General features: G+C 37.0%; 1 protein-coding gene, 2 long non-coding RNA genes and 2 pseudogenes across 6 annotated transcripts, besides 10 other annotated features; 3 read left to right on the top strand and 2 right to left on the bottom strand.

The window, feature by feature from the left end:
- Positions 77,051-77,804, bottom strand: PGAM1P13 (phosphoglycerate mutase 1 pseudogene 13; annotated as a pseudogene).
- Positions 223,467-223,667: a silencer, noted in NCBI's record as "peak7144 fragment used in MPRA reporter construct". NCBI's record gives its function as "represses an SCP1 promoter by STARR-seq MPRAs in K562 erythroleukemia cells {active_cell/tissue: K562}" and the evidence as "EXISTENCE:reporter gene assay evidence [ECO:0000049][PMID:32103011]".
- ANGPT1 (angiopoietin 1) lies at positions 227,166-475,602 on the top strand. Of its 4 annotated transcripts, none has more exons than NM_001199859.3 (9): positions 227,166-227,822; positions 377,987-378,142; positions 388,813-388,934; positions 402,956-403,185; positions 421,717-421,844; positions 431,047-431,148; positions 440,236-440,402; positions 460,733-460,863; positions 473,069-475,602. In NM_001199859.3, the coding sequence occupies exons 1-9, from the start codon at positions 227,526-227,528 to the stop codon at positions 473,227-473,229; spliced, it is 1,494 nt and encodes a 497-aa protein (NP_001186788.1). In that variant the 5' UTR covers positions 227,166-227,525; the 3' UTR covers positions 473,230-475,602. The 4 variants fall into 4 exon arrangements, with proteins under 4 accessions (NP_001186788.1, NP_001137.2, XP_047277655.1 ...); NM_001146.5 differs by having other exon boundaries at positions 402,956-403,188; NM_001314051.2 differs by lacking the exons at positions 227,166-227,822; positions 377,987-378,142 and adding an exon at positions 388,562-388,700 and having other exon boundaries at positions 402,956-403,188.
- Positions 278,463-278,983: an enhancer, noted in NCBI's record as "H3K27ac hESC enhancer chr8:108458329-108458849 (GRCh37/hg19 assembly coordinates)". NCBI's record gives its function as "activates a minimal SCP1, AML or CMV promoter by ChIP-STARR-seq in primed H9 embryonic stem cells {active_cell/tissue: H9 hESC(primed)}" and the evidence as "EXISTENCE:reporter gene assay evidence [ECO:0000049][PMID:30033119]".
- Positions 278,984-279,506: an enhancer, noted in NCBI's record as "H3K27ac hESC enhancer chr8:108457806-108458328 (GRCh37/hg19 assembly coordinates)". NCBI's record gives its function as "activates a minimal SCP1, AML or CMV promoter by ChIP-STARR-seq in primed H9 embryonic stem cells {active_cell/tissue: H9 hESC(primed)}" and the evidence as "EXISTENCE:reporter gene assay evidence [ECO:0000049][PMID:30033119]".
- Positions 279,805-280,350: an enhancer, noted in NCBI's record as "OCT4-NANOG-H3K27ac hESC enhancer chr8:108456962-108457507 (GRCh37/hg19 assembly coordinates)". NCBI's record gives its function as "activates a minimal SCP1, AML or CMV promoter by ChIP-STARR-seq in primed H9 embryonic stem cells {active_cell/tissue: H9 hESC(primed)}" and the evidence as "EXISTENCE:reporter gene assay evidence [ECO:0000049][PMID:30033119]".
- Positions 284,992-285,188: a silencer, noted in NCBI's record as "fragment chr8:108452124-108452320 (GRCh37/hg19 assembly coordinates)". NCBI's record gives its function as "represses an EF-1alpha promoter that drives an FKBP-Casp9 reporter gene in an ReSE screen in HepG2 liver carcinoma cells {active_cell/tissue: HepG2}" and the evidence as "EXISTENCE:reporter gene assay evidence [ECO:0000049][PMID:32094911]".
- Positions 295,248-295,747: an enhancer, noted in NCBI's record as "OCT4-NANOG-H3K27ac hESC enhancer chr8:108441565-108442064 (GRCh37/hg19 assembly coordinates)". NCBI's record gives its function as "activates a minimal SCP1, AML or CMV promoter by ChIP-STARR-seq in naive H9 embryonic stem cells {active_cell/tissue: H9 hESC(naive)}" and the evidence as "EXISTENCE:reporter gene assay evidence [ECO:0000049][PMID:30033119]".
- Positions 295,748-296,249: an enhancer, noted in NCBI's record as "OCT4-NANOG-H3K27ac hESC enhancer chr8:108441063-108441564 (GRCh37/hg19 assembly coordinates)". NCBI's record gives its function as "activates a minimal SCP1, AML or CMV promoter by ChIP-STARR-seq in naive H9 embryonic stem cells {active_cell/tissue: H9 hESC(naive)}" and the evidence as "EXISTENCE:reporter gene assay evidence [ECO:0000049][PMID:30033119]".
- Positions 361,797-361,997: a silencer, noted in NCBI's record as "peak7143 fragment used in MPRA reporter construct". NCBI's record gives its function as "represses an SCP1 promoter by STARR-seq MPRAs in K562 erythroleukemia cells {active_cell/tissue: K562}" and the evidence as "EXISTENCE:reporter gene assay evidence [ECO:0000049][PMID:32103011]".
- Positions 451,417-451,617: a silencer, noted in NCBI's record as "peak7142 fragment used in MPRA reporter construct". NCBI's record gives its function as "represses an SCP1 promoter by STARR-seq MPRAs in K562 erythroleukemia cells {active_cell/tissue: K562}" and the evidence as "EXISTENCE:reporter gene assay evidence [ECO:0000049][PMID:32103011]".
- LOC124902067 (uncharacterized) lies at positions 468,432-472,044 on the bottom strand. The gene is made up of 3 exons (XR_007061181.1): positions 471,915-472,044; positions 471,236-471,392; positions 468,432-468,577 (listed from the first exon to the last, which is right to left on the bottom strand). It is a non-coding gene; the product is annotated as an uncharacterized LOC124902067 (long non-coding RNA).
- Positions 551,275-551,885, top strand: HMGB1P46 (high mobility group box 1 pseudogene 46; annotated as a pseudogene).
- On the top strand, positions 558,727-559,223 carry LOC105375701 (uncharacterized). Its single transcript, XR_928525.3, has 2 exons — positions 558,727-558,935; positions 559,045-559,223. It is a non-coding gene; the product is annotated as an uncharacterized LOC105375701 (long non-coding RNA).
- Positions 564,997-565,197: a silencer, noted in NCBI's record as "peak7140 fragment used in MPRA reporter construct". NCBI's record gives its function as "represses an SCP1 promoter by STARR-seq MPRAs in K562 erythroleukemia cells {active_cell/tissue: K562}" and the evidence as "EXISTENCE:reporter gene assay evidence [ECO:0000049][PMID:32103011]".

Below are 576,716 nucleotides of genomic sequence, written 5' to 3'. Positions count from 1 at the left end.
ATCAAGATTTACCAGTGTCAGACACTGTGCTAAGGGTTTGAAACAGATTACAACACTTAGTCCTCATTACAGCCCTTTGGGGGCAGGAGTTACTGTTACTTTCATTTTATAGAGGAGGCAATAGAAGTAAAAATTCAGCCTCAGGTTTTTTTGTGATTCAAAAACCATGTACCTTTAAATGCTTCAGTGCCTCTTCTAACTTTGCTGGATTTGGTGCCTAGCTATCCAATGGCACTGCAGCTATCACATCACTGGAAGGCTTTGGTTTTGTATCACCATTAATTTTACTTTCCAAAGAAAAATTTTTAAAAACTACATTAAACAGAGGACCTTCCTTTTCCTACATAAGATCATGAGTTGATGCATACATATATAGACATAAAGTTTCATATGTTAAAAAGAAAAAAAATTAAAATGCTGGTACTCAGATATTTTGCAAAGGATTTACGTTTTGGAGATTTGCATATACAGTGGCTAAATGAGACACATTCCTAGGTTGGCACATCTGAAATAGACTATCAAATGTGATCCTTGCCTCATTTTATCTTCATATAGTCTTCCTATATTTCAATCTTGCTAAATGGGTAATGGAAGTAAATTAATGGTATGTAAGATAATTCCATAAATTCACCAGATTTCAGATTAAAGTAATCTTGTATATTTATGGATGGTTTATTTGGGACTCTTGAATATGCTAGGACAAATCAAGATAAAGAATTTAAAAGGCCAACAAAATATACAGGAAAATCCCTTTAGAGTAGCAACAATTGTCTGCTGAGTTTCATATTGCCAGGTGTTCCCCTTTCAGCATAGCACAGTTCTTAGACTACTGCATGCTTTAAATTTTCAATATAATTTCAAAACTATTTTCTTCTCTTCATCTTCATTAAAGTATAAAACGAGTAGCACCTTTGGTATGAAATGCAAGTTAAAGCCAGATTTTTTTCACTAGTTTTCTGGAAGTAATCCAAAAAATTAACAAGAAAAATGAGATACTGAAACATAAGCTATATTTGCCAAATATGGGGGATAGCAAAATCCAAGAACCCAGAGAAAAACTCCTGCAATGGCAGAGTTAATGATCTCCAAAAATCCACTCCTCCATAAGATAAATGAAAACACTGCCTTAACTGTCATAATCAAGTTTTAAATAACTCTAGAAACTAATCAAAAGCTTACAACAATTGAGAAGCACTTACACAAAAATATAATTGAATCTCAGTAAGATCAGTGAGTTTTCTGGAATTTTAACTTGACCTATTTCCACCTATTACTCCCTAGTTCCACAGAAACCTTGAAAATTAGCAGCCTTGGAACCACAGAAGTTACAAAAACCAAGAGACTGGCTGCCATTGGAGGGGGACAGAACAATTCTGGAGCTCCCCAAAAAGCTCCATCCTCAGAGAATTGCCACTATTTGACCCATCTAGAAACTTCCTAGAAGCCCCATTCACAAAGATTTTCTTTATTTGACTTGATTTAAAGTTCACTCAATGAGGAAAGTTTTATTCCCAGGGAAGTTTGTCAGAAACAATCAGTGGTAATTGTTTAACATCTCGGCTGCTTGAGGCAGTGATGTTCCTAGAGAAAACAAGAATCTGGACAAAACTTTAAAAGAAAACCTGAAGAATTTGATTTCTATAGGGGTCTTTGAAAAGCTCCAACATATTCTTGGAGATCTACAAGGTATTGCACCCATGTTAAGTGGTAGGCATATACAAGAATGACCTGAGAATGTCCTAACAACTAATCTTTGGTTGATCTCAAGACTCTGCACAACTAGATAATAAAGGCTAAGGTAGAACTGCTAGAGAATTGAAGGATTCTCTTTGCTCCAATAAAGGACGAGCAACTTATTGGTTCAAGGAATTTAAGGAAATATTTGTCCAATCATTAGTTGACCACTAAGCTAACTAAGCAGAAGCTTTGGTGGCTGCACCAGGAAAAGAATACAGGTCATGCAGAACTAGCCCAAGAAAGTCAATAACATATAAACAGCAGTGACAGCAGCAGCAGCAACAACTACAACAACAACTTTAGGGGAAGGAACTAAATTTCTGGAGTTGCCACGTTCTATATTTAAAATATCTACTTTTCAACAAAAAAGTCATCAGTCACACAAATAAACAGGGAAGTATGGCTAGTATACAGGAAAAAAAAAAAGCAGTCAATAGAAACTGTCTTTGAGGAATCCCAGATGTTGGATTTACTAGACAAATACTTTAAATTGAATATTATAAATATGTTCAAGAAACTAAAAGAAATAGATCTAAATAATTATTTAGCCATTCCCAAGATATTACTTATAAACCTTTCACCACTATAGGTTGGTTTGTAAGTTCTAGAATTTTATAACTGGAATTATACAGTATGCTTCCTTTTCTTAATCTGGCTTTTTAAATTCAGCATAACTATGTGAAGATTCATCCATATTATTACATATATCAGCTTATTTCTTTTTATTGCTGAATAGTAATAGTTCACTGTATGTAGAGTTTGGCAAATTCAGCAGGCCAAATTCAACTGACAAAATGCATCCTGTTGTTCGCCACATATGACCATCCCATCTGCTTATATATTGTACATACTTGTTTCATAGAATGGCAGAGCTTAGTGGAAACTATTTGACGAAGAAGGTTGAAAATATGAATTGTTTGGCCCTTTACAAAAACAGTTTGTCTATGCCTAGTGTGTGTGCGTGTGTGTGTGTGTGAATATAAATTATATATAATTTATATATGATATGTATAATTATGCACATAACATATATATTTAAAATAATTATATATAATATATATAAATTAAAGCTATGAACATTCATGTACAACTCTTTATATGGACATACACTTTTATTTCTTTTGGGAGAATACCTTGGAGTAGAAGGGCTGAGTAAAATACTAAGTGTATGTTTAATATTTTAAGACATTGCCAAACTATTTAACAAGGTGGTTGTATTATTTTACATTCTAACCAGCAATATATGAGAGTTCCATTTGTTCCACATTTCTGCCAACTCGATATGGTAGTCTTTTTAATTTTAGCTATTCCTTTAGTATAGTAAAATATTATTGTGTTATAAATTGAGTTTCCCTAATGACTAAGGATGTTTAGCATTTTTTTATGTCTTTATTTGACATCTGTATGTGGTAAACTGTTAGTTCAGATCTTTTGCCTGATTTTTATTGGAATGTTTGTATTATGAATGGGATGTAAACATTCATTACATATACCACATTTAAGTCACTTGTGAGACATATATTTTGTAAATACTTCCTCCAGGTCTGTGTTTGGCTTTTTTCTTTTGTAAGTATCTTTTAAAAAGATAAAAGGAATTCACTTTTGATAAAGTTAAGTTTGTTAATTTTTTTTCTTTTGTAGTTTATGTTTTGTGTTCTATTAAAGAAATCTTGGACAAACTCAAAGAAACTAAGATTTTCTCCTAGGGAGTTTTTAGTATTGACTTTATTTATTTATTTATTTATTTATTTATTTATTTATTTATTTTTTTTTTTTTGAGACAGAGTTTCGCTTTTGTTGCCCAGGCTGGAGTGCAATCATGTGATCTCGGCTCACTGCAACCTCTGCCTCCCGGGTTCAAGCAATTCTCCTGCCTTAGTCTCCAAAGTAGCTGGGATTACAGGCGCCCACGACCATGCCCGTCTAATTTTTGTATTTTTAGTAAAGATGGAGTTTCACTATGTTGACGAGGCTGGTCTCAAACTCCTGACCTCAGGTGATCCACCCACCTTGGCCTCCCAAAGTGCTGGGATTACAGGCATGAGCCACCGCGCCTAGTCAGTATTAACTCTTATATTTAGATTTCTAATCCACTTTGAGTTACTCTTTGTAAATGGAAAGAGGTTATTGGTGTCACATACTACACTGGTTTTACTGCTGTAGCTTTATAAGTCTTCATTTCAGTTAGTATAAATTCAACTTTTCCTTTTTAAAGTTATTTTAGCTTTCAAGGTCCTCTGCATTTCCATATAAATTTTAAAATTAAATTGTCATTTTTTACAAACAAGCTTGCTTAGCTTTTGATTAGGATTTCAGTGAAGCACAATCTAGGAAGAATTCACATGTTGACAATATTGAGTCTTCAAATAAAAATGGTATATTATTTTCACTTGTCTTTTTAAATTTCTCTCAGAAATATTTTTTGCTTTTTAGTGTACAGTTTTTGCACATCTTTCACCAAATTTATGTCTAAATAGTATATTTTTGATGCTATTATAAATGATGTTTTTAAAAAATTCAGTTTCAGATTCATTATTGCTTATATATAGACTCAGCTGAAATTTTTATAATGACTTTATATCCTACAACCTTGCTAAACTCATTATTAGTTCCAAAGACTTTCTTCTTCATAGAGTACTTAGAATTTTATACATTAGACTTTCCTTTTTTTCTTTTCTTTTTTTTTCTTTTTTTGAGATGGAGTCTTGCTTTGTCGCCCAGGCTGGAGTACAGTGGCATGATCTCCGCTCACTGCAAGCTCCGCCTCCTGGGTTCACGTCATTCTCCTGCCTCAGCCTCCTGAGTAGCTGGGACTACAGGCGCCTGCCACCACACCCGGCTAATTTTTTTTTTGTATTTTTAGTAGAGATAGATTTTCTTTACTATTCTAGCTTGCTGAGAGTTTTAATCATGAATGAATGTTGGCTATTATAAAATATTTTTTCTGCATGTATTAAGAATGATTTTATGGCTTTTCATTTTTTAGTAGTTTAATACTGTAAATTCTATTGATTGACTTTTGAAGATATTAATATAAATATTTTAATGTATTAATATTAATATAATTTGCATCGTGGGACAAATCTCACTTGGTCATGATATATTACTCTTCCATATATTGTTGGATTTAAATATTAGAAATACTGTTAAGGAGTTTTGTGTCTATATTTATGAGCAATATTCGTCTGTAGATTTTCTTGCTGTTCTAATATCTTTTTCTCATTTTGGTATCAGGGTAAAGCTGGCTTTTGCACTATTGTTATATATTTTACTTCTCTCTGTAGATAATAAATCCCAAAATTCATTGCAATATTTTTGCTTTAAACAGTCAAGTATCTTTTAATAAAATTTGAAAGACAATTATTTTATAACTATTATTTCTGGTGTCTTTAATTGCTTTGTAAAGATCCAGACTTTGACCTGATATCATTTTCTTTCATCATAAACCACTTCAATTAACCTTTTTTGTATTAAATGTCTGCTGGTAATGAGTCCCTTCAGCTTTAGAATATCTGGAAAATATTTTTTTTCTACTTTTTTTTTTTTTTTTGAGATGGAGTTTCACTCTTGTTGCCCAGGCTGGACTGCAATGGCGTGATCTTGACAAACTACAAACTCTGCCTCCTGAGATCAAGTGATTCTCCTGCCTCAGCCTCCCGAGTAGCTGGGATTACAGGTGCCCTCTACCATGCCTGGCTATTTTTTTTTCTATATCTTTAAAAGAGATATTTGACTGGCGATAAAATTTTAGTTTGGCAATATTTTTATTTTCTGTAGAGATGTCCCACTGTCTTTGGGCTTATATTGTATCTGAAGAGATGTCTCTTATTATTCTTCTTTGCTCTTCTGTTTGAAATGTGTTATTTTACTCTGGAGGCTTTTAAGAAGATATTCTCTTTATCACTAGTTTATAATGTGACTTTTTTTTCTGTGTTTTAATTTAGATAATTTTTAATACTATGTCTTCAATTAATCTGTTGTTATACAGTGTCTAATTTACAGTTAATTTCAAGTACATTTTTAAATCTCAAACATTGTATTCTCTAACTCTAAAATTTTATTTTTGATCTCTCTTATATCTACTATGCCCTTAAAATAATCATATTTTGTTCTATCTTCTGAAACATGAGGAAAAGAGTTATAAAACTGCATTGATACCTTTGTATATTAATCATCTGCCAATTCTAGGTTGGTCTTACCTGATTACATTTTTTTCTCTATTCATTAACTTTAGATTTTGCCTCCCTGTGTGCCTGATAATTACCTATTGGATGCCAGGCATTGTAAATTTTACTTTGCTGATTGCTCACATTCTTTAATGTGTTAGTGAACTTTGCTCATGAATGTAGGTATGTTGGAAATGTTTGACTCTTTTGAGTCCTGCTTTCAAGCTTTATTATACAGCAGTAGAACAACTAGTTTAGAGCTAATTTTTCCTGCCACCGAGATGATAATCTTCATAGTATTCTGCCTGATATCCCACGTGCTGCAAGATTTTTCTACTTTAGCTAGTGGAGACATGAACTATTCCCATCCTTCTTTGAGCTCCAGGGATTATTCTGCCTCTTCCATTTGGTACTTTCCCTTCCCTCATGGTCTCTGACAGTTTTCTCCAAGTAAACACTTACCTGTGCTCAGCAGAATATTCAGAGTACCAAGAGCTTTCTTTCTTCTTTTTTTTTCTCCTTCCAGTTCCTTCTTCTCTATAAGGTATTCTGCTCAACAAACTCTAGCTATATGGCAACCTTGGATGCCCACTTTCATCTCGTCAGCTCAGGTAGACTATTGGACTCTTCTTGGGTTTCTTTTTTCTGATAAGAAAGCTGGAAGCCCTCTTCAGGAATTAATTTGGCACAACTGTAGGCCTCATACTTCTGTTTCTTCTCTTTCATACATCAGCATCTGAAAACTATTATTTGGTATATTTTGTCTAGATCTTTAGTGATTTCAGATGTAAGGTAAATACAGTCCATATTGCTCCATTAGTGCCCCCCACATATAGATTTTCAAGGTGAGAATATAGTCTATGAAGATGAGAGAAATAACCTGAAATATATAACCTTTAAATATATACCCTATAACATCCTACTTTATTATTGTGAGAAAACATAAACAAGATATGTGAGCTGGAGTTTATGGAGTTTCCTGGACCTAGCTTCATTGTGACAAACATAGGAGATATATCTAAGAGCTGATCTAACTCATATCCAAAATCTTGGATTACAAAAAAAAATCAGATATTTAAGAACACAGAGGGAGTGGAGCCAAGATGGCCGAATAGGAACAGCTCCTGTCTACAGCTCCCAGCGAGAGCGATGCAGAAGATGGGTGATTTCTGCATTTCCATCTGAGGTACCTGTTCATCTCACTAGGGAGTGCCAGACAGTGGGTGCAGGACAGTGGGTGCAGCGCACTGTGCGCGAGCTGAAGCAGGGTGAGGCATTGCCTTACTCGGGAAGTACAAGGGGTCAGGGAGTTCCCTTTCCTAGTCAAAGAAAGGGGTGACAGATGGCACCTGGAAAATCGGGTCACTCCCACCCTAATACTGCACTTTTCCAACGGGCTTAAAAAACAGCACACCAGGAGATTATATCCCACACATGGCTCAGAGGGTCCTAAGCCCACGGAGTCTCGCTGATTGCTAGCACAGCAGTCTGAGATCAAACTGCAAGGCAGCAGTGAGGCTGGGGGAGGGGTGCCTGCCATTGCCCAGGCTTGATTAGGTAAACAAAGCAGCTGGGAAGCTACAACTGGGTGAAGCCCACCACAGCTCAAGGAGGTCTTCCTGCCTCTGTAGGCTCCACCTCTGGGGGCAGGGCACAGACAAACAAAAAGACAGCAGTAACCTCTGCAGACTTAAATGTACCTGTCTGACAGCTTTGAAGAGAGTAGTGGTTCTTCCAGCACACAGCTGGAGATCTGAGAACGGGCAAACTGCCTCCTCAAGTGGGTCCCTGACCCCCAAGCAGCCTAACTGGGAGGCACCCCCTAGTAGGGGCAGTCTGACACCTCACACAGCTGGGTACTCCTCTGAGACAAAACTTCCAGAGGAACCATCAGGCAGCAGCATTTGCAGTTCACCAATATCTGCTGTTCTACAGCCACCGCTGTTCTGCAGCCACTGCTGCTGATACCCAGGCAAACAGGGTCTGGAGTGGACCTCCAGCAAACTCCAACAGACCTGCAGCTGAGGGTCCTGTCTGTTAGAAGGAAAACTAACAAACAGAAAGGACATCCACACCAAAAACCCATCTGTACGTTACCATCATCAAAGACCAAAAGTAGATAAAACCACAAAGATGGGGAAAAAACAGAGCAGAAAAACTGGAAACTCTAAAAAGCAGAGCGCCTCTCCTCCCCCAAAGGAATGCAGCTCCTCACCAGCAATGGAACAAAGCTGGATGGAGAATGACTTTGACCAGTTGAGAGAAGAAGGCCTCAGACAATCAAACTACTCCGAGCTACAGGAGGAAATTCACACCAATGGCAAAGAAGTTAAAAACTTTGAAAAAAAATTAGATGAATGGATACCTAGAATAACCAATGCAGAGAAGTCCTTAAAGGAGGTGATGGAGCAGAAAGCCAAGGCTCGAGAACTATGTGAAGAATGCAGAAGCCTCAGGAGCTGATGCGATCAACTGGAAGAAAGGGTATCAGTGATGGAAGATGAAATGAAGGAAATGAAGTGAGAAGGGAAGTTTAGAGAAAAAAGAATAAAAAGAAATGAACAAAGCCTCCAAGAAATATGGGATTATGTGAAAAGACCAAATCTACATCTGATTGGTGCACCTGAAAGTGATGGGGAGAATGGAACCAAGTTGGAAAACACTCTGTAGGATATTATCCAGGAGAACTTCCCCAATCTAGCAAGGCAGGCCAACATTCAGATTCAGGAAATACAGAGAATGCCACAAAGATACTCCTCGAGAAGAGCAACTCCAAGACACATAATTGTCAGATACACCAAAGTTGAAATGAAGGAAAAAATGTTAAGGGCAGCCAGAGAGAAAGGTCGGGTTACCCACAAAGGGAAGCCCATCAGACTAACAGCGGATCTCTCAGCAGAAACTCTACAAGCCAGAAGAAAGTGGGGCCCAATATTCAACATTCTTAAAGAAAAGAATTTTCAGCCCAGAATTTCATATCCAGCCAAACTAAGCTTCATAAGTGAAGGAGAAATAAAATACTTGACAGACAAGCAAATGCTGAGAGATTTTGTCACCACCAGGCCTGCCCTAAAAGAGCTCCTAAAGGAAGCACTAAACATGGGAAGGAACAACCGGTACCAGCCACTGCAAAAACATGCCAAAATGTAAAGACCATCAAGGCTAGGAAGAAACTGCATCAACTAACGAGCAAAATAACCAGCTAATATCATAATGACAAGACCAAATTCACACATAACAATATTAACTTTAAATGTAAATGGGCTAAATGCTCCAATTAAAAGACACAGACTGGCAAATTGGATAAAGAGTCAAGACCCATCAGTGTCCTGTATTCAGGAAACCCATCTCACATGCAGAGACACACATAGGCTCAAAATAAAGGGATGGAGGAAGATCTACCAAGCAAATGGAAAACAAAAAAAGGCAGGGGTTGCAATCCTAGTCTCTGAAAAAACAGACTTTAAACTAACAAAGATCAAAAGAGACAAAGAAGGCCATTACATAATGGTAAAGGGATCAATTCAACAAGAAGAGCTAATTATCCTAAATATATATGCACCCAATACAGGAGCACCCAGATTCATAAAGCAAGTCCTGAGTGACCTACAAAGAGACTTAGACTCCCACACAATAATAATGGGAGCCTTTAACACCCCACTGTCAACATTAGATAGATCAACGAGACAGAAAGTTAACAAGGATACCCAGGAATTGAACTCAGCTCTGCACCAGGCGGACCTAGTAGACATCTACAGAACTCTCCACCCCAAATCAACAGAATATACATTCTTTTCAGCACCACACCACACCTATTCCAAAATCGACCACATAGTTGGAAGTAAAGCACTCCTCAGCAAATGTAAAAGAACAGAAATTATAACAAACTGTCTCTCAGACCACAGTGCAATCAAACTAGAACTCAGGATTAAGAAACACTCAAAACCACTCAACTACATGGAAACTGAACAACCTGCTCCTGAATGACTACTGGGTACATAATGAAATGAAGGCAGAAATAAACATGTTCTTTGAAACCAACAAGAATAAAGACAAAATATACCAGAATCTCTGGGACACATTCAAAGTAGTGTGCAGAGGGAAATTGATAGCACTAAATGCCCACAAGAGAAAGCAGGAAAGATCCAAAATTGACACCCTAACATCACAATTAAAAGAGCTAGAAAAGCAAGAGCAAACACATTCAAAAGCTAGCAGAAGGCAAGAAATAACTAAAATCAGAGCAGAACTGAGGAAATAGAGACAGAAAAAACCCTTCAAAAAATTAATGAATCCAGGAGCTGGTTTTTTGAAAAGATCAACAAAATTGATAGACCGCTAGCAAGACTAATAAAGAAGAAAAGAGAGAAGAATCAAACAGATGCAATAAGAAATGATAAAGGGGCTATCACCACCAATCCCACAGAAATACAAACTACTGTCAGAGAATACTACAAACACCTCTATGCAAATAAACTAGAAAATCTAGAAGAAATGGATAAATTCCTCGACACATACACTCTCCCAAGACTAAACTAGGAAGAAGTTGAATCTCTGAATAGACCAATAACAGGATCTGAAATTGTGGCAAGAATCAATAGCTTACCAACCAAAAAAAGTCCAGGACCAGATGGATTCACAGCCGAATTCTACCAGAGGTACAAGGAGGAGCTGGTACCATTCCTTCTGAAACTATTCCAATCAATAGAAAAAGAGGAAATCCTCCCTAACTCATTTTATGAGGCCAGCATCATCCTGATACCAAAGCCAGGCAGAGACACAACCAAAAAAGAGAATTTTAGACCAATATCCTTGATGAACATCGATGCAAAAACCCTCAATAAAATACTGGCAAACCGAATCCAGCAGCACATGAAAAAGCTTATCCACTATGATCGAGTGGGCTTCATCCCTGGGATGCAAGGCTGGTTCAACATACGCAAATCAATAAATGTAATCCAGCATATAAACAGAACCAAAGACAAAAACCACATAATTATCTCAATAGATGCAGAAAAGGCCTTTGACAAAATTCAACAACCCTTCATGCTAAAAACTCTCAATAAATTACGTATTGATGGGACGTATCTCAAAATAATAAGAGCTATCTATGACAAACCCACAGCCAATATCATACTGAATGGGCAAAAACTGGAAGCATTCCCTTTGAAAACTGGCACAAGACAGGGATGCCCTCTCTCACCACTCCTATTCAACATAGTGTTGGAAGTTCTGGCCAGGGCAATTAGGCAGGAGAAGGAAATAAAGGGTATTCAATTAGGAAAAGAGGAAGTCAAATTGTCCCTGTTTGCAGACGACATGATTGTATATCTAGAAAACCCCATCATCTCAGCCCAAAATCTCCTTTAGCTGATAAGCAACTTCAGCAAAGTCTCAGGATACAAAATCAATGTGCAAAAATCACAAGCATTCTTATATACCAATAACAGACAAACAGAGAGCCAAATCATGAGTGAACTCCCATTCACAATTGCTTCAAAGAGAATAAAATACCTAGGAATCCAACTTATAAGGAATGTGAAGGACCTCTTCAAGGAGAACTACAAACCACTGCTCAATGAAATAAAAGAGGATACAAACAAATGGAAGAACATTCCATGCTCATGGGTAGGAAGAATCAATATCATGAAAATGGCCATACTGCCCAAGGTAATTTATAGATTCAATGCCATCCCCATCAAGCTACCAATGACTTTCTTCACAGAATTGGAAAAAAACTACTTTAAAGTTCATATGGAACCAAAAAAGAGCCCGCATTGCCAAGTCAATCGTAAGCCAAAAGAACAAAGCTGGAGGCATCACGCTACCTGACTTCAAACTATACTACAAGGCTACAGTAACCAAAACAGCATGGTACTGGTACCAAAACAGAGATATAGATCAATGGAACAGAACAGAGCCCTCAGAAATAATGCCGCTTATCTACAACCATCTGATCTTTGACAAACCTGACAAAAACAAGCAACGGGGAAAAGATTCCCTATTTAATAAATGGTGCTGGGAAAACTGGCTAGCCATATGTAGAAAGCTGAAACTGGATCCGTTCCTTACACCTTATACAAAAATTAATTCAAGATTGATTAAAGACTTAAATGTTAGACCTAAAACCATAAAAGCCCTAGAAGAAAACCTAGGCAATACTATTCAGGACATAGGCATGGGCAAGGACTTCATGTCTAAAACACCAAAACCAATGGCAACAAAAGACAAAATTGACAAATGGGATCTAATTAAACTCAAGAGCTTCTGCACAGCAAAAGAAACTACCATCAGAGTGAACAGGCAACCTACAAAATGGGAGAAAATGTTCTCAACCTACTCATCTGACAAAGGGCTAATATCCAGAATCTACAATGAACTCCAACAAATTTACAAGAAAAAAACAAACAACCCCATCAAAAAGTGGGTGAAGGATACGAACAGACACTTCTCAAAAGAAGACATTTATGTAGCCAAAAAATACATGAAAAAATGCTCATCATCACTGGCCATCAGAGAAATGCAAATCAAAACCGCAATGAGATACCATCTCACACCAGTTAGAATGGCGATCATTAAAAAGTCAGTAAACAACAGGTGCTGGAGAGGATGTGGAGAAATAGGAACACTTTTACACTGTTGGTGGGACTGTAAACTAGTTCAACCCTTGTGGAAGTCAGTGTGGCGATTCCTCAGGGATCTAGAACTAGAAATACCATTTGACCCAGCCATCCAATTACTGGGTATATACCCAAAGGATTATAAATCATGCTGCTATAAAGACACATGCACACGTATGTTTATTGCGACACTATTCACAATAGCAAAGATTAAGAAAATGTAGCACATATACACCATGGAATACTATGCAGCCATAAAAAATGATGAGTTCATGTCCTTTGTAGGGACATGGATGAAACTGGAAACCATCATTCTCAGCAAACTATCGCAAGGAAAAAAACCAAACACTGCATGTTCTTACTCATAGGTGGGAATTGAACAATGAGAACACATGGACACAGGAAGGGGAACATCACACTCCGGGGACTGTTGTGGGGTGGGGGGAGAGGGGAGGGATAGCATTTGGAGATATACCTAATGCTAAATGACTAGTTGATGGGTGCAGCACACCAATATGGCACATGTATACATATGTAACTCACCTGCACATTGTGCACATGTACCCTAAAACTTAAAGTATAATAATAATAAAATAAAAAAGTAAAAAACAAATAAATGATAAGAGTCTTAACATGGTTAAAAAAAAAGAACACAGCTTGCACTCTACATAAATTTTTTATTTAAATAATTGGCCTCTGGAATTGAAACTCATCTCCTTTAAAAGTGTATGAGAAAAACGAATAGCCTGGAAATTTATAAAAATTTGCTACAACAGAGGAAAAAAAGCATCAGGAATGTCTCTGTACAAGAGATCTCAAAGACATAACACTATCACACTTAATTTTTGCCAATAGAGCAAGTATAAAACAATGTTATTAAGTCTTGACCTTTATTTTTCTGACCAATAATAAATCTGAAAATCTCTTCCTATGTCATATGTTTAATGGGCTTTTATAAGGCTACAAAGAAGTAAGGCCAAACAACATATGTTTTAGGAATAGGTGTGTGTATGAATATATTTATAATTACAAAACATATATATATATTTATGCAAGTCACTAGCATAAAAAAGTCAAATTTCGAAATTGTAATTAGTTTCAGTGAAGAAGGTAGGCAGAATGAGGGAGATGTTACAGTTGATGTATTCAATATTCTAGTCCTCACATTGACTGGTGGTTTTGTGAGTGGTTATTCTATTATGAATGTGAAAAATGACGACAACGAAAAAAGGATGTCCGCTTATGAGTTAATGATTACAGTGTGTTAATCAACACAATTTTGTTACCCTTACCAAAAAATCAGAAGTAAAATTTAAAAAGATTAAAAAGGAGCTACAAAGAGGTAAGAGAAGTGGGAGAGAGAGAGGAGAAAAGAAAGAAGAAGGACAAATAAATAGCAGATTGAAATCTCTCACCAGAAGCACATGGGTGGAAGAGCATGCTGACAGGCACCTGTAGGCTGGCAGCCAGCAGACGGCAGGCCATCGACCAATGGAATGACACAGAGTTTGGCCAGAGCAGTTGGAGAAGAGTTGGTCCAGAGATGGTCAGGAAAACCATCTCCCTTCTGACTCCCCCATCTGCTGAGAGCAACTTCTACACAATAAAGCCTTGCCCTCATTCTCCAAGCCCACGTGTGATATGATTCTTCTGATACACCAAGGCAAGAAACCACAAGATACAGAAATTCCTCTGTCCTTGTGATAACGAAGGGGATCTAATTGAGCTGGTTAACACCAGCAGCCTATAGATGGCAAACTAAGAGAGCACACTATAACACACGCCCACTGGGGCTTCAGGAGCTGCAAACATTCACCCCTGGACACTGCTGTGGGACCGGAGCCCCACAGCCTGCCCATCTGTATGCTCCCCTAGAGGTTTGAGCAGTGGGGCACTGAAGAAGAGAGCCACACCCTCATCACACACACTGCGAGGGGGACAAGGGAACCTTTCTTGTTTCATTATAATGAAGAAATTGCTTTCATGAAACAAAAGCACTGGGCCGAAATGCAAGAGCTCAGAGAAGAGTTAGTGAGACAACAGGAATAAATAAAATGTGGGCTGGCAAAGCTTACAACCCTGAGGAAAAAATTAAAACATTGGAGAAATGATAGTGACAATAGAAAAAAACAAGGCAGATTAGGCAAGGGAGACTATATGTTGTCAAGAATACAGCAAAGTGTAAGATGGTCACAAAAAAAGATGATAAAGCAAAAAAATAAGGACACATCAGAAAGAAGAGGATAGATATAGAGGACAAAGACATACTTTGCAATCCCCAGTGAAGAAAACAAAAATAATACAACTGAATAAGTATCTCTAATGAAATCATGCCATTTGCAGCAACATGGATGGAATGGGAGACCATTATACTAAGTTAAATCAGTCAGGCACAGAAAGACAAATACCAAATATTCTCACTCATATGTGAGAGCTAAAAAGCTTGATTGCATGGACATAGAGAGTAGAACAATAGATACCAGAGACTGGGAATGGTGGTTGGGAGTGGGGGAGATGGAGGGGGATTGGTAAACAGCCACAAACATACAGTTAGATAGAAGAAATAAGTTCTAATGTTTGATAGTACACTAGGGTGACTCTACTTAGCAACACTATTTTGTATATTTCAAAGTAACTGGAAGAGAGGAATTGAAATGACACCAAGACATTAAAATAACACTCAAGGTCATGGATACCCCAAATACCCTGACGTGATCATCATACATTCTATGCATGTAACAAAAACTCACATGTACCCTGTAAACATGTAAATATTATGTGTCAGTAAATTAAAAAAGAAATTGAAATGAAACAACTTTGAATCTACATAAGAACACATCATATTCCAGGAAAAAATGGGCCCAAAAAGATACTTTAGAGTCATAACCAAGTAAGCATAATAAACGTCAAAGAGAAATGAAGAAATCTTTGAAGAAAAAAACAAAACATAGGCCAGGCGTGGTGGCTCACGCCTGTAATCCCAACTACTCGGGAGGCTGAGGCAGGAGAATAGCTTGAACCCGGGTGACAGAGGTTGCAGTGAGCCGCACACCACTGCACTCCATTCTGGGCGACAGAGCGAGACTCCATCTCAAAAAAACAAAAAACAAATAGACAAAACGGCACAAAAACATAATCCCCTCTCAAGGAGGAAAATATCAGGCTGTCCTCAGACTTTACAGCAAAAGTCAGTACTCGAAGAAACCTCTTCAAAAAGAGTCAATGAAAAAAACTATAGCCAAGGACTTAATACCTACTCAGAGTAAATGCTGTCCATTCTGACACGTTAAACATCAAATTCTTAGAGAATGTTGTTTACATGAGAACTTTTTGAAGATTCTCCTGAAGAACTTGAAGCAGGCTGGGCGCGATGGCTCACGCTTGTAATCCCAGCACTTTGGAAGGCCGAGGCAGGCGGATCATGAGGTCAGGAATTCAACACCAGCCTGGCCAATATGGTGAAACCCCGTCGCTACTAAAATTACAAAAATTAGCTGGGCATGGTGGTGCACACCTGTAGTCCTAGCTGCTCAGGAGGCTGAGGCAGACGAATCGCTTGAAACTGTGAGGTGGAGGTTGCAGTGAGCCAAGATCGTGCCACTGCACTCCAGACTGGGTGACAGAACCAGACTCCGTCTCAAAAAAAGAAAAAAAAAAAAAAAAGAACTTGAAGCAGACAAATGCGAAATGAAAAATGGATACAAAGTACCATTCATGAGTACTGAATCTTTAACTGTAGATCTATTTGAAACACTAAAATAAGAGTGGGGATTAGGATGATAGGAAAGTTAGTGTTACATATCCTGACAGAATAGAAAAAATTATAGCAACAAAAATTAGAAGTAGAAGGCAAAAAGAAGTTGAGTAAATTATTCCTCTTCATTTAAAATAATTGTGGTGGGGGTATCAGGGTGATAAATCAATTAATGAAGTGTCAAATGTACTTGAAACCACAAATTTAAATACTAAAAGAAAATATAATTGACTTAAATGATGGAAGAGAGAATAGGAAATAAGAAGAAAGGGAATTGTGTACGGTTAGAAATTAATAGTAACAAGGTAAATAAATGAATAAATAACAACAGACTATAATTAATGATATTGTCATATCAATAGAGGGCTAAATTTACTTATTAGAAGAAAAAGGGTTTTAGACCAGATCACATTAAAACCCAAATTAATATTGTATATAAGAACTGCACGTAAAACAAATGAGTAATGAAGGCTGAATATAAAAGAATGGATAAACATACACCAGGCCAGTGAAAATAAAAGAAAGCAGAAATTGTAACCTTACTATCTTGCAAATTGAACTCAGACCCTGAAGCATTAAATAAAGAAGTGAATATTTTAATTGTAAAATGTGTAGTTCATAGTAGTTATAACCACCTAGGCATCAAATAATACAACATTAATATTCACAAAGTAAAAAAATAGCATAAAGTCTAAAAAATAGATATATTTTCTTACATTATGAAATATAACAACATTAAAAGAGATTTATAGTGGGAAATTTTCATCAACATTTCATAATTCATGACAACTGACTGGAAATAAGAAAAGGAAATCATTTAGAACATGTAAGTTATGACATTCACACACACACACATACAATTACTATCAATAGAAATTTTATATTTCCAAATACTCCTGTAATACTAACAAAAATTAACCATATATCAGGAAAGCATAAATAAATCCTAAAAAATGAAAATAGCACATACAATCTCTGTGACCACCAGATAATAAAACTAAAAATTGTAACAAATGGAGAAAACTTAGAAAGAGGAGTGGAAAAACAACTAAGAAAGAAAATACAAAAACTTTATCTTAACAACCCTTGGGTCAAGAGAATTTCCAAACAGAAATTGTGGAATACCAAAAAATAATGATATTGACAATACTACATATCAGACCTATTAAATAAGCTAAAGCTCATACTTTATATGAGTTTTATGCTTAGGTGAAGAGTCATGGCTTTAAATATGTTAATAGGCAGTAAGTAAGAATATAAATGAAATAAGTATCCAACCCAAGATATTATAACAATAATAATAAACTTAAGAAAATTAGAGTGAATTCATTATAGAGGCAGAAATTACTTAAAAAGCAGAAAAATAATATTAATAAGTATACACAAAATCTGTTTATTAGCTAAAAATGTCAAATCGATGCAAATATACATTATAAGCAGTGATAAGGGGAAATTATAGGGAAAATTAAAATGATATAAAGATAACCATTTCAAATTTATACAAATGTATTTAAAATTTCTTCTAAATAAACATAATTTAACAAACTGACTTTAAAAGAGAGGAAAAAAAAACTCTAAAATATTCCATTACCATACATTTAGAAATTTATCACAGAGCTCCCAACCAGTAAAATACTAAGCATAGACATTTTCACAGGGTAAATTGACCTAACTTTCAATGAATAAATAAATCCAGTAGTATTTTAAAAGTTCTATACTATACAAAATAAAAAATAAATCTTCCAAATCTTTTTTTATGACAGGCATCTTATTAATCCTAATAAAGAACAAAACTGCATAAGTAGAAAACTACAAATTAAACTGTATTATGAATACTGATGCAAAATATTAACAAAGAGAATGCAGCAATGTATTAATTTACATATAAAATCTCTAGAAGTGATATGGTAGGGTGGCAGGGGAGTGCTGGGTAGAGAAGTGGGGGTCCCTGGTGAGGGTTCCACCCTTGGGCCTCTGCCCACGGAACTATGTGAGAACAGGCACTCCTGTTTTCAAGCCTGAATGTTGCATTTTCCAAGACCACTCTGGCCCACCATGCTTCCTATTCTGTGCCTATATAAACCCAAGACCTTAGCAGGCACAGACACAAGTGGCTGAACATGGAAACAAGCATACCAGCAGACCACTGATGGCAGAACAATGCAGCAGAGAAAGACAGAAGAGGAGGGACATCTGCACGCCAAGGGGAGTTGGACTGGGGGGCGATTGGAGAATAGTCTGGCCACTGGGTGGCTCAACTCCAGGGGAAGACTACTTCCCACTCCATCTCGCCTTCCAGCTCCCCATCCATCTTGCTGAGGGTCACCTCCACCACTCAATAAAACCTTGCACTCATCCTTCAAGCCCATGTGTGATCCAATTCTTTCAGGACACTGGGCAAGAGCTCGGGATACAGAAGGCTGTCACATTGGCACTCTGCCCTTGTGGTAAGGCAGAGGGTCTCGAGCTGATTAACACACAAGCCATTTGCAGATGGCAAATCTAAAAGAGCTTTGTAACACACGCCTACTTGAGCTTGGGGAGTTGCAGTCACCCTCCCCTAGATGCTGGGCTGGAGCCCAAAAGCGCTCTTCACCTGCCCATCTGCATGCTCCCCCTAGGGGTTTGAGCTGTGGGTGACCAAGCAGGCGAATCACACCCCTATTGCACGTCCTGTGTGGGGAATCAGGGATCTCTCCTGTTTCAGAAGGATATATTTTCTGTGGGGAAAATAACTGGATGGTTGGGGGACAGTGGTGTATTATTGCATACTTTGTGAAGTGTGAATCAAGTGAATGGATTAGTTATTAAACAATAAAATTTTTAAAATTCTCCTTCCCATAAAAGAAGAAATTAGAATCAACCTTGCGTTTTTTTAAACATGAATATTTTATGCATCTAGCATATTTTTGCTGATAATATTGATGAAGGGAGAGCTCTGCATTTGTGCAGATCTTGATTGGTTCAGTTGACTTTAGATATGTTCCATTCTAGATCCTGAATTATTGCCCTCAATTTATAGAGGAGAAATGCACTATGAAGAAAACAGCAAAGCTGTGAGCAGGACATGAATCTTTTCCTCTAGCCTCTTTATCGCTTACCATTTTGACTGCCCCTTAGTGCAGGAATCTTGGGTAAGTTTCCTAGCATTCTCCCTAAAAAAAAATTGTTGTTGTTATTTTCTTCTTAAATTAGGATAATAAAAATTTTTTTCTAAGGGCTTTTAATAAGATTAATTTAGATGATAGATATAAAATGGATAACAGAATACTCTCATTAGGTAGTGGATCTTATCTGCTTATGCAGATAAGGAAGGGTCAGCTTTTATACTGGGACATCAGCTTTTGGAAAGATTCTTTCAACAAATATTTATTAGACATCTACTTTGAGGTAGGTACTATCCTAGGCTCAGAGGATACAGCTTTGAATAAAACAGACAAACACTCATGGAATGTAATTCCTTGATATAAGTATCATCAGTCAAGCTTATTATTTTTAAATTTCTAGAGTTTGGGGCAACACAGCATGAAGGAGAGCCTCCTTTACTTCTCCAGCCACCTCTGTCATCCTTAGAGGAGAGGCATAAAGGGCACTTGTTTAGACCTCAGTGACTCTACTTCTGACCTTCAGATACTAGAGTGTCATTTGTCACAGTGCCTTTATGGAGTAGCTGACACTCTGATTCTGCTAGTCCTGAAAGCCAATCCCTGGCATGCAACTAAATTTCCCAAGGGCATACTTCAAGAACAGATATGTCTCTAGCATAGAGTAAATCTCATTTCAAATGATAACAAGTGAAAACAGAAATTAAACATATACTTTCTGGCCATTCGGTGTTCATAGTACTGGACAGATGCTATAAAAAGAAGAGCTGTTACTTGAAACAAACTAGAAATTTGTTAGGTTAATCCATTGCTGGGATGCAAAAATACCTCCTCTTGTCCAGAAAAGTATTATGATTTTATAGCTTTCTAGCATGTTTCAGTTGTGCAGTTTAAATGACCCATGCTCTTAATCAAAACAACAATTTTTGCCTTACTTAATGCTTCTTTCTTGAGACCTTTGACACTTCATTTGTTTTATTTAATTGACAAGGATAAATTGAGTTGGGAAAGGAATTGTATTTCCTTATTCAAGGAGCATCTGGATTTAGGTCAGTGGTAAAGAAAGCACCCAACTGTGTAACAAGTGTGCATTTCCAACCTATGCATTTACTGAAACCCAGTATTAACATTGCCTTGGCTTGTTATGCATACAACTGAACTAAAGTCTCATTTCTTACATGATTTCAGGCATTATCAGATAAGGAGGTACCTAGATTCCTAGGGCACACCTGTTTAAACTCAGGAGAAGCAAAAAAGACAAACGTGATGGGAAAACATGACCCCAAACTCTAAATTCAGCAATCCAAAATTCAACCCTTACTGAGTTCTTTCTCTTTCTCTCTCTCTCTCTCTCTGTCTCATAAAAAGGAGGGAGAAATAAAGATTCTGGCATAGAAATTATTAGTCATGTCCATTTCCAAAGCCTGTACTGCCAGCCCTTTTTCCTTAATTGCTTTGAGGGAGTTTTCTGTAAACAATTACAGAGACGCTTATCTTTGATCAAAGTTTCCTTTCTCTAATTCAGATTTTGCCATTGAAATGACCTCCACACAGAAACCAGCAGTCTCCTATCATAATGGTGAATATCTTTTAAATTGCTGTTGATCCCTCCAAAAGGAAAAGCTTTCCTAAGGACTTGGGATGCATACTAAGGTAGCATTTTAACAAAGTACAAATTTTCCCCTCCCTGTTTATTTCAGGTTTACACAATATAGTTAAGTAACAAAATTAGATTGTTATAACCAAATGAAAACTGTCACTGGATCACTCCAAGTCGTCTAGCAAATTTTACTCTGCACTAAGCAGAAATCCACTCTTAAAATCAAAGGCATTATAAAGCCAAATGAGTTTTCATGTCTGAAGATTAAGCAGGGACAGTAAGCATGTTCTAGATTAATCAAGAATACTTTGAATCTAAGGCAAATAAGGGATAAATGAGAGTTGGATACCATGTTGAATAAAACAAAAAAATTTGTTCCAGTAATTATAAAATCTTGGTAATATATTGATTCTTCATTCTAATGACTGAAGGCTTGAGTTGAGTGCCTGCAAGTTACATTTTAAAAAGCTAGCTCCAATTTGTATAGTCAAGATGAGAGTACTTCCTCTGTTAGTGATATAAAAATAACACCAGTCAAAAGGTTGCTCAATAGTGAATCATCAGTGGCAGGAAGTTAGCTTTTTGACTGAATTTCTGCTTCTTGCAGAAGCAGTTGTAGTTCATTTGACCGTATACATAGAGTAAATGCAGCACATTGTTATTTTACTGAATAGGTTAATCACATGTTTCTGGCTTTTCTTACAATATAAATTATATCCTAGAAACAAAAGATATTTATATACTTATTACCACTTTCAAAAATAAGTATAAGAGAAAGATAATATCAAACAGATTTTTATTTATTTATTTATTTACTTATTTTTTAGACAGAGTCTCTCTCTGTTGTCCAGGCTGGAGTGCAATGGCACAATTTTGGCTCACTGCAACCTCCACCTCCTGGGTTCAAGTGACTCTTGTGCCTCACCCTCCTGAGTACCTGGGATTACAGGCTTATGCCACCATGCCTGGCTAATTTTTATATTTTTAGTAGAGATGGGGTTTTTCCGTGTTGGACAGGCTGGTCTTGAACTCCTGATCTCAAGTGATCCGCCAGCCTCAGCCTCCCAAAATGCTGAGATTACAGGTGTGAGCCACAATGCCTGGCTAGATTTATATTTATTTATCTAAATAGTGGTATTTACTTTTTAAAGTTCTTTTGTACCAGCACAAGAATGGCTATAAAAATCATTTATATGTAAAATAATAATAAAATTCCATTTTAATGAAAAATTAAGACAATAAACTAAAAGCTCCACACATTTAGCAGGCTGTAAAGACTTTATTTTGTAAGATCAGACAATAATTAAATCCAAATAGTCTTTAGATAATAATCATAAACACTTGTTTTTGAGTATGAATAGCTTCAAAAGATAGGATATAAAAATTCCCAGACTAATTTCTTTCATTTTCCTCACATCACATAATCACAACACAGAAGCGTCTAGCAGAGAAATAAAAAAATCTTCTATGTTATGCATGCAGATGAGTTCTTTGATGTTAGAGCAAATGTGTAAGTATCTATTTAAATTGAAAACCATTTTTACAGATTTGATTATAGGATATGCTGATTAGTAATTGTTGCTAATGAATTTATCCCTAAGAATTTTAATTTGTACCTCTTATGCTGGTACCATTTCAAAATCTTTGAATTGAAGAACAGATAGCTGGATATTTTTTATTTAATCTGGGGACTTGAGTTATGTCAATCTAAAACATCTCACTTATGTAGTGTCATTTAACACATCAGTAAAATGTTTCAGGATAATTTTATAAGTGCCTTTTCTTAAAATGAGCATGATACTGATACCTTATCTTTTTGCTGAATGGCTTTGTAAATCTGGGCTTGATGCATCATTAGCATGTATCAAATTTACAGTACAGGCAATCTTGGGACAGGGAGACAGCCTGATCCACCAGGCTGATGATCTTCTGTGATGCATATGACCAACCTGTAGTTTTAGGTCATGTATTTTGTGGCTTGGTTGCTCTTGATTCTATGCTATTAATGCTTTGCAGGCCCATCAAGTCATCAGCAAAATACATTTCTATAGTATTAGCCTCACCCTTATGAAATATGTACCAAGGTCTATTTTTGGGGAGAATCTTTAATATCATTAACCAACATATTCATCCTACTATGTTGAGATCTATTCAAAACATTTTAATATTGGAGAAGAGCAGTGAGCTTTTAAAAGCAGTGATAAAATAATTTTCCTTTCTGTTAGCTAATTAATACTTTCCGGGTAACTAATCTTGGGGCTTTCCAATATTTTATTTTCTTAATTAAAATGCATGACTTAGAAGACAGAATTATTTAAAGCAAGCACACTTAATTAGTAGGTGTGTGAGTGGTTAGGAATTGCAGAGTGTAAACAGTTTTGGGAAGGGGAATGGTTAAATCATTAGATATAAATGCCAAGGAATATTCAACTGTCAAAAGTCATTTTTAAAGTAAAATATTTAGTGAGATGGGCAATATTTATGATATAAACTTAAGTGAAAGGTGAATAGAGAATGTACATAATACAATCCCAACTTCTAAAAACTGAAGAGAAAGATTAAAATTTTAACAATTATGATTTTGAGGTTATAGGAAGAAGAGTGTTTTTCTTTTCTCATTTATACTGTACCTCACTCGCAATAGCATGTAGTGGTTAAGCATATAGGCTTAGAGTTATGTCTTAGTTCTACCACTCACTTGGATGAGTTAAATAACCTCTCCTGAGTGTCTTTTCTTGCATGTAAAATGGAAAAAATAATATTTACCTTATAAGATTCTTGTGATGCCTCAACGAGATACACATAGTAATTCTTAGTACTGTGCCTTCCAAATGGTATGTGCACAATAAATGGTAGCTATTAGTATTATGCATTTTATTAAAACATCTGCAAAATAAAGATGCACTACTTTAAAGGATACCCAAATACAAAGGATAGTTTTAAATATATGTGCTATCTACACAATAAAATTACCTACTTTAATTCAAGAAAATTACATATATTTTTAAATTATTCTAGGCCAATTTTATAAAACTACTATATCAATGTTTATACTATTTTAGAAGCATATATGTTTGTGTATATGTGTGTTTCTTATCACTAGATATTACAGAAAGTTAAATTACTGTCTAGAAATTTCAATTTTTCATTATGATATTGAAAAGTCATTTCTATAAAATTAAAAGAGTAGTATTCACACCTGTAGGTATAAAGATCTTCTCAGATTTCCCAAACTTTAGAAACTATTCATTTAGATGTTAAAAACAAATTACCTGTGTCCTGCATAAATTACAAATAATTCATGAACCCCACAATGAAATATTTATGGTCTCATTGAATACTTCCCAGGATAATAAAATAAAGACTATGTTCTGTTTATGTGCCTGAATGGCCAGAATTTTATTTTCTGTTTTAGTTGATAATTCATAAAAAGAAATTTAGGGGACTGAACTGTAGCTTTCAAACTCGAAAACTAGAACATTTAGAAAGTTTATTATTTTTATAGAAGACTTAGTTATTGGCCATCCAGAGTAGATTGGCCCATGTGTGGCTAAGGAATAAGATATAAAATTTAAGATCTCCTCTTTTTTTTTTTTTTTTTAACTCTTTTGCTTTGTTGACAATAGAACACAGCCTCACAGAATTAATACGAGAAGTGACCTTTCACCCATCATCCATCTGTTGATCCATTTATTCATTCTTTCTCTATGTATTAGTAGAGTACCCATAATGTGACATGCGCTTTACTAATGTGACACGCCTCTTTAAAATACAAAGGTGAACCAGAAAGGCAAAGTCTCTGACCTTGGAGAATTTACAGTCTACCAGAAGAACCATGCAATAAACAGACAAAATAAACAGTAAATGCTATAAAAGAAATTAGCAGGATGATGTCAAAAAGAGTAATTATTTGTTGGGTGGTGGCGAAGATGAGAAATACTTCAGGTAGGTTTGTCTGGGAAGTTTCCCTGAATTGTGCCTTGAGAGAGGAGACAGAGCCAGGCAGGAAGAGATGGGGGAAGAAACTTCCAAACCCAGAAAACCACAGGGCTTGGAGAACAACTGTGACATAATTTTAAGTGAAACAGCAATGCTAAATTGAATTTATTAATGCAGTAGGACACGGACAAAAGAAATGAATTGGATTGATATGTGTCAACATGGATAAAGCTCAAAGACATAGTGAAGAGAAAAAGCAAGCTGTATCATGTTCCTCATGGTATCATTTATGGAACTTTTAAAAACACAAAGCAATGGTACATATTTGTTATATGCATATACATATATAATAAAGTATAAAACCATATATGATAATGATATATAACAGTTTTAGGGCTTTGCTTACTTCTGGAGAGAAAGGGAAGGAATGGAATGTGGAACTTTATAATGTTTGTTTTTTTAAAGAAATATGAAGCAAAATCCTAAAGTCAAGGGATGATTACCTAAGTGTCTCACTTTTTACAATTTTCTGTGTATTAGAAAAGTTGAAAGACTAGAAACTTCAATAAAACAGAATACAAATTGTATAAGGCTAATACTAAAACTAAATTCAAAAGCAGAGAGTATGATCTGATATTTAAAAACTGGAAATAAATTCTATGTGGTGGAATTATGAGTAATTTTTGTTTCTATTCTTTGTTCCAAATAGCAATATACTACATGGATCAAGAATGTAGGAAAAGTAGTCAACCAAGAGAAAAGCAAGTGGCTATGTTGTGGAGGAAGAATGGATAAGATGTAGCCATTCTGACTTTTTGGTTATCAGTACAATACCTTCTAGTATGTTCCACAACCTATTTTTTTAAATGTTTGCTTATTGTTGTTTTTAAAACAACTTTACTGATACAATTGATATAAAATAAATTTACAGTATATAACTTGCTGTTTTGAAGTATGTCTATTCCCATGTAATAGTCACCACAATCACCTCATGAACATATACATCAGCCTCAAAAGTTTTCTTATGTTCATTGGTGCCTATTCTCTCCTATATCCTCACCCCTCTACCTACACCACTGATCACTTTGTAGGCTTTAATATAAATGGAATCAGAGCATATGTAGTTTTTTTGGTCTTCTTTCACTCAGCATAATTGAGATTCATCCATGTTATTAAAAATATTAATAGCTTACACCTTTTTGTTTATAAATAGTATTCCATTGTATATATGCACCACAATTTGTTTACTCATTTAGCTGTTGATGGACATCTAGATTGTTTCCAGCTTTGGGCTATTACAAATAAAGCTGCTATAAATATTCATGTACCAGTCTTCGTATGGACATATTCTCTCTTTGCTCTTGGGTAAATTCAATCTATTTTTAAACGTCCAAAGTAGCAGATCTTCTGTTTCAATTGAGATTACAAGAGTTCTCATGGTGAAAATGCTTTCCATTAAATTACATCTAACTTTGCTTTTTCTCAAATTGATTCACATAATTAAATTCATCCTTTCACCATTTGTGTTTATACTTGACAAATGTCTGTGGGCTCTCATCATGCCTGTAGTCTCCACTTTGCTAAAATACCTCATGATCAGGATTCTTGATTATTTTTTTCAGGTGGGGGATGAGTCAGTCTTTTCACTTTTTAAATCTCATGAATATTCTTATTCTCTGCCATTTAGCTTATTCTAGTTTTAAGTGACTTGTCAATTGCGAAGTCCATTAACATGAAAACAATGTGAAGACAGTGTGGTTTTTAATGCTTCCTCATATACACATTTTTATTTTTAATCCCACTGTTAATTCTATTCAACAAGCATTTACTGATTGGTTTCAAGGCAGTTGACATGGGCAGTAGCAAGATGAGTAAGGTGCATCTACAGAGTGGTTACAGTAAGGGCTTTGAGGCTAACAGATTTGAAACTGAACCCTGGATCAGTTATTCCCAGTCTTTGGGGTCTTGGGCAAGCAGCTTTATGCGTCTAATCCTTGTTTCTTCATTTGTAAAAGGAGAAAATTATAGTGCCTCTTTTACCTGGTTGTGAGGATTAAATGAAATAATGCAGGTGGGATGTTTAATATTTCTTCTCACATCCCATGAACCCCTTCCCACCAAAAAATGATACTCCATCCTCATGTCTATGAAGTAGTACAAACTTCTCCGAGCTGTCACTGGATTGTCACTAGAATTTCCTTTTAGCTTACCATGCCAATTATGCCCTTCTGATGGATGGATGGAAAGGGCTTTACACTCATGGGTCCCTAAACACTGAGGTGGCTTCTGAAGCTGTAGATACAGTCACATTCACAACTTTTTCACCTTTCATTGATGTCATATTTCCCTCCATTTCTCTCAGTCATTGTTTTCTTGTTTTCAATTGCTTAATAAAAAAGAACTTTAATAGTAACAGAAGAAAATGTCTTTGAAATCCAGCCATTCATTGATGAGCATTAATTTATTTACACAGCTGGAAGGTGTTAGGGTTTCAGGAGTGTCACTAAGTAAACTGCCTCTCTCCCGATCAAGCATAGAACACATTTGGAGTTAAGTGCAGGAGTCGGAAAGATGCAGCTCAAAGTATCACTTGTTTTGGTAAACTGCTATAGCTGATTCTAGAAAATGCCTTTAAGTCTGCAGGGGAACAGGTTGTTAATCCTTTATTCTACAATTAAACTTACCCCCATCCTCAGTACTGGCAAGATGGACAATCACAAGTTTCCCCTACAGAAGCAGATTTCTAACAACACAGATGGGAGCAGTACAGAAAACACTCTCTCAGCCACCTAGCAAGTCCCAGGAGAAGCAGGTTGGAGGGAGTATGCGCAGATCTGGATTCATTTTTGTAACTCTCCAGGCAGATTTTTTGTTTTTCCTTCCCTCAGTGGAAAGAGTGAGTAGGAAGTGGAGAAAGCAAATGTTAGTCTAGGTGGAATCCTTCCTCATGGAAACAGGAGGAGGTTGGAATAAATATCCCTCCTTCCCCTCAGTGAGAGTATCCTGGAGCTCATGGGGTGCATCACCTCTCAGAATCAGGGAGGGATGAGTTCCTGTCACATGCTCTTGTGTCCCACTATCTACGTTCCTTGGAGTCAGGGTCCTGGTTCATTCTCCTTTTCCCTCAGCTCTGGGCTGAGTACTCAACACTATAGAGTGAGACTGACTTTAATGTGATTTTATGCCTGAATTAAAGGATATGGCAAAGAAGAGAGATAGAGGAATTTGCCCTTGCTTCTCTCGCCAGGAGGGAAAGAGCTAATCTTAACAAAACATTCCTCTACTTTCAAGGCTTTCTCTTGGCTTTGGAGGAGACCTCTCACTTACTTTTATATTCATTGATAACTTTTAAGGGAAAGCATGTTTCTCTTGTCTCTGCACGTGAAGAAAGCCTTTCAGTTTCACAGGACTCTTAAAAAGGATACAAGAAGATATAAAGGTTTAAAACCTGCCAATTTCAACGTTTGAAGCTTCCATGCAGTTCGCTCTGCTGAAGTGGTTGATATCGATGGATTGCAAGCTGGTTCCATTCTGGAGAAAGGAGGCTTGCCTGTTAAGACATTGTTTCTGTGTGTTGGTTGTGCTATCTAACTTCAGCTTTATCTTAGTCATTTTCCAACATTGATATTCTATAGGGAAAATTATAATCCTATAAAGTGCTTTGATAAGAAACAGGAAAAAATTCCATGTTTTGATTGAGGGTTACTAGGAATTTTCCTTTATGAAGATATGATTTGTAAGTTTCAAGATTTTGGCAATAACTATCATGCAAGGGTAAACATGGATTATTTCTATTCCCTACGATAAAATGAAAAAAAATAAATTATTACTGTGATAAATCAATGTGTATCAAATTGAAGAATGGGAGTGTGGAAGAGAAGTTAAATTGCAATCTTTGTATCACAATTACAATCCATATTACATGTTTTGTAGGCAGAAAGAGAAAACCTGATCATTTTGACCTAGAAAGCAGCTTTTTTAGCTTCATTTTTTTCTTCCAATTTTCTTGCATAATGACTGAACCCATACAGAGATTGCATAGATTGTTGTATTTTTATCTTTTATTTTCTTCTTTTTTATTTTTGAGATGGAGTTTCACTCTTGTTTTCCAGGCTGGAGTGCAATGGCGCAATCTCAGCTCACTGCAACCTCCGCCTCCAGGTTTCAAGAGATTCTCCTGCCTCAGCCTCCTGAGTAGCTGGAATTACAGGCATGCGCCACCGAGCCTGGGTAATTTTGTATTTTTAGTAGACACGGGGTTTCTCCATGTTGGTCAGGCCTGTCTTGAACTCCCAATCTCAGGTTTTCTGCCCTCCTTGGCTTCCCAAAGTGCTGGGATTACAGGTGTCAGCCACCACACCTGGCCCAGAGATTGTTTTCTGCTAAGTTCCTGAATCTTATTAAATAAAGAAACGTGATTTTCATGTTTATGATAACAGCTTTTAGGAATTAGATTAGGGCCAACTCTTTTCTAAAATAAGTATCATCAATTTTTCTGCTTGATTCTTTCTCTAACACACACACATACACACAGCCCCCCCCAAAAAATAGGTAAATTGTTGCTGTGAGTATAGAATGGATTTTATCTTATTTGTATCTACCAAAATATTCTCCACTTTGTTTCCATGGTACACAGTCTCAGTCCAGGCCCTGACATTCATACAAATATAAAGAAGCTCTGCACTATGTCTCCTAATGCCACATTATGCTTTTGCTAAGGAAGAAAAAAATCACAACTTGATATATAGTGTTAGTTCATTCATCAATTAAACAACCTTCATCTAAAATGCTTCAGTAAGTTCTAATTGCCCATTTATAAACAGTCTTTGGCAAAAGAGACATCTCAGATGACAGGCATTAATGACTTACTAGAAGTAGAAAAAAAATTCTGATCTTTTTCATGATTCAAAAGCAAACAAATCTCAGGTTTTCCCCAGAAAAAGTAATATGATCTGTTTTAATGTTTTCTGTCCTCACTAATTGTTTTAACTATAAGAAAACATTGATTTGGAGAATTCAGAGTCACTTATGTCATGGATACTTCCCCAGGCCAGTTAAGCCTGGGAATTTAGTTGGAATACAAAATAAGAAATCTATTTTTCTGTGGTGCTGCTTCATCTTCTCTAGGGTCTTCTTTGCTTTTTATTACCAGATGATCCTAATTAATCTTGGTTTCCAACTTGTGCCCAAAGAGACCACATGACACAATCCAAACAGCTTCTTAAACCATATGGTTATTAAAGAGAATACTCTTGCAGAGCTGGAAAGCTTCCTTCTCCTTATTTCTACTTATGGCGCTCTTGCTTTTGCCTGAAGATAAGAGCTCTTGGCCATGGTACTGCCTCCATGCCTTTAGTGCAATAACACGCTCAAGAATGCAGCCAAGACAGCTTCCTCATCTTTCATTTTACCTAGGCAGGTGCAGGTTCTTTCTCTTCCTGCAGCCAATAGAGGGAGACCCTGGATAAGTAAACCTGCTTGGCTCAGATGAGACTTGAGCCACATCCTTGAACAATCACTCTGCTCTTCCTACTTACCAGTGGTAGGATCTAGAAGCCCCTTGAAAATGGCTATTTTCCCTCTTTCCTTTATTTGGATACTGCCCCAGGGTTTAGGCAGCTGTTTTGATTTAAGTTCATTATCCCTCTTTGAAGCAATATATTTACTCCATCAAAGAGAGGACAATTTCTCTAACAGAGATGTCATTGATTCTCTAAAGAAAAGTCATCATATCTTCCCAATGATCTTGAGTAACAGGAAGACTATATTTACTACTTTGCTCATGAGGGTTGTTTGAAAATGGGACGCTGTCCTATACTTATAGGAGGAGTTCCAGTAGCAGCTCAAATATTGCCATGCTATTTTTGACTCACAGAACTTACAGTGGAGAAACAGAGAGATGGTAATCTAGATATGCTTATATATTGATCATTTTTAGGCACATTCACTGAATTGCAGAGAAATATTCTTTGGATAATTGAAAATCCTGGATTTGAATATACTCTGGATTCAGTGGAAAAAATTAAATTCAGATACAAGTGTGTATTATGTTTGGGTTACAACTATTACATACTCAGATGGTTTTATTGCTTAGCCATAGTTGTTACGATCTCTGGTCTCATTAAAGTTATTTATTTTAACATCATTAACTTCCTCCAATTCAGTTTTTCTTCAAAATTTGAAGTTTATTAACATTATTTCCTGTTAACCTTGTTAATAATATGAGTATTACTCATTATGAGTAATAATATGAGTATTACTACCATTTACATTTACTAATAGCATTTTGTTAACCTTGCTAGTACTACAACCACTAATTCAAGCGAAACTTTATTGGATTCTCATTATGCACTGAGCTAACCACTTTGTGTGCTCATCGCTTAATTCCCACAATAATTTATGTACGTACTGTTATGATTCTTATTCTGCAGGTCTGGATTCTGAGGCTCAGAGAAGTTAAGCAATTATGGTCACAAAGCTATAAAGAAATAGAACAAAATCTCCGACCCAAGTATATCTGACCAACTCCAAATCCTGAGCTCTTAAACCATTAGGTGGCACCTGCATTTTCATGTACATATTATGTATATAAAAATTAATAGATTTAGTTAAGTGTATCTGTTAATATGTACATATATGAATAATAACATCTATTTTCATCTAGATTCCAGGATCTGCTGAATTGATTTATGAATAGTTGCTATATTTGCCACTCAGAAAATTGAAACAACAATTTGTCTTTTCTTTTACCTTATAGGTAAATGTAAACACTAACTGCATGCAAAAGTCAAGATTTTTAGTCTAAAAGAAGCTATTAATTTTCACTTAATTTTTAGTAATTTTTTCTACTACTAATAATAGATAAAACATTAAGCACACCATTGAAGAAAATTATAACCTTAAACTGTTCTTTAAAGATTTCCAATGTATTTTTTCCCATTCTTGTCTCCCTTCACATTCCTTTCATTATCTTATCTAAATATTCTTAATTGCACATATCTGAAAAGAATTAGCATATGTCGACAGTACCCTTAAGTATGTCTCCAGGTCTTAACTCTTAGGACTCTGCCTGGCACATAGTTAATGATCCTTAAGTGCTTGTTACATTTTATTGAAGCAAAAGCTAAACATGGAATTAAGTCCTTCTAGCAAAGTTGTAAATAGACAAAAGCCCATCTTTTTCAGAAAAATACCCAAATATTTCCTTAATATGCTTATTTATTTATAACACATTTTTGGAATTAAATATCCCTAAATAAAAATTTAGAGGCACTCATCAATTTTAGTTATTTCATTTGGCCACTTTGCCTTCAATTAATGTATATGTAATACAATTTTAGAATAGTCAATGTGTAATCAATCTAGATCTCTTGTGAGCATAAATCTGCTTCCTTGAAACTTATGAGAATATTCAATTACTTGAATTTATTTGAAACTTACAGTGAATTCATCTTAATTTAAAGATCAAACATTTGGATACTCTTTTTCTGTCATATGCACATGCCATTTTTGATCAGCATGTACCATTTTTTTTTTCCTTAGCTAAAACCAGAAATGGAAAAGGCAAAAATACCGTGAGAACAGCAGTTTTCTTGTGGTATTTCCAGCTCATTGGAAGTGGAGTATACTGGAAATCACGGGAGACAGGCCTTTCCCATGGGGCTCTAAGCCCAGCAGTGCTAATCCAAGAGGTTTGGTTTATTTAAAGCAATCCTTTCAGGCTCATCTATCACTAGTCTCAAGACCTTGAACAAAACCCATAGCAGACAAGGCAATTTTACATGTGTTCTGGCAGTCTTCTTCTATGTAGAGTTATTGTCCAAATAGACAAACATTTTCCTTTCAACAAATATGTAATGGGTTTTCATAACTATGAAAGATGGGTCTCCAAGTATAGGTTCTCTTTTCATGTTCTGTGTGGAGGTTTGGATCACTTCCTAATCGCAGAATGGAAAACAAACTCCCTTTCAAACCATCCGCATTTTAATTCCTTCCTCTTTCAGTTTATTTATCGTGAGATGACACCGTCACTGCCAACACTAGGGCAGGGGATGCACAATGATTTGAAACACTGTGGGCATGAGTAGTACATTTGGAGTTTCTCAGTTACCAATATTTTCTTTCAATTTTTTTAAAAGCATGGTTTTATTTTGGGTAAAGAGTAGCAACTGAAGGCCAAAAACATGTACATGGTAAAAAGGAAATTAAGTTTGTTTCAATAAATATTTCTCAAGCACCTACTCTGTGGCAGGTTCTGAGGATTTTTAAATAAATAAGACAAAAGTAGCTGATATTGGTGAAAGCTTACTGTTTTCTATGTGATTCTCTAGGCCCCTTATATATATTATTCCGCGGAAGTCTATCAACAACCCTGCAAGGTAAGCACACGTGTTGACCCTATTTTACAGGGATCATTTGGCTGCAGAGAAGTTAATCAACTTGCGTATAGCCACACAGGCAGAAAATAGTAGCACTGGGATTCAAACCCCTGTCATCTACCTTTAGAAACTATGTTTTAAATCCTATATTTCCTTAAAATATTGACATTATAAGGTAGAAGACCAATGTACAAACCAATAGCACAATACAATATGATATGAACAATAAAGTATAATTGAGGTAGAAAGTAGCATTCTGATGGAGTGGAGGGTAGAGGAGAGAGTCAAGGGAGACTTCAAAAAAATGTGATATTTAAGTGGAGATAGAAAGGTGGGAATGCAGTTTACCTCATAGAACAACTTTGAACAGAGAAGAGGAATAGGACGAAGAAGCTCCTGCCATGAGAGAAATAGCATGTCAAATACATGGAGACATGGCATAGCAGGGTGATGTCCTGGAAACCATAATTGATGTAGCATTTCTGAAACACCAAGCATCCCCATGGAGGGAGGTGGCAGGAAATGAGTCTACAGATATAAGCGAGTGTCAGTTCATAGGGAAACTTATGCGACATGCTAAGGAGACTATGTTTTATCCTGTAAACCAATGTTTCTTAAGGTTTCTTTTCAATGTGCCTGTATAGATAGAAAGAGAAATAAACCCTTAGGCTGAGATAGTGTAGCCCACATAGTCAAAAGTCCTCACATAGAAAAAAGTTTTGAAGCTTATGGTTTTGTTTAAATTTATGCATTTGCTTTCAATTACATAATACTTTTATTTTATTTTATTTTATTTTATTTTTATTTTATTTTATTTTATTTTATGACATTGTCTCTCTGTCATCCAGGCTGGAGTGCAGTGATGCAATCACAGCTCACTGCAGCCTCGATGTCTCAGGCTCAAGCAATCCTCCTGCCTCAGCCTCCCCAGTAGCTGGGACTACAGGCATGTACCACCATGCCCAGCTAATATTTGTTTTGTTTTTGTTTGGTAGAGATGGGGTTTTGCTAGTTGCCCAGACTGGTCTTGAACTCTTGGGCTGAAGTGACCTGCCCACATCACCCTCCCAAAGTGATGGGATTACAGGTATGAGCACTGCACTCAGCCTATTTTAATATGTAAATGTTTAAATTATTTCTCACTCAAGAAAATCAATGTTCTAAGAGACTTGCATGCTTCATTTGTGAAAAAGTACCTTTTGACATATCCTGTGTTTGGGAAGCTCAGCTGAAGATGTTGGTAGGGCAAAAAGCAAGGCAACAATATAATCATATTTGTTTCTTTGATACTTTTGGAGGGACAGAGAGAACAGGAAAATCCTCTAGACCAGACTAAAGCTGATGAGGGCCGCACCAAGGCAGTGGCAGTGGTGATGAAGAAGAGAGAAGTGATTTTAGAAACATATGTTAGGATAATTAGCATGGGATAGTTAGTTATCAAATGAATGTGAGGGATAATGGAAAAAACAAACCAAGGCTATATGTCAATTAAGGATAGTGTAATCTCATCAGCTGAGATGGAGAATATAGGAAGAAGGGCTTTCCTACACCTTTCAAGAACTTCATTATAAGGAAGACTCAGTACAGAGACCCTACATCCATGAAAGTCAAGAACATACAAATCTCAGGCCAGGTGCGGTGGCTCACGCCTGTAATCCCAGCACTTTGGGAGGCCAAGGCGAGTGGATCACCTGAGGTCAGGAGTTCGAGACCAGCCTGGCCAACATGGCGAAACTCCGTCTCTACTAAAAATACAAAAATTTGCTGGGTATGGTAGCAGGCGCCTGTAATCCTAGCTGCTCCGGAGGCTGAAGCAGGAGAATCACCTGAACCCAGGAGGCAGAGGTTGCAGTGAGCCGAGATCACGCCACTGCACTCCAGCCTGGATGACAGAGTGAGACTCTGTCTCAAAATAATAATAATAATAATACGATTTTCAACATTTTCACATTCAACATAATCTCACTATATTTTTCTTGATTCTCTTTTACATATTTCAAAGGTCTTTCCTCTTGAAATTTGAAGAAAAATACATATTTTTTAAATTAGAAAACTCAGTATGTTTATTATTTTTTAAATACCCAGAATTAATAACAGTTGGTGAGGATGTGGAGAATTTGGAAATCTTGTACAATGCTGGTAGGAATGTAAAATGGTGCAGTTATGGAAAACAGTATGGCTTGATGTTTCCTCAGAAAATTAAAAAATAGCATCACCATGTGATCCAGGAATCTGGGAATATACCCAAAGAAATTGAAAGCGGGAACTCAAACATATGTCTGTACATGTATGTTCATAGCGGCATTTTGCATAATAGCCAAAAAGTGGAAGCAATCCTACTGTCTATCCATGGATAAATGGATAAGCAAAATGTGGTATATATATACAATGTAATATTATTTAGCCTAAACAGGCTTATTTAAGAAACTTATTGACTAGCTTATTTTATTGACTAGCTTATTTTATTTTTTAAATGTTCTAGCGTCAAGGGTATGATACAACAAAAATGTCAATTTTCCTGAAATTGTTTATTAAATGAACAATCACTTCCCCAAAGTTGGTGAGGCTTTTTTTTTTAAATTCATGAATCAATTTTATATGTATTCAAGGGAGTAATTCAGGAGCATGTCTTCTGTCACATGGACTTGTATGGAAAGAGAAGCTATGTAGAGCATAATAGCTACAAATATTGGCCTTGAGTGAAGTGTCCTGTGTTGAGTCTCAGATCCACATTTTCAAGTTGTGTGGACTCAGGGAAGTTGTTTAGTCTTTATTAGCCTTGGTTTTCCAATATACAAAATAAGAATAATGACAGTACTTACCTCGTAGAATTGTTACAAATCAATATTAGCTATCATTATTTCACTGAAATTTGGTAGAGTTCCATATAAATATGTGTGATACATATATATATATAATATATATAATAATATATATATGTATCTCTCAAGTCTGTCTGGAGTAAATCATAACATATTTGGTTCCCACAACTTTCAAGAATTTAATTTCAGGGAAGTATCAAGGCAGAAACTGCACAACTGTGTAATTGGCAGAGTGCCGTCACATACATTATTGATTTCTTTTTGATTCACACAATAACTCTGTGATAAAAGATATTTCTTCCCTATGGAGATGAGCAAACTCTTAGAAATCACAAAAGTTTTAGGGCAAAAACTTGCAACTTCAGCTAAAAGGGTCTGACTTCCAAATTCAATGCTTCTACTGATGTATCAGGATGTCTTTGGGAACAGATTCTATACCCAGAATCTCTTGTATCAGATAGCTCTGTAAACTTTTTTTATTTAGGAAAGTGTTTATTTTAAACATCAAAAAATCTATTGAATGCTTCTAGGGCAGGTCACATGTCCATAAATGAAATATCTCTATCTCCTAAACTATGAACAGAAGAGATTAAAGAGATCACTCAAATAATATATATAATGTAGCAGGTGCTTGATTTATTCCTCTATAAAATTTCAGGAGGATTAAGGAGGTTTGCTGTGAAAATGGTGTAAAAAATAATTACGACACCTGACTCAAAGCAGACACTCTTCAAGACTTTTTTCAAACTGGTGGAAGTGTTCTTGGCAGCCTGCTCTCATCACAGAAAGGTGTTGTGAGAGGGAGATTTTTCTCTGTGCAGCCAAGTTGTACTGAAACTCCCAGAGGAGCGAAAAGTGTGTTCCAAGCTTTTCTTGTTTGCTAAGGTGTAACTGGAACCTCCTACCCGAACATAAATTAACTCTTTCCATTTTTCCTGTCCTGGTTTGTCATGTTAACCTAACCTTTTACTATAAGTTGATCTTTCAACTGAATCTTACATGATAAACAAATTATCTTACAGGTTTAAATCATTATTAATCATTTAGAATTGCAATTACAAAAAAAGTGCTGTTTTTTGCTCTATTTCTCATATTTAGCCATTGTTTCCTAAAATGTTCTGTGTTTCCAACTTATGGAGGAAATTCAATCAACAAGTTAAAAATATTACATTTGAATTAAAAGTTGAAGTCAACATCTATATAATGATAAATCCTCTCTGGAAGCTGCAGCATACAGTTGGAAATGTTTCCATTTATTATGCAGATTCCTGAAAACCTGAATAAATTTTAATTTAGCCCCCAAAGAAACCTGATTTGCAGAGAAAAATTAGTTAAACTGTCATATAAATGAGATTTAAGGTGTTCAAATTTGGAATGAACTGCAAAGCTGTAATTTCTTAACCTGACAGAATGTATTGATTTATATAGCTATGTCATTTATTTACTATGGTGGACAGTCATTTTGGTTTTATTATTTTTTTTTGGAGGGGTTTGATTCTCAGTTTGCATTCATTTTTCTTTTGGTACCAGTAACTCTGTTTGTTTGTTTGTTTGTTTGAGACGGAGTTTCGCTCTTGTTGCCCAGGCTGGAGTGCAATGGCGCAATCTTGGCTCACTGTAACCTCCGCCTCCCAGTTTCAAGCGATTCTCCTGCCTCAGCCTCCCAAGTAGCTGGGATTACAGGCCCCCACCACCACGCCTGGCTATTTTTTTATATATATATATTTTTAGTAGAGGCAGGGTTTCACCATGTTGGCCAGGCTGGTCTCGAACTCATGACCTCAGGTGATCCAACTGCCTCAGCCTCCCAAAGTGCTGGGATTACAGGCATGACATATAGTATAAAAGAGTACAAATTGGCAAATATGGTATAGTGTGATAAATCTTAGACTAGGTCAAAGTAAAGTGATCTAGGGAAAATTGGGGGTACTGTGGAATGGTCAGACAAGAAATTTAGAAGGAGGTGATCCATTCTAGTTGAGTCGTAAATGAAAAGAAGAAAGTAGTGACTATTTGGGAGAAAGAGGAAGAGATGCGGATGAATGGTCCTGACCAAGAAAATAGCCTGTTCAGAATTCTAGGGGGCAGAGTCAGGATGTTCAAGTGACACCAAATAATTCAGTATGGCAGGATCACAAATTTAAGAGTTGGGGAAATAATTCTGGAGTCATAAGAAATCTAGCTGATGGAATAATCAGGGGCTCGATGAAGAAGGTTCTTGTAGATCATGTTTTTAAACAGAGCACTGGTATTTTAGCAATATGATTCATAAATGTGTGAAAAAGTGCTTTGAGAGGCAGCAAAATTGGAGATAATAAAACTTGTTGGGGGAAGAGTATGACTGCAGGGTCTGAGGTAGTGTCTATGTGAATGGAGACAAGCAGAAGGATTTGAAAGAGATTTTGGGTATATGAATACTCAGGTATTCGACTGATTGGATATAAGGGTGAGGAAGAAACCCAGGATATGTCAGAAGAGATTAAAATATGGCTGGAGATTTGATAGTTAATTTCTCCTCTGATACTAAGGTTCTGCTTGCTGTGAAAGGACTTTCTTCTTTCATGACTGTTCACAGTAAATGCTGCTAATCCAAGCCTCATCCCACTCGGCTATTTGTCTTTTTTGCCTCATGAGTACGCATATTACTGTTTTCTACTTGTCACTGTTGAAGAAATAAAACAATCCTGTCCACAGAAGTCTCCTCCTTACCAATGTAAAAAAAGAGAACAATTTATTATCAAAAACCTATTAACAGATTTACTTGCATTGAAGTTCACATGAAAATTACTACGAAGTCTGGACACAATTTTACACAGATTTATATAGTAAGGTAGAAGAAAAAAACAATTCACTTCTCTATCTCCTCAAGAAATAAATGGATGTACTTTGTTATTGTTTTCTATATACTCCCTGATAGATTCCAGTGATTATTTTGGAATCATGTGTTTGCAGTTCCAAGGGTCAGAAAATCTGTGAATTTGCCTTGTATAATCAAAAGGTTGGACCTCTTCTTAGACTTGTAATGCTTTTTAGGAGATACCCTTAGGAGAGGAGATTGAGGAAACAGCCACCTCCCTTCTCTCTATTAAACAAATAAAATTGCTTCATTTTATTCTTGAATCATCAAGACCTCTCTGACTGTAATATCCTGGCTGGTTTACCCTGTCCTTGGTTATGTTCTCTGAAGTCAATACTTGAGATGGTTAATTTTGATATTACATAATCCAAATTTGAGGGTATAGGATATATGAGGCCCTAAGACCCTGACAAATTCAGGGACTCCAAGGGACTCAAGTTCAGCGAATTCCAAGGCCTCACTCAAGTTGTTGGCTGACTCAGTAGATGTCAGAGTCCTATCATACTTCTAAATTGCATGCCTCCGGGTATTTGAGCAAATGTGTTTCCAACCAAGGAACACCATTGAATTCATTCTGGAGGGGATGTGTCCAAGTTTGTTGAACAAGAATGATACCAGGCAATGAATGGTCATTTGCCCCTCTTTTCCCTTCCCTTGTTTCCTGGTGTTTTGGTTTTGTTAAAAACTTTAGACAAAATAAATTTAACAGAGTTTATTTGGGCATTAAAGAATTAACGAGTGGGGCAGTTGCCTAAACTAGAAGAGGTTCAGAGAGCTCTGCTTCAGCAGCATGGGCAGTGAGCTTTTATAGCTGAATGGGGAAATCAAGGAAAGAAATTACTAGATTGGCTACTGCTAGATGCTTATTTAGGTATAATCTGCTGGAAAGTCCCTAGTTAGAAGTTAGTTGGCAGTTTCTGGTTGGTTTAGCCTAAATTTTGTTTTACTATTTACATTTGGCTTTAGTTTGCTTATGTAGGAATCAAAGGTACTGGATACCTCTCAGCCTAATGGCCTCCCAATTACATTTTTTAGAAACAATTTCTTAATAAACTGCTGTAATGGGTATGTACCATGTAAAGTGGAGTGAGACTGGGGAAGGATTGTTTTGTTCTCTTCTGGTTTATTTCACAGGTACCTCTTAAGGGTATGTATTAGAAAGAAAAGTCAAGAGTGCATCCTACTAAAGTACATAGAAATTCTATCTCAAATCAACAAACCTTTTCACATCACCTCCAAAGAAGACTGATTTCTTAGTGTTCTACCTGATACTTAGAATACTGAGGGGGTTTTTTGCCTTCCCTGTAGGAACATTTCTGCATGATAGCTGAACATGAGTTGCTAAGCTGCAACTGCAGATGTCACTCTCAGCTGTTATGTGTGGCCAAATAACCCCTTATAGGCTACTTGAAATAGAAAAACTACTGACATGGGGTCATTGGCGGAGGTTTGTAATAATGCATTTACAAGTAAGGACTTTTACTGATGATGTCACAGGGAAACTGAGGAAAGGATTTTATTAGACGTTACATAAAGATCTTTTTTTTTTTTTTTTTTGAGATGAAGTCTCGCTCTTGTCCCCCAGGCTGGAGTGCAATGGTGTGATCTCAGCTCACTGCAACCTCCGCCTCCCGGGTTCAAGCGATTCTCTTGCCTCAGCCTCCAAGGTAGCTGGGATTACAGGCGCCTGCCACCATACCTGGCTAATTTTTTGTATTTTTAATAGAGACAGGGTTTCACCTTGTTGGCCTGGCTGGTCTCAAACTCCTGACCTCAGGCAATCTGCCCACTTCGGTCTCCCGAAGTGCTGGGATTACAGGCGTGAGCCAACCCGCCCAGCCAAGATCTTTCTAAAATATAACTTTAAGCATTCTTGCTCTTTCTGTAAGCACTTTGCTTATATGTCATCTTTTATAGCTCTTTTTTCTCTCCTTTCCTTTAGCGTCTTTCATCTTCCCTTCCCTACTTTCCTCTTCACTTAAACCTCTCTGCCTCCCATTTTTTTATCAGTTCTATTTATTTTTCTTTTGTGTTCTCCAAAAAGGTATCCTTAATAGTCATAGAGCCCAGAAATATGAAGGGTTCACCTTCCTTAAATGGATGAAAAGAAAGAACTACATAAATCTATAATTTAATATACAGCTTTTCCTCTTAGTATAAAAACCAGCCATTTTTGAATTTTTCTTTGAGAACCTGTATGAAACCTCTTTTGTCTCTCCTGTCTTGTGTGCTAGAATTGACAAGAGTCAATTGAAAAACTCTAAGACCTCTCATTGGCTTTGTCAGGGAAGAATTTTACCATGAAGTGGTGCATTGACCATCTGCAATTTGCAACCTTCTCAAAGACCAATATTATCATAGGTGTTTTACAGTTCTTTCAGGTAACTAAAACTCTTTATTATTGCAGCCTTTACTTCCAAAATTCCAAATATATTCCTTTTTTTCATTGCAATCAGTTGAAAGAAAGAGGTAAATATCTCTGTTGTTCATTTCAGGAATTTCCTGAAAGAGTTATCAACTCTTCAGTAGAATACATGAGTGGACAGTTTATACTATAAGACTCTTTGACCCTCTAGCCTCATCAGTATTCTAATCTTGCAATGCCCACCAATCCTAAACTATTATATAATGATACTTACTCAGTCTTAATGAAGCCTTCACATTATAAGGCCCACCTTAAACCTAACGTTATAATCCCAATTTTCCCAACTTTGGCCTGTGACGACCAGTAAGACTTTGTTGAGGTAAGTTCTCTCTTACTGCAGTCAACAATTAACCAAGTTTGTGTTATCAATGGGTTGTTTTGCTGATGTTTTGAGGAGTCAGCATTTTGACACTTAAAAAATTAAGACTGTGCAATGCAGCTACTATATTACCTTGAGGTTATTGAAAATATGAATTTCTGGAGTCATGCCTCAGAATCTGAATTTGGGAATACTCAGCATTATTTCAACATTGAGTGCTCCATGCACTATGCCTAAGAAGTACTGGATCTAAGCAGATATAAAAATATAAAGACTCCCCATTCAATAAATGGTACTGGGATAACTAGATAGCTGTATAGAGAAGAATAAAACTGAACCTCTACATTTCACTATATACAAAATATAATTCAAAATGAATTAAATATTTAAATCTAAGACCTCAAACTATAAAAATCCCAGAAGAAAACCAGGAAATATCATTCTGGACATTGGCCTTGCCTAAGATTTTATGACTAAGTCCTCAAAAGCAATTGCAACAAAAATAAAAATTGGCAAGTGGAATCTATTAAATGAAAAAGCTTCTGCACAGCAAAATAAACTATCAACAGAGTAAGCAGACAACCCACAGAATGGGAGAAAATATTTACAAACTATGCATCTGACAAAGGTCTCATACTCAGAATCTATAAGGAACTTAAACAACTCAACAATAAAAAGCAAATAACCTCATTAAAAATGGACAAGGACCATGAACAGACACCTCTTAGAAGGTGACACACAGGTGGCCACGAACATAAAAAAATGCTCAACATCACTAATCACCAGAGAAATGCAAATCAAAACCATAATGAGCTATCATCTTACACCAGTTAGAATAGCTATTACTAAAAAGACAAAAAATAACAAATGCTGGCAAGGCTGTGGAGAAAATGGAATGCTTATACACTGTTGGGAATGTAAATTAGTTCAGCCACTGTGGAAAGCAGTTTGGAGATTTCTCAAAGAACTTAAAACGGAACTACCATTTGACCCAGCAATCCCATTACTGGGTAAATACCCAATAGAAAATAAATTATTCTACCAAAAAGACACACACACTTGTTTGTTCATAGCAGCACTGTTCAGGATAGCAAAGGCATGGACTCAACCTAGATGCCCATCAAAAGTGGACTGGATAAAGAAAATATGATACATATACACCATGGTATACTAGGCAGCCATAAGAAAAAAGAAGATCATGTTCTTTGCAACAACATGGATGTAACTGGAGGCCGTTATTCTAAGCAAATTAACACAGGAACAGATAACCAAATACCCCATGTTCTCACTTATAAGTGGGAGCTAAACACTGGGTACATGTGGACATAAAATGGGAACAGTAGTCACTAAGGACTGTGTGATGGTTAATACTGAGTGTCAACTTGATTGGATTGAATGATACAAAGTGTTGATCCTGGGTGTGTCTGTGAGGGTGTTGCCAAAAGAGATTAACATTTGAGCCAGTGGACTGGGAAGGCAGATCCACCCTTAATCTGGTGGGCACAATATAATCAGCTGCCGGCGAATATAAAGCAGGCAGAAAAATATGAAAAGGGGAGGCTGGCCTAGCCTCCCAGCCTACATCTTTCTCCCATGGATTCTTCCTGCCCTTGAACATTGCACTCCAAGTTCTTTAGTTTTGGGAACTGGACTGGCTCCTCAGCTTTCAGGCAGCCTATTGTGGGACCTTGTGATCATATAATATTTAATAAACTCCCCTTTTATTAGTTCTCTGCCTCTAGAGAAACCTGACTAATACAGACTGCAAAAGAGGGAAGGGAAGGAGGGGGCAAGGGCTGAAAAACTCCCTATGAAGTACTATGCTTTCACTACCTGGGTGATGGGACCATTCAAACCCCAAACCTCAGTGTCACATAATATACCATCCTGCACATGTACCCCCTTGAACCTAAAATAAAAATTGAATTAAAAAGTAAACATAAATAAAAAATAAAACAACCAACTCTTTCTTTTGTAAGATGTACACATTTCCATAACAATTATAAAAAATATCTTACTATAGTTAAGAATATTGATTCTAACAATTTGTGTAACTTTTGCATCTCTTCGGGAACCTCAAAACACCACCTTTAATCACTCAGGGTTCAGCACATTGTTAAAATTGTAAAACACCAAAAAGTTAAAAATATAACACTTCATTATCATTGTCTTAAATATTTCAGACCATATTTGTGGGCCTGTGTGTGTCTATGTGTGTAAAATTGTCTGGACTTTATCTTTGATGAGACATGTACTGATGGAAAATGAACTTTTTTTTTTTTTTTTTTTTTAACACCAGTACTTGTCAATCCAGTAGTGTCCTTTAAAGGAAATACAGTGAAACTTTCTCTTATCAACTTTTTTGCTATTCATCATGTGTTAAATCAAGCTGTGGAAGGTACTCATCAATCACAAACTGCCCTGGGTTTGACTCTCAACTTGAATTTATCTCTTTGGCTCAGTTTTCTTAAAGTGGGAGAAATAATCTGTACAGGGCTGTTTACAGGATTGAATTTGTAACATACTAAATATATAGCAGACATTCTGCAATGTTAATTTCATTTCTCTTTCTTAATTTCTCTTGTCTGAAAAGGAAAATTAAGAATTGGGTTTTCTTTTCCACAAAATTGATGTTAATCTGATATGAAGGTAAACTTAATTTAAACTTAGTTGTTGAAACAGTCATGCTGTCTAACTTCAGCTGCCCAGGATTTCGTTGTTGTGGTTGGAGGCAGTGTTAGTTATTTTTCTTCATAGGCTTCCTTCCTTCCATGAATCTGTTAGTCTGGGTCTTTAAAACTTAATTTCAAACATACTGCCGAAAATAACACTGTTAATCTTGTTAGCAAAGATTACTTTTCAAATTGATTTTATGAACTCTCAAAATGGCCGATAAAAAAGGTAACTGACAATGTTCTAAATTTATGTAAGTTTTGACTCTCTTTGAAATGAAATAAAGCTGCTTATTTCTTCAAGTTTTGACCCGCACCTGTAAAAGCCTGTGATGATTAACTATTTATCATTTCAGTTTGGATTGTGAATTGTTTTGGTAATTAAAAGCAGATGGCAGAAGCCGGAGAAAAATGTGTAGCAGCTGATTAGTGGAAATAAATGAATTAGATATATTTAACTTCCAGATAATAGATGGGTCAAATGCAGTTTATGCTTCACTGTGTGTACTTTTAGAGTAATTCCAAACATGATGTTTGATAATATATTGAGAAGTAGGTGTTTGTTCTTCATCTTCTTTCACTCTCTGTCCCATGACACGACGTTCATGTTCCTTGAACAGCACGTGCATCCGCACATTAATTTAAACTCAACTTGATTACTTGGATCACCAGTGGCCTCTTGATAAGGATTTGCTTTGCCTGTGGGTTGTCTTGAGGCCAAGCATTATGTGTTGCTTGGATTTTTCTTATGAGGCTTGTTACTGGCTCTCAAACCCAGCATTCAACAAAAATCAGCTATCCAATGAAGTTAATCTGTCAGCCTAAGAATTTTCATTCTGGTGCTGAAAACAAAAGCCTTTGTAGGAAAAATCAAGTTGTTTAGCAAGTTAGACATGTTTTAAACATGTTTATGAGCTGATATCCATTCCTTCTCAGGCCTCACAATTAAGATTCTAATCCCCACTCTCTTGGAATTTGTGAAACCAATTTGAAGGACTCTGTGTAGTTTCAATAAACCTGTGTTAGGATTTATGTGGCCATAAAGGTGAAAGGATCCAGACCTAAATGCAAGCCCACTGAAGCATTGAAAATTCATATTCCGTGAATGAAAGTCACCAAAAATTACGAAGGTAGTTTGTAGAGTTTTACACATTCTCTGGAACATGCTCATGGAGTAGGAAAAGTGAGAGAATAAAAAAAACTACCATAGATTATCCTTCTCAAGGCAGTCATCCTTTATTTGAGAATTGTATTAACTTTTTGGGAATAGCTTTATTCTTTGTAGATTTTTGCTCTCATAAAGATGTTGACATATGATAACAATTCTGTTTTTAAAGGTGCTATGAGAACCAATCAATCCTTTATGAGTTAAATTGTGTCACCCTAAAAATGATATGTTGAAGTCCTAACCTCCTGTAGCTCAGAATGTGACTTTATTTGGAAATAGAGTCTTTGGAGATTTAACCAAGTTAAGATGAAGGGATTAGGGTGGGCTGTCATCCAATGACTGCCATCCTTATAAAAGGGAAATTTGAACAAAGATATACAGAGAAGGTGATGTGAATATGGCTGTGTGATGATGGAAGCATGGATTGGACGATGCAGCTGCAAGCAAGGAATGCCCACGGCTGCTGCCTACATCTAGAAGCTAGGAAGAGGCAAGGAAGGATTCTGCTGAAAGTCTCAGAGGGAGCATGGCCCTGCTGACTCCTGAATTTGGGACTTTTAGCCTCCAGAATTGTGAGACAACATGTATTTTCTTTTTTAAACCATCTAATATCACATACTTTTCTATGGTAGCCCTAAGCAAAATAATATACAATTCATTGTCCTTCATGAAAACACATCTGGAAGAATAGATAAGTGATAGAATATAATGCTGTTTGTCATTAATATATATTCTTTCAATCTATTTTTTAATGTTTTAAATGATAAATTTCTATTATTAATACAAAAGCTACACATATTCATTATGGAAAATGTTAAAAATAGAGAAAAGTGATCTGAATTGGTTCTTGCTCCATATAGTCTCTTCTCCAAAACATACCAAGGCAATCATCCTTTAAGAATTTTATTAACATTTTGGGAGAAGCTCTATTTCCTTCTCTGTAAATTTTTGCTTTCATAAAGAAGTTGGTACAGTCAAAGCATTTAGAGGGAACTGGTTAAAATACTGATCTTGCCTATTCTCTGATTGGAAGCTTTAATATCTACCATCTCTCTCACAGCAAAGTCCATAGGATTATATGGACCTATGATCCATATAAATCATGACAGCAAGAGTTCTCAATAACCTGGGGCTGTCTGAAAACTTCTGATGTCTGGGCTCTATCCTAGATAAATTCCGACAGAATCTCTGAGACTGCAGCCTGGGCACAGGTATTCTGAGAATCTTCCTGGGGATTCTAATGTACTCCAAGGTGAAGAAACATTGCCTATCATAATCTCTGCTCCCCATTCCTGAAACCCCTTCTTTTTGCCCCTGTTATCTTTTTGATCATATCTTTTATGGCCTTCCACCTCACTTACTCCACCTCAGCCACACTAGCCTTCTTGTGGACTTTTCTTGTCTTTTGAGATGGAGTCTCACTCTGTTGCCCAGGTTGGAGTGCAGTGGCATGATCTCGGCTCACTGCAACCTCGGCCTCCTGGGTTCAAGCAATTCTCCTGCCTCAGCCTCCCGAGTAGTGGGACTACAGGCACACACCACCACGCCAGGCTACTTTTTGTACTATTAGTAGAGATGAGGTTTCACCATGTTGGCCAGGCTGGTCTTGAACTCCTGACCTCCTGATCCACCTGCCTTGGCCTCCCAAAGTGCTGAGATTACAGGCATGAGCCACCACACCCAGCCTTTTGCAGCCTTTTCAAGCTTGTTCATGCATGTTCTCACGTGCTGTTTGTTATCTCACCACTCTCACAGCTATCCAACCACCTGACTGGCTCCCTCACTTCTCTCAGGTCTCTGCTCAAAGGAAAGCTTATCAGAAAGGCCTTTTTTTGACCCTTTTAATAAAATACTCCCCCTATCCCAACCCTTACACACTGCTGCCCTCATGCTTCTTTTCCTTCTAGTCTGTTTTATTTTTCTTCATACATTTAACAACCTCTGAACTATTATTTCACTTATTTATTTTTTAATTATCTGCCACATCCAACTTGAATGTAAGCCCCCTGAGGGCAAGGACTTGGTGTTGTTGTTCACTGCTATATCCCCAGCATAATGAGTGACAGAATAGTCATTCAATATTTATTTGTTGAACCAATAAATGAATTGAGGTAGGATTGGGGGATATTCTGACTCGTGAAATGAAATTATGTCCTTGTGGGTTTGTATTGCATATACATTAATTGAAGGAAAAGTGGCCAAATAAATAACTAAAATTGATGAGTGCCTCTAAATTTTTGTTTAGTGATATTAAACTAATTCCAAAATGTGTTATAAATAAATAAGTATATTAAGGAAATATTTGGGTATTTTTCTGAAAAAGATGGGCTTTTGTCTATTTACAACTTTGCTAGAAGGACTTAATTCCATGTTTATTCAATTTTGGAGTTAACTTCTCCTATCACGGCTGTCCTGATCATTTTATTACAATAAACTGATAAAAGGTAAACTGAAGCAAAATACAATTTTAAAGAGTTTATCTGAGCAAACAATGATCCACAAATAGGGCAGCTCCAAGCAGAAGTAGTTTGGGGGCTCCAACAAGTGAACACAAAGGCAAGGCTTCTATAGGATGAACATGAATGTAAAGCAACTAAAATATTTGATTGGTTATGGTTATATATTAGCCATATTTGGTCTATCCTACTCAAAAGTTCCCAGTTATATGAACTGTTACAGGATTAATTTTCCATAATGATCATAAGTTAATGGGCAACTTCTGATTGGTTGAGCTTGTTTTATTTATTTTTTAAAAAATATAGGCACTTACAAGAAACAGCCCAAGTTAAGTTTGACTTATGTTTGCAAATCAAACAAAGTTAAGACCACTTATGAGGCCTAACTGGCTTTGTCTACTTTGGGATTCTTCAGGCCCGGTCTCTATTTTAACTTACTTTGACAAAACAAAACAAAATAAAAGAACAAGAGAAATTCATGCATATTCTGAATATGTTTAAACCTTCAGTGTCTTCCTGACATTTCTCTTTCTATTTCTCAGTCATTTCCTTTGCTTAATATTTTAATTTTCTGCTTGTCCTTTTACTCTAAAAACTCCAGATCATAATTCTTTATCTTCATTTTTTACTCATACCTCGAATATTGTTATTGGCCCTGTCCTCATTATACCCAGGCTGGAGTGTGCACAGCGTAATCCTGGGTCACTGCAGTCTCTGCCTCCCAGGCTCAAGTGATTCTCCTACCTTAGCCTCCCCAGTAGTTGGGACTACAGGTGTACACCACCATGCCCAACTAATTTTTGTGTTTTTAGTGGAGACAGGGTTTCACCATGTTGCCCAGGCTGGTCTCAAACTCATGAGCCCAAGTGATCTACCATCCTCAGCCTCCCAAAGTGCTGGGATTACAGGTGTAAGCCACCAAGCCTGGCCTAATTATACATATTCTTGAATGTTCTTTTCTGTCCCCAGTAACTTCAATGGTTTTCACTTTGGTTGCTCTTTAGAATATCTAGAGAGTCTTCAAAAGTAGCAATGACTAGTTCACCATTTGAATAAGAAGCTCTGGGTTGAAGTTCAAACATTCGTTTCAAAAACTCCTTGGGTAATTCTAATGGGTAGCCAGAATTGAGAACCACTGATGGATGTTTAAAACCTCTCAGATCACAGATTGAACATTTTCTGTATTTTTGAGGCAGAGGATAATATAAATGAGGTGTAAGTTGGCAGAGTAGAGAATGGATTGTACCAAAGAATATCAACGGGAGAGACTGGAGGAAAAGTCAGTTTTTGCAAGTGATGAGAACCTGAATTTAGAACACTGGTGATAAAGGTGGAAAGATAACAGATTATACAGACACTAGGGAGGAGTTTTCAATAAAATATTGCTGTATGACAAACTACCTCAAAATTTAGTGGCTCAAAATAATTGCTGGCTTAAAAAGACAGCAGTTTTTTCCTAATAAATTTGCAGTTTGGCTAGGTCTCAGTGGGAATGTCCTGTTTCTGCTCTGTGTGATATCACCTCATGTGGCTCAGTGGATCTGAAGAGTCTGATTTTAAGATGGTTCACTCACATGGCCGATAATTCCTACTGGCTGTCACTTTGCAGCTTGGCTAAGGCTGTGGTTCTGAGAGCTTTGATTTCCTTAAAATGGGCTTCTCCATAGGTTGCTTGGGTTTCCTCACAGTATGGTGGCTAGTTTCAACAGCAAGCATTTCAAAAGAACAAAGGGGAAGTGAATTGCATTTTTATAACTTAACTCAGAAGTCAACTTAACATTGTTTCTAGTATTTTGGTTGAGGCAGTAGAAAGGCCAACTTAGATTCAAGAAAAAGGGGCATCGATTCCACATCTTAATAGACACAGCAGGAAGGTTTGAGAAGAAATATAGGCTAGGAGATGTGGTGGCCATCTTAAGACACTACAGTCTACCACCATGTTGGGAACTGATTGGAAGAGGACAATGAAAAGTGAAGAAGGAAGAGCAAAAGTAATTTAAGCAAAAACAATCTTAAATTGCTTTTTAGGATTACATACAATCTCAAATTGTATGCTTACTAGGGTTATTATCCTCCAAAAGTAATACTGTTATTAACTAGGGCTGTGGGGAAATATTGTTTGTATTATATGTTCCTAAACCCTAGGGTGTACTTCATTTCATTTGCTTTGTTCAGCACCTGGATTGTACATTAACAATGGATAATGCTTTGGAAGGGTGATGATAGTTTTCTAAAAGTTTTCAGAGACCTTTAATACTTAGGCTATTCTTACACATTCAACCGATTAAATTTTTTGGCTAAATGTACACATCAACTCAAACACCTGGTAAAGTTAGTAAAAAAAAAAAAATAAAACCGAAAAACAAATATAAAACCAATTACTGAAACCTGATGACTTTGTTTTTAAAAGGAAAAGCCCATGATTTTCTTTTTAAAGAAAATAGGAAGCCAATCATTCCAACTCACTATTATTATTTTAAAAGATAATACAGAGAATTTCCTGACTTAACTCTGATCCATTTCCAATTATAGGCTTCCATGTTTGAGAATACAAAATGGGCCCTGTGGAATCAGCTCTCTGTCTTAAGTAAATTTATTAAATATTTTTTAAAAAGAAATGACCACCAGAGTCCATTTGAAAAGTAAGCTTACTGTGGCAGTCCCAGGGTTAGCTGCAATGAATATAATGTGATGATAATGACTATGATGAGTGGTAGCTAAGAAAATGTAGATAGAACAGTGTTCTAGGTTCCTTTTGGCTCATTTATCCCCATTGGCAATCACCCCAAAAGAGGGGCTCACACCCAGCTCTGCCTTGTCCATGTGAGTTCTTGGTTCACAAAGTCTCATACAGCAGAAGAATAAAGGGAAGGAGAATTGAAAAATCCTTTTCGGTGGTTTTGTTGCAAGCCTAAGTTTGTCAAACACTCTAGCTGCATATTTTTCCTAGAATGAAATATTCTCATGGCTGCCTAGATTTGTTGTTTTTGTCAAAGTTCAAATTGTATGAATCATGTAAAAAGGATATAATTAAATGTATAAGAAACTTTAATATTAGGAAAACAGGTGAGTGGCAAAGCACTGTTAACATATTCATGCATTAAGCAAATATTTATTAAATGCTTACAATGTGCAAAACAGTATCAAGTGATATAAGAAGCTTGTTCTGATTTAGATCAAACTTGGATACAAGAGTTGATCTTTCTTGTTGGTCCAGTATTCACTTTCATTCAGTTAAGTTTACAAAGCTGCACATTGCTTACAATTTGACTCATCGACTGGAAGGTTTTTATTATTGCTTTCTCTTTTCCCAGGCTTTTCATTGACTGTCTGAATACACACCATGAAATCAGCACCATTGGCTTCAAAGACATTTATTAAAACGATGCATTTGTAAGAAGAAATTTTATGAGATCTGTGGCTTATGAAGTCCTTGATCTATTTAATCCAGATGATTGGATCCTAATGTTTGCAGCAAAGACAGGCCCTAATGCTTATAGGTAAGATGAGAGAAGTTTTAAACTAATCAATTGCAACAGGGTGCACAGTTCCTTTTCGATGACTATGACCCTCACATTTATTACCTTTGTTTTTTTTTTTTTCTAGGTCCACTCAGCATAAAGTTAAAAGTGCTTACATGCTAGACAGCTCTCTTGGAGGAGTAGCCTGCAAAAACTATATCTTTAAAGGTTTATTTTCTGTGTAGCTATACTTGAGTGAATGTGTGTGTGTGTGTGTGTACATTCAAGATCTGTACATCTTATTCATAAAAATGAACCAATCAATATCTACCAAAGAAAAGTTCAAGAATGCAAATTTTTAAGAGCAAAAATGATAAAAACACAGAAAGAGCTTTTCTTAGGCAATGATCTTATCATTGAAAGACGTTTCAACACAGTAAAATAGATTTTGGCTGAGGAACAAAGACATTTATTAAGTACCTTCTATATCCACGTCAGGCACTGGGTAGTCATTGGAAAATCAAAGATGAATTAAGATTTGGCTCACACCTCTGGGAAGTTGTGGGGGGTAGGGAGGGGTTAAAGAACTTGACTCAGGTGTAAAGAAAAATAATGCACTAGCACATATGCTGTGGTAGTTACCTGCAGGAAGGAGTTGAGGAAGATACTTGAACTGGTGGTTGAAGCATGACTAGGGGTTTTCTAGGCAGAAATGACAGGACATTATGTTCCAGGAAAATAACCACAGGGACAAGATACCATGGAGGAAAAACACACACATGCAACCAAATTGCCAAACCCCAGGAGCCTGTAAGAGAAAGCAGCACAGGACAGATCAGGATGGTTCAGAGACTTGGACAGTGTAAGACACCAGCTGGAGACTGGAAGGACTTGAGGATTTACAGCTCTTGACAAATAAAGAGGGAGAAATTATCAGTGGCTATTCAACAGCAAGGACAGCGTTTCCAAACCAGCCTAGTCAGGGGCAGCCTTGCAGGGCAGTTATAAACAGAGTCTGTGGAGCCAGATTGCCTGGTTTGCATCATTGATATATCACTTACTCCCTGTGGGACCTTGGGCAAGTTACTTAACTCTCTGGGTTTCAGTTTACTCATCACCAAAGGAAGACGGATGACAACAAAAGTATGAGGTTGATACTGTGAGAATTGTATGAGTTAATGTACATGCACATGGACCAGTGTTGACATGATATGTGCTATTGAAATGTGGTTAAAGATGGAGGTTTACATCATTGACATGTGCACAAGAGGACCAGATGAATGACATGACACCCACTGTATCAGTAAGGCTGTGTGTGATTGGGGAAGTGAACCACTATAGCTGATAAAGAGCAAAGGATTTATTATATGATGATCTTATACACCTTACACAGGTACTGGTTAAGCATTATATGTAGTTCTGCTACCTCTATATTTGAAGTGGGGCCAAAAGTTGGCAGGGTGAACACTTGAGCAGATAGATGGATGACATGAAGTCAGGGAGGCAATGGGAAGCCTGGAAGTTGTATCAGTATCTCATGCCTTCATGTCTCGTTTTTCATGATTTAGGTGACATGCAGAAGCTGGTGCCCTTCTTTACAGAGCTGCACTTGCTCCTGGCTCAGGATGCAGAGAAGATAAAGAAGGAGATCAGAAGGAACTACTGGACGTGCAGGTCAGGGCATGGCCATTGCCACAAGGGAGCAGCAGTTCAGAAAGAATGTGTGTGAGCTGTCACACATCTGCCTGCAGCAAACTTCAGAGTGTAAAGATGGCTGTTATCTCACTGTGGCCTTCCAGATTGCCTACAAATTCCTCTGGTGGCTGATCCTAACCTAGATCTCTCCAGGGAAGGGAACTCTGAGAAGGTGGCTCCAGTGTATGGACATTGACACGGTACAGTGAGTCTGCCTACACATTCAAACTCGTTGCCACACTGAGGTGGGACCCATGCTCTCTCCTCTTTCCTTACTTTCAGTTTCAACAATTAAAGAAAGAACAAATGCTCCCACCTCACTACTGAGAAATAATGCTACTTCTGTGACTGAACTATCAAGGAGCCAAGAGGAAAGCAGTTGTCATTCCAGGGAGACAAGACTGTAAAATAGAACATGGGCTGAGGAAGTGCCAGATGACTGGATTTCTGTCCCACCTTTGCCACCTGCTTCTGCCAATTTCTTCATCCCAGTAAATGCCACGCCCCCCATCCTCCAACCCAACCCTCACTTTTGGCTCCTCCTGGACCCTGGACCCTCCTTTTTTCCTTATCCCCCACATCTAACTTTGAAACTGACACAATAATCCCATAGGCAGATTTTTTTCTTTTGATAAACAGAAATTGACTCTTTCAATTTTAAAGCTTGAAACTTGCATTGGTTTTATCTGAGTTCCTTCCTCAGGAAAGGACCCCCAGGCCTCTCAAAAAGTAACAAAGAACTGAAACTCAGGAGATCATCACATCTAGACAAGGAGATGCCAGGCCCCTCATTCATCATGATTGCTTCCTTACCCTCCTGAGTTCCTGTTTCCTCACACATAGTTACATTTCTTCCCTGCTACATAAACCCCCAATTTTAGCAGGTCTAGGAGATGTATTTGAGACTGATCTCCTATCTCCTCAGCTGCAGCACCAGATTAAAGCCTTCTTGATTGGCAATAATCATTGTCTAGGTGATTGGCTTTCTGTGGGGTGAGCAGCAGGACATAGAAAGAGCCCCTGGTATTTTGGTAACAATTTGTGAGCAAATCCTGCCGACTTTTCCCCAATACTCATTCTGAATTTATGTTGCCCTCTTCCTCCAGTACTGTTGTTTTCTTCTAAGCCACCCTCTTCTCTTGCCTGGACTCCTGCTGCAGCTTCTACCTGATCTCACCCTTTCTACTGTATACCTACCTCTCCAAATTGTTCTCCCCATAGAAGTTAGGGTGACCCTTCAAAATGTAGTTCATATCACCTCACAGTGATGCTGCATCTTACACTGGCCCTCCAGAAGTTTAGGATAAAATCAGAAGTCTTTCTTCGGGCCTAAAACTTGCATGGTGAGGTCTTCACCTACCTTTATTATCTCACTTCCTGCCCTTCTCCTCCTTACTCAGTATGAAATTCTTTTGCTTTTCACACATATCAAGACTGATCCCACTTGAAGAACTTTGCTCTACTGTAATCCCAGCACTTTGGGAGGCTGAGGCAGGTGTATCACTTGAGGTCAGGAGTTCAAGACCAGCCTGGCCAACATGGTGAGACCCTGTCTGTACTAAAAATACAAAAATTAGACAGCCATGATGGCACGCGCCTGTAATCCCAGCTACTTGGGAAGCTGGGGCAGGAGAATGGCTTGAACCCAGGAGGCGGAGGTTGCAGCAAGCTGAGATTGTGCCACTGCACTCCAGCCTGGGCGACAGAGTGAGACTCCTTCTCAAAAAGAAAAAAAAAAAAAGAACTACTTTGCTCTAGATTAGTGGTTCTCAATCAGGGCAGTTTTGCCCCCCACAGCCCTAGGGATATTTAGCAATGACTGGATAAATGCTGATGCTACTAAATGTTCTACAGTGCATAAGACGATCCACCACAACAAAGAATTATCTGTCCCAAAGTATCAGTATTGCCAAGACTGAGAAATTTCTGGGTGTTCCCTTAGCCTGGGTGCTCTTCTCAAATCTAGTCACTCTGTCATCTTTCTGTGTTTTAGTTTCTTATCTATCCAGTAATTCTTGGTATTTGTTTGAATTATTGTGCAGATCTTCTATCAGGATATAAGTTCTAAGAGGGCAGGGGCCTGGACTGTATCCTAGCACTTTGGGAGGCTGAGGTGGGCGGATCACCTGAGGTCAGGATTTCGAGACCAGCTTGGCCAACAAGGTAAAACCTTGACTCTACTAAAAATTAGCCAGGCATGGTGGTGGATGCCTGTAATCGCAGGTACTTGGGAGGCTCAGGCAGGACAATCTCTGGAACCTGGGAGGCGGAGGTTGCAGTTAGCCAAGACTGCACCATTGCACTCCAGCCTGAGCAACAAGAACAAAATTCTGTCTCAAAAAAAAAAAAAAAAAAAAGGTGGGCTGTGAGAATGAGAACCAGAAGCATAAAAGGTGTCCACGACATCCAGCAATCGTGAACATTAAATGATAAATATAACATTTATCAGTAGTATCTGGCACATTGGTAGTGTTCCATAAGTATTATATTAGCCATTTTGTATTAATGTTTCTACTGACCTCCAGTTAATAAGGATTAATGATGTTATTATTTGATATAAAAAACACTAGATTGGGATTTGGAAAACTTGCCTCATGTCAGGTTTACCTGATAAATTGTGCTTTAAGTTTTTTCAAACATGTTTTGAGTGTCTGTAAAGTACAAGGTGCTGAACTCTTGCAACAGACAATACAAAGTAACTAGAACTTATCTGCCTCTGAGAACTTGAAATCTATTGGAGGAGATAAGACAAGCATGCAGATAGCTAAAACATAAGTCAGAAAGTAATACTACATTTTATTTACTCTAAAATGCATATTCCCTACCCGATCCCACCCCTGCTCTCTGACTTCAATACGTCTAAAACCAGGATTGGTTTAATAGATGACATCTCAGATTTGATGGAATAAGATAAATTTCACTAGAGAAATACCAATACACTTCCATGGGAATCAAAAGGAGAGGGTAGTTATCTCTAGCTCGGGACTGTGGGGGAATGAGGAAATATATAGAAAGTGACAAAAATAGCAGACATATTAGTCAACATTAGAAAGTGTCCTTGGTTTTCTTCTCTCTGAAATGAATGGATTAGACTAGATTACAAGTCGCTCTATTAGTAGTTTGAAGTCTTATGTGGTAGCTCTGGAAGCTTCTTGCAGCTGCTATATTCCCTGTCCACCTGTTCCTTCTGCAGAGGTTTATCTGGTCTGCCAGTAAGGAGAGTCAATTTGCTGTGGGACTCTCATGGTGCTTCTAGGTGCTCTTGGACCTTTCAGACTCGCATTATAACTGTTTCTCAGGCTATGCCAGGCAACTACCCATGTCTGTCATTGCCACAAGACAGTAAACTCCGTGGTATAGGGGCTGTGTTTGTTGGGTGTCAAGTTATTTATGCCCACATATGAAGAACAGTTTTTGGCACATCATTAAGCCCTCACAGGTACTAGCTGAATCAATATTAAAGGGTAATACATTTATTATCTGAACCTACTAACACCTTACTTGGATGACCAGCTAAACTGAATCATTTAGGAAAATGGAATGGTTGATAAATGGTTGGTAAGTATTTTGCCAAAAGTAGCTTGGGTCCTTCAAAACTAGATGATACAAATGAATTTTTTATGCTGTAATAAACTCCAATTTTTGTTAATTTTTTTTTTTTGCAACTGAAAAGTTCCAACTTGACCTTTTTTTTTTTTTTCTCCCTGTGGAAAGCAAGAACCTGGTCAATATTTTTGAAGTGGCTAAACTATATGTTTAGGCCATTTGGGGACAAACTTGAATGCTCAGTAAGTTAGAATTGTATGAAGTTTGATGTGGTGCACAGAGCCAGCCATCTTGTGAAAAAGTGAAGAGAAGTAATTCTCGTGGCTGATTTTTAACATAATTAGTTTCACAGCTTCCATTTTTGGAAAAAGCATTAGGGATAGCACTGATTCAGAAACAATATGATGAGACAGCATTAGAGGAGAGAGAAAATGTCACATTTAACTTGTGCAGAATGTTCAGAGATAAACCAGCAATCTTCCCCGTTGGTAAAATAAACAAGCAAAAGCTGGTGAACTAGACCAAGGAACACTGCCAAAGTCAATTGCCCCTGGACATTTTGCAGTCCTGTGCTCATTTCTATTTCATTTGGTTATTCCTGTCTTTCCAATACTCCATCGTCTTTAATCAAGCATAAAATTAAACTGGGAAGCAATATTTTCTGGTTTCTATTTTTTTCATCCTCATCAGAATCTAAATTTATACCTAAGCAAGTATTCACATCTAGAAGAAACTCTTCTAACCATGTTCTAAACTCTTCTAACCATGATTATGATTGTACATTCTTAGGAAAAATGTTTTAAATGAACCAATATTATTACTACTCTTTATAATTTATTATTTATCCCTTGAATAAACTAACTAACTTGAAAATATTTGGAGCATTTTTGGAAAGCTCCTTGGTAACTGTTATACAAAACTTGAAAATTAGTTGCCTGTGATGCACATTTGGCACAGAAGTGTCTTGTTGCTCTGCAAAGGTGTTTTTTTTTTTTAAATTTTGGTCCCAAATTTATAATCCAGCAGATTTTACATAAAAATGTAAATGTCTTACCCTTCTTGAAAAAAATTTAGAAGGTCTGATAATCTAAGACTGTTCAATTAAGCCAAAAAATATTTCCTGAGTACCTCCTATGTGCCAGGTACTACATCAGTCAGTTACGTAGAGCCCTGCAGCAGCCATCTCCTCTTAGGGGAGGGGTGGTAACTGTGTATGTTCTCCTGTGTTCCATGGTCCAAGACACTGCAGTAAGGCTTGTTCTCAGTAGCTGTTTATCATAACCCTTGCATGGTTGATTTACTCATAATGGAGAAAAGAATACTTATTTCAACATGTGGCAGAGATGGCAAGCCGTCTAATAATTATTTGGAGTTGCCATTGGAAAGTGGCTTCTTAACCACATACTGCATTTCACAGCCCTCTTTTTATACAAGCCACGTAACAAATTTTCACTAATGGAATGTAAGCAGAAGTAATGGATTTCAATCTTGACAAGGTTTTTAAGAGAAAAAAAAAAGACTCTCCACCCTCTTTTCCTGCTTTGAAGTTGGGATTGGAATATCTTAGACTCTCAGGACCACAGGATGAAAGCAGCCTGGGTCCCTGGGTTCCATATGGAAGAAAGGCACTCCTTCAGCAAAAGCATATGCAGTGGATGATTACACTGGGGTTTAACATTAATTTAGGTAAGATGTCGTGTCTTTTGCCAAAATTGGAAACACTAATGATTATTCAAGAGACTGAAATGTTTCAAAAGAAGAAGAATCACCTGCCCAAAGCCATAGTTTATAGTACCTACCTGACACCTGTAGGAATTTGAAACTCCTTCCTTAATGAAACAGATCATTGGTTTTCCTATAATTTTGTTTTGGATCAAGCAACTAGCAACTCTATTGCCAGAGTAAATTTAGTCATGAAATTCAGAAAGCTGAAAATAAAGCTCTAAAATTTTAAACAAAAGGAAAATGGCTTGAGAAATTATTTTTAAAAATTCCATATTCATAAATTTATCTATGAAGACTATAAAGTATAAACAAAGTACAACAAAATTAAGGATTCTTAGAGTTCAAGGAAGTGTAGAGCCATCCAACCTTACCCTCTACACCAATGTGTGAATTCTCTCAGTTTTTATATTTAGGTCTCATTTCTTTTTAAGTACTTGCAGTGATGGAGAACTCCTAACCACACAAGACAACTTTATTGAACAGTCATTGTTAGATTTTCCTTTATCATTTTAGATAAAATATGTCACTAATACCTATCACTGACTTTAACGAATTCTGTTCTCAAATGACTAGGAGTTTACACAGGATTTCTCTTCCATGTGTTTATGTAACAGCCCTTTAGTTACTGGAAGATAGATGTCAGATGTCATGTGCACTACTAAATCTTAATTTTTCTAAACTAAACACCCTCAGTTCTTTCAACTGTTACATATATTTATTATGCCGTCATAATCTTGACTGGCTCTTCTAGAAGCACTCCATTAGTTTCTAGGTATATTCTTAATAGCCTATTTTTATTATAATTTTGCATTTGCTTTAGACCATCCTCATCAAGATATTACATCAGTTGAAATATACGGTTGACAAATTTGTTGTCAACCATATATCACAGATCTTTCTGGTAAGTACCGCCAATATTTGCCATATGTTTTTTCAACTTAATGTATTAATCCTTCATCTGGCAGTCTGAAGTATTTCTAAAGCTTTCCTACATCTCAGTACTTAACAACTTGCAGTTTTTGCAGATTTTATCTGAGGGGAAAGTTGATTTCGTCTCCCTGGAAACCTTTTTGTTTATTCTTTCAGAATAAACTAGAATTTATAAGATATTTGGAGGCAACCTCAAACTTGATATTTGTTTCACTGCAATTTTTAAATAGATAATTATTTTCCCATTTCTTCTTCATATTTCTTAACTGCCTTCAGGTACCTGCATTTCTAAATGTCAGTAATTTCCTATGGATTTCTGAAGCTTTCTGTATTCCAACTTTGTGCAACTTAAGGAAAATATTATTTTATTTTTTTATATATCTGATAGGATGCTTCATGGCTCTAATAATTCATAAAAGTTGGTGAAGCAAAAATACAACTCTAATCTTATAACTAAATAAACTTTCTTAAAGAGAAACTTCCTGTCTTAGATAGCTCAGACAACTTATTCTAGACCAGGTTAGACTTACACTAAAGTTTCTTCAAACAAATGTAGTTATTGTCCTTCAGTTGAAAACTTTGCATTTCAAGCTTCTTTTTCCTTCAACGGTTTTCCCATTTCTTTTTCCTGGTTCTCATTTCTTAAGATGCTGGGAATCCCATATGGGGTTGGTGGAAGGAGGAAGAGTGTGGTCTATGTACTGGCCCACTTAGTACTGGGAGGTAATCCAACATTCCAGGAGGGCTTTTAGGCTGGTTCTATCTGCTACTGATCTCAAAGCGTTTAGTGACCAGTTGTTAATGCCCTCACAGCAGCAGTGACTGAAGTGCTGGCACTGTAGTGTGTCACATGGGGTGGTTGGAGTGCCCAGCTAGGTCTCCATGAAATTTCATGGCACGAGTGATCCTTCAAACTTCACCTCAGAGAGGCTTCCAGATAACTCATGCCAAGTTTCTCTCAGGGACTGATGGATTGATTGACGTACCCAGCTACGTTTGTATCTTCTTATAAGCCCATAGAAAATGTAGAATTATCTTCTGTACCAAATTTAATTTCAAAGAGTGCTGTGGATGGTTCTAACCCTTTCCAGCCTAGACATAACTTTGCCTATATCACTTACAATCTACCCCCAATGAATTTGAAGAGTCTGCTGTCAAGTAACTCTAGTTAAACAGGGGCTTATAGTTGTCTAGATTCTAAGCCCTTCCCTCAATTTGCTGGGAGGGCTATTTTTGTGGTGTCATCTCTTTCCCCCAGTGATTACTGAGGGAACAGGTAGGATGATACAAACTGCTCTATCGATTCGTCTTCAGTCTCTATTCACCTCACTTTATGGCTGGGGAAAGAGACCAGCTTTTCAGGCTTGAATATTTTTCCCAGTTCTTACACTTGGTGAGTTGTCTTCAAACCAGGTAGTTGAAGCCACCTCATTTATTGGTGGTCTGTACAGGGGGATTAGAGAGAATTATAAAGATGTAGTCACTATATGGCTCAAATAGAAGCCACAATTATCAACCAGTTACATGCAGTTATCAAAGACAGCTTTAGTTTTGAGATTTTATGAGTCCTTTTTCAAAGCATATTGACACTGGATAGTGGTCAAATTAATAAAGTGAAGATTTTCATTTGATGAAGTACTTCTCTGACCAAAATATAGAACTGAGGAAACAACCCATGCAATTGTGCATTCTTGAAAGACAGTTTTGGAAATTGTATTCCTCTTTTCATCTTTTGCAGAGCTACTCTTGAACAGTTTCATAACTCAGATAACTGAAAAATGAAGCCCATCTTTTCAGTCCACCTGTCTATATTCAGTAAGCCACTAACTGTGGGGATATGAAAAGAGAACCTGGTACTTGCCTTGAGGGATGGTTTTTACATTTTTTTAAAAGCTGTAATACAAAAGGCAAAGGACAGGTGGCAGAGACTGTTTGTGGCTCATAAAGTCTGAAATATTTACTGTCATGACCTTTGCAGAAGAATTTTGCAGACCCCTGCCTTAACAAAACCTACCACCTACTCACTGACGGCATTGTTACTGGAATAGGGTATTTTCATTTGTATTTTTAATCATTCCTTTATATTTATTATTTTGTTATTTTTGTTACTGATATGACCGTCTTTAACATCTGGAGACATTTTATCTAATTTTCAATACTTTTTCTGTGATTCTCATAATCTGTTCATTAACTTTTTTTTTTTTAGACAAAATCTTGTTCTGTTGTCCAGTCTGCAGTGAAGTGGCCCTATCTAAGCTCACTGTAACATCCGCTTCCCAGGTTCCAGCGATTCTCCTGCCTCCGCCTCTGGAGTAGCTGGGACTACAGGCGTGCACCACCACACCCAGCGAACTTTTTGTATTTTTAGTAGAGATGGCGGTTTCACCATGTTGGCCAGGCTGGTCTCGAACTCCTAACCTCAAGTGATTCACCCACCTCAGCCTCCCAAAGTGTTAGTATTACAGGCATGAGCCACTGCACCCAGGCTATTCACTAACTTTTATTTATTTTTTCCTTTTATTTTTGAGACAGAGTTTTGCTCTTTTGTTGCCCACGCTGGAGTGCGATGGCACAACCTTGGCTCATTGCAACTTCCACCTCCCGGGTGCAAGCAATTCTCCTGCTTCAGCCTCCCACGTAGCTGAGATTACAGGCGCACGCCACCATGCCCGGCTAATTTTGTATTTTTAGTAGAGATGGCATTTCACCATGTCGGCCAGGCCGGTCTCGAACTCCTGACTTCAGGTTATCTGCCTGTCTTGGCCTCCCAAATTGCTGGGATTACAGGCATGAGCCACTGTAGCCAGGCTTTTCTTTTTTCTTTTTCTTTTTTTTTTTTCTGAGACTGAGTCTTGCTCTGTCACCCAGGCTGGAGTGCAGTGGGTGATCTCGGCTCACTGCAACCTCAGCCTCCCAGTTTCAAGCAGTTCTGCCTCAGCCCTCCAAGTAGCTGGGACTACAGGCACGCACCAGCATGCTCTGCTAATTTTTGTATTTTTAGTGGAGATGGGGTTTCACCACTCCTGACCTCAGGTGATCCACCTACCTTGGCCTCCCAGAGTGCTGGGATTACAGGCGTGAGCCACTGGACCCGGCCCTGTTCATTAACTTTCGACGTCCCTTTCTTACTATACAAGTCCATGGAGCTTTTTTTTTTTTTTTTTTTTTTGAGACGGAGTCTCGTTCTGTCGCCCAGGCTGGAGTGCAGTGGCTCGATCTCGGCTCATTGCAAGCTCCGCCTCCCGGGTTCACGCCATTCTCCTGCCTCAGTCTCCGGAGTAGCTGGGACTACAGGCGCCCGCCACCAAGCCTGGCTAATTTTTTGTATTTTTAGTAGAGACAGGGTTTCACTGTATTAGCCAGGATGGTCTAGGTCTCCTGACCTCATGATCCGCCCACCTCGGCCTCCCAAAGTGCTGGGATTACAGGCGTGAGCCACCGCGCCCCGCCTCCATGCAGCTCTTTTATTTAATTTACATAGTCTCTTGGGAAAAATAAAAAAGAGTATGCGAAGTCCACATTAAATCATCAAATTGATTTCCCACATTTGATTCAGGTGTTGTCCAGCTATATTTAGTAAACAATTGTATATTTTTCAAAAAATATTTATTTGAATGAATTGTTTGCCATTTGCCTTAAGTTGATTTCTCAATTCACTCAAAAATATCAATGTTTGTATATACATACATAGATATAGATGTGGACAGAAAGATTTCTTTATCCAAGAAAAGTGTGACATATAATAATATTAGATTGTCCCCTGATGGACTTACTGCTATATTTCAACACCGTTACCTTAAATTCAGCGTGTTTCACTATATATTTTCAGAAAGAGTTGAGTCACAGGCATCTAATGTAAATGTTTTCTTCAGGATATTAAAGAAAAATATTATTTTAAAAATCAAGTGAGTTTTAAATGCTTTTATTAAAACCACAGTTATATCAGAATTTCCTGAATTTGAAGGGTCATGATGGATTATGCCCTTTTCCGTATGAAAGGAGTTAGGATTTAGAGGTGTTTTGCTATGTCAGCTTCATGTACATAACAATTCAAATACTCTTAAAATTGGTATAGCACAACCCATATGCTTTTCTTTGCTTCTTGTTACTACTTGAATTATTCTAATCCCTGTCATGTATCTATTGATTATACTATTCTTTTATGACATTTATTATGCCAAATAGAAACAGGAACATAATAATTAAAACATGCTGAAATACATCAAATGATTTCCATGATGAATATTCCTGCCAACTCCAGAGGAGTAATACCATATTAGAGTTTTTTCAGTTCTGCAAATATGCCAAAACTTTTCCTTCCATGGGGGCCTTTGCTGACATTCTCCTGGGATGTTCTTTCACCAACTCTTTGCCTCACCAATTCTCTCATTTTTCATGGGAAGTGTAATCTACAGTCTGTGATTACTTGGACTAGATTCACCCCAATCCATATCTAGAGGTTTCAGAATGCTAGAGTTGGAGCCATTGGCATGTCCTTTCCTGCTTTGTAGTACAAACCTCTAGATCAGTTTTACGTAGAATTTTTTTCAGACTATCTGCTGTTTGCTCCTCAATACTGTTTTCTAAAATGGGTGGCATAAAAACCCTCTTCCAGAGGGTTTTTAATTATTTAGCTTACTTATTGTAATGCCAGAAGATGAGGCTAATGTGTTCAGTGGAAATACAGACAGTTGAAAGAGTTGCTCCTCAAATGGTAATGCCAGGAAAAGCTCCTCAAAACCACCAGTCTGAAATTCACATCATATATTAAAGTTCAGGGAGTAACATCCTTTTGTAATTCTCAGGATTAGGGAAACAGTGCAGCAGTGATTCCTTTATAAATATAGACACGAGAATTTGGCATGAAACATCTAAACCATATCTATGACAAAACACTTGGTATACATACCTAGAGTCTGAATGTGAGCTGTAAATATAGTTATAATTAAATAGTGCTTATAGATTTTACCATGTAAAACTTAAATATCTGTAAATAAACTGTGGATTTAGTTTCGGAATCAGTTCTTTGGGCTAGAGTATTGCTCATTAATGACAATAAAAACTCTTTTTATCTGCTATTGAATATATGTTAATCTCTCTGTGTTTGTATATGTATTTTCAATATTCTTTAAGCAATAATTTTCAAATTAGTCTTTTGTATGTGTTTTATGCCAGTTGTCATCCTCTCACCATTTAAAATGCCTATATATTTATCTAGATATATGAAAATGTCAGTAATAGGGAAAACAAAGCCATCCCAATTCCTAGAGCTTTGCACGTTACATATTTTATATTGAATTTTGCATCTTTTCAGCTATTCCAGCAAAATGCCAATAATTACAGGTGAATAAACCATCAAATTGGTCAGTTTCTTTCCATATGGGAAGGTGTTCTTTATATTTTCTACTGTTTTATCTTACTAGAGTTCCATGATTTAAAGGACAGAGTTGCTAGCATTTCCCAAAAGAAAATGTTTTCTGGTGCAGAGTGTCAAGTGGAAAAAACATAGAATTTGAGCTGGAACATCTAGGTCCCAGTTCCAGCTCAACTAGTACTAGCAGAGCAGTCATTTAATTATCTGTGAAAATAAGAATGGTAAGCATACTTCGCAAGTTCTTAGCAGGGGCCAAATGAGATGTTGCAGAAGAAAATATTTGGCAAAGTTCTAGCCATAAATTAATATAATCAATCATTTAGTTTACTTCTTTTGTGTTCCCCATTAAGTAGACTTTTATTTCACTCCAGAGCAATATCACCCTTGTTGAGAATGTTTAAAATTGGGTCTTAGGGGAGGCAAAAAAATCCCTTATGTTTTATACATACTAGACACAGATATAAATACAGCATATAAAAATATATACAGTATGCCGGGTGCAGTGGTTCATGCCTGTAATCCCAGCACTTTGGGAGGCTGAGGCAGGCGGATCACCTGAGGTCAGGAGTTTGAGACCAGCCTGCCCAACATGGTGAAACCCCGTCTCTACTAAAAATACCAAAAATTAGCCGGGCGTAGTGGTGGGTGCCTGTAATCCCAGCTACTCAGGAGGCTGAGACGGGAATCGCTTGAACCCAGGAGGCAGAGGTTGCAGTGAGCCGAGATCGCACCGTGGCAGTCCAGCTTGGGCAACAAGAGTGAAACTCTGTCTCAAAAAAAAAAGTATACACACACACACACACACACACACACACACACACATATACACATACACATACACACATACAGTATAACTATGATATTAAAATTTTATGAGGAGAGCAATTAGAAAAAAATGTTTAAAAAGGCTCCTTAGGGAGGTAATAATGCAAAAAAAAAAGTTGCAAAATACTGCATTATAATGCTATACAGCAGGTGTGAGTCTCAGCCTATACATTAAGTGTGGATGAAATGTAATTTTCTTGTTTCTTGTTCTTCTGTAAGCAAACCTGTTTTTTTATTTCATGCCCCCATTCTGCCAGAAGGGAGACATGTAATCTGAGTCAATTCAGGGAATCACACATCTGCCTTTGCCCATTTCCAGAATCACACGTGTGTTCTTGGTAGCTTAGGAGGTTTGGGGGAACTGCCTATCGTTTGAATTCTAAGATTTCTGAGGAAGAAAATCACTTCAGGTGCTTCCTCACCTCTTTTTAGTGCACAAGTCAGAAGTGGCTGCTTCCTTGCTACACTAGAGCTGCAGGAATCTTGGTAGAGCTCTCCAAGGCCTGCCTAGATCCTCACTCCAGAAGGTTCTGCTCTGTTCACTTTTTTGGATATGAGAAACTCAGGAATTGTGCCCACATTCTGGGCTCTCTCCAAATATAGAAGCCGAGTATTCCTAAGTATTTAAATTCGTCAATGCTATCTCTGGTTTCTTTATGTTACCGGCTACCCCGCCCCATGGTTCAGCCTACAGGTAGAGGGTGGAGTGGGATATGAATAGCCTAAGATCCTTTTGGAATAATATTCTCATAACTATTATCCCTTCCAGGTGTTTTAGAAGTGTATTTTGAAACTTAACAAAAACCTATTTCTTTAGATCAACGCTTCCTTGGAATAAACCTACCCTGAGGAAGTGGCTGGCTTATAATTTAATGGAGGAAGAATCACCATATAATGTGGAAGTATACGAGTAGGGGGTCGGGGATGATGAGTGTATGCAGGGGGAATTTATTTAAAAGTTAGTTCAGGATATTTTTCTCACTTTGTGAATTTGTCGTAGAACAGCTTATTCTTTCTTTTCAACATCCTTACTGAGATATAGCTTACATACATACAAGTTATCCACTGTAAGTTTACAATCGAATAATTTTTAGCAAATTTATAGTGTTATGCAATCACAGCTACAATCTAGTATTAAAACATTTCCATCATGCTCCAAAAATTCTCAAAAGCTTGTTTGCACTCAATCTCAGCTCCCATCCCAGCCCAAGGCAAACACTGATCTGTTTTCTGTTTCTATAAAATTGCTTTTTCCGGATATTTCATATGAATGAAATAATGTTACCGGTGGAAGAGACCCGAGTTACCCCAGGTTACTGGCAGCATATCTGTATGCGTGTGCAGCAACTTCAGCCCTTGCCTCCTCAAAAGAAAGAATTTGACTGAGAGGTATAAAGAAGAAGAAGAGACCAAGGCAAGTTCAGAGTAGGAGTGGAAGTTTATTTAAAAAGGCTTTAGAATGGAAAGAAAGAAAGGTATGCTTGGAAGAGACCCAAGCACGCAAGGGAAGGTTAAAAAGAGCATGTAACCTAGATCCTAGGGCTTCATAGGCTCACCTCTTTCCCAAGATTCTTCTCTTAGGGTGGGCTTCCTGCATGCATAGTTCCCTCCTTACCCTTGGGAACTGATGAGGTGCAATGTGTTTAGGAAGTTGTACTCATGCCCATCTGAGGCTTTGTTCCTTTTTCCCATAGAGTGCACCTGGAGGGTCATATTTCCCCATTTTGTCTCTTAAACCACATGCCCAGGAAGTTTCTTCTCCCTGACACTATCTTTAGTGTTAATAGCTGTGGATCATCAGGAGATTGTTCTTCCCTGGCTTTAGAGAGGTAGTATGATAATTATCGAACCATAACCTGATATTCCTACTGGGTGCAGGGAGAGCCCTCTCCTGCTCCACTCATGCCTGTCTAACTAGCTGTGAAAATAATATAATATGTAGGATTTGTATCTACTTTCTTTGACTTAGGTTAATGTTTTTGAATAAAGTTCATCCGTGCTGTTGCCTATGTCTGTACTTCATTCCATTTTGTTGCTGGTGTTCCATTTTGTGGATATACTGTATTTTGTTTATCTGTTTACCAGTTGACAGACGTTTGAATTATATCCAGTTTTTGGCTACAAAACTCTGATGAATATTGGACGTATTTTTGTGGACGTGTGTTTTCATTTCTCTTGGGTAGATTTCTAGGAAGGGATTTGCTGGCTTATGTGGTAAATTTATGGTTAACATTTTAAGAACGTGCCAAACTGGTTTGCAAAGAGGCTATACTAGTTTACTTTCTCATCTGCATAGTTTTTTCACACCAGCTTCAATAATTGATATTGTCTGTCTTTTCATTATAGTCAGTGTAGTATATGTTGTCATATGTCATTGTGGTTTTAATTTGCGTTTCCCTAACAACTAATGATGTTGAACATGTTTCATATGTTTATTAGCCATTGACATATCTTCTTTGGTGAAATATCTACTAATCTCTTGCTTATTTTAAAAATTGGGTTGTATGTCTTTTTGTCATTGAGCTGCACGATTTCTTTATGTATTCTGAGTATAAGTTTTATCAGGTATATGGTTTTCAAATTGTGTCCAGAATTGGTGGGTTCTTGGTCTCGCTAACTTAAAGAATGAAGCCGTGGACCCTCACAGTGAATGTTACAGTTCCTAAAGATGGCGTGTCCGGAGTTTGTTCCTTCTGATGTTGAGATGTGTCCGGAGTTTCTTCCTTCTGGTGGGTTCGTGGTCTTGCTGACTTCAGGAGTGAAGCTGCAGACCTTCACGGTGAGTGTTACAGCTCATAAAGGCAGCACGTCCAGAGTTGTTCATTCCTGCTGATGGGTTCGTGGTCTCGCTGACTTCAGGAGTGAAGCTGCAGACCTTCACAGTGAGTGTTACAGCTCATAAAGGCAGTGCAGACCCAAAGACTAAGCAGCAGCAAGATTTATTGCAAAGAAGGAAAGAACAAAGCTTCCACAGTCTGGAAGGGTACCCAGGCGGGTTGCTGCTGCTGGCTCAGGCAGCCTGCTTTTATTCCTTTATCTGGCCCCACCCACATCCTGCTGATTGGTCCGTTTTACAGAGAGCTGATTGGTCCTTTTTGACAGAGTGCTGATTGGTGCATTTACAATCCCTGAGCTAGACACAGAGTGCAGATTGGTGCATTTACAATCCTCTAGCTAGACATAAAAGGTCTCCAAGTCCCCACCAGATTAGCTAGATACAGAGTGCTGATTGGTGCATCCAAAACCCAGAGATAGACACAGGGTGCTGATTGGTGCATTTACAATCCTCTAGCTAGACATAAAAGTTCTCCAAGTCCCCACCAGATTAGCTAGATACAGAGTGCTGATGGGTGCATCACCAAACCCTGAGCTAGACACAGAGTGCTGATTGGTGCATATACCATCCTCCAGCTAGACATAAAAGTTCTCCAAGACCCCACCCGACTCAGGAGCCTAGCTGGCTTTGCCTAGGGGCTCCCGTGCTGGGTCCGTGAGTGGAGGTGCCTGCCAGTCCCGCACCGCGTGCCTGCACTCCTCAGCCCTTGGGTGGTTGATGGGACTGGGCGCCACGGAGCAGGGGGTGGTGCCCATGGGGGAGGCTCCAGCCACTCAGGAGCCCACTGGGCAGGGCTCAGGCATGGCAGGCTGCAAGTCCTGAACCTGCCCCGCGGGGAAGTGGCTGAGGCCCCGCGAGAATTCAAGTGCGGCGCGGGTGGGCCGGCAGTGCTGGGAGACCCAGTGCACCCTCTGCAGCTGCTGGCCTGGGTGCTAAGCCCTTCACTTCCTGAGGCCAACAGTGCCAGCCAGCCGCTCCGAATGCAGGGCCCGCCAAGCCCGTGCCCACCCAGAACTCGTGCTGGCCCACAAGGGCTGCGTGCAGCCCCAGCTCCTGCCCTTGCTTCTCCCTCCACACCTCCCAGGAAGCACAGGGAGCTGGGTCCGGCCTCAGCCAGCCCAGAGAGGAGCTCCCACAGTGCAGTGGCAGGCTGAAGGGCTCCTCAAGCGTGGCCAGAGCAGACGCTGAGGCCAAGGAGGCGCTGAGAGTGAGCGAGGGCTGCTAACATGTTGTCACCTCTCAAAATAATATTTCCCAGTTTGTGACTTATCTTTTGGATTTCTTCTTCTTTTTTTGCTAACCTCCAGTATTCAAATCTTTTCAATTTCATAATGGTGTCTTTGGAAGCACAGAAGATTTTAATTTCAATGAAGTCTAATTTACCAGGGTTTTTTTATTTTTATGGCTTGTGCATTTGTTGTCATATCTAAGACTACTTTGCTTGAAATTGCCACTTTGCCTAACCCAAGGTCAGAAAAATTTTCTCATTTTTTTCTTTTGAAAGTTTTATGACTTAATTATATTTCAGTTTATGATCCATTTGTTATTACACATCACTCCTTTCTTATAGTTACCTGAAAAAAGATTTACTTTAGCTGTGACCAGAATGAGTACTGGGTCTCTGGAAGGGCAAGCAATTGGAATATGATTCAGAAGTTGTACATAGTGAAAGACACACTTAGACATGGTCAAGAAGCATTTCACTGCCACAAAACAAGGCAGGGGAGGGGCTCTAAAGTGCACAGCAGGATGAGCTCCCACCCCTTAGATGTCAAGGAGCTCATGCCATATTGGTATGAGGAATGGCTTATTTTCTGATGTCCATATCTGAAACTATTTCAACTGCCACTAGAAACTCCAGAAGAGTTTTTATTGTGTATTACTTATGTTAAAGCAAACTAAATATGGCCTGAGAAGGACTCTATACCTCTATATTTGAGTCCTTGTGGATGACCTGCAACCTAACTTAATAGGCAGACAAGATTGAAAACCTAACTTAGGAGTATGCACCTGTAACAATCGCTGAGTCTTGGCCAATCCCATCAGCCATACTTCAACCAGTCATACACTGCTGAATGTTCAAATAAGGCAAACACCGGGTTGTAACCAGTCAAGCTATTTCTGTACCTCGTGTCTCATTTCTTACCTCACTTCACTTTTTTTGTCTATAAATTTGTTCTGACCATGAGGCACCCCTGCAGCCTCTCTGAATCTGCTGTGATTCTGGGGGCTGCCCAATTTGCAAACAATTCATTGCTCAATTAAACTCCTTTAAAGTTAATTCAGAGTCACATCCAAGATGGACAAATAGGAACAGCTCTAGTCTATAGCTCCCATCAAGATCGATGCAGAAGATGGGTGATTTCAGCATTTCCAACTGAGGTAACTGGTTCATCTCACTGGGATTCGTTAGACAGTGGGTGCAGCCCACAGAGGGTGAGCCAAAGTAGGGTGGGACATTGCTTCACCCAGGAAGTGCAAGGGATCAGGGGATTTCCCCTTCCTAGCCAAGGGAAGACATGAGTGACTGTACCTGGAGGAACAGAACAATCTCCCCAAATACTTCACTTTTCCCATGGTCTTTGCAACTGGCAGACCTGGAGATTCCCCCCCATAACTGGCTTGGCAGGTCCTACGCCCATGGAGACTTGCCCACTGCTAGTGCAGCAGTCTCAGATCAACCTGGGATGCTGGAGCGTGGTGGAGGGAGGGGCGTCAGCCATTGCTGAGGCTTGAGTAGGTGGTTCTGTGCTCACAGTGTAAACAAAGAGGCAGGGAAGCTTAAACTGGGCAAAGCCCACTGCAGCTCAGCAAGGTCTACTGCCTCTCTAGATTCCACTTCTGGGGGCAGGGCATATTTGAACAAAAGGCAGCAGACAGCTTCTGCAGACTTAAATGTTCCTGCCTGACAGCTCTGAAGAGAGCAGTGGTTTTGCCAGCACGGTGTTCAATATCTGCTAACAGACTGCCTCCTCAAGTGGGTCCCTGACCCCCGTGTAGCCTGACTGGGAGACACCTCCCAGTAGGGGCCAACAGACAACTCATACATGAGGGTGCCCCTCTGGGACAAAGCATCCAGAGGAAGGATCAGACAGCAATTTCTGCTGTTCTGCAGCCTCCACTGGTGATACCCAGGGAAATGGGGTCTGGAGTGGACCTCCAACAAACTGCAACAGACCTGCAGCTGAGGGTCCTGTCTGTTAGAAGGAAAACTAACAAACAGAAAGTAATAGTATCAACATCAACAAAAAGGACTTCCACACCAAAACCCCATCTGTAGGTCACCAACAACAAAAACCAAAGGTAGATAAAACCAAAAAGATGGGGAGAAACCAGAGCAGAAAGGCTGAAAATTCCAAAAGCCAGAAAGCCTCTTATCTTCCAAAGGAACACAACTCCTTGCCAGCAATGGAACAAAGCTGGACGGAGAATGATTTTGACAAGTTGACAGAAGTAGGCTTCAAAAGGTCGAAAATAACAAACTTCACCAAGCTAAAGGAGCATGTTCTAACCCAATGAAAGGAAGCTAAAAACCTTGAAAAAAGGTTACACAAATGACTAACTAGAATAACCAGCGTAGAGAAGAGCTTAAATGACTTGATGGAGCTGAAAACCATAGTACAAGAACTTCGTGAAGCATACACAAGCTTCAATAGCCAATTCGATCAAGTGGAAGAAAGGATATCAGCAATTGAAGATCAAATTAATGACATAGAGTGAGAAGACAAGATTAGAGAAAAAAAGAGTGAAAAGAAACAAACAAAGCCTCCAAGAAATATGGGACTATGTGAAAAGACCAAATCTACATTTGATTGGTGTACCTGAAAGTCATGGGGAGAATGGAACCAAGTTAGAAAATACTCTTCAGGATATTATTCAGGAGAACTTCCCCAATCTAGCAAGGCAGGCCAACATTCAAATTCAGGAAATACAGTGAACATCAAAAAGAGATTCCTTGAGAAGAGCAACACCAAGACACATAATTGTCAGATTCACCAAGGTTGAAATGAAGGAAAAAATGTTAAGGGCAGCCACAGAAAAAGGTCGGGTTACTTACCAAGGGAAGCCCATCAGACTAACAGCAGGTCTCTCAGCAGAAACCCTGCAAGACAAAAGAGAGTGGGGGCAAATATTCAACATTCTTAAAGAAAAGAATTTTTAACCCAGAATTTCATATCCAGCCAAACTAAGCTCCATAAGTGAAGGAGAAGTAAAATCCTTTACATACAAGTAAATGCTGAGAGATTTTGTCACCATCAGGCCTGCCTTACAAGAGCTCCTGAGGGAAGTACTAAACATGGAAAGGAACAACCAGTACCAGCCACTACAAAAACATGCCAAATTGTAAAGACCATCAAAACTATGAAGAAACTGCATCAATTAATGGGTGATATAACCAGCTAGCATCATAATGATGGATCAAATTTACACATAACAATATTAACCTTAAATGTAAATGGGCTAAACACCCCAATTAAAAGACACAGACTAACAAATTGGATAAAGAGTCAAGACCCATCAATGTGCTGTATGCAGGAGACCTATCTCACAGGCAAAGACACAAATAGGCTCAAAATAAAGGGAGGGAGGAAGATCTACCAAGCAAATGGAAAGCAAAAAAAAAAAAAAAAAAAGCAGGTGTTGTAATCCTGATCTCTGATAAAACAGACTTTAAACCAACAAAGATCAAAAGAGACAAAGAAGACCATTACATAATAGTAAAGGGATTAATTCAACAAGAAGAGCTAACTATCCTAAATATATATGCACCCAATACAGGAGCACCCAGATTCATAAAGAAAGTTCCTAGAGACCTACCAAGAGACTTAGACTCCCACACAATGATAATGGAAGACTTTAACACCCCACTGTCAACATCAGACAGATCAACAAGACAGAAAGTTAACAAGGATATCCAGGACTTGAACTCAGGTCTGGACCAAGCAGACCTAATAGACATCTACAGAAGTCTCCACCCCAAGTCAACAGAATATCCATTCTTCTCAGAACCACATCACACTTATTCTAAAATTGACCACATAATTGGAAGCAAAACACTCCTCAGTGAATGTAAAAGAACAGAAATCACAATAACCTGTCTCTCAGACCACAGTGCAACCAAATTAGAACTCAGGATTTAGAAACTCACTTAAAACAGCAAAACTACATGGAAACTGAACAACCTGCTCTTGAATGACTACTGGGTAAATAACAAAATGAAGACATTTTGTTATTTCAAAGAAATAAAGATGTTCTTTGAAACCAGTGAGAACAAAGACACAATATACCAGAATTTCTGGGACACATTTAAAGCAGTATGTAGAGGGGAATTTATAGCACTAAATGCCCACAAGAGAAAGCAGGAAAGATCTAAAATTGACACACTAACATCACAATTAAAAGAACTAGAGAAGCAAGAGCAAACAAATCCAAAAGCTAGCAGAAGACAGGAAATAACTAAGATCAGAGCAGACCTGAAGGATATAGAGACACAAAAAAAACCTTCAAAAAATCAGTGAATCCAGGAGCTGTTTTTTTCAAAAGATCAACAAAATTGATAGACTGCTAGCAAGACTAATAAAGAAGAAAAGAGAGAAGAATCAAATAGATGCAATAAAAAATGATAAAGGGGATATCACCACCAATCCCACAGAAATACAAACTACCATTAGAGAATACTATAAACACCTCTATGCAAATAAACTAGAAAATCTAGAAGAAATGGATAAATTACTGGACATATACCCCCTCCCAAGACGAAACCAGGAAGAAGTTGAATCTCTCAATAGACCAATAACAGATTATGAAATTGAGCCAATAATTAATAGCTTACCAACCAAAAAAAGCCCAGGACCAGATGCATTCACAGCCAAATTCTACCAGAGGTACAAAGAGGAGCTGTTACAATTCCTTCTGAAACTATTCACATCAGTAGAAAAAAGGAATCCTCCCTAACTCATTTCATGAGTCCAGCATCATCCTGATACCAAAGCCTGGCAGAGACACAACAAAAAAAAGAGAATTTTAGGCCAATATCCCTGATGAACATTGATGCAAAAATCCTCAATAAAATACTGGCAAATCAAATCCAGCAGCACTTCAAAAAGTTTATCCACCACAATCAATTCAGCTTCATCCCTAGGATGCAAGGCTGGTTCAACATACACAAATCAATAAATGTAATCTGTCACATAAACAGAACCAATGACAAAAACCACATGATTATCTCCATACATGCAGAAAAGGCATTCAACAAAATTCAAGAGCCTTTCATGCTAAAAACTCTCAACAAACTAGGTATTGATGGAACATATCTCAAAATAGTAAGATCTATTTATGACAAACCCACAGCCAATATCATACTGAATGGGCAAAAACTGGAAGCATTCCCTTTGAAAACCGACAAAAAACAAGGATGCTCTCTCTGACCACTCCTATTCAGCATAGTATTGGAAGCTCTGGCCAGGGCAATCAGGCAAGAGAAAGAAATAAAGGGTATTCAATTAGGAAAAGAGGAAGTCAAATTGTCTCTGTTTGTAGACAACATGATTGTATATTTAGAAAACCCCATCATCTCAGTCCAAAATCTCCTTAAGCTGATAAGCAACTTCAGCAAAGTCTCAGGATACAAAGTCAATGTGCAAATATCACAAGCATTCATATACACCAAGAACAGACAAACAGAGAGCTAAATCCTGAGTGAACTCCCATTCACAATTACTACAAAGAGAATAAAATACCTAGGAATCCAACTTACAAGGGATGTGAAGGACCTCTTCAAGGAGAACTGCAAACCACTGCTCAAGGAAATGAGAGGACACAGACAAATGGAAGAACATTCCATGCTCATGGATAGGAAGAGTCAATATCATGAAAATGGCCATGCTGCCCAAAGTAATTTATAGATTCAATGCTATCCCATCAAGCTACCACTGACTTTCTTCCCAGAATTGGAAAAAACTACTTTAAATTTCATATGGAACCAAAAAAGAGCCCACATAGCCAAGACAATCCTAGGCAAAAAGAACAAAGCTGGAGGCTACCTAATTTCAAACTGTACTACAAGGCTACAGTAACCAAAACAGCGTGGTACTGGTACCAAAACAGATATATAGACCAATGGAACAGAACAGAGGCCTCAGAAATAACACCACACATCTACAACCATCTGATTTCTGACAAACCTGACAAAAACAAGCAATGGGGAAAGGATTCCTCATTCAATAAATGGTGCTGGGAAAACTGGCTAGCCATATGTAGAAAGCTGAAACTGGATCCCTTCCTTACACCTTACACAAAAATTAACTCAAGATGTAATAAAGACTTAAATGTAAGGCCTAAAGCCGTAAACACCCTAGAAGAAAACCTAGGCAATACCATTCACGATATAGGCATGGGCAAAGACTTTATGACTAAAACACCAAAAGCTATGGCAACAAAAGCCAAAATTGACAAATGGGATCTAATTAAACTAAAGAGCTTCTGCACTGCCAAGGAAACTATCATCAGAGTGAACAGGCAACCTACAGAATGGAAGAAAATTTTTGCAATCTATCCATCTGACAAAGGGCTAATATCCAGAATCTACAAAGAACTTAAACAAATTTACAAGAAAAAAACAAACAACCCCATCAAAAAGTGGGCAAAGGATATGAGCAGACACTTCTCTACAGAAGACATTTATGCAGCCAACAGACATATGAAAAAATGCTCATCATAACTGGTCATCAGAGACATGCAAATCAAAACCACAATGAGATACCATCTCATGCCAGTTAGAATGGCAATCATTAAAAAGTCAGGAAACAACAGATGCAGGAGAGGATGTGGCGTAGTAGGAATGCTTTTATACTGAAAAGGCATTATGAAATAGACTTATTTCTGTGCTTTCTTGTGTTATTATATTAAAAATTTCTTTCTGAGCTTTTAGTTCACTCTATCTATCTATCTATCTATCTATCTATCTATCTATCTATCTATCTATATTTTTTTGAGACGGAGTCTCACTCTGTCACCCAGGCTGGAGTGCAGTAGTGCCATCTTGGCTCACTGCAAGCTCTGCCTCCAGGTTCATGCCATTCTCCTTCCTCAGCCTCCCAAGTAGCTGGGACTACAGGTGCCCGCCACCACGCCAGGCTAATTTTTTTTTTTTTTGTATTTTTAGTAGAGACGGGGTTTCACTGTGTTAGCCAGGATAATTTAGATCTCCTGACCTTATGATCTGCCTGCCTCAGCCTCCCAGTGTGCTGGGATTACAGGCATGAGCCATCGTGCCTGGCCCCAAGTTACTACTTCTTAAGATCCTTTTGGATAAGAAGAGCTTTCCTGTGGCTTGGACTGAGGACCCACGCCCCAGGGGTGTCATTCTGACTAGATTGTATGGAGTGGGTGCAGGAGATGAAATCGCTCAAATGAAAATGACAGTCACTAGTCCCCTGTCTGTTCCACTCCTCTGCACCTTCCTTGTCCATCCCATTCCTTTGCACTCTCCCCTGCACATGTGTACACTGACCGTATCTTTAGGCTTCTTAAGTTGTAGCTGCAGACGTGGTTAGTGTGACACGTGCAGCGGAGAGGTGCAGAGGAATGGGACAGACAGGGAAGATGTTCCTTGGGATAGTGATCTGCCTGCTGGCCTTCACTTCTTGGCCTTGTCTTGGGTAGTCACAGAGTCCACAGCTTTATTCATGGTCTCTTCGTTCCCTAGGAACTGCATAGGCTTGATGGATTTCAAGTTCTTGTCTAACTCATAGACAATAGGAATACCAGTTGACAGGCTGTGCTCCACAACAGCTTCTTCAGAGGGACCTTCCAGATACTTAATGTCCAGAAGGCTGATGCCATGGGCTGCAATCCATACCTATTTTTCCTCCTTCATCTGGGGAGCTATTAATTTCAAAAGGGCACTGTCTGAAAGACACTATTGCCTTTCAAACCCTCTCAGGAGAGTAGTTGATCATCAGTGAGGTCTCCATCCTTGTGATCCTTACTGAAGTTGCTGTAGAAGGGATAGTTGGGCTTTACTGGAGGTGTTGGGATGGCATAGGAGGCCTCCAGATTTTACCTGGGCCTCACCATGCTTGGCAGTAGTTTCTGCTTTATTGAGGCCAGTCAGACCCCCATAGCGTCATTCACTGAGACATCAAATCTTTACTACAGGATGCTACATATGGTTAATGGCATCCAGCACTATCTAGTGGGTCAGGATTGCTCTCTCTTCTGCACTGAGGAGAAGCACATATCAACCTTATAGGCAGAATCTCACAGAGCCTGCATGATGCCCTTTGCTTCATGCCCCACTGGGCTCAGGTTATTGTCCTATAACTGCTGAAGTGGTTCTCCAGGCTCCTGGTGCTCTGGCAATGCTGGATCAGCACCAGCTTGCAGGTGGCCATGGCATCTTACTGGGGGTGCTGCACCAACTAGGGACCCACTGAGATTCTAGGGTCTCAGCCTACTCCTTCCATTTCCTTCCCCAGTCCTGCATGTGCCCTTTTCCCCATTGTTCCTAGGATCCATCTTCATTTAATTTCTGTGTATGTTGTGAGATAGGCTAAAAAAAATAGTGTTTTAAAAAACACTATCCTTTTCCCCTTGAAATGAGTTGGCATCTTTGTGGAAAACCAGTTGAGCATAAATACAAGGCAAAATTTCTAGACTATCAATTTTGTTTCATTGATCTATTCCAACTGCCTGTAATTACACCAGTACCACACTAACTTAATTATTATAGCTTTATAGTAGGGTTTGAAATCAGATCATGCAAATCCTCCAACTTCATTCTTCTTTTTCAAAATTATTCTAGCTATTATAGGTCCTTTGCATTCCCATATCAATTTTAAAATCAACTTACCAATTTCTACACAAAAGACTGGGATTTTGATAGGGGCTATGGTCTATGGATTGATTTGGGGAGGATAAAAATTTTAACAATATTGAGTCTTCCAATTCATGAACATTGAATTTCTATTTTAACCATTCTAATTATCTCAACAATATTTTCTAGTTCTGTTTACAAATCTTCAATTTTTTTGTTATGTTTATTCCTGTCTTTTTCTTTTTTGGTAATATTATATATGTGTGACAGTTAATATTGAGGGTCAACTTGATTGGATTGAAGCATGCAAAGTATTGTTCCTGGGTGTGTCTGTGAGGGTGTTGCCAAGGGTGATTAATATTTGAGTCAGTGGACTGGGAGGTGCAGACCCATCCTCAGTCCGGGTGGGCACCATCTAAGCAGCTGCCAGCAGGACTAGAATAAAAGCAGGTAGAAGAACGTGGAAGGACTTGACTTGCTGAGTCTTCCGGCCTTGATCTTTCTCCAGTGCTGGGTGCTTCCTGCCCTTGAACATTGGACTCCAAGTTCTTCAGCTTTTGCACTTTTGGACTTACACCAGTGGTTTGCCAGAGGCTGTCGGGCCTTTGGCCACAGACTGAAGGCTGCATCGTCAGCTTCTGTACCTTCGAGGTTTTGGAACTCGGACTGATCCACCACTGGCTTCCTTGCTCCTACACTTGTAGTCGGCCTATCGTGGGACCTTACCTTGTGATCATGTGAGTCAATACTCTTTAATAAATGCCCCTTCATATATACATTTATCCTATTAGTTCTGTCCCTCTAGAGAACCCTAATACAGTAAGGAAGTGTTTTCTCAGTTTCATTTTTCATATTGTTCATTGGCAATGTTAATTTTGATTACTCAGGCCCCCTATGACTTGCTCACCTTCTGGAACTCCCAGTCAAATTTCTGACTAGTTTGCCAGTCCATCACTTGCTTCAAACAGGGCCAAGACCTCAGACTAGCAGAGGTGCTGACTCTCATTCTGCACTTGCCACACAGACCACTTTAACTGTCAACACTTCACGTGAAGGGAGCCCGTTCTGGTGTCATCAGCAAAGCTAAATGATTGTTTTTGACAGTTTTGTCCAACTTTATAGTTGGTTTTTTGTCAGAATAAAAGTTGGGGACTATTTTTGTACTTTTTTCCTCTAAATTAATTTCAATATTTAAAGATTTGCTATTTTATACTTAGCAACTCTTTCATGCACTTTTTGTTTAGAACTTTTTATAGGAAAGAGGTGGTTATATATTTTACTATTTTTATTAAATTAAATCACTGCAAAAATGTATTTTATTTCATGGATATATGTGTAATAGTTGAAGGACAAAAGTAACTGATGAATAACCAAAAGTAACCACATGCTACAGTCACTCATTATAAATTAGGTGAGGTCATTACTAATTCCGCTGGCATTATGAAATGATATATTTCTTTTTCCAAAGTTTCAAATTTGTTATTCCACTTGGATGTTATTCCACTGTCATAATTTCAATATTTATTCTAAAAATGAGGATTTCCAGGTTCTTAACTATATAATTGATTCATTATATGACTGTCTCCCAAAATCCACATATATGGATACAGATACTAAGCCAGAACTATTTATACAAGTTTTATTTTACTTTCATTCACTGAAATTGAACAATATTATACAATCTTTAGGCCAAGGTTTTTAGTTCTAGACATCATAATAAATAATTTGCTTCATCCTTGATTAAACTATAAGCACTTTGAATGCAGATATTATATTCTTTTAGTAATACTCTAATAGTCCTTTGCACAATGCATTATATGCAGTAAATTAAATCTATGTATTCTTTGCCCCCACTCAACCCTATAGTGGAAAATACCACATGGCCCAATATGAAAAATTAGAAATAGGTAAGGTTGAAAGTGCTTGAATACTATTTTAAATATATAAAAATTAAAACTATTTTCCTCATCCAATCAACAGGCATTTATTTAGTTCCTACACTCTGCTTTGCACTACACTAAATGCTGGGATGGTGGTGAATATAATAAGCATTATTCCCAGACTCAGGGATTGTTTCACAGGGAGATAGACAATCAGCAAATAATGAATAAATAAACAATTACAAACCATTTAAATACCACGAAGCAAGTAGCAGTGTGAAGCCACAGAAAATAATAGGAAAACCTACTTCAACTGGATGTTCTATAGGAAAGATTTTTTTTGCTGTTGTCCCCACTGTTTCACTATTGTACATTTATTTTTTATTATTTAAAAGTTTTACTTGGAATAATCCCTGTTTATAGAGAAAATTGCAAAAATGATAATAGTACAAAGAACACTTGTATACATTTTCTCAGATTTGCATAATACTAATATTTTACACCATTCTCCTTATTGTGTGTTTTCTAAATGTATCTGTCTTTCTATATCTAGCTATCTATCTTTACCTATTGCATTAGTCTGTTTTCACGCTGCTAATAAAGACATACCCAAGACTGGGTAATTTATAAAGGAAAGAGGTTTAATGGACTTACAATTCCACATGGCCGGGGAGCCCTCATAATCATGGTAGGAAGGCAAAGGAGAAGCAAAATCCATCTTACATGGCAGCAGGCAGGAGAGCTTGTGCAGGGGACCTCCCATTTATAAAACTATCAGATCTTGTGAGACTTACTCACTACCACGAGAATAGTATAGGGGGAACTGCCACCATGATTCAATTATCTCCACCTGGCCCTGCCCTTGACATGTGGAGATTATTACAATTCAAGGTGAGATTTGGGTGAGGTCTCAGCCAAATCATATCACCTATCTTCTAAATACCATCAGGTGCCACATCAGGAAGTTTCAGTCAATAATGGGCCACATATACAACAGTGGTCCCATAAAAATATAATACAGTATTTTTACTGCACTTTTTTATGTTTAGATATTTTTAGATACACAAATACTTACCATTGTGTTACAGTTACCTACAGTATTCAGTACAGTTATATGCCATACAGATTCGTAGCCTAGGAGCAATAGGCTATCCCACATAGCCTAGGTGTATAGCAGGCTATGCCATCTAGGTTTCTGTAAGTACACTCTATGGTGTTTGCACAATGATGAAATCATGTATCATACTTTTCCCAGAATGTATCTCTGTTAAGTGACACACGACTATAATTTGTTTTTCTGAGTCATTTAAAGGTGCATTCACTGTGGGCCTTTAACTTTATATAATTTAGTGTGTATTTCCCAATAAAAATAATTTTTTTTTTGAGACAGGGTCTCACTCTGTTACCCAGCCTGGAGTATAGTGGTACAATCACAGCTCGATGCAGCCTCAACCTCCCTGGACTCAGGTGATCCTCCCACATTAGCCTCCTGAGTAGCTGGGACTACAGGCACGCCACCACACCTGGCTAATTTGGTATTTTTTGTAGAGATGGGGTTTCGCCATGTTACCCAGGCTGGTCTCAAACTCCTGGGCTCAAGCTATTTTCCCACCTCGGCCTCTCAAAGTGCTGGGATTACAGGTGTGAGCCACTGCACCCAGCCTCACAGTAGTTTCAGCTTGAGTAAAATGAATATTGATGAAACAGTTTTACCTAAACTGCCATTTTGTATTCTTTTTTTTTTTTTTTTTTTGTCAATTGATTTAATAATGTCCCAAATAACACTTCTCCGCTTTTTCCAGTACAGGATTGAGCCTGGGCCCAGGTCTTGCATTTAGTTGTCAGGTCTCTTTAGCATCCTTTAACCCAGAATATTTCTACAGAATACAGTCCTATCCCTCCTTTTTATAAAACAGAACATTGCTCGCTTTGAATTTGATGATTCTTCATGATTGGATTCACGTTATGCGTCTCTACCAGAATATTGCACAGGTGATGTTCTATCCACTATAGCAGGGGTTCCCAGGACCCAGGCCGCTGACCAGTATTAGTGGGTGGCCTGTTACCACACAGTAGGAGGTAGGTGGTGGGTGAGCAAGCATTACTGTCTGCGCTCTGCCTCCTGTCAGATCAGTAGCAGCATTAGATTCTCATAGGAGCATGAACCCTATTGTGAACTGTGCATGCATGCGAGGGATCTAGGTTGCACACTCCTTATAAGAATCTAATCCCCCCCATCCATAGAAAACTTGTCTTCCATGAAACCAGTCCCTGGTGTCCAAATGGTTGGAGACCGTTACTTGATAAGCTCTCTCCACCAGAAGTAGGCAATGTACACCTGCCCCTCATTGGTGATGTTAGTTTTGTTCACTTGGTGGAGATGTTGAACAATTTCTCTACTTTGTATTAACTGTTTTTCCCCTTATAACTAATAAGCAGTCTACAGGAAGACGTTTTAAGACCATTCAAACATCCTTCCTATCAGCAACATATGCCCATGGTATTTAGCATCAATTGTCAGTTCTTTCCTGGTTCAATCTTTACTGCAATAGTTGCAAAGTAAGGATTTACCACCCGCATGCTCCCCACATTGTGCCACTACCCTGTTCCAGCCTTGATGTCAGCCATTTCTCCAGAAACACTGCTCAATATCTTTTATATAGACTAGAAACAACCAGTTATAAAAACCATTGGCAGTTTGATTATGAGATCAGCATTTAAAATAAAAACTACATGTAATCAAAATTACTTAGGAAGGTCAATATATCTCCTAAATGCTAACAAAACACAGGAACATAGGTGAAAAAGGACTTCATCTTACCAAGTTAAAAGTTATTTAAAAATTTACATATTTATATAATGTGGTAAGGTACTTGACTCAATGAGACTAGGACTCAACAGAAAAGGCTAAAAGAGACTAAACAGCAATTTTTAAAAAGTGATCAAGGATCACATTAACTTACAGATTATTTGTTGAGTAGTGCAATATTGGGCTTTTTTCCCCATTAAGCAGAATTTATTTAGTTGGATTAAATAGTTAATGTCAAAAATTAAATGTTAAAAAATTAAAACGTTATAGGTGAATATTTAATTTTTAGTATCATCAAGGAATTTTAAAGCATAAAAGAAAAAGAGAAGCTTTAAAGTAATGTTTGCTGGTTATTTTTTTACACATGTATGTTTCTCTTAAATCATTTTTCAAAAGTATATTTTTTCAAAAGTATATTATTTCAAAAACCTTGAAATGCAGCATTTTATTGAAAAGGGAAAAAGGCATTTACATATGTCACAAATATCTTCATAGGGCCTATACTTTCTGCATCTTCCTAGTTTTGTACCCGCTGTCTCTTTTGTTCGTTTTATCCATGGTGCCTAGAGCAGTGTCTGGCACATGGCAGGGCCTGGACAAGTATTTTCTTTTTTCTTTTCTTTCTTTCTTTCTTTTTTTTTTTAAGACACACTCTCACTTTTGTCATCCAGGCTGGAGTGGAGTGGCACACTCTCGGCGCACTGCAACCTCCGCCTCCCGAGTTCAAGCCATTCTCCTGCCTCAGCCTCCGAGTAGCTGGGACTACAGGCGCCCACCACCACACCCGGCTATTTTTTATTTTTAGTAGAGACGGGGTTTCACCATGTTGGCCAGGCTGGTCCGGAACTCCAGACCTCAGGTGATCCACCCACCTCGGCCTCCAAAAGTGCTGGGATTACAGGCATGAGTCACTATGCCCAGACTGGACAAGTATTTTCTGAGTGAACAATCAATGACATAGGGAGTTGGAATCAATTATTTGTACATGCCCTTCCAGCTGCAGGACTAGAACTAAAGCTCTGTGACTTCAGGCCCAGTATGTTTCCTTTTTTTACCATGTCTGCCATCTGAAGGCTATTTCATTTATATCTGTACCCTGGTATTGGCTGAGATGAGCCTCTACAAACACATATCATTGATTTGAGCTTTACTTTGCTTGTCCTAGCAAAGTTTATATACACATCCTGTAATGGATTGGATGTTGAATGGCCTGAGGACCATTTCCCTATCTCAAAGAGAATGTGATTTTAAGCCTTTTCAGATTTCTGAACATTTTATATACTCACCCTTAGGGTGACTATAGTTTGGAAGAAGAAAAAGAGATTTGGAAACTACTTTGGAGCACTAGGAGCATGAATGCTACTGTTTCTATTCTTTGGCTGCTGTGAGTAAGGATAATAGAGAAAAAGAATAAGCCTGCCAACTTGGACCCGAGGCATGCACTGGAGAGCTCCAAGCTAGTGGCTCCAACAAAGATGTTAATTTGGAGGCAACGTAGTAAAATAACCATACTGAAAACACTTCACAATTTTTTGTGTGTGTTTGAATAGATGAACAATTATTATAATAGTAATATTGACTGCTGATTTTTTTTAAACATTGTTTTGTCAGGTTAGAGTAAATGTGAGAAATTCTATCCAGTATATTTTTACACATTGCAATATCTAGCTTGTATGATTCATGCCCTCATTTCTGTATTGAGAGGGTTCTACAGAATACATATGTAAGTATAGGGCAGCTTTACCTTTTTTTAGTTATAAAAGCCAAGTGCCATCAGTATCAAAATGTTACTGCCAATATTATGTTATTTAATTCTCAGAACAAAACTGCTGAGCAGGCATTTGTTGTGCCCATGCAGCAGATGAGGAACATGGGGCACAAAATGTTTAGGCAGCTTGTCCAAGGAATACACACCTGTTGAGTGGCTAACCCAAAACTCATCCAGATCTGATCTGCTTTTGATTTCTCCTAGTCAGAAAGTGTTGATTGCCATGTGGTTATGAATTTAGACTAAGAATACACAATTTTTTATTATTTATGTATGCCTTTGCTACATGATTTTTAACATTTTTACTGATACATAATAACTGTACATATTTTGAGGGTACATCTGATATTTTGATACATGTATACAATGTGTAATCATCATATCAGGGTACTTGGGGTATCCATTTCCTCAAACATTTATTTTTTCTTTGTGTTGGGAATCCCCAAACAATTCTTCGAGCTATGTTGAAATACACAATAAATTATTGTTAGCTATGATTTTCCTACTGTACTATCAAATAGTAAAACTTATTCCTTCTAGCTATTTTTTACCCTTAATTCTTTGATTATTTTTGATATATGGAAGCTCATATCCATTTTGATATATGGAAGCTCTATGTGCTTGTTATTGACCCTGTAAATTACACACACACACACACACACACACACACACACACACACACGCTGACTGGGGAAAAAAGAATAAAGGAGAAATACTGGATATATGACAATTAGATACCTAAGAAAGAATATTTTATAACATGATTACCTGATGTTGCTAAAACATAGAAACTCGTGAATTATAAAATGTCATTTATTCTCAGATAACTTTACGCTAACTCAGATCTTTCTTCTGCCAGCTTAAAACCTGAAATAGCCTCTGTTGCAGGCAGAATAAGGACCCCTGCCCCATACAAAAGTGTCCACATTCTAAACCCAGGATCCTGTGAATTTTTTACCTTATGTAGCAGATGGGACTTTACAGATGTGATTAAATTAAGGATATTGAGATGAGGGGATTATCCTGGATTATCTACATGGAGCCAGTGAAATTGCTGGGGTCTTTCTAAGTAAAAGAGGGAGGTACAAGGGTCAGAGTGAGAGGAGATGTGAGGGTGGGGTGGTGGGATTTTTACGAAGGAATCGTGCTAAGAAATGCGGGCCACCTCTAGAAGTTGGAAAAAATAAGGAAACAGAGTTTCCCCTTGAACTTCCAGGAGGAAGACAATGCTGATGCACCATTTTAGACTTTGGAACTTGAAAACTATAAGATAACAAATTTATGTTGTTGTAAGCCACTACATTTGTGCTAATGTGTTACAGCAGCAATGGGAAACTAATACAGCTTCCCACTTTTGTGACTCACCCCTTCCTCTAAGGTCCTTCAAGACTGGGCCTTGTGGGCTGGGTGTGGTGGCTCATGACTGTAATCCCAGCACTTTGGGAGGCTGAGGCAGGCAGATCACCTGAGATCAGGAGTTCGAGACTAGGCTGGCCAATATGGTGAAACCCTGTCTCTACTAAAAATACAAAAATTAGCTGGGAGTGGTAGCGCATGCCTGTAGTCCCAGCTACTCGGGAGGCTGAGGCATGAGAATCGCTTGAACTCGAGAGGCAGAGGTTGCAGTGAGCCGAGATTGTGCCACTGCACTCCAGCCTGCCTGACAGAGTGAAACTCCATCTCAAAATGAAGGAAAAAAAAAAAAAAAAAAGAATGCGTTGTCCAACTCTCCTACCTCCAACCCAAAATTTTAAGTAGAATGCCTGAGGAAATAGAACTCCATGCTGTATATACTCTGCTACCCAGCAACACTAAACTACTTGAAATTGTCTTGCATAAATCTTGCTTTCTCTGGCTTCTAGTCTTGCTTTTCTCTGCCTCAGGCTGTACTTTTTTGTAAATGTGATTACATTCCCTCCTATATCACCACTTACTCTCCTTTACCCTATTCTACCCATACCACAACCAGGCAAATTAATGCTCATACTCAGCTCAGGTTTCCATCCTGTAGGAAGCCTTCCCAATACCATACTTATTCCCAAACTAAACATCTCTCTTCTACACCCTTTTAATTCCACCTTGACCCCAATTTATCACTATGGTAGCATTTATCACACTGCATGAAGCAATCTATTAATACTTTCATCATGTTGGCTGAAGCATGAACTCCACAAGAGCAGGGACTGGATGGGCCCACGGTTTTGTCCTGAGGCCCAACACGGTGCTGGCCCTTTGTAGTAAATGCTCAAGAAATGTTTGTTACATTCATATGCCTGAGAAATTTGCATTCTAGTGGCAATTGGGCTATTTACAAAGGAGGAAAGTCCTCCTTAAAATCAGTTTTGAGAAAAGCAGCCATCAGTAAATGATTTGTTTGATTGATAGCCTGTACAGCTATCTCTTTCCTAGCACAACATTTATGCTCTTGATAGACACAATTATGACGCTTTTATGAAGGGGGAGGTATAAACATATTGATCCATGAAAGATTCACATTCTACAGCCTTTTATATCTGAAATATGAATACGTCACAACTGATGTATCCATGTTTGCAATATCTACAAGCAACTGTAGGACATTTCTCACCTACAGTTTTAAATTTCTTTTAAAGATTTGTTTTTATTTTAGTAGTATAGACAAAGCTCGTATAGTCACAAGGAGATAGAAAGCCTTTACTCTATCACAGTATTAGAGGTGACTACTTAAATAGGCTGGGAAGTTCAGAAACTTCTAAGAAAGCATCAATGAAGCATCCGTGAATCCTCAGTGAAAAAAGGGCTTCCACATGAGGGAGGGATGAGGATCTGCCAGTGACAATCATCCTCGCGTTTGCTACTCCACAAAAGCCAGGAGTAAAAGAAACCACATAGAACTTTAAAAGATAGTTTTCTGTTTGGACAATTTAAATTAAATTATATAAAACCTATAGTTTCAGCTGGTAGGAACAATTGTATTACACAGATGTACTCCGGAATCGGGGACAATTTGTTTATCAGCTTTGCTTATCCGAGTCTGAGTTAGGTCCTCCAATGTTTGAAAAGCTTTGATGCCTCAACATGATGTTTGCCAAAGTGGTGTCTATAATGAGCAGCCAAATTCTCCGTATTTCAGGCGCTTTCTTCTAAGCTGCTTTTGAAGGGGACTGTCAAGTGTTGCATGCTGTTTGTCAGTTAACACTTGGGGAGTGAAATTCACAAAGGGGACTTTATGAACTTTCACAACAAGGATATCTTTGCCAACACTTCAGAGCTATTTTAAGTTTGGGAGTTGTAAGGCTCTCTCTCTTCTTAGAGGTGATAGTAGCTGACCCAGGACACCTGGGTTTTAAGTGAGTTTGCACTTTCAAGACCTGCTAGCACTCATTGAGTTTTCAACTGCATTATATGTCCCAAAAAATTGTGTTTTATTCATATGGTTTCCTTAATTTAAAAGGTTTAATAATAATAACAATGAATATAAAATAAACATTGATAAATACCATTTATTGTTTATTAATTACTGAGCACTGTAATCAATTATCTGCATGATCTCATTGAATACATGCTAGAACCTTGAAGTAGGTACTCTTATTTGTCCTGTTCACAGATGAGAACACTGAGGCTCAGAAAATTTAAGTAGAAAGTCCAGTGAAATAGAATGCAAGTGGTGAAATTGAATTCGTACACAGGATTGCAGATCTTCAGAGCCTATTACTCATTTTTTTCTTATTTTTAGAAGACTAAGGCTTTAAAAGGAGGGATTAAAAAATGTGTGTGTGTGTGTGTGTGTGTGTGTGTGTGTGTGTGTAGCTGGGTAGGGACAGGAGTGGGAGAGATCATAAAAAGTATTTAGGTGTTAATTAAATTCTTTATTTTTCAGTATCACCCAGGGGATATATCTTGTATTATATGTGTGTGTGGTGTGTATTGCATGTTTGCATGAGTACATTTGTGTGTATAGGTGTGTTTTCCATTTTCCAACTTTTTTGTGTGCTCAAAATTTTGTTGTGAGTACTGTTAATCTGTGTTTTATCCTGGGATTTTGAGATGCTTATATTTATCTGTCACTTTTGTCATCTATCTTGTGGGTAATATTTGAAAGTCTCAGTTTCTGCAGATCACAGCTGGGAATTTAATAGACAGCTCTTTACTCCTTTCATTGTGAGCTGGCCGCAGACTCACTTTGTACATTGGTGTGTTTGGGAATAACAGAAAAATAAAGAAAAACCAAGGATAAAGGCAGAGGTCTAAAGACTAGGAAAATAAGCATCAAGCTCATTTTGGTGACGATTGTGAATTGGCCTAACTTTACAATGCCTACCCATTTCCCTCCGCTATTCATTCATCATCATCATTAATTTCTCTCTTCATTTGCTAAACAGATGAGTAGCAAGGGAGGCAATAGAATTAAACCCGAACAAAAAGGCCCCTTTCTCCTCAATCCTCAGTGTTCCTTCGAGAATAAAGACTTTAATGATGGGAGGTCCATTTCAATTCTCTGGAGCCAATGCATTTCTACCTCAGTAGTCACTGCTTTCGGCAAAAGGAAATGCCTGTAAAGGGGTAAAGATCCGTTAACTGACCACTTCAAAGAGAATTAACCTGCCAGAGGAAAGGGTGAATGTTTTGCAAACTTAATCTTTCCTGGGCAAAACCGCATTATGAAGTGCTGGCCAGGCACTTTCTTGCCTTCTTTGGAAAACAGGCTTTTTGTGTCCTTAACTTCACAGCTAGAGACACATATATCCTCTCCAGCACCTGATCTCTCTCCCCTGACTTGCTTGTCTGTGTTATTTCTTTGCAGAGCTGCTGCACTGTCTATCTACCTGAATCATCTTGGCTTCATCTTACAAATTAGCTGCCTAATTAGTCTTCCAGAAGTACAGATTTGATGACGATATTTTGCTACTCAAAAAGCTTTAGTGGCTTAGCTTTATGTAAACAACAAAACTTGGACTTTCTGGCTTAACCTTCAAGACTTTCTATGACTTAGCCTTATTCTACCCACCCGAACATTTTCTGCCTCCCCTCCCTGCCCCTGCATTTTTAAAAAGTCCACTTCACTTAGACCAAACTTAAACTTTGCTTCCACACAATAGTAAGTTCCTCAAGGACAGGATTTTTGTCTGTTATATTTACTGTTGTGTCTCCGACACCAACAACAGTGGCTGGCTTCTTGTAGGTGCTGGATAGACACATAAATAGAGGCTGAATTGATGGAATGAATAAACGGCCATTTTCCACATTTCCCAGACTCTGTGACTTTGCTTACTTCTTCTCTTCATGAATAAATATTCAGCCTTTGTTCAGAACCTGTTAATAAACCACCTCTCCCATTTAGGCAATATCAGATTAGCTGAAGTAAATCTCTCCCTTCTGTTAGTTCCAATAATTCTTTATATTCTCACAATTCTCAGTCACATATTTTTGTCACTTTTATCTTTCAATTATAACTGTTTAGATGCATGTCATATTTTTTTGACTAAACTTTAAGCTCTTTGGGCAGAATGCACATCTGAATTATATTTATCCCTCCCGCTATTCCCAACCACTAGTTTATAGTAATGATTCTAAGATATCATCTTGCAGGTAAAAGTCACTCAAAAAAGCACTTGGTTAAGAATTTTTTATTTTATATTGTCACTTCCTGTTTTATTAAAATATGTTGTAAAATCTTTGCGGTCAAAGATATATCATTCAGTACTCTTTTCTTGCATCACAGTCAACTTCATTTTAATGAAATAATGATGGTTTCATTAATAGTTACTGAATTATTAAATATATTGGTAATGGATTATTCTTCAGCATTTTAGGAAATAAGAAACCATTTACATCCAAACCCATAGAATCCACAACAACAAGAGAACCTTACTGTAATGGACTTTGGGGGATAATGATGTGTCAATGTAGGTTTATTGGTTGTAAGAAATGAACAATTCTGGTGTGGAATTTTGGTAGTTGGGGAGGCTATGCATGTGTGGAGCCAGGGAGTATATGCGAAATTTCTGTAACATTGTGCTCAATTTTGCTGTGAAACTAAACCTGCTCTAAAAAATAAAGCATATTTTAAAAACAAAACAAACAAACAAAAAATGCATTTACATACATACCTCTTCCTTTATACCCTGCTGCTAAGTAGTTTTAAGACATTTTTCTTCCAAACTGAAGCTAACGGGAGTTGAAGATGAGAAGGTAGGAAAATATATCTTTGCCTTTGGTTTAAAGTTCCTGTGTATCCCAGGCAATAGAACAAAATAATATTAACACTTATTTCGCTGAGGGTAATCTCATATTTATGTATTTCCAGAGTATTTACAAATAGATGTGACAGCACTATACCAATTTTTGGCACTTTTTTTTTCCACATTGCTGCTGCTTCATTTATATATTTAATTTTTTGACTATTTATACATATGAGTTCTGTATTAGTCTGTTCTCACATTGCTTTGAAGAGATACTCAAGACTGGGTAATTTATAACCAGTTCTGACTCACAGTTCTGCATGGCTGGGGAGGCCTCAGGAAACTTACAATCGTGGCAAAAGGGGAAGTAAACATGTCTTTCTTCACATGGCAGCAGGAGAGAGGAGTGAAGGGGGTAAAAGCCCCTAATAAAACCATTAGATCTCGTGAAAACTCACTCACCATCATGAGAACAGCATGGGGGAACTGCCCCCATGATCTAATCACTTCCCATGAGGTCCCTCCCCCAACATGTGGGGATTACATTTCAGATTACAAATCAAGATGAGATTAGGGTGGGGACACAGAGTATATTATTCAACCCTGACCCCTCCCAAATTTTGTCTTTCTCACATTATGCCTTCCCAACAGTTCCTCAAAGTCTTAACTCATTTCAGCATTAACCCAGAAGTCCAAGTTCATAGTCTCATCTGAGACAAGGCAAGTTCCTTCCATGTATGAGCCTATAAAATCAAAAGCAAGTTAGTTACTTCCTAGATACAATTGAGGTACAGGAATAGGGTAAATACACCCATTCCAAATGGGAGAAATTGGCCAAAACAAAGGGGCTGCAGGCCCCATGCAAGTCCAAAATCCAACAAGGCAATAATTAAATCTTAAAGCTCTGACATAATCTCCTTTGGCTCCATGTTTCACATCCAGGTCATGCTGATACAGGAGGGGGGCACTCATGCCCTTGGGCAAGTTCTTAGGGGAGAAAGGAAAAACCAAGAATAAATGAAGTGGAGAACAGTTTCCAGAATTCACAAAAAGCAGGCACATTTATCTAATAAGACATGTGCCTGCAAAATTACAGCCTTGATTCCTGACTTGGTTATTGCCCTCCAGGGCCTGCTTCTCCAGGGAAGACACATTTTTCTGCAGGCTTCTTTCCCTTTGTTCCCATCACTGAAGGCAATAATCTATGCAGAGGAATCTTGGATTTGGCCAAAGGCTCTTTTCAAGATGTATTGATTGTAATCAATTGAAGATTTCTGAAAAGAAGATATGCATGCAGCATTTAATGAGTTGACGTTTAGCTTCATGGTCTTGAAAATAAATGATAGTGAGAATTATCGGCATTAGATTGCCAAAAAAAAAAAAAAAAAAACAAAACAATAAGAAAAAAAACTGTAGAGTGTTCCATGGTTACAGGATTCTTCCTTTTTCCCTATTTTCCTTAACTTCTCTTCATGGGGGTATAATTATGTTTATTCATGCCACTGATATTTGATTACTCCTGGGTTTCAAAATGGCTATTCTTTCACAAAACTTTCCTTCTGAAAGAGGAACTATATGTATTGTTATTTTCCTTCTGAAAGAGGAACTATATGTATTGTTATTTTCCTTCTGAAAGAGGAAATATATGTATTGTTATTTTCCTTCTGAAAGAGGAACTATATGTATTGTTATTTTCCTTCTGAAAGAGGAATTATATGTATTCAGCAGGACTTTGGGAGCTCGGAGACCCTTATACGTAGGCACCTGTTTTTCCTGAGATGTTAGCAAGTATCCTTGGTGAACGAGGAACGTGCTGCTTTCTAATATACCATAAAAGAGGGTTTGTTTAGATTCTCTTTCAGGAAAAGAAGTTAGAGATTAGACATACTGAGGTTGTCCTAGCTTCGTGGAGAAAAAAAAAGTTTCTTAAAACTGCTTCCTTAAAATATGGCACTGTCCAAATTGAATCATTGTATTACACAAGTGCTATCTAGTTTTCAAATCTAAATGTAAACAGATGGGGGTGACAAATAGATTCAAACATCCTCAAAGTATGAGTACGGAGACTTAACAACCAAATAGAGGAAAGACTGAACCTATTAGTTAACCCTAAAATTAATCCACATTCTTAATTTTTTAAATATTTAGTATTTTTACTGTTTCCATGCATTCTAGGAATTATAAAACAAAAGCCCCAACGTGAAAACAGGGCTCTAGTTCTATTTATGGTTTTTCTCACTCAAAGACAGAAAAGACTGAAAGCATCTATAAGTCCTATTTCTCTAATTCCTGGAGAGTGATAAATATTTAGCCAAACACATGATTACTCATTTGAATGTTTCAAATAGACTGATGTTTTGCCAACATAGAAACCAAATCTAGTTTTGGGTGGTCATAGTTTTACAAGTTAGTCACTCACCAATAAGCATCCATGAAAATTGAGTTTATCATTCATGTACTAATTTATTTATTCATCAACTTATTTAATAAGTATATATTTAACGCCTATTATGTGACAGGCATTGTCCTTGCTGCCTGGATACTGAATAGTCAACAGAATAAATCTGATTCCTGCCCCCCAGGGCAAGAAAACAGCCTGTTGAGGAAAACAGATATGAAACAAAACGAAAGAAATAAAATATTGTCACAGAGGGCTGAGAAATAAAAGAGCAATATATTGATGAATAAAAACATATGCCATCATACGTAGATAAATTTGGAAGCATAAACATCTGTCATCATACACACGTAGATTTAGAAGCATTACCCTCTATTCCTTCTATAAGAAAACACAGATATTTGTTACCTAGAGCAAACATTTTGTAATCTGGCCCTGCAGTGTTATAATTTACTGTTTTGCTGGCCCCCTCATTCTCTCTATAAGGTTCCATGAGTGACTTGGGCACTGGTCTTCCCTACTTTCCCACATGATCAAGGGAATTCTCATTCTACAACAAGTCCTAAAAAGTCAAATCAAACTCCACTTCGACCAGTCAAGGCTATTGTCTCCTTGACCGACTACTAAGTTTTCATGCTGAATGGTGCATGCATCTCTGCAAATTGTTCTTCTTTATTCACCACTTTATGGCCCACTTTGTCACCTGCTATTATCTGCTCACTTCCCAGATTTTGCTCCTACCAGCTTTCTTGCTAATCAGGTTTTTTTTTTTTTCCCTGTTTCTAAACATACATCTCAATGTCTGGTGTGATCTTCACACATTTCCCAGTCACCTTCCTCAGCTAAACCTGTCTACTTGGCAGACAAGCACTTTGGAACTTCATATCTACTCTTTCTCATGACACTGACATATTCTTTTTTTGGCATACAAATGTCAACAGGTAGGATCAAATGGAAAAGAGGTGTGAAAGGTTAATTCCCCAATATCAGCATCAACTATAGGAAATGTATTTGCAGAGTAACAGCTAAGCGGAACTCCTTGAATGAACAGTGCTCTGTGACAACTATTGAATGAGAACATTTCTGTCACAATGAAGACAAAGGTTGTTTCAATGTCATGGGTCACTGGGTGAAGAGCAGAGAAAGCCAGTTCTTCATGCTTATACAAGAGCCCTTCAAACATGGGAAGCCAATGTTACAGACGAGGGTTTAGCCAAAGAATGAACAGTTGTTGCCAAAAATCAAAGGATTTTTTTTGAAACCCAATTTTTGATCTTAGTTAAATCCCTGTTTGGGATACAGGACCAATATCAGTCTGTCATCATCATGCACAAAGGAAACTATAAATTATAAACGCATCTACGTAGAAAACAAATAGAATTGTTATGTACATTATTAGGGAAATCATATTATCAGTGAGTTTGCTTCCAGAATGGAGGCTGTGTAAATAAATGGATTTTACAGGATGAATCTTTATTAAAAAAAATATTGTAGATCACCTGAGGTCAGGAGTTTGAGACCAGCCTGGCCAACATGGCAAAAACCCGTTTCTACTAAAAATACAAAAAATTAGCCAGGAGTGGTGGCGTGTGTGCCTGTTGTCCCAGCTACTCGGGAAGCTGAGGCAGCAGAATCACTTGAACCTGGGAGGTGGAGGTCACAGTGAGCTGAGATGGTGCCACTGCACTCCAGCCTGGGTGACAGAGGGAGACTTAGTCTCAAAAAGATAATTGTAAAATTGTAGGGGAGAAGAGATTTTTTTTTTCTCATCCATTCATTGTTCAATTCATGACTGAGACCCTGGTAATAAAAAATTAGATTAACAAGAGAAAAGCACACAAATCTATGTAGTATAAGTTTTACTTGACATAGAAGCCTTCAGAGATGAAGACCCCTGCCAAAAAAAAAAAAAAAAAAAAAAAAAAACAGGGAAAATTGTGCAGTTTTGTGGACAATTGTGCAGAAGTATGATTAGAGGACAAAAAGTTCTGACCCAACGGTAATAAACTGGGTAAAACTTAGCAAGACCTGTTTGTTCAGATTCTTCTCTGTGTCTTCATTCCTTTTTTCTGGGTAGAGGGAGGGCTCCTCTGGAATGAGAATGATGACCTACTTTAGAGGAAGGTCAGATAATTATTTTATGGTCTGCTTCAGGGCACAATGGCAGGAGAAGGCCAAAGAGATGTCCATCCTGCTTCTGCTGTTTTTCAAATGCCAAAGTGCCATATTTTGGGAAAACATATTCTGAACTCCATTAAAATGGAAATGTTATTTGTTAGTCTAAGCTGAAAATAAAGTAAAATAAACCTCTAGACTCTTCTTTTTTTCAAAATGGCATCCTTCCAAATTCCTCCGTTTATCTCTATATTTTCTTTTCATTGATTTTTTAGAGACAGGGTCTCACTCTGACACCAAGGCTGGAGTTCAGTGACACACTCATCGCTCACTGCAGCCTCGAACTCCTAGGCTCAAGTGATTCTCCGGCTCAGCCTCCTGAGCAGCTGAGATTATAGGTGCATTCCACCATAATCATTATTTAAAGTTTTTGTAGAGACAGGGCCTCTCTATGTTGCTCAGGCTTCACTGAGATTAATTTGCAATGGGAAAGACTTCAATTAAGCAGAAAGAAGATCTTTCTTAATAAAAGATTCATAAGAATTTGCTTCATGATTTATTCATTTATACTCATCTTTTAAAAATTATTTGAGATGACTTAAAAGAGCATAAAATAAGAAAGTAAAGATAAATAAATGAAAAAAGGGTAAAGAGCAAACAAAACAGGAAACAAAGTTGAACCAGGGATAAAGGTAGTGTTCCTAAGAATGGATTGGATTCAAGTATACTAGTAGGGAAGACCCCATGTGAGAGAATAATCAGGAATGTAATCCACAGATTCTGGGAGCTCAGGAGACACAGTTGTTTGTGTACTGACATCCAAAGAGGGTTTCTGTTGTGCAAGTCTAAAAAGAAGACATAGTGTGATGGCATAAACAACATACTCAACAATATTAGTTCAATAAGAAAAATAGAAAATGTTATACATTTTATTTTGGCATGCTATATTAGTTTCTTGTTGATAGAACAACATTGCTACTATAACAAATTAATTCAAATGTAGTGGCTTTAAACAACACATATTTATTATCTAACAATTCTAGAGATAGAAAGTCTGAAATGAGTGTTAGGGTGCTAAAATCAAGGTGTTGGCAGAGCTGTGATCCTTTTGGAGGCTTTAGAGGAGAATCCATTTCTTAAATTTCCAGCTTCTAGAGTCTGGTTGCATTTCTTGCTTACTGGCCCATCACCCTGACCTCTGGTTCAGTTATTAGAGAACTCTTTCTCTCTCTGATTCTAACCCTCTGTCTTTGTTTTGCAAAGACCATGGTAGTTACACTGGGCCCGCCAGGATGATCCAGGATATTTCCCCATCTCCGGTTTTGTAAGTCCCTTTTGCTGCATAAAATAGCATATTCCAGGAATGAGGATATGGCCTTCATTGCGGGGTAGTTATTCAGCCTAGCACACATGCCTTAATGTAGGCAGATGATTGGGTGATAAAAATGTCTATGTACGCAGCTCTCTGATACTTTTCAATATACAAGGAAAATTAGGAGAGTTCATAGTATATTCACATTTTACCACCATGAAAGGAAAATCTGTTCTGGCAGTTCTAGTTTTCATTTTGATAATAAGCAGTAGGTAACTATTCTGGGTTCAAAGAGTTTATCTTCAGACCTATCTCTGTTTTCAGGGTCAAAGGATAAGGAAACACCAATAAAAGCTGCAAGTAATTTTCTATAAATTAATCTGCCTGGCAATAAAGAGTGTAATGATGGTCAAAAGCAGTAGCTCTGCTTAAACTGCTGGTCCACATGGAGATCATTGGCCTAAGAAACTCAAATCTAAAGTTTGTCAAAGTGGAAACTGAATTTACATTTTATAAGGAATTAGATAGATAGTATTAGAGAAAATACCTAACAATCAAAAACTTTTACAAATTTCTGGCAAGTTAGCTTGTTTCTGCTGGCTGAGAAGCTTGCTAGGGAGTTGAACTCTGGTGTCCTCTTCTCATAACATCTCCTATCTTTAGAAGTAATTCATTTGAAGGTCTCACATCCTTGATAACCAGGAAGTATAGCATTCACATCAGGTGCAGAGTGGGAAAGCCACTCCTGCTGACAACTACTTGCCCCTGAAAGTTGACGTCCTCTTTTGTAGTCTCATTCTTACATTAACTTGTAGGTGAAACTAACTAGGGGAGGGTTAACTTTTGGCCAAGATCTCTGAACTGGCACGTCTCAGGAGGTCATGAAGGGAGGTGCCTGGCCCCAATCATCGGAAGATCTATAGGCAGAAGATGTGCCACGTTTAGTTTCATCTGAATCTTTAGACAAATTCTTGGACAACAGGAAAAGTACCATGGGTTCTGCTATCATTATAGACACATTAATCTTAATATCCCATTAAATGATATATTAGTTTGATAAGCCTGCCATACATGATAAAATATCACAGACTGGGTGGATTAAACAATGGAAATTTGTTTTCTTGCCACTCTGGAGGCTAGAAGTCTAAGATCAGGGTGTTGGCAGAGTTGGTCTGTCTCTTTGGCATGTAGATGGTTGCCTCCTTCCCTTTGTTTCAAATCTTCTTTTCTCTGTGCATATCTGTGTCTTAATCCCTTCTCATAAGGACACTGGTAGTATCAAATTAGGGTCCACCTCAATGAATTCAATTAACCATAGTGCTTCTTTTAAACCTCTATCTCCAAATACAGCCATGTTCTGATGTACTGCAAGTTAGGACTTCAACATTGAATTTGTTATTCGTATCTTCCAGCTTCTAGTGTCTGCTTGCATTTTTGGTAGGTAAAAGGGAACATGATTCAGCCCATAATAGTAGTAAATTATCAAATAATTTAGTCATAGGTAATCACAAGTAAAGAAAGCTTTGGTAGCTGAAGTAGCTTTTGATTTTTGTGTGAGCATGGTGAACACTTCTACTTCTCTCCTTATGAGGTAGTGTATCAAATCCCCATTTTTCACCCTTGGCTCCAGTCTAGCAGAGACACTTGTACTGGTCCAAGAAATAGACCAATCAAGACTGCACGATTTTCCAAGCTGGAACTGGCTAGAGGTGAACACACTTTTATTTTATAATACACATTATCAAGACATGAAATTTCCTTTTGGGGAGAGTACTTTACAAAATGAAGTCCAAAAGATAAAATAATGGAAAGAGAAAAAGAGAGAGCAAGGGCCCTTAGCTCCTAGGTTTATCCTCTCTGAGGCGGAACCCACAGCTGTATCCGTGAAATGTTATGTTTGTCAACAAACTCCCTTTTAGGCACACCCTAGTTCAACTTACATATCTGTCATTTGCAATCGAAGCGTCCTGACCACTACTGCTGCTGATATGTGATTGAATGTATCCCTGCACCTCACCTGAACGTGTGCGTAACAGACATATCCAAATGAATTGCTCCAAGAACATAAAGAATATGTTCAAGAAGCACTACGGTTTCTACTTCCCATTTTTCCTTATCTAGGCCATTTGGCACAGCTGGTGTTTTTCAAAGGCTAAGTGCCAGACTTAATTTTCTGTCATGGTGGATTTGTAATGACAGCTCGAGTTCCATCATGGTCAAATACTAGCTTTATTGGGTACGTGGTCATTCATCATGCAAAACTCAGATGATGAGATACATTTCATGGATTTGCTGCTCCGCTGAAAGTCTTTGCTGCCATAAACTGTGAAACAGACAAAAATTACCCACACCATTATAGTTAGAGGTGGCTCAGCTCCCAGGCTGTTATTGTTTTTGCAACTATGAATTTCCTTCTTTCTTTTTTATTTTTATTTTTTTTGAGATGGAGTTTCACTCTTGTTGCCCAGGCTAGAGTGCAGTGGCACGATCTCGGCTCACTGCAACCTCCGCCTTCCGGTTTCAAGCAATTCTCCTGCCTCAGCCTCCCGAGTAGCTGAAATTACAGGTGTGTGCCACCACATTTGGCTAATTTTTGTATTTTTAGTAGAGACAGGGTTTCACCATATTGGCCAGGCTGGTCTCGAACTCCTGACCTCGTGATCCTCCCGCCTCAGCCTCCCAAAGTGCTGGGATTACAGGCGTGAGCCACTTCACCTGGCCTGCAAACTATGAATTTCTTAAACAGAGAAAAATGGAATTTGCTTTTGTTTAATGCACATACCAATTATGATATCCCGTGAGTCTTATTTTCACCTCTTTTCGTAAAAAGTCATCAGTACTTTACTTGTCTTGCTTTCGCTCTGTCTCCTATGATTTCTTAGATGTTTATAGGTTCCCATAACATTTGGACAAATAAGTTAGCTTAATATATGTATACATTAGACCTAGATACATATGTCTAAAATATGTAAAAGTGATTCATGTATTTATAGCTAAGCTTATTACCATCATTTATGCAGTTGGTTCATTATTACAGATCAGGGGTCAGCAAATTTTTTCGGAAAAGGGCCAGATAGCAAAGAGTTTGGGCTTGCATCCCAGACAGTCTCTACAGCAACTACCCACCTCTATAGAAACATTTACCTCTACGCACTGCTCACCTCTCCCATAGTAGCGAGAAAATAACTACAGACAGTGTTTCAATAAAACTTGCTTTACAAAAGCAGACAGTGGCTTGGCCATATTTGTTCTGTGAGCATTAATTTGCTGATTCCCACCACAGATTGCACCTTTATTGTAATATTTTAATTCTGTACCTTCAAATCCATATCCCATTTGACCAGAGGATCAAAATCAATTAATGCTGAGTTAATGATAGAACATTATTAATGTTTTATGATATCAATGACTTTTATGATATTAAGCCCCTGTTGCCAGAGTAATATTGCTTATTCATTCATTGTATAAGTTCTTATTGAGAACCTACTATATGCTAAGTATTATGCAAGATATTGGTGACAGTGGTGAAAAATACAAAGTTGGCCTTCATGTATCTTATGACCTTTTAGGGAAGACAGACCATTAATTAATAAGAAAATATTGTGATGAATGTGATAAACTGTGAGTTTATTTAGCTGAGTGACCTAACACAGCTTATATTTCAAAGTGATCTTCCCTTGAAAGTAATGTTTAAGCTGAAACTGGAAGGGTGAGTAGGTATTTCGATTTGGGAGGAGTGGAGGTGGTGGGGGCAGAGGAAGATCCTGTCTGAAATGCCTAGTAGAAAAATGATAACGGGGCTGGGCATGGTGGCTCATGCCTGTAATCCCAGCACTTGGGAGGCCGACGTGGGCAGATGACTTCAGGTCAGGAGTTTGAGACCAGCGTGACCAACATGGTGAAACCCCATCTCTACCAAAAATACAAAAACATTAGCCAGGCATGGTTGTGCATGCCTGTAGTCCCAGCTGCTCAGGAGGCTGAGGCAGGAGAATCGGTTGAACCCGGGAGGCAGAGGTTGCAATGAGCCGAGATGGCGCCACTGCACTCTGGCCTGGGCAAGAGAGCAAGACTCTGTCTCAAACAAAAACGAAAATAAACAAACAAAAAAACACACAAAAACAAACAAAGAAAAATGAGAATGGAAACTGGGCAACTGGAGCACATTTACGGCTGTAGGAGACATATGTGAGAGGAGAATCTGGGACCTGGATGAGGGTCAGATGATACAAGGTGTTGTATACCATTAAGAAAATCATCAGAGTTTTAAGTGAAAATGCTCTTTCCAGATACTCATTGTTGGATGATTACTGTAGCTATAGTGACAATGGTGGAGAGAAGACAGGAAGAATGAAACATTAGGGGGATGGTTCAATGACCCATACAAGAGAAGATAGTGGCTTGGATTGAGTGGAGACAAGTGAGCACGCTGTGTTCATGGTATAGACTCAATGAGACTTTGCGGCTGACTAGATGTAGGGATGTGAGGAAGAAAGGAGTCAGGGAGCATCTCTCCTTCAGCAAACAAATATTACTTATTCCCTTTTAGAGGCCTTCTTGTGGAAGATTTGACCCCCATTTCACCACAAATTCAAATCCTATTCATTCTTTAAGAACAAGCTCACATCTTAATTACCCCAGATACCTTCCTCTACTGCTCAAGCTCACAGTGATGCCCTTCCTTTGAACTCCCAGAGCACCCATTGTCTGTTTTCTCCTTTTGGCATTTGCACAAATACTATCTTACACTACTATTTATCTCATGCATATGGCAGATTGTAGGATACTGTAGGATATGTGAACTATGTCTTGTATTTCTTTCATTTCCTATTAAGTTTCTGGAATAATTCCACGTACCAAGTAGATACATATGAAACACTTATACGGAAATGGATCAATGAGCAATGAGTAAATTATATTCAGATTTAACAAGGAACGTAACAGAGAACTTCAGAGCAGATAATGTCATTCTACAATCTAATGTTATCTTTCTTGTCAACTCTATTAATTAACAACAATGCCCAATAGTACTGGAACTGTTGATCGCCCATTACTTCAGTTAGCACTTGAACCTTATTACGCTGTCTTCAGTTTGCTTTCTCAATTTATTCTATTTATTATCATTCCTCAAGTATGTTTCCCATGTTTCATTGTAATATTTAATTTCATATTCATTTTCAAGCTCTATTACTTAACATATGCTGCTATCTCTTTGACCTTATGTTCACCCAGATTTTTCTTTAAACTCTGCCAAAGATCTACACTGAATTGATGCCTTTTCCTGATGAGATTTTAGCCTGGAATAGATGACTGCAGACAAGATTTAATTCTATCATAGTTTCACAGGATCTGGACAGTTCGTGCATGTTCCCATTGCCTCACTGAACAACGTCAGAGGTGAGAATTGAAAGTTGTGAGCAGATGGCAATGAGGTAATGTTTCAGGCTGTAAAAGTCACTATAAACTAGAGCATATATCAGGAACACAAACGTTGTTGCCTTCTAGGGGTTGTTCCTCAACTTTGTGTCACAGAATTTACATGATTTTAGTTCCATTTCGCAACATACTTGGAGTACCGTATTCTCGCTTATATATATTTATGTTCTTTCCACGTTGGGCCACAAGCTTTGATTCTAAGGGTCATTTAAGAAAGTTACAATAAAATTTATAGCTTAAGATTAGTTATCAAATTATAATCACCCTGATCATTGGACTGGTGGATCTAGCATAGGACTAGAAATAAGTCTGATATTCAACTCTGTAAATGTGTGTGTGTGAATAATTTATATATTCTTACACATAAAATATATATTATATACAGTATATTAAAATCAGAAAACCAGTATAAATTACAATTTTAGAAATGATTTAACAATTGACTCATTATTATATTCCATCAATTTCTTCAAATATATATGGAAATGAAATTATAAAAATTATTTATTAATTTAAAAGCTATGAGAGTTATAAAATTACAGGATTGTGAAGAACCTTCCTTCCCATTTTGATTCTCTCTTTCTATTGCTGCAACTCAGATTTGTCTATGGCTCATTTTTAATCTTAAACTCAACCAAAAACCACACTGTTTGAATAAAGAGAGAAAGTTGATTATAGACAGAAAGAGAGAAAAACATGTAATAATAAGCTTTCTATATATTTCTTATAGTACTCACATTAAGCAAGAACTTCTTTATTTTATAATTGTGTTATTTTTATTGGTTGGTTAGTTTTGATACAAATTAACATCCTCTTATATACTATATCACTTCTAGCTTCTAACTGGTTACCTGTGGTCAATTATTTGGACTTTTGATGTGTTTTTAGATCTAGCTTTTGTCATCAGGTATATTTTCTCTCCCTCTCAGATTCATGTTGACCACAAATTTAATAAGCACAAAACTTTGGCCTGATTCAAGTGATTAATAAATATATTGAACCAGATGTGTCTATAAAGAGAGCTCAATAGCCATTAGCACAGACCTTCCACCAAACTGATGTTAATTCATTAGCCATAACCCTTTTTATGTTTGCATTATCATGTATAATCCTGTCATTGCAGATAAGGCATTTTTTATGCTGCATTCCTGTATGTGAGAACATAAGCAAAAACTGGAGGAAAATTTGCACATCATGATCAGGACTATCCCAGTATTATAGCTATCTGTAGTTTTATTTTTTAATTCTGTGCCCCTTCCCTCTTTTTCCCGATAGCCATACCTTTGCTTATTTGAGGAAATACACCTCTTTCTTGAATCATGTAGTTCTGCTGGGACCTGCCAACTCATACTTAGCTCCTTTCCTCTTCCCCACCTGAGTCTTAGTCATATAAGCTGATTAGAGGTCTCGACTAGGATATTCTTGAACAGGAGCTGAAGAAATGAGCTCTTGTCTTTTCTGGAGTTACAGTTAGGTGAATAGAGTCTGGAGGTACTAGTATTTTTTTTTAGCCTTTTGTCAAAAGATTGGTTTGAAAGACAAAGAAGTTGAAACACAATTGAAAAAGAAGTTGAAAAAGAAGTTGAAAAGCAATTTAGAAATCACTGAAAGTTCCGATGGCATTTCAATTCCTGTTTCTAGTTTTTCTACCATTCTTATTATTTGCTTACATAGCTCAATGGATTTTATTTTAATCTAAGCTAGTATAAGCTAGGTTTCTGTCACTTGCAACCAAAAAACACTGACCAGAAATTCAAGAACACATCAATCAACATCCACATCTAATACTTGTTGCATAGGTATTTTCAAAGCCGAAACTTGAAAATCAGCAGTGTATATAGCTATGTAAATGATAGGCTCTTTCGAAGAACTTCCTGATTTCCAAATATATTATCCATCTGCTGCCAGTGAGCCTTAAGTTCCAAGTATTTATACTAGTAAAGATTCAATTACAGAAGCAGAAGTGCATATGCATATATGTGTGTGTCTGTTTGCGTGTATGTTTGTATTAACCATTTTGTTACAGAGATTGACCTAATGCAATTGTGAGAGCTGGTCAGGCAGCCTCTGTGAGACTGTCATGTTCATGAGTCCTAAGGAAAGGCAACCAGTAAGGAAAGTGCAGGAGGGCAAGAATAACCTGGAAACTCAAATCACACTGATGGAGAACAAGAACAAACCCATGAATTTGGACTGAAATCCTTGTCAGTTCATGGATGGTGTAGGTATCCTCTAAAACTCAGGGTCCTTTCTCATGGATCTAAACACAGGCTCCTCCCCCAGGAGCTGGAAACGCTGAAGGACAGTATGAGGAAGGTGGGTGTAGTAGGTCATTCTTGCATTGTGATAAAGAAATACCTGAGACTGGGTAATTTATAAGAGGTTTAACTGGCTCATGGTTCTGTAGGCTGTACAGGAAGCATGGCACCTGCATCTGTTTCTGGGGAGGTCTCAGGAAGCCTACAATCATGCAGCAGGCAAAGGGGGATCAGGCATCTCACCTGGCAGGAGCAAGGGCAAGGATGCGGGACGGTGCCACACTTTTTAACAGCCAGATATGGTGAGAACTTACTTACTGTTTTGGGGACAGGATAGGATCTCTCAGGCCTTGAGGAATCTGCCTCCGTGACCCAAACACCTCCCACCAGGCCCCACGTCCAATACTGGAGATTCTATTTCAACATGAGATTTGGGCAGGGCCAAATATCCAAATTATATCCTTGGGGAAGTTTCAGGCATGGCTACAGCCTCACACCCATGAGTTAAGCCAGAAGCTTAGGAACAACATAGGTGAGCAACACAATGATTGTGGTTTTATTTCCACCTTCAAAATCTCCCATAAGAACCTCACATGCGGACCCTCTAACAAAACACAGAGGGAAGCAAATTCTAAAATATGTAGGTCAATCTAATTAAGTTGATGCATTACAGCATCACCGCAACACCAAAATCACTAAAATGAATTATATTCCAAAGAAGCTAAAAATGAACATTGTGTGTGTGCGTGTGTGTTAAGAAGGAAGTGGTAGTGTGAATCTACCATAGGAGGAATAGGATATGGGTGTTAATGAAGGAAAAATACATCTTAATGAAACAGAGTAAGTTATGCCTATCCTTCATATTGGAATATCACATTGTGAAGTGATTCCTCTTTGTGTGCCTGGGTACACATTATTCATTGATGCTTTGATTAAATGTTTTCTTTAATGTTATAGATATGATGTATTTTTGGAAGAGAGAGTAGATAGCCTTAGAATTTTCTGCAGAAATATATTACACCTTCTAGCAAATGTTGGTGTTTCCCACGCTATTCTATTCTAAACAGTATATATAGAATTTTATGATCATGGTGTTTTATTTGATTCAGGAATGGGTACTTTTGGCCACAGTTTGTATATTTTTAACATCTTAAAACTATTTCAGTATGCTCTAGGTTTGATAAAACATGTAGCCTGGAGGGGTTTCCCTGTAACATACAAGCCATGTGCTGTTGGAAGGAAACTCAATCCATATAGTTCTGATTTGTTTATACTTAAATAATATTGTAGTGTAAGAAGAATCTGTCATTAAAATAAGCCCTTTACTCTTAAAACAGAAAGCTTTTCTTTTCCAAGAGTAAATGAACTTGGAGACCAATGATCTAACTCTTGTTTGAAAATTGAACTCCATGAAATTAGGGCGGGTTCTTTCTCTGTTTATATTTTTTATGTCAGAGCTGTCAATCTCCTTGCTTACTTTTTTCCCCAATACATTTATTAATTACTTCTCTCTTTCTTTTTCCTTTTTAGTTGGCGGGTAATAATTGTGGATATTTACTTGATTTTTTAAATGAATTTTATTAATGTTTCAATTTTGGATTGGGATTCTCCATCTATATTTATTTAGTTGAGTTATTACATTATTATCCAATCAGAATCTGTTAGATGTGCTCCTTACTGAAATCACTATAAGAATAATTTTATTTTTATTTTCTTTTTAATACCAGAATACATACCTCATCATCGCAGAAATGGTATTTTAAATTTATATTTAAATTTAAATTTTGGTTTTAAAATATTAAATGTAACGATTAAATTAACTATAGTATTTAAATAATACCATCTAAATTTCTAAATAAAATTTATATAGAGTTTTCTCATTGGTATCTTTTCAGAAATTTTATCCCGTGCGTTATGTTGACTTAATTTCTGTGAAAAATGAAAAAGGATCAAATGTTATTTTTCCTAAAGCTTTTATTTTGTCCACATCCTGAGTTTAAAATTATACTTTTATGATGTACCATTTTCTTGAAGCAAAAAAAGCCAAAAAAACCCAAAACCCATGAAATGAAAATTAGGAACATATTACCATAAAACAATGTATCTAATGTATGTTTAAGCATTTTTATTTTTCTTTGAAACACATACATATCTATACATAATGTATGCACACACATAACTATATATGTATATATTTATATACACATGTATATATGCAGACACATATATAAACATGTATTTTATTCAGTTTTGTATATGTATATATTAATATATTACATGTTATCTTATATTCATATATGTAAATGTCTATGTTATACATATAAATTCTCTAATAATTACATATACATGATGTTTTTTAAAAATTAATATGCACAGTCAGCTAAATAATTCAAACAATAAAAAAATGATATTTAATCTATCTTGTCTCCACAGGTCTGAAGCAGTACCTTTATCCTATAATTCCTTTCCACATACATGTATGTCTGGATTTTGAACTATTCTACTAATTATTTATATCCAGTACCAAACTGCTTAAAATACTAGAGCTTCATAATAAATATTATTGTCTAGCACAGTGAGTGCCCCACCCCTTATTACATTTTTAGAATTTCTTATCTACTCTTAGATAACCTTAAGATTATATTTAATATGCATTTTAAAATAAGGTTATCATATTTGGAAAACATTGCAGTTAGTACTTTTATTAAAATTAAATTGAGTTTATAGATTAATTTAGAAAAAATTAGCACATTTACAATATGGAATTTTCTCTCAATATTTAGAAATTAATTTTATGTAGCAGATGAATATTTCTTGTTAAGTTTATTCACACATTTATTTTTATCTTCTTGTTTATATGTTAAAAGATAATTTTCTTCCATTTCGTTTTCTAACTTTTTGGTAATATATACAGTATTTTTTAATAGGCTACTTGTAAGTAGTACAGGTTGAATTTTCCTTATCCAAAATGCTTGGAACCAGAAGTGTCTTGGATTTCAGATTTTTTTGCATTTTGGAATATCTGCATATACTTAATGAGATATCCTGGGGGATAGGACCCAAGTCTAAACATGAAATTCATTTATGTTTCATATACACCTCAAACACATAACCTGAAAGTAATTTTATACAACATTTTAAATAATTTTGTGCATGAAACAAAGTTTTGACTGTGTTTTGACTGTGATTCATCACATGAAGTTAGTTGTGAACTTTTTCACTTGTGGTATCACGTCAGCACTCAAAAAGTTTCCGATTTTAAAGCATTTGGATTTTGGATTTTTGGATGAGGAATGCTCAACCTGTATTCTTATGTGCATAGTTATCATGAAAAGAAGCAAATGAAATAAAATGTCCACTTTGGTTGCTTTCATAGACATTTTCATCATCAAAAAGTTTAAATATATATGCATGCTGCAAATTTTCTGAGTATTAAATGTTATGTAGATACATACCAATTAAGTAAATGCCTTTTTTTCAGTTACTGTTTGGGAAGACTCATTGTTACGGTTACTGCAGTAGGGTACGGTGGATTACAATACTAGGTTCTCAATATAACTTATGGTAATATTTCCTTCATTATAAATGCCATAAGGACTAGAAATTTTGAAAACTACACTTTCAATCACCTTAAAACAAATTTTTTTCCCAAGAAATATAGGAAGTCTCTGAATCCCTTTGTTATTTAGTCTAGATTAGAAAAGAATTATGTCATCAAGAATTAATTATCAGTATCTTGTCAAGATAGTTAAAATTTATAACAACAAATGCATAGATAGAAAAGGACAATTATCACATAAAATTCCATTCACACTGTGAATTTAAAACCTAATCTTTAAAAAACAAAGATTTATTTATTTGAACTTCACTAATTTGCTTTCTTTACTGAAGAATTTTTTCTTCTCAATTCATGATATATTTTTACAGCAAAAATTGTATTTAAGATTTGTATATAATTCATAGGGCCAAATTTAATCACATTTTATATACACTAACATTTTTATTAAAGAAAACTACTTCTGAATTAAATTTCTTCAAAATGGGTCTCACTGATTAGGTTATCCTTTCACATTATTATAATTTACTCCTGCTTAAAAATATGCATCAAAATGAAAATTCAAGAAAACATGTAAATATTTCAAAATCACAAAATGGTTAGCTAAAACTGAGTTGTGAAAGTAGGTCAAAGAATGAGAGAGAAAAGGAGGAATAAAATATTGTGAAATAGACATACAGTTTTCATTTTCTTATGCCTAAAAGTATAGGCAAATATTATGACATTGCTGATCTTTGAGGCTCTTTCAATACATTAAAAGAAATAAAGACATACAGATTTAACACAGTTGATAGGGAAAATCAGATAATTTTTAGTTCTTTGTCATATTTTCATATTTAATTTCTCTTTAATTAACAAGTTACTTTTAAAATAAACTAATCATTCAGTCTTGAATTTCTCTTTTCCTCCAAGAAAATAATAATTATTAGAAAGAACAAGAGGGGAATAATATCATATCTTTATGCAGCCATAAAATAAAGCGAGAAATCTACCAATCAATAAGTTATTTACATTATATTTGAGAACTTGATGTGAATATTAGAGCAGCTATTATTTTTAATAGAACAGAACAAAACACAGCTTCTCTAATTAAAAACACATAGCAATAGGAAAATAACTAAAAAACTGAATATCTAATTCATCGAAAGCTTTCAGACCTGTATGCAAATAAATTAGCACAAAACTACTAAGAAACCCAAATTAACAGTAATTAGCAATTAAAAATTATATGCCTTTTAAAAACTTCATTATCGATACAAAAACTATAGATTTAACAACTAAAGAAGGAACAATTTAAGCATTAGTCCGCATTGCTTTTGTTTTCTTCCCTGAATTTTTAATTGTAAGTTTAACATTTATTTCTTTATAAGACAATTTATATTATTATTTAAATTATACTGCTGTGAAGGATTTAAAGAGGCTGAGTGTTTTCAGTTCTGTGATGGTCTGTAATCACCTTTCAAAGCGTAGTGGATGATCCAATTTCTCCATCTAATGGCTTTACATTTTAAATAAAAATATATATATGAGACCCGGAATTATAACTGAAAGAGAGGTTCTGCTTGTTTCTCTAGATTTTAAAAAATCTTGTAGTTATGCATAGAGTATTTCAAAAACTATATCTGTCAAAATTTAAATACTAAAATGTATAAACAATAAAACCAAACAAAATCATATTTACAGCTCAACTAATTGTGACTGTCTTCATAGACCAAAGTCTTTAAATGGGATGTATGCTTTAAGAGAACTAGAAAAAACATCGAGATGTGATAACAATTTGAATCAAAGAAACCTGGGTGATAGACTATTACAGAATAAAAGCCTTTTGTAAAAACCTGGACCAAATGTTTACAAACTATATTGAAGCTGCTACAGTATCCAATACATGCTGAGTGTATTTATAGGTTAATTCTGTGGTAAAATAGTTTATGTGTTAATATTATGTTCTGGTCCTAAAACAAAGGCATTGCAAAAACTCTGAAATTAGTTGGGATGGGAGACAAAATATAGAAAGAATTATCAGATATAAATGTATACTTACAATAAAATAATTTTTATTCACCATTTTGCCATTTTTATACATATATGCCTAACAACCATGGTGTGAAGATCAAATATAAATCTCAGTCTCATGAATTTCATGTGCTCTTCATATGCAGCTATGATATAGAATTATAGAAGTTTAAAACTGTGATATAAAATAATAAAATTTCATTTTACAGATGAAATTCAGGAACTATCAACATCATATATATATATATATGTTGTTGTGTATATATGTGTGTGTGTGTATATATATATATATATATGACACAAAGTGAAATTCAGGAAGTGAAAAGCTGAGACGAGAGGAGTAGGTAGGGATCCTGTAATGGGAAGCTTTGTTTGTTAAGGATTTTTTTTTTTTTTTGTGACACTTCAAAGGGCACACAGAGGACTCAAGTTCCAAAGAATAGAACACTGTGTGCTGTGCTCTCAGCTCTCAGATAGCCCTTTTGTTCAGGAAAGAGTTTGTTGCCAGTGGAAGCCAAGAACTTGTCAGCTGGATCCACTTTGTCTATGTACGAATCACTAAAAATAATTGAGAATGTTTTTAAATTTCCTGCTTTATAAGGAAGAAAAAAGTTTGAGAGTGACAAACCACCCAATAAAATGGGAACTATGCAGATGTATGAGAATTAATAAGTACTATAAGCAATGTTACAAAAGGGAGGATCACATAGTAAACTAAGCATAGACTGCATGCTGCCTCACCTGCATCTAATCCTGGAGATACGAAAAGAGTTGGGCAGCTGATAGAAGTCTGAGCAATGTAGAAATTGAAATAAAATCTAGGCCCATATGGGTAAACCAACATCAAACTAAGTGAAACTAATAGGAAACATAGAGCAGAGTAGGATCTTAATCTTTCTCAAATTGTCCTAGATATTTCTGAGTTTATTTTTTCATAAATTTTTAGAATCAATTGCCAAGTTTCTTCTAAAATTCTGCTTGAATTTTAATTGAAATTACACTTAGATATATAGATTTATTTGAAGAGAATTGGCAGCTTTGTAATGAAGGATGGACTATCCATAAACATGATATCTCTTTTTCATTTAATCAAGCATTCTTTTTTTTGTCCTGTAATAAAATTGGCTATTTCTGAGGCTATTTTTCTGCAATTACAAACTGTACTTACATCTTTGATTATATTTCTGACTTATTGTGGTGACAGAAAAATATAGATATTTGTATGTTGATCTTGAATTAGATAATTGCCTGACATCTTATAGTAGTTTTAATAGTTTGTCTATTGGTTCTCTATATAAAATGAATCTTCCATTGAAAATGATAGCTTCTGGCCAGGCACGGTGGCTCACGCCTATAATCCCAGCACTTTGGGAGGCCAAGGCGGGCAGATCACAAGGTCAGGAGTTCGAGACCAGCCTGGCCAATATGGCAAAACCCCGTCTCTACTAAAAATACAAAAATTAGCTGGGCATGGTGGCGGGCGCCTGTAAGTCCTAACTACTCGGGAGGCTGAGGCAGGAGAATCAGTTGAACCCAGGAGGCAGAGGTTGCAGTGAGCTGAGATAGTGCCACTGCACTCTAGCCTGGGTGACAGAGTGAGACTCCATCTCAAAAAAAAAAAAAAAAAAAAAGATAGCTTCTGCAAATATCAATTTTTTTTTGAACTGTTTTTTTTTTTTTTTGCTTGGTTGCTTTGCCCCATGACACTGTATTATATTGCTCCACAGTGGTAATAGTAATCATCCTTGTTTCTAAAGTTAAAAAAGAATGCTTCTAAAATTTCTTCATTAGGTACCACATTTGCTACAAGATTTGGGACCTGTCTTTTGTTAGTTTAAGGAAATTGCCATTTTCTAGGAGATTTTGACATAATTGGATGTTCAATGTCACTTTTAAAAATCTGTAACTTTAAAAATATATATATGGCAAATTGACAGATAACAAAATCTGTAACTTTTTTTTAAGTTCATTCATGAACTAAATGGCCTCATTGATAAATATGCTGCTATTGAAGAACTTTGATGTTTCTGGTTTAAGTCATACCTGACGACAATGTAGGAGGCTTCAGTTACCTGATTATATATCTAGAAAATTTGCATTTATGTCAATAAATGCAATTGGCATATAATATTTAATTTTTCTATTGCCTTCAACTGAGTTAAATACAAGATAAGGCTGATCTACTAACATAACCCTGACAACATTCCCTTTTCTTGTGTTATTATCTGAAATATTTTATATGAGATAAAAATGATCTATTCCATAAGAGTTTGGTAGGATTCACCAGTAAAATCATTTTAGTGTGCTTAAAGATGAGTAAAAGGACAGGTTTTATTTTATCATTTTAATTTCCATAGTGATTACTGATCTATTCCAGTAGTTTATTTTTTCTGTGTCAATAATTTCCCAAACTATTCAATCTATATTTAAAAATTGTCATATAATTTTTACAATAGTAGTATATTATCTTTTGAGTGTTTATGTTTTTCCACAGCTATTCTCCCTTTTACACTGTATATTTCGTGGTTGCCTTTTTATTCTTAACAACAGTACCAGTTGTCTGTCTAACTTATCAACACTTTCAAATAACTATCTTAGGTTTCAATTATTTGCGTTTCTGTGTTATTTTTGCTTTTCCTCTAGTTATTTTACTTATTCTTTATTTTTATTACTTTATTTATTCTTACTTTTGAAGACTTGATCTGTTTCCTTTTTCCTAACTTGTTGATTTGAAGACTTTTTTCATTTATTTTTACTATTTCTTGTTTTTCAGTAAATACATACAAAGCTATTTTCCTTTAAGCACTACTCTATTGCATTCTATATTTTTTTATTATTTTATTTAAGCTTTAAGTATTCAGCTATAATTTTACTTTTAATCCATGGTCTGTTTTGTAGCATGTTTTAGTTTTTCCACATATATGGAATTATTTTTCTACAATTTTGGAATTATTATGAATTTACAACATGTACCAAAACCATAGAGTGAGTGTTGTTGTTTAGAACCTATTGTGACTTTCTTCATCAGTTTTTCTTTATAAATTTATTCAAATCTGCTTTAAAAATTTTTGTGTTCTGTATTTGTTGGGCTTTAAAATGTTTTTTTCTCCCTCTGATCTCTACAGATCAATTATTACATTATTCAAACCTACAATATTTTTGTTTTTTCTACTTCATATATTAATTTTAAAGAAAAGTATATTATCATCTTTAACTAAAAATACTGATATCCACTCATCTCGACAATTTATTTTATTGTTGAGTGATATATTTCAACATAATATACTTACTGATGCATAATTGCATCATGACTGTTATATCTTCTTATCATTTCTTCTCTCTGTTTATAAGCCTCTATTTTGTTCCTTATAATTTTTTGGCCTTAAATATTTATTTTTCCTAATATTAAAATTGCTTCCAAAGTTTTCTTTTGGTTTATATTGACCTGGTATATCTTTTTTATTATTGCATTTAACAAATTTTGAATGTTTAATGTGAGACACTGCTTTAGGTTCTAGATATAAAGAAATAGGTTACAATCCTGCTTATCTGAAGCTTATATTTTAGTAGGAAAAACATGTAATAATAGATTGAACTAATGAAGTAAAACCATATTATATGTCAGATCGTGACAAGTGCTACTGAAAAATGAAAGCATCCAGAAGAAACAGAGTTGTTAGTAGTAGGCTGAAATTTTAGACACTGTGATGGAAAAAGCCTCTATTTTATTTGGGTACCTAGAATCCCCTGCTGGAGGTTGAGCAGTTGCCATCCACAATCCCTCTCCTCAATGATTTATGGATAATGAGAGGAATGATACATTAGCACCAATGGAATGAGAAATAAGCTGTATTGCTCACAGAGTAAATAGCAAAATGGTTTTCAAAGAGAATATTTCAGATACAGTTGGGAGTTAAACAAAAAGGAAACATTGGTGGTTTGGGGCTTTTATTGTGATTAGTGGATGGAGCCAGAACTGAGGTTCAGAATCTTGTTGTTGAGATGTGGGGCAAAGAGGAAAAGAAAAGCTGAGGCCTTGAAAAACTGCCATCAATCAAATCTCAAAAGTGAGGCTTTGTCCTTATTACAGCCTAATTGAATGGAAAGTGGAGGATTGAGCGGAAATATATCCTTTCAAACGTTCTCATCTTTTTTATTACATTATCGAATTGATTTTTAAATTCATTGTGGATATTCATGTCTTGATCAAGAAACTTATGCCATTAGCAATTATTATTACTTGTGTTAAAGAGGGCTTATTTACATTTATTTAATATTATGTGGTTTCTATTTTTTATACATAATTTTATTTTTTCTTCCTTATTGTTTTATACTGGACACATTTTTTCCCATTTTATGTCTTGTGGGGTTTACCTGTATAAAAATCTTTTATTTAGGCTATATTTCCCTATTTGTTTGAAATTTATCAAATGTATGTACTTCTTAAAACAAAATGTGTATCACAGCACACTTTTAACTCCTAGTTGCTTCTATCCTGAACACACAACAAATTAAACCTTCCTCCCAAGTTGATATCCATGGTATCTTAGTTTGCCTTCTGTTGCTACAACAAAACACCATAGACTAGGTAATTAATAATAATAATAAAAGACATTATTTCTCATAGTTCTGGAGGCTGAGAAGTCCAAGAGCATGGCATCAACATCTGGTAGAAGCGTTCTTGCTGCATTAAAACATAACAAAGATCATCACATGGTGAGAAAGCAAGAGCAAGACAGCCAGAGAGAGCTTGCTTTTATAACAAAGCCACTATTATGGTTATTAACCCTTCACCTAGAGAATAAGATGAACCCACTCATTACGGCTTTTATTAGGCCCCACCTCTCAATACCATTGGGTTGGAGATTAGTTTTTAACATACACACTTTTGGGGGACACATTAAACCATAGTACATGGTATCATGTGCTATTTTAGCCTGAGTCTTTTAAGAATATAAATGTTTAGAGTATCATTTAAAATAGAAAACATATTAAATTCTGTTTTCGCTTCCTTTCTCAAATGTCTTCTTCCTGGACTACTCTTTCTTACTAATGTAATAAATTCTCTAAAAATTATTTCAAGCAGTGTCTATGTGTAATAAACTTGTCAGAGAATATCTTTATTTTAACTTGTACATAAAACTATAGGTTTCATGTTTTTTTTTAAATCTGGCACACAGTAGATGATAATGTTTGTTCACAGTTGAAGGAATGCATATAAAAGAGTTTTCACACAAGGTCAGAGAAACCAGAGGGTTTAAATGAACCAGAATCACATGCAAAAGCAACACAGCCCAATGCCTTTTTTCAAATACATTAAGATCTTTTTTTTTTCTTCTTATTATTATACTTTAAGTTTTAGGGTACATGTGCACAATGTGCAGGTTAGTTACATATGTATACACGTGCCATGCTGGTGTGCTGCACCCATTAATTCGTCATTTAGCATTAGGTATATCTCCTAATGCTATCCCTCCCCGCTCCGTCCACCCCACAACAGTCCCCAGAGTGTGATGTTCCCCTTCCTGTGTCCATGTGTTCTCATTGTTCAATTCCCGTCTATGAGTAAGATCTTTAAACAGAAAAATAAAATAATTTATTGGTCTTTATACACCACAAGTTTTACAGGAAAATAAAGTGACATATTTATGTTTAGATAAATCCATTGTAAATAATTTTTAAAAAACATAAATATTGACTTATAAAGCTATGGCACTTTAAATTTCTTTTATCTTAAAATAACACAGAAGGAATGAGTATAAAGAGAAAAACATGTAACTAGACTTCCCTAGGTGCCAATTAGGATCTTAGAGTATTTTAGGATTGTAAACTTCATTTACACAAAACCAATTTTATACTGCATTTTACTGAAATCAGATAGCTTATCAGATTTAGCAGCTCTTCCCCAAGGTCTCCCACAAGTATTTCAATATTGCCTTTTAATTACTTGTTTGTATGGGTGCCTCCTTTAAGAGATCACAAACTCTTTGTGGAGTATATCTCAGTTATTTCCTCATTCAACAAACATTGAGTTTTGTCTGCGTGGCAGGCACTGTCTCATGTATATTTGGAGATCCTAGTCAGCTATAATGTAGGTACTCAATAAAAGTCTCAAGTGAATCAGTGAATCTTCTTTGCCTCTAGTTTAGAACATTTCATAGCATTTGGTTTGTATATCATATATCTTTAGTGTGTTCATACAGATTTTACTTAGGTAAAGTTTTGCAGATTTATACTAAAAATTTCAATGTCAATTTATTCCCCTATTTCTTGTACTAACATCAACAATAATGTCTTTTATTTGTATTTTCCTTAATATATTTCAAAAAAAATCCCATGCCAATTCATGTATTGAGTTAATGCAATCCAAATGAAAAACCTGGCTGAGATTGTGTAAAAACTTGAGAAATTAATTTGAAATTTCTATGGAATATAAAGTCTCTGGAAAAGCTAAAGTAATATTTAATAAAAGGAAATACTCTCAAGTCAGATAGCATATATGAGAATATTTTACATAATAATTGGCCCACGTAATGTATTTAAGTATTTGAATTTGCAGGAGGGCAAGGGCAATGGCTCACCAAAACCCAGATTAATATTCATTTCTGACATCAGATAGCAAGTATTGATGATATCTAGGCCTTGCGTAAAGCTGACGTCCAGATGTATTTGTGAAAAAGCATTTGACTTAACTCATGCTTTCTTTCTGCTTTTCCATGTCTTTGGTCAAATCAACCAAGGGCATTTACTAGTGGCTTTGCTTGATTTAATCACTGCACAATGTAAACATTTATCAAAATATCACATTGTACCCCATAAAATAATAATAAAAGGAAATAAACTGTAGGACTCATGGCACCTTGATTTCAAAACTTACTATAAAATTACAGTAATCCAGACAGCATAATAATAGACTAATAGATTAATGGTATAGCAATTAATTCACACTTATACTGTCAATTTATATATACTTGGCAAAGTCCCCATAGTGTTTCAATGAGGAAAGCAAGTTTTCCATAAAAGAAGGTGACACAACTTGATATCTATATGAAAGAAATTAACTTTGTTTCTTAACTCAATCCAGAAACAAACAAAAATTTTAAATGGATCATAGATTTAAACAAAAAAGCAAAACCATTAAGTTTGTAGAAGAAAGCAGAGGAGAATGTTTTTGCAACCTTAAGAGTAGGCAAAGATTTCTTCAGATAACCCCATTAAAAACTGGCAAAAGTCATGAATAGATATTTCTCAAATGAAGGCACACAAGCAGCCAACAAATATAGACAAAATGATTAACATCACTAAGCATCAGAGAAAAGCAAATAAAAGCTGCAATGAAATACCATCTCACACCAGTCAGAATGGCTATTATTAAAAAGTCAAAAAGCAACAGATGCTGTTGAGGCTGTAGAGAATATGGAATGCTTATACATTCTTGGTGAGAATATAAATTAACTTAGCCACTGTGGAAACAAGTTTGGAGATTTCTCAAAGAACTTAGAACTACCATCCAGCCCAACAATCCTATTACTGATTATACATCCAAAAGAAAAAAATCATTTTACTAAAAAGACACATGCACTCGTATGTTCATCACAGCACTATTCACAATAGCAAAGACATGGAATCAACCTAGATGTCCATCAGTGGTGGACTGGATAAAGAAAATGTGGTACTTGGGCCAGGCGCAGTGGCTCACGCCTGTATCCCAGCACTTTGGGAGGCCGAGGCAGGCAGATCACAAGGTCAGGAGATCAAGGCCATCCTGGCTAACATGGTGAAACCTCATCTTTACTAAAAATACAAAAAATTAGCTGGATGTGGTGGCAGGCGCCTGTAGTCCCAGCTACTCAGGAGGCTGAGGCAGGAGAATGGCGAGAACCTGGGAGGCGGAGCTTGCAGTGAGCAGAGATCGTGCCACTGCCCTCCAGCATGGGTGACAGAGCAAGACTCCATCTCAAAAAGAAAAAAAAAAGAAAAAAAGAAAATGTGGTACTTATACACCATGGAATACTATGCAACTGAGAGGATGGGCCAGCTGGGCTTCCCGGGTCGAGTAGGGGCTCAGAAAGCTGTGAAACTCACTCATTTCCTTCATTAGGACTTCCTTCAGTCTTGGATGAATAATACTGAAGATATATGCTTAAACTATTCCTAACATCAGGATTTGTGCATGTATTGTCTTCCCCAAGAAAGCTATAAACAATGAAAATTTTGCTGTAAGTTACCCTGTGTACTCTCTGCCTCTCTCCTTTCCCCTCCGCCCAAATTGAAGTAAAAGGAATGTTAACTGCCTGTTTTCCTGTGACCAGCAGACCTTATCTATGCTCCCAATTCCAATTCTTTGTAAACATACTTTGTAAAGTCCTGTAAGATCCTGTCTCCTTTGCCATGCTGCTGCAAGTTCATAAAATAGATAAAACCTAAGTTGCAATTCTGGTTTTCCTCAAGATCTAAGACATGTCATAAATGATTAATTGTCTTTGTTTCTCACTCTGGTAACATCTTCCCACCACACGTATTTCCCTCCTTAAAGAGTTTAAAAGTCAATTGTATAATCTAACTCTGGCTACCTGTTTGGGACCCCTTCCATGCTGTGGAAACTTTGTACTTCCACTCTGCTCAATAAGGCCTACAGCCTTTTCTCTCTATCGGTCCGTGTCTCTATCACTTGCCATGGTCATCGCCACTCCAATTCTTTGGCATGGCTAGGCAAGAACCTTAAGCATTACATTTTGGTGAGCCAGCCAGGAGACTCCAGGAAATGCATCTAGATTGTCACATGGTGAGTATGATTGGACCTCTTTCGCTTGCTATTATGTCCTATCCTTCCTTAGAATTAGGAGGCTAAATACTGGGCACCTGTAGGCCACTTAAAGGCAATTAGCATGGCCGCCAGACTGAAGACATGGGTGTCAGGCTGTCTGGAAAAGGGCTGTCTAACAATCCCTGACCCTTCAAGGCTGGGAGCATTGGTTGGCCTGGAACCAGTTCCAATTCTTTTGCTTTCCACGGTGGTCTTGAAGTACACCTGGGAGTGCTCAGCAGCCTTCTTAGTCTCCCAGATATCCTGGTTGAGACAATGACCCCGCCAGAGGCTCCCCCTGCACGGGTTACTGAGCGTGAGACAGCCACATCTTCTGACTCCTTCTTCCTGGGTCCTAATGTCCACCAGCTAGACTTCTTTCCTCATCTTGCAATCAAGGTGATTCCTGCTAGGCAGGATCAAGATTCCCTATTTAGAAGTCTTAAATTCTTGGGGTGATGCCCAGAAGATCCCTGTTCATGGTGCCCTCCGGGGTTTAGGCAGATGTCACCATTTGATGGCCACTTGGAAGGGCGAGTCCACCACCATAGTGTATGGTCCCCCGCATCAGGACAATTTAAAGACAGGTCTGTAATTTTCATGTGGATAGTAAAAGCCTTAGGGCATTTCATCCATTGCTCCCAGATAGACTTTCACCTTCCTTGGGACCTCTCAGGTACAATCTGTGGTGCATAGGCACGGGTCTTAGAGACATTGAATTGTTGTTTCAACCATTCAATAATTGGTATTGGAAGGAAGAAAATATAGTCAGTTGGGACAAAGGATACTGGTACCACCTTGAAATGAGGGCTTACTCTTTTGATGGCAAGTGGGGACAGAAGGCTAAAGTACAGCAGCTGTTCTCTTGGCCCTGGCCTAGAGGACCTCCACCACCCCCTTTAAGCTTACTAAGCCTCCTGTTGCTAATTCAGAGATTTCTCCTTGAAGGACAGTTTTACGGCCAGGGCCACGTAAATTGGGCCTTAGCATGCAAGCATCAGTGGTGCCCCTGACCCAGGCCTTGCCATCCTGGAACAGGCAGGACACATTGGCAGAAGGACCACAATAAATCCAACAGTCCTTGTGCCCTATTTAGTGGTCAATGACTGCATGGCAGGGGCAAGGGAAGTTTCCATTCTGCCAGTAAGCATGGTTGAATCTGGTAGATGGAGAGCTCAGGAAAAGCGGCCATGAGATTTGAGCATAATTGGACCTGACTCTTAGGGGACGCCCTAAGGGAAAACAAGGCACAGAACTAACCAGGGCTGTGGGCATCCTTGTGTTTAAAATTTCAGATTGGCACCACACCTTCAAAACCAGACACTCCCTTAAGATGTATTCTGAATAACTGGGACAAATTCGACCCTGAAAACTTAAAAAAGAAGTGGCTGATTTTCTTCTGTACCACTGCCTGGCCACAGTATTCCTTACAAAACAGAGAAACTTGGCCCCCTGAGGGAAGTATTAATTATAACGCCCTTCTACAACTAGATCTTTTCTGTAAACAGGAAGGTAAATGGAGTGAAGTCCCTTATGTACAGGCTTTCTTTGCCCTTCTTGACCATACTGTCCTGCGCCAAGCCTGAAAGCTTTGCCCAAATGACAGAGGCCCACAATTGTTTCCATATTCAGGACCTCTCTTTCAGCCCTACTCTTCTCCCTTGCTGACTCTCCTCCATCCGGCCCCACTAAAGTGTTAAAGGCACACTGGAAAGAGAACGTAAACTCCATGAGCTAGGCACCCAAACTATGTCCCTTACAAGCAGTAGGAGGAGAATTTGTGCCCACCCGTGTACATGTCTCTTTCTCACTCTCATATTTAAAACACATAAAGTCAGATTTAGGGAAATTCTTGGATGATCCTGATAACTATATAGATGTCCTGCAAGGATTAGGGCGGTTCTTTGATCTAACATGGAGAGATATCATGTTATTTCTTAATTAGACCTTAAGTCCTACTGAAAAAGAAGCAGCTTTAACAGCAGCTTGTCAATGTGGGGATCTGTGGTACCTTAACCAGGTAAACGATCGAATGGCCCTGGAGGAGAGGGAAAAATTCCCCACAGGGCAGCAGGCAGTCCCCACTGTAGACCCTCACTGGGATACTGACTCAGATCATGGAGATTGGAGCCACAGGCATTTGCTAACTTGCATTTTGGAAGGGTTGAGGAAGACTAAGAAAAAGCCTATGAACTACTCAATGCTATCCACAATTATGCAGGGAAAAAAGGAAAACCCCTCTGCTTTTCTAGAAAGGCTAAAGGAGGATCTAAGAAAGCACACTGCCCTAACTCGAGGTTCTGTAGAAAGCCAATTTTATTTAAAGGATAAATTTATCACCCAATCAGTGGCTGACATTAGAGGAAAACTCCAAAAGTCTGCCTTAGGCCCAGAACAAAATTTGGAGGCATTATTCAACCTGGCAACCTCAGTGTTCTTTAACAGGGACCAAGAGGAACAGGCCGAAAGGGAAAAGCGAGATAAGAGAAAGGCTGCAGCCTTAGTCATGGTCCTCAGACAGGCAGACCTTGGTGGCTCAGAGGGAATCAAAAGAGGAACAGGCCAATTGCCTAGTAGGGCTTGTTATCAGTGCAGTTTGCAAGGACACTTTAAGAAAGATTGTCCAACAAGAAACAAACCACCCCCTCATCCATGTCCAATATGTCAAGGCAATCACTGGAAGGTGCACTGCCCCAGAGGATGAAGGCCCTCTGGACCAGAAGCACCCAACCAGATGATTCAGCAACAGGACTGAAGGTGCCCGGGGTAAGCGCCAGCTCATGCCATCACCCTCAAGAGCCCCAGGTAAGTTTGACCACTGATGGCCAAGAAGTGGACTTCCTCCTGGACACTGGTGTGGCCTTCTCAGTTTTAACCTTCTGCCCTGGATGACTGTCCTCAAAGTCTGTTACTATCCAAGGAATCTTAGGACAGCCTGTAACCAGGTATTTCTCTCACCTTTTCAGCTGCAATTGGGAGACGTTGCTCTTTTCACATGCCTTTCTTGTTATGCCGAAAGTCCCACACCCTTGTTAGGGAGGGACATATTAGCTCAAGCTGGGGCTATTATCTACATGAATATGGGGAAAAATTACCCATTTGTTGTCCCCTACTTGAAGAAGGAATCAACCCTGAATTGTCGTTTTGGAAGAACAATTCGGAAGGGCAAAAAAATGCCCATCCAGTTCAAATCAGGCTAAAAGACCCCACCACTTTTCCTTAGCAAAGGCAATATCCCTTAAGGCCTGAAGCTCATAAAGAATTACAGGATATTGTTAGACATTTAAAAGCTCAAGTCTTGGTAAGAAAATGCAGCAGTCTTTGCAACACCCCAATCCTAGGAATACAAAAACCAAATGGTCAGTGGAGATTAGTGCAAGACATCAGAATCATCAATGAGGCAGTAATTCCTTTATATCCTGCTGTACCCAACCCCTATACACTGCTCTCTGAGATATCAGAGGAAGCAGAATGGTTCACTGTTCTGGACCTCAAAGATGCCTTCTTCTGCATTCCCCTGCACGCTGACTCCCAGTTCCTCTTTGACTTTGAGGATCCTACAGACCACATGTTCCAGCTTACATGGACGGTCTTGCCCCAAGGGTTTAGAGATAGCCCTCATCTGTTTGGTCAGGCATTGGCCCAAGACCTAGGCCAATTCTCAAGTCCAGGCACTCTAGTCCTCCAATACATGGGTGATGTATTTCTGGCTATCAGTTTGGAAGCCTCATGTCAGCAGGCTACTCTAGATCTCTTAAACTTTCTAGCTAATCGAGAGTACAAAGTGTCTAGGACAAAGGCCCAGGTCTGTCTACAACAAGTTAAATATCTAGGCCTAGTCCTTGCCAAAGGAACTAGAGCCCTTAGCAAAGAGCTATTCAGCCTATACTGTCGTATCCTCACCCCAAAACATTGAAACAGTTGTGGGGATTCCTTGGAATCACTGGCTTTTGCTGACTGTGGATTCCTGGATACAGTGAAATGGTGAGACCACTCTATACGCTGATAAAGGAGACTTAGAAGGCAAATACCCATCTAGTAGAATGGGAGTCAGAGGTGGAAACAGCCTTCAAAACTTTAAAGCAGGCCCTGGTACAAGCTTCAGCCCTGAGCCTTCCCACAGGACAAAATTTATCCTTTTATGTCACCGAGAGAGCAGGAATAGCTCTTGGAGTTCTTACTCAGACTCGTGGGACAGCCCCACAACCAGTGGCATACCTAAGTAAGGAAGTTGATATAGTAGCCAAAGGCTGGCCTCACTGTTTATGAGTGGTTGCAGCAGTAGTCATCTTAGTGTCAGAGGCTATTAAAATAATACAAGGAAAGGATCTCACTGTCTGGACTACTCATGATTTAAGTGGCATATTAAATGCTAAAGGAAGTTTATGGCTCTCAGATAACTACCTACTTAAATACCAGCACTACTCCTTGAGGAACCAGTATTTCAAATACGCACGTGTGCAGCCCTCAACCCTGCCACTTTTCTCCCAGAGGATGAGGAACCAATTGAGCATGACTGCCAACAAATTATAGCTCAGCCTTATGCCACCCAAAAAGATCTTTTAGAAGTACCCTTAACTAACCCTGACCTTAACCTGTACTCCGATGGAAGTTCATTTGTAGAAAATGGGGTACGAAAGGCAGGCTATGCCATAGTTAGTGATGCAGCAGTACTTGAAAGTAAGCCTCTTTCCCCAGGGACCAGTGCTCAGTTAGCAGAACCAATGGCGCTTACCCGAGCCTTAGAACTGGGAGAAGGGAAAAGAATAAATGTGTACACAGATAGCAAGTATGCTTATCTAGTCCTACAGGCATATGCTACAATATGGAAAGAAAGGGAGTTCCTAACCTCTGGAGGAACACCCATTAAGTACCACAGAGAAATCACGGAGTTATTGCACACAGTGCAAAAACCTAAGGAGGTGGCAGTCTTATACTGCCGAGGACATTAGAAAGGTGAAGGAGAAGAAGCAGAAGGAAACCGCCAAGCAGACACTTAGGACAAAATTGCTGCCAGGTAGGACTTTCCTTCAGAAATGCCCATGGAAGGGCCCCTGGTATGGAGCAACCCCCTCCAGGAGGTTAAGCCCCAGTATTTCCCAACTGAAACAGAAAGGGACTTTCACAAGGACATCGTTTTCTCCCCTCGGAGTGGCTAACAACAGAGGAAGGAAAGGTGCTCATACCCGAAGCCAGCCAGTGGAAAATACTTAGAATCCTCCACCAAATTTTTCATATGGGTATTGAAAGAACCCATAAGATGGCCACATCCCTATTTACAGGGCCAAACCTCCTCAAAACCATCTGGCAAGTAGTCAAAGCCTGTGAAGTGTGCCAAAAGAATAACCCCTTGGCCTACTGTAAGGCCTCTCCAGGAGGACAAAGAACAGGACATTATCCTGGAGAGGACTGGCAGTTAGATTTTACCCATATGGCAAAGTCAAAAGGATGTTAATACTTATTGGTCTGTGTTGGTACCTTTACAAATTGGGTGGAAGCCTTACCTTGTAGAACAGAGAAGGCCCAAGAAGTGGTTAAAGTCTTAGTTCATGAAATAATTCCTAGACTTTGACTTCCCCAAAGCTTACAAAGTGACAACGGTCCAGCTTTTAAAGCTATAATAACTCAAGGAATTTCCAAGGCACTAGGAATACAATATCACCTTCACTGTGCCTGGAGGCCACAATCCTCAGTGAAAGCCAAAAAGACGAATGAAACACTCAAGAGGCATTTGAGAAAGCTAGCACAAGAAACTCATCTCCCATGGCCCACTCTCTTGCCCATTGCCTTATTAAGAATTGAAAAATCCCCTCACAGAATGGGGCTCAGTCCGTATGAAATGCTGTATGGACAGACTTTTCTCACAAATGACTTCCTGCTCAATCAGGAAATGGCCAATTTAGTCAAAGATAGAACTTCTCTGGCAAAATATCAACAAAACCTTAAAACTTTACCGAAAAGTTGTGACAGGGAAAAAGGAACAGTGTTGTTTCCACCAGGAGATCTAGTATTGGTCAAGTCTCTCCCCTCTACCTCTCCATCTATAGATCCCTTATGGGAGGGACTATACTCAGTAATCCTCTCTACCCCTACTACAGTTAAAGTGGCAGGACTGGAATCCTGGATTCACCACACCTGAGTTAAACCTTAGACACCTCCTGAGGAACTTAGAGGATCATCATCTCAGGAGTCACAAGGTCAGCCAGACCAGCCTCGATACACCTGTCAGCCACTAGAGGACCTGCAACTCCTATTTCGGAAGGAAACATCTCAGACCAGAAAAACTCCTGCAGTTAATCCTGAAGAGGAACTTCTCCCTACATAAAAGAGGATAAGTAAAAAAACCTACATGATCTTTGACATCTCTCCTTGCTCTCTTTAATGGAATCCTTCTACTGTTTTGTTACATTTTTAAGCAGTATACTAACTATACTCTTTGCAGTAGGATTATACACTGTAGCTCCAGCTGGGACAAAAATCTTAATCACATCAACCTTTCTTCTATTGTCCTTCCTTCTAACAGCAATTTACTCCTTTTTCCCTCCTCTTTCCTATGACCATTCCACCTACAACAGGTCATGACTCCTCTTAGGCTTCCTGCCATCCTCCGGCTTCCTGCCATCCTCTTCATACTCATGCCCCTTTCTCCAACTACCACGCAACCCCCATGTCAGTGTGCCTCCCTTGGAGGAGTCAGCTGGCATTCTCTCAGAAACTCTTGGGGATTAGGTAGCCCCTTCCGAGCACCCGCATCTTTTGCCACATATACTTACATGAGAAAAGAATGTTATAAAACTGCTTCTCTCTGCTCTCACAAAGGCCATACACATCACCAAGGAAAAATGATCCGAGGTGACTACCCTGAGAAATGGGGGGCCAATGCTTGTTGGACATGTTATACCCATATAGGTATGTCTGACAGAAGAGGCATCCAAGATGAGGCTAAAGAATGGCATACTCAACAAGTAATTAAAAACTTAGTCCAGCTCTCCTGTACTCCCAGTCCATACAAGAAGGTAGACCTTTCCAGGCTACAAGAAACACTTAACTCTCATTCTTGTCTCTGGAGGCTGTTTAACGGTATCTCTTTCAGGAATACTAGAGGCCTTTCCTAGTAATCCAACCAACTGTTGGATGTGTCTCCCCTTGTGTATTCAACCATATGTCCCAGTCCCTGTCCCCAGAGAGTGGAACTTATCCGCCCCATTCCTAAACACCACCAAATTAATCGGTCCCATAGTCACCGATTTACCAGTCACACAGGCCTCAAATCTCACATGCATAAACTTCAGCATGACTCTCAATAAGTGCACCTCCAATGTCAGTCCTGGGTATCAGTAACCTCAGGTTTCACCTGTCTAACTTCAGGCATCTTTTTCATCTTTGATAACACAGCCTATCAATGCCTAAATGGCACTCCAAAAGAACTATGCTTTCCCTCCTTTCTAGCGCCTCCCATGTCCATATATACTGAACAAGAGTTACAAAGTCTCCTTACACCCCAATCCTGCCACACACAAGCCCTTGTTGTCCCTTTTATTGTGGGAGCTGGAACACTGGGCAGTCTTGGAACTGGAATTGGAGGCATAACCTCCTCCACCTAATTCTATTATAAATGATCATGAGAATTAAATGATGTCATGGAACAAGTTGCCAACTCCCTAGTGGCCCTTCAATGCCGACTTAATTCTCTAGCTTCAGTAGTCCTCCAAAACCGAAGAGCCCTAGTCCTATTAACAGCTGAAAAAGGAGGAACCTGCCTCTTCTTAGGAGAAGAATGTTGCTATTTCATTAACCATTCAGGAATCATTATTGAAAAGGTCAAAAAAAAATAACAGAATGGATATAAAGTAGGAAAAAGGAGCTTGAACACTCAGGACCCTGGAATATGTTTAACCAATGGATACCTTGGCTCTTCCCCTTTCTAGGCCCTGGGACAGCCATCCTACTATTACTCACCTTTGGGCCTTGATTTTTAACCTCCTTGTCAAATTTCTTTCCTCCAGGATCGAGGCCATCAAGCTACAACTGGTCTTACAAATGGAACCTCAAATGAGCTCAACCCATGGCTTCTACTGAGGACCCCTGGATTGACCCGCTGGTCCCTCATCTAGCCTAGAAAGTTCCCCTCTGGAGGACACCACAATTGCAGGGCCCCTTCTTTGCCCCTAACCAGCAGGAAGTAGCCAGAACCACCACTGCCCAGTTCCCAACAGCAGTTGGGGTGTCTGTTTAGAGGGGGGACTGAGAGGAGAGGCTAGCTGGGCTTCCTGGGTTGAGTAGGGGCTTAGAAAGCTGTGAAACTCACTCATTTCCTACATCAGGACTTGCTTCAGTCCTGGATGAATAATATTGAAGATATATGCTTAAACTATTCCTAACATCAGGATTTGTGCATGTGTTGTCTTCCCCAAGAAAGCTATAAACAATGAAAATTTTGCTGTAAGTTTCCCTGTGCCCTGTCTGCCTCTCTCCCTTTCCTCTACCCCAAAACTAAAGTAAAAGGAATGTTAACTGCCCATTTTTCTGTGACCAGAAGACCTTATCTATGCTCCCAATTCCAATTCCTTATAAACATACTTTGTAAAGTCCTGTAAGATCCTGTCTCCTTTGCCATGCTGCTGCAAGGTCATAAAATAGATAAAACCGAAGTTGCAATTCCAGTTTTCCTCAAGATCTAAGACATGTCACAAATGTTTAATTGTCTTTGTTTCCTGCTCTGGTAACATCTTCCTGCTGCACATATTTCCTGCCTTAAAGAGTTTAAAAGGCAATTGTGTAATTTAACTCTGGCCCGTGCAGGACCCCTTCCATGCTGTGGAAGCTTTATACTTTCACTCTGCTCAATAAAGCCTACAGCTTTTTCTCTCTATCGGTCCGTTTCTCTATCACTCGCCATGGTCATCCACCACTCCAATTCTGATGTGGCTAGGCAAGAACCTCAAGCATTAGACAACCTTAAAAAAAAATCATGTCAAAGGGTGCCTTCAAGATGGCTGAATAGGGACAGCTCTGGCCTACAACTCCCAGCAAGATCAGCACAGAAGAGGGGTGATTTCTGCATTTCCGACTGACGTACACCATCTTACCTAGGAAGCACAAGTGGTCGGGGGATTTTCCTTTCCTAACCAACGGAAGCCGTGAGTGACTGTACCTGGAGGAACTGTACACTTCTGCCCAATACTGTGCTTTTCCCACAGTCTTTGCAACTGGCAGACAAGGAGATTCCCTCATGTGCCTGGCTCAGTGGGTCCCACGACCATGGAGCCTTGCTCACTGCTAGCAAAGCAGTCTGAGATTGACCTGGGATGCTGGAACATGGTGGGAAGAGGGGCATCCGTCATTGCTGAAGCTTGAGTAGGCAGTTCTATGCTCACAGTGTAAACAAAGAGGCAGGGAAGCTCAAACTGGGCAGAGCCCACAATGGCTCAACAAGGCCTACTGCCTCTCTAGAATCCACCTCTGGGGGCAGGGCATATCTGAACAAAAGGCAGGAGACAGTTTCTACAGACTTAAACATCCCTGCCTGACAGCTCTGAAGAGAGCAGTGGTTCTCTCAACATGGCATTCGAAATCTGCTAACAGACAGACTGCCTCCTCAAGTGGGTCCCTGACCCCCAAGTAGCCTCACTGGGAGACAACTCCTAGGGCTGACAGGCACCTCATACAGTTGGGTGCCCCACTGAGACAAAGCATCCAGAGGAAGGATCAGGCAGCAATATTTGCTGTTCTGCAGCCTCTGTGGTGATACCCAGGAAAACAGGGTCTGGAGTGGACCTGCAGCAATCTCGAACAGATCTGCAGCTGAGGGACCTCTCTGTTAGAAGGAAAACTAACAAACAGAAAGGAATAGCATCAACACCAACAAAAAGGACATCCACATGAAAACCCCATTCATAGGTCACCAACCTCAAAGACAAAAGGTAGATAAAACCTGTAAGATGGGGAGAAACCAGAGCAGAAAGGCTGAAAATTCCAAAAGCCAGAACACCTCTCCTCCTCCAAAGGAGCACAACTCCTTGCCAGCAAGGGAACAAAACTGGATGGAGAATGAGTTTGACAAGTTGATGGAAGTAGGCATCAGAAGGTCAGCAATAACAAACTTCTCCGAGCTAAAGGAGCATGTTCTAACCCATTGCAAGGAAGCTAAAAACCTTGAAAAAAGATTAGATGAATGGCTAAGTAGAATAACCAGTGTACAGAAGAGCTTAAATGACCTGATGGAGCTGCAAATCACAGTATGAGAACTGCATGAAGCATACACAAGTGTCAATAGCCGATTCGATCAAGCAGAAGAAAGGATATCAGTAATTGAAGGTCAAATTAATGAAATAACGTGAGAAGACAAGATTAGAGAAAAAAGAGTAAAAAGAAAAGAACAAAGCCTCCAAGAAATATGGGACTATATGAAAATACCACATTTACATTTGATTGGTGTACCTGAAAGTGATGGGGAGAATTGAACCAAGTTAGAAAACACTCTTCAGGATATTATGCAGCAGAACTTCCCCAACCTAGCAAGGCAGGCCAACATTCACATACAGGAAATACAGAGAACACCACGAAGATACTCCTCAAGAAGAGCAACCCCAAGACACATAATTGTCAGATTCACCAAGGTTGAAATGAAGGAAAAAATGTTAAGGGCAGCCACAGAAAGGTCAGGTTACCCTCAAAGGGAAGCCCATCAGACTAACAGCGGATCTCTCAGCAGAAGCCCTACAAGCCAGAAGAGAGTGGGGGCCAATATTCAACATTCTTAAAGAAATGAGTTTTCAACCCAGAATTTCATATCCAGCTAAACTAAGCTTTATAAGTGGAGGAGAAATAAAAACCTTTACAGGCAAGCAAATGCTGACAGATTTTGTCACTACGAGGCCTGCCTTAAAAGAGCTCCTGAAGGAAGCACTAAACATGGAAAGGAACAACCAGTACCAGCCACTGCAAAAACATGCCAAATGGTAAAGACCAACAATACTATGAAGAAACTGCATCAATTAATGGGCAAAATAACCAGCTAGCATCATGAGAGGATCAAATTCACACATAACAATATTAATCTTAAATGTAAGTGGCCTAAATGCCCCAGTTAAAAGACACAGACTGGCAAATTGGGTAGAGTCAAGACCTGTAGGTGTGCTGTATTCAGGAGACCCATCTCACATATAAAGACATACATAGGCTCAAAATAAAGGGATGGAGGAAGACCTACCAAGCAAATGGAAAACAAAAAAAGGTGGGGGTTGTAATCCTAGTCTCTGATAAAACAGACTTTAAACCGACAAAGATCAAAAGAGACAAAGAAGGCCATTACATAATGGTAAAGGGATCAATTCAACAAGAAGGGCTAACTCTCCTAAATATATATACACCCAATGCAGGAGCACTCAGATTCATAAAGCAAGTTCTTTGAGACATACAAAGAGACTTAGACTCCCACACAATAATAATGGGAGATTTTAACACCCCAGTGTCAATATTAGACAGATAAATGAGATAGAAAATTAACAAGGATATCCAGGACTTGAACTCAGCTCTGCACCAAGCAGACCTAATAGACATCTACAGAACTCTCCACCCCAAATCAACAGAATATACATTCTTCTCAGCACCACATCACACTCATTTTAAAATTGACCACATAATTGGAAGTAAAACACTCCTCAGCAAAAGTAAAAGAGCAGAAATCACAACAAACTATCTCTCAGACCACAGAGAAATCAAATTAGAACTCAGGATTAAGAAACTCACTCAAAACCGCACAACTACATGGAAATTGAACAACCTGTTCCTGAATGACTGCTGGGTAAATAACGAGATGAAGGCAGAAACAAAGATGTTCTTTCAAACCAATGAGAACAAATACACATCATTCCAGAATCTCTGGGACACATTTAAAGCAGTGTGTAGAGGGAAATTTATAGCACTAAATGCCCACAAGAGAAAGCAGGAAAGATCTAAAATTGACACACTAACATCACAATTAAAAGAACTAGAGAAGCAAGAGGAAACAAATTCAAAAGCTAGCAGAAGACAAGAAATAACTAAGTTCAGAGCAGAACTGAAGGAGATAGAGACATAAAAAACCCTTCAAAAAATCATTGAATTCATGAGCTGGTTTTTTGAAAAGATCAACAAAATTGATAGACCGCTAGCAAGACTAATAAAGAAGAAAAGAGAGAAGAATCAAATAGACGCAATAAAAAATGATAAAGGGGATATCACCACTGATCCCACAGAAATACAAACTACCATCAGAGAATACTATAAACACCACCATGCAAATAAACTAGAAAATCTGGGAGAAATGGATAAATTCCTGGACATAAACACCCTCCAAAGACTAAACCAGGAAGAAGTTGAATCTCTGAGTAGACCAATAACAGGTTCTGAAACCGAGGCAATAATTAATAGCCTACCAACCAAAAAAAGTCCAGGAACAGATGGATTCACAGCTAAATTCTACCAGAGTTACAAAGAAGAGCTGGTACCATTCCTTCTGAAATTATTCCAATCAATAGAAAAAGAGGGAATCCTCCCTAACTCATTTCTTGAGGCCAGCCAGCATCATCCTGATACCAACGCCTGGCAGAGACACAACAAAAAAATAGAATTTTAGACCAATATCCCTGATGAACATTGATGCGAAAATCCTCAATAAAATACTGGCAAACCAAATACAGCAGCATATCAAAAAGCTTATCCACCATGATCAAGTGAGCTTCATCTCTGGGATGCAAGGCTGGTTCAACATATGCAAATCAATAAATGTAATCGATCACATAAATAGAACCAATGACAAAAACCACATGATTATCTCAATAGATGTAGAAAAGGCCTTCAACAAAATTCAACAGCCTTTCATGGTAAAAACTCTCAATGAGCTGGTATTGATGGAACGTATCTCAAAATAATAAAAGCTATTTATGATAATCTCACAGCCAATATCATACTGAATGTGCAAAAACTGGAAGCATTCCCTTTGAAAACCAGCACAAAACAAGGATGCTCTTTCTCACCACTCTTATTCAACATATTATTGGAAGTTCTGGCCAGGGCAATCAGGCAAGAGAAAGAAATAAAGGGTATTCAATTAGGAAATGAGGCAGTAAAATTGTCTCTGTTTGCCCCATGACATGATCCTATATTTAGAAAACTCCATCATCTCAGCCCAAAATCTCCTTAAGCTGATAAACAACTTCAGCAAAGTCTCAGGATACAAAATCAATGTGCAAAAATCACAAGCATTCCTATACACCAAGAAGAGACAGAGAGCCAAATCATGAGTGAACTCCCATTCACAATTACAGAGAATAAAATACCTAGGACTCCAACTTACAAGGGATGTGAAGGACCTCTTCAAGGAGAACTACAAACTGCTGCTCAAGGAAATGAAAGAGGACACAAACAAATGGAAGAACATTTCGTGCTCATGGATAGGAAGAATCAATATTGTGAAAATGGCCATACTGCCCAAAGTAATTTATAGATTCAATGCTATCCCCATTCAGCTACCACTGACTTACTTCACAGAATTGGAAAATACTACTTTAAATTTCATTTGGAAGCAAAATAGAGCTCACATAACCAAGGCAATGCTAAGCAAAAAGAACAAAGCTGGAGACATCACACTACCTGACTTCAAACTATACTACAAGGCAACAGTAACCAAAACAGCATGGTACTGGTACCAAAACAGACATATAGGCCAATGGAACAGAACAGAGGCCTCAGAAATAACACCACACATCTACAACCATCTGATCTTGACAAACCTGACCAAAAAAAAAAGCAATGGGGAAAGGATTCCCTATTTAATAAATGGTGCTGGGAAAATTGTCTAGTCATAGGTAGAAAGCTGAAACTGGATCCCTTCCTTACACCTTACACAAAAATTAACTCAGTATCTACAGATCATCCTCTCCTCACCTGGATATTAGGAACAATATCAAAGAGGGAGTATTTTCATTCAGCGCTATTCAGTGTAACATTATCCTTTTTCCTTCTGCATATTAAAAACAATATCACAGGTGAAGTGTACACCCCCTGCGCTATTGGAAGTAACATTATTCTCTTTCCTTCTGAATATTAGGAACAATATCTGAGAGGGGATGTACACCCACTGTGATATTGGGAGAAATAACATCCTCTCTTATCCTGGATATTAGGAATACTATCACAAAGAGGATGTACCCCCTCTGTGATATTGGGTGTAATATTACCATCTCCCAATCTAGACATTAGGAACAATATCACAAGGGGAGTGTCCATTTTCTGTGGTATTGACAGTAATATCATCGTCTCCCTCCCTCGAAATTTAGAAACAATATCACAAGGGGGTGTACACCATCTGCAATATTGAAAGTAATATCATCCCCTAGATATTAGGAAGACTATCTTAAGGAGGGTGTACATTCCCTGTGCCATTAGGAGTAATATCATCCTTTCCCCAAAATGTTATTGGGAATAATACTATGGGGGGTGTACACCATTTGCGATATTAGGAGTAATATCACCCTCTCCCCACCTGAATATTAAGGCCAATATCACAGGGGAGTGTACACCCCGTTTGATACTGAGAGTAATATCATCTTCTTTCCCCCTGAATGTTAGAAACAATATCACGAAGTGATGTACAACCCTGCAATATTGGGAGTAATATTATTCTCTTTCCTTCTGGATATTAGGAACAATATCACAGGTGGGGTGTGCATGCACCTACTGTGCTATTGGGAGTAATATCTTCCTCTTCCCCTCTCAATATTAGGAACAATATCAAAGGGGGGGTGTACACCCCCTGCGCTATTGGGAGTAGTATCATCCTCTCCCCGCCTGCATATTAGGTACAATACCACAGCGGGAGTGTTTACCCCTGTGCTATTTGGGGTAATATCACCCTCTCCCACCAATAATATTATAAAGAGTAGCTCAGAGGAGGTGTCTACCCAATACAATATTGGGAGAAATAACATCCTCTCCCACGCTGGATATTAGGAACAATATCACAAAGAAGGTGTATCTCTCTGTGATGGGTGTAATATCACCATCTCCCAACCTGGATATTAGGGAACAATATTACAGGGGTGGTGTACACTCCCTGTGGTATTGACGGTAATATCATCGTCTTTCTCCTTGGATATTAGGAACAATATCACAAGGAGAGTGTAACCCGCCTGCAATATTAAGAGTAATATCATTTTCTTCCTTCCTGGGTGTTAGGAACAATATCATATGATGGGTGTAAACCCCATGCGATATGGGGAGTAATATTATCCTCTCCCTCCCTGGATATTACGAATGATATCACAGGGAAGTGTGCACCCCTTGCGATATGGGGAGTAATGTCATCCTCTCCTCCCCTAAATATTACAAACATTTATCACAGGAGGTGTACACACCCTGCAATATGGGAAGTAATATTATCCTCTCAACCGCTGGAAATTATGAACGATAACAAAGGGAGATGTAGACCTCCTGTGATATGGTAAGTAATATCATCCTCTCCACCCCTGGATATTATGAACAACATCACAAGGGGGAGTACACCACTTGCCATATGAGGATTAATATTATCCTTTCCCCGTCCTGGATATTATGAACAGTATCACAGGGGGGTCTACACTTTCTGTGATATAGGAAGTAGTATCATCCTCTCCCAACCCCGGATGTTATGAAAATATCACAGAAGGGTGTACATCCTTTGCGATATGGGGAGTAATATTACCTTCTCCCTTCCTGGATATTAGGAAAATATCACAGATGGGTGTACACCTTCTGTGACGGGGGGAGTAATATCATCCTCTCTCCTCCTGGGTATTACAAACAATATCACTGGAAGGTCTACACACTTTGTGATATGAGGAGTAATATCATTTCACCTTCCCTGAAATATTATGAACAATATCACAGAGGTGTGTACACCCACTGCCATATGAGGAGTAGTATCATCCTCTTCCCCCCTTGGATATTACCAACAATATAACAGATGCGATATTGGGAGTAATATTATCCTCTTTCCCCTGGATATTAAAAACAATATCACAGGGCAGTGTACAATCCCTGTAATACTGGGAGAAATAACATCCTTTTCCTTTTTGGATATTACAAACCATATTGCAGGTGATGTACACTCCCTGTGATATTGAGAGTAATATTATCCTCTCCAGCCCTGGATATTACAAACAATATCACAGAAGGGTGTACAATTTCTGTGATAGTGGGAGTAATCACCCTCCCCCCTTTTTGGATATTACAAACAATCTCACAGGGAAATAATATCATCCACTTCCCCCTTGGATATTATGAAAAATATCACAGAGGAGTGTGCATCACCTTTGATATGGGGAGTAATAGCTTCCTCTCCCTTCCTAGATATTATGGACAATATTACAGGAAGGTGTACACCCTTTGTGATATGGGGATTAATATCAGCCTCTCTCCCTGGCTGTGACGAACAGTATCACAGGGGAATGCACACCCCCTGCGATATAAGAAGTAATATCATCCTCTCCCTCCATGGATATTATGAACAATATCACAGAGGGACACGTACACCCTGCGATATGGGGAGTGATGTCATCTTCTTCCCCCTCCCCGATATTAGGAACATTATCACGGGGAACGTGTATACACTCTGCGATATGGGGAGTGATATTATCCTTTCCCCCATTAAATATTTTGGAGACTATCACACGTGGGTGTACACGTTTTGCGATATAGGCAGTAATATTATCTTCCTACCCCCCCAGATATTACGAACAATATCACAAGGATGTGTACACACTTTGTGATATGGAGGGTAATACTATCCTCCCTCGCCCTGAATATTACAAACAATATCACAACTCCTGCAATATGGCTAGTAATATCATCCTCTTTCCCACCGGATATAATGAACAATATCATACGGGGGTGGACACTACCTGTCATATGGGGAGTAATATTGTCTTCTCATTCCCTGGAAGTTGTGAACAATATCACAGAAGGGTGTACACCCCTTGCAATATTGGAAGTAATATCATCCGGTCTTCTTTTGGATATTTTGAATAATATCACAGGACATTCTATGCTTCCTACGATATAAGCAGTAATATCATCCTCTCCCCACCTGGATATTACGAACAATATCACTAGAGGGGTGTACATCTCTAGCGATATCGGGATTAATGTCATTCTCACCACCACCCCTCTACATATTACGGGCAATATCACAGAAGGGTGTATACCCTCTGTGATATGGGAAGTAATATCATCCTCTCCCTTCCTGGATATTACAAATAATATCACAGAGGGTTTTACATCTGCTGCAATATAGAAAGTAATATCATCCTCTTCCTCACTGGATATTATGAACAATATCATGGGAGGGTGTACACCCCCTGCAATATTGAGGTTAATATCATTTTCTTTCCACCTGAATACTACGAACAATATAACAGAAGACCGTACACCCCCTGCAATATTGGGGATACATCACAGGTGGGCGTACATCCCCTGCAAAATTGGGAGTAATATCATTCTCTCCCCACCTTGATATTACAAACAATATCACAAGGGGTGTACATCCCCTGCCCTATTAAGAGTAATATCCTTCTCTCCCCCCCGGATATCATGAACAATATTACAAATAGGTGTACACCCCTGCAATATTAAGAGTAATATCATCCTCTTTCCCCCTGGATATTATGAACAATATCACGGGGGGTGTACAATCTTTGCGATATTGGGAGTAATATCATTTTCTCCCCCAGTGGGTATTACAAACAATATCAGAGGGGAATGTACACCCTCTGCGATATTGGGAATAATTTTATGCTCCCCCCCCCTGAAAATTATAAGCAATATGACAGGGGAGTGTACACTTCCTGCGATATTGGAAGTAATGTCATCCTCTCCCCCTCTGAATATTATGAACAATATCATAGGAAGGTGTACACCCTTTGCGATATTCAGAGTAATATCATCCTCTCCTCCCCTTTATTATGAACAATATCATAGGATGGTGTATGCATCCTGTGACATTGGGAATAATATCATCCTCTGCCACCCTGGATATTATGAACAATATCACAGAGGATATACACACAGGGTGTTTACGATATTGGGATTAATATCAACTCCCCCCCTGGATATTAGAAACAATATCACAGGAGAGTGTACACTCCCAATATCCATGGGGGAAGAGGATGATATTACTCCCAATATCCCAGGGAGAGTACATCTCCCGGTGATGTTGTACCTAATATCCAGGAAGGGAGAGGATGATATTACTCCCAATATTGCGGCAGGTGTACATTCTCCTTGTGATACTGTTCCTAATATCCAGGGTGGGGAAGGATGATATTACTCCCAATATCGCAGCAGGTGTACACCTTCCCTGTGATATTGTTCCTAATATCCAGTTTTAGAGAGGATGATATTTCTTCCAATATCGCAGGGGGTGTACACCCTCCTGTGATACTGTTGCTAATATCCGGAGGCGGAGAGGATGATTTTACTTCCAGTGTCGCACAGGGTGTAAACACCTTCTGTGATATTGTTCCCAATATTCGGAGGGGTGGAGGAGAGGAAGATATTACTCCCAATATCGCAGGGGGTGTACACCACCACTGTGACATTGTTCCTAATATCCAAAGAAGGAGAGAAGGATATTACTCCCAATGTCGCAGGAGGTTTACACCCATCCTGGGATATTGTTCCTAATATCCAGAAAGAAACAAGATGATATTACTCCCAGTGTCGCAGAAGGTGTACACTTCCCCTGTGATAATGTTCCTAAAATCATAAGGGGGAGAATAGGACATTACTCCCAATATTGCAGGGGCTGTACACCCCCACCTTGATATTGTTCCTAATATTCAGGAGGGAGAGGATGATATTACTTCCAACATCGCAGGGAGTGTACACCCCCATGTTATATTTTCTGAATATCCAAAGGGGGAGAAGATAATATTACTCCAAAGATCGCAGAGGTGTACACCTCCTCTGTAATATTGTTACTAATATCCAAAAAGGGAGAGGATGATATTACTCCCAATATCACAGGGGGTGTACACGCATTCTGTGATAATGTTCATAATATCCAGGAAGGAAAATAATGATATTATGTCCAAAATCGCAAGGGGGTTTACACTCCCCAGGTGACAATGTTTCTAATATTCAAGTGGAGAGAGGATCATATTACTCCCAATACCGCAGCGGTTGTACACACCTTCTGTCACATTGTTTCTAATATCCAAAGCGAGAGATGATAATATTACACCCAACATCACCAGGGGTGTACACCTCTCTTGTGATATTGTTCCCAATATTTAGAGAGAGAGAGAGGATGATATTACTTACAATATTACAGAGGGTGAACAATCTCCTGTGATATTATTTCTAATATTCAGGGTGGGAGAGGATGATATTCCTCCCAATATCCCAGGGGATGTACGGTGTACACCCTTCCTGTGATACTGTTCCTAATATTCAAGGTGGGAGAGGATGACATTCCTCCCAATATTGCAGGGGGTTATCACACCCTTCCTGTGATAATGTTCCTAATATTCAGGGTCGCAGAGGATGATATTATTCCCAATGTCGTAGGGGTGTACACCCTTTCTGTGATGTTTCTAATATCCAGAGGAAGAGAGCATAATATTACTCCCAATATCGCAGGGTGTGTACATCCACCTTGTGATATTGTTTTTGATATCCAGGAAAGAAGAGGATACTATTAGTATACATATCGCAGGGGTTTTACAACCCCTTGTGATATTGTTCCTAATATCCAAAGGTAAAGAGAAAGATATTACTCCCAATATCCTAGGGAATGTACATTCACCCTGTGATATTGTTTCTGATATCCAGAGAGGGAGAGGATATTACTCCCAAAATCGAAGGGGTGTACAACCCCCTGTGATATTGTTTTTGAAAGCCAGGTGAGGAGAGGATAATATTACTCCTTGTATCGCAAGGGGTGTACAGCCCCCCTTGATATTTTTCCTAATATCTGGGGGGGGGGGAGAGGTTGATATTGCTTTCAATATTGCAGGGGTGTACACATCCACTGTGGTATTGTTCCTAATATCCAGAAGAAAAAAGATGACAATACTCCCAATATCGCAACAGATGTACACCCCCTTTTTTATATTGTTCTTAATGTATCGTGAGGAGAAAATGATATTACTCTCAATATCGCAGAGGGTGTACACGCCCCGTGATATTGTTTCTAATATCCTAAAGGGGAGAGGAGGATATTACTTCTAATATCGCAAGGGTGTGAACCCCCATGGGATATTGTTCCTAATATCCAAGAAAAAAGATGATGATATTACTGTCAATATCGCAGGGTGTGTACATCCCCTTTGTGATATTGTTTCTAATACCAGGGGGGAGAGGATGATATTACTTCCGATATTGCAAGAAGTGTACACCCCACTGTGATATTGTTTCTAATAATCAGAGGGGGAGAGGATGATATTACTCCCAATATCGCAGAGGGTGTACACCCCCCCATAATATTGTTTCTAATATCCAGGTGGGGAGAAGATGATATTAACTCCCAATATCGCAGGAGGTGCACACCACTCCTGTGATATTGTTCCTAATATCCAATGGGGGAGGGAATGATATTACTCCCAATAACGCAGGGGATGTGCAACCCCCTGTGTTATTGTTCCTAATATCCGGCGGGGTGTGGGGGGAAGAGGATGATATTACATCCAATATTGAAGAAGGTATTCACCCCTTCTGTGATATTGTTTCTTTAATATCCATGTGGGGAGAGGATGATATTACTCCCAATATCGCAGAGTGTGTAAACCCCCCACTGTGATATTGTTTCTAATATCCAGGGAGGGAGAGGCTGATATTCCTCCCAATAATGCAGGGGGTAAACACACCCCCTGTGGTATTGTTCCTCATATCCAGAAGGGAGATGATGACATTACTCCCAATGTCGCAGGGGGTGTACACCTTTTTAAAAATATTGTTCCTAATATTTAAAGGAGAGAAAATTATAATACTCCCAATATCTCAGAGAACGTACACGCTTCCTGTGATATTGTTTTTCATATCCAGGGTCGGAGAGGATAATATTACTCCCAATATCGCAGGGGATGCACATTTCTCGTGTGATATTGTTCTTAACATCTAAGGGGGGAGACGATGATATTACTCTCAACATCGCAGGGGTTGTGCACCTTTCCTGTGATATTTTTCCTAATCCCCAGTGGAGGAGAGGATGATATTACTCCTAATATTGCAGGGGATGTACACCACCCTAGTGATATTATTCCTAATATTCAGGGGAAGAGAGGATGTACACACACAGGGGGTGTACACACACACCCCTGTGATACTGTTTTTAATATTCAGGTGGGGAGAGGATGATGTTACTCCCAATATCGCAGGAGGTGTACACGCCCCCTGTGATATTGTTCCTAATAATTATAAGGGGAGAAGATGATATTCCTTCCAATATCGCAGGGGGTGTACACCCTCCATGTGATATTATTCCTAATATCCAGGGGAAGAAGGATAATATTACTCCCAATGTAGCAAAGGGTGTAAACCCCCACTGTGATGTTGTTTATATTGTTCAGAAGGAAAGAGGATATTACTGTTAAGATCATAGGGTGTGTACCCCTGTGATATTGTTCCTAATATTCAGGTGGGGAAAGGGTGATATTACCCTGAATCGCAGGGGGTGTACACCCCTATGTAATATTCTTATTCTTTTTTAATATCCAAGGCGGAGAGAATAATATTACTACCAAAATCGCAAAAAGTTTACACTCCTCCCTGAAATGTTGTTTCTAGTATCCAGTGGGGGAGAGGGTGATATTACTCCCAATAGCGCAGGGGTTGTACACCTTCCCTGTGATATTGCTCCTAATATCCAGGCGGGGAGAAATAATATTATTCCCAATAACGCAGCGGGTGTACACACCGATGTGATATAGTTTCTCATATTGAAGAGAAGAGAGGATGATATTACACACAATATCGTGGGGTGTGTACACTCCACCTGTGATATTGTTTCTAATGTCGCAGAGAACAGAGAATAATATTACTTTCAATATCGCAGGGTGTGCACACCCCTCCTGTGATACCGTTTCTAACATCCAAAGGGGAAGAGGATGATACTACTCCGAATATCTCAGGGAGTGTATACTCTCCTTGTGATATTGTTCCTCATCTCTAGAAAACGAGACGACAATATTACTCCCAATATCGCAGGAGGTTTACACCCCCTGTTACATTGCTCCTACTTTCTAGAGAACAAGAGGATGATATTACTCACAATATCACAGGGGGTGTACAACCCCTTGTGATATTTTTCCTAATATCCAGACGGGAGAAGATGATATTACTTCCGATATCGCGGGGAGTCTACACATCCCCTGTGATATTGTAACTAATATCCAGGAAGCAGAAGATGATATTACTTCCTATATTCAGGGGGTATACACCACCCTTTTGATGTTGTTAATAACATACAGGAGAAAGACAATAATATTACTGCCAATATCGTAGGGGGTGTACACCCCCTGTGATATTGTTTCCAATATCCAGTGGAAAAGAGGATATTAATCCCAATATCGAAGGTGATGTAAACCCCCATCGTGATATTGTTGTGAATATCCAGAGGGGGGAGGTGATTATATTACTTTCAATATCGCAGGGGGTGTACACCCCCTCTATGATATTGTTCCTAATATCCAGGAGGGGAGAGTATGATATTATTTCCAATATCGCGGGGGCGTACACCCCCCGTGATATTGTTTTTAATTTGCAGAAGGAAAGAGGATGATATTACTCTCAATATTTTAAAGGGTGTACACCCCCCCCCATGATATTATTTCTAATATTCAGTGGGGGAGAGGATGATATTACTCCCAATATCGCAGGTGGGGGGAACACCGCCTGGGTGAAATTGTTCTCATGGGAGAAATGATGATTCTCTCAATATCACGGTGGGAGTGATCCAGGTTCGGAGAGGATGATATTACTTTCAATATCGCAGGGTGAACACACCTTGCCTGTGATTTTGTTCCTAATATCCAGGGGTGAGAAGATGATATTACTCCCAATTTCACAAAGAGTGTACACCCCTCTGTGATACTGTTTTTAATATCCAGGGGGGGAGAAGATATTACTCCCAATATTGCAGGGGGTATACAATTCCTCCCCATGATATTCTTCCTAATATTCAGGAGGGGAGAGGATGCTATTACTTTTAATATCACAGGGGTATACGCATCTGTGTGACAATGTTTCTAATATTCAGTGATGGAGAAGATGATATTACTTTCAAAATCGCAGGGGTTGTACACCCCCACTGTGACAACATTTATTATATCCAGGAGAGATGGTATTACTCCCAATATCACAGGGGGTATATTGGGAATAATTCCAATATTCAGGTGAAGAGAGCATGATATTACTCCCAATATCGCAGGTGGGGGAAACACCCTGCCTGTGATATTGTTCCTAATATCTATGAAGGGAGCGGATGATATTACTCCAAAAATTGCAGTGGGTGAACACCCACCCTGTAATATTGTTTCTAATATCCGGGGAAGGACAGTATGTTATTACTACCAATTTCTAAGGGGGTGTACACCCCCTCTGTGATATTGTTTTTAATATCCAAGGGGAAAGAGGATTACTCCCAATATCGCAAGAGGTGTACACCCCTAAGTGATATTGTTCCTAATATCCGGAAGGGAGAAGACAATATTATTCCAAATATCGCAGGGAATGTGCACGTCCTTTGGGATATTGTTTCTAATATATGAGGATGGAGGATGATATTACTCCCAATATTGCAGGAAGTGTACACCCACCCTCACATGTTTTTCCTAATATCCAGGAAAAAGGAGGATGATATTACTCTCAATATCACGGAAGGTATACACACCCCCGTGATATCTTTCCTAATACCAAGAAGGGGAGAAGATAATATTACTCCCAATATCAAAGAAAGTGTACATTCCTTTTGTGATATCGTTTCTAATATACAGGGAAGAAGAGGATATTACTTTCAAAATCGCAGAGGGTGTACACACCCCCTGTGATATCTTTCCTAATATCCAAAAGGAGAGAAGATGATATTACTCTCAATATCGCAGGGAATGTAAACACCCCTGTGATATTGTTCCTAATATCAAGGGTGGAGAGATAAAATGATATTATTCCCAATACCGCAGGGACTGTACACCCCCCTGTAATATCTAGGGTGAAATAGGATATTGCTCCCAATATGGTGGGAGGTGTACACCTTCCCTGTGCTGTTGTTCTTAATATCCAGAGGAAAAGAATATGATATTACTCCCAATATCGCAGAAGGTGTACACACCCCAGTGATATTGTTTCTAATATCCAGAGGAGGAGAGGGTGATATTACTCCCAATATCGCAGGTGCTGTACACACCCCTGTGACGTTGCTCGTATTTCCAAAGAGGGACATGATTTTACTCTCAATAATATAAACACGCTGTGTTGACATCCCCCTGCCAAGTGGCTCATAAAAAGGAAGGAGGGGTGATGTTACTCCCGATGTGGCGGAGTGTGTCCTCCCCCCTCCCATGTCGCTCGTAATATCCAGGGGGAGAGAAGGGGGTGATATTACTTTACATATGGTCACTCCCGTGAGATACTGAAAGTAATATCCTCTTTTCCTCTGGATATTAGGAACAATATCACAGGGCTGGTGTACACACCCTGCGATATTGGGAGTAATATCATCTTCTTCCGTTCTGGATATTAGGAACAATATCACAGGTGTGATGTACTTTTTCTGCGATGTTGGGAGTAATATCATCCTCTTTCATCCTGGATATTAGGAACAATATCGCAGGGGAAGTGTACACTCATACGATATTGAGAGTAATATCATCCTCTCTGCACCCCCTGTATAAGAAGAATTATATAACGAGGCCAGGGTGTACACCCCTTGTAATATTTTGAGTAATGTCATTCTCTCCCCCCAGATACCAAGAATAATATTATAGGAATGTTGTACACCTTCTGCATATTTAGGGAGTTTTATCATCTCTTTACCGTCCGGGTATTAGAAACAATATCACAGGGATGTGTTCACCCCCTGCGATATTTAAAGTAATATCATCCTCTCCCCTTTTGGATATTAGGAAGACTGTCACAGGGAGAGTGTACACCCCCTATGATATTAGGAATAATATCATCCTGTCTTACTTTAAATATTAGGAACAATATCACAGGGGTTGTGTATACCCACTGCAATACTGGGAGTAATATCATCCTCCATTCCCTGAATATTAGAAACAATATCACAGAGAAGGTGTACACCCCCGCCCCGCGATGTTGGGAGTAATATCATCCTCTCTCCCTCTGTATATTAGGAACAATATCACAGGGGGTCTGTACATCTGCTGCACTATTGGGAGTAATATCATTTTCTCTCTCCCTAGATATTAACACCAATGTCATACGGACGGTGTACACCCCCTGCGATATGGCAAATAATTTCTTCCTCTCCCACCGTGGTTATTAGGAAAAATTTCACAGGGGCAGTGTACACTTCCTGCGATATTGGGAGTAATATTTCCATCTCTCCCACCTGGATATTAGGAATAATATCACAAGGAGTCTATACACTTCCTGCGAAATTGGGAGTAGTATCATTCTTTCCTGCAGTGGATATTAGGAACAATGTCGCAGGTGTGATGTACATGCCCTGCGATATTGGGAGTAACATTATCTTCTCTCCCCCTTCATATTAGGAACAGTATTGCAGAATGGGTTTATACCCCCTGTGATATTACGAGTAATATCATCCTCTCCTCCCCCGGATATTAACAACAATATCTCAAGGGGGGTTTACACGCCCTGCGATTATGGGAGTAAAATCGTCCTCTTTTTCCCTAAAATATTAGGAACAATATCACAGGGTTGTGTACAGCTTCTGCGATATTGGACATATCACCCTCTCTTAACATGGATATTTAGGACAATATAACGGGGGTGGGATGTAAATCCCTTACGATATTTAGAGTAATATCATCCTCTCCCCACCTGGATATTAGGAACAATATCACGGGGGTGTGTACATCCTTGCGATATTGACACTAATATCATCTTCTCTTCTCTTAGATATTAGGAAAAATATCACAAGGGCAGTGAACACCTCCTGCGACATTTGGAGTGATACCATCTTCTTTCTTTTTGGATATTAGAAACAATATCACGGGGTGTTTACACCTTCTGCGATATTGGCAGTAACATCATTCTCTTCCCCCCTAATATTAGGAACAATATCACAAACAGGGTGTACACCTTTTGTGATATTGAAAGTAATATCATCCTCTCCCCCCTGGATATTAGGAATAATATCACATTAGATGTGTATACTTCCTGCAGTATTGGGAGTAATAGCAACCTCTGTCCGCCTGGATATTAGGGACAATATCATGGATGAGGTGTACAGCTTCTGCGATATTGGGAGTAATATCCTCTTCTCTTATTCTGGATATTAGGAACACCATCACAGGGAATTGTACACTCCCTGTGATATTTGAAGTAATATTATCCCCTCTCCTCCTGGATATAAAAAACAATATCACAGGGGAGGGTGTACACCCCCTGCAATATTAAGAGTAATATCATCCTCTCCCCCGCTGGATATTAGGAACAATATCACAAGGGGGTATATACCTCATGCGATATTGGGAATAATATCATTTTTTCCCTTTCTGGATATTAGGAACAATATCATGGCGGGGGGGGGTGGATACTCCTTGCGATATTGGAAGTAATATTATCTTCTCCCCTTCAGGATATTAGAAACAATATCGCAGGGTTGGTGTACACCCTCTGGGATTTTTGGAATAATATCATACTCTTCCCTATAAACATTACGAACAATAAGTGATATTGTCCTCTTCTCTCCTGAACATTAAAAACAATATCACAGGGGGGATGTACGCCCCTTGTACATATTGGGAGTAATACTGTTTTCTTCCTCTTTAAATATTATGAACAATATTACAGTGGGGTGTACACATTCTGTGATATTGAAAGTAATATCCTCTCTCAACCTGGATGTTAGGAACCATATCACAGAGGAGGTGTACACCCTCTGCGACATTGGAAATAATATTGTCTTCTCCCACCTTGATATTATGAACAATATCAAGGGGGGTGTACACCCTCTGCAATATTGGGAATAATATCATCCTGTCCTCCCCTGGATATTAGGAACAACATCACAGGGGAGTATGTACCCCATGCAATATTGGGAGTAATGTCATCTTCTCTCTCTCTGGATATTAGGAACAATATAACTGTGAGGCTGTACACGTCCTGCAATATTGGGAGCAATATTTTTATCTTTCTCCTTGGATATTAGGGGTGGTGTAAACCTTCTGCAGTATTGGAACCAATATCTTCCTCTCCCAAACTGGATATTATAAACAATATCACAGGGAAGGTGTCCACTCCCTGAGATATTAAGAATAATAACATCCTCTCCTTCCCTGGTTATTAGGAACAATATCACAAATGGGATGTACACCCCCTGCAATATTGGGAGTAATGTCATCCTTTCCCTCCGTGGATATTAAGAACAATATCACAGGATGGTTGTACACCCCTTGCGATTTTGGGAGTAATATCATTTTCTCCCCCTCAGGATAGAAAAAACACTATCACAGGGATGTGTGCACCCCCTGCGATATTGAAAGTAATATCATTCTCTCCTCTTCTGGATATTAGAAAGAATATCATGGGGGGGAGGTGTACACCCTCTGCGATATTGGGAATAGTATAATCCTCTTTTTCTTGGGTATTAAAAACTGTATTACAGGGGTTTCTTGTACACCCCCTGCGATATTGGGGGGTAATATCATCATTTTTCCCACTGGATATTAGAAACAATATCACCGGGAGAATGTAAACCTCCACGATGTTGGGAGTAATATCATTCTCTTCCCCTCTGAATATTAGGAACAATATAACGGGGAGGGTGTACACCCCCTGCGATATTGAGAGTAATATTATCCTTTCCTCATCTTGATATTAGGAACTGTATTACGGGGGGGTGTGTACAAGAACTGTGATATTGAAAGTAATATCATCCTCTACCCCCTGGATATTAGGAACAGTATTACGGGGGGTGTGTACAAGAACTGTGATATTGGGAGTAATGTAATCTTCTCCCCCCCGGATATTAGGAACAATATCATAGCGGTGTGTACACTCCTTGCTCTATTGGGAGTAGTATCATCTTCTCCTTCCTTGGATATTAAAAACAGTGTCACAGGGGCTTGTGTACTCTCTGCAATATTGAGAGTAATATGTTCTTCATCTCCCTTGGTGGATATCAGGAACAATATCACAGGCAAGGTGTACACATTCTGCGATATTGGAAGTAATATTATCCTCTCCCAACCTGGGTATCAGGAAGAATATCACAGGGGAGCAGTACACCCCCTGCATTATTGAAAATAATATCATCCTCTTTTCCCTTCGGTGTTAGGAACTATATCTACAGAGGGGGTGGACACCCCCTGCGATATTGGGAGTAATATCCTCTCCTCACTTGGATATTAGGAACAATATTACAGAGGGGGTGTTTACCCCCTGTGCTATTCCGTGTAATACTATCCTCTTTCCTTCTGCATAATAAAAACAATATCTCAGGGGAAGTGTACACCCCAGGGCTATTGAAAGTAATATCATCCTCTTTCCTTCTGAATATTAGGAACAATATCTGAGAGTTGATGTAAACCCTCTGTAATATTGGGAGAAATAACATTTTCTCTCATCCTGGATATTAGGAACAATATCACAAAGGGGGTGTACCCCTCTGCGATATTGGGCATAATATTACAGTCTCCCAACCTAGATATTAGGAACAATATCACAGGAAGGAGGGTCCAGATTCATTTTCTGTGATATTGACAGTAATATCATCGTTTCCCCCCTCAAATATTAGAAACAATATCACAAGTGGGGTGTACACCGTCTGCGATATTGAAAGGAATATCATCCCCTCCCTTCCCAGATATTAGGAAGAATATCACGGGGAGGGGCGTACGTTCCCTATGGCATTGGAAGTAATGTCAACCTTTTCCCCCATGGTTATTGGGAACAATATTACGGGGTAGTGTAAACCATTTGCAATATCAGGAGTAACATCATCCTCTCCCCACCTGAATAGTAAGGATATTATCACAAGGGGGATGTACATTCCCTTCGATATTGAGAGTAATATCATCTTCTTTCCCCCGAATATTAGAAACCGTATCATGGGGTGGTGTACACCCCTGCGATATTGGGAGTAATGTCATTCTCTCACCCTCTTGATATTAGGAAGAATATCACAAGGAGTGGGTACACCGCCTGCGATATTGACAGTCAACATCTTCTCCCCCATTGGATATTAGGAACAGTATCACAAAAGGGGTATACAATCCCTGCGATATTGGGAATAATATCATCCTTTTCTCTCTGGATATAAGAAACAATATCACGGGGGGGTGTACACCCCCCGCGATATTGGGAGTAATTTTATCCTCTTTCCACTAAATATTAGGAACAATATCACAAAGGGGGTGTGCACCGCCTGCGATATTGGGAGTAATATCATCCTCTCCCCGCTGAATACTAGGGACAATACAACAGCGTGTATGTACAGCCCCTTCAACACTGAAAGTATTATCAACCTCTCTCCCCTGGATAGTAGAAACAATATTGCAGAGATAGTACACCCCCCTGTGATACTGAGAGTAATATCATTTTCTATCCCCAACCCTGAATATTAGGAACAATATCACAGAAGGGGTGTACACTCCCTTCAATATTGGAATTAATATCATTTTCTTTTCTACTGAATATTAGTAACAATATTACGGGGGTGATGTACTCCCCCCCCTGCGATATTGATAGTAATATAATAATCTCTCCCTTTGGAAAATATTAACAATATCTCAGGGGTGTACGCCCCCTGCAATATGGGCAGTAATATCAGCCTCTTCCCTGTGGATATTAGGAATAATATCACAAGGTGGGGGGTGTACAATCTCTGTGATATTGGGAGTAATATCTTCCTCTCCTTTCCTGGATATTTGGAACAATATCACAGGGAGGTGTACACCCCCTGCACTATTTTAGTATATTGTCATCTCCCGCTCTGGATATTAAGAACAATATCACAAGGAGAGTATACACCCTCTGCGATATTGGGAGTAATATCACCTTCTCCGCCCATGGATATTAGGAACAATATCACAGGGAGTTGTACACCTCCTGCAATACTGGAAGTAATATCATCCTCTCCCCCCTGAATATAAGAAACTATATCACCGGGGGGGTTGTGTGTACACCTACTGCGGTATTGGGAGTAATATCATCCTCTCCTCTGCTCGATATTAGGAACAATATCAAAGGGGGGGGTGTACATCCCCTGCGCTACTGGGAGTAATATCATCCTCTCCCCGCCACATATTAGGAACAATACTACAGTGAGGGTGTTTACCCCATGTGCTATAGGGGGTAATATCATCCTCTCTCGTCAATAATATTGTAAACAATGTCTCAGAGGGGGTGTACACCCCCTGCATTATTGGGAGAAAAATCATCCTCTCCCACGCTGGATATTAGGAACAATATCACGAAGAAGGTGGACCCCTCTGCAATACTGGGCATCATATCAACCTCTCCCAACCTGGATATTAGGAACAATATTACAGGGGTGGTGTACACTCCCTGTGGTATTGGCAGTAATATCATCGTCTTTCCCCTTGGATATTAGGAACAATATCACAAGGGGGGTGTAAACCGCCTGCGATATTGAGAGTATTATTACCCTCTTCCCTCCTGGATATTAGGAACAATATCACAGAGGGGGTGTACAGCCCCTTCGACACTGAGAGTAATATCATCCTCTCTCCTGATGATTATGAGGAACAATATCACGGGAGGGTGTACACGTCCTGCGATATTGGGAGTGATATGATCCTCTCCCCACCTGGATTTTAGAGACAACATGACAGGAGGGGGTGTAGAGTCCCTGCGATATTGAGCGTAATATCATCTTCTTTCCTCCTGAGTATTAGAAACAATATCACGGAGGAGGTGTACACCCCGCTGCAGTGTTGGAAGTAATATCATTCTCTTCCCTTCTGGAAATAGTAACAACGTCACAGGGGAGGTGTACACCCCCTTCGATATTGGGAGTGATGTCATCCTGTTCCCCTGTGGATATTAGGAACAGTATCACAAGGGGACTGTACACCCCCTGCGATATTGACAGTAATATCATCGTCTTTCTCATTGCATATTAGGAACAATATTACAAAAGGGGTTACACCCCCTGCGATATTGGGAGTAATATCATCTTCTTCTTGGATATTAGAAACAATATCACAGGGGGCGTGTACACCCCCTGCGATATTGGGAGTAGTGTCATCCTCTTTCCTCTAAATATTAGGAAGAATATAACAAAGGGGTTTTACACCTCTTATGATATTGGGAGTAATATTATTTTCTCCCCCCTAGATATTATGGACAATACCACAGGGTGTGTGTACACTTTCCGCATTATTGGGAGTAATATCAACCTCTCTCTTCCTGGATATTTAAAACAATTTCACGGGGGTGTGTGTGCACCCCTCCCAATACTGGGAGCAATATCATCCTCTCCCACCCTGAATATTAGGAACAATATCACAGAAGGGGTGTACACAGTCTTCGATATTGGAATTATTTTCATCCTCTCTTCCACTGGATTTTAGGAACAATAGCACAGAGTTGGTGTACACCCTTTGTGATATTGACAGTAATATCATCATCTCTCCCTCTAAATATTATTAACAATATCATAACGGGTGTTTACCGCCCCTGTAATATAGGGAGTAATATCATCCCCTTCCCTTTGTATACTAGAAACAATATCACAGGGAGGGTGTACACTACCTGTGATATTAGAAGTGATAACATCCTCTTCTTCCCTGGATATTTGGAACAATATCACACGGGTCATACACCTCCTGCAATATTGAGAGTAATATCATCCTCTGCACCCCTGGATATTGAGAACAACATCCAATGGAGGAGTGTACACACCCTGGGCTGTTGGGAGTAATATTTTTGTCTCCCGTCCTGGATAGTAAAAACAATATTACAACAAGAGTATACACCTGAATATTAGGATGAATATAACATGGGAGTGTACACCGCCTGCACTATTGAAACTAATATTACCCTCTCACGCCCTGGAAATTAAAAACAATATATTAGAAGGGGTTTACAACCCCTGCAATATGGGGAATAATATCATCCTCTCCACTCCTAAATATTAGAGACAATATCACAGGGAAAGTGTATGCCACTTGTGATATTGGGAGTAATATTACCCTCCCCCAACCTGGATATTAAGAACAATACCACAGGGGGTGTAGACTCTCTGCGATATTGGGAGTAATATCATCATCTCTCCTTCTGAACAGTAGGAACAATATCACAGAAGGGGTGTACATCCTCTGCGATATTGGGAGTGATATCTTCCTACACCCCCCAGGTGTTAGAAGTAATATCACATGGGGAATGTACACCTCCTGAAATATTGGGAGTAATATACTTCTCTCCCCTCCGGATATTAGGAACAATATCACGAGGACGCTGTACACTCCCTATGATATCAGAGTAATATCATCCTTTCCCCAACTGGATATTAGGAAGAATATCACAGGGGGGTGTACACTCCCTTCGATATTGAGTGTAATATTATTCTCTCCCCCCCTAGATATTAGAAACAATATCACCCGGGGTTTTACACACCCAGCGATATTGGGAGTAATATCATCCTCTCCCCCTCTTTATATTAAGAACAATATCACTGGGGGGTGTACACCTCATGTGATATTAGATTAATGTCATCCTCTCCTCACCTGGATATTAGGAACAATATCACCCGGGGAGGTCTACTCCTCATGCAATATTGAGAGTAATATTACCCCTCCCTCTCTGAATATTAGGAACAATATCAGAGGGGGAGTGTACACCCCTGGCAATATTGAAAGTAATATCATCCTCTCCTTTCCTGAATATTAGGAACAATATCACATGATGTGTGTACAGCCTCTGCGATATTGACAGTAATATCATCATCTCCTTCTTGGATATTAGGAACAATATCACAGGGGGGTGTACACCTTCTGCGATATTACTGCGAGTAATATCATTTTCTCCCTCTTAAATGTTAGGAACAATACCACAAAGAGGGTGTACACCCCCTGCGATATTGGGAGTAATGTCGTTCTCTCTTTTTTTTTGATATTAGGAAGAATACCACAGGGCGTCTGTACACCCCCTGCAATACTGTAAGTAATATCAACCTCCCCCCCCAAATATTAGAAACAATATTAAAGGAAGGATGTACACATCCTGTGACATTGGGAGTAATATTATTCTCTCCTCACCTGGATATTAAAAACAGTATCACGGCGGGGAGTGTACAGTCCCTTCGATATTGGTTGTAATATCATCCTCTCCATCTCTGGATATTAGAAACAATATCACAAGGGGGTGTGCAGCCCCTGCCATATTGGGAGTAAAATCATTCCCTCCCCCCTGCATGTTAGAAACAATATCACAAGGGGGGTGAACACACCCTGCAACATTAAAAGTAATATTATTCTCTATTCCCCTGGATATTAGGAACACTATCACAGGGGTGTGTAACGCCCCTGCAATATTGGTAGTATTATCATCCTCTCCCCCCAGGATATTAGAAACAATACCACAGAGGGGGTATATACCCCCTCTGAGATATTGGCAGTAATATCATCCTCTTCCCCCAGGATATTAGAATATCACAGAAGGTTTGTACACCCCCTGCGATATTGGGAGTAATATCTCCTCTCCCCATTTGAATATTAGGAACAATATCACAGGGGGGTGTACACCCTCTGCGATATTAACAGTAATATCATCGTCTCCTTCTTGGATATTAGGATCATCCTCTACCCCCTGGATATTAGGCACAATATCACAAGGGGTGTGTACACACCCTGCGATATTGGGAGTAATATCATATTCTCTCTCCCTGGATATTAGAAAGAATATCACAGGGGTGGTGTATATCTTCTGCGATATTGGGAGTAATATCATCTTCTCCCACCCTAAATATTAGAAATAATATCACAAAGGAGGTGTTCACCCCCTGCTATTTTAAGAGTAATATCATCTTCTCCTTCTCTGGATATTAGGAACAATATCACAGAGTGGTGGTGTTCACCCTTTGCAATATTGGGAATAATGTCATCCTCTCCCCCACTGGATATGAGAAACAATATCACAGGAGGTGTGAACCCTTTCTGTGGTATTGCAAACAATATCATCTTCTCCCCTTCTGGATATTAGAAACAGTATCACAGGGATGTGTACATCCGCTGCGATATTGAAAGTAATATCATCCACTCCCCCACTGGATATAAGGAAGAATATCAAGGGGGGAGTGTACACCCTCTGAGATATTGGAGTAATATTATCCTACCCCCGCTGGATATTAAAAACTGTATCACAGGGGGGTATACACCACCTGCAATATTGGGAGTAATATTATCCTCTCTCCCCCTGGTTATAAGGAACAATATCACAGGGGGAGTGTACATCTTCTGCGATATTGGGAGTAATATCATTCTCCCCTAATTTGGATACAAGGAACATTATCACGGGGGGGTGTACACCCCTTGCAGTTTTAAGGGTAATATCATCCTTTCTGCCACCAAATATTTAAAAGGTATCACAGGGGGTTTGTACATTCTCTGCAATATAGGGAATAATATTATCTTCTCTTCCCCTGGATATTAGGAACAATATCACAGAAATGTTGTACACCCTGTGTGATATTAAGAGTAATATCATCCTCTCCCACGGTGGATATTAGGAAAAGTATCACAGGGATGTATACATCCCCTGGATACTGAAAGTAATATCATCCTCTTTCCCCATAAATGTTAGGAAGAACATCACGGGGTGGGGAAAGTAATATGATCCTCTCTCCTGGATATTAAATACAATATCAAAAAGGTGGATGTACAGCTTTTGCGATATTGAAAGCAATATCATCCTCCCCTCCCCTGGATATTAGGAAAAATATGACGGGGGGTGAACCCCCCCTGCGATATCTGGAGTAATATAATCCTGTTTCTTTCAGGACATTAGGAACAATATCACAGGACAGGAGTACACACCCTGCGATATTTGTGGTAATATTACCTTCTCCCCCTGCTGGGTATTAGGAACAATATTACAGGGAGGTGTACACGCTATGCGATATTGGAAGTAATATCATCCTCTTCCTCCCGGATATTAGGAACAATATCACAGGGTGGGTGTAAATTTCCTGCAATATTGGGAGTAATATCATCATCTTCCCCTATGAATATTTGGGGAAATATCACAGAAGAAGTGTACAACCCTAGCAATATTAGTAGTAATATCATCCTCTGCCCCCTGGATATTAGGAACCACATCACAGGGAAGGTGTACACCCCCTGTAATATTGGGAGTAATATTATCCTCTTCCTCCCTGGATATCAGTATCACAGAATGGGTGTACACCCCCTGTGATATTGGGAGTAATATCATCCTTTCCGCCCCTGGATATTGGGAACAATATCACAGCGGGTTGTACACCCTCTGCAATATTTAAAGTAATATTATCCTCTCCTTTCTTAAATATTAAAAACAATAACGCAGGGTGGGTGTATATCACCTGCGATATTGGAAGTAATATTATTCTCTCTTCTCCTGGATATTAGAAACATTATCACAAAGGGAGTGTACACCCCCTGTGATATTGAAAATAATATGATTCTGTCCCTCCCTGGAGAGAAGGAACAATATCAGAGGAAGGGTGTACAAGTTCTGCGATATTGAAGGTAATATTTTCTCCGCCCCTAGATATTAGGAAAAATATCACAGAAGGGGTGTACAACTCCTGCGATATTGGAAGTAATGCCAACTTCTCCCTTCCTGGATATTAAATAAAAACATCACGGGGGGTGTACACTCTCTGCGACATTGGGAGTAATATCGTCTCCCACCCTTGATATTGTACACCATTACCCTTGCAATGATGTACACCCCCTGTGATATTGGGAGTAATGTCAGCCTCTCACTTTTTGGATATTAGGAACATTATCACAAGGGGGGGTTGTACACCACCTGCAATATTGAGGGTAATATCATCCTTTCCTTCCCTTGATATTAGAAACAATATGACGGGGGGTGTGTACATTCCCTTTGATATCGGGAGTAATATTTTTCTCTCCCCACTTGGATATTAGGAACAATATCACAGTGGGAGTGTACACCTTCTGCGATATTGGGAGTGATAATCTCCTCTCCTTTTCATGATATTAGGAGCAGTATCACAGGGGGAGTACACACCCTCTGCGATATTGGGAGTAATATCATCCTCTTTTCCACTGGATATTAGGAACAATATCACAAGGGGGGTGTACACCCCCTGTGACCTCTGGAGTAATATTCTCTCCCCCCATCCCCGTATATTAGGAACAATATTACAGTGGGGGTGTACAACCCTGTGATATTGAAAGTAATATCAACTCTCTGCCTGAATATTAGAAACAATATCACGGGGCGGGGGGGCGGTGTACACCCTCTGTAATATTGGGTGTAACATTATTCTCTCCCTTTCTTAATATTAGGAACAATATCACAAAGGGGGTGTACACTCCCTGTGATATTGGGAATAATATCATCCTCTCCCTTCCTGAATATTAGGAACAATATCACAGAGGGGTTGTACAACCTCTACGATATTGGGAATAATATCATCCTCTCTGTCCCTGGATACTAGAAACAATATCACAGAAAGGGTGTAACCCCCTGTGACATTGAAAGTAATATCATCCTCTTTGCCAATGGGTATTAAAAACAATATCAAAAATGGGGTGTACAAGTCCTGCGATATTGCAGTAACATCCTCTCCTCCACTGGATATTAGAAACAATATAACAGAAGTGGTGTACACCCCCTGCGATACTGAGAGAAATATCATTCTCTTCCCAACTGAATATTAGGAACAATATCACAGAGAAGGTGTACATCTTGTCCAATACTGGGGGTAATATCATCCTTCCCACCATAGATACTAGGAACAATATCACGGTGGGGGGTGTACACCTGCTGCGATATTGAGAGTAATATTATCCTCTCCATTCCTGAATATAAGGTACAATATCACAGAGGGGGTTTACCCATCCTGCGATATTTGGAGTAATATCTCCCTCCCGGATATTAGAAACAATATCACAGTGGGGGTGTACACCCTCTGCGCTATTAGGAGTAACATCATCTTCTCCCGCTTTGGATGTTAACACAATATCACGGGGGGGATTTACACAACCAGCGATATCGGGAGAAATATCATTTCCTCCCTCCCGGATATTACGAATAATATTGCAGGGGAAATAACCCCCTGCGATATTGGGAGTAATATCATCCTCATACTTTCTTAATATTAGGAACAATATCACAGGCTCGGTGGATACCCCTGTGATATTGAGATTAATATAATCTTCTGCCCCCTGGATATTGGAAGCAATATCACGGGGGGGGGGTGTACACCCCCTGCTCTATTGACAGTAATATCATGATCTTTCCTCCAAGATATTAGGAACAATATCACAAGGGGGTTATACATCCCCTGCACTATTGGTAGTAATATCATCATTTTTGCCCCTGTATATTAGAAAAAATATCACGGGGGTGTGTGCACCCTCTGCGATATTGGGAGTAATATCATCGTTCACCACCTTGATATTACGAACAATATCACAGGAGAGTGTACACCTGCTGCAACATCGGGAGTAAATTATCCTCTTCCCCCCTGGATATTACAAACAATGTCACAGGAAGGTGTACACTCCCTGCGATATTGTAAGTTGTATCATACTCTTTCACTCTTGATATTACAAACAATATCACAAGGTTGTGAACACCCCTGCGGTATTGTGAGTAATATAATCCTCTCCCTTCCTGGATATTACGAACAATGTTCCAGGGGGGTGTACACACAGGGTGTTTATGATATTGGGATTGATATCATCCTCTCTTCCCCTGGATATTGCGAACAATATCACAGGAGGGTGTACGTCCCCTGCGATATGGGGAGTAATATCACCTTCTGTTCATATATATATATATATATATATATATATATATATATATATATATATGGAGAGAGAGAGAGTCTCACTCTGTGGGCCAGGCTGGAGTGCAGTGGCACGATCTCAGCTCACTGCAACGTCAGCCTCACGGGTTTAATAAATTATCCTGCCTCAGCTTCCCAAGTAGCTGAGATTACAGATGTGTGCCACCACATCCAGCTAATTTTTGTATTTTTAGTAGAGACGAGGTTTCACCATGTTGGCCAGGCTGGTCTTGAACTTCTGACCTCAGGTAATCCGTCCGCCTTGGCCTCCCAAAGTGCTAGGATTACAGGCGTGAGCCACCATGCCCAGCCTCTTCTGGATATTATGAACAGCATCAGAGGGAGGTAATGTCATCCTCTCCTCCCGGATATTAGGAACAATATCACAAGGGAATATATACTCCCTGTGATCTGGAGAGTAATATCATTCTCTTCCCTTCTGGATATTACGAACAATATCACAAGGGGATGCACACCCCCGTGATATGGGGAGAAATATCATCCTCTCACTGGATATTGTGAACAACATCACAAAATGGTGTAGACCACCTGTGATATGGGGAGCAATATCGTCTCCCCCCTCCCCTCCAGATATTAAGAACAATATCACAGGGGCTGTACACTCCCTGCAATATGGGAAGTAATATTATCCTCTCACCCCCTGGAAATTATGAACAATATCAAAGGGGGGGTTACACCCCATGCGATGTGGAGAGTAATATCATCCTCTCCCTCCCTGGATATTACAAAAAGTATCACAGGGATTTGTGCACCCCCTGCCATATGGGGAGTACTGTCATCTTCTCCTCCCCTAAATATTACAAACAATATGACAGGGTGTACACACCCTGCAATATGGGAAGTAATATTACCCTCTCACCCCCTGGAAATTACGAACAATATCACAGGGGGTGTACACCTCCTGCGATATGGTGAGTAATATTATCCTCTCCACCCCTGGATATTGCAAACAACATCACAAGGGGGAGTACACCACCTGCCATATGAGGAGCAAAATTATCCTTTCCCCACCCTGGATATTATGAACAGTTTGACAGGGGGGTCTACACTTTCTGTGATATAGGAAGTAATATCATCCTCTCCTAACCCCGGATATTATGAAAATATCACAGGAGGGTGTACCTCCTTTGCTATATGGGGAGTAATATTATATTCTCCCTCCCTAGATAGTATGATAATATCACAGATGGGTGTACATCTTCTGCGACATGAGGAATAATGTCCTCTCCTGGATATTACGAACAATATCACAGGAAGGTCTACACCCTCTGTGATGTCAGAAGTAATATAATTTCACCTTCCCGGAAATATTAGGAACAATATCACAGGGGGGTGAACACCCACTGCGATATGAGGAGTAGTATCATCCTCTCCCCACCTGGATATTATGACCAATATCACAGGGTGGTTTACACCACCTGTGATATTGGGAGTAATATTATCCTCTTTCCCTTGGATATTAGAAACAATATCACAGGGGAGTGTACAACGCATGCAATACTGGGAGTAATAACATCCTCTTCCTTTTTGGATATTATGAACGATATCGCGGGTGATGTACACCCCCTGCGATATTGGGAGTAATATTATCCTCTCCCCCCCCGGATATTACAAAAAATATCACAGAAGGGTGTAAGCCCTTCTGCCATATTGGGAGTATTATTACCCTCTTCCTTTTTGGATACTACGAACAATATCACAGGGAAGTAATATCATCCACTTCCCCTTCGGATATTTCAAACAATATCACAGAGGGGTGTACACCCCCTGTGATATGGGGAGTAATATCATCCTCTCCTCCCTATATATTACGAACAGCATTACAGGAAGATGAACCCCCTTTGCGATATGGGGAGTATTATCAGCCTCTCTCCCCTAGATATGATGAACAATATCACAGGGGAATGTACATCCCCTGAGATACACGAAGTAATATCATCCTCTGCGTCCCTGGATATTATGAACAATATCACAGGGGGACATGTATCCCCTGTGACATGGGGAATAATGTCATCCTCTCAAACCCTGGATATTACAAACAATATCACAGGGGGGTGTACACACCTGCGATATGCAGAGTAATATTATCCTCTCCCCCACTGGAAATTATGAACATTATCACAGGGAAGGTGTACATCCTCTGCAATATGAGGAGTAGTAACGTTATCTTTTCCCCCATTAAATATTTTTGAGACTATCACAGGTGGGTGTACACGTTTGCAATATGGGGAGTAATATCATCTTTTCCCCTCCTGGATATTATGAACAATATCACAGCGGGTGTACACCCTTTGCAAAATGGGGTGTAATATTATCCTTCTCCCTGAATATTACAAACAATATCACAGGGGAGTGTACACTTCCTGCAATATGGGGAGTATTATCATCCTCTTTCCCACTGGATATTATGAACAATAACATATGGGTGTACACCATCTGCGATATGGGGAGTAATACTATCTTCTCATTTTCTGGACATTATGAACAATATCACAGAAGGGTGTACACCCCTTGCGATACTAGCAGTAATAGCATCCGCTCTTCTTTTGGATATTACGAATAATATCACAGGAAGCTCTACACTTCCTGCGATATGAGGAGTAATATCATCCTCTCCCCAAATGGATATTATGAACAATATCACAGAGGGGTGTACAATGTCTGCGATATTGGGATTAATATCATTTTCTCCCCCAGTGGATATTACAAGCAATATCACAGGAGGATGTACACCCTCTGCAATATTAGGAATAATTTTGTGCTATCCCACTGAAAATTATAAGTAATATCATCCTCTCCCCCTCTGAATATTATGAAAATTATCACAAGAAGGCGTACACCCTTTGCTATATTGGGAATCATATCATCCTCTCCTTCCCTGGATATTACGAACAATATCATAGGATGGTGTATACATCCTGTGATATTGGGAGTAAGTAATATCATCTGCCACCCTGGATATTATGAACAATATCACCGAGGATGTACACACAGGATGTGTTATGATATTGGGAGTAATATCAACTCCCTCCTGGATATTACAAACAATATTACAGGGGGGTGTACACTCCCTGCGATATAGGGAACAATATCATCATCTCCCTCCACTTGATATTATCAACAATATGGCAAGGGTGTGTACACCTCCTGCAATATGGGGACTAATATCATTTTTTCTCTCCTTGAATATTACAAACAATATCGCGGGGGGGGGTACACACCTGGCGATATGAGGAGTAACATCATCTCCTCCCCCCGTGGATATTGTGAACAATATCGCAGGGATTGTACACTCCCTTCGATATGGGGAGTAACATCATCCTCTCCCCCCTTGGATATTATGAACAGTATCACAGTGGCATGAATATTCCCTGCCATATGTAGAGTAAAATTATCCTCTCCTCTCTGGTTATCATGGACAATAACGCAGAAGGGTATACACCTCTGCCATATGGTGAGTAACATCACCTTCTTTCCTTCTGGATATTACCAACGATATTGCAGGGAAATGTTCACCGCCTGCGATATGAAGAGTAACGTCATCCTCTCCCTCCCTGTATATTATGGACAATATCACAGGAAGGTGTACACTCCCTGCAATATGGGGAGTAACATTATCCTCTCCCTTTCTGGATATTACAGACAATATAGCAGGGGTGTGTACACCCTTTGTGATATGAAGATTAACATCATCCTCTCACCCTCTAAATATTACAGACCATATCGCATAGGACTGTACACCCCTGTGATATGAAGAGTAACATCATCCTCTATCCTCCTGGATATTACAAACAATATCATAGGGGGGTGCACACCAATAAAAATTTTATCTTTGTGATGAAAGATAGCAGCAGTTTGGTTAAATTAAAATCGCAGTCAGTATCTAAAATTTTTAGAAAGTTTTCAGGTCTTATACTCATGCATGCAGATCATCACTGTTGATATAAAAGTCGAATAAAATAATTGCTTAAAATTCAGGTGAGCATGTTAGCTAGATACCGAGCATTGGTTTGAGTTCAAATAATTGGAAAGTGCTAAATGATTTCTAAAATAACTAAGCAAAAATGATATATTTGGCTTTTACTCATTAAGAGAAAGATTTTGAAACTGAAGTTGTGAAATTCTTAGATTGCTGAAGTAGAAATACTTGTGTAATGAAATAGTTTTATAGATAGATAATTCTCTTGATACTAATTTTATTAAACTGGGGGAAATGTATGATATTTCAGTTAAATAAGCAATAGAAAAAGGGGATGAATTGTGAAATCATAACTAGCAAGGTCTGTTTTTAAAGCTCCAATTTCAACCACTCTACTCATAATGTGATATATAAGTGATACTTGAAAACAGAGCTTCCTGCCTGAGTGTGTGTGGCATTGTGCTAAATTAATTGGCTCAGCTTTGAAGAAAAGAGAAGATTGGTTTTTTTTCTTAACTACACATATTATAACATTTTTTTGAAGAAAAATGTGCCAAGAAAACTAACCCTCTGGATCTAAGAATTCAAGCCACTTTGTGAATTTTGGTCTCTTCCTCAAGGTGACTATAGCTACGAAGGGAGAAAGCAATGGTGAATTACAAACGCAGGTCCCTTCTGAGTACTGCCTGAAGTTAAGGAATTGATCTTAATATTTGATTTCATCCTTCTCTTGTTTGTGCCGTATGGACTAAGTATGCTTTTCCTTGTGGATATTCTGAAATCAAAAGCAATATTGCCAACTGCCTACTAATTAAACAACAACAGCAACAAAATGTGTGATGTCTAAACAAAAGGATGGTGTAACAAGAGAAATGGTATAAGATAAGTTATCAGCTACTATTTGAGATTGTGTGGATCTCTCTATAATGTAGCCAATACCACAATTATCAGAGACCATTTATATAGAGAGAGTTTTATAGTCTTGATACTAGTGACTTATTTGTGTAGGTCATTTTTGTAGTTTTGGCAGGACTGGGCTTGCTGCTATTCAAAGTGACCCCAGGTCCTTTACCCATTGATAGTATGACCAGATGACTTAATAACTTTTTTTCCTAACTGTCCAGGAGCAGATAAGGAGTTCAATGATTGGTTTAATATCAGTTATTATGAAAAATGTGGGACTGGTTGCTTCCAGTGCAACCTTAGTTGTCACAACAGTCTAGCATAGGGGATATTGCAATTTGATCTCTTGTTCAGATCACAGGAAGTATCCAAGGAATAGGGTATATAGGAGAACAAAACATCTCAGTTCTTTATTGTCTGTTAAAATACCTGATCCTTATCTCTCAGGCTGGAAAGAGGGGTCATATCTTTGGAAACAAAGGCCACCTACTGAGCCAAAGCACAAGCTAGACATACCTGTCTGTATATTCAGAATAACAAAGGCCAAGCCTTGGTGTATATGTGATACAGATGTGGTAATCATCAAAAGTGGTTTATAGGTCTCTACAGAAACTATCACAGCCACATTGAGAATGTAGACTGTGGTCTGACCATGAGATTGAGGATCTCACTCTATAGAGCTGGCTCCAGCAACGCCCCACCCTACTCCCTGTGCTTCCTGCTCTATCTCAACCTGTGAGAAGGAAGGATAATTGGCCTGTTTAAAATAAATTTCTCTTTCTGGTTTTCAAAAGAATCTCCCAGTCTTTAGTCAGAAATATAATTTAATAATTTTTAGGTTAGTTATATACACTAATAAAATGTACATCTTTCATTTAAAAATTAGTTTTTGAAGAGTTAAGAGATTGGACAACATTGCCACTGAGCACATTAGTACCTTGTTTTGTGAGTTGAGATGAAGCATTGATGCCTAAAGAAATAGTCTCTTGGTAAATTGTTCATTACTGAAGAATGGTCAAGAAGCCAGTCTCAGCATAAGTCAGGGTAATCAGCAGGCCATCTCAGCTCACCGCAACTTCCGCCTCCCAGACTCAAGCACTTCTTGTTCTTCAGCCTCCTGAGTAGCTGGGACTACAGGTGTGTGCCACCACTGACCAGTGCTAAATTTTGTATTTTTGGTGGAGATGGGGTTTCGCCATGTTGGCCAGGCTGGTCTCAAACTCCTAGCCTCAAGCCATCTGCCGGCCTCAGCCTCCCAAAGTGTTGAGATTACAGGCAAAAGCCACAATGCCTGGCCTCTGGGCTATAGTTTTCTTTTTGTATGTTAGGATCAAATCAGAAATATGTACATACGTACATATAGATGATAGATAGATAGATAGATAGATAGACAGACAGATACAGATATAGTTATGTAGATATAGAAGGCACTTGGTACATAAAATTTATAGAACCTAGTAAATGTTAAAGATAGATGCATATTGTTATTCTAAGTATTCAGATGGTAATCAAAAATTGGATAACAATTGGATACAATTTTAAGTAAAATGGTTAAAATAGCCTCTGTATCCTCTTAATCCTCTCCCAGCCAATTTCTAGCATCATTTTCCTAGAATTTTGGAAAAATAAGAGCATCATTTAGAAGTGAATAACATTTTTTATTCTAAAATGTTATAATTCTAAAGTATTAAAATACTGTTTGGTGAAACAGTATTCTAAAATGTTATATTCTAAAATGTTCTAAAATGTTAAAATACTGTTTGGTGAAACAGTATTTTGTATTCTAAAATGTTAAAATACTGTTTGGTGAAAACAAAATTTATATTGTGGAATGTAATTAGCAAGAAGCCAACTTTTATTTATATTTAGTATTTATCCAGACTAGATCATTCCATTCTTTACACAGAGAAGGGTCCAAATATTGACTCTCTTTGTTTCTCTATCAGTGAAAAAGTACTTCTTTTGCTGTGCCTTATCTCAAGCTTTTAAGTATTTTGAGAACACACATGAAACAGAATTGAACATTAGCTACACATTTGAACCATAGTAAATGCTATAGCATTATCTTACCTTTTTTCTCAGAAATGTTTGCACACTTTGTTTTCCCCTTGGCCTTTGTAAAACTCAGTAAGGTGAAATGGCAAAAGGACTATTTAAATACTAACATTGAAGATTCATTCATTCATTCATTCATTCCACAAATACTGGGTGATAGAGTAGTTGAGAAGCCACAGCCCATGTCCTGCCAGGAGAAGCTGACAGTATACAACTAAATTAATAAGTGTATTCTAGGCCGGGTGTGGTAGCTAACATCTGTAATCCCAGCAGTTTGGGAGGGCAAGGTGGGCAGATCACCTGAGGTTGGGAGTTCGAGACCAGCCTGACCAACATGGAGAAACCCTGTCTCTACTAAAAATACAAAATTAGCCGGGCATGGTGGCACATGCCTATAATCCCCGCTATTTGGGAGGCTGAGGCAGGAGAATCACTTGAACCTGGGAAGCGGAGGTTGCGGTGAGCCGAGATTGCGCCATTGCACCCCAGCCTGAACAACAAGAAACTCCATCTCAAAAAAAAAAAAAAATGTATTCTACAAATCCAGGTAGTGAAGTTAGCAACACATACTAAGATAAGAATAAAGCACAGTAAGAAGAGAATGGTCAAGTGGGAGGAAATGACTACTTTGTCTAGGGTGATTAGGGAAGACTCTCTTAAGAGACGACTTTGGAATAGAAACTTAATTGAAAGAAGCCATGTGACTATCTGGAGGAATACTTCTCAGGATATCGAAGAGGCATAGGTCTCATAGAAAAAATTTCAGTTTGACTTGTCAAGGCCAGTATGTTTAGAGCAGAGAGAGTGAGAAGGGGAAAGGAAAGACACAAGGTTTGAGTGACATGGAAAAGTCCTGTAAAAAGACAAGAAAAACAAAATTCCAGGAAACTTTAATTTCTTACTGTAATTTTCCATGTATTTCAGATCTAAGCTGCTTTCAGTGTTCCAACTTGATTTTCTGTTTGCAATATGAGAATCATTTTTTCTTGAGACTGACAACTGAATTATTTTAAAATGACCAGAAATAGTGAAAACTGCTAAACTGATCAAAATATTTTTCTATATTAAGAATGACTTATATGGATTATACATTAATCATTAAATAGGCCTCTATTGAAAAGACCACATTTAAAATTCTCATTTGTTATATCAAAAACTGTATTCCCCAATATAAAGACTGAAGTATCCTAAAATTAGGATGTATTTTAGTGTGATTATGGCTTTTCAACACACAAGACAAAAAGTATATAATTTAAACAATTATCTAAATAATTAAGGGCAAGTAATAATTTTGTTTTAAATATACAAACAATTATCTAATTAGGGAATCACAAGTTGAATACCCAACTGAGATTGCTACAGTGGTATTTTGATGATTTAAGTGTGGATGAATTGTAAACATTAGGATTAAATTTCACCTGAAAGAACCTATGTTTAAAGTCTATGGAGAAACGTACTTGACAGAGTGTATTTTGAGTTATATTAAAACCAAAGACTCATAAAAATGGTTTGAGATAGTTTGCTGAAATAAAATCATATAACAAGCATGCAACTGAAACAATTAGCTACAAGTTTCAACTCACAAACATATTTGTCAGAAATTCCCTGATCATCACCCAGGCATTGATTCATGCTTTCATTGAATATTGTTTGAATTTCTACTATGTGTTAGTCATTGTGCTGGGTTCTAAGTTTACAAAGGAGAACAAAAGAGTTTTACCCTGCACCTCTTAGGGTTTATGGGTTCCTGAGGAAATTGATGAGTGATAATTAATAAATGCTACTCTTCAACTCTCTATAGAAGAGAGAGAGTTTCTACTCTAAGGATATGAAGTTTAAAAGGATCATCTGGTCTCATTTTCCACCCTTTGTATAAAAGTTAACAAAGTGCCTCTCTGACATATTTTATCTGTTGAGAAAACAGATTGAGAGTTGAGTTATAAGGGAAGAATGACTTGAAGAACGAGTGGTTGATATTACCATGAGACTCAATTGCTTCTCTTTTTGTTAACAGTTCAAGAATGGAAGAGAGAGCTTAACCATTGGTTCAATGACCAGCTGTGTGATTTCCTAAACAGTATTCACAGGCTAGTTGACTTCATTCAGGATAGAGGTGTTTCCAAGGACAGTGTCAAGGAAGAAGTTTTGAAGCAATGTATCATAGATGTAATGGAGAAAAAAGAAAGCAGTGATTAATAGAGTAGAAAGTAGAAAGATCTGTGATTTGGAGTCTAAGGAAATTGGAGAAATTTGTGGGAAGAGTAGAAAGCTGTGGTTCCACAGTACACTGAAGGAATTTTTAATTTCAGAAGTGGAAGATTTCTGGGTAGATACATGAGAAGGATAATAAGTAAAGGAAAGGAGAAGATAACAAGTTCAATATTATTGTGTTCAGGGTTAGAGGAACACAATAATAGTTGATATTACTTGGAGTAGCAGGAAATAAATGATTTGAAGCAGGTGCCAAAAGTTATACTGAATTGGGAGAAGTGACCAGGAGGATGATAGGAGATAGTGTCAAGAATAGGTAAAAGAATGTTTAGCCAACTGGCAAGAAGCTTCAAGGAAACTTATTTATTTATTTATTTATTTATTTATTTATTCATTCATTCATTCATTCATTCATTTATATGAAGATAAGGAGTCATGAGCTGAATATAATTTGGAAACTCTGAACTATATGATGTGTGGGAGAAAGAACACCTACTCTTCAGAGGACCTTGAGAATTTATGGAAAGAGTCAGTGTTCAGTGAAGCCAGTCTGAAAGAAATGGTCAGTAGAGAGGCAAAAGGTATAGAGGAATTTGTTTAACTGTGGGCAAAGAAACCCATGCAATAGATGTGAGGAGTAGTAAGGCCTTTGTGGTTTGGGCCTTAAAATGGACTAAGTCCCCAATTTACTTTTATTTTAATATCACGGGAATAAAAGCAGTAAGCTTTTCAGCCTGAAATACCCAACAAATTGTCTTAATTTACTTCATTTCAAAGGTATGAATATTGAATGAATATCGTATTCTTAGTGTAGCATCTGATTTTCAAATGTATTTAGTTCAATAAAATCTGAAGTGCATTTTGCCAAGAAAATATCATCTGAGATTTTAGCCATGTTTATTTTAGGAGAAATATAATCCTCATGTTTATGATTCATCTATACTTAAAATATTGCTGAGAGAAACCCATAGTACATCCAAGATAGTAATTGTCATTCATGTATCATTTTTAAAATTTTCTTTCAGTTATGTAACTATGTTAATTAAGCCATATCTAATTTGGAAAGTTAAGAGATATGACTTCTCAATTTAGGAAATGACATAACCACATTGAATCATGAGCCTACAGAACTGCAAGGGACCTTGGGAATCACCAAATCCCTCATTATAAAATAAGAAACTGAGGAATAGAGAAGGTACCTGATATCTGCAATCACACTCAACTTAGAGAAGAACTAGAGCAAATAAATCGGGTGATATTAATTAATTCTCCACTTTGAGCACATGAACACTTAGCACAAGCTCTTAAACATAATAAGTGCCAAATGATGCTTGTTTAATGAATAAATCAATGTCATTAGGACTCCACCTCTCAGATTTATGTGCTGTAGTTTGCCATTTGGCATATTTATTCATCAATTATCCACATATGAGGGGCCCTGTGATGGGCTTTCTACCAAATTTGCCTTATCAGACACAATTACCAGCTTTGAGAAGATTTTAACTCAAAAGTAACAAAGTTAATAAAGTGTTCAAATATGAAAGAGTCTTAGATTAATATACAAAGACCTAACTGTCGTTTTGTCTGGCTATTTGTATGAGAATGTTTATGAATAAAAATGTGTACATTACATTAAATAGGTAAAATGTTTCTTTTCCTATCATGTGCCTGGAAAATGTTTATGGAAGGGAAGGATTTAAGGAGCTCTTCAATTAGACAGTACTGCCGGAGAAAACATTCTGTGGAATCACTGAGCAGTCCAAGGGAAGATCTAAGAACAGGAGACAGAAATTAAGTAAATGGAGTTGGTAAAAGGGTTTATTGCCATTAAGCAAAGTGTGGTGAGGGACTGCCAGGGAACGACAGTGTGAAAATGAGCTGATGGACACCCGAGTAGCATACATTGTGTAGTAATGTAGTAATGTAATGTGTAGTTTTTTTATCCTTAACTCCTCTCCAGTGCACTAAAATCTCAGAACTGACCACTATATAATTCATCCATGTAACGAAAAATCATTTGTACCCCAAAAGATATTTAAATAATTTTTTTTAAAAAAAGAAATCTAGTCTTCCAAATGCAATAGCTATTAAAACCAGCAGTTTGGCAGCCACTAAGTGAGGCAGAATAAGGTAGGAACTCCCTAGAAGTCCTGTCTGCAGAGATTTGTCACTACTTTACGTGTCTGGCAGCTTGTTAGAAAGCACTATTCTCAGGTTTTGTCTTTATCTGACCTTAGTTGGAGCTCTCGCTGTTTGTGAAGAGCCCTCTTCTCAGGATTTTGCCAAAAATAATCAACAGCAATTGTTTAACATCACAGCTGCCTAATGTGGCTTTATTTGTTGGGAGGAACAAGAACTTGACCAAAATACAAAAGAAAATACTGAGGACTGACATGATCATAAGGAACTTTGCAAAGCTAAACATAACCAAGAAATCTAGGAGGCTACACACATACTCAGGACTGTGCACATGCCCAGGAAAGGACTGAGACAATACTGTCAATCACAATATTAGTAGAGCTGTTGACAATTAAAACAAAAAAATGAAGCCTAACATTTTAATTTAACTTTTAATAAATATTCCATGTTTATTAAAAATAAAAAATTAAAAAAAAAAAAAAGAAAAAGAAAATGAGCTGATGGAAAAAGAAATGTTCAAAGAATTCCGGGAAAAGGACTAGAACTTGAACAGAAAGATTATAATGTTATAGTTCAGCACATGTGAGATTTAGCTGTGCAACCTTGGACAAGGCACTTAGTTAATTACATTAATTAATTAATTTTTTTTGGAGATGGAGTCTCGCTCTGTCGCCCAGACTGGAATGTAGTGGCGAAATCTCAGCTCACTGCAAACTCTGCTTCCAGGTTGAAGCGATTCTCTTCCCTCAGCCTCCCAAGTAGCTGGGACTACAGGCGCACGCCGCTACGCCCGGCTAATTTTATTGTATTTTTTAAAGTAGAGACAGGGTTTCACTGTTTTGCCCAGGCTGACCTGGAACTCCTGAGCTCAGGCAGTCCGTCCGCCTCAGTCTCCCAAAGTGCTGGGATTACAGGCGTGAGCCACCGCGCCTGGCTGCACTTAATTATTTTAAGCCTTGGTTTTTGAGATCATCTTATAAATGTAGATAATCATGGTACTTCCCTCATCTGTCCATAGTAAGGATTAAATTAAATAATGTTTACTCACTCTGCATACAAATCAGTTTGAACAGGGAGATGAGATGTTCAATGAGGTATTGAATTCTTCTAGGTTCTAGACTTAGTTTAGTGGTGCTACTACAATTCTTTCATAATCACAGCTCTTAACCAGAGAATTTTTATGTGTAGTAATTCTCCATATGCCTTTTTTTTCTGGGAGCATTTTTTAAATTTAAACCTCCTTTAGTCAGCTCAATGGAAACTCTCAAGAATAAAGTCATCAAGTAAGTGTGACCATTTATTATTACTATTACTATTATTATATTTTAAGTTCTAGGGTACATGTGCACAACGTGCAGGTTTGTTACATATGTATACATGTGCCATGTTGGTGTGCTGCACCCATTAACTCATCATTTACATTAGGTATTTCTCCTAATGCTATCCTTTCCCCCTTCCCCCCATTCCACGACAGGCCCCAGTGTGTGATGTTCCCCACCCTGTGTCCATGTGTTCTCATTGTTCAGTTCCCACCTATGAGTGAGAATATGCGGTGTTTGGTTTTCTGTCCTTGCGATAGTTTGCTTAGAATGATGGTTTCCAGCTTCATCCATGTCCCTACAAAGGACACGAACTCATCCTTTTTTATGGCTGCATAGTATTCCATGGTGTATATGTGCCACATTTTCTTAATCCAGTCTGTCATTGATGGACATTTGGGTTGGTTCCAAGTCTTTGCTGTTGTGAATAGTGCCACAATAAACATACGTGTGTGTGTGTCTTTATAGTAGCATGATTTATAATCCTTTGGGTATATACCCAGTAATGGGATAGCTGGGTCAAATGGTATTTCTAGTTCTAGATCCTTGAGGAATTGCCACACTGTCTTCCACAATGGCTGGACTAGTTTACACTCCCACCAACAGTGTAAAAGTGTTCTTACTTCTCCACATCCTCTCCAGCACCTGTTGTTTCCTGACTTTTAAATGATCACCATTCTAACTGGTGTGAGATGGTATGTCATTGTGGTTTTGATTTGCATTTCTCTGATGGCCAGAGATGATGAGCATTTTTTATGTGTCTGTTGGCTGCATAAATGTCTTCTTTTGAGAACACCATCTGATCTTTGACAAACCTGACAAAAACAAGAAATGGGGAAAGGATTCCCTATTTAATAAATGGTGCTGGGAAAATTGGCTAGCCGTATGTAGAAAGCAGAAATGGATCCCTTCCTTACACCTTATAAAAAATTAATTCAAGATGGATTAAAGACTTAAATGTTAGACCCAAAACCATAAAAACCTTAGAAGAAAACCTAGGCAATACCATTCAGGACATAGGCATGGGCAAGGACTTCATGTCTAAAACACCAAAAGCAATGGCAACAAAAGCCAAAGTACACAAATGGGATTTAATTAAACTAAAGAGCTTCTGCACAGCAAAAGAAACTACCATCAGAGTGATCAGGAAACCTACAGAATGGGAGAAAAATTTTGCAATCTACCCATCTGACAAAGGGCTAATATCCAGAATCTACAAAGAACTTAAACAAATTTACAAGAAAATATCAAACAACCCCATCAAACAGTGGACAAAGGATATGAACAGACACTTCTCAAAAGTGATGACCATTTTATAGTGAGACAAATCCTGGACATTTCCTGGGTGGTAAATGCTAGATTAGCAAAGTGAAGGCCAGAGTGAGGAAATTCTGATGACCTGTTTGTGATTAGTGGGAAAAGCACTAGATGTGAAGTGGGAAGACCTAAGTTTGAAGGGGAAGTCTGTTTCTGCCACCTGCTAGTTGCAAGACTTGGATACATTACCTAATATTTTTGAGCCTCCGCTTGTTGATCTATACAATAGGGACAGTAATACAAGCCTCAGAAGTTGTAGAAATTAGATGACATAATATAGCACCTAGCACAGTGCTTGATATTCAACCAAAGCTTCATATATATCCCTGATCTCCCCCTTCTTCCTATATCACTTAAGTCTCAAGATATATTAATCTTCAAGTTCTTTAGAGATGAAAAAATAAAGCCAAGAAAGGGCTAAGTGGGAAGTGGGGGGAAATTCTGAATCATTTGAGGAAAGATGAAATGGAAGCTCATCAAAAAACAATTCACAAAGGACTATCAATTATTCTTATTTCATGTTAAATGACCATAAACACTGTACATTTTGTAAACTTTATATATCTAAAGCTGTCAGATGATGGATGTATCACTTTGGAATGACCCTTAATGTCACATCATAGTTGGTAATGCTAACAGAGTCAAGCTGAATGGCGGAAAATAAACTTCTCTTCCAGCCCTATAATTTGTGAAATGATCAGGACAGAGAAATGGAGAGAAATTGAATTAATATATGACATGGTCATGGTAACATAACACAGCGAATAACCAAGTTTCATAAAGTCAAATATTAGGAAGACATTAATAGAACTATTTAGATTTCTGCAGTGCCTTCTTACAACGGACCTGAAAGTGTCCGTTCTGTTGTCTAGATGGCTTCCTTCAAATGTGGCTTCCTTTATATTGCTAACCTTATTAATGCAAACCCTTCCAGATGGCTTTGCCATGATTATTTTACTTGCCATCTCATTTCCACTGAGCAGGGTTTTGCCTCTGCTAATAAGTGCAATGAAGCATGCTGCTCCCCTCATTGTCTGATTAAATGGTGAGCAGCAGGTGATTTTTTCAATTAATTCATGTTTAAAAATACTAGCTCCTTAAACATATTTATAATAGCATCACAAACATTATTTTCAAAGTTTGGCAAGATGTTATATAGATAATTTTAAAATAATCGCTTACGAAAAATTAGATGTTTTGTTTTATGTTGTTTTTTTCTTTGAAATCATGCTTTCTTTATTATTATAAATATTTTCAACTTTTATTTTAGGTTCAGGGGGTACATGTGCAGGTTTGTTACACGGGTAAATTGTGTGTTGCTGAGGTTTGGGGTACAAATGATCTTGTTACCCAGGTAGTGAGCACAGTACCCAATGGGTGGTTTTTCAGCCCATACCCGATTCTCCTTCTTCCCCATCCAGTAGTGCCCAGAATGTGTTGTTCCCTTTATGTCCATATGTACTCAGTGTTTAGCTTCCACTTATAAGTGAGAACATGTGGTATTTGCTTTTCTGTTCCTGTGTTAATTTGCTTAGGATAATAGCTTCTGGCTGAATTTGTGTTGCTGTAAAGAACATGATTTCACTGTTTTTTTTATGGCTGCATAGTATTCCATGGTGCATAAGTACCACATTTGTTTATCATATCCATCATTGATGGCCACATAGGCTGATTCCATGTTTTTGCTATGTGAGTAGTGTTGTGAGTAGTGTGAGTAGTGTTGTGAGTAGTGTTGCGATGAACATACAAGTGCATATGTCTTTTTGGTGGAATATTTTCCTTTGTGTATATACCTAGTAATGGGACAGCTGTGTCAAATGATAGTTCTGTTTTAAATTCTTTGAGAAATATCCAAACTGGTTTCCACAGCAGGTAAACAAATTTACATTCTCACCAACTGTGTATAAGCATTCCCTTTTCTCCACAAAGTTGCCCTCAGTTATTTTTTGAGTCTTTATAATGGCCATTCTGACTAGTGTGAGATGGTATCTCATTGAGGTTTTGATTTGGATTTCTCTAATGATTCGTGATGTTGAGCATTTTTTCATATATTTGTTGGACGCTCGTATGTCTCCTTTTGAGAAGTGTGTGTTCATGTCCTTTGCCCATATTTTAATGGGGTAATTTGTTTTTTTTGCTTGTTGAATTGTTTAAGTTCCTTATAGATTCTGGATATTAGACCTTTGTCAGATACAGTTTGCTAATATAAAAAATTAGATGTTTTTGGACAATTCTCATGTCAAATCTCAAGAGAATGTACAGTTTAAGGTAGTGAGTTATTTCTTTGCACCCCAGAATCTTATTGATTTTCTTTGGTGCTTGCTGATATGATTACATTAAAAAAAAATGGAAAAGGATATATAAATATATATACATATATATTTATAGGATATTTAAATATATATACATATATATTTATAGGATATTTAAATATATATATTTAAAGGATATATATATATACACACACACACATGGGATATATATATATATACACACAGGATAAATATACTTATATATACAGCATATATACTGTATATTCTTATATATACAATGTGTGTGTACATATAAACACACACATATATGGGATATATATACAAACACACAGGATATACATACACACTTATATATACTGAGTGTGTATGTATATACACACATACACTTATATATAAGTGTGTGTATATATGTACATATACACATATATAAGTGTGTATATATACGTATATATACATATGTGCGTATATATACGTATATATACATATGTGCGTATATATACGTATATATACATATGTGCGTATATACGTATATATACATATGTGCGTATATACGTATATATACATATGTGCGTATATACGTATATATACATATGTGCGTATATACGTATATATACATATGTGTGTATATATGTATATATACATATGTGTGTACATATATACACTTATTTACACAGGTGTGCATACATACAGGAGAGATATATAAAGGATATATATGATATATATATACTTACATATTATAAATATTGTATACTAATATATATCTATATCCTGTACATGTGTCTCTCTCTATCTCTATCTCTAGTGTGTGTATACACACACACACACACACACACACACACACACAGAGCTGAGCATCCCAAATTAGAAAATCAAAAATTGGAAATGCTCCAAAATCAGAAACTTTTTGAATGCTGAAATGGGGAGTCAAAGGAAATGCTCACTGAGATATTTCAGATTTTAGGTTTTTGGGTTAGGAATGCTTAACCAGTAAGATAATGCAAAAATTCCCAAATCTGAAAAAGCTGAAATTGGAAATACTTCTGGTCCCAAACATTTTGGATAAGGGATACTCAACCTATATATGCATATACACATACACCCTTATGTTAAAATAAAAATGCTTTTAAATGGAAACTAGCAATTTCTTAAAGAAAAAGAACATGTACAACATTGTTTGTCTATCACATAATTTCAAAAAAGCACCTAAACCATAACCAGTAACTGGATTCTGCATTCCTTATAAACACTAGACTATCAACTCCTTGAGGAAAGGGTTTCTGGTCCATTTCTTTGCATACATTATGTCGAGTCCAAACATTTTTGTTCTAGCATTGGAGTCTGCATCACCTGCAGTGAAAATTGTTTTTAAGTATTAATTTTTTTAGTTGAATGTTAAGTGAAATCTTCTCATTTAATTCCCTGTGATCTAATTCTAAACTGAAAATAACATTTAAATGTTGATTACGGTATAATGCTCTTTCACTGGTATTTATGGTCTAGACTTTTTCAATCTAGTGTAAGGTTCACCTTTGTTCTCTAAACATAGTCCACATTTGAAGGTCAAGTTTCATATATTTTGTTTATGTATTGGTAAATTTCAGGCCTCCATTTTTTCTTTATTCATGTCACTTTTTAAAGGCATACTATAATAGGTTTGAAAATCTAGAAATTGGCAGTTCATTGGTGAGCAAGTTAGATAAGGGCTCTGGCTTATAAGTCAAGGGAGCTACTAAAAAAACACAATAGTCTTGGAAATGTCCTGAAGAAAACAGAAATAATAAGTGATGCTTATCTGAAGGTTTTACTATGTACTAGGCACTGTTTTAAGTATTTAACAGTTAACAGTTTTAATCTTAACAATCAGAAGTGGTTATTAACTTCATTTTGTCTGTGAGGAAACTGAGGCACAGAGGAGTCAGTCAAATCACAGAGCCATCACGGAGTTAGTAAGTTGTGGCTCTGGGACTGGAGTCCAGCAGCCTGGCTCCAGCATGTGTCATTTTAACCACTTCAGTATTCAGCCTCAAAAAGAGCTAATTACTTCAGGCAGCTTATTCTTCTTGTAGCTAAGGCAAAAAAGGAAAACAGTTATATAAATATTTTTGTGTTTTTGACAAGAGATATAGTACACTGAATCATTGTTTTGTTTTGTTTTGTTTTCTGGAACTAATCTCAATACTGAATTAACAGCATGGGGTTTGCTTAAAAGCATGTTGTAAGACACACTGGGCAGTGGCTTTAACTCTAATACCATAGTAGACACGGAAATGCTGTTTAACCAAACAGTTCTTATATCAACACTTCAAACGAGTAGAGGACCTCACATCCACATGCTTAACTCCCTGAGTTTACATAATACAAACATAGTACCAGGCAATTTAGTTGATGAGGTAGGAAATATATTCCTTAGATGGTGTCTCTTAAATATCAGATGTCTGAAGATTGCACAGGTGCAATCTTTACGGAATTTTCAAGTATATCCTCTCATAAGCAACTCAGATATTCTACATTGCTGACTACCACGAAAACCAGGTGAGAGAGGCCAAAAGGCCTTCTCTGGGGAAATAGAACAGCTGGACTATCACCTGATGAAGAGAGAAATGACCAATCCCTCCATTATGGAAATCAGCAGCATCCTTTCTTAATAGCTGCTGGTCATTCATTCTCTTCTTTCAGCAAGTCTTTCTAGGCTAGGCTTTATGTTACATGGTGGATGCACAGACATAAATAGCACAATTGCAAAGAGCTTCTCATATTACTGAAAGCCAACCATAATTTTCCCCAAAAGATTTAAATTGTTTTAAATTCTTACACTAGTTATTGGTTAAGAACTGAGAGTTTCACTTCACAGCATATGGCTTTAACCTAGGGTTTCTCAATCTCAGCACTAATGACATCCCGGGTTAGATAAATTTTTTGTTGCAGAGTGCTGTCCTGTGCATTGTGAGATGTTTAGCAGCATCTTTGGCCTCTTCCCATTAGATGCTAGTACTATCACTATCCCCAGTTTTGATATACAAAAGTTCTCCAGATATCACCCTGTCCCGCATTGAGAACCATTGCTTTAAACTGCAAAAATTTTAGAGCAAGTGTTAATATATTTATCCTAAGACAAAACAAAACAAAAGCAATAACAAAAATCCTCAGGATAGTTTGAGCCAAGTCTCATATTTTGAATTAAAGGACATTGGGCCTCCTAGAATGAGACACTTATAATGGGTATGTATAGAGAACTAAAATACATAATTTACTATTTAGAATTATTTTAGATAAACTTAAATAGTTTTTATTATTATTTTAAATAAATATTAGTAAATGCTTAATCCAAATACATAGGCCAGAGTCTTTCTTAAGGGTGACTATTTTTTTCCTGGGAATACCATTCCTTTTGTCTTCACCTTGGTTACCATACATGCTTCAAAATTTCTGAATCCCATCTATTAACACTCTGAATTGTTTTTCCAGCACCTCAATATAAACAAATACAAGGAGGTATAGATCAAGTCTCATACACCCTATAACTGTTTAGGCTCAACTCTGAGATGACCCATTAAATACATTTTATGCTTTCCAAAGCTGAAAAACCTGCATATGAAAGCCGAGTATTATAAGGTCCTTATAGCACATAGTGAATCCTCAATGGACATTTTTTGGATATTTATTTTTATTTGATTATTTATTGTTTGTTGTTTTCCAAAAAAAAATTAAGGTAGGTGGTATGGTTTGGCTGTGCTCCCACCCAAATCTCACCTTGAATTGTAGTTCCCACAATCCCCACATATCGTGGGAGGGGCCCGGTGGAAGGTAATTGAATCATGGGGGTGGTCATCTGCATGCTGTCCTCATGATAGTAAGTTCTCAAGAGATTTGAGGGCACTTTTGCCCTCCTTTGCTCTGCACTTCTTGCTGCCACCATGTGAAGAAGGATGTAGGTACCTGCTTCCCCTTCCGCCATGATTGTTAAGTTTCCTGAGGCCTCCCCAGCCATGCTGAACTGTAAGTCAGTTAAACCTTTTTCCTTTATAAATTACCCAGTCTCGGGTATGTCTTTATTAGCAGTGTGAGAACAGACTAATACGGTAAATTGGTACCACGGAGAGTGGGGCACTGCTGTAAAGATACCCAAAAAAGAGGAAGAAACTTTGGAACTGGGTAGCAGGCAGAGATTGGAACAGTTTGGAGGGCTCAGAAGAAGATAGGAAAATGTGGAAAACTTTGGAACTTCCTAGAGACTTGGAGAGCTCAGAAGACAGGAAGATGTAGGAAAGTTTGGAACTTCCTAGAGACTTGTTGAATGGTTTTGACCAAAATGCTGATAATAATATGGACAATAAAGTCCAAGCTGAGGTGGTCTAAGATGGAGATGAGGAACTTGTTGGAAACTGGAATAAAGGTTAAACTTTTTTTTCTTAATTTAATTTTATTTAAATTCTGGGATACATGTGCAGGATGTGCAGAATGTGTAGGTTTGTTACATAGGTAAACGCATGCCATGGTGATTTGCTGCACAGATCAACCCATCACCTAGATATTGAGCACAGCATCCATTAGCTATTCTTCCTGATGCTCTTTCTCCCCCACCCCCAACCTGACAGGCCCCAGTGTGTGTTGTTCCCCTCTATGTGTTCATGTGTTCTCCTTGTTCAGCTCCCACTTATAAGTGAGAACATGTGGTGTTTAGTTTTCTGTTCCTGTGTTAGTTTGCTGAGGATAATGGTTTCCAGCTCCATCCATGTCCCTGCAAAGGACATGATCTCATTCCTTTTTTATGGCTGCATAGTATTCCATGGTGTATATATGCCACATTTTCTTTATCCAATCTAACATTGGTGGGCATTTGGGTTGATTCCATGTCATTGCCATTGTGAATAGTGCTGCAATGAACATATGTGTGCATGCATTTTTATAATAGAATGATTTATATTCCTTTGGGTATACACCCAGTAATGGGAGTGCTGGGTCAAATTGTATTTCTGGTTCTAGGTCTTTGAGGAATCACTACACTGTCTTCTACAATGGTTGGACTAATTTACATTCCCACCAACAATGTCAGAGTGCTCCTATTTTTCCACTGCCTCACCAGCATCTGTTGTTTCTTGCCTTTTTAATAATAGCTATTCTGACAGGCATGAGATGGCATCTCATTGTGGTTTTGATTTGCATCTCTCTAATGATCAGTGATGTGCTTTTTTTCATTGTTGGCCACATATATTTCTAAATATATGTGGCCAACATAAATATATCTAAATATATCTAAATATATCTTCTTTTGAGAAGTGTCTCTTCGTGTCCTTTGCCCCTTTTTAAAGGGGTTGTTTGTTTTTTTCTTGTAAATTTGTTTAAGTTTCTTGTATATTCTTGATATTAGACCTTTGTTAAATGGATAGATTGCAAAAATTTTCTCTCATTCTGTAGGTTGCTTGTTCACTCTGATGATAGTTTAACCGTACAGAAGCCCTTTAGTTTAATTAGATCCCATTTGTCAATTTTCACTTTTGTTGCAATTGCTTTTGATGTTTTTGTCATGGAATCTTTGCCCATGCCTATGTCCTGAATGGCATTGCCTAGGTTTTCTTCTGGGGTTTTTATCGTTTTTGGTTTTATATTTAAGTCTTTAATGCATCTTGAGTTAATTTTTGTATATGGTGTAAGGAAGGTGTCTAGTTTTAATTTTCTGCATATGGCTAGCCAGTTCTTCCAGCACCATTTATTAAACACGAAATCTTTCCCCATTGCTTGTTTTTGTCAGGTTTGTCAAAGATCAGATGGTTGTAGATGTGCAGTCTTATTTCTGAAATCTCTATTCTGTTCCATTGGTCTGTGTTTCTATTTTTGTATCAGTTCCGTGCTTTTTTGGTTACTGTAACCTTGTAGTATAGTTTGAAGTTGGGTAGCGTGATGTCTCCGGCTTTGTTCTTTTTGCTTAGGATTGTCTTGGCTATATGGCTTCTTTTTTGGTTCCATATGATTTTTAAAGTAGTTTTCTCTAATTCTGTGAAGAATTTCAGTGGTAGTTGACAATAAGATGCTAAACTCTGCTTGTTTGGATGAATCCCAGTGCAAATTAGGACTGCAGGAACGCAAGTACTGCATCATCTCTGGAGTTTGCCATCACTAATACTTGTTTCAACTGATCTTTACTGTGTCATGAGGGGCTGTGTGGTGGTAGTTATGGTTTCTAAGAAATACCAGGAATTGACTACTTTATGTTACCAGGTATTTCTATAGTCATATTCTCATATTCTTTTTTTTTTTCCAGACAGATTTTTACTGTCGCCCAGGCTGGGGTGCAGTGGTGCGATCTTAGCTCACTGCAACCTCCGCCTCGTGGGTTCAAGTGATTTTCCTGCCTCAGCCTTCCCAGTAGCTGGGATTACAGGTGCATGCCACCATGCCTGGCCAATTTTTGTATTTTTAGTAGAGGTGGGGTTTTGCCATGTTGGCCAGGCTGGTCTCGAAGTGGTTCGCCCAACTCTGCCTGCCAAAGTGCTGGGATTACAGGCATGAGCCACCATGCCAAGCCTGCAGTCATATTCTTAACAGTTAACCAACAATTTAGTGTCCTACCAAGGCCATATGTCTGAATAGACAGCTGTCTCACATCAATATAGTATTTGTTTAAAGTAAGACCATTGGAAAGAGAAAAGAAATCTCTCTTAAAAAATAACCAAGAACCAAAGTAAACAAAACAAAACAAACAAAAACACATACAAAAACAAAAAGCTTAAGACATTAAAAGCTTCATATCATAACAATTGGTTATAATAATCTAAACCTAAGCAATTTTAAACAAGATGTAACAAGAATCAACTATATCTTTTCCAAAAATAATATTGGTGAAGCATCAACAGAGTGACTATCTTTGAGCTACGGAGCTTTCTAGAACGTCTTCCAATGTAAACTGGTGTGCAGGATTAAATGTTGCCACAAAGGTTGAGATAAGAAGTCTAAGTTCCCTCTCCTGTGTCTGGGCTGGCCTTCATTCTCGCATAACTAATAGAATATTAGAAGCGATGTACTGGGACCACCAAGGTTAGGCCATAAGAAGGCTGGCAGCTTCTACCTGGGCTTCCTTGGCAACCTCTCTCTGAGAGCCCCAAGCTGCCATATATAAGACTCCTGACCCCCCTTTCGACTCCATCGTGAAGAGACCATGTATTGGTGCTCGGGTCCCAGCTGACCTTCTCTCCCACGGCACCAGAGTTGTGAGTGAAGCTGACTAGCACCCTTTAGACTAGCCCAATCTTTCAAGAGCACAGGGAAAGAAGAATTACTCCATGGAATCTGATTGAATTCCTGACCCACAAATATGAAGTATCACACAATGCTTACAGTTAAGCCACTAAGTTTTGAGGGAGTTAACAACATATAACAGGAACAACTTCTAAACACATATACACATAGGATTTGACTAGTTGTGTATCTATGAGTCAGTTAAATTCAAAGAGGTGACTGATCTACTAAAATTGATAATTTGTGTTTATGAAGTATTGGTGTTCTTTTTTATTAAAAATAACTGATGCTCCTTTTTCATGGTCTCTTTTAGTTCACATTCAAGGTTTTGGTAAAAGCCTCACTTTTCCCACCATTCATCTTTCCCCTCCCCTCCCCTCCCCTGCCCTCCCTTCCCCTCCCTTCCCCTCCCCTCCCCTCCCCTCCTCTCCCCTTTCCTCCCTCCCTTACTTCCTCCTTCCCTCCCATCCTTGCTTCCCTTTCTTTCTCTTTCTTTTCAAATGTGACTTTTTTCTATTAGGTTGTGCATGGAAAAACCAAGTTACTGCAAATCTGACTATTAGCTTTTGTGGCTTTATAATGATGATCATGCATATATATTACGGTCACTTTACATAAGCAAGGCTCATGGTAGTTTTAGTATAAATATTTTTTAAAATCCAAAATCATTAATTATTTTTCATCCATTTAAAAAATTTATGGTAGAAATATTTTAATGCTATACAATTAGCAGACTGCATTTAATTTCATGATAAATCCTATTTCAGCATGATTGTGAGAATGAGATATAGCAGTTATCCAGCTTGTTTTGATAAAAGACTTCTCCAAGAATAATAGAATTTTAAACTATCTTCATGTGAACACCTTAAATGAAAAAAACTATGATTCTCCTGATTCATGTCTTAGCTTGCTTATATTTAAAATTAAATTCAGTTTTGATGGCTTTTGAGTCCCACCAAAATATTATAAATCTTTTATAAACGTTTTCTTGAATTTACTTAATTATGAAAAAATGAGGATAAAGTCCCAATTTTTGTTGCCCTTTGGATTATAGATATCTTGTCAACTTTCTCTGAAACATTTTATATTTGAGAGCTTAGACTTGAGAATTTGTTATGTCCTTTTTTTAGTCAGTCTAAATTTTTACCCCCTTAAAGACACATACTACTTAAATTCCTTAAATACTAGGGTGCCGTTTGAAATTTAATGTAATTTTGACATAGTTTTCTTGTGTGTTCCATTATAACATCACAACTGGCATTATATTACGTCTATTATAAAGATTTGAGAATTATAATTCATTCTTAACCATAGCTCATCAAATTGAATTACACCTTTGCTGTGAAATAAATTTACATAAATTATGAATGATATTTTTGGCATATGGACAAATATAATTAAAATATCTTTGTAAAAAGATGTATAAGTATGCAAATGTCTGCCTTCCTTTCATATTAATAACTCCTTTTGGAAAAGAAAATTCAAGACTACCTGAAGATTGAAAAGGTAAAAATAATTAACTTGATGTTTTATATGTAATTCAGTGATTTCCCTTAATTGTTTATAAATCCCAAACTAAGAATATATATACATATATATACCTATATGTGTATATATACATATACGTATATATACATATACATATACGTATATATACACATATACGTATATGTATATATACATATACACATATACGTATATATACGTATACATGTATATATGTATATATACACATATATGCATATATGTATATACACATATATACATATATGTATATACACATATATACATATATGTATATACACATATATACATATATACGTATATATAATACATATATATATATATATATATATACATGCACAAATGTTGGCCTAAGAGTACTGCATTGAGAGTCTGCCTACAATTTTTCTTAGAATGAATAATTCAATTGTCTGTAAAGAGAGCCATTTTTGGGGAGTGACTATAAGTGGTCTACTAGGACTGAATATATTCTGTTAAAGCAAAAAAAAAAAAAAAAAACCCCATCATCAGAGCTTTAACAAAACAGCTATTTTACGATCATGGTGTTTTTCCTAATGAAGAGCATCTTCTCAAAACTTTGCTTTGATGCTCACATTTCTAAATGTTTAAAATTTTAAGCTTTCACTCTCATGAAAATATGTGTTCTCTTTTTCAAATATTTAAATTTGTAGAATAGTCTAGTTTTGGCACAACTCAAGAATCACTGGCTCTCATGTGTATTGCATTGATTATTATATCTAACAATAAAGTGTTGAAGGGAATAGTAGATGGAAAAAATCTGAAAGCCATCATATCAAAAATGATATGGTCATAGTTAAGGTCAAACTTGAATGACATAGTTTATGTTCTTTAAGGGTATCAACGCCTATTTATTTATTAACCCAATCTTCAATCTTTACTAACTGTGTAGAATGCATAGTTACAGTGTTTGACACTCAGGATACATCTAAGTAAATATAAATTCCCTAATTAATTGATGCTTTCACCAAACATTTTGTGAATACTTGCTACTATAGGCAAGAAGCCTTCCTAAACATTATAGGGACATCATAACTCCAGTAACATACAGATTTTTAAAAGGACTAACTTGAAGCCCTGCTAGTGTCTATATTCACGAGCTGTTGTGGAGTATCACAGTGTGCTAAAAGAGTGGTAAAGGGACACCCATTTTGACCGAACTACTTAATTAAGGGTTACTAACAGTTTCTTATAATGGCAAGATTTATCTGACCATTAAAACATTATAAAGATTAGATTAGTCGTGATCGCACAGAAATTTTTGAAATTCTATTATTTAATTATTATCCTGAGTCCTAATAGGTTATTTGTCACATTGGATGAGGAATCTATATTTTGATTAAGCAAATGTAACATTGAGACCATAACAATTTCCCAATTCCATTTAAGCATTAATATTAGTAGACAATCTCATACTTTAAATTGATTTCTTAGGCACTGAATTACAAACACTTTTTAAAAGACATGGTATTTTTGTGGCAAGTATTAAAAATAAGATAAAATAATTTTTTCATCATTCATTATAGGAACCATCTTGGTGAAATGACATATTTTTAAGAGTAGAGGTGCTTTACCAAGATGGCTCAGTCCACCAGGGTGGAGGGACAGAGAATGAACCAGAGGCTTAGAGACTCTTGGGGCACTGAAGTCAAACTTTGTTTCACTGATGCAATCTGGGACATCAATTGCTAATTACCTTTTGTTCTGAAAAATGTTAAAATAAAACATATACACAATTTTATATTTTTTTCTGATCTAATTAAAGCATGCTATTCTAAAGAGTCACCTTTCCAATAAAGCTCTTCATTATAATTTGAAGTTTTACATTCATTACAATTACAATGAAGTTATTTCACAAGTAAAATGATTTGAGCTTAATTAGCTAAGTCTATTCTCTTTTGCTAACAGTCACATAGTAAATGTCTGGCTTAGTTTGAGGAACTTGGGGATTAATTTTCGTGGTTTTAAAATCCAGCATGCCTAACGGGAATACAGTCCTTGCCTTCTTCGCTATTAGTTGGTGAGATAGTAACCTTTCTAAGGTTTACCTGGCGGCCAGTAAATCTTCTCCAGTAACCAGACACCATAATTTGGACTCAAAAGGAGATTTACTCCTAACATGTGGGAATCCATGTTCAAGTCTATCATCACCTCTCTTATTGGAGCTACATTTGTGTTCTGTGTCCTCTGGTGAGCCGAAATAACCACTTTTCCCTGTGAAATGAACAACGAGACATCTCCTCAAAATCATGTCTGTTTTGTCAGAAAACAGATACTGGGTCACAAAAGGATGAATAAATATTTTTATCTAACTATATAATCCCAATTCTCCTCCTACATCCTTGAAGATTACATTTTCTTTTTCCTTGATTTCTTGTTTTAGCTTCCAAATTGGTCTCTGCTTTTCTAATGCAGAAGGTGTTTTTGATCTAAGGGCTCCATCCCTCTCTCAAGGTACATCTCACATCTTTCACTTTTTCTACCTTCTCATCTAACCACTTGCTCTGTGTCTCTGGTATATACAATTCATCTCTATCATAGATGTCACCACTACCTTGAACAATTTATAAAGCCATCTTAGACTTTTTCAGAAAGTTGACTTTTCCTTCTGCTGCCTCATCCCAATTCAGTAATTATATCAGCCTTATTATAACACATAGACTGTGAAATATTCAAGGAGCTCTTTTTATTCTTTTCCCACCCTCACTCTCCACCAAGAGTGTTACAAAATTCTGCCACCTTTTCATACGAAGTATTTCTCTTTTCTTCTCTATCCCCATTACCTCCCTCCCAGTGTTGGCTTTTTAATATTCATATAATTCTAACTCAATCCTAATTTTTACTCTAGTGTTCTTTCTACTATACAGATCTGTTTCTCTGTAAAGTAAATTCTTTCTGAAAGTATAACATTGAAATGTGTATTCTCAGCGGTCCTCTGTCCTTAGTCTCTAGCCAAAGCAATCACCTTGGGGGTACATTAAAGAAAATCATTGTTATTATTCCTGGTATGCATCCCATAGTACCAAAGTCTATGTCAGAGCTAAACTCAGGCTCAGTGCTGTCCATGAAGAGTTGGCTCTTCTTTATTCAAGAAAAGTTACAAGGTTATTTGGTTAAGGCAAGTGTATGGTAGGAAGGTGGGGAAGAAAAGGGAAATTGAGGAAAAGAAATTTGATATAAACCTATCACAAGTCCACTGAAGTCTACATCAACTGAACCAAATTATAGAAAGTGAATTTTTAAAATATTGTTTAAAATTTCTAATGAGTATTAAAATAGTTTCTAGTAAGGTAAATTTTGTTTGGCTTCCTGAGCCAGCCCACAATGTAGGTTTCTCTCATAAAATGGCTGAAATACTCTTTTTGCAAAGTTTTACAATGCAATGTTTGGCAACTATACTTATAGTACTGTATTCTAGCTGTATTCTGCATTATAGATGAAATAGATTTCTATGGGTTTATTTGGGGGTCCAAATAATAATTATAACATTGTAAACTTCAATCTGAAGTCTACTTCTTGATGATATTTATTAATTCATTTATTTAATAAACTGTTCTTAAGCTATTCCTATGTGACAGCCAGAACACCACCAGTAAGTTGCTGTCATAGCCTCAAGGAGATGACAGTCCTAAAATGAGAGCCATCTCGTAAATTGATAATTATTATTCAATGTGGAATTTGTTTTAAAAGCAACATTAACATTCAGTGCTCTAGGACACCAAAGAGATGGTCTGCCTTATGGAGAACTTGAACCTCTCTTAAGGAATTGGTAGGCATTTATCACAAGTAAAAGGGCGTAGAGGGCATTCTAAGCCTCCACTTAGGAACAGCACATGCAAAGCCACAAAGTTTGGGAAGGGATAGTGTCATTTAGGAACGACCAGAAGAAGTTCAGTGAAGTTAGATAATGAGAAGTGATAGGAGAAGTAGAAAATGCTTGTCAGAGTCTTGATTGAAAAGGTACCATACTAAGGAGTTTGCAATGTTGCTAGAAGGGATTTGGCAATATATATTCAGGAGTATGACTCAATCCCATTTGATTTGTAAAAATTCTAGGGGAAGAAAGATCCATTAGAAGATTCATGAAAATGCACAAGTGGAAGATAATGATGGTCTTCTTTATGGCTGCAGCAGCAGAGTTACAAAGAGGGATGTTCATTCAAGAGTCATTCTTGAAGCAGAAGCAACAATTTCATGGCCAATCAGAGAGACAGTGGCAGATGGCAGCTGGGTGCTGGAAGAAATGGAAAAAGAAGACTAGAAAATGCTGCAGAGATTTTGCTTGAGGAGCTTTGAAAATTATTGCTCATGAAATATAAAATAATGGGCTGATTTGGAGTAATGGATAATGAATAGGTGATGTTTGAAGTGGAATTACAGTTGGAATTAAAGACCCAAGAGCTGGCATCATTTCCTGCAAATCTCTTCCAAGTATCAGTCTCTTATTTTGCTTGTTCAATATCTTGGGACCTAAAGGAGAGATTGCTTTTCTTCTTGTTCTCTAGTGTACCTGCTAGACAATAGAACGCAGTCTCAAGTCAGCATCCCTTTGGAATCCAAGCTAGGCAAATGGCAATTCCTGCCTTGAGCCCCATCACTCCACTCTGACAGTTTTATATCAGTTGTTTATTTTAATGAAAATTTGTAAGACCCATATCTCATATGATGTATGATTTTGGTACCTAACATAAATACATAAGTGCATGAATAAATGAAATTTATTCTTCCTGAACTCTAGTGTTTGCTTCATTTCCCCAGGCTTTTAATTCTGTATCAGTCAGGGTTCAAACAGAGAAACAGACACAGTAGGAGGTATATAATATAATATAAACATATGTGCCACATGTATTAAAGGGTTAATTACAGGAAACTGGCTTACACAATTGTGGGGTCTGGTTAAGCAGTCCCTGTAAGACTGTCTTTGTGTCTTATGCTGGCTTGAAGTCCACAGGGTAGGCAGTCACGGAGGGAATATCGCCAGCAGGCAGGAACCCAGTAAGGCTGGACTGAAATCCATGTTTGCTCTTGTTGCCTCTGACTTGGTAATGAAGGAACCCTGCAGAAGTTGAGCCTCTTTCTCACAGAGCTAAACACACATGCCCAAGCCAGCTGCTGCTTCATCTACTGAGGGGAATCAGCACACCAGTAAAGTGTGTATGTTACACAATGGCTGCTGCCTCCCTTCTATCCTCCAAAATCTCTCCTCCTGGCTTTGAAAGCCTTTTTATCTGATCTCAGCATCATGTTTTTATTAGTCTGTTCAGGCTGTCATATAAAATACCATAGATCGTGTGGCTTAAACAAAAGACATTCATTTTCTCACAGTTTTGGAGACAGAAAGTTCAAGATCAAGGTGCCAGTAAAGTTGATATTTAGTGTGGGCTCTCCCCTTTGGTTATAGATGGCTGCCTTTGCCCTGCGTGCTCACATGGCCTTTCCTCAGTGCATGCATAGAGAGGGAGAGAGAGAGTGAGAACGTGAGAGAGAGAGAGAGGAGAAGAGAAGGAGAGAGAGAGACAGAGGAGAGAAAGAGAGAGCACACACTCTGTTGTCTCCTCTTATAAGGACGCTAATTCTATTGGATGAGGGTCCTACCCTTGTGAACTCATTTAACCTTAATTACTTTCTCAGAGCCCATCTCCAAATGTAACCACACTGAGAGTTAAGGCTTCAACATTTGAATTTTGGGGGGATACAAACATTCAGTCCATAGCTTTTGCAATTTTATTTATATTCACGCAAGCAACCAAAAAGACCCCTTACGCTTCAATCACACTACTTTGTCCATTTCTAATCTTGGGTAAGCCTCAGAAAGCTTAACTCTGCTGGAGAAAGCAACATCACTTTGTCAGCATATGCTCCTGAATATTTATGCTATCCAAACCCCACTGGCTCTTCACTGCTCACTCCTCAGTCTTTTATTTTTCCATAGTGATGACAAGATACTATGCCTTTTCCAAGCCTTTCTCACACTTTTCAGGGTCTCACAATAGGCCTCAACCTTTTGACTCTCAGACTATCACTGTATTTCTTCCATCTTAGAGATGATAAGAAACACAATTAAGTAAAATCCTTGGAATTATTTTTCTTCCCTGTGGCCTCAGAGAAAAGGTATTTTGAATCCTTTCCTTGGTGAGTTACTTTCCAAGAACTGGTGATGAGACCTTCCTATATCAATAATCTCTTCTTTCTGTTGTATCTTGAATTTCTTTCCCTCCACTAGCTTCTTTCATAAACTTACAAACACCTTCACATCTTGCATTTTCTTAAAAATGATTTTATGTGGAACCCTGTCCCTACCCACTTTTCCCAACTAGCTTCCATCACAACTATTCTGAAAAGTATTAAGAGCAAATAGCCTCCTACTTATTAATAGTAAATCTAACAACCTCTTCTCTGTCCTCATTTTCCCTGGCTCTCTGCCACATGCAGCCAAATTTATTCCTTGACACTGTCATCTCAGATTGCTCCCGAGTCTCTTTCTGTACTTTTTTTACCCAGCCTCTAAAGGTAGGCTTCTCTCAACATCCTTTACATGGCCATCTTACTCTAAGCTGACAGTTCTGTGATGCATCTGAGACTTTAAAGAGTTTTTTAATGAGAATAACCAGAATAGCCCTGCCCAACAAAGAGATAATGCAAGCCACATATGTAGTTCTAGATTTCCTATTAACCACTTTACAAAAAGTAAAAGAAACAGATGATATTAACTTTAGTATACTTTCTTTAACTCAACATACCCACAGTACTATCATTGTAACATGTAATTAACTAAAACATTATATATAAAGTATTTGACAACCTTTTTTAAATATGATGTCTTTAAAATCCAGTGTGTACTTTATACTTAGAGCCCACCTTGATTTGGACAAGTTTCATTTCAAGTGCTCAATAGTCTCATGAGGCTACTAGCTACTATCTTGAACAGCATTTCTCTGGAATCTATATCCCTGACCTCAGTTCTGAGTTCTGGAGCTGAAACTGCAACTCCTACCATTATCTCACATCCAACCTATTACTTGTACAATCTATCAGTCAGAGTGGTGGTGATGATCTGTGAAGATACAGCAAAGAATTTACTCCATTGCTCATATACATTTGTGGATGTTCCTATAGAAAGGCAACATGGTGGACATAAACAGTAAGTCACAGGGGACTAAGTTTGAATCCTAACTTATTATGGTCTGAATGTTTGTGTCCCCCTCAAATTTATATGTTGAAATTCTATCCTCCAATGTGATGCTACTAGGAGGTAGGGCCTAGGGAGGTGATTAGATCATACGTGCGGAGCCCTCATGAATGGAATTAGTGCCCTTCTAAAAGGGACCCTAAAGACTCTCTCACCCTCTCCCCTCCGTATAAGGATATAACAAGAAGTCAGCAGTTTGCAAATTTAAAAGAGGGCCTGCACCAGAACCTGATCATGCTGGCACTCTGATTCTCAGACTTCCAGCCTCCAGAACTATGAGAAAAGATTTTCAGTTGTTTATAAGGCCCCAGTCTATACTACTTTGTTCCAGCAGCCCAAACTAAGACATAGTTTTATTGCTAACTTCCATATGACATGGAACAAATTATTTCACCTTCATGAGATTCTTTTTTTTCATCTAAAACAGAGGATACATAATGTTTGTCTTTTGGCAAGTTTGTTGTAAGGAAGATGCTATTATTCCTTACACAGTGCATGGCCCATAGTAATTGTACAAAAAAGTAACTAGGTCATTATCATGACACTCAAAGTTCTCTATGACCTGCTCCTAACTTGACTTCCAAGTCTTATTTCCTGTTCTGAGATCCAGGCACATCCTTGTACTTTCATGCATCTATGCCTTCATTTCTTCATTTTTCAAAATACTTACCTACTCTGAGCTAGGCTCCATGACTAATCTGCCCTTAATGAGTTCATTTATTCATTTATTTATTCATTCATTAAAGAAAAATTGATTAAGCATATACTATGTGCTAACTACTTTTTGGGTGCTTGAGATAAATTACCGAACAGAACAGAAGATATATTTGCTTGAGGAATTTACATTTTAATTGGGAAGGCAGAAAATAAAAAGTAAATATAATTAATCAGAAAATTATATAGCATGGTAGAAGCCAATAAGTGCTGTGGGGGAAAAAATAGAACAGAGAAAATGAGATTAAGAGTGGAGAGGAGGGAGCTGCTTACCCACTGTAAGTCCCTGGATACAGCAACTTATCTTACGCATCCTAAAATAGCTCGTAGCAAGTACTTTTAACATAATAAGCACTCAATAAAGAAGAGCTGAACTCAATGGAAATGAGAGGAAAAACAAGATTTAATTTCTGAATAAATGATTTACATGTGAGTTTTATAAACACTTTATTTTATTTAACTTTTTTTTTTTGAGATGAAGTCTCTCTTTTGTCCCCCAGGCTGGAGTGCAGTGGGGTGATCTCAGCTCACTGCAACCTCTGCCTCCTGGATTCAAGCGATTCTCTTGCCTCAGCCTCCCGAGTAGCTGGGATTACAGGCACGCGCCACCACGCCTGGCTAATTTTTGTATTTTTAGTAGATACGGGGTTTCACCATGTTGGCTAGGCTGGTCTCGAACTCCTGACCTCAGGTGATCTGCCCGCGTCGGCCTTCCAAAGTGCTGGGATTACAGGTGTGAGCCACCGTTCCCAGCCAACACTGTTTATTTTGATTGGAGCATCCTTGATTTTCTTTAGCAAAATTCTTAGGAGTTGCCATTTTCCTGGATATTGTCTCCACACAATTTTAGTTATGCAGGTGGAATATAGTGAAATAAATAAAGAAATCGGGTAGGAATCCTATGCTAATTGGAACTGAGAGCCCATGTAACTATGGGTAGATTTTTTATATTATGTTATGTTATATTAATAAATATATAAAAAATATGGGGAGCTGGTACCCCCAAAATTTGGAATTTTTGGAGTAAGCAAAGTCAAGCAACCTTAAATATGTAAATATGTGTTAGACTCTTCAAGAAGACTACTACATATAACATCCAGCATTTGTCATATTTAGTTTACCACATCACTCCATTTACACTAATATTTGGAGGGGTTAGAATTGAGGTAGATGCACATTTGGAAATGATGATCTAGAGAACAAATGGCAATGTAGGCAGAAGTGCTTAGACTTTAAATAGGATGGTCATGTAATTTCTTACTCGAAGCAGATATTTTTTACAATGAAATGGGGCACTGTTAATAATTATGCCAGGAAAATAGGCATAAACCAAGCTTGTCCTTGGGAAACTGTAGCGTATAGTCTCTCTATTTACAAGACACTCTGTTTACAGCCCTTGTGCATTCCTATCTTCCCCTACTACATTTTCTTCTTAGTTTCTTCAGCTTCCTTGGAAGATAGGTACAAGGGGAAACCTACATGAGAGGAAGTAATAGCTATGCATTCCTTTTTGATGAGAGCTCTTTATATCTTCAGTAACATAATGTATCATAAGAAAGAAAACTGAAAATGAAAGCTTTGAGGAAATACGTGCTTGACTTTTTAAAGCAAGATAAGGAACTATCGTTAGTTTCTGAAGCTAATAACTGATGGGGGAAGCTAATAACTTGGTGAGACTTTTTTCTCTAAGAAATTGCTTTGGTTACCTTTCCAGATATATTATGAGAGGTTAATTTTAGATATATTGATGTATTTGTGACTATGTTTAATATAGGGATCACTATCAATACCTATAAAGTTTTTTAAATGGGCTTGGAAATTTTACAATAAAATAAATAAAACCATAATGTCCATAAAACTCAAACAATTAAATTGTGTTTTTTCATGAATTGATGAGCACTCATACATTTAATTTTGTACAGCTCACTGTAAAAATCTACACTCAGCTAAGGAATGGATGCAATTTCAATCTTCTGCAACAAGTTCTATTTCTGTTCTTTATATAAACAAAGCCAGCCATTACCTTGCTGTTCTCAAAATGGATCTCAGTATTCCTTATACTAATCACAGCTTTCCTTCGGCAAACAAATTTTAAACATAGAATCTAAATTCGGCATCATTAGGCATTTTTTAAAAAGAGAACATTATTCAGAAATGCTACATAAGCTAAAAGGGGTTATATTTTTATACAGTTTTGGATAAATATTTTATGACTCTAGGAAGAGAAAATTTCTAATTTTATTAAAGAACATTTTGTCTGCACATCTGCTTCCAAGTTCAATAAGTAGAAAAAGCCCACTATGCAAGGGAATGAAGTGCTTACATACTCACCAGAACATACTTATTTTAGGGAGATACATAACAATAAAAGAAATTCATTGTTAAGATGAAAATTTCTCTGAGTTGCTTTGCAGGATAATCACATTATAGTTTTTCTGAAGCAACATGAACATCATAATTTGCATTTTCTCCGTTTCCTTCCATCTGATAGTCTGATTGTCTCCAAAAGAAGCCACTGGCCTTGACATGTACAGACAGAGGATATAGTTACCCTGGCAACAGGCACCATGGACCACAAGTGACCCCTCTCTGAAGAGTGTCAGTGCCTCCTTTTACAAAAATTAAAAAAAATTTACTATCTTCTACTTAAAACAAAAAAAAGTCTCTGTTTTTAAAGCTGAAGAAAAATATAGCTCCAGCTGATTTCAGCTTCTTTATTTGGCAACTTTTAAAATGTAGATTTGAAATCAATTATCCACTTCTTCGTGTTAATTTCATCACTATGAGTTATACAATCATTTAGGTAACTATAATGTACTAAACCCCTTTCTGGTAGCCACAGTCTGAAGATCCAGCAGAGGGAGCCCACACATTATTGTTGTTTTTTAAATAACAGTCTAAAATGATATAATTTTATTTTAAATTTTCTGATAATAGAACTCCTGGTATTTTTTATTCTAGGGATTAGCTACCCAGAAAAGTATAAGTATTCTAATGTCAGTTTGTGATGGTTCCTGCTGTTTTAATCTAATGAACTGCCAACATTTTTATGTTTATCTAAATAAACACTTTTAAAGTCTATTTTGTGCAACCAGTTCAAGAATACCCAATGGGACTAATATAACCTTTATTTCAGATTTCCCAAAGTTTTTAGCCAGATCCTCCTCCCTCCCCGCTTTCAAAATCTTTGACTGAAGACAAACAATGCACACCCATGAAAAGCACTGAGGAGCAGTTTTTTAACTGAACACAAAAATCCTGAGGAGTCCCTAGCTGGTTTCATAAAAAAAGAACATAAGTAGTTTACACGGCATTATCTTCATGTCAAGAAAGACGTCTTTGAGATGACATGCCTGTTGTAGGAAGCTGTGGGATTCCAGGACCTGCCTTGCTCCCAGAAGATAATTCCTTAGTTCCTAATAACTTGGTGAGACTTAGTTCATCAACCTAGGAATAATCATTTGCTCATGTATGCTTCAGAAATATTCATGGAAGTCCAGTCATCATCAAGTTTGAAGAACATAAGCATGTTCTTATCATGTGATGGATACTGGGCTACATTCTCCCTTCTAAACCTTACAATGACTAATTTATGGATGAAAAACTGCATCTGAGGGAACTTAAATAAATTGCCTATGGTCCCAAAGGTAATAAGTGATGGAGCTTGAATTTACATGTAAGTCTGTAAGACCCTAAAGTGCATGCTGATAACCACTGTGAAATATTGCCTTCCTAGGCTCGAAGAGTTCACAGTCTATTGATTTCACTCTTGCTTTTACTAAAACCAGGATTTCTTGCTCTTAGTGCAGAGACTTCTAGATAAGAAAAGAAAATCAAGTGGATAATATCTGCATACTTAACCATGAGTCAGCACCATGCTATATGCTTCATGTGTCTCATGAAACCTTTGAGCAGCCATAGGAGATGCATTTTATTCCCACTTTACAGATAAAGAAACTAAGGCCCAGGAGATTATATGATTTACCCAAGATGATACCATGAACCCAGGATGTGAATCTAGATCTTTCTGATTTTAAAATCTTCATTGTCATGCTGCCTCTTCCTACTGAATTATTTCTTCTAATCAGTTCCTTAAAAATTAAAAAGTTTCTCAGGTAGTTATTTGGACTTAGCTCACAGTGAGAAGTATTTGTAAAAAATTTTTCTCAACCTAAACTCAAATATTCATTCATGGTTAAGTTTCTTGAGGTATATATATGCTTATATTAATTTTTAAGTAAAAATGTGGTTTGTTTTCTATTCCTCAGAAAATTCAAATATTATTAGTTGAAACAAAGAATCATAGAATTTGGCCAGGCGCAGTGGCTCATGCCTGTAATCCCAGCACTTTGGGAGGCTGAGACAGGCAGATCATGAGGTCAGGAGATCGAGACCATCCTGGTCAACATGGTGAAACCCCGTCTCTACTAAAAATACAAAGATTAGCTGGACGTGATGGCACGTGCCTTAATCCCAGCTACTCAGGAGGCTGAGGCAGGAGAATCATTTGAACCAACCAGGGAGTCAGAGGTTGCAGTGAGCTGAGATCGTGCCACAGCATTCCAGCCTGGCGACGGAGTGAGACTCCATCTCAAAAAAAAAAAAAAAAAAAAAAATAGAACTTAAAAACTAGAATGGGCCTTACTACTCATTTAGTCTGATTCTCTTATTTTATGAATGAGAAAACTGAGATCCAGAGAAATTGTGACTTGTTCAGGTTCCCATCATTAGTTAGTGGTAACACAGAGCTGCCATTCTAACCCAAGAAAGCAGAATTTCCTTGCCCTGTTTCAAAAAGAACTTAAGACAAATTGTTTTATAAACAAATCTGATACCTAAGTCACCTTAGGTCGTAACCTGATGTTGACTTTAGCAAGCTAAAGTCATTTTCATGAGACCAAAGCTGGATTTTATCAATGGTATGAAAATTAAAATTATGATAAATTTTAACCAGAGTTAAAAAAGAAAATTGTTTCACAACTGAAAATTTAATAAAATTTGTTTCAAAATACTTTTGAGAACAAACTCATAAGCCAAAGACAGTAAAGATTTTAGAGCTTTTATTTGGGTAAAACAGCAAGTTGAAACATACAGTGAATATTAGAATATCAAGTTCAGAAGACAATATGATTATGTCATTGGTTTACCACAGAAGACCACTAATTGTAGCTGTGTTTTTGTATGTATATGGCACATTTTAATTAATTCTCTACATATGACTTTTAAAGGCTCCTTTCTGTTGTTTGCAGATGGACTGTTTCTGGATGTAAGTTTCAACACACACATACCCAAGTGCACACATGCACGCACGCAAACAGATTTAAAGCAATCTAAGACACTCTTGCCCTGTGTTTACAGTCACAGAACAAAGTTCCTAAGTGGGGACAGGCCAGAAATAAAGTGCTGATGAGATCCTGACTCCTGATGGCAAGAGCAGGTTTGAAAGTCAAGTCTCAGCCGGGATGAAGGCATCTTAGTGGGTAGACAGGTTACTTTTTAGAGGTCAGGCTTTCAGAAGGGTCACCTAATCCTATTAATCTTTTCATATGTTCATGATGTGATTTCAGCAAGGGTAGAATTCACGTGCAAGAAAGTTTTACTGAGCCCTCCCTTTGCTTTTGGTTGAGCATATGCCTCATAAATGTCAGAACTGGCCTGTGGCAGAGAAAAATTAGCCAACCACCTAGTAATCATTGTGCCTTACAAGCCATTCAGAAGAAACTACAGATAGAACATTCAGTTTTAGAAGACCTTACAAACCATTAATGGAAGGAGGGCCTGTGGAAAAACACCCGGGAACACAAACATTTAAAGAACAAAACTTAAAAACAATGTTTTCACTATATTGTCATCTTTTGTTTGTTTGTTTCCCATAGCTTAGTCCCTGATAATTGTAGACCTTTCACAATTGTTTAGTTGAATGAGTAAAACCCAGCAGCCTATATTTTCTGAGTGCTTTCTGTGTGCCAACAAGTGTTAACAAGAACTTCTAAATACATTACCACATTTAAACCACATTATAATTCTATGAGGTACAATTGTGAAAACTGAGACTTCTGTAACACACCCGAGGTCACCTAGTGAGTGGCAGAGGCAGGACTGAAGCAAAATCTATGTTTCTCAGGGATAGTGCTTTCAATCACGAGGCAGATTTGAGTTGGAACATTTCCATCAGGAGCGTAAACAGTTGGTGTACTCTCTGATTCTAGTCACACAAACTTTATTTTTCTTAAATGGCAGTAATTATAGCATGGCTATATTGTTGCTCCAAGTTTCTCTGGCTTCTGTATTTTATTTGGTTTGCTGTAAATGCCTCCTTAAGGAACATAAGGACCCTGGACTTTAATGTAATTTCAGGTCACTGGTTGACCCAGCTCCAAAATTCTTGCAAAAATGTTATTTCCCACAGGGGAAAAGATACATTTAGAACCTAGAAATTGGTGCATAACATTTCCATTCTTGCCATGAAGCTCAGAGCTAGCCTTTTCTGTGCATAAATGGACATGGATTATATGTGTTATAGCAACCTATCACCTTGGCACCTTGTTATCAGCTTACTGACATTCAAACTCCAAGACAGCTAGAAGAATGACTCTTTTCCACCAAACAGTATTTTAAACAAAACTTAAACCCAAAGTGGGATTTGGAGTTCACCTCTGAGCTCATGGAAATGTGAATAAGGTCTAAGACCAGGTCAAAGTGGTCAAATAGCTTGGAATTCATTCAGATATTTTTTCCTTGTCAATTAAAAAAGGGATAATTTTCTCTTGCCAGTGAGTAGCCTTTGGTTTGGGAATATTGTATAACCCAAGAAACCATCTTAATAAATTAGCCAGGAAATACACTGCTTGAGCACTCTTGTTGTTTGGCCTATGGGGAGACCATATGGCTAAATGGGCCAGGGGGGATAAAATGGGGCAGGAAATATGCATGATGAACATCAGGGAATTGCAATTTTTGTACATTCACAATCCACCACAATTCATTGCACCAAATTCCTTTCATTTTTTGTCACTGATCACATTCTTATGAAGCAACTTCTAGTATGTTGGGTCTATAAAAACCATTTATATTTGGGAGGCCGGAGTAGACAGATCACTTGAGGCCATGGGTTTGAGACCACCCTGGCCAACATGGTGAAACCCTGTCTCTACTAAAAATACAAAAAATTAGCTGGGTGTTGTGGCACACACCTGTAGTCCCAGCTACTTGGGAGGCTGAGGCAGGAGAATCTCTTGAATCGAGGAGGCAGAGGATGCAGTGAGCTGAGATCATGCCACTGCACTCCAGCCTGGGCAACAGAAAGAGACACAGAATCTCTTTCTAAAAAAAAAAAAAAAAACAAAACAAAAAACAAAAAACAACCTATTATCACCATTTTGGAATAGCTTACTTATCTAGAAAAGTCATATAGTATACAATGGGATAAATTAGTACTTTTTCCTGACTGTTCTTTCATGATACCATACAATCTAATACATGAGATTTATTTTTAAAAAAAATTTTTAGAGACTGTTTTGCTACATTGTCCAAGTTGAGCTCAAACTCCTGGGTTCAAGCAATTTTTCGGCCTCAGCCTTTCAAGTAGCTGGGACTATAGATGTACACCACCACGATGGCTCATGTTAGCTGTAATAGTTAATCTTGATTTCAATTTTCTCATAGGATACCAGTTGAGACCAATATGTACCGAACTGGACTCTCATCTAAAAGTAACCTCTTTAGGTTAATATAAATATAAATAAGTGTGTTGCTTAGTCCAGTCCATGCCTTTGAAAATAGCCTGAATTAAATGTGATTTTTCAAGAGACAGTCTGGAGATGGAATCTAGACACAACTAGATTAAGCCACCTCTTTAATCACAGAATCTCCTGGGTTGAAAGGTACCTCAAAGGTCACACAGTACAACTACATTAACTACAGTTTACCATTAACTACAATCAGTTAATATTCATCGAACACTCACCAGCACCATATGCTCCAAAGTTGTTTGATGAAAAAATAAAAATATTTTAATTTGAATCTCTAAGACTTTGTCACCTCAAAGCCTCCTGAAATGGCTCCTAATCAATGCTGTTTAGAAGGCAGTGTGACAGTGGTTAGGCGAAGATGTCTGTGGGAAGTTTGATGGTAGAGTGGCATTGTGTGGTCACTGCCTGGCGGTTTTGCCTGGAAACTAAGCACAGGGGCTTCTCGGGAGACAGACTGTCTAGATTCAAACCGTGACTCTGCCATTTGCTAGCTCTGTGACCTTGGGTACTGAACCGATGTCTCTAAGTGTTGATGTCCTAATATATGAAAAGGGATAGCAATGCACTTAGCACACATGCTTATTGAAAAGATCAAATGAGATAATACACATACATAACTTAGCGTGGAGCTTTACACATTATATATGCCCAAGATAGAGCTATTATTTGTAGTATTATTACTATTATTATCCCACTGTGGCCTTTCTGACAGCAGAGTCCTGGCACATAGTAGGTGTTCAGCATATATTTGTTAACTGGGTGAATGATAAATGAGTAAATGAGAGGGATAGCTTCTTTAATATGAGGTAAGTAACTTTGGAAATGTGAATATTTCGCTCAAACCTTTATTATAAATATACCTACAGGCACAACCTGTATCCATAAATAAATTGATAAGAATGTCAAACTTTGTTAATGGTCTCTGCTCGATCTTGGAAACCTAGATCTTGAATACAAGGGGTTTGAGGTTTAAGGGGAAACATGTGGCATGAGTTAATTTTACCCAGAAGAAAAGCTGTCATCTTTCATATACAGCTAAACATAGGAGGCTTGGCTGAGACCTGCTTCATGGCCCAAACAGGTTTGGTGGGTTTGAGACAAATAAAATGAAGAACAGCTGTTGTTTAAATCAAGTCAAGCAAAGACACAGACTCAGCGTCCTTACATTGATTTTAGGTAGTATTTATATTTCAAGATGCAAAGTGGTGTTGCTAATTTCCACAGTAGGAAGTTGCTACAGTGAATATTTTCAGCAGTTTTTTTTTCTTCCTCATTCTTAATAAAGAGTAAATATTTGAATATCTGATATGAATGATTGAAATATATAAATGCAAATGAGAGAGGGTAATTGCATGAAAAATAACTAACAACATTAATAAATGGAATGGCATTAATTAAAGAATACGATGCATACTATAAACTACTTTTTCGAAAAGAAAACAGTTTTCCAAATGGATTTTTGAAATATTGAGGGATTATATTTTATACATTCTTAAAAACTTCATTGTTTTATCGTTTATTGCCTTCACTGTGGTCCTGTTTATTTCAGTTCAACAACTATTTCTTGAGCACTTACTAAGTACTAATGATTTGGTCTCTGAAGAGATTGCATAAATGAGGGAAATTCGTTTTAGTTAAAAGTAAGTAAATAAGTGCTATGATGAATATGAGGACATTATGAGGAAAACCAAAGCCAGATCAGAAAGGTCAGAAAAAGTTTCCTAGAAGAGATGAAACTTGAGACATGTTTTGAAAGATAAGTGGGAATGAGTCAGAAGGTAGAAGTAGGGGGTGAGTTTAGAATAGGGCATTTCAGGTAAATGGAGCAACATGCCAAAGACACACAAGGAGGGCCATGCTGCTTGTGAGGAACTGCAAGTGCCACAGGATTCCCGGAATGCAAACTCTGGAGTGAAAGGGGGCATGAATCAAAGCAGCAGCAGTGGGCTGGGCAGTCATTTTACTTCACTCCGGAGCATGTTCAGATCCCCAGATGCCTGCATTTTCGAAATATGTTCCACTGATTGTTAATAATTGATACTTGGAAAAGAAGAGATTATTGGTCAAATGCTTAAGGGATATGCTGGATTAGACAATTATCTTCGTCAGTTAGGGCTTCTATAACAAAGAACCATAGACTGAGTGGCTTATAAAAGACAGAAATTTGTTTCTTATAGTTGTGGAGGCTATAAGCTTGAGATCAGACTGCCAGCATAGTTAGGGTTTGATGGGGTCCAATTCTGGGTTTAGACTGCTGACTTCTTGTTTTATACTCATATGGCAGAAAGAGGGAACGCTAGTTATCTTCTTAAGGCCCTAACCCCACTCTTAAGTATTCCATCTTCATGACTTAATCACTTCCCAAAGGCCCCACCTCCAAATACCATCCCATAGAGCTTAAGGTTTTACCACATGAGTTTGGGAGAATACAAACACTCAGTCTATCACAGCAGTGGTAGGCAGGTTTCTTTACCTTAAGTGTTTTCGGGACTTTTGCTATGTCAGTGGCCACTGTGATTTTGCAAGGGGAGGATATATATATATCGCATGCAGCGCTTTCTCTACATATTTGAACACAATGTCTCTCAGGATTTAGGTTTCATGGAACATACTTTCGGGAATCTCTGCTATAGACAGCAGGGAGTCTCTGAATAATTTGAAGTGTGGGAGAGTAGTTCATTCTAGTAGCAGAGGAGAGGAGGAATGTAAGAGGTGAAAAATTAGATGAAAGTGGATTAAACATAAGCTCATTGTAATAGGCCCGGCTTAGTGTAGTGAGAGAAGGAATGGATTTGACCTCTATCGGTAGATAGCAGTTATGAAGAGAAGGTGATTGATTGAGAAGCACTTAGGAACCCATGGAAAATGCAAATTTCATGGATTTCATTCTCCTACTTAATTAAGAGGTTTAAATCAGCAGGTAGACAATTGATTGCATGTGGAAGGTGAGAAGATGAATGAATCTATAATGACAAATGATCTCTAAAATACTGGAGAAATAATTTGGAACAAAGAACTGAGAAGATTTTTAGACCTATTAATTTTAACTTATCTATGGAACTTACAAGTTGAATATTTAAGTGATACAGATGTGGGAGACATAAGAATGTAGTGGTAGTTCACTCTGAATGGATAAGGTCACTCATCAAGGGAGAAACATGGACCATTTTCCCAAACGGCAATTTGCAAAAAACTATCCCTTTCACAGAACTGCTTTCAGAGAAGTAGCCATTTAGGAAATTACCTTTTGGCTAACTGTGCATTGGAAAATTGTTTGTAGGCAAATTGACTGGAAGCCACCAGGAAAAGTGTACACTGTGGGAATTCAGGGCAGAGATGAACCTTTGAATTAAGAGATGGCGGGGGAAAGAGAAGCTCAAAAGGAGAAATGAAAGGCTAGAGAATGCCACCATGTTTTTACCAGCCTGATAATTTATACTGCCAAACAAATATTTATTTATATAAAAATGACTGCCTCAACAGAAGCATTAATACCAGAGTATTTCAGCTGCAAAGATGGCTGGGAAGGTGTATTTGTTTTGTAATGTGCTTAAATGGTCCAAGGTCAGGATTAACTGAACTTTATTTCTATCTATAGTCCACCATTACCCATGTTACCCATTGCTATTATAGGTTTTTAACATAGCTCAAATTAAACCTAGATCTTCCTTCCTATAATAGCGATGAGTGCACATAGCTAGACACTTCACACATCTATAACTAATAGCAGCTAACATGTTTCAAGATGGAAATAATATGAGTATTTTGTTTCCAAGATCCCTTCCTTAAATATGAAATGACTTTGATTCTTGGCTTCTAATTTTGGGCTCTTTAATATACTCATGGATTTCTTCAGCCATGATAAGCAGGCTTCAGAATTAACCCTCTCTGATATGGCTTCTCCTGGGTCAAGACCTTGTGCCTAGAATCTTGGGTGATGAACAAAGAATGGGTGCGTGACCTTGTATGTGGGGGAGGTCATGTGGACAGTCGAATACATAGGAGACAGAGTTTCTAGCTTCAGAGTTTGTTTATTGTTAATTAACTGAACACAAGAATGGTTTTAGTGTATAAAGAGGAAAGAAGTTCACACTGAGTTCCACTCCAGGTGGCCCATAAAGCAGGAAGGACAAAAGGGACCAGAGACCAAACTGGACCTTAGAGGACAAGGTAGGCATCTCCAGTAGCTGTGTCTCTTCTAAGCTTCCTAAAATGTGACTTTTAGGTTTTCTGATAAACAAGGAGCATTCATTCTTGGAATGAAGGTCTTGGATTATAGACTTCTAAAAACCTAAGTACTTGAAGGCCATGTTTGACTAATGTTAACATCTGTGAATTGAGGAAACAATTCTAATATTTTATCTTCCTAAATCCAAGCAGGCAGACATTGGTGTCCTACACATTCTTTGAGAGAGTGGGAATATTTCCCCCACATTTCCTATATGCCCATACCTGGAATGCTCTCTTCCTCTTATCCATCCAAATTCTATCTGTCCTTCGTGGTTCAGCTGAAGATATCTTTTCTCCATGAGAATTTTCTGATGTCTCCTGTTAACATCTTATTGGTCTATATCATTATTTCAATGAATAAACATTTATTGAGTGTAATGTTAGACTCAATTCTTAGGTGGGGAATATGGCAATAAATAAAACCAAGCCCCTTTTCTCGTGGACATACATTCTAGAGGGAAGAAAATGACTTAGAAAGTAAATTCTCTCTTTCTTGAGGGATAGATACAGATAGGTAGGGACAGAGGTAAAGACAGAGATAGAGATGTAGATATGGACATAGATATAGATAAATGAAGATGGTGGGCTATTTTAGTCAGGATGCTATTGTTATTAATCTCTGCTCCATACTGCAAGCTCCTTGATGAGAAAGACTATTGTTCTGCTTCTCATCCTCTCATCAGTGCCTGGGCACAGGGCTGGACTTGGGCAATAGGTTTAACAGATAATTATTTATTGATGCAGTTTTTAATTTTTTTATCCAGATATCTTGGCATCATAGAGGCGCAGCTTTGGTTTCCATTGAAATGTCAACTTTGTCTAAACAGGCTGGCTTAGAGATTTGTTTGGTTTCATATTTATATGCAAAGCAAGATGCTCTAAATAAATCCAACAAGATTCAATCGCAACTTTTGGCAGCAGTTTCTCCTTCGTGAATCTATTTTTTTTCTTTCCTGGTTTTCCCCAATGTTCTTGCATTACTGGGAGATTTCCTAGTGCAATTAGTTGGTTCCACCCAGTGACCTTCCACCCTCTCCCTGAACAGATGAATAGGTCAAGCCACAAAGGAAAGGAGGGTCACAGCAAAGGTTACAGAAGGGCTCGTTTTTTGGGAGGGGTGGGAGTGTGTGTGTGCAGATTAAGTTCTCTCCTCCATTTAGGCTTCATCCTGCTTCAGTTCTTACTAAACCTATTTCAGGAGGGCACATTTGCTATTTAAAAGAAAAACTGGATTTTTGCCCAGGAAGTTATCCTGGCAGTGCTAGGAAAAAGAAGAAGAAAAAAAAAAGAGTGGGAGAAGAGGGAAGAGGAAAAAGGAAAGAAGATAAATCTTGAGGGGTCAACAGTGAGCCAGGCCAAAATTTTTTTCTCCAGTCTCTTGTATCAAACATGGTGTCCCCAGATATAGTTTCTCAAACCCAGTGAACTTTCAAATGGCATTAGGAAGAATTTCACTGTGCTTGGAGTTTGGGGAAATTTATAGTATCCTTGGAAGGGTTTTTTAAACATCACTAGTCTGCAAAGAAACAAAATCAACAATCTGATTTACTCTGTACTGTTTGCATTTTCCTTCCTATTTATTAATACAGTCTTACTTTATAAAAACAAATGAAAACTGCACTAATTGGGCCTCTATGAATACCAGGTGTTCTGCTTGTGCTATCTCATTTCAACCTCACGACAACCCCTGGGAGGATGGTATGGTTACTGCCCTGTCACAAAGAAAGAAACTTGAGTTTGTAGCAAACAAGAACCTTTGTTTAGACCACACAACAGCTAAATGTCAGGGCAGGATTTGAACTCAGGTCTCTGGGAACACAGCTGGAGTCCATGAATTCTTTTTTTTTTTTTTTTTTTTGAGACGTAGTTTCACTCTTTCGCCAGGCTGGAGTGAGGTGGTGCGATCTCAGCTCACTGCAACTTTTGCCCCAGGTTCAAGGTATTCTCCTGCCTCAGCCTCCTGAGTAGCTGAGATTATAGACACTCACCACAATGCCTGGTTAATTTTTGTATTTTTAGTAGAGATGGGGTTTGGCTATGTTGGCCAGGCTGATCTCGAACTGCTGACCTCAGGCTATCCACCCGCCTCAGCCTCCCAAAGTGCTGAGATTATAGGCGTGAGCCACCATGCCTAGCCCATGAATTCTTTCTGTACTTTAATAGATTTCAAATTGTTCAGGTGAGAGATTACAAATATAATACTGATGGTGGAAAGTAGAATCACCATTCTCCCTACCACAAAGCTCCCACCCCCCTCACCCACACGCCCCAGAAGTGGAGGGATATGAAAAGAACAACAGATCATGCTGCCTTTTGCCCTTATATGACCCCATCTGTATCTTCTCTCTAATTTCTTTTACTGATCTGATTTCTCTTACGCCCTAGGCAAGTGAGTCCAGTTTTTATGGCCATGATTATTTATAGCCATGTTTTATTTGGTTTGCCAGGTAGGGATTTATTCTGAAGATCTCCAATTCCCTTACAGGTGTTGGATAACCCTATCATGGGATTGGAAGGTATTTTTTAATATAAAAATCAGGCAAGAATGTGAAAAAGGGAAGGGAGAAAACATTCTGCCAAGTCAATTTCAGAAATGAAGATTCAAAGTTAAAAAAATAAAATTTGCCTTTTGTGGTCGATATTGAAATTCTAATTTGGATCCAGTTTTTCAGGATACAAATTATAAAAAATATGGTTGAATGTATTATGGGAGTGAGTCAAGCAGCTTCCAGTTAAATGCCAAAATGATCCGGGGCAAATCCTTGAGCCTCAGCTTTCTTCTCTGCAAAATGAAGGGGTTTATGTCGATCATACACTTCAGAATATCAAGATTATTAAATTTACCTTCTTTACAATTGATCATGTATTTTTTGAACCTCCAAAATGACTCCAGGACACAATTTTTATTTATAATTTATTTAATATTTATCCAACTACTAGACTAACTGTAAAAAAAATGGTGAGCCACTAACCTGTATTTTGGGTTCCTAATTCACCTACAATGGCATGGAATTAATTATTCTCACTGCATCACGGCTGTTTATAGACAATGGACCCATTTGGAAGTCATAAGCATGAGACTTGGTGGTCTGGGCAGAAATATTTGCTCTCTTGGTGAGAAGATGTCAGTAACATTGTGTAGTCCCGTTACATGGGACAAGCTTCCCTCAGGGTCTTTTACCTAATAAAATTGCTAGAGCAATCTGTCAGGAGGCTTGCAGCCAAGAGCAGCAGGACTGCAGTAAGTGAGAGGAGCCAACAGCTTTTGCTGGGTAAATGCAACAGCTCCAGCCAAAACCATGGGAACAGCTGTCACACTGAGGTCGAAGCACAAAGTTACAGGACATGGCATCCAGGAAGCGGGACAAGGACAGATAGGTTAGCACTTTAGCAATGGCTGAAGATCAGAAAGAAAAGAGATCTTTTCAGCTCAGTGGAAGACAGAAGCATAAGGAAGTGTTTATAACAAACAGCTTCCAGTGTAATCTAGAAATATTCCATGGAAGTTGTTGAAAATTGGTAGTGAAACCACAGTGATTCTATGGCCTCAGGCCTTTGTGGGAACCTTGAGTATACGTAAGAAACATACAACATTTCTAACAAATTGAGCTCCAAGATCAGGAAAAAATAATTCAGCAGATTGTGGTACACTTATTAACTTCCAACTATTGTTGAACCTGGAAGGCTTATATTGATACTGGTATTAGAGATGCATGCTTTATCTTTCCTATGGCAGTCTGGCAAGATGTATATTGATGGTTTTCCTCTTTTTTTTTTTTTTTTTTTTTTGAGACAGTGTCTCACTCCGTCACACAGGCTGGAGTGCAGTGGTGTAGTCTTGGCGCACTGAAACCTCCGCCTCCCAGGCTAAAGCAATTCTCATGCCTCAGCCTCCTGAGTAGCTAGGATTACAGGTACCTGCCACCACACCCAGCTAGTCTTTGCATTTTAGTAGAGACAGGGTTTCACCATGTTGGTCAAGCTGGTCTCACACTCTTGGCCTCAAGTGATCCACCCGCCTCAGCCTCCTAAAGTGCTGGGATTATAGGCATGAGCCACTGCACCTGACCTTTTTCTCTTTTTAATACAGGATTCATCAAAATAAATATACAGATTTCTTTCAATTCTGCAATTTAGAAATAGGTTTATTTTATGGTTTTTATGAACTTTCCTTTTGGAGATTGACTTGAGTAATTTTGATGTTAAAACTTCATACTCTTAGTTTGATTTTTTTTAATTGACTTTTTTTTCTTCCTCTCTGATTGATCCCATGACTGGATAAGTGATGTAGTGGTGTGTGTGATAAAATTTGAGGGAACTTTCTACTCTGTTTATAGTGTCTCAGAGTGTCATATGATAATCATACTTAAATTAAGTCAAAAAAATTTCAAATTTCATTCTTTTGGAAAATCTAATACTCATCAAGTGAGGCTGGAGCTTACTCTTCTGGAATTGCAATGTTGCTTAGCAGCAATCTCAGGGAAGGTCTACAGTGTTTGCAGCTGCCCCTGAGTCACTCTTTTTAAATGAAGAATGGGCCTGAATTGAGAGGTATGTGTGTAGAGAAAACTTTATAGGCTGGTGACACATGTGGAATGAGAACAGGGAGCTGTGGGTCCATCTGCAGGGAAATCGGAGTGCCTAAATGTGGAAGGGAAAGGAGGAAGTGGGATCAGAGTGGGTGATGAGATGGGATACTAAGGCCCCTCACTGCTGACCCAAGATAAGGGTACAGGAATCATAGAAATTGCTGTCTTATGACAGCAGGTACAAGAGGCCTGAAGAAAAAAGTCACACTATTAGGCTAGAACAAAAAGTGGTTAGAGCAGTGGCTGGGCCTAGCAGTCCCAGGCTTCCTAGGAGGAGTTTGCACTCTGTACAAGGGGGATAAATGGGAGCAGGAGAAGCCGAAGCTCCGTGCTGTGTAAGAAGAGGTGGTGAGAAGTGAATCTGAAGAGCCGCTCCTGTGGCTTGTTGCTGACCCCTGCTCCCGACTGCCATTCCTCAGACTGGAGAGCCCAGAAATAGGAGATTTAGTGGCAAAGAGGACAGCAGAGATGACAAAAGTTGTGGGCAGAAATAAGAGTGTTCTGCCACACTGGGTAGCAGTGAATTCTCTGGTTGGCAGCAAGGGGAGAGGCCAAAGGCATCCACACAGCTGTTAGCAGCATTGAATCCATAGGCGTCTGCAGCATCCTCAATTCTTGCCTCCTCAGAAGAAAGAATTTGACCAAGGGGCATAAGGCAGAGTGAGAGACCAAGGCAGGTTTTAGAGCAGGTGTGAAAGTTTATTAAAAAGTTTTAGAGCAGAAACAAAAGGAAGTAAAGTACACGTGGAGGAGGGCCAAGCAGGAGATTTGAGAGATTCAAGTGTGCTGTTGGGCCTTTAACTTGGGGTTTATATATTGGCATACTTCCAGGGTTCCATTACTTCTCCCCTGATCTCTCCTTGTGGTGAGCCGTCCACACGCACAGTGGCCTGCCAGCACCTGGGAGGGGTCACATGCGCAGTGTGTTTACTGAAGTTGTGCACATGCTCACTTGAGGTGTTTTCCCTTACCAGGCGAGTATTCCCAGAGGAAGGTCATATACTAGTTAAACTCTGCCACTTTGTCTCTTAGTGCACATGCTTGAGCCCACTCACTCAACTCCTGAGATCTTATTGAGAAGCCGCACATTGCCAGTTGCAGTTTTGTTTTTTTTTTTTCTATCTGTTAGGAGACTGCCTTTCCCTGGTGCTGGCTGTGACCAATTATTATTTTAGAAAGGCAATTTAACTACTGCCTGACCATCACTTGATGGTCGTCTGACATTCCTGGTAGGATAAGGAGGGGTCTTCTCCTGCCCTGCACAGTGTGACTAACTACCTACTCTAACACAGCCACCTAGCAGCCAACAGAAGGAAGAAAGCAGCTGTACTGGAAGGATGAATTTGGACGGGCTATAGTTCCAGTGATTCAACGGTTTTTTTTCCACTGTCTGTTCTCTAACAATTTCCGGGCCTGATTAAATGTTTTTATGGATGAAAACATTTTTTTGAAAAAAATGGCTGAAGAATTAATGAAAAATGAGAAGAATGAAGAAAACATTTATGCTGAATATTGGATATTTCTGTGCCCATATACTTGCTTGATGAGATTATTACCTACTTTTGTATATATGTTTGCCAGCAAGTCATTTTAAGAAAAATAAAAATAAAAGATAATATGCTTTCCATTTATGCCGTTTCATGGTTCAAAAACATTTTCAAATATATCATTTGTTAAAAAAAATGACATAAGCGAGGTTTGTTTTCAATTTTAGAGACTAAGAAACCAAGTTGGTTAACTGTTCAAGGTTCCATAGTTTATAAGTGAATCAGAATTTCACTCCAGGTCTTCTTTGTTTCTATTTTATTCAATTTTGAAAATTTGAATAGTGTATGCATTCATATAATTCAAAAATAAAAGCCATAAAATTAAGAATTTCCATTTCCAGTCTCTGTCCCTGTCCACTCTAGTCACCTCCTTCATAAATAAAAGATATCATACTGTGGATCCTATTTTATGACTTTGTTTTTTTTTTAAATTCAGTTAGTAATATATCCTGGAGATCTTTCTGTGTCCACACTTAGAGAGCAACCTCCTTAATTTTTGTAACTGCATAGTGTTTTCTGAGTGGATGTTGCACAGTTCCACCTATCATCTAAAAGTTCACAGTTGATGATAGTTGGGTTGTTTTGCTATTACAAACAAGGTTTTAGTGAACAGCCTTGAACATTCATTATTTTGTGTATATGCTTCTTTAGGATAATTCTCTGAAGCAAAATCTTGGGTCATAGTATAAATGAATTTGTAATTAAATGAAAATTACCAAATTTTTAGTAGGAGTTGTACTGTCACTGTCATCTGCAATGTATGACTGTCAGTTTCCTCATAAACTTGTCAACAAATTGACATTGTCTAACTTTTGAATTTTTGCCATCATGATTGTTTAGAGTGATGATTGCTTGGTATAGTTTTAATTTCCATTTTTCTTTTATGCTATGAATTCCAATTTTTTTCTCTGTCATTTTATTTTGCTCATAGAAGTCTTTTTGATTTGGTATTTAGACTTTTCATATTTGTTGGTAATCAAAATGATTAATTTTTAAAATTGATTCTAGACTTAAAAAAATCTTTCTTAATTTAAGGATATAAAGAAATTCATCTATGTTTTCTTCTGGTAATTTATTTTTTAAGATGTAAAACTACTTATATATGAATGTATTTATCTCCAAGCATAAATCTCCTGCTGCTAGTCACTGCCCCCTTCAATAGGAAACTACAAAGTTTTTGCCATAAAAAAGTAATTCACTTTTTTAAAAAATTGTAAAGCCAAGTAAAAGGGTTATATTGCATTCATGTGTCCACAGTTAGACTTATTTTCTGGCAGCACTGCTTCTTAGAGTAAAGCTTGCTTATTTGTGCAAGAGAGTTTAGGATAATTTATTGGCAAATTCGAAGATACTGTTTCAGTAACTCTACTGGCATAGCAAGGTATACAAATAAGACTCTAGCTAATATTCAAGAGGTCAATGTGTCCAGGTTAGCATTTTTCATGCCAGAACTAAGGGTTTAAATTTTGTGTTCTCATTGACCCATAAACTTAGCAGAAAATGCAGTGCAAAACATTTTTAGGCCAGCTGCGCCTGTAATCCCAGGACTTTGGGTGACCGAGGCAGGTGGATCACCTGAGGTCAGGAGTTCAAGACCAGCCTGGCCAACATAATAAAACTTCATTTCTACTAAAAATAGAAAAATTAGCTGGACATGGTGGCACATGCCTATAGTACCAGCTACTTGGGAGGCTGAGGCAGGAGAATCACTTGAACCTGGGAGGCAAAGGTTGCAGTGAGCCAAGATCACACCACTGCAGTCCAGCCTGGGCAACAGAGTGAAACTCCATCTCAAAAAAAATAATAATAATAAAATAAAAATAAATAAATAAAATAAAATAAAATTTAAATGCTTTTTATGCAGGTTTCCTTCTCTGAGACTGGTATTGTTATTTAAGGCGAATCTCTTTGAGAAGGTGGTCATTCATTATTCATTGAAAAATGCCAGCTCCTTGCCTTCCAGTCCTTCTTAAATCAACTCTAATCAGAATCAGCACCTCCAACCCTTATTATTCTTCTGAAACTGATCTTTGTGAGGATGTCTTCCGCTTCTGTGTTGCTGAAACCATTGGTCAATTCTCAGTCCTCCTCTTATTTGATCTAAAAGATACACATTTGCTATAGTGAACATCCTCCTTCTTGAAACATACACTTCACTTGGCTTCCAGGACACACACCTTTCTGGTTTTTTCCTACCTCACTGACTACTCCTTTGTAGGCTTCTTTGCTGATTTATCTACGTTTTCCTAATATCTTAACACTAGGGGCTCTCAAAGCCCAGTTGTCGACTTTTCCTCCTCCCTGTCTACCCTTACTCCCTTGATGTGGTCTGCACTCTCATGACTTCCAATACCATCTATATACCCAGCAATAATCCCCAGATTTATATCTCTATTATGAACCATTCTCCTGAATTCTAGATCATATATCCAACTGCTTACTAGCTAGCTCTTCAATAAGTATCTCAAACTTAACATGTCTGAATCAAAGCTTCTGGTCTCTCCCTTTTCCCAAATCTAGTCCTCCCAGTGTTTTCCATCTCAGCGAAACTCATCTTGTCATTTAGTTAAGCCAAAACCTTGAGACATCTCTCACACCTTGTGTACAAGCCGCCAGGAAATCCTCTTGGCCTCACCTTCAAAATATTCACTTGACCACTTCTTCTCTTTACTTGTCCTTGTGAAAGCCATCACCATCTTTCATCTGGGTCCTTGAAGAACCTCCTCACTGGCCTCTGGCCTTTCATCCTTTTCCCGTGACAGAGCAAATAGAGGTATCCTTTTAAGATACTAGACAGGTGACATCATTGTGGATCCCTTATGGAACTCTTCCTCTGTCTTCAAAGTGAAAAAACTGCATCCGTCTGACTCCTTTTCCATACAAACATCTCTCATTTACCCTAGTTGGGAAAGATGTGTTGATTTTAAGGACCAGTGTAATTAGATTAAGTCCACCTGGATAATCTTCCCATCTTGAAATTAGTAACTGCAAATTTCCTTTTGCCATGCAATGTAACATATTCGCAGGTTCTGGGGATTAGGATGTGGATATTTTTGGCAGGGAGGAGAAGGTATTATTCTGCTTCACAGACTCACATCCTTAAATACTTGCTCAAATGTCACCTTCTCAGCACTTTACTGACAATCCTATTTAAATCCACCACCATCATGATATTCATTGCAATACTTTCTGCTTAATTTTTAAATAACATTAATCACCATATAACATACAGCATGGTAAATATTGATAATTTAGTTTATCTTTCTGTCTCCCGTTTTTGGAATGTAAGATGTGTAGTTTCAAGAAACTTTGTCTTTTTGATTCACGATTGAATCTCTAACATCTAGAGCAGTGCCTATCTTAGAGTAGTAGAGCCTCAATTTTTTGAATTTTTGAATGAATGGATGAATGAATGGAGAAGACAAATACTATGAACTTAATTTGTTCCCAAGGTAGACTTTCCAAATCATAGGATAAAATAAGTTTTGATCCATTACCCGCATGGATTCATTGAAGAATTTGTACTTATTTTTTTTCTCATGGTCCTGACTCACTGTACATCGTGTAATGAAATCTACTGGTTATTAACATGTGTAGAGGGACATACTGGATCCTCAGCACTCATAATAGGCCTGATTCATAACAGTCAATAGATGATAAGTTTCATTTGACCTAATTTGAACTACAAGTTATTACTTTTATTACTCTCTCCCACCATATATCACATTTTATTCATACTACAACCTGTCAGTATGCAGGATGTGTATTTACTATTAGGAAACTTGTGCTCAAAGAACTGGATCAACATCCCTCAGCAAGTGAGTGGCAGAGCTGTGAGCAGAACCCAGGTTCTCAGATTCCAAAATCCATGCCTTTCCACTGTACCATCCTGACTACTTTGGCTACATTTGTGATAAATTATATTGATCAGAGGATGGATTAAGATAAACTGACTTGGTAGATACATTTGACATTTTTTTCCTTCCTTTGCAGGGAATAATAAAAGAGAGGGACAAGTAGAAAAATACATGTTTTATTGAAAGCATTGGTGAGAGCAGACATCCTTGCCCCTTTTCCAATATTAAGGGGAAAGCATTCATTCAGCCTTTCATCACTAAACTAGAATATTAGTTATAGGGTTTTTTGTAGATCTAGAGCCCCACTACTTTTTGTATATTCCTATTACTTTTAGTTTTTATAAAGGATGAATGTCACATTTTGTCAAATGGCTTTCCTGCATCAGCTGATATGATCAGATAATTTTTCTTCTTTAGCCTATCACTATAATGGTTTACACTGGTTGATTTTCAGATATTAAATGAGTATTATATCCTTAAGACAAACCAACTTGCTCCTATAATTTCTTTTATATATTTTTGAATTCTACTTAATATTATGTTTAAAATGTTTGCTTGTATAATAATGAGGGGTATTTCTTTGTAGTTTGCTTTTTGTGTACTCTCTTTGTTTTGTTTAGTTATCTGGGTAATAATTAAGAAAAGAAATTAATAATTAAGTAATTAAATAATTAAGAAAATTAAAAAAACCTACAGACTGATGAAAATATTTCTAAACGATGTATCTGACAAAAAAAACCTCATACATAGAATATATAAATGTATTAGTCCATTCTTATGCTGCAAATAAAGACATATCCGAGACTGGGTAATTTATAAAGAAAGAGATTGGCCAAGCACGGTGGCTCACGCCTGTAATCCCAGCACTTTGGGAGGCCGAGGCGGGTGGATCACGAGGTCAGGAGATCGAGACCATCCTGGCTAACATGGTGAAACCCCGTCTCTACTAAAAATACAAAAAATTAGCCGGGTGTGGTAGTGGGCGCCTCTAGTCCCAGCTACTCAGGAGGCTGAGGCAGGAGAATGGCGTGAACCCGGGAGGCGGAGCTTGCAGTGAGCCGAGACCACGCCACTGCACTCCAGCCTGGGTGACAGAGCGAGACTCCGTCTCAAAAAAAAAAAAAAAAAAAAGAAAGAGATTTAATGGACTCACTGTTCCACATGCCTGGAGAGGCTTCACAATCATGGCAGAAGGCAAAGGAGAAGAAAGTCATGTCTGGTGGCAGGCAAAGAGAGCATGTGCAGGGAACTCCTCTTTGTAAAGCTGTCAGATCTTGTGAGACTTATTCACTGTCATGAGAACAGCATGGGAAAGACCTGCCCCCATGATGCAATTACCTCCCATCAGGTCCCTACCAAGACACATGGGAATTATGGGAGCTACAATTCAAGATTAGATTTGGGTGGGGACACAACCAAACCATATCATTCTGCCTCTGCCACCCCCTACCCCCGCCAAATCTGATGTCCTCACATTTCCAAACCAATCATGCCTTCCCAACAATCCCCCAAAGTCTTAACTCATTCAGCATTAACTCAAAAGTCCACAGTCAAAACTCTCATCTGAGACAAGGCAAGTCCCTTCCGCCTAGGAGCCTGTAAAATCAAAAGCAACTTAGTTACTTCCCAGATACAACGGAGGTACAGGCATTGGGTAAATATACCTGTCCCAAATGGGAGAAATTGGCCCAAAAAAAGGGGCTACAGGCTCTAAGCAAGTCCTAAATCCAATAGGGCAGTCATTAAACCTTAAAGTTCCAAAATGATCTCCTTTGACTCTATGTCTCACATCCAGGACACACTGATGCCAGAGGTGGGTGTCCATGGCCTTGGGCAGCTTCACCCCTCTCCCTTTGCAGAGTACAGCCTCCTGACGGCTTTCATGGGCTAGCATTGAGTGTCTGCGGCTTTTCCAGGCTCACAGTGCAAGCTGTTGGTAGATTTACCATTCTAGGGTCTGGAGGATGGTGACCTTCTCACAGCTCCACTAGGCAGTGTCCCAGCGGGGACTCTATGTGGGGGCTCCAATCCCACATTTCCCTTCCACACTGCCCTGGCAGAGGTTCTCAATGAGGGCTCTGCTGCTGCAGCAAATTTCTGCCTGGACATCCAGGCATTTCCATATATCTTCTGAAATCTAGGCAGAGGTTCTCAAACCTCAATTCTGGACTTCTGTGCTCCCGGAGACCCAAAACCTCATGTAAGCCACCAAGAGTTGGGGCTTGCACCCTCTGAAGCAACAGCCTGAGCTGTACATTTGCCTCTTTTAGCCATGGCTGGAGTTGAAACAGCTGGAATGCAGGGGACCATGTTTGGAGGCTGCATAGAGCAGAGAGGCCCTAGACCTGGCCCATTAAACTATTTTTCCCTCCGAGGCTTCCAGGCCTGTGATGGGAGGAGCTGCCCTCCCACTGGGTACCTCCCATGACATGTGGGAATTATGGGAGCTACCATTCAAGATGAGATTTGGGTAGGAACACAGTCAAACCATATCAATAGAGAACTCTTAAAACCCACAAATAATCTGATTTAAAAAGTGGAAAAAACTTGAAGAGAGATTTTATTGATGAGAGGATACCATGGCAAATAAAGCATATGAGAAAGTGTTTAAAATCACTAGTCATTAGGGAAATGCAAATTAAGACCATGATGAGATATTACTATGCAACTATTAGAAAAACTAAAAAAAAAAATAGTAACAATATCAAATGCTGGCAAAGATATGAAGAAAGTAGATCGCTCATACACTGCTGGGGGGAGTGTAAAAATGGTATGGCCACTCTTGAAAACACCTTGGCAATTTCTTAAAAACTAAGCAAGGCTTCCAGGCTTGGTGGCTCATGCCTGTAATCCCAGCACTTTGGAGGCTGAGGCGGGTGGATCACGAGGTCAGGAGATCGCGACCATCCTGGCTAACACAGTGAAACCCCGTCTCTACTAAAAATACAAAAAATTTAGCCGGGCATGGTGGTGGGCGCCTGTAATCCCAGCTACTCGGGAGGCTGAGGCAGGAGAATGGCGTGAACCCGGGAGGCAGAGCTTGCAGTGAGCTGAGACTGCACCACTGCACTCCAGCCTGGGTGACAGGGCGAGACTCCATCTAAAAAAAAAAAAAACTAAGCAAGGCATAGAGGCATGTGCCTATAGTCCCATCTACTTAGGGTGAGGCTCAGCTGGGAGAACTGCTTAATCCTGGTTGTTCTCAGCCAGCCTGAGCAACATACCAAGACCCCCGTGGCTAAAAAAAAAAAAAAAAAAAAAAAAAACCCAAAAAACAAAACAAACAAACAAACAAAAAACCCTAAATATACATTTACCATACAATCCAGCAGGCACATTCTTGGGCATTTATTGCAGTGATATGAAAATTTATGCCTGCACAAAAATCTGTTCACAACTGGTCATTGCAGCTTCATTTGTAATAGCCCCAAGGTAGAAACAACAAACTGTCCCTTGGTAGGTGATGGTTAAACAAACTGTGGTGCATACATGCCATGGATTATTACTTAGCAATAAAGGAATGAACTGCTGATACATACAACTTGGACAGATCTCAAGGACAGTATGATAGATTTAAAAAAAAAAAACCCTCAATTCCAAGAGATTACATAATTCCATTTATATGACATTATTGAAATGGCAAAATTATAGAAATGAAAAACCAGATTAGTGGCTGCCAGGAGTTAGGAATGGTGTCAAGGAGAGATTGGTTATAACTATAAAAGAATAGCCAGAGAGAGATCTTTGTGATGGTAGGATATTTCTGTATCTTGGATCTGGTGGTGGTACACAAATCTATGTTCTATAAAATGACATAAAACAATACATTCATAGTATAGTAATGTCCAAGTCCTGATTGTGATGCTATACTATAATTATGTAAGGTGTGACCAGTGGGGGAAATCAGGTGAAGGGTACATAAGTCCTCCCTTTATTTACCTTTGCAGCTTTCTATTTCAAAATAAAAGTTTTTTTTTTTAAATGCGTATTTAAATACATACCATAAGAATCTAAAGAAAACACAGATGCCAAGTGTGTAGACATGTGGTGTCAATTATTTAAGATTTTTTTTATGGAGGTGAAATCACACATTATAGTTAACCATTTTAAAGCCAAAACTCAGTGGCATTTAGAACACTCACAATGTTGTGTAAACATTACCCCTCTCTAGTTACAAAACATTTTCATCAGACCAAAAGGACACCTTGTACTCATAAGCAGTCACTCTGCATTCCTTCCTACCCACAACCCCTGGCAACCACTAATCTCCTTTCTGTCCCTATGGATTTACCTATTCTAGATGTTTCATGTAAATGGAATCATATAAGACCTTTTGTGTCTGGCTTCTTTTACTTATTAGCATAATGTTTTCAAGGTTCATCCGTGTTGTAGTACGTATCAGTACTTCATTCTTTTTTTGGCTGAATAATATTCCATTTGTATGGATTTAACATATGTTGTTTATCCATTCATCTGTTAATGGACATGTGGGTTGTTTCCATGTTTGGGCTGCTGTAAATAGCGTTGCTATAAACATGTGGTGCCAATTTGATATAAGAAGAAATTGTTTTAAAACTTCATGGTTTCTTTGTGAAAGATATAGAATCCATGTACGTGATATAATCAAAGGGTATAATCAGTACCTCCAAAGCCTCTGTGAGTCATATGAGAAGAGTGACGATTCGTTACTGTTGTTTTCCCTAGGTAAACTTCAGATCGTAGAGTATTGGGGGTTAAGAACACAGGCAAAATAAGTGACTGCTTATTTTGGAAGAAACGAATAAAAACACTTCATGAGAACAGAGACAAAATGTCATAACAGCAATTGTTAACTATTACATGAAAGTCAACATTGTGCTCACGTGTGATCAATACACAAATATTTTATTCTTTAAAGGCTTTACAAATATAAATTTAGTAGATAAATTTCTTCAAGAACAACAAAGCAATACGAGCTATGGAGGTCCAGTTTATTAGGTTTCTTGAGTCCAGTTTATTTAATATGCAGTGATCTTTGTGTCCTTAAATGCTCCAGAAATTAAATATACAAAACTTTAAAGGCACTAAGGGAATTGTTTTATAATCCTAGAAGTAAAGAACTTTCTGGAAATATATCAGGCATATCCAAGTAAGTTTACTCCTTATTTCTTGGTACTAAACCAACTCAGCTCTTTTTACAGCATTTCTTCTTGGTTAGCTCTTTCAATTAAGCCACTGATTCTCAACCATGGCAACACATTAGAATCACCTGATCCATCTTTACAACTACCAGTGTTTAGGCTACATCTCAGAGCAACTGAATTAGAATCTCTAGAGGCAAGCCCAGGCATCTTTTATCTAGAACTCCCAAGTGATCCTAAGGTGCTGCTAGGGTTAGGGAGTCATGAATTAAACCAGTAATTCTCTAACTTGAGCCTGCATCAGAATTTCCTGCAAGGCCTCTCAAAGGGAGCTATGACCCAAACTCAGGTTTCTGATTCAGTAGATCTGGGTGGGGCCCAGATTTTGCATTACAAACAAGATCCCAGGTGATGCTAAGCTGCCCTCCCGGAATCATACCCTGAGAATAATGAATCTTGTCCTGTGCACCCAGTGAAGATGAGGATACAGCTGGTTACAGTCCTATATGTAAGTACCTTAAACATGCTTTTTTTCTCCCCACCGATTTTAGAGACCTTTCCTTAGCACATTAATTAAGATGTCTGGGCCCTTAAGTCAAATGGCCTGGTTAAAATGTCCCTTCTGTATAATCTTAGGCAAGTTCATTTCGAATGCTTCAGTCTCTTCATCTGTGAAATTGGTATGATATGATTGTTTTAAGGGTTAAATTTGATAATGTATGTAAAGCACTTGACATACAGTAAATATACTGTAATTATTAACTTTTGGGGGATGGCTTCCTTTTTCAATTCTTATGACTTCTTTAGTCTAATTGGCTATCAAGTTCTATCTTCTTATTGGATTAACAAATAAGGAAATGTATCCTAAAATCAGGAAGATAATTAAGTTGGGGATTTAAACAAGCAAATGCTTTAAAAAGACTGACTGAGGGTTTATATATATGTAATGGTTAAAAACTTCTGGTCTGGGTTCAGAAAACACTGGGTTTGAGTCCTTCCTGCAGCTTCTCTAAGTTTGTTTTTCCCTCTGTAAAACGATGGTAATAAAAGGCCCTATATTTTGTTGTTGTGACCATTGTTATAGATGAGATAATGCAAGCACAGTGATTAGCATAGCTTGCTATATATATCTGGATATATCATAGACACTCAAGAAATGGTAGCTTTTATTAAACTGAGAGCAATTGATTCCTAACAGGTCTTTTAAATATTAACTCTCCTTTCCTCTTTGAACTGATATACTTTTATGGCTTTTTGAAGGATGTCAGGAAGGAATGTAAATTCTCCAAGGGGAATGCAACTCTTGAGAAGAAAGTTGTTTACTATTTCCCCAACACTCTTCCAAACGCAAGACTGAAAAGGAGTGAAGATTTACTCTCCAGATACTAAATAACTGTATTATTCTTTCCAATGCCAGAATCAAGAAAAGAGCTATTGAAATTCCTGGTCAATCATTAGTTGCAAGCTCAGGCCTTCAGTTGGGCATTTCTGTTAGTGGACAGCACTGTAAATAGGGCTATTGCAAATCGGAGCTATGACTTCCCTGGGTGGGACCGAGGGAGGTTCTTCGTGTGCTCACTGGCAGCATAAATGCAGAAGCTTCGGATTCAAAAGCATCCTTTGTATTTCTGATTAGACTACAGAATGGAAACAATCACCAAACATTCTGAACATGAGGCAAACAAATCTTGAGGAACTGTAACTACAACAGTTTTTTCCATGGATATATTGACAGGAAACATCGTTTTATTCATTTTGCAGGAGAGGATGACTCTACTCTTGATAGCACTAAGTAATATTTCCTAAAGTATGGTACATGTTCCCCTGGGAAGTGAAATATTTGGGTGGTAGCACATGGACAGATACTCATTTTCATATTGTGTACTTATTTTAATATAAATTATAACATATAATATAATATATAAAAACAAGTGCTTGTTCTTCCCAATACTATTGTTTAGGTTAAACCTAAGATATGTAGACAGTTTAAAATTGAGTTAAGGAAACTATCTAGGTACATAGTAGTACACAGGGCATGGCAAATACCATGAAGGTGGTATAAACGTAACAGAAATTTGGGAAACATTTTGCAAAATATTCAGCCTGTTCAGTGTTTCTGGAGCTAAAAGTGATCCATTTATACATATCACAAGTGGAAGGAATATTTAACTATGAGTAACAACGTGGCTATGACAATCCTTTCCCGTGTTTGAGTCATGGTTGTCTTCTATTCTTCTATTCTAGCCTTTCTTTAATTGCCACAATCCTCCCTTTAAAGATTTGTGCTATTTAGAAGAGAAAGATCAAGAGGAAAGAACAAAGACGAGTAATCAATGGAAAAGAAAGTATAAACTTTTCAGAGACCAAATAGGTTCTTTGTTTATGGTTATCATTAAAGGACTAGTCTTTATGGGTCAGTTTATGAACTAAGAACCTGGTTTAAGCAATCATATTTTTTAAGTGTTTTATGTACCACCAGAATTTATTTTCTAATTTAATTGCCAAATTTCTAATCTGAATTATAGCCTGAAGGGGAGTGAAATTTTGTTTGGAAAAAATATATAGATAAAATAAGATCTTTTCCTTATGCACAGTTCACACCAAACTGCATATTTCATGTAAGATTAATAATAGAGTGTTCCAGTTCATTTTCAGTGTATCAGAGGCAAACACATTATCTCTGAGGAAACAGAATGGAATGATATATGCCACAAGTCTAGTCATAAAAGAAGTTCTTGAAAATAAGGTCATCCAGTTGAATTGGCCAGAAATGAGTTGGATAACAAGGCATGGTGATGAAGCCATAAATGGTATCCACATTGCCCCCATAGCTCCCAGGGCATAAAATTTTCACTATCAAATGTGATTGGTTTACATGTCTGTTTGCCCTACTTGATGTTTCTCTGGTTTCAGTAGCCAGAGTATTACATTGTTACTAAATTGTCCCCAACTCATTTCATTCATTCAACAAATACCTATCCAGCACCGATTATGTGACAGGCATTCACTGTTTCAGGTGCTAGGGGGATGCAGCAGTAAGGAACAACATTGCCCTCAAGAAACCAGAGCTATTTACATGTGTATCATTGTGAACATGAGCATCCTCTCATTTTAAAATGTGCTTCTTAAATTTGTGATTTTTTAAGATGTTCAGAAATAATTTTAAACATTTAGGAGGGCAAAATGATAGGGAATGAAATTAGGTAAATGTACTTATAAAATTCAACTAAACAAGGCAAAAAGTAGCACAATTTCTGAGCACAGAAAAAAGAACTCACATTTAGAAAGAAGAACTAACATTGAGAGCACTTGGATATGGTCTGGACACTGTGCTCAGTACTTTATATCCACTATCTTATTTAATCTTCACAACGTTCTTATAAAATTGGTACTGTTATTACTGTCTTCATTTTACAGATAAGGAAGCTGAGCTTAGGAAAATTAAATGTCTTGTCTAATATCATCTAACATGGACTAGCATAGACAAGAAATTAAGAAACAAAACAAAAACAAAGCAGTCTGTATCCTCCCACCTTAACCACTATGAAACAGTTCATCCAATCTGGCAGGAGGAAAGAGAGATAAGACAGTATTACATCAGAAGTAAGATTAGATTAAGAGAGAGTATAAAAATAAGACTAAAAGAGGAAAAACAAGCAATTTTAGAAAACATTAAGGATCTTATTTCCCTCGTATTTTTTAAAATCTGAGTTTACAATGCTTGTGAATGATTCTTTTTTTAACTCATGAGTGGAGGTTGTAACAACTCTGTGACCACAACATAGTTTTTCCTCTGAACAGAAAGTCCTACATCATTGAGTTACTCTCAGCGGAGGGTACTTTGGCTACAAGAACTGGTTACAAGAACTATCCAAGTCCCACTGGGTTACCATAACCCATGAAATGGTAATTCCAGGCATTTCTTGAAATTACTTGTTCTTTTTTGAGAGTTTCTTAGAACATGTAAAATACATGTGCTTTCTGAAGTTGGAAAAGTTGAGACAGAGAGGCCTTTGCATTCTGCTCTCATCTAGGAATCAAGACTTCTGTAGGGAAAAAGAGAAGAAAGAAGGAGGCAGTTAGTAAATGCAAAGTAGTTTATATGCTTTTTATAATAAAATCTCACTGGGTCTCCAATGGAAATCCTTCTTCATTCTCGTATGAGGGGAATGTTGGCATCTGTATTTCTGCATGGTACAGTCCTCAGCTGTTTGTTTTCTTTTCTGGCTTGCGTATTTGTAGAAGTTACCTTCATTGTAGAATTAACAACTAATCTCACATTGAGAGGTATTTCTGAGATGTTTCTTGAATGGTTTTTCAACCGTGGCAATGTTCATAGGTGGCTGGAAGTATTAGGTATTATTCCACTACCACTGCTGGGATTGACTTTTGGAATCTATGGACTCTGGGTGCCTTCTATGACTCACCACAAAGTGAGATCTCTAGGGCCTATGCAAGTCTAGCACCTGAAAACTTGTAAGGGACTGGCTCTGTGTCTTCACATCTCATCATTGAGATTTAAGGTGAATGAATCAGACAGTCAGCTGGATATTTATAAAGTTCATCCTCTGTGCCAGGAAAAGGGGACAGACAGATCAATAAGACAGACACAGTTCTAGCATTTGGGACTCTGATCTAGTGTGAAAAACAAACCTGAAACAAATGACTTCAATTGCATTCACATTAATAGTCTGTGTAATCCATATGTTAGCTGTTCCCATGCTTGAAGCAAAGACCAATTCTTCAATTCCTCTTATTCACCTTTAAGAAGTCATTTGCCCCAAAGTATATATTTTACTGAAACAGATAAGACAAATTTGATCTCACTGGAAACATTATTTCACTCCAAATCTCCTTACTTGATATATCTTCCCAAGTCTCTCATGGCCACACAGCCACAAGCCTCCTCTCTCTTTCAGCAGCTCTGCCTGACACAGAATCTCTAAACCTCTCTAGCTCCAGTCCTCCACTTCTAGATCTTTTCCTGAGTCTCTTAATCCCTTCTCTCCTTTCTTAGGTAGAGCAAATTAATTCAGTCTCAGCGGTTTCCACCTTGTATATCTATAGTTTAAAACCAACTTAACAGGCTGAGCCTGGTGGCTTACGCCTGTAATCCCAGCAGTTGGGGAGGCCGAGGCTGGTGGTTTGCTTGAGTCCAGGAATTCGAGACCAGCCTGGGGAACATGGTGAAACTCCATCTCTACAAAATAATACAAAAATTAGCCGGGTACGATGGTGCATGCCTGTAGTCCCAGCTACTAGGGAGGCTGAGGTGGAAGGATCACTTGAGCCTCAGAGGCAGAGGCTACAGTGAGCTGAGATCATGCCACCGCACTCCAGCCTGGGTGACAAAGCGAGACCCTGTCTCAAAAATAAAATTAAATTAAACCTACTTAACAAACAAGATACCTAACAATTACCAGAAATTTCTGTCATCAAAAGACAGAGGAATATTTATATGATAATTTTTATTTTCCTCACTTATCTATATGCCTCCAGTCCTCATCCCACTTGCTGCAGTGTTTCCAGCTTTTTGTAGCATCCTCCCAGTTATTCTGGGAGTTCTAAATGGATATTTTGCATGTACTCATGAAGTGCCTTCAGTTACCAGATGATATCCTCCATCTTCTTCTGTTTTTGGTTTTGTCCCCTGTGATATTTCCAACTGTTGTGGATACCTTTGCTGCCTACATAGTTGAGTGAAGGTGTCTTGGCTCTGCTTCCAGGAGCTACAGCCAAGTGCCCTCCCTCCTTTTAGATAGAGCTGCCACTTCTATAGGCCTGATGATAGTCTTGATCCCTAAAAGTGCCTGAGCAGAGTCACAGAATATGGCACCCTTGGTGTGGTGAATCACATTGTGTTCAGAACACAAAGTAGGAGAATACTTTCCCACCCCTTTTTCCCCTATAAGTGGTTGTATAAATACCAGAGGACTATTTCCTTGAATCTCATTGCCTGGTGGTATTTTTGAGAAATAAATACTATTTTTTTTCATATATTTTGATTTTATTGTAGAGCAGGAGTGATGATCAAGATATCTAACAGATGACATGGCATAGGACCAACCATTTAGAATATTTCTAAAGTATAATCCGATTAATCAGATTGGCTGTTGGTAAGCATATCTTACCATACTGGTGCATCCTGATTTAATATTATCCCTGTTTTGGAAGATCATAACATGAATCTGTGAAAGCCCTGGGTTTCAGAGGAAAGGGACCTCTGAAGGGGGAAGTCACCATGTTGTTCTTGTTCCCTAAATTATAAGAAATATTTTCTCAATACTGAAGTATTGTCATAAACAATATAGCTCAGTGGGAAATGAATGTGAGCCTCACAGTTAGATGGATTGAGGATCAAATTCCTGTTCTGCCTCCTAAGAGATCATAGATCCTGGGCGATTAATCTCTATGGCTCCACATTTCTCATCAGCAAAATGGGAATAATAATATATAATATTACATAATTATGGGGGTTCTGTAAACATTAGATGAGAAAATTATTTGTTAAGTGTTAAAAAATACTATGAATTATTATTGTACTTTGCTCTTGCGTCTAACTCATTCTTTAGAATAAGTTTGGCTTTATCCTCAGTTCTTCATGCCTAGGGATTCTAGGCAAACTCACCCAACAAATGCAATGAATGTGGCCAGTCATGTAGTAACCAGATAGAGAGTCAGGAAGTTGCATCAACTGAGTCATTAATCAGCTCATTCATTTATTTGCTTATTCTTTCATTCCTTCAGACAAAGTGCATAGTGAATGTTGAGGAATCAATGATGACAAAGAGAAGATCACTTTAGCAGCTCACAGCAAAAGCAAGAGACAGATAAAAAAAAAGGCAACAATTAGCAAGCAACGTGAGCAGTGCAGTTTTGGAGACATGAGGAGAAGGTTATTGAAATTTAACACAGAGAGCATTTATTGGACCTGGAGAAATTAAGAAAGCTTTACCAAAGAATTATCAAAGACTGTTTCTTAGGATAGATTTAGGCACATTAAGTTCTGGTATAAATGGCTCTTGGTCCCTTTGGAAATTTCAGACTAAGTGGGACATTTACTAGGACTCTTTGTAAATATGAGATCAAAACCTTAAAGCCTACACTTCCTTATTCCAGATCTCTAATAAAACACAAAGCTTTTGGGTTCAAGCTACCACAGAATTCAATTGAACAGAATTGTTTAGTTCTTTATAAATATTTTATCCTTCATGGAGGTGTGGTAGATGAATTTTAATTGGCTTGTTCTTATTACTCGCTTATTATTATTATTATTATTTAGAAAGGGTCTCACTCTGTCATCCAGGCTGGAGTGCAGTGGCAATCATGGCTCACTGCAGCCTCAACCCCCTGGACTCAAGCGATTCTCTCACCTCAGCTTCCTGAGTAGCTGGGACCACAGGTCCTGGGCGTGCCACCACACCTGGCTAATTTTTATTTTATTTTATCTTGGGTAGAGACAGGGAGGGTCACCCTATGCTGCCCAGGCTGTACTCAAAATCCTAGTCTCCAACGATCCTCCCACTTCGGCCTCCCAAAGTGCTGGGATTACAGGCATGAGCCACTGAACCCAGCCCTACTCCCTAAATTTTAATGCATCCTGAATTCTGCCCCATTTCTGAATAATCAGCAACACACAACAGTGTTGCTGTTGCTTAGATGCATGATCCCAAAGACATATTATCTTTAGTGTGTCAGGATCCTTAAATGTACCTACAGTCTCCTTAACTGGAGTTCCAAAAACACCGGAGTCAATTCTGCACATCCTTGTGTTTTCTAATTACTTAAAATTCATCTTCAGACATTTTTTTTCAGAATGACACTAGTACTTCCAGTGTTATGGTTTAAGGTTGATTTTGTTTTTCTGCAAAAGAAATAAATCAGTCTCTACATTTTTCTCTGTCTCTTTGTCCCTCGACCCCTCCTTTTTTATTTGCATTTCAGGCTTCTCTTTCTTAGTGTCTACTTTTCCCTCAGGAAATTGTGCATTCCTGCTTTTCATTTATTCTAATTGCGAAAATTCACATGGATAAGGACACAGAGACGTACACAGACACACACGTGGAGGAACAGATTTTTAACAGTCTCGGCTATTTAAAAACACAGGAGCACTTTAATAGAAACCTCACCACTCATCCATTAGTCTTCTGCCAATTTTCTGCTGTATTTAGTTCTTCGCAAAACACTTCTAGGTGTCGGGTTTGGACTCTCTTCTTTCCATGGATAATTTTCAAATCAAGCATTATTGGAAAGTGTTCTTAGACAACCTGCATTTTGCCAGTGCACTTCATCTTTGTGGCTGTGCATAGGTTACCTGTCACTGTGTGTGTGCGTGTGTGCGTGTGTGCGTGTGCGCGCGCACGCGTGTGCTGGAAAAGGCCTGAATCACTTTGGAGAGATACTCTGGTTTTAACAGTGCTTTTTCTTCTAGGTACGTCACTTCTCCTGGTTTAGGACTGTAAATCAATGCAGCTGGAGCGCTTTTGAAATTGCTTTCATTCCTTGCAGAGATTTCCAAAAGCAGGCTGGCCTGGTGGTTTGAAACAGGCTCTGAGTCAGTTTGCCTGAGTTCACATACTGGCGCCATCACTTGCCAGCTCTGTGAATTACATCCTGTTAGCCTTTCTGTGACTCAGTCTTCCCATTGATAAAATGGGGTTAAACGGATGATATCCGTGATCTTAGGTTTGTTGGAATGATTAAGTGAGATAGTGTGTAAGGAGTGCTTCGCCTGGAAAACAGTAAGGTCTTAATGCATGCCATTATTATTGTTGCACAGGAGTGATACATGACTCAATGAGGAGACACGCAAAAGTTCAAGAGGCTGCAAAAGTGGTTCAAATATTTTATTGCTGTGTTTGGCATAACTTGCTTCCATATCTGTCCAATCAGAAATTTGTTATTTGGTGTGGAAAGGACTGATGAATCTCGGCAAGGTTTCTTTCCCCAAGTAAATCGCATTTGTTCTGGAATTTGTTTTGACCTCTCCTCTAACTTCTCCCTAAATGCCCATCTCTAACCACTACGGACCTTCACCCACTGCCCTGTTCTCCTTCCAAGACATGGGAGATGACAGCTGTGGCTTCTGTTTTCACACCATGACTGCAGTTGTCTAAAAGCCCTCCCAGTTCCTAATGAAAATCCCAACTCATAATTCAGGTTTTCTGCATCTAGTAAAGATCTCAAAGCCGTTCCCTAAATTCTACAATTATTGCCTGTTTATGTTTATGGGTCCCTTTGTTCAAATGTTTATACGCTGCCTGTGGGAAATCATCTTCTGATAATTTTTCTTTCTTCCTTCACAGAAGCACAGAGATGTCTCCTGTACAGCCCATTGCTGGCTGTTAGCACACCTGATATATGCTTGTTCTCACATAGTATGTCTGTGCAGCCACAGGAGGTTTTTATGTGGAACTTCCACACCAGTGTTAAAGACAGCCATAGCCACCAAAGAGATCCTTGTAAAATACAGGATTAGGATATACCACAGGAATTAATAATTCTCAAGCCACTGCTTTAAATTGTAGCCACATTGTTTTTGTAGGGAAGTTGCTCAATTTATATACACAGAACATGAAGGGTTGCATTCTGATCAGGACACCAGTTTCATTTAAGAACCCTATACCAAAAGGTACTTAGATAACCCTCTTTAATATGCACATACTATATTGCTTTGTGCAACATATTGCTTTGAGCAACAAATGATGCTAATTTTCTTGCTAATTTGATCCTCTCTGATTATTTTCTTCAACTCCTAAAAGTCTAAGTGAATACAATGAAAGAATACCATCTGTAAAAACTGTTTTTTAACATATTTTTCCTCAGAGTCAAGAATACATGTTTTTTAAAGACATTTAATAATGATATGGGTTTATCATTCTCTATCAAAAATAATTCCATTGGACATTATGCCAATTTTCTTCTTAGGGTCCCTCGACTAAATAGTAACTTTAAAAACATACTGCTAGTTTGCTATATTTTAGTAGGTCAGCATGCACACCAAAAGTGTATTAAGGTGGACTGCTCTATTTATTGATTTGCCATGAATCTGCTAAAGGCTCAAGGCAATTGTCTGTGGAAAGGGGCGGGAGGGCCATACATGATCGAGGTCATGCGCATCTAGCCAATTTGTAAGACGATCCCGCCGCCCTAAGCCATCAGCAATCCTTAGTATAGGGGCACACTCATGCATTCCTGTCAAGTCATCTTGTGAAAGGCTGCCTGCTTCCAGCTTGGCTTGGATGTGCAACCTTAATAAAACTCACTGAGGTCTGGGAGAAAATAGCAGATCTGCAGCAGATAGGGTAGAGGAAAGGGTCTAGAATATGTACACGCAGCTGACTCAGGCAGGCTCCATGCTGAACGGTCACACAGAGAGGAAACAATAAATCTCAGCTACTATGCAATAAATATCTCAAGTTTTAACGAAGAAAAACATCATTGCAGTGAAATAAAAAATTTTAAAATTTTAGAACAAAGCTAACAAATGGCTAGTTTTCTATGATTCTTCTTCAAACGCTTTCTTTGAGGGGGAAAGAGTCAAACAAACAAGCAGTTTTACCTGAAATAAAGAACTAGTTTTAGAGGTCAGAAGAAAGGAGCAAGTTTTGCGAGAGGCACGGAAGGAGTGTGCTGGCAGTACAATGACAGTTTTCCTTTCCTTTGCTTTCCTCGCTGCCATTCTGACTCACATAGGGTGCAGCAATCAGCGCCGAAGTCCAGAAAACAGTGGGAGAAGATATAACCGGATTCAACATGGGCAATGTGCCTACACTTTCATTCTTCCAGAACACGATGGCAACTGTCGTGAGAGTACGACAGACCAGTACAACACAAACGCTCTGCAGAGAGATGCTCCACACGTGGAACCGGATTTCTCTTCCCAGAAACTTCAACATCTGGAACATGTGATGGAAAATTATACTCAGTGGCTGCAAAAAGTAAGTGATTGCTTTCAGTTTCTAATAGCACGGACCTTTTTCCTTTCTTGCACTGCAGCTAACTTAAAGTTCCTTAGGGGAGCATTTGTGTATTTACCTTTTGCTCCAGGGGGGCAGTGTTTGCAATTGCAAGACGGCTGTCTGGGTTTGGCTTCCTGGGTAAGCCAAGGTTTGGGGGCTTGCCCAAACCTATGAATGTGTGGGGGCACCCCGTTTGTGTGTCTAGCCCTGGCAAATTTTATGACATTTTTGGTTTCTCTTTTCTAAAGTTCAGCATTAAGGTTCTCTCTGTCAAAACACTACCTTAAGAAAGAAAGTATGTACCTCTTAAGCAAGTTGGTGAAAAATAAATAATAATGACAATATTAATTAATAAGATCAAATCGATTTTGCACCAGAAAATTTTGTGCCGCTGGGGTGGCAAATCATCACAAAGTATTTGTTTTTTTAACCTTTATAAAAATTAACATGAAGTGAGAGTAAATATAAAATATGATATTTGGTTGGAGAAATTGTATATTTATGTAAAGGGAACTGTTAGTTTCAGCAAGTGGTAGAATAGTAGACTGATTTCTGTTAAATATTTTTTTCTTCTGTCCTTGAGAAAAAAAATTAAAAAGATACATTGTAATGTTAACTGTCGGAAAGGGGTTGCTCGCTCACGATGAGGGCATGCTGGCTGTTGAGGAAGACATGCACCTGCAGATATGGGCTGAACGCAGCATGTAGTCTACTATATTCCTGAAATACCTCCCTTCTCAGGGCATTGTAGTTAGAGACAGTACCTGGCGAGTTTAAGTATCCATGTTATTTGATGAATGTTAATGTTGAGTATGAATGTAATCTCAATTTATAGAAATCAAATCGAATAGTTTATCCAGTTATTTATCTACAAACCATTTAAGTTTTTGTTGAAGATAAGCCTATTAAATTATGAACACACTTCTGCAATTCATTCTGTCTTTGCACTCTGTTTAATAATAGGCAGCCGAGAATAAGTATATTCAACTGACTATGCTACTAGAAGGGAGGCAATGTCTCAATTTGTGAAAAGCTTCTCTCCCTTGTTAATGGATTCACTTGGTACATGTAGATAGGTATGCAATCAGGCTTCTTTAAGTTAGTCTGTTAACCGGGCAATCCCTTTAAAAAGATAAAAGATAGGGAAAGGACAAATGCTCTATTTTGTTCCTGTGTGGTCACACTCACTTAGGTCATTGCCTGCTGAATCATGCCAAGTAATAGTTATTCTACTTTTGTCCACTAGGGACTGAACTAAGATCACTGTTATTTTATTTGACACATTAACTGGAACTTAGTAGTTCTACAGTTTCCAAAGCTGATATTGTAATCTTTCTATTACAGACTATAGGACTGTAATAGGCAATCAGTAGGTAGGCAGAAGAATAAAAAGCAAACAGAACTCTCAGGTTTTTTACAATTGTAGCTGAAATTTTATGCATTACTTTCAGTAGTAGTTTATAATAGGATGTTTGTATTTTTCTTTGGTAAAATTTATTTCCATTGTAAACAAATGATTTTGGTTGAACAGCTTGTTATTATTCTTCAGTACACCATCCGTATAGTTTTTAGTGAGAATTCAATCATTACATATTAGTCTGGATTCTTTGAGGGAACGGGAAGGAAAATTTAGTCCCAAGTTATCCTGAATGATCTATTCTACCAAAAACGTAATGTTTTGTTTGCTTAAAGCGTATAATCACAATAGTGATTCAAACATAGTAATGCATATTTCTTGTTGCTATGCAATTATTCAGCAGTGACAGGGTAAACACATAATTCTGCTGGGCTTAAATCATGCACGTGTTTCATATGTTAATTTATTTTGCAAAATAAATTTGATTCTTGTTTGCATTGTTCTTGGTCAATGATTATGGGATAGCTTTCAGATTATAGCCAAGAATAACTATTAAAATGTTCTTTGGTTACATTCACCCTTTCAAGTGTAAAAATCAAGCTGAATATATGCTGAAAACGTCCCTATTGGTATGAGTCAGAGCAATGTGGCTTGACTATTGTCAGTTTAAATTTGCATATCTTTTGTCATTGTCAATGTGATTGGTTGGAGGATCAAGAAACCAAAAAATGCATTCAGCAAAGAACTTGCTAAAGGCTTTCATAAGTTTCCCTTAATTAGGAGTTTTCTTCACTCCAAGTTCTAAACTTCATGTGATATTTTTATTCTGATAATTGAAATGGAAATCTTTTTACTGTAACCATTTGGTATGCTCAGTACTGCAATTTGTATTACTTCTATTTTGATTCCAAGTAGTTGCCATAGGAAGAAGCAACACCCTGCAGAAACTGAGGCTATCAGTGTATGTAGGTGAAATTAATTTATCCATTTATTTGGCAAAATAATTAATCAAAGCATAGTGATTATTATGCAGCTCATGGCATCGCTATCAGGAAAGGTTTTGAGGCAGAATAGATGTGTTATCAACTCTAAATGAAGCTATATGATAATTATGTTAATCCATCACCTTCCATGAAGGGAAACCTCCTTCCTCAACTTTTCTGGTCTTGCAACTGAACAGGATGAGAAGCAAGGCATGCAAGGGGGCAAATGATTTGTGGGTCACCATAAATACTGGAACTGTTATGGCACTGCTTTCTTGATGTGATGGATTTAATTCAAAGAAATCAACTTTCCATAATCACTTGTCGATTAAAATGAGGTAGGTTGATAGCATTATTGTGACATCTCAGACCAGGAAGGGTGGTGTGAATAATATGCCTAACATCATAGTTTTATTTTGTGAAACACCTGGGTGTGTTTCTGGTTTGATCTCTTCTGTAATACAGCTCTTTTTGGAATTATTAGCAAGTCATAGTAAATACCTGAGAGTGACCAGCTCTTAGATAAGTAATGATAAATACAGCTGGCCTCTGTGTCTTTGTCACTTTCTTATGATCTCTCCCTACCTCTCTATGACAGTGAAACATTTAGCCCACATCCTGTACTTTGTGAACTATTGTTTTCTGTCTCCCACATCTCAAAAAGTTCACAAAGATGTACATTTAAAATATTTAGATTTAAATATGTATAATGTTCTAAGATTTGGGGAATCCTTAGAAGATCTGTTTTGCTTTTGCCAAATGATGTCTTTTTTTGTTAAAAGTTTAAATAAATTGAGTCAATAATGCCTTGTAACAGAAAACAATAGTCTATTTGCTATACATATTTTACACTAGCTAAAATTGATGACTATTAATGGAAAATATAGTTATGAATTGCCATCCAGAATATTTTAAGAAATACAAAGATTTTACTGGACTATTTAGCTGTTTTTCTATTGACAACATTTTTTGGTTAAGGATGTCCCCTATTTGCATATTGTATTCTTTTCTTCAGAGTTAAGATTTGAAATGCTATTACCCAAAACACATTGATGATGACGATTTTTTTAAACCCATATATTACATATATATTAATCCCTATTAATATCCATTAGAATGTGACCTCCATGAGGCCAGTGACCATGTGTGTTTGTCCAATGTCATAACCTCAGTTCCCAGAAGAGTATATAACATATTTATAACAGATATGCAATAAATATGTGTTAAATGAAAAAATGAATGCATTATCTATTGCATTCTGCACTTTACTGTCTACTGTCAGCATTTTATTCGAGGTATACACCTTACCTCTTCAATAGATTGTAAGTTGTCCTATAGGCAAGGACTATAACCTATGGTTATTTTTGTCCTAATACTAGTTAAAACAATATTGGGTCCAGAGTAGGTGGTTATTAATTATTCAAATTATATTTAACCAGTAATCTAGAATCTCAAAAACTTCTCTAGTCACTCCAATTCATCTTCTTAATTATTCTTTAAGGGTCAGCTCTGTTGCCAGTTTCTCCAGGAAATCTACCCACACTCCACTTACCCTCCCAGGCTGAGTTCTCAAATGTCATCACAGTACATTGACTGTATCATGTTAATGCTGTAGTTCAAAGTTGTTGTGGTGGTTGTTTTAATTGTTTGTTTCTAGGCTTGTTTTCCCACCTAGACTGTGAGTTCCTCAAGTGTAGTAAATGTCGCTTATCCATTTTTATACCTCTGAACATGTTCATTAAGGGTCTGGATTAATTTTTTGTTATTGTAATAATCAGTTTTTAAGAAATCAAGTGCTCAAGTGTATAGTGGTAACTATAAAATAGTGAAAATTAAGGGACCTTGTAACTACTTTAAGATGCTAAAGTCTGCTTAAATGTTAGCACTAGGCTACTTGAGGGTCAGCTAGATATTCCTTTGTACAATAATGTTTTGTACTTCTATAAGCACAAGAACTTAGTATTTCTTGTTCAGTACAGTAGGGAGCCATTTACTGCATACATCTGTATAATATGTATATATCTGTATACTATATGCACATGAGAACTTAATTATAATAATATGCATCTGTATAATATGTGCACATGAGAACTTAATTATATTAATATACATCTGTATAATATGTGCACATGAGAACTTAATTCTCACTGGTATATTATTGTTTTGGTGGCCGGTGGTGGCTGTGCAACAGTCAGAGAGAATGCTCTTATGTTTTATTTTCACATTTGTGGGAACTTCCTAAATGTGTGAAATGGGTACATATTGGCCGGGCGTGGTGGCTCACACCTGTAATCCCAGCACTTTGGGACGCCAAGGCGGGCAGATCACCTGAGGTGAAGAGTTCGAGACCAGCCTGGCCAACATGGCGAAACCCTGTCTCTACTAAAAATACAAAAACTTAGCTGGGCCTGGTGGTGTGTGCCTGTAATCCCAGCTACTAGGGAGGCTGAGGAAGGAGAATGGCTTGAACCCAGGAGGCGGAGGTTGCAGTGAGCTGATATCGCACCACTGCACTCCAGCCTGAATGACAGAGCGGGACTCCATCTCAAAAAAAATAAAGTAGATATTTAGTAAGTATGATTTTAATAATTTGTCACTAAACGTGAAAATAAGATACATGCACAATTTATGCCTAGAGATTGGGAAAAGTAACAGTTGCTGAGAAAGATTAATAGAAATAATGATCTTTTAAATCGAGTTGTAGAAATGTCCCCATCAACTTCATTTGAAGAATAGACCTCTGATTTTCAAGCCAAGTAAGAGCCCTTCAGAATCTGTATTAACTTTTCAACAAATAGTTCGGTATTATTGGTTGCTTGTTACATTTTAGAATCAAAAGATCCAAAAAAAACCCTTTCAGACCCAGAAGTTAGGCAGTTAGTGTTATAACAGCCTTTTGGTAAACTGTCTCCATTGAGAGAGCTCAGGTTTTAGGGCTATGACAAGTAGGTCCTTTTCTATGAGTTTCTATGGGCAATTACAGTTCTTCCTTACCCCTGACTGTACCATTTCACATTGAGCTTTCTTTTAATAGCACTCCTCTCATATAAAGGTATTGGCTTAATGTAATTTAAATGAATAAGAATGTCATTTCCCCCCTTAAAATCCTCCTACAACTTCTCATTACATAGGAATAAAATCTGAATTCTTACCAGGAGGTCTTATATGATCTGCCCCACACCTCTCACTGGCCCCATCATTTACTACCTTCAAACGACATTCCAGACACTCAAGTGACATTGGCCTTCTTGTTATTTCTCCAACAGACAGGCTCATTCCTGCCTCAGGGACTTTACAAGCTGTTTACTCAGCTCAGAAAATTCTTCCCCCTGATCTTTGCATGGTTGGCTACTTCTCTTCATTCAGGTCTTCACTCAGCAGTCTTCTCAGAAAGTCTCTGAGCACCATTACCTACCACCTTCCCCACTTTACTAAGAGACTTTCTACCTTATTATACTGTTTTATTTCTTCATGGTACTTGCTACTGCATAATGCTGTGTTACTTATTGTCTGTCAGATTATTTATTCTATCTCCGCCTACTAAGAATGCAAACTCCATTAGAGCAGCATCCTTGTCTATCTCGTTGATGCAGTATACCTTCTACCTAGAAGAGTGGATGACACATGGTAGAACCTTAATAAATATTTGCAGAATGAGCGACTCTCTATTTTCATAGACACTATGCTCTATGAGGTACATGATGCACCTGTCTTGTTCACTAGTTTTTATTTCTTCTTCTTTTTTTTTTAATCATTTCTGGTAGCAGATTGACTTTTCTAGCACAATGCTTACAGCATAGTTGGCTCTATTTATTATTTTTTAATAAATAGGGAAATAAATGAAGTCCATGAGCAGATTTGGACTATAATCAAATTGATGGGTGAAATTTGATGCAACTATATTTTACATATTACCTTTTTAACTACATAATGGCAGAAATTTTATTAATATTCTGAGTTTCCATCCTCTCTATCAAGGGTCAACAAGCGATGGCCCTTGGGCCAAATCCTTCCTGCCACCTCTGTTTGTAAATAAAGCTTTATTGAAGAACAACCACTTTCCTTCCTTTATATGTTGTCCGTGCATTTGTAAATAAAGTTTTATTGGAACAGAGCCACACTAATTCATTTATGTGTTGTCTATGGCTGCTTTCATACTACAAAAGCAGAATTGAGGAGTTGCAACAGAGCCTAAAATACTTAATATCCAGCCCTTTTGAGAAAAAGTTAGCTGACCCCTGCCCTATATTGCAAGAGGAATTAGTATTAGTATTGGGACCATTGCAAGGTAGATTGTAAGGTTTGTTGTGTGGGAAAAAGATCGCCCTCCAGGAGGCCCAGTAATCTTCAGGTTCATGCCAGTTGGCAGAGAGCCTGACTAAGCCATTTCTTGGCTGGGTGTCTGGACATGCTGTGAGGTGACATTTTAGAGGCACACAAACAAGGGAATTTCATGTCTTTTCTTTCTCCTGCCCATCATCACAAGAACAGGGAAATATTCCTAAAGCAGATACATATCAGAAAAGAAAAAAAAAGCACCTGAATAACAATACAGACCAGCAGCCTGTGGATAAACAAGTCTGGGCTACAGGATCTTCTGTGCTATGTGCCTGTTTCATCCTGTTGGTTGTGGCATTAGCAAGAATGCTGACAAAACACTAGAGCCATTCTATTTTCTTAGAAATGGGGCTTCAGCTCAGCCTCTTATTAGAAACCTTTCCCCCCTGTCATTTGTTTTAAGTATAAACATTAGAAGTGCTCTCACTTGTGCAGATGATGAGAGGGGAGGAGCGATAAGTGGGTAGCTCAGCTACAAAACACAGAGTTTTATCAGCCCCTGTGCTATAATTTGCTAATTAAGGAGGTTTTGTTTTCATTCTGCCACAGCCTTGTCTCTGTGTGGATACATTAGCAGCCTTTTCCTGGGCCTTGTGTTCTTTTCTTTTCTTCTTTTTTTTTTTTTAATACCGCAAGCTATATTGTGTCATTTGCTTAGATGCACAACCCTAATTACATTCTGAGTCATCCTCGACTTTTGTCCCAATACAAGATTATCTTTGGCGGTGGAGTTGGGAAATTCCAAACCCCCTTTGGTTTTGGCCCCATGGTCTGAGGGAGGGAGGGCATCTCCATGTTTAAATCTTCTTACAATGTGTACAAAAGATGTGCCCCCTCTCTTATCAAAGAGGTTTTTAAAGAATGACGCCCTCCATGGATTATCTTCTCTTTACATTTGGAGGCTATTTCCATGTAGGATCTATACCTGAATACTGTTATCTAATTCGAAATAATTAGAAGTGAGAGAGCTTTAGATTCATTTGGTCTTAGTTGTCTGCTCAAATAATCTGAATTTTTTCCTTCAAGCAAATGAAAAGGTGATTTTGAACAGAGAAAGTAGCTAATAATTTCATCCAGAATGCATTTAGGCCTATGAAGATCTTTTCTTTTGTCAGTAAGTACTGAAAAATATAGAGTAAGATAACTGTTGTTACTTGTTTATACTATACTACATGACTGTGCAGGTCACTTATTAGAGGTCTATCTAGGAATGTGTTTCCTAAGTTTGTGTTGAACTCTTGAAAAAACATGCAAATTAGCACAGGCATTGAGGTGTGTCTGAAGTAAATCAGCAGCTGAAATATGAATAAAATGCAAGTGAAAAAAATCTGAATATCTTAAATCACTAGTAATATGTACCTATAAGCGACCAAACTCACTGGCATCAGATAGGTAAACTTACTATAAATTTCAACGAAATGGCTTATGATAATTTTGAAGGATGGCATATTGTAAAATTTAGTGACGTGTGTAGCTCTATTCATTAGGAAGGAGTATGCTTTATTGGTAGTCTCCACTTTGTTTCTGAAGGTTAAATAAGTTAAATTACAATGCTTGACCCTTCAAGATTATTGGAGACTTTCCATTCCCAGAGAACCAATAAATATTTTAAAATCCCAAATTATAGTTCTTCTCTAAACCCTTAAAGATGAAAGATAGCCCCAGGATTTCATAAAACATTTTAACAATGTTCTTGTCTTCACTCTTGATATAGAGCTGACTAGATTAAAGTTCAGTAGGTTTTTATTGTAGCTCAAGGTTTGCCCCACCCAGCAGGTCTTGACATCCACCTTATTTTAATTGCACAGATATAAGGGGTGAGAATTGTAACCTTATTACCAGTATTATCAGTCTTCTTATTATTTTCTAATTCTACTCAGTTTTTAAATAATAAGAACAAAGGTATAAGGTTATAGTTGTTCTAATGCTTGTAGAATAAATGAATGGGTTTATTGAATAAGTTGAATATTTAATAACTTAAAATGTCAATAATAAAGACAATATTTTTGAATCAATGAACTGATGAATTTTAAATAATTCTTGGCAATCGAACCTGATTTTCAAATGAATTATTCCGCAGAAGTTTAATATCTAGAAACAAATGGAGAGGTTACAGAAGAAGTGGAGTGAGGCCTCCTTCTAAACCCTCTTCCCTTGGCCCTCCAAGAGCATTCCGCAGGGCATCCCATATGTCCAAAGGAACATAGTTTCAAAATAGCTGCAAGAAAACTTTCAAATAATCAAATATTAGTTAGGTAAAGCTGCCCAAACCTAGCTACTGGTGGGCACAAAGAAACATTACATTCGATAGTTTGAATTTGTTGCCAAGCTGTTGTAAGAACATCCAAATCTGCCTTACAGAAAGCAGTTTAAGGGTACCAATTGTAAATTTCAAAAACAAATGCAGATTGTTTTAGACTCTTAAAATACTGAGGCCCACCCATATTTCACATGACACAAATTTGATAAGATAATAGAGTACTCTTGGTTAATTAGCGGCAAATTCTATAATTTATCTAATCCTTTAATTATACAATTGTATGATAGTGTACACTTATCTACTTTTACCTTAAGAATGTAGTATTTGATGATTGCCTCATATTGTAAAGGATACTATTCACTTCAAGCAGAATTCATTGTCAAGAATAGTGAAAGAAAATCTGAATTTCAAGGAGGAATTTTGATATTTTCAAAATTCTCTGATGATTTGTTAGATCTACTTAGCTAACCTTGTTTTTTTACTTCTAATACATGGCACTTACCAAGAATAGAAATCTCAAGAACTGCTATTTTCTTGTACACATGTGCCAGTATTTTTGTGTTTTTTAAGACACTTGTCCATGTTGTAAATATTAATTTAGTTTAAACTATATAAAATAATCCATGAGTCCGTTTTCCCAAATACACTGAAGCTGTGCTATATCATAATGTGCTGAAAGAGGACAATCAAGTGAGGCAGCCCCATCAATTTCTTTAGCTCTCTGGAGCTTTTTCTTTTTCTTTCTTTTTTTTTTAGCAGATGAATGACGCACGGCCGCTTAATATACTGATGGTGTGAAGGCTCCAATGTTAGGCCTTATATGAATTTATTATTAACTTTCTTATTGTTTTAGAAATGAAAGTTCTAATATTTTTTCTGGCTTCCAAATGGTTTGCTTTTTTCAACCCCCACTTTGCTCATTCTGCACGTTAGAGACTTCTGAGATTAAAAGCAGGAAAGCAGAGGTGGCAAGGCAGCCCTCAGACCAGGCAAGACAAAAAGATTCAAAGGGACCTCCCGGCCTGTCTCTCCTTTTTATTTCTCTTGTCTCCTCCATTATTGTTTTTAATAAAGTCTCCTGTGATCCTCCCCATGCTGGCCATGGAGTGGGAGTGCTGCAAAGAGGATGGACGACAGGGAAGGTGAATGAACAGAGAGACCAGTGACTGTCCCTTTATTGGGACATGGGGGAGGGGTGACACAGTGAGGGACGGGGGACTATAGCAGTGTCAGGAGGACTGCTCCATGAGGGATGGCATGAGTTTTGTCATGCGCTTTTAGGATACAGGCAGGAGTCATAGAGCTTAGCACCTGCAATTAACAAAGGGCAGGAAACCAGTTAGCCAGTTACCTAATCAAATATGCACTTCAGCCAAGGTGGTCTGCAAGGTACTAGGAAGATGTAAGAAATTCACTAAAACCCCTGTTGTTGAGAAGCCTAAACCCACTGAAACAGACTTAAAAGCAAGGACATTGTTTGTGTCCACTATTTCCTATGGCAAGTTTAACGGTAGTACAGCCCAGTGATGAAGTGTGTCATGCCTAGAGTCAAACTGCTTGGATTTGAATGCTGATAGCACCACTGACTTGCTGTGTAACCTTGGGCAAGCTTCTTCACTGCTCTGTGCTGCAATTTCATTATGGGTGAAATTGAGGTGATAATAGTATCTATGCCATAGAGTTATTAAGTGCAAGCATAATACACATAAATTACTTTGCATAAGTCCTGTCACCTAGTAGGTGTTACGTAAATACTACTTATTACTAGGGGAAGTTCTGGGTACAGTGTTAGTTAAATATTGAGCACTTTTTCAAAACTGTTGAGACCATTGGAAAAACTTTACATGTGTTAATTCATTGAATACCTCAAAAGCCAATGTGAGGTAGATAGTGTTATAATTGCCTCACGTGGCAAATGAGGAAACTGAGGCAGGTACAGAGAGTGGAAGTAACTTGCCCAGGATTACGCAGTAGTTAAATTTATGGGCCAGCACTCAATCCCAGGCAGTCTGGCTCTATGACCTATGCTCTTAACCAAATATGAGATTAGCTGCAGCAACGTTTGCCATGTCTCCTCTTGTCAATCCTCAAACCTTAAGCCTATTTCTAAAAAATTTTTCTGTAGTTGTCTTTGTGTCTAAACCCTTAATTCTTTCATACTAAATGTGTTGCCCCTTTCTCAAGTTCTGTTTCACACAGCCATTTGTCCCCATCCACACTCTAAAGCTCCATGGTTAAATTGACGGTGGCACTGTAGGCTCTGTTGCTGATTGAAGCACAATAGCTGATTCTCTCAGCCCTCCCACAGGCCTGTTAACAGACCGCAGAATCCCACGTCTGCAGTCCCTACTGTGTAACTCCTTAGAAGCACCATCTCTTGAAGTTATAGAGCTTAATTGAGTCTGACTATTTATCTAAAAACTTCTAAAACACAAAGAAAGGCTTACAATTGCTTTACATGGGGCGAAGCCGCCTATTCTAAATATCTTCCATTCAATGTAATGACCTCCCTCTTGGATTTATCTGTAGGCAATCCTGCTTGGAAAAGTGAAAGTGCATTCTGGAACTTAAAATATTATTTGCCTGCACTTCCTTTTGTGGGTCATTTGGAGAGTTGTAAAAATGAGAAGAAAAACCTTGTTTCCTTAGGCAATGACCTCTTATCTCACTTCCTATTTTATTTATCATTGTCCCTATTAATGAAAATATTCCTGGTATTTTGGGCCCAAGCCAAGAACACTGCTACTTGTAGACAATTGTGATAGTTCTTCCTCTCGTTTTGTCTGATCTTGGAGGCCTGGCCACTCAAAATTTGGGTTTTGAGGGTCACTGCTTCCCTTGCTGAGTATCAGTTGCATGAGACAGGGAGGCTCTAAGCTACCCTAAATTCTCCCTGTCCATTCTTCTCCATAGAGACCCAAAGAGGACAAAGCAGGGTGGGGACAAAATAGATTTCAGTCATTCTTTTCACCCACCTTTGCATGGCGAGGTAAACCAAAACCTATTAAAACAGCACAACAACAAACAACTCAGCGCATATTCACTTGCTTGACCTGCGCTGTCTATTGAAAGCTGAGCACAAGCAATGTGTGGTGTGCGGGCATTGCAGGTGCCCAGTAGATACTGTTGGGATGTGTTCATCAATCAACACACGCTGTATTGCTCAAGCTGTTTGGGGGCCACTGTTTGGTCAGTGAAGTTGTCTAAAGGATACTTGTGCTAATGCTGAATAACAGAGACCTTTCCCCAATGTGCAGGAAACTATTAAGTTATAGAGTACAATTTTCTTGATTTTAAGGGTTTCTCACTTCATTGTCTCCATGTTTGTCATCTTCCATCTATTGTGTGTGATATTTATCATCTCTCAGGAGATAGCTGACAATACAGCAAATACATATTAAAGGAAGCTGGGAAGTGACCTCTCATGTTTAGTTGTACAGCTTGCATTACATGAGATACATGATTATCTACTGATATAACATAATCACATTTTCTGCCAAAGAAATTGCTGTTGCTTTCGGCACAAAATAATTTATCTGCAAAGAGAGCAATAGATACTGGATGTTCTGCCACATAGCAAGTGTGAAAATGACTTTTCTGCCAGACACAGTAGCTCATGTCTGTAATCCATCACTTTCGGAGGCCAAGACTGGTGGATTGAGCCCAAAAGTTCAAGACCAGCCTGGGCAACATGGTGAAACCCTGTCTCTAACAAAATAATATACAAGAATTAGCCTGGCATGGTGGCTGGCACATGCCTGTAGTCCCAGTGACTCTAGAGGCTGAGGTAGGAGGATCATTTGAGCCCGGGAGGTCGAGGCTGCAGTGAGCTGGGATCGTGGCACTGCACTCCAGTCTGGGTGACAGAGTGAGACTATCTCCAAAAACAAAAAGAAAAAAATAATGATTTTTTAAAATAAGGTATTAATAAATCTACCTTGGTAAACAGTGTCATCACCCAAACAAATATTTTAATACATAGCAGGTATTATCAAACCCACTTTACAGATAAGGAAACTGAGGGCCACTAAAGTCAAATGATTTTTAAGAGTTTACATATTTACTTTGAGGCAGATTGCAGAATTTGAACCCATACTCTGAGTGGTTAAATCTGAAGCTCTTCACTCTTCTTGCCTCTTTCACTTTTCTTTCACAAATTACAACAAATTCTGAATGGTGGGGAGCAGGGAAGAGATTCAGATGAATGATGATGTCTTGTAAGTTTTTGGAGAATCTATCCATACTAAATAACCATCTTTGGCAATGAGAATAATTTACCATACATGTGTATAAATTGCTGTAAGAAGCCTGATGTTCTTAGGGAAAATGCTTCCTAGGCATCTTTCCCATCCCAGCACAATTCTTAAAAAACTTTCACAAATATGTCAGAGGCAAATAATTCATTGCTATTTTTACTTTTCTTTTTAAATAAATGAGCTACTTAGACAAATTGCCTTAGTTGGAGTTATCCTGATATGAGCATACAAATAAAGATAATATTTTAAAACAGCTTATCTGTATTTTTGTTCAGGAACACTTCATTACAGTATTAGGTTGTATTTCTTATATTTCTTTCAGCTAAAAAACAAATAAAAAATAAAATATAGTCAATAGAGGAGAATCATTTAACATCTTCAACATTAATAAATTGGGTACTATTTGTAATATTCTGGGGAAGAGTCATCACTTAAAAGACCTTATGCCATATATGTTTTGAATTTTTTTAAAAGTTCATCAGTATGATAAGAATATGAAAAAAGTAGTCACTGATCTCCAGTCTATGCTTAGAAAAAAAGAAAAGAAAATTAATAAACACTTGTGAAGGTGAAACTGTCAGTATCTCTTACTGACAGTCAAGATAAACTAATGTACTAAGGAGACCTTGGTTCAAATAAATGATAAAAGCTGACAATAGCAGTGGAAAACTCATACTCAGCCTTCAACAAGGAAAGCTCTTAACTGAGAATTGAATATAGAGAGAAACTAAGAAGTCTTCCTGTCAAAGAGGAAAAAGAAATTTTTATTTTATGACTGTTATGTTTCATATGAGACTAAAGCTTACATACTTTGAGTTCACAAATCAAACTTGTGCAATTTGCAAGGAAAAGGTCATTAGGGAAATGAATTACCCTGAACATAAATTATCTCTATATAGTATCCTACTATTTTGAAATGTCTTCCATTGGATCTAATTTTGAAGATTATGGCCAAAAAGATATCATAAACAACTAAAGAATTCAAATAAACTCTATAAGCCTATTTTAAAGTTTTTTTTTAATGTTTCAAATAATTCACCAAATATTTGGAAAGCTCCTTTTCTGGTCAGATACAAAATATCCTCTTGTGAAAAATGAGATTAATGTATGTTTGTTCCTCCTCTGATTACTGGGCATTTGAGAAATCAATGGCGAAGTGGTGATTTTCATCAGAAGGACACATCATTCCAACCCATTCATTCAGTGGAGGTGTTCTGGAATCTTTAAGGAAGATCGAGTTTAAAAAATTATATATAGTTTTTAAAAGTTAGAACAAAACACACCCACCTCACCATATTTGAGTAATAAAGCTATGTAAAGACATACAGTTATTTCTTTTTTAATTTAACAAGGTAGAAAAAGTACAAGTAATAGGTAGAGAACAGGACTGGATGGTAAATGATTATAATAGCACTTCCTGTCTTATATGCCACCCTCTCATGAAGAGTTCCCCTCCCCTTGAATCTGGCTGGGCCATAAAAGGGAATTGAATTCCCATCTTGTGCACTACAATACTCATGCCCTGAGCTACTGTGTTAGAAGTCCATATACCCCAAGGCCATGGTGTTGTGAAGAAGTCAAGCCACATGGAGAAGGCATGTGTAGGTGCTGTGGTTAGTGAGTCTCCATATTTGAGTCACCTCAACTCAGGCTCTAGACATGGGAGCAAATGAGCCTTCAAAGCTTTCTGGTCCCCACCCATTGCACTATCTCTAGATTCGGAAAAGGTTCAGAACATCATGGAGTAGAAACAACCCATCCCTACAGTTCCTTTTCTGAAATCCTGACTCATAGAGTCTGACAGCCCAATGAACATAATCAAATAGTTGTTACAAACTACTAAATTTGGAGGGTAATATGACGGAACTTCAAAAAATTCATGGAAGAAAATAATTGAAAGATAAAAATGAAAATGTAAACTTTATTTCTTAACATAAGCTACATCAGGTTCAACTCACTCATATAAGCCGTGATACCAGCCATCTTAGTCCATCCCTAAAGAACTGAAGGTCCGGGAATTTAATCATTATCAATGCAGTCTTTTTTTCATTATTAACTGAAGGGAAATAAGTACCTGATATGGTTTGGCTGTGCCCCCACCCAAATATCATCTTGAATTGTAGTTCCTATAATCCCCACGTGTTGTGGGAGAGACCTCATAGGAGGTGAATTCGATTATGGGGGCAGTTTTCCCATGCTGTTCTCATGAGAGTGGGTGAGTTCTCACGATAGTGAGTGAGTTCTCACGGAATCTGATGGTTTTATAAGGGGCTTCCCCCTTCGCTCGGGACTCATTCTCTTTCCTGCAGCCCTGTGAAGAGATGCCTTCTGCCAAGATTGTAAGTTTCCTGAGGCCTCCCCCCAGACACTGGGAACTGCGGGTCAGTTAAACCTCTTTTCTTTATAAATTACCCAGTTTCGGGTATTTCTTCATAGCAGCATGAGATTGGACTAATATAGTACCTTTTACAGATTTTCTTTTCTTCTTCCTTTTTTTTTTTTTTTTTTTTTTTTGAGACAGAGTCTTGCTTTGTTGCCAGGCTGGAGTGTAGTGGTGTAATCTTGGCTCACTGCAACCTCTGCCTCCCAGGTTCAAGTGATACTCCTGCCTCAGCCTCCCAAGTAGCTGGGACTACAGGAGCCCGCCACCGCGCCTGGCTAATTTTTTGTATTTTTAGTAGAGATGGGCTTTCACCATGTTGGCCAGGATGGTTTCGATCTCTTGACCTCGTGATCCACCTGCCTCAGCCTCCCAAAGTGCTGGGATTACAGGCATGAGCCACCTCACCTGGCCCCTTTTACAGATTTTTAAAGAGTAAGAAACAAAAAAGTCAGAAAGAGCCAAATCAGGACTGTAAGGTGGATGCCTAATGCTTTTTCATGGAAAGTCTTGAAAAATTGCCCTTGTTTGATGAGATGAATTAGCACGAGCATTGTGGTTGTGAAGAAGGACTCTGCTGAAGTTTCTCTGGATGTTTCCATGCTAAGCATTGGCAAACTTTCTCAAAACACTCTCATAATAAGCAGATGTTATGGTTCTTTGGTCCTCCAGAAAGTCAACAAATAAAATGCCTTGAAGATCCAAAAAAACTATTGCCATGGCCTTTGCTTTTGACTGGTCCACTCTTTCTTTGACTGGACCACTTCCACCTCTCAGTAGCCATTGCTTTGATTGTGCTTTATCTTCAGGATCATATTGGTGAAGCCATGTTCTATCTCCTGTTACAATTCTTCAAAGAAAGCTTTAGGATCTCAATCCCACTTGTTTAAATTAAAATTTCCATTGAAAACTCTGCTCTTGTCTATAGTTGATCTAGGTTATATGGTTTTGTACCCATGAAGTTGAGTGGAAAATTTGCTCAATTTTAATTTTTCAGTCAGATGTGTAAGCCAAATAAATTGAAATGATTGTGATGTTGGCTATTGTTCATGCTGTTAGTCATCGATCCCCTTCAATTAGGGCATAAACAAAGAAAAAATTCTATGTGTGTGGATAGTCTGCTGCTGCAGGCTTCATCTTCAACATTTTCTTGTCCCTTAAAATGAGTTATCCATTTGTAAACTGCTGATTACTTTGGAGCATTGTCCCCATAAAATTTTTGTAAAGCATTAATGATTTCACCATTCTTCCAACCAAACTTCACCATGAATTTGATGTTTGTTCTTGCTTCAATTTTAGCAGAATTTATGTTGTTTTAATAAGGGCTCTTTTAAATAGATACCTTATTCTTCTTAGTGCCTCAAACTAGATCCTGTTCAGATAGGTTACAAGTTAGTACAAATGTATTTTGGGCAAACATTTTTAAACCCATGCATAGTTTTTTCATATTATGCACTTTCCATGAGCTTTTTGAAGACTCCCCTTTATATTAAATCAATAGCAGTGACTGGAACAGTCACCATTTACTTAGGCATACATGCAGTGCCTATCACTATAACAGGCATTGAAAAACAATGTATTAGACCTGAGGTCTGCCTTCCAGAAGATTGCATTCCAGTAAGACTTATGACATGGATAAAAATGTCATAAGGTTTGTTTTTAGGCAAATTTTTTTATTGCCTCTGTCTATTCTCAAAAAGTTAACTATTTCAGTTTCACATAAGTTTAGTAAGATTTAATAAATATAACTGGAAGACTGCATATATTTTTGTGCTCCTTTGAGTAAAATTGTTGTTAGTATTTTTATATCTACAGAATAGTATTTTTAAAAGCTTCATAGACCATCCACACTCTGAATTCCACAATATCAAATTGAAGTGCTATATAGTTTATGTGATTCTTAATGCTTACATTGTTTGAAATTTTTCTGATCATTAAAAATCATAAAAATCTCTGGGAATTTGGATTTTTGAGAATCTAGTCATGAAGTTATTTTATAACTCTATGCTACTTAACCTGTCATGTTTAGGCTGTAAGTTTGAATCCAGATGTTTCTGAAAGCTGTTACTGAGCATGGCTGACTGGTGATCTCTCAAACGTAAAATGAGTTAGCACCATCTGTTCAGTTCCCAGTGGTTTGAAATTCCTGCAGTAAAATCTATCCCAGATTTTCCCCTTCTTAAGTGATGAGCATAGAATCTGGACTTGAATGAAACAGGTATAGGAACATTCTTTAAATATATGAGGTGCTTTGCTTATTACATTACATATTGGTTGAAACTTTTTGGAAAAGAGCATAACAGTAAATACAAAGAACATAGCTATTTTCAAATCTTTTAACTCAGTAATCCAATTTCTGGGAATCATTCCCAAGGAAATAATTTAACAGAAGGAAAAAGCAACATATATGAACATGCTCATTGCAGCCACCATAGCAGGAACACAGGAAACAATAGGTATTATTTATTTGGTATTTGTTTCAATACCTTGCACACATGATCTCTAATCCCCAAAACAAAAAAAAAATCTGGAAGATAAACATTACCCACAATCTTTGAATAAGGAAATCACATACAAGCTCCCACAAGCAGTAAGTGGCAGAACCGTTAAGACACTCCAATCCGGGACCCTCTGACGAAAGATCATGTCTTCAGTGACCCCATGACTGCAACTGTTAAAATCACGTTTTAAAAAGAGAAGATGCCCACCAGATGTTGTGTGAACAAGTAGGTTATATACCTGAATAACTGAAATAATAGCTAATATTTTGGGCACTTAGTATGAACCAAACTCTGGGACAGATACTTTAGGATATTATTTTATTTCATTCTCACAACTCTATACACACATACTGTTATTGTCCTCAATTTATAAAAGCTGTATGTATGTAATAGCACTGAGTTTGTGTGTGGGGTGGGTGGAAGATCACTGTGCATTTGTAGGCATGCACATAAAACTATTGACAAGGAACATACCCAAAACATTCACAATGAATAATTTTTAATGGAAAAATTGAAGAGTTTTAAACATTTTCTCTTTTATGAAGATTATGTGTATTGTACAATATAAGCATTGACACTTTTATAATCAAAGCAATCTTTATTTATTTATTTATTTTGAGATGGAGTCTCGCTCTGTTGCCCAGACTGGAGTGCAGCCGTGCGATCTCAGTTTACTGCAACCTCTGCCTCCCAGGTTGAATCTATTCTCCTGCCTCAGCCTCCCCAAGTAGCTGGGACTACAGGCGTGCACCACCACACCCAGCTACTTTTTGTATTTTTAGTAGAGTGGGGTTTTCCCATGTTAGCCAGGCTGGTCTCGAGCTCCTGACCTCAGGTGATCTGCCCACTTCAGCCTCCCAAAGTGCTGGGATTACAGGCATGAGCCACCACGCCCGGCAGATTTTTTTTTTTTTTGAATAGGTATATTTAGACTGAGGCCAAATAAAAGAAGCAGGAGTGATGTAAAACAGATGGGATCTTGACTCCATGAAATTTTGACCATATTAAAATTTTCATTATTTTTCAAAATAACTGTTGCAGAGAAAACAAATATAAAAAGATCTTTAGAAATAGTAGCAGAATCTTGTAGAAAAAAAAAAAACAGGAGAAATATTTTGGAACAGGGTTTTTCCATTGGTAACTTCATTTTTTACTACCGAAGCAGCTTTCTTCCTGTAAGACCAGCTCTCAATTTACTTTACTCATGTCATGGTCATTTATTCATTTTATACCAATTTTTATTTCTTACTTTCCCTTGTCTTTACTTTCATGTAAAGACTTATGTTGAAAGCACCCAAAACGGTGAATTACAGAGAAAGAAATTGGGTCGGGGTAGTCCAAAATCCTTGGCTAATTTTATTCTTTTTTTTCAAAGGAAGAAATACATATAAGAAATTTTGTTTGAGATGAACAGAAGTAAGTTATAAAACAGAAGGAAAGTGAATGAGCTAGTTTTATAGAATATAAAATCAAGATTAATTTCTCCAAGACTTAATGTGGCAAAGAAAGCAGGAATAAATACTTGAGAGAGAGATTAATGAAGTTATGATTATGTGAGATGATAAGTATGAAATTACTTCACAAGATCTTAATATCTATCCCAGTGCAAATTATATTGACAGCCAGAGCTTTTCAAAAATTTAGAACCAATCATGACATTGCCGTAGTGAAAACACACGGACCCATGGTATCCTCAGAATGAAGTTCAAACTCTTAAATCTATCTTTATAAGCTGGCCCTGGCTTACTACTCCAGTCTCATCTTTCACAATTTCTCCATTGTTCTTTATGTTCCAGCCACGTCTAAATGTAGCAGTTCTGTTACAATATCATGATTTATTTCTCTTCCTTAACTTTGTGCAAACTGTGACCCAACAAATTCCCTAACTCTCTCCCGCTCCATCCTCCATATTGTAGTTAATAAACGAATGGATGGAGAGGTGAATGGACATATGACTGCAGGGATAAATGAATGAGTAGGTGTGATAGGTCAGGCAATTCAGTTTTAGGGAATGGAATTTTACAGGTAAGGTGACAAATAAAATGATAGAAACTTACTGTCAAACTTTTAAAGGACATAGGCATAAACAGTAGTAGTAGTGAAACAACGGGTTTGGATTCTGTGGTTGCATTATGCAAGGGTGGATAATTGGAAGCTGGGGTGCTATGGAGAGTGGCCCACACAGCCCTGACACTTCCTTAAAGTAATACAGAAATAAGCAAGCAGATAAAAGGATGGAGAAGCAGCTAGAGAACTAGGGAAAAGGTTGAATTCTGAGGGGAAAATCATAATGAACATAAGTAAATAAAAATAAACCAGAAGTCTTCATCAAAGATAATACTAGGATTTTAGAACTGGGGTCATCACAAGAGTGCTTTGCTCAGGCAATACGTACTAAATTTTAAAAAAGCAAATATTTCTGCATTTGTGTCATATGGAGCTGTTTAATTTCAGATGACTTTACAAGGAATTCTTAATATTACATAACATGAGATTGATTCCATTCTCATTTTTCTAAATGTGAGGAGGAAACGACGATCCTAAGGTGCTTTCAAATTTATTTATTTATTTATTTATTATTATACTTTAAGTTCTAGGGTACGTGTGCACAACGTGCAGGTTTGTTACATATGTATACACATGTGCCATGTTGGTGTGCTGCACCCATTAACTCATCATTTACATTAGGTATATCTCCTAATGCTATCCCTCCCTGCTCCCCCCCACCCCATGACAGGCCCTGGTGTGTGATGTTCCCCTTCCTGTGCCCAAGTGTTCTCATTGTTCATTTCCCACCTATGAGTGAGAATATGCGGTGTTTGGTTTTTTGTCCTTGCAATAGTTTGCTGAGAATGATGGTTTCCAGCTTCATCCATGTCCTTACAAAGGACATGAACTCATCCTTTTTTATGGCTGCATAGTATTCCATGGTGTATATGTTCCACATTTTCTTAATCCAGTCTATCATTGATGGGCATTTGGGTTGGTTCTAAGTCTTTGCTATTGTGAATAGTGCCACAATAAACATACATGTGGATGTGTCTTTATAGCAGCATGATTTATAATCCTTTGAGTATATACCCAGTAATGGGATAGCTGGGTCAAATGGTATTTCTAGTTCTAGATCCTTGAGGAATTGCCACACTGTCTTCCACAATGGTTGAACTAGTTTACAGTACCACAAACAGAGTAAAATTGTTCTTATTTCTCCACATCCTCTCCAGCACCTGTTGTTTACTGACTTTTTAATGATCGAATTCTAACTGGTGTGAGATGGTATCTCATTGTGGTTTCGATTTGCATTTCTCTGATGGCCAGTGATGGTGAGCATTTTTTCATGTGTCTGTTGCCTGCATAAATGCCTTCTTTTGAGAAGTGTCTGTTCATATCCTTCACCCACTTTTTGATGGGATTGTTTGCTTTTTTCTTCTCAATTTGTTTGAGTTCTTTGTAGATTCTGGATATTAACCCTTTGTCAGATGAGTAAATTGCAAAAATTTTCTCCCATTCTGTAGGTTGCCTGTTCACTCTGATGGTAGTTTCTTTTGCTGTGCAGAAGCTGTTTGTTTAATTAGATCCCATTTGTCAATTTTGGCTTTTGTTGCCATTGCTTTTGGTGTTTTAGACATGAAGTCCTTGCCCATGCCTATGTCCTGAATGGTATTGCCTAGGTTTTCTTCTAGGGTTTTTATGGTTTTAGGTCTAATGGTTAAGTCTTTAATCCATCTTGAATTAATTTTTGTATAAGGTGTAAGGAAGGGGTCCTGTTTCAGCTTTCTACATATGGCTAGCCAGTTTTCCCAGCACCATTTATTAAATAGGGAATGCTTTCCCCTATTTCTTGTTTTTGTCAGGTTTATCAAAGATCAGATAGTTGTAGAAATGTGGTATTATTTCTGTGGGCTCTGTTCTGTTCCATTGGCCTATATCTCTGTTTTGGTACCAGTACCATGCTGTTTTGGTTACTGTAGCCTTGTAGTATAGTTTGAAGTCAGGTAGCGTGATGCCTCCAGCTTTGTTCTTTTGGCTTAGGATTGTCTTGGCCATGCAGGCCCTTTTTTAGTTCCATATGAACTTTAAAGTACTTTTGTCTAATTCTGTCAAGAAAGTCATTGGTAGCTTGATGGGGATAGCATTGAATCTAGAAATTACCTTGGGCAGTATGGCCATTTTCACAATATTGATTCTTCCTATCCATGAGCATGGAATGTTCTTCCATTTGTTTGTGTCCTCTTTTATTTCATTGAGCAGTGGGTTGTAGCTCTCCTTAAAGAGGTCCTTCACATCCCTTGTAAGTTGAATTCCTAGGTATTTTATTCTCTTTGAAGCAATTGTGAATGGGAGTTCACTCATGATTTGGCTCTCTGTTTGTCTACCATTGGTGTATAAGAATGCTTGTGATTTTTGTACATTGATTTTGTATCCTCAGACTTTGCTGAAGTTGCTTATCAGCTTAAGGAGATTTTGGGCTGAGACAATGGGGTTTTCTAGATATCCAATCATGTCATCTGCAAACACGGACAATTTGACTTCTCTTTTCCCAATTGAATACCCTTTATTTCTTTCTCCTGCCTAATTGCCCTGGCCAGAACTTCCAACACTATGTTGGATAGGAGTGGTGAGAGAGGTCATCCCTGTCTTGTGCCAGTTTTCAAAGGGAATGCTTCCAGTTTTTGTCCATTCAGTATGATATTGGCTGTGGGTTTGTCATAAATAGCTCTTGTTATTTTGAGATATGTCCCATCAATACCTAATTTATTGAGCGTTTTTAGAATGAAGGGCTGTTGAATTTTGTCAAAGGCCTTTTCTGCATCTATTGAGGTAATCATGTGGTTTTTGTCTTTGGTTCTGTTTATATGCTGGATTACATTTATTGATTTGCATATGTTGAACCAGACTTGCATCCCAGGATGAAGCCCACTTGATCATGGTGGATAAGCTTTTTGATGTTGCTGGATTCGGTTTGCCAGTATTTTATTGAGGATTTTTGCATCAATGTTCTTCAGGGATATTCATCTAAAATTCTCTTTTTTTGTTGTGTCTCTGTCAGGCTTTGGTATCAGGATGATGCTGGCGTCATGAAATGAGTTACTTTGGATTCCCTCTTTTTCTGTTGTTTAGAATAGTTTCAGAAGGAATGGTCCCAGCTCCTCCTTGTACCTCTGGTAGAATTTGGCTGTAAATCCATCTGGTCCTGGACTTTTTTTGGTTGGTAGGCTATTAATTATTGCCTCAATTTCAGAACTTGTTATTGGTCAATTAAGTTTCATTTGTCTCACATTCCATTCCCGTTCCCTTTGCAAATCCCTATGCATTTGCAGGTTTTACAGCAGAGAATGTTCAGGACTTGAGTTAAATTACTTACTAAGTCTAAGGGTAATGAGCCTTACATTGTGACTTGTGTCCACTTAAACAGACACACTTGTACAGTACAATACTATCGGGCAGGATATACACTGCACTGTTCCATTAGTGTTACATACATATTTACCTAAAGGCATGATTTTATTCTTTTAAGTCTGTTTGATCCTTCAGAATTGAGTGAATCCTACTGAAAAAGTAAAGCTCTATGGTTCCATTTTGAAAATAAAATTATTAACAAATTCAGTGAAGAATAATTTAAGTACTAAGAGTCTGTCTGAGAGGCATTAAGGTACATTAAGTGATATTTATTTGCTCACCAAGATGTCTCATATGAGCTTTTTTTTTAGACAACCTGACTCTGACCTTGTGTTTTCAATTGGGTCATTACATGTTTGCAGGCATGTGAATTCTGTAATAGCAAACTGTGAAATGCTTTTCATCATATAGCAAGCGGATCATGCTTTATAAAGCTTTTTGTGACTTGTATAGGAAAAAGAAATTCCTGATTAATATTAAGACTGTGCATGCTTTGGTAGTTCTGCCAGTTTATGATAAAATGTTTGAATAGAAACCTGGTTCTGTGAAAACAGAAATTCCATGTTTGCTGAGAAAGAATAATGGTTTTGTTACATCAACCATGTGGATATTTAAGCAAACACATATTTATGCCTAGAAATAAAGTAGGCTCAATGGGAAATTTACATTCTCTTAAAAACCCATACTCTTCTTGCATTCTCATGATTTTATGTCATGAAGTCTTATTCACTTAAATGACCACAACCCCTGGAGAATTGAAGAGCTCAAACCAGGGATATCCAGTACTGGTGGTAGTGGAGATGGGGGAGTCATTTACATTCTTTATGATGGGAAATAAATGGGGCAAAATTACAAACCTCCAATTAGCCAACACTTTTCTTCTTTAACAAAAAGATAAATCACACTCTGCCATGCTTCCTGCTTTTGTTGTATGGGAAGGTGTTATTTTATAAGACATAATGTTCTTATATGTATGTGTGTGTGAGTGTGTGTATGTGTGAGTAGTTTTCCTTTCAGCAAGTGATGGATTATAGGTGTTTATTGAGCAGGCTGCTTTACCTGTTTAACTTCAAATTTCTGTGTCTATGAAATGAGAATAATAATGGTTTCCTCCTAAGGTTCCTATAGTGGTTTTATGAGATGAGAATCACAGCATGCCTAATAACAAAGCTTGGTATATAGAATATGTTTAACAAATTATAGCCATTTCTTATTTTTAAATATTTTTCTTAAGAACGGTACCCAACAAACGTTAAGTACCTTTCTTAGCCTATAAGGTTTGTTGATAGTCAGATGATTGCTTTAAGATTCCCTTCTTCAAATACAGTGAAAAAACCTCCTATGCAGAAGAATTTAAAATAGTTTATGTAGCTTCTCTATCGCCAAGGAGGTGAGCATAACTCCTCACTCATTAAGTGTGGATGGCTCATAGTGGTTCTTCTAAAGAGCACTGTAATGGAAGACAGAAAAAGAGTAACTTTGCACTGGAGAAACTTGACAAACATGACCTCAAGCCAAGTAATCAAAGTCAATGTCAACAGAGATAAGTCATGTTGATAGTATGTCTGCTTGCCAATGTTATGACAATACTACAGAATGGCACTTTTATTCTGTGTTCTCTTTTTCAAAACCCATAACTTTAATCTAATCATGAGAAAAATATTAGAAAACTCTCAATTTAGGGACATTATTTCTACAAAATACCTATAAAGTATTCCTCTAAAATGTTTAGGTCATCAAAAAAGCAAGAGGAGCCTAAAGAGACATAATAAGTAAATGTAGTGTGGTATTCTGGATGGGATTATGGACCAAAAAATAACATCAGGAAATCTGAAAAGTATAGCTATTAGTTAATAAATTGAGGAAATAAATAAATAAGCAAACACACAAACAAATCCTATGTTTGCTGCTCTGAATTTGATAGACAAGTATGGTTGTGGTATGCAATGGATTTCTACAGACCTTAAGATGATAAATCAGATAATTCTATTGTAACATGAATATTTTCTCATTAAAAATCTGAGAATAGCTAAGCTAAGCAGTGCTTGCTCCTTACAGTGAGTCACTTGAAAAGTAAAAGGCCTGCAAAAAAATACATTCAAACGTCGCCAATCTGAAGAATGCTTTAAAATCATACTGAAATATGTGACACTTTCTAATGTTTATGGGTGACAGGACAGTGATATGCAGGAAAGTTTATGATTTTTGTTTTTTTAGCTTTAAGTTCTGGGGTACATGTGCAGAACGTGCAGGTTTGTTACATAGGTATACATGTGCTATGGTGGTTTTCTGCACCCATCTATCTGTCATCTACATTAGGTATTTCTTCTAATGCTATCCCTCCCCTAGTCCCCCCACAGCCTGACAGGCCCCAGTGTGTGATGTTCCCCTCCCTGTGTCCATGTGTTCTCATTGTTCAACTCCAACTTACGAGTGAGAACATGCACTGTTTGGTTTTCTGCTTCTGTGTTAGTTTGCACAGAAAGCTGAGAATGATGGTTTCCAGCTTCATCCATGTCCCTGCAAAGGACATGAGCTCATTCTTTCTTATGGTTGCATAGTATTCCATGGTGTATATGTGCCACATTTTCTTTATCCAGTCTATCATTGATGGGCATTTGGGTTGGTTCCAGGTCTTTGCTATTGCAAACAGTGCCACAATAAACATACGTGGGCATGTGTCTTTATAGTAGAATGATTTATAATCTTTGGGTATCTACCCAGTAATAGAATTGCTGGGTCAAATAGTATTTCTGATTCTAGATCCTTGAGGAATTGCCACACTGTCTTCCACAATGGTTGAACTAATTTACACTCCCACCAACAGTGTAAAAGTGTTCCTACTTCTCCACATCCTCTCCAGCATCTGTTGTTTCCTGACTTTTTATGATTGCCATTCTAACTGGTACGAGATGGTATCTCATGGTGGTTTTGATTTGCATTTCTCTAATGACCAGTGATGATGAGCTTTTTTTCATATGTTTGTTGGCTGGATAAATGTCTTCTTTTGAGAAGTGTCTGTTCATATCCTTTGCCCACTTTTTGATGGGGTTGTTTGTTTTTTTCTTGTAAATTTCTAAAACACCAAAAGAAATGGCAACAAAAGCCAAAATTGACAAATGGGATCTAATTAAACTAAAGAGCTTCTGCACAGCAAAAGAAATTATCATCAGAGTGAACAGGCAACCTACTGAATGGGAGAAAAGTTTTGCAATCTATCCATCTGACAAAGGGCTAATATCTAGAATCTACAAAGAAAGTTTATGCTTGTAAAAACCAGACCTTTGTGAACATAGAAAAATGAATTTGCCAGGTCACTGAGGATGCATTAGCTATAATCTGATGTATTCTATTATCCTCCTGCAGTAATGCAAATAAAAAATTAGTAAGTTTGCCAACAGCACATACTTAACATAATAATTACAACCTCTATAAATGTCTTTGTTTCAAGCCCTTGAAACTAAAGTCTTCAAAATTGAGTAAGAAAGCTTAGGATATATAGAATTTTTCTTTCAAAAACATATTAATTTCCTTTGTCAATCATTAAAAGGGCTACATATTGTACTATAACAAGAAATCAGAACTATATCATTTTATTGAATATTTATTGTAAAACAAAATATTCTCAAACTTTAAAAATATTACATCAGATCTGTAAAGCATTTTGTTTTGTGAATATGGATATGGTTTTGATGCCTCTATTCTATAACAGTTATAAGGAACATTTTACAGATTGTACACAGATCAATTGTGGAATATTGTCTACTCATTTTAAACCTACATAGAGTGGTTAAAGGCAACACTCAAGCAAGCCTGCAAAATCTGCATCACGTTATCTTTTTGTATGCCTTGTGAAAAGGTATTTTTAAGATGTGGTATGATGGTGTTATCCATATTGTCTGATGTCAATTCTTATTGCTTGGTAACTCATGACAAACCTGTTGTGTGTTAGGAGCTTATGAAGTACAATTTTAAAAGCCAGAAATCTAGCTTAACTTTACAAAAAAAGCATGTATTGCAGTGATAAAATTGCATAAAGTAGGGATGGAAAAACATTTGAGATTTTGGCCAATTTAAGGCGGATGTGTAGTCTGGGTTTATTGCTATTCTTTCTTTTCAAAGATGACATAATTAATGATATTTTTCTCCAACAGTGTGAGAATGGTTTTGGCATGGACTTTTCTGCAAATGCTTTCTTTGTATATAACAAAGCCTGTCATAGAGCTGGTGCATATGGCTTATAAAGGCTGTGGTTCATAACAATTTGTTCTCCAAGGTTGCATTTATTAATTTATTCATTCACTGAATATTTATTGAGTGGTATCATGTGTACCCCCCAAGCATTGTGGTAAAGCACTAGAGACAAAGGTGAGCACAAACAAACATCATTTCTACCCTAATGGATGTATACTCCAGTGAGGAACTGAATATCAATCAAGTGGTCACACAAATCATTTTATGTTAACACAGCAGAGAAGAGATACACAGGACAATGAGAATACAAAATAAAAGATTGGATTTGGTCAAGATATAAACTCTTCAGGTACTAAAAATGTACTTTGCATTCCCTTAAATGTGAACCCTAGATACTAGAGACTGGTCCTTGGAAGTCATTCATGCCTGCCACTAGCACCTATGACACATGGTAGACACTATAAATATTTGCAAACAAAGAAAAAGTACTAAATGAATGAGTTAAATTTGTATTGCTATAGCCTATATCTGTCTTTGTGTCTATATAAAGAAAACCCTGTAGTTTTATGGTTTTTCCTCACCAACTAATAAGTACTTTGTCTAGGTTCTCCCAATTTCACTATTCTTGCTTCAAGCATGCAACTATAGTTACTATTCTCTTTTTTACCATTGGATTTGATTCTCAAACAATTAACAAGAACAGGGGAGGAAAACTGGTTGTGTACACATAGCTCAAATATACCAATTGGACAGGTAACTTTCTCTTGTGAACTCTATGTGATTTGATCTCAATCAGGAGGATTCCCTCCACTTACAACAGGCCTCCTGTAATATTTGAGGAATTTATATTCCAGAGAGATGCATGTTCAAGAGGGATCTTATTTTCTATTGCCATACTTTGTATAAAATTTTCTTTCAGTTGTGGTATGAATATATTTTCAGAAATAATAGATGCCCATTCAGATTTTTAAGTAACTATACTCTATAACCTTGTGGTTAAAAGCTCTGTTATTAATCTGGCTATTAATATTATATGTAGATGATATAAAATTGCCTTAAAAAATAAGAAATCCAAATGAAATGTAACCAATCACAGAAGTAGATTAAAGGATATGACTACAAAGGATAATTTGAATGACTATTTTGATTGAAGAGACCTGTCTGTTCAGCCTAACAACTGGTTTGATCTGACTTTTTAATTTAATTTAATGTATTTATTATTTGATTGATTTTTACTTGACCTAAATAGTGTATAATGCAAGGCAACGAAAGTACCCCATTTCTCAGTGTCAGAATCATAACCCCAAATGTTGAATGGAAACCTAAAGTTTACTTAGCCCCACCTCCCAATGAGCACAGAATACTTTATTTCTGTAGATTCTGTTCGTAACAGTTCACCTTGGCTTGATCATGCACAACAAAGGAGAACTGATTATTAGGTGAGGCAGACAACTCCACTCTATTGCAGTTATAATTCTAGGAAATTATCTTCTGTATCAAGTTGTAGATTCCATTCATTTCCCTCTGGAAAGAATAGGTCTTTCTCTCCTCTACACAAATGCCTTCAAACATGTGGTATAAAAGTAGCTTTAGGTAACTTGCTCTTTCCGAGCATCAGATTTCTCATCTGATAAAAGGGATTTAATGCTGTCTAACATCTAGGCTTTAGGCAAGAGTCAAAGCAGACCTGTTTAAAGTACTAGCACACTTGAGCACATAGAAAGTACTGATTTATCAATGGCTTGCTATTATATCATTATTGTTGTTGTAGCACTTTAGGATGACTATTTTACCTCCTTAACATTTCCTTTTTGCCCAGCTATGCATTCTTTTCTTTTTTATCTGTTCTTAATTGCCATTGTGTGGTCAATTTTACCTTAAACCGTAGAGCTAAGCTCAGTATCTTCAGGACTGAACACAGATCACGTGTTCCTAACAATGCAGAAAACCAGGTCTGTTTTGTCCCAAGGACATTCTACTTCTTTTATTTCAACCTAGACTTTATTCTTAGTAGCTTTATCATACCACTGGATCATAAAATCCCAATTAAGTCCCCAGGTTTCTTCAGGTGAACGACTTTTATACCTGTTCTTTCTTATCCATACTCTTTTGTTTTGTTTTATTTTAAGCTAAAGGTAGATCTTTCAATTTATCTATATTAAATTGTACGTTTTGGTGGGCTCATTGTTCAAGCCCATTGAGAACTGTAAGAATCTTGAGCCTCTTTTCCAACAGTTTATATATATATATATATGAATAAATAAAATGTTAAATCATTATAGGTACTTAATAGTTGTACCACTATGTACAACTATTTATGAGGTCATGTGATCTTTTGATAGAGGGATTTAATATGTAATGATCGATAAAGGTAATTGGGGTATCTATCACCTTATCATTTCCTTGTGTTTGGAACATTCTAAACCACTCTTTTAGTTATTTTAAAATTTTAATCACAACTTTGCTTATCTGCACACTTGACAAACCTGTGTTCTAAATCTTCAGCCAAGCAAGATGTTGAATATGACATGAATGAAGATTAGCATTTCATCATTGTACTTATAGCCCAAGCAAGAGGGAAGGAAGTCCTAACTTAAGGTAGTACTGGTGGAGCAGGAGAGTAAGGGATTGAATTTGTATATTTCTCGATTATAATTTTTTTTTTTGAGATGGAGCTTGTTGCCCAGGCTGGAGTGCAATGGCATAGTTGCTGCTCACTGCAACCTCGGCCTCCTGGGTTCAAGCAATTCTCTTATCTCAGCCTCCTAAGTAACTGGGATTATAGGCGACTGCCACCACACCGAGCTAGGTTTTGTATTTTTAGTAGAGACGGGGTTTCACCATATTGGCCAGGCTAATCTCAAACTCCTGACCTCAGGTGATCCACCGGCCTCTTTCTCCCAAAGTGCTGGGATTGCAAGAGTGAGCCACTGTGCCCAGCCTCAATTATAATTTTTAACAACCGATGTTCATGCAGATGCTGAAATCCTTGGATTTTCCTTGGCTTTACGAATAATTCCCTTTCCTTAATTATATTCTCACTTTAACCTACACAGAGTGTATGAAGTAGGCCAGGCCTGTGAAGTTTAGGGTTGGAATTTGAGGAGCAATAGATAACACTAGCTTTTAGTAGGGTAAAACCCCACTTTAGTTGGAAAACCAGAAATTATTCTTGCCAGCCATAGAATCCAGGTTGTCCATCTCTGTGGAGCTGGATCACAGACTCCTTGAGGCCTGCCCTTATTAAAAAATCATATTCTCTAGTGCCTACTATGGGCATTTTTGAGATAGAAAGGGGGCTCTGTTAATAATTTCACCAAGACAATAGGATAAACAGGACTTCCAAGGAAAACCTTGTATTCCTAATTTATATTTTGTACTCAGTAAATGGATATTTAAGTAATTGAATTGCATCCTAACATTAAGTGGAAATTTCTAAGTCTTTTATTTCATCTTCTTCCGCCATACAAAAAACCTCTTAGTCCAACCTCTCACAATCCACATTACAATGCCCCTGATGGGCATTCTGCTCAAATGCATCAATGCCAGGAATGGCTCTTCATGGAAGGACAGTGGAACGGCTAACCAGAGGAGAATATTAGAAAGCCCTCCCAGATAGAAGTCCTTCCTGGAACTTGTTCCTAGAACTGCACCTCCTAGCAATATGTTAAATTAATGTTCACTTGGCAGCTTCCTATTTGAAGATAGTTACTCTGTGGGAAGAGTTAGGTAAGTGGTGTGATGGCAGAAGAACCACAGTGGTCTCTTGCCCAAAATTGTATTTGAAATGCTACCTGTTAGGATTCTATTTAGAATCAAGTCTCTCAAGAGAATAATATGGTTATCTGGATTATTCTTCCTAGCATATGGCTATAATCTTGAGGGATGCTATTTAGTACTATTTTGCATTTACTTGAAAACGAAGATGTATGTTTAAAGACAGAGTATAAGCTTAGACTTGTCATTCAGTGTGTATTGAGCAGAGTAGATCTTTGGTGACTTTTCATGAATTCAGTTGTACTTTAATATTTAACATTGAAGTATTTTTCATTTAAAAATGTTTTATTGTGAAATACGGCATCAATCAAAGTGCATGAAAATATAATATGCAATTTAAAGATATATGCTTTTTAAATTAGTCCAATTCAATTGGTTTTATATTTGTTAATGAAAAATTCACTGTGATTAGTTCTTATTATGACAAGGTAACAACATTTCCAGACCTGGAAGAGCCAAAAAGCATCCCTAACATTTCTTACTAATATATGCAGCAGTTTGCCAGTTTGTGGACTTTTCTTTAACAATGCATTTGTTTTTTAATGGATATTTTCTTAACAATTAGTAATTTAGTCCATAAAGTTCTGACATTAATTCTGAATATATTTGATGCTTCTTAGAGCATTCTGAATTCTTACTTCTGTATATTTATACATAGTTAACCCCACTGAGCCTGTCTGAATCTTTCCATTCCAACTCAAATCCCACTTCTCCCACAAAGAGGAATGACTAACAGCTATTGCTCTTACTCTGACACACTGAAATATTTAACTATATTATAACTACCTTTTTCAGCCACTTCTCTTAATTATTTTATAGGAGACCAAATATCGGCTCCTCTGGAAAACCTTCTTGATCCCCCCATGTGTTGGGCATCCTCTTTGTTTTCCTGCTCTAGTTCCCTGTGCACTGCACAGTCCTCCACCGCCACCCCACCATCAACACACTTACCACACTGTGCTTGATTTCCTGTCTGACTCTTCTCCTGACAATAGTAGAATTTATCGAATACTTATGGTACTCCAAGTTCCATGTATGAGCTTCACTTGTATTCACTCAGTTGATCCTTACAATAAATTTACGGGATTGTAACTATCATTCCCATTTCAAAGGAGAGGAAGTTGGGGCACTGAGAATTAAGGAAATTGTCCAACGTCATAAAACCCTAAAATTCAGAGAGCGTGATTCTAGAGGCTGAGCTCTTGACAATTACCTTATGCTATTTTTCTAGATCCGCTCCTAGAAGTCAGGGATAGGCTTTGATCATAGTATTATCAGCATCTAGTACACCACCTAGAATATAGTAGGGACAAGATAAATGTGTATTGAATGAATGAATAAATGAATGAATACACTTTTTTTCTACTGATTTCAAGTATTTTCAGCGAGTGTAAACAAAAATAGTCAAGATTTGAAGACTGAAAATTACATTCAAAATTTGTCTTATTCAAGCTCTTATTTTGTAGTTGGAAAAACCATGATGCATAGAGGCAAGTCATATTCATAGGATCACTTTTGTAGTTTTTAACCCTTGACCATATGCCAGAAACCATTTCAAATACTATATGTGTATTATCTCCTCTAATCCTCATGTGAAGTGGATGCTCTTATCATCTTCATTTTGGAGATGAGGAAACAAGCATGAAGAGATTATCCAATGTCTCAAAGCTGCAGGTGGCAAAGCAAGAAAAATAACTGAGGTTGGCTGGTTTCAGAATTTATGTTCTTACTCACCACACTAAATTGGCTCTCACGTATGTAATTATTGCCAGATCTAAACTGAAGCAAATGTTAAGTCCCAGAATCTTTCAAAAATGTCTCCCTATATTTCAAAAATTATAATTATTCTAACTTTATCTTCATCTTTAAACAGTCTGGATTTTATAGTGCATTCAATATATGTTTTATTTAATTTGAGATCTGGAGTTTCTTGATCCTTGTAATGTATTCTACATGTCTACGAAAGTTACCTAGAGAAATCCTTATGTAGCTTTTAAGGCAATTCTTTAATTTATTCTAGGGAACTTTTACTTTTTAAAAGGTTATATATGAGTACCCTAAATTTGTCAGCAGCTGTACATGGGAATTGATTATATATATAATCACATTATCTTTAAATATTGGTTTATTCAAAAAAGATTAAGGGAATTTACTCTGCAGCCATAGGTTTCTATTAAAAATAAAAGATAATGGCACAATGACAAAGTCACTGCTCTACGTTTACTCACAGACTGTTGTGTTACTGTTGGAAAGATGTTGTTAATAGAATGCTTGTTGATCCTAGATGAACTGGAATATATTCTAACTCTCAGGAGGACATTTGGGGGCTGCATTAGTTTTCTATACTACATAATAAATTGTCCAGAATTTAGTAGCTTATAACAACACACATTTATTATCTGACAATTTCTGTGGTTCAGGAATTTGGGCACAACTTACGTGGGTCCTTTGCTCTAGAGTCTCTCAGAGGCCATAATCAAGGTGTTAGTTAGGGGTGGAGGCCTCCTCTGAATGTTTGAGTGGGGAAATGATTGCTTCCAAGCTCACTCGGATTCAGCTTCTTGTGGGCAGTTGAGCTGAGGACCACAGTTTGTTGCCATATGGGCCTCTCCAACATTCAGCTTACTTCATCAAAGCATGCATGCTGAAAAGGCAGTGAAGAGTCTACCAGAAAGATGAAAGAAATACCTTTTGAAACCATGTCATATAAGTGACATCCCATCAACTTTACCAGTTTATTGATTAGAGTAAGTCACTCAATCTTGTCCATGCACCGGGGGAGGGGATTACACAGTATGTGAATTTTAGGATCCCAGACAATTAGGACTACCTTAGAAGGCTGCCTCACTATAGGGACAGAAATGTCAACTTTCTTTTATAAGTCTAAGGGACTGAGAGGGGAAACAGGTTAACTTTTGGCACTCAATTTATGCTTTCCTCCCTCTTTATAACAGTTTTGATATTTTTGTTTGTTTGTTTTTGGATTGGGAAGGGTTGATTGGTTGGTTAGTCGGTTGTTTTCTGCTTGCTGTGAGTTTACAGATTGTAAAAAGTAAAATCTCTTTTAAAAGTTTTTACTTTGTAGTGAGGGTTGTATACATGTATAATTGAATAGCCTCAAGAAATTGTTTTTATGGGTGCTGGTTTGTGATTGATGAGCCCTTACTACCAAAAGACCTTCCAAATCTAGTCACATTTTGTTCTTTTATCCTTGGAGCCCCAGCAATGGAATCCTGATGATCACCTGTGACATGAAGTATGTGTGCCAGCAACCTCACTTGTAAAGGTCTTATGCATTCAACCCCTGGATTTTAAATGTCCTCTCTGCTTGTTTGCTCTAAAAACTCCCTTTTTGAATCTGTGGTTTTTACATTGTGATCCTATTTTTTTTTTTTTGCATGGCTGAACCAAATTGTCTAGTTCATATTGACTCCTTCACAAGAGGCTTGAATTATGTTCGTGCTACCCAGACACAATCTGTACTGCTTAAGAGATGGCAGTGAGAAGTCCTCCCAGAACCAATTTCAGTTTTAGCCTTCAGCTTTGGTCCTTGTTTTCTCTCCCTCTTCATATTTTCATTGCCAGTGTCATTTTCATCATTACCTTCTAAAAGCATGCACTTATTTTTCAATTAAACAATAGGGTTTAATTGAACTTGATTGTTCTAACTTCCAAGAAAATGAACTTTACTGTTTCTAACTTCCGAGAAAATGAAACTAGACATAGCCTGACCTTCTGTCTTCCAGAAGGTTTATATAGTCCAAGGCAAAGCACTCATGTGCTCATTATAATAGCAATGAATAAAGCTTTGACCACATAAATGTTCTTAACTAGTGGTTTGTTTACTAAACTGACACTTCCTGGACTTCTTTGCTGTATTCTTCAATAAGAAATAATGATAATAATACATTTATTGGCATGTTTTGAAAACAATGCTATCTAACATTGTGTATATTTCAGTGTGTAGAGAGATCGCCCCATACCATCAATATGCATTTATTTACATAGTTATTCATTCATTCATTCATTTATTAAAATAGAACTATTCAAGCAAAATGTAATTAGCATCCAGAATTTGTTAATGGTGTACTTTGGCCACAGCATGTATCCTATCTGAATATAGGTTAAAAGTGATGGGTTTTAAATGACAGGCTTGGTAATATTAAATCCATAATACAGTGAAGTTGTTAAATGATTTTTAATGTATTTATTGATTCTAGGACATTCTAGGACACCAGTGGTTGTGTCATTATTATTTTAGGTGACAAAATGAAAATACTGCCAATTAAACTATGATGCTATCATTTCTTACCACTTTGGTTGTAAAAAGTATCCTGACTTGGACAAATTAAAATGTGATAGGACCGAATCTTAAGCTGATTAATAGTAAGAATTAAGAGGTATAAAGAAATACTGAGTTGCTTTAGGTATCTATTGTGAATACAGATAAGTGGCCTACAGCTTCAGGTTTTTAATAGCATAAGTACCTTTTACTAAAACTTAACTTATGTTGGTCCTAGTGTAATTAATTACCAGAGTTTCCCAAATTTCAAAAGTGAAATGCTCCTAAGTAGAGAAAACCATGAAATCCCAAGGGTCTGTAGGTCAAGCCTGAAATGATCTAGCCCAGCTCAAAATTTATAAAAATAAATAAGATAGTGACAAATATGATAATCAGTTTTCAAATATAAAATCAGGTTTTTAGTTACACATATTTAGATAAAATTATCTTTCCATAAAGATGTTTCATATTTTTCGTTTAGCTTTGTGTATCTGTCACACTGCAATGTGGCTATGAGGTTCAAGTACCCTTGGAGAGTCAGGCAACCAGAGGCAATATATGGAGTTAGCAAAGGAACTTCATAATTTTTGATTACTCCCCAAATCTAACAAAAGGTCGAAGATAAATTGCTTAGTTTAATTAAAGAGCATTAACACAAATTTTCTGCGTTGGACTCTATCCAGACAGTATCTTCTTGTGAAGCATTATGTCTGTTAGGATTTAACTGAAAATCATATCTAAATGAGAGATAACTGGAATTGGCTTATTTGATCATAAAAATTGCCTGTAATTGAATTAAATGCTCTTTTTCCTTCTTATCCCCATGTGTGTCAAGCAGGCAGCAATTTGACTAGCACATCATGTTCTCTGCATATTTGTGTGTGTTTGTTGCAGAAATATTTCTGTAGAAAACTTTTCATTTTGCAGCAGGGATTTACACAGATCAGAGTCAAAAGCAGTGGCAGAGTTACACCAAGATCTGGAGTTGTTCATTCATGCAATAGCAAAGCAGCACTCATCTATACGTGCACAGATGTTTGAGTTATAAATGCACAGGTTCAATCTATTTTATGAAAGATTTATCTAATTTCATTTTTAGTTTTATTTACTACATCAAAATAGGCAGCCAGTTGCCTTTTCTTTTTTAATTCTCCCAAAGACATGGTCTATACATACAGCTTCTGCTTAAACTTCTCATCTCTGATCCCACCTGTAGCTGATCCCTACTCCTTAACAGTCCCCTCTCCCCCAAAAGGATTGGGAATATATACATGCTACAAAACAGAATGTGCTTATAAATGCAGAATTAGAAGTAAATACTTTATACATCCCCACATCTGGGAAATGTTGAGCAATTCTACTTTTAGGACCCCTGGAGTATTTCACCAGATTCGTACTGTGAAATGCTCAGACGTGTCCTTGTCCCTGGAATGGAAGCATAACCCAGAGACATGGGTGTCTAAAAACAAGTAGTGAAATGGTGATGATGCTTTCAGCGTGTTTTCATAGGCAGGTCAAGTCTGCCAACAATCATTTGGAGTTCATGAAATTTGTGACAGAAGTTTTTGGCACTTAGTCAACAAACAACCCTTTGTTCTCTTTTCATTTCTTTCTAAAGAAAAGGGCAGAACATTGAAAATGAGTTTTTGAGTCAATTTAAATTTTCATTCAACACCCTGTGCTGTTCACTTGATGCGTCTTTGGATCCTACCACTTTCCCTCTACTTCAATGACATTCTAGAAAGGCAATGAAGCATATTTTTAAAAGTCTAAGACTATATACAAAAAATAACTTATTTTATGCAAACATGTTGGACCATGTACCGAAGAAGTCTAAAGCTTATATTGGCGAATATAAAGTGAAAATGGTCATCTTTGAGGTCTGACCACGAAAACTGTTGTAAACATTGCTAGTAGGGCATATAGGGTATTATGCATTCCTCGTTCCCACATAATATGAGTTGAATTCTAATCTACTTGTTTTGTTGTTGTTGTTGTTGTTGTTGTTGTTGTTGTTGTTGTTTGATAAGGAGTCTCACTCACTTGCCCAGGCTGGAGTGCAGTGGCACGATCTTGGCTCACTGCAACCTCCGCCTCCCAGGTTCAAGGGATTTCCGGCTGACTTAGTAGACACAGGGTTTCACCATGTTGGCCAGGCTGTTCTCAAACTCCTGACCTCAAGTAATCTGCCCGCCTGGGTCTCCCAAAGTACTAGGATTACAAGCGTGAGCCACTGTGCCTGGCCATAATCTACTTTTCATTTGTTTTATTGACTGAAAATTTTTCACCTGGTTAAAGTGTTTTAAAAGCTCCATGGAGTTGCGGAGCTCTTGGACAAGTTTACTCCTTAAATATAAAATGAAGCCAAAAGTTACTGAATGGGATATTGAGTAAGAGAGTAGGAGTTGAGGGAGAGGACAAAAGGATACAGAGTTATACCTGTCAGCCCTTCTAATGCACTGAGCATCACAAGAAATAGAAAGTTGCGGGACGATGCTCAGGTTGTCTTAAGATGGCGTCACAAGCATTGACTTTGAAGTTTGACTCTTCTAGGTTTGAATTTGGGCTGTGACACTTGCTATGTGATTTTCTGTCAGTTACTTAAACTTTTGGGGCCCTAGTTTTGTCGTATGTCATATGTAAAGGAGGAATAATAGAATTTATTTGATAGGGTTATTGAAATGATTAAATGAGATAATACATGCATGCAGTTGACAGGATACTTAGCACAAAGGAATGGTTCAATTAATGTTAGACCTCCTGGGCTCATGTTCAATGTGTTTAATATTTATTTAGTGGAGAGGAAGAAGCTGATATTTAGAGTTCACCTTTCTATTTATAACAGAATGTTATATTGTTGCATCAAACATAGTATAACATTCTGATGCATTTAGAATCTAAAAATATATATATTCACATTCCTTAGAGGTAATGTCATTCACACTCACCAATAATTATCTACTAGACATAGTTACTAAATCTTGCTGAAAATATTTTAAATTATTTTTTCTTTGTTTTAGTTTAGAAAATATTTTATACTTTAGTATACTTCTACTCTTTTGACTAGAAGCATGTCTAACCCATAATTATGTCAAATAATTCAGACTGTCTTTTGACATGGACAATCCTAAGAACTTTTGAGAAACAGATTTATTAATATCACAAGCTGAATTTACAAGGCAGATTTTCTATTAGCAGGTTTTCCAACACATTGCAATAGAGAAATAGCAACTATTGGAATCTGAAAGATAAATAAACTCATTGTTTACTCTTGTATAAGTCTTGCATGTTAGAATGTGATCATAAAATGCCCAATTAAGTCCAGAAGGCCAGTTAGCAGATCACTGTAATTAATGTCTGCAACATCAGTCAAATCTTGTTTATCAGTACATACTGGAATTTCAGCTACACATGGACAATAATTGTTGTAATCCCAACTTGGCCATCAGTTTCAGAAACTTGAAACTGAACAGAAATCAGATGGCCTTTTATTTTATTTTTTTCACACTCAATATGATCATAATATTTTTTTAAAGAATAGCTTTTATAGGAGGAGGAACTGGAACAGTTTGCTTACTAACTCACTTCTATCTGCAGTGCCAATGTCCAAGAAAATGCTTTCATAGGTATTTTTTTCCCCTCTTGGTGTGTGTGTGTGTGTGTGTGTGTGTGTGTGTGTGTGTGTGTAGTGGGTATGTGTGGGGTGAGTGTGAATAATTTCCCAAATCAGAAACTTCTTGGGAGGCATAGTGAGTGGTTTAAACTTCAAAAAGTGAAACTAACTACTCGTTTCTGGTAAAGAGCCTTATCCAAATATTAATAATTTGAGTTGACAAAGACTATGAGATATAAAAAATTCAGCTGCCTGGTTTCAGGCTAGTGGTAGAGCTGACACGTGTGCTTGTAACTTCCCTTCAGAAAAGAAAAGTTGGGATTGGCAAAGCTTTATCTATTATTGTACATTTCTGCTAATGGCACTAATTTGGAGTGTTTAGGTTCAATTTTCACCTCAGCGACCACAAAGAAGCCTCATGTGGAAAGCTAAGTTAACTGATAATCTTTATTATAATTTATTCCACTGATGTTTAATTTTCATTCAATATGACAGCTTGGTTAGTTGGTTGACTATCTCATTCCTTAGGATACTTTTGTTGGCTATTACTGTTATAATCATTATTAAACTGGTTATTATTATTTCCAAATGACAGGAAGACATTCATATGTGCTAATTATTTTGCTCTGCCATCTCTACATTAGATTATTGGGAGCATCTTACACAGGAGTTTTAGATTTGCATATATACCTCTATGTAGTGACATGTATCAATGTGTAATCACCTAATAAATATAGTCTATCATAAAGAAAAATATGTCATAAATATTGTGTAGAATTTTTATTCTTCATACTAGTAGAGTTATGATATCAGCCACATAGTTAAATTCATAAAATTAAGAGCATATGACACAACTCTACTGTGTTACAAGTTACAATTTTTGACACATCTTCTATTGGCTCAAAGCAGAAAGAAAAGTCATTTTATCATAAAAATACTGCTTTATTAATGAAGTATTAGGAAAGATAGCAGGAAGAGTGTAAGGACAGGAACTTTTTGGTTCAAAATAAGTTCATTCCTTAGCAGATCCCATTTCATTCTTTAGCATGATCAAGTACCTAGGAAAGTAAGATGCTCAAGATAGGTATAATTCGAGATTTACATTTCATTTTATACATTTGGTTCTCTAGGTTTTATATTTCTATTTTAAAATAATACATTTTACATCATATACACTTTGAGACTTGTATTTTAGAAAAATGCCACTAAAGTAAAAGGTCACATTTAACATTTTTATTTCCAGACCTTAAGAACAATTTATGAAAGCAGGTTTTGTTGTACGTTTCACCTTCCCCTTTGCTCAGTATTATGTATAAGGATTTATCTTGTTTGTGGAAACTTAAAACATTTTAGAGGATTTTGAAGAAGAAATTGAGCTAGTTTGAGTTCAGATACTTAAGTAAATTTGTACTTTGAGTCAATGTGACTTTTAATCATCCATGAATGATTTAAAAGATAAGTCAAAACGCTTATGACCTTCTCTACATCTCAATTTTTAGAACAGGACTTTTGACTTGAGATGCTTTTTACTCAGGCCTTGAACCCAGAATACCACTGAGCTTGGAGTTTCTTTTTAAAGAGAAATATGCATGTGGAATGTTGTTGCTACAGAAAAGATTATGCAAACATCTCAGCTTTGCTCAAGATGTCCAAGTTCGCAGAAAACTATTTGTGACTTCAACAGTTACCCAGCTTTCTGTTTTAACGTTGACCAAATCATGTTTGGTTGACTTAAACATAACAACACAAAGGACATTTTTGAGCCTGTAATAAGTTTTTTCAAAATTTTTGTTCATTTGAAAGAAATACACAATAAACTTTGTTATTAATACAATCATGTTGCTCTCTCATCTGCTGATGTGCTGATACATATACCAGATCTCCGAGGTACATTTCACATGGTAGGCAGGAAACCAATGAAGATCAACTTTCTGACTTCTTGTCCTTATAAAAACATGCTTTTTGTGGCTTCATTCCAATCCCCAAGTTGTGTATTTTGGGTCTTTCTGAGGCTGTTGCCATGCTTGAAAATACTGACAAAAGAGACTAATGAGGAGGGAGGTTCTTCTACCAGATTCTTTCTTGGAGATAAAAGCCTTGATTGTGATTTAATCCAGCCTCACTGCCTCTTCTATTGCAAATATTTTTATCATGAGATTTACCACAGGTAAGGAATATTTAACAACGAAAACAAAATCACAAGCATTACCCACATGACTCATGAGTAGAGGGCAGGAATTACTATAAATATCTATTTTTTTGTTAATAAAGTCTCCCTTTGAAACATTGTGCCCAATTCAAAACATAAGTTGGTTCAACAAGATACATGATGCAAAGGCTGTTGTATTTACTTGACTTTCATTCCTAGAATGGAAGGCCAGGATTAAACCACTTATTCACCACATTGCCAGGACATTCAGTGATAGTTATTAAACATAAAATGTAGGAAAACAGGATACATTTGCTGGAAATGTAAGCAGAGAATTCAATGAAAAGTTTAGCAGATGACTTGATGTACAGAGTTTAAGTCACTTAATAGTTTAATATGTAAGACAACTCCATCTAAAATTAGACAAATACTCTCATCTAATTTTAGATTTTAAACCAAAGAAGTTGCTAAAATTTTCAAACATTATTTATAAGTAAACTTACAGGAAACAGTTGTCTACATTTTTGAGCTATTCACATGGAGATCACGAAAGGCTCTGCTAAGGAATGAACTTATTTTGAACCAAAAAGGTCTTGTCCTTACACTCTTCCTGCTATCTTTCCTAATCATACAATCTCAGTAAGCGGGAAAGAGACTGCAAAGTAAGGTAGCATCTGGGAGCTATTTTTAGGTTGAGTAAAAGGCTTCTGAAGGAATATTTTGAGAAAGTGGCCAGAGAGGAAGACATATAGAAGCCAAAGGTCAGTAGAAGAGGGTGGAACCCATTTCCAAACCACTTCATTTTACAAGCCCAGGCAATGTTTTGAGGAAGTACACCCTAGACATTTCCACCTCTTAGACAGATCTCCCATTGTTTGTTCTTTGCCTTCTCAATAAGAGCATACTAAGGTATTTTACAGACCCCTTTAACACTGGAGTAGGTATATGTATATGTGTATGTATTTAAAGGACAGGGAAATAAATACTACTGTGAGTTGAAGAGCCAGAAACAAAGTTAGGCAGGTGAAATTTGTCTGAGAAACCTGACATTCCCATGCTGATTTCAAGTCGGCATTTATGAATACTTAGGGTTTGCATTACATCTCAGCGCATTAGCGGGTTGTTTAGATTGCTGAACAAAATATGTGATACTATTTGCAAGTAGAAAATGTACTACTTGCTACTTAGTGTGTACTTCTAGACATGTAGGAAGACATGTATAGATAACACTACTCTAATGACTAAAAAAATAAAGTTACAGATTTGCATCAAGTTGCCTCTAACACTACCAGGTAATCAAAAGTGAAGGCAAACTGGTTCAAAACTTGTTCTAAGTGACTTGTTTGAGAACTGATTTGTATTTTAACAAATAAATAGAATAGACAGTCTTGTCCAATAGCAGCATGTCTTGAAATTGAATAAAGATAGAATCTAAATACTGCTGATAACATCACAAGTCACCCTCCCTACACAACTCCCTCTTAACTATTGCATTTTTAGGCTTTTAAGGTCACTCAAGTACATCTATTAAAAAACAAAGCTGGGATTATGTAACACGCCATGCACTATGCTTAGTTCTTTTCTGAACCATTTGCCTGGGAATGCACCACCCGTGAAGCAAAAACCAGAAGGAACATGAAAATAGGTAGGACTTTAGGCAGCGGTCTTTTCATTCATATTATATCAGTAGCATCAGTTCATCACTGAAAAATGAGAAAATCTTGGTATGCTAAATGAGTACAAATCACCACCACATAACAGAGACAACCATACCTATTCTTAACATCTTTTAAATAAACTCTCCCAGGTATTTTTCTTCACAGATGTGTGAATTTATTTTTTAAAACTATGGTGACTCTATAAATGGCGTTTCAAGATCTTTTTTTTTTTAAATCTCAGCATATACTATGTGCATCTGTTCATGTCAAGAAATATACTTCGCCACCTCATTTAATAGTCATTTAAATCCACTTTACCCAATCATCTACTGTTGAGCATCTAGATTTCTAACCCAATTTTTTATGATAAATAGCCAAACATCACATTGTCCTCAAAATATACATAATTATTATTTGTAAATTAAAAAGAAAATAAAACTTTGATATGGTTTGGCTGTGTCCCCACCCAAATCTCTTCTTGAATTCCCATGTGTTGTGGGAGGGATCCAGTGGGAAGTAATTGAATCATGGGGGCAGGGCTTTCCCATGCTGTTCTTGTGATAGTGAATAAGGCTCACGAGATCAGATGGTTTTATAAGGGGGAGTTTCCCTGTATAAGTGCTCTCTCTTTGCCTGCTGCCATCCATGTAAGATGTGACTTGCTCCTCCTTGCCTTCCACCATAATTGTGAGGCCTCCCCAGCCATGTGGAACTGTAAGTCCATTGAACCTCTTTCTTTTGTAAATTGTCCAGTCTCAGGTATGTCTCTATCAGCAGCATGAAAACAGACTAATATAAACTTAAAAATGGTATTGCAATGAGCATCTTTGTAAATGAATATTCTTTAATTGTTTTTAGTCAGAATTCTTAGAAATCGAATTTCTGGAATAAAAATAATAATACAGAGGTCCAAATAATACTTCAGATAATCTGTGCCAAATTAATGTATGTTTATGTTAGCATTGTGTGAGAATGATCACTCCTCAACATACAGAAACACACACACATGTGCATCTTTACAAGCATTGGGCACCATCATTTAAAGAGTTCATTAAGCATTTAACCTTTTTGGATGTAAAGTTATAGTGAATTTTCCCCGTGCAATGTATTTCAATAAAGGAAAATAGGCTTATATAAATTATTTCTCAAAATTTATTTATTAATCATTTTCAGAATGTCTAGTGTGTGTTTAGTGAAAATCTTGTGAATGGAGATTTCCATGAGGAAGACTAAGCAAAAAACAAGCATTTATTGAGCCTGTACTATGTGTCAAATATATTTAATCTCATTTAATCTTTAGAAACACCTGGCAAATAAAAATTATTATCTCCACTTTGGATATGAGAAAGCTCTTGGAGTTTGGGCAGTTTGTGCAAGTTGACACAAGTTAATGCAAATTCTGGAAATATAAGTATTTTTTAAAATTTAAGAAATATGTATATGAAGCCATTTTCTCTGGCTGTGATTAAATATATGGCCATCAAAAGTGGGGAGGAACTTTTAATATTTTCTCCCAATTTATAAAATATATTGATTAATGTAACAATAAATTTTAGCCATGCATATCTATTACAAACTTCAAAAAAAATAAAAATAAAAAAATAAAAATAAAGAAATAAAAGTGGGGAGGGAGATTATGTATTGGTAAATAATTTTTACCTAAATGAGACGTGACTTCCAAAAATGTATCATGGTGTGTTTACAATATGAATGTGCATGGTGCAATAATATGAAACTGGGATCCACAGCTTTTTGGCTTTTTGGCTTGATGGTCCATGGTCTCTCCGTAAGATCCTAATTATAAAGGATATGAGGATGTGTCATTGCTCACATTTTCTCTAATTTCATTTTATTATTTAGAGGGAAAAAATTTGGTACACATCTCTCTGTATGGACGGTAGTAGAATAATAATAATATATAATAAAATAGTATATATTGTGGTAGACATCGTGTCAGAAGGCTGGTTGATTTTATCTTTTTAAGTGTTAATATCCTGTCTTATTCTATTCATTCTATACGGAACTTGTGGCTAAGACACACACATACACATGTACACACGAACACACATGTAAATAGTATACATACATATAAACAAATATAAAGTATAAAATAAAAATTTAGGAATTAAGTAAACAGAAAACAAAGAGAAAAACAAAGATCAACATGGTGAAAAACACATTAATAGTCCTTTAAAATTGCTGATGGTGAATCAAAAATTAAACTAAGAGTTCTGGCAGTCAAATAAAAAGGTAAGCACAATGAACATAAACATTTAAGAATCCAGGAGAAACACAGTTTCCCTGATACTCAGGTCAGTGAAACATCTTCCTTCCTTTTTCAACAAGAGATTACTATAGGTGTAAGATGACCTCCACAATGGCATCCCTGTGATAATGTGATTTTCGTATCTGTTTTCCCATTCTATGCCCCAGTTAGACCTTCTCACAAATCATTGTCCAAATGATTTATAAAATAACAAGTTCCATGTTTAAGGGAGTCATCCATTTTAGTCACTTTGAGAAAATGTGAAGTGAATAAATGTCACCATATGGATATAGATCTGATTCTATAGTACTAAAGCATTTACAACACTGTTGACAATGAACCAGAATATTCTATTGATAAAATCTCTCCCCTTGTCATAAATTAACCTCAATATCTATTAAAGCTGAACTCTCTTAGGGCCAATGGTATTCTCTGGAAGATATTGAACCTAGTATCATAAGGTTGAAATAAAATGTGCACGTACACGTGTGTGTGTGTGTGTGTGTGTGTCTGTTATGTATGTATTAGTGTATAAGTGTAAGTGGTGGAAGAGCAGTTTCTCTCTTCATTTTTAACCCTTCCTGAATCTGTACTTTATATGCAGTCACTGCTCAATTGATGTCTCCTGTTGGTAATCATCAAAGGAAACAGATGGTAGGAAAGAGTTAATGCAAATTCTGGTAGTATAGTATTTTTTTAATTTAAGAAATATATATGAAGCCACTTTCTCTGGCCGTGATTAAAGGTATGGCCATTAAAAGTGGGGAGGGAGATTATGTCTTGGCAAATAATTTTTACCTAAATGAGAAGTGACTTCCAAAAAAAGTATCATGGTGCATTTACAATACGTTCTAGTAAATATGTAGAAGGCAGTCATACATTGCCTCATCTGCAATATAATACTAACTGTGATGTAATATTAACTGCATGGGGTGATTGTGGGGTAAATCAAGGGAAAGTAATTAGCAGAGTTTCAAGCACAGAGTAAGTACTCAATAAATATGATTTATTCTACTATTACTAGTATTATTATAACTTTAATATCTATTATTTCCTGCTCTAAAATATATATTATATATATTCACATGCACACATGCACACACACACACACACACACACACCTATTCCCATTTGAATGTTCTTGGCAATACCCTTGAAAATATTTCATTTGGGTCAAGCATTTTTCAGAACTTTTTTCTTAAAATAATATTAGACTTTACTGTGTTTGTTTTGGTTGATTTTGCTTTCTTTCTGAATGCTCTTGGCAATTTCTTATGTGCTTGTTATTCCGATCCAAACTGGGGAGGAAAATATCTCACAAAACAGCACAATGTAGAAGACCACACAGTGATTTATAAAGGTCCCTCTTTCCGCCCATAGAGCTTTTAATGGGGAAACTCATCTATATTGCTGCGTCAAGAAATCACCACCTTTATCACATAACACAGATGTAAATGAACCATATAAAAGCAAGTAATCCTTAACTCTACTACAGGAAGCTAGAGCAGAATTTGAGCTTTAGCAGATGCTCAGAATGTGTAACTAGCTGTAGAGATGAAATGTGTTTGTTAACAAGAAGTAATACCAATAGTTTATCTATGACAATGGCTTTAAAATTACTTTTTAAAAACTCAAGCCTTTTCCAACAATACCGTATGTCCCATATGGTTCCTCCAAGTCATTTTTAGTTCTCAGGTCATTTTTAGTTCTGTGTCAGCTTTACTTGGATTCAGGTAGAATGCTTTTGCCATACTGTGTTAATTTTGTGCCCTTAATCAAAACACTAATTTTCATATTTTAAAGATTCAAACAGTTATCTATTGCAAAATTCACTCTTAAAACCAGAATTTTATCATCAGATATTTAGGTGCTTCTAAGCTTTGTAAGTACATACACACTATAACAAATTGAGAGAAGGCAAGTCTAACCCAAAGAAAATTATTTGATAGTAAGTTTAATATAATTTATTCTTGATTCATCATACAGGACGAATATGCAAAGACACACACATAATGTTATTAGATTTCTATGAGTTAATACGTATAAAGAATGAAGACGGGTTCTTTGCACAAACTAAGAAATCAATAAATATTACAACATGGCCTAAACTCAAAACGTGTGTGCTAATGCAAGGAAGTCATGCAACAGTTGAAAACATAGTTATTCCAAGGTAAGGTACATCTGGCTACAAAGTTTGATGAAGTGGTAAATAAATAGGTCTCATTTATATTATGTAACAGAGAAAATACTTCCTTCTATGCAATTTTGCTTAAGTACCCATTTCAAGCACTGGTAATTACCTGTTCCATCATGTTTGAGCCCCTGAATCTCAAGTGAAACTGTTGATTTGAGGACCTGCTCTCCCAGTAAATTTTCCCTTAATATATCAGAAGTTTTCTGTGTGTGTGTGTGTGTGTGTGTGTGTGCATGTGTGTGTGTGAGTGTGTGGGTGCTTTATTAATAAGGGGTTTATAAAGTCAGTAAAAAGCTCTGCCTACTATAGATTGAAATACATAGTTCATTAAATAGGTTACTTTATGTCATAAAGGCAACTAGACCAAAAACATCACCAAGGAGGGGTGTCTGTGTTTTATTCTTTGTTCCACTGACTATCTATTACAGCATCAAGAACAATGCAGGTTTTTAACAACTGTTTGATGTAGGGACAAGTAAATGAACAGGCATCACTAGAGTAATAGAACTTCCCCTGCTATTGAGAAAATTTCCCTTTTATTTTGACTAGACATGGCTAAAGGAAATCACTTCCTTCCTTTTCTTCTGTGCTCCTCAGGATTCATGTAGAGCACTGATATCTCCTATGTCCTCTGCCATCACTCCCCCAACAATGAGTCAGACCATGTCAATTCAGCCTGTGAACCCTCTCATAAGAAGACTTATAGGCTGATTACCAAAAATCTCTCTGTGTCCAAACTTGGCCCGTGATAGGCAAAATTAACTCTTTGCATATAGTTCTGGCTATGTCTTTCCTTACTTACTAATGCACATGTTTGTGCAAACTTAGGTAGGTGGGATTCTTTTTGGGTTCTCGCTATAGAATGTTTTATCTAAAGACGTTCTTTTTGCATTATTTCAATGAGAGTGGTTTTATAGATAATCCTGATTTGGGGTATAAAGAGAATTCCTTTTGACCTAGCCATACCTAAAATAATTTACCCAAATGACAAAGGTCACTTGCTTTCTGGTCACTTCCTGGGTTGCCAGTCCTATCAAATTCCACCTCCAGAGTCCTCTCCTGTACTCCCTAGCCATCCTCCTCAAAAACATACACCGTAAGAGCAGAGTTGGGAGATTACCCTTTTCTGCTTAGCAATCCTCTGAAATTTTGCTCTTTTACTAGATACTTATATATAACCACATAGTCAGCTTTCTGTATTTCAAGGAAGAAAATAATAGAAAACAAATGGAAAAGTGATAGAGGAAGAAATGAATTAATCGAATTAATTTGTTCTGTCAATATAGCCTCTATTTCAGGGACAGTTTCATAAAAAAGTTGCATTATGATAGAAGAGTATCTCATTAGTTTTAAGGAATGTAGAGAAATAGATTTACCTACAAAATACTTTGAACAATTTAGTTAAGAATCACTGAAATGATAAAATGTATTTAAGTAAGTCCTTATATGTAATTACCTTCTTATTAAAACTTGACATTAATGAGAGTTATGGAGAACATACCATACCACAGTTCATTCATTCAGAACTCATGTCCTTTGTCTTTCATGTAAATAAGAGAGTAAATCCCAGAGATTGTGTACTCACACAAACAGCAAGTCCACCTCTGCCACTAACTAACTGTAGGACCCGAAGTAAGCCACATAACTCAATGAGGCTTCAGCTTCTGCCTAAGTCCAAAGAAGAAACAGACATTCAAATTCATAACTTTCAGAATTGTGTTAACCTTCAAAATCCCTTGCTCAAATCCTTTGCGTAAACTTACTCAGACACAGGTAGTCACTGGATCTGCTTTTGTGGATTGTGTGTGTATGTGTGTCTGTGTATGTGTCAGGAATCCCACTGTAGCATTACTCCACACTCTTACTCTACAAAGAAACCCTACAGAATATTTCATTGCCTAGGAGCCTCATTGGAAAGCCACTGAACTGGTGGCCCTCTAAATTACTTTCAAATTCTGTTATTCCCAACTGTATATGTGTCATGACCTGCCTGTGCAGTTTTAAGTGGGCTGTGAGAATGTCTTACCAAGAAGGTGACATTTAACTGGAAGAAAATGAGGATGTGAACAATGCAGATAACTAAAGGAGGAGTGGTCTAAGGCAGAGGGATTAGCCTGTGCAAACACTCTAAGGCAAGATCATTTCCACCCATTCCACTGGCCAAAGAAATACATTTGTTCATGCTCATAGTTAATGTGGCAGGGATGTATAGTCTGTTTGCTTTTTTAAGAAATACTAGAAATTCACATGGCAGAAGGCATGAGTGCATAATTCTGTACCATAGAGGGAATAATGAGTTGGAAAGAATCTAATCTGCCCCACAGGCACTTTGCCTTTGAGTGGAATGGGGAGCCCTTGTATGGCTTCAAGAGATAACCTGATTCCAATTTCAAACATGCAATCACATCTGATTTCTGTACTGAAAATATAATCTAGGGGAAAAGGGCATGAGCAAGGAGACAAGGTAGAAGCCCATTACAATAATGCAGTGAGGGATCATAGTGGCTCAGACCAGGGTGGTCGCAGTAGAAATAGAAGTGGTCAGATTTCAAATGTTTTGAAGGTAGAGTCAACAGGATTTCTTGAGGCGTTGGCTATGAGAGAGGAACAGAAAAAGGAGTCTTCAATCTGGGCAACTCTACTAGAAGGAGAGTGGCCATCAACTGAGATGGGGAAGACTGTGTATACAGAGGCCTGAGTGGAAAATTGGAAGCTGAGTTTTCGTTATTTTATGTTAGAATTGCCTATTTGGCACCTGAGTGAGAAGTCAAGTATACAATTGTTGAGTCTGGAATTTAGGAGAGAGATGTGGGTTCAAGAGTAAAATTTGAGAGCCTCAAGCATATAGAAGATATTTAAATCCATCTCCCATACTCTGCAATAGCCACATAACTGGTCTATTAAGTTCTATTCTTTCCATATTCCAATGCATTTTCCATCCTGCCAACATTTACGTTTTCAAAGCAAACCCTGATTCTATTCCTCCCTGCTTAGCCATAGCTAAGCCATAGCTTAAAACACAAAATACAAATGTAATATAGAGGTTCAAAATCTGGCCAAAATCTATTACCACTTTATCTAGTAAAATCCTCTTTATCTTTATAGGCCAAATTCCAATGTCAACTATTCTGTTCAATTTTCCTGATAGCCCCAAGAAAATTAAACTGTTCCTTGGCTTTTCTCACTCAGAACTTATCATATGCTGCTTACTGTATTGTCCAATATGGTAGCAGCTAGCCACATGGGGCTATTGTCCACTTAAAATATGGCTAGTTCAAACTAACATGTGCTGCAGATGTAAAATCTGCATCTTAATCAAATACTTACTACAAAAATATATAAAAATCTGACAAATACTTTTATATTTCTGAAATGGTAATATTTTGGATGTATTGGGTTAAATAATATACACTATTGGCCGGGCGTGGTGGCTCATGCCTGTAATCCCAGCACTCTGGGAAGCCAAGGCGGGCAGATCATGAAGTCAGGAGTTCAAAACTAGCCTGCTTAACATGGTGAAACCCAGTCTCTACTAAAAATACGAAAAGTTAACTGGGCATGGTGGCACGTGCCTGTTGTCCCAGCTACTCAGGAGGCTGAGGCAGAAGAATCGCTTGACCCCGGGAGGCAGAGGTTTCAGTGAGCCGAGATAGCGCCACTGCACTCCAGCCTGGGTGACAGAGCTAGACTTCATCTCAAAATACATAAATTAGTTAATTAATTAATTAATTAAATAATAAACATTGTTAATTCCACCTATTTATTTTCTACTTTCCACGTGTAGCATACTAGAAACTTTAAAATCATATATGTGGTTTCTCATCTGTGGCTTGTAATTTATTTCTATTAAACAGTTCTAGTTTAAATCATACATCCCATTGTGTGATTACACAGTGTTACTCGTATCTATTTTTCTGATAGATTCTGAATTTTTGAAAACAGAAATTATGTTTGATTTCTCCTTCCAGGACCCAGCAGGACTCTTGGCTAGATGCCCGATAAAAGTTAATTGGAAGTTCTTGGATTTCTGATTGATGTCTCTCCTCAGACACTGATGTGTGAACAGATTGCCTACAATGTAAAATAGAATTTGGAAAAAAAAAGTAGGAGGTCCATAATATATATTTAAGAAACCTAAATACTTGGCCAAAGTCATCCAATTTTAGCTGACCACTGACCACATATAATTTTTGAACTAAAAATTATAACTCTTGAAGGAATTCTAGGAACCTAGGAGCATTTCCAAGGGACAAAAATAATGGTAAGAGTGTAAGTTTCTTCTTCTCACTTTTGTATTTTCTCCCTCCCCATTGCATCCAAATACAATGATTTTGGAAATAAAATTTAAATTTAAAATATCCACTAAGCAATGAGATGAGAGCAGGATCCGTCAGAATAATCAATCCGATATATGTTATAATCTAGTGGCAAGACAGTAAAATGTTTCCCGAAGCTCTTTGCCTCCAATAGAAAAGATTCTGATATGATAGGAGATGTGATGTGATTCTCTATAGGCAGCATGTGCAGAGAGAACCACAGCTGTAGAAAATGCAAAGTGAGAGACTGCAAATTAGTATGTATTGTCAGCCCCCTTCAGGGTGAAGTGCGGATTCTAATGACCATTCCTAGGTGTCTAGACAGAAATACCCCTGCAGGGAAGAAGAATAACATCTCAAGATATGTTAATTTGATGTAAATCTCCTTTTGCCATGCTGAATTTCTCCTTTATAGTTCACTCCCCGGGTTTTTGGTTTGTTGTTTGGTCTCTGGAGTGCCCTGCCCTTCAGAAAATGGGTAGAGAGGTGCAATTTATCTCCCATGAAAAATTAATAGCTATCATCTGATCTAGAAATCATTGTCTTACATGCTTGGTCAGGGTAAGTGATTTTTTCACTCTCATCATTGTGAAGTAATAAAACTGATGCCTGAACCTGTAGATAGTCCCTGTTAAAACTATATTTAGGAAACCCCACATAAGCAGAGTCTGTCAGTCTCTATGTCTTTTGACTTCATACCAGCTTAACTTACCAAATTTTAAAGATTTTTCTAGACATTATTATTGGAAACCTATACAATTTTGCTTCAAATTGCAAAATCTTCATTTGCATTTACAGAGTGGTTTTGTTTCACTGAGAATGAGGGATAGGACCTCGTGCTTCTAGACTGCTGAGCTCATTTGCATGTTCAGCCACATTCTTCATTGGCTGACCAACTGACATAAACAGAAGAAGGCTGATCTATTACCTTGACATATAAATGTATCCTTGAAGAGAGTGTGATTTGCTTTTTCCTCATAAATTGTGTATGGCCTCTGTGGGAGAGATAATGATGCTCAGAAATCAATTTAATCCTAAAAACCTGTCCTTTCCCCTAGGTATCTGAGCCAAAATATGATGTACTTTTAGAACTCCCAGTGTTGCTAAATATCTTGCTCAACACTTAATAGTTTGAGGTTTAGGGGTTTTGTTTGGCATTAAGCACTGGTGCCAGTGATTCAGGAATGATACATCCACATATAACCCATGGACAATTGAGCCAGATGCTCCCAGAACAGAATACTTTCTGAGAGCAATTTAGACAATTTTGGAAGGACATAGACTCTTCTTGAACACATTTAATGACATTGCCATTAAGCATACTAAATCATACCAAATAGTATGAATCTGTACTTAAAATCTGAGAGAAGACATTAACGAGAATTCATTTTGTGTTTGTCTGCATGGTAACTTCATGTTCTCCAATACCAATGATCCAATCTCATTTTATCTTTTTGGTTAGAGTGGTATACTAGTATACTTTTTTTTTTTTTTTTTGAGACATAGTTTCGCTCTTGTTGCCCAGGCTGGAGTGCAATGGCATGATCTCAGCTCACCACAACCTCTGCCTCCTGTGTTCAAGCGATTCTCCTGCCTCAGCCTCCTGAATAGCTGGAATTACAGCCATGCGCCACCACACCTGGCTAATTTTGTATTTTTTTTTTTTTTTTAGTAGAGACGGGATTTCTCCATGTTGGTCAGGCTGGTCTTGAACTCCTGGCCTCAGGTGATCCGCCCGCCTCAGCCTCCCAAAGTGCTGGGATTACCGGCGTGAGCCACCGCACCCGGCCGGTATACTAGTCTACTTTTAAAAATCTTTTATTATGCCCACTATATTATTAAGTATATCATGAATACTTGAATCCTAAGAATCAGAATTTTTGACCCGAGAAAATATTAATGATGACTTAGCTCAATCTCCTAACATTAGCTAATTAACTTTCTCAAAGACACTGATTCATAACTGAGAGACAGAACCAGGAGTGGAACCTGGGCCTCCTAAATTCCGGTCACAATCTTTCCACTGCATGATTTTGTCTTAATTCACCAAAGGTATTCACTGGAGAGGAGAAAATCTGTTGAGGCAGGTATTGTTCCTGACCTGTGGGGTGACTAGGATATCTTCCCTGCCCTCAGAAATCTTATGGCCCCAAAGGAAGACAGCTAAGAATGCAGATCTTTTAAGTTATGTAGATATTCTGATGGAAGTATATAAAGTAGAAAAGGGGAACACACACACAAACACAAAGTTATCAGTTACACTGAAAGGTAATTGGGACATGCTTAATGAAGAATGAATCTTGGGGATTTTGAAAGAAAGACTGGGCTGGGCATTCTACATTAGGAAAAGAATATTTAATTCTTGTCTCTGCTATTAGGAGACTGTGCAGGTGTTACCAAAAATATAAGTGCAGCTGAAGGGATGTTTCTTATTTGCTCTATGCAGAAAAAATATAGCACCTTCTTACAAGCAGATACTTAGCAGGCTGAGTTACTAAGACTTGTGGAAAATTAAAACTTTGGGACAGTTTTAGCAATACTTCTATACTGTAAGATTTAGTTTGTGTGTGCACATGTGTGTCTTTTGAAAGCAGTCATTGCCACTTTCAAAGCAATAAACCAAAACTACTATATTTGAGGGAATAGGATAATTTAGGAAGGTAGAAGATACGGAGTTAGGGTCATCCTATGAGAAATATAAAGCTAACCCAATAGCTTCCATTGTCTTATAGAAGGAAATCTTTTTAGAAGAGAAGCAACCCACACTTTTGGACAATATTTTAAGGGACTTGGTTTGCTTACTCTTACACTTCTTTCTTGAAAAATCTGTTATCTAGTAAGGAGCTACACAAGGCAGATGTGGCATTTGTAAAACCTTTAAAATAAAAATAGATTAAAATAGGAAGCTAAGTACAACTTGAAACTAGATTAGATGGTAACATAAGAAAATGTGAGTGCAACATGACCTACACTAGTTTGTATTTGTTGGTCTAAACTACTCTTTGCCCAAATGTATTCTTTTCCTTTTTCATCTTCTGTCATTTACATTGCCACAGATATTCAATAGAAGTATTTTGTGATGTCATACTCATGATCACTTTATTAAGGAGGTACGTGCATGAGCATATGTGAAACATGCAAATGTTTAAATACACGTTCAATTCTCCTTGACTTCCAGCTAAAACATGACCTCTGGATCTACGAGGTGATGGGACTCCCCCAGCTTTTTTTTTGAGACGGAGTGTCACTCTGTCACCGAGGCTGGAGTGCGATGGCGTGATCTTGGCTCACTGCAACCTCCACCTCCCGAGTTCAACCGATTCTCCTGCATCAACCTCCTGAGTAGCCGCGATTACAGATGCGCGCCACTACCCCTGCCTAATTTTTGTATTTTCAGTAGAGACAGGGTTTCACTATGTTGGTCAGGCTGGTCTCGAACTCCTGACCTCGTGATCTACCCACCTCGGCCTCCCAAAGTGCTGGGATTACAGGCATGAGCCATGCGCCTGGCCAGGACTCCCCTTTTTAATCTGCAAAGACCTGACTTCTATTAGGGGTGTGGGTTAGATAAGAGCCACACCAGGCCCTGAACCACGTATAATCTCATTTAGTCATCACAAAGGACTCGGAGGTTATTATTCTCATTTCCAATTTTACACATAAGAAAACTGAGGTTCAAGGAGATTGAATAAATTGTTTAGGATTAAACAACCTGTTAGTGATGAAGCAGCAATTCAAATAAAGATCTGTCCGACTCCTGAGCTGATGAGCTGATTTTCTCTCTACTTGGCAATGGGGTACCACATTATAGAAAGTCCTAAGTGAACAACAACAAATTCTGTGGAGAAAATCCAGTAGAGCAAGAGACTTAGTGCAATTCAGAAGGAGGAATAACTAGGGTACAAGTGAACTCAGAGGGAACCTGGTAGCTTTCTTCGAATATTGAAAAGATTACCAGGCCAAAGGAGTTATTATGATTGCTTTGCATGATCCCTAGGGGTAGAAAATAAACCAGTATGTATGTTGAAGTTTTAGGAAAACAATATTATATGAGAGAACTTTCCAAGAAAGATGATTAAGGATAGATAGACAGCACTTGCTTGGAAGGTAATCAATTTTCTGTCGGTTGACTTACTTAATTATAAGCTGTGTAATCATTTGAAAGACTATTACCAGAAACAAATCAAAGCCAAAACTCATAGCTTAATGAATTTGCTTTATTCTGGCTACTGTCAGTTGAATAAACTGTGTAGTTAAAGTATCAAGATAATGATTGAGTGATTTTCTAAATAAACAACTGAAACCTGAAAGCATTGCCATGGTTGGTTTCTGCTAGATTTATTTCCTTTCCTTTGGTTTTATCCAAGTACATAAAAGGTGATTTGGAAAGAGTATCTCTTTTCTCTAGTTTAGAGTGTCCACATTAGACATTTTAAGTTAAGCATATGACATGGCAGGATCAACTTTAAAAAACAGAAATATCATATATCTTCAAATTGAAGTTTAGAAAATATTCTATATTACCTACTGGTTATTCTGACTTACTTCTGCTAAAGTGAGGAAATATTTCTAAAGGTGAATATAGTTAAACACCATCAGCCTGTTGTTTTTAAAAGGACATGTTAATGCTTGTAGAAGACCTTTGGTTTTCCAATTATGGTATTATACATTGCTTTAAGTCAATCATTTAAAGTATGCATATTTTAATTTAGCACAAGTGCGAATCTAAATTATAGTCACAAAAGAATTGACAATTTGTAAACAAAAATGCATGCTAGCATAGGACTTTGAATCATCCCACATTTGCTCTCATGTATATCTGCATATTTGTATTTACTGAATGAATGAAAAAATGGAAACCTATTTGCTCAATAACCTTGACCATGTCATTTCACCCACTTGGGCTGCTACCTGCCTATAAACTAAAGAAATTGGATCAGAATTTTCTCAAGTTTCTCCTAGATCTAAATGAGTAAGTGTGTAAAATTTGATGCTGTATTAACCCCCAGAGGGAATGTAGAAACTTTAAAAAAATGTAATTAAAATAGTGAATGTTTTTAATCATCTTCTGTGGTTTGCAAGCCACATTCTCTGAGCAAGTCAAGATGCTTGAGCCCTCAATTTTATGTACCACCCACCTCTATGCAGACAATTTCCAGAACTTCCTCTCCTGCCCTGACCTTTCATATTCTACCCAGTCACATATTTCTTTCTGTTTATGGAACATCTTTACTTAGATGTTCTGCCATCACCTAAATCTAAACATGGGGAAGAAAAGGGAATTATGATCCCTCCTTAGCCCATCTATTCTGCTTTCCCTGCACCATGGTTTCCGAGGCAGATACCCCTGGCATCCCCTCCCCATTCCAATTACCCACCATGTCCAGACTAATACCGAGTCTACTGATTCCTACTCAGTGTTTTTTCTTCCTCTACTTCTGAATTTCAACAGTCTCAGCCTGAGCCAAGCTCAGCACACATAGACTCTTTTAAGGGCCTCCTGGTGAGCCTGCCTGCTTGTATTGTTTCCTTATTTTCATGGACACTATGAAGAACCACAGAATACTTTTATTCAAATCCTTTTGAGCAGCAATACAAACTCCTTTCCTGAGTGTAATTTAGCAGCTGGTATGTGCCTTGAGGATAGTATTTATTTTTACATGCAAATTTCAAACATAAATATTTACTTATGTAAGTTCTGTCTCATATTAGAACAGGAATTGGTTTAGCATTGGAAGCAGGTCTTTTTTTCCTTTCTTCCTTATTTCTACAGATATTCGTTAAAAAGTGATTCATGTAAAACACTCTACCAAGCTCTCTGACAGCCATAAATATAGATCAAAGATGGCTCTTGTCCCTGTGGAGAACATTCCTACTTCCTAAAGTAAAGGAAAGTAAAATTGGTTGAGTACATTTAGGCACTGACATAAGGTCATGATGTTAATTTTCTCATTTTGGCTTTCTAGAAAACTTTGTACAATACAGTTATTATCTCCGTTTTACAGATGGGGACAATAAGGTTAGAAGAAGTTAAATAACTTACTCCCAGGTCTGACTCTGAAGCCCTGGTTCTTAGTTCTATGGGCCTGCACTGGAATCTGTATTTACTGGTTTCTAAATTAATGGCATTTCCAGATTAAGTCTGGTATGATAACAACCTAGAAATTTGCTAAGTGATTTCCTATAAGTCTGAGTGACTAATATGTATCTAAACTTTCTTTTTTTCTCATAAGCAAGTGATGTTCACTAGCATAAAAAGTATATTAGATTGTAAACACTATCATAAGCAGTAGTCCATATTCCACAATCTACAGGAGACTCTATATATGTGAACATGAACAACTTTATGTAAAAATAATATGTTGTTTTTAGATCTCAAAAATTCATTTCATTAAAAAATACATTTTGTTCGTAAATCAAATAACATATGGTTTTATGTAGCATACATTCATTCTCTCATGTTAATTATTATATTTATTAATCCTGCCCTCTCTAAACCCTGGTAAAAATATTTTTGGATGCTCATTTTTCAATAAATAAGACAATTATTTTCTTCTAAGACCACCCACTACATAAAATGAATTTGCATCTGGAGTGGTTTTTGTCAACAAACTTCAAAAGAACATATCAGATAATTTTGGTGATAACCATAGCCTAAAATATCAGGTTAACATTTATATAAATAGTAAAGATAAGCATATGGTTTTCTCCCCTGATGCCAATTTGCTGTCTTTGAAGATTGTTTTCATAAATAATTACAGTGTATAACAAAAATTCTTCAGTTTCCGTGTTTAGAATAAAATTACCACCTTTCTACTAGGAACATATTTTGTAAGAACCTGATATTTAAAATCTTCAAAATAGAAAGATTCAAACTATTTTCAATAAGTATTTAGAATGTATTTTTATATGGATGAACAGTCTTTATCAGGAAATATCACTGGAATTATATCAAATGACAAAAAGACCCCCTCCAAAGACTAATAAAGATGGAGGTGACAAAGAAGAAGAAGAAGAAGATGATGATATCAAAGAAGGAGAAGAAGGACAAAGAAGAGGTAGAAGGAAAGGAAAGAAGGAAAAGAAATAATCATAATGCTAAAGGTAAACTGGGATTTCACATGGGCCATTATTAACAAATGATTCTGTAGTTTCTCATTTCCTTATCTCTGCATTGTGAAACAAATAAAAGAGCTTTCTTCCTTCCTAGACTTGGGTAACATTGTGGAGGGTTAAGGTGTTTGGCACCTATCGGATGCTTAGAATAACAAGGTTCAGTATGGACTTTGAGGCATGAGATTTTCTCCACGCCAGAGTGTGCTAGTCACGCAGGTCCAGCAGGGTCACAGCGCACTGGAGGGCAGCATCCTCCAGAGTGCCCTACACAGGTTCTGCTGTTCAGGTAAATACAATAATTCAGTCTCCAATACAACCAGTCCTTTGCATTTTAGAAACACTGAATTTCACTAAAGTTTTTTTTTTCTTTTTCTTTTTCTTATTTTTTTAGTCCAAGATGAAAAGATATCTGTCTGTCCTCTTCATGCCACTCTAGCTTATCTGCTGTCATCTATGATTCCTGATGAGTTGTCACTTCTGTGGCTTGTCAACTGAAAGTGCTCACAAAGACAAAGTCTGCAATAATGTTTTTAGCATGTTTAATAGAGCCTGGTTAAGTAAACATCCTCAACAAAAGCAGCAAAAGAAAGGTTAAAATAAACAGAGCTACTGTGCCAAGTTCATAATGACTTACACATTTAGCACTCTGCCCATCTTCTAAGCATGGCCATTAAAATCAGGTTTGTGTACTTAATATAATTGCCTTGAAACCATAGCTATTCAAATACTATAGGCCATTTACATACTTCAGCTCTCTTTGTCTTCCTTCTCTTTTCTCCTCCAGCTTTATAAAACCTGGAAATTGTTTCACAAAACTTAATTTCAAGGTAGTTAGTGATACCTTTCTCTATAACAGGCTAGACCTACGGATTTTTGTCAGAAAATTACTGATTCTTGTAGAGTCAAGGAGAAACGAACACTTTTTCACATTCTTCAAATCAGGTACTCTTTGGGAGAGTATGAGAAGTTTCATATCTCAAATTAGAAAAGTAGCACAGTTTCTTAACAGGCCAGTTAAAATGACAACCAAAAATATGTATTTATTTAAGCAATATGTAATATTAGAAAAATATATGCACTTCGGAGAAAGTCCTGGAAATGTAACCTCACCTCACTGTCCCTCAGTTTCTGACCCAACCAGCAGTTCCTGGTGTGAAATGTAACTATATTGGTAGATGACTTTAATAATTAGAGATACTAATAATAAAATTAAGTAGCTGACATGTTTGTGTTCAATAAATGTTATCTCAACTGTTTAAATATACTAGCATATAATTTTCCATTTTATATTTCTTGTAATTTTTCATAGTTATACAAATAAGTTGTTGATTTTCAAATATTTCTCCCATATGTATCCAGGAATTTATATTCTTATGTAAACTTCAGTGGTTTGTTCTTGTCCCAGTACGAGCACTTTAAGCTAAGACATTCCATTGAAGAAATGGATGATTGACATAAAATGAGCACAGAATCTGAGGGGCTGTCCTCACGGGTCAGTGTTGGGTTCTATTTTGTTTAACAACATCATTAGTGAGCTGAAAAGAGGAAGTAAGTAGCATGAGAAGTACATCTGCAGACGATAAATGAAGATGAACTTCAAATTCCCAGGAGGAGAGAGTATAAATAGATCCGCAGAAGGTTGCTGAAATTGGTAGCAAAGAAGAGAAAGAAATGCAGATCTAAATTACAACGTTCCATATAAGCACAAGAGGGCTTGAATAACGTGAGACCCAGAAAGAGGAAAGAACTAAGCTAACAAATAGACAGTACAGTTTGCCAAGGGCACCAAAGCCCAAAAGAACATAATATTCTGGAGGATGAATGCAATGTAAATTTCCCATTTCTTCCTGTAGCAATGAAATTGAAGAGTGTATAGTCTAGCATAGTGTTGACATGAAGTCTTAGGATTGAGGCCCAGTGTGAATACTGTGTGGCCTTGAAGAAAGGACTTACCTTTTCTGATTCACATGCTCTGCTTCTAAAAATGAGAGTATTGGCCAGGCACTGTGGCTCATGCCTCTAACCCCAGCACTTTGGGAGGCCAAGGCAGGGGGATTGCTAGTGCTCAGGAGTTGGAGACCAGCCTGGGCAACATAGAGAGACCCCATCTCTACAAAAAAAAGTTTTAAAATTAGACAAGCATGGTAGTGCACTCCTGTGGTCCCAGCTTCTCGGGAGGCTGAGGTGAGAGGATGGCTTGGGCCCAGGAGGTTGAGACTGCAGTAAGCTGTGATTAGGCCACTGCACTCTAGCCTGGGTGGCACAATGGGACCCTGTCTAATCAACCAATCAATCAATCAGTAAAATTGTATTGTATTATATACCTCATAGGGTTATTTTGAAGGTGCAATGGGTCTGGCACTAGATTGTAAATTCTATAACATCAGAAATTACAGTATGCTTACAATTGTATCTCCAGTGCCTATCGTCATCCCCGGCACATGGTGGGCAATGAATAAAAGGTTTTGAAAGAATGCTGAATCATAGGGCTCTTCTGAAGGCTGTGTAGTAAATATGAGAAACAATCTTGAGCTTTTATTTGTTTACTTCCTTACTACCTGCCTCCCTTCTTAGCATGTCAGCTCTGTAGGAGTAAGAAAATTACCTTCTTGTTCCCTTGCCAGATCCCTGTGCCCAGAACCTTGACATTTAGATGTGGTTTCTCAGCCAACACATGACACTCCCCGGAAGTTTGTTAAAATGGTAAAATTATGGGCCTAGCACCAGACCTACTGAATTAGAATCTGCATTTACTATCCTCTGTTAATTCTTGTACACATTACATTTTGAGAAGCATTTGTCTAGAAAACACCTGTCCGTAGTAACGTCTCTATAAGCTGTTATTAGATAAATGACTGCAAGATTTACTGTCTCATTTAGCAGATTTAAAGTCCTTCACACATGCACACTAATAATGTTCTTTAACAGCTTTTGGGGGGTATGATTTACCTACCATAAAATTCACTCATTTTAAATGTACAGTCCGATGACTTTTAGTTAATTTACAGACAAGTGCAGTTTGCACCACAATCAAATTTCTGAACATTTCTGTCACTCTAAAGGATCCCTTGTGCTCATTTACAGTCCTTTCTCCTTCCCAGCTCCAACTACTATGAAAATATTATTTTAATATCCACCCCCATCATGAGGGAAACGGTGTATATTAAAATAATATTATTATGGTGATTACATAGAAAATCTAATTTAGTGATTAGAGAATCACTAAAGGGCAAACAAGTATTCCTCTTTCATTCACACTTCACTAAATAAAAGTGATTTTTGAATGAATTTGACTGCAGTTTAAATAGTCATTAACTATTTCTAAATGGATTTGCTCAACAGCTAAGAGTTTAAACATGATTCAGTGGGGACATTTACCACTTTCAGGGAAAAACCATTTCAAATAATTATTTTCTAAACTTATTGGGTATACATTTACAAGCAAACATTATCAGTATATCAAAAATAGAAGCCATGAGACAGTCTTTTCCTTTAATCCACTAATTACAAATCATTGCCATGTAATCAGGGTTAGAGCTAGGCCAGCCTATATACTTTAACTTAGTTAATTTGCTATTGAAGTTTAGTATTTTTTTCTTTTTTTTTAAAGTTTGTCTTAGCTGAGACTGCCTTTCTTAGGGCAAAGTCTCTTTAATCGTTCATCTCCTCTACTGAATTCAGGTCCTTGAGCTTATTCCCCTGGACTTTCTGAATAGGTCAATACACGATTTCGTTGACCCCATCACTCTGGCATTATCCCCGACAGTTCTGCCTCCCAACCCCAAGCGAAGTATTTCAAATCCCCCACTTAAAAACCTTCCATGATTTCAAGTTGTCCACGCAATGATGTCCAAAATCCCTAGCATGCATTGAGTCCAGACTCCTTTTCCTGTTTCATTCCTGCCACTCCCACTTTCCCGCCCGGCCTATTACACATGCTACACTTCCCACTGTTCTCAAGACTTGCCAAGCATATCACACATCTGTATCATTACTAAAACTGTTCCCTCCCTGTGGGAATGTTATTACCTTTTCTCTCTACTTAGATATTAAAATCTTATTTGGACCACAGTTCAATGCTTCTATTGATAACAGCTCAAATACTTCTCCAATAGTCACCCCTTTCCTCAATCAAATTTGCCTCTTTTTCAGTTTTGACTCACTGAGTATGATATTTTGAAACTCAAACTTAGTATAGGAAAGGAAAGATAAGGACTATGATATAGTGAATTATATGTTCCTATCACCTTTCACAGTATTTGGAATAGTAGGAGCTTGATGAATTTATAAATTTGTGTGTGGGTGAGGGAATCTATAACATCCTGCCTTTGAAAATTGTTGCACTTGTAATGGCACAGACATCTGGATGAGATGTACACTTCCAGTTCTCCAGTTCATGCTCATCTACCCTCTCTTTGTGTGTGTATGTATCTTTTTTACACAGATATCTATTGAAACTTTTAAACCTTCAGTTAGAGACAAGAAAAAGCATGAACAGAATGAAATGTTTGAAGGATTGGTCCTAGAAGCCTGGCTTATGATAGATGCTAATATCCTGTTTCATCCTTTTAAAATTATGGACCATAATAGCTGAAATAAATTGAAAGATGATATTTCAATCCAGTAATTTTCTAGATGAGGAAAATGCTGCCCAGTGTCTTTATTTGTATTATTTGCTTGTCCATCTTTCATGTCAGGGACAATCTTTTTGCTTTTAATACTTTACTCAATGTCTCTTTATTAATAACCTGATTGAATAGTATGTCTGGACATGTCCTTTCTCTGCACAGGATCTTGAAAGCCACAGAACTATTTCATAAGGCAACCATGGTTTCCTAGGGGAAAAACACTTACCTATCCAATCACTTGCAATAGAATATTCCTTCCCTGATATGTATCTGCTACTTGGTAGCAGTAATGAAAAAGAATAATCTGACACCAAAGGTCTGAAGTTAACTTCTAGCTGGTCTTCTCTACCCCCAGGTATCAATTCTATATTTTGGGACTCATTAGCACAAAATGAAAAAAACAACCAGCCCAATTTCCCCTATACCCACACCAAATGGGCAATGATCTCAACTACTATTTAAGAAAGTTAAATGCTTAAAAAGTCTTTTACAAAAAAAAGAGGGGAAAAAGAGAATTATTTCACATGAATGTGAAATATGAATGTTTATTAATTTGAGGTTTTTTTTAAGTCAAGACATCATTGCTTTTATAAAAACTCTCTTTGTAAGAACAAATTATAAATTGCAAACTGGAATGAATGCCTACAGAAATAAATGTCCAAATAAAAAGAACGATTAAACCAGAAGATTCTGCAAAGAACTCAGATAGTGAGACAGGACAATTCTCTGACATTGTCAAGATGACCTTGAATATTTATTTGAATGAACCAGAGTATAATATACATATCCTTTGAAATAAATCCTTGTTATTAACAGTACTTATCAGATATCTAATACATTAAGCATTTATTTGAAATCTGAAAGGTGAGTTAAACACCTGTTCATTGAGGACTTTTTTTTTTTTTTTTTGAGATGGAGTCTCGCTCTGTTGCCCAGGCTGGAGTGCAGTGGCTCGATCTCGGCTCACTGCAAGCTCTGCCTCCCGGGTTCACGCCATTCTCCTGCCTCAGCCTCCCGAGTAGCTGGGACTACAGTCACCCGCCACCATGCGTGGCTAATTTTTTGTATTTTTAGCAGAGACAGGGTTTCACTACGTTAGCCAGGATGGTCTCGATCTCCTGACCTCGTGATCTGCCTGCCTTGGCCTCCCAAAGTGCTGGGATTACAGGCGTGAGCCACCGTGCCCAGCCTCACTGAGGAATTAAAAGCAGATATCTTTTTATTTCCTAAGAAAGCTATATCTCAGAAAATTCTCTGGAAAGTAAATCCTATTGTCTTACCTGACTCTTATAACATCGTTATAGAAAAGGAATAATCCCAAAATAATTTATTTGGGATAAGGAATATTTATATTTTAGTCTATAATGTCTTTGGGGGAAAGTGAAGTATTCTCTTTTTAAAAGATTTTACGGTTCAGTTTTTTTTTTTTATAATTGCATGATCTTGTAAATTTTTATTTTAATCCCTCAAATATCAATTCTTTTGTCACACAGTAAAAAAGTTTAATTTTATGATGGTATTAATTGTGTTATTAGAGAGGTACCAATAATTTTTTCTTATGCCAACATCTATGCTCAATTGAGTTGCCAGAGTTTGCTGAAATATGTATCAAATACAAATACTCTAATGGATTAAAATATTGAGGCTGGTAATATTCATTTTAAGATGTAAGTTTGTTATAAGGTATTTGTATGTATTTCTGGAGGGATATATGCTTAATGTAACTTAAACCACTGGGTCATCTGCAAAGACTTGGTTTATGAAGCAATCTAGTCTTTGAATTTCTTGAACTGTTTCCTCAGTGCCTAGCATGATACTTTGATGATAAAAAAAAAAAAGACAGAGTAGTTTCCCTGAAAATCTGGTAGGAAGGTAGATACAAGCATTAAGGAGATTCTTATGACAGTATGTTGGGAGAACTGGAATTCAAAACTAGGAGCTTGAGAAGGCAGGAAAGACGTCACAGAGATTGCAGATCTTGCTAAGGAAGAAAGAGGTTGATAGTAAGATGAAGACATTCCTGGAAGAGGGCATGTGGCCTGTGCAAGGCTCCGGGACCTGGCAGGACATGTAATGTGAAGAGAACTCAGGCAGTCTAAGAGAGCCAGAGTAAAGATGAAGTCACTTTAGCTTAAGTGTGTTGTGTTCTGGATCTGTCCTCAGTTACTAAACCTATTGGAAAAGTGAACACTTAGAAAATTCCTCCTCTGCTCTGTGACAACCTAGGTGTGTGTCATTTGTAATGGGCAACACGACAAGTGACTTCCAACCAAAATCTGTGTTTTTGCAAGGTGATTTATTAGACACAGTCAATTTTTTTTATGCTTACATTTTCTAATTATAAACCAAAATCACTGACCAATATACTATATACAATGTAATGTGCTAAACACACACACACTGTCTCTCTCTCACACACACATGCACTACCTTATTTAATTATCAGAGGCAAAATAGCCTGTTCTATAAGAACTATTGTTATCTCCATTTTACCAAGGGGAGAGTGAGGTTTTGAGAGGTTAAATGACACCAAGTTCAGATAGCAATTAGTACAGAGCTGAGCTTTGAATCCAGGAAGTTTAACTTAGAAACTCAAGAATTTTCACCTTTCAAATAATTGCTGCCTTTTCTAAGAATATGTGATACCAAGAGGTTCATCAGAGAACTCAAGGAGAATAGTTAATCTTAGTGCACCAAATAATAACAGACTGTATTGCTGTTTCATATTGCTGCTGTAACACATTGTCTCAAATGTAGTCAACCAAGGTGTAGGCAAAGTTGGTTCCTTTTGGAGGCCCTAAAGGGAGAATAGATTTCTTTGTCTTTTTCGGCTTCTAGAGGTCACCTATAAACCCTGACCCGCTGACCACTACTTCCCTGCATCAGTATAACCTCTTGCTTCCACCATCACATCTTTTACTACTCCTGCTTTTCTCTTATAAAGGACTTTATGATTCCATTGGGCTTACCTGGATGATTTAATCTCATTTGCAATTTCCTTTTACCATGTAAGGTAACATAGTCACAAGTTCCAAGGTTTAGAAGGGGGACATTATTTAGCCTACCACACGGATGCAATCTAGAAAAATATTTGTTTAAATTGTAGGTGAGAAAGAGTGAATAGGTATGAACTCTGCCCTCAAGGAGCTCAAAGTATAGTTGGGAGTCAGCCATGTGAACCAAAAGTGATAGTAAAATGTGACAAGGTGCTGCAGGCTGCATTGTGAGTACTTAGCCCGAGGATGGTACAGAAAGAACCACGCAAACATTCTCTCATATTTAAAACATCAGTAAAGACCATTTGTCCCAAACTAATTTTTCATTAATAGTAAACTCCATTTTCATTTAGAATTATATTCAGAATTCTTGTGAAATTCCAAGAACATTAAACATTACCTTAGGAGTTAAAATGCTTTCAAGGACTTTTTTTCTGTATACTAATTAGTTAAAAATTCTAATAAAAAACACACACACAAACAAAAAAAGCACACATTCTTTCAGTACGTTTCAGAAGTAAGATTCTAACCAAAAAGTTGATTCATATGTATGTTATTACTTAACCTGTGACTTTAAAAATGAAAAATCACCCACATGACAAATGGATTTTTTTCTCTCAGAAATGAAATGTTACCCATTTATTGACCCAACTATGTGATTCTTTTTGTTACCTTTTTATTGCTTTTACTTTTATGTTAATCACAATAAACCATCATTCTGTCAGAGTGTCCTAAAACAAAAGATTTGTGGAAGCCTGCATTTCAAAAATAATATTAGTCTACAGAAAACTCCTTGACTCTATTAAAAACAGTGACGATCCTTTGACCACACTCCAGGAATTTCTCTCTCACCAAGACAAAAGCAATCCAAAAACTAACTAGTTGCTGGGAACCCAGCAGAGTCGACTTTTTTTTTTTTTTTTTTTTTCCTCCTGGAGCTCAGCAATAGGCTTTTATTCTTTCTTTGAGCTCCTATTGGCTCTGGAGAAAAAAGACAAATAATTAACCCTGAAGTAAGAAGCATTTCACTGCAGACTCTTCCTGCTGGGTTAACAAACATCTCTCAGAAAGCAAGCTCCTTGGGAGTGTCCCGCTCAGTGTCATTATTGATTAGTGACACCCATTCTTTTAGTAAAGCCTTTGGAAACTTCGGCTTCAAGGGGGTTTGATCATTAAGGATGAAGTTTTCAGTTGCTTTTTGTCCAAATTTGTTAACTGAACTGTTAAGTGGTGAGATGGTGATTGGAGAGCCTCCCCGGGAAGTCCGGGTTTCACTCGCCTGCAGTAACCGGTCTCATCTTATGAGTGCCTCACTGTGTTCCTTCATGCTTTAAATGACTCAACCCCTATTTCTCTCAAGGCCCTGTAAGAGGCAAAGAATCATGTCACAGCTTGACATTGTGACATATAAGCACCTATTAATTTGAGCAATTGGTACTTAGTTATCCTTAAATAACTTGGTTATCCATTCCCTTAAGCGTCTTAAATATAACTATTGATTGTCGCTTGTTTGTTTGTTTTTGCTTTTAAATCACTCTCAGACCATGTAACATGGCCCGATGCATATGATTTAGAATAGCATAACCCTCTTGTCCAAAAGAATTGTTCCTAGTGTATTTGGAAATAAACTCAAATTTTCAAAATGGATGAAAGGCAATATTGAATGAATCACTTTTCTTTCATTTTACCTGAGGGTTTAAGAGAAGACAATAATAGGATGAATGCTTTTTATAATACCTTTGGGTGGATTGGGAATTTTGCCAATTTGGTTAGAGAATGAGCCAAGAGGTCAAAATAACAAATGGGATTCCCATAAAGGTGAATTAGCTACTGATGCTGTGGCTATCAACGTGTCCTTGCTTAAAAAAGCACTGGCAGGTATCTGTGATTGTTCTTGTTTAGTTATAGCACTCGAAAACACACACACACACACACACACACACAAAATGAAAAAACTACCAGCACTACTACAATAATAAGACCAAGAAAAACCTAAATTAGAAAGCAAGAGATCATCAAAAAACAGTGTGTGGGATGACCAAATGAAGGAGCTGAAGACAGACCCTTAGGAAAACCTACATTTTCTCAGACACACTTGAAAATAGCATCATTCTGTTTGTTTCTGTTTGGATGGGTCTTTTAGGATAGGATATTGCACTTTGCAAAGTCTATTGTTGCATTAAAAAGTCTCATGGGGGTCAGTCTTGTCTCCCATAGGGTAGACTCTGGAGCTTGTAGCTCTTTTGTAATCTCTCAAGTTGCCCAGCATGAGCTAGACACATGGGAGACATTATACCCACACGAACTGAATTCATGTATACTGAGATGTGGGTAATAGATGGAAACATAAAAGGTGAATGTCATCTGGGAAGGAAAGCTATATACCACATTTCATTATTTGTAGCTTGCGAAGAAACATTCTTTCTCCTTAAACATCAATTCCAGTTGCTTTGTGGTTGGTAATAAGTGGAGAAAGGTCACATGAAAGGCCATATGGAAATTACAGTGCTGCCTTGTTCCTGAAAATTTTCCTACTGGATAAGCTGCCTTTCAAAATATGGCTTCTTCAATTTGTAACGCAGGGATCCCTTTGCCTTGATCTACTCACCAGGTGGACGCCTTCAGGGAGCCTAGCCTTCCCAAAGTCCTGTAATGCCTTGCTTAGTCTAAGGACTGTCTTCCCAATTTCAGCATTCTGTTTTAGGAGCTGTGTCTTCCCCAGAAATGACACTAGAAATAATAACTCCCGTTTCTCCTCCTCCTCCTATTGAGAGAAGATCAAATTTGAAGATCAATATGCACAGGAACTTGGTCTTACCCAGGTCTTACCTGGGGACTATACTGAGAGACAGTCTAAAACAATCCACCATTCATACAGAGCTTCAAACCTAGAGGAGGAAGAAAGAGACCTTCCCTTCATGATTATAATTATTGTGGAAGATCTTACTTGGACAAAGGGAGGGGAGAATCAAACAGAAATGTTATGGACAAGGGGAGCAAGAAAAGTAAACAACACTGGACATTGACCTGAAAGACAAGCCCATGTGTGTCTCACTCTGTCCTGAAGAGACAAGAGCATCTTCAGGAGAGCGTCTGCAAGTACAGGGAGGAAGAGGGACCTCAACAGATAGCTGGTACAGGGCAGGACAGATGAGGTTCAGGAAACAGCATCTGCTTCACAAAACAGACAAGAGCTGGCTCTGATGCATGTCTTGAGTTGGCATTACAGCTTGACAGGGCAGGATGTCTGATAGGGTAGTGACACTTAGCAATGAGACAGTGCAGGAACGTTGAAACAAAATTCAGCCCTGGCCCCTAGGCAGCCCCTAACCCCCATTCCTCCAGAACACACACAAATATGTCTTTAGCTTTAAGAGTATTATTAACTAATGCAAGCTGGTCCTGAGTACAGTTAACAGGACTCACCAAGCCCACTATATCCCAGGCTAAGTGATGTTTTAAAATCAGAATCAGGAAAAGGGAGTGCATGGGGAACAGAGTGTGGACCCATATTCTTTTTCTATGTTAGAATTCTTGTGTAAATTCTGTGAAAAGTTGAATCAATTTGCTTTGATGCTAACTTTTTAATACATACACATATATTTAAATATATGGAGGGTCATTTCCCTCTAGTTAAAAAAAATCCTCTGGTTTTCCACACAACTCCATCCAGCACCACACTGGTGAACTTTTGGTGACATAGGTCCTATATTGAAAAAGAGTAGTGTTTGTTATTCCTCTCAAGCTTCTTAGTGTCTTAAGGATCTTGCTGTAAAACATCATTTGTTATTGTTGTGCTCCATTATCCTCTTCCCTTTTTGAGTGCTATGTTTATTTTAAGGAAAAGGACAAAATAGTGGGATTTGGTGGAGAATCTTCTATCCCAAGAATAGAAGGCGTATGCTCTACATACAAATTCTGGAAGCAGGGCTTTGAAGTATCCTCCCTCCTAGAAGATCAAAGTCCAGGAAAGTGAATACAAGGAGGAAGAAGAGTAGAGGGGGGAAGGAAAAACACAAAATTAACCAGCATATTCTAGGATTATATGGAGAGAGGTTCTTCAATTTGCCACTCTGCAATCATCTTTTTTTCTCATGTGTCTTCATGTTTAAATAGATAAACTTTCCTCAAACATGCGATTATTTCTTGACACTGTAACTTAGTGCAAATAATTCACTCAACCTTGGATCACCCGCCCACTTTCTGTTTTAGAATGCTGATTAATCATCCAGAGAGTGCTCACCCCTCTGAGAAACCTTTCCTGGTACTGGGGTTGCCCTTTCTCTCTTTATTCTCCCACTGTACTTTAGACATCTGTGCTGCTGGAGGCAGATTTATCTGGCAGTGAGTGAAGCCTGACCTTCAGGATCCCTCACGCGCACAGGCCCCTTTGTGTCCAAGGAGTTGCTGGTTGTTGTAGAATTCTCTGTGGGAGGGGAAGCCAGTTTGCAACTGGGAAGCAATTCTGTGTAAGCATGTTTGTAAAGCACCAGAGACATGAGTCCCCAGAAGTCCAGTAACTTTTATTTTTCCTTTTCCTTCAAAATAAATAAGCACTTTTATACCTGGTGGTGCATTTGTAATTTTGTTTTCATTTTCCAAGAGGATTACCAAATGGTATAAGCCTGGGGCCCCACAAAACCTGGAGCTGTTCCCGATGCTTGCTTTGGTGAGCACTTTCTGTTGAGAGCTGGAGAAACTCAACTCAAGCTTGTTGAAAAGGATACCAAGATTGCTTCTGGGATCAGTGATGGAAACCAGCTCTTGGGGTTGGACAAGAGCTTGGAAACCATTTCATATTTTCTTTTGCTTTGGCTTTCTTATGCAAGTTGTGGGAAAGTAACTGTCTTCAGCCTCTGCTTCACATCTTTCCAGATCCAAAAGAGAAGAAACTTCGGTTGGGATAACCCCAGGATCGGCCTCTCACAAGCACACCTTGAGACTGATGTGTCAAGGGATTTAGTTTCTATGACTGGGAGCCAACAGAGTAACATGGAAAGGATAATGGGGATAAAGGATGTAGAGGAGCAGTGTGATGTTATCTAGAAAAGCAAGATAAGCATGCCGGGAAGATAGCCACTAAATTACCTCTATTTTGAATTGAATTTGTTTTCATACATGTGGGGCTCTTCCATAAAGCTATGGGTTTTATTAAAGGAATAACCTTTCTAAATTTCTCTCATTATCCTTAGTGCCTTCTCTACTGTCTTGCCCAGGGTTGTCTGTATTAAGTAATAAGTCAGCGAATAAACAGAAAAAAATCAAGATAGTAACCTCCCATAGTAGCGTATGGTCACCATATTGCTGAGCCTGAATTCCATACTAGAAATCAGATACCAAACAATATTCCTTCAATGTGATTTTTCCAATGCATAGAAAGGAATGCTTTAAGAATAGTCTTTCTGGCTGGGTGCAGCGGCTCATGCCTGTAATCCCAGCACTTTGGGAGGCTGAGGTGGGTGGATCACAAGGTCAGTAGTTTGAGACCAGCCTGGCCAAGATGGTGAAACCCTGTCTCTACTAAAAATACAAAAATTAGCTGGGCGTGGTGACACGTGCCTGTAGTCTCAGCTACCCAGGAGGCTGAGGCAGGAGAATCACTTGAACCCGGGAGGCGAAGGTTGCAGTGAGTCGAGATGATGCCACTGCACTCCAGCCTGGGCGACAAGAGAGAAACTCTGTCTTGAAAAATATTTTTTTAAAAAAAGAATAGTTTTTCTAATCTGTTTGAGATATTGTGTTTTAATGTATAACAAATATATGAATTATTATGGCTTAATTTTGTAAAATTCCTCATAGGATTCTGAGAAATATTATGATTCCAAATAAAATAATTAATCCCGTAGCAGTCATCATAACATTCATGCATAACCAAGAATGTACATAGAATATTATTTTACTGGGTGGCTGTGAATGGCTGCCCAATGTTTTCCAGTTGTGGTTTGCATTGAATCCTCCCAATGGATGTGTTATGCTTAGGTCCTGTGTGGTCTCAGGAGGGGAATAACATGGCCATCACATTCAATTTTTTTTTCTTTGAAATTGACCAAAGAAGGTTTATATCAGCTAATCTGATTACTAAAGAAACATCCTGTTAGTTACCCTTCTCGGAACAGTGGAGTTATCAATTTTGCATTCGTGTTACAGTTGAGGATCCCTGAGTACAGTGTCTTCTTAGTTCAAAATTAGATGTGTTTGAAGATCACCAACCAAAATTTGATGAACTCCTGAAATTATTTTATCACCAGAGTCAAGTTTAACCATTTTATTTTTTTCTGACTCTTAAATGGATTTGAATTTCCAATTGTCTGCTTGGCCTCCAAAATGACTTGATTCAGATTTAGCATTTTGAAGCCAACTAAGATTGTACATAGCCATTATTTGGTTGTGTTGTCCAATGCAGAATTTTTTTTTTTAACTTAATAAGAGGAAAAGGGGTCAGGCACAGTGGCTCACTCCTGTAATTCCAGCACTTTGAGAAGCTGAGGTGGGCGGATCACTTGAGGCCAGGAGTTTGAGACCAGTCTAGCCAACATGGTGAAACCCTGTCTCTACTAAAAATACAAAAATTAGCCCGATGTGGTGGTGCACACCTGTAATCCTAGCTACTCGGGAGGCTGAGGCAGGAGAATTGCTTGAACCCAGGAGGCAAAGATTTCAGTGAGCCAACATTGTGCCACTGCACTCCAGCCTGGGTGACAGAGCAAGACTCTGTCTCAGAAAAAAAAAAAAAAAAAAAAAAAAAAAAAGAAAGGAAAAGGAAAAGGTACCTGAAATCATTTCCTCTAACTCTAACAACTAACAACTAGATTAGAACTAAGGTACAGTGAAAGAATGATTACAGATATGTTATTAGAAACTCACACCCTTTTCGAGTACTGTGTGCTAGGTAATGTTACATGTATGTCTTAGGTCAAATTCCCTGGGAAACAGACTCTGAGACAGAGAGAGATTTGTGCAGACAGTTTTAGTGGCAGGGAGTGAGGAGGAGTCGGGGGGTGTTCTCAGAGGGAGGAAAGCAGGACTAGGCAAAGGGAAATGTTAAACTATGATGCAGTTCCAACAGACCACTTAGCTAATCCCACAAGACGCTGCGGAGCTGGAATGGCCTTTCGGGGGCCCAGGTCTTTGTATCTCCACATCCATCCAGCTGTCTGATGTGGAAGGGGCATAATCCTGAGCAAGTCAACTCCCCTTAGCTAAGGGCAATCTGCAGAGAAGGTACAGCTATAAGTCCTCAGCAGTCAGCACTCCCTGCACCTGGTGCAACCATGCGGGCACACTTCAGTATTCATTATTGACGCTTTATCTCATTTAGTCAGTATTGTGCTAGTAAATGTTTAATAACTGGATCTAAGTAGGGGGGAAGAGAAAGTAGGCTTGATTTATAGTCTGTCAGTTTTCATGGTGTAAATACTCCTACCATGGCCAAATTCAGGTTACCAGCTTGATTTTAGTGAATGCAGAGTTGTGAAGAGATGTGCACATACAGCTCTTAAAGGTATGAGCGGACTCCAGCACATCAGCACTTTAATCTTCATTAAGCCATTGGTAAAAATAATATTAATCCCTTTTGTGAAATGGGAGATCATACAAGAAGTACATTGCTCAATTCTTCTTTATATACAACCTGAAATCACCAGGTAACTGCAAATTTCTCTGCGAAAATGTTTACTATAGAGTTTTTCACGTATCATTTAGACCTGCTTGCACAAATTCAGTTTTCTTCCAATATGTATATTTGAGTAAAACCATTATTATTATTATTTTTAGGTAACATCTAAACACTAATTTGGGCAGTTAATGGACCGATTTGTTTGGGTTAAGTAAAAAGTTTAAATGAGACTGAATGCTAAGGAAACTCTAGATGTAAAATTAGTTCAGGCCTTTTTGTGTTGTTGGTGTGATAATTAGAGGTGTCTGAATGTTTGAGACTAAAAGCAAATTTACAAATGTGGGCGATTATGTTAAAAACTTTGATGAGATGCAACTGGAAGACACTCTGGAGCCACGAACCAAGATTTCCAAAGCCTGACCAAGGAAACAAGATTAGTATCAGTTGTGCTCTGAATTTAGCCATGGTAAGTATCATGGGTCCCAGAAATGTATTTATTCTTTTGTAAAAGGTGTTTTTGTGAAAGTTATTCTGTGAACACTATGGGACAACTGCAATGTGGCATGAGAGAACTTGAGGTTTATGGACAGAGAGGTTCAGATTGGAATTATAACTGCATGTCACTGGGCACATGCTCAGACTCTCTGATCCCTGGTTTTCTCATCAGAACCGTGATACCTCTTTCCCAGGTTGCCGACAAGTTTAAATGGGGAATCAGATTGCTTGCCATGTAACTGCATAATACATTGTAGCAGTTCCTGTAATTAGTGTAGGAAGCTGAGAATTTGGAACTGAATATGGAGTTTTCAGTAGACTAAGGTAACGATTTTATGTTTCTCGAAATTACCCTTAAAATTGGAATGAAGTATTCTCATTTGTAGTAGATTTTAGTAAATTTTAGAGGTATGGATGGGCTTTCTTACTCTCTATAGAATGACTGAAAGAATGTGTTCTAAAAGGTGTTTAACATGAAACTCATTAAAATTCTATAGCAGTGGTTCACAAATGGAACACAAACAATGAATAGAAGTCATTACAAATAATAATGTCCCAGAGAAAAATCAGATGGCTGCGACGAAATACATGAATTATCATGCTTATGGACAATGTTAGAAAACTCACTGTTTTCTATGCAAAAACTCAAATTATAATAAAATGATAAGCCTATCACTTCTCTCTTGCTTTACTGAAACTAACTTCCTTCCTATCTAAAATAATGCACACGAAGCATTGTGTTCCCTGTGAAACCCCAAGCTGCAGATAAACTCCATTCACTGGAGATCTTATTAAGCAAACAATTCAAAGAGCGGCTTTGCTTTCACACCGGACCTGATATTGACAGATGCTAACCTTACCAGCAAGACTCCTCTTTTGTATACTTGTGATGGGGAAGGTTTTCTTTTCCTTTCCTAGCTCAGGGGAGGATAGATAGAGACACCGAAGTCGAATTTCTCTTATAAAACATAGCTTTGGGATACTTGTAAGTGGTACAGAAAAAGTGAGACTTTACTGTCTTTTTCTTTCTTTCCTTGTTTTGGCTGGTATCTTGAGTCATACTTTATAGCTTCACAAAAGGCCACTGGACATTTTTATTAGGCTTGAAGAGAAATGTTTTTGACTTTCTTTTACTGGCAGATTTCCATGCAAACTGTGACTAATACTACTTCCATTGCAATTTGATGAGAAAAGACAAGACAATTTTTCACTCACAATGAGAAATGCTAACAGCTATTGGAAAAATGAAGGTTATACATTTTACCTTTTGATGAATTTTTAAAGTTTTCCGTGCAAAATAGAAAATGTTAGTAATATGTAAAATCGTTTTCACTCTACCAATATAAAATAAAATATTGTCATACATTTCTACAAAAACTGATGAGATAGAAATGCCAGAATTTATGGATATATGTTTTTAAATTCCAAATAGAAGAATTATTCTGGTAGAATAAAGAATTAAACCAGTGGAGAATAATTTTTGCATAAATTTCAATTTATGTATTAATTAACAAATATAAATGTTAGCAGGAGTATTAGTGAATAAATATAATTTTCATATGAAATCATTTCTTTTGATGATTAGCAGGGTAGGGAATTCATATATATCTATATGTTTTTATATAGACAGGCATACTTTTAGAGCTAAAAAAACAGGATGATACAAACTATTATTTTTAATCTTACAAAGTTCTTATGTGTTTTATGAAATTAGAGGACACTTCTAAACTCAATATCTTGTGATTCATCCTCCATGGACCATATATGAATGCTGACCTAAATAACAGATTGATAACAAAAGTTTTGGCCAATTCTCATTTTCTCCAGGGTTGATAAGGAGAGTATTATATATATGAGAGGATATGAGACCTGAGGCTGTTCTTCTCCGTCTGATTGGGAAGATGTACAACTTTAACGACTTGTTCTATCAAATTTATGATGGAAAAGTAAAGTAAATAGAGGAGAGACAACTAACAATTAACCTATAATGTTTGCCTTCGATACACACAATCATAGTATTAAATTCTACTGATTTCTTTCAGGAATAAAGCAAACAGCAATTTTTTTGTTGTTTTTTTCCTAAGAACTGATAGGCTTTGTCACGTATGGTACACGACTACCTTGGCCAAGGATTAGAAACACTTTTTACATTGAACTGGGGGAGGCTTGAAGCACAGGTTCACTCCTTTAGCTGTTTATCAGAGGCATTATTTCCAATACTGGCAGTAGCACTGGAAGTCCTTCATTTTGCACCTATAAATAATAATAGATACAAATAGTTTTCAGGTTGCAAGTCAGATAAAAAGTAATTGCTTATTAATTAAATTTGTAGGAGTCATAGGCAATTATCAATGAACAAAATCAATTATAGAAATCCTAAAAGCTTCTGTAAAAGCTTCATGGTATCTGAGTCAAAGAAACCCTAGTTGAAATCCTGGCTTCTGCCCTAATCCTCTCTAAACCTAAGATTCCTCTTTATCTGTAAAATGGGCACATATTAACTAATGAGATGTTTGCGGAGATTAAATTAAGTCACGAATGTAAAGCATTTAGCGTAGTGGTTGACATCAAATAGCAGTGCAATATGAGATCTATTTATAATAGCAATTTAAAAGCATTAAAACCCTACGAAATTAGTCAAACCTAGATATCTGATCATTTTAACTCACAAGACAAGCTTTGAGATAACCCAAAGCTTTGGCTGGGTTGAAGTTTGTCCTGTTGGGTCGATTTGCATGTTAACTCCCTGTCTCTCTCTCCTTGTCTCTGTAGGGGAGGAAAATTTTCCTCAACTCTCCCGGGGTCCCTGGCTGGATCTGAAAATAAAACTGACAAAGACAGATTAACGGAGAAAAGCATACAAATTTACTTAATAAGCTTTATTTAATAAGTGACATGGGGACTTTCAGAAATGAAGACCCAAAGAAACAAGTAAGCACATATTTTTATGCTTAGGTTGATGAAGAGTGGAAAGTCATGGAAAAATGTGATTGGAGGACAAAAGGGTATGATCTAATGGTAACAAACTGGGGGGACCTAGCAAAACCTGTTTATGCAGATTCATCCTGGCATTTATAGCTTTGAGGATAAGGATGTTCCTTTCCTTCCCTCTGGGTACAGAATGGGCACCTCTGGAATGAAAGTTTTATGACCTACTTCAGAGAAAGGGTCAGAGAGAATTCTTTTAAAGCCTGCTTCAGGGGAGAAGGGCAAGAGAAGGTCAGAGAAACCTTCTTGCTTCTGCTGTTTCCTCAAATGGCTAGAAGCTGTGTTTTGAACCCTATCAAAATAGGAGTTTCACTGAGTCCTGAACCCCATCATCTCCCTGTCTCTGAATCCTCCCCACTGTCTTTCTTCATCTGTGTGCATGACAGGCTGAAGGGGGATCATGACCGATTTTAGACCTAGAAAATATACTATTGATACATGTACACATATCAGTTTGTTCTTGGCTTTAGGATACTGGTTTAACTTTCTGTATCAGAAGAGAAGTAAAAGATATGTATTTGCGTTTTGCACAAATAACTAAATACATCAAATAATTCCAGAGGCTGGGATTTTTTCCCCTGATTTTGAGAGAGTACTTATCCTAGACAGTTTTGCAACTTTGAATAGAAACAAATCTCTATTAGTTCTGGGAAGTTGAAGGAAGAGCTGGAGCCCACCATGGCTGGCCCCAACTGGGATTCCATTATATGAGCAAAATGGAAGCTTCTATGTTGGATCCAAAGTTTTTATTTTTCATGAGCCAGATTTTTATCACCCTTTTACTCCTTTGTCATTTACAAATAAACTGCTACTTACATATATCTTCAAAAGCCATTATTCTTTTTTATCTCCCATTGTTCATTACTGGATTTTCCAGATAGTTTTGACATATATCAGCAAATATTGCACTTCATCTTTACAATTTTCTACAAATATCTAAAGAAGCATGGAAATTGCCAATCCCAATTAGCTGCATGTCTCATCATATCGGTTGTTTTATTCCCAGCCGATACAAAATTCAGTTGAATGTCACGGAATACTAAGCAACTTGGTATCATCACAAACGAGAGAACACAGACACTCATGTGCCCATTTTTTTCTCAACTTTTTTCAACAGATTTTGTTGATGGTGTCCAAAGAAAGGCAGCTGTAATGCTTTTGGCTTGCAAAGCTTATATCGTACTCAGCTAAATACAGTTGTCATGGAAAATGGTAAAATGGTGACGGGGGTTTATCTAGAGAAGATAAAGTAAATTACTGTTTTCCACCCAATTTAATACAATAATTTTCACTGCATATGTTGTCTTCTCTGGCATAAAAAAAGTCTAAACTTTCTCTACGTTAGAAACAAATATCTGGTTTATATATATCTCATGTAAAAAGGAAAAAGTGTGTCATGATGCTTTAGTCTCTTGAAGAGGCTGTGAAATTTTAATTTCTAGTGCATGATCTGAGGTCACAACATGTTACCAGAAGATAAACATCTAAATGCCAATTTGCAGAGACAGAACAATTCTATTTACCTTACTAGGTGTATTTGTAATTTTTACAAGACTATGAGGGAAACCCTGTCCCCCGAGGCCCTCATTTCACACTGTAGACTTACATGATTTTAAGATGTCAATGTTGTTCAATGTTGCAAATGCCTTACGTTTAAGTATCTCAGGATTGAAACAAACTGACTAAAATTCACAGCCACAGAAGATTTCTGTCCCATCTCCTAACTTCTTGCTTTTTGTTGAAGAGAGAAAGTAATATGCCCTTCAGATATTTCCTGGCCAGAATTCATTCCCACAGATGAATTTGTAGCTCTCTCCAATGAGATAAGCCCCATTTAACTGGTCCTAGGGTGGTCATAATCTATTTGGGGGAAAGGTAACATTTAAATGTAGACAGATGCTAAATTATTCCCAGGAATGAAAATAACGGGGGATGAAAAAAAATGGCTCTGCAGAGGTTTTTGATTGAAGAAGACTTAAGTTAGAATGAAAGTTTGGAAGTCATCCTTCCAAAGAGAAGGAATTTGGCAAATGCTAATGTTGCCCTTTTCTCACTTGTCTCAGAGTTCCAGATAATAGTTAGGATGTTCCTGGGGCTGTAGCATGTGATAACAATGGCAATAGCCCCTAACTGGCCTTCCCATCCATTCTACCTGACATCATGATATCAGATCATTCTCTCAAGGGTACAATGACTCCTCCCTCTTAGCAAGAATCTATAATGGCAACCTATGATATTATGATATGATATATATGTCACATACATATAGGTTTTTATCCATGGTTTCTGGCTTATAACTCCCATGTCCCTTTTTATTTCTCCTGAAGGCCATAGACACTAAAAATATACTCTAATCTTCTCTGTCTTTGAGCTGGCCATACAGAAATTCTCTCCAGGCACGGTGGCTCATACCTGTAATCCTCACACTTTGGGAGGTTGAGGTGGGCGGATCACGAGGTCAGGAATTTGAGGCCATCCTGGCCAACATGGTGAAACCCTGTCGCTACTAAAAATACAAAAATTAGCCAAGATGGTGGCGCATACCTATAGTCCTAGCTACTGGGGAACCTGAGGCGGGAGAATTGCTTGAACCAGGGAGGCAGAGGTGGCAGTGAGCCAAGACCACACCACTGCACTCCAGGACAGAGTGAGAGTCTGTCTCAAAAAAAAAAAAAAAAAGATTATCTGACCCACCTTGTCTGTAGGTCATAAGACCCCTATTTCAGAAGGTGTTCTGCCCCATGCTCTGGAGGAAGGAATGCTGCATAGAGAGGCCAAGAAGAACTTCAACAGATAGGTCTTGCTGGGTTCCCCTCTCAGTCTATTAGTATTAGATTATACCCTTTTTGTCCAATCACACTTCTACATGGTTGTCCATGCTTCAATCCTGCCTGTCCAATGAGGTTTCCATAAAAGGCCAAAGAGGACAGGGTACGGAGAACTTCTGGACAGCTGAACTCAGGGAAGCCTACAGGAAGGTGAACAAGAACTTATATATGTGCCTGGACAGTGGGGCATCCCAACACCCCAGAGGAAAGGCTCCTGCACTTGGGACCCTTCCAGACCTCATTCTATGTATCGCTGCATCTGGCTGCTTATTTGTGTTCTTTAAAATGTCCTTTATGATAAACCAGAAAATATAAGTAGATGGTTCCCTGAATTTTATGAGCTGCTCTAGCAAATTAATTGAACCTACAGAGGGAATCATGGGAACTCCAACTTGAAGCCAGTTGGTGAGAAGTTCCAGAGGCCCTAACTTGCGATTGGTGTCTGCAGTGGAAGGGGGCAGTTTTGTGGGACTGAGCACTTGATGGTGTCTCCAGGTGGACAGTGTCAGGTTTGAACTAGAAGACACCCAGCTGATTTCCCCTGCAGAATTGATTGATTGATTGCTTGGTATATGGGGGAAAATGTTTTCTATGTTGATTGCTGTAGTTTGACAGCAGAGAAAAGAGAGTTTGTGGGGTTTTTTTTTCCCTTCAGATTATCCCATGATTATAAATTAAGTAAACTTCTCCACTCCCCTATAATGGACAATATGGCAACGAACCATCTGTCTGCCCTTTCTTCACTTTACTTCTGGTCTTACTTTTATAGCTCCGTTATAATTACTTTGCAAGGGGGAGCCCTCCATGACTACCTAGTATATACTGGATATAGGGAAAGGTTGGCTTCAAAGCATAGAAGGGATTTGATGTGCTAAAATAGGCTGGATTATTGATGCCACATAACATGCGAGCAGACAAATTTCTTTTTATTGTTTGTCCAGAAGGGGCTAAGTTGTGACCTTTTACTGGATCACCTTTACCTTATCAGTGATATACTCTATTGCTTCCATTGAGAAAGATTTTAAATTTCTGGTTAAAGCAAAGCATGGGTATTTTCAGACTTAAATTACATCATGTAACAGGATATAAGAGATACTTGATATCTATTTGAGTGAGGTTTTAATGGGTAAAGTAAACCTTTTCTGGCAATGGGGGAATACCTTAATAAACTCACACACTTGGTTTGACATACAGAGCTCTATGATGGGAAACTTGAGTATGGTCTTTGAAAGGTTTCAGGTTCATTTTATAAAGTTATCAATGGTTTCCACTTAGGGTAGAATGTCACTAAAAGAATCTTAGTTGACTCAAAATACAAGCCTAGATAATGGTCAAAGTTATTGGGTTCTTTCATTCCAGATCATTCAAAATCAAGTCTTGCTCAACAGTTTTGCTCTATGAGAAAATCCTTCCACTTAGACATAACCCCTTCTGTATGCCATGTTCACAAATACTTTACCATATAATCATGGTGACCAGAATCACTGACAAGCAACTAATTTTAGCACTACTCCTTTTTACAAGATATCTTTAAATCGTGTTGGTTTTGAATGATGCAACCCACATTCCTTGATCAGAGCAGAGTAAACTAAATTTGACAACCACCTACCTAGTTCAGCAACCACTCAGAATTAAAATTCCAGCAAGAAGTGTATTTTAGGCCTGCATTCTGTAATTATCTGTTTTGTGTGTTCAAAGCCATTTTTTAATACTAATATTGTAACCAGTTTGACAAAATTCAAAGAGTGGCAGCTCTGTGGAAAGTGATGTCATACTTTTCCCTTTCTTCAAACCTCTTCTTATAACCAGTGGCTATTCATAGATTCCTCTCCCTTTAGCAGACAAATGAGATGTCCAAATAATTTAAAGATTTACATTCATTTTGTAGAGGTATTATACTTCATTTAGAAGTACTCAGATGGGCACTTGGAAGTGGGAAGTGCTATACTAGGTCTCAAAGGTTGATGTTAGTTCAGACAATCTTAACAAGTTGCCTGGTTTGGATGAGGTTACTGGTTTCCTATCCCCATACTTGCTTTCTCTGAATTATCACCCTCATTTTTTTCTTACCTGGGCTGATGGCTACCTTGTAAGAAGAAAATAGAACACAAAAAATTACATTTTCCAATCCCTTTTACAGACAGGTAAGGTAATGTCACTAAATTCTTTTCTTTTAAACTGAAAAATAATAAGTGTATATATTTATAGGGTATAATGTGATGTTTCTGTACATGTGTACATCATGGAATGACCAAAGCAGATGAATTAACATAGGCATCACCTCAAATAATCATTATTCCTTTGTATTGAGAACATTTAAAATCTTCTTTTGACTATTTTGAAATATACAATACATAATAATGCATTGTAGCTAGCCTACTTTTAAATCTCTGGATCAATGTGGACTGCCAGAAGCTGTGCACTTGGATTCCCTTGTTTGGGGGCCCACTTACTCCTTCCCATCCTGATCCCAAAGAACTGCTATCCTTGAGCATTCTCCCTTCAGTGTATATTTAGGGTTCCTAGCAGAACGATTAATGCTGTTCAAGGTATCATAAACCCTATACCCATGGATCAAGGGCCCTCTGCAATCATGAACAGATGAAGATTTTCAGGTACTGCAATCTCAACTTGACCTTCATTTTTCCTGAATTTATTTCACCACCACCAAACCCACTTTTCTTCCTATGTTTCCTTTCCCAATAACTGGTGAGCATTCACCACATCTAGCCAACCACTCATTCTTACCATCTTACCTACAACATATCTCTAAATTCCATCCTCCTTCTGCAAGACTAACTGCCCTGCCATCATATTACAAATTATTTTCTTTCCCGCTCTAATGTGGCTCACCAAGTCATGGTCACTGATCTTGTCTTTATTTAACATGTTGATATTTTTCCATCATGAATTTTAAAAAATTATTTTTGTTTTAAAAATATTTCATTAAAATATTTTAAAATTAATATTTCCATATAAATTTTATAATATTAATTTAATATTTCAACATTAAATATTTTAATAAATAGTAATTCATTAAATTAATGCATATTAATTTAAATAATACCAAATATTTTAATATTTATTATTTTAATTTAATGTAATATTTAATATGTAATAGTTCACTAAATCTTATTTATCTTGGTTACTGAGGGTTTTTTGGTTAAATTTTGAGCCTGAGGCAAGTACCTCACTCACTTCACTACAGTCCCAACAGTATTCCCTCATACCTCCATTTTTTGGCTTTATTGTTTTCCATTTTACCTGAGTCAGGAGCAAAATAGCTACAGAAGATTCGAGGCAGGAAGGCTGGGGAGCAGAGGGAGCAGGTCTGCCTTCCAGCCTGAAGCTGTTCCAAGGGGACCAGGAAGAAGAGTTAACACGAAGTCAAATTTAATGTGTTCATAATTACCCGGGATTGGCCACTCAATTTTTTGATTGAGAATATATTTGCAACTTAAAGTGATCATAGGCTAAATTACTTAAGAGTAAATTGAATAGTCATATGCCTGACACTGTTTCACCCAGGGCTGAGTAAACTTATCCCTTTTGATAAAATAAAAATGACAGAAAAATACTTATGTTCTTAGTTACATCATAAGCCAGACTAGTTTTGTAATACATATTGGCCACATCTTTTTAGTTGATTTTTACCTGTCTTTTCCCACCTGTTTGTTCACTGCTTTCTCTTTAACCTGAAGCACTCCCTGGCACATCATAGGAACTTAATATTTTAGTATCCATTTGTTTATTCATTCAACAAATATTCATGGAAGCCTACTATGAGCCATCCACATTTCCATCTGCTAGAAATAGAGAGTGAACCAGGCAGGCAAATACCAAAGAGCCCTTCCTTGACTCTTAGGCAAAGTGAGGTAATAATTCCATGGCACCCAGCAACACAACACTCATCATATTTTTTGTAATGATCTCTTTCAAGTGTATATTTCACTGGTTCAATGAAGGCAGGGGATGTATTCATCTTGCTCATCACCATGACTCTATCACCTAGTGGCCTGGAATATGGGATATACTCAATGCGGATTTAAATAAATGACCACATTTCTCAATATTTCCTCTGTGATGACTTAACTAATTTCTTTTGAATGTATACATGTATACATATGTTCAATGTATATATGTGTACATATACTATCAGAATCAGTCTGTTTTTGTTTTTTTTTCCTGAGGAATTGTCTTGTGAGTGCTGTTGATTGCCTACCCTGAATCCATTATCCCTTTATTTATTTCTAATGGATCCCTGATTTTGTTCAGGAATTCACTCTTCCCTATGAAGCCCATGATTCAAGAGAAACTGACTCTTCCTCTATCGCCAGGGACTTGATTGGTTCAATTAGTCCTAATGAAAGTGTTTCTATTCTTAGCAATGTTTGGCTTCAGTATGGACATGCAATTTAGGTCACTTTTAACTGAGATGTTTTCCAGGGGCTTCTGCGAAAATCTCCCCTTGTTTGCCTAGAGAGCCTTTCTCCTACAGTAGCGGTTCTCAATCTTGGGCTATTTTGCAATATCTGGAGACATTTGTGATTGTCACATTTGGGGGATGCTACTTACATCTAGTGAGTCAAGGCCAAGATGATGCAGCTAAGCATCCTACAATGCAAAATACATCCTTCAAAGAAAAACTAATTATTCAGCCCAAATAAGAATCAAGAATGTACAAGCTGAGAAACCCTGATCTAACATGAAGGAGAAAGCATGTAGCTCTTTCTGTTGGCTCCTTCCACCATACAACCACAGAAAAACTAGCTTTAGGATAAAGCTCAACACTGCAGATTATAGAAGAAAGAGAGAAAGATTGTAGATTCTTGATAACTTCTCCAAATGCATAGTTGGATCAAATATTTTTGAAGCTGACCTTGGCTGTGGACTCCCAGTGATCTGAGCCAATATGTCTCCTATTTGCTGTGTCAGTTTGAGCTAGATTATTTTTAAATAGCCATTAAAAGCATTCTATGTAAACTGATATATATTTCTTTATTAAATAATAGGAATCCAGTTACTGATTTCATTTTACTTTGGTTTTCAACAAGTTAAAAGCTAATTTATAGTCCAATCTGAATAACTATAATTTTTTCTATCTGCATATCTGCATTCAAATTTTTTACATAGTCTTTTATCTTCGTTCTATTTATGTGTATTTTTGCTCTGAATTTATTTTGTACATATTCTTATAAGTCTTTTTATCAATTTCATTGAATGATGTAGGTGAGATAAAGTGCCTTATACCTCATAGGAAACTAAAGATATATTTGTGGAATTAAGAATAAAGGTGTACCAAACAAACAATGTTTATTTAAATATTAATACAACTTATATTTAGCTGGTCTTTGAAAATTGTACAATACCAGCTGAAATAATTTGGAGTCAACATGGGAGGCAAAATACCATTTGTAAGCTAGTGTTTGCAGAGATTGAAATCTATAAGTTTAGTGCTCTTTCTCTTTCATCACTTGCATATCTAGCCATTCTCTCCTTGGACAAAAACAAAAATAGCAGAATTATGTGAATTTTCTTACACATTTTTTAAAACATCTTTAAATATTTGTTAAAAAGGTCAATCAAAGCCTCAGGATTTTGAGTTTTTATCCTATGATTTTGTTCAAATCCACAGAAACCAGTGTTATTTAGCTCATGATATCTTTAAAATAAGAATGGTTGTAGAGACCTACAAAAAATTAAAATAGGAATTACTTGGCACAAACAGTTATGTAACATTTTATGAAGCTCAAGAGCTTAATAATACTAAGTAAGAGACAAATGGTAACTGGGCAAAGTTTTTGAGAAATATAACTGCAAATTACTGAAATCTCATTTAAAAAAGCTAAGATTTCACTTTGTTAATGGGTAATAGTTAAATATTTTATGCTGACCATATATTTGCGCTTGCAGGAGAAACTACCACATTGTCCATTTGTTTGTTAAGTCACATGTTCTGGTATTTTAGTCATAATCTGAAAGTTACTTTTATATATAATTAATGAAACATGAGAGGGTTTGAGTTGATTTAATCTATTTTTTCAGTCTCCCTTTCCTAGTGATTTCAGAGGTCAGAAATAACCTAGCTTTTCAGACAAGACAGTTTCCTCTACCAAAACAATTAGTGTCTAGCTGCAGAACGAAGGAAATAGAGGTTTAGAAAACACAAGTTTTTGATGCTCATAGGTCACCTGCGGACTGTAGGGGTAAAAGGGAGCCTTTTAGCATGTTGGCCTGTGTAGAAGAAAGCAGCACTTGGGAGGAAGGGCATTCCAGAGCCTTAGGACCTGACCTAGGGACTTTCTAGTTCTTAGAAGATCAGTCCTAAAATCTGCCAATTGCAGTGGGACACTAGCTGGGGAGGAAACTATGGGGTTAGAGCGTTAAAAGGTTTCTTGGCAGGGTGAGTATTAGACCCTTGAAGTTGAAGGTAACAGTTTCAAATGGTGTCAGGAGCCACTGATTTGTGAACTTTGTCCTTGCTTGTGCTTGACCCCTCTGACCTTTGTCCAGGCTGGCCTGCACAAGTGTGTAAGCAGCTGCCAGTGGAGTGTGATTTGAAGGGCATCAAGAGGCCCACTTGGCCCTGATTATTTCCCCCTGGGTCTGGCATAACTTTCCTATTACTTAGCACAGCATCTGGCTCAATAAATCTTGGATGGTTGGATGGATGGATGGATGGATGGATGGATGGATGGATGGATGGATGGATTCATCACATATATTTATTACATGCCAGGTATTATACAAAATGCACAGGACCCACAAATAAACACAATCATTATGTTCCTACTTTTCATGAGGCCCACTGTCTAGTTAAACAGAAAAGAAGGTAAAATAAATACAAGAATTCTAAGTGAGGGTTCCGAAACTTTAGAAAGAAATAAAGTGCTAAAGATAATGGACTTCAGAAAAGTCTTCAAAAAAAAAAGGCATTTTTCATATGAAAATGACCATAATTAAAATGCAAATATATGTTCAGGAAAAAATATTATAATCTCATTGGCCCTGACTTGGTGTTTAGAGAGTCTGTCTATGAAAAGGTAAAAGTAGAGCAGTAAGAAAATTAGGGACTTTTGATGGGGAGAAAACTTCTCAAGGAAGGGATAACTGAGAGCCCAGACTGCTGTTCAAGCTGAACTGATTTGAGCAGAGATGAACAGACTAGAACAGAGCCACTGAGCCTGGGTCCTGGGGACTGTGGGACCTGGAGCGAGGCTGTCCAGAACCAACTGGCCTGAGTCCCATTGGTGAACCTGACAGAATGTTGCGCTCTGGGAATCCAAGCTCAACAGACAAGCTGCAGTAAGAAAGTCTGATTGTGAAAAATGCTAAGAACTCTGTGCAAGAGTGATATTTTCTTGATGGAAATGTGACACTATTATATTAATCAGAGATGACAGAATTGACTTTGGGGCCACTGGTTTAGTAACAGTTAGAAGGAAAGCCTGGGGCTATTTTAAATAAACAATTCCTTTGCATCAGATAAGAATATTTCTTGCCACATCTGAAGCCATTTGATTTTTCATCTATCAGTTGCCTTTGGATTAATCAGAGAGGAGTTGCATGCATAATAATAGAAATAAGCTTTGTCTATGATCATTTTTACTTTAGCTTTCCAAATTTGAGGAGGATCTACTGATAGTAGAATATTTGCTGAATGAATGAATGAGCAAATGAAGGCATAAATGTTGGAGTATAATTTATTATTCTGCTGCCTGTAATACTTTTTAAGTGATAGTGTCTCATGTCCTCATTCACCTGACACTGTGATTGTGGGAAAACAGAAAATAATCTTACCTCAAATTACTGGTTTTTATATAAAGTGCTGTAGTTTTATTTTGATATGTGATTAGCCAAGCCTCTAAAGCCTCATTGTGTGTTCTTGAAGCACATAAGCAGAGACTGATCTATAAAACATGAAAGTTCAGCTTTGGGGGTAAGCCTTAAACTAAATCTGCACTGCTTGCTTGTGTCTACTCCAAAATTCCAAAGATAAGAGTTCCTTTATTTGCCATCCATTATCACTATTTAAACATCTTTCATTGCTGAAGTTGTACTTCTCAAGGAGTTGGATGGGTTGACTTTGAACAGTAGCAGTTCATAAAGACAGCAGAGCCCTCACCCTCCCAACCCTATCTCCTACTTTGTTTTTCTACTTTCAGCACGAAGACTCTTTTTAGTATCAGACGGAGGAACACATTTTTCTCTCTAAAATACATCAAGGGAAATGAAGGGAAGCAAAACCTCAAAAGCAATCTTTTCAAACTTATAAAATTTTCCTCTACAAATCATGATTTCTGCTTTCTAACAATAACCAAAGAGCCTTCTTGAACATCAAATAGCTCTTGCAAAATGACATTTACAAAATATCCCATGTACACAAACTAGAAACATATGGATAAAATAGCAAACATTTAGAAGTTAGTGAATTAAATGGAAAAACACCTCTGAAAGCACATTTTATATTGTTATTGTAATACCACAATGTTACTAATGCTGGATAAACCCTGAGAACAGCTGGATTTTGACTATATCTAATTGGGCCTGACCCAAATCATTTTTATTTTTTTGTAAGAAAATAGCATTTCTGTACATTACTCTTATTTTCAGTGCTGAGTTCTGGACTATATGCCAGTGCTTACCAAATTCGCTTTCTCCATATGTGTGAATAAATAAAAGAGAGGCTGCAGCCCACTGCTGAGTTTTCATAATAATGGAGGAACAATGGTCTTTGAAAGTTACAGATAATCCCCAGTCCTCATTGTGGTCATCTCTTTCTGTCCAATCTTTCTCTGGAACAACTAGCAAGATGCAAAATTGACTGATGATCTTCTCCCTTCCCCTGCTTGACCCTGCATACACACCGCCTCTCGTAGAAGTGCCAAGGAGCAGTGAAATGACCAAAAGGCAGGGAGTAGGAGGGAGAGGAAAGAAAAACAAACCAAGTGATCAACCCCAAATGACTGAGTGTTGGCTGTTTTCTATTATTTACTCCTTTGAGCTTTCTCAGATGTGTTTTTCTGAGAAGACTTTCATGTTGTCTTTTCTTTCCTCTCTGATAGTTAACCACCAATTTCCCTGCAATGGGCTAAGGGTGCAGAGCCCTTGAATGAGGTCCAGGTAGGCTGCCAGATTCTCAAGACACTAAAGCACAACATTTCCATCCCCATTCTTTTGAAAACAGGCTTTTAAATTGTGCATGAAGCCATGTCAATGATGAACAAAAATGAAAGTCACAAAGTAGTGAGTGAAAATTCAAAAGCAGTTCATCCATCCTCGGTATTTACATACAGCTTTAAATATGTAGATTTTTTTGAATTATGCATTTTGGTATTCTATCATTTTATAAAGGGCTGCCAGCAATTTACAAAAAAAAAAACATGGTCTACATTGAGTTCTGTTTTGATCTGCCCTCTCCATCAGAGTGTTTTTAAATGCTTGTATCATGAATTAAACATAGAACAATCTCATTCATTTAAATAAAATCCGCCTACTGAGGGCCATATGCATGGTTTGGGTCAAATCTGTGGAAGCGTCATTGTGGAGAAGAATGCCCTCTGGCCATGTCTTTTCTGTTTCAATTGTCCAAGGTCTAAGAATGAACACCAAAGAGGAAGGAACACATCAATCTGAGTCACCAACACTTCAAAGATGGTCTTTCTCAAAAGACCAATACACTGCAGGCTTTCATCACATATAAACTGACTTAAGGAATTTCCTAAAGGAGGTAGACTTTATGTAGAATTGCTTTTTTTTTTTTTTGAGGATTTAATGGTAGAAGGACTTCTTTGTAAATATAAAAATAATTATTTAACATTCATGATGATGACTTACGTAGTAACAATTTTATTCCAATCATTATGCTAAGTGCTTTACATAATTTATTTTAAAAACCATATAAGATAGTTATGATCATTATTCTTCATGTGTATTATTATAAACGACAAAAAGGGAGCACAGAAAAGTATTTGCTGACGCTCACAACACATCAGGATTTGAATTTCCTTATCTTACTCCACAACATAATATGAGACTCGAAAGACTACATACTTATATTTTATTCAGGTACTTTAAACTTTCTCAGAGATCCTACTAATTGATGTAGTTTGATTCTGGGATCCTCAAAAGGGAATTTTATATAATTTTAGCTATTGATGGTCATTTCTAATAACTTGAAAATATCACTCTAGAGTATATATTACACATATATATAACAAGATTTCTAAATCTAGGCCAATTTTTTTAAAATACTTATTTTTAATGCCTATTGTCATGCATTTTTGCTTGTTAAATCTGTACCTTGTGTGTATGTCAGATTTATTAAAGAGATAAATGTTAAAAAATGAAAGAAACCGAAGACAGATGTTACTGTCTTTACTATGTAAAGAGCTTTCATGAATCAACATGAAAGTGTATAGCAACTGAATATAAAAAGACAAAGAACATGATGAAGAAATTTAATGGGGAATAAATACAAATGGTTAGACTCAAACACATATGATAAAATCTTTCATATCAATTTTAACTATAAGAATGCCAATTACATATTATATTTTAATTATTAATGAAAAAGATTAAAAACTATTTTAATTCCTATTATTTCAAGGACATAGAAGTATGAACACTCTCAAACATCACTGGTGAGAGTAGAAATTATTTAAACATAAACACCCAAACACACAGTTTAAAATATGAGTTGAAGTTGTAAGACTTCAAAATGTTTATACTCTTTGAGCCAATAATTTGATTTACAGTAGATGAAGAAAATTGAGAGGAATATCAAATTTTACTTACAAGGATATTTATTACAGTTTTATTTTAAATAAAAAATTTAAATAATTTATAAGTTCAACACAAAATAAAGACCTGGCTAACACATTTATGACATAGTCATAGGATAGCAATAGTGTGAAGACTAATTACAAGTTGAATATCTCTTATCCAGAATACTTGGGACCAGGAGCGTTTCAGATTTCTGATTTTTTCTGATTTTGGAATATTTGCATATATATAATCATACACCTTGGGAATGGGACCCAAATCTAAACACAAAATCCATTTATGTTTTATATACACCTTATAAACAGAGCCTGAAGGGTAATTTTATAAAACATTTTAAATAATGTTCTTCCTTAAACAATGTTTTGATCACATTTTGGCTGTGATTTGTCACATGAGGTCAGATGTGGAATTTTTCATTTGTGGCATCATATCAGCACTCAAAAATTTTCAGATTTTGAAGCATTTCAGATTTGGGATTTTTAGGTTAGGGATGTTCAACTTGCAATATAAAAACATAATATAGTACATTTATTTGCAATATACCATTAAGGAGAAAAAGAATATTAAAAATATAGAGTACGATCTCAATTTATAAACAAATACCTCCTATATAGCTCTACATATAATAAAGCTACATCACATATTAAAAATCCACATTATATGCATACATATATAATTGCATATAATAGAATGAGAAAAAACTGTAATATCAATTATTTAAATGTGGTATAATTGTAGGTGATTTTTTCTTTATTCTTGATATGTACTGGCATTTAAAAAATTTACTACAATTAATATATATTTTTTATAGATGAATATGTCTGATATAACATGGAATCATCAACCCATGGTGTTCTCAAGAAATAATAGCCCAATATAAATGCAAGGTACTGCTATTAGCATAAATGTTTACTTGAGTAAATTTATGAAAGAAGTTCAATGTCACTACTATTCACAGAAATATGAATTAAAACAATCACAATGATTTCCCTCCACGTTTGCTGAAGTTCTGTGCTGCTGAAGATAGAAAGAACAGTCCTCTTCAAACACTGCTGCCTGGAGTGTGTAATTGGTACAGTCTTTTTGGAGAGCAGTGTGTCATTATCTACCAAAATTTTAAATGAACACACCTTGAAAATTAGCAATTTCACAGCTAGGACAGATTCTACAAACACATCTACCCAAGTGAATAAAATTGATGTACAAAATGTTCATTGCAGTATCTTTTATAATAGCAAAGTACTGGGGACAATCTAAATGTCCATCAAAAGAAGAATGTTTAAACAGATTTAGCAGCTGCTAAAAAATAGTTGAGAGAGATCTACATGTAATGGCTTAGAGAGATGTCCAATACATATGATCTTTAAAAAAGGACATGGCACAACCATTTGTATAGTATGATTCAACTGAGGTTTAAAAAAATCTGAATATATAGAAAATATCTTAAGAAATAAATCTTAAATTTAACAGTGGTTATCTCTTTGGAGGGACACGAACCAAGGATCTTTGGAGGCAATGAAACAGGGATTTCGGGTTGAACTTTTATTCTTCTATGGTGTTTGAAATTTTTGCAGTGAGAAGTATTTATGTATACCATAGAATTAGAATGATTTAAAATGATCAGTGACTCAAGAAAACTGTTAGCCATTTGTTTTAACCAAACACTAAAATATTGGCAGATATCATCAGGCTAGTTGAAACTGTGAATTACTCTCTACAAAATAAGAGTATTTTTGTTCTCTTTTAAAATATTTTAATTTTTGTGGCCGGCACGAAGCTGATCTTGGCAAGAGTGGAAGGCATTCTCACAGGAGGAGAAATCCATAGAGCAATATATCCAATATATTAAGTTGCAACAGCCCTTTATTTAAGGCTTTTGGTGGTATCATCATCTCTTAACAAAACATTTTTATTTTTCCAATTTTAAAATTCTCCAGTGGCCATTTTGCTTGATTTCTTTCTTGTCTTTCATTTCTTCATGACAGTAATGCAAAACAAATTTTGATAAAAATATCTTGTTCATTTTTTCACTACTCAACTCTCTGCTTTCAAGCAGAGCCAAGGAACATTGATATTTTGATATAAAATAATTTTTCCCTTTGAATTAAATTGTTTTTCAAAATGGAAAGGATCCCTATTTTTAAAATAGTACAAGCATCTTATGCTAATTTAAAAATAACAGATAGTATGTAAAAATGCAATGAAACTAAAATATCCCTCTAATCCTATCACAAAGAGACAGGTGTTAGCATTTTGGTGTATATATTTTGTGTGCATCAGTTTTCCTATAACTTGATTTTTTTTCATGTGATACTCCCTTTACCCTTATCATCATTGATGATATCAGCATAAGATTCTACTATACGGATATTTCATTTTTAGACACCAAAATTTCTGCCAGGCCCAACTGATTGCCAGTGTAATTAGCCTCTCCCTCTTTCTTGTTGGCAAATCTTGCCTCCCATAATAGAGGCCGAATAACAGTTATTCACGTTCTCAGTTTTCTTTGCAGCTAAGGTGTAGGTATGAGTCCCCAAACTGGCTAATCATCGCAAATAACAAAGTTCCAGGAACAGGCTTTCCTCCTTGATGAAAAATAGACATGCTTGGAGAAACTGCCCTTCTTCTTGTCTTTGTGTAAGATGTGATGCCCGGAGCTACAGGAGCTGTCTTGTGACCATGAGGAATGAAACCTAAGAAAAAAACTATGTCAATCATAACAGAGTTTTAACAATAAAAGATTCTGGATCTTTAATGACATTTCTGAACTACTGAACACACTCTAGAAGCTCCCTTTCAGAAATTCCTATGGGCTGAAAAACAACTATTGGTTGATCCACTTTAATCAAGTTATTCTCACCTGTATCCAAAAGCAATTCAACTGATATATGGTTATTTCCAATTTTTCATCCTCTCAAACAAAACTGAAATGTTCATTACTAAATGTACTAAATGTACAACGTTATCAATTTCTCCAAATGTTTTCCTGAAATAAATTCTTAGTAGTGTAATTCCTGGCTCAAAGATTAGAATAACTTTAAATATAAATTATTTTAAGAACATCATAACCAGAATTTATGATTTTATTTTTTATTCTTATATTTCTTTATTGTGGCAGTGGTTTAGAGATTAAGGATCATGGACTAAAGAGGTATATGCTACCCATCAATTAGGTTTCTGCCCACTCTTACTACTTGGTCTGCTTAAGGCAGTGACTTAACTTGTCACTTCTTTAGTTGGCTCATCTGTAAAATGGGTATAAAAATATCCACTTCATTGTGTTTCTGTGAGGCTTAAACAAGTTAACAGCTGTAAAATTAATAGAACTCTCTAGTGCTAGCATGGGAGCAGGTGCTCTTTCTTCCTCTGTGTACCCTCCCATGCTATCTTAGTAACTGATATGTATTAGTTGCTAAATACACATTTATCTAATAAGTGAAGAAATGAATAATAAGTCTGAGATCTTTATCTGGACAAATATTTTGTCGTATTTAAGGGTCTCTAGGATCCACTCGGTTTGCCTTTGCATCTGTTATTTATCTTTTTGCTGCAACCACAAATTGGGCTGGAATATAATATTACAGTGATGAGTCAGTGTGGACTTTCAACACAGAAGATCTCAACCTGAAACATCCTTAGGATTGGCAGTGCGTTAAAAAATGAGTTTGTTCTACTCAAATACCAATTTGTTCTTTAAAAATCAACATAGCATGCAAGCATTGGATCTTCAGAAGTGATGAGTTTTTATAGTTTTTTAGTCCCATTCTTCAGCCAATGAAGCAATTTGCTCTTTATCACCCCAGACATTAATCACCCAATGTGCTGATTGAATTTTTCCATCATTATTTTTAAATCCTGGAGGTGGCGAGGATGGAAGCAAAATTAGGGACCCATTGTCTGACTATTATTTTATCCAACATAATAAGCATGAAGGCAAAAAAAGGACATCACATTTCCAAGATATTGTAGTTTTGAGCACTGATCGTGAATTCCTTTTTAAAATTTTTAGATCTTTACACACTGATTTTTTTAGAGAAATAGAATCCATAAAATGAGCATTGAGAGACATCTAAAAACATCACACATCTTATATCCATATAAACATATATGTTTGTTGCAGTGTTATGTGTACATTCAAATCTGAATTCCGCAAGGAATTTCATCATATTATTAAGAGCAAATAAAATAATCCTGCATCAAAGGACAGTTGAACTTAATGGAAGTTTTATGTGAAGTTCAACTATCTTACTCTTTGGCTAATGCCTATCAATCAACCCACTCATTGCCCTCAGTTATGCATTAACCTTTTGAGGATTTAAAAGCAGGTCACTTCAGATCTTTAGTGTATTATCTCATCTCTCTGATCTACTCAACAGCATAAAGGCTACCAAAATGAAATGACTATTCCAACCTGTAGAAACAGCTAAGATTGTTACAGTGGTTCTTTGATTAACTCACATTTTAGTGGTCCTGTGAGAGTATTTTATTTGGAGGAAAAAACAGAGAAAAGAAGTTGTATCTGAATGTTACACTTTAAAAAAATATAATTAATGACAAGAAGCGGAAATGAAATAGTCCACAGTTTTTTTTTTTCTTGTTTAGTGACAGAAGATCACTTGCTATTAATGGATTACCCAAAATGAAGTGCTAAACGGTAGAAAAATGGTGTATGAATAAGAAGTACTGACAATAAAGACTGTTTTGAATATTTTATGTGGTTCTTGGTTGTCAAAAAGCAAAGTCTATGGACTCAAAACGCTATGCCAGTCAGCAAGCTAGAAAGCTGATTGTAGGAGCACCAGGAACACATTTCCAAAAGTAACGTTTTAACAGCAGGATTAAAGGTTAGAAAGTGGAATTTTGTGTCAAAAGCAATCATTTGTGGGGTGTGTGCGGGGTGGAGGTGTTGCATTCATGTGTTTTTGAAGAAGATAAGCCGATAAGCCATTTCCTAGCATGATCTAGTGTAAATCTTTACATTTCAAGTTACTTTAAAAAGAAATATCTGCTGGGCACGGTGGCTCACGCTTGTAATCCCAGCACTTTGGGAGGCCGAGGTGGACGGATCACCTGAGGTCAGGAGTTGGAGACTAGCCTGACCAATATGGTGAAAACCCGTCTTTACTAAAAATACAGAAATTAGCCAGGTGTAGTGGCAGGCCCCTGTAGTCCCAGCTACCCAGGAGGCTGAGACAGGAGAATTGCATGAACCTGGGAGGTGGAGGCTGCAGTGTGCCGAGATCACGACAATGCACTCCAGCTTGGGCAATGGAGTGAGACTCCGTCTCAAAAAAAAAAAAAAAAGAAAGAAATGTGAAGTGCAGGAGTGTTTTAATACTGCTGCCTGCTGAGGAAGCAGTGATTGGACTCCTCCTGTTTTTCCTAGTTGACAATTATTGTTTCCAATGGACAGTGACGCTTGATGCCTACTGCTGTGAAAAAACTTTCATTCATGTGTCCATCACCTGTTTATACAGGACCTACTATGTGGAAGGCATTGTTCTAGGCATTCAGACTATAGCAGGGAATAAACTGAACTAAACATCTTGTTGTTATGGAACGTTGTCCAGAAAAAGTACTATTGAATTCATCCACTTTGTTGTGAGATCAAGATGTGTTCGTTTTACTCGTTCTTTTGGGGATGGAGACTTAACTTACCAAATGTACTTTGAAATGTATTTGTGTAGACAATTTGAAAGGAGCTGGGTCTCCTCTTTCCTGACATGACTTCCCACAAATGGAGGCTAGAAGATCACTGTCCTACCTCAGAAAAAGAGTTTGGAACAGAATTGGTTTGTATTTAATAAATACCTACATGTTAAGAAAAAGTCCCACTCTCCTTTTGATGGTGTGCATGTGGCTCTATTGTGTTTCTAGTTAAGATGGGGTCTAGAGGGAGAGAAACCTAGCGCTCTAATTTATACTTTCATGCTGAACTCTCCTGTAATGCGGGCCAGTTGTGTCGCAACATCTCAACTACCCTGATGTTTTCTAAGCCCTTTCTACCCAACAAGTGTGGCACCTGGCTCCTTCAGTTCAGTGAGATTGGCATCTCAAGGCAATTGTGGTGTTTGCGGGTGTGACTGACCACTGTGTTGACTCTTCCGAGTCACATCACTGTGCCATGTGAATTATCAGGATTCATGTTCTTTTAATGGAGTGGAAAGGGTTTGAGGCTGAAACCCTGGGGCATTCCTGGGAGAGGGTTGGAATCAGGAGCCGGGCTCAGCCACTATCCTATGACAGGCCCATACCCTTCCTTTGTGCAAAGGATCTTGAAAGGCCTTTACTGTTTCTTCTCTGTGAGACCGTGAATCACCTATATTTTAAATGATGCGTTTTTAATGGGTCAAAATTAAGAGACTGACATAAACAATTTTGGGAGAGAAGTGTGTATCTCTTCATACTAATTAATGTCCAGAGCAGAAAATAGTTTTTGATAGTACAATGAAAATTACAAGCCTTTATTCTGATAACTTTTTTACTTAACATGTTATAACATTCTTGGAACCAAGTCCTGTTTTCAGAGAAAGTTTCTTTAAAATGCCAACCATCTCCAAGCCTATCACAGTCCTTGACTTATGTCACTGACTCTAGAAAAGACTGTTGTTGATGATGGAGAAGGTATAGGTCAGAAAGAAGGTCAGAAAACATGAAGAGAAGCTTCTGGAATAGGAGATGAAGTGAGGACTTCAGGCCTAAAGTTGACCCCCTCTTCTCCTGTGCAAATATTGACCCCTAGTAATACCCACCGATTGTGACACTATTACCAATAGAAGTAATATTAGAATACCAGTGAAAGTTGGATATTCTGGAATACGAATGGAGGTTCCGAAAAGTGTGGGTTTTTAAATTTGTTTGCTTGGTTTAAACACATTTCTAATTTCTTTTATATTTTACCTGAACTTCTTACACCCTAATTTGGCTAAGTACTACAGCCACTGAAATAGCTCCAAAAGAATCTTTCTCATGATTTTCCTAGAACATCTAGAGCTATGGAATACTGAAAATGTCCCAGTGTCTTCTGAGGCTCCCATTCCTAGAGAAATAGCGATTACTCTTTCTCTGAAAGGTAATCTTTCCTTGTTTTACCATTCCACCCTGTAAAAGCAGACTTGAAAAACATAATAAGAAATGATGTTGGTTTTTGTAATAGCACATGAATGTATTCTTAGCTTTCTCTGGAGATTAAAACTTTAAAAAGCTAGGTACCACTCTGTCCAGAACAGTTTTAGGTTTGCTTTGAGACCAGAGCAAGGATTATATGACCCATCAGCAGAACTTCCATACTTGTGAGTACTGCAAAAAGTACAAAATATTTGATTCACAGAGTGTTTTCACACTTAGCAAAAAAAAAAAAAAAAATAGAAAAGAAAAAAATTAACATTTATATTTAAATTTTAAAAGAATTTTAAAACTTATAAATGATTTGCCTTTACAACCAAGCAAATCTTTGAGTAAAGTCCTCATGCTTTTCTTGAAATAATAGGGCTTAAAATGGATTTTTAACATTTAAATTTAAATTGCATTTTTCAAATTGACTTGCCAGAAATTTTCACACACAAAAGCAGAAGAAAACCAAAATGTACCTATCACCCACTAACAAAAACTATTCTAAAACTTACAATTTTCAATGGAATCAAAGTCCTGACATAAAATAAGAACAAAATTTGTAAAAACTGTTTCTACTCTTTTGGGCATATTGACTGTGGGTTATTCAGGTAGCTGCATGCTTAAAATACATACAAATCATCCAGAGATACTTAACACTTCTATCCCTCCCATAATACCCTCAGAGTTATTGTCAGCACCTGGGAGCAAGCCAGTTCAGGAGAATCTGTCTGCATCATGATACAGGGCAAAGATTCAGCCAAACCCTGATAATCTGGTAATAATTCAATTTAGTTTTGTTTCAACTTTGGTATTTGAATCATAGGAAACCAAAGTCCTTCCGTGTATGAACAAGTAGGTTTTTTAGGGCATTTGATGAGGTTTTGCTCAGAAGGAAATGTTTTAAGTGAAAAAATGGGACTCCACTAGTTGGATTTCTATGTGGCCATTGAGAGCTAATAATATGACCTCAACAGACCCCAGTGCAAGATTATAGGACTGAAAAGGGGTAAGAAAAATGGAAGCAAATGGGAAAATGTTTCCAGTATGAAGAGTTGACTTGCTGGTTCTGAGACCCAAATGGTTCTTTTGACCACCTTCCCCGGTCTCCCCAGTCCCTACTTAAGGTTAGAAGAAAGCAGAGCTGCCAACTTGGATATAGCTTCCATGATTTGGAAGCTGTAAAAGAAGTGATCCTTGAAAACCATTTCAACAACAAAGTTCTGTTCATGAAACAGCTGGTATTTTTGTGAGTTATCACAGACTTGTGACTTATATAAGGATGGAAATTAAACACACACACACACACACACAAGCAACATTTTTGAGGGGAAAAAATCCCCTCATGTTACCCTAAGAAAAGGGAAATATTTGTATGAGTCAAAAGCATCTGGCTTTGTTTTATTGGAGCCTAACATTTTCCAGTTCTTACCATTTTCATATTGCTTGCCCTAGGGCTTTCAGGTATCCTTGGCACATTGGCCTTGGGGACATTTTCAGAAGGAGAAAGACATGAGAAACAAATAAATACATATATGCATATTTCCTCTAGGAATGATGGTTTTGTAGTAGTCTTGTGCTAACTTAAAAAGCAAAGTAATGACATGTTCCTTCTACGGGTAACTCATGTCATTACTGAAGAAATTGAAAGCAAGTGACAAAAATTACCAATTGGGCCATTAAATAGTCATTTAAGGTACAGCAGCTCTATAGTTACTAAGGACAGGTCTATAGTTCCCTGCCCAGCATCCCTTTCTTCTTTCTGCTCTCAACATTTGTTCACATCCCTTACTGAACATCCTCACTACTAGATAGAAAGGAGAGTTGCTGAAGTGCCGGTCAACAGCTTCTACCTACTTTTAGTCAATCTCATAAAATAGTAGGAAATAAAACTGTAAGTATTGGCTGTTTTTAGTCAGTGTTTTAAAAGAAGGGCCGGGTGCAGTGGCTCACACCTATAATCCTAGCACTTTAGGGGGTCGTGGTGGGAGGATCCCTTGAGGCCAGGAGTTCAAGACCAGCCTGGGCTACATAGCAAGACCCTGTCTTTACAAAACGTACAGAAAAATTAGCCAGGCATGGTGACACTGGCCTGTAGACCCAGCTACTTGGGAGGCTGAAGCATGAAGATCCTTTAAGTCCAAGAGTTTGAGGCTGCAGTGAGTTTTGGTCATGGTGTGCACTCTAGCCTGGGTGACTAAGTGAAACCCTCTCTCAAAAAAAAAAAAAAAAAAAAAAGAGAGAAAAGAAAAGAAAAAGAAAAAAGGCTAACTAAAAAGGACGGGTTTTAGTTATGTTTGATTTTAATGTCCTTACATATCTCTATTTTTCCCATTTCTAAAGATAATTTTGGTTTACCTATTATAATAATTTTGTGATTATTTTGGGTTTGAGAATCTGGACTTAAATGCCTATTGGTGTTTTAAGTCAATATCTACAAGGGCCAAAATGCACAGATGAATGAAAAGTAATTTGGCTAATTGGATAGGATAAATAGCCATACTGAAGATAGACAAATGCCTGCCTTGAATTTCCCAGCATGATGTTTAGTCAATCTCTAATTTTCTTGTCATGTTACCAAAGTAGACAAGAGCCTTAGCTACTAGTTGATAAGGTCATCAAGTTATCATTATATATTAGCTCTATCACTATCAAAAGAATAAACAGATCATGGTCTCTCCATCAAATAGTAACTACTGAGACAAGCTTTTCTCTTTACCATTCAGGTTCTGAAGCACTTTGTATCCCAGTAATCACTTTTCCTAATATCATAACAGGACATAAGTGTCTTTTCTAATGTTGTTGAATTAGAGTACTCACTAAAGAATGAGGAGGAAAAATGCCTTGATAATCTCCTTGAGACCAATTCTTTTATCCCCAGTGTCTAGCTCTGGGCATTCAATGATGAAGAAGTACATCCTATCTTTTTCTTGGAAATTCTAACTGTTTTCCTGCTCCTGAGAACTAATGATTTTATGTCTTTGAATGGTATAACTGACAAAGTTAAAGTGAAATCTATGTTATGCTTCAAAGAAACACATACATAAATAATTCTCCATATTTTAAACTTATTTCCTAACATATAGAAGTGACAACATATCTTAGTTGTAGATATTACAAAATATCCTTATTTACAGTTCAGGCCAAAGTGAAATATTACAGAGGGGTATTTATATTTGCCATTTTTTGTTAGACTTCCATAAATCAATGAAAACTCATAAAGATGTTTACCGTCATCTTTAATTGGCAAAGATACAGTGAGAAATCATTCAGAAGTAGAATCATGAAACTTGTGGATTATATATGGCCTAGTGTAATACACTGAAAATTCTTAACAAAAATATGGAAACATGGAAGTAAATGCATATAAATGTTACCAACACATAGAAATAATACTCAAGGTGATATAAATACCTCGACTTGATCCTTACATAGTCTATACTCACATGTAGCACATGCAAATATAAAATATATGTTTTAAAAACCATAGAAATGGAAGAAATCATAGAGGTCATGGAGTCCAGTCCTATCCCCCAGCATGAAATATCTTAACTACATTCTCGGTAAGAGTTTGTAAGTACTCAATGAAGACATGGTGAATAAATGAAAAACAGATAAAAGCCTCTAGATTCACATTGGACATTTCTAGGAATCCTCTTCAGAAGGCAGCTCACTCTATTTTGGACAGTTCCAACATGCAGAGTGCTCTTTTCTATATTACCTTATGGCATTTATTATAATATCATCTAGATATTCTTCAATCTATAGATAGAGAGCTACTGCTTTTTAAAAAAAATAACTGGATCACTATGTCAAACTTAATTATCCTTAGGGTTTTTAAGAGGAAAAAAATCCATAAGGAAGCTCTAGGAAGAGCTACATATTTTTATGAGTTATTAATGTTCCACGTTGCTTTAATATGCTGTTATCCAGTCCAAATAATGAGTACAAAAATTAATGTAATCCAATATAAATATAAATATAAATACAGAAAGGAAATCTTAACAAAATCATCCTGAAGACTGAATGGTTTGGGCAATAAAAATCACATAGATTTATTCTGCACTTCAGGATATGTGGATAAATAGCGTTAGTGACAATCTGCTAATCCAAGATGGCTCCTATCATGTTACCTCCAGATAGCCTACATTTTCACAAGTGAGAAAAAGCAGGCGCTTTGTCATGATATCTCTTAAGCTTAGTCTCCTTCCCTCCCCCCAGCTCCTTATTCTGACTCTGAAAACTAACTCCTCTGGGATAAACTCTGATAACATTAAATCTGTAGGTACCATCAGGGCTATTTCAATAGATCACTGTGCTGAACCTCCTGGCCTTCTGTCTGGAACTGAGACTGGCGCTGGCTTTCTGCAAAAATGCTCATTAATCTTTTCTTGCCTCTTACCTCTGGTCTCTGAGAGACAGCCTAGTTTCTTGCTTGTATATTCTAGTAAGAGTCAACTAGAAGAGTTTTCCCTAAAATGCATTGATCAAAACTAGAGAAAGTGGGAATGACAACACTGTAGCTCCATGGTTCTGCCAACCATAACTAAACAATCTCAGTTTCTTCAAGTGGAAAATTGCTTCTTAGATTCTCCTGAGGATCAGCTCTCCAGCTCTAACCCCTAGCTTTAGGAAAATACCGGTATCTTTCACAGTCCCAAGAATGCTTGCGGGCACTGTAATAAAATCTATAAACCTGTATCATTTCCTCAGGATGAATGGGCTCTAAAAATCTTTGCAGAGGTAAAACAGGTCAAATGTGGATTACTTCCAAAGACTGAAAGTCAAAATGCATTAGTGGCAGGAGTCCCTATATATTTTCACTTACGATTCTGCTTTTGTTTTGTCTTAGCAGGTTAAAGCCAAGTCAAGACGGTTGCTCCATCTATTGCAGGAAGTAGGTCAGGTTCATCCCCCATTTTTTTGTTTGTTTGTTTGTTTGTTTTGAGATGGAGTCTCGTCCAGCCGCCCAGGCTGGAGTGCAGTGGTGCAATCTCAGTTCACTGCAAACACCGTCTCCCAGGTTCAAGTGATTCTCTCGTCTCAGCCTCCCAAGTAGCTGGGACTGCAGGTGCCTGCCACCACGCCTGGCTAATTTTTGTATTTTTAGTAGAGGCGGGGTTTCACCACACTGGTCAGGCTGGTCTCGAACTCCTGACCTCAGGTGATCCACTGGCCTCCACCTCCCAAAGTGCTAGGATTACAGGCGTGAGCCGCTGCACCCAACCCATCCCCCTAATTTTTTTTAAAAAGATCATATTTCACATTCACTTTTAAAATTTTTTTAAATTTGTATGTATTGAGATATAATTAGCATACAATATAACTCACATTTTTAGGTAGACTGTTTGATGAGCTCCAACAAATGTAATGTCATGTAATTACTACCAAAATTAAGATATAGACATTTCCATCATCCAAAAAGTACCCTCCAAATCTTTTGCAGTCAGTCCCCTCTCCCCCTCTCAAGCCCAGGGGAACCACTGATCTATATTTGTTCTCTATAGTCTTGCCTTTTTCAGAATGTTCACACTCAGATGTTTTTTAAAAAATAATGCTTATAATAAATAGTTACAGCTTAAAAAGTTAAGAAGTTAGCATGCACTGATGGGAAAAAAATCATGAAAAAGTAACATGATTGGTGTGAAAATTGTATAGTTTCTGAGTTGAACACCAACTTTTTTACTCTACAGAATGCATAACTTGTTCAAATAGTCACTATTACCCATTGTTAGACTCCAGTCAATTAAAAAGATGGAATCTGCTGCCATAATCAAAACAATATAGTTTGGCTTCAGATTAGACAAAGAGATCCATGGAATGAAACAGAGAGACCAGAAATAGATCCGCACACATATGGGAACTTCATATATGGCAAAGGTGGCGTTTCAATTCAGTAATAAAAAGATTATTTACCAAGTGAACAGTTTGGCAAAAACAACTCTTCTTCTGGAATGAATAAAATTACATTATACCACATATGAAACTAATTCCACATAGATTAAAATTTTGAATACAAAAAATCCCATTAAAATATTCTAAAATAATTTGTGAGAAGAACAGGAGTAGAGTTAATATTCCTAAGGAAAGTGGGAGACTCAGAAGCCACATATATCCAATATAGATATATTTGCATGGCAAAAATGACATAAACAAAGTAAAAAATAAAGATAGATTTGTGTTAATGGCTTAATATTTTTCATATACAAAAATTGCCTGCAAACTGATGAGAAAAATTAATCAAATGGCAAGAACATCATGATCTCAGTAAATCTGTAACCCCAATGGATGATAATAAGCAGGAGCTCATCCTTATTATTAGTCAAAATAGAAATTAAAATGACAATAAAATATAATTTTTTTCTTCTACCAGATCGACAAAACTTTAGATAAGTAACAGCTAGTGCTTTTGAGCATATGGGAAAAGACATATTCTAATACACTGGAATGGGTGCAAATTTATTTCATTATTGTGAAAAGAAATTTGTCGGGATTGCAATATGACACATAACTTCGGAAATCTATCCTACTGGAATAAAAATGCCAGTATTCATATAATTATATACAAGATTATCCTCAAGGATATTTTAAAACAAATTAATACACAAATATTTATATGTATAAACATAAAGAAAGTTATGGGATTTCGCATACCAGGATATCAGGCTGTTAGCTCAAAGGTTTCAGAATGGAGGAGATTATTATTTTTAAAAATACAACTTTGAATGATTACAGCTATTACAGTCATGCACCACATAACAACATTTCCATCAGTGAGGAACCATATATACCCTGGTGGTCACATAAGATTATAATAGAGGTGAAAAACTATTGCCTAGTGATATTGTAGCTGTGGTAATATCATAGGGCAATGCATTACATTTTCTGTGTTTAGATACACAAATTCACACCACTATGTTACAATTGCCTACCATATTCAGTGTACTAACATGTGGTTACAGGTTACTGAACAAGTTTGTAGCCTAGGTTCAGTGGACTATACCATACAGCCTAGGTGTATACTAGGCTATCCCATCTATGATTCTGTAAGTACACTCTGTGATGGTTTTTTGTCTGTTTGTTTGTTTTGAGACAAAGTCTTACTGTGTCGCCCAGGCTGGTGTGCACTGGCATGATCTCAGGTCACTCCAACCTCAGCCTCTCGGGTTCAAGCGATTCTCCTGCCTCAGCCTCTCAAGTAGCTGGGGTTAAAGGCACCTGCCACCACGCCTGGCTAATTTTTGTATTGTCAGTATAGACGGGGTTTCACCATGTTGGCCAGGCTGGTCTCAAACTCCTGACCTCAGGTTATCTGCCTCCTTCAGCCCCCAGAAGTGCTGGGATTACAAGTGTGAACCACTGCTCCTGGCCCAACACATGAATGTATAATAAACACATATATGTTTTGAAATTAACAAAATATAAATGGGAAAATAAAAAGACTAAGCCAGGATTCCAGGTGGCCTGGGGCCGGAGACAAAAAAATGACTGTCACATTTTCGGAGAAACTTGCTCTCCCATACCCAGAAGATTCAGCCCCACATTATGATGGGAACCAGAGATGTGAAAATATACATCTTAGGGCCACAGATTTCTTCTGGGTTTGGACATCTACATTTGTGAGTTAAAGTAAGTCTTTAGTAGTAATTAATTTTTAAATTAAAACTTTTTTCATTGCAATAGTACCTAGTAACTGGTATGCCAATTTAAATCTACAACCTTTAAAAATGTTTAATGATAGCAAATATTACACATTGGGACTCTGAGTCACAAGGCTCAGAGTTTTAATAATGGAGTTATTTAATAATGGAGTTCTGTCCCTCCGTTTTAATAATGAAGGGATAAGTAGCAGAGGCAGCAGACCATGGATTCTGAAGCCAGACTTCCTAGATTCAGAACCTAGCCTGGCCTCTCACTAGATCTGTGATCTTGAGCAAGTCACTGAATCTTTCTGTGACTCAGTTCCTCTCTCTGAAAAATGGGTATAATGGTAGTGCTTACCTCAAAGAGTTGTTCTAAGAATTACGTGAGTTATTATTTGTAAAATATTTTAAATAATGCCAGGTAAACAGAAATCTCCTATTTATGTGTTTATTAAATACATGAATAGTAAAACCCTCCTTCTATTTTCTGATCATCCTGTACCATTTTCTAAGCAATTCTTTGAGGATTCATTCTGGATCCTCTTGAAACTACAGAGTGTCTGATGATTTAATCCCACGTATGATTTTGGTTACCACCTTTGAACAATACAATATCAACTATTTCATTAGCTTCAGAACGTCACTTTGTAACACTCATCTCAGTATCTGTACTCAGCACAAGACAAGCTTCAGAGTATTCAGCTCAATATTTTAAACCAGACTGAACTGAATGGTCAGAGTCTCACAGTCACAATGAATTACGTCCTGCTTTCCAATCATAAACAAGTGCATATTTTTGTTTATTACAAGGCCAGTATTAGGTTCCAATGTGCTCAGTTTCATAAACTTCAAGTTTATACTTGCAGGCCCCTTTCTAATAGTCACATACATATTAGAAATGTGGACTGATATTGGAAATAAGTTTTCTGAGTATTAGATTAAAAATAAGGAACTAGGAATTATTGAAGAGTGAATGATGTGTTAAAAATTATTATGGGTAATTCACCTTTTGTTGTATTTGGCCAGTTAACCTGAAAGGGAATGCAGTTATTGAGTTTAGATTTACAGGCTTTGAAATTCATAATTTACCAGACATTTTGGAAAGGAAGTAGGAACAATAAAATGCCAATTTTGTGCTCTCAAAGAGCTTACTGCAGCATGATTTTTTTTTTTTTTTAGGAAGAAACCTTATGGTTCAATATTTCTGGAATGTAAGAATGAAGAATGTACAGAGGGATGGTACAGCACCCTTGCCACATTGCCTGGGTCAAAAATATTTTTAGATGGAGGGAGTAGCCACAACTATTTTCTAAAACGCTGTTGTTTGAATTTACTCTGTGCTATACATATATATGTCCCTAAATATCCCTAATTATATTTTATATGTTTCTAAAGAGCTACAAACCTACTCTTTTGCACAGAGGTTTACTTTGGCAGTATATAATTGTTTTTGTTATATGTTATCCTCTGTTTGGCCTTACTGTAAGCTGAAACAGACAAAAGATGTTCAGGAAAATCAAGCCAATTCTCAAATCTGGAGATGTGAAGAGCCCCCAGTGGAACATGTGCAATGGAACTAACAGAGACTAAGAATCTTCTTTAATTTGCTATTCCTGTCAAGGTCCTGTCACATTCATTATTGTGAAGTGTAATTGCCTTACATACCAAATTTACTCCTCCCGTCCCCCTGCAGAATTATCCTTCTCTTCATTTCCCAGGCTAATCTAACTTTGGATAACCGCACTCCCACATGTTATGCATGGCAGACCTAGATCTAACTCAAAGAAAACCAAGGACTATTGCTGGGCAGTCAGACATAGCACGTAGTCCTTGCCATGATCAGAACAAACCCAAGAGATAGGAAGAAAACATGTTGTCCTCATTTTTTACAGAAATAAAAGGCTGCAATTAACAGTGCTAGGTAGTAGCAAAGTCATGATTAGAACCCAGCTTTCCAGGCTCAGTAAATTTTTATTTTCATATCACTACATTTGTGCTTTAGAAAGTCATATTAGTACTGGGTCATCATGGCTATAAAGGATGTAGAATTGAAATATTGGGTCCATTTGCTCCATCTGAATCCTCAGAGACTATCTTAACTGTGTGAATAAATGTATTTCCACTGTGTATGCAGCCATATAGCCATAGATCTTCAAATTAAATAAACAATATGTCAGGCTCCTTTGAACAAAAGTGTACAATAATGATTTTTGAAACTGCCCTTCTGGTAATACTTTACTATTTCATATCAAAGAAATTAAAGGAGTAACTTCTAGTGTTAATTTGATCCATACATTGCAGAAAGAGTTTTTAGCAGCAGGAAAATAACACAGGAAATGCTCCATACTCTTCAGCCAATCAATTCGGCTCTGCCACTAATCTCTGCCAGGATACAGAATGTTACTGTCTCAATCTCTTTACAGATTCACGGGTGTGCGTTGAAAATTCTGCAATAAAGCAGGTCCACTCTAGAGACTATGCTATGCAAAGTCCATAAAAGTGGTGTACAGGAACGGTATAATCAGGCGGTTTGGGGTATTTTTTCAAATGACAACGAGCTAAGATGTTTTGAGAAGGATGGCTCAGAATAAGCTTCTGTTTACAAAATGGAACCTGACTCCTTTCAGGTATATTGATCATTGACTAGGATATTTTGTTTTATTTATTTATTTATTTATTTTTATTAAAAAATAATTTGGAAATGGGGTCTTGCTCTCTCACCTAAACTGGAGCGCAGTGGTGCAATCATAGCTCACTATGACCTAAAATTCTTGGGCTCAAGTGATCCTCCCACCTCAGCCTCTGAAGTAGCTAGGACCGTAGGTACATGCCACCATGTCCAGCTAATTCTTTTTAAGTTTTTGTAGAGACAGGGTCTTGCTATGTTGCCCGGTCTCAGATATACTGTATAATATTTTGTTTCAGGAACTTTATCCAAAGCTGTTGAGACCACCGTTTGTTACTCATAATTATGATTTGTATGCAATTCATGTTACTAAAAACTAAGTTGTGAAAATATGAATTAGTTTCTTCATAAAAAAATTTTCATCTCATTATAAATTGAGCAAACTTGAGAAACAATTAATATAGATTACTGGCAATTATTGTCTAACTTATTCATACTCTTAAATAGGTCGACCAAAACCCAGAAATATATAACAGATTCCCAAAATATTCTTTAAGACACTGAAAATTTAGAAAGGAGTTGGGATTCAGACATTTTACTTATTTACTTCAAAGAAATTTATTTTTAAAGTTGTGGGGAAAAGTAAAGAACAGCATCAATAGTTCCTCCTATAATACAAAATTTAATCTTAAAAAAAAACCTAGGTAGAGATTATAGTATTGCTTGGAATGAAGTCTTTAAATAGCATGCACAGCCAGAATCTGAATTCTTTCAACATTTCCTACCATTTTTTTCTCTGTCAAAGCTTTTTTCGGTTTATCCTTGCTCAAGATTGTGAATAATCAATGTTAGTGTCAATTATTCACAATCTTGAGCAAAAATAAATAGTACGATCGTACTATAGTATGATTCGTGCTATCGTACTATTTATTACTATTACAAATAGTCTATTGTACCATTGGTAATATTATAATTCTCCCAAATGATCAACAAGTATAAACTGTTATTTCAGTTTAAGAATTATTTGCTTGAAAGTTTTGCTGCCCAGGGATTTTGCAGTGCACACAGAAAGGTACTTGCTAGCATTTTGGCCTTTTATGTCAATAATGCTTTAACAATAGGCACAAAAGAGGAAGAATTCATGTGAAGAAGTTAGCAACTCCTATTTTGTTTCAATACAGCAGGGATCTGAACTCAAACAAAGGAATCTGAACTTGGAGAATATCTTCAGGTCATTTCATCAACGTTGCTCATACTTGGCACCTTTGATCCTTAGTATCTTCCTTTCTCTGTCTTCTACCACTTTGTTTAAGGTTTGCTTTAAAAATTATCCCTTCTGTGGAGCCTTTCCCGACTACTTAGGGTGTTTTACTTTTGTTTTCACAGTGCTGTGCACACATTTCAGTTATGGGTTTTTATAGTTTACCTGTCTATTTAGCCCACTAAACTAAGAATTATTAAAGGAATATCATTTATTTTTGTAACCTAGCATTAGCACAGTAGCTGGCACATAGTTTGTGTCTAATAACTTGTTTTTAATAAATTAATACACTCTCAAAAATAATACAATTATATCACGTTACCATAGATTACTCAGTTTTTACTGTATATTAATTCCAAAAGAGAATACCCTGTAGTCTGTCAGAGAAAGGCACTCTGCAAATTGTATTAACTAGTTACTGACTTCGAGACTGTGTTAGTGTATAATAATAGCTAACATTTGCTAAGACTTTATATATGCTAGGCACTATAATGAATGCTCTATATGTATTGATCCTCTTCCAAATCTTAGGTATAATTATCATTCGTACAATTAATACCACACTTGAAGTTAAGTGTTTGAGTAAGATTCAACTCCAGGCAAGCTGACTCCAGAGTCATCGTTCTTAATCATTAAGGTTGGCTTATTTCTAACCTATGTGATTTAAGGTTGGCTTATCTCTAACAAATACACCATTGAAACACCACCTATTGGATGCTCAACTCAAGGGCTACCAGCAGTTTGTGAAGTACTTTAAATTTTAAGGCAGCCTCTCTTCTTTTTTCTCTTGCTGTGTACTTGTAAATAAATGTGTTTTTTCTTTCCAATTTTATTTTATATTCAAGGTGTACAACATGCAGGTTTGTTACATGGGTAAATTGCATGTTGCAGGGGTTTGCTATACAGATAATTTTGTCATCCAGCTAACTAGCATAATACCTGAGAGCTAGTTTTTCAATTCTCACTCCTCCTACCCTCCATCCTCAAATGGGCCCTCTTGTCTATTGTTCCCTTCTTTTTGTCCACATGTACTCAGTGTTTAGCCCATTTAACAGTAAGAACATGTAGTGTTTGCTTTTCTGTTCCTGCATCAACTAACCTAGGATAATGGCTTCCAGCTCCATCCATGTTGTTGCAGAGGCCAGGATCTGATTTTTTTTTAATATCTGTGTAGTATTCTATGGTGTATAAGTACCATATTTTCTTTATTCAGTCCACCGTTAAAGCTAATTCACCGGATCAAGTAGGCTTTATTCCTGGGACACAGGTTGGTTTAACATATGCAAATCAATAATTGTGATTCAGTACAGCAACAGAACTGAAAACAAAAACCTCATGATCATTTCAATAGATGCAGAAAAGGCTTTTGATACAATACAACATGGCTTCATGCTAAAAACCATCAACAAGCTAGGCATCGAAGGTACATACCTTAAAATATTAAAAGCCATCTATGACAAACCCACAGCAACATCGTACTGAACAGGCAAAAGCTGGAAGCATTCCCCATGAGAACTGAAATGAAACAAGGATGTTCACCTTCACCATCCCTATTCAGCATAGTACCAGAAGTCCTAGCCAGAGCAATCAGGCAAGGAAAAAAAATAAAAGGCATGCTAACAGGAAGAAAGGAAGTTAAACTATCTTTCTTTGCAGATGATATGATACTACACCTAGAAAACCCCATAATCTCTGCCCAAAGGATCTTAGATCTGATAAACAACTTCAGCAAAGTTTCAGGATACAAAATCAATGTACAAAAATCAATAGCATTTGTATATACCAATAACATCCAAGCTGAGAGCCAAATCAAGAATGCGGTCCTATTCACAGTAGCCACAAAATGAATTAAATACCTAGAATACAGCTAACCAGGAAGGTGAAAGATCTCTACAACAAGAATTACAAAACACTGCTGAAAGAAATCAGAGATGACACACACAAGTAGAAAAACATTCCATGTTCATGGATAAGAAATTTCAATACTGTTAAAATGGCCATACTACAAAAAGCAATTTACCGATGCAAGGCTATTCTTATCAAACTACCAAGGACATTTTTCATGGAACTGGAAAACAAACAAACAAACAAACGACATTCCAAAACTCAATTGGAACCAAGAAAGAGCTTGAATGGCCAAAGCTATCCTAAGCAAAATAACAAAGCTGGTGATTTCACACTACTGGACTTCAAACTATACTGCAAGGCTACAGTAACTAAAATAGCATGGTACTGTTACAAAAACAGACAGACCAATCAAACAGGTTAGAGAACCCAGAAATTAAGCCACACACCTACAACCATCTGATCTTTGACAAAACCAACAAAAACAAGCAAGGGGAAAATGACACCCCATTCAATAAATGTTGCTGAGGTAACTGGCTAGCCATATGTAGAAGATTGAAACTAGACCCCCACCTTTCACCTTATACAAAAATCAACTCAAGATTAAGGATTTAACTGTAAAACTTAAAACTAGAAAACCCTAGAAGAAAATCTAAGAAATACCACTCTGGACATTGGTCTGGGCAAAGACTTCATGAGGAAGACTCCAAAAGCATTTTTGCTGTTTGTTACCCTTTTTCCTCTTATAAGTCCCCAATAAAATACTACAAAACACTGAAACTTACGTTTACTAAAGAAAGATTGCTTGTCGCTACCAAAGGATGAAAAAAGTTACCTACAGAACAGTTCTATGCACTTACTGATCAAGAAATATCAGTGTTATAAGTAAAAACATAGAACTTCTCATATAGCAAAGTCTATTTTTTTTTTGTAATTAACACAGATAATACATATACATGTAATATCCTTCCTGATTATGAAGAACTTTTATATGCAATGTCTGTGTAGGTTCCTGAAAGTTAGATGTTATTTTTCCTTTTTAAAATAGAATATTATTGAGAATCAGAAAAGTGACTTAGAGGTTCTTAATCCTGTATGTATATTTAGAGTCACCTGAGTATCTTAACAAATCAACAAAACCATGCCAACCTTGGCATTTTTTAAGCACTCCCCAGACAACTCTAATGAGAGGTAAGTGAGAACCACTGAGTCAAACGAATCATTCAAGACTTGCAAGCTGAACCTTAAATCCTGGACCTTAGACTCCACAGGTTTTGGATGACCATGTCCACCTCTTCAAATACAAACCCTTTTGGGTGTCTTTTTAAGGGATTATTGACACCCTTAATTATGTTACCACATGTGCAATGGAAGATTGCTTATTTTTAAGAGTAAGTTTAGATGAATAATATCAGCTACAGGTGCCTAATGTGTCTCCTTCTGAAAATTTCATTAGATTACAGAAAGGTGAGGTACTATAGGGAGGTCTGTGGGAAATATAACAATCTCTGTGGGCTCCAAAATCTCTATCAGCTCCTGAAAAGCTTTCCAACTAAACAATAGAACAATATGCTTGCAGGGCTAATGTCCCTTGAGGAGAATTCTGGCCCTCCTTTCTGAAAGTTTGTAATCTTTCAACCTTTCATATATAAAATCTGGAGTTTCCCCTGATAGTCTAACAGTTTCTCCCAAAGTTTTGATGTTGGAATGTCTCTTCTAGGTACCTGTTCAGGCTGAAAAATTTTCAAGATTTCTATGGGTTTTTAAAAAGGTGTTGTGTGTCGGTAAGTGCCTGCCTCTAAAGTAATTCAGACCTAGACAGGCGGTATAATTAACACCTTCACACTCAACAACCACCAGGACTTGAAGTATGACTTGCTGCCACAAATGTTACTGCTGTGATAAACCTGGAATTCGGTGCAAGAAGAACAAGTCCTGTTGTGAGTAAGCTCAGTTACAGCTGTTCTCTGACACAGCTATGTTTGCTCAGTTTGTAAGGCTGGACTTTTGCTTTGGCTATGGCTTTGGCATTGAGGTTCTCCCCAGCAATTTCAGTTTCAGGTGTACATCCAGCCCTTTCTTGGAGCTCTGCTTTGAATCACTTTCTTTTTGGCTGAGACCCACACAACCATTGATTGAGATGAAGTCCAAAGGAGCCATTTCTCTGTGGTCACTAAAAATACAAGCTGCTTCATACTGATCTGAAGGAAGCCACATTAGAAAATCTTGGTGGTGCACTGTGGTCAGACAGAAAGGGATCTGGAGCTCAGTTCTGCTGAGCAGTAATTGGTTTCTGTACAGTGTAGACTTGATCCTGTAAGTTTCCAGATGACATGGACAGATGTGAGGAGGTAAGTACAATAAGGAGAAATAAAGATAGCATTTCAGCAAATACCAGTGCCTGCTTCAATGTATTAGCTTGGTTACATCTATTTTTAAGATATAACCAACCACTCATTGTCTGTTTTTCATTTATCGTTGTTCAGATTGAAATATACAGATGCACAGGCAAATTCATAAGTTGTATTTTAGTGTAGAAGAAAGGAGCTTGAACTAGGAATAATGCATCTATTCCCAACTTGGCCATTCCTGCTTGGCTTTCACAAATCATTCCACCTCATTTACTCCAAAACTTTCGGGGTTTGGGTAGAGAATTTCTAAGTTGTCTCCTAGTTCCAAGTATATTGATGGGAGACTGGCATAGGCTTACAAGAGCCAATTATGCACATTTTTTTTTCCCAGCTCTGTGTTTAGTGACATCAGTTGGTAGCTTGAAGTCTACTGTGTGGGAAGTATTTATGCCATGGAAAATGGGAAATGCTATAAATAGGGACTTTTTTTTTCTTTTTCAAAGACAAAATTTATCAGCACAGCACTGTTGGATATCTGCAATACCCTGGTGCTATGGAGCACATACATAGTAACTGGGAATTTGCTATAGTGCCCGACTTGTAGAAAAGCACAGCAGACCTCTCTGTGACAAATATGGGATTTACACACACTGCAGCTCGACTTGGATACTCTGCTATTGTATGTGATGTATCTAAAATATTCTGCATTTTTGTAATCTACTTTGTTGAAAGAAAAGAATAAAAATGTAATAGGGAAGGGGAAGTTTTATAAATGCTGTGTCAAAATTTCTTTTTAAATTTTTCTCATATTTCTCCAGATTTATGACCTATTAATATATTTCTTCCATTACTCTTTAATAATTAAGTTCTCTTATTCTATCTGAAATATTAAATTGGTGCAGAAGTAATTGTGGGTTTTGCCATTAAAAGTAGCAGGTGACCTATTGTTTGGGTTAATTCAGAATATAGAGGCAGGAAGAAATAACGGAGTCAATAATTTAGAGTAAAAATTCCTGATATAAATCAAGCCCATTCATCTTGCCAAGACTCCTGCATGTCTTTCCTCTATGTCTTACAAAATGTTCTTGACCACTCACATATAGAGGAAGAATAGGCAAAGAGCAGGAAAAAGCTATGGACCAGGCAAAGAAGCAGCATTTACTCTGATCAGCCAACAAACCTTAGCTAAGTTGAAAAATTAATACCCTGTAGGGCTTGCTTTTCTTTTGGAAAACTATGTTTCCATCTCCAATTCCTGTCATGCCCACTGTCCCAGTATACAGTTGTCATAACGATCCTTTCTGACATGGAAAATTGTTCCAGTTTGCTTTTGGAAATGTGATTCAATCTTGCTAGCAGGGATTCCCTTGAAAGATCCTTGACCCATTCTCAGGATGCTCTCAGTTTGCCAGAAACAAGCAACAGAGTGAATGGAGTTTCACAAAGATGGAATTCAGGAGTCTTCATGAGTATAATTCCTCTTCAGGGCTGCCCTCACACTGCTGCCAAGACCCAGCATGGTGCCTCCACGAGGGCACCTACTCTTCTCTTTCAAAGATATCCAATTACTCAGGCTCCAAGCTATGAAGCAGGGGTTCAGTGAGCATGAAGTGGTTCTTGGGACCCTCTGGAGAAGCAAACATTGACAGGTAATGTCATAGCTGCCTGTCACTATTCAATAGGGTTAATCTCTGGGCAAGTTCCCGGCACACACAGTGTTGCTTTTAAGTCCTGCTGATTTGGATTCAAGTTTTTCCCCTTTGAGCATTTTGCCTGAAATTTCTGTTTGACTTGGAACTCCACAACTACCAAATTAAGTGAAATGAGCATGATAAAAAAGTTCATTGAAATTTACCACAGCCATTTGAAGAAACTTCCAATAAAACCAGAAAGAGAGCCAATGGCCATCCACCCAGCAACATAAAACAAAGAGCTGCCCACTAGGAGATGGAGTTAAAACACTAAAGAAATCAGTAACAGGAAGAATTGAACTTTTCTACAGTCTCCACTTATCTAAACTTCAGGCCTTCCCAAGAATTAGCAAAATCCATCTGGAGTACCCAACAAGCTTCTCAACAGAGATGACCTTGCTTTTACTTTGCAAATGCAAAGCATTAAGCAAGCACACACAGGCAAACAAAACCCCTATAAACAAACACAGGTAAGAGAGTGGTGGGGTCCTTTAAGGTTCTCTGTCCTACACAGCCATCACTAAAGTAAGACGTTGTCTTTTGTTCTCTGTGGCTCTGCCCTACTTGAGTAGCAAAGATACATGGATAAGTGGGGATGATATGCAGTAGAAAAGATTTTCCCCTCAGAAAGCAATAGGTCCATTTTTTGGAGACACATTTCCAGTTTTGATAAAATGAGAAAGTATTGGCATGCTATTGGTTGAAACAATAATATTCTTAATAAAGAAAACTACAGTTCATAGATGGTGAACTCACACTGGCTATATCACCTATAAAAACTAACCAATTGCTTTAAGAAATAAATTTTTTTTAAAGTGTAAGGTCAGGGAAAAAAAAATCCAAACAGTCAAAATGGCATCTAGCTTCTAATGTGTATGCATAGTATATGTATTTTGTCACTATATATACATATATATACGTATATATAGTCAGATGTGTTTTTGTGCAGGACACACACACACACACACACACACACACAAACATCCTGCACATGATAAACGCTCAATAAACATTCGATGTCAAATAACTAGTTGATTGATTATATCATGTAGCCTTTAACTGCTGCCTTGTGAATAGAATCAAAGACTGAATAGTCCATTACCACACAGGTAATGGCACATGTGTGTAATAAACTTTAGATATTGGCATTCCTTCTCTATTCTACTTAATTTATTGTGTTAACATTTTCCTAGTAATTTTTCCTCTATTTGTATTTTTATTCTTCCTTAAACCACATTTCCAGACCAGGCTATCCCGGGGCTGTAGTATCTGATGATGAAGCAGATTTGTTAAATTTTTGCAAACAATATTCATAGTTATAACATGTGTGCGCGCTTTCTTAGATTTTTGTGTGGAAGTTCTTTCATCATTTTTTACCAGTATCCCTTTGGGATATCTCAAGACCCCAACATCTGGTTAGTGGTTTCTTGGAAAGGCATACTTTTTCAATACATAATGTTCTTTTTCTTAAAATAACAATAACAATCTAATTTGCACGCTTTTAGTAGCTTAAAAAGTTGAATAAATTCACTTTTTCTTAATAACTGTCATCTTCCCTCTTGCCATACTTCAGTGCACCTGCTCTGAAATACCATAAAGCTATAGGTTAAAAATATGTACACAAATAATTTGGGAAGTAAATATGCAAAATAAGGCAATAATTGGATAACACAATAAAAACTAAAGCCATGATCCCGTTTGTGTGGGAGAGGTAGAATGGGTACAGGTTTAGTGTCAATATCTTTACTTTAAACCACAATCATTTTCTGTTTGATGTCTTTTTTTTTTAACCTCCTCTGAGACTCAGTTTCTTCATCTATAAAATTGGCGGACTGCTACATCAGGCTTTTCATAAATATCATTTATTTACTTAAACAAACAGTGCTGTAATGCTTGCTCTATCTCAGGCAGTGTTCTAACCACTTTCAAAATTGTAATTTATTTAATTGTCAAGGCAGCCTTATGGAGTAAGTACTTCCAGTTCCACTAAGGAAACAAGACACTTAGACGTGATGACTTTCTCCTAGAAGGCCTTCAGCTAGTGGCCTACCAAGGGAGGGAGCAATTGAGGTGGTCTACTCTAGGTGCAGGTGATGAATGTCTGCCTTTTAAGGAGATAATTTAAAGACAGTAACAAAACCAACTAATAGTTGGTCTGCATTTATTATCAGGCCCTGACAATTCTAAGCAGTTTTCATGAAAAAATATATCTCCCCTCAGGGTGGATGACTCCCATCCCTCATCCCTAAATATCCATTGCTCTGAATATTTTTAACATTGTTTATATATAAAATAATAGAAACAGAGTTTGTAAAACTTTTGAAAATTTAGAAAAATATGAATAGACTGTAGGACTAAAAATAGTCTTGAAGCAGTTATATATAATAGAGTATATATATATATATGTATGTGTATATATATATATATTTGTTCATTTTCACACTGTTACAAAGATACTACCTAAGACTGAGTAATTTATAAACAAAAGAGGTTTAATTGACTCACATTTCCACATGGCTGGGGAGGCCTCGGGAAACTTACAATCATGGTGGAAGGTGAAGGGGAAGCCAATGCACCTTCTTCACAAGGCCACAGTTAGGAGAAGTGCCAAGGGAAGGGGGAAGAGCCCGTTATAAAACCATCAGATCTCGCAAGAACTCACTATCATGAGAACAGCATGGGGGAAACCACCCCATGATCCAATCACCTCCCAACAGGTCCCAACCCCCAAACATGGGGATTACAGTTCAGATTACAATTTGAGATGAGATTTCAGTGGGGACATAGAGCCAAGCCGTAACAGTGTACATAGAGTATAGTTAGGTATATATGGTGTGTGTATAAACATAAACATATACACACATTATACATATATACAACTGTATTTAGGTACATAATACCTTCTTTCTCTTAGGATAATTAACATATCAGTGGCATCTGCATTTTGCCTTTATACTATACACAGATGCTCACTGGAGATTTGAGAGTTGGTAATATTTCTAAATGCACCTTTCTCACTACTTGCTTCTTTTTTGAAAAATGTGAATAGACATTTTCAGAGGCAGTTGCAGATTAAAATATATGGTTCCTAAAGTAACAATAATCATAATGACAACAACAAAGTATAAAAGAGCACTCCCTTCACCATTTTTAAACCAAAAAATTCAAGTGTGTCTAAACCCTATGAAGGCTGATTTAATTGAGTAGTGAATCTATCTGAATTCTGCTTCAAATGCTGTATGGAAAAGTCATATTTTACAGTGCATATTATACAGATTGGCTATTTCAATTAGAAGTACAGTGGGTGATTTTTCAACTATTCGCTTGGCTCTGCTGCTAAGTCATTTGGATATCTTAAGCTGCAGTGTATGCCAGTGCAATGGAGTCAATTTTGACAACTGATATGTTTTTTTTTCATGACAATATTGAAGTTTATTTTGGGTGGTAAATTTAACCAAGATATTAGAGGAGATTTACAAATATTAATCTTTGGGCCATCTTTTCTTCTATTCAATGCACTCATCTGTTTTTACGTTCTTGACAAGATTGTGTAATTGAAAGCTTTGGACTTTGAGCCAGGGATTTTCAGGTTCAAATTTTATCTACACTGCTTACTTGTGATGTAACATTGGCTTTAACCTCCTTTTCTGGAAATAGGTGAGACAACGCTTACATCACAAGGTAGGCTCTGAAGCTTAAATGGATTAACTCTACATCAAGTGTAGTTTCTTCCCTTGTATCTTCCTCTCTTCTTCCACTTCTCCAAACATCAAAATACTTTAAAATAGTCCCAAAGAGTAGCAATCTGTACATTTCTCCTTCAGTGAGATTACTATCTTTAGAAAGTCCCTAGGTAAGGTTTGGTGATGGATTAAATGTCAGTATGAACAGGTGAATGAGGTCTGGCTTGCCCAGCACACATGGCAGATTTATCCAGACAGGATTATGACTTGGAGTGTGTACGTTTCCTGCTATGCATATGCCAATGTCACGAGGCATCTGGGGAGGAAATTCGGCCTGTTCATTGTTGAACAAAGCACCAAAAAATGTCCAGTATGTTTATTATATAGTTATTTTAGAATAAAGGAAAAGCAAAACTATATTTCAACATTAAAAAATGTTGATGTATACTTAGAATTTTTTGTGTGTGCCAAAAGAAATAGAACGTTCCCTTGCAAAAGTGTGTATTGAAGTGAAATGAAACAAATGGCCCTTTATTTATTTATGTAAGGCTAGACATTGGGTATATTGCATCATTTAAGCTTCATCCTTACACTTCATTACCTACTAAAAATGGGCCCTGCTTGTAAGTATTTGTGTAATCAGTGATGAGCTGTGATTTGAGATGGAATGGTGCAGACCAAGCATTAGAAGAAAAAAAAATGTACTTGATCTTTTGGGACACTAAGAGAATATTTGCTTCAAAATTGGAAATTTCCTAAACTCTAAGTTCAAAAATCATAGAAATACTCTGTTTCCCAGACACACTGAACCACAAATTACATGTTGATAGCTTAGAAATAATGTTTCCAATAATAATAATAGATATGTAAAAATTTTGGAATTTAGTGAGAACCGAAAGTCAGACTTGAAGGCCTATATCCTCAGATTTTCTTATTTTTCAGTGGGATAAAATTCAAATTGCCTTTAGCCAACATTAAATAGCTGCCACAGTTTGGCTAGGCCTTACCGTATCTCTCACCACTTTCCAAAGCTCTGCTATGGCTGGAGTAGAATATGCACTGCTCCCTCCTCCTGAACCAACCAACCAAACAAACAGAAAACCCACAAAAAAACAAAAACAAACAAACAAGTGTGCATTTTCTGTCTTCTATCCCTTTGTAAGATCTGTTCTTTCTAATAGCAATTCCTTTCTTCCTCCTCCCTGAACACTAATCAGGTTTGAGTTTAATTTTTACCTTTCCCATAAACAATTTCCCCTCCCCTCTAAATTGCAGCAATCTCTCCTGGAAAAGAACTCAGGGTTCCCCATACTTCCATATTGAAATTATTTCTTAAAATTTTGCTGCACGTTACCACATACATGGATCCTATCATTTCAACCACATGGCGAGCAACTTGTGGCAAGAGTTATGAATTTAAAATTTTGCAATGTTCTCAACTTGATTACATGTGGAAACATAGGCACAGAATGTTAGGCATGGAACAAGAGGGACATTATAATGCTGTGCTCTACTTCTTAAGGTTAAATGTCATGACATGATAGTTTAGAGAAGTTACATACTCATGAAGTGCTTCCTAAAGAAGGGAAATGTTTGGAAAAAAGGAATAGGGATAAAAATCTGTAAGAACAGAAATAGTACCTGAATAAAGAAAGCAAGAGGTCTCTTCCCATAGGCCCTTTCCTGGTTCAATCTCAAGAATAGTAAAATATACAAATCCAATTGGGTCATATTCTAGAACAATGATTGACCATATAGCCTGGAAGACAGGGGCAAGCTGCTTTAAAACTGCACACTCAGGAACACGGCCCTTTCTCTGGGCCTCCCCTGTGCTCTTATCAGGGCAGCTTCTCAGTGTTTCTCATGCTTCCTATTTCCATGTGGCCTGAGCAGTGAGGTCCAAGTCTTGTTGCTGGTACTTTCCTCTCTGCTTCATTCCATTCTTTCCTTGAGGTGCCCAATCCCACCCTTACCCTTGGTGGCAGTCCTAAACCAATATGGAGCCTGGCTAACGTCCCTCGTCCACTCTTCTTGCCTTCACTCATGTGTGCTCAATACACATATCAGGTCTGTCTCCTGTGGTTGGGAGGAGGATGGTAAAATACTAATATTTGAATGTTAGTTTCAGTGGAGGATTGGCTGGCCTTCTTACACTTCAGCACTAGGCTTTATACTTCAGCAAAATTTGAGAGCTCTGTATTGAAATTTGGTACAAAATCCCAATTAATAATAATGTAGAATTTAGCTTTCTTTTGACCATTGTCCCCTGGCTTAATATTTCCACAGGGTACCTCAAGGGAACAAGGCCATTGCTGGACAAAAGAAGGATTTAAGCATTTCTTTTTTAAAAAAATACTAACTGCCATATTTGTTAAGGGTTTTCAACAACCTTATTTCTATAACTGGCAATTTCTGTTCTTATTTATGCTAAATTTTATCATAAATAATTAGATTTATCCTGATAGTTTTTTTCGTTTGTTTGTTTGTTTGTTTGTTTGAGATGGAGTCTCACTCTGTCACCAGGCTGGAGTGCAGTGGCATGATCTCGGCTCACTGCAAGCTCCGCCTCCTGGGTTCAAGCGAATCTCCTGCCTCAGCTTCCTGAGTAGCTGGGACTGTAGGCGCGTGCCACCACGCCCAGCTGATTTTTGTATTTTTAGTAGAGACAGGGTTTCACCATGTTGGCCAGGCTGGTCTGAATCTCCTGACCTCGTGATCCGCCCTCCTCGGCCTCCCAAAGTGCTGAGATTACAGGCGTGAGCCACCGCGCCTGGCCAGATTTAAGCATTTCTTATCTCCCTAGCTAAATACCATCTGATACCATCCAGATTTCCACCAGAATTTTTATCAGTGAAGAGTAGGTTTCTCCATTCCCTTCTGGGGACTGAGGGTGGGATCAGGTCAGTCTGGGAAATGCAAGTCAATTCTTTGGCCAATAGCCATGTGCTCCCTTTTTGTCAGATAGATTGTTCTAAGAGAGACAGACTGCTTTTAGACCATTAGACAGAAGGCAATTTGCGACCAGACAGAAATAGTCCAGAAGTGTCCACCAGTAGCCCATATAATGCTTTTGAGAGAATTAGAAAACCGCCCAGTCCTACAACAGGCATTGGAGTTTAGTGAGCTCAAAGTGAATTGGATTTCGTCCCCCACTTACACCCTTGGCTGGCTGCCTTGGGCAGGACAGAATCTGCAAGACTCTGTGATGACCTCCTGCCAGAATATACAGTGCATGTGAACATGTTAGTTTAATTTGTTTTTCTTCTTTTAAGGTATATTTCCTCATGAGAACTGCCATTGTGTAAAATACAATTAAATGTAAATATTATACTTTCTAATCTTATAATAATTTCCTGATAAAGATATCTGATAAACTAGTCTATAGCATTATATTACAGTCTATTGCAGTTGGCTCTTCTGGTCTCCTGTTTTCTTACGACTGCTATATTTGATCATACTTTTAAGATGGAAATAACCTGGGCTTTATCCATTCAATAAAAAAAGGTTGGCAAGCCCTTTTTATGAGTAAATGGAAAGGGTTTTGCAAGGCAGCATATATAAAAAAGAAACATTAATCCTAACCCTTCACTCTCTTAAATGGGAATTAAGGTCAATATTCTTAGAGCAGCAAATTGAAGTGGTGCTAAGTTCAGAAATTCTTTGGAAAGGGAACCAAACAGCTGACTTTCACTGGAGAAAGAAGCATTTCACGAGTTGAGTGCTAGCATAGGCAGTATCTTTCCAAGACTCTTCTTCTTAACTAAGTCATTTCTTCTAAGAGAATAATGAGAGGTCATTTAAAAAGATCATTATGTTCATCTACTTAATTCTCTGTTTTTAATAAGTCTTTCTACTTCATTATAAGACACAATAAGTCAGATTTTTCCTGAAAGCCCAGGTTGTACCTGAAGGGAAAGTGAGGCACTTAGAAAAATATGGTAAATCTTTCAGTTCATCAGACTTGCTAAGGCATTAAAGAATATATTCAAGAGAGCCCCTAGAAAGAAAAACTTCCATCATCGTAGAACTTATCTCACTTCTTTCTTCAGGCTCAAGTGGTAAATAGTATCTTTTTGGAGAGGAAATGTCTCTGTGAATGATCCCTCATGGACTACATCATTTCACTCCTTCAATCCACCTCTCATTCCTTCTTCCAACATGACAGATATACTCAAACCCAACAGCACTGCATTTGCTATCCAGTTTCCAGAGTGGTCAATTGTATCATTTTCATGTTTCAGCATATTTTAAAATTCAACCTCTGAATCTTAAATAAGATGCTGTGACTTAGAAACCCATTGGTAAAAAGACAGTGTTCCTTCAAAATTTGTATGTTTTCTTCAGATCTCCTCCAAATACACTCTCTAATTCAAAAAAAAAAAAATCTATTTTGTACTTGACTAAAAATAGTGTTGAAGTTAATGACCACTTAAGAGAGTAGGTAATTGAGATACTGAAAAGTTAGGAAATGGAGAAGGATTTACACTTTGTCAAAGAGGTCATTTTTAGCACCTTATCACAGCAACAGCATAAACTCCTTGTAAATTTAGTTCTGACAGCATTGGGATTATCACTTTTCTGTCTGAGATAAACTTGCATGTAGTCACCATTTGTATAAATGTCTCAAATGTTTTAGCATGACAATAAGGTAAATCACATTTTAATTGCAGGTAATAGTTTTCAAAGTACTTCACAATAATTTCGTGTTGTTAGCCCCATGTTAAAGAGGAGGAGACTGAGGCAGAGAAATTGAGCCTTACCTTTAGGTCATGTGAATACCTGGCGTAGACTCTAGTCACGCTCACGTCTTCTGCTTGGTGGCTTTAGGTACATATAACGTATATAACACAAAAATCCAGAGGAAAATGTAATGTCGGTGAGCTACTAACCAAGAGGAAAGTATCTTTTGTTGTTTCCTCCTCACTGGAGAACAGATGGTCATAGACCTGCATTCTAATCGTTACTGTGTCACTGCATTTCTGTGAGACTTTCTTTCTCTGGGCCATGGTCTTTAAGGAGCAGACATTTCGAGAAACAGCAGCCGTGATCATTTCAGCTCTAACATTGTGTTTCTGTTTCTGTTTTGAAAATATGGCCAAATCTTAGTTATCTGATAAGTTAAATAATAGAGTTAAACATGAAACTAATAGTTTCAATCTCTGCCTTTTATTAGAATACAGGATAAGAATTAGACAAATGCATTTGGTTCTATTACATGGATTGTAATTTTAGAGGCACCAGGAGAATGGTCATCTCCTAAATAACCCCACATTTCCCGACATTTTTTTCTTATATCCCTTTATTAAATACACACACATACTTGCTCAAAATGGTAGCAATTATTTATATCAGTAGTTCTCAGCTGGGCATGATTTTGCCACCAATGGACATTTGGCAATATTTGAAGACAGTTTTACTTGTTACAGCTGGGAGGCACTACTGGTATCTAGTAAACTGAGGCTCTGCTACATATAACACATGGATTTCCTCACACAAACATGCACACACAATGAAACATCACCTTGCCCTAAGTGTCAATAGTTTTGAAGTTGAAAATTTCTATTTAAATCTATAAATAACTGAACAACACTCCTAATATCATACAACACATTTTTTTTTCTAGTAATTTCACTTTTGGTCCATATGACATAGGTATGATACATATATTTTCAATGATAAAATCATCACCTCAGCTTATAAGGCTCCCTGAGATCCAAAAGGTCAGAATTTAATTGAGCAAACAGCATCTTTTAGAAAATTAAAACAGCCAGAAGAGCAATAAGTTGGAAACCATTCATTCATGCCTTTATGTGAATTAAGGTAATGAGAAGTTATTGTGGGGAAAGGCAGTCCTGGGTAAATGCCATAGAAGAGGGGTTTAGGCAGGTGGAAGACAGCATAAGAATGCCCGGCACCACAGGCCTGCTGGTGGGTGCCTGTAAACCCAGCTACTAGGGAGGTTGAGGCTGGAGAATCACTTGAACCTGGGAGGTGGAGGTTGCAGTGAGCCAAGATTGTGCCACTGTACTCCAGCCTGGGCAACAGGACTAGACTCTGTCCAAAAAAAAAAAAAAAAAAAAAAGAATGCTCAGCACCAAGAGAGAGGGGATTGAAGAAGGATTATGGTGCCCAATTTTGCCAACTTTCAAATTTAGTCTAACTAGCCTCCACCACAAACCACAAAGAGTAGCAGAACACATATGTAAGCTTCAGTGTTCTTCTTTTTTCTGGTTCAACTTCCAATGAGATGTGATTTTCAAAATAGCTGAGGACTGGGGAGAACAAGAGTGAAAAGAGATGCTGACAAATTCACAGATTGACTGACAAATTATTTTATTGGCTGCTTGGGATTAGTAGTCTCAATGATTTAGAAATTGCATCAGTAGACTCTAGTCCACACTGTGTAGTTTGATTTGAAAGCCTAAAAGTAAACACTTTGATCCTACTACACTGATTATTTAGTTTATTTCTCTTTTTCCTTTTCCTTTTCCAGCCTTAAAGTTACCATGTAACACATACATAAAAACCCTATTGAGATGGCATCTCGCCAGGTTCAAGCTGTAACTGTTTGCATCGATTATCTGTTGGTTGCCTAACAAATTATACCAAAATTTAGTACAGGCCTACCTTGTTTTATTTCACTTCACTTTATAGCATTTTACAGATATTGCTTTTTTTTTTTTTAAACAAATCAAAGGTTTGTGGCAACCCTGTGTCGAGCAAGTCTATTGACACCATTTTTTCAATGCCATATGCTCACTTTGTGTCTCTGTGTCACATTTTGGTAATTCTCATTATATTTAGAACTTTCCCATTATCATTTTATCTGTTATGGTTATTTGTGATTAGTGATTATTTTCCTCTTTTTTTTCTTTTCATTGTCCTTCCTTCCCTCCTTCCTTCCTTCTTTTCTTCCTTCCTTTCTTCTTCCTCTTTTTTTTTTTTTTTTTTTTTTGACAGAGTCTTGCTCTGTCACCCAGGCTGGAGTGCAGTGGCGTGATCTCAGCTCACTGCAACCTCTACCTCCTGGGTTCAAGTGATTCCCTTGCCTCAGCCTCCTGAGTAGCTGGGATCACAGGCACACGCCCACCATGCCCGGCTAATTTTTTTATTTTTAGTAGAGACCATGTTGGGCAGGCTGGTTTCACCATGTTGGTCAGGATGGTCTTGAACTCCTGACCTCATGATCTGCACACCTTGGCCTCCCAAGGTGTTAGGATTATAGGCCTGAGCCACTGACCCTGACTCTTTCTTTCTTTCTTTCTTTCTTTCTTTCTTTCTTTCTTTCTTTCTTTCTTTCTTTCTTTCTTTCTTTTTCTTTCTTTCCTTTCTCTTTCCTTCCTTCCTTCTTTCTTTCTTCTTTCCTTTTCTTTCTTTCTTCTTTCCTTCTCTTTCTTTTTCTCTCTCTCTCTTTCTTCCTTCTTCCTTCCTTTCTCCTTTCTTTCTTTCTTTCTTTCTTTTTTTCTTTCTTTCTTTCTTCTTTCTCTCTTTCTTTCTTTCTCTTTCTCTCTCTCTCTTTTTGACAGGGTCTTGCTCTGTTGCCCAGGCTGGAACACAATAGCATGATCATGGCTCTCTGAGCCTTGACTTTCCCATGGCTCAATCAATCTTCCCACCTCAGCCTCCTGAGTGGCTGGGACTGCAGATGCGTGCCACCACACCCAGCAAATTTTATGTTTTTGTGGAGACAGAGTCTCTCTATATTGCCCAGGCTGATCTTCAACTCCTGGGCTCAAGCAAACCTCCCACCTTGGTCTCCCAAGTAGCTGGGAGGCTGCTGCACTTGGCACATCAGTGATCTTTGAGATCATTGAGATTGCTATTGTAACCGTTTTGGAGTGCCATGAACCACACTCAAATGAGTAGGAGAACTTCATCGATAAGTGGTATGTGTGTTCTGACTTCTCCACTCATGGGCCATTTCCTCATCTCTCTCCCTCTCAATGGGCCTCCCTATTCTCAAAGACACAAAAATATTGAAATTAGGTCAATGAATAACCCTACAGTGGCCTCTGAGTGTTCAAGTAAAAGGAAGAATTGTACATCTCTAGCATTAAAGCAAAATCTAGAAATAATTAAGCATAGTGAAGAAGGCATGTCAGAAACCAAGACAGGCTGAGAGCTAGGCTTCTTGCAACAAGCAGTTAGCCAAGTTCTGAATGCAAAAGAAAAGTTCTTGAAGGAAATTAAAATACTATTCCAGTGAATACACAAATGTTAAGAAAACAAAATAGGCTTATTACTAATATGAAGAAAGTTTTAGTAGTTTGGATAGACTATCAAACCAGCCACGACATTACCTTAAGCCAAAACCTAGTCCAGAGCAAGGCGTAACTCTCTTCAATTCTATGAAGGCTGAGAGAGGTGAGAGAGCTGCAGAAGAAAAGTTTGCATCTAGCAGAGGTTGTGGCTCATGAGGTTTAAGGAAAGAAGCCATTTTCATAACATAAAAGGGCAAGGTGAGGCAGCAAGTGCCGATGTAGAAACTGCATCAAGTTATCCAGAAGATCTAGATAAAATCACTGATGATAGTGGCTATACTAAGCAACAGATTTTTAATGTAGGTGAAACAACTTTATATTGAGGAAGATGCTTTCTAGGACTTGTGTAACTAGACAGCAAAAGTCAATGCCTGGCTTCAAAGCTTCAAAAGACAGGTTGACTCTCTTGTAAGGGGGATAACGCAGCTGGTAACTTTAAGTTGAAGACAATACTTATTTACTAACTCAAAAATCCTAGGGTCCTTAAGAATTATTCTTAAGAAATAAGTATAAGGAATATACTTATAAATAAGTATAAGGAATATACTTATAAATAAGTATAAGGAATATACTTATAAATAAGTATAAGGAATATACTTATAAATAAGTATAAGGAATATACTTATAAATAAGTATAAGGAATATACTTATAAATAAGTATAAGGAATATACTTATAAATAAGTATAAGGAATATACTTATAAATAAGTATAAGGAATATACTTATAAATAAGTATAAGGAATATACTTATAAATAAGTATAAGGAATATACTTATAAATAAGTATAAGGAATATACTTATAAATAAGTATAAGGAATATACTTATAAATAAGTATAAGGAATATACTTATAAATAAGTATAAGGAATATACTTATAAATAAGTATAAGGAATATACTTATAAATAAGTATAAGGAATATACTTATAAATAAGTATAAGGAATACTCATTTACTAACTCAAAAATCCTAGGGTCCTTAAGAATTATTCTACATCTACTCTGCCTGTGCTCTAGAAATGGAACCAAACAGCGTGAATGACAGCACATCTGTTTACAGCATGGCATGATGAATATTTTAAGCCCACTTTTGAGACTTACTGCTCAAACAAAAAGATTATTTTTAAAGTATTACTGTTCATTGACAATGCACCTGGTGACCCAGGAGCTCTGATGGAGATGCACAAGAATATTAATATTGTTTTTATACCTGCTAACACAATATCCATCCTGTAACCCATGGATGAAGGAGTAATTTTGACTTACTGGTCTTATTAAAGAAATACATTTTAGAAGGCTAAAGCTGCCATAGACAATGATTCCTCAGATGGATCTGGGCAAAGTAAATTGAAAACCTTCTGGAAAGGATTCACTATTCTAGAAGCCAGTAAGAACATTAGTGATTCATGGGAGAAGGTCAAAATATCCAAATTAACACAAGTTTGGAAGAAGTTGATGCCAACCCTCATGGATGATTTTAAGGGGTTCAAGACTTCAGTTGAGGAAGCAACTGCAGATGTGGTGGAAATAGCAAGAGAATTAGAATTAGAAGTGGAGCTTGAAGTTGTGACTGAACTGCTGCAATCTCCTGATAAACCTTAAATAGATGAGGAGTTGCTTCTTATGGAAAGTGGTTTCTTTACATGGAATCTACTCTTGGTCAACAACCATGAACATTGTTGAAATGACAACAGAGGATTTAGAATATTACATAAACTTCTTTAACAAAGTATTGACAGGGTTTCAGAGGATTGAGTCCCATTTTGAAAAAGTTCTACTGTGGTTACAATACTACCAAACAGTATAACTTTCCCCAGAGTGAGTGATCAAAGAGAGACAGAGAGAGACAGAGAGCATGCTTTAGATAAATCTTTAGTGAAAGGAACAGTCAATTGATATGGATAACTTCACTGTTTTATTTTTAAAAATTGTCACAGCCACTCCAACCTTTAGCAATCATCACCCCACCCTGATCAGTCAGCAGTCATCAACATCAAGACAAAACCCTCCACCAGCAAAAAGATTAGGATTCACTGAAGTCTCAGTTGATCTTCACCATTTTTTAACCATAAAGCATTTTTAAATTAAATATGTACCTTGTTTTTTAGGCATAATGCTATTTCACACTTAATAGACCACAGTATAGTGTAAACCCAACTTTTTTATGCACTGAGAAACCAAAAAGATTGTATGAGTTGCTTTATTGCACTATTTGCTTTATTGTGGTGGTCTGGAACCAAACCCATAATGTCTCCAAAGTATTCATGTAGCTTAAAATAGCAAATATTTATCATCTCATATAGTTTGTGAGATTTCGGGATCTGGGGATGGCTTAGCCTGGGTGATTCTGGTTCAGGGACTGCAATCTCTGAAGACCTGACTGGGGCTGCAGGGTCTATTCCCCCGTTGTTGTTGGAAGGCCTCAGTTTCTCACCATGTGGGTCTCTCCACCATAAGGTTTCTTACAGTATGACTTTCCCCAGAATGAGTGATCAGAGAGACAGAGCCCGAGAGACAGAGCCAGAGAGACAGAATGCAAATAGAACCTGTAGTGCCATTTACAATGCAATATTTGAAGTGGCATAGCATCTATTCTGCCATATTCTATTGATCACACAGATCAACTCTGATATAATGCAGGAGGGGACTATGCCAGGGTATAACTACCATGAGGTAGGGATCGCTGGACCATCTTAGAAGCTGATCACCATATTGATGTTGTCTTTAGATTCAATAATCAGTTTGAGTTCATCCAATTGAAGTGTTTATAAGTAACAATACGCAGTTAAGTTTCACAACTGTTAACTTAAAAATAATGACAACAAGCTTTCTGGATAAAAAACAGTGAGCCCATGTTCTAAGGACAACTGTGTTGAGTTTATTGTACATATATACAATGATCTTAAAAAAACACAGCAAACGTATTTCAGGTTTTGCCAGTTATATTTTTTTAATTGTACAGAGATACTTTTGTGCTAATTTAACCAGAATTCTGTTTAGTCTGCCCTGAAGTAGCAACTTTTGGCTTTTTGGTGGTGTAATATGATAAGAATTAGAAAGTATTTGAATGAGTAGGAATTAGAAAAGACTGACTTCTAATCTCTGCTCTCCCATTTCCTGTCTGCACAAGCAGAGCTAAATTCTAATCTCAGATGCTTTGTCCATGAAGTAGATTTAGTAAAACTCATCTCTGATGGTTGGTTTGAGGACTAAATGCTATGATGTGAGCAAACTATTTAGCACATTACTGGGCATATAGTGATAACATAATAAATAATATTTTGAGCATCAATTTCCAATTCAGTGTTTTGTAACTGAACATTATGACCACAGTAAGTTGAGAAAATTAAAAATGGATTGAGTCAAGCCTTTTTGTACAAATGAAATAAAATTAAACATTGTAAAAATATCAGAGGGTCAGAGACCTGGGTTCTAGTGTTTACTGTGTAATTGGATTTAGTATTTTTTAATGAAACTTTTATTTCTATTTGTGTATACAGGCAAAATCGTGTGTGTGTGTGTGTGTGTGTGTGTGTGTGTGTTGTATTTGTTTCTTGTCCTAATTAAAACTGCACTTCTTACTGTGGGTCACAGTCAAGAAAATGAGAAAACCACTACTTTAACCTGACTTAGTTATGTTTATGTTTTTTTCCTGAGAAGAACCAATCTTATTCTCTTCTAGTGATTGCATCTATCTGAATGTTTTGGAAGGCAGAGTATTTTAATGTCTCTTTGTTGGAGAGCCTCTTCCTGTTTACAATCCCATTGAAAGACGAAATCCCAATGCTCATGGAATCATGACCTTTCCATGTTAGACCAGTAGACATGCCCCAGATGAGGATACAGCTTATTGCTTCATGCCCAATACCATGGTGGTTGCAGATGCATTAATGGTGAGAGTCACAGGAAACTCAGAAATCTCAGTGGACTTACTCATTGGGAATTATTTTATATAGCAAGCAAGCATCCACAAGGACGTTTTTAGTTATAAGATTAAATAAAGAAGTGCTAAGCCCCTGAGGTTTATGAAATTCTAAACATCAATCTGTCTTAATAAGGCACTACTTCTCATGGGGGAGAGCACCATTTGAGGCTGCCCATTGTCAAGTATGCTGAGTTTCCGGTAGTGAACCATATGAATAAATGTGCTTTGTATTTATTCTAATGTCATATTTGCCTTGTCTTACCATTGCATTGATAGTATCATCAGTAACTTGAAATGCTTCAGCTTATCAGTCTATTTATCAATTTATCAGGAAGTTTTAATAAAAACCTTAAATGCTTGCAATATTGTTACTTTCTGGGCCCTTGTGTACTACATAAGGTGATGAATATTTTTATAATATGAATAATTCTATGCTTCATTCCTTGAAGTCAGATGTTCAGGTAGTTGTGTTAACTATAATGTTTAGAATGTCTTTTTTTTTCCCCCTTCTGCAATCTTCCTCCAATCCTTGCTCCCTACACCTCTTACCTGCACAGTTCTTTTCTGAAAGACATCTAGGAACTGCGTTCACTGCAGTCTCTCACTTTATTAATTGCTGGCCTAGCACTTTGTGGTCTATTCATCATTGAAATCATAATTACAGGTTTTTCTGGATTAAAATTGCTCAAGGAGAAAATTCCCTTTGAAGTTTTGAAACAACTAGCACGTGTTATACAAGATGTTTCTTTATATGCAAATGTCAGATACTTACACTTTGGTGTAGTTAGATTGGGAGAAGCAGTTTGAAAATCCATTAGAAGAATGGATTCTCTGGTGTGAGTGCATTTACAGTTATCAATGAGAAGACAATCAACAGCTAATATTAACCATCGGGCTGGGCACAGTGGCTCACGCCTGTAATCTCAGCACTTTGGGAGGCCAAGGCAGGTGGCTGGCTTGAGGTCTGGAGTTTGAGACCAGCCTGACCAACATGGCAAAACCCTGGTTCTACTGAAAATATAAAAATTAGCTGGGCATCGTGGCGCACACCTGTAATCCCAGCTACTAGGGAGGCTGAGGCAGGAGACTTGCTTGAACCTGGGAGATGGAGGTTACAGTCAGTCGAGATTTCACCACTGCACTTCAGCCTGGGTGACAGAGTGAGGCGCTGTCTCAAAAAATCGTAGTAATAATAATATTAACCATTGTATTATTTCATAAACCTCAGGGATTTAGCATTTCTTTATTTAATCATATAACTAAAAACATCCTTGTGGATGCTTGCTTGCTATATAAAAAATTCCAAAAGAGTAAGTCCACTGGTGGCCTTAAGGCTGGAAAAATTAGTAAATATATATAGTAAATGGCTTTCTGACATTACATTAAAATGCAATAGGATATTATTACCTATAGACTTTATGGCCAGCCTGTAGTATATAGATGTACTGAAATAGTGTTAAAAGGAAAGATACTTAGATTTGCGTAACTGTAGTATTAGTCAGTCAGCAAGTGTCAGTCAGGGGACTATATTTTTATAGCTACAGTTAATGAAATAGTTTCATTCTTGACAAAACTGCTTTGATGTAGATATTATTATATTTACAGATGAGGAAGTTGAGGCTTAGAGTAGTTAAGTGGCTTGTTCATAGTCACAGTGTTAATAAGTATTAGGAAGCTAGGCCTCTGTAACAAATTTCTATTATTATTATTTTTTTTACTGTCCAATGCCATCTGTCACATCCATGCCCACTGAGGCAGTTTAATCCCATTCTTCCCATTTGAAGCTTGTTATTTTATTTTTCAATTTAGGTATATTTATGATTTTTCTTATTTAATCCTCAAACAATACTATGATACAGATGCATTATTCTTCGCTTTTTCTAGATGCAGAAGCTAAAGCACAGAGAGGGAAAGCAACTTGCTCAAAGTCACACAGCTAGCCAGTTGCCAGCTTAGAGCTAACAGAGTCCAAAACTTATTATTCTTTCTCAAACACTGCTTCTCATGTGCTGCTTCTCACGTAAATATAAATCAGAACTTGGAAAAAGCAATAATATGGTGGCTAGTATTAGCTGTTCATTGTCTTCTTATTGATAACTGTATATGCAGTTACACCAGAGAATTCACACTTCTAATAGATTCTCAAACTGCTTCTTCCAACCTACCCACATCGAAGTATAAGTATCTGACATTTACATGGCACCTTACATCTGACCAAGCATTTTGACATGTATTATTTCATTTGATCATTACAAGAAACTTTTGAGATGTTTAGGACAGGTACAATTAGCCTGATGGCTTTACTGATGAGAAATATTTATCTCACAGAAGTAAAAGACCTTGGAGTTCATATGGCTGACAAGTGGGAGAAAAAAAAAAAAAAAAAGCACTCAGGTTCCCTGCTGACACATTCTGGGAGCTCTCCATAGCACCATGTTAAAAATAGCTCTTCATGCCGCAACATTCTACCTGCCTGTGGGAATTCACCAAGACATTTCCCCCAGTTTGGAAGAAGTCATGTAGATTGCAAAGATTCTCTATTTTTGATATGAGAAATTCTTACAACTGGGAAGATAGGCATGGTGTGGATTAGCCCAATCCTAGACAAGCTGGGTAAGCCTCATGTAACTGTATGTCTTCTGGGAAATTACTTATAATCTCTGACTCTTCCTTTTTTACAGAAAAAAAATGGTGAGAATTATGAAAAAGCAAATGTATAATTTCTTTTCTATAATGGTGGTTTTCCAGTAAACTCATTAGACTTTTTAATATAACACATCTCATATTAAACACATCTCTGTGACATGAGAACCCTTGGCTTTAAGAAGTCAAGAATGCAAAAGGCCTCAATGAGATCCTAGAATCTATCAGGTTTGGGCTTCATGGTTTCCTGGAGATAATGATGATGATACAATTTTAATATTAAAGCTATGAATTATGAGAACAGCCAGCCCTGGGTGGGAATGCACATCAGGACAGAAAAAAAGGCTGATGAAGTATGTATTTCTCCAAGACATGTTTGTACTAAGTAATTCTGAATTTACTAAGAAGTCCTTGAAACTGTATTTCTTCTCTATGAGAATATGGAATAAAAGTGTCATGTATTTTATAAACTTTGAGTATATTTTTTACAATCTTGTAGAGAATATTTCCACTTTAACAGCTACTAATTATAATGATATCTGTTTATATACTTGTTTTTCTCACTTGCCAGGGACTAAGCAAGAACTGCATCTTTTTCATATTTATGTATTCATGGCACGTTGCCTGTTAGCATAGGACACATATAAAACTTACTGAGTAAATGCTCATTGAAATGTGTTTATATAAGAAAGTATGTGAAAATGTATAATACATATGCACATCTACATATGTGTATGTATCTGTGTGTCTTTGCTAATATTTATTTATTTATTTTGAGACGGAATCTCGCTCTTGACATCCAGGCCAGAGTGCAGTGGCGCGATCTCAGCTCATTGATCTGCCTCCAGAGTTCAAGTGATTCTCCTGCCTCAGCCTTCTGAGTAGCTGTGATTACAGGCGTCTGCCACCACACCTGGCTAAGTTTTGTATTTTTAGTAGAGACAGGGTTTCACCATGTTGGCCAGGCTGGTCTTGAACTCCTGACCTCAGGTGATCTGCCTGTCTTGGCCTTCCAAAATGCTGGGATTACAGGTATGAGCCACTGCGCCAGCCTGTCTTTGCTGACATTTAAACTACCATTCCGTGTTCTTATACATACTTAATAAGATATGGCATTTTCAAGGGGAAACATGAACTGTCTATTACCCCATCCCATATATATATTCTATATTGATATATAATATATACATATATTCTATATTGATATATAATATATACATATATTCTATATTGATATATAATATATACATATATTCTATATTGATATATAATATATACATATATTCTATATTGATATATAATATATACATATATTCTATAGATATAGATATAGATACACAGATACATATGTATGTATATATTCTATATTTATAGATAGATCTATATATATTCTATATATATTCCAATTTAAGATTCTATACAAATATATATATATCTGCAAATTTTCTTTAAGCATAACTTTGCTTTCAACAACCAAAACATTTTTGAGATAAAATTATTCCAGCTCAGGAGGTTCAATTTACAGTACAACATGTTTTAGTTTAGTAAAGAAGAAAACACTATTTCCCAAAGAAAAATGGCTTGTTTGAATATTGATTGGATTTTGTTAGTAAACTTTAAAAAAAATCATAATATTAGAGCTCATTCTATGAGAATATGCTCTAATATTATGTGCATATAATAATGTTAGAATCCATATTTGCTTGATATTTGTGCTTATTTGAAGGAATTATGGTGTAATGAACAGGAGAACAAACATGATACTAATCCATATGCACGTGAAGATGATGTCTCTGTTTTGGTTGAGTAAATGAAAGAAAATGCTAATGCTTTTCAGCAAAGATAATTAATGTGGCCATAAATAGCATGTCACTATGGACCTGAGGAAAGAATAAGTCAACTTGTCATATAAAATTATTATGTTTCTTATTTATGCTGGGCTTACAAAGTCCTCAAATGTCTTGCCACATGTTGATTCAATCATTCTTTCAGTATTTCTAAGCGTGAGAGTGGTGAGGGGGACTTTTCATTGTATTTTTAAAAGGACAACAAGTATATGAAGACTTTTTTACTGCCTGACGGTGATCATCAAATGTTAGGTGCCTTCATTTCCCGCTTAATGATGGCAACTCAAATGCCATTAGGATCTGGGCAACTGACCTTAATAGCTAAAAGGGCCAGAAGTTTTATATCCAAGAGAGGTATGGGCTGTGGATAACTAGAGATTACATACTCTTGTTAAAGGCTTGAAACCATATTTTAAAAATAATGTGCTAGTCAAACAAAACACTTTGGCTGTTTGAACTTGGGCAGCAAAGGGCCTGTTTGTAATTCTTGCCCTAACCAAGAACATGGGGCTGAATAAAGCGGAAAGAGAGTGACCCGGGCATCAAAGAGACTTGAGTCTGAATATCGACTGCAATATTTGGGCTCTGTAGTCCTGATCATGTTACTGAACTTCTCATCACTTCTGCCACCTCATTGGTCTGAGATGGTAACCATACCTATTTCAAAGGGCTGCTGTGAGAAATAATTAAAGGAAGAACCTCAAGACCTTACCTCATTGGCTGATCCACAAGAAGTATTCAAAAAACAAAGACGATTGTTACAGGCTTTGCACACAGCACTTTCCCCTTGGTAAAGACCTACTTGCGGCTGTTTTGGCTCTTTTGTTTATTTCTTCTTATTTGTTTGTTTTCTTGACTTCTTATGAAACCAGAGAATTAGGGGTGGCAGGTAGGGAGTAAGACTAGACGAGGAAAACTGGCTGAGCCAGTGGGGAATGTCTATGGAGGGCAGCAGAGTTTTCCAGAATTTCTCCAACCAGGCCACCACTAAACTTTGCCAGATGTTTGTAAGTTTCCTACTAAGAATGAATGCATTCCAAGCACATTTCTTTCTTTCTCTAGTTCTTTATTTTATTTCTGGGTATAAAATTGAATTCTCATTTTCTAAAGAAAGGAGAAAACCAACCAAACCATTTCAAGAAGAAAATAAAATTCACCTGTATTCCCGTCAGCCAGAGATCGTCACTATTAACAGTTCAGTGTTTCTTTTCTTTTTCAAATGCATACAAATTTGTGTCTGAATATACTTACCATAATTGAGAACATGCTAAATATATCATTTTGTGTACTGTGTATTATGCTGAACAGAAATGGTTTTTGTTTGTTTGTAAGCCATGGAAAGCTAGTATACTGAAGCCACTTTGCACTTTAAAATCAAGACTATCTTGTCTATTCAATGGAATGCTGCTAGGAAGTTGGGGGAGCTGTCTTTATAATTGTGGTAATGGTTATTTTAAACTCAATGTAGTAATTTATGTTTGAGAATAACTATAGAATCAATTTTTAGTTCTGGTAACATGTTTCCTTTCTTTCTCAACCCCCTAATTGCTCTCTCTGGGAAATAACTATTTGCCAAATATAAAAATTATTCATTCAGATTCTTGAGATATAGTATTTAAATAGGGGAAGATTCATTACACAGCTTTCCTTCACATCCTTAGAGAAGAGACCCTGGGGGCTTTGTGAGAGTCTGAGAAACAATTTGTTCCTTCTTGTGTCTGAGCTAGAACTCAGGGTAACAGGAATCTGAAAGACATTGTACTCCTCTCTTCGGAGTAAGTCAGGCGTTGGGATATGAGAATGTTTTATTAGCAGTTAGAATTACTAAGTCTAACTCAGTCCTGTAATTACAGTAAAACAATACTGTTAATATATCTAAGTCTCAAAAACATAATATTGATTTAAAAATAAGAGAATGAAGAAATCATGCAATAAGGTAACATTTTTGTACATCATGAAAGTGTACCAGACAGTATATTATTTTGAATATAAACCTATGGAGAAAAAGCCCACATCAACTTCAGAATAAAGGTTATATTCTGATTGTGGGACCTTGATTTTATATGTAGTAATTTATTTCTTACTAAAAATGAAAACATCCAAAATAAATATGTCAAAGTGTGATGTCTGTTAAGTAGGTATGGCAGCTTTCTGGTCTCTATTATCCACATTTCATGATCATAAGAACCCAGGATTTAGACTTTCCAATAAATTAGCCCAGGCTTCTTTCAGTTAATGAATATATAAAGTATCCAGTTCTCCCAGCTTGTTGGGGATGGGGACTAAATCAGGAGGAACACCGGGAGGTGATCTACAGCTGCCAAAACTAGATTAATGAGTCTTTAAAACTGACTTTTACAAAATTCCTCTGGCAATATGTGTAGTCACAAGAGCAGGTATTTTTGCAGTTACTCATGCTTCGTTTCATTCTCTTGTGGTGTATGGTTAATTCTCAGAGAAGCCAGTTCATTGTAATGCTAATTTGGTCTCTCATCCAATAGCACTTGGGATGTAACAAGCATCACCAGGGCACCAAAATGGCCTTTGTGAAAGATGAAACAATGCCCACTGTCTCTAGTCCTTTGATCAAAGGGAGAAAAAAAAAAATAGGGATTTTATTGCATTTATAAGATGTCAGCAATCATTATTCCTTTCTTATGCTTTGAATGACTTTTTCTGTCCTAATAATTCTTCCAGTACTTGGACCAAGGGTAATTTAAATAAGAACTACTCAACAAATATTATTCAGAAAAAAATTAGTTGGACCTCACACATAATGCTTTGGAATGTTTATTATACAATGACATTGACAGTTTTATGCCTGTACAAACTTACTATATGTTCCATTGAGTAATCTCATATTGTGGGAGAAAACACACGCATACACATATATATGCACACACTTTTATCATTTATTTTACTTTATTTAAGCAGATGAAAGAAAATTAATTTTAAAAACCCATAAACAAGATATTTCAGAAGAGAAAGACAACCAACAAAGCAACTTCATTGTAAGCAAGAAAAGATGTAGCATAAATGAAAAGGTAATAACAGCCTAAAAAGTCAGAGTGTTGAACAGTGAAGGATTTTATTGAAAGAGATTTGATTTTAAGTGTTAATACCTTCCAATTTCATACAAAATACCAGAGTAAAATGATGACAATTTTCTACCTAGTCATGGTATTCCTGAAAAATCGACAAATCCCTTAATTGTTAAGGCTTTCAAACTTCTGTTCTTGAGTATCTTATATCATCTGCTGGGTATTTAAATTTCATGATCTGTCCTGTAATGTTTCATTGAATGCAGAAGATTTCTTTTAAAAGATCATCATTATAAGCTATGTGTTTGCATCGCTGCCATTTGTCAGAGGAGAAGTAAGTGTGGTTTGCAGAAAATGTTTCTTAGAAGAATTATCTGGTGGAGAGCCTTTTACCCCATCAATCCCCCCAATCTACTAGCTGCTGGGGTGGTCTGTAGTTCAAATGTCAAATCTTTCTCTTTTTAAGTGAAACAGAATGTATTTTGTGTAGCATGCAGGGGGTTAAATTGCATTTCAGATAAGCAAGAAACTAAAAAGCATTACAGTAAAGGGAGACATGTTTGCAATTTTGTTTGAAACAGTATCTTGTTTAGTTAAAAAAAGATCCCTTTTATTGTTATAAAAACAATGCATACCAAGTTGCTTTTTAATTCTTCCATTCTTCTGTCATCTAAGTATAATTTTAGAATTTGGGAAAAAGATTTCTGTGTTGTTAGGCAGAATACTGGAGCTGTCCATGACAGATTAATGGGCATTTTCTGAAGTGATTAAATTTTACATCAAATACACCTCATTCAAAGGTGAGTGATGCGTTGGCTATTTTAAATGGATCTTTAAGAAAATAAACTGCAATGAAATGAACATAACTACAAAGCATGAATGTAGAACTGGACACATGTAGGTTGGGAATAGGGAAATATATGTGTGTACAAGAGCATAATTGTGCAAATGTATTTGTGTGTATGTTTGTATATACGTACATACAACATATGTTCTTATATATGTTATTAAATGGGTAAATCTTATGCTTACTATGTCTGAAAATATGGTAAAGTGCACAGAAATTATCTGTCTTTGCCTTCTACCTGAATCCCATATTAAAACTCTGATGCTGTGCCCTTGCCGCATGTGTGTGGTATGGCATTAATGGTATGCTGTTGCTTCTGACTGATTTATTTCTTGATTTCCCAAGAAGCACATTTCAGGAGGTAAGCAGGAGAGTCATCTTGCCTAAGCAAGCACAGCTCCTTGCATGCTCTCAAAGTCTTCCCAGAGTCCTTTCTTATCCCCTAGCCCTCAATTTTTCCAGGCTGTATTTTTTCAGATATAAGCTCTAACTCTGTTGCCTAGGCTGGAATGCAGTGTCATTGCCATAAGGCTATTTTTTTTTATATTAAAGGAGACAAAAGAAATGTATGCCCTCCCTTCTATATTCCTTTGGGACTGCCTCTGGAAAGACTTATTAGATTCTCTCGTTGAGAGGATTTGTTCCTTTCTTTATTCTACCCATCAGGCAGGCAGGAAGGCAAGCAGGACATTGATACCTTCAGTCCAGCATTTGTAGCATGCTTATGTTATAAGCAGTCTCAATGAACAGCATTAAGTTTTACTTCTTTTGCTTTTATGTATGAAGCAATGATTAAGACATGGTTAGTTTTCAATGTGTTTCATGGATTTTACTTGATTTAAACAATGACTCATAGTCGAGATGTTTGGGAATAGCAAAGTAGAAAGACATAGTAAGACAAGATGGGTTTATGTGGTCCACAAAGTGAGGATATTTGTTTTCAGAGCTATGTACATCATTAATGCTGGTTCCTTTGCCATTCAAAAGGGGATCATTGATAATTGCTAATATGATATTTCTTACTTAGAGAAACAAATGGAACTAAGCTAAGCTCACAATGGGAGACTCAGTATTTTCATACACAAATTCATTTATGCATTAAATTATTTATCAAAATGGTATTGAGACCCCACTATGTGCCAGGCAGTGAAAGGAAGTGGTACCAAGTTGAACCAGGTAGTGCTTGTGCTTAAGGAACTTATACTGGGATGGTGAGCAAAGCTATTATGAAAAACAGAGGCACAGTGTGCTCCAGAAGTAGAAAGGAAGGGTGGTGAATAAGGCTATTATGAAAAACAGAGGTACAGGTGCTCTAGAAATAGAAAAGAAGGGTATTACAGAGAGAAGATTGATGAGAGGCTTCCTAGAGGAGGAAAAGCTTGAACTGAGTTTTGAAAAATAGGACCTAGCCCAAGAAAAGGGAGAATAAATGTGAAAAGAAGCATTCCAGTTGGAGCAAAGTCATATGCAAAGACATGAGTCAAAAAGAGTGTTTGCTTAGTGAAATGAAAATACTGTGGTCATTTGGTATGTCTGGAGCATAAAGTACATGTAGGGTGGGAGGGTCGGGGTCCAGATTGTTAAGAATCATCTATGACGAATACAGTGTTGTGACATTATCTGCAGGTAGTAGAAGCTACTGAAAGAGTTTGAACAGTGACATGACAAAGCCAAATCTGTGCTTTAGATTGATCCCACTGGCTATGGCATGGATGATGGATTGGAGGAGGCAAGTCTGGAGTCAGGAGACCAGTTATGGGGCCATTAACAAATCCAGAAGAAAACTGATGAGAGTCTGACCTTAGTCAGTGACTGTGAGAATAAAGTGATATTGGTAGGGAGAGAGGGAAGCGGGAGAGGGATGGACCTAGGCAGCCTTCAAGAGACAGCAGAGGGCGAGGCACAGTGGCTCACGCCTATAATCCCAGCACTTTGAGAGGCTCAGGTGGGTAGATCACCTGAGGTCAGGACTTCGAGACCAGCCTGGCCAACATGGCAAAACCCTGTCTCTACTAAAAAAACAAAAATTAGCTAGGCGTGGTGGCATGTGCCTGGATACTTGGGAGGCCGAGGCAGGAAACCACTTGAACCCGAGAGGCGAAGGTTGCAGCGAGCTGAGATTGCCCCACTGCACTCCAGCCTGGGTGACAGAGACTCCCTCTCAAAAAAAAAAAAAAAAGCAACACCATCTGGTGTGGATTTAATGTAGAAAAAGAAGGAAAAGACTAATCAAGGTGATTCTCTGTGGCTTGGATGAACAGATAGGTGGTAATGGTGCCGTTCACTGTGATAAAAATTAAAGACAGAAAGCCAAGTCGTGTTGGAGAAAGACAAGGAATATATTTGGGACAGAATGGTGCCTGGGGATTAAGCGATTCAGAGATTCTAGCTCTTTATCTTAAAACAGATGTGCCTGCTATGGAGACATGATCCAGTCCAGGGCTTTGCTATTGTTTCTAGTATCATTGTTTCTTTACTGCCATTAAGGATATGTATGTTATATTTTATAGATATATACATTCAGATTTCAATTTTCTATAATAAATTAATATTCAAACCTTATAGACTCTTGTACTTTATAAAGGAAGTTTTAAATCAAGGAGTTTGAGAGCTTCATGAGTCATTAGAAATGATCGAATCCAGCCCTTTATTTCATAGATGAAGAACTTAAACCCAAAGTGTTTAAGTGATTTCTCCAAATTCATGGAGTATATCAATGATAGTACCTGGATTAAAATCCAGATATCCTGACTCCTGGCTGAATGTGCTTTCTATATGCCATGTGCCTTTTAAAAAAAGGTAAAGGAAAAAATTAAGCAGACGTGCAAATATGCTTGAGGTTCCATGACTCTGACATTTTACTAGTGTGAGAAGGTAGGTGTAGAAGAGAGGTGCCAGGTTAGTAAAATGTGTTTTGGCACAGGAGACATTCGCTTATGCAAAGAGAGAATGACTTTCCTGGGTCCTGGCCCAACTCTAGGGGCAATGTAAATGACTTTGGCAACTTTCAGCAGCCACAAGAATGTGGTCCCACAAGAATCATTACCAAAAAAAGCAATGGCAGGAGAATTTGTTCCTATGGGATTTTCTGGGTTGCCCTTGATAGCTTCTATATATGCCTCAGTGGGATGTTGCTACTATTCCTTTGGAGGCTGAGTAACAAACATCCACTCACATTATTAGTATCAGTATCTGAGAGCATCTCCCTATCAAGCAGAAAGAATATTTACAGAAAGAAACATAGTCAGAGGCAGACCCCATTCACCAATTCTATTGAAATGACTCATTCACGTGTTTCTATTTCCTGCTAGACTCAACTCTTTGTACCTGTAGCATTTGGCACCAGGCTTAGTACACAGCACACACTTACCACATATATGCTAAGACTAAACTGAACTGACACAGGGGGTGATAAGCCTGAACTAATTTTAGAATTTGGTTCTGTTTTTTGCCATGTGTGAGGTGATGCATCTGAAGAAAAAAAATCAAGGGGTTGCTGAGGCTCAATGACCAGGGGGCAGCTGATGGGTATCAATGGTAGGAAGCAAGAACAGAGTCCAGCAAAGAAAGTCAAGACCCCTGAAATGGATGGAGCATGAGTTGGCGAAAGGGGAGATCCAAATCAGGAATCAGCAAAGGCAAAGCAAGTAGCAGGAACCAGGGAATTGGGAAAGAAATGTGGGGTGGGTCTAAGGTACCGACAGCCATTGTTGTTGGCTCAGCCTAGTGATGTGAGCCTGGGTTTCCCACACACAGAGGGGCCATGACCTGACATCTGACATTGATTAGCTGTTTCACCTTGCTTTCTATAACCTCTCTGAACCTCAGTCACCACATCTATAAAACAAGATCCTTGGAGCTCATAATATTTAATGTCTCTTTCAGCTCTCTTGTACTAATGGTTTTCTTTCTTCCATAAATAGTAAATATTCTTTCAGATATCAAAATGAGAAATGGGATCCATGGCATGTATATCCACACAGAAACCATTTTAAATGTTAGCTAAATAGATCTATTGTCTAAAAAGACAATTATATTTCTCCATTTCATAAAAGAAATAGTATATTGGGAGATCTAATAATAGAAATCCCTGAAAATAATATATTTGGCTTCAGCTGTCTTTTTTTTTAATAAGGCCATAAACCTAGATATAGTTGCATTTTAAATATTGCCATTGATTTATGGAACAATGAGATTAGATAAAACCATCAACATTTAAGGCATTTTTTGCATTGTTTTACCTTTTTATTGCTTTCCCATATTTACCCTTTTGCTTTATTTCATGGTTGTTTTGTCATAACTGAGTAATGCCATATGCACCAACATCCAATGAAGGTCCATTTAATCTGCACCATATTTTAAGTGAACAATGCCTTTGTCAATTTTTATAGGGTTTAAAATGTTACTTTCTTAAGAATTACATGGAGAAATTGTATTATTTGTGCTTTAAGATATGCTCTGGTTTAAGAGACCCCTTGAAGTGGTTTCTTCAAGTGAAATGATACAGAATGCATTTCACATACAAGACATGTCATAATCTCACACAGATTTTGGTTCTCATGAAACTGAAGCCCGCAAGGGTTTTGAGAGTCTAGTAAAAGCTCTCCCAAAATTCTCTCTCATGATGGAGAATGATAGCATCAGTTCTCCCCTGGTCATTGGGCAAAAGACAGGGGCATGTGATTTATGATAGAACTACAAATGGCTGATTATATTACCTTCTTAAAAATATGTTTTCTTTGCCTACTTAATACTAAGACTTTTCATACAGTTGACTGGATATTTGCCTTCTCACCATGGGTAACATTTCCTAAGATATTACAGCCATCAATCAATATGCAAATGTATAAATTAAAAAATGGTCAATCTTTGAACAAGTTTCACCTCATCATTTCTGTAGCTTTCATTTTTACATATTTTGTGCATGAATATTGTATGTTATCAGAATTTGTTTTTAACATTGGTAACAATATGCTTGTGTTTGATGAGTGACATTCCTTCAGAATGGAGCACAAGCTACTGGTCAATCTAGCCTCAAAGCAACATACCAGCTCTGCCAAAAACCCACTGTATGATCTTAGACAGTTTACTTAACTTCCCTGAGCCTCTGTTTAGACATCAGTGAAATAAGGAAAATAATACTTACAGTACCTGGATTGTTCTAAAGATTCAATGAACTGCGTATTTGTAAAAGCTGGTACATATCTAGCCTTTGTAGAGGCTTTGTGTATTATTGTTATTCCCTTTGTTGTATTTTACAATGGTTGGCAAGAAAATAGAATGAGCAGACAAAATAAACTTATGTTACTAAGAAAAAAAGGTAAGAACTAATGAGAGGACTTTAATGATTCCATTCTATTAAAAGTACTGGCAAATAAACTTTCCACATACCTGGCCCTAGGGCTTCTCATCCCACCTCAAATTAACTTGGTCTCCACTATAGTGAAACCAAGTGAAAGTAATCCCCCTCTAGTGATGCATGTTTTTCTCAAAGGAATAAATATTATAAATATTATAATATATTGTGTATGTTATAATATATTATAATAATGAATATGCAATAGCTGACTAAAATTGAAATTATCAGTCAACTAATCATCCAGCCAACCAGTCCAATAACAGAACACTTCCCGCAACTCTGAGGCTAGTAGAACATCAGAAGATAGAGTTGAGATTTTTCTTTGATGTCTGGCTTTTCTTTGATTTCTATGAAGTCACTGAAGGCCTCGGATTTCTAACTATAAAATGGAATCAGTTCTCTCCTTGCAAGTTTGGTATAAGGATGAAGTCAGACAATGTGTACAAAAGCTATGCAAATATTAAATCACTTAACAAATGCAACTTTTTTTTGCTTGAAAGTAATCATTTATTGTTTGTCATTTCATTTCAAATCACATTCTCTTCCTAGCATTTTGGTCAATAACTTATAAAACTCTGGCATGGCAGTATAGTCAAATAATTTTATTATTCAGGTTGAGAGACTCCTACATTATAACTCATTAGCTCTTGTGGTCAGCAACTTCTAGGCTTAAAATTCACATCTTAGATGTTTATAAAATATTGAACCTTGAGGTGGCTGTCATTTTCTGTAAACATATTTTAAAACCAGTAGGGAATATATGAAGACAATCAAATTTGTTACAAATCTTTTCTGAACCTGGCTGCTATGGCACATCAAGATGGATTTCACAGTTATACATCTACAGAGGAATGTTTAGAGATAAGATGAAAGCAGTCCTCCTTATTAATCACACATTGTATATTTGACTTCTGCCTCCTGCTCCAGCCTTTAAATCAACTACATCTGGTTCTTGCTACTTAAGTGTGGCATTAGATTTTGCATTAAAAGGCAGTTACTCCTGGAGAAAGCAGCCCCATTTGATTAAAAAATAATTAACTAGAGCTATATTCATGCTACTCATCATAGCAGCCTAAATGAGCATTTTAGTGTAGGTTGGAGACTTACTTTATATCTACAACAGGGTCAGCAGAACTGAGAGGCACTTTATGGTTGTGATGAATGCTAGCATGAAATAGTTATTTTGCTTTGCTGGTGTTAACTTTTATAATTAAAAAAAGCACAATAGTACAGAATGGTCAACAGCTGATACAAAGACACTGAACCTTGATGTAGCCACCTATGCTGAGGGTGTCCTCCCTGTGAAGACTAGGGTACATGATTGTTATTACACCTGGAGCAAATCAAACTCTGGGAACAGACTACTGCTAACCAACTGCATAAGAAATTGATGTACAATTATCAAGCAGATCTTGTATTGGAGCTCACTGATTAGTGAACTCTCTCAGGAGGAAAATTTGCATAGAAAGACAGATTTCTTGATAAGCAGGGAATCTGATATTTCAAAGTAAATTTGATGGTTTAAATGAGTATTACTCAATGACATTGCTGTCATTTAGGAAACATGGTAAGAAGTTTGCACCAGAATATAAACTAGAGCATCACTTTCTTCAATGAGAAAGTTTTGCATGTGTGTTTGTATATATATACATCAAGTGAATGAACTAAACAGTGTGCTTAGTGACCTAGATAATTTACATCCTGGTGCAAACTCCTCATTTCATGGCTGACTGTTCACAAGCAGGTCTCATACAGGCAGTTGTTCTATGGACCACACTTTGAGATGCACTGATTCTTTACCTGAATAAGAATTACACTGGGAAGCTTTATAAAATATACAGTTTCCCAGTACATGCCCTTAAAGATTTCTGGTGTGTTTTACCTCCATCTGCATTTTAAAATTCTCCCCATGTAGTTTTGATGAACACTCAAGCTTTAAGAGCTATATAATAAAATGCATAGCATAACAAATCAGTGCTAGGCTAAATAGGTTAGAGGTTAACAACATGGGTTTTGGAGCTGTGGGTTGAATCCTTGTTTGTTCTTGAGCAAGTTGTTTGGGGGTTTCTGAGCCTCAATAGTCTCATCTATAAAGCAGCTATAACATATATAATTGTGAAGTTTAAGTGTGATTATAAAAGGAAAACACGTAGCTCTGTGCCTGTTGCATAGTAGGCAATGATAACTGTCAGCTATAAATGATAGCTATTATCTTTATAATGGAGACTTATCTGTAATTTTTTAAGAAACTTACACTCATGTATAACCTCAAATTCCCTGGAAAAGTAAGGAATATTCTCTTAACGTTTTCCTCCCTGAAATTTCTTCTGCTAAACATTGATCAAAAGTAACAATCCAAAATCTTGGTTGTAAGTGTTAAAAATCTAAATCAATGTGATTGAAGGGGAAAAAAGGTTGGCTGCTCAATGGGAGACTGTTAGATCATGCAACTTACAACTGAATGTCCAAGGGTGGAACTAGCTAAAAATATAGCTAGGTCCAGGTGCTCAAAAGGAATCACCTGACTCTGTGTCTATCTATGCATCCAAGTGTCTATGTATGTACATAGATCTATCTATCTATCTATCTATCTATCTATCTATCTATCTATCTAATCTCCTTATCTAACATCTGTCTGAGTCAGCTTCATTTTTGGGCTGACTCTGGTTTTGTGGTGGCAAAATCGGGCATCAACTGTATTGGGCATATGTCACCAGCTTATTAACCACAGAGGAAAACAAAGTTATTTTATAAATGAGTTTGATAAAATTTGAGAACTGAGGCTAATGGCCTTGCTTGTGATGTCTTTCCATTCTTGAACAATTCACACCTATGAAGCAGGAGCAGAACATTCTGGCTTGACAAGTTAGAACCTGTACTCATTTGTGATGCTAGGCTGGGACAACTCTACCTGAAGCATTTGTTCCGAAGGGCAAAACGATAACTTCCCAAAAGAAAGTTAAAGAATGCTATTAGGAAAAAGGGAACATAGGATGTGGAATCCAAAATGACAAATTTTTATTACTCTGTCCTACCCTCTTTTTCTCTACCTGCCTCTTGTTGTTTAAATATGTTAGTTCAATTGGAATAAAGTCAAGATTTGGCCTACAGGCCTTACATTTTGATAATTTTCAGAGATTTATTATAATATATTTTGTATTTGTTTTATAATAAACTTTTATAGGTTGAATTTTTTTCCCTCCTATGTCTAATTTGGGGGAAAAATGAATGAAGGGGAATTATCTTATATTGGCCAAGAATGAATTTAGAATGTATTAATAATAATAAGAGTTTGATTGAAAACCATTTTTGTTAGCATGGGACAGATTTGTTCTTGATAAATAGAAATAAGCAAGGGATGATGTTAGCAAGTGAGCTGCCAAAGCTTTACAAAGGGGAATTTACATTTAGACTATATTTATTACATGATAATAATTTTACTATGGATTATGAAATAGTGGATGTATTATGGTTCACTAAATCAGTAAAAATCACATAGCTGTTAATGATTTGGAACCCGGCTTGTGAAGCACGACTTGTCATAGCTATCAAGTGGTTGAAAGTGTTGGTATGAGAGTTAAGGACTTCAGTGCTCAAGTCCAAGTCTGGCTGATTTTGTGGTGTGTGGCCTTGGACCTGATTTCTCTGGGATGCAATTTCCCTATATGTGTAGTAGAGTAATAAAATGTAGTCACCACACAGTGGTGGAGGAATTAAATGCACTGACAGGGAGGTGCAGGTTTCCTTGTATTTTTCAAACAATGCATATGTTCAGCTTTATTTTCCCAGGTACCTAATAGGACCCCTTGCAGTAAGTCACTTAATGATTCTCCATGGTCCCTATGGCACCATTTATTTTAGCACTATACTGTTCTCTAAGATGGCACCATAAAGGACTAAATATTACCCAAAGCAAGAGGAGTAAATACTGCTATATGGGTTGTACTTTCAGTACCTATTTTTGAGCTTGCAAAGGAGCATGGAGAATGATTACAGCTAGCTCTCAGGCTTTGCAGCTCATTTCATATATCATTGCCTATATTTTAATATTCCTTTAAAGGTTTTTGTTTTGGACATCATCCTTCCTCCCACTCCTCATCCCATTTCCCCAAAGCAGTGTGATATTTTATTTATCGTTACAAAAATGGAAGCAGGAGGCTGAATTTTTCTGAGATAAGTGGTCAGTATGGTGTAACGGAAAAATCAGAGCACCAAGAATTAGATTTAAATTAGTATGTGAATTTGGCTGCATTCTTGCTGGTCAACCTTGGGTTTATCACTGGCCTCTCTGATTCTATTTTTTCATCTATAAAATAAACAAAACAATAAAGCTGACTGTGATACATCTTTGCTATAAAGGCTAAATGGATAATGTCAACAATGGGAAAGTGTGATCCAAGTGCAAATTGTCATTATGATTGTGATGATTATAAATATATGTATCAGTATATTAGGAATTTGTTGACAACTGGATTCCTGTGTGCTCTGCTCCCATTTCTCCAACTCCCAGAGATGTAGAGGATCCCCGCCAGATGGCTGATTTGCCAGCGGTGTCTTGTTTTGTTATTGTAAATATTACATGCCCGAACTGGGAGGCCTTGCTTATAATGTAATATGTTTTGTTCTTTATCTCTTGCAGCTTGAGAATTACATTGTGGAAAACATGAAGTCGGAGATGGCCCAGATACAGCAGAATGCAGTTCAGAACCACACGGCTACCATGCTGGAGATAGGAACCAGCCTCCTCTCTCAGACTGCAGAGCAGACCAGAAAGCTGACAGATGTTGAGACCCAGGTACACCCCAGGGCCAGAGTCCACAGACTCAACAAGGAAAAATTTTTTTTTTCTTTAGCTTTCTCCATAAACACAGAGCACATTTCAGCACTGTGATTAGGGAAACATACATTTTTGTTTATTGGTAATAACAACAATGACTGCCTGACATGCTATGCGTGTTTTTTTTGATCTAATGAGGGTTGGTATATTTAGCTTTGCATATGTTTGCCAAAACAGAGCTAGCAAAGGACCTCATCAATGTTTAAATTCAAATAAGCACTGCAGCTACCAACTGTGATATGATATGTGTCAAACAAAGTAACCATTTGAGTCAGATTGGTGTCTTTGTTGTGCATTTTTGACCTGTTTTGTTTTGTCTCTGGTAATGCTGCAGCCATAAGGGCACCTGCAGACGGTTTGTGCATTCAGCAGATAGAAAGGACAATCTCAAATGAAGTTATGAGGAATATGTGTGTATATACATATATCTACCTATTAGGGCCAATGATGTACTTATTTGAGTACCAACGAGTAAAAACTAGGGATATCCTTTGATCACCATTGTCACAAACACCCCATCATAGTTTACTGGCAAATAGCAAATATCATTTTTGATGACTATCATTTTGATGACTGTCATTTTTAATTGTCTCTTGGTTCCCTTTTAGCCATGAAAATCATTATTCCAGTTACCATTCTGAAACCCAAGGGATGATTCTATCCCAATGTAGTTGATTTCTGACATGAAAGCTGAAATATATATGTTCAAAAATAAGGTGCAACATGATTTCTATTTTCTTTCATTTGCGATACTGGCATCACAGGTAGATTGGTATTTAAAGAAAAATAGCAATGATGACTGATACAGATAAAACCTATATAACATAACTTCCCGTGCACACATGGTTTTTATGAAAATCACTTAGAGCAGATAGATAGATCTTTTAGCTAGAAATCACTAGCTTGAGTGATTTCTCACATTCATGCAGCTAGTTTATAAAATCTGGGATTCAAACTCTGGGGTACTCATTTCTTTTCTATCTCCCTTGATTAGTAACACTAATAATTAACTAATTGAATAAGAACTTAAGTATTGATTACATTGGGGCAGTGATTCACATTAGCTTTGGAAAATACTTTTTGCTGCCCATCAACATCAGATGAACATGGGAGATGGACGGAACTACATATTGTCCCTGAAAATTACAAGACTTTATCTAATCATTCATTGTCACAGTAAGTTTGATAATATATGCACATTGGTTTCTTGTGGTATAAATAATGTGACTGTATTATTTATTTTATTTTATTAGAACAGAATGCTCACCCTCTCCTACAAAATACTCTCACATGTTCAAAAACAAATACACAATATATCCTACTTAATTGCATATTTGAAATTTGTATAAGTTTCTATTACAATAACTTTTCTGGAACACATGGCAGAGTCTTGTTTAATTTTTTTATCCCCTAAAACACTGTGTCTTGGGTTGTTTTTTAATCTCTGTCTACCTAGCAGTTGGAGTTGTGGGAAAAAAAAATGTCCCATTGTTAGCACGTTAATCTCCAAACTGTTAAGATGCGTGCTATGTAAGGTATTGAGAGATAAATTGTTCTGCATCCTTAAGGCCAGAAGATGTGTACTTTATTGAAAATGGTACAGAAAATTCAATGAAAAAGAATAACTACTCCTTATACGAAGCAGCCAAAACTTACTATCAAAGACCAATGAAAGTTTATTAGATACAGTGAGAACAATTTTAAGATAGCTGAAACCCAGAAAACATTTCAAAAATCACAAATCCATCACAAGTAGCAATGAGAGGGAAGTAGAAAAGGATGACAATGGCTCAAATTATGCCCTACCTTAAGAAGTGACGCCTATGTGTTTTTTTCACTTTCATTTTCATGTCTTCCAATTGCTTATGCTATTTGTAGCTGTGATGCTTCGAACCTGTTATATGTAAATGTATACCCTCGTGCTACTTATTTGAACTATTGCAACAGGACATGTTCTGCTTAGACATAATCACTCAAGTGAACTCAAATCCTGATTCAGAGCCAAGTTTACAAAAGTAATCCTGAATTATTCCTTAACCTCCATACACTCTATTCATTTATAATAAGCATTTATAAAACCAGTAGATCCTTCTGTGCTATCCAGGCATGCTCTCATGGTTTTCCTCCTATATTCATCTAACTTGGCTTCACAGTGGTAAGTGTTGCTTTTCCTAAAACTGACTTCAGGTCCTCAGTTTATTTCAGGAACTCATGACAATGTCTTTCCAATATATTTTAATGCACTAGCTTTCACATGATGATGTTATGAAATAATTAACTTATTGCTTTCTAATCTTCTGCTGACCTTCTAGATTTATGACTTAACAAAATGCAGAAAGCCACAGGTTCATGCCAATGGCATTTTAAGATCCTCTTGTGCTCAAAAAAGTGTCATGATCAGGAAAGATACCAGTAATGACCACATCTGAATAACTCTGCTGGCCATGGTGGCAAGAATCAGAAACCACCACCATGCCTTTTCCTTCCCCCTTAGTCTGGCTTGCAGTGTTTTTCTCACTCTGTTATCAGTTTGTACCAATATCTCTTGGCCTTCAAGTTCCTCTTTCCAAGAGTACAATATGAAGGGGTTTGTAGGAGGAATTATTCATGTCACTTCCTATAGTGTCATTCTATTTCTCACTTCTTTCTCAGGCAAATTTGGTTTTTGGGGAAACTAACAGACAAACAAATTGCCTTAAAATTTGCCTCTAATAATCCATGCTTGCCTCAGTTCTAAGTAATTTTACATATATTGGCTATTTAATAATAATAATGAATTCTATAAGGTAGATGATATACCATCCTATGTTTATTTCCTTATCTTTTATTATTATGTTTTGAGATAGGGTCTCACTCTGTCACCCAGGCTGGAGTGCAGTGGCTGATCAGGGCTCACTGCAGCCTCAACCTTCTGGTCTCAGGTGATCCTCCCACTCCAGCCTCATGAGCAGCTGGGACTACAGGTGTGTGCCACCATGCTCAGCTAACTTCCTTATTTTTTGTAGAGACCAGGTCTTGCTATGTTGCCCAGGCTGGTCTCGACCTCCTAGGTTGAAGCAATTCACCTGCCTTGGCCTCCCAAAGTGCTTGGATTACAGACATGAGCAACCACTCCTGCCTTTGGGTACTTCCTTGATGTAAGATGTTTTAATAGGTCCTATTAGAATGCAACAAATAAAGCAGTCTTTACCTTCATGAGTTTGAGTTAATGTGGCAAAATGCTTCTAAGTCATTTCTTTCTTAACTTTCAGTCAAATTAATGATCTGTGGAGCCCTTCCTCATGGCCTTAAAGATGTACCTTTCCAATCTCCTACTTGCGGAAGTATAATTGACCAGTGCTCACCAATGGCTGTGCTCTGAAATCCATTGCTGTGTTGGTCCAGAGACCACAATTTCCAGCAGTCACTTCCACTCATTGTGGCAGGGATATGTAGGCCTGCTCCTGGGAGCTGTAGAAGTCCACTGACACATGACTTTGGCTAGGGGCTCTTCATCAGCCTTGCTGGAACTGTTGCACGGCTGCCTTGAGGGATAAGACTTCCACCCAACTCTTCTTCCTTCCCTCTCCTCTTTCCTGTAATTAGACCATCCCGGTCTGAAGCCTCTCCAAACCTCCTCTGGCTTCCTCCCAATTTTTCCTCGTGGGCATTTCCCCTAATATATTTCCTGCATGTTTAATCCCATTTAATCATCTTTTCAGACATCACAAATGATTACATCTGCCGTTTGGACCTCAATAGCACTCATTAGAAATATAAGGCAAGCCAGGTAGAGTGGCCCGCACCTAAAATCTCAGCACTTTAGGGAAGAGCCAGGTGGAAAAATGACTTGAGCCCAGGAGTTTGACACCAGCCTGGGCAAAATAGCAAGATCCTATCTCTACAAAAAAAAAAAAAAAAGCCAGGCATGGTAATGCGTGCCTGTAGCCTAGTTACTCACGGAGCTAAGGCTGGAGGATCCCTTGAACCTAGGAAGTTCAAGGTTACAATGAGCTGTGATCACACCACTGCACTCCAGCATGGTTGACAGAGCAAGACCCTATCTTTAAATATATATATATATACACTTGTGTGTGTGTGTGTGTGTGTGTGTGTGTGTGTGTGTGTGTGTGTGTGTATTAGGCAGTTCAGGAACAGTTTGTTCAATGAGCATGAATCTTTTAACTGAAATGATGAAACAAACTCTTTAGTGGGTCATCTAAGGAAAATATCCTGTAATTAGTTTTCTTACAAGGTTTAGGAAAATTGTTTGATAAGCCACTAGGATAGGGCTCAGCAGCCTATGGCCCACAGGTCAAATTTGACCAGCCATCTTGTTTTGTAGATAAAGTTTTATTGGACACAGCTGCACTCATTCATTTATATGTTGTCTATGGCTGCTATTTCACTAAAATGGTGGAGCTAAATTGTTACACAAGAGACCATTTGGCCCACCAAGCCTAAGATGTTTACTGTCTGGGCCTTTACAGAAAAATCTGACCAACTCCTGCACTAGGATATAAATTCCTAAGAAGCAGGGATGTTTCTGTCTTGTTCTTGTTCACTGCTCTATCGACAGGATTTAGAACAGGACTGGTGCATAGGCTCTCAATAAATACTTGTGAAATAATTACATTGACTAAGTTTTAGTCCCTTAATCTCTGCAGGTTTCAGCCCAATGTCACCAAGCCTGAGGGCAATATGCTGAGGCTTGTGTGTTGATTGTAATAGGTACCCACAAATAGCTGATGGGTCAGAAGAGGACTTTGAACAGAAGCAGTCTACTGCAAAGATGTCTGACCCAACTAAGAACACTGAGTGAATGTTTTTTTGGGTTTTTTTGTTTGTTTGTTTTTCTTTTCCGTACTCTGAGAAGCATAAGAAATTTGGACTCCTTCCTTACTCGTGATGCTAATTTAGGGGGCAGGGGCAGGGAGAGAGAGTTGGATGCCATCAGCTGCAACAAGCAGAGCACCTCATGGCGACTTGAAAGAAGCCATTTTGGTAGCAGTTGTTAGTGACTAGAGGGTGTCACTAACCAGAGGGAAGCTGCTTATTTACAGCTACTCGATAAGCCTGTGGGAAACAACCCAGACTCCGGAGATAGACTCTCTGGGTTGCATTCTGACTCTACTGAGCATTAGCTGTATTGGGAGAGTTATTTCTACCCACAGTTCTCTGTCTGTAATATAAGTCTTATCTCTATTAAATTCTGTAACCAAATGAAGTGGTTATTATATTATAAATATAATATAGGGTTATATTATTATGTTATAATATATACATATATAATGAGGGTATTACCATTATAAATAAAATATATTTATATATAAATAAATAGAGAATATTATGTAATAGTTATATAATATTAATTATATATTACATCACAACTAAGATGAACAATAATTCCATAAGATTATCTAATTTCTACATTCATATTTTCTCATTTTTCCACTAAAACTTTTATAGGAGTTTTGTTTTTCAAGATTTAATAGTCCATTTAAATTTGGAGCAGTCTTCTACTTTTTTTCCCTGATATTGACATTCTTAAGAAACTGGGCTGTTTTGTCAATCATTTCACGTTCTGCATTTGTCTGAATATTTCTTTATTATGACCTTTAGTTTACCCTTCAATCCCCTATGGTTTCTGTAAACTGGAAGTTGAGTCTAAAGACTGGTTTAGGTTGAATGGAATATTGTGGCAGAGGTGTTCTGTGGAATTACTGGTCACTTCCTATTGGATCTCTTCAGGAGACACATATGCCAGATTGCCACTCCCTTAGTTATGCTGTTCTTTAACTTGGTTAGGGTTATAACCTCCATATCACTGCATCTCGATAGTTCATTTTTCCCTAGGAAATTAACAGATAACCTGTAGGGTAATACTTGGTCACATTGTCCATTATTAACCAAGTAAATTACTTCAATCATTTTGCAAAATGCTGATTTTCTAACTCTCTCATTCCCTCTGCATGTATCAACCTTAATTCTTCTGTTAGAATTAATTGCCAAGGCATCATATTTTATGTTACAAATTTTTCTTTGGAAAAAAAAATAAAGCAAAAGGAAACATAACCCTAAAAACAGGGCCTATTTCAAAGTTAATGAGTCGTTGAAAGAGATTTTTGGCCAGGCACGCTGGCTCACACCTGTTATCCCAGCACGTTAGGAGGCTGAGGTGGGCAGATTGCTTGAACCCAGGAGTTTGAGACCAGCCTGGGCAACATGGCAGAGCCCTGTCTTTACAAAAAAAAAAAAAATACAAACAATTGCTGGGCACACCTCACCGGAGCCCAAGAGGCTGCAGTGACTGTGGTCATGCCACTGCATTCCAGCCTGGGTGACAGAGTGAGACTCTGTCTCTAAAAAAAAGAGATTTTCTTTCTACCTCAATCTCTGACTTTTAGCATTAATATTAATTTAAAGGATCAGAGGCACTCTTGAAAATATTAAAGGGAGCTGGGTGAAATTTTCCAGCTCACTTTCTCTTGGAAACTAATAATTTTCATTTTTAAATGTTTACTTTTTTAAAAAAAAGAACTAAAATTTTGTAGCCCGTAAATCCTCAATTTCAGGTTTTATGTCTCTCTTACTCTTAGGTATATTTTGGAAAATTTATTCTTTGAAATTGTTCCTTGAGGGGCATGTTTCACATACGCTTTACTCCTTTTCCTTCTTCTTATTTAAAAATTTTCTTTTTTTTTCCCCAAAGATGTGCTTTTGGAATGTGTTTAGGCTAAGAAGGAAATGTCTTTTGTCATTTTAATGGAACACTTCAACTATTGCTAAGCAGCGAATTCCATAGTCGCATGGCAAGAAAGTGGTCAATTTATCATAGTTTGCTATGCAATTCTCTTGGTTGCCCGCTTCAGACCTAGTTTAATACATCAGTGGAGAGAGTTGAAATAAAGCAGCAATGGGGTCAAGGTGATGGGGAAAGAAGAGGAGGGATTGGCATTTGTGCTCTAAACTGCCCTGATCTTTAGATCGGCATTTAGCCTGGACTTCTGATATTGGACTCCTTCCTTCTCCTATATTCAGATGCTGCTCTAGATTTAGACTGTCATCACTGACCTCTAACTTGATATTCATGTCGGCCCTGTTACCCTTTCTGTGACCATGACTCAAGCCTGAAAGACAGCTCACTGTCCATTGCCCAGAATGTCATCTAACTCAGCTATGAGCGCTGCAGTGTCCTAGGCCCCCAGGGGGTCTGGAGGCTTAGAGGACTCCAGATGAGCCTTCCTGCCTCTGTGCAGCTGACATTCTAGGAGGGGCAGAAAGACAGCAAATGAGTGAATAGATATGATAGTTTTCAATAGTGATAATTCTGTAAAGAAAATTAAATAAGGTGATGTGATGGAGGGTGAGGAAGGTATTACTATAAAGAAGGTGGCCAGAAAGGGACTCTCTAAGATGATGAGAAGAAATCAGCCATGCATCTAGGAAGGGGTGGGCATGCCAAGCAGAGGAAACTGCAAGTGCAAATCTTCCAAGATTGGAATGAATTTGGCTAGTCAATGTGGCAGAAAGAAGACTGTGTAGTTGGAGCATAATAAACAAGAAGTGAACAGGGTTCTGATCACGTGGGTCTTTTCAGACCAGGCTGAGGGCTTTGGAATTCATTCTAATTGCAAAGGGAAGCCATTAGCATGTTGCAAAGGAGATGGCATGATCTGATTTATGTGTTCAAAAAGATCCCTCTGGATGCTGTGTGACAAATAGACTTGAGGTAGGGCAAGTAGGAGAAGGAAGACAAACTGGGAACTGTAGTGGTCTCCAGACTGAGATATGGGCAGCTTTGTTTTCAATTTTAAATGGTTCCATTTTGTTCTCAATGGACATGGAGGAGAATACTTACTGTCTTTTGGAAATTAAAATTTTTGGTGTCTGAGAATGTCAGGAACTGTGATCAGAGAGTACGGCGAATAAGAAAGAAAATAGATTTCATTTAACTGCATATGATATGCTTGATTTAGTGAGACAATGTACCTCATAAGCAAATACTGAGTATCCATAAACAAATATTGAGTGTTGTCTCTGTGCCAAGCTTTGTTCTAAATGTCACCAAAACATACAAGTGTTTCATTCCCTATTTCATTATTTTATAAATTGTCACTCAATAAACAAATACAAATCTTACTTGGACAATAATATGTTTAATAGTTGAAAGTTATATCTTGTGCATCTCCAATATTTATATTCTCTACCATTTATCCCCACTGAGCTACTCCAAACTCTACCTTCAAATTGTTTGTTTTGAAATGAAATAATACAGAATAGAAAAAATGTTTTTTAAAACGCTGAAACCCTTTACAAACATGAATATGATTAGTAGTAGTACATTTTAGACGGGCTTTCAGATCCTTACTAATGACTGTATAAATGAGTCATAGCAGTTTAAACTTTTTTAGAGTATAAATGCTCCATCTCACCATTCTCTGCCCCATCCCCTCCTCACCCTCCTGTTCCACCCCTTGCGGGGCTAGGACTGTAGGGTGAGGCAAGTGAGACCACATCAGACCAAATCATACATGTGCAGAATCAGATCCTGTCTTTATTTTTAAATGATATTCTGTTAAATGTGGATTTCTTGAATTAATTGTAAAATTTTAAAAATGTTACATTAAAATATTACTTACCTTGATTACTGAGATTTCTGGCACCCCTTTAAGTTTTGCAACTGAGGCATTTGCCTCTCTCACCTCAGCCTAGTTCCTGCCTTGCTCCCTTCAAATACATCCCCTACTCCTGCAAATTCCTGTAGCCCAAGTCCAGCCCAGGGTCTATTGGTGTATTTTGTTTTTTATTTTATTTTATTTTTTGAGATAGGGTCTCACTCTGTCACCCAGGCTGTAGTGCAGTGGCATAATTATGGCTCACTGCAAACTCTGCCTGCCAGGCCCAAGTGATTCTCCTTCCTTAGCCTCCTGAGTAGCTGGGACTACAGGCACAAACCACCATGCCCAGTTAATTTTTGTATGTTTTTGTAGAGATGGGGTTTTGCCGTGTTACCCAGGCTGGCCTTGAACTCCTGAGCTCAAGCAAGCCACCTGCTACAGCCTCCCAAAGGGTTGGGATTACAGGTGTGAGCCACCACACCTGGCCCTGTTGGTATATGTTGAGTAGACTTTCTGTGTGCATCTGATGTAATCCTAGATTTAGAGACGCTGCAGAAAAGGAGGACGGCTCTAATGGCATCATTTGTAGAGGAACTTTACATTGATATTGACCTGGCAGAAGTATTTCCAGGTCCTTTTAAATAAGCAGTTTTAGGAAAGATGTGGTAGTTAAAAAATGTTTCAAATAATGTGAGGAGCTTTTAAAATTAATTTATCTTCTTTCTTTGTTTTATACCTCCCTTAAGGAGTAAAGAGAGGGAAGGACAAGAAAGAGTCAGGAACAGGGCATTGACACAATTTGAAGGCATCTGCTAGGACTGGAGTGTGCATTCTTTGCCTGGAGAATGATAGGTTTAGGTGCACAGCTCACAGACTCATGTCATAATAAGGCCCAGCTGGACACATGGGTCATTGTGATTCAAGATGAATTGAGCCTTCACAGTTTCTAGAGGACCACCAGAGTAGTAATAGTGGTGTTGAAAGGATGAGAACAATCTGTCTCTCATACAATCTGGGTTCTGGGTCATTTCATTTCCTCAGATTGGTTTGACTCACCGTCTCCTTAATTTTCTTTGCAAAGCAGCAGAATCAGAATAAAACTACCTGAGTTTGAAACCCCACTCTTCCCTTGGTTCCTGTGTGAACTTGGGCTTCTGTCTGAAGCTCAGTTTTCTCATTTGTAAAGTGATGATAACAATTTCTCCTTTGATAGGTGGTCATGATATCCGGAAAGGCTAGCATTACCTAGTGTGATAGGCGTTCTATAAATGTGTGATAATGAGTCTTTCTAAACTATGTCAAGAGAATTTTGCACATTTCTAATTGTTTTTTGCCAGGTGATCCACCAAGGCAGGTATCTTTTACATGCCTATTAGTTATTCTTAATTATTCACAATATCTAAGACCTTGTACTTAATACTAACGTGCACTTACAGATATTGGAGATAAAATATATGAAGCAACTAGCACAGGAGAATATCCTAGGGTTTTAGGACACAGAAGTCCTAAAACACAATATGTTTGTTCAATTGCAATTTCAATCTCAAACCAAAATAATATCTGAAAGGCATGTAAAACATTAGTTGGTAGAATATAAGTAGAATGTAAACCTTTTTTTTTTTTTTTTTTTTTTTTGAGACAGAGTCTTACTCTGTCGCCCAGGCTGGAGTGCAGTGGCGCGATCCCGGCTCACTGCAAGCTCCGCCTCCCGGGTTCACGCCATTCTCCTGCGTCAGCCTCCCGAGTAGCTGGGACTACAGGCGCCCGCTACCACGCCCGGCTAAGTTTTTGTATTTTTAGTAGAGACGGGGTTTCACCATGTTTGCCAGGATGGTCTCGATCTCTTGACCTCGTGATCCACCCGCCTTGGCCTCCCAAAGTGCTGGGATTACAGGCGTGAGCCACTGCGCCCGGCGGTAAACCATTTGTTAAATTATTCTTGAAAAAATATTTAACGACAAAATAAAACTTAAAAAAGTTCTTTGATTCGTGACTGAAGTTTGAAATATTTTCATCTTTTATCTTAAGGTACTAAATCAAACTTCTCGACTTGAGATACAGCTGCTGGAGAATTCATTATCCACCTACAAGCTAGAGAAGCAACTTCTTCAACAGACAAATGAAATCTTGAAGATCCATGAAAAAAACAGGTGAGGATTGCTTTATTCCAAAAATGTTTCTGTGTGTACTTATTTATATCCTTCACCTCTCTGCCAACTCTTAAACAAATAAGGTTGAGGTGGTTTACAAAAATGAAATATAGAGCCAAATTAATATTAATATAAAAATAAAGGAGAGCTTAAGGTAAATTCAGCTAGTATGTCAGGAATAAATTAATATTGTTGCTGATACTCTTGAAATATTTGCTTTATATAACTTTTAGCATTAATTTCTCTAATGGTAGTAGTTCAAATCTCACCATATCTACAAAAATTTGATTCTATGACTAAATAAAGTGACATAAAATATTGACATTTTTCAGCAGAATGAAAACCTATAACAACAGAGAATAGAGCCTCTTAAATTCCTACTCAAACCCCAATTCTTAGGCTTTTACAAAGCTACAGCGTTTTTGAATTCAGAAATATAGCACTAGAGAGAAGGAAAATGTATATTTTTTCTAGAAAATAATTTACCTATAAAGCTGATCAAGGGTTTGGTTTTTTAGTTGTCATTTACAGCCATTTACTTTGGACATAGTAAATTTCTTTGGTTAGCTTTATAGATGTCATCACACCATCTTGTTTTATAAATTATGAATCATTTCAGTTGATTGAATTGGAACTTAGACATCTTGAATGCTGGGACAATGAAAGAGTGTATTATTTTGAAGTCATTAACATTGATGATGAACAATTCAAAACACTGACTTCCTTAGGACAAGTTTCTTGCATTACATTGATTTTTCTTCGGGGTATCTAGATAACTTGAAGAAGGTTCAGTTCCTATGCATAATATTGAGGTGAAGACCATGGTATTGATAGAAACTGGTTAAATGCCATTGAATTGGTGGCACTAGAGTTCCCTTTATATTCCACACCAGGAAGGCACCTAAGAGGACTGCTAGTTCTGTTCTTTACAAGTGAGGGAACAGAGACTCAGTGGAAGGCAGTGACCTGTCCAAGGTCACACAACTTGCTAGTGGCCGAAATTGGAATGTAATTTAGGTGTCAGGATCTTTCCACTATAACACATGGCCTCTTCATATTATCTACAAACTAAAAGAATTTCCCAACTTCATGCTAAAAGTAGAGCATAATGCAACAATTACAATTAAACTTCTGCATGAAAAATACAAACCTGGCTGTTGGTTTAGAATCTGAAAGGGGTCACTCATGCTGTATGACTTGTATTTCTAAGTGTTACATTTATTTATCCTTGTACTGTGACATGGGGTTAGCTGTATAACTACAAATAAACTTGACAGGACTTGACCCTTATTGCATGATTAAATGTTCTAGAACTAACAATCCTGTTGAAATATACCATTTATTCTCCTGCAATTTCACAGTAACCAGACCTATACATGTATGTAATAGGTATGCTTCAACCACCCCTTAATCTAGGGTCACCCCTTTATGGTTTAATTTTGTCACCAAAAGTGAACCACATTTACAGTCATATTTCAAGATGCTATTTGTGAAGGCTTTGCCCAGGAATCATGGATAAGTAAAACGATGACAATTTTCCCTTATTTTTCTGAGTCGTCGTTTGGTTTTATAATTATACAATAGCACGTTTATTATAGCATAAGGACAAAAAAAAACACACAGGAAAATTAAAAACCACAGCTTTATCATACAGAAAGAGCTGCATATTTTGCTGCATTTTATATATAAATATCATTTTCACAAAAAGTTCTGTCATACCTTACACACAGTCTGGAAGTCTGACTTCTTTGGAGATAGATGTCATTTTACATTAATAAAATATTCTCTAATATTCTTAATAACTGCATATTTCATTTTACTGGTATAACCTAAGGTGGTTTGAATCCATCTCTCAGTAGTTATGTTACCACCTGATTTATTTCTGAAAGAGTTGCCAGCATGAATTTACATTCTTTAGTTTTTCCCTACTGATCTGCATATTATATCTTTGTCTGTATCTGACCCTTGAGCTGTCATGATACCATAACATAAACTGGGAGGCCTGAAAAGTCTCCTCCCTAACTGCAAAACAAATGCCATCCTTATGCACCACTTGTACTCAGGTACTCTGTCTCTTTCTCTTTTCTTCCCTCCTTCTCATATTTATCCATCCTTCCTTCCTTCCTTCCTTCCTTCCTTCCTTCCTTCCTTCCCTCCCTCCCTCCCTCCCTCCCTCCTTTCTTTCTTTCTTTTCTTTCTTTCTTTTTCTTTCTTTCTTTCTTTCTTTCTCTTTATTTCTTAAAAATGTATCCTTTCTACCTTAATTCTGGATCATTTCAGATTTTCTTGTCTTCCCATCATGATTTTTATGCAGCATCTGGTATCATTTCCTACTATAGAATTCTCACTATGAAATATTATATTTTAAAGGCAAACTGCTTTAAAGTTGTTCTCTCTGCTCTATCAGTAAAAGTGAGTTAGGGTGCAAGCTCTCAAAAGAGCTCCACTCTGGGTCAGGTAGAAGGGGCTTCCATGCACTTCAGTATCTCAAAGGAATCTGACTTCTGATCCCAAACATATTTGTGCCTTCTGCTGATGAACTTTCCCCTCTCATTAAATTCTAATTTCAACAGAAAACTCAGGTTTTCTTACACGTGTAAATCACATCATTTATTGCTAATGTTAATTTTTTCAGGATTATAGCAATTTCCTTTTCTAGTAATATAGGTATTTCACTACAAATTCAGAGATTTGGGTTTTAATTGGAAATTCATTTCTGTGCTCACACAGACAAAAACCTGCATGCATCTTACACTTCCATTCCACATCTCTTTCTTTTTCGACAGTGGACCCCTCAAGTATGGCATTATCTCACATGTGGTTCTGGGGTATTTTTCTATCAATTTCTATGCCTCCTGGTATTGCTGTATCTCTATAGTTATCTGTCTATCTTCTTGTCTAAGGGCCTAATGTGTGTGATGGAGTATTGGCAGAACATCTGTTCTTAAATTAGACATAGTCTTCCATAAACAACTTAAAAAAAAGAGAAGTGTTTTTCTTTATACAAATAAAAAATACCCATTTGTGATACATAGCATACTTTCCCTATTCTGTTTATTGTTATTGTTTATTTTCATATGTGCAATGGAATTAGGGGAGCTCTGCCAGGCAATTTATATTGCAACAAAGAAATGTGCTCCTCCTATTTAAGTGGAGAGAGGTTCAAAGTCAAGCATGAAGCTGTTTATGTTTTAAAAAAATAGTTTATCGATTACCACTGGTTATTCCTTATATGAATCTTAATCCTCCAAATGCAACAAGAAGCTATTTCTACATTAAGGCATCTCTGAAATGCAGCAACAACATGCCTTTAGTTGGTCAGGTCTGGTTTGGATCAGCTAATACACTTTGCAGGGGGGATTATCTAAATTAAGCTTTGTTTCCTCCCCAAGGAATGTCAGGGGTTGTGTCTGGGTGTGGGACTTACCAGGTTTGAGTAAGATGGGGCTTCAGCCGCCAAGTCAGTGAGCTGGCCCTTAGGAAGGTCCACCACTGCTTTGGCAAAATGAGGAGGAATATTTTATGGTTAGGATTATACTACACAAACATGCTGAGAGGTCCTGCTGATTTACATCCTGACAAATTAAATGCATCACTTGTAGGATTGGAAATGGATTTTTGGCCTCATGAGATTCACTTCTCTATCCCCTACATGGCCAGAAGCACAAAGCAGAAACAGGATTAGCAACGTTTGCTCTGCTGTTTGTTTTCCTAACAGTCCAGAGGGAGTCACTCTAAAAAGCTTCCAGTTTGCTCTCTTTAGGCAATATGTTTTTCTTTTGTTGGATGCTACCCGAAACTTAAAACCTGGTTTTGTTTCTTACCTCAAAGAAACAACACTTGGGAGTAAGGAATCTGTAACTCAACCATATAATTGGAATTACACAACCAAGAACCTAAGTAAATGGGAAACATTAATATTTTACCTTGCCCACAAAGGGAGTGAGATGAACACAAAGTAGGACACAAAATGTAAACTTTCACTAGTTTCCTCCAGTATGTTTCCTACTGCTTTCTAAAACAATGGAATAGAGGTGTACAGGAAATGATGTCCTAATGCAGTTTCCTTCAGTTGAACCAAATATGTGACTGGGTCTGTTAGTCGAAAGGTTTGGTCAACTGGCCAGTTTTCCCAGCACCCGCCCATCTCTGACTTAACCCCAACTTTTTGCAAGGCGGAAGCAAAGCCAGGCTAAAGAATATTCCAGAAGGAGCCCTTCTGTCTCACCAGGGTATACAGGAAGGGAAATCAAAACCCCATGTATACAAAGACGGAGCACACGGGCTTTCTTGATTGTGCTGAGTATGCAGAGTGAAGATTAAGGAAGTCTTCAGTAAGACCGTTCAGAGTGAACTGAAACGAGACATGTGATGGCCATTCCTACATAGTTTGAGCAATACTAGCTGCCGCATAGCTACTAGTACAAGGTAAACATCTGTGCCAGGTGCTTTAACTTACTATTTCCAATCCTCCAACCAATCCTGCAAAGTATGTATTATTATTTCTATTTTACACTTAAAAAAAGCCCTGAGGCTCACAGAAATCAAGTAAGTTGCTTATGACCAAACAGCTAAGGATATGGCAAAATTAGAGTTCAAGTTCATGGTGATTCTCTGCCTTAATTATTATAAAAATATTTTTGCAATGTGATGAGGCCTCAAGTATAATTGATGTAGTTGTCAAGTTATTCTCTTAAAACAAACAAATATTCATTTGAAGAAAGGGGTAGACCAGTTGTTTTTGGCCTGTCACTATATAGGTCATTATTTAGTCCTTCTAATATTAGAGCAGAAGATATAAACTATTTATTTTACCTTGGGAATTCACTGAACTTATTTGACATGCTCATCTATCTTCTAGCTGGAGTTATGGGAAGTTATTAAGTTAATTAATTTTAAGTGATTGAAACATGTGCAACTTCAAGATACCAAATTATGCCTTACTAATTATTGCAATAAAATACAGTATTGATATTTAATGCTTAATATGCCTAAAGAAATGAAAAATGAAATCATAGTCTTTTAAATTAAAGCTATCTTTCATTTGATAAATTATTTACAAAATGCTAAAGTAACTTGCTAACTTCTAACATTAAACTAGGCTGAATTATATTAGTTGTTTATAACAAGGATAAAAAAGGTGACTTTTTGAATTTATATTATTCTAGTCTTTTTCTTGTAAATAGAACACCTACATACTAGAATGTTACCTTTTTTCCCTGTTAATTTTTAAAATAATATTTAATAGCATATAGCATTTTCCTTTTTTTAAATTATAATAACCGTAGTATCTTGGCATGAAATACAATTCTGATCAAATTGGAAATCTAAGGCTCATCTTAATTCTTCTCTTTCCCTAATCCCCCACAACTCACCAGTCACTGTTGATGCTATCAATTCCATCTTCTAAATATTTTTCTAATCCGTCCCATCCTTTCCATTCCCACTGACTATGTCTTAGGTCAAGCTGCCATGAATTCTTGTCTAGGCCACTGCAGTGACCTCTGGGTTTAAGCTATGTGCCACTCCAGTCCTTATCCAGAAGCTGTGCCAAAGTCTTCTTTCTAAAATGCAAGTCAGACTATTTTCCTCTATTAATTCCCTCTCAACCAAATGACAATTCTCTATAACTGATAGAAGAGAGTTCAAGTTCTTTAGCACACAATACAGTCCATGATCACTATAATCTTACTTTTGCAGACTTACTTCCAATAATCTTATTTTTTAGAGGATACACGCTAATAGTTAAGAGCATGAGCTCTGAGGCCAGACTGCCTGGTTTCACTTTTCCTTGATTCCTGGGATAATCGACTAAGTCACATATTATTTGTGTGACTTTGTGCAACTTACATAGACTCTATGTGTTTTGGTTTCCTAATTTGTAACATAACAATGACAATAATTGTACTGTATGAAGTTAAGATGAAGATTGAGTTAATGTGTGTAAATCACTGAGAACAGTGCCTGACATGAGCAGCAGTGTTTAATCATGTTAGTTGTTAGTATGACACTGAACACATGATGTTATTTCAGACATATTTGATGTTTGCCTGACATTCCTTATTCAACTCACAAATTTCTGTTCATCCTTGGAAACTCATTGCATGTGTCAGCTTCTCTAACAGTCCGTCTCTGGCTCTACCAGATAGATTTGCTCATTATGACCTATGTGATAGCCCTGTACCTGTTTCCTCCCCATAATTTCACTTATCTGATCACATTATAATATATGTATGTTTCTGTGTGTGCATGTTTATTTATCTATATCCATACTATTAGGCTGTGACCTTCTAGGACACAGAGAATGTGTTTTATTTTCATTGTCTTCCTGCTCCCGGGCACAATTTTCTACACATAAGCATATTTAGTATTAAATGCATTTTGAATGCTAAATGAATAAGGAACTGGGAAATGTCCCAATAGCTCTAACCCAACAAATGCCATTTATCCATACGACACACAGAGACTCACACACACACAAAGACTCACACACACACACAACTAATAAAAATACTTATAGTGGAAAAAACAAATCATATTGTTTACATTAAATACTGTAAATCCATTTATCGTTTTCAACATGAATAAAATAGAGATCGTGTTTACACCACTATTCTGCATTGTCAAAAGCCCATTGCATGGCACTCAATGTTACTATTGTATACTCTGAGGTTCACTAATTCAGCCCACCTTTAAAATTTCTGGATAGCATTTGCACAGGCCATTCTAGACCTATGACTGTTTCCTCCATTTCTATGATAAATAAAAACAAGTAAGACAAACTTGTTGTATATACATGTATATTAAATTATATACATGCATATACAGTTGTAAGTCAAATTTCCCCTAATTCCACACCCCTACACCATACCACCTGCTAGCAGAGAATCATCATTAAGAGATTAAATTCAGTGCTTACTCTTCCAGATGTTTTCTCTAAACATACTAACATATGTGTATATATAGAGTGTGCATATTTATGTGTGTGTTTACACAGATGTACACTCATATATAATTGCACACATGCACAAGTACTTGTTTATATGATATGTGCATATATGTGTAGATTATTTTATCATTGGGGTTTTTTCTACTATTTATTTCATAATAATTTGTCATACATATATTACACATATAACCATAAACAGATATACCTCATTCATTTTCAAGAATGAGTAGCAATCTATTTTTATAGATGCACTATAATTTATAACCTATTATAAGTATTATTTATGTTAATAGATATATAATTTATCAAAACTATAATTAGTGATGTGATAATTTAAATTTTTTATAGATATTCACAAGTTATCTTCACATTTTACCTTCTCCCTAAGAGTACCTGGGCTTTCAAATTTCCCAAAACTTTGCTAGCCATCTAATTAATCTCGGCTTCTTCAGAAGTTAAGTTGTGCATGTTTTTGTGTGTATTAACCATTTGCATTTCTTCTGTGACTAGATTTCTTTTTCTGTGACTACATACTAGCCTATTTACGTATGTTTAACATTTTTTCTACTATATTGTTTATCCTTTTTTAAATTAACTCATATGAGCTCTTTAATGGATATTAAAACTTTGTAATATATGTTACAAAATTTTCTCTAGTTTATTATTTATTGTCCAACTTATTTTTTAATAGAAACATTACATCTCTGTGTTATGAAATGTATCAATCTTTTTTTTTCTTAGTTGCTGGTTTTTATAATACATTTAGCTTATTCTTCTTTACCCCAAACTTTACATTTATTTGCCAATATTTACTTATAGTATCTATGCTTCTACTCCAAATTTGAATTTCCAAACAAATATGATTTCAGACTTTGAGAGGAAATTTATTGCATTCCAATTAGACACGTAAAGTATAAATTTAACCTGAACTAAATCTGTGTGTATTTAAATGGGGAGAAAAATTACTCTTTACAAACCCATATTTGCAACACATGTTGACACCATACATGTTGAAAATAGTGGAAAATATTGGAACATCTGTAAATAGATTCAGACAGATAAAAATGAGGTTTCTATATTTTCAACATCTTCCTCCTTGTTTGAAGGGCTATATTTATACTCATAGAGCTTAGGCAACTGTCACCACTGTGAATTCATTGGCTGCTATGTTAAGAACTCTATTGTGGGAAACAATTTGAAAGGGATATCCTTTTCTGTGAAAGCTTCAAGATATGTTCAATGATTTGAAATATTTCCAATAAGATGTTGGAGAAGGCAGTGTAAAACAGGGGTATGGAGAAGTCTACCAGAAACTTCAAATAGGACTTGCTGTACACTCATTTAGAACCTTTTACTAAAGTTCGAGGCACAGATTATTTTGTTTATTTTATTCATTAAAGTGCACCTCTGCCTCAAATAGAAGCTAAGTGCCAGAATTCTATGCATGTCTCTTCTCAAAGTGTTTCCAGAAAGACGGGAAACAGGAAGTCCTAAGACTCCTGTGAGAAACTCTCTCCTTGGATTTCTAGCTCAATTTGTATAGATTTAGGTGCATGGTTTCATAAAGTGTTGTTCCATGGAACCCTAATCCTAAAAGAAGCATCTTAATAAAAACTGTTTGTTTAATATAGGCCTCCCTAAATCTTAACAATGAAACTCTTATTTTGCTTCAAAGAACATACTGAATATGCTCTAGGAAACAGTGCACTGGTGTTCAGTAACCATCCAGGTTTTGTGTTTAAAATGCAAACCTAAGCTAAACATGTAGCTGAGACTGTCATCAGGGAAAATCTGACTACTTTGACTATCTAACTTTAGGACACTGGGGCTGCAGTGTTGTCCTTCATATCAACCTCTCTATATAAAGATCCCCATGCTAGCTGAGGTGGCCACTCCCAACGGACCTGGATAACGAAAATAGTAAAGAATCAATGAAAGGCTTCAGGGACAAAATGAAATATGAGCAGTATATTAACAATATAATTAAAATTAACACATAAATTTAATGGAAGAGGTATTAAGACAGGGTAGTATTTAAGAAAATTCTAGTCCAGATGTTAAAAATCGACTTGACAAAGTAATTCTGTTTTTATACGTGGGAAAGATAAACAGGTTCAAATATTGTGAAGGATAAGCTCCCAGAACAACTAAATGGAGAGCAGCAAATATTAAGGATATGTGAAGGCAGTGCCTTGGTTCCTGGTATAACATGATGAATAAAAGGAATAGGAAGAGATTATAGTGTGTTAAGTCAAAGAGATGAGACTATAGGATGTTCATTGACACAGCAGTGGGATGTCTTGAGTAGATTTCCAGTCTAACAACTTAGAAGACATGGCTTTTTATTCCTGGTTCTGACACTTAATATCTGCATGATTTTGAAGAAAACATTTGATTCTTACCTATCCATGAGGGTCTGTAACATCTGCTCATTCTATGTTACTATATTGCTTTAAGAATCAAAGGAGATAAAGGTTTCAAATTGCTATATAACTATAATGGTGTGTTACAAGAATAAGATAATAAGTAGAGATGGTATATGGAGTTTTCTGGCAAGTGAGGTTTGCATTGAAACCATTTTGGAAGTAATGACAAGGAAGGGCTGACTTCCAAAGTAGATACTAGCCAATAAATGGGAGGAATCAAAGAGAAGAGAGCAGTCTTTTGGAAGCCAAATATGAAGAGAAGATGAAAAAAGGGGATGAGTGTAGTCAAAAGAAATGGAAGGGTCAAGAAGAGATCAGTCTTGCCTGAAGAAGTCTAAAAAGTTGTCATTAATATGAAAAATGTCCCTAATAAATAAAGTTGGTAGATAATTACTGAAGTACAAATGTTATTAAGGGCGCTCCAAGTGAAGAAATGTGATGAGAAAATGATGAGAAGAGATAATTAACTGGTAAGACTTGCCATTAGAGAAACAATGTAACATGTTTCCAATTTGCTTGTAGTTGTTATGCATATTACTTGGGTTTCCAAATCCTGTGGAATGTCTGTGCTGTAGAGTAGCCTTCTTAGTTCCATGGACAGTCTCTTTTTCACATTACATGCACTGTCTATTCTAAGATGACAAACTATATGGGTATCTTTTGATACCTGCTAGTAAGGGAGCATTAAAGGTTGTCTGATGAATTATGAAAATTAATGTTCTGTCTAACGTGCTAATGTGCGTTATATTATATATTATACATATTATGTATTCCTTTTACTCAGAAAAGCAGATCTTTTCCACAAGCCAGTGTCCAGAATTGTTTCCTTTAGTACCAGGACTTCTTTGATCTACTTTCCATTCTCAGCTCTTTCCAAGTTATCCTGAAAAACAAAACAAATCAAACAAGCCCACCTTCTTTACTGACATCTCAGATAGCAGCTATCTCTGCGCATATGTCCGCTTGAACAAGGAATACATCAAAAATAAACAGAAAAACACTGATGCAAAAATTTAAAAAAAAAGTATTATGTCTGAAACAGAAGTTTCTTTTAGCTTCTGCATTTTCATTTGAGGTTTTTATTCTCTAAAAATAAACCCTAGAGTAAGAATAGTGTCATTTTATATTTTACAGAATTATTGGCACTTAGCAACTAATAAATACAAATTATAACTATAGCATGATATTTTCCAAACCAGAATGTTACCTACTGATTAGGAAAACTGAAAGGCCAGTGCCCATCTTATTTCAAGTACAAAATGGTAATTCAGAATTTTTATCCAGTATTATATGACTATAACGTTCAAATTTTGATATCTACATGCTTGCCAGTTTAATAGGTAATGCTAAGTTTTCTCACTAGTAGACTATAACGCCTATGAATTTAAAAGGCAATTTTCTTATAAGTTAACAACTCTAAATTATGGGCATCTTGCCTCTGATCATTACCCCAGGACTAGCAAGAAAAGTAAATAAAAAGTAAACAGAGAATAAGCTAAGACACTGGTCGTGGTTAATTCTCAGATCTAAAGGCCAAAAATTAATGGGCACAGAGAAGATCTCCTTTGACGCCTACCCCAGTAGGTGGGATGAAACTTTTAACCAATAAAGATAGTGAAGAAGTTTTTTGTTTTTGTTTGTGTTTTACCACGAACTTCTCCAACAAAAAGTTACTGGCAAAGAAAAATAACATGGTAAAAGAAGATGAATCATACCTACCCCTTACAGATGTTGTTTTTCATCTTACACTGCTTACCTTGCCTAAGTTTTTCATTTCCAAAAGAATTTTTAAAAAATAAGTGATCATCACAGTTTCCCTATATTACTGTACCCAAGCTCTATCTAAATTGGGTTTACTTTATGATCGGTGCAGGGCAGGGCTCCTTTCTCTCTTGGTATTGGTAGAATGAAAGCAATTCAAAACAGAAATGGGACTTCTACTGCAGAAGTCACACAGTTTCTGCTAATGGGTCTCAATGAGAAACTTTCTTATGTGAATGTGTGCACACTACTAAAGGTATTATAAATTAGTAGAGTCTTAGCAGCCTCAGGTATTTTTCAGGCTTGACTTCACAGGCAGCTTTCCTGCCATATTCTTCGAGTACAAGTTTGTTGGCAAAGATTTGGAATGCCCAGGAGTAGTTCTGGCCACACTTCTTTTTCCTCTTCCTCTTCTTCTAAACAATGGAAATGTATTCTCTGAATATTCTGGAGGCTGAAAGTCCCAGATCAAGGATCAAGGTGCCTGCAGGGCTAGGCTCTCTCCGAAGGCCCTAGGGAAGACTCGGTTCCAGGCCTCTCTCCTACCTGCCAGTAGTTCCTTGGCTTGAGGCAGCAGTGCTCCAATCTTTACACAACCTTTTCCCTGTGTGCACATCTGATCTGTCTCTCAACATTTTCCCTTTTTATAAGGACACCAATCATAGTGGATTAGAAGCTCATCCTCCTCCAGGATGACCTCATCTTAACTAATTACATCTGCAACGAATCTGTTTCTAAATAAGGCCACATTCTTGACTTCCTGGAGGTTGGGACTTCACACACACACACACACACACATATATATATACATATATATACATATATACACACACACACATATATATATATACATATTTTTTTTTTTTGGCTGGGGGGCAAGCATGGGCAGGCCATAATTGAACTCGTAACAACCACTTAAAACAGTACCTGACACTGGCCGGGCACAGTGGCTCATGCCTGTAATCCCAGCACTTTGGGAGGCCGAGGCGGGCAGATCACAAGGTCAGGAGATCGAGACCATCCTGGCCAACACGGCAAAACCCCATCTCTACTAAAAATACAAAAAATTAGCTGGGCATGGTGGCAGGCGCCTGTAGTCCCAACTACTCGGGAGGCTGAGGCAGGAGAATGGCGTGAACCCAGGAGGCGGAACTTGCAGTGAGTAGAGATTGAGCCAAGATCACGCCACTGTGCTCCAGCCTGGGCGACAGAGCAAGACTCTGTCTTAAAACAAACAAACAACAACAACAAAAAGCAAAACAAAAAAACAGTACCTGACACATAGCAACCATGTCATAAATGAGAGGTATCATGACTAGTATGATTGACATCATCATCACCATCTACCATGCTGATCCATCCACAAGGTTTCTGGCATCTACCAGGATGGCACAGCTTCTGCCACATGGACTTCTCTCGATTCCCTCACAGTCTTTTATGCCATTTAAGCCTTGGACCCACACTTCTTAATCTGTGTAAAAGACAATCAGATGTTACACTTTGTCCCCCAGTACCTGGTGTTGGAAGATTTGGCTCTTCAAACATGCTCTATTTTATAATTTAAGTATTGAATCTAAAACACTCCCTAGTGTCCCCTTTTTGAAAGGAATGATTCAGTGCTGTATTTCTCCAAGGTAAATTAAGTGCCCATTCTGGTATGTGGCATTTTAATAACACCTTGTAAACTAAGGACGGGTTGAACCTTCTGAAAACAGAACTGAGAAAACCGAGTAAGCCTTTCCCCGGAGGAAAACTAGTATATTAGACACTCCATAAAATGTTAATGCTTTTTATTTCCAGTCAGTTGGTAGGCTCCAAAAATGCTTCTGCTTTCTCTATCATTTTTAATGTGCAATATACAAGGGGAATATCCTATAAAGAGCTCAGGGAGAAGGAAGGGCCTCAGTTAAAGATTTCAACACTCTGAGCAAAGCATCCCAACTCCTTTCAGAAGACCATACCATCAGCCAAAGGGAGTCTTCCTTTTGTTACCATTTATACAGTGACTTGGGAACTTGTAGTGTCATTAAGCCTCATCCTGAAGCTTGAGTTGAGAAATAAAGGAAGCTAGTGGTTATGATACAGGACCAGTTATCAAAAATCACAAGAATTCATTGTGACTTTAGATAGATCACTTTTGGCTCCTGTGGTTTCTGTGTCAATATAGTTTTCTTTTTGTATGTGTGTGTGATTGAGAATGTATATTGCTGTTTTTTCTTTTTTCACCTAACATATTTTGAGCATTTTCTAATATCCTTAAAATGATTAAAAATATTTTCAACAGTTTCAAAATAAGAGATTTTTTTCTTTCTTAATGTCATTGTACATAAACCTTTGTGTTTCTGATTATTTCATATTTTTCTCTTTATTTCTGATTTTGCAGATGGTCAATATACTATTCTTGATCCCACAGAACTATCGTGAAATTTAGTCAATGTTAACGTTTTGAAAACCCCAAATAAATGAAGCAAAGTGAATAAAAAGTAGTTTCTACGTGTTGTTTGTTTTTTTCCTGAACTATTCTGTTTCCTCTTAGGCCCATTTCTTTAGTGAAAGTTATACTATAACTTCTTTAGAGTGTAGCTATTTGGGTGTAAGTTAGCTACCTTGGATATAAGATACACCCAAGGAAACCAAGAAACTAAATCATAGTTAAAAGCAAACATTACTCTGACAATATCTGGTTTACTTATTTTTTATTTGACATGTTATATGTGTAACTCCTATTCTGAAGAATACATATTCTTAAGTCTCTCACTTAAAAATATTTTTACAGTGAAATGTAAAATTTCTCATCTTAAATAAATTCAGGAACCAATTGAATTATAAGGGTTTTTTTGTATAACATTTTTTCAAATCTAAGTTTTATTTTCACTTCCTTGTAGTTTATTAGAACATAAAATCTTAGAAATGGAAGGAAAACACAAGGAAGAGTTGGACACCTTAAAGGAAGAGAAAGAGAACCTTCAAGGCTTGGTTACTCGTCAAACATATATAATCCAGGAGCTGGAAAAGCAATTAAACAGAGCTACCACCAACAACAGTGTCCTTCAGAAGCAGCAACTGGAGCTGATGGACACAGTCCACAACCTTGTCAATCTTTGCACTAAAGAAGGTGGTAAGAATGTCTTCCTCACTTTGGTATTGTTAATATTTTATTTCCTTTGATCAAGTAAATACTCAATATAGCTTTCTACAGTGCATTGATTGCTGTGTAAAAAATAGCAGAAGAACTTTATGGTTAGAATCATTTATGAAGTTATGTTGATAATTTTCTCATGTTTCTACCTGGAGAATGTATTCATAAGCCTAAATTTGTGAATCCACAATGTCTTTCTGAAAGAGCTTTCTAATTTCTTCTTTCTTTGTCTTTTAACCTTAGATAAAATCTGTGATACTGTCGTGAATAAATAATTGGTATTATGGTGTTAGACACTTAACTATATATAGGACAGAGATGAGCCAATGTTAAAAATTAGTTCATAGTGCTGGGAGAGTTTCAGGAGGATTTCCATTTTTAAATGAATATTTATTATTTCCTTTTAAAGGGAATGGGGTAGGAAATTGTGGGTTGCAGAGAAACGGAGACAGACTATTTGAAACAAGTATTATGAGTGAGGCAGGATTATTGTTATTAAAAATGTTTATTAAGATCACTTGTGCTTAGTCCTGTGCAGGATAGATTTAATCAGGGTATTTAAGTTCATTAATTCTGGGGTATCTTTGTGACAGTGGAGATACAAATTTTTGATATCACTAGAATGTCTGGAGTCATTGAACCTTTGGGAATATCTACAACCCTGTATTTCTTTAGAAGGCATACATCTGTCTATCCATCCATCCACCTAACAATTATTGAATGAATGCCTCTGCTTGCACCTGTTTCCTTCAAGCAGAACCTCTAGTGAGCCTCAGTAGAGCTCTTCAAAGTTTGGAACTTGAAGTCATCTTCTGTATTTCTCTAATCAGCCTTTCTCTGAATGAAGATGGAATTGTAAATGGTGATGAGTGAAAGAGAATACCACTTACATCTGCAAGTTGTTGTTATTAAGCTGTGGCTTATGTGACCATTCATGAAGTGGTTCAGTGAGCATATGCAATGTACACATGGGGAGGCTCCTTTAATTTAAAAGTGGATTTGAGCTATGTGACAAATTTGTTCAATTTCATGCTTTCATCTATAGTTATGAATAGGGAAGATAACTCCATATTAAGTGATTTTGTTTTAAAGACATTTCATATTTCTCTATTACACTCCATTACCTCGAGTTATATCTCCTTTAGATAGTCTAAACAAGCCTTTAATATGCTTTGTAAAGTAATATTTTTTAAACAGTGAGTTCCCAGAGCTCCATTTGGGTGTGCTCAGTAATGTGGTTGGGAAGGGAAAAGCCTGCTAATCAGTCAGACTCTGCCAAAATCTTGAGTTAGAGTCCACTGGAAGGAAAGCATGGTAGTATTTTGCCAGAGAATTTTAATAGAACTCATGAGTATTTAACGATTAAGTATTAATACAAGTTATATCTATTCTCATATTGAGCTGAATACATTTTGGGAAAGATTGAAAACACATTTTTCTTATCATCCTAAGACTTAAAGCACATGGAGTGGAATAGTGGTTTTTATTTCATGATTTTAGGGATGTCAAGCCCTAGTGATTCTCACAGAGCTCATATGTCTGCGTACTTATCATAATTTAACTTCTTTTCTGAGTATTTGCCTAATAAATGTGTCTTTAAGCTTTTAGAGGAAGAGGATGTGACTTTAGAAGTAAACATTCTGGCTAGGTTTCAACTTTGGGCGCAATATCAGGGAAGCAAACATCTGTTCAATTTAAGAAACATTTTTGAAAAATGAGGATAGCCATGATAGATGGTACCCTTCATAGCCATTCAGGAAGTGAAAAAAGTAACTGTGTCTGTTCTATGATGTAGTATATCCAAAAATAGTAATAATAATCATAGAAACTGAATTTGTCTAAATATTCCAGGCCTCTAGATATCTTTTCTTTTTAATGACAAAACTCTGAAATGAATCTTGATTTAACTACAGGATTTGCCATCTTAATTTAAGGTGATTGCCTAATTTTCCAATAGGTTCTCTGCTGTCATGACCATAGATTTTATTTGCTTCTTGTTAATCTCTTTTTTCTTTAATCTTACTGTTAAGCGTTCTAACTAAATATTTAGTTACTTTTAGAACTCATAAGAGACACAAAAGTGGAAAGTGGCTCTCATAAGGTTTTTATGAAGATTTTCATTGTCTGCATATCTTTATTTTCACTGGAGCCTTAGTCGTTGGCTATGGTGAATTTAAAATTTTAAATGGCTAATAGCATAATACTAGATTGAATATCAGTTATTAAAATGAACTTTTATTCAAATTCTAAAACACATGGGTAAAGCCTTTCTTTGTTTTATGACCAAAATTTATATATCATATAAATTTATTATTTATTGAAGGATTATATGTAAATATTTTACTTATAAATTTATATATATGCAAATATTTCAAAATAAGCATACCAGAATAAACGCATCAAATATTCTAAAATGTACATTTTAAAGCTCAAATATAGGTATTCTACAAGATCTTAAAAAACACGAGCTGTGTCGTCATCCAAAAAGCCAAACATTTTAATTGACCCTAAAAGGTCTTCTGGTTTCAATCTGACCCACTAATCTGTGGAGACAGCCTGAATATAATACTGCAAGGCCAGACTAAAAAAATGTTAATGAGCTTCCCCTGTCATTGGCAACCAGTTTAACCTTAAGGAAGCTGTCTCATCATGTATAAAGTCAGGAGAATTCTGTCTATTTCACCACAATAGGGAAAGAATTACATTAGATGCTCAATATACAAGCGAAGATCCCATTGCTGAAGACACAGTTGATTCATTAAACTTTAGTTTCTTCTTTCTCCTTCGATGGACAAGATTCAGTTAAGTACATTCATTATGTGCTTTATAAGCAAAACTTCCTCTGCAGAAAATGTTTAAATACAATGCCCCGGAGTGTTTGAGTGTTGACAGTCATCCAGGCAGCTTTTTTGGCCTCCATTTTCTGATCTCTAAAATGGGATCATAATATCTACCCGGTAGGTATGTAGTACACCATAAATATATACAACTTTTGTCAATTATGTAGTTCAAAATTGCCAAAAAAGTGGATTGTAAATGTTCTGACCACAAAGAAATGACGAGTATGTGAGGTAATGGATATGTTAATTAGCTTGATCATTCTGCAGTGTATACATGTACCAAAACATCACGTTTTACTCCAAAAATATATACAGTTATTATTTGTCATTAAAAAATTCAAATTTAAAAAAGAAATAGAGGGCCTAGAATAAATACATACATAAACAAGTAAATGAATTAATTTCTTAAATGTTGAAATATTAAAAGAGGTTAGTATAAAACGCATAGCTTCTGTGTTAAGTCATAGTCAACATTAAAATAATCGTAATTATCTTTATTTTAGTGCCTTCTAAAATGCCTATAATGCATTAAAGTTATATGATAAAGAATTCCTAGGAAGTGTTGGCTAGACATGTACTTTTTTTCCCAAACATTTGTTTGATCCAGAAACTGTAAATCTATCTTTGCATTCAGAGAGTGCTTTTGTTTAGTTTCACAGCACTTTTTCTACTAACACATCTGATGTTGTGAGATACTTTTAAGAAGGACAACTAATAAACACATTATCTGAAATAATTCACCAAACTTTCCTCTTCTTATTCCTAATAGACAATAATGGTGTCTTAGGCAAATAGTCAATTCAAACTGAATTGCATCCACTTTGTAAGGCTTCTGAGTAACACATTTATTTTTGCCTAACCTTCATCTGCAAACATTGGGCCACATTTATTCTTAGAAACATTATCCACTAAAGAAATATTGCCCTCAGTGTTATCACAATGTCAAAGCTCAGCCTATTGCTTCATGTTTTTGGCAATTCAAAATTACCAAAATTAAATATTTGCTGGAATTAAGTAATTTACATTAATAAGGCATACAAACAAGGTTTGGAATCTTTCAGGGGAGAGTAATCAGTTACTGTGACTATTAAAAAACCACTAGTTGGCCAGGCGCGGTGGCTCATGCCTGTAATCCCAGAACTTTGGGAGGCCAAAGTGGGTGGATCACTTGAGGTCAGAAGTTCAAGACCAGCTTGGCCAATATGGTGAAACCCCATCTCTACTAAAAATACAGAAATTAGCTGGGCATGGTGGCACATGCCTGTAATCCCAGCTACTCAGGAGGCTGAGGCAGGAGAATTGCTTGAACCCAGGAGGCGAAGGTTGCAGTGAGCTGAGATCACGCCACTGCACTCCAGCCTGGGCAACAGAGTAAGACTCTGTCTCAAAAAAAAAAAAAATAAAAATAAAAATAAATTCACTGGTTATCTATGTACACTGGTGATTAAAATGTCATCTCATGTTGAGCATACACGTGGCAAATATATAATTGGGAATTTAATTACTAACAGCATGTAAAAAAAGGAAGGAAGGAAAAAAGAAAAGAAAAAGTTTTTAAAAAAAGTATTTAGACTGTATTATAAACTTACATAGTCTGATTGTCTCACACTGCTCAAATCAGCTCGAAGCTCATTTCTGCTGTAGCAGGATGTGGTTCATAAATTTATCCATTCATTCAAAACAGTTCTGCAGCAACTGTTCTGTTCTGGGGAAATGATATTTATTCATTTTTATTTAACAAATATTTGGTAAGTTTCTATAATGTGCCAAATATTGCTCAGACTACTGGGAAGAAGAAAAGATGTATTTCATTCTGTGGCTTTAAGGAACCTAGGGTTTGATAGGAGAGAAAAAAGTAAACAATTATTTTTCAGAATTATTTGCTAGAAGTGAGCCTAGGGTGCCTGGACCCGAGCAAAGCTCACAGAGAAATATTAAAATCATGGCAGGAACAGAAGGATAAGGGCAGAATCCAGCATCTCTAGAGTTTTCTTGGGGATTTTACTGAATCCTTATTATGATTCTAGTTTGCTTAGGCTTTCCACGTGTTAGCCCTTACAACAGCAACATGAGGGAGTTACCATGTCTAGCATAATTTTATAACCTCTACAGAGAATTTGAGAATTTGCCCAAAGTTACAAAGCTGGAAATCATTGATCTAGGATTAAAATATAAGCAAGCTTGTTCTAGTGGGAAGATGATAGTTAAGTCTAAAAAATGAAGAAAGTGAAGGACACACCAGAGAGTACAAACGGCATGTTTATTTTCCAGAAGTCATGGGAGCGGGCTGTAGCCTAAGTCTTAAAATGAATTTAGAGAGAGGATCTCTGAGGGAGACCAAAAAGGCCACATTTTTTCTATAAAATCAATGAGCAGTCATTGTCAATATATGATGATAATGGTGATATTTGTGTTTTACAAAAATCTCCCCAGTGACAATGTAGGAAAAATATACTGTAAAGCTGAGAAGCCTGGAGTAGGGGACCAGATGGGTGCTTTTACCGTTATTATAATATCAGCAAATACTTGACACAAGCCAGTCTTCTGAGACCTTTGCATATATTAGTTTATTTAATTCTGGTAACAACACTGTATGATAGGTTCTATTACCAACTCTATATGAAAGGTAAGCTAAGCACAGAGAGGTGAATAATGCTTAAATATCACACTACTAGCAAGTGAGCAAGCTGAGATTTGAACCCAGAGTCTTGTTCTGAATACTGTACATTACACGCTGCACCATATTGGACAGGGAAGGTAGAGTTGATGATTTTTGTCAGAATTTCAAAGTGATCTCTAGGAAAGAAATAGTAAGGTCCATATTAAACAGGGGTAAATGGAAAAGTAAGTGGAAGAAATTTGTAAAAATAGAAAAATTAGAATCAGCAAGAAATAATGACTTCCTAGAAGTCTAATCTAATACCAATTGCACATTTCTAGGTTAAACAACTGAGGGAGCATAGATCACATTCTTTAAAACCAGCAACATGGGAGATGAAATAGATTGGAAGGGAAAAAATAGTGAGTTTTAGTTTGGGATATTTTGACTGAGTTGCCTGTGGGACAGAGTCTGGCAGGCAGATAAATCGGATTCTAGAAGGAGAACAATGATTTGTCCTCAGAGGAGACAAGAGGTAAAATCATAGAAAGTGCATATAAAGCAATGGCTCTTATTCATGTAGGGGTCACAGATCCATCAGGAAACCAGATGCAAACGGCTATTTTTCCTTTCCACTTACCCCAACCCCAAAATGCAAGGATATAAGCACACATTTGTGTACAATTTGAGAGCATTTACATACCAAAGTTATGAGTGCATTGTATGAAAAAATGACAGTGTAAAATCAAAGACAGAAAAATTTGAAGGTTTTTAAGGGACAGGTTAAAAAAAAGAGACCGAAAGAAAAATATAGACAGTGTGAAAAACAGTAGTAAGCAGTGTTTTGGGAAGGTTTAAAAAAAAAGGACAGTTATGAAGGATGTTCTTTTCAGTGGCAAGTAAGCATGACAGTCAAGTTTTTAAAAAGAACCTTCTGTATGCAGAGGTTTGGTATGCTACATGGCTCAGTTGCATATCTCAGAGACTAAAATGAGTGAGAGGAAGTTAACAGAAATCATTATATACCTGCATTCAAGAAACTTGAATGTGAAAGGACAGATAACAACTTTAAGTAGGGAGGCACACGGAGTAGAGGAAACTTAAAAATAAGTACTGAGAGACAAGAACATGTTTATATACTTAATTCTCTCATAAGAAGTTCAAATTTCAACTCATAGGAGCTTCTCATGAAGTTCATTTTTAAGAATCATTTCACATTATCACAGAGACATAATGGCTGATACTACAAATGTTTAAGTGACCACTATTTGAGCTAAAGTGCCTTTCCCAGAAGCTGATTGCAGTGGTATGGAACATTTGATCATTATTATGGGTCCTCTAGTCTTCTTAAAGGGGGAAATGAGGCATTTGCTTTCTTCTCAGTGCTGAGGAGTCATTTGGCTTGATTCTCAGAATAATTCTACCATCTGAAAGGAATTTACCTCCCATGTTGTGTCTGTTGAGTTTATGAAGTTTATATCATTCTGTAAGGGATGAGATAGTTTGAACTGCAAGTCCCTTGAGTTAAGAATGACTCTAAAAACATCACAAGTGATGGGAGGAAATTAAAACTTTTTGAATGTCAGTCATATAAACATTGATAAAAATGGAATATATCAGTTTCGTTGACTGGGTAAAATACTTGGTTTTTCATTTACTACTTGTAGTGCACAATTTAAGATTAGGTAGAAAGAGAAAGAAAAATACAGGAAGTCATCTGCTGAACACTGCAGTGAGTACTTGTTTCCATTTAATGAGGGAAATGCTTTATCTTGACAGAAAATTATATGTCAAACATTTACAATTTCCTTAAAATGAACCACACTATCTAGCACTTCCTTTCATAAAACCCAGTGGCTTAAGGCAAAATTGACTGTTTATTTTTGGAAATGGTATATTTCTCCTTTTTGATGGAGCGTGTTATCTGCCTTTTAGAATAGTCATAATTTCTGTAAAAAAAATTGTGAATAGTGGATAGCCAAATTAATGATAACAAAATAAAAAATAACATAGTCCTTGACCTCTCCCATGAACTATTTCTAAACCCCATCTTTCGGAGGAGATTTGAAATTTTGTGGTTAATTCTCTTTTGGAATTGGAGTTTTTAACTTCAGAAACAAGATGAACTATCTGAAAAGGGATATCTCCTGGTTCCAGCTGGGCTTGGAAGTTACAGGGGTAAAAGGCCACAAAAAGAGTGTTTCCTTGATGTTCCAATATTACCATGAGCAAACTCCATCCTTCTTCCCTTATGCTTTCATAGCCTGGTTGGCTAAAGCGAAGGAGCACAGATAGTTTGAATAGACTTTCAATTAAGTCATTTCCTGGTCTCATCCACACTCAAGTCAAATTCAACAGATATTTTCTAAACCAGGGACAAAACAGAACAGTAGACATTAGTCACGGATAAGATATGGCACTTTACACTGAACCAAATGACACCTATAATTACTCTGAGAGACAGTAAGAAAAAATGTTTTATTAACAGCATTAAATATGTATGCATCATATCAACTATAGAGTGAAGACCTCATGAAATTTTTTATACTGTAAGAAGGGAGAAAAAGAAGGTAAAATCTGGGGAATGTTGCAACTGTACACTTAGCTTTAAATGTGTATAAACAAATATTTATTTTTAGCATAAGATTTTCTAAAAGTCAATTGCAAAGAATCTTTAAAACTAGTAACATTTTGGCCAGTCGTGGTGGCTCACGCCTGTAGTCCCAGCACTTTGGGAGGCCGAGGCAGGTGGATCACGAGGTCAGGAGATCGAGACCATCCTGGCTAACACAGTGAAATCCCATCTCTACTAAAAATACAAAAAAAAAATTAGCCAGGAGTGGTGGTGGGCGCCTGTAGTCCCAACTACTCGGGAGGCTGAGGCAGGAGAATGGCAGAAACCTGGGAGGTGGAGCTTGCAGTGAGTTGAGATTGCGCCGCTGCACTCCAGCCTGGGCGACAGAGCAAGACTCTGTCTCAAAAAAAAAAAAAAAAAAAAAAAAAAAACAACTAGTAACATTTTTAGCTTCCTATAGGAACTCATAATTTATTATCAACCAAAGGATATCAACATGAAAACTAACTTTAAGTACACTGGAATCTCATGCTTGTGCTAGTTTGGGTGTTCACATTCTGAGTGGGGTTATGTCTGCTAAGGAGTCATATTAATATGCAGCCTACAAAGAATTACTCATCTTTTTAATGGATTTATGAATAAGTCAGATTATCAAATGTAATATCAAATGTCAGACCTCTTTTAACTTGTGTATTTATTATATGTTTGCATGTATCTTAATTATCTTAATTATTTTTAGGTGTGAACGTTCCATTTTCACAAGTGGGATGACGTCCTTTAGAATAGTGAGTTTGAACTTTGGGTATAATTTTAAGTGGAAATTTGGTTCTAAAGGGAGATTTTGCCAGTTGTTTAGGCCTCATGGACACACAGACACGCACAAACCTAATCTTAATCATAATTAATTATCCAACCTATCTCTCTAGAGCTAGGAATTATAGATTGAGATGGTTTCTCTCCAGTATCTGGGAGCAGGTGTATACCATCGAGAGGGCAGGCATGGTGGTTTAGAAGGAGCAGGAATCATGACATCTCTGTTCTAGTCCCAGCTCTGCTGTCAGATTGCTTAACATAGAAGTATGGCACACCTTAGAGTTTGCCTGGTATCCTACACAAACCTACATACTTTATGACTCATATCAAGCATTCCAACTTTGTCTCTTGGTTTTGTGTCACTCCTAATAACCGGTGAAGCCCTGTATTCAGAGGAGAAGCCCATGTAGAGCCAGGGCTGGTAGTCAAGTACTGTTCTTTAAGTATATCACACCACAAGAGTAAGAATCAAGGTGACGTACTTGTGGTGACAGTCAGGACTTATTTACTTAAAACTTCAAAGTGGAATTTTGTGTATGTGTCAGTTTTCAAAAACATCTGGCAACTGCTTTCTATGTTTACAGCATTGCCCAAGGACTTTCATTCCATTTTTAATGGCTGTTGCTGAAATAAATTATATTTGTCTGCTCATAGCAGAGCACAAAAGATGCCCCTTAAGCTTTCCCACATGTATGGGAAATCTTTTGTACAAAACCAATATATTTTAGCCAGGCTGAAAAAAAGTATATGGGAAATTAACACACACGAAACACCTGAAATGTCTTTGTGAATAAAATGAGCTCCTGAACAAATGGCAAGGGCCGTGCAGCATTCGTAACTGCCCAACAGGGTGCCCAAAGGGAAAACAAAGAAATTAATTTTATGTAAAATGAAAGATTACTTGATTAAACAAAGATGGTGTGTATTTCCAGTTGTACCTTTTAGTCAAGTATTTTTCCCCATTCTTTTTTTTTTTTTTTTTTTGAAACGGAGTCTCGCTCTGTCGCCCAGGCTGGAGTGCAGTGGTGCGATCTCTGCTCACTGCAAGCTCCGCCTCCCAGGTTCACTCCATTCTCCTGCCTCAGCCTCCCGAGTAGCTGGGACTACAGGCGCCCGCCACCACGCCCACCTAATTTTTTGTATTTTTAGTAGAGACGGGGTTTCACCATTTTAGCCAGGATGGTCTCCATCTCCTGACCTTGTGATCCGCCCGCCTCGGACTTCCAGAGTGCTGGGATTACAGGCGTGAGCCACCGCACCCAGCTTTTTCCCCATTCTTGATTACTTTAGGTAGTAATAGGCATTGAATATACGTTGTTATACACATGAGATTCGTTTCACATTGGAAGATAATTGCAAAATTTATTTGAACATGGTAATCAAACTACAGTACAAATATGTAGAATTGATATTTAATTATTCTTCCACTTTAAAACAGACTTTAAATTAGAGCTACACTTATGACATAGGATGCTTTGCATCTCTACATAAATGTAAGAGTTTGTATGTCTTATGTATATCGTAGTATTATTGAAAATTTGTATATCTGCAATTATATATCATGGGCAATATATTCTTCAGATAATTAAAATGTATCCCTTTAGTAAAATTTTATGAAAATTTTTAAATGTGATGAAAAATTACCTGCATTTTTTATCCTCTCCTTTCTTTTTTTGGAAGAGAAAATTGAATAAAATTATGGCTTTTTTTCTAATAATTTAATCCGTTATTATCCATATGAATTAATTTTCATCATAATACCGTGATGCCTCTGGAAAAGTATATAGCATGCCCCCTTTATATTGTTCAGTGCCCAAATTCTTATCATTTCTTAGTTTTGCCTACTTTTTAAAATTTTCTGTCTTTTCCTCACACACATACACACGTACTTTCAATGATCCAATTCCTTGTCTCCATGCCTGATACTAGAAGATGAACACAGACACACACACACATACTTTCAATGATCCAATTTCTTGTCTCCATGCCTGATACTAGAAGATGAACACACACACACTCACACACACTCACATACATACACACAGTCACACACATACACACACACTCACATACACACTCATACACACACACATACATACACACACACACACTCACACTAACACATACACACACACACATATTCCCACTCTCACTACCCCGCCAGCCTATCCTCTCTGTCTTTGAAGCTTCTAGCAAATAGTCCGTAGGCTGGGAGACCAACTACCAGGCTTATGAGAATAATACCTAAAATTAATAGGGGTAAATCCTGAGTCAGTGTGACTTTAAGGGTATGAACATGATAAAATCCAATATGGCTGCTTTGGGACCTCTCACTTATCCTCTGTTAGCTCTTGACATTGTGGGCTGTCACGGCTTCACTTTTCTGCTGAGGGTTTTCATCTCAGACAATTCTACTGCCTGTGGCTCTCTGCTATCCTCATGTCAACATATTCTTTGTTCTTATCATTGCTGCCTCCTCTCTCTTTTCCCATACAACCTGCTTCCATGAGATGAGGCTGTACCCTTTCAGACTTATGGCTTATACTGAATAACTCAGGACCTTGGGTGTGCTCTTGTCAGCAGAGATAAGTATTGCTGGGGATTCTGTGACAGATGACTCACTGAAGTTCTATTTGGGTTTCACTTTACTCAAAGGCCAGTAAGAAGTAGTTAAGATTTTCAGCTTTATAGTCAGAGAGTTCTACTACTTACAAGTTTTGGTGAAGTTAGTAGCATTTCTGAGCTTCAACTTCCCATGTAAAGCAATATATTGATAAATACTCCTCATAAGAAATTTATAAGGATTGAACAAAATGAAGCATGTAAAACATACTTGGCACACAAAATTCAGAGTTTACCACATAGTAAGTGTTCAATTAATGCTAGTTGATTTTATTATGATCATGATTATTATAGTTCCATAAAAAATGGTAGTTAAGATTTTATAGATTATCTATAAAATTACATATAAATAATTTAAATGAGAGCAAAGAAGTTCTTTTTTAAAAATGTTTAATTAAAATAATAATTCACTAGATAAATGATGTTCAAGTGTTCCCTTATTCCAGGGTTAGAGGGACTTTGAGAAAAGAAGTAGTTGTTTTAAATAAAAAAGTACACTTTTAGTTAATCAAAGACTTCAAATTAAGAGTATTTAAGAATAGAATGTATGTGTTTGTTATACTGTCTCACACACATACACACATGCACACACACATATAACCATATTCAATTGCCATTTTTGTAGGTTAAAAACAGTCATGCTGAGATATCAGCCCACAGATATTTAGGTTTGTATGCATATGCTTTCTACAAGAAAAAAATACCAACCTCAACATTTTCCATTTATAAGCATACAGCTTGTATGTATTTGTGTAGCTATATATATTTGTATATCTGTTTATAAAGTCATTGGTAAATATCCCTCACCCCTATACCTACCCATAAAATATTGAAACTTGGACTGCCTGGAAATCTTTTAATTCTTCCACACCCTTGAAATGCAAGACATTACCTTCTTCCACTTTTAAAGATTCTTTTGAATAAATTAGGATTCCAGAGAGTGTCTTCAAAATGTTTTCTCTATGAAATGCCCACACACCTGGCTGAAAAGCACAAAATCTAATCCATCAATTGTTTGCTTGTTTGCACCTTGTCAGATGTGCTGTTTTCTTCCTTTATATGCTCAGTTAATTTCAGTGACCTGTTGTGTTGAAATCACAGGTTCAGGGTCAATTTCTAGTGCTATGATCTTCCTAATAATGATGTCTCAAGGACTATCCTTGAACAAATAACCTGATCCACATGTATTCTGATGTTCGGTAAATACTGGAAATACATGAACCATTAGCCATATTTAAGGTTTAAAATGAACGATTGAAGAACTGATTTCTTTATAGCAACTCATCAGAAAATGGGTAAGAGAAAGGGCTTTGGCTTTTTACACTGTCTCTGGTAGCAAGGCTAATTGCCTTCTGTGTTCTCGGCTAGTGTTGCTGAGGCTAATAATTACCAATTCCACATTCCAGGAAGTTTTTTCTTGAGGGTTCATCTGAATTGAAGTGACCCTCTGCCTTAGATTTCATGGTCCTCCCCTGAAGTCAGTCTGGTGGTGGATGCACCATCTAGATTTAAATTGGTTGGGTAAAGGAAGGGAAGATCAGGATAAAGTCAACAGCTGCTAGCATCAGGGTCTCAGGTTGCTTATTGACTGAATGTTGGCTGGTGAAAGACAGACATGCACCTGTTTGTGTCTCTATTCTATCCCTTTAGATGACAAAGATTTGGTTGTATAGATAAGGCTAAATGAAAAGAATGAATAATGATTCCTTCCTAGGACTTTCTAGATTTATTTGCTGATATTGGTGTGGGCAAAGTCTTTGAACTAGCATACCAGGCTCTTAAATTTAGGTCAGATAAGCTTTTCTATATGTTATATTCTTTCAACTGTTATCTCTTCTAGGTAGCCTTCCTGGTGTCCACCTGGCAGAAGGAGTATATTCTTGCATGTTCCCAATGTGCTTGATACATACCTCTAAGATAACAATTGTCTGCATTCTCTCTCTTTGGTGCTGTATTTAAACTGGTGACATTATAGCCTTACAAGTTATTGCCAGCTATCTTGTGACCAGGTTGATTGCCAAGAATAAGTGGGTCAAGAAAAAGACTAAGAAACCAATTTCTGGTCACATTGTTTGAAACCTTACCATGACTTACTTAAAGTACTACATTGGATTCTTTAGTTACATGATCCAATAAATTATCTTTTTGCTTAAGCCACCTTGAATTGAGTTTTGTCCTATCATAAAAGTTACTAATCATGGGTATAGCGTTCATGGAAGATCTTTTTCGCATCAGGCTGTGATCACATGACAGGCAGGCTTGGGCTTTCTTATGTCTGTATCTCCATTGCCTAGGAGAAGTCTTAAAAATAGCAAATGTCCATCAATATTTGTTGAAATAATAATATAGGATGATTGAACTAAGAGAGGATAAGAAGCAGAGGGACAAATGGAAAAGCCATACTCTAATTGTCTTATTAGAAAAAAATTAACACTTTAATTAATTTTTAACTGATAAAAACTGGAGAAGGATAGTGGGACTAATAAGGGAAAGAGCAAACACCTGGTTTGGAAGGAAAGATTATGGAACATTAAACAAATGAAAGTTGGTGTAGCAGGAAGGACTGCCCAACAGGCAAGTAGATATATGAATCTGAAGGTAAAGAGAGAGGCAAATACTCAGTGTTAAAAAGTGCCTGTGTATATTAGAAATCTTTTGTGCCGCAGTTGGAAGCCATGATAGATAGTTTGCAAAATGAACAGATATATAAGAAATAGAGATCCAAGAATGGAAACTTAGTGAACATCTATATGGTAGGTGATGAGAGGAAAATAAACCGATAAAAGAGGAAAGAGAAAAAACAATTGGAGAAGTTGAAAGGGACTAGGAGAGGTCAACAAAAAACGCGAGGGGAAAGATAGGCAAAGACAACTTCTATAGGGTAGAGGAAGGGAGTGGAGGAGACATATCAAATGGCTTTGATCTTCAGAGTAAACCATAAAGGTCATTTATAAAGAGTGAGAGAAGATAAGATGTAGTTTTTTAAAACAGTAGAAAGATTTGCAATACACTCTACAGGAAATGTCGTAGGAAGTTTATTACAAATGACTCAGTGTTTGCAGTCTACAAGGGGGTTGAGAAAGTGAATGAATGCCCATCTGGGGGTTGGGATTTACCTATGCAAAGGTGAGTGGATGAAAGGACAATGGGTGGAGAGACCAGGGATGCCAAATGGACCATTATTAAATTCCTGACTCTGGGATCGAGGCTAAGAAGAAAGAAAAGGGAGGCTCGGAAAGCAGTGATAGGAATGGCAGGGATCTAAATTCTCAATGAGAGGGAAGATGAACTCATCAGAAATTAAAGAATAAGAAAGGAAAAATAAGAATATCTGGTCAAAGAAAGAATTTTAGACATAAAGATCAACCTTTTAACTCGTGCTTCAAATCAGTTCATTATTACAAAAAGTGTAAACCACTTTGAGAGATAGATACAGCCCTCTTTCAGGTCTCCGGAAGGTTCCCCCTGACATCTGTTCGGTGATGCTTCTTTTACTCTTCCATCAAATCTTAGTCCAGACTTTTTTTTTTAATTTTTAATTTTTGAAGAGACATGGTCTCACTGTACTGCCCAGGTTGGTCTTGAACTCCTGGCCTCAAGGGATCCTCCTGCCTCTACCTCCCAAAACACTGGTATTACAGGGTGAGCCACTGCTCTTGGCCCCATCAAGTCTATTGTATCTATCTGTCTCGTGTCATTTACTAAATATTCCTCCAATTTCTATCTTCTATCTAACTGAAGCTCAAGACCTCCTAAAAATCTTATCACTGGTGCTGACACTTGCAATGTTCAGGAAATTCAAATGTTATTGTCTCTCTAGGTTTTAGAATGTTTCCTAGGTGTCCAGTTTTATAATATCTATGCATGACATTGGACTTCAGAACTCTGCAGTACTTAACAAAGAAACGAGTCATGCAAAAAGTCATGAGATTGAAACTTCTATAACCAACATGTTGACATATAAATCGTTTATAATTTCATCTGAAATAATCTTTAAATCTTAACTATTTAGGTAAAGCTTAAAATACACAGCAAGATGAGATTGCCTGTTTTGGGGTTTTCTTAAATGTAAACAATGGTATAATCTGATTTATTCAATGAATGAAACCAGCCAATTAGCCAAATTTGACCAGGAGAGGCTAATTCAATGTGATCCTAAATATAACTAGTCAACTATAACTGCTATGTTTTAATTAGAAGGTGGAAGACAGCAGCATCCACCACCCCCTAGACTGGCCTTCCACATTCTGCTAGTGTCTCTTCCATAAGAAGGAGTAACAGGATAATATTGCTGTTAACAGTGTTGTCATTACCATAACAACTACCATTCTTGAGTACTTATTATGCTTCACTGTCTTTGCACTGTGTTAGGTAATTCATACACCCATCTCAGAGGTATTTATAACTACCTCACTTTATAGATTAAGGACAAAAAAAACTCTAAAGGTCAATCTACCCTTATCAAAGGGACCTTATTCAAACCGTAGTATATAATAAAAATACCAAAGGTAAGCTGTGGATGAAACTTTTACAATGATTTTCAATGCCTTGCTACTCTAAAGTGTAGCCTAAATTAACTTTCAGGCATATGCTTGCTAGTTGGTAAGTAATTAAAAACAATCAATCTAATCTTTCTGGAAAGAATGACTTTTTTGAAAGAATATAAGTATCTCAATTTTTCAAACATACCAAATTAAATTTCAAGAAAATACAATATCTATTTCAGATATGTTACCATAACAACAAAAAATCCATAATATAACCATAATACTAGGTGTACCTTTTGATGGTAGAATTCTCAAACCATTTTCCCAAGTATAGAATTTGTATTCATGGTTTTGACAACAAATTTATACTGTTAGTTTTCACAAAAATAAGTTAATACCCAACTTTTTCCTTTTTTCTCGGTTACTAAAAATGTGTGTGAAATAGCTTCCTCTTCCCACACATAGCCACTTCACCAACATCTTCCTGAAGTGGAAAGAAAAAGCAAAAATGGGAGGAGAGATGGCAGACAAGAGTGAAGGGAATGTGTTCTCCATACATAACTAAAAAAGGGAGGGCAGGATGTGGTATATACAAGAGAAGCATTTTCTCCATAGATAAATGACTTTCTCTCTCTCAAAAGAGAAAAATGGGTTTACCGTTGGGTTCCTGCTGACCACATCTTCCTGTGTTTTTTGTCCTCTCAAGTGATCATAAATTTTAGTTGGTATTTCTTCACATCTCTTTTTCTGGGCATCTGATTTGCTTATTTTCAACTTTCCAACAGAATAAAGGATCCAGTAGGTGGGATTTAAAATTTTTTTTTGTTTTAGAAAAATAGCAGTCCGTAAAGTTAGAATAAACGAATACCAGTAAACTACGTCAATGCTTTTGAAATGGATACCTTTATATAATCCATTGACATCCTCAGTGTCATTAAAGATGGCTTTTGAGTAAGCATTTATATATGCATCTTTAAATTGCTATTTGCATACATTCTGTGCAGTACTTCTTCACTATCATATGAATCTGTAGCCCTTTAATTAGTTGATTTATTTTGTGTTGACATGGCAATTGTGATGGTGGTATTTAGATGTAATTATTAGTATGATTCATTAAAACCATTAGTGCAGACTTGAGCTACATAGAAAATCATAATGTTATTAAATGCTTTAGTACTATTTTTCTGCTGTGGCAACATATCTGACATAAATATTTCATTTTCTTGAAATATAATTTAATATTTTTTAAAAATCTGAGTAATTTATATTGAAATAGTAATTATTTCCATAAAGATTAGACTGCTCAATACCTATAAGTTAGTAAACATTAGGCAACTAAAGGCCAGTATTTAGTATGAAACCAGTATTAAGTTAGGCCAGGATTTTAGATTTTTAGATCATTTAAAATTAATGTAAAAGTTCTGATTCATAGTTTGCCTTTGTTATTTTTATTATAAAAGACTATTATAACTCAATGTGTTTGAATGCAGATATTTATTGATAGGAAACTTTAAGGGCAAGATAACAAAATAGTCTTAATCTTAATTTCTAGAAAAAGGTTAAATAAAACCAATTACTAAAATAATACATAATAGAAAATACTAAATCATAAATACTTTATAAATATAACACATATATCTTTAGCTAAGAACTATTAAATGTGGGTCATTTTGCATTTTTATTTCATTTGTAAGAAGTTAATAATGGATAAAGCTCAGTAAATAAAATAAGGTTTTCCTCAGTAGAGACAGTCTCTAACTATTAATAGATTTTCTGTCTTCACTTGACTTCTAGTGTTTACTGTGACTCTTTCACCTGTATAATTTAATTTCAAAGTCTTATTTGTTTGTTCTTTTATTTGTGTATCATCTGCCTGATGATTTAACTTTAGGGCATTAAAGAAAGAACAAAGTAAAGTTTGGTTTCATTTTCATTGTAGGTAGTTAAGTTGGGTCATAAACTCTTTTCTACTTCCCAAATCTAATTATTGTTAAGAGTTGTTGATTCTTTTTGTTTTGCTTTGTTTTGTTGGTAAAATTTTCTAGAAGCTCTTCAATATAAAGTCACAGAAAAACAGTACTTCCATTGTTTTAGTGTTTTAAACTTCCATATTGCATTTTTATGTTTGAATTTATCTTCATGTCTTCCTGCTCCAAAAAGTGTGTTAGCACTTTTTTTAGACTTTCCTGTGAAATGTAGGTAAGAACGTTTTAGAGATTTTGCAGGAAACTTGACGTAATTGCTACCAATTGAAGATATTACATGCCCAGGTCATTTGTTCCTTAAGTTGATGTTTTGGAAAGGATACATAGAAAAAAAAGAATTAAGAAATTAAGTAAAATATAAGCATTCAGTTAAAAATGGCTCTACAGCTTTTTCCTTCAGTTTTTTTTTTTTAATTTTGTAAGCTACCTCAAAATCTAGTATTGTCTTTATGATTGACTTTTTACTATGTGCGATATTGACATTTGTGTGGAGGAAATGAAGACATGCTTAGCTATTATTGGAGTCAGTTTGGCTACTAATGGTACTGATATTCACATATTGCAATCTTTTTTTTTTTTTTTGCAGTTTTACTAAAGGGAGGAAAAAGAGAGGAAGAGAAACCATTTAGAGACTGTGCAGATGTATATCAAGCTGGTTTTAATAAAAGTGGAATCTACACTATTTATATTAATAATATGCCAGAACCCAAAAAGGTAAAACCAGAAGTGTTTGTTTACAAGATGTAAGCCAGATCCCAGTTGAATTGCTGGATAATCAGATTGATTTGTGAGCTTGTTAAACTGGAAATATATATAGAGATGCCTGAACTTTTTTCTCCCAGAGATACTCTGTTTCCCAGGTCCATAAAGGATGAAAACCCTATTGTACAGAAATCCCCAATCCACACACCTTTTCTTTCACACAAAATTTTGCATTTATTCCCTGGTGTCCCTAGGATGTCCCCTTGCTCATACATGTTTGCCTTGTACAGATTACATGTTGAGGTCATGTCTACCGTGAGTCTATGGGAAAGAGAAGCCATCTTCCAAAGACCCAACAATCCAGAGAACACACATTATCCAAAGCCAAATACTGTGAGGAGAGGGAGGGGTAGATATAGCTATTTGCAAGTTATTGCTCCTGTTAGGATAGGAGAAACATTTCCTATCTTACTTCATAATCTTGAAAGAATTTGCTTTCCATATTTACATAAAAGAGTGGGTTGGAGGATCGGATTCATCAGTATGTTGAACAGGACCCAAGGTAAACTTTGGAGTAAGCAAACATTATCTTCCTGCTGTAACATCTCTTTTGTATACTGTCTTCCACCATTTATTCATTAAATCATCCATCTATGCCTTCATTCAATACTGTTAAGTGGATATCATGCATTTGTTAGGAACATGAATATAGAGCAAACAGTTTCTAGTGTAATGATGAAGATAGACAATTATGCAGATAGTTATAAAATGCTGTCAATAAGTATAGTGATAGAAATGGTCTGTGTAAAGCAGGGTATATGGGAAGTTTTGAGGTGAGACAGCTGAAGAGAGTGAGATTAGGCAAGAACCTTGCTCTTCAGTGTCTGTGAGTTTTAACTGGAAGCCCAGGGTCCCAAGAGGACCGCATGCCCTTACAGGATAAAACAACTGTCCTCCCCTCATGCCCCCACCTAAATTACTTGTCTCTTATCCCCATTTCCTCTGGGGCCTGTGCAATGCTCTTGGAATCTTCTCTGATTCCCTCAGGCAACTTTACATGACTTTCTCACTACCAGAGTTCTAAAAGGCAGAGATTGTGCCTTTTATCTTTGATTTCCTGGAACCTAGCATAGTTTCTGGCACATAGTAGGTCTCAATAGATATGTGCTGGAATAAATGAGTAAGTGACCTGCTGATGGCAATATCAACACTTCCATGCAGTGCATAGTAAATCAGTCTAACTTACTTAGTCTTCCTGATTGTTAGTCTCCTTTGATAGGCAAAGGAAATGAATCCTGGAGCCCAGTTTGCCAGATGCCACTTAATTGGCAACCCAGGAAGTCTGGACTATAGTCCAGGTCTGATACAATTCTATTTTCCCTTTTACCACTGTCCTCTGTCTCTCTTGATTTCCGTAATGAATAGTTGTTTATGTTAGCTCTAAATGGTTTCTTTTTCCCCTTTGCTGGGACAAAATTTTCTTCTTGAAAGATACCTTTGATGTTGTCTATAAGGGGGTAAAATGTAGGAGTGGAGTGGGCACAGGAGGGAGGACAGGCAGGAGGCACTCTTCTGTACTTTGCTACCTCAGCCATCTACCAGAGAAGTGTGGTTTTGCTGTTTTTCATGTTTGATTTCTGTGCAAGATTACATTGAATCCCATGGCTTAAAGAAGCAAACAAATGAAAAATTGAAATACAATGGCAAGTCTGGGAATGAGGAGATGAAGATAACTTATTCTAAGGAAGATATCCTAAAATCACACTTAAGCTTAAATTCAATTCACACACACACACACATCATAAACACACACCATACACACAGCAGATGAAGTATGTGAGAATTTGATCTGGAGTAGGAGGTGGAGTTAAAACATTTGCTTTATCATTTACCTACAGTACTACTCAAGACCTGAAAGAACCTCTAAATTATTGTCAGTTCCACTAGAGCTTATAATCTGACTATAAAAATAAAATTAACTAAAAATACTAAGCGAACTTCCATTTAGACTCATAGTGATTCTGTGATATAAATGAATCGAAAAATAATTCCCAAAGTTTTCAGATCAAGAATATTCACAATTTTAGAATTTTTTTGACTTCATCATCAGTACTACCATGTGGTCTGTGGGAAGGGGTGCAGTACAAATACAGCTTTAGTCATTCTATGGACTTTAGTTCATATATAACCACAACTACACTCTAGTTTGAAACATTATGAGATGCAAATGGTGCACAGGCTATTTGCAGAACCACTGCGCCTGGTAATGTGAAGAAAAAGATCCCACCTCAATTCATAATCCTGAATAGGTTTGCTTTTCATGCTTACATAAAATAGAATGTTGGAGAATCCAATTTACTCCTTCCATGGCTGGCTCCTGGGTTGGTTTCATCAGGAAAGCAAGATTCAAGCTTACGCTTCTACAAAATGGTGGATTTTAAATATGATGGAGTTTTTGGGTTTTCTTAAATAAATAAAACTTAGAATATTATATTCACAAATGTCAAGTACCTACTGAATTAACTTCTGATATTTAGGCTAAGAAAAAATAATAATCTGAACAGGTTAGCAGTAACATACCCATACGTACCCATAAGGAGCAAATTTTATCACTGCTGAATGGCCACCATGGCTTTTCAGAGAGAAGAAGGAGAAGTTCCAATATTACCTGGTCAGGACTATTGTTAGATTTAGATTTAGTTTTATTGAAATACTAGCAGAGTGTGGTGAGAAGGGGAGATAACTGAGCTGAAGAGAGAAAGACCTGGCCTTCTTCTGGACTTAGATGTTCATTCTCTTGTTTTATTATTTCCCTATTATAATCATAGATTCTCTTACAAGTAGTAACATTGTTCTATAATAAAGATGGGTATTTCAGACTGACATACATACACATTTTTGCAGGTAAAAAATTTAGTGTTTAATCCCTTAGTATAATTGCATAGCATAGCACTGGTAAGAACAAATATTGTGTGAATTTCCTCAAAAGTAATTTACAAGCTGATTAACAAAATAGCTCAAATGTATTGAGCATTTACAGTTTGCCAGTCTTCTTCTAAGCATATATATCTCTATATATAGATAGATATAGATCTCTATATATAGATGTATACTATACTATACTATATATATACTATATATAGATATATAGAGATATATATAGATCTCTATAGATATAGATACCTATATCTAGATATAACTATATATATAGTTATATCTAGATATAACTACATATCTAGATATCTAGATATATAGTTATATCTAGATATCTAGATATAACTAGTATATAGTATATATACAGTATATCTAGATATAACTACATATCTAGATATATAGTATATCTAGATATAACTACATATCTAGATATATAGTATATCTAGATATAACTACATATCTAAATATATAGTATATCTAGATATAACTACATATCTAGATATATAGTATATCTAGATATAACTACATATCTAGATATATAGTATATCTAGATATAACTACATATCTAGATATATAGTATATCTAGATATAACTATATATATAGTATATATAGTATAGTATAGTATGTATCTAAATATACTATATAACTATATGTCTATATATAGATATTTATATCTATATATAGAGATCTATATATAGATATATAATATACCTATATATCTGCTGTCTATATCTATATATGCTATATATATCTATATATGCTATGTATATCTAAATATCTATATATATGCTTAGTGTATATATATGCTTAGTACATATATATGCTTAGTATATATATGCTTAGTATATATATATGCTTAGTGTATATATATATGCTTAGTATATATATGTATGTTTATATATATATATATATATATATATATATACACTCCTTCATTTACTCTTTTCAACAACCCTATGAGATAGAGACTCCCATTATCCCTACTTTAGAAAGTTAACCTGCCCCATACAAATTCTTAGCAAATATTGAATATTGACTTTGAAACAAAGGAATCTAATTCTAGGATACACCCTTTTAATCAGAGGATTAAGCAGGATCATTATTTATGTTAACGATAATTGAAATTGTATCATTTATAATTTTAAATATGAACCTGTTGCCCCATGGGGTGGTAAACACATGGTGTGACATGTGAGCTACACAGGCAAGGGTTTATTTTTAGAAAATTAGGTAAGTTGATTCATGTTCTCATTATAACCCACCTCATTCTCACCTTCCTATAATCTCAGTTTTTTCCATCTTGAAATAAATTGTCAGCATTCTCTCAATCCTATAAAAAGTGCTAGCAAAATTCATCGTTAAGACTTTCACCCTTCCATGTAGACTGTACATTGTAAACAGGAAGTTTGGTGCTACCCCTGGGTAGGCTTAGCCAAAGCATTGCTCATTATAATGTTTCCAGAAGTTTTGGCAAGGGTAAGAATCTCAAGGCAACCTACACAAAAACCGAAGCATCAAATATGCATGGTATGGACGAAAAAATAAACTAGGGTTATTAAAGGAAAGTGACAAACCAATGAGCAGAAATTATTCATCTTGTAGTCAGTGTGTGAGTTGCAAGTATAACAGGATTGTAGTACAGTAATTTTTTCGATTGACATTGTTCCATGCCAAAAAAAAATGTCTTTGAAAGTTAGAGAAATGTTATCTTTTCAAATGTGGAAGCCAAAGACGGTTTTCTAGGACTATTTAACTTTTCAAGCAGAAAGAAAATTAGATTTAGGTCATTTCTGTATTTACTTTTTGCTTTTATGTTATTAATGGCTTGTGTTTATTTTTCTTTCTGAATTCCCTTCAATGTATAGTAGTAGGAAACAAGACTTTCCCTTTCATTTTATGTTTCCAAAACCAAATGCCTAGTTTCATCCAAAAAACAAACCATTTAATCATTACTCTGCTTATTGTAAAATATTAAAAATTTGATTCTGAACTCGTAATTCCCCTAATTCTTGGAAAAGTACTGTAACAAATGGGTTAAGCCCTTTTCATTTATGGTATGGAAAAATAATTAACATTCACAAGTCTAATCATTCCAACTTCTATGGAACATAAAAGTATAAAAACTATGTGAATCAAATTTCCCCGTTTTGTTTGGGTTTAAGCCTCCGTATTATGTTAAAAGGTGTTTAATGCTTGAAAGCTTTGACCTTGCCTGGGATAGGAGCCAGTTCAGTCATTTCTTGGATAGAGTTAAGCCCAAGTCATATGATCAATAAATGCAATAGGCATAGTTAATGTAGCAGGGTCTTGTCCACAGGAAGGACACTGCCAGATAGCACAGACCACACAATACTGGCAAATGAACTTTTCAAGTCTTTCATGTCTCAAATCTTTCTAAAACCTACCATCTATTTTTTTAAATTTCCTTCATCTGTTAAGCATAGGCTTTTATTTTTTTTTCTGACTAAAAATAATAGGCTTTTGTTTTGTCTTTGCTAGAGTGAGTCCAACCTCTTAAATATAGATATATGTATGCGTGTGTGTGTGTATATATATATATATATGCATACATAATACATATAGAAAGGTGGCATGCTCAAAGATTAGTGATGCCAATATTATAATAACTAGAGCCTAGAAATCATAATTATAAAGATAATTTATTGAACTTCTACATGTTTTGGTTTTGTATATTTTCTATTATTTATAATAAATTATAAAATTTGTATGCAATGTTATATAACTATAGTATATTAAATTTAAATATTATATACATATTAAATATTACATTATATACATAGAGTGTATAATGCGTAGCATAAACATATATTATGTCATCAGTAATACATGTAAGAGATGGGAGTAGTGTCAATGCCTATTAAGTGCCAAATGCTGTTCTAAAAATTCTATATGCATTAACTCATCAAATTCTCAGAAAATATCTAAGAGGTACATACAGAGAGCAGAGGTGGATTTTAAATTCAGGCAATGTAGCACTCAAGTTGGCGCTATTAACCAAGGTGTCATTCAGCTCCATTGTGCCTATATAACACAAAGAGCAGCTGTTATCATTGATGTTATTAAGTCTGCATAAGAATTGGGAAGCATATGTTCAACCCTTTAACCTCTCTGTCCCTCAGCTTCCAACTTAGTAATCTGCCTGGGTAATTTATATTTCCCAATGGTTTTTCCTCTAGGTCTTTATTTAAGAAGCATTCTCAGCACATCTGAACATTTACAAGTCACTGGATTCCTCTGTTTAGAAGGAAAGTTGTCTTTTTCAAAAATTTCCGAGTGATTTAAAAGCTAAGATGCCTCTGTTTAGAAGGAAAGTTGTCTTTTTCAAAAATTTGTGAGTGACTTAAAAACTAAGTGCATAGAGTTTTAATAATCTAGGTAACAGTAATTTAAAAACTGTACAATATAGTTTCCTCTCTGCACTCTACATTTATAAATGTAGTGATTCTTTTCCCTGAGTATGTAAGTGGACTTTACAGCTTTGCAAACACAACTTGGCAAACTTTCAGGCAATCAGTGTCCATTAGGAAATAAAAATTTGAATAAAAACATTCATTCTGGATTAACAAGTCAGGGCACGATAAAATTTAATTGAGAAACTAGTGATATTAGCTGCTTCTAGAAAAATGTTTCCTTGATATTTTCACTTCCCTTTTTTCTCATTTGAATTTCACTGGTAAAGCTCCACTTTGACCACTTCTCTTGAATCACCACCTATGCCCTCTTGAAACTATGCCATCTGATTTTATTCCCACAGGAATCTGCATTCTCTCTCACCAAGGTCACTAAAGGCTTCTTCATTCAAATTGAAGTTATATTTTCTTAATCATTTTTTATCTTGACTTTTCTGAAACCTTTGATGATCACCTCCCCAACTCTAAATCCATCTTTCTTAGCATTCCATTAATCAAATTTTCCTATTTTATCTCTCCTGTTCCATCTCTATTTGTTTATCAAATATTCATTCAGTACCCGCTACAGGCTAAGCACACCTCTAGGTACTGGGGACAGCAGTCAATTGAAAGAAATCCCTGCCCACCTAAAGTTTCCTGATGTATTCTGTCCTTCTCAGGTGTTCACCAAAGCCCGTTCTTTGACCCTTCTCACTCCCTGCCACACACATCTGTTTCCACCTTTTTCTTTACTTATTTAAGTAATTGCATTTGTCTTCATGCTATTAACAAATGCTTTTAAGCAGATTATTCCCAATAATTTTCAATTAGGTAGACATAGGATTCAATTCTGAATCCAGTTCAAATCAATTTTAAATCCCAGATCCAGAGCTTATTGTTGAGTATAATCACTGGTAAGTTACTGAACTACTCTAAACCTCAGTATTTTTTCATCTGTAAAATGGAGATGATCATCATACCTACATCCTACTAGGACTATCATGAGAATAAATTAGAAAATGCATGTAAGGTGTTTATATTATTTGGTCCTTAACAAGCATGTCATTGTTAATAGCAATTCCTTTCTTTCTTCCTTATGCTCTTATCCATATTTTTATCCTTGGTCTAGATCATCTCGAAGTGCTCGATAAACTTTTTCTTTGGATATCTGTGCTACCTCAAAGGCTAAGGTGTCCAAAACTACGATCATTTTCTTTGCTAGCCTTTGAGGTATCCAAAACTATGATCATTTTCTTTGCTCGTGTTTTCTTTCTTAAATTTCTCATTTAGATTATTGTCTCCATGATTCTTCAGGCTATTAGAGCTGAAAATTGTGAACTCTGTCTCCTTAATTCTATGGGATCAGTCACTATTGAAACTTGGAGATGTTTGAGTACCTGACCCATATTTTATTTATAATAATACCCCCAGTTGTAAGTGAAAACTGATGCCCAAGAATGGTTGTTGAGTAAATCAAAAAATAAATGAATAAATGAAGTAGAATTACGGAAAATAAAAGTGTAGCTCGAGGTTATGTTGACTGAGAGCAGGTGCAGAAATTAAAGGAATAGTGGTGGTGGGGACTACTGGGACAGGAATCAACATTTCAAATGTACAATCTTGGAGGTGAGTCAATTCCTAGGGTTAATGAAGACATACTGTATGTGTGGCTGTTGTCAAAGTAGGGCGAGAGCCTTGGGAGGAGAGTTGTCCTATTTCATATGCCCACAAGTAGGCATGTATATCTTGGACCCTTCCACTCTGAGGAAGTACATGGACAATTCGCTCTTTGAATGACATTTCTTGCCACTGCTTTTATACCCTTTTTGCTACTTGTGTTCCAAATGCAATGCCTCAGGGAAAACACTTGAGGTTTTTTCTTTAATCAGGGCTTAGCTCTGTGTCCTCATAGCCTGCTTGCTGCTGTTGCATCATATCCCACCTTTAGCCAAGCTTCAACATGCTTTAGTATTCAGTTGTTGAGGAAATAGTGTTTCCCATAGTCCCCGTTGAATAATCAAGCTGCCACATTCATGCTACATCAATTACAGTGATTGCTCTCCGACGATAATCCCATTACAGATATGTTTCTCTTCTTGGGTAGACCCTGGGGGAAATGAGTCAATTTCTAAATAAATACCATTGTATTTTGAATAATTAAAATATGCATAAGTCTTTGAAAGATTTGTATAAATTTTCCACATGGGAAAGAAGTTATTGTCACAGTCAGAAGAGATACAATATGTCATGTTCTCCTGTTATTGTTCGTGACTAAAATACAAGCAAATAATATATTCTACATATGCTATGCCACAAATGTTGCCTCTAATGAAATATTGACTCAAGGATATCTACTGTAACATGTACATATATAAGAATTGATAGGCAATGAAATATGTGATAGTTAAAGACATTATATTTTAAAAATTTTTTATTCTTATTGTACTCCCATTTCAATCAATTTAAAGTTTTAAAATTCTGAGTCATGTGTTTTGGCAATCAAATGGTCTGTAACTTTGGAAATTTGGTAGCATTTCCAAAACTTTGAACATACTCAAATGCTTATTTTCATTTAAAACAAAGATTTTTTAAAATGTTGTATAGTCTGAGACAAAGACTTAATTTTCAGCTGACTAAAATTTGTGCATGTAATTTATTCATCATTGATGGAATTTAATCAGAAATAACTCAAATATGAATCAGAGGAAGAAATAACCAATAATATATCTAAATTAACATTGTTCAATATAGTAATTTCGGTTTTTGTAATCTGCAGACCTGTTCGCCTTATTCCTATTTTGAAACATGTAGGATATATGTTTTTTAAAGTAGAAGTATTTTTTACTTGACTTTGTTTTCCATTTGTCAGGTGTTTTGCAATATGGATGTCAATGGGGGAGGTTGGACTGTAATACAACATCGTGAAGATGGAAGTCTAGATTTCCAAAGAGGCTGGAAGGAATATAAAATGGTAAGATGCAAGAATTTATGGTGCTTTTTGGTGTTTTATCTTGAAGTTATCTTCTCCATACTATATGATGAATCTTGGTATTTTTAGGTGGTTTTGAGTTATTTTTGACATAAAATGATACATTAGTATTATTTTCATTAGACACAAAACACTCATAAATCACTTTCAGTAAATGATTTCCACGTGTGCGTCAGAAAGAAAAACGTATTACTGAAATTATTTGGTGAACTGTTGTGTATTGTCTGTATTTGTTCCTAGTTGCATGAGGGTGGGGGAAGCTAGAACTCAGACCTTCGTTGGATACGTGAGCCTGACCAAGGGAGCTGTGCAGGGTTGCAGGTTGTGGAACAGGATGGGTAATAGCAATGGCCTCACCCACATAACTGGCTAATTGTTGCTGGCTGTTGACTGGAAGCTTCTCCATGTGACCTTTCCATGTGGCTAAGCTAAGCTTCTTTCAGTAAAGTGATCCAGGGTTATCAGACTTCTTACGTAGCACTTGTCATCCTCCAAAGACAAAGCAGGAGCTTTCAGCCTTTTTTAGTTTTATTAGACCCAGAAATGAAACAGTGTTACTTCCATTGCATTCTGTTGGTTATGGTTGGTCAAAAGGAAAGTCCAGATTTAAGGCACGAGGAGTACACAAAGGTATGAACTGTGAGCCATGGCTCACTGGGGTCTGCAAAATAACAGCAGGCATCATCATCATCATCATCATCATCATCATCATCATCATCACAGTTCTTCTCTTTTTTAATGCTCAATATGTCTGCCCTATATGTAATTTCTTATCAATTTTTAATATCAGCCCTATTAACTAACACTATGCCCATTTTAAAAGGAAACAGAGATGAGCAAGGGTTGAAATAATCCAAAATCCAGTAATCACATAGTCGGTGCCTACAATATTAACTATTAAAATCTGCTGACAGAATGTAAAGGCATAGTAATGCAGGAGAATCTATATTTATGGATTCTCATTCTTTTGCAGCTGAAACCTCTAGATAATTCTTGTCTTGACTTTTTGACAAATTTTCTCTCACCAGGTAGAGAGAAAGAAATGCTATACTAGCCTCAGTTCTGTCTTGATATTCTTGCAGACAATTTGTAAAAACTATGGTTGATTTGCATCAGAGTTTGCCCATTAATAGGCTCATAGTTGGTCAAATGACAGTAAATAAGGGGTTTTAATAAATGAATGGAGGTTTCTAGTGGTGTCACTGCATCTACATTTTTATCAGATACTCAGTCGAACAGTCTGAAAGCACGTTTAAAAAGTTTGGACTTACACAAAGTTGGAATCCTGATGTCTTTGTTATTTCATAAACTCAAGATGGAAAGGTAGGCTGAAGCCAGCAAGATATAATTCCACAGAGATGATTGTAGAATATTTCACCTAGATAAAAAATACCTAAATTAACTCTGAGAAAACAGGGTAAGGGTGACAAATTGCCTTAAGGACTTAGTATTTGAAAGAGAGGTTTATTTGGTTCTAAGCTCATTTTGAATTAACAAAGATTAATGTACTCAGTGTACATTACTAGTAGTTTAGGGGGTCACATAAAATGCAGAACTCACTGGTGTCTGCCATGTTCTGGTTACATCAAAAACATAGTTTCAATTCTAGAGGTTTTCAAACAAGTGAACTTATCCTAGGGGTTATAAGCAGGATGGGAGGAATTTAGAAATTACATCTGTAACAGGTAAACACCTGGAGAAAAAAAGAATTAGGCATAAACCTGATAGCTATTTTAGTTAACTGGATGGAGGTAGGTGATAGTAGAGCCTGCTTCTCAAAATGTGGTCCAGGGACCAGCAGTATTAGCATCCTCTGGAAACTGAATGGAAACACGAATCTCAAGCTCTGGACCAGATTTACTGAATTAGAATGTGCATTTGAACACTGCCTGAGAGGGGAGTGCAATAATGAATGGAGTAATATTCCAAGAAGGCAAAATTTGACCAAGTATGAACAAAACTCTCTAATGATTAATCCCAACATCAAATAGACTGCCTATTAAGTGGCAAGCCCCCCCCCCCCCCCATCTTCAGTGGAAATAGAAAGTATATCATTATCTTTTGGGATTGGTATGGAGAATTGGAATGCTAGGTCAGATTTGAAGGCCTCTTCCTACCTAGGTGATTCTAAAAATATATGAGGGATAAAAGATTATCTATATTCAAAAACAAAAAGACTTTGAATTATGTTTATATTAACAGTTATAGGCCAGGCACGGTAGCTCAAGCCTGTAATCCCAGCACTTTGGGAGGCCGAGGTGGGTGGATCACTAGGTCAGGAGATCGAGACCATCTTGGCCAATATGGTGAAACCCCGTCTCTACTAAAACAACAAAAAATTAGCCGGGTGTGGTGGCACGTGCCTGTAATCCCAGCTACTTGGGAGGCTGAGGCAGGGGAATCGCTTGAACCTGGGAGGCAGAGGTTGCAGTGAGCTGAGATCACGCCACTGCACTCCAGCCTAGCGACCGAGAAAGACTCTGTCTAAAAACAAAACAAAACAAAACACAATTATAGTCTTCACTCTGCCATTTACAAGAGGAGAGATTTTCGACAGATCACCTAACCTGCACCTTAGCTTTCTAACTAGTTAAAATAGGACAATGATAATACTTCACCTGCCTCACAGTGATGTTTCAAGGATTAGAAGTAATGTAAGTAAAGCACTTTGGCACACTGAATTTTCAGTGAACAGTAGTTATTTTTATTATCCAAGATGAAAACATCAAAGCAAAAATTTCACTTAACTATGCCAAAAATACTGTTTTGCAAACCATCTGAATTCATGATTATTTTCACCACTAAAATGTGATGTGAAGAAGTCATCTGAAAATCAGACTGTAGATAGAGACTCAGGCTAATCTGAAATACATTATTATTAAAATTAATGATAACAGAAAAATAAATATAAAGTTGTCATCATGGTGACTTTCCAAAATGGTGAATTCTTAACTGTAAACATCTGCTGCCTTGGCAAGCTAGGCATGTTAAGTAAGAGATACTGACTTGTTAAGTATGGAATCAATTCATGTCTTGTAAGTATTTACCAAATATATCCATTTCTAAGCAATTCTTTTTTCATTATTGGAACAAAACTGAAATTCTTTAATCATCATGTTTTATGGAGTTTACCCCTCCTCCCTTTTTTAAAATAAGAAAGGCTATCATGCTTTATTCAAACTTGAAACATTTATCAGATGAATGTCAATTTTGCATGATCAAAAAATGAGATAAGCTCCAACATTTTGAAATATTCTGGCTAAAAATGAGGCTGAATTTTTTTAATTGAAAATATTCATCATATGTTACAAGATGGTTAAAACACATGGTAGACAGTGTTTCGGTTCTTTCTCTAGAGTTTTTCTTTCACCTAAAGACAAAATAACATGACTCCACCAGGAATGGATATAGACTCCTTATGCCAGTTCTTATCAATCACACCTACTTCTATTTCCTGCATCCAAAGAACTGCCTGCTCACTTCTTCAGCTAAGGGTGTACATCCTTCGGGATAACAAGAACTTGGCATGCCCCAACTCTTCTCCAGTCTTTACCAATCTACTATTATATATACTAGGATGCTACATTTCTTCCTTGGGCAATGAGTGCAGAAATCAAGTTTTCTCTCTCTTTCCTTTCTGCCTTTCCTCTCTCCTTCCTTCCCTTCATAGTGATTGATATCTATGGGCTGCCTCTTGCTTCATAAGATTTCCATCACATGTAATTACAAATATATACTATATATTATCATTATTTTTAAACCTCTGTCAATATGAAAGGTTTACCACTTTTTGGATTCTCGGCATTGGCTTTAAGCCTACAAGTATCTTACCTAAGCTTAGCTGTCACTTAACCTTCCTCATGAGGAGATTCAGCAAAATCTGGTTTATGGATTTGTAAAGATGTTTGTCTGAAAGGAAAGTCTGGAGTAGGCTTTTTAATGAGGCACTTAGGGAAGATATTAGCTCCTTCAAGTCATAAGGATACCCTTTAGTGGCCTCCAGCAGTAACACTTATCAGCAGTACTTTCACATATAAAACGCAATGAGGCTAGGAGTTCCAGATAGTACCCAAAATGGCCTAATTTTATACTGTTGTAGGCAATGACTAATGTCCTGGAGGCAAACTTGCTTTATTTTGAGAACAATTACCCCCATAAACAGAGCTTCCTATCCACTCAAAAATTTCAGTGTGAGCACCATTCCTTCTGGGAGTTCTTTGTTTCTGGAAAGAAGTTGAGAGCACATTTTCAGCTATATTTTAACATCTTCACATTAAAAAGAGAAAAATGCATATGAAATTAAAAATTTTGAAATACAAAATTTGTTTCAGTCTTTCTTGAGTTGCACGTCTCAGCATTTAGAGGAGATGCACAATTTAACTGCATATGAAAGTGCCCTGAAAGCCACAGCGCTGTCTTATCTGTTTTTTATTTTTTAAATAATTTGTGTGAAAAAAGATGCAACCCATGGAATACATGGGCTGTGTCTGGTTTCAATTTTACTTCATCTATAAAAAGTCAACGCTTCCTGAGAGCATTATCAGACAAAACAAATAAAGTATCAGAGACAATTATTTTATTAACTTGGAAAAGCACAAACCAAAATTGAACATTTCTGCAGGTTTTGGCAAAAACTAACAAATGTTGATCTTTCCTTTGCATGTGTTTTTGAGTAATATGTGCCTTTTAAGGCCAATTTTAAGTCAGCATTAGTTCAGATTAAATTTCAGTGTCTTTTTATCCTTTTATTAGAGCGTTAGAGAAGAAATAAAATCAATTAACAATGTATCTGAGTTACTGAATCAAAACCTTTCAGGTGATTGTGTTTGACATCATTAAACATCATTTTTACAAAAGTACATGGCATAGTATCCTTAGATTTTATTCATGAAAAAGAGGAAATTGTATTGTAATTGTTTACTCATTCGTTGCTGCTTTTTCAATATCAGCACAGAATTTCATATATACTTTCATTTTTATTTTTATGGAAGTTACAGGCTATTGGGGGTAAAATAAAGACCTGTGGTAAACTGTTATGTGCCATAATGTGTAAGCCTATTTTGGAGCATATGCATTGGTTGACTCTGTCTTTTAGGCATGAATATGAATTTTTGAAGGACAGTCCCAGACATGTAATCAAAATTTGCCTCCCTATAGGGACCTCAGTATGAAGATGAGATTTTACTCCTGCATTTTCCCTGTATACCACTCAAATAATTTGATTTAATTAATATGTTCTTTTTAGTTTGCACTTGGAATATCTATTCCACATCATATTTATATGGATCTCTACCTTCAGTTCATAGCAGACTTACATGTGCAACCTTTTACATGTATAGCTCTCCCTCTGAGTCCACCCCAGACATACTGAATCAGAATCTTCACGGGGGACCTAACCATCTGTATTTTTTTAAAACCCCCACAGCTGTTTCTGATATGCATTCCTGGTTGAAAGCAATTATTACAAATATTAACTTATTAGCATGGTATAATACCTTAAAAATTACCTCTTGTGTAGCTCCTAAAACTCGTGAGATATGGAAAGAGAGGGCTTGAAAGAGATAGCACTAAGGGAGAGTCGAAGGAAACAGATACTTAAGTACTTGGAAGCAAAGGTAAGAATAAGAAAGTAGTCTGTGCTTTCATTAGTACTATAGTTTAGTCCCAATTGAAATCAGTTGGTTGTAATTTCTTATTTAATAATTAACTTTTTGGATTAAAATGACAATACTCATTTGTATAAACCAACTCTCAATTTAGTAAAATATTACATTAGTCCTCTGAGAGCCTTTTAAATAATTATTTCAGTATCCCTTTATTAATTTTTGGGCTAATACAAGACCCAAGATTATTCTTTTTCCTTTTCTTATACAAAGTAGAAAGGAACTTGTTTCCCCACATATGACTCACAGTCTCATGGAAGAGAAGCAACTAACCAGAAAATTACTGTGTATTATGACATATATTTTAACTATAACAACAGCTAGATTTTTAAGTGTTTTCTGTCTATCAGTGCTCAGTTAAGTGCTTCGGTTATATTATCAATTTTATTCTCAAAACCTTGTATATGAAAATGATGTCTGTAATCCCTGTTTTGCAGACAGAGAAACTGAGGCTCAGAAACAAAGTCGATATTTCTACAGCAAATATGTGGCAGTTCAAGGCTTTAATCTGGAGCCAGAGATAAGGGGTAGAGGTTATTTCATCCAAGCCAAGCCTTTGTCCTACATATCAGATCTGTGGTCATGCCTGGTAAACTATCCAAAAGACAGTTTACTAATGTGGGAACACAATTCCCCTTCTTTCACGTATTTTTCATCTTTATAATGAAACAGTTGTTTCTGGATCACTGCACTTGGCTATTAGAAGGTTTCCTCCCTATATTGCAGCCATTTTGATTCATTGTACTCAAACCTTTTGCTCTCATACTAGAGCATGCTTGGACAGTTTTTTGGGAAGGAGCTCGAAATAAATGTTAGTTTCTAAATGCAAATTATACTGCGTTCTTTTTAGTCACTTCTTCCTGAAAGACAAAAATGCAAACTGTTTAGGAAGGGATATTTATTTCCATTTAGAGGGAAGTACAGGCCTGCATGTGGAGACAGGGATGGAGGCTGTCCTAGGAATGAGGCTAATGCTTGTCCATTTCTAAGGCTCACCCAGGATCACTGCGTGTTTCCCTGGGGAAGTTGGAGAGTTTTATCCACACAGCGCTTTCAACAGCATGGAAATATGTGACCCAAAACTTAACACTTCATCATTCCCAGCCTCTTTATTCACATTGAGTATAAGTGTTGAATCCCTTTTCAATGACTGCACAGAAAAGGGAATCATCAAGTGGCAAGAGGGAGAGTTTTGACATGTCTGAGCTGCAAAAAAATGCAAGGAAAATCCCAGTGGTCTTCTTTTTCTTCCCAGGGGCTGTTGTAATTGATAAAGTGCTAATTCTTTGACTTTCAGCCTCCTGTAACTTTCTGTTTTGTTTATGCTTTGGAGAAGGTAAGCTTTGCTCTTCTCCTTAGTAGGTAGCATTGGCTGCCATAAAAATGTGTAAAATTCTTAGCACACCAGAAATTGCTCTAATATTTCCTGCCACTGTGAAACTTTTACAAAGTGTGACTTGAGCATCTTAGGAACAGAGAAGTAAAGAGCCAATGGAGTACTAACTTCAGTGGTCTTATAGCTTTACTGTGAGCTATGGGTGGATGGTCTTCAGAAGAGTATATACTCAATGCAATCTGGACCAAGCATATTCAGCCTATCAAAAAACTTAGTTAAATTGGGGAATAACTTTAAAAGTGTACACATATGTTAATTTTAACTTTAAATATAACAGTATACATCACATACCCATTAATAAAAAAAAATAAAACGAGGGCCAAAGCCTGGAATTCTGTGTCATCAGTTCTTTCCTAAAACTTTCCCATAGTAGAATGCATCCAATCTCTAGTTTCAGTTTTTTAAAAATAGAACAGTACATGAAGACACATGCAAGGCAATATGTTAAAAATTCTTTAAATTTTTAAAATTTTTCCCAGTCTTTTAGAGTTCCAACAATTCGTAATTTTAAAAAAAGTTTTACTAATTTGCTTTTATTGAGCAAATCCGGATATTTATAAAAAATTAAAACTCTCTTTTCCCACTAATATTTAACTTATTTGCATAACATTTTATAAATATTGCAATAACTGAACTGGCATAAATGGGTTTGGTACCAAACACCTTTGAACTTTGGTAAGTAACTCAGTTGGCAGAGGAGGTAGTGCGCAAGTGACCCAGTTGGGCACTTTAAGAAACATTTCACCAAGACTCAACTGTACTGTCTACAACAAGAATTGTGCTTTAAGGTTACTTTTCCATGTGTTATTGTAAAATGCTGTAATATTTTGTTTTCCTTCCTCCTTACCTCCATTTCTCTCTCCCTTTCTTGCTTCTTTCCTCTATCCTTTCCTTTCTACCTTTTTCTTTGAATTTCAAAACAACCCTATTGGAATGCTCAGTGCATGTCAGCTCTTCACTGGTTTTTGGAAATTCACAAATACAACACAGTTTCTATCATCAGGGAGCTCACAACATGGCCAGTGAAACAAATATGTAGATCAAGAATTACATTGAACTTCAAGCACTGCCAATGAGTATTTTCTGAGGCAATTGTGAATACTCCAAATCTAGAATGCCAGCAAGTTTCTAGGGGTTCTTTCTTTTCCTATCACTAACATCTCCAACATTAAGCGCTGGCTTTCTTTTGGGACCACTTTTTTCTCCCTACAAAGAAACTATTTTGAATACTTAACAACCTTGACTTCCCCCAAAGAGAACAATAAAGTCATGTTGACATTCAGAAGCCAAGCAGTCAGCTAGGTTCACTCAGGAGCACTTACAAATCAGCCTTCTGCCTCAAAATTCCAATGCCAGTGCAGCTTTGTAAATAATTACAGTCATGGATTTACAGGGTTGCTTATTAATATTTAAAAATAAGAAAGTTAAAGCTCCAAAAGTCATGGTTCTAGTAATCTATTAGTTTGGTGCAAAAGTAATTATGGTTTTTACCATTGAAAGTAATGGCAAAAACTGCAATTACTTTTGCACCAACCTAAATATGAAGTTATTGTTGAAACATAATTGCATTTGTGAATAATAATAGTAAAAATAATATTGTTAAATAACTTGTCTAATATCACTCTCATAGTGTTCATTGAAAAATCTTTAAACTCTATTCAAAATATTTTGTTAACTAGTAATTTAGAAACATTTTCAAAAGCAAACCTTGAATTGAGAATTGTTTTCCAGTTAAACCTATTAACTAGATTTATTTTATACAAAATGTCTCATCCACACAGATTTGAATAACAGAGGTTTTATTGTACTAAGTAAGAATTAGACAGAAGCTTTGATGAAGAGACACAGAATTATTGAAATGTCAATCACTGGAGAAAAAGTGTAAAATGTAAAAAACAAAAACCTTTACTTTTTAATAATTTTTAATTATTATTTAGAAAATAGTTAAATGCTGAACATGAAAAGAATTCCTCTCTAAAGTAACAACTGCATCTCTATATTGTTTCCCAGGGTTTTGGAAATCCCTCCGGTGAATATTGGCTGGGGAATGAGTTTATTTTTGCCATTACCAGTCAGAGGCAGTACATGCTAAGAATTGAGTTAATGGACTGGGAAGGGAACCGAGCCTATTCACAGTATGACAGATTCCACATAGGAAATGAAAAGCAAAACTATAGGTAAGTCATGCTACAGTGTAGTGTTCGACTACCTTTTACCTAGCCACTTAATAATTGTAGTGGGAAAATATGAAAAAAAGAAATGAAAATCATCCTTCAAAATGAAAATTCTTTTTTTTTTGTCTAGACCTATTACAAAGAGGTACAAAAAAGCCTGTAAAGACTTTTTCAAAGATTTAAATTTCAGTTTTCGTAGGTTGACTATCTTTGATATTGGCTTAAATTTTAGGGAATGGTGAATGAAGTCAAGCATACTGTTGTTCTGTGGTTATCATGCAGTTGCAGTGAATTCATATATATAAAACTGATAAGTTTCATACTCAAACTCATTGGCTTAAATAATCTCTTTATTCTAAAAAAAGATTTTCTGGTTCTACTTTTTTTGATGACCTTTCTTGAATTAGCATTTTTCAAATGATCTTGAAGATGACAAAAGTAAAATTTTTTTATGTTTGAATGATTTACATAAAAGAGAAGATGAGGCATGATTTAGAGGGTTTTCTTGGTAAATCTAAAAAGCAAAAATAAATTGTAATAATGGCATCAATATACATAATACATGATTGCAGATGTAAAAATAGATAAACTATACACTTAATGATACATGTTTCCAATTATCCTTTTTCAATGAGAAGCTCGTCTACTAGGGAAAAATAAACACACAAAAATATGGCTAAGGAAATAATGTGATGTGGTGGATTCATTGCACGAACACTTATTGTGTTACTTCTGTGTTCCTGGAATTCTACTGGGCGCTGGTCTTACAGACGTCAAAGTCAAGCTTTGTTACTAACTAGGTCACTAAAAACTGGCTGGCATTCCTTGGGAACAGGGAAGATATTTTAGTTACTCTTCTACTGCTACTCATTAATGCAATTCTTGATGCCTAGCAGGTCTTTAATTGTGTGTGCCTCAGTTTCATTCTTAGTAAATTAGAGTTGTAATGATTTTTAACTCTCAATATTGTGACTGCTCTACCTCTGTCTTGAAAATATGATTGTATGAATTAAAGGGTGGGCACATTGCTTCAAGTAATTGCAACAATAGCAACCCAACCCTTGCGTGTGTTTTGTTTCAACCTGTGTGGTTATCTCATAGTTCAACTGTTTCTGCTGCTTATTTGTCTTTTCAAGACAAACCTTTTTTTTTTAATTTTTTAAAAGTTTGAATTCTGCATATTTTCATAGGCACAACTCATTTCATTTTAATGGATTATGTATGGGGTTGGATCCTTGGAGACATAATAATCATTTTCTCGACAAATAGTAATGATGTCACCACAACAGAGAATGAGAAATAGATCTAAAAGAGTTGATAGTCTCATGGTGGGGGTGGAGGGGAAGCGAGGGTGTACTTAATGGCAGCTCAAGAAACCAAAGAAGAGACATTTATAAAATGCAATGGAGTGTAAGAAGAAATGTTTCCAAGGAGGTCAATATTTTGAAAGTTTTATAACAAGAAAACCACTGTTAAACATCAGGGATACTCTTATGTAAATGTTTTGACCTGAAACTTGAAACTATATGAAACTTGGCTAATGTCAGACAGCCTGACAATAGGACTAGCAAATAATTAGTCTAGTCTTTTCCTAGGCTCCTGAAGAATTTGCTTTGGTTCCTTTCCAAAATGTCTCTCAGTTTTTCATAGGTGGCTGCATGTGTGTGTGTGTGTGTGCATACACATGCATATGCATGTGTGTCAGGCTTGGAGGGTGTTGCGGGACAGAGTGTTGGGGCAGGGTTAGGAGGATTGTTGGCATCTGTGGTGCACTTCGGAGTGTATGATGTGTATGCCATTCTGCCATCTGCATGAGGAAGGAGTACTCACCTCCTCTTAGAGTGCCCCACTGCCCTTTTGAGCATTTCTCATTTCTTTGACATCTGTGTGATTTTGTATTCTCACCACACAGTAGGGATCTATGATCAAAAAGTAAGTCTTCCCTGCTAGGGTGATGCATACACTCTGATATCCCCATTTTTCTTTCTTGATAGAACTGTGAACCTTGAGAATCAAAATTATAAAGCCAGAAGAAATGTAACAATTTAATTTCAAACCTCTGGTTTTATGGGAAGGAAAGCTGAGGCTCATATATATATATATATATATATATATATATATATATATATATGGTTCATATATGTAATATATATATAATATAATATATGATATATAATATATATGAACTCTTCAAGCCTCACACACATGCATATGCATGTGTACACACGCACACACACACACACACATACACACATATATATACATATGAGCCTCATATATATAATTTTGCCCAAAAAGGGAGAAAGACTTAAATAAGGGATGTCTAACTCCTGCCTCATTCAATGTGGTTTCTGTTCTGTCATGCTGCTGACATGAAGTTAGTGGTTCTGGCCTCTTTCCTGCAGGGACCTAACAGAAAGTAGATGTGCAGTCATCATTTTCTCATGCAATTCAAGTATACGATTCACGTTGACATGAAATGGGAAATGAGAACTCATTAAAACATAATGCTTACTCTGGTGAAAGATTCATTAAAGTAAACACACTATAAGATGGTGTTATTCGCTTTTTCAAAGAAAAATGGAACAGAAGCCTGAAAACAGAAGCTAAGCCCTTGCAACTTTTCTCCCTGCCTGTATCATCACGTATGCCCAGTACTGCTTCTCTAGGCCCATTAATGCCTCCCGTGGCCTGCAGTTAGAACTCACATTGTCCATCACTGCCTCATGTGCTTTTTGTCCATTCATGTCTCGTCCCTCTGAATTGGCGTGTGTCTTTGTGATCAATTGTTTCAAGTATTAATACTAAGATTTGCACAGTATTCCATAACCTATGAAATGATTTTTAACACTACAAGCATATAAACCTCTTTTGGAGGTAGGTATTATTAGACACATTGTTTTTTTGAGACGGAGTCTCACTCTTATCGCCCAGGCTGGAGTGCAATGGCGCGATCTCGGCTCACTGCAACCTCCGCCTCACCGGTTCAAGCAATTCTCCCGCCTCAGCCTCTCTAGTAGCTGGGACTACAGGTGCCTGCCACCATGCCTGGCTAATTTTTTGTATTTTTAGTAGAGACGGAGTTTCACCGTGTTAGCCAGGATGGACTCGATCTCCTGATCTCGTGATCCGCACGCCTCAGCCTCCCAAAGTGCTGGGATTACAGGAGTGAGCCACTGCTCTGGGCCTAGACACATTTAAAAAATAAGAAAACTGAGGTTTTGGTCAGTTGACTTGGTCAAATTCAACTAAATTCCGACTGAAATATAAAACTATGAAATTCATACTAGGTTTTTGTTTTATATTTTTTGTTTTCTATAACTTTTCTCAAAAATTAAATTAAATTAAATTAAATTCAGAATTGTTTGAGGTTTTATTTTCTAAAACATATTCTATCATGGAAATTTTGTTTGAAAATTCTTGTAACAGGTGTGGTCCTAATGTTTAAACCTAACTGTGGTGTTGTTTTTTAAAAAAACATTTATCATGCTCTTGACATATTAATTAAAAGAAAGTGTTGTGAATGGATAGATGAGCTTATAAATGTGCATGTATTACACATATTTTTCTTTTATCCTCTAAGGAAACTCCAAATAATTTTCTCAGATAGAAAATAAAATCTGTAGAACCCAAGAGAATATAAATAAGAAAAAATAATAATGTAAGAGTGTCATGATAAGCATAGCATATGAACTAACATGTATCAATGTGAAATTATTTAATACTTCCTCTAGAGAGGTAGTATTATCCAGATCCTCATCATCTAACACCCAGGCAATTATAGAACCTTCCTGCCTCTTTAGTCTTCATACTCTCATATATATCTTCCATGCTGTTGTTGAGATGATTTTTCTAACAGACAACTTGGTCTTTCCCTCCTTCATATATTTCAACAGTGTTCAAATATCTGCAGGTAAAAGTCTACCACTAAGACTCTTCGTGACCTGGCCACTACCTAATTATGCACCTATTGCTGCCATACACTCTCCCTAACTTTACCTACCTGGATACCCTTCTCATTAACGGTTATGTTCTGGTAACTATTTGCGATTGCCCTAAATCCTCCATGCCTTTGTTTATGCTATATTCTTACTCACTCAACACATAAACTTAACTTTGTCACATGGATACATCTTAAATCTTTAAGATTCTCTCTTATTCCAAGTCTTCCCTGATACCTACTGTGGTAGATGTAACGTGTCAACCCATTGCCTCCTTCAATACTAAAGCGCTTCTTTCTTCCACTTCCGGGAAATGTTGACTGACAGGTTGCAGCTGAAGTCCCCTTTCCAGGCACTGTTTGTAGTTAAAGAAAAATTAGCCGGGCGTGGTAGCACATGCCTATAATCCCAGCTGCTCGGGACGCTGAGACAAGAGAATCACTTGAACCCCGGAGGTGGAGGTTGTAGTGAGCCGAGATTGCGCCATTACACTCCAGTCAGGGCGACAAGAGTGAAACGCCATCTCAAAAAAAAAAATAAAAAAAGAAAGAAAGTAACATCACCCAAGATTACTTCTTGCAAGATACATTGTATCTAATGACTGGTCAATATAAGAATATGAAGACCCTCTTGCCCCAATTTGGGGCAATTCTGAAGAGCCCCTCAGAATCCAAAATTCCACTTCAGATTAGTTGAAGTCTTCACCATGACAGCATGTGAGCCCTGAATCTCCCTTTGCTGAGTTCTGCATGCTTCACTCTGCCACGGATCCTGGGACCTCTCCCTTCTCAACCTCCCTACACTGATTTCCCAGAGAAATGCATCACCCTCATTCTTAGGCCAATTTGGATACTCTGTGCTCCCATTGACCCGTAGCACTCTGGATAACTATCCAGGATCCAAATCCTGTTATAAGTCATTAATGAGTGACTGTTAACTATCTTTAACTTGTGCTCTCTCTCTCCCCCCCCCTTCCTTTGAGTGTGTGTGTGTGTGTACACGTGTGTGTGTATGTGTGTGTGTTCTAAGCTTTTAAAGTGTAGAACCCATTTTGGAAAAATTCAAGATATGTAACTAATTTAGCCAAATTACTGACTAAGCTAGCTATATTTGAGGCACACATACTATACACCAGATGTCTTGTTTTCACAAGAGAAAACTGAGGCATAGTACTTTGCACAAGGTCACAGGCACTGATAACGATGAGTAGGAGTCCGATTTGAAATTTGGTCTTATAACTACCCACCATATGGGCATCCTCAAATAAAGAAGTTCATCAGTTAATTTCTAGAATTAAATAAACCCAAAACACATACTCTAAGATATAGTATATGTTTATTCTAACCCTACTTCTCTCTTTAATAATTTGAATGCCTTTGGACACATTACCTATCTTTCCAGTTCTCAATTTTCTATTCTTACAAGTTAAAGTATTTGTAAAGCACCTTGTAGCTCAAAAATTTTCTACAATAGAACTACCTTTACCTGTGCATCACTATTTTTATTACCTTTCAATTCTTTGATAAAAAATTAAATTTGATCTCTCTAATAAACACTTGAGAGTTTATTATCAGTTTAAAAAAACAAATACACAACCACCACTGCAACAATAAATGCTTTAAAAATATTTTAATAATAGCAGATTTATTGTAGGGTTGAGGAGATGCTATGTCCACTGGAAGGAGCTCTGGAGTCGGAATCAGGATGTGGAGGCTGAGAAGAAATCTGGCTCTACCACCTGGGAAACTGGCATGGTTGTATTTGTCAGTGTTCAGTCAGGGGAGCAGAGCCATGATGAGTCTTACGGAAATAAGGTTAAAACATATGCTTGAAATTTGGCATGGCAGACAAGCCAGAGCTTGTGAAAATCTAAGAAACCAAACACGTGTAGCCACCAAAGTGGAACCACAAAAGGGAAGATCTACAGAAATTTGTTGCCTTGCTGTAGTTCCATTAAATGAGGTTGTGCAGTCAAGCATCTTGTGGTGGGTCTGGAGCTGTTGCCAGCATCAGGAAGACAAGCTGGGTGCTAAGTGAAGAAATACACAATGTAGAAACTGTCAGGCATCTCTGCCCCTGGACTTCACCATATCTGATGACGTTCTCAGAGTCAGGCCACTGCTTCACTTTCGCCTTCCAAATCTCACACAAAATTCTCTTTTAGCCAACCCCAGCTTAGAACCTTACAATGAAGGGGATTCAGGGAAATGGAGTACCCAGATTAACCAAGTTGATATTACTTTTATGCCTCAGTTTTCTTATCTTTCAGTGGGAATAATATCCTCGAATCAAAAAGAGTGTACATATATACCTTGTATTTGGTAAACTTAAATATCATGCTAATACGAAAGCTGTTTAGAGACTGGGTACAGTGGTTCACACCTGTAATTCCACCACTTAGGGAGGCCAAAGTGGGAGGACTGCTTGAGGTCAGGAGTTTGACATCAGCCTGGGCAACATAGCGAGAACTTTGTCTCTATTAAAAATTAAAAAAACAAACATTCACTTGGCGTGGTGTTGCACACCCATTGTCCCAGCTACTTAGGAGGCTGAGGCAGAAGGATTGCTTGAGCCCAGGAGGTTGAGGTTGCAGTGAGCTGTGATTGCACTGCTGCATTCAAGCCTGGCTGACAAAACATGACCCTGTCTTTAAAAAAAAAAAAAAGAAAAGAAAAGAGCAAACAGACTTTTTAAATTAAATTTTTATCATGCCCAAGAAATATATTATTGAGTCAATAAACAATTTTTAATTATATATTCTATATCGAAATCACCACTATTGTCTCCAACAATGTCCTTGGCTGGTTGATAGTTGTTTATTTACTTGGATTCAGGATCCCATCCAGCTTCACTCATTGCATTTGCAGTCATGTCTCTTGAGTCGCCTTTTACCTGAAACAGTCTACCACTCATCTATCAATTACATTTTTCAAGACTTTGGGTCAGCTTTTCCCAGAACAGCTCTTTCTGGGCTTATCTGACTATTTCTTTCTGATTAGATTCAGATTAAAGCTTTCTTGAGAAGAATACTAAATAAATGATATTGTCTATTTCCCATTCTATCACATCCAAAGGCACAAAAGATTAATTTGTTCCATTATTGATTGGGCTAAGCTTAATCACTTGTTAAGGTTTTGTTTTTGGTTTTTTAATGGAATACCTATTCTCTCCAAAATTCTTACAAAGGATCATAATGTATGAAACACGTAAAGCTGATCTATTTTGAAATGGTTGTGGGAAGGTAGTATAATATTTCCTCTTGCTATTATCTCAAACATTAGTACAGCACAGTTTAAAAACCATTGTGTTATATTATTATAAATAAAAAAGTAGAATTTACCAGTTGGAAATAAATTTCACTGTACTATTTTTAAATGTTAAAAGAAAACTATATAAAAATTTTTCTGCCTTAATATTAAAAGGACACAATTTTAGTGAACATATTCCATTATAAAGTCATTTTGCAGGTAATTATTTTCAGATCTTGGGAACAGTTTGTTCCTTACAGTTCATTATTTTGTTGTCTTTTATGCTATTAACTTAATTAGTAAATCCTCTGTCACAGATGGTATCATGAGCCTCTCTTTTAAGCAATAGAAAATTAGTATTAGTTAAGTCCGAATGATAATGTTTAACATTTTTTAATGCACATCTTGTCATTATAATCTTACTACATAATTTATAATGCACATTTTGTGGATATTTATATTTTATTGACTTTATATTATTTATTGAGGATAAATGACATCATTAGATTAGAACTGACTGTTGATGTCTATCATAAGCCTTGTTCTGGAAAAGATTCCACATGAAGAGATGAACAGAATTTTAAACCAAAATTGTGAAGAAAACAACCTGAAAATAATTTGGTCATTAAATATCTTTTTGCGCAAGTTTGTTTTTGGCCAAGATCTTCATTGGGAAGTAGTTTGATGTAATTTGTAAAACACTGTATCGGGAATCCAGAGACATGAACTCTAGACTTGGATTTGCAGTTACTTTTCTGAATGACCTTGGACAATTTGCTTCACTTTTCTAAGTCTCAGATCCTCAGAAGTAAAATGAGGAGGTAAGGCTGAAGTTCTTTCCAGTTCCCCAATCCATTTTTTTTTTTTAAATCATTAAAGTACTCCCATGCCGTGTATGTATTTCAAGGACAAAACAAATTCATGTGGATTGAAAAGAATTCTCTCGAGCCTCCCATGTAAATTTAAGCCCTGCATTTTTGTAGATATTGCAAAACTTGTTTCATTTTTTTTTTCTTTCAGTGAAATGTTTCTTATTTCTCTGATCCTCTGGGCTACATAGTCCTGGATGGAACCAGTAGCAAATATGTTGAAATACTAAGAGGAAAGTTATTTTTTTACAGCAGTTCTGGACTGATCAAGGTATGAAAAAATATGTAGGAAATCTCCTGGCAGTTTCTACTTCCCTCAATTCCTAACATAGGTTTTCAAACTCAAGGTTTTAAAGAGTCTTATTTGTGTTTTCAAATAATTTCTCCAACTTGGAAGGTGCATTACTTTTATTTAGACTGTGATTTTTGTTGTGGTTACTTCCTAAAACAGAGAAGTTGTTTTAATCATCAAAATTTATATTTTAATCCCCTTGACTGAGATGAAATACTGAAGACAAAAAAGGCTTCCTGGGTCTTCAGAGGCACGGATGAGCACATTCTTACAGTCACTTTGCACCTTCTTTAGGTCTTTTAAGTGTTGGGAAAATCTCTTCACTTAAAAATGCAGTTGAATGTCAGTCTCTAGAGTCTTGGATATTTTTCAAGCTGATGAAAACAAATGCCTGCATGCTGTTAGGTCTAAGGATTCCCAGAGGATTCCTGTCACAGAATGGGTAATGCTAAGACTCAGACCACTGCTGTCCTAGAAACTTACAGGTTGGCAAAAGTTGCCAGAACCAGCTAGCAAGCACTGCCTCCAATAAATTATCTAAGGTGATGTCCTGTGATCCACTGCTCTAGGTTCCCCTACTGCTGTTCACTATCAAAAAGATGATGGCTCCATGAAATATTTGTTATGCATCCATCATGTGCTATCCTAGGATAAAATGTCCACAGAGATTTCAGTACAGTCATGTATACGTGTGTTCATGCAGGTGCATACCCATATGTGATGGATATGGAGTGGGGTCGGATGGTTGCAGACAGCCAAACAGGCAATTACAATGCCACGAACACAGTCAGTTCACTTACAATCACAAATGTGCTGTGACTAAAGAGGGCTAACCAGTTTTGGAAGGTTGAGAAAGCTTCCAAATAGTGGCCTAAAGTGACATAAATGTGGCAAATTGGTATTAGTTGGGGAATAGTTCAGAGATGGGGGTAGAAGAGGGATTAGCTCAGAAGTGAGACTCAGCACGTCTTGCTAGGAAACTACAAGTGGTTAACTGTTGCTTAAGCTTAGAGCGTAAGGGGGTAATAATGAGCAATCATGATGCTAAGAGAAAGGAGAACCGCTGCTTGTGGCAGACTTGGGACAGGTAAGCAGCCATGGCCTCTGGGGGCAATATTGCTCTGATACGGCCTTTTCTCACATCAATTTTTTCACACTCAATATTTTGATTACTCTGTTTGGTAAATATGAGCAACAACAATATGCAAGCTACTGTGGATGAAACAAAACCCCACAGAACTCAACCTCTATTTTTCAAGATTTTATTCACTTTGCCTAATTGGATTTTCTTGATCCTTTAAGTCTTAGCTCAGTCCATAGAGCTCTTCGTCCTTGATTGGGTTAGGAGCCCCTTCCATGTCCTCCCACTGTGCTCTGGGCATGTCTTTATCAGAGTACACATCACACTGGGTTGTAATTGCTGTTCCCTATTATTAGACTGTAATCTCTAGGAGGACAGGAACCTCTTCACAATGCTTGGCACATGTCTCGAAAAAAAAGCATTTCTTAATAGGTATATAAAAGACATATTGACAAGGTTTTTTTGTGCATTCAACACAGGTGATTTTTTTGTGCGAATCCACACAGCTGACTAATACATGGCAATTCTTGATCTAGATACCAGAAATTCAAAGAGCAACAAGTCAAAAATCCTGCCTCCAAAGGTTTATGGTATAAAATGACAGTTGCCACTAAGATTTCTAATAAAGTATCATGTCCTTAAGTTCCCTGGATTGTTGTTGCTTAAATAAGATTTATTTTCTAGAACTATTAAACTCTAGCTTCTTTTATCTTTATCTCTTTTATCTTTAACTGCAAATGATATGCAAGAATTTCTATATTGCTTGTTGGCAAGTAAATAAAAAAATTAATAAAATTGTCCCACAGCATACATTGTTCATTTCTCTTAACTGGCTACAGTTTTGCTTTTACCTACATAACTTTACTAAAATTACTCTCTTAAAAGTTATTATAGTTCTTTTGAAATCAGAGTCTGCCTTCATTGCTTTATCCAGCCAGCCAACCACCATACACTTACCGTGTTACTATTATTTTCCTGGCACTATGCCAGTTGTTTTATTTCTTGAATGTGCATATAGGTAACTAGGGTGCCTGTTTAAAGTACAGATTTCTGAGTCGCACCTAAAGAGATTCTTATCCTGGGTTAAGACCTAGAGCTCTCAGTCCTATCAAGTGCACCAAAGTGATGCTGATGCAGAAATAACACTTTGGTTACACCAAACAGACACACCATACCTTCTCTTGTGGGGCTAATAGTTTAGGAGAAGGAAACAAAACATGGAATAGTTGACTCAAAAGTTTTAGCTGAAGTGATTTAGCATGTCTGTTTGATTTTTCTTTTGTTTTGTTTTTTGATCAAGGAACCATAGATCTTTTTTTTTTTTTTTAATGATGAAGCCAAGGACTTTTTCCCTAGAATGATGAAGAAACACAAAATTTTGTATAAATTTATGTGTAATTCACCTTTACACTCACAGTCCCTGGGAAAGAACCCTTGGAATTAGGCTATCATTGGTTACTTAAAAAAAAATAGTGGTCAATTCTACTGGAGTTGGGAATGGATAGGGTTCATTGGAGGAGATTAAATGGGACTGGGAAAGGCTTCATAGAGGAAATCCTTAGAGATGTGTGAAATGAGTAAGCGCTCATGAGGCAAGTATGGTAGTTAATGGCAGGAGGAAGGACTTGAGATCCCAGCCAGAGGAGCAATGTGGACACACATGCAGAGATGAGAGACAGTCTGCCTTATTTAGAGGACAGCAAGTATTTAGAGGACATCTTGTATGCAGGGCTTTACTGTGCTACATATAACAGAGGGCTAGAATCCATGACAAAGATTTTCGACTCTAGCTTATACTGATTGTGGAGACAAATAAGCACACTGATGACTTTGGTCATCAGAAGAATCTGCTAATGCATGCTGGAGGCTTATTTGCAGACCTTATAGCAATACAATGTCCAAGTACAACAAGGGAAAGTATTTTCTCTTTGCAAGAAACCTCAGACAATGCATCTCAATGGTTTTCAACATTTTGCTTACCCTCTCCTCTCTCTATCTACCCCAAGGGAATGCTGGAAAGAAAGTTTCTTATTGCTCTTTAAACACAAATAAAAAATGAGAACAAATCTACCTCCCGAGAATTTGTTTAGACTGAAAAATCACCAATTTCAATCACAAGTTTTACAAGGTCCTGACTTAATTTTTGGTAACAAAGCAAAACCCATAAACTCTCTGAGATGGCCATTGGCCTGGTCTTTTAGGCACCACAAGAGGGTCAGACCAGAGAGTCACTCACTGGAAGCTGACTCTATCAGTCACACATGATGCCAAGGAAATCCAAATATGTTTAAGGGACTGTTTGTGTTTTAAACAGGGGTCTTGGTGTCACGTGATTCATTTTGGCACTCAGTTTTTTTTTTTTTTATGTATTCTTAAAAAAGGGAAGGAATACTGGAATAACTATTTATCTTATTTTGAACTAAAAACATAATCACTGAGCATGTATTTCTGAAATTTGGGAAATATTTCATTGTCACAGATCTCATATATATACATACATATATAATATATATTATATATGTATATGATGTACAGAATAGAGAGCACTCTGTCAGCACTATTGAAAGGCACACAACAATAACAGTACGTGGGTTTGCTATTTTCTTTGGAGGAAAAATTTATCATGAGTTTTGAGCATATGCAAGCTTCATGTCTATCACTGCAAAACACTAAGAACTGTATTTTACCAGAGTTTTGAAACAAAAATTACTGCTAACACTGTTCCTAATGTCAAGAGCTTGGGAAGACCTGGAAGGTTGATAAGCTCATTTTATCTAAATTCTACAAGATATTAATGTTTGTAAGTGAAGGGGAGACATTAAAAATGTATATTATCAAAAACTTACATGGAAATCCAGAGTACAATTTATACAGGTGTTATACAAGCTAATATCTAAAACAATCATATGAGAATCAGAGATTAAGTGAAACTCAATTTTCTAAAGATTTTTCATCATTTGGGGTGAGGTTTTCTGTAGCTTTGGAAATTTATCTTCCTTAATCATAGCACAGATTCCCAGGACCATTACTATCTCAAACATTTTTCATATTTTTTCACACTTTTGTGTACATCTTCCATTACACATATTCCAAAATGAATAGCATATCTACCTCAGGACATCTGTAGCTTCTGAAACAAATAAGATAATGTCTTCCTTCTTAACATAATGGTAAAATTATTATGCACAAATTCTGGTGATTCCCAATTATCCAGTTCCCTGTTAAAACAAATGACACCAATTGTGGAAGGTTTAATGAGAAAAAGAAAGCTTTCAGCAAGTAGTCATGAGAATTAAAGGCTAGGTTGGCATGGATGATTTTTCCAGGAATTTTTTTTTTTTTTTTTTTTACCAGTATCAATTATGAGTAAAGAAAGGAAAACCAAACAAATATATATTGGATTCATTCAACAAAATATTATATGATGGCAAGAAAATTGTAGGGTTCTCAAAAGTCTGAAATTTTAATTTATTAAAAGATAAACATTTTAATTGAAGGATATTTATTCAGACCATCTAGAGTCAAATTAACATAGATCTTAACTACATAGTCAGTCAGCAAAGCAACTCTTTGGTTTCTTGTCCTTCATGTTTAGTACTCTGCTTCCTCTATAGAAAATAAGAAAAACTTCCAAAGGATATGGGGCCTCATGGGTTTGAGAAAATTGATCCTTTTCATCTTTAATTTCTCTGGCTTGTTGCCTCCATGCCTGTCCTCATGAGCTGTATCTCTATGTCATTGTTTTTATCACTCTCAGAACACTTACATATGTCTATCAAGGTCATATGTTTATACCTGTGTAATTTAGCCTTAGTCATTCCCGTAATTCATGCCTATTGAACTACTGTATATTTTATGGTTATTGCTTAAGGAAGTTTGATTACTTTAATTTTTTTGCAAATAGTCAAGTACTTACTTTATTTTGCATGCAGCAGTCTTTTTAAGGGCTTTCCGGGTATCACCTCATTTAATCTTCACAAAATATTGGCAGGACATAGAGGTATTTTACAGATGAGGCAACTGAGGATCAGAAAGAATAAGAGCTAGATTGCAAACCCAAACAGGTACACTACAAACTCTGTGATGTCATGCTGTCTTTCCAGACACAAGTGGTCATGACACAGCCTTAATTTGCAGAAGCCAATGGCTTATTTATTTCTCCATTTCGTGTGTGTGGAGGAGGAGGAAAAAAGGAAGAGTTTTGGTTAATGGCTTTATAGAGGGTTATTTCTTTCATTCGTACTTATTTTGTACCAAATTACCTGTATCTGCTTGATCTGTATATTTTTAAAATGTTTTTAGATATCTATAAGTCTTTATCACAGCCTTAATTCTTGATTAGTCACACTTTACATTATCAATTCTTTTAGTCTTCCTACTCACATCCTCTTTTCTTTGGAAACTTCTTTCAAACATTTCTTTTCTGGATTATAGATTATTGTCATATAACTGAATGTCTTTAATATATTCACTCACTTTTTCGTAAGTGTATTAACTTTGCTTCATATATTTTTCTAGCATTTTCTCACATATTCATTGATAGGCTATTGCAAATAAGTAAAGAATTCTGTTCATGTATGGACAATAGAGTTATAGAATATATCTCCAGGATGTGAAAAAGTCAGTGCTAACATACATGCTCTGACATCCCTCTTGGCTAATGGTGCCCAGTTCTTTCAGTGGAAAGGGGGTAGGATTGGAGAGGTTGAATATGGCAGAGACAGCCCAGAAGCAGCAACTAGAAATCATAGCCACATCAGGAAACTCTTGTCAGATTGAGCCATTGCTACCAGCCTCTGAAAGAGAACCATGAAGGTCATTTTGAATTTCTTAGTAATTGTGAGAAAGATAAACTAGTTCCATATGGTGGCAGGGAGAGAACTCAGAGCCAAAATAAAAATCTGCTCAGCTTGTCAGTACCTACGACCTTAAAGTTCAGATATCTGCGAGTCTGTCTACTGTTTAAAAGGGTTGAGGCCAAACTTCAATTTGTCATACAAACAACTCCCACTGCCTTGGATCATGAAAGAGACACTTGGCCACCTGAGTATGGTGAAGATGCAAAAATGTGAAGAGAGTGAGTCTCTTAAGTAGAGAAAATTAGTAAGAAACTGGGTTCATGAGATTGGGCTGCCCATTTTAAAGAAAAGAAAGTTCTAGAATCTCTTGGATGATATATAGGAATATTTTGAAGCCTGTTCTTCCATAATAGAACTCACTGTTGTCCTATATTCATTAAGAAATGTGATGATTTAGTCTTTATAATTACTGAAATTTCTAAAAGTGATTGAAAAGGAGTAACTTTTATCAAAGATGACTAGAGAATAATGACTAATTTCAATGGACATCAGTTTTCCCATGATATGCTAATTGAAAAAATAAAAATGCTGACATTCTTTATAGTCATCCGTCGAAGGGACTCATTTTTTTTTCTTTATTAGGAGAAAATACATGGATGAGAATAAATGCCATAATTCTATGTCGTGGCTGCTTTTTGGTCACATCAAATTAGATTCTCTGGAGTTTTTTGTTTTGTTTTGTTTTTCACAGCTTCCTTATGTCTGTCCCTAATGTTTTTTTCTGGAGGAACATTTTGTTTTTATCTTCTAACATATCGTCTTTCATACAGGCCATGTCTACACTGGCTGAACACAAGAAATAAATAACCAGGATTCCCATGCTGTTATTTTGGGAGATGTATTCTAACTAATGTTTCACACTTCCAATTCACTGTCACGGTAGTCAGGTGCAAAGCCATCCTGTATATTGATTTTTCTTTGATAAACTGAAAGTCTATTTGGAACAATTATTAGCTTCATAGAGAAAGCCACAGATGATAGTTAATTACACATAAGGACTAGATATTAGCCAGAACCAGTGTTAAAAAGAATCATCCAAATGTTCTGTTTGAGCCTCAACTCAAAGAAGTTTTTTTTTTTTAAATCTAATTACAGAAATACTTGGCACTAATGAGTGACTGGTCCTTAATTTACCTGTATCAAATAACTAGCTGTGGTCGTTGGCTTTGGGCCAAAAATTGGGACTCTGAGCTAGGTAAAGAGCTGCTAAGAAAGAATGAGCCCCTGAACTGTGCAGGAGACCTTCTCTGGACTGCATAGTTTCTCCCAGAGTCCTTCTGGGATTCCACAGAAGTACAGTTGTCCTCATGTGCAAAGTTTTTAAAATATTGTTTAGAAGAAATGATTTTTATGACATTTCATCTTTATCTCCCAGTGCAAGAGACTGTGTGTCTCTTCCTTAGAAGAGCATAAGCCGCTCCTCTGTGACATGCTAAGGATATAAACATGGGGGGATGAATACTACTTCATGTAAATTACAAGTGCTACTAAGTATCCAACAGTGAAACATTCATTATTCCTCAATATATCAGTCCCTTCTACTTGTACATCATTTCAACCAATATATGTCACTGTTTACATTGCACATCTTGAGACTTCTCTCTACTTCTGCTTTATGTTTTAATGCTTAATCTGGGCAGGACCTTAAGGAATTATGTTCACACCTTATTAGAATATTTCTTTTTTAAAAAATAATTTTAGCTGAAACACTAACCTTAAGCATATTTTTATTTTGAATTTGCTTTCAAATTGTTTTCAGTTGGCTATTCATACAATACAAATAAATTGTTCAATAAAATGTAAGGAATAATAGGAATTAAGACATGGCCTTTTTTTCCTTTATTCTATCTGCATAATGCCTTGCTCATGTTTTTATATTCTGGAGTCTCTGAGAAAATAAGAACAAAAACAAAACTGGAAAGATAAGAAGGATGTGAGAGACTGTATCTATGTACACACACACACACACACACACACACACACACACAACCCTACATGTGTATTTTTTAATTATTTGAGTTGGATGGGCAATGAAGTGGGTACCCAGGTAGGTATGTTGAGTACCTAACTAAATGAGATGTAAAAGCTATACTTCTGAAATGTAGACCAAGTATATTTTGATATTAGAGTTATTTATATTTGAGTTTGCTTTTGCTTGCTACCTTGAGCTTACCAAAAATTAATCAGTTAGTAAACCCATCATCCATCTAGTCAATGAACATTGAGGCCTTTCTCTATCTCAGAGACTGTTCAAGATTTCAAGATTCTGATGATTCAAAGATGAGTAAGACATAGTCTATGCCTCAAGGAGCTCACAGTTTATTATGGGAAACAGAAAAGTGAAAAGACAATTAAAATACAGCAAGTAAGTGTCATCATGAAGATGCTGATTTGATGCTCTTTGAGGTTATACTTGGAACAAATCTTAAAGGATGGATAGGAGTTCAGCAGCTGTTCAAACCTGGAGAGTACCTTCTAGGAAGAGGGGATGGTACTTGCAAATGTATGGAGAAATAAGAGTGTTGCTTAGAGGGAATAAGTGAGTGGGTAAGGCTGGAGCACTATGTGTACGTGCAGAAAATAACAAGATATGGGAGGGTTAGGGTGGGTGAGACATGGGAAAAAGTAGACAGTAAAGGACTAGACTTCAAAGGCCTTGCAAATCACAGTAAAAAATTTGGACTTTATCTTTGAATTTTGGAGGAACAACCGAGCAACTTTAACCAGAATAGAGGAATGATGAGATGCATGTTTTTGAATGAGCTGCATGGACTTCATGGGGAAGGGGAAGAAGAAGTGAAACTCAAGGCAGGGAGACTAGTTGTAAGTCTTCTTTGATAATCCAGAGAAGAACTGCCAAGACTAGAAACTGACCTCCAAGTCTTAAATAGATCTGGAAAGATGTCTCTTTACTGATAGCCTAACATAGCATTGATAACATTCATACGGGGAAAGGTCAGGAAAGAAATGTGGATTATATTGTAATCCTAATACCTATACCTATATACCTATACCTATACCAGCACACATATAGAGAGATACCTGAAGGCAGCCTTAGTCTTGTGACTATTGATGATATATTCATACAATATTTTCCAAATGATTTTAGAGAAAAAAATGTAATGATATGAAAAAGTGGTCACAAATTTGTATTTGAAAATAATCTCATACAGAAACATGTAAAGTATAATTCTATTTCTATTTGTATTTTCACATGGAGAGAGGTTGTTTTTGAAGGATACCTCTAAAGAGGGAGATGAAATGGGGCTGTGGGCAGAAGCTTTACTTATAGTGTTCAAAAATTTTATAAGAATGTGTTCAGATACGTATATATTTAAAAATAAATAATATTTTATATTTAGAGGGGAGAAACAAGTAAAATACTAAAAATTGTTAATATGAAAAGAGTAGTTATACTCAGTGATGAGATTTGGGTTGATTTTTATTTCTTCTTTTTGCTTTTCTTCTCAAATTTATAATCATGCATTTGTATTGCCTTGATTACACAAATAAATAATTATAAATTATGAGACTTAGATTGTAAATCTTATGTGAAAGGGTAAAAGTATAAACTATGTATTCAAGCACATAGCAGTCTCTTATTTAAAATCAAACATTTGTGCTGAATTCCCTGCAAAGACACTATAGAAAATCATTACATCCTGGAAAGTCTGTCTTTATTAGTGAGCTTAAAGCTACTGCGGAGAAAATGGCATTGACTTACCGTAAAAAGGAAGGCCATTACAAATCACAGAGAAACAAAAAATCAGAGTTAAAATTGCCATTGCTCATTCAAGAGCGCCTATGGGCTAAACTCTCCCAGGCCCAGTAGAGCAGATTTCACGCTAGGAGAGACGTAGCTACTTAATTTTGGAATCATTCACTTATTCTCTCAATTCTGATTCTGTCTTCACCAAACAAGTAACTTTCTGATTATAATTTGGCTTTCTGTGTGAAATTCTCTCTAAGAAGACCATGAGACTGGGTCCCCACCATATTCCTACTTGGACTGCAAATGGAGGCCTGACAAAAGTCTCTTGTTAGTTTTGCCAATGTGTGTCTATCTTTGGGAGGCTGAGGACCTCCAAAGAAGTGATTGAATTGAAAGTTCTCACCAGCTCTGGAAGGTGGCGAATTCACCCAGGTAACATGTCCCAGAACTCCCTTTGGTGATCTGTCATCTTACTTTCTCCTGGTGAAACCCACCTCCACGTGGGCTGGCTGCAGCCTCAAATGTGAATTGGCACTTTAAAAAATTCTACAATTTTGCATCACCAGTTACTTGTAGTCTGCCTCTCAGAGTTTTAAAATACAAGCTTGTATGTGATAATTCAACATTAGAAGATTATTTGTACTACTGTGAACCAGAAGTTCCATTAATTATTGAAACCAACAAAAACTGACTGAGGTTTACTTGTATACTTTGCTCTGGCTCAAAATCTCTGCAGAATATTTGTAAAATATTGCACAAACATCCAATAATATTGTTTTTTGCTAAAAATAATATCAAATACCACAAACAGTAGGATATATACATATACCTAGATGAAAACACAAGTTAAAATATATCTCCAAATATTAATTGATCTTTATTATTCTATTTCATAATAATGTAATGTTTTGCTCAGAGCCAGCCTAGGTTTTAGGAGTGTCTCACTCATACAGAGATGTGAATCACCCATTAACTATACTGTGGGTGGACAGGATTCATAAATAAGACCCAGGCATACAGGTGGTGACCTATATGAATTTGAAGGGGATATTACTACATGATTCTGATGAAAACATTGTGCTGGTATGGAGAAGCAGTGTTAGGTAGAGTTAGAGAGAGAGGGGCTAGAGTCTTAGCCAGAGAACACCTTGAGCTTCAAGCTGTCGATACGACAACTTCAGTTTAGCTACTCTAAGCCCTATGGAGCCACTGAAGGACGTGAGCAAGTTTACATTAGTTCTAAGCACTACGTTGCCCAGAAGGATATGAAAGCAGCTTGTACGATCAGTAGGAAATGAGCAGACATCAGACAGGTCACTACATTTGACAACTATTGTGATTTGCCCACTAGTTCTCGGATTCTAGGACAATACTTGTCAAAATGTTCTCTTTGGACAGTCTGCAAAGAGAAATCTGAGATGCTAGTTGAAAACAAACATTCCTGGGGTTAGTAAATAGGCCTTTTAAACAAAAGATCAGATGATTTGTTATATGCACATCCATTAGAGGGCCACTGATCTAGGTTAATGCAAGTTTTATATAAGAAATGTTTCTAGATAGTAAGAGAGGTTCTTCGAAGAATGCCATATTAAACAGATGGGATTTTGAATTTAATTTTAGGGATACCTCTAGAATACAAGTCCCTCAAAAGCACAGATTTTTGTTTTCTTTTCTTATATATCTTAAGTGCCTAGATCAATAACTGGTATGTAGTTTGTGCTCAGCAAATATTTGTCCAGGGAATGCATAATGATTCAAAGCTTGAGTTTTAGACTCATACCAGCTAAATTCCAGCTTACATAGCTTCCCTAAACCTTAGTATACAAATTGGGGATATTAATGTCTGGATCACAGATTTAATATAAAAATTTAATCAAATAAACACTGGAAATCATTTAACATAGTGCCTGGCACAGAGGAAATCCCCAATCAATGAAACTTCCTCCTTTTATTGCTATTAATAATGTTTAGTACATCTGCACTATTAGATATTAATGGATTAAGGGAGTGACATGCTGAATTGACATTGTAAAAAGCGTTTATGTTTAGAGGTTAATACCTGTATTAATACAATAAACCCAAGTTTTTATGTTTTCTGGATCCTGCAGTATCAGAGAACCACATGAGTTTGAGCATGCATAATGAAATAAACTTTTTCCTTCCTTTGTTCTTTTGGTTCAGATAGCTTGGGTCTCCTAGAGGTTTGTTGGAAGGGCTGAGTTCAAAGAAAGAAGAAAATGATGAAAAAGGCAAACATTCAACAAGCTGGTCTTCTGGGTTCTGTTATTCTGTCGAATGGCTTATCTTTCTTTTTTTTCTTTTTGACTTCAGGTTGTATTTAAAAGGTCACACTGGGACAGCAGGAAAACAGAGCAGCCTGATCTTACACGGTGCTGATTTCAGCACTAAAGATGCTGATAATGACAACTGTATGTGCAAATGTGCCCTCATGTTAACAGGAGGTAAGTCCTATGGGGCCATTCTCTAAGCTATGTTTCATTGGTTTGGGGCTTAAGGTTTCTTATCTATGAGAAAGGAGTATGATCTTATGGTCAGGAAACTTAAGAGCAAGTCCCTAGAGATCATTTTGTTCTGCCCACGAATTTACCCTGCGTTCTTGTGTAAGACATTGCTAGCATATTTAGAGGTTTGCGTCCTCCCCCAACATCAAGAGTGAAAATGTGCTAAGCTTGGTTCTGAATACATTTTTCAGTCTCTTAAGTCCCAGATATTCTACTTTCTAAATTAGTATCTTGATATCCTTAGTAAAATGAACAATAGTTTGGGAACTCAGCATATACAGCAATTACTTCTTATAAAATACTTCGCAATTATGTAGTAAGTTAATTGATCATTTTGTTGAAATGAGATAAGAAAAATAAAGAGGTGTAGTTAAACCAAAGGTAACACAGTTCAGACCAGCTATACCAGAGTTTTGCATTACATAATATTAATCATTGCAAGATATTTTAGCTAGTATAGGAGATACCATTAAATAGTATCATATCATAGAGTAAGAAAGTTAATCCTTTTGTACATTTTAAATATTTTTCCAGCCTTCTGATAGCCCCACAGAGAAATTCTCAATTTGGTGCTCTCATTTCTGTAATACTTCTTCAGTGATGTAATGCATCACTTACCAATGATGCTTCTTGGCAAAACAAACAAACAACAAAAAACAACAACAATAACAACAACAAAAAACCCTTATCCATAGTCTCAGAGCCTTGGTTAAGCAATGGCACATACCTAAAATTAAATAATGTTAGTTTGTTTTAATTTTATGAGTTTTTTATCTACTTCCTTTTTTTTTTTTTTTTTTTTTTTTGAAACTGAGTTTTGCTCTTCTTGCCTAGGCTGGAGTGCAGTGGTGCTGTCTCGGCTCACTGCAGCCTCCACCTCCTGGGTTCAAGCGATTCTCCTGCCTCAGCCTCCCGAGTAGTTGGGATTACAGGTGCCCACCACCACGCCCGGCTAATTTTTCTATTTTTAGTAAAGACGGGGTTTCACCATGTTGGCCAGGCTGGTCTTGAACTCCGGACCTCAAGTGATCCGCCCACCTTGCTCTCCCAAAGTGCTGGGATTAGAGGCATGAGCCACCATGGCACCTGGCTATATCTAACTTCTGTTACAGCAAATGATGCTGATTTCCTCTTTAAATGAATGATATAAACTTGCATTTTAGAATGCATTCACAATATTCTGTATTTAACAAATAGTAGATTTAAAGAAAAAATTGTTACATATTAATAAGAGTTATAAATGGATATGGCAAAACTGTGAAGTTGATACATGACTGTCTGAAGTTTGGGAAACACTAAGATAAAACCCAATGGCAAATGATATCACTCAAGAATGTTATAGGCTCTGGCAGGAAAGGAGTTGACAACAAACAAAATTGTAAGAGAAATTCCTATTTCAGTGTTTCTCCTCTCACAGTTTTAGTGCTGCTTCTCTCTTACTGTAATAATCACTACCACCTTCAATTGTTCTGATATACTTTCTGTCTTATTCTGTTACAAAACATGATTTCATATTAGCAAGGAAAAAATTGTTCAAATCTAATATTTTCCTTTCCCAACACTACGTTACTACCATTATTAAAACATATTACGTGTTTCTGCACATGTTGTACTATCTTACTTGAACTCCAGATCCACTCTGTGAGATAGCAGGGAGAGAAACTCATCTCTATGTTGTACATGAGGAAAATGAATGACAGCTAGCATTTGCCATTTCATCCCAAACATCTAGCACAGCTGACTGTGACACATAGAAACTTATTAGAAAATGTAGTACCTGAATTAGTGAAGTAGTAGTGTACATGAATGAGCATAGTACATGAATTACCATCTTTTAACTCTTGAAATAACTTTCAAATTTTAAAACCAAATAAATAAATCATTAGGTTGATGTTATCTTCATCCACGAATAGAGCTTGGTAGAGTATAGGTGAAAGTTTTGGATGATGATGATTATCATTTTTTTGAGACCAAGTCTCACTCTGTTGCCCAGGCTGGAGTGCAATGGCGCAATCTAGGCTCACTGTAACCTCCGCCTCCCTGGTTCAAGTGATTATCTTGCCTCAGCCTCCTGAGTAGCTGGGACTACAGGTGCGTGCCACCATGCCTGGCTAATTTTTGTATTTTTAGTAGAGACAGGGTTTCACCATGTCAACCAGGCTGGTCTCGAAGCCCTGACCTCAGGTCATCCACCCACCTCAGCCTCCCAAAGTGCTGGGATTACAGGCATGAGCCACCACACCCAGCTGGTTTGGGATAAATCTTTTGTCTTCCTCCCTATCCCCAACCCCTCTATTACTATTATCACCAAATCACAGCCCATTGACCCCATCCATGCCACCTATGTTGATATCTTTTCAATATGATACCAGCCCCAATATTATCAAAACTAACCTATTATGATTCTGCCTCTATCATATTCTATCATATTCTTTCTTTCTTTCTTTTTTTTTTTTTAGATGGAGTCTTGCTCTGTCACCCAGGCTGGAGTGCAGTGACACGATCTTGGCTCACTGCAAGCTCCACTTCCAGGGTTCTTGCCATTCTCCTGCCTCAGCCTCCCAAGTTGCTGGGACTGCAGGCACCTGCCACCACGCCCGGCTAATTTTTTGTATTTTTACTAGAGACAGGGTTTCACTGTGTTAGCCAGGATGGTCTGAATCTCCTGACCTCATGATCCGACCGCCTCGGCCTCCCAAAGTGCTGGGATTACAGGTGTGAGCCACCGTGCCCGGCTTCATGTTCTTTTCCTTAATCTTTGAACTATCCTTTTGGCATCATATTTAACATCATCAAATATTAAAAAGTCTCCTATATGTAATTTTATGACTCCTCCCTCAGCCCTCACCCCCAAAACTAGTTGCTACAAATCTAATATTTTTTTTTAAATGGTACACACAAGGTAGGTCTTGAGCTTTTTCCTGATAGAAAATTTTTATTTTTATTACTTCCCTGATCTCATAAATGAAATTGTCAGCAACTTTATACAAAGACAAAGGGACTTTGATTTTTCAGTTTCCTGCACATTTTAATATTGAAATATGCTTTATTTTCTCCATGTCTATTTTCAAAGATATTTTTTCTTACCAAATAAATACAATACATGAAAAAACCAACAGTAAAATCTTTCAAATGTGTCCTTAGAAGAGTATTCCAATATGTTCATATTTCTGTCATAATAATGAAAATATGGAGTGAAGCAAAGAGAAGAATGTACATCTTGGTTTTCAATGAGAAAACTTCACTGCTCAGATTTATGATTTTATTTCTGCTTTAAATGATTGAACTTCGTCATGTTCTTTCATCCATAATTATTCTTGGACCCAATTCTTACTCACCAATAAACACATATGTTTGGGAGAGAATATTTCCACTTATTGCTTGGGCTGGAATAGTCTAAGTAAATGTGTTTTTGTAATAAACGCCATTACCTTATCAAATGTCCCTTTGAAAGAATCCAGGTCTTGCAAAGCTATTTATTATGGAAAGCTAAAATGTGGAATTTAGATAGCTAAGAACTGGAGAACATAAGGATGAATGTCATTGACAGTCCAGGTAACTGGAGTATTGCCTGGAACTTAGGTCCTACTTAGTTACTCCCCACCACTACTACTTATTCTCTGTCAAAATTTCCCTTAGAGCCATTTTCCTCATCTAATGATTTTTCCTTTCCTTTTTTTTCTTTTTAAACTTAGTATTTGAGCCTGTTGCCTATTTAAAATACCCTCTCTTAAGCAGTGAGACTTCATACTCTTTGGAGCTAGTAACTCATAGCTCTTTGTCATCATCAATTAAAGCTTTGTTTTATCTTGTTTATTTATATATTTTTCCTTTGTTTCTTCTAAAAGGGATTAAGAGTAAAATAAGATTTATTGCCCACTAACTATCCTAGTTTTCTTCAAGTACATAGAGGAATTCTAGCTGGAGAATCTGGTATCATTACCCTTATCGGTAAAAGACTGAATGGCAGGAAATAGGCTTAACTGAAAGCAGAAGGTATTTCAGCTAGACCCAAGGTAGGACTTGATCTTTGTTCTTCATTTCCTAACTTCCTTATTTCTTGGCTTTCTTCTATCAGTTTAAGGGGGTTAATTACTATTAAACAAATGAGCAAGACAGGCTAGAGCATAAGTTTCATTAAAAATTTAAAAGAAATAGTTTTATCTACTATTTAACATTAAGAAAATGAAAATGAAATCTCATTCAATGCATACTTTTTGTATAGATTTATTGTATATGGAGATAAATATGTGAAAAATTCTGATTCCAAAATTAAGACAGTGACAAATTTTTGTTACTAGATTGTCACATTCAAAACAAACTTACCTTCAGCTAAAAAAAAATCTTTGATACTAAATTAGGAGTTTTCAAAGTCTGCATTTCTGAAAGTTTGCTTAAGCTACAGTTAACTAAAATTATTAATGTTATAATTAAAGAATTATTTCTAAAAATCTTTCATAAACTGTAATTATTAAAGGTTGCCAACAACAAAAACAAATATGTTACCGTTTTACATTCCTTACTTTAGTTTCAGTATAATTTCCATATTTAGTACATAATATAAAGGCTATGTAAAAATGTGACCTAACTTTCTGTAGAAAGAATCTATTGAAGTAGAAACTCTCATTTCTTTTCCCAATGCATAAACCATGTCAACTGGTAGACAAGACTTTCTAAAGCTAACGAAGGATATTTTTCAGTTCAGTCCTTAAATAGGGGATAAAGCCATACACGTAAATTTCTTAGTACATCTAGAACTTTCCAGATGCTAACAGCAGACAGTTGACAAACGCTCACTTTGCCTACTATATAATCTTAAAGAAGACAAAGAAAATGATAGAAGCTAGCAGTTTTTTCAACTGGTGTATGACCTTGAAGTGACAAGATCTTTGGGAAAATATAATTGTCTTAGCATTTTTGGGAACCCAAGAAAGACCTGCTAAGCATGATCAGATAACTAAAATTCTCTGTTTCAAGGTAAAAATATTGAGAGAAAAGAAGATCCATATGACTAATGTAAGATTGACTATAGAAATCTACATTGCACTACTTTTATTTCAACCCAATTTCTATATTTAGTACATAAAACGTAAGCCTATTCTACACAAATGTAAGTTCTGTGAATGCAGGGATTTTATGCTGTCCACTACTGTATCCCCAGTGGCTGCCATAGTGTGTGGCAGATAGCATATGTTCAATAAATATTGGTTTAGTGAGTAAATGTTAGCAGAGACTCTGAAAGGACATTGCAAAATTACAAATTATTCTGGTGAAAATACATAAATGAATGTTAGTATAAACGTGATTCTTGCATGAACTTATATTTAAAATGCCTAATACATACATGTATTTATATGCACCAGCATGGAACAAAGAGATGACTATCAAAGACTGAAACTAACTTAAGAATAACCAAACCCCAAAAGACTGAACTGCAGAATTATAAAAATTTGAGTGTTAGGTTCCTGACTGTCAAATAAATTTGAGCTTCCTAAAATGCAAAGTTTAAGATTACATTCCTATTTTCTCGGGCAAAGTTTCATTTCTTAGAAAAAGAGCAAAGAGTATCAGAAAATGTCTTTTATAAGTTTGGAAAAAGGTGAATCAGAACCGATAGTCCTCTCGTGCAAGGCTACAACCAAAGCTTAATAATTGACAGTGGATGAGAAATAACCAATTAATTTTGTATTGTACTCAGTAATAATATTTAAAAACTTATTGAGCTCTTTCTAATGGATACGTTTATATTATTCTAAATGATTTATATTTAATAACATATATGAAGCTTCCAAAAACTCTTGGAAATACAGACTACAATAATACTTTTGGCAAGAACTGAGATACAGAAAAGTTAGATAATTTGCCATAGGTCACAGAATTTTGTCAGAAGTAGAATTTAAATGCAGGTACTCAACCTCCAGAGGCCTTTGTTCTATCTACTCTTTCTACTGCCTCCATTAAAAGGGATGACATTCAAAGAGAATGACAGAGCTCTATTGTACCGTTTGCAGCATCTTTTTGCAAGCATTTCCTCATTTAAACATGGTTAAAAGCAAAATGAAGTATGAGGGAGAAGAGAGGAGGTAAAAGAATACCTAGAAGTTTTAAGTGAATTTGATATTCCTAGCCAGGATAAACAACTTTTCATCTTTAGAACAAAAAGAAGAGAAAGGAAAAGAAAGAAAGAAGAAAGGAAAGAAAGGAAAGAAAGAAAGAGAGAGAGAGAGAGAGAGAAAGAAAGAACAGTCAAAAACAAACAAACAAACAAACAAACAAAAAAGAAACAAAAACAAGTCCTTGGCCTGAAGAGGATATATTAAGAGATGACAGAAGGAATGGACTTCTAGCAAGGTTCTTTGCCTCCTGCATGCAAGACCCATGCAGCTGCTTCTTGAGGCTTGCTTTGCGTAGGGCCAACTTTGTCCACATAAACTCACCAAGAGATTTTTTCCATTATGATCCCATTGATGGCACCAATCAATTTAGTTTAAACTCATTCTTAGTTAGTGATGAAAGATGAAAATCTTAATTTCTGTGCAAGCTGTTTTGCATACTGCTGATTAGAATGCATGCATTGAAAACGAACAAAAGAAATCTACAAAAACAAATATACCTTTTCATTTTGCTGTACATTTTACCACAGAAAAGAAGTGTTGAGAGGTGTTTTGTTTAGAATCAGAAGAATTTAAGAGTTAGATTTCCTGATGTTCAAATAAAGTTGAACTTCCTGAGTACAAAGTTGAGAATCAAATTCCTATTTTCTGGGCAAAGTTTCATCTATTAGCGATAAAATGTGAATTTTCTGCTTCAAAGATAAAAGACACAAATGATTTTAAAAGGCCTGGGATAGTTATTACTAAACTAAATTTTAATGAGTTAAGTGTAAATGAATTGGAAACATGAATCTCAGATTTCTTATTAAAATATACATGAGGTTACAGGTTATGAAGAAAAATGCTTCGAAAGTACATCTCAGCAGTTGCCAACCTTAAGACATTTGAGGCTGAGCGCGGTGGCTCACGCCTGTAATCTCAGCACTTTGGGAGGCCGAGGTGATTCGATCACCTGAGGTCAGGAGTTCGAGACCAGCCTGGCCAACATGGCAAAACCCCACCTCTACTAAAAAAAATACAAAAATTAGCCAGGCGTGGTAGCGGATGCCTGTAGTCCTAGCTACTCAGGAGGCTGAGGCAGGAGAATGGCTTGAACCCGAGAGGCGGAGGTTGCGGTGAGCCAAGATTGTGCCACTGCACTCCAGCCTGGGTGACAGAGTGAGACTCCATCTCAAAAAAAACAAAACAAAACAAAAAAAAAAACAGAACAAAACAAAACAAAAAAACATTTGAGACATTTTATCAGTTGTCCCAATAGCAGAGGGTAACTTTTTTTTCAATCCTTTGCTTGCATCATTGAGTTCTTTCAGGCTTGAAGTGCCTTCCCTAAATGAATTGCTCTAGGATATTTCTTATTTGTTATTCCCAAGCATAAACAAAATACAAAGTCAGTGTTTTCCCAGGATTGCACAGAATATATAATTCAGCTATTCAGAATCTTATCAGAGAGGAACTGTAAACTCAGGCATACTCTTCTGTATATTCATAGAACATCTTCATCCCATGCAGATTTACCATATGTACTGAGTATCTATGATCACCTGTAAATACAAGGAATGCATATGAGTAATGAGGAGTCTGCTATACTTTTGCCTGCATTGAAAAAATGCTTTAAACCACATATTTTCAGGATTTGTGTTTAAAAGACTTGGCCATGCTTAATTTTTAAAAATAAAGGTAGAAAGTGGACAAACTGTTTGAAATATTTGATACGAACAAATTATTTAGTTTGTTTTAATGTATATATCAAAGAAAACAGAGAATCCTTGCCTACACAGAAGTAATTACTTCTTCTACCTTGAAGTTAGGATATTTTATAATAAAACTGAAATTGTCATGAGAAATAATTGCTCTTTTATTTCATTTTCTTCCATCTTAATTCATCATCTTTATTATCAGTTGCTCTGAGATAGATCACAGAATTCATGGCCCACTAGTCTTAAGATAAAGAGTTAATTGAACATTTCAAACTCCTTGATTTGTCATGAAATCAAAATGAAACATTTAAAAAAATTAGGAACTTAAATGCCAAGTTTTTATAACATGAACATTGTACAGTTGTACTTATTTGGGTCTAATTATTTTCATATTTCTCTAATAAACCCCACTAAGCAAATAAGAAAATATGTTGGCACTGATGACCTTGTCTTTATTATTAAATTACTGTGATGCTCCACAAGGTCTTGTCTCTTTTTTTTCTGGCCTAAACATTCTGCCCCATTTTCTAGATAACTTACAGCTGGCACTTTAGTAGGATTTTACAGGCTGTAATAGTGCATTATCTTATTTGATTCTTATAACTGTGCTGTGAAAATGGTTGGTTAGCTCTTAGAATCTATGTATTATGAATGTGACCTTAAGCAGTTCCTTAAACTCTGTGAGCATTAGTATCTTTATTATGGTACTTGCCACATCACTTAAGGCTGTTTGGGGGATAAAATGAGAAAATGCATATAAATACCTTCATATGAACGATTCAATAAATATCAAATACTATTGGTACTATTGTGTAGGATCTCTTGGTTATTTATTGATGAAGTAAGCATGAAAAGTCTGGGTCTTCTAACTTCTGCTCCGGCGCTCTCCAGGCTTCCCATTGCCCAAAAGAAAATGTCTAAAGGTGTAATAAAAACCTTTATGTTTTCCCTCCTGTTTATTTTTTAGCCCTATATTCTCCAACCCTTTAACCCACTGGCACTCCAGCCAAGCCAACCTGCTGGCAGACACTCTCCCCTGGTCTTCCAGAGTACAGACTATATAGAAGCTCTTTCTGTCCAGTGAACTCATACCCATCTTTCAGGACCCAGAGCAGCTGTTGAATGAGTGAGCTTTGTGGTCCCTCAGACAGTTAGCACCTACTGCCTCTGTGTTTCCATCAAATTTTCTTCTTCTCTTAGTTTAACGGCTATCATCTCAATGTGTAGCATTTTGTTTGTCTCCTACACAAAACTGTGCATGCTTTAAAGTCAGAAATTTTGTTTCCAAAAATTTCTGTCCCCTATCCCTATCCATTGGTTAATATTTGCAGAATTGATTCTAGACTCAATTTTCTCCTTTTTTTTTTTAAGCTGTCACATATGCTCAGGATGGCTTTGGAAGATCGTAGAGAATGAGGACTCTAAACCATGTTTGATTAAACATTTAACCTAGCAGATCTGGTTCTTCTGGTTCGATTGTGGTTCCCATCTGTAGAGAATGTTTTACTTGTTTGCCTGATCATGGACAAGCAGGCTGGCTAAACTACAAATTGTTCCATAAACATTGAACTTCTCACCAGGACTGCCTATTCCTCCACCTTCATTTCCTGCAAGTCATTTCTTGTTTACTGTGCACCAGTTGCACTGATGTCCCTACACATCCCAAGCTTGTTTTCTTCCTCATCGCCTTTGCAGGTGCTGTATTCTGCTTAGCAGGGTCTTTTCCCATCTTCTTGGGGCTGTCTCTCTCCTCCTTCTGGTCTCGTTAAATATCAGCTTCTTTCACAAATGTGAAAAGTCAAGTTATTCTCCTTCAGAGCTCCTACGTATTTTCTTCATGACATTTTAAGTCATAATTTATATTAGGTTGGTGCAAAAGTAATTGCGTTTTTTGTCAATAACAGTCATGGCAAAAACCGCAGTTACTTTTGCACCAACCTAATAGTTATTTTATGTGCCTGCTTACATATATTCATCTGTTTCTCCCATTAGAAGTGAGTTTCATGAAGGCAAGGACTATGTCTGTCTTGAGTATTGTGTAACAACGTTTCACAATAATTATATATTGAATGGATACATAAAGAAAAAAATGAATACAATAAGGACAGGTGTTACATTTTGGGGTATCTATCAAATACAGCATTTTAGTAAGCTAAACAACTTCAGACAACAAAGACTTCACAAGGAGAACCAATCAGAGAGTCAATCAGTTAACAAGCCTGCAGTGACCCGCCGGTCATTTGGGAAGCAAACTTCGTTAGGTGTCCTACTAAGTACAGGAGATGGGCCAATATACAAACCATGGCTTTCCATTGTTTTTAGGATGATGAACAAAACACTGGGTGATTTGCTTCAGACCCACTTAGCTTCAGGTGACTATCCCCCTCGTTGATTGTGACCCAGCCATACTGGCCTTCCTTCAATGTCTCCAAAATGCCATTCTACTCATTGCAAACATTACCCCACTTTATTCCTTCAAAAAGCTACACAAGATCAATTTACCTGACTCTCTCACAGGCTCTTACTGTTTCTTGTCTCTTTCCTAAGTTTTCCCAAAGTTTCCCAATGAGCGTATCCTTTAGCCTGTGCTCTTTATTGCCAGGCTGTTGTTGCAACAGACGTCTGTCTTTCCGCACTCCTCTGGGACTCCTGTGACTTTCTATAAACCAAATAAACAAAAACACACATTTTACCCCAATGCAACTTGGAAGAGAATTCTATGAATCATTGTCAGTCTCAACAATAGAGTAAGTGTGTTTGCTTGAGAGACCATGGTGCATATTTGAAAGACTATAAAAAAGTTCATTAATGCAATGGAAAAGTGCTTCAAGAAGGTCACAGAAAAGGAGGAGAAAAGTTAAAAACAGAATCAATCAAGTTGAATTTCATCTTAGAGTTTTATTTTAGTCCTTTAGAAAGAGTCTTTTGGGCAAATAAATTCACTAATATTAGAATGCTTTTTATAATATAAACAGCATATTTAACAGCTGTACTGATCAAAAATTAGAAGAATTAATCTTAAGAAAAACAAAGGTAGGATTTTACTTGCAGTTCCTCCTTCTTTTCCAAACAAGAACCTTTTTGTCCCTCATGTTTTGACTACATTAACATTTATGTTGTTTGCATACAGTTGATAAAACTGCACGGAATATAATGTCTTTCCAAATTCATCAAGACATACCTTGTGGTTCCCCACTATGAACTGGTGATTAATGCAGCTTGTTACGCCTCTAGTGTGACTTTATAAACACAAGCCAGCTGTACTCATCTTCTAAAGTTGAAAAATGAGAACTAGCTTTTCTCCATTTGACTTCTTCTAAAGTTTCTGCAAGATTGTGCTCATGTTACAGTTAAACATCAGCTGTACAGCTTTCTCTTTCTTTAGCTATTAGTCCCTTAGGTATAAGTCTGTAATCAAAGAGAGGTCAACTGTATCCAAATAAAAAATATGCCAGAATGTCTCTGGCATAAATCTCTCCCTAAAGATTCAGTAGTGTTACTTCAGCAGACAGGAAAAAACACTATGCTTTATCTAAAAATCTAAGAACTTAATTTATTTAAAAAATAAAACTGACTTATCCAGTTATCCTTATAGAGAGCTATACAAGCATAGAATTTCCATGTTACTCATCAAGTTGTTTTTCTTTTTACTAAGTTTGGAAAGCACTTAAATAACCATAGACAAAATATGGCTGTACAGGAACTGAATGGCTACTATTGCTGAACACTTTTTCTACTGTTATAAACTACAGAGAGGGTACGTTAATTAAAAGCCCTTTTGAGCATCATAGTCATTGCACAGTATCCAATTAATTTTAGAAGCAGCTTAGGGCCAATTATTGACAAACATATGCAGTAGATGGAGAATATCTTTCTATTTAGATCTCAGTTGCTTGTCTAAGTTTCTGCATTTCTTCACTAATAATTAATTGTTCTATTCCCAATAACAGTCTTAAGATGGAATGCCTCTTATGGGTATATGCATTTTCCTTATTGCATTTGTCTTAAATGTAAATCCATCTCTTATGTAGATTGTATCTTGAAGCCCAGAGGCTTCCCATCATTACAAGAAGAAGTGAGTTCCAGTGGAGTCACACTGAAAGCTGCTTTCCATGAGAGCATTGCTGTCTGTGATGGGTCATACAAATCTTAAATCAGAAGTCATTTAAAACAGTTTCACTACTGGGAATATATTTACTGATGCCTCGTAATTGCAAATAAGCATAACAAGAACAAGCAAGTTTCCCATCATTTAATGCCATTAATTTCCAAATATTCCATTTACTTAAAATTGTTGCCTCTCCTTCTCTCTTCTATTATGAATTATTTTTTCAGGATGGTGGTTTGATGCTTGTGGCCCCTCCAATCTAAATGGAATGTTCTATACTGCGGGACAAAACCATGGAAAACTGAATGGGATAAAGTGGCACTACTTCAAAGGGCCCAGTTACTCCTTACGTTCCACAACTATGATGATTCGACCTTTAGATTTTTGAAAGCGCAATGTCAGAAGCGATTATGAAAGCAACAAAGAAATCCGGAGAAGCTGCCAGGTGAGAAACTGTTTGAAAACTTCAGAAGCAAACAATATTGTCTCCCTTCCAGCAATAAGTGGTAGTTATGTGAAGTCACCAAGGTTCTTGACCGTGAATCTGGAGCCGTTTGAGTTCACAAGAGTCTCTACTTGGGGTGACAGTGCTCACGTGGCTCGACTATAGAAAACTCCACTGACTGTCGGGCTTTAAAAAGGGAAGAAACTGCTGAGCTTGCTGTGCTTCAAACTACTACTGGACCTTATTTTGGAACTATGGTAGCCAGATGATAAATATGGTTAATTTCATGTAAAACAGAAAAAAAGAGTGAAAAAGAGAATATACATGAAGAATAGAAACAAGCCTGCCATAATCCTTTGGAAAAGATGTATTATACCAGTGAAAAGGTGTTATATCTATGCAAACCTACTAACAAATTATACTGTTGCACAATTTTGATAAAAATTTAGAACAGCATTGTCCTCTGAGTTGGTTAAATGTTAATGGATTTCAGAAGCCTAATTCCAGTATCATACTTACTAGTTGATTTCTGCTTACCCATCTTCAAATGAAAATTCCATTTTTGTAAGCCATAATGAACTGTAGTACATGGACAATAAGTGTGTGGTAGAAACAAACTCCATTACTCTGATTTTTGATACAGTTTTCAGAAAAAGAAATGAACATAATCAAGTAAGGATGTATGTGGTGAAAACTTACCACCCCCATACTATGGTTTTCATTTACTCTAAAAACTGATTGAATGATATATAAATATATTTATAGCCTGAGTAAAGTTAAAAGAATGTAAAATATATCATCAAGTTCTTAAAATAATATACATGCATTTAATATTTCCTTTGATATTATACAGGAAAGCAATATTTTGGAGTATGTTAAGTTGAAGTAAAAGCAAGTACTCTGGAGCAGTTCATTTTACAGTATCTACTTGCATGTGTATACATACATGTAACTTCATTATTTTAAAAATATTTTTAGAACTCCAATACTCACCCTGTTATGTCTTGCTAATTTAAATTTTGCTAATTAACTGAAACATGCTTACCAGATTCACACTGTTCCAGTGTCTATAAAAGAAACACTTTGAAGTCTATAAAAAATAAAATAATTATAAATATCATTGTACATAGCATGTTTATATCTGCAAAAAACCTAATAGCTAATTAATCTGGAATATGCAACATTGTCCTTAATTGATGCAAATAACACAAATGCTCAAAGAAATCTACTATATCCCTTAATGAAATACATCATTCTTCATATATTTCTCCTTCAGTCCATTCCCTTAGGCAATTTTTAATTTTTAAAAATTATTATCAGGGGAGAAAAATTGGCAAAACTATTATATGTAAGGGAAATATATACAAAAAGAAAATTAATCATAGTCACCTGACTAAGAAATTCTGACTGCTAGTTGCCATAAATAACTCAATGGAAATATTCCTATGGGATAATGTATTTTAAGTGAATTTTTGGGGTGCTTGAAGTTACTGCATTATTTTATCAAGAAGTCTTCTCTGCCTGTAAGTGTCCAAGGTTATGACAGTAAACAGTTTTTATTAAAACATGAGTCACTATGGGATGAGAAAATTGAAATAAAGCTACTGGGCCTCCTCTCATAAAAGAGACAGTTGTTGGCAAGGTAGCAATACCAGTTTCAAACTTGGTGACTTGATCCACTATGCCTTAATGGTTTCCTCCATTTGAGAAAATAAAGCTATTCACATTGTTAAGAAAAATACTTTTTAAAGTTTACCATCAAGTCTTTTTTATATTTATGTGTCTGTATTCTACCCCTTTTTGCCTTACAAGTGATATTTGCAGGTATTATACCATTTTTCTATTCTTGGTGGCTTCTTCATAGCAGGTAAGCCTCTCCTTCTAAAAACTTCTCAACTGTTTTCATTTAAGGGAAAGAAAATGAGTATTTTGTCCTTTTGTGTTCCTACAGACACTTTCTTAAACCAGTTTTTGGATAAAGAATACTATTTCCAAACTCATATTACAAAAACAAAATAAAATAATAAAAAAAGAAAGCATGATATTTACTGTTTTGTTGTCTGGGTTTGAGAAATGAAATATTGTTTCCAATTATTTATAATAAATCAGTATAAAATGTTTTATGATTGTTATGTGTATTATGTAATACGTACATGTTTATGGCAATTTAACATGTGTATTCTTTTAATTGTTTCAGAATAGGATAATTAGGTATTCGAATTTTGTCTTTAAAATTCATGTGGTTTCTATGCAAAGTTCTTCATATCATCACAACATTATTTGATTTAAATAAAATTGAAAGTAATATTTGTGCAACTTCATTTTATTTTTAATACGTATTTTGCCAAATTTAAATTAGAGATTTATGAAGATATAGAATCATTGACAAAAACCTACCAAATGAACTAAAGCCTCAATCTTAGAACAACTTTCAGTCTGGGATGAAATAAGAAAGCTTAGCCTCATTAGAATGGTAGATCAAAGCAGTGGATCTCAGTCCCATGTCCCTACAATATGATTGTCATGTCTTGCCAATTATTACATGCCATATTATCATGTGGCAACGGACAATATATTCTGGGAACTCTGAATGTAGAATAAGAGGATGTGTGTTAAAAATCTGAGCTTGGTATACAGGGGGAAAAGGAAGGAGCGTAAAGAAGATGCTACTTGTCTCACTCACCTGACATGCCATCAGCAGTCTTATCAGTCCTTGCATTCTTACCTTTGGCCTTGATTCTGCTCCTATTGCCATTACATTGATTCAAACCTTCCTTAATTTCCACCTAGATGATTGGAAAAGACACTCTTTCATCCTGCCTCTCTATGCTGTTGTTCACCTCGTAACCATAAAAGCTTATTCCTTCTAAAGCCAGACTTCTGAACATGGTTTTTCCCTGCTCAAAACACTTCAGTGTTTCCTCACTACTCCCTGAACTTAAAATAAACAGGTCAGGTTAATCTCAGCCTGCATTGCCAGACAGCTTCATTCCACCTACTCAGTATTCCAATCAGAACAAAGAAGCCCCATGGTCGACTACTTGCAAAAATGATGCCTATTCTTCCCCTTTCTGTATTCATACCTTTTGCAATGCGACTTTGCAGCTTGTTCCATAAAGAGATAAACTCTATTTCCTTACTCCCTGAATGGCTAACTCTGACCTTCTGTAGCCAATAAAACACAACAGAAGTGATAACTATGTGCCAGTTCTGAGTCTGGTCAGAAACATTCTACCTTTGGCATGAAAAAAAGTCCAGCATAGCCTAATGGAGGATTAGAGACCATGTGGAGCAAAGCCTAGTCTACCAGCTGAGACCACCCTAGACCAGCCAGCCCACAGCTGACCCATGGGTGATTCCAGATACATGAGTGATCTCAACTGAGATCAACTGAGCCTGGCTCAGATAGCAGAACTGCTCAGCTAACGTGCATTATCATGAGAAACAATAATGGGTTGTTGTTTTAAACCACTGCATTTTCTTTTTCAGAGTTTTGTTAAACATCATTATTGTAGCAATAGCTACCTGATACAGAATACAGTGCTGCAGTCCCCACCTACCCTTCTGCCAGCCGTGTGAGTTTTATGCATCCTGAGCTTTCAGGACCGCTATCCCAAATGTCCCTTCCTTCAGCTCAGATGGGCAAAACAATCCTCTAACAACCCTCTGGGATGCATAAAAACATTAGCTGCTTCATGACCCCTTTTCTGATGCCCTCTATTAATTGTCACCTTCTCAATACATACATACTTTTACAGCTCAACATATTTTGCTTGGGTTTTATAAAAGGCTGCCTCTTACTTATTTTTTTTTAATTCCCCACAGTACCTACCAGAAACTTGTTATTTGTTGAATGGAATTGAATTGCTTTGAAAGACTAAGAAATCACTTCTACCTATAAAAAATCCAACTCTCAGATTTGACCACTATGTTGAGTCATTTATTTTCAGACTTTAAACTTAGGCCATTCTCCTCCAGAAAAAGATGTCCGAATTTATAATTTTAGTTATCTCAGATGTCTAGTTTATTATCAACTTCGCTGGAACATATGTATTATATAAATTGAGGGAAACCTACATGCTTCTTTTAAACTTAAAACTGTAAATATAGAAAATGTACCATTGAACGGTAATTACTCATTTACTCTTTACACATATATTATTGCTGGGGCCAGGCACGGTGGCTCACGCCTATAATCCCAGCACTTTGGGAGGCCTAGGCAGGTGGATCATGAGGTCAGGAGTTCGAGATAAGCCTGGCCAACATGGTGAAACCCCAGTTCCACTAAAGATACAAAAAATTAGCCAGGCGTGGTGGCAGGTAGCTGTAATCCCAGCTACTCAGGAGGCTGAGGCAGGAGAATGGCTTGAACCTGGGAGGCGAAGGTTGCAGTGAGCCGAGCTCAGGCCATTGCACTCCAACCAGGTGACAGGGTGAGACTGTCTCAAAAAAACAAAAACAAAAACAAAAAATAAAACCCACCAAACACACACACACACAAACACACAAATTTGGGCAGCTTATGATTTAAGATTCGACTGAAGTCTTTTTCTAGTATTTCCTCATGTATTTCTCTAATCATTTTATTAATTACTACATATCATCATTGAAGTTAAGATAGTGAACATAATTAAGGGATTCCTGGGAAAAACTTAAAGAAGTCATTATATCACCTGTATTCTTTCAAGAAAGCAAGTTAATGGAGTCAGCTTCAATGAAGAGTAAATGATAGATTATGGTTAAAATTTAATAACTCCCTTTTAACACAGGACAGTCTCTGACATGTGAACTGTCATCAAATGTAAAAGGCTATTTTATTTTATTTTGTTTTGGTGAAGAAGAGGCTGCGTCCTGGTACCTTTTACAAATAAGCTCCTATTCTATCTCCTCATGAAAGCAGTCTGCCTCCTGCCCATCCATGCACTCTATCTTGGCCCCCAGGGAGTCCATGTGCTGGTTATGAAGGTGAAAGCTGGGAGGGTACCACTATCACGCAATTGTGCCACAGAATTACTGTGACTCCCTTACCTGAGTTCTCTTACAGTAACTAAATTTTGAAAATATAGATCTGCTTTCTAGATATGCTATAAAGGACTGGAATCAACTAAAAAAAGTATTAAATTTTGTAAGTTAAAAATGAATTTAAAAGAAAATATTATAAGCAGGTAATATTCTTTTTTTATATTTTTTTTTAATTATACTTTAAGTTTTAGGGTACATGTGCACAATGTGCAGGTTAGTTACATATGAATACATGTGCCATGCTGGTGCGCTGCACCCACTAACGCGTCATCTAACATTAGGTATATCTCCCAATGCTATCCCTCCCCACTCCCCCCACCCCACAACAGTCCCCAGAGTGTGATGTTCCCCTTCCTGTGTCCATGTGTTCTCATTGTTCAATTCCCACCTATGAATGAGAATATGCGGTGTTTGGTTTTTTGTTCTTGCGATAGTTTACTGAGAATGGTGATTTCCAATTTCATCCATGTCCCTACAAAGGACATGAACTCATCATTTTTTATGGCTGCATAGTATTCCATGGTGTATATGTGCCACATTTTCTTAATCCAGTCTATCATTGTTGGACATTTGGGTTGGTTCCAAGTCTTTGCTATTGTGAATAATGCCGCAATAAACATACGTGTGCATGTGTCTTTATAGCAGCATGATTTATAGTCCTTTGGGTATATACCCAGTAATGGGATGGCTGGGTCAAATGGTATTTCCAGTTCTAGATCCCTGAGGAATCGCCACACTGACTTCCACAATGGTTGAACTAGTTTACAGTCCCACCAACAGTGTAAAAGTGTTCCTATTTCTCCACATCCTCTCCAGCACCTGTTGTTTCCTGACTTTTTAATGATTGCCATTCTAAATGGTGTGAGATGGTTTTGATTTGCATTTCTCTGATGGCCAGTGATGATGGCATTTTTTCATGTGTTTTTTGGCTGCATAAATGTCTTCTTTTGACAAGTGTCTGTTCATGTCCTTCGCCCACTTTTTGATGGGGTTGTTTGTTTTTGTCTTGTAAATTTGTTTGAGTTCATTGTAGATTCTGGATATTAGCCCTTTGTCAGATGAGTAGGTTGCGAAAATTTTCTCCCATTTTGTAGGTTGCCTGTTCACTCTGATGGTAGTTTCTTTTGCTGTGCAGAAGCTCTTTAGTTTAATTAGATCCCACTTGTCAATTTTGTCTTTTGTTGCCATTGCTTTTGGTGTTTTAGACATGAAGTCCTTGCCCATGCCTATGTCCTGAATGGTAGTGCCTAGGTTTACTTCTAGGGTTTTTATGCTTCTAGGTCTAACATTTAAGTCTTTAATCCATCTTGAATTGATTTTTGTATAAGGTGTAAGGAAGGGATCCAGTTTCAGCTTTCTACATATGGCTAGCCAGTTTTCCCAGCACCATTTATTAAATAGGGAATCCTTTCCCCATTGCTTGTTTTTCTCAGGTTTGTGAAAGATCAGATAGTTGTAGATATGCGGCGTTATTTCTGAGGGCTCTGTTCTGTTCCATTGATCTATATCTCTGTTTTGGTACCAGTACCATGCTGTTTTGGTTACTGTAGCCTTGTAGTATAGTTTGAAGTCAGGTAGTGTGATACCTCCAGCTTTGTTCTTTTGGCTTAGGATTGACTTGGCGATGCAGGCTCTTTTTTGGTTCCATATGAACTTTAAAGTAGTTTTTTCCAATTCTGGGAAGAAAGTCATTGGTAGCTTGATGGGGATGGCATTGAATCTGTAAATTACCTTGGGCAGTATGGCCATTTTCACGATATTGATTGTTCCTACGCATGAGCATCGAATGTTCTTCCATTTGTTTGTATCCTCTTTTATTTCCTTGAGCAGTGGTTTGTAGTTCTCCTTGAAGAGGTCCTTCACATCCCTTGTAAGTTAGATTCCTAGGTATTTTATTCTCTTTCAAGCAATTGTGAATGGGAGTTCACTCATGATTTGGCTCTCTGTCTGTTGTTGGTGTATAAGAATGCTTGTGATTTTTGTACATTGATTTTGTATGCTGAGACTTTGCTGAAGTTGCTTATCAGCTTAAGGAGATTTTGGGCTGAGACAATGGGGTTTTCTGGATATACAATCATGTCATGTGCAAACACGGACAATTTGACTTCCTCTTTTCCTAATTGAATACCCTTTATTTCCTTCTCCTGCCTAATTGCCCTGGCCAGAACTTCCAACACTATGTTGAATAGGAGTGGTGAGAGAGGGCATCTCTGTCTTGTGCCAGTTTTCAAAGGGAATGCTTCCAGTTTTTGCCCATTCAGTATGACATTGGCTGTGGGTTTGTCATAGATAGCTCTTATTAGTTTGAAATACGTCCCATCAATACCTAATTTATTGAGAGTTTTTAGCATGAAGGGTTGTTGAATTTTGTCAAAGGCTTTTTCTGCATCTATTGAGATAATCATGTGGTTTTTGTCTTTGGCTCTGTTTATATGCTGGATTACATTTGCTGATTTGCGTATATTGAACCAGCCTTGTATCCCAGGGATGAAGCCCACTTGATCATGGTGGATAAGCTTTTTGATGAGCTGCTGGATTCGTTTTGCCAGTATTTTATTGAGGATTTTTGCATCAATGTTCATCAAGGATATTGATCTAAAATTCTCTTTTTTTGTTGTGTCTCTGCCTGGCTTTGGTATCAGAATGATGGTGGCCTCATAAAATGAGTTAGGGAGGATTCCCTCTTTTTCTATTGATTGGAATAGTTTCAGAAGGAATGGTACCAGTTCCTCCTTGTACCTCTGGTAGAATTCGGCTGTGAATCCATCTGGTCCTGGACTCTTTTTGGTTGGTAAGCTATTGATTATTGCCACAATTTCAGCTCCTGTTATTGGTCTATTCAGAGATTCAACTTCTTCCTGGTTTAGTCTTGGGAGAGTGTATGTGTCCAGGAATTTATCCATTTCTTCTAGATTTTCTAGTTTATTTGCGTAGAGGTGTTTGTAGTATTCTCTGATGGTAGTTTGTATTTCTGTGGTATCGGTGGTGATATCCCCTTTATCATTTTTTATTGTGTCTATTTGATTCTTCTCTCTTTTTTTCTTTATTAGTCTTGCTAGCGGTCTATCAATTTTGTTGATCCTTTCAAAAAACCAGCTCCTGGATTCATTAATTTTTTGAAGGGTTTTTTGTGTCTCTATTTCCTTCAGTTCTGCTCTGATTTTAGTTATTTCTTGCCTTCTGCTAGCTTTTGAATGTGTTTGCTCTTGCTTTTCTAGTTCTTTTAATTGTGATGTTAGGGTGTCAATTTTGGATCTTCCCTGCTTTCTGTTGTGGGCATTTAGTGCTATAAATTTCCCTCTACACACTGCTTTGAATGTGTCCCAGAGATTCTGGTATGGTGTGTCTTTGTTCTCATTGGTTTCAAAGAACATCTTTATTTCTGCCTTCATTTCGTTATGTACCCAGTAGTCATTCAGGAGCAGGTTGTTCAGTTTCCATGTAGTTGAGCAGTTTTGAGTGAGATTCTTAATCCTGAGTTCTAGTTTGATTGCACTGTGGTCTGAGAGATAGTTTGTTATAATTTCTGTTCTTTTACATTTGCTAAGGAGAGCTTTACTTCCCAGTATGTGGTCAATTTTGGAATAGGTGTGGTGTGGTGCTGAAAAAAATGTATATTCTGTTGATTTGGGGTGGAGAGTTCTGTAGATGTCTATTAGGTCCGCTTGGTGCAGAGCTGAGTTCAATTCCTGGGTATCCTTGTTGACTTTCTGTCTTGTTGATCTGTCTAATGTTGACAGTGGGGTGTTAAAGTCTCCCATTATTAATGTGTGGGAGTCTAAGTCTCTTTGTAGGTCACTCAGGACTTGCTTTATGAATCTTGCTGCTGCTGTATTGGGTGCATATATATTTAGGATAGTTAGCTCTTCTTGTTGAATTGATCCCTTTACCATTATGTAATGGCCTTCTTTGTCTCTTTTGATCTTTGTTGGTTTAAAGTCTGTTTTATCAGAGACTAGGATTGCAACCCCTTCCTTTTTTTGTTTTCCATTGGCTTGGTAGATCTTTCTCCATCCTTTTATTTTGAGCCTATGTGTGTCTCTGCACGTGAGACGGGTTTCCTGAATACAGCACACTGATGGGTCTTGACTCTTTATCCAATTTGCCAGTCTGTGTCTTTTAATTGGAGCATTTAGTCCATTTACATTTAAAGTTAATATTGTTATGTGTGAATTTGATCCTGTCATTATGATGTTAGCTGGTTATTTTGCTCGTTAGTTGATGCAGTTTCTTCCTAGTCTCGATGGTCTTTACATTTTGGCATGATTTTGCAGCAGCTGGTACCGGTTGTTCCTTTCCATGTTTAGTGCTACCTTCAGGAGCTCTTGTAAGGCAAGCCTGGTGGTGACAAAATCTCTCAGCATTTGCTTGTCTGTAAAGGATTTTATTTCTCCTTCACTTACGAAGCTTAGTTTGGCTGGATATGAAATTCTGGGTTGAAAATTCTTTCCTTTAAGAATGTTGAATATTGGCCTCCACTCTCTTCTGGCTTGTAGGGTTTCTGCCAAGAGATCTGCTGTTAGTCTGATGGGCTTCCCTTTGTGGGTAACCCGACCTTTCTCTCTGGCTGCCCTTAACATTTTTTCCTTCATTTCAACTTTGGTGAATCTGACAATTATGTGTCTTGGAGTTGCTCTTCTCGAGGAGTACCTTTGTGGCGTTCTCTGTATTTCCTGAATCTGAATGTTGCCCTGCCTTGCTAGATTGGGGAAGTTCTCCTGGATAATATCCTGCAGAGTGTTTTCCAACTTGGTTCCATTCTCCCCATCACTTTCAGGTACACCAATCAGACGTAGATTTGGTCTTTTCACATAGTCTCATATTTCTTGGAGGCTTTGCTCATTTCTTTTTATTCTTTTTTCTCTAAACTTCCCTTCTCGCTTCATTTCATTCATTTCATCTTCCATTGCTGATACCCTTTCTTCCAGTTGATTGCATTGGCTCCTGAGGCTTCTGCATTCTTCACGTAGTTCTCGAGCCTTGGTTTTCAGCTCCATCAGCTCCTTTAAGCACTTCTCTGTATTGGTTATTCTAGTTATACATTCTTCTAAATTTTTTTCAAAGTTTTCAACTTCTTTGCCTTTGGTTTGAATGTCCTCCCGTAGCTCAGAGTAATTTGATCGTCTGAAGCCTTCTCTCAGCTCGTCAAAGTCATTCTCCATCCAGCTTTGTTCCGTTGCTGGTGAGGAACTGCGTTCCTTTGGAGGAGGAGAGGCGCTCTGCTTTTTAGAGTTTCCAGTTTTTCTGTTCTGTTTTTTTCCCATCTTTGTGGTTTTATCTACTTTTGGTCTTTGATGATGGTGATGTACAGATGGGTTTTTGGTGTGGATGTCCTTTCTGTTTGTTAGTTTTCCTTCTAACAGAGAGGACCCTCAGCTGCAGGTCTGTTGGAATACCCTGCCGTGTGAGGTGTCAGTGTGCCCCTGCTGGGGTGCCTCCCAGTTAGGCTGCTCGGGGGTCAGGGGTCAGGGACCCACTTGGGGAGGCAGTCTGCGGGTTCTCAGATCTCCAGCTGCGTGCTAGGAGAACCACTGCTCTCTTCAAAGCTGTCAGACAGGGACTTTTAAGTCTGCAGAGGTTACTGCTGTCTTTTTGTTTGTCTGTGCCCTGCCCCCAGAGGTGGAGCCTACAGAGGCAGGCAGGCCTCCTTGAGCTGTGGTGGGCTCCACCCAGTTCGAGCTTCCCGGCTGCTTTGTTTACCTAATCAAGCCTGGGCAATGGCGGGCGCCCCTCCCCCAGCCTCGCTGCCGCCTTGCAGTTTGATCTCAGACTGCTGTGCTAGCAATCAGCGAGACTACGTGGGCGTCGGACCCTCTGAGCCAGGTGCGGAATATAATCTCGTGGTGCGCCGTTTTTTAAGCCCGTCAGAAAAGCGCAATATTCGGGTGGGAGTGACCCGATTTTCCAGGTGCCGTCCGTCACCCCTTTCTTTGACTCAGAAAGGGAACTCCCTGACCCCTTGCGCTTCCCAAGTGAGGCAATGCCTCGCCCTGCTTCGGCTCGCGCACGGTGCACGCACCCACTGACCTGCGCCCACTGTCTGGCACTCCCTAGTGAGATGAACCCGGTACCTCAGATGGAAATGCAGAAATCACCCGTCTTCTGCGTCACTCACGCTGGGAGCTGTAGACCGGAGCCGTTCCTATTCGGCCATCTTGGCTCCTCCCAAGCAGGTAATATTCAATTGTGTGGACTTTAATACAATGAGTAAACATCAAACAATGGTGTGAAAGGTTAGAGTGAGAACATCATTAAGGATCTAAATTAACTTAAATATTTCCGTTAGGAGAAAGGCACAAACCATTGTAATATTCATACTGAAATGCTGGATTATAGGGCCATAAGCCCTATCCTTGGGAAATAATTGTACAGGTTTAATGGCAGAATGTGCATTATATTTAACAGACATATGGAACCCCTACTAGCATCCAGGTAAAGCATTAGGAAGGTACTTAAAGATACAGAGATAATTAAGGCATACGGACCTTCACAATTAGTCAGAAAAACAGACAAGAAGAAATAAGCATTCGTACAAAAGTGTTTATGTTAATAAATTATTCAATGTTAAAGCTACAAGAACACTGAGATGGGAGTGATTAAATCTGCTGAATTTTATGTTGTGTATAGTTGTAAATAACAAGTGTATAAAAGATGAGAACTTCCATGCAATAGCAAGTTTTATATAGAGATGTTTTTAAAATTAAAAGGAACATGTAGGTCTCCCTCAATTTGCACAAATTTTCATAGAAGATGGCATCTATGGCACTTTGGGAAGCTAAGGCTGTTGGGTCTCTTGAGTCCAGGAGTTTGAGACCAGCCTGGGTAACATGGTGAAACCCCATCTCTATAAAACATACAAAAATTAGCCGGGCATGGTGGTGTGCACCTATAGTCCTAGCTGCTTCGGAGTCTGAGGGGGAAGGGTCACTGGATCCCAGGAGGTGGAGGCTGAGAAGAGGAACTGCAGAGGCATACAGGTGTCAGAAAGCATGGAGTTGTGGGGAACTCCATGTTTTTCAGTATAAATGGACTGTAATGTTTATTTGAGGGAAGAGCACTAGGAGAAGAGGCTGGAGCTGGGGCCACATAACGAAGGACTTTAAGTCGTGTTCCTAAGCTTAGATTTTGCATGATATTAAGGAAAAATAATCTAAGGAACTTAATAATTGAATGGGAGGTGGGGGGAAATCAAAATCATTCCAGATTTTGTCTTGGTTAATTAAATAGGGGGCAGTCTAAATCACCTAAATAGGAAACACAGGTTCTGGGGAGTAGCTAATGAGCTAGGTTTTACATGTTGAGTTTTAGAAGTAGTGATTCAAGTTTGGTAGTTGGATATATGAGTCTGAACTCAAGCAGGATTAAAGTGTAAGACTATGTTTAGATACACAAGAGGAAATCCAAAGAGGAATGGAGCCATAGGTGTTGGGTAAGTAGATTACATCAAGAATCAGTGAGGTAATTGTGAGGATGGCCATGAGACTGCGGAATTCTCCAAGTGGGAGATGAACCTGGAGCGATATGAATGAGAGTAGGCAGTCATATTTCCCTTCCTCATGGGAGGATGCTTCCACAACCATAACCTTGAAACATTTAAGTATTAAGGGAGTCATCAGAATTTTTACAGTGCCCCTCAATTTAAATGCACCCCATATGTAGTGGTTGCATTGTGCCAGATCCAAGCTAGTGGCCTACTTCCACACATTTCCTTACTCTGCCATTTTTGGCATGCTTTCCACTGCCCCATGCTAATTTCCCTGCAATCTTTCTATTGCTCCAACCTCATTCTTTCCTCATTATATAGACCCACAATATATTTAGTCCTGTATCAAATTTCCACGCTGTCAAAAGTGCAAACTCATGATGATTTTCAGCATTACTATTTCAGTAGAAAATATTTGTTTGGCTTAAAATATTTTAAGGTGTTTTATTGCTTTCCAACATAATTTTATTGGTTCCAGGAAACATTTTATCAAAATATTCATTTCAAACTGTCGTAATCCTTTTGCATTGTTGCACTGAGCTTCTGCTTAGTGTCTTATGAGGCAAAAATCATGGTGAGCAGCTGCATTCTCATCTGGAGCTCAGGGTCCTCTTCCAAGTTTATTGTTGGCAGAGTTAAGTTATTGGGGTTGTAGAACTGATGTCCCATTGTCTGCTGGATGTCAGATGGGGGTCATACTCAGCACCTGGCTACTCTCAGGGCAGGTGATCTGAATGGGTTTTACCTGATCATATGAGTGGGCCCTTTAAATATGCATCTATAGGTCTGAGACAGGAGTTAAATCCAACACATTCATTGTCTTGGGGATTATATAGAGGAAGTACAATAGGGGGTGGGAAGTCTTGTGGGCCATCATATAGAATTCTGCCTACCATAGATGGCAAACCAAGGGCATAATAATACTCTGCTTATCAGTAAAATAATCTAAGGTTTTGAAAATGATACATATGAAGGAACATATTGTTTATCTATCTATCCATCTATCTCCCTATTTATCTACCTACCTACCTACCTATTTATCAGAAGATCTAGCCCAGTGACCGAACACTGGTATTTATCCTGAAAAATTATTTTAACCTTTCTGAAATTGTTTCCTCAGTTACTAAACATTGGTACCGTAGTTGCTTTCTCCTCCTTTTCTGTACCATTTTCAAAATAAAAATGAGATCATTTAAGTATCTATTTTGGGTATAAATCTCATTTCACAAGTCCAGACAAGAAAGGAATATCACAATACTTTATGTTTTTTGTTTTTTGTTTTTCTCCCCAGAGTCTCACTCTGTCACCCCAGGCTGGAATGCAGTGGTGCGATCTCCGCTCACTGCAACCTCCACCTCCGAGGTTCAAGCAATTCTCCTGCCTCATCCTCGTGAGTAACTGGGACTACAGGCGCATGCCACCACGCCTGGCTAATTTTTGTATTTTTAGTAGAGACAGGGTTTCACCATGTTGGCCAGGATGGTCTCGATCTCCTGACCTCATGATCCACCCCGCTTGGCCTCCCAAAGTGCTGGGATTACAAGCATCAGCCACTCCGCCCGGGCTATGTGTTTTAAATCAACTTTTCATTTTGCCTACAAACTCCCCATTCAAGACAGCAAGGAAATCACTTCAGTCATTTCGCAACCTCCCCACTCTAGCACAGTGTAAAGGACCCAGAGGCAAATGGACAGCCTAGGTCTTGGGGACACATTTCCAGTCATCATTCCACATCCTTGATCCCTGAGACACCCATTGTTCTTCTCCATTGCTTCCTTCAGTCCATCCAGCCCTGCAGAGGCCAAGCCACACTTTAGGTAGGAAGCCACAGAGCCTTTTCCCCCAACACCCCATTTTGCCTGCACTTTTGGGAATTATCTGCAAATAAGGTATGGGTTTCTGCTATTTGAAAAACTCCAGGACTTCTTTTCCTCTCTTAGTCTCCAGGCATCCTTACATTTAAGTCTGGGGAAGTCCCTCTCTTTCTCTCTCCTTGAGTTTCCCCTGGGCCTGGCTGCTCCCTGGAAGGGTGCAATGCCTAGAACAACTCCGCAAGTGCAGGGTTGTCCAAGATAACTCTTGAAAGGAGACTTATTTCATAGGCCCTTGAATATAAGAAAAAAAGAGTAAGGAGCAGTGTCTCAAAGGCCCCACCCACCTTAAGTTCATGGCAGCTCCCCGGTGCCCTACTTAAGAGCAGGTCTGTTCAGAGGCATGCCCTGTTGGATCACTCTCCAGGAAACCTAGCATAATCCCTATGGCCTTAGGTTCTTGGACACAATATCTAATAATGAAAAATTCTTGAAATTAATTTCTACTTTTCTTTTCACGAAAATATCCCTAAAGGTAGAGGAGCAAACAGCTTGACTTTTTCTTGAATGAGGAAAATACAAGTAGAAAAATATACATTAATACCTTAAAAATTATTCTGCCACACAAAATTTTTAGAACTAAATAATTAATTTTGGGGGTGGTGGGTGTTATGCCTGTATTAGTCCCATTTAAACAGGTAGACATCACTCAGTTCCTGAGCCACTTCTAGATAATCCAAGACTATATTTGGATCCAGGGGATCTGAAGTTAACCTTACTGATCTCAGTGTGGTGGCTTATCAGTCTGGGTTGAAGACCTTGGTATTCACATGCCCACCAAACCTAAAGGTCTCTAATTTCTATCAGTTATGCCAGTTGAAAAACATGGGTTTCAGACAAGATTGTCTGATTTCCACTATTTTTTTTTTCCCTGAAGCTGAGACCCTGGACCGTATCACAGATTATTTGTCTAGGGCCTTGGTAGCACACCTAAGTCATGCCAGCTACTTCTTCCAAAAGCTTGGATCATGCCTTCATGCACCCATACACACTGACTGAGATGCTGCTTCTTATAGGATGGACACTTACAACCTCTTAGAAATGTCATGACCAGCTTCCAACCTGAGACTTATATACAGAGCTCCACCATCAGACTGGACCCTTTGCATGATGATAATGCTGCTGATGATGATGATTGTGAAAATAAAACAATCATAACAGTTGTAGTAGTTAGCATTAACCTTGAATACTGATACTATTATTAGCAAGACTACTACTAACAGTAGCTAGCATATATTTAGTATTACTATAAGCCATTTCATCCTATGACACCATCATGTGTGCATTATTAGTATACCCTTTATATATAGGAGAAAACTGAAGGACAGAGAAGGTAAAGAACTGCCCAAAGAGATGCAGCCACTAAGTGGTGGTGCTGGGAGTTAAACCCAGCAGTGTACCCCAAGGTTGCACTGCCCATTTTTATAGCCACTAGCCACATATGGCTATTGAGCACTTGGGATGCGGTTCATCCAGATTGAGATGTATTGTAATGGAAAATGCACACCAGATTAAGAAGGCTGAGTATATTTTGAAAGTGATGTCAAATACCTCATTAATAATTTTATATTGATTACATATTGAAATATCCATTTCTGGAATGTATTGGGCTAAATAAAATATGTTACTAAAATCAATTTTACCCATTTCTTCTCACACTTTTTGATGTAGAGCTAGAATAGTTTAAATTACACATGTGGCATGCAGTCTATTTCTATTGTGCAGAAATAGCTGTCTAGAGAGCACACTTACAGATACATACCCTAACAGCATCAGTGATCATGCTAAATGCGCTAGGCATACTACAATTGACTCCTAAACAACATGGATTTGAACTGTGCAGGTCCACTCACAGGCCGACTTTCTTCTGCCTCTGCCACCCCTAAGACAGCAAGACCAAACCCTTCTCCTTCTTGTCCTACTCCTCAGCCTATGTAACATAAAGACAACAAGGATAAAGCCCTTCATGATGATCCGCTTCCGCATAATGAATAGTAAATATATTTCTCTGTCTTGTGACTTTCTTAATAACATTTTCTTTTATCTAGCTTTCTTTACCGTAAAAATAGAGTATATTGTACATACAGCACACAGAACATGTGTTAATCGACTGTGTTATCTATAAGGCTTCTGGTCAGTAGGCTATTAGTAATTAGCTTTTAGGGGAGTCAAAGTTCTATGTGGATTTTTGCCACACAAGGGGTCATTGTCCCTGCATTGTTGAAGGGTCAACTGTAGTTCATTTAGGTTCTAAATAACCCTAAAAAGAAGGTATTAGCACTTCCATTTTACCAATGAAGCAAGCCAGATGCAGTCCATTAAGGCCCTTATCAATGACCACACAGTGAATAAACTTTGGTCTCATGATCCCTGATCCAGTGTGCTTTACTCTGAAGTCATGTAAAATTCTTATAATCTATAACCAGGCTGTAGGGATTCTTTGATGCTTTTAATATTTTATAGTTTCTAGCATTCCAAGCTAGCCTTAATAAAGCTGTTCAGTCTTCCAGAGGAATAGCTTTATAAGAACAGTTTTAAAATATTCTTATCAATTTAACATATAATATCAATTCATATTGGATTATAATCCCCTCACCCCTTTCTTCTTTCCGTGCAGAAACTTCTGGTTCACTTCCTAAAACATGTACCTTCCTTTAGCAATTCTTGAAAAACAAATTAAAACACCTTTCTTATATTAATTTTGCTTATAAATGTTATTAAATATGAACATGAGTCTATGATCTTTCTGTACTGAATATTCACTAAAGATGGAAAGAAATTTCATATAACCTTATATAACAGAAATTGGGAAAAAGAATAATAATTTTTGACTACCTAAGCCTTTATTACATATAACATAAAATGACTGCATTTTATAATTTTGGGAAGTTCTACTACTCTGCAAGGCCGTACTTTTACCTTACATCTTTCACCATTTGAAATGACCTCAAATGATGCTCTATTTCTATCTGTTTTTGCCTGTAGGAGTGTGTCCATTAGAAGGATGGCCCTGGGATGCTGGAGGGCTGAGAGCTGGACCAGAAATATATTTCAGTAACAACTGTTCTAAATATGATCCTCAAACATAAATGTCTCCCCTCCAACCCAAGTCCCTTATACTTGCGCATTTGGGTCCCACTGTCTGGAATGCCTTCCATTTTATACCCTGTGTCCAAGGCTGTTGGGAATTTTTATAAAATCATTTAAGACTTTGCTGAAACACCCCTTCTTCTGTTATCTTTTCCCTGGTTCCTAGTAACCTTGATGGGATGCCCATGAGTCCATGATACTTTAAAATTCTTATTGGAGTACCCAGTACAGGATTTGTTTATTGCTTGTGACTTTCTTTCTCAGTAGACCATGAGCTTCTGAGAGCAGGAACTTTTTTAACTCATTGTCATATTCTTTAAATTTAGTGTAAAACCCAACCTTGTCGAACATTGTACAGCAAAAAAAATATTTGTTGAATCTCATCATTCCCTCTCTCCCTTGCACTCTGTATTCCAGTCCTATTGAACTTTCATTTCATCCTGTTGATTTGATTCTTTCTTGTCCCTGTGCCTTGTGTATTATGTATGTGTATATGATATTTATATTATCATGTGATATTACAGGCAGTACTGCCTGCAGTACTCCCTCCATATACCCATTTATTCCTTCTTCTTCTTATTCTAAAAGGTTTTCCTGACTTTTGAGGGAAATAGATCTTCCTTCTCTATGTCCTCACTACTCCTTGTACTATCCCCAATATCATACTCTGTGCCCCTTCTGGAAACAAGAAACCTGAAGGCAGGGGCCAGATCGGGTTTGTTTACCACTGTATGCCCTGTACCTGGGGCACTTACTGACATGAAGTGGTTGTTCAATAAATATTTCTTGAATAAATGGTTGAATAAATTTTATTCAAATGCAGGCTTGTCATTTTTACACCCCATTTTGCACTTCCATATGTGTTCAGTATATCATTTAGACAGACTTGGAGAGATAATATAATATAAGGGAACTTTAGGTTCCAAATATAACACAGTTAAAAATGCTTTCCTAGGGAGTTTATTTTACAGTGACACGAGCTGGTAGCTATCAATGCAGAGAAGCCTGTATGGATGCACAGGCAGAGTAAAGCTTGGAAACAGCGACCCTGCTGGTGCAACTTCTCGTCTTGTATTTCCCTACTCAGCTACCCAAACCAGAACCTGAGAGTTAGGTACCCTTCTCCTTTCTCTACCTCCTGATCCACCTTCACAGCAAATCACCAGGTCCTCCTGATTTTACTCCTTGAATGATTCTCAAACACACCCCTTCCTCTCCTATCTAGGTCCTCATAATCTGCTACCCACACAATTGCAATATCCCATAACTGTTCTCAAGGCTCTAGCTTTTTCTTCTCAAACTCATCTTCCCATTGCTACAAAGGTGAGCATTTAGAATTGGAATATGGCACTCCTCTCCTTAAACCATTTCAGTGGGCGGCTCCTTGTCACCTTGAGCATTAAATCCATTCTCTCAGCATGGCAAAACAAGGCCCTCCACGATCTGGTCCCTACCAACCCATCTAATCTCTTCTTGGATTTAAAATTCTAGTAAGTGTGAAATATAATTTCCCCCATAATCCATGAGATTTCACACATCTATGCTTTTGTTCATCTTGCTGTATCTTTCTTACATGCCTTCTCTCATAGCCTCTTGCATAATTCTTACTAACCTCTTAAGATTCACATGGACAGTCATCTTATTCAGAAAGTTTTGTCTAAATTCCATGTTTGGCTTAATGTCTTTCCTCTGGATGACCATAATATCCTGAATATACCTCTGTCTCTACTTTGAGATGACTGTCCAGTGGTCCCAAAATTTCTTATCATGTTCTTTATCAATAACATTGCTGAATATGCACCTCAATATGTATATTTATTTGTTTATGTATGCAGGTATATATTTATGTGTGCATAAATTTACATATATACTCCTTTATTAATTATGTATTGTGTATTTTAAGGTATATGTAAAATTGACATTGTAAGCACCAGATAAAGGTAAAATGACAACATTTAAGGCATTTTGAAATGTCTTAATGCATTGAAAAACACATTTTTCTATACAATTAGTAATGCTCTTTACAGAAAGTGATGTACCTTGATTGGTTTGTTAATTTTGAATTTAATTCTTTAGGATATACCTATTTAAAAGACTCAGAAAGCCCGTACCAGAAAAAAATTGATAAGTTGGACTTCATCAAAATTAAAAACTTCTGCTCAGCAAAAACACATACACACAAAAAAGAAACTAGAAAAAAGGATTTGTATTTCAAATAGATAACACTTAAAATGAAAATATTTAAAAACAACAACAAACACCTTTTGAAAAATAGAGAAAAAACTTAGACAATTCACAAAGGAGGGTACAGAAAAAGCCAAAAAGCACAAGGAAAGGTGCTCAATAGCATTGCCATTAAGGTAATGGGAATTAAAACCCAATGAAATACCACTACAACTGCATGGAAAAGATAAACTAAAAGATGAACAACATCAAAAGCTGTAGAGTTTGTGAAACAGATGGAGATCTTGTGCATTGCTTAGCACATTCTCATAAAGTTAAACTGTACCAACCCTAGGACACACAAGGAGGAACAACATACTTACAGAAAAATGACTTGTACAAAAATATGTGTTTTATATATAATAGGTAAAATAGTAAACAACCTAAGTGTCTAGCAAATGGTGAATATATATACTTTTTAAAATGTAGCACCGCCAAACAATGAAATACTACTCAGCAACAAAAAAGGTCTAAACTACTGATAAGTGCACTAAAATAAAAGGGCCTCAAAAACGTTATTCTAAGTGAAAGAAGTTGGCCACATATGAATACATTCTGTATGAATTTTCTTTATATAAACCTCTAGATAAGGCAAAACTATGAGACAAGAAATAAAAGCAGTGACTCTCTCTGGGGAGTGGGATTGACTGAGAAAGGGTCTGGGAGAATCTTCTAGGATAAAATAAATGGTCTCTATGTTGACAGGAATGTGAGTTGCATGAGAATGTGCATTTGGCAAAGTTTATCTCACTGTAGAGATAAACTCTGTATAAAACAGTGTCTGGATGAGCCAAAACCAAAACAAAGACTTTTTTTTTTTTAAAGTTTCCTATAAGGGGCTGGGTGCGGTGGCTTATGCCTCTAATCCCAACACTTTGGGAGGCCAAGGCAGGCGGATCATGAGGTCAGGAGATCGAGACCATCCTGGCTAACATAGGGAAACCCCACCTCTACTAATAGTACAAAAAAATTAGCCGGGCATGGTGGCGGGCACCTGTACTCCCAGCTACTTGGGAGGCTGAGGCAGGAGAATGGCATGAACCCAGGAACAGACACAGAGAGTACCAGAATATAGGACTTCCATGTATATACCTTGTTCTATTGATTTCATTTTGGAACCATGTGATTATTTTATAGAATTATAATGCAAAACAAAAAAAACTGATACATTGAATGGCAAATGAATTGTACGTGTTAACTGTGCATTGCATTGCTGGCTCAACCAAAAAAATAAACGATTTCAATTAATTTTAGAGCACAGTGATTTGACAATATGCTCTGGTGGAATATCTGCCAAATGTACTCACAAAATTAGTCATATTGTTGTTGGTAATGTGAGTTTTTGTCATCCAGAGACTGCTATGTGTATTTTGTAGGATAAATTACGTGAAAAATTATGTTGATGTTTTGGAGACCAGGAGCTTCTGTCTGGAAAAAAGGTGCTGCCGATGAAGATCAATTAGGTTAAATAAAAACCAAGTGCTGACTCTGAATTAGTATTATCAGTATGGATTCAAGATGCATGCTACCATCTTAAAAAATTCATGCTTTTTTGCAGTTTCTCCTGAAAAGACCTGGGATCAATGACCAACCAAGTAGCAAAAAATGCCTCTAACATCCAGATTATAATTTCTATTATTTCTGACTAATAGGAAATAGGACATTTTGAAGAAATGGCTAAACTCAGATCTGAAAGGGAAAAAAGGTACCAAAAAAGCATGATGCTATCAAAGGCTAGAGGGAGCCTGTCAAAAAGACTCTGAAATAAGCTTAAAGAGGCCCACTCAACAAAAAAATAAAAGATGCAATGGATTAAAACGAAGCAAGTATGCTTGAATTTATTGAAAAGAACAAGTATGGTCAATTTATCTTTTAAATACTTTGGACATCTTTGGATAATGCTAAGAAACAAAATCATTATGTTGAACACTAACAAATGAAAGAATCAGGTGTTTATCCTTCTTGTCCTAGACAAACTGTACCTTAGGGTAAAAAAAATAGTTGATGTAGATATTTATCTTTACAGAATGATAAAATCACAATATTACTATTTTGCAGCCCATAATGAACCAGTGGGTCTACCTGATGGTTGTTAGCATAATACAAATAAAGAACTAAATATTAAATGACTCCTAACTGAAGCACACAACATTGTCTATGAAGCATTCTTGCCGAAAACAAAATTGAATCCAATATGATGCAACCACTGCTAGCTAGGTCTAATGACCAGCTTATATGATCCCTATTTAAACAAACAAGCTATTATGTACATTTATAAGATAATCAGGCATTTTGAGATTGAAATCTTATAAAGATATGCAAGTTCAAATGGTAGAAGGGCATCAGATACTGGGTTCATTAGATAAACTCATTTTTAAACTTGATTTATAAATTAGGCAAAGTTTTGTTGAAATATGATTGATAACTTCATTTTCCTTGATGTCACCAGTTTTCTTGCAAACTATTAGTTTGAATATTTAATAAAAGTTTTCAAAACCCATAAGAACTCTTTATTTGTAAAATTTTAACAGGTAAGATAATACCATACCTCCAATATTTTTTAAATAAGTAGAAATAATGAATAATGTCACAGATAAATGTACTCATAACACTTGCAAAAAGGAAATCATTTAACCTGAAAACAGTTTTTATATTCTTCTTCAAAATGAATTTTCTATAACCTGTGTTTCTTTAAAAATCAATGTGTTTTAGAGTGTGTGATTCCTAAAAACAGATTAATTAGGTATTATACCAGTAAAGTCCATTTGTCAAAAAATTTGGAATACCTTTTTATGTAAAAGAATAAGCATGTAGATTAGCTTTAAGTCCAACAACATTTCAACATTTTTCAAAAAAAAATCTTTAAAAAATATTTCAAAGATCCTACTATATCTGAGATGCCTTGTTATTATAAAGAGGCTATTTCTTAAGAATTTATGCACTATATGCATTTCTAAGTGTATGCACTTTTTTTTGGCCTAAATTGCTTGCCTATGAAGGATTCAGGAAATTATATTCTCTCCTCAACATTTCCCTGAAAACCATCTGAAAAATTCCAGTAAAGTGCAACCGCTTCATCAGTAACTACACTTCACAGTTATTTCCACAAACATTATTTTTATTAAAAAAATAATTTTCTGCTGAGAATATATTATCTCTGCTACAGCCCTCCTTTGGTGGTTTAAAAAAAACAAGTAGTTCTTTGTGTATGTTATTGTTGAAACAGAATAGAGAAAATACCAGCAGCTGGGACATGTTAGAAACATTTCTGCCTTCTTCCAAGGCATTGCAAAATTCCCAAGTGGGGTAGCTTCTGTCTAATATTTACAACTGTATCAATATTGTGCATCTTCCAACGATTTTATGACAAAGGAATGCATTTAAGTATATAACTGTATGTTATATCATTTTCTATGTATTATTTTGGCCATTGTTATTGTGGTAGGAAGAATAAGCATGTTTCTAAAAGTTTTTTTTTCATCATTAAGTAACATACCTCAGATAAACCTTTTAAACATTGATTATTATGTTTAGTAAAATTTTGTAAGACTCTAATTGCATTTCTTATGATTTTAAACATTACGCAGAGGTATAGGTATTTGTTTATATGTTTTTCACCACTCCAAATTCGTCATAGTAAATGTGAGAGAGTCAAGATGCCACGATCCCTGTGGGTGATTAGTTTGTCTTAATTTCTTTGCATTGGAAATCGTTGGATTTCACATTTCACATATTTCTTTATTTTATAAAAATAAACAGAAATAAGCATTTTGGTATTTTCTTCCTGTAATCAAAGGCTTTTCTTGTAAATCCATGGTGTAGGAACCCCATTTTGAAACCATGTCTCTCCTAAAATTCTACATGGGGATGAGGTTTTATTCATATTTGTAAACCTATATAAAAGCTCAGGGCTTGGCATATGCTAAATAATTGTTAATGGAGCTAAAAAAAACTGAAAGATTAGATCTCAATTAAGTTATATATTTTCTTATATATATATTCTTATTCTTTCAGAGACAGATATTTTGTCTGGTTTATTGTACTTATTATCTAAGGTTTATTTCACTCACCTTTTAATGACACTGTATATAGATATTATCAGTGTTTTACAATAACAGCCATTTCATTAAGGCAAGCAATATTTCATCATGATTCTTAAAAACAGGCTCTCCCCAAGTATCTGAAATCTGCTTTAGGATGTTACATATACAGGTACCTGCTTCCTTTAAAAGGTAGGCTCTTACCCTAAAAATAAAGCCATATACCACTCTCAATGCCATTTCCTACATTTGAGGAAGCAGGAGTCAAACCTCAAAACCATTACTGAGACATGATATCCATGATTCTCTTGGATATTCAAAGTCTACGACCAAAACAAATAATATTGCTTTGCTTCCACTTAATAATTTTATTAGGCTTAGTCTCTAAAAACATGCCTGAAATTTAAGACTTCTCCATTATTAACCGCTATTTATTGGCTTCAAATAACAGACTTGAGGTTGTAAAAAGAGGATAATTTTTACCTTAAGTGTTTGCTGGGTAACTTAGACCAGAAGCTCAATGGAAATGTTTCAGAGTAGAGCTCCAATTTTAGCTGCATTTGTAGTTCACAAATGCAATTATAAGGAGCCAAAAACCTCTAAGTTATGCCACTTACAATTCCAAATTCCAATCAGTCAATATTTATAGAGCACCCACTGGGTGGAAAATGCTGTAGCAGTACCATGCATAAAAACAAAATCAGCATTTTATTACAAGGAATAAACAATACAGTTGGGACACCACTGTGTCAAACCCTTAATATCATGCTATTGACTCAGACATAAAATTGAATGGCATGTTAATAAGTGAATGCACTCCAGTGTTTTTTGATTCTACAATACTAACATCTCATGCATGATCTGTCACACTGTGGTTGCTGCACTGTTTTGAGCAACCAGATACAGCTTGTTGATCAATTCCACCCGTCATTGAGATGCTAAGGCAAGTTTCCTAGGTTCTTTTTGAATGAAGCCTTTTAATCTCTTCCTGTAAATAATGAAAGAGAATTAGGGCCTGATTCCCAAAGAGAAGACTGAAACTCTCAAATAAGAAAGGGGAAGAAAAAAACTGAGGGTGCCTCCAAAATAAAAGGTGTACCCAATGACAGTTAAAAAGATCATCCCCACCTAGGAGTCAATATGCATCTCTGAGCAGCAAATATTACTAACAAGTGTGCTAGGAATAATGGAGGACCCAACTAGAAAGATGGGATTGTCAGGGAACCAACATTAATTAAGCCTACATCCAAAAAAGAAATCAATAATTTCACTAGTGTTACAAGAAGGCCTTGGATCTGAGTGCATATCTGGGTATGTGTGTGGAAGCCTGCTTGGGGAAATTTTGTCCTGTGGCCTGGGGGAGGAGGATATCATATTAATATTTTGTTGAATTTGGAGCAAATAGCAGAGCACCCAAAATTATTTAGGAAATTCGATCAGAAACAAGGCAAAATCAACAGCAACGTCCAGTTTAGGATAAGGTTGGGGGTGAGGGTGAAAGAGGTAAGGCAGTAGTAAGATAAAACAATAGTTTTAAGAAGTTGTCCTGGATAATTCATAACGTATAGTTTAGGGTAGTTTTTCCCTTGAATGTAGAGAACATTCCCTGGAGAGAAAGTGCTACCTTCAGAAGGCCAATTTTAGGCTAATAAGAAGCAAATTTCCCTTTTCTCTTAGGCCTTAAACACAGAGACACCAGAGACTTCTGGGAGTGTGGGTGAGGGTGGGAAGGGGATTAGAGGCCACCTACTGCAACATTTATTTGTTTGTTCATTAAAAAATATAATGAGTAAATGCTGAAAACCAGGTACTGTCGTAAACTGGGAATAAGATTAACATATTCTCTACATCACTGAGTTTGCATCTTTGTGGGGGAGACCAAGTCATACATAAATAAATTACATAGCTTCAGATAGCTAAATACACCATTAAGAAAACAAAACAGAGCAGGACTTGAGAACAAAGGAGGAGGGGATAAGGAGGCTATTTCAGAGAACTTTGTCAGATCATTGTGAGATGATTTTAATGGGGCTGGAATTACATGAAGAAATGAAGCAGGCAAAAGCTCTGGGGACAGAAATATTTCATGAGGAAGTAGCAAGTAAAAAGCCCTGGAGGCAGGCCCAGGCTTGGTGTGCTAAGGATAGAGAAGTCAGTGTGGAGGGAGTCAAATGCTGGGAGTGGTCAAAGTGGCCTTTGGCACTTTGGGTGGCAGTACCCATGTCCTGTAGACTGTTGTAGGATACTTAAAGATTTAGTTTTTATTGCAGGTATTGTAGGAAGCAGTGAAAAGTTTTGAGCAGAGAACAGTGTGATCCGATTAATTATTTAAAAGTTATCCCAATGTTTCTGCTTTATGATGAGAGCTACACCTGGATCTGTGATACTTTCATCCCTGTCTTATTTCTAGTAGCACTATGATCCAGGGCATATGCCAAATATTTGCCTTAATATTATTCCGGCAATGTCTACCAGGCAGAGGTTTAAATTCTTTAGAGGTTAACTATAGGAAGGAAAGTAGTGAATAAAGCCAATCTTTAAAAAATGAAGTCCATGAAGCAAAACTTTCAGGATGTGAAATGTTCTCTAAGATAGTCAAGTCCTTCTGTTGTTGCAGGATGTAGTAACAACAGAGTAGACTTCTACTGAAAAAATCAGTGCCAAAAATTCCTAAATGATGATCAGAATCAAAATAAAGCTTTGGAACAGAATTAGGCAACAGACAGATGCTTCTCGATTCAGGGTCTGCTCCCCAGTGTTCTTACACTGACTGCCACTTTTTTTTCAGGCAACAGGGGCACATTCCCTATTGCAGCCAGGGACATCTGTTACTGGCCACCTATTTGTTTGAAAACAACTATTTGTTTGAAAATCCCCAGGAGGAATAAGTTAAAGAGATCTGTTCTGTACCATGGTGACAGTAGTTAATAACAACATGTTGTATACTTAAAATTTGCTAAGAGTGTGTATTAGTTTGTTCTCACACTGCTAATAAAGACATACCCGAGACTAGGTAATTTATAAAGGAAAGAGGTTTGATTGACTCCCAGTTCCACATGGCTGGGGAGGCCTCACAGTCATGGCAGAAGGCAAATGAGGAGCAAAGTCATGTCTCACATGGCGGCAGGCAAGAGAGTTTCTGCAGGGGAACTCCCATTTATAAAACCATCAGATCTCGTGAGACTTATTCCACAAGGACAGTATGGGGGAAACCACCTCCATGATTAAATTATCTCCACCTGACCCCACTTTTGACATGTGGGGATTATTACAATTCAAAGTGAGATTTGGGTGAGGACACAGCCAAACCATATCGGAAAGTAAATTTAAAGTGCTCTAACTACAAAAAAAGATACATATATCAGATGATGCATATGCTAATTAGCTTCATTTAGTCATTCCATATGTATGCACATATCAAAACATGATGTTGTACACCATGAATGTATATACTTTTTATTTGTCAATTAGAAACATTATGTGAAAAAAATAGACACTTTCTTTTTGTGTACCCTTTTTCTTTTCCTTCAGATTAATCATCTGGCTGTGTCTCTATATTGTCAAAACTCCTAGTTAATTCTCTCTACCAATAAATTTAATTTTTGATCATTTCCATGCCTATACTCAGAACTATATTCAGAGTAAATAGAACAGCTTTTGAAAATGACTTTTTCTATGCAGAGAAAGGGTTGAATCTCTCCCACTTAAAGCTGTGTGATCTCATGCAAATAACCTTAACCTATCTGGACCTCAGTTTTCTAATAGGAATAATTTCTACCTCATAAAGCTATTACGACAGTAGATGAAAAGAAAAAAAGTATTAATTTGTTTGATATTTCCAGCACCATGTTCATGATAGGTAAAATAAATGATGACTTTCATAATTAAAGTTGTTAAAATGACCGTCAGCAGTGCAGCACAGTCCTTTGATTAAAAGAAAGAACACAGTGAGCCTATAACAATTTCTGGTTCCTGATCCACCTAAAAAATACAGGCAACCATATGAGAGGAGTTTTGGAAGGAAGGTCAAGAAGTTATTAGAAGATGTGACTATTTTCAACTGAACTTTACATAAGACACCACCAAAGAGCTCAACTTCCAAATGTGTGCCATAAGCCTTAAACAAAAAATGTTAAATAATGAATAAAATAATATAATTAAACATTTATGAAACAGAACAGTCTCTCAGGGTGATTTCTCTATGACCCTCAGTTTTACTTACATTCCTCTGCAGGCACACTTAAGTAAAACCCTAGGAAACACAAGAGATTATTTTTCCAAGTGTTGGCATCTACATTACTTTAAAATGATATTTCTTATTTTTAGAAAGAGAATCACTTTTTTTTTCCAAAGGAGTATAACAGTTTCTTGGCCTTTACCTCTGAACTCTCACCTTCCCAAAAGGCATCTCCAGCAATGTACAAACTCCTCCATAAGAAATGATTTAATTTGGCAAATGACAAAAATACCAATTAACTTTATGTTAATTGACTCAACTGTGTGATGTCTGGAAAATTTGATGACTCACAAGAAAGTCTGACAAAAATGTTTTCACATCAGAGGGAAATTGCAAAACTTCTGGCCGTGCACCAAATAGGCCAACTTTGGCAACATCCTGTAATAAACACTAGGAGAAAATTGTTAGGTATGCAACAATTTATTCAGGACATTTTTTTAAAGGTTTCCATTGGATAAAATGGCCTTTTCTTTTTTCATTTAATCTTGAGCGCCTGTCTGTGTTTGGCATTCTTCACAGTGAACTACTAATTAGAACCAGACCCAGCACAAGCATCTCTGAAATTCTCCTCAGTTAACTGTTGACCTGTAACATTCATGATTCCTACTGGACAACTATTATGCAGGTACTTGCCTTAAAAATAAAACACACACACACACAAACTTCTTGTATCAGATACATTAGGATTAAATTGCAAACTTGACTTTTTCCTTAGTATGGAGTTACCAGTAGTGAATATTATCTTCATCTAATGGGCAAAATGCAGCAATAATGAGAAGCTATTTAGTACAATGGTCATGAGCTTGGGCTCTGTCATTGACCTAGGCCTCTATTTTAATCACAAATTCTTTGCTTATTAGCTGAGTGACCTTGGACTTGTTAGTTAACCTTTTCAAGCCTCAATTTCTGATCTGCAAAACAGAGCTAGCAATATTAATTCCTCTAATTAAGAGTTAAATCAAGGATAAAATAAAATAAATTTTATAAAGTTTTCAAGCAGTGTTTAGCAGATTTGGGATGTATTACATTGTTTTATACACTTGTAAATTCAGAATAAAAGAAGCAAATTTTATTTATACATATTGGGTTAGATATACAACCAGGATAAGCTATATTCATTACTTCACAGATTTAGATGGGAAAAAATATGATCCCTTCTAGCAGATATTGGTTAGTTTTATTTTGTGGAATACATGTAATTTTAGTTTCAGCACTCAAATCAGTCAAAAGAGTTGGGCCAATTTTGTCTGTAAACATTACTTGAGATTGACTCAATTCTAAAATTATGTAATTTTGTCTTTTGTTTCTGAAGCCTGATACATTGGACTGGGACCAACCAACTATAAGAAAAACAATACAACATTAATTTTATTTGGATCCATCTTATATTTCTATGTATTCAGACAAGTTAGCCACTCCCCCATGATGAATTATTTATAATGAGTTACCATATCTTAAGAAATTTATATATATTAAAATACACAAAACAAATAAAACCACACTTCTAAAAAGAAGCAAACTCTCTGGACTTCTAAAGAACAGGTGACCTAAAATGGTATGCTCACTGTTCTCTGAAAGTCAACCAGAGGATGCCAAATTACAGTACCCACTCCAGACTTCCTACAATATTAAGCATTTAGAAATGTTAATATTTCTAAAACAGTAACCCAATCAAGATGAGAATAATGATTGATCTTCATGGAATGTGGAGAAGAAACAGAAGGAATCCCAAAGGTGGCAATTTACAATAACACAAAGATGTGCAGTTTGAAACTGTCATCTTGCATAGTACCTAGAAATGAATAGGAAGAAAATAAGAACTGCAAAAAGATTATTCCCTTTTGCTCCAGGAATTTAGGAGAAAAGTTTAGGAGGCATGAGTCTTCTGGATAGTTGTCCAGGGACTTTCAGTAGTATCCCACAGGCTTGGAGAGCTTCGGAAAAGATGCTACAGGGCTTTAAATGTACAGCAACTGAAAAAGTACTTTTAACCCTGTTGACTTGTTGGTACCTCACAGAAGCACATTCGAAAGAAGCATCACTGAAGAGAAAGTCAAATTGAATCACAACAAAAACTTGTACTTCCTAGCAAGCAGTTTTATTTGCTTCTTCAGATTTGGCAAAAGGCATTTTCAATTTTGTCTTTAATTTGAACTCTTAATGTTATATTGAGGGAGGATGACATGGAAAGAAAGACTCAAATTGAAGACTTTATGTGGCTTATAGCAATAATTCTTCTTAATTTAAGATGGTCTTCTATCTTCTAGACTTATAACTTGAAGTTTATGAGTGTCAAGACAGAAAAAAATAGGTCAAGAATGCTTTTGTAGCTTGACATAATAAAAGGAGATGCTTAAAAGTTTTGAGAAATGATCAAAATATGCCTTTCACAATTCGGTAATCCCAAGGAAAGCTGAGGATAAAATTTCTAATACACAGGGAATGAACATGCCAATATTTATATATTTCAAAGTTGTCTTAAAAATAAATATGCTTAGCAGAATACATGACATGTTATATACACATGAAAGAGATAGAGAGAAGGGGAGAGAAAGAGAAATGGAAGAAGGAAGAAAGGAAGAAGAAAGGAGGAAGGAAGGAAGGGAGGGAGGGAAGGAGGGACGGAAGGAGGGTAAAAGAAAAAGAAAGGAAAGAAAGAAAGACAGAAAGAGAGGGAGAGAAAGAGTGAAAGAAAGAAAGATTAGGTCTTTTTTCTTTGTTCCAGGCCTACCAGTTGATAAGACCTCCCTGAAAGGAGGTTTTGGAAAGGCATTCTAAACTCTTACCAATGACTGATGATGTTATAGACTTCATGCTTAACCAATTTTCAGATGACATGAAGTATATTAGAGGCTATCTAACCTATTGACCATCTGTCAGAATCCCTCCCTCCCCACACACAGAAAAAGATAAATGGAGTGAAGAGAAGAATCTAATAGGTTTTTAATTTTATTTTAAATGTAGAAGCACAGTACATATTCACTCTAAAAAATAATCTTAGAAAAAAAATCAAACAAGAAAGAAGGCTATAAAGTGAATATTATAAGATTCTTTTATTTTTTCTTGGACTTCTACAATCTTTTCAAATATAATCACGCCTCAATGTTTCTTGCTTACCTTTTCAATATTTTCTATGTGACTATATGCATATAGATACATATGTAGCTAATTTGTATACATTTTCTAAAGGTTGCATAAATGGATCAAGTTACACATACACACACACATATACAGAGAGACCTATATGTAGTATGTATGTATGTATGTATGTATATATGTATACTCATACATAATTCTTGTTAGCAATTGCATGACAATCCATTATATGAACTAATATCTATTTAACTAATTTCCTATAGATTGAGATTCAGGTTTACATATAATGCTGAAATAAACAATGTTATACACAGATCTTTATGCACTAACGTGAGTTTTAAAAAGTGGAATTATTGGAGCAAAGTGTGAAAATACATGAAAACTTTTGTTAACTACTAGAAAATCTCTAGGAATGTCCAAACTCAAACTCAGCTCACAAAACAAAATCCTAATGAAACAAGCATGGATCTGAATAAAATACTCAGAAAACACAATACAAATATAGAGGATATAAGACATGAAGAATATAATATAATAACAACTAAGCCTATCATAATAAAATTATAGAACACAAAAAATAAATTTCAAAAGCAAATAAAGAGGAAATGCAGATAATATAAAAAGGAAGGAAAATTAGACTGACAGTAAACATCCTTACAACAATATAGAAAGTAATACTTGGAATGGAACACAGCACAGGTTTAAAAAAATCATAGGAGTTTGAGTTAAGAATATACTCATTCTCAGCCAAAATTAAGCAGTGACTTCCAAAATAAACTAATATGAATTTAGAGAAACATAGTAACAATATCAGAATAGCGGGGGGAAGAGGTTTTAGAAGTGACGTGCTATTTACTTGTAAAATTACACTGGGAATGTGGGACTTATTTCTATTACTATCTTGTTTCAAGTGAAGATATTCTAAGTTCTGTTCTTAAAGGAGCTGGTGAAGGAATTGGGGATTTGGAGAAGTCATAGAGATCACAACAGCTATTTTTAAATAGTGTCAAATTTGAGTGCTCGCCACACAGAAAATAAGTTAGATATGTCCTACATGGGATAAATTTGAATGATTGTCATACTGAATAGGAATTAAATATGTTCTGTACCTGAGAACCACATGTGCATTGTCATATTCTGAGGAAACAATGATCTCATTATTACAAATATTCAAAGATGGAATGAGCTCTTTTAAAAGGTAGTGAGAGTCTCATCGTTGGAGATATTCAAAAGAAGGCAGGAAGAAACTTGGCAAGTAGACTATAGAGAGAAATCAGGAAGTACACGAAAAAAAGTAAGCTTTAAAGTTTATGTCAGTTGGCCTGGAAGAACAGGAGCATGCACTGAGGGTATCTCTCTGGAGAAAATAACAGCAATGAGTGGAAACCACCTCCCACAAAATCCCATCTTTACCAGCAAAGGCCTCAGTCTTTTTATACCATCAAAGACCAAAGCAAGGAAAATGCAACAGTTAAATGCTGGCCTCTTTTAAGAACATAATTTAAAAAATAATCCTCTTATTTATATGGATTTTTAGTTGTAAAATCTATCCAGTATGTTTACTCACTTCATGTCTTCAGCCCTATGGGAAGAATTAAAAGAAAAAAAAGCTCTAGTGGCCAATAACAATATTGAGTGTGCAGATTTCTCTATTTTCAGTACAATATTTTGTGTTCCACTGTACATTATTTATTTTGATAAAGTTAAATTATTGAGTGAAACAGAGGAAAGGGCAATTTGAATAAAAATTCAGTATAGTAGTTGATGGCACTAAACTCAGGAGAGGTATCAAACTATGGAATCACACATGGATTCAAGTGATTACTTTGTTATTTACTAATTTACTCTGTGACCCTAAGCAAGAGCTCAATCTCTCCAACCCTCACTTTTTCGCCTGTGAAATGAAGATAATGGTAACTACCTTGCAAAGCCATTAGGAAATTTAAGTAAGAGGGCAAAAACCTAGCCGAGTCCTGGTGCAGTTAGTACTTGATTTATGTTAGTTTTTTTTCTCTTCAATTAATTGATTCATTTTGTAAAACTTGTTTAGAGCAATGAAGAAAAATATTTTCATAACACTAAGCAGCATGAAGGTAAGAATCAAATCCGGTTGTTTACCATGATAGACCTAGGACTTGGCACAAAGGAAGTCCCCAAAAATAATTAGGTTGATATTGTAATTTATAAAATTTAATTATATAGATTTGAAAAAACAAGTTAAGATTAAAATTTTCCCCTTATTTTCCTTCCATTCTATGACATGAATTACTATGCTAAAGCAATGATCTTGTCTTAAAATTTGGAAAAAAGTAACGATTTTGTACTTTGAGATACTATATCTCATCAGAAGCTGTATTTCCTTATCTTCAAATACAAGAGGCCACATACTTTACAGGACAACTTCATGGGACAGGCCAAAACCCAAGATCCCTAACATCTGACTTTGTGACCAACAAAAGCTGCCTTTTAAGTTTGTATTTGTAGATGTCATTTTAAAAAATCAATTTCCCATTTCGGCATAAGAGTCAAGGACCACATTTTCAACAGAATACATCTGGTTTGCATTTCATTTCCAACTTCAACACCAGGTGTCTTTCATGTGTATTTAATTTTAGAGAGAGGGAGCACCTCAGACATGGAATGATTTGAAGTGGTTTAATAATACAGATAAAGCATATGCTGATATTGTATTTCCAGAATACAATTACTTCTTATTGGTGATGTTGCTATTATTGTTGGTATGGACTGAATTGAAATTACCTTTCAAGTTGTAGGCTTGGGATATAAGACAGTAAGCCTGATTTTAGGTACACAGTGAGCTCACATACATTCATGAATAAACACTGTATACACTCAATGAGAGTTTCAGAAACTAGGACACCCCCCCACCCCCCAAAAAAAGAAGAAAGGAGGGAGGAGGGAAGAAGAGTGGAGGTGAGGGGGAGAGAGAGAAACAGAAAGAGATTTTTTCACCAACATCTTTATCAAATAATTAGTCATCCTTGGGAAATGTGGCTCAATCTCTTTCAGAGTGTGAAATTTAAACAGAAGAATAATTATTACATTAGTTACAAAAACCAAGCCGTCTTTAGGGAAAATGTTTTGATTAATGAAAATCAGTTTCATCTCCTTGTATACAGAGTGCTATAAAATGATTTCCATTGGGAGAATGAGTCCACTTTTTTTTTTTTTTTTTTTTTTTGATATGCAGTTTTGCTCTTGTTGCCCAGGCTGGAGTACAACAGCGCTATTTCAGCTCACTGCAATCTTTGCCTGCTGGGATCAAGCAATTCTCCTTCCTCAGCCTCCTGAGTAGCTGGGATTACAGGCATGCACCACCATGCCTGGCTAATTTGTATTTATAGTAGAGACGGGGTTTCACCATGTTAGCCAGGCTGGTGTTGAACTCCTGACCTCAGGTGATCCACCTGCCTCGGCCTCCCAAAGTGCTGAGATTACAGGCATGAGCCACCATGCCCGGACGAGTCCACTATTAATTTAAACAGACCCCACGGTATGAGTCCATACACAGTGTTTATTGCCTCTGGTGATCAGAAAATCACCAACCATATACAATGCTACTGGTTTTAACAGAGTATATGAAGTTTTATTTCTAAAGCAAGTAAATATCACTAAATATTGATAACCAAAAGAGATTGTTTATATTGTAAAATCACTAATACTCAGAAACAATTTTTTTGGAAAAACATAATAATGATTTTTCTTGAACACTCTAAATAGAAATTGGCATGGACGTGACAGGACAATAATTTATGTAAAATCAAGATAATACTAAATATGCAGCCTATATTAACTAATTAGCTAATAAATTAATCACAACACATGAGAGAAACCTAAAAGTATAATTCTTTATTATTAAGCAACCAACTCTAAATCTAAAATCTTCTTTCAAATTTCCTTGAAACTATATGTTCTGCCTTTCAGGGTAAGCTTTCAACAAACACAGTGCTTAGTTTGTAATAAAAAAACAAAAACAAAAACAAAAAACCTCTTTATCTGTGTTTCTTAGTTGAAAGGTAAGTCTTCACAGAATGCAAAATATACAGAGGTCAAGTTTACTTGGTACATGATTATATCACGGCTTAACATCTCTTTATCCATATTATGACATGCTTTGTAAACAATCAATACAAAAACATAAGAAAAATTTGGGTTCAAACTATTTATGCCAGAAATGCTCAGACAACTTCTTGCATTAGGTAACTCATGGTTACGGGGGGATCATGAGAACTCTCCAGAGCCACTTTCTGGGGGCACTCAGCAGCTTGCACCCCTAGGATTGGGCGATGCAGCATGTTTCTGTGTGTCAGTCACATATCCAGAGGCCTTTCAGAAAGCCCAGCTTTGTGTCCAGCTCATTCCTGCAATGACAGTACTGAGAAATAATTTTACCTCTTTGAACTTTAATAGTAGGTATTAAATAAGCTAATGCATCGCATGTACATACTTATTGTCTGGTCCACAGTAAGCAGTCAGTACATAATTATAATCTTTATAACTACTATTATTATTATTTTCATTAACTCCTAACCCAAGGGGAGGACAGTTGCTTAATGGAACCTTATCAGAGCACACAGGGTGAAATACAAAGACTATCAACAAACAAACTCAGACATCTTTAGTTAGCTTGAAATTATAGAATGAAAAAACACACTCCTACAAGCTAATTAAGATTAAGGATCACATTTTCCCTTAAGAAAAGCTGAAAATAAATTGGGCTTTTCTGCCTATCTCAGTTTAAAGACTATAAGCCTTATTAAAAGCATAGTATATAATGGCTTTTCATTAATTTGATTTATTTAGATGTAAAGAAACTGGAGAGATGCACATCCTGAACTTAATATATATCCCAAACTCCTAAACTGAAGAAGGAATGGAATAAGCATATACTCCATACTCCAGAAGCAGAAACTAATGTTTTAAAGGTTGGAATTATTTCACTTACACTCTAACACATGGAAGGATTTTTTTCCATATAAACTGCAAAGACTTGAAAATAAAGATTGATAATAGAAATGCCACATGACCCCAAGGTGAACTTGGTGGGTAAGCCAAGATGCAAGAGGTCAGAGTTATTTCCTTATGACTTGATTCCTCATCTGCCTAACTCCCTTAGAGATCTGCAGAGCTTGTAGTAGTTAACTGGCAGCAGCTGGGTTGGTTATCAAAGCCATGCATTAGATAAACATTTATTGAGTTATCTATTGTAGACCCAGATGCTGGGTTAAACTGTAGAGATAAAAAGATGACAAAGACACTTCTGCTGCTGCCATCTGTAAAGTTCAGTGACCCTAGAAACATGAAAATAGCGAGTGACTGTACAGCATGATGACAAGTTACCAAAGCACTGCCAAAATGCAACATATTATGTCCAGCTACAGGAAGGGGCATTCTAATTTACCCAAGGGATAGAAAAGACTTCACTGAAGTTGTAATACTAGAAACAGTGGTTCCAGAATACCTGCCTAGGAAAGTCTTGGGGCAGCAATTTGGTCACCAGTGAGTGGCTTACAGTTGTGTTTGCATACATAGCGCTTTTTACTAGATTAATAGATAAAATGTCACTCTTCACAGGAGAAAAAATGTGGAGGGGAGTGGGCATATATTATGAGAGTGCTGAAGTTGTTCTGAGTCTCTCTCTCTCTCCTCTCAGTGCCACAACTAATTTCAACTGAATGTTTAAAGATGAACAGAGGTTTGCAAGATTGAAACGGTGAGCAAGGATTTCCCTGGCAGGGAGACAAGAGAGAAAAATAGAATTCGGAGATTACAATAATTTAATTGTGAGAAGAAGTGGGTCTTGTTCTGGCGGCACATTAGAATCCCTTCATGGAATTTCTTTTTAATGCCAATGCCAAATTTTATCTCAACTAATTAAACCATAGGCTCTAGAAATGAGGTGCTGTCGTTGGTTTTTGCTAAGTGATCCCAAGGTGATTCTAATGTGCATGCTGGCTTAAAAACTATTGATCTAGAAAGTGTTTGCAGAGACATGGAAGAAGATGTGACTGGGAAATTACTAACCTCGAATCCTTCATTATCTGGAAAAGAGAGATTATAATACCTAGTGCATAGGCTTGATGTGGGCATTAACTGGGAAAAAGTAGAAAGTAAGATTGGTAAGATTTATAAGTGCTTATAATAATACAGAAACTCTTCAAAGTATTAGTATTTTGTACATATTCTAAATTTATTTAATCTCCATAAAGCCATAGTAAAACATTTAAAGGTGAGGAATCTGATAAAATGAGGACTCTGAGGTCACATAACTGATAAGTCTGCCAGGCGGCCTTCAGAGAGCCTTGTTTTTAAGCTTTGCTTTTCCCAGGGTGCCTGGCATCTGGGAGGAACCAATAAATATAGATGATCATTCCTATTGTTACTAATTTAAAAGATAAAAAAGAAATATATAAAAAAATAGAGAGGGTTTGTCTTTGGGTAGTGGGCCTATGGATGCTATATTTATTCTTCTATTGTTCTGTATTATCTTTAAATTACTTTATCACGAACTTTCAACTTTATGGTACAATAAAATAAAAACATAAAATAAGTTAAAAACAATAATAATCCAAGTTCTATTTCTGCTTCCACTACTGTCAGAATAACTTCACTGAATTGAAATGCGGATGATATTTAGCTGTGACTTTCAATATTTTTAGCAGTGGAATTCTTTGTTTTAAGAAAGTCTATTTTAGAAGTCCAATCTGGTAAACAGACCAACACATAGCTTCTCTGATTATAGTACAGGAGGGGAAAGAGATTTCAAGAAATCTCTTGTAGGGGACACAGAGTAGTGAGGCCTGAGCTATCATCACCCTATAAAATACGCACACACACACACACACACACACACACACACTCGGGAGAGACATGGTTAAACTGTAGAAACAAACAATCTCAAGTTTAAGTCACTTTATTCAACAAGAATTTCTTGCTCATGCTCTATGTCTAAGATAAGTAAGTGTAAGTGATGGGCAAGGAAAGATGGAGGTAGTGGATTCAGCTCCACATAGTCACTCAGGGATCCAAGCTAAGGAGACTTCTCCAGCTCATTGCTTTACTTTCAGAAGTTCATGGACTTTTTGGTTATGAGGATGGGGAAAGAGACAGATTGAATAATTACATAGAGTCTTTATTTGACTTAACCAGGAAATGAAATGTGTGGCTTCTACTGACATTTCACTGGCCAGAAATAGTTATATGGCCAAGTCAGCTATGAAAGGGCTGAGAAATGCAGTCTCCCACATGCCTGCTAGAATAGGAGTAGTTATCAACGAAACCCAGCAATGTTCACTATATGCATCAAGGGGGCCTAAGAGATTCCTCAGAGCACAGTTTTAATACACCACTAAAAGAGGTGTTTCATCATACCCTTTCTACTCAAGTAGTCTGTGAATGTTTGCGTCCTACAAAGACTTTCAACAACTCTCCTTTCTTACTCCTAATATTAAACAGAAGACATAAATCTATATTGTATTACCTTATTTATCCTTCCTGTGCTTATGTCTTTGGGTGCAAATAAATGCTCATTAACTCTCTTTACATGAGCACAACCCATAATATCGCTATGTACTTTGCTTTTCATTCAGTATCATTTTCCAATTGAAATAAGGATTTCATGAGAACAACAAAAGCTCTACATTCAAATAAATTCCAGAAATACTGGATAAAACAAAATTAAACAGTTATATTTATTGCAGAATTACTTGCTTTTAATATGGCTGCATGATTTAAATTTTGCATAAGGTAGTTATGCAGCACTTCTCAATCTAAATATTCTTTTAATTAGACAATTACACAAAATTTTCAGAACTCCCTAGAGCACAGTTATAAAACTACTGCATATATTAGAATATGGCATCTACAACACAACCAATATTTTGATACTGATAGATGTGCTGTGAACCATGTTTTGGCTTGTCTATTGTTTCTTAATACCTTTAACAGCCACAGAAGTGAGGTGTAGATAATCAAGTTCCCAAATCCCAAATCCCACATGATAGTGGGTGTGAAGTCTCTCAGCAGCAGTGCCTCTGATCTGACTGTAACGGTGCTACACAAAAATCTATGCATGTTGCTATGCAAAAGGGGGTTCTAGTTTTCAACACTAAACCTGATAAAGAAGTGAGAAAATCTTCCCCTCTAAGGGAGGAGAATGTGACCATCATCTGTGTCCACAGAGCACATCCAGTGAAAAGCAGACCAAAAGAACAGAGCATTCAGGCCACAGAGAGCAACAGGATGAAGCAGACAGATAAACACGATACCTAGGATTAACTGGCACAATCCAACACTTTGCAGAAGCTTTTCAAAGTAGATGTCTGAATAAACAAATTGATAAAGACTAGGGGACTTTTTTCAATGTATATAAATGAGGCTTGAAATTAAAATAAAGGATCACAAAAAGAAAAGTTACAATCTGAACCTAGATGATGATATTTTGCAAGATGCGAATGTCGCATGTTACAAAAAATTTTAGGAGAATTCAAACGATTACCACACCTCTGTCCATAATCTATCCCCTTAGACTCACTGACCTAGGGCTTTTGCCAATTTATTTGTGAAATGACATCAGTTTCATCAGAAAAAGAAAGAAACAGCCAGAATCCAGAAATGATCATCCTTGACCAGATGCCTTTTGCCAACACTGGCCTCTGAGAGAGAGGCTCACTTGATGTTCTGGACAAAAATACTCTTTATTACTTGATAGACCTTAGCCCTGAGTTCTTCTTTGGTCTTCTATGCCACAAACTTGGCTGGCTGCTGTGAGAAACATACAGGTTTTCTCTTGACACTCTTGTCTCCAGTTTGCCTAAGCAGATTTTTGTCTGCACGTTTGTCTCAGACCAAGCTCAGCCTTTGTAGTTTCATCATTATAAATGGTAAGAAGAGACATGGGAAGAGAAACCCACAGAAAAATTAGCATCATTTTTGAAGCCTAGTATAGAGCTGTCCAAGTCATTCCCTAGATGCTTTTCTTCCTGTCATGGGCATTATAAGCAGTAGGAAAAGGAGTAGGAGGCCACTTCTAGTTGCATGATAATGCCATTGTCACTCTCTAGCACTGCAGCCCAGTGGGATCCCTGGGGGTTAGGTATATGACATCAGACTGTATATAAAAGGGCACTTCAAGAATTTCATGGAAAAATGAAATTAAAAGATAAAAGTAAAAACTATACACTTTATTACTCAACACAAGCTCCACCAAGTTTAAGACACTTTTGTAAGCAAGGATATCAGTCATTTAGTCCAGCCCTTGAAAACTAAGGGTCTTAGGAATTTAACCATGCCAATGCAGTCTTTTTTACATGATTGATGGGAAAAAATGAGTGCCCTCTAAAGATTTTTTTTAAGATTAGGAAACAAAAAAGTCAGAAGGAACCAAATTAGGACCATAAGGTGAATGTCTAATAATTAATTTCACATTGAAACTCTCACAAAATTGCCCATGTATGATGAGGAGGAATGAGCAGGAGCATTGTCGTGGTGAAGGAGGACCCTCTGGTAAAGCTTTCTTGGGCATTTTTATTCTAAAGTGTTGGTTAACTTTCTCAGAACACTCTCATAATGAGCAAATGTTATTGTTCTTTGGCCCTTCATTAAGTCAACAAACAGAATGCCTTGAGCATCCCCAAAAAAACTGTTGCCATGACCTTTGCTCTTGACCAGTCTGCTTTTGCTTTGACTGGCCCACTTCCACCTCTTGGTAGCCATTGCTTTGATTATGCTTTATTAAGCCATGTTCCATCTCCTGTTACAATTCTTTGAAATAATGCTTCAGGATCTTGATCCCACTTGTTTCAAATTCCATTGAAAGCTCTACTCTTGTCTGCAGCTGATCTGGGCATAACAGTTTGGCACCCATGATGTGGAAAATTTGTTCAACTTTAATTTTTCAGTCAGAATTGTGTAAGCTAAACCAACTGAAATGTCGATGGTGTTGGTAATCATTTCTGATGTTTATCATCAGTTGTCTTCAATTAGGGCATGAACAAGATGAAGTTTTTCCTGACAAATTGATGCAAATGGTTTGCTGCTGCAGGCTTCTTCCTTAATATTGTCTTGTTCTTTCTTAAAATGCATTATCAATTTGTAAATGCTGATTTCTTTGGGGTATTGCCCCCATAAACATTTCATAAAGCATCAGTAATTTCACCATTCTTCCACCCAAGCTTCATCCTAAATTTGATGTTTGCTCTTGTTTGAATTTTAGCAAAATTCAAATTGCTCTGACAGGAGTTCTTTTTAAACAGATGTCTTAGCCTTCTTAGAGCCTCACACTAGATCCTGTTCAAACATGTTATAACAAGTTAGTATGAGTTTATTTTGGTGGAAAAAATGTGAAATCCATGCATTTTCTTTTTATAATAAGCACTTTCCATGAATATTTTAAAGATTCCTCATATAATAGATTGGGCAGCCTTTACACCATGTGAGGTACAAGTGAAGGGATTACCCAGAAATAGCCACATCTCCTCCTTCTCAGTACTCCCAAATATCTCTTGGTCTCCCAGTAAGAAAACAGGGTATGCCACTATCCAAGTTCTGGGACAGCCTGACATGATGGCACTTGAGCAAGGAACAGTGGACTTTCTAATGGTAGGCCCCAGAATCAGAGAGATTTACCCTCAAGTCATAGGCAATGTTGTCCAACCTCCGGACTTCCACAAAACGGGCAAATCCTTCTTCTCTCTACCTGTCCCACTGCTGGCAGTCAACCAGAACACATGCTCTAAATAGCCAGCATATCCCCATTGAGAAAAAGGAGCAGAAGAAACAATGTTACAGAGTCCTTGTCACAAATTCTATAGACAAGTCACCACACCCGTCAAGGGAAAGAGAGAGTCAGGCAACAGGAGGAGGATGACATGCTACGCAAAAGGAAGCAGAAAGCAGGGGGAATGGAGGTTCCTGGATCCAACAAGACACAGAGTTAAGACTTCATGGTGTCCTATGCATTTCAAGGCTGGTCACGCACAAGTGCTCATGGCCCTCCCCCACAGTTCTCCCATTCTGATTCCTCCTCTGAGCCAATGTTTGCCACTCAACCCTCCTGCAGCCTCATCTAATTGCAGTCACCTCTGTGGGGAATCTGATTATGCTGCCTTTTTACTTTGTCTAGACTACTCTCTTCTTGTCTCCTCATCTCCTCTCACTTCTCCCACAAGCTGCCCAATTAATGCATGGAGGCATATGGTTTACTGGCCACACTTGCCTTTCAAAAGAAAGCCCCCTTTGTCCTAGCAACCTGAGTAATGATAGGCACAACCAGGTTTTGTTATTTAGGGTATCTTCCTCACAAGCAAACAAAAGCACATTTTAAAAGACTACCTAAAGGCTGGAACTTGTTATAGAAACTTGAGGTTTCTGGAAAGACAATTCTTGGATAACAGAAATCTCATGCTAGATCCAGAGTTACTGTAGATCCTAGTTTATAGTCATTACATGGGGTATCAAGAATCTTCACAGTGACCACTAATAGGGTTCTCCAAATGGCATAAATGTCTAAAGAGGTTTTCTTGCTGTAGCTTATTCATGATAACATACAGGCAACCTCAGTACATATTTAACTTGTCTATTCATTTGTGAATTTAAAAATAAACCTATATAATTTTCTTCAGAAATTACATGTGGCATAATTTTCATGTCACATTATTATGTTTTTTAAAAATACAAATTTAAATATTTTGGAAACTACACAATTTTTGTTATTCTTTGCCATTGCATACATTTGATCGAAATGCCTATGTTTTTCTTCAAATTGTTACCAGTGGCAAATCTATACGGGTCTGCAGCAACTTGATCCTTGCCTCCTCAGTGTAAAGAATTCAGCTGAAGGACAGAAGTAGATTTAAGGCAGAGGGAGAGACTAAGGCAAGTTTTAAAGCAGGAGTGAGAGTTCATTAAAAAGTTTTAGAGTAGGAACAAAAGGAAGTAAAGCACACTTGGAAGAAGGCCAAGCAGCAACTTGAAAAATCAAAGTGCCCAATACAGCCCTTGACTTAGGGTTTTATGCATTGACATGGTTCCAAGGTTTGTGTTTCTCCCCCCTTGATTTTCCCCTTGAGGTAGGCTGTCTGCATGTGCAGTACTTGGGAGGGGCCACATGTGCAGTGTGTTTACTGTAGTTGTGTGCATGCTCACTTGAGGCATTTTTCCCTTATCAGTCAAGCATTCCCAGAGGAAGGTCATATATTGGTTGAACTCCTCCATTTTGACTCTTACTGCAAATACTTGAGCTCACTCACCCAGCTCCTGAGATCTCCTGAGGAAGCTGCTGATCACCAGCTTCAGTTTTGTATCTACTGGAAGACTGTCTTTTCTCAGTGCTGGCTGTGGCCAATTATCATTTTTGAGGGGCAGTTTAACAAGTGCCTCTCCATCATCTGATGGTCTCCTGGCATTCCTGGTCTGGGCGAGGAGCCTCTCCCGCCCTGCTTGTGTCTGTCTAGCTACCTACACTAACAAAATCACCTCTAATATTTTATGTTTTAAATGCAATGGAATATAGCTACATATAGAGATAGACAGCAAGAGCGATAGATATAGCCTAAAATAGGAGCACAGTTCTCATTTCACAAATGCAGGTATAGCAAAACACATGGTTTCTCCATCTGGGCAGGAACTATTCTTGTCATGCTTGCCTATAACAAACCATATAGTAGTTAATAAATATTTGTGAATTGTTTAAGCAATTGTCTGGAAAAATGGAAACGTAGAAAAATAGTGTGTTTTTAAAATTATTACTATTATATCTCTACAAAAACTCATTCATAAGCTATGATTAAGAGCTTGGAGTGGAGTCAAACTACTTTGATGTAAATTCCAACTCCACTATTTAAATAACTGTAACCTCAGGCCTTAAACTTACATCCTCTCTGCTTCAGTCTTTTCCTCTCCTTTAAGATGGAGAAGACAGTAACATGAACTCATAGGGTTAGAGTGAGGATTAGGTAACGTTACATGTTTAAAGTATTACTGAATAAGCACTCAGTACGTTTTTACAGCTACTACTACTACCACTACTACTACTACTATTTTTTCTGTATTGCAATTTCCTCGCTTATAAAACAATGTGTATGAATAATGAGTAGCTTTCAATCACATTTAGTATATCTTCTATGGTTCCATCAGAGAAGCAGAGGGTCTTTGAGTGATATAGAATAAGGAACTTATTTTATGTATCATACCATATACAATGGTGGGAGCTGTGAAGATATCTATGGAAGGCTGTTGCATCTATAGTCAGTAGTGAGATTGAAGTTGCTGTAGGTCAACAGAGCCAGCGTCAACATCTGGAAAGAAATGCTTAACATGAAGCAGGGAAAACATGGACAAAACAGAACTCTCAAATACAACAGAAACCCAGGAGATCAAATTGGAACTTACCTCTGTTCTGTACCCCCTCTACCTGTGATGAGAAAGGCAACTTTCAGAAAAAACTAGCACCCTTCGCCATAGTAGAGTTGCATTGCTACTGGCTCAGGACATGGAGAAGTTGAAGAAGCAACAGGACTAGTTGCTGTCTTATGCAAACAAAGTAATCTGGCAGATTAGTGACAATACGTAAAAGCTGGTCTCTATACTGAACTTCATAGCATAATGATACCTCTTCACTTACCTACCACATCTAGTACAAAATTTCCTGTGACCAACCCTAATCTGAAACAATATAGAAAAAGGAATTCTGGAAAACGTAGTTGTAGTTAGGCTAAGCTGACACAGTACAAAATCACTGCATTTAGCAGTAGAACCATAAAAAATCTTCATGTAGGATCTATAATCCAGTAGTACACACTTATTTGTGTTTTCACTTTCCGTGGTTTCAGTTACTCATGGTCAACCCTGGTCTGAAAATACTAAACGAAAAATTCCGGAAATAAACAATTCATAAGTTTTAAATTTGATGCCGTTGTGAGTAGTATGATGCAATCTCACAGTATCCTGCTCTGTCTCACTCAGGATATCAGTCTTCCCTTTGTCCAGCATATCCTCGCTGTAGACATTCTCCATCTGATAGTTACTTAGTAGTTGTCTGGGTTGTTAGATGGACTGACAATTTCTCAGTGCTTGAGTTCAAGTCCCTCTTACTTTACTATTCATAATGACCCAAAAGTGCAAGAGTAGTGATGCTTGCAATATGGATATGCCAGAGAAAGGATGGACAGTGCTTTCAAGTGAAAAGGTGAACGTTCTTCACTTAATAAGAAAAGAAAAAAAACTGTATGCTGAAGTTGCTAAAATCTATCTTAAGAACAAATCTTCTATCCATGAAATTTTGAAGAAGGAAAAAGAAAGTTATGCTAGTTTTGCTGTCACACCTCAAAACGCAAAAGTTATAGCCATAGTATGTAATAAGAGTTTAAAGTAAAAAAGGCATTAACTTTGTGGGTGGAAGACATGAACAGAAAGGTGTTCTGATTGACGGCAGTCAGATTCAGTACTATCCATGGTTTCAGACATCCACTAGGGATCTTGGAAAGTATCCGCTGTGGATAAGGGGGAAATATTGTATCAGAAACCAAAAACAAAAGTGCTTTAGCTGAAAAGGAGCAAAGGTCAAGGATCTAAACCCATTGGCTTCTTCCTTATATGTCTCCCACAAGCTACTCCCTCCCCAAAACTCTGCGCAGTTTGAAAACTCTTTTCAGTTGATCTCTCTTTCTCTGTAAAATGCAGACCAGAGTGTAAAATGCAGACCAGAGTGTAAAATGTCAGATATGCTTCTCATATCACAGAGCTATTATGTCAATTAGGCATTAGACTGTTAAATAACATAGAATTCCAGTCAACAAAATGCAAATCATTAAAATTAAATTAACTCTGTAGAGTTACATTAGATTCCATCATTTTTCAGTAATGATCCAGCATACCACCATTAATACTGATATCAACCATGTAGACAACAAATGTCCTAAAATAGTGACATTAATGTTTTAACTCAATGGTGCAGAATGTAGAAGAACATGGATTTTCCATATGTCAGTTCATTCTATGTGTTACTCTAGGATTTAAGTATACCTGTATTTAATCCAAGGGGTTTTTACTTGCACAACTGTTGCTTTTAGTGTTTTTTTTTTAAACTGTCATAGTCTTACCAATATAGAGAACTATTTTCCTAATAATTTTAAAACTTGGATATTCAAAATATTAAATGATAGCTCCCATGAATCAAAGTGTTTGAAATGAAAACATTTTCACAGAGTACAGACCCAGGTACATTGTGTGTGAGTGTGTATATGCATTTTAGGAGTCATCTAAGATTTATAGAGGTAACTGTCTTGGAGGTTGGCCAACTTTTTCTATAAAGGACCAAAGAGTAAATTATTTTCAGCTTTGTAGACCAGATGGTCTCTGCCCCAGTGATTCAATTCTGCTATTAGAGAACAAAAGCAGCCACAGACCATATGTAAATGAATGGGCATGGCTATCTTCCAATAAAACTTTACTTATGGACACTAACATTTGAAGTTCAGATAAATTTCATGAGTATTATTATAACTAAAAATTATTTTTTTAGCAATTTAAGAAAATAAATATAATTATTAGCTCACAAGACAAAAGAAAACACAAATGGAATGCTTTTGAATCACAGGGCATAGTTTACCAACCCCTGACTTATTTCAATAGAAATCACTAGCCAATTAAGAAACTAAAAAAATTTAACAAAAACATGCAAATACTTAACTAAATTTCCTTATAGAGAAACTCAAGATTAAATATATATATATATATATATATATATATATATATATATATATATATATATATATACAATTTTGTATCATTAAAACAGAATTATGGAAAACTAAAATCCTTTTGTATACTAAAAGTTGCAATTTTTTTTCACATTGGTACTGAAACAGAGCATATGCCTTGCATGCAGTTATACTGAAAAAATCTATTATTTAATTAAAATAACAAAGATAAATTTCTGTATTTAAGTTTGTTTTTAAATCAGTGTAGGCTTTAGCCAAGTTAAGGTTACTTCTTGGCTACATAGAAGCATGCCAAGAACGATTAAATAATCTCTTGTCACATCATCATAGCTAGTTGTTCAGTATCTTGCTTTTTCTATCTTAGGGAAAAATGAAAATCTAAGCATTCTGCCAATGTATTTCTTTCCCTAGTGCTTCAAAATCCAGTGTATAAAGCCATCACTTGCCATAGAAGCAAAATAACATAGGTTGTAATATTCAGAATATGTCAAAACATAGTATGGATTATCATATCAATCTAGCATGTAAGAAAGACCTTCACAACCCTGCCAATTGATTATGGGATTTGTGTCTCACAATGGGTAGGCTTAGTATTCCATCAGGAAATATCATATTACTGCATTGATTCCATTGTGTTTATCTTTAGCAAATGTTCTGGGCAATGTTATCAGAGAGAGCAATTTAAAAAATAGTGATTTCCATCTTTTAGCAAAACTCAGACCAAAAAAAGTCAAAATTTAAATTTCTTTAAAGTGAACCTAGACTATAAGACTGTAATTTAATCTTTATTTCAAGGGAGGAAGAAAGCTCTCAATTAAGCTCATGTTAAACACTCCTTTGTCTGTAGCCATGCATTCTAAACTTACCTTTTTATGTTAATTGAATAGTACACACAATGAAGAAAATAAGTTTTGAAATAACTCCACTTTTAGTTAAAAGACTACAAACTACACATTTTCAAATTAATTCAATTTATCTTCCCCAAATTCAGGTTTGTGTAAGTTACTTGTAATTTTGTTTTGTTTTGTTTTGTCTTGGTTCTTTAGTAGTTTCTTTTTGAAATTGTTTCATATCTATGAAAGTGAATTGTTTACTATAAGTATTTACTATAATACACCTCTTGCTTTTATTGGAAACATGCCACATAAATATCAGTAATAATTGAGTAACACATAAAATAGTGAAAAGTCTAGAGTATTTTAAGAATTGGATTCAAAAATAATGCATCAGAATGTCAGAATATTAGAGCAATTTAAAGTTAAAAGAAAGTGAATAACAATATATTGGCAATATATAGCATTTCAACTTATTGGTTGGACTCCAATCAATTAAAAATAATAAATAGAACATTATAAATGAACTAAAAATGCAGGTCTTTTATAAAATGCAGGTCTTTTATACCATTTCAAATTCCTTGTTTTTATCCAAAAAGTACTTTGTGTGTGAAAGAATCTTTAAGTATAAGGCAGACCTGGTTGTGACAAAATCTCTCAGCATTTGCTTGGCTGTAAAGAATTTTATTTCTCCTTCACTTATGAAGCATAGTTTGGCTGGATATGAAATTGTGGGTTGAAAATGCTTTTCTTTATGAATGTTGAATATTGGCCCCCACTCTCTTCTGGTTTGTAGGGTTTCTGCAGAGAGATCTGCTGTTAGTCTGATGGGCTTCCCTTTGTGGGTAATCTGACCGTTCTCTCTGGCTGCCTTTAACATTTTTTCCTTCATTTCAACCTTAGTGAATCTGACAATTATGTGTCTTGGGGTTACTCTTGTTGATGAGCATCTTTGTGGTGTTCTCTGTGTTTCCTGAATTTGAATATTGGCCCTCGTTTGGAGGGCTCAGAAGAAGACAAGAAAATTTGGGAAATTTTGGAACTTTTTAGAGACTTACAGGGCTCAGAAGACAGAAAAATGTGGGAAAGTTTGGAACTTCCTAGAGACATGTTGAATGGCTTTGACCAAAATGCTGATAGTGATATGGACAATAAAGTCCAGGCTGAGGTACTCTCAGATGGAGATGAGGAATTTGTTGAGAACTGGAGTAAAGGTCACTGTTACCATGCAAAGAGACTGGTGGCATTTTGCCTCTGCCAGAGATCTGTGGAGCTTTGAACTTGAGAGAGATGATTTATGGTATTTGGCAGAAGAAATTTCTAAGTGACAAAGAGGAAGCATAGCATAAAAGTTTGGGAAATTTGTAGCCTGACCACGCAAAATTCTATGGATCTACCCTAGAATTGTAGATCCATTGACAGCTTACACCATATGTCTGAAAAAGCCACAGACACTCAGCACCAGCTGTGAAAGCAGCCAGCAGTGGGGCTGTACCCTGCAAAGCCACAGGGGTGGATCTGCCCAAGGCCATAGGAGCCCACCTATTGTGTCAGCATGACCTGGGTGTGAGACATGGAGTCAAAGGAGATCATTTTGGAGCTTTAATGTTTAGTGACTGCCCTATTAGATTTTGCATTTTACATTTCCACCAACAATATATGAGGAGACTCATAGGCCCAACACCATGTGTAAGCCACCAAGGTTTGGAGCTTGCACCCTCTGAAGTAACAGCCTGCGGCCCTTTTGTTTTGGCCAATTTCTCCCATTTGGAATGGGTGTATTTACCCAATGCCTGTACCAACATTGTAACTAGGAAGTAACTAACTTGTTTTGATATTACAGGCTCATAGGCAGAAGGGACTTCCCTTGTTCCAGATGAGACTTTGGACTTGGAAGTTTGGGTTAATGCTGGAATGAGTTGAGACTTTGGGGGACAGTGGGGAAGGCATGATTGTGTTTTGAAATGTGAGGAAATGAGATTGGGGGGGCAGGGTGGAATGATATGGTTTGTCCCCACCCAAATATTATTTGGATTGTAGTTTTTATAATCTTTACATGTCATGGGAGGGATGCAGTGGGAGGTAATTGAATCATGGAAGTGATTACCCCCATGCTGCTGTTCTCATGATAGTGAGTGAGTTCTCATAAGATCTGATGGTTTTATAAGGGACTTTTTCTCCTTTAGCTCTGCATTTCTCCTTCCTACCACCATGTGAAGAAGGACAAGTTTGCTTCCTCTTCCACCATGATTGTAAGTTTCCTGAGACCTCCCCAGCCATGCTGAACTGTGGGTCAATTAAACCTCTTTCTTTTATAAACTACCCAGTCTCAGGTATGTCTTTATTAGCAACATGAGAATGGACTAATATAGATGTCCATGTGCAAAAAAATGAAGTTGGACTCCTACCTCACAGTATAAACAAACCAATAAAAAACCTAAAACTCAAAATAGATCAAAGATTTAAATGTAAAAGCAAAACTATACAACTTCTGTACGGGAACATCTTCAAGAATTTTGGTTAGGCCATTATTTCTAAGATATGACATTAAAGATACAAGTGGTGAAGGAAAGAATACATCAATGGAACTTGATCAAAATTTAAAACTTTTTCCTGCAAATTATGTAATCAAGATAGTAAAAAGGCAACTCACAGAATGAGAGAAAACATTTGTATATCATACCTCTAATAAGAGACATGTATCCAGATTACATGAAGAATTCTTACAATTTAATAATAAAAAGATAAACAATCCAATTTTAATATTGCCAAGGACTTGAATAGACATATCTTCAAAGAAAATATACCAATGGTCAATTATCAAAGAAAGAGATTATCAACAGCATTAATCATTAAAGAAATACAAATTGAAGTCACAATAAGATACCACTCTATAACTACTAGCCTTCCCTTAATGATAAATATAAATAATAACAAGTGTGACAAGGGTGAAGGAAACTCAACTCCTCATATATTGTTGGTGGAAATGTAAAATGGTGCAGCCTCTTTGGAAAAATATTTTGGCACTTTGTCAAAATGGTAAGCATATCAAAATATTACATGCATCCCATAAATATGTACAACTATTATAAATTCATAAAAATAAAAAAAATTAAAAGAACATAGAATTGTCACATACTCCAACAATCTGTTACTAGGTAGATAATTACCAGAAATGAAAACATATGAGCACACAAAACTTGTACACAAATGTTCATAGCAGCATTATTCATAATAGCCAAAAAGTGGAAACAACTCAAATGTCTACTAATTGATGAATGCATAAACAAAATGTACTACAACCTTAAAATGGAATAGTATTCAGCCACAAAAAAGAATGAAGTATTGAGACATGACATAGTACGGATGAGCCTTGAAAACACTATGCTAAGTGGAAGAAACCAATCACAAAGTACTGCATATTATATGATTATATGATTTCATTTATATAAAATGTCTAAAATAGCTCTATAAAGACAGGAGTAGATTAGGATTTTTCTAGAATTAGATAAGGGGCATAGAGAGTGACCATAAGGACTATTGGGTTTCTTTTATAGATGATGAAAATGTTCTAAATTTAGATTGTGGTAATAGCTGCACAACTTTTTTAATGTAGTAAATACCTTTGAATTGTATACTTTGAATGGCTCAATTATATAGTTTCTGAATTACATCTTAATAAAACTGTTAAAAATAATATGATCAAAGCTGAATTTCTCCAAAAAGTTAAATGTAATCTTAATATGCGGGAACTAGAGTGAAGAGAAATTGAACATAGGGAGAGTTGGGAGTTTGTGCCTTGGTCTATTCAAGAAGTACCAAGGATATGAAAGGAAAAGAAAGACAATCGTCATTTATTGAACACTAATTGTGCCTATATCATGTTTAATATGACCCAAATCTTTACTTACAATATCCTTTCAATAGTAGTCTTGACCTATACTACACTGCGGCTAGACTTAATATCCCCTTGAACTAAGGTGGTAATAGTAGGATTGGTAAGGAAGATTCGAATGAAAAATATACAGTTACTGCTCTCCTTTTCCTCTACAAAGACTATATTTTGTTATTTAACATGTTGAAAAACTAATTATCAATTATTAGAAAGGATAGGCTAGGTTATGCTACTGCAGTGGTATTTAAATTTTAACTTGCGTCGGAATACCCTAAAGGGATTATTAAAATACAGACTGCTGGGCTCCATCCCCACAGTTTTTGACTCAGCATGTCCCAGTGAGACCTGAGAATTTGCATCGCTAGTAAATTTCTTGTTGAAGCTACTGTTCTTGGTCTTGGACCACACATCCAGAACACATATGATAATTTTAACAAATATGTTTTCAAATCCTTGTGGCATATTTGCACAACAAAAAAAAAAATGGTCATACAAGCTACTTGTCCACCTAAGGTAGGCTAATGTCGAGAGGGAGGTTTCTGTTCCAAGTAGTCATGCAGGGACACAGGCCAGGCTCCATCTCTGTAGCTGGATCCTCTAAATCCCACCACATCTTTGGTTGCCAAAGAAGGAGAAGAGAGACATGGGGTCCTCAAGGCCAGTCTCCTATGCCTTGGCTTAGAAGTGATGTATGTCATGTCTGCTAAGAGCCTACTGGCCAGAACTAGTCATATGACCCTCACAGCTTTATGAGGGTCATAAGATGAGTAAAAGAAACCAGTCACAAATTACTGCATATTATATAATTTTATTTATATAAATGTCCAAAAAAGATAAATCTATAAAGATAGAAGTAGGTTAGAATTTTTCTAGAATTAGGTAAGAGGAATGCAGAGTGACTGTAGACTCCATTTTCTCTAACTGAAAACAAATTGGATATTAGTGAGCTCTAGTTCTCTAACAAACATTAGAATTGCATGTTTAGGGTAATTAGCCTCAGTCTTTTATGGAACACAAATGATCTAACTATACAGAGTTGATAAGCCTTAAGCCTGATAGTGGCTGACTAGAATATAGTTGTGTGAATACTAATTTTCTATGGTTATCAGAATAGTGTGATACTGGCATAAGGATAGACATATAGATCAATGACATAGAACAGAGAGCTCACATATTTATACCCTTGCATATGTGATCAAATAATTTCTCACAAGGATGTCAATACCATTCCACAAGGAATGAACATTTTCTTCAACAAGAAATGGGAAAATTAGTGCTGGGAAAACTGGATATCCACATGTAAAAGAATGAAATTGGACTCTTACTTTGACCATATACAAAAATTATCTCAAAACTGAATAAAATATAAGAAAACATAGGAGCAAATCTTCATGACCTTTGATTTGGCAATGATTTCTTAAATAAGACACTAATAGCACAGGTAACAAAATAAAAATTAGATAAATTAGACCATCAAAATCAAGAATGTTTGTGCAAAGGATATCATCAAGAAAGCAAAAAGACAACCTTCAGAATGGAAGGAAATGTTTACAAATAACACATCTGACAAAGAATTAATATCCACAATATATAAAGAACTTCCACCACTCAATAACAGAAAAATATAAATATTTTAATATTTATATTAAAATATAGGCAAATGACTTGAATATATATTTTCCCAAGAAGATATACAAAGACCAATAAGCACTTAAAAATATGTGCAACATCATAGCCATTAGGAAAATTCAAATCAAAACCACAATGAGATACTGCTTCATCCTTATAGAATGGCATAATAAAATACAAAACAGAAAATAACAAGTACTGGTGAACATGCAGAGAAACTGAAACTGTCATACATCACTAGTGGAGGTGTAAAATGGTAGAGAAGCTGTTGAAATCAGTTTGGTGGTTCCTTAAAAAACTATATGACCTAACAATTCCAAGAGAATTTAAAACAGGTACTTTAACAGAAACATATACTCCAATATTCATCTCAGCATTATTGACAATAGCCAAAAGCTGGAAACAATCCAAATGTCCATCAACAGATGAACAGATAAACAAAATGTGTTAAGTACACACAATGAAATATTATTCAATCATAACAAGGAATGAAGTTATAATACATGCATAGCATGGAAAAATCTTAAGAACATCACACTAAGTGAAATAAGTCACATACAGAAGGACAAATATCGTATGATTCCACTTATGTGAAATATCTAGCATAGACAAATACACAGGGATAGAACTTAACTTAGTGGCTACAAGAGAGGGAAGTGGGGAATTATTGCTTAGTGGTTTCTGTTTGGGATAATAAAAAATTGTAGACAGTAGTGATGGTAACACATGTTGTGAATATAATTAATGCCACTGAATTATACATATAAAACGGTTAAAATGGCAAATTTGATGGTCTTATGTTTACCACAAAGAAAAAATTGACATTATAGTGCCTCTGTATCACAGTAAATATTATAGTGATCTCATTTAAAAATGAATATCAAAACTGTGTCGAATATGTATATATATGAGGGCATGTATATACCAGAACATGGACAATACTCTCAAATAATAGGAGAAATTATCTTATTTTTCCTCTTATTATTAGTAAAAACATTTATCCTGTTATTATTTTACCAGCAGTTATATTTAATGATATCATTGAATCATATGTCTATTACTCAAGCTGCTTTGAGAAATGGCAGATGGATTGTGATGGTTCATTTTACCTCTCAACTTGACTGGGCTAAGGGATACTAAAACACTATTTCTGGGTGTGCCTTTGAGGGTGTTTCCAGAAAAGTTTAGCATTTGAATCAGTGGGTTGAATAAAGAAGATTTGCCCTCACCAGTGTGGATGGGCAGCATCTTATCCATTGAGGGCACAGATAGAATAGAAAGGCAGAGGAAAGGTAAAATCTCTCTCTTCTTGAGCTGAGACATCCATATTCTCCTGCCCTGGGACATCAGAGCTCCTAGTTCTCAGTCGTTGGGACTGCGGGACTTGCATCATTGAGAGTTACACCATCAGCTTCCCAGTTCTCAGGGCTTCAGACTCAGACTGAGTTACACCACTAGCTTTCTAAGTCCTCCAGCTTGCAGACAGCAGATGGTGGGATGCCTTGGCTTCAATAATTATGTGAACCACTTCTCATAATAAATCTCCTCTCATATGTCATATATATAACATAATCCATGTCTGTTTCTCTGGAGAATGCTAACTAATACATGGAATCAGGTAGAGAATCAACATAAAATGGTTACGAGCACAGATTGTAGCTGGAGTACTTAGCTAGATTTGGATCTCGACTCTGTCATTCATTACCTGTTTCATCTTGGATAAGTAACTCTGTCTCACTTTCCTCTTTTTAAAATGCGGCTAACAATAGTACCTGCCTCTTACATTGTTTTAAAATTTAAGTGAATTAATACATATGAACACATAGAACAGTGTCTGGTTCATGGTGAATGTTATGTTTGTTAAATAAAGTACATTTCCCAACACAGTGGCCAGGTGATTTAATCTGGAATAGCTCACAGATTCTCAAAGTACTGTAATGCTTCTGTAGTTGCTATAGTAGTAATGCCAATATCATATCCCCTTTCTTGAAAGAAAAATTTCACTGGGGTTACTACAGTTTGGAAAGTCTTTGTATGGCAGTGAAATGATGTAATCACATTTGGGAAAGAGAACACAAATGATCCATCAGAATATCTGAGAAGGATCCAAAGAAAATACAGTTCTCCCCAGCCCTTCTCACCTAGGTAGGTGGGAAATGATGCCCAAATCTCTCTCCTGTCAGGGGATGGGAGAGATGAACTCTGCTTCTCCACCAGGGTTCTGCAGGGTAAATACTGGAGGAGGAGTCTCTCACCAATGTTTTTAGGAACACTGAAATCCCAGGAGTCAACTGAGCTAAGTTGAGAGAGATTCTCAACTCCAATTAGCCAAAAAGCCTGGGAGGTGGGAGTAGGGAGGGGTAGCCAGGGATTCAAAAGCCAGAAAAAGAAAGTGAACCAAACAATAACAAGTCGATTGTTAACAGGAAGAGGTCTAGGTCAATTGCTTGTAGTTTTATTGCTGTCTGAAATTTGCTTTTATGTGTAAACCACAGCTATGGAACTAGGAGGCAGATTTCGTCGTTTGTTCATTCAACAAGCACTTAGGCATGTACTGTACCCTGTTGGGAACACTGTGCTACACATGAAATGGGGTGTAGGACCTTCAGCTGCACCAATACATTATGGCTAAGAAGGAAAAAAAAATGTTGGAGACGAGGGACCCCAGGGAGCTCTAACATTATTGCTGTTGTTTTTCAAAGGAAGTGTAAAAGGATACGAAATATTTCTTGCATGATGTCCTAGCAAGAATTCTTACACCTAGTTTGGAAAAAAAAAAAAGAAGAAGAAGAAGATAAAATCAACTGTGGGAATAAAGCTCTTTTGACCTGGTGACTTATCTAAGCAGAAAGTTGCTTCCCTTGATGGTGGGTAAGATGCCTTGTTTGTACTCACTTGATCCCTGGACTTCTTTACCCTCCCTCTACCCCCAATCTGCCTGAAAATAGTTAAAAGGCAAAGCAGTAAATCAGGAAGTCTCCAAACACAGCAGGGTTCACTTTACAGTACATCGGGGTTAGGGTTGAAAACTGAAGTCGTCTAATTCCATTTTCAAAGCTGAACATCTAATGGTGGATTATCATTAATGACAGACAGCATGGTGTCAAAGGGTTGTGTCAGGTTCCAGACCTTTTCATGCTTTAAATTCCTATGTTTAATCAAAGGTTAACCAAATCATTGCTGGTAGCAAACTGCTGCTTCAGTGTACTGTGGGTGGCCTGTCTCTGCCACTGAGTCAGCCATTGCTGATAAGGAAAATAATCCACGGAGTTCATATAGATACATTCCTTGATGTTTACCACTTTTCAAAAACTGTAACAACCAGCACATGGGAAATTAGGGCTGGAGAGGCTATGTCATTTTATCTTCAATTGGAAACTAATTTGGTGATTTGAATATAAAATTGTTGCTTTGTTAAATCATGTCTTTGTGTGTTAAACAAGCATTACTAAGTCTTAGCAATGTGCCCAACACTTTGTTAGCTCCTAAGTATTTCCTTGAATACAAGAATCCTGTCCTTAAGCCTAGACACATGTAAACAGCATTCAATTCATTGTGATAATTATTTTATTCACAGAACATAAAAAAAGATTTCAAGAATATAGCAGAGAGTAACTGCTGGCCAGAATCAAGGAAGTCTTTATGGAGGAGGTAATGTTGAAACTTGGGAAGAAAAGTAGGGGTTAGCCAGGGTGAGAGAAGTATGTTCTAGACGAGACAGTAGAGATAATACAATAGCAAAGAGCTTGGTGTGGTCAGGAGACGCTGAAAATTGTACATGTGTCTCGTATAATACAAATGTCCTCAGTGTGGTAGTTGGGTGGCAGGCTAGGGCTAAATGAGGCTGCAAAAGTTAGGAAGACCGTAAAGAACCTTGAATGATATTTAAGGAGTCATCACTGTACCTGCAGGTGAGTAGTTCTCTACTCAAGCACTCCTGAGAATCACCTGGATGACTTTTTGAAATACACATTGCTGAGCCCCACCTGCAGAATTCCTGATTCAGCAGGTCTGAGTGGGGTCAAGAATGTACACTTTCAGTAAGTTCCCAGGTGATGCTAATGCTGCTGGTCAGGGGATCACACTTTGCAAACTATTGTTGGTAACTGGAAGCCAGAAGCAGGTTTTATTCCTAAAAAGAAAATTTAAAGTATAATAGTATTTGATATGGTTTGTCTGTGTCACCACCCAAATCTCATCTCCAACTCTAATCCCCACGTGTTGAGTGAAAGCCCTGGTAGGAGGCGATTGGATCATGGGGCGGTTTCCCCCATGCTGCTCTCGTAATAGTAAGTTCTTGCAAGAACTGATCATTTTATAAGTGCCAGTTTCCCCTGCTCTCTCTCTCTCTTTTCTGCAGCCTTGTGAAGAAGGTACTTGCTTCTCCTTTGTCTTCCACCATGATTGTAAGTTTCCCGAGGCCTCCCAGCCATGTGGAACTGTGAGTCAATTAAGCTTCTTTCCTTTATAAATTACCCAGTCTTGGGTATTTATTTATACCAGTATGAAAACAAGCTAATACGGTATTTAAATGGTAGAAAGAAAATTCAAGATGGAATGGATAAATTAGAGTATGAGGTTGCAGAGAAATAAGACACATAGTCCATTTATTGCCATTTACTGCATGAAGCATTCTGTGTTGAGAGTTAGATTTGTAACTTTCATTTAAAATAATTACATAATTGCCAAGTCTTATGCATAAGGCTTTGATTTAGCTGAGTGTTAGAATCATAGTTAATAGGTTCTGGAGGAGAGGAAGAGCTGCAGGATAGTGTTGGTCCTGGCATGGTAGAGTTGCAGCTCCCAGGACCAGCTGTTGGCTGCTGGTAGGACATGGAGCATTTCCAATGAGGTGAAGGGAACTTCAGCACAGCAACCTTTTCATTAGCTGTGATGTGGGAAGGGAGACTGGCCCCATCACCTCACAGAGGCTCCTAAATCCTCCGAATCAGGCACCTTGTCAGCTGCAACCAAACCTCACCTTCTGAAAGTGAAGACAGGTGAGTTGCCTAGACACAGCTTGAAATTTAAACTCTTCATCTTGGCTTTTTGACTTCTCCTTAAACTAGATAACTTTAGGTCCCACTGCTTTTAGATATACACTTGTTCTTGAGAGCCTGGTTTTCTGACAAGACCTCTAATATGCCATCTTTGGTCCCACCTTAGTGCTTTTTCCCATACTTGTAATGCTCTTCTCCTTTCCTGTCAGTCATATCCTTCTCATCCCTCAAAGCCAAGCTCATATTCTTCTTCCTTGAACGCTTTTTTTAGTTTTCTAGCCTGCACTGATTCTGCAAATTGTGAAATTCTGTAACCACAACTGACTTATAATTCTCATAATTTAGTAATTAACTATGCACATTTCTAACCTCTATTCAGTGTTTCTTTATCAGTTTCTCAGCCAGACTGCCAACTTCTTGAAATTGTCTTCTATACTACTCAGAAATTATCAAGGTGTTCTATACAGAAAAGAAAACCAGACCTGAAATGCTGATTCATAGTGTCAATGAAAAGAAGTACAGTTAAATCCTGAATCAAACATGTACTTCAAGTGGCACATGAAAATGCTGTGGCAAATAACCTAAGATAGAATAATGTAACCTACACATATCTGATGAACATCCCATGCACCCACTCTCTTTGTACTTGGCCTGTGTGAGCACCTCCATCTTCTGATTGCTTGTCCTCATTCTTATAGGCATTTGTCTTCTCTTTGCTTTCAGGAATATTTTTTGTCTTTTGTTAGTTTTAAGCTTCTGAATTGCAAACCATAGGAGGAGGCAGGAATAGTACAGATACAGAATTTTGAAATTCTAGACTCCAGGAAAGTGCATTCTGCACTCCTACCTCATCTTGCTGCCCCTGTGTCTGGGACTGGCTCCCACTTGGCTTGGCTCCTGGAGTAAATGGTGCCCAGAGCTCCTTTTCCCTAGCAGAAAACTACTCTCTTCCTACAACAGCATTTTCTTGTAGATCATTCCCAGACTACCTTTCTAAGCCAATCTTACTACTCCCCTTGTCCAGACTTGCCTTTTAAGCTTTCAGATATTTTTGCCCAAGTGTTTCACAGTCTGCAAACATATCATCCTATAGACAAATATAAAGATTGCTATTTGCCCCCAAGGCCATGCTCCTATCTTGTTTGTCATTATTGGTAGTAGGAGCAACAAACCACTGCAATTCTCACAGGCAGCCAATGTGGAGATCATTTTAACTCTTTCTCTTAGTTTATTTTTGTCCTCTGTTCTTTGTTCATAATATTTGCAATATATCCCCATTTGCAGCAAGAGGAGGAACCCATACCTTGCTAAACACATGGAGGAATTATGTGTAACACTGGCCTCTCTTTTGTGTTGTCCATTTAATTTGAATTGGTTTTTCTGTCCATAGTAAATGTGGTTTCCAAAGACTCTAACAGGATTAGATTCTCTCTCTCTCTCTCTCACACACACACACACACACACACACACACACACACACACTCCATTTCTGTACAGAATCTATAAACTCTTAAGAGTGGCTTAAATGTTGGCCACACATATATCCTTATTTGCACTCTTTGCCTTCTTCCTTCTGACTCCTGAAATGAAGTTGGGCATTGGATTACTTCAGCTCTTTCATTCTCATTACCTCTATACTTCTATGACATTCTGAAATCTAGAACAATCTTTTTTATTGAGTTAAAAATTATTTTAGGAGCCCTGTCCTTCAAAGAAAATCAAGAGTTACCCAAAGCAGCCAACTTGAAATACTAATCTTAAAAACTGGGTGTGTGGCGGGGGGGTACATATTGATTATTTCTAAATTTTCATCAATAATCAACCTAGACTAACCCAACTATATTTTAAGCTGAATCTACTTTTAGATTCCAATTGAAACCTTCTTTAGATTATGCGGGGAAAATAAAAGAATCATGGCCCAAATGGTCTGAAAACTTGGAAAAAATATCTTGAGATAATGGGAGAATGGATAGTGGCAAGTAGTTTTCTTCCAATTTCTTTATGTGTGCTATAATTTTTCATAACCAGTACAAAATAGTACTAAATATATATAAAAGAATAAATTAACATCAAAATAATGCCTAGAAAATTATAGCATATGGAAATGTTCCTACTGATTCCAAAGTCTGCTGGATTCTCAATTCAAGATGCTCTAGTTTAATTTTCATGTTTTGAAAACATAACTGAGGATGCAGCCAAAATACATCATGAAAACTACATTTTGAAAATCTTGTTAATTTATGTTTCATTTTAGAAGAAAAATTTGTTTCATTTTTTTAATGTATTTCCCTGAGTCTTGTCAAAAGGGTGGTATTGATTACAATGTTTACTTACATTTTGGAATCTCTCTAAACTTTAAACTCAGCTTAAAAGCAGGATCATGTATCTGTTCTTGAGTAAGTGTAAGGCAAAGTTGCTATAATCAAATAACTTTAGTATTCGCATTAAAAATAAAAATAACATTGAAGTCATTTTAGGTAGACAATTTGCAAAGCCTCCCGAGTCCATTAATAATTGCACATTCCAAAATCTCTGAAACTTTGATTGATGCATTGATAATACTTTCTTCTGTTTTAGATAAAGAAACTATTGACTAAAACTAAAGCCAAGTTTTGCTTTTAAAATATCTCCAGTGAATGTCAAGCTATATCATAGCCTAATTCACACTGCAATGCATATCATGAACATTGTACCAATCATAAATCCCTACTTTAAATCTAGATTTTATAATGACAGCTCTGCTTTCAGTTATATTGTTGGCAAGATTTCTCTGAATACTGACTACAGGGATTACAAGGTCATTGTTGGTTCCAATGAATCCCATAAACTTGTGAATAAGAAGCCCTTAACTTTCCAGGGCTTTAAGTGTCATGATAAGGAATAGAATATGTCAATAACCTGCTCTGTAGGTTTCCTGTCTTAGATGTCTGGATTTGATCACATCTCGGGTAATAAATTTGCCTCATAATTATTTAAGGAAGATCACTTGGAAACATGGATGGCCAAAGGAACTCTTAATATTTAAAGTTACTTGGAACCATTAAACAAATTTATTAATATTGATCAATTTTAATTACTATTAACCTCAGGAAAACAAACCAACATTAGATGATTTTGAGCACTCTCTTGATTATTCGTATTACTAATGCTTGATTAGTTTGTCCAAATTGTCCTTTCATACGTGAGCTTTAACTGTTCCTGAACATCAAGTCTGATTCAGATGGCAGTAAGAAAAGGTACAAAAGCTTTATCCACATCAGAGTCCTGATTAAGAAGCTAGCGTTTCACTGACACTATGAGTTCCGTTATTCTTAACCTGTGAATAACAGCTTCCATAGCCATTTAAATGACATCCTACTCCTCCCAGTATGTTCCACTGACTCAGCCTTACCCTTCTGGTGTACATACTTGATTCTCATTGCTTCTGTGTCTCTTGCCTTCAATATATTTCCTTTTTCTTTCTTAAAAGTCAAGAAACTTCTGACAGCCTCAAATCCAGGGTGCCATCTCTTCTATTTTTAACTCCTTGACCCTTTAAGCTACGTGTATTACTCTTTATGTGTCACTGGTGTGTCTCTCATTCTCAGAGAGGCAGAAACAATGTAGTTTTTTCTTAGTACTCACACACAGCCAACTGTAATACTCAGTATGCAGTAGGTATGTCACATATGCTTGATGAAAGAAGAGATAGCAATGCAATTTGGAGAAACTTCCCAAAAGAGTTATCTTGCCCACTCACTCTTGCAGTTTGTTAACCCTCTATGAAAACAAATATTAACGAATTATATTATTACATCCCCCACTCTCCTTTATAATCATCCTTTGCAATAGCAACTATATTGCCCAGGTATAGGTACTTGGGGAGAAAAGGAAGAAAATCAGGAAAATGGCTGATTTAGGATTCATCTTAATGCTTAACAATCATAATTTGTAATGTGATATTAAGAATTTTTAGGGAGATATATAGCTTGAAATAATTTATTCTGTTTATTAAATTATTTTAAAAACCCAGGAAATTATGCTTACTACCAAGCTTTGCATTTGATTTTTCTAGCTCTGTCATTTCTAAAATATATGTGCAGAAATATTCTTCTGGAAGCCTGGTATTCTGGTTTCATAGACGGGAACAAAGTAAAGTAGGCTGTTGAATTAATTGGAGCTGAAACAAAAGGCTTCCTGAACCTCACCTGTTAATCACTGAAATGAAAGGCCAATTCAAAGATGTAACGCAACCCTGTCAGCCGTCCAGAGCTGCTTGCATTGCCACAAATTCACTTATGACTCTCCTGGGAGTACCACTGCTGTGAAACCTACAGATTTAGAAACTGCCCCTCAATTCTGCTCAGCACAGAATGCAAACATTTGACTCATATGGCACTTGTTTGTCAAATGAGCCAGGACAGGGAAATTGATGAGTGTACTAATTATTCTTGAAAGAGCCAGAGAAGAGTGGAGAACATTCATGAACTTAAGATAATGAAGTGAAGAGCAAGGGAATGAATTCTCCCAAATTTTAAAAGGCTTCAGATTCACAGACAGCAAGGCTGGTGAGCAGGACAGGGATTTCTCAGTTAGAAACAGTCCTCCTCCTCTACTGCAATCCTGACATCTCCCTTGCAGATTAAAGCAATTGGAGCATAAATTTTTGGAAACTGTGAAATTTTTTTTTCCAGCATTGAATACCTATGTGTAATAGGGAAATACAGATCATAACTCCTTTGAGTAATCACTTGTCTTCCTAGTTTTTATAAAAATTAATGCTTTTTCTCCTAAGTACCAAAGCGGAACACTATGGTAGTTCAAATGGTGGAGCCTCTCAGAAAAAGGCTAAATTACTATTTAACGTAAACATACAAAGGGACAATCCTGAGCCTAAGTGAAATTACTCTGAACTTTTTAAAAAATGAGTCAAATTTGGTTTTTAAGCCACAGATACTTGCCTGCATCAAAGTTACAAGTAAAAAATGTCATAAATATGAGCTAGAATTAAATTTTTGAGTTGGTATACTAATACAAAGTGGCAATGATTTTAAGCTCCTTGCAAGGAAAATTAAAATATTTATATCTTCTACATCCTTTCTCCAGAAAATAAAGAAGACACTAGAAGAAAAAACCTTCAAAAGAGAAATATCTTAGGTGAGTAGGCACCCATTGCCATAAGAGGACACAGTGGACTTTACCCAGGGATATTTGCATTTTTAACTGGACATGGTTAAAGATTGAGAAATTTCCAAGCCTAAAGAAATGAAGCCTTATATTGAGAAATCAAGTGGTATGACTTACCAAGATGGAAAGTATTTGAATGTGTGCTGGAGCATGATGAGCTATCCAATGTCCATAAAATCATACCAATGAGATATCAAAAAAACTGATGAAAGTTTACCATGCTTACAGAGCACTGTTGAAGGTTCTATAAGAGCTTGCACTAGCCTTCAAAGAGCATTTAATTTAGTAGTGTTACAAGAAACACACAGAAATCTGATGAGAAACTGGTTGGTTTAAGACATAACATAGAAAGAGATGTTATGTGAGAGCACAAACATTGGAAAACCAATTCTCCATGCTGAAGTGGTCAAGAAAATTTATGGTAATTAAACATGCACAGTTGCTTGTTTTGCCTAATTGTAGAAACATTCCCACTGGCTGAACTCTACTTTTAAAATGACTCTCAAGTCTTTCATTATTGATTTATTGGGGAACACAAACAATCCTGACAAATCCTCTTCTCCCATTTCTCACCTACTGTGTTACCCCCTCGACCATCATAACCCTCACAAAGAGTGGTTGATGTCACAAGAAACAGTTTAGCATAGTGTCCATAATTGTCTTTCTTTTATCCCCTATAAAATATTTCAGCTTCTCCAGTAACTCAGAGCTGAGCATATCCAGATAAAAGATAAGGTTAGATTACTAAAAAGAAACTAGAGTGAAGAATTATGATTGGGTGACCCCATTTGAACTAAGGAAATATATTGCAAACACACTCAACTAGGCCAGAAAAGACATGTTCTTCCCAGAGGCTTGCCAAAGCTGGTTGCAGTGCCAATACCTTTGATCTCAATGTTCTCCAGTAACTAGGATTGTGGCTTAATAAAATAGAATCCTATTGTCTTTGGTTTCTGAAAGTAAATACAGATTGTGGGCACCATCTGGGCATGCAGGTACAACCAAGTGTCCTTTGCACCCTATGCCCATCAAGCCAGGGCAGCACACTCTGTCTAAGGATGCCCTGAGGGATGCTTCAGATGCAGCCAAAGATAGGAAGCTGTTTCCCAGGCAGAATGGGTTATTCAAGGGAAATCCTAGACTCAGGATTGTTCCTTTGCATGCTTAGCTTAAATAGTAATTGAGCCTTTTTCTGAGAGGCTCCACCATTTGAACTGGTAAATGTTCTGTGGTTATTCAATTTCACAATGACTAGGTCTGGATTACAGAAAGTTAAATCTAAACTAGGACAGAAAATTGACAATAGAAGCAATTCAGATAGATTCTTGAATTAGGACAGTGACTTAGTTACTCAGATCTTCAAGGAGGGTTTTGTTAATGTTTTTGTATTTTTGTTTCATTTGGTTTAGAGAACTGCTAGAGTGGCCAAGACTGGGTCCATGGAAGAAAAGGGTATATACCAACTATCTCAGGTAGATAATTGACATTTCCTTTTTTTTTTAACATAGTGTTCACTGTGTTGAAATGGATACTTGAGGGTAAATTACATGGTATGCTCCTTTTTTCTTTCCAGTTAGTTCTAAAGCAGGAAATGATAGACTGTTCTATTTCCTTGCACGTCAGAAGAGAAATGTCAAGCATTTTATTGGCTAGGAAAATTTCTGCCCAGTTTTGTGGGCCCAAGGGACCTTAGATATAAGAAAGACTCAAGCTGAAAATGAAGAGTACATAAAAGAGCACTGTTCTTAGAAGACTTCCTGAGAGAATGATTGGCTATACTTTATCTCTCTTCTGCCATTTAAATCTTCCCCTCTTGTATTTTCTTTGAACTTTGGGCCATAACAAGCCTTCGGACTATTCTGCCTCTGAGAGGTCCACAGATGTATTGGAGAAGCTGTGGGTTCGGATGTCTGCAAGTATCCTCACACATTTGCCATACTAGCCCATTGTTTAAAACTGCCATGTTCTCAAGTATTTTTTATTTTTTAATAGAAAGGCAATTCCATTTGTTGGAAGATTTTTCTTACCAAATGTTGGAGAGTTAAAAAGAAATTTCCCATATACAGCACTTCAGAAGGACCCAAGTCATTCACAGACTGTTTATGACTACAATTAAGTCTTCTCTTAGTAGATGATATCAACTCCAAACCCACACAAGCAAGCTGAGTTCCATTCAAAGCAATAACAGCACCTACTCTGTGCTTCCTCTTCTCTTCTGAAAACAGCTTAGCAGCTTCACAGTAATGATGTCTTCAAAGAATTCTGATGAGCCAAGGACTGTGAGCATAGGGCTGATCTCCATCATACCTAGTGCAGCTCTGCCTGATTGCACAAAAAACTTATGCAGTTTCCCTTTCAAATGAAATTAGCATAGATGAATGTATAATTTCTGAGTAATTTGCCAGGCCTTCCCCCTTTTTCTCATAATAAAGCTATTCTATTCACCATCTTCAACTTCAAGGATATCATTTTGAGCTAAATAAAATTGTAGAAATATCTACTGATGTTTCTACTCTAACTTCATTTATCAGTCTTGGATATATAAAGTTTTGTTTGGTGCCTTATCAATTAAAACAGCTAACATTTTCAGAGTTCTAGCCAAAGCTGTTAGCAGTCTTACTCTCCATTTGATATCCAGAGATGCTTAATCCCCACTTTGGGTAGATCTCACTCCCCTACCCACCACTGATTTTGAATAGAAAAAGGATTATTTTGCAATTTTCCTGCTTGGACTTTGTTTCTCTCATTTTAAAATTATGCTTTTTTCCCCTCCTTTGAAAACAATATTTTCTATCACTATCTAAAGAAATGCATGTTTCAACACATCAAATCTTATCTCAGGTGTAAAAATGTGTATTTTCCTCAAAATGAAAAATTAAAAATTATATATAATTCATGCTTATTAGTTTGTCAAAAATTTAAAAGTAGGATAAATTATTTATGAATGTGTAATTGGTACACTCTTTCTGAGAACAAACAGAAGATATGTAATAAAAGCTTTAAAATACACTTACATTTTAAGCAACTTCACCTTAAAATCCTTATCCTAAAATTACTATTAAAAGCATGGGCAGGCCGGGCATGGTGGTTCATGCCTGTAATCCCAGCACTTTGGGAGGCCAAGGTGAGTGGATCACCTGGGATCAGGAGTTTGATACCAGCCTGGACAACATGGTAAAACCCCACCTCTACTAAAAATACAGAAATTAGCCAGGTATGGTGACTGGCACCTGTAATCCCAGCTACTCAGGAGGCTGAGGCAGGAAAATTGCTTGAAATCGGGAGGCATATGTTGCAGTGAGCCAAGATTGCGCCACTGCACTCCAGCCTGGGTGACAGAGTGAGACTCCATCTCAAAAAAAAACAAAAAAACCAAACATGGGCAGATAGATAGATGAGCAAGGAAATTTGCTGAACCATTACTTATAAATCAGATCTTCTACAGCAGGAGATTCAAGTACGCTGGTTATGTTCATGGGATAAAATATTATATTGAGCATTAAAAAATTATGTTTTAATGTAAAATTATACTTGTAAGTAAAAAATAAACAGACTATAAATCTGCACATATGGAATGAGCATATATATATATATATAGAGAGAGAGAGAGAGTCATGCACATATTTATACTGAAATGAAAAACTGCAACTGTAGATAAGTAAATTGTTTTCTATTTTTCAAGTATTAAGTAATTTTTTTTTTTTGAGATGGAGTTTCGCTCTTGTTGCCCAGGCTAGAGTATAGCAGCGCAATCTTGGCTCACTGCAACCTCCGACTCCTGGGTTCAAATGATTGTCCTGCCTCAGCCTCCCAAGTAGCTGGGATTACAGGCATGTGCCACCATGCCCGGCTAACTTTTGTACTTTTAGTAGAGATGGGGTTTCACCATGTTGGCCAAAATGTTCTAGATCTCCTGATCTTGTGATCCGCCTGCCTCGGCCTCCCAAAGCCGAGGGATTACACGCGTGAGCCACCGCACCTGGCCTATATCTCTTTTTCACAATAGATCACAATTATAACATAATTACCCTATTTTAAAATGTACAGAACTATTCTATAAGCATTTGTAGACATAGAATATAAGTATGAAAAGCTAATAATTTGCAGGTTGCAACTTTTGAAAACAAGTCCATCTTCTCACACTGTAAGAGCAAGATTAAATAATTTCATATAATGTATTATGTTTTTTGAAAATGGATTAGTGATACTGCTCTAAAAACAGAATTTTCAAGCCATTCTCAATAGTAGAATAGCTTTCTTTAAATAATTTAAAGAAATTGTTAAAAGAAAGCTATTCTCTAATATTGAATCATTAATATACAGTACTTCTTTTCAAAATACTGTGGCTATAAAAGTTTGCAATGTGTATGTGTGTGTATGTGACTGTGTGTGTGTAGTCATTGTCTGTCTTCAACTAATTAACAAAACTAACCAGATCTGTGAGTGTTATGAAGACATCCTAAAGGCAGACAGCAGTTGCTCTAGGTTAATGCTATTGCCCTGTTTAAAGCATGTGCACAAAGGCAAATTATCAGCACTCTTTCAAACCAACAAACATAGTAATACATAAACAATGGGCCTTCAATAAAGAGCTATTAACAGCTATTTAGTGAGCCTCTACTACAATCCTAACTCTGTCTTACTCCTTCCATAGAAAAAAAGAGGTTTAAGAATGATTACCTTCTAAACTCAAGGATTCAAATTTTAACAAAAAAGTAAAGAGAAGAACAAGTGAGAAAGCTAGTAGCAATGCAAGCATGCTTGAGGACATAGAAAATTCATGGAAATCTGCAACATGAAAAAATCAGAGAAATGGTCAAATGGGTATCAGAAAAAGGTTATGGGAAAAGCCAAACATTGGTTGAATTTGAGCTGACTGGAGGATGCAAACTACAGCCGCAGGTCCAGGCAGGTAAAAGCAAATGTGCAAAACAGGCCACTGTAAGACTTAATAGACAGGGATGGAGACAGTGACAACATAGAGAGGGGACAATCGCTTCTCTTTCCCAGCAGGTTGTCAAAAGGTCATGAAGACCCAGTGTTGTCAGGTCTTGGGTTTTCCAATTCCAGTTTTTTGCCTGAAGACAAAAGGGAATCATGGCTAAGATAGTGATGCCAATTGATTCTAATTATAGAGTCCTAGCCCCTCTGTGAGACAGGGTTCCATCAAAAAAAAAAAAAAAGCATAACCCCTAGGAGATGTAAATGTAATATTTACTATGGGGGTTTGGCCATGTGTAATTATCAGAACTGGTTACATAGTCAATTTTTTTTTAGATTTTTTTTAATTCAAAAAAAAAAAAACCAAAAATGGGATACATGTGCAGAACGTGCAGGTTTGTTACATAGGTATACCTGTGCCATGGTGGTTTGCTGAACCCACTGACCTGTCCTCTAAGTTCTCTCCCCTTACCCCCGACCCCCAAGATGCCATGGTGTGTGTTGTTCCCCTCTCTGTGTCCATGTGTTCTCAATATTCAACTCCCTCTTATGAGTAAGAACATGTGGTGTTTGGTTTTCTGTTCCTGTGTTAGTTTGCTGAGGATGATGGCTTCCAGGTTCATCCGTGTCCCTGCAAAGGATATGATCTCATTCCTTTTTATGGCTGCATAGTATTCCATGGTGGTGGGAATGTAAATTAGTTCAACTATTGTAGAACACGGTATGGCGGTTCCTCAAGAATCTAGAACCAGAAATACCATTTGACCCAGCAATCCCAATTCTGGGTATATACCCAATGAAATATAAATCATTCTACTATAAAGACACATGCACATGTATATTGATTGCAGCACTATTCACAATAGCAGAGACTTGGAACCAACCCAAATACCCATCCATGATAGACCGGATAAAGAAAATGTGGTACATAGTCAATTTGAGGCTATTGTTCGTTGTTTCTGTGTCTGGTGCTAGAATCAGAAGTTCAAAAAGCAGGACATTAGGAAGGAAGAGTGGACTTGAGAGGAAAGCAAGGGAAATCTGGAACCTGTGAGGCTGAACTGGAACCCATAAGGAAGAAAAACCTGCAGTGGCCTCTCACTGCTCCCAGGCTTCCAACTTCAGTGAAAGAAGTGTCCTGCAGGAGAAGCTGTGGGCTGGGTTGCTGCCCTGCAAACCAGCTGAGTTAGCATATAAGCGATAACTTGTGCATTGCAGCAGTGCTTTGGACTCTCCTCTAACCTCCAAACATAAAAAGATAGCTGCTGCAATGGCAGTCGCTACCTGATCCTCTTTCAGCTCTTCTATTCCTCTAACAAACGTGTTTTAGCTTTTTGATGAAAGGTGCCAGTTCTCCTGCAAAAAATTCCCATCATCAAAGTTGGGGGCTTGGAAGAGTAGAAGCAACTTAGATAAGATGATAAACAATGTCAGTTCTGGACTTTACTCTTTACTGGAGTAATTCTAGGCTAGACACTTAAGTTCTCTGGGCCTCAATTTTCTCTAACAAAATGGAAGAATTAGGGTGGCCTCTAAGTTGGCAAGCCTAGAAAAACAATGCCTGTGAAGACGAAAATAATATGCGAAAATTGCACTGGGAGAGGCTGCTTACATCATTGCATGGGGTATGTAAAAGTACCTCATGAAAGATCCGAAATTAAGCTCACAGGCCAATTCAAAGGCAACAATATGAAATAAGGAGAGGTAGGACGACAAGAGTATGGTGAAAAGAAGAGAATTAGGAGCTGAGAGACCTGGACTCTTGTCTTGACTTCATCACTGACTACTTGACCTATAAACACAATCACTTAACTTCAGAGGATCTCAGTTTTCTCCTCTGTGAACTAAAGGCATGAGGTGGTGTTGCTCATCATTGGCTGCACATTGGAATTCCCTAGGAATCTGTAAAAAATATTGATGTGCAGATTCCATCCCTGGGGATCCTGATTTCATTGGTCTGTGGTGTGGCCTGGGCATCAGGATCATTTAAAGCTCCCCAGATTCTAATGTGAAGCTAAGCTTGAGAACTCTTTGTTAGGGATTGCTTGGAAAACGGCAGTATGATTTAAGGGTGGTGGGAAGACTTTCCCCCTCCCCCTACCACACACATACATGTCCACCACAAACCTGTCAGGCTGCATGACATTTCATCCTTAGAGATTCACCCCATTGAGCTTTGAAGGCTCTTCATTACTTATGAAAATTCATATGCTCCTGGTAGATGTGACACCTTGAACTTATAATAAGTATATCTTACCCAGAATCATAAAAACTAATTTGGAAAGAATTTCAGAGGTCACAAGTTCAAGCTGGCAAGTATTTTTATTGTGATTTTTTTTAGATAAGAAAACTGAAGCCCAGAGATGTCTTTCTCCAGCATTAGGCTTTTCTGTAATCATTCATTTTGGTATGTATGTGGGAAGGGAATTTAATTAATGACATCTTTCTTACATAACCTTTTTTTTTTTTTTAAAGGCTTTGGATTGTACTTGTGTGATCATGTCTTTTTTCTTTCTTTCTTTCTTTTTTTTTTTTTTTTTTTTTTTTTGAAACAGGGTCTCACTCTGTCACCCAGGCTGGAGTGCTGTGGTATGATCACAGCTCACTGCAGCCTTGAACTCTCAGGTGAGGACTACAGGCACACCACCATGCCTGGCTAATTTTTGTATTTTTAGTAGAGACAGGGTTTTGCCATATTGCCCAGGCTGGTCTTCAACTCCTAAGCTCAAGCCACCTGCCGGCCTCAGCTTCCCAAAGTGCTGGGATTACAGGGGAAAGCCACTGTGCCTGGCTAACCATGTATTTTTAAAAGCCATATGTGCTTTTATCTCAACCTAGAGTTTTAAATCCTTTCTAGATGGGAGTCACCATGAATGACATTTAGCCTTTAATATGCCTCATTTATCTAAACAAGCATTTCCTGCTCTGTGTTACTGTTCTGTAATTGCTTCCTGTGATCTACCTTTTACTCTTTCTACCTTTCATCTTGATCCATGATATCTCTGTTATGCTGGCCAAAAAGAATAAGTCATTGCAAATTCAAAAGCAGAAAGATCTCCCCTTTATATCAAAAGACATAGACAGCTGGCATGCAATCTACATGTCTGTTCTCAAAGACATGTTGGGCATTTTGCCTCTCTGGGAATCATTCAGGTTGCCATAAAGTGAATGGAGACAAGTCTATAAATTTGTAAAATGTTAAATAAATCAATCCATAAAAGTAAAGTTCTAGTCTGTTTAAGCTTTGGTTATGCTAATTGGAGGACACCCTTTCTCTCCCCTTTAATTAGCATAGTCTGTCTAAATCAACCTGTCTGAATCAAACCCGAGGTATCTTTCTACCAGATGTTCGTGAAATGATGTTTGCAAAGGCATGACCTCATCAAAGATTCCATTCTACAGGAAGGGATTCTGAGGGATTCACACAAGCAGGAAGTTACAAGCAATATATTTATTATTCTTTGTGACCTAAATTATAATTGGAATAACGCAAGCCTCCTTGTCAATATTCCATTGCTGGTTTATGTCTCCATTGGGGAATTTCTTTCTGTACGAAAATAACTGCAAACAATTAAATAATTTTTAAAATTCTCACAAGTTTTGATGTTTCTCTCCCTTTACTATCTAAAGCATAAAGATGAGTGTAACATTTAAGTATATTATATGTTGCTTATGTTAAGACATCTTATTTACATAAGGGACATTGCCATAATATGTTGATTTGAAAAAGTATTCGATATGTTACACGTTCCAGCCTGAGAGAGAAGAAACCTCTTAAGATGTTTCTTAGATATGACTATTATTTCCTAACTTACCAGACTAATACAATTATTTTTTAAAGAACTAAACAAGAAATAAAAATTTTCACTTATATCTGTCCAGGAAGAGAAAAAATTACATTACTTTCACTTGGAAAAATTACTAAAATGATCTACTATTTTAAGGCTTAATATTTTTGAAAGTCTCAGGAACTTTGGGAATTTTGGAATTTATCCATAAATTAATAACTTTCAGCATGAATTTCAATTTTCTCTTCATTTTGACTCAAATACTATGAAAACTGTTTTAATAACATATGTTCTGTGAATCATGCAGCGTTTTAAACAACAATAATTAACACAGAGTGATATAGTACTTCTGAACTCTATCTTTACTCTGCCACATACTGGTTGTGTAAAAATTAGCAAAATTACCTCTTTAAAAACAGTGGTATTCTCATTTGTAAAATTCATGTGTGATGAAAAAATGCCTGACAAAATAGCAGCTACTTGAAAGAAAAAATCATTTTTAAAACAAAACATGATTATCCATGAGAGCGTTGTTACTTAATAGTGATCCCCATCCATTAAGGATTCCATCAAATTTCATCTTCTCCAGAACAACCCTCCCCAAGACTTGCCGAAATCTGGATCTTGCCACTTTCTTCTCATTCTTGAGATCTCTTCATACTTTGCTACTTAATTACATGCAACTTGCCATTATAGAAATCTTTATTTTTAAATATTTTCATGGAATCATGGTATCTAACATTATAGGGAGTTTATGAAATAGTCTACTTCTATAGAGAAGGAAGTGTTGTATATTGGTGCAGCTTTTGTAATAAGGGCTGTATGTATTTAATACTTTTAATTAGTTTATTTACATAAAACAGCTTCATCAATACAAAATTCACATACCATATAGTTCATCCATTTAAAGTGCACAATCCAGTAGTTTTTAGTATATTCAGAGTTGTGCGAGCATTACCACCATAAATTTTAGACTATTAGTATTACCCTGAAAGAAATCCCATACCCACTAGCAGTCACTTTCCATTTTGCCCCAGTCTTCCCATTCTTAGGCGATCATTAATCACTTTCTGTCCCAATAGATTTGCCTATTACTGACAATTCATATAAATGGAATTACATATATGTATATGTGTATGTGTGTGTATGTATGTGTGTGTGTATTTATATATGCACAGACCACATTTTGTTTATCCATTCCTCAGTTGATAGACATTTGGGTTGTTTCCACTTTGGGGCTATCATGAATAATGCTGCTATGGATATTTATGTATAAGTTTTTGTAAGGACATATGTTTTCATTTCTCTTAGGTGTATTCCTAGGAGTGGAGTTGATGAGCAATATGGTAACTCTATGTTTAACCTTTTAAGAAACTGCCAGGCTGGTTTTTTTTAAATCATTTTGCATTCTCACCAACAACGGATGAGTGTTCTAATTTTTCCACATACTTGTCATCATTTAGTATTACCTGTTAAAAATTAAATCCATCCTAGTGGGCATGCAGAGGTATTTCATTGTGGTTTTGAATGTATCCTATGTTTCCCTGATGGATAATGATGCTGAGCATCTTTTATCTGTTTTTTTAATCACCTTTGGAGAATTGTCTCTTCAGTTCCTTAATCCATGTTTTGATTGGGTTATGTCTTTTATTGTAAGATTTCAGGCTGGGAATGGTGGCTCAGGCCTGTAATCCTAGCATGTTGGGAGGCCAAAGCGGGAGGATTGCTTGAGCCTAGGAGTTTGAGAACAGCCTAGGCAACATGGAAAGACCTCATGTCTACTAAAAATTTTTAAAATTAACCAGGTTTGACAGTGTACATCTGTAGTCCCAGCTACTTGAGATGCTGAGGCAGGAGGATTGCTTCACCTCAGGAGTTTGAAGTTACAGTGAGCTATGATCATGCCATTGCACCTCAGCCTGGGTGACAAAGCAAATCCTTCTTTTTAAAAAAAAAAAAAAAAACTTATTATACATTAGAAATACAAGTCACTTATCAATGCAGTATTTTCTTGCATTATGTGGGTTGTCCTTTCACATACTTGGTGGTACCCTTTAAAAAGCAAAATATTTTAATTTTGATGAACTATTTATCTATATTTCTTTCTTTGCTTGTGTTTTGAACGTCATATCTAAAAAGGCTTTACTTAACCCAAGTCACAAAGACTTACTCATATTTAATTCCTTTAATAATATTTTCACTATTTTTTAAAGTTATTTCTCAGTGGTTGCTTTAGTGTTTACCATATATATCTTATAGAAATCTCCTTCAGATATATACTATGAATAACACTACTCAAATTAGATATAGAGTTGTGACTCCTATATAGCTCTTTTCTCCTCCTTCATTTTTTTATGCTATTGTTGCCATACGTATGATATATACATATGTTAGAAAGCCAATAATACATTTTTGTATTTATTATTTTGTATTATGTGTTCTAAAGAGGCTGACAGAAGGAAAAAGATCTAGTTTATATTTATGTAGTTTGTTATATTAATTTTAATTTTCTTATTTACTCTTTCGTGATCTCTTCATTTCTTTCTGTGGATTCAAGTTACCATGTGGTGGTATTTCTTTAATAAAAGTGGGCCCCCCTTCCAAATTCTTTGTGCTATTATTGTCAAATAGGTTATATTTCCATATATAGGCCAATAACACTGTGACTTTAGATCCGTTAAAAGAAGAAGGAGAAATATGTAGTTTTTACAATCTTTTATAACTACCTATATAATTGTTTTCACTGAAGCTCTTCAATTTTTACACGCGTTGAATTACTGTCTGGTGTCACTTGCTTTTAGCTTGAAAGGACTTCCTTTAGTATTTCTTGCAATGGAGGCCTCTAGCAAAATGTTTTTAGGTTTTGTCTGTCTTGGAATGTCTTTATTTTGCTTTCACTTTTCAAAGATAGTTCTGCTGGATATCAGATCCTTAGTGATCATTTATTTTTCTTTTAGCAATTTTAATATGTTATCCTACTGCCTCTAGCCTTCATTGTTTCTAATCAGAAGTCAGTTGTTAATATTATTCTCTTGTATGTGAGGAGTTGTTTTTCTCTTACAGCTTTCAAGATGTTCTATTTATGTTTGGCTTTCATCATTTTCTCTGTGATGTGTCTGTGTATGGATCTTTTCCATTTATCTTATGGGGAATTCCTTGAGTTACATGAGGTATAAATTAATGATTTTCAGCAAATTTGAGTATTCTTTTTTTGATTATTTTCTCTACACTTTCCTCTTTCCACTCTGACTCTACCAACAAACATGGCATGCTTAGTGCTGTCCCACATTTCTCATTTTTCTTTATTATTTTTTCACTTTATTAATTTTTCTCTGTTCTTCTGATTACATCATCTCTCTCTACCAATTGTTCTTTAAGCTTATTGATTCTTCTGCCAGTTTAAATGTACTGTTGAGCCCCTTGAGTGAATTTTTCATTTCAGTTTTACTTTTCAACTCCAAAATTTCCATTGGTTCTTTTTATAATGTTTCTCTTTACTGATAGTATCTATTAGTTGAGACATTATCATCATATTTTTTTTCTTTAATCATGGTTTGCTTTAGTTCTTTGAACACGTTTGTAATAGCTGCTTTGAAGTCTTTGTTAAGTCTGACATATGGGCCTTCTTATGGTAATTTCTGAATGTTTCACCCCACTCCCGTCTTCACCCACATGCATATAAGTCATATTTTTCTGTTTCTTTGCATGTCTCATAATTTTTGTCAAAAACTGATATTTTAGATAAAATAGTGTAACAGCTCTAAATACTGACCCTCCCCACTCCGTATACCAGATTATTGTTTATTTGTTTAGTAACATGGCTGGACTATTTTAGTGATGTCTGTATCTCTAGCAGTATGAAGCCTCTGATGCTGCGCCTCACAGGGCACAGCCTTGGACATGTGGATAGTAATTTCAGCAAGGTCTCTTTTTGTCTTTTTCCCTGATCTCTCTTAACTATCTGCCTCTTTAGGTATCACACCCAGTTGTTAGCTTCTATTTATTGCTATCTGATTACTCTATTGTTTTCAACATTTCCCTGGGACATAAATTGCTTCAGTCTAATCCAATTAAATTTGAGCGTCTTTGAAGGGATACTTTTTGAGGCCAGACTTGGAGGTTAGTTCTGAACCTGAATAGTACTCTTTTTAGCTGTTCCTGTTCCTGATTCTAATAAATTAGCTGGACTTGTATAATATTTAGTTTGTTGTTCTCATGGAACTACCAGCCTCCTCTTTATTTCTTACCACCAAAACCTCATGGTTTCCAAAAGTGTTATTAGGCTTGAACTCCCCCATCATCTGTTCTAAATAAAGTCAGTTCCCTGAGGAGAGCGTTAGGGCCTTGTATTATTATGGCCTGCTTCTCCCTGCTGGGCAAAATCTCTGAACTTTTTCAACAGGATGGAGTTATAGCCCTGCTTTAAGAGCAGGCCACCCAGCAGGGACAGTGGCATCTAGTCTTCTTAACTTACCTCTCCAAGGACTGAACTTTTTCCCTGCAAGTGATCTCCGGTGAGGTAGACTGGGGCCCCAGCATTCTTGGCCTGCTACCCCTGGAGTACAGCCTTCACCCTGAGAGGGGCTTGGGTGGAGAAAGCCCTTTTCCAACCTCTTGGCCTCACTCACCTAGAATATAGCCTCTGTAGCACAAAATTGAAGGGGCTGGTTTCCTGCCCCACTTGGGAAATGCCGGGTTTTGAGAAATTGAGAAATGCTGGTTTCCTGCCCCACTTGGGGAGATACCATAGCTCTTAACTGGGAGCTTGGAGCAGAGGGCAGGAATCTTGGGTTCTTGGCTGTACTGACTTAGAATGGAGCTTCCATCACACTGAACTGACAAATTGATTACTAGAAAATAATTTCCATTAATAATTTTTCTGTGCTACAATTAATAGGGTGAGAATACCCCTTTTATTTTTTAACAGGAATTGACATTTTCATTTATATTACGTTATTACTGATATTGAAAATGTTTCCATTTTCTCAATATTGATTAGTTATTTATACATTTTATGCATGTCTATTGAAACTATTAAGGCTTTTCTTATTTTTAGTAGATATTTATATGACATAATAAAGATAAAAGTGACAAATATTTGCTAAGTGCTTTTACTTGTTTTACACTCTTTTCTTTGAACACATTTTTGACTAAGTAATTTGTATGCAATCACATTTATTAAGGAGAGCATCTATTTGATTTTTTTTAGATGGCAGAAAAGAGGCCCATAATGACTTATCTTAGAGGTCTAGAGGTCACAATTCTGAAAGCTATCAGTTATTTTTGGGCCATGAAGTACTTCCTGGGGAGCGGCTACCCCATAATAGCTGTAGTAGCAATGTCTCCACTGAGATGCATGGGGCTGGTCTAATCCTCTCATGAGCATCACGTCTCATCAGTTCACTCTGTCTGGGAAACTCCCTACCAAGGAGCTATGCTCAGGGTCATTTCCAGTGGGTTGGGCAGATCAGCTCTCTCCATTACCGCATTACTGTTATTCATTTATTTATTTTATTTTTTTTACCTCAAACACTTTGAGAGCCATGATAGTCTGTATTGTAGACTTCAATTTTTCTTCATCTTGGAGGCACATCTTTTAACCCGCTCAATGGTGTTATCTGGGGGAAACTAACCAGATAATGTAAAGAAAAGCACATTTCTCAATTCTAACTCTTTTTTTTTTTTCATTCATCTGATTGAAAGAGAACACATCCATTCATCTTGACTAAGATAAATTCTTCCTGCATGCTGACTATCTTGACTATTCCTCTTAGTAGGAGGGCACCAGCATGTGCCCTCTAAAATGTGTAGTTCACCATCAATTATGAATCTTAATTGACAGTACACTGAGCTCTGTAGAGACAGCACTGGGGCACTTGAGACTTGAATGGGCACTGAGCAATTCTGTGCCTCGCTGAGGAAAGATAACTAAGCCTGGGCAAAGGAGGTCCTAAGAAGCCGATAGGCAAAATGTCATTATATGCATTCTTTGCGCAAACTTGTCAGGAGGAGCTCAAGAAGAAGCATCCAGATGTTTCAGTCAACTTCTCAGAGTTTTCGAAGAAGTGCTTAGATAGGAGGAAGACTATGTCTGCTAAAGAAAAAAGAAAATTTGCAGACATGTCAAAGGTGAACAAGACCCGTTAAGAAAGAAATTGAAACCTATAGCCCTCTTAAAGGGAAGATAAAAAAGAAGTTCAAGGATTCCAATGTACTGAAGAGGCCTCCTTCAGCTTTTTTCTTGTTCTGTTCTGAGTATTGCTCGAAAGTCAAAGGAGTACATCCCGGCCTATCCATTGGAGATGTGAAGAAACAAGAGTTGTGGAATGACACTGCTGCAGATGACATGCACTCTTATGAAAAGAAGGCTGCAAAGCTGAAGGAAAAATATGAAAAATATATTGCTGTACATGGAGCTAAAGGAAAGCCTGATGCAGCATAAAAGGTAGTCATCAAGGCTGCAAAAAAGCAAGATAAAGTAAGAAGAGGAGGAAGATGAAAAGGATGAGAAGAAGGAAGATGAAGATGATGAAGATCATAATGAATGAGTTGGTTCTAACAGTTGTTTTTCTTGTCTATAAATCATTTAATCCTCCTGTATACAACTCACTCCTTTTAAAGAAAAAAGATTAAAATGTGGTGCTGTCTAAGGTTTATTTTCAAACTGCACAGTGTCTTTATTTTGTGTAATTAGCACATCACCAAATGTATCTTTAGATAGCTCTGTCCTGGTGGTGGTTTCAGTAGACACTAACCTTGCCTGGTACAGTATGGGAGCTGTACATTGTCATGGAAATTTAAAGTAGGTTCTTGGTACACAGCACTGATTAATCGTATACAGGGATGGGGGTTTTCTCATCCCCATTTGTCTCAGATGCACTGAAATAATTACATGAAATTGTTCTGTTAACTAATCTGTTAACAGAGTAGTAGTAAATACTACTCTGTAATTGCAGAAGAAATTGTAGCTGTTTTTTTGACATTCTGAATGCTTCTAAGTAAATATAGTTTTTTTGTTGTTTTTAAAAAATCTTAATTCTCAAGTTTTTCTCAGACAACATTTCAACCTATTTAAATGCCTCCTGTAAATGTCTGTTGTTTTCCTTTAAGAGGGTAGCCATATTTAGTTAAACTTTCCACATTTTCTAGCCTCTGGGCTACAGGTAATTATGGGTTGCATAAATTCTCAGGTAACCAGAAAAAAATTAATTTCAATTTCAAGGTGGCTGGGAGTTGAAAGCATGATATGCAAATCCATACGTCAACTCTAACTGATCTAACCAGTGACATCACAAAAGTAGATAGTCATTAGAACATTCCAGGATGGCTGTGCAGACAGATAACTGCTAATGGGCAATCCCCCCTTATCAACCAAAACCCAACTAACAGGAAAATGAAAGCACAGGCACATATCCTGCAAGTTTGTGTTATTAAGTTGTTATTTGTATTATTAATTTGCAATAGGATTAGACAAATGTGATTTTATTTTCTTAAAATATCTGGCTGGTAGTAGTTCCAATAGAAAATACTGATCAAAGTAAATGACAGTCCAGTTCATTTGGGAAAGGAATCAGCTTCTATCAGATAATTTTGCTCTATGGTCTGAAATAATATGGAATCACATTAATTGAGTCCAGAAATAAGTCGAAATTATGTGTTACTACCCATTCTCCCTAAATATATACCGTGGTCTATAATAACTTGCAGTTTTTTCCTTCTGCCCTGAAAGGAAACCTTTCTAACTGAAAGCTCTGGAATCATATAACCTATATTTTATTGGCTGGCGGGGAGGGGTGTCTTAAAAATGGAAATTCCAAACTGGCGTTTTCTCCAGAATGCAGCTCAGGCTCACTTTTCATATGTGACCTTATCCTGAACTTCTCTGAAACAGCACAGTCAACTGAATATATTTGTATGACCCTATCATTTTACTGGAATTTGAATATATCTATTTCTATATCTATATCTGCATATATCTATATGGGCATATATCTATAGATAGATAGATAGATAGATGGATAGATGCCAGTATTAGCCGGGAAATGATACTCCAAAGTTTCAGGTATTCAAAACCTCTTCATGTGAAAATCTGAATGTACTTTGTTACTAATTGAAAATGTTTTGCCCACTATTATCTGCCCCTGTGTGAGTCTTCCCATCATAAGCAAAAACCTTGGAAGATCAAAAAATATAAAACACAGTAGCTAATGTTTACATCCCCAGAGTATGTTGTTAGCTTATGTCCACTTTGGGGAAAAGGAAGTCAATTGCCCATTTTGTCTCAGGCAATTGCTATGGCCACAGTTACCAGAAGGAATAGAAATTCATGTTGCAGCATTTTTTCCTTCAGTGAATTTTACAAAATGGATATGTGACAAAGGTCCCACCCAGTAGCACCACAACACACCATGCCATGTCAACACATTCTTGCCATTGTTATTCTCAATGGCTCAGAGGAAAAAAACAATAGAAATTCCTCTGGGCAAGAATATGAGCCAGCAGGCCCCAACCTAGTGAAGAAAGTTTACGTTTAAAAGGTTCAATGTTTTTAGTTAAGTGGTTTCATGGCTTTATTATACATTCATGCATTTTGCTAGTGATATTTTTAAGTAAATAGTTCACAGATTTAATTTATAAATCCAACTTTTGACAAATCTGACCAAATATATATATATATTAAGCCCTCTAAATGGGAAACATGTCCATCTTTGGTTATGAATATTCATAGGCCTGAAAGCCTCCTTTACAGAATATTATGTAGCAAGCACCCTTGGCCCACACATCTGTGCTCTATTGTGTTTTCCTGAAAAAATCAACTCATTCAGGGACTATAAAACAAGAATTCGTATAAAAATGTATATAAGGAAGACACATTTCCCTTTTTAAAAGTTCATTCATCCATGACAAAGCTATTAAAAGTAGTTCAAGTTAACAATAAAGAACAAAAGATAATTGTGTGGATCTATGTGGTGGGAAGACCCAGACATGGCAGTCAAGTTAGAATGATGGAGACCCAGACACCAGACAGACCACAAGGATGTCCTCTGGGGACTTATTTGAGTATGAATAAAGAGTAGGAGTTCTACACAGATGTGCCAAAGACTCATGGTAAACAGCTGGCAGACATTCCAGTCAGTGAAGAAAGTGTGGTGCTGGAGAGTGCTGGGGTTAGAAGAGGAGAGGTGTGGCAGGACATGGGAATGGTGCTGGAAAAGAATGGGCAGCCAGCAACACAGAGAAGTTAAGGAAGATACCTGGGAAGTCGGGACCTGGGAGGTGCAGCTGTAGCATATACTAAGGGAGGAGACCACCCCTCATGCCCAGTTTCTGCCTCTAAAGAAAGAAGTAAAAACTAAAAGGCAGAAATGAAATCCACAGGCAGATAGCCCAGTGTGCACCCTGGGCCTGGTAGTTAAAAATCAACCCCTGACCTAACTGCTTGTGTTGTCTGTAGATTCCAGACATTGTATGGAAAAGCATTGTGAAAATCCCTGTCCTGTTCTGTTCTGTTCTAATTACCAGTGCATGCAGCTCTCAGTCACGTACCCCCTGCTTTCTCAATCGATCACGACCCTCTCATGCGGACCCCCTTAGAGTTGTAAGCCCTTAAAAGGGACAGGAATTGCTCACTCGGGGAGCTTAGCTTTTGAAACAAGTCTGCCGAAGCTCCTGGCCGAATAAAGCTTCTTCCTTCTTTAACCCGTTTGACGAGTTTTGTCTGCAATTCGTCCTACTACAGTACCAGGGGAGGTATGTTCAGGAATAAATCTCTGACACATCTGTGGGTCCTGGTCTCAAGAAACTGAGACATTGGAGGGGCTCACAAAGCAAGGATTGCAGCACAAGTGACCCTCCTTCTGATCTGAAAAGGATTCTCAAAAATGAGAAGGGAGAACTCCCCCTTGGCAGCACATATCAGAAACTGATCAGAGTAAAGGCAGTCCATATGCAAAGTATGTAACTCTACCTCCATCCAGCCTCCACTCTACCATAACATGCACTCTTACTGATAGAAAAGCATCTTGTTGTGAAGGTATGTTGGGGCAAATAAAAAATGATGGAATGCTGAAAATCATTGAAATAGGAACTTCGTCATAAAAGAACCAACTTAAGGAGCCTAGTTCATGACTGCAATGTCAGGAATGGATTTGAATTTAGGTCAATCATGATGCTGAGCTGTGAGCACCAGGCAGCTGGGTGTTACAGGAGTATCATGCACCTTAGAGTGAGAGTGGCCAGGGTTCAATTCCCAAGCCATTGCATACCATAAGGCATGTTTTTACATCCACTGACTCTCATTTTTCTACTACTTTAGATCCTCATGACCATATTATTTTTTTAATGTACACAGCACGTTTGCTATACTTTAGCTCTTCAGTGACTTATTCCTTCCACTACCTCCTTCAAAATCTGTCCCTTCCCATCCAGCTGGAAAATGGAGGGAAATGTCTTTACAATCTAATTTTCTAGGGCTGGGGCTCAGACAGAGGATGCCAGAGAAGGCACAATAGAAAGTGAAGAAGAATAAATTGGAAGTTGAGTAGGGAAGTAAGGATCATTAATAAGAGCTCTTGGTGGGGCAGAGGAGGAAGGCTGAGGATGACTTGGGGCCATCCAGTGTAAAACCCAAGAAGCAGGTGCTGTGTGCATGGCCAGAGGTGTTTGTGTTCAGCATTCCCTTTGTGTGTGTTCTCAGGTTCCTGGCCCCCGCTTGCCATCTGTGACAATCATCTCTTTATCCCTCTCTTCTTTAGCTCTCTGAAAAATGAACTGTAGTTTCAAAAAAAAAAAAACCCACAAATATATAATTACAAATCAAGTTAAGTGCTAAGTAAGAAAAATACAGAATGAAATGAGAAAGTATATTAGGGGCCTAATTTAAGTATGGGGGGTTGGATTTGAGAATTGGTGAAATAGAATAAGTAGAAGCTAAACATGTACAAACTAGGAAAAAGGGGGTTTCTAGGCAGAGAGAGGTACAAAAGTTCTATTTTAGCATCACTTGTGTTAATAACTCTAAAAAGCAGTCATCAGTACCCAGAAACCAGCTGGGTTTCAGAATCAAATGATCTATGAATGCTGTGATGCTTACAAATGGAAAAAACAACAATACTTAAATTCCTAAATAACGAGACTAAATCAGCAATATAAAATAAGAAATTAAATCAGTAGTAATTACATGGTTCTAGCCATTTCCATTTTGACCCAAAATGGGAATTTTCCCAGGTCCTAACAGAGGGAAAGGGGAAATAAAAGCTTAGAAATCTTGAAATGTTCCAGGTTGTCTTCCTCACCATTCTGTAAGCTGCCACTGATGCTTAAGAAACTTAGACTCTCTCACATGCTTCCAGAAAAGTTCCAGAAATCTCCTACAGACTATCTCCCATGTGCTTCATGGACTAGGACTCTTGACCTCTTCCATTTTTCCTCCTCTTTCATCGATTCTCTGTCTAAGCAACCTAAAGAAGCAACTCTCCTGCATTCTCATCTCCATTCCTGCTGGGGCTGGCCAGGAACTGACAGGCACCAAAGGGAGGTATTGCCAATCTGCCATAGCTGTCTTGAGACAATTGATTACTTACATCAAGGGCTCTACTGACTGCACCTAGAGTAGCTTCTGTCATTTCTAGAAACTTCTGGCACTATTTCTCATCATTGCTAGAAACTCCTGAAAGTTTATGGTCTCACTGTTTCACGAAGGTTACACTGAAAATTAGACTAGGTTTCACTTATTTCTTTAGTGCTGAATGAGGATTTAGTCCTGAGTCCTTTGGACCTCTGGCAGAAAGACAAGCCCAAATGATCAGCATAATAAATATAAACAAGATGATGCCTTACATATTATTATATGTTTTTCCTTTTGCTTTTCTGAATACAAAATTCACTTACCCGAAGCATCCATTAGCCTCAGGGGACATTTGGATATTATAAAGAGAAAAGCAAAGTAATACTCAACCTCTAAGATCAAAACAGGCTATTGTTAAGAGCAGAGAATTTTCAGATTCCATGGAGGTTTTATCCCCCTTTTAGATTATAACGAGTAAGCCTAGGAACACACTGTGGTGTGGAGAACATGTTCCATCTGGGTTAATTGAATATAAAGAGAAGATGTGATTTGAGAGAAATAAAAGAAATGATCAACACTTTTCAGGTCTAGGAATTTGTGGGAAGGAGAAGAGAAGAGAAAAACAAGAGTGTGAGACGGATATCCTCTCTGAGGAGGAGAAGAGAGAACATTTCAAAAGGGTGAGGGAAACGCTGAAGGCAGAGAAAAGCTATGCCTGTTCCACATGAAGGCCTCTAGAAAGAGGCTACCTCTGAAAAATCCCACAGTCACAAAGCCAGGATGTGGCCACGCACCCAGGCACCACGTGGCAGTCAGACGGAGGAATGCCTCAGAGGTTAATTTTCTGCAACCACTCTGAGTTTTAAAGCAACTGAGATTGTGGCTGGGGAGGTTGTCACACTAGTTTGACAAGAGGACTCGTACCAGGGGTTGCTGAGCAGAGGACAAGTCTGAAGTTTCATGGAGTCAGACCCCTTCAGGGTCTGAACACAGCAGAAGCCAATGCAAGTCTCATTTCCCAGGGCAGACTACTCAGCCTTGACCACGCTGAGAAAGACTCCATTCAGATATTTTGTCAGCTACAGGCTTCAGTGGCAAATGGCAAGACAACTAGCATCACCAGCTGGAGGAAGGATGTTGTCCTAGAGCTGGTCACAGCATGGAGCCTCAGGACCCGGGCCCTTCCCATTAACTGAAGGTTATGTGTGCCATACTCCATTCTTCATGTGCTCAGACTAACATCAGATATTAACTATCATAGGACACTAACATAGGACACTAACTTAGGGAGAGAAAGAGAGACGAAATGATATTTGAATGGCTACATATATTTCAAGAAAGACTGAACTCTTAAAGTAATAGTTATATCAAATATTTATTCTTATAAATGTTTAAGAAGATGGTAAATTGTGTCAGCTCCTTAAGTTGAAGGATCATGCTTTTTTTTTTTTTTCCCATTTTTGTATCCCTTCCCGTAACCATTCCATGGCTCTGCATGTAGAAAGAGCTCAAAAACCACTGTTGAATGAGTTATGAGTAAATAGATAACACTATTTTAACATTTTAATGGTTCACAAAACCCTAAAAAGCAGCAGAGTGTCTTACAGTTTATCCCCTATTTCCATACTTCCCTAACTCAGTGCTCCAGAGATAAATTATCTTGAGAAGAAACCACACTCATACGATTGGATTTCAAAACTTAATGATTTTTTTTCTGTTCCCCAATAATTTTTGTGTTGGGAGGGGGCAATCGCATCAAGTTTGTGAAACTCTGGCTGTAAGAGATTTTCAATCAACACACAGGTTCAGAGGTTGTTGCTTCCAAGGATAATCTCCCAGGGCCTCATTCGACAATACATATTTCCCAACTTCCCCAGGCAGAAGTCCGCAGAAGGCCGCAGAACTCCGCAGAAGGCCGCAGAACTCCGCAGAAGGCCGCAGAACTCCGCAGAAGTCCGCACACAGTAAGGAAGTTGCCTCCGCGTCCAGCCCGCTGATTGAGCAGGCCGAGAGCCAATGCGCAAAGAAGGTCCGTTTCCGTTTGTTTTCCTCATACTTTTCCTTCTTTCTGACCAGTAAGCCACAGAGTTATGGAAAAGGCTGGGGAAGAATCTGTGGCCGAGTCCTTCTTCCCACAGGTCCACTAATTATGGAGAACCAAAGTTTTTTCTTAAAACTGACGGGACAATCGATGAACCTGACCACTGCAGACATGGACTTCCCTAAACTTCAATCTGTGGAGAGAGGCCTCAGAGTCTTCACTCGCTATTTCATTTTCAGGCTCCTTCCAGCAAAATAAAAGTAAAAACAACAGCTATTTGATGGCTCATTGCCTTTGTTTCCCTGGTAGATCCTCAGGGACGTTCCAAGGACATTCTACTTTGAGTGTCATAGAAAAAGCACCAGAATCACAGTCTGATATCTTAAGAGTGACAAGAGACCAGCATTCAAGACTTAGCTTCTGATAATGGTATGTATGGATAAAGCCACTTGCTTCCTGCATGACAATGGCCAGGTTCTTTTACCTCTCTGTGTCTAAATTTCCATCCTTATTTAAAGGAGACCTTGGAGTAGTGTTTGAAATTCTGTATACAGGATTTTATTATTATTATTGTTATTAACTAGATAAAATACCTTGACACTTTGGCCTGAGTTACACTTCTGTTTTTGCAAGAATCGTTTTAGGCGATTTTCTAAATTCGTTTCTTGAATTTACTAGCCTGAATTAGTTAATAAATAAAAACTTTCCTTCACAAGCTATTTGGATACTTTTAAGATAAAATTCATACAGGAAAGGTAGGATAACTATTTTTATTCTTTCCCATTATCACACATTGTATTATCAAAGCCCAGAGAGCTTTATGAATAGAGTTGTTTGTGATTTTTCTCTTTGGAGTTCTGAGTATCTGTCTCTTGTAGATAGCTATGTTTTATGCTAAAAGATGGAGGATGGGCCAGGTGCGGTGGCTAACGCCTGTAATCCCAGCAATCTGGGAGGCAGAGGTGGGCGGGTCACCTGAGGTCAGGAGTTCAAGACCAGCATGGCTAATAGGGTGAAACCTTGTCTCTAGTAAAAATACAAAAAATTAGCTGGGTGTGGTGGCGGGAGCCTGTAATCCCAGCTACTTGGGAGGCTGAGGCAGGGGAATTGCTTGAACCCAGGAGGTGGAGGTTGCAATGAGCCAAGATCGCTCCACTGCACTCCAGTCTGGGCAATGCACTGCTTGGTGCATATTGGTTGTATTCAGCCAAAAAAAGGTATTTTCTGGAACTAGCCTTGGTCCAATTACTAATTTTTTGAATTTTGTAAAAGCTATATTAATCAAAGGACTCTCATGCTGTATAATGGAAAAATTCTTCCTAGACAATAACAATATATTCAGAAAATCCAGGTAGTCTCAATAAGAGAAATAAAGTGTTAATGAAGAATAATAATAATGAGATATTAAGATGGTAGCTCGAAAATAGGGACTTCAGATTAAGAAATGTCTTGAGAAAGAGGTTTACAACACGTATTCAGAAATATATATGACAAAGTGATTAAACAAAATTATTTCCACAAATTTGCACTAAGAGAACAAAATAGATGTCAATTTATTTAAAATTATATAGGTGTTAGAGGGAGGGCATGATTTTATGTATTTTAACACAAGCATGCTATTTATGTTTTTTGAAATACTAGCTTTTATATACTCTAAATCAGCCGTCCCCAACCTTTTTTGCACCAGGAGCTGGTTTCATGGAAGACAAGTTTTCTATGGAGGGACAGGTGGCAGAGGGGACGGTTTTGGGATGAAACAGTTCCACCTCAGGTCATCAGGCATTAGCTCTCAAAAGGAGCATGCAACCTACATCCCTCACATGCACAGTTCACAATAGGGTTTGCGCTCCTATGAGAATCGAATGCCACCGCTGATCTGACAGGAGGTGGAGCTCAGGCAGTAATGCTCTCTCACCCAACACTCACCTCCTGCTGTGCAGTCTGGTTCCTAACAGGCCACGAACCGTCTCTGGACCACGGCCTCAGGGTTGGGGACCCCTCCCTGCTCTAAATATACTCCTCTATTCTTATCAATAGCCACTTGGCAAACCAAGTATACTTGTATTAAGTTCTCAATTATCTCTATGTTAGCAACCTCCGACATCTATACTCAGGTCAAACAAGTACCAACATCTAACAGAAATCAATAAAGAACATGACATGTGGAACCATTGCTTTTTCGGTTACAGGTGATTATGTTCAGAAAAGAATGCAATAATTCCTTTAATGTTAACTCTACTTAAATGTCTGTTTTCCACCTTTGTGTCTTGCCAGAAGCACAATAATCATTCCAGACCTGAGCTATGTAATAAAGGTCTGGGAATAGTTTACTTGCTTGATCTGTTCCTCATACTAAGACATAGAACATGTGTTATTCCACCCTCTGGGGCCAGTATTCGTAACTCTTCCTAGGTCTCCACAGAGTCACATGCTCTGAAATACAGAAATACAAATAATAATAAGATATTATTTCACCTATGGCTCAACCTGTTATTCAAAGAAGCCAGTTAAACTTTTCATTTGAAGTTAAGTTTTTAAAAATGCTTTGTTGGAAAATAATGCAGAAAGTGCATTTGTATTTTAAATTTCTAAAACAATTACCAAAGTATCAGAAGTTTACAGCTTGATAGTAATCCTCAAACAAAAATCAACTGGAGAGGGGTGGTTAGGAATCAAATGATTACATTTTAAAATGCAACAAGGGAGGTGATGAAAGCATATTAATAATGAAAAAAAAGTAAAACACTAACAGATGTGGAATATTGTACAAAGTCCAAATTCAATAGACATCCATGTAGAAAATAACCATGAAAATGAAAAACTAAAAGAAATTTCCTGAGGTGGTTTTAGTTTGAATTCAAGTAGGCTGGGCTTAGTTAAATTTCCCTAAAATTTTCCATTTCCCTGTCAACCTGGATGACTGATAAATAGATCTTAAATGCACAGATAAGCATATCACCCAGTGAGTGGGTAGAAGTATGGACTGGAAATAAAAGGTGAGACATTCTCCCGGTGCTAGGAGATACATAATGTATACATTACGTTCCACAATGTTCTCTTGAAAATGCAAAAGCTGATTCTTCTGGATACTTCTCTGTGAACAATAGTCATGAGAATGGACTTCCTGAGTTTCTTTCCTCACCCTCACCCCCACCCCAGGTCCAGGCCAATTTTGTCTATACATAATCTACCAAGCCAGTGATTTTCCTGGAATTATCACTTGGGTTTCAGAGTCAATTACTACAGTTCTCACAAGGTCACTCCACCCAAAGAGCCTAGATTGTTCTTCAGGAGTTTGCTATACCTCCAGGGTTCTCATGTGATCTGTCCTCAGTCTCACTCACCAAGCTCAATCGGTGAAACTCTGCTATCCCACAGCTACACTGGATTTCGAAAGGTCTTTTCAAAAGCACACAAGCTCTTTCCTGATCCTGCCCTTTCTCTCTGCCTGAAATGTTTTCCCTCAGGTTCTTTGCATGTTTGAAGTGGTCTTATTCTTCAGATCTCTGCCTAAATACAACTCTTGAAGGTCTTCCTGAACACTAGGTAAAGTGTTTATATTTTACGTAGAAAGGAACTGGTCTCCATTACTATCTGTAACAGCAACCCTTTACTCTCCTGGTTATTACTGTTCACTTGTTTACTGTTGGTTTTCCTCACCAGAATGTAGCTGGGCAGGGAAAAGTTCTGTCTCATTTATTATTGTTTCCCTACTGCCTAGCCCACCTGCAACATAAGCCTCAGAATAATGTTATTAAATAATAGAAGAATGAAAAGTTTTTATAGTGAAATGGAAAGATAGAAGGAGGGTAATTAGCCATTCTAACGGGGGTAACACTATATTGCGGTTTTGATTTGCATCTTCCTGATGATTAGTGATGTTGAACATTTTTCATATACCTTTTGGCCATTTGTATATTTTCCTTTGAGAAATGTCTATATGGATCCTTTGCCCACTTTTTAATGGGGTTGTTTGGTTTTTTGCTTTTGAGTTCCTTGCGTATTCTGGCTATTACTATTAATCCCTTGTCTGATGAATATTTTGCAAACATTTTCTATCATTTAACAGGCTGTTTCTTCACGCTGTTAATTGTTTCCTTTGCTGTGCAAAAGCATTTTAGTTTAATATGGTCCCATTTGTCTTTTTTTTTTTTTTTGGTCTGTGCTTTTGGGGACTTACTTATAAAATCTTTGCCTATATAAATGTCCTAGAATATTTCTCTCGTGTTTTCTTCTAGTAATTTTTTAGTTTTAGGTCAAGGACTATTATCAAAAAGATGAAAATATAACAAATGCTGTCAAAAATGCAGAGAAAAGGGAACTTATACACTATTGGTGAAAATGCAAAATTAGTACAGCCATTATGGAAAATAGTATAGAGACTTCTCAATAAAATAAAACTAGAACTACCTTACAATGCAGCAGTCTCACTACTGAGTACACAAAGGAAAGGAAATCTGTATATCAAAGGGATACACATACCCCATGTTTATTGCAGCACTATTCACAATAGCAAAGATATGTAATTAACCTAAGTGTCCATCAACGGATGAATAAAGAAAATGTGGTATATTTATAGAATGAAATATGACTTAGTCATAAAAAAAAGAAACCATGTTATTTGCAGCAACATGAAGGGAATTAGAGGTCATTATGTTCAGTGAAATCAGCCAGATACAGAAAGACAAATATTGCATGTACTCACTCATGTGGGAGCTAACAAAGTGGATCTCATGGAGGTAGAGAGTAGAATGACAGTTACCGGGGGCTGGCAAGTATGTGGGTATGTGTGTGGGAAGATGGAGAATATAGTTTGGTTAATGGGTACAAACATACAGTTCAATAGAAGAAAAAAATTGTGATGCTCAATAATAGAGTTGGGTGAATATAGTTAACAACAATGTGTTATATATTTCAAAATAGCTATAAGTGAGGGCTTGAAATGTTCTCAACACATAGAAATAATACATGCTAATGGTGATGGATATGATTAATATCCTGACTTGATCATTACATTCTATACATGTAACAAAATGTTACATGCAACCCATAAATATGTACAAATATTATCCATCAATGAAAAAAGATGGAAGAAGGAGAGAGGTTCATGTAGATGGTGAAGAAGATGAGAGTATTAGAATTAGGGTGAGAAGTTGCTTATTTCCTGTGACTCTTTCTAAACCCTGTGGTTTTCCCCAGAATCTATGTGGACAATATGAAATTGTTCTTAAGTGTATCCCTGGACCCTTTGGGGATGCAACAATGAGGTCTGACTTCAAGAAGAAAATGAAAATCAGAGGGAAATAGCCAAAATACCACAAAAACAAGTCTTCAGATACTCTAGAGGGACTAATAGAGTCTCTGGATGCACTCCTGCTAGTTACCTTAGCTATTTACCCTGTCTGTAATTTGGGAAATTGAGTATTGCTAGAAGATAAATTTTAAACATCTTAAATGCATTAAATTGTTAACTAAAAAGACAAAAATTAGGATAAGATTTGTTAGAAAAAGGCAAAAGACAGTAAAACGAATGCTTATTATATTCATAGTATGAAATCATTGAGAACAGTGTAAGATTAGAGACATACATGTGAGAAGGTGAGTAACATTAAGAATCAGAGCAAGAATGCAGCCGAGAATAACCCTGCAGTCATCCTTAGTCAGATGCCCTCCGTGGGGACAAAATGCCTACCGTCACCTTGTTGGTTGGTTCAGGAGTTCAGTGACCTTCAGTTAAGCTGTATTGATGTAATGTGCTGGTGAGAATAGATGTTTGCACTTCTACTGAGGATGGAGCAGCTTTTTCCTGATGTTTACTGTAGAACTTGGATTGTAAAACATCAGCAATGAAGAGGGAACAGACAACTTAAGCTTTTTCCCGTAAGCACTCACTCGTCTCTCACTTGTCCCTGCCAAGGGCTCCAAGTCAATCTGCATTGAGCAGAGAGCTGAAACCCTGCTGAGTTGACAGCTGCTGCTGGCCTGGAGCCCACTGTGGACCTGAGGAGAATAATGCTCCCCACTTCACTCAGGGCTCAAAATAAAGCTGAATCACCACTTTGGAGATACACAATGTGTCCTCCTGGGGAGGACTGAGGTCTTTGCCTATGATCTTCTTGGGTCACACAATAATAGCAGCCTTCTGAAAATACGTTAAACACGCCACGAACTGAATCACTTCAGTTCACCAATTTGCATTATTTTCCTGTTTCCTATGCAATGAAGAACTCATGGACTTTCCAAAATTACTTTTGCTTCTCCACTCATTTCAGAAAGTTGAGGATAACTTTCCAGACCTTGAAAAATATTTATAAAATAATGTTTTCTAAAGAAATCATAGAGAACTCTTAGACCTGTGGTCCAAAGTAGTGGGACATGCAGGCTCAAGGGCCATCCATTGTCAGGCATTCCTGCATTTCTTTTCCTTTTATGTCCCAAAGTGATGGCAGAACTTTAAGAAATAGATTTGAAATATATTTTGACAAATGATTAGAAAAGAAATTTGTCAACTAGATAAAGGATGAAGCCATCCATTCGAGAATACCGAAATAATAAAATTACAAGGGTTTCCTGGGATACTGTTCCTGAAAATTCATCTTCCTTTTTGACAAAGCATTCTTAAACAAATATAATTATTCACCATATACAAAAGCTATGTGTCATCAGAAACAATTTATGAAGCAGTAGAAGGTTGTATGTGGCAATATATTAAACACTTCTCAAATACATATGCAGCAGGGGTTTTTTAATATGCAAATAATTTAAGTTCTCTATTAATCATCTCATGAATTTCAGAGAAAAATGGATACCATATAAATGGTGTGGAAGAACTGGAAGATGCTGAAACACCTCATTAACACATCTAAGAAACTGGAGCACATTTTAATCATGTGTGTTTTTAATAGCCTAGTTATTTAAAAATTGGTAAACTACTTCTGTTTTTAACAGAGGGATTCAGATGAACTAGAATATTCCCTTTCCATTTTTAAAATCATTCATTTCCTACTATGTCCCAGGCACTATGCTAAGCACTAGGCATATAGGAATTAAAAAGCTGGGTATGGTGGCTCACATCTGTAATCCCAGCATTTTGGGAGGCTGAGGTGGACAGATCCCTTGAGTTCAGGAGTTCGAGACCAGCCTGGGCAACATGATGAAACCCCATCTTTACCAAAAATACAAAAAATTAGCATGTTGTGTTGGCATGTGCCTATGGTCACAGCTACTCAGGAGTCTGAGGTGGGTGGATCACTTGAGCCTGTGAGGCGGAGGTTGCAGTGACCCAAGATCACACCACTACATTCCAGCCTGGGTGACAGAGCAAGACCCTGTCTCAAATAAATTAATAAATAAATAAAAATTTTTAAAAAGAAATTTAAAAGAGAAAAGAGCCATGCCTTCGTACAACTAATTATCAAAGGAAGTAGATTGATTTTCATATTTAATGATATAATTATGTCTATGAAAAGTTTCCCTCAAATGAAAATAAGTGGCACTAAAAGAGCTTATAACAGGATATCCTGACTTAGTTTGTAAAATCAAAGAAAAATTTTTTGAGGAAGTGATGTTAATCTGAAATACGAAGTGTGGATAATATTAGATACAGAGCATTCTAGGGAAAGAAACAGCATGTGTGAAAGACATGAGATGGGAAAAAGCTTAGCAAGTTGAATAACTAAAAGAGCCAAAGTGGCTGGAAGCTCAAAAGCAAGGGGGAGGGTAAAGGGAGAGGAAGGTATTAATGTAAGCAGGATCTTTCAAAAATTTTTATGTAAAAAATTTGAAATTTATCTTAAGAGTCAATGGGAAAGTTTGATGTATTCGATACATCAGAATGCTATGTATTTTTAAAGATCAATTTTTTTGCTATTTTAAAAAATGAATTGAAGAGAAAACAAAGATGTACGTAGAGAGATGCATTCAGCAGCTATTGCAAAAGTTCCAAAGCACAAGAATAGTAGCATAAAGTTGGCTAGTAGAATCAGTGGAAATGAAAAAAAGTAGATGGATCTGCAATGTAAAGGAGAACACTTGATTTATCTGGTACAGAGTGGAGTTCAGTAAATATTTGTTAAATGAATGACTGATTTATTTTGCATTTAGGAAAAGAGAAGAATCAGGCATACCTCTTCCACTGGTTTAACTGAGAACTTATTATGCATAAAGGTGTTTTCTATTCAAAGAGTTTTCCACAGACCAGCAACATCAGCTTCATTTGATACCTTGGTAGAAATGCAGAATCTCTGGCCCTCCTCTCAGAACTGCTAGGAATGTGGCTGTTAATGAGATCCCTCGATGATTCGTGTGCACGTTAAAGTTTGAAGAGTGCTCTCAGGTAGAGCAACATTGAGGCTCAGACACACAGTTGAAACCAAAAGAAGGAAATGCAGAGTGTATTTAAATTATACATGGATTGAAGATAACAGCCTATTAAAGATAGACTTTAGTACATAATTCGGTGAATCTTTTATGGAAACTTGTCACCAAATTTGCCAAATTGAATTTTCAAAATCGAAAAGTCACAAAACAATGCTTGTGATAAGACGATTTCTCTGCCTAAATGAGTAATAATAATTGTAATGACAAGGGTTACATTGTGTTTTATCATTAGTGTGTGTGTGTATATATATTTTTTCTGTTAGGGGAATTTATATGAAAGAGAAAAACCTGTACAAGTAGGGGGAAGGAAAGACTATTGTATAGTATGTGCAAACAAATGTTAAAATTCTTAATTATACCTAGGTATTTTGACAGAGGCTAACTTAAGAAAACATAGATACTAAAGCTCAACATAATCATATCATAAAATCTATAACCCATGTGTATAAGAAAAATTATGTCATGCTGTTTATACAGAACAAGCACAGAAACACTGGAATATAGAAAAGATGTGTCCAGGATTGCTGTATCAATATGAATCTTGATAGGAGGAAAATGCCAAAAATAGTTCTAAGTTGCACTCTAACCCAAAGTTCCATGCAACCAAGATTACTAGCCTGCTTACCATTATGCACTAGATTAGTTCCATATATCCCCAAAGTGGAGGGGGCGGAGGGGGAAGCCACAATATTACATCTATCCTTTATATATTGCCAAAAATAGACAAGGTTCAATTGTGCTCAATGGCTCCAGAGGTTACAGAACATCATTCTTTTCTAAAGTTCCAGCTGGCAGGTAGTTCCCCTACTCTCACCTGCTCCTTTGTTTTTTTTGTATTCATGCACATGACAGTGGAGTAAACAATTCGGCCTGTGTCATCATGTCAATATTGTGGTCAGAAAAAAAAGGCACAGGACAATTATTAGATCAACAATTGAATAATTCAAGGTGGTCACTTAATATTAAAATCAAGTATATAACTTGAAAAGGGCAAAGAGAGGAGCAACAAGAAAGTTACAAGGTATAAATGTTTGACCTACAAAGAAAGAATGAAAATGATGACTTGCCTTGACCTTGGAAACAGGAGGCTGGAGGAAGAAATGAGAAGCCTAAGAATATATGGCAGGCTTTAAAGGTGGAGGCACTAGCCCTTGGTCAATAGGGCAACAGAACAACACGATGGAAATGGCCACAACAGAAGTTTAGGATAAACCTGAAAGGGTGAGAAAGCCCTAGCATAATGGTTAATACAGGACTTTGGATTTTAATATCCCTGGACTTAAATTCTGGCTCTGCCAGGTTAAGACAAAACTGACCAGAAAACTGTAGAAATAGAGAAACTATGAATTGTTGTTTTTGTAATAAAGAGGGTGAGAGAGTGGGGTTTAGATTATTTAATGTCTTTGTAGTGAAGATTGAAACATATAATCTTAATCTCTGGTTTGTAATTCCTGTCAATTACTTGCTAAACTTTTTTTTAAATTTTGTGCCTTTTCTCTCTCTTTTTTTTTTTTTGTTTTTTTTGTTTGTTTGTTTGTTTGTTTTTAAGTCACACTGCCAGGGTTTGAATATTTACTAGTTACTTACTCTCTTGAAGTTTGGGGTCTCATACTCATATAAATAATAATAGTACCTATGTTGTATGGTTTTCAAAGAATTAAATGATGCCTTCTGGACTGCTTGGGACATAGTAAATATGCAATAAATGTTAGGTCTTTTTATTATTATTCCTGGCTTGTACACAGGACTAAGTACCTATGAAGAATTCAGAGATGAATCAGATAATGAACCCAACCCTAAGAGCTTTTAGAATCAAGTAGGGAAAATAAGACATGCAGGCAAGTGACCATAATAAAGACTAAATCTGCCTCAAGAGAGATACAGGTAAAATAAGATGGGCATTTAAAGGAGAGAACTGACTTTAAAAGAGAGAGGAGGATATGGGAGGAATTTGTGGAGAAGGTGGTTTTCGAACTGGATTTCAAAAGACAAAAAGTTTCACTGACTAAAGATGGGAGTGGCACAGAGTAGTGGGAAAATAGTGAGATAATGCATTGCTTCATAAGGGAATAGGACAAGTATTCATTTTGCAAGGTTTTCAGATTCTAATACTGACTTGAAGATATGTTTCAACAAATTTTCCTTTTAAGATATTCTAACACTATGCTAAACTTTCAGTAGTAACTTGGCCTGCACATACCAGTCCCAAAAGCTGTGACACCTGGTTTGTTAAAGAAACAACAGGCATTTCAATGAAATGCCGAGGCCTCACATGGGGTATAACCCTTATGAGTTGTCATTGTGATTCCATTGTTGAACTTGCTTCCAAGTTTTATTTCATCATCCATATTTGTGCTAGAACAGTAGTTTATTCATAATTGTTAAAAGAGAAACCTCAAATAATCTAAACAACCTACTTAGATCCCAAATACAAAACTCAAAGTGCATCTTTTTGGAACAAATGTTCTATTTCACATTTTGATTCGAAAAGTGTAGAAAATCATGAACATCAATAAGTTAAAGATGTTAGAAAGGAATGGATTCATTTTCTAAGTCACATAGAAAATTTATTGGGACGAAAATACTAGGGGAAACATTCTTGGCAAAAATATATTCATGATTTTTCTTCAGGCCATTAATTTGGAAACTTTTGCATAACTGTGAGGGAATGACTCTTGGGACTCCCAGACATAGCTTTCTCTCCTCTCCTCCCATCACCCCTGCCCCAGCTTATGAATATGGTTTTTAATAATATACATTTACATACATATATATCTGTTGTATTTGTACATTTCAATAAAAACACGAATTGTGTAGCATGAGGACTTAAATTCTCAGCTCCACCAAGGGGGCGTTGCCTTCTGAAACTTTGTTGACATTCAGTGGGTCAGAATTAGATACCAAGAAGGAAGGACGCCATCACTTCACCAACTTGACCCAATCAATTCAGACCAGCTGAGAGCAAAACAGAAGCAAATACAGATTAAACTAGCTCACCCCAGGGAACGTTCACATCCTTGGCTGAGGTGTCCAAATGGATCAATAATATGCTTTCCTGACCTACATATAATGGTAAAAAATTGAACTCAGGTTCACAAAGAAACTGTTAACTTTGGCTATAGCAATGGCATTTCCCCCTTCTTTGGAATGTATTGAACTAATGTTTCTTCTGAATCATAAATTCCTCAAAATTAAATCTAATGCAAAATCACATTTCCTATAAGAAAAAATCAAATTTGCAGTTTCATCAGAACTGAAATACATGGACTCGAGTTCAATGTGGAAGGAATCCCCTGCTTGGGCTGTGTTTCTACTAATGATATTATAGTGCCCTCTCTCCTTACTTCTGAGACACTATTTTATTTTTATTTTTATTTTTTTTAATAAAGGAAGGAGTTCAAAGAATGTCTTAAGAGAATAATGCCCAGATTTGTGGGCAATATTATGTCTTGGGAAACACATTTTGTTGTAAACATTTTTTTTTAATTCTTCTTAGAGGTAGGCTGTGTATTGTGGGAAATGGAGGGCCTCCTCTCATCTGTGCACCATATGAACTGATAGTTGAACAGCTGTGGTATATACACACATTTATGCACATATTAAAAGTGATCGCTACATCTGAACCTACATTCTCTAAGGAAAACCACATTGAGAATCATCACATTGTAGCAGCTTACCGAAGCTTATCTATCTTAGGTGAGGACAAAACCCTTCACTGGGGAGTTTATTTTACAAAATTATCGATGAATTCTAATTTCTAGGTCATGAGAAATGCCATGTACTGAGAAAGGAATGCTTTGCCTATATTTGTCAAACAGAAGATAGAGTGCTTTTTTTTAAATGCGTGATTACAGGAAGGCAGCATGGTACAGAGGAAAGAACGTGAGCTTCACAGTCAGAAATAGCTAGGTTTGTATCTTAGCTCTACCACTTACAAGAGTCCTGGTTTTGAGTATGTTATTTCTCTAAGTTTCAGTTTCATAAATGTCTGTGGTAGAAATGATAATGCATATCTTGCAAGCTAATTGTGGAGGAATAGATAAGATCATTTTTGTATCCCGAACAGTTTCTAGACTTCTCAAAATCATAGGCACTGTTGGAATCTTACTCTTACTGATAGGAATAATGCAGACCTTAGTGTTTTTTGCCCAGTCCCTCATAATGGAGGATTTACAGTCTAGCCAAGTTTCACCCAGTTATTTCTTGACATTACTAGATAAATCACCCCAACAGTATTTACTACCCCAATGCTTTCCTTTGCAACGTTCTCTGAGCCTGAAAGCTTTCCTGTGCCAACACTGCTGTTGCAGGTCATGAGAAGGCCAATAGATGTTCTAGGAATGTTGGCTTCCAGAGCTGCCCAAATGGAACACCCTCAAGGTGTTTGAGCCACCACCTTCCCCTAAATCCTGTCTGCACTGAAGCCGGGATGAGGCCTACTCAGAAGTGAGAAGAGAGTCTGTCTCTTACTCTGTGGCACACTATGTCATCTGAGACCCAAATGTACTTGTGCCACCCTGGTTTTCAGAGTAACTCACACAATCAGTTTCTTCACCTTTTGCCTACAGCTTCCCTCCCCACAAAGCTCAGAGTGATAGAAGCCACAGAGATCTGCTGTGTGATCTTGAGCAAGTTACTTAACTTTTCTGTACCTTGGTATCCTGCCATATAAAATAAGCATTATACTAATAGGTACTCAGTAGAATTGCTGTTATGACCATATGCTTCAAGTATACAAAACATACATTGTAAGTATTGCATAAGTGTTAGTGGTTAGCAGAACTTTTACCCTCAGAAGTATTCTAGAATGTAGGCCCTGGGAATAAGAAGAAATTGTTGGAAGAATTATATAACGAGTGAAACCATTTAATTGAAATATGAAAAGGAGAAGTGATTAATGCTGTGCCCCAAACTGGTACAGTTATCTCTAATCAGATGATACTGTTTCAAAACAAATAAGTATTCTAGGAACGTAGAGGAAAAATTAACTTGTCCTGTGAACCTAAGTCTATTGACTGTATAAGAGGAAAGGAAGAAAATTCATACTGGAGTTAGTGTCTTCAAAAACCTGGAAAAATTTAAGTGATTTAAAAAGAAGAGAAGAGGAGATGGTAAAACTAGATTAATGGTATGTCATGACTATGGAGATGGCAAGGAAACCAGGTATATTTGAAAACAGTGAGTGGTACACAGGATAATGGAAATGAAAAATATGGGCATTCCAGTTGGAAAAATAAGCTGGGTGTAGGGATAGCATTGAATGGCATGTTCAGAAGTTTAAATTTACTCTTCAAGCAATGAAGAAACACCAAAATTTTTGTAAATAGAACCCTTGACCATTTTAACATTTTCAAAGAATGCTCACTTTCAAACATGATGCTTGAAAACCCTCAAATTGCCTTTTATGTTCTAAATTTACCTGTGTTTTTGTTGGTAGGGCAAGCTGTGTAATTTGCAGGTGTGTCAGCATCTTAGCACAAATTTTTAAATTGTATGTTTTATTGCGTTTTACCTATATTATACCAACAGAAAATAAAGTGCTGATATAGGTGAGAAGTGAAGACCTCATGAACTGAATAAACTTTGAGATAAAGATGGAAATCATCACATAGAGACTGTTAACCTTCAATTTGTTACTCATTGAACCTAAGCCTGTTGACTGCATGAGTAATTAGGAATGAAGAGAACAAAGTCAAAGAACATATGTGAAATGCTAATTACAAACTTTTAAGACAATATCTAAAAGGTGAAAGGTAATTAGAAGTTTGGATCAATTTTTTGTACTCCAGGAGTTTTTTCTTATGTAATTTCACTGGTGGCTTGCACATATTTGCCTTTGGTAAGTTTTCAGGAATATTGTTATGTAAGAAAACAGGGGACTATTTGAAACTGATGTTTTGAAAAGATAACTTGGATAATCCTGTGGGTAAGGGAGGAAAGCTTTGCTATAGCTCAAATTAAAGATGATGGAGACCTAAGGCAAAAGCGGAGAGCATGAACGGAGGTTCCACAGCAGCTGCTCAAGAGAAGAGAAAGGAAGGCCAGAAAAGAAAGGAAATTGGATGACAGAATATCATCTAACTTTCTCTAAGATATTTCATGAAGTTTGTATAAGCCTGACGTCAATACCACACAAAGACAAACAAAAAGGAAAATTATATCTTGAACTGTGTGTACATAGACAGAAAAGTTCTAAGAACATATTGGCAAACCAAAGATAACAATGCATAAAAAATCATGACCACATTGGATTTATTCCAGCAGTGAAATGATGGTTCAATATTAAAAAGACATTAATATACATTACCACATTAACATACTTTTTAAAAGACATCATTATTTCAACTTGTGGAGAAAAGGACTTTAAGTTCAGTGCCCATTAATGATATTTATGATAAAACCTTTAGCAAAATAAGAAAAATGACTTAACCTGGTATATCAGTGTTGTTCTAATCAGGAAAGGAAAACCATACAGCAATATGAATAGGGAAAGTTTAATAAAAAGATTTTTTTAAGTAAAACATGATATTAGAGTGGGTGAGGAATTAGCTACAGCAAGTATAAAATGCACTACTACCACTAGGGCTGAGATACAGTACCCAAAGAAGACCCTCTCCCCATTCCAGGTCCAGAACTTCTTGGAGTGGGAGATGGTAGAGAAGTTACTATGGTGCCATGCCACTGGAATTTGATGAAAATCTGCCCTCAGGAAGTTGCAAGAAACCTACTCTGGGATTTTGAGGGAAAACTGTTCATACAGTAGTATCTTCCTGGAAGAACTGTGCAATGAAACAATAGGAGAGAGATGCCAGTGGAAGCTGCTGTTCACTGGTGGCTTCTACTCTCCATGGCCTCTGGTTGCCTAGTGCTGAAGAAGCAGTTTGTGTTATAGGAGCTGGACATTGGGGAAGCTGCCCATTCCTGATCTTGGAGAAGCTGTAAGTGCTTCAAGAGCAGATGCTAGAGGAGCTGCCTGTGCTGTAGGGGCTGGGCAGTGGACAATCCATATGAGCAAGAGCATGCATGGTTACCACCCCAAAGTCAGGAAAGAAAACCCTTTCCTCTTGCAGTCTCTCTCTACAACCCACTACTGGCAAAGTTTAACATTATGCCAGCTGTCAAAGGAAAAATCTTAAAGGGCCCATTTCCATTTACACAGGCAGGCAACAAAGAGTGTATTTGGAGTGAAGAGGCAATAATTTGATACGTAGTGCAGCTAGTAATAGAAATCAGCCAAAAAATATAGCATATGGAGCAACTATTATAATTTTGCAATATTTAAAAATATTTCTTTTTAAATCAAGAACAGGACACAGATTCTAGCTATTATTTCTTCAACATTCAACTGAAAGATCTAGCCAGTAAAATAAAATAAAAATGAAACAAAACATATAAGCATTGAAATCAAAGCAAACAAAAGGATTATATTTTCATGAAAAACATAAGAGACTACAGATAAATAATTAAAATTTACATCATTTTTAACCTGGGCTGCCAGACTATGAGCTCATATTTTTAATCGTCTTTGTATGTTGTCCCCTTAAATTCTCAAAGACAAGTGTGCCCAAGCCAGTGGCTCATGCAAGTTCAACATTCAACAAATATCCATTGAGCACTTGTTAAGGGTTAGGCAATCTAAGTTGTTGGAAAAACAGCACTAACAAGATAAGCAAAGTCCTTCCTGTCTTCAACTTATATTCAGATAGGAGAAGTTCTGTGAGGAAAGTAAAACAGGGTAATCTACTAAGGGTGCCTTGGTGAGCTTAGCAAAAATTCTTCTTCCAACAAATCAACTCAACAATGGAGCACTAACACAAGTCTCATGAGTTTAAGTACTGATTACAAAACTAAATTTGATAAAACATCTTTGCTCAATGCACACTCCAGCCCATCGATTTCAGGGTTAATTAATGCCTAATGGGCTCTTGAATAAGTTCAGTTTGAAACCTTGGTGTACCATTTACTATTCATTAGCTATTCATGACACCTCTGAAATGGAGATAACATATATATATATATCTCAATAAATAACTATGTATAATCACATATGATGGTTATCAAGACTGAATGAAACTAAAGTGCTGGGCATCATGGTTGGCAAGCAGCATTCAATACATATTGAAGATAATGGTGATAATTTTAACTTTATTAAAAATATATTATCATTTAATATAAAATATTAATATAAATATTTTATTTTTATTAAAAGCCATATATCTTAAGTTATCCTATCAAATGCAGTCAATCAAATGGCATACCTATATGATAGTTACTGAGCTGAGTGAATAAATTTGTTGGTCTATATCCATCTAAGATCTAAAGGGCTCTTCTGTTAAAGAAATCATTAGCTAGGGAAACAGAGTTCTACATGTTTCTCACCATTGGGTGTAGGCAGTCCAGATTTAGTGAAAACACATTTGTGGGCAAGCTTACATAGAATCGTAGTTTAGATTTACACAAACCTATACATTTTCAAAGCATGTTATGATTATTTACCATGTTGTTATGACAAAGAGCCAAAGCTATAAGTCAGCATTGTATGGGAAATGCTTACAATTACATACAAAGAAGAAAGTAAAGGTGTTTATAGAAGCTTTAAGTAAAAACAAAAAAAAGCAGGAAATTCTGTGTAGTATTTTTATTTTTGATGAATTGTTTAATCTTTTGAAGTGATCACTTTGGGTGAGTTGTGTAATCAAGATTGGTGATGTTAGCTTGCAAGTCTTTTGCCAGTAGCAGATAGCAGGGATCTGGTATTGATGTCAAAAATAAAAGAAGAAAGGGAGAGAGAGGTAGCAAGGGAAGCAGAAAGGCTTAGAAGGAGGATGAGAGAGAGAGAGAGAGAGAGAGAGAGAGAGAGAGAGAGAGAGAGATCTCCAGTTGTCATAGTGATTCATTTTGTGTTTTCTATTTAAAGCTGTTTGCTAAGGCATTATTATAAATGCAATTCTCTGCTTTTCCTTCTCATTCTCCAGATTGTCTTTCATTCACCTTTCTTACCCTACTTTTTCTGTATCTTGTGACTCTTCTCAAAGTCAGGTTTCTTCTGTTGGGTCTAACATTTTGTTTATTTTCTATTTGTTAATAGAAAATAATGATCCATTCAGGTCAGCAGAGGAACCGAATAACAATGTTATGTCCTTTTCCCTTATAACAAAACTAAAGTTTTGTATAGGAGAAGGCATTAAGTAAATTTTCTAAGAAGTTTGCTTTTAATGGAAGGAATAGTATGGAGATTATTTTTCTGTTATTAATCTTCAGAAAGAGGCTACAGTAATATTCTCAATACCACCTTAGAGATTTCTCTAGCCTGAAGCACTATTATATATAAAATATAGAATCATAGAATTGTTAGTGGATCTATGTCATTTTTCATCTATCTAGGAGGTC

The sequence above is a fragment of the Homo sapiens genome, chromosome 8 (genome assembly GCF_000001405.40).
Source record: "Homo sapiens chromosome 8, GRCh38.p14 Primary Assembly".
Classification (NCBI taxonomy): domain Eukaryota; kingdom Metazoa; phylum Chordata; class Mammalia; order Primates; family Hominidae; genus Homo; species Homo sapiens.
The sequence above is the reverse complement of the archived record's forward strand: the minus strand, read 5'-3'. Positions and strand labels throughout refer to the sequence as shown.

What these genes read in the sequence shown, in the direction of transcription:
- ANGPT1 (NM_001146.5), top strand. Translation starts at nt 227,526, where the DNA reads ATGACAGTTTTCCTTTCCTTTGCTTTCCTCGCTGCCATTCTGACTCAC. An exon ending in AAGATCCATGAAAAAAACAG is followed by an intron (nt 388,935 to 402,955) that starts GTGAGGATTGCT and finishes ACTTCCTTGTAG; the next exon opens with TTTATTAGAACATAAAATCT. An exon ending in GCTGGAAGGAATATAAAATG is followed by an intron (nt 431,149 to 440,235) that starts GTAAGATGCAAG and finishes ATTGTTTCCCAG; the next exon opens with GGTTTTGGAAATCCCTCCGG.